General features: G+C 37.0%; 3 long non-coding RNA genes and 1 pseudogene across 3 annotated transcripts; 1 reads left to right on the top strand and 3 right to left on the bottom strand.

Annotated features, from left to right (window-relative positions):
* The first annotated feature begins 105414 nt into the window (after positions 1 to 105414).
* LOC140640852 (uncharacterized) lies at positions 105415 to 533472 on the top strand. The gene is made up of 5 exons (XR_012037460.1): positions 105415 to 105565; positions 174421 to 174485; positions 374832 to 374963; positions 405537 to 405721; positions 531313 to 533472. It is a non-coding gene; the product is annotated as an uncharacterized lncRNA (long non-coding RNA).
* Positions 291265 to 293599, bottom strand: LOC140641193 (heat shock protein HSP 90-beta pseudogene; annotated as a pseudogene).
* Positions 419596 to 425095, bottom strand: LOC140641192 (uncharacterized). The gene is made up of 4 exons (XR_012037726.1): positions 424593 to 425095; positions 423739 to 423879; positions 420529 to 423548; positions 419596 to 419936 (listed from the first exon to the last, which is right to left on the bottom strand). It is a non-coding gene; the product is annotated as an uncharacterized lncRNA (long non-coding RNA).
* Positions 533473 to 563151: 29679 nt separating the features above from the next.
* LOC140640851 (uncharacterized) lies at positions 563152 to 567841 on the bottom strand. Its single transcript, XR_012037459.1, has 3 exons — positions 567733 to 567841; positions 566615 to 566710; positions 563152 to 563258 (listed from the first exon to the last, which is right to left on the bottom strand). It is a non-coding gene; the product is annotated as an uncharacterized lncRNA (long non-coding RNA).
* Between the last annotated feature and the right edge of the window lie 8875 nt (positions 567842 to 576716).

Raw genomic sequence — 576716 nt, 5'->3', positions numbered from 1 at the left:
GAACTTATCAAGCATGGCCTATGGGAACTGATTGAGAAACAAAAAAGAAGGCATGGTCTGAGTTGATTTGGTACAAAATTATAATACAGGATGCATTTGTATTAAAATATTAGAAACAGGAAAAGAACTGTATGTGGTAGCTCCTCAACCAATTGTGTTTGAGTGACCCCTGGGTGTCTCAGTGGTTGAGCATCTCCTTTGGCTCAGGTTGTGATCCCAGGGTCCTGGGATTGAATTCCACTTCAGGCTCCCCACAGGGAGCCTGCTTTTCCCTCAGCCTATGTCTCTGCTGCTCTCTCTGTGTCTCTCATGAATAAATAAATACAATATTTAAGAAATTAAAAAAAAAAAACAGTGTGTTTGAGAACCCAACACGTTGATGTTAAAAGAGGTATAGCCAGTGCTTGAAAACCACTAGTTAGAAACTTACACTGTTCTATTCCTGCTTTCAAAATAACAATAAATCTTTAAAAAGGAAGTTCTCATGTACTTTGGGAGACCTGAAATTCCATGCCCTGCCTTGATATCTTTTGAGTCACCCAAGGCCCCAGAATCCTAGTTGTGGTCTGTCCCCAACCAGGAGAATGGCCCCCACTGGCTAGTACGCCCATCAGCTGGTCCAGCTGGGCCTCAACCTAAGAGATTCACATTTTGGCCAGCTAGCAGAATTACTAAGCCAATCCCGTCCTTCCTCCTGTGGGGACCAGGGGTCTGTCCCCCTCTAGCCACTACAAAACCTGCCTCTCCCAGGCCCACTGATTTACTCTGTACTCTGGTACAACTCCCACGTGGCCTGCATGGTGTGCAGTGTCTTCCTCTCCCAGGCTGAGTATGTGAGTGATAAACTGCCAGGAGTGTCATCTGTGCAGTGTTGGGTATTGTGCATTTGGTCATCTCAAACCTTTTCTGGCCTACGATCCCTCCTTCTCCAACAGGGTGAATGGGAGGGGATTCGAATAGCATGTGCACATAAATTTTGGTGCTTCTCTTGTCCATTCCCAAATCCATGCTGGAGGCCCTTTTGGCTCTAACCAAGGTTGGATCATGACTTCATCTTTTAGGGAGTTTTCATTGTGTTGTTAGTTTTTGCAGTGAGTTGGGTGAAGTTCTCCCCATACACCATAATGCACCATGCTCTCTCTGCCTATAAAAGAAAGTTCATTAAGCTCTAATCTAATAGTCCAATAAAAAAGGAACAATAGAAGCATAACAGTTGAAGAAATCATAATGCTTTTTATAATTCTTCAAATGCAGTCCAAACTGGCCTGTTAGAAATCAGTTCCTAAGAAAAAAGAACTACCTAAAAAAAAAAAAAATATTGTGAACCTTTGTTATTATGCATGGGACAGAACTATATGAAGAAAATAAATCACTCTAATATGTTTACCAAAGCTGTGGTTATTCGTGACAAAGAGAATGGGTGTTAAGTCCATAGGTTAGGGGTTGGAAACTCAAATAATGACAGGAACCAGGCAGGTAATTAAATGGCTGAAGCAGGGTGGAAGATGATCTAATTTTAAATGTTGGCAACTAATTAAAATGTTTTAAAAGTACTCTATAAGCCAAACAAAACACATCTGGGGACCACATGTCCAAGGGCAAACCTAAAGCAACTTTTAAAATCCCACTACTTCTTCAAGGCCTGCCTTGTACGCTTGGCTCTCCAGGAATCCTGTTATTGCAGAGACAGCCTGTGCTGACCCTGACCTCAGAGTTTCTATTGGACTGGTAATGAGAAGCCCTTGCACTCTCTCACTCTTGCCTCAGTGGAGCTTTTATTTCTCTTGAGACTGAAGGTCCTTGGGAACGGAGACCATGTGTTAGGTTTCTCTCATTCTCTGCCATGGGCATCACCTTTTAGGTCCTTAGTAATAATAATGATGATGATAAAGATAATGGCAACAGCTACCATTTATAAAGCTCTTTCCATGAGTCTGATGCATTTTGAATAGCTTTTACATATATCATTTAATCATCGGTGTCCTTGTGAGAGAGGTCCTACTGTTATCCCATTTTACTGACCGGAAACCTGAGGCATGGAGAAGTTAAGGGACTGGTCAAGGTCACACAGCTGGTGAGAGGCGGAGCCAGGAGATCTGGCCAGTCGGATTCCATAGCATGTTCACTGAGGCACCATGCTACAGTTATTAATTAATGCAACAGAGTTGTTCCTAACCAAGAGTTTAAAGCTTTTTTTGTGCCAAAATGTTTACCATAGTGTTAGAGAATCTCAGGGTGGTGAGCTGACGAACGTTCTGTTTTCTTTCCACCTCTCTTCCCCTTTCTCTCTTTTGTCCATTTTTGGTTCCTAATAAAGAACAGAGTAGTAGGAGTTAACATAGAACAGCAATGCCTGTTCGGTGTCAAGATAGCCAGGTCATTTGTTTATGTTCTTTGTTCAAAATGAAGTGTATGTCAGTGCAGCTCACTGGTCTAGAAGTTTTGTGTGTGCACTTGGCAGTTAAACAGCCAGATAGGAGATACTGAATACTTCTTTTGTGAGAAAAAGATGAGAGGAAAGAGGAAAGTTCTCAGGGATGAGCAAATTGCTCTTTCTGCACTTGATGTGCATGAATTCTGGTGGGATGAACTGGGAAATTGCTGGTGGGATGAACTGGGAAATGTCAAGGTGTTGTGACTGGGGGTATATCCATATTTGACCCCTACTTCATTAGTGGTTCTTCTCTACATGGAAGAGAAACTGTTCATGCATCAGGGTATTCCATTGTGCATTCGGGCTTATAAAAATATTTGATAATCACTTATGAGAGCAAGTAGCTCTGAGATGGTGTTATCGTTACTGTTCTTAAGTAAAATAGCAGGACACATTTTGTAATACAAAAATGACTATATCCTCTCTGTCAGAAATTGAAGATGAAGATTGGCGCTTCACACCCACTGGTATACGTTCTGGTATGTTCTAACACCAATGAGAGTTGCTTGGCTCTCTGGCTCTTGAGAAAAGTCTTAACAGTTTTTTTCCTGGAGCCAGGATATATGCCCTGTGAGAAGGTATAGCAAAGAACAAAGATAGGATCCTTCGCCCTATCCATCTCATTCCTCTCCTGGCTACACTTCAAATATGTCTGCACTCCCACAGATGCATGTGGCAAATGGCCTTTGGACACAGCCCTTTGGTGTGGCTGGGAACATGACATTTTATATTTGTCCTTAGGTCTTCTACAGATGTTTGGGCTGAAAGCCATGGTCACCCCAAACATATACTGCACCTAACATTTCATCACCATCAGTATCTGCTTCAGACGTTCTGCTGCCAATCAAAGCTTGTCTATATCCTAAGTCCCTCTCAGGACTGTGCATTCTTTTAAATGATAATGGGTGTAATGGAATAATTTGATACACTCATCTCTGATAATGTTACTCAAGTAAAAGTCTATTTTCGCCTAGTTAAAATGCACAGCACCTTTTGAAGGTCTTTATGGAGTGACAGGAAAATTAGAAAGTTCTGACAGACCAATCAAGAGGAGATATTTTGGTGAGTGAGGCCTTTTATGACTCTGCCACTTATGCCAGCTCAAACTCTTAGGTGTGCCCTGATTCACATAGTGAACTGGCCTGGCCATGGTCACACACCCACATACCACTCCCTAACCTCTTTAGGATATCTGGACATCAACTCACTGTGAGTTGATCAGTAGATCAAAAGCATAGCAACAAAAAGTACAAATTTAAATAGCATAACAAAAACCCTGTAGAATATTTTACCCAGTTTAATTTGACATTTGACTACTTAATGTGGCATAATCTGGTGATCCTCAAAATTGTAACTACTGAAATATTTCACTATTGAGGAATGTTTAAATATGTTATACCCAGTGATGAATGTTATATTATGCAATTGTTTGAATAGTCACAGAATAAGGGGAGTGAAAAAAGTTTAAAAAATAGATGTGGGTATAGATGTGTGTGTGTGTGTGTCCATGTGCACATGGACACGCACACATGTATCTTTTCATAAAACCCTCCATGTTTTGGTATAAGACAGAAAGTCTGTAAAACAATATCTGAGCAATGGTTCTGTGTCTTAGGATTTTTTTTAATGTTCAGTATTACTTTTCTTTGCACTTTGGACAATTCACTTGTATTATTTTTAAAGATAGGCAAATGTGATGGTGGTGATAGAACTAAGCTTCTTTGTACCAGGACAACATCAGCTCTTGCTTTGCTGCAAGATAAAGAGGCAGACAGCCTCCAGCCCTGTTTCTCATCAGCTATGGGGTGTGCTAGAGCAACCTGGTACTGGCAAGCGAGACCCAGCATTTCTGTATCCTGAAGAGAGAAGGCAAAGGATAATTAGTGCTTCCTGAAGTAGGAAAGCCAGGATTGATGCTAGGCTTCATCTAGTGCATGCAAGGCCTCTCTCAGAAGAAGTCGGGATGCCAGAGGATATCTTGGTGGCTGCCCTAGCCTGGAAGCCATCAGGCTCTGCTAGGTCTGTTCTTCCAAAGCACTGCCTATACAAACCTCAGTTTTAGCAATTTCCAATTTCCTATGGCTTTATTTCCTGTAAGAAGGTAAAAGAGCACCAACGAGTTAGGTATACTAGCTGAATATTCTTTAGGTTGACTGGGCAAGTGCGCTTTGATGAGAACCAATCCTAAATGACTGCTTCTGGTCAAGGTCTTTTAGGTTGGGGCAGCTGCAGACTTTGGCTTCTGTGGCCACCTCAAAATGCTCTAAGTCCAAGGAGCTTCTTGAGTGACCTTTAACCCCCCTGCTAAGCCATGTTATGAGGAGCAAATAAACAACAGAGATCTTCTACAATCAAAAGTACCAGAATTCTGCTTCTGTTTCTAATAGACCAATGGACACTGGATTTGCCTGTCAAAGCTAAATAACCAAAGTCAGACAAAATAATTCAAATAATGGATTGCAGAAACAGGACACAACACAGTACAGGATACTGATTCACTTCAAACAGTAAGTACCTATGCTTGTCCCGCCTTACTGCTTAGAGAGAGTTTCTATGGCATAGCACAGGAAAAGGGGAAGGTTGGTAAAATCTAGTTGGAGAGATAGACTTCAAAATTTTGTTAAGCCAATGTGGCTGAAATTTGCAGGGCAGGATACTGGAGAGGAGAGAGCTACACATAAAATGAGAGAGGCAGAGAGAGTGAGCTCAGGAGAGCTCAAGTCTCCTCCTTAGTCTTCAGCTGATACTGAGGAGAGCATGCATCTGAGGAGACTATTTGAGGCCAGGAAAAGAACTAGACAGGGAAGACAAAACAATCCACAAAGCTTGCACAGGACTAGGAAGGCTTCATGATCTTCTAGATAGCATAGAGAAACCTTGTAATGCATAGGCATCAAAGTACTCAGAAGGGTCGAGTTAGTTCTAGACTAAAAGGCTGTTCTGGTTCCACCTAACAAAGGTTGAAATAGAGCTTTGAAAGGATTAAACCGATTATTGGTAACTTAACTGAACATTGGAATAAAGCTCAAGAATATATAAAGTAATATAAAAATACTCAACAGTGATAAGGTGAAATTCACAAAGTTTGGCAGCTCATCCAAAATTACTAGTCAGGCAAAGAAGTAAGAAAACTCAGCCTATAATGAGGAGAAAAAAATAATCAATAGAGACAGAAATGACACAGATGAAAAATTAATAGGCACAGAAGTTAAGAGTTATTATAAATAGATTCCATATACTCAAGAAGGTAAAGGAAAGAATGAAAGTATGAGGGAGATCTGTGGAAGATATGAAAAAGGGGCTAATCAAACTTTTAGATAAAAAAAAACAAAATTGGAGATGAAAAATACACTGGAGGAAATTAATAGCAGATTAGCTGCACAGTAAACATTACTGAAGAAAAGAGAAGTCAATATGAGCATGTGATAAGAGAAAAAAAAACATCCAAACTTAAATATAAACAGAAAAGGTGAACCACATCAGCTCTGGGATGACTTCAGGTGTTTTAAGATATGTGTAACAGAGAATCCCCAAAAGGGAAGGGAGAAGTACAAACTACTTGAAAAATAATGGCTCAGAAAAATGAGAAGTCATAGACTGGGAGATAATATTTACAAAAGACACTGATAGAGGACTGTTGTTCAGAATACACAAAGAACTCTTAAAACTCATCTCTAAGAAAATGAGCATCCTGGTTCAAAAATGGGTAAAGGGGCAGCCCGGGTGGCTCAGCAGTTTAGCGCGGCCTTCAGCCCAGGGTGTGATCCTGGAGACCCGGGATTGAGTCCCACATCGGGCTCCCCACAGGGGGCCTGCTTCTCCCCCTGCCTGAGTCTCTGCCTCTCTCTGTGTGTCTCTCATGAATAAATAAATAAAAATCTTTAAAAAAAATGGGTAAAGGATCTGAAGAGACACCTCCCCAAAGAAGATACACAGATGGGATGGAAGCAGATGAAACGATGTTTGACATCATGTCAGAAACGAGCTATCAAGCCATGAAAAGACATGGAAAAAACTTAAATGCATATTACTAAGTGAAAGAAGCCAATCTGAAGAGCCTGCATACTGTATGATTCCAACCATATGGCATTCTGGAAAAGACAAAACTGTGAAGACAGTAGAAAGATTAGTGGTTGCCAGTGGTTCCATCCCAGGAAGAAAGGGAATAACCTAGCAGAGCGCAAGGATCTTTAGGGCAGTGAAACTATCTTGTATGATACTACAGTGGTGGATACATAACATTATATACTTATGAGAACCCATAGAGTGTACAATACTGAGACAGGACTCTAAACTCTGGACTTTGGATGATAACCTTGTGTCATTGCAGATTTACTGATGGTAACAAATGTAGCACTCTGTGTGGAATGTCAATGGTTGGGGGGGTGAATTGGGGTATGTGGGAGGTTTTTGCACTTTCTGCTGAACTTTGCTATGAACCTAAAACTTCTCCAAAGATTTAAGTTTATTAATTAAAAAATAGTGGTCAGAATTTTTCTAAATTTGATACAAATGATAAGCTCAGAGCCCCACAAAGCTCAGTAAGATATGAATACAAACAAAATGAAAGAGCTGTACCAAAATCCTATTCAAATTTTTATAGCCAGTGATGAGAAAATCTTAAAAACATTTTTAAAAAAAGATATGTTGTATACAGAGCACAAAGATAAGAATAAGAGCAGATCTTGCTTAGCAGTAATGGAAGCCAGAAAAAAGTAAATGCAACCTTTTCAAGGAATTGAAAGCAACAAAAACCTATCAATCTGAAATTCTATGTCCAGTGAACGTATCTTTCAAAAAGAAGATAAAACAAGGCCTCCTTCAGACATACAAAAGCTGAAAGAGTTCATAATGATCGGACTTGTACTCTAAGAAATGGTAAAGGAAGTACTTTGGACAGAAGAAAAATGTGACCAGATAGCAATCTGAGGTTACATAAAGGAAGGATGAACCCTGGAAATGATACGATGATATAAAAGTTGTGTGTTTCTTTTATCTTAAAAATCTCCTTAAAATATAGTGGAGTCTTTTAAAAATAACAAGACTGAATTTTGGAATTTTTAAGGTATGTAGAAGTGTGTATGTTCTCTGACTATGAGAGAGTAGAAACTGGGAGAAGAGAAATTTAAATGTACTATGGCAAGGCCTTTTTGTTATATGTGAGCCAGGTTAACATGAATTGAGAGTAGGCTATGGTAAATTAAAGAAATGTACTAAAATCTTCGAGGCATCCACTGAAAAACAGATGCAAATGCACAAACAAAAACAAGTGCACAACCAGGTATAGCTGTTGGATCAATAAAGGAGATAAAAATGGGATCATAAAAATACTTTATCCAAAGAAGGTTGGAAAGGAGAGAAAATGGGGCACAAAATAAGTAGGGCACATAAAAAATCATAAGCAAGATAGGATTAAACACCATCCTATCAGTGATGACATAATATGCATACGGCTTAACAGTCCAGTTAAAGGGCAGAGTCACATATTAGATTTAAAAAGCAAGTCCCCACTATAAACTACCTAGAAGACACACATTTTAAATGCAAACGTACAAAAAGGTTAAAAATAAAAGGATAAAATTGTGAGTTACACGCTAACATGAAACAACAGAAAGCTAGAGTGGCTTAGATTTGGCCAACATAGTTTACATTGAACACCAAATGCATGAACTACAGAAAAAAAAGTGGTGAGTAGCACTTCATTGAAACTAAAACATTTGTTCTTTATAAGACACTTTTACAGAAATGAAAAGACAGGTCATTGACTGGGAAAAGTGTTTTCAAAATATATATTTGACAGAGGACTTATATTTAGACTATATAAAGAAATCCTACGATTCAAAATTAATATGACAAACAACCCAATTTAAAGATGACCTAAAGATTTGAACGCTTTACTAAAGAAGATAGCATATTACCACTTTACAAATTGTTCAATATTCACAGTTCTATATGGAAATGTAAATTAAAACCACAAAGAGCTACTCATATAAAGCCTCTAGAATCCCTAATATTAAAACATCATTATTTCAAGAATGGGTAAGAACTCAGAACTGGAATTTTCATACACCCTGGTGGGAATGTAAATGGTAAACCATTTCAAAAAACAGTTTGCCAATTTCCTATAAAGCAAAAAAATATATACCTACCAAATGACTCAGACATTCCACTTCTAAGCATTTATCTAAGAGAAATAAAAGAATTTGTCTACACATCCATAAATGTTCATAACCACTTTAGTTTTAATAGCTAAAAACTGAAAACCACCCATGTACCCACAGAGATAAATGATCAGTGCCTTGTGGTATATCCATATAATGGATAACTAATCAATGATAAAAAAAAAAAGAGTGAACTTTTGTGGGTTTTTTTGAAGATTTATTTATCCGAATAGGTTCATGTTTAGTACAATATGCTGATCAACATTAGAATGGAGTGAAGCACAAATATTCTACTGCCTGGAATAGATTAATTTCATCTAACAGTTTCAGTTTCAGCAAACACTGATCTTCACAAGTCAGTAAAATGACATGTGTATTACATTGCTTTAAAAAATATTATAATGTTTCTCTTACATACCCTGAGAAAGATGCCAAGGAAAGTTGAATATTTTTGGCTTATTTCACTTTATTAGTAGGGCCAAATTCAAGGAGAGACAACCTGAATCCAGCAATTCAGACTTTGATGTTACTTTTATTGGAGAATACTGTCTACATTCCATGTTTCCAGAGTCTTCAGATTCCTACATTAACCTCTCCCAAAAGGAATTGGATAAAGGAATCCCAAGAACATCGTGGAAAAAAATAAAAGTGACAAATGATTGCAATATTTATCATGGCTATTGTTGCTACTAAAGAAGAATGGAAGTTAGTGAAGTGAAACATTAGTGAATGTGGAACATTCTCTAAGACTGTCAGAAATCCTACTAACTGCCCTAAACATACTATGTAATTATGCAATATGTTATGCTTCAATGTGCTGTATGACACTGTAACAATTGTAGTATTTTATTCATCAGGAAAAAACCTTACCTGTACAAACCTTAAGTATTTTGAACATATTTTACTTTAGTACCATATGCATCATGCCATGCGCTGTGGGGTTAGGGCAACTGAAAAAAAGACACTTCTCTACAAAATGTAATTAATTTATGTTGATTTTATTAATTTTGGAATGTAAGGAAATATTTGTTTTTAATAGATAAAAACAGATTGGAGTTGGATAAGTAAGACTCTCATTACTTGGAATTCCTCTTTCTGGGAAATTCTCTCTTAAATTTTCTGGCATAGACCCGAAATCCAGAAATTACTAATTAGTGATATGTATCCTCTTTAAAAAAAAAAAAGATTTAGTTATTTGAGAAAGAGAGAGAGTGGATGTACAAGTAGGGTGAAGGATAGAGGGGGAGAATCTTCGTCAAACTCCCTGCTGAGTTTGGAGCCAATCCCACTCCCATGAGATCACGACCTGAGTGGAAACCAAGAGTTGGATGCTCAACCCACCGAATCACTCAAGCAATCTGTATCTTCTATGCAAATCTATCTATACAGTGATCTCATATGGCTGGGATCCACATGGCAGATGCATAAACGATGAAGCAGTGAGAGATTATTGTACACATTTTGCCCAATAAAAGTAAATTTAAATTGTATCTAACTCACTAAAATTTTATCAAGGGATTTTAAGAGACCTTTTAATTTGGTTAAAGAAAATCCTTAAAATGGAGGAGCCCAGCCAGCTCAGTCATTAAAGCACGAGACTCTTATTCTCAATTGGGTCCTGAGTTCAAGCCCCATGTTGGGCCTAGAGCTAATTAGAAAAAAAAAAAAAAATCCTTAAAAGACTTTAATAATTATGAAAATATATTGGGAATAATGATGATTTCATGGGAAAACCAAAACCATAAAAGAATTACATTTTGAGGTACAAAAGGTAATGGGATCATGACCATCATGATATTGAGCAACATATTGTCTAATAACGAATATACTGAATACAGTGTAAATAAGCTTGTTTTGACACCACAAATTGTATTTGGCATCCTAATCATTTATCACCTCTTTGTATATCTTCAGAAATAATGGCTAATTGAACAATATATTCAAGCGGAATATTGCAGGAGATTTTAATGAGGCAGAAAATGTCAACATTTCAATGGGTGATAGGTTTCGTTCAGAGCAGCTGGAAGTTATGAATTGCCAATTAGGAAAACTTTGGTAATCTGGGTAATCTTTGCTGCCCATCCAGGATTTATCTGAGTTTGGCAATCATAAATTTGGAAATAAAATAATGACCTGGGGGATTCCCTTATGTTGTGCAATTTATTTGTATAAAAATTTCCAATTTCATGTCTTGCAGATTGAACCACGTAAGGCAGCATTTAAAAGGTGGATCTTTATAATTTTAATTAGTAAAACTTACTATTTTGTTTTATTGACTTTTTTTTCTCCCAGCATAATATAAAGCGAAGAAGAAAATTAAAATTAACACTTACCCGTTGATTTGATCAGTGTAGACAGCTTAAGTAGTTAGTCCGGGTCTCAAAACAGATTGTTTTTCCCAAAAGAATTGTACAATTCTTATGACAAGTGGACTGTGTAATTGTAAAATAACTTGTTACATTTGTGTTGTTTGAACCTAATTTTACCAATTATCTACTTAACAACTTATTTTGCAGAATCTACATGGAACGAAAGTGCTCACTGAAGAACTCATGTGCAAGAGAAACTGTGTCAAGAATTTCTCTGCACGAATAAATAATTTTGATAAAACACCTTCCTAAATGGAGAATGAGGGCATCTGGAATCTTTCATGTACATTTTTGCTTCTCTGACAGATCTTTATGGGAACAGCTCTTACCACTGCCGTTAGAACTCTGTGTCTTCGGTTCTTTTGGATTGGGAAGGTATCTTCTTTGACTTCTATATAAAAGTCTGGTTTTCGTTTACCAGGAGGTATAGAAAGAAGAAAGAATAGTGTTTGGTGGAAAAGTATAGTATTCATAATATTTAGAAGACAGTGTATTCTGATGAGCTGAATTACCCTCATTAAAATGTGCCAGCTCTGACATTAAAATTTTGCTTTCCACGTGGAAATTATTTCTCTCCTTGAACCTTGATTCACGTGTTGCAAAAGAATATTTTTAAAAGACGATAATTACCTTCCATGCTTTGTCACAGAGTCCCTTTTTCTCACCGAGAGAATGGCCATTGTCACCTGAGGACAAAAAAAGGTCTTATTTTGCCAACGATACTGGTATTTTTCCTTTTTTGTCATTTTTCCCCTTTATATATGTGGCACCTCATGTTTTTTATGCTTCGATGTCATTCTGCTTTGAGAAAGAATAGTAATCACATCTAATTAGAAAAGATTAAAATCCTATGAGTCATGGAAATAATGAAAGTTGATTATATTTTATACCAGGCATAAATCCCAAACCTATACTTTACCCTTGAAATTAGCTTACCACCCGATCAGCAGTGTAGCAACCGTGTTGTGAGTGTTCATGCAGCATCAGCCTTGTCCTGAAGGACTTCTCTTCCTTAAGGCAGAAAAAGAGAGGCCCCTTTGATATTTTTTTCCCAAACCTTACTTTATAATTTTTGCTTGTTAAGTCTCAGTAACAAATGAGAATCGAGTTGTATCTGTGATTTAAAAATAACTAACTAACAAAGATTCTTATTTTCCTTTTCACAAACTCTAGAACCAGGACGTTGTCTCCAATGTTGTTCAGATCTTCTAGGTAGAGGGAAAGAAAATGCAACGTGGAGATGATTGTTTCCTTTTAAACAATGAGGGTTTTTTCTTCATCAAGGACTCAGCATGAATGTTCCTTTTAGTTATAATCCGGTTCACAAAGATCCCTGCTGCATACAAGCATTGTCGTCTAACATATGCGATTTTATAGTGGAGCAGAGGGAGACATTACACACAAATAGATTTGTGCCGTAAACACATATGGGCATAAGGGATTGTCTAGATGGAAAGAGAAAAAGAAGCCAACATAAAAACTTCAAAAGGATTGAATTGCAATTCTAGAATGCAAGAAATTCTTATTTATCTACCTACCTATCCGACATAAGATCATAGCTTTCTAAAATATAATGCGTTAGAATGTTTTAAGTCCAATGATAAGATAATTCTGATAACACATTGGCATAGAGTGAACATTGCCCTATTAATCTGAGTCAGATCCCCCATTGGAGGATACGCTGCTTTTACTCTGCAGGTGGGTGTATGTGAGCTGCAGCCATATTATGTGTAACTAAGTCTGTGGTCATGGTAACTCTAAGAATGGACCAACATTAGACACTGGGTGTATCTATGTGGTTGGAGAGTTTTCTTGTGTCCCCTTCTCAGTGTGCAAGGAAGAAAAAAAAAGGCGATTGGAACTTCTGTTAACAACTTTGCTGGCAAAAATAAGATTGGAGTCGTGGAGAAGAAATGGACAAAGTTATCTTTAGGGAAAGAACATTGGTGAATATTACTCCATTCTGACTGAATAGAAGGAATAAATAATGCCTTCTAGAAAATTGATAATTTTTTTAAAAGGAGCAGTTCTTTCATTGTCACATTCATATGCTTGTCTCTTCTTTCTTTTGCATGGTGGAGTGTCATTGGAAATAAATGCCCCTACACTAAGAGGGGTGTTTCAAAATGGATTCTGCGAAGCTTAGAAATAATTGGTTCCTGAGAGGAATAATATATTATTGTTCTATGTTGGGAGGAAAATGAATAAATATTTATTCTCAAATACTAGCTCATACTAGAAGTGGGGTCAAATTCAAGTTGTTCCTCTAGAATGGATTTATCTGCTTGGACCTACCTCAGTGTCCTTCTTTGCAAAGTAAACTTCATGGCCAGCTGGTATCATCATCCCTTTGGAAACATCCATGATGCTCTCTGACCTCTTGCTTTATCGGACTCATTTGACAAACCTACAATCCAGGCAAAACCCAACTCCTACACTGCTCTGTACCTGAGGAGGAGTGTGGCTAGAGAAAACACAAAACAAAACACGGAGACACAACTCAGCCACCCTTCTTCATGAGCCCAAAGCTCGTGAGCTCCTGCCTGGATCCAGCACTTTCTGCACTCTCCTTCCCCATCTTGCAGTCCTCGCTCCTCAAATCTCGAAGTTCTACCCCCTTCCCCGATGTCCTTGCTTCCCACTTCCCTGAGAAAGTTGAAATGATCGGAAGAGATATGCCACAGCCTCCCAGCACCACATGCTGCTTTCTCACTTTCCAGAACATGAACTCTCTGAGTTGCTTTATAAATCATGGACCCTTACCCTGGTGCCCTAAATATGTCCCATCTCACATACCCTAGAACATTGTACTCACAATTCTTCTGTCTCCCACATCATAAATTTCCCCCTCTCTGTGAGCTTATCCCTTTAATAACACACTAATTCAATATTTTTTCCAATATTAAAAAATTTTCCTTATTCCTTCCCCCACACACACACCAGTTAACACCTCATTTCTTTGCCCCCCTTTATAGCAAAATCCCCTGAACAGGTTGTGTATACATGTGGTCTCTAATCCCATTCCTCCCCTTCTCCCTCCAGTCTATCTGGTCCAACTCTTTTCCACCACTCAGTAAAAGCTATTTTTGTAAGGACCACCAGAGACCAGCACACAGAAAAGCTCAGTAATTTATTCTCAGTCCATGTGGATTTGATGTATTAATGGCATTTGCTATAATCGATTATTCTTCTTTGACACAGTTTCTTCACATGTCTTCCACAGTAACACATAAAGTTGGTTTTGCTCCTCTAACACTCTTCTTTGTTGGTTGCAATGTATTTCTTTGCTATTAAAGAATAACTAATGCTAGCATAGAAAACGAAAGAATCAACAAACAAAGCTCACTTTCTCTGAAAGCTTATGACCACTTACAATCACTGGCCAGGAATCAAAGCCTCTAAACCTTTCTTGCTAGTTTTAGGTCCAGACCCTTCCAATGAACTATACACTTTCCTGTTACACGACTCAATGTCTAGCAGACATCTCAAAATCTGGATGTCCATAACTGAACTAATCCTTCTCCACATAACATTTTGACCTATAGGCTTTTATATCTCAGTTGATGACAGTTCTATCTATTTAGTTGCTTGTGTTAAAAACTTTGGAGTCACTGTTCTTTCTTGTGTTATTCTTTTTTTTTAATTTAAAGTTTTTATTGAGTTATTCATGAGAGACACAGAGAGAAAGGCAGAGACATAGGCAGAGGGAGAAGCAGGCTCCCTGTGAAGAGCCCAATGTCGACTGGATCCCAGGACCACGGGATCATGATCTGAGCCTAAGGAAGATGCTCAACCACTGAACCACCCAGGTGCCCTCTTGTATTATTTTTATAACTAACATCCAATCTCCACCACACTGTTAACATCTCAGATCTAAGCCACCAACATTTCTCACCTGGGTTCCTCTGATAGTCAATGGCCTGGCTCCCCTGAGTTTATAACTCCCTGTCAATAGTCTATTTTGAACATAGTAACCAGAGGGAATTTTAAGCAAGGTTATGCCATACCCCTGCTCACAAACCTAAAGTGGTATCCTGTTTTTTTGTTTTGTTTTGTTTTTGTTTTTGTTTTTTTAGAATAAAGCCAGTCCTTTCAATCATTTGTAATGTAAGCCTTATATGGTTTGGCCTCTGGACCATGATCTTTCTGATCTTTATCTGGTAGTCTTTTCTGTTCTCACTCTGCTCTTTATGATTTTAAGACCCTCAAACACACAATGACATCTGCACTGATTGATCTTCTGTCTGGAATTCTTTTCTTTCCAGATAACTATGTAGATAAACATCCTCATCTTTATTAAGCCATTTGCTCAAAAGCTGCATTTTCAGGGATGTCTATCCTGAGTGCCTTATTTTAAATTATAGGTAGGTCCTTGCCTTGGTACTCCCAATCTCTTCCTTCTATGCTCTTCCTATTTCTCTGATCAAAATATATCATTCAGTTATTTTGTTATTGATTTATAGTCTGCCCTCCTCTCCCAGAATCAAGTTCCTCGAGAAAACAGATATCTGTCTGTTTTTTGTTTCCTTAAACCAGAAAGTCTCACACCTAAGTGTCAGTTGAATCACCCAGAGGGCTTATTAAATTACACATTGCTGGACCCCACTGCTAGAGTTTCTGATTCAAAAGTATATTGTAGGATCCCAGAATTTGAGTTTCTAGTCAGTTCCCAAATTGTACTCATGCTGTTGGTCTAGGGACTATACTTTGAGAACCTGTTACCTACAGGACGTGCCATATTTAAACAGCTGTTTGATGAACTGATACAGTATCTCATTTTAATGTATATTTTGGAGTACTGTTGTGATTGAATACTTCTAATATAATAATTTGCTCTTTGGTTGTCTTCTTTTATAAGTTTCTTATTCATATATATTATCACTTTGTTATTGAGATATTTGGTAATATTTATTTATATACCAAGAATATTAACTTTGTCTGTCATATATTGGAAGATATGTGTCCTGTTTTGGCTTATGCCATTTAATATTGTCTAGGTTTCTTGTATGATGGCACACTTAACTTTATGCAATCAATTATTAATAACCATATGTAAATTTTGACTTTACATGTTGACTTAGCAAGCATTTCCTCATCCTAAAATTAGATACAGATTCATTGATTTTTAGAAAATTTTCTTTATGCCTGCTCATTTTCTTTTTAACTCTTCTACCCATGTGATATTTCACACATGGCATTTCAAAAGGCCCATTAACCTAGCTTTCTATATATAAGCTGATAATGGGAGGTTTACATTATTGTATTTTTATGGTAGCTGTTAGTATCTAATACGGCAATTTCTTCCTTATTTATTTTCCTAAAGAGTTTGATAATTCATTTTATTTTCTGCAGGAGAAGCTCCATCAAATTAAAATAAAATACTGTTGAAAGTTTTACTGGAATTGCATTTAAAGTTATAGATTAACATTTGGAGAATTTTCATTTCTATAATATGTAGAAATTAGTTTTGCTCTTCAGTATCATAGAATTAAGTCACTTTCTTTGCACTTGTCTGTATGTTTTCTGTAGTTTTCTTTGGGTTTACTAGACTTTATAATCCTTACTTTGTTTCATCTTAAACCTATGTACATATTTTTGCTGGTGATAGTTTTCATTCTTTGTCCTGATTATTATAGGCACATTGGGAAGTGGTTGATTTGTACATATGTAATTTCAACAGACTGCCTTATTGAAGTCTCATATTGATTTAATTTTTGGAAAAAAATTAAACTGGAAAGTTGTCATTTCTGTGTTCAAAGATAGCCTCATTAATATATATAAATAATGACGATATTTTATCCTTCTTTCTGATTTTTTTATGTTTTGTTTTCATATTTTCTTGTTCTAGTGCATTAATTGGGAATATCAACATTTCTTAACATAATACTGATGTTAGTGGCCATCTTTTTTGAAGTTAACTATTTGCTTAAGGATATTATTCCTTTCTATGCTATCCAACTCTATGTGGATTATTAGTTTACTGAGATTTTAAAATCAGAAATCAAATAGAGATTTTGTTAATTTATTATAAGTTAATATGGCGGTATACTTGGGAGATAGGAAGGAACTTCTGTGTCTTCCTGTTGGTACTGCCTCTCCCCAAATTGATATGTTGAACTTTAGGCTCTCAAATGTGATGGTATTAATAAGTGGGGCCTCTGACAGGTAAGGGTAGAGCCCTGGTGAATGGGATTAATGCCCTTCTGGAAGACACCCTCACAGAACTCCCTAGCCTATCACGTGAGGATACAATGAGAAGTGAGGATACAATGAGAAGTCTACAACCCAAAAGAAAGTCCTTACCTGGCCATACTGGCACACTGTCTCACACTTCCAGACCCCAGAACCATGAGAAAGAAGCTACTGGCCTGTGGCCTTCTGTTGCAGCAGTGTGAACAGTCTAAGACAGGAGCAGGTTTTAAAGACTGTGGCACCAGTGATAGTATGGGAAATTATTTTCTGTATTGTTCAAAGGTGAAGATAAAAACAAATAATGGATTTATCACCTTGTATTTGAGACTAACCTCATTTATTTAAAAAGATATACCTCCCCCCTCCACATACACACACTATGCATGTGCAATTTAAACTGTACTACAGATGAAAAAGAGTATAGACTTCATACTCAGGCTCACCCCCAGCATAGGATAACTCACTTTGTAAAGGTGTTGATATTTTATCTTAACAAAGAAACTGCTGTAAGGCACTTAGGATTATGCAAGCTTAGTTTTGGGGCAGCTAGCTGACTTTAAAAGTATAGGTGTGTATAAGCTTAATATAGGTACCATTCTGACCGAGGGGAATTCAGAGTCTTGGACAGCTCAGTGGGCCCTCTGGGTCTTGTTTGGGAGGTTGCCTTCCTTGCCTGGTAGTATTTATTCCTTCTAGTACCCAGTAGACCAACAAGGTTGATCCACTGATGTTTGTTTGTAGCTCTAGGTTAGTCAAGTACTCTGTGAAGCATTAGAATGTGGAGTTGGTGGGTGAGTGGCATCTTGCCTTTTTCCTCTTCAAATCTGTCATTTCTTAACCCAGTATACAATTGGCATATTATTCCATGGATGGGTTTTAGACATTTTGAGAGCACTCTTAAAGAATTTATAGATTTTGTGTGTACTTATGTGTGCATATGTTAAGAACAACTCCCGTAGACAGAATTTCTCATCTCATTCCTTTCTGTGATCTCAATATCCAGGACCATGCTTTGTCCATTGTGATCTCTTCACCTAAGCCCACAGGAATTAATGGGAAAATGAATAGCCCACGAGAGAGAGCACCATCTCCCAGGATTACAATTGCTTCAAGTTATATACGTTGATTTTTCACCATATCTTGAAGAATTTCATAATTCATATTCTTAACTTGAGAATATTTTTAAACTTTTGAGAAGCATATTTATAAATATGTTTCTGAGATTCCCTGCCTCTTGTTAGATCTTCTCCCTATATTCTGTGGTAAAGAATAAACAATGCAATCATTTGTAATTGATGCCTAACCAGTTCTACTAATGTACATTGTTGGATCATTTACAATTAAAAAAATGAATGATTGGAACACCTTGGTGTCTCAGTTGGTTAAGCATGTGATTCTTAGTTTTTGCTTAGTTCATGATCTCAGGGTTGTGAGATTGAGTCCTGATTGAGCCCACTCTGAGCATGGACCCTGCTTAAGATTCTCTCTCTCCCTCTCCCTCTGCTCCTTCCCTTAAAAAAAAGGAAAAAAACGAATAATTGACTATAGAACAAAATACTGAATATCATATGCAATTCTAAAGTTCTTTCAATATTAATTTTTTCTTCATTTTTAGCAAAGACTGCTTTACTCCCTGTTGGGAATTCTGAAATAACTTAGTCTCACTTGTAGACAATTATCTTTTACATGAAATATTTTTTAACTTCAGGCATAAATGAGTTTCTTAAGCAGGTAAACAAATAATCTAAAATGCCTATGTTAATATTCAAGCAGCTTTTCCCACCTTACTCTCTTTTTGCTGTGCCATTTAGCTTCTTTCACAAACATCTAATTTGCTTTTATTTGAATTAAACATACAGCATAGGGTGCCTGGGTGGCTCAGTGGATTAAACCTCTGTCTTCAGCTCAGGTCATGATACCAGAGTCCTAGGATTGAGTTCTGCATCGGGCTCCCGGCTTAGTGGGGAGTCTGCTTCTTCTTCTATTCCTCCCCTTTGTTCATGATCACTTTCTCTTGCTCTCTCAAATAATCTTTGAAAAAAAAATCTAGCATATTTTTTAGTAGAAATTTTAGTTTGAACTTTTACATTTCTTTATGATGTTTTCTAGAACTCTCTGAATATCAGAATGACTGCATTGCAGATTTCAAAAGTTACTCTAACTGTTGCCAGATCTTCAGATCATGTTGTCCTGTTCTGGAATCCTGTGAGTTAAAATTAAAAAGGATGTTTATTGTATCCTTTCTCTGGCTAGTAAGTAGTCCTTAGGAGAAGGTAATAGTAAGAAGGCAAAAGAGAACCCTAAACTTGACATGATATCACTTTCAGCCATCACAATACTAATCCCTGTTCTTTACCAAAGCACGTCAATAAGCTGATATGTTTACCGTAGGTCATGGCATTGATGCTACTTAGAAATTTGTACTCCCATTTAGCTATAATGCTGTTGATGATAGGTCAGAAAGAAGTCACTGCTGTCAAAAGACAGTGATTATTTTTCCCAAAGAAATTTGATAAGTTGCCTCTCTCTGTGTCTCTCATGAATAAATAAATAAAATCTTAAAAAAAATAAATTTGATAGGAAACATTTATTATCAAACCTAGTGTTAAACGGGCGCAGCTACAGACTGAAGAACTGTCGATGGCTCTGCCCATTTGTGTGTTTCTCACATGTATTTCACAGAGTGTCCAGGACAGAGCACATGCTGTCACGACTCGCTCTTCCCTCAGAGACTTTATGCAAACATGGAAGAAGGTGTCCTGGGGCCAGAGAGATGACAAACTACTGGGAGGGTTCCAAGTTCAAGGGTGGGGAATTAATGCCACTTAGGAGCACAAGCTGGTAGAGTTTGCAAATCCAATTGTTTCTCCTTGAAAAGATTCAGAAACATTGGTGGCAAAGAGTGAGGGCTTTTTGAGAGCTCTTGAGCAAAGTGGACTTATATTCAAGGAAATGGGTGAGACAAGTGGGATGTGCTCTGTTTGGTTTGGTTCTATTTCTTGTAATAGTTTTCTCAGGACCATTGCTGCAGTGTCTCTCCTGGACTCCCATAGCTGCTTCCTCTGGGCTTCCAGTCTCAACTCCACACAATCTATTTATGCCCCAGACCTAATATTAGTTTTAGAAACTCAGTCTGATCATTGTCAAATTAAACTCTGTAGAACTTAAAATTGTTATCTTGCCCTCAAGGTCTCCACAGAAGGGTCTGCATCCAACCTGACTGCTGGGACTCCGTCTTGTACCACTCTAAGACTTGCTCATTATCACGTAGCTATCCTGGCCCTCTGTCTTTTTCTCCCAGGCTTTAAATTTGTTTCTGCCTAGAGATTCCTTGTTTCTTCTCCCTGAAATACCTCCTCCCCACTGTGCAAAAATAAAACCCTTGCTTTGGTGGTTCTTTCTGGTTCAAGCCTTGGCTCAAATACCAACCTTCTTACATATATATATGCCTTCCCATCTTCTTGTTTTAATTAAGCTCTCCTATTTCCTTTCTATCTTGATATTTTGTTTCCTTTTCTTTATATCTCTTACAAATAACAGAAATTGTATTTTTATTTACTTGTTTCCTTTTCATTTGAGGTTCCTCTCACTAGAATGTATGCCCCAGGTGAGCAGAGTACATATCTTTTGTTCAAGGTTGTACCGGAGCAGCAGGAACAGTTTCTGACATCCAGAAGGCACTCAATGTATGTCTGCTGCATGTATGATTGACTGTTTCAATTATGAATAAATAATGATCGTGATCTTTAGTAGCCACTGTCTGTGAGTACCATAAAATTTGCCAATGTGCTCATCACTGACTCTGGTATGATCTAGATAACATTTTAAAGAGCTACAAATCATTTCTTGCTTTATACTGGGAAAATCTTACAGAAAAGCAAAAGGAATTGTTTGTTTATTTATTCATTCAAAACAAATTTATGGTTGAACAGAGATCCCACCCTTTGTCTTCATAGTCAGTTAGTAAACCAGGACTCTTAGAAATGTTTCAAAGAAAGATAGTTAATATGACAGATCAAATTCAGTGTGGGGAGGAGTTCCAGGCAGATAATGCAGGCATAGGAGATACATAATATTTTTAGAATAAAGCATGCATTTTGGAGATTTCAGGAATCTGAGGGTAGCTGATCTGAGAATGGCTGGAGTGGTGATGAGTGTGGAAAGATGGAGAGGAAGTACTTTGGAGAGACCATTAGAACTGATCACCAATTTAGCATCCAACATCATTTCCAGTACCAAGGCTACAGCACTGTGGGACCCAGGGCAGGGTCCTTGCAGAGCAGGGCGGAGGTGAGAATGAGGAGAGGTGCGGGGCGTGGGTGAAACTTGGTAGAATATCATAGAGACGTTCTCTGAACAGCTGAGGGGGAATGCTGCCAAAGTGGGAAAAGGATGGCGCATGAGTTTGTGGGCAGAGGTCAGTGAGAAGACTTGACCCCTGGTTGACTCTGGAGCTGAAACAGGCAGTCAGAGGCTCCTCCCCATACCTCCTGGCCTTAAATTGGGCCCAGCTGCCTCCAATGATCTTGCTAGCAGCTGATCTGAGGCCGCAGCCTTGAGAGAGCGATGTGTTGTTGGGATCATCGGGACGGTATATATATGACTGAACCCAGGGAAGGCTTCGGTGTGAACTTTAAGGTTTGGGTGGCAGGTGTGAAGACCTCATCTTGTGGCCCCCAAGACAAACTGGTAAGTAAGTTTCCTTGTTTATTTAAATGGTCACTCTCCCATCTATAGTGGGTCTGAGCCTTTCTCCTATCTTTGTCATTTTCGGTGTTTGGGGCTGTTTCACATTTCACACAGGACTTCTGGAGGTTCCCCACCAGAGGGCTTAGGGGTCCCATTGGTGCTGCTTACTGGCTATGTGACTTTGGTCAAATGGTTTAACCTCCCCAGTTCTCTAGTGTCTAGGGCAAGACTGCTGAAGAGTGGTTGCCAGCGCCACCATTTGTATGTTTGATAGAAGCTGTGCCGGTGGAATGTGGGGTTATGAGTAATAGGCTACACTGCCTTTTTGCTTCACTCATTATAGCTGTTGTGAAGAAAGGACTGACTTGGCTTGCCAGAGCTGTGTTGGGAATGAGTTGTGGGAGGAACTGGGTGAGGTATTGGGGTAGGCACCTCCGGAGAAGCTGAGATGAAGGTGTAAGGGGGACTGTGCTAAAAAGTTGGCACAAATGGTTAATGACCATTTGTCCCTTTGTGCACAGCTAAGGTATTTAAAACCCCGTTCCTGTCTGATAGCTCATCTATCTCCTGAGTCCTGGTGGGCATCTGTGGGAAGTGGCCTTGCTTTGAAAGAGGGCTTGCAGTGGATACCTGCCTCTGGAAGCATCACAAAGCTCTCTGGCTGTGTTTCCTTCAGTGAGCTCTCAGATGAACATTTGCTAGCATTGAGAGTGTGCCAGATAATCCCTTCAGAACATAGGAATTCATTGGTCCTCATGAGAATTTTATGGTGTGGGTATTAATTACCTCATTTTTCAAGTGAAAAAAAAACTGATTTATAAAGAGAGGAAATGACTTGTGTGAAGCTGTACACCCCACACATTGTGGAGGTAGAAATCAATCCCACTTATTCTGGTTTGAGTAGGCTGTCTGACCACCTGTTCTAGATTGAGACTACCCTATTTTTAGACCTCAGATTTAAAGAGGTATCAGAAACACTTGGGGACTTGATTAAACTATGGATACTTAGCCCCAGTCTGAAGGAACAAGTTATTGGCCAAGGTACCTGCATGTTTTCCTAGCTTCTCAGGGGATTCTGATGAATATCCAAGTATAAGGACCATTGCTTTTGTCTGTGAGCCCAATTACCTTGAAATGAAACCTAGTCTCTTCCTTAAAATAGTAAGGATGATTTACATTTAGTCAGGACTGAACTGAGAAACAGTTGGGAGAATGTTCTTGTAAGTACTTGGCAAATCCAGTGACTCTCATTGGCCAGAAACACCTGGTAGGTAATTAAAATAGTTCCTAGTCCTCACCTACACCTGCCTCGCAGCGTTGATTGCTATAGGCAGCTGTGGGATTTGTTGGCATCCAGTGTTAGAGCAAGAATGATCTTAGTTCAGACCTCAGGTGTACCATTTATACTTGGACACCGATTATCACCAACCTTTCTGGGTCACACATTATCCTTGGAGAAGGGCAGGTGAATACCCCTATGCGGCCCTCCATGAAGATCATGGGAGGTGGTACCTCTGAGGGTTTTAAAGGTGTGGATCTCCTATTAGCTGGTTTCCTTTAGAAGTGAGCAGAAATTCCACAGGACTTTAGAGTCCAGAGCATTTGTTTGCAATGATAAAATATGCATTAGTTTTTATTCTCCTGCTGTTATAATATTTAGTCATTATACTCTTACGGAAAGAAATTTTCTTGTATAGACTTTAATGGTTATCTCTCAAACTGCCAGATGGTTTCATCAACAACTTAAGAAATTTATGAAATTAATCCCTTCTACACTTCACATTTAATTCTGTTTCAGTGGCTTCAAACCACAGCTTTCATTTGAATTCTGAGAAAATTAGAGAATGATTTTCCTCATAAACTCCAAAATGCTGTTTTGCTTGCCTCTTTTGAGCACTGCCTGATACTGCTACAAAGGGATAAATGAGTATGGCACATGATTTTGCATTAGGCTCAAAGAGATTTCATTTTTCTTCATAATCCTAATGAAACAGAAACATAACTGGAAGGTGGGAAGGGTGTTTTTTTTTTCTTTTGGGTATTGTGTTTTATTTATTCTTTTTATCTTCTCTGTCAAACCAGTTTTTATTAGCATTCATAAGCTAAGAACTAAAGAAGGGGTTAGGAAAGTTCACATTTCCCCAGTGCCATCCCACCATGGTGCCAGCACAAAAGTCACTTGAGCTTCACTTCAATTAGATCAAGGTTTTGAGGTCTGCAGGGGAGAAGCCCAAGAGACCTGCTCTGGTCTGAGGTAGACCTGGCTCCAAGCCATTCTGACTCACAGAGATCCTCAGCATGGAATGATTTTTTTTTTTTTTTATCCTGGGTTATTACACCAATTTTCCAAAAAGGGGCTCATTCCCCCTTTTATATTTTAAATGAATGGTTCATGGTCACCATCAGTTCTTATGTTTATTTAGGAGAAATACTACTTATTCTGGACTTGGAGAAGAAAGACTTGGATTCATTTTTAGTTGCATGACTTATTACCTATGAAAACTTGAGGTCAGGCAGCCTTCATTTTACTGACCTGTAAAATACCACAAATTTTAGTGTTTTCCTAAGGATGAAATTTTACCAACTGTGGTGTAAAATGGTAAGGATGAACTAGATCTCTAGAATTCCAGAATCCTTCCTGAAGAGTGGCAGGTTAGGTAAGAAAGACTTGGAGTTTTGAACAGACGCCATTTATAAACTTCAGTTTATATTAAAACTGGATCAGACAGTGGAGATGAATGGGTAGGGCCCTGAGTAGATGAGCATTTATTGCAATGAATTATATCCTCAATATCAGGTGCAGTTATAGAATCAGCCTTGAAGGACTGACCCTGTATTTCTGTTGTCTTTCTTCCACCACTCATTGGACTCCCCAGTGCATTCCTGGAAATGGCTCTTATAAACCTTTTCATGCAAGCCCGTTCCTCCTGCCTTGTGCTGAACAATCTGACTTCTTACTGTAGTGAGAAGATCACCTGAGTAGACCTCCCTTAACTTCTTTCTCCATCTCCCTTCTGAGGTGAGCACTGCATCCCATTCCCTGAATTCTATCTCCTTTCAAATCTCTGGGGTCTTTCTCTCTTCTTATTTTGTACCTTTAATCAATCTCTGTCTTCTCTTTTGAAATAGGTTTATAATTTTCTCTATTGTATAAACACAATAGATAAAAAAAAATACCTCCCTTTGCCCCCAATCTATTTTTATTGTATCCTTTCATCACAGACTACTTGGCAAAGCCGTCACCATGTTCCACTCCTTCTGACTCTGTCTGCCCTTATTAGACCTTCTTGTTGGCTCTGTGGCTCTCCTTTCTTTGATCCCAGATGACTTCTTAGACAGGACTTCTGGTGTATTTTAGTCATCATCCTCCTCTACCACTGATTCCTGATTCCTCTCTGCCAGTAGTTCTTGGATGTTCAAAACTTAATTCTTTTTGAAAATGTAACCTTCATGCCCTTCATGATAGTGATTTTTCTTCTATTTTAACAAATCTTTCATTACTGGCTTCTCTTATGCCTTCAAATGTTTGACTTTCTGTGGATTTTTTTTTTTTGGTGGGGGGAGATTGGGGAGTAGCTTACAGCAACAAAAGTTGATATCTTACTCCACATATATGCCCATCACAGATTAGCTGGAGCTTCTATTTCTCATGGTCATTCATGGATCCAACCTGAAATAGGATCCATCTCCAAGAACATATCCAAAATCTCCAAGGCAAAGGCAAGAGAATGTGGCAGATAGCAAATGGTGCATAAAATTTCTATCTAGAAGAGATTAGTATTACTTCTGTGAACATTTTATATGGTAAAGCCCACCTTCTGAGAAAGTCCTATCATATATCTTAAGAAAGGTCATAGGTATGTTCATCAATGGCTTTAGCACCTGCCATATAAAACAGAGGCACATGTGCCCTTGTGCTTCCATGGATCTTTTTTAAGGGTTCTTGCCTCCTGTCTCCTCATGACCTCCTCTTTTTCTCCTTTTTAAAATATTGCCTACATGAAGAAGTCTTTGAAGTTTGTTTGCTGTTTGTTGCAACTGAATAATCCCTACTCTAAATGATTACAAATCTTTATTAGTATTTCTTTAAGAGCCTTACCCTATTCCAGTGATGCAGAAATTAACATTTTTTGTTTTAGTTTTTGATTTAGGTATCCTATTAGAGAGTTTATGTATCTTTGACAGGATCTGAGTCTGACTTATCTTTTTGTAGTATCCTACCTACATTAAATGCTAGATTTGTTGAAACTCTATTCTGGAAGGGACTTTGCTGCATAGTGTATAGTAGATACTCCATGAGCTTGCTGAATTAGATTGAGGATGCTGTGCATCACTTTTAAAAATTGAAGATATTGATCTTGAAATAAGGAAAAAACTAGTAAAGATACTATAAAATACTTGTTTCTCTGTTGACTCCAATAATGCATAATACTTTAATGTGACCAGGAAAATGAAAGAAGAGATAAGCAAAATTGGTTTAGTGAGTGTTCTTTACGGAAATGGCTCAAAGATACTGTGAAATATTCAGGTGCTGATAGGGGTTGGCTAGGCCTTTTTAGCTTCTAGTCTATATCCTATCCTTAACAAAATTCTGGTTTCCCAACTGATCTTAACATTCTCTGGTAAGCCTCCTTCACTTGGAAGAAATGGGGACAGCAGGGAAGGAAGTCAGATTCAGCACCATGCCTGTTCACTGCACCTAATTAGAATGGGCATGGATATTTTCTCCTTCTCTACTTACTTCCACCCTAGTACTTTTCAAGTCTCCCTCAGCTTCCAAGAAAGTCTTAGCACATTTTTGCATTATACAGTAGTTAGACATAATCCATGTATAATTGTAAGCATATTTTAGGCTCAGGTGAATGTTTCTGAAATTGAGGAAAGACCAGGTTATAGTAAACTTTGAAACCCAACCCAAGATCTTTGTGGAACAAAGTGGGAAATAAAGTCAAATAGAGCTCTTCGGTCTGACAGTGAGTACCTTGGTGTGGTGATCTCTGAGCTGTGTCCTCATGGAAGCCAGTACCTGAATCATGTGTTGGTCTTAATTTTTTTTTCCAAAAAACAAAATCAAAGATTTGGACATAATAATCCAAATCAAGAGTGGCATGGGTAAAGTTGCCTCAACGAGAATGAGGAGTATGGTGGCATATCATGGAGACCGCATTCAGTAGATAGAACCCATTCTGTCTTGAGAACTTGTTGGACTCTCACGGTGATCTGAAAGAAGATGGAGGAGTTACTGAAAAAGAAAATCCAGCTGCTTTTTTTCTCCCTATGATTTAGAGTAGTGCACTATGTGACAGTACTGATACTATTTTGTGCATCTTCCTCTTCCTCAACAGCCCATTGGTTCTATTGTGAAAAATGCCTTACTTCTGTTGCCTGAGTCAACCAAGTTATTCCAGTTTTTTTTTTTTTTTTTTTAAGATTTTTATTAGTTCCTGAGAGACACACACAGGGAGGCAGAGACATAGGCAGAGGGAGAAGCAGGCCCCCTGTGGGAAGTCTGAAGTGGGACTCGATCCCAGGATCAAGACCTACGCTGAAGGCAGATGCTCAACCACTGAGCCACCCAGGTGTCCCCAAGTTATTCCAATTTATGCAGAAAATCCTTTGGTATGACTAACAGAGCCTTAGGTAAGCTACTTGATGACTTCTTTCACTTGGCTTCTCCATAAAAACCACTCTGGAGGGATCCCTGGGTGGCGCAGCAGTTTGCCGCCTGCCTTTGGCCCAGGGCGCGATCCTGGAGACCCGGGATCCAATCCCACGTCGGGCTCCCGGTGCATGGAGCCTGCTTCTCCCTCTGCCTGTGTCTCTGCTTCTCTCTCTCTCTGTGTGACTATCATAAATAAAAAAAAAAAAAAAACAACAACACTCTGGAGGGGAGAATTTATGCAGTTTCAAAAAACTAGTTACTTAGTTAACTTGGGTAACTGTTATCTTACTGATATTGAGGAATTGTAGTAATTAAGGAGTTTTGGGGGGTGGGGATTATTAAGTACTGGCTTACAGTCATTTTCTTTTTTAAAGTTTATTTACTTAGAATCTCTATATCCAGTATGGGGCTTGAGCTCAAGACCCCAAGATCAAAAGTGAAGTGCCCTACTGACTGAGCCAGCCAGGAGCCCCTGCCCTTCTTTTCATATTTATATCTACTTCTACTTCTCTGTTGCCTCAAATTTGGTTTCTCTGTTCCTTCTCTTAAAGTTAGTAGTAATCTAGTCATTACAACATCTGTGTCTGACATGCAGATAGGTTGGAATTTCTTTTAAAACCGGTCCAGAGTGGTTTAAATTGAAAAGAAAGGAGACATTTTTTTTTCCTGAAATAACTTCTGTAACCATCATACCTCACCAGTTGAGTGGTTCCCTATTCAGTAGAATCTTTCATATACCTACAGTAATTTCATTGTAAGATTGTGATAATGCGCGGTAACAAAATTGCATTAACAAGTTTGTGTATTTTTCTTGCCACCTTTCCTGCTTGAGTTCTGAACAGTTGATCCTTGCTAAAAAATTGTGTTTTTTTTTTTGATGTGAGAATAACTGTATAATTTCTCCTCCTTTGAAGTTAAAAAAAAAAATTGAAGCAAAAAATACTGATTTAACTGTGAGTGATTGACTCTGACTTACTAGTCCAAAAATGGAAACTTTGAAAAAGTGTCTGCTTTATCTTTTGCTTATTTCCAAAAAAATGTACCTGACATCTACCTACACTATTGTGAGTTAGTGAAGATGATTTATGTGTAAACCAAACAGAAAGCTATCAGGACAGATGCAATGAAACGCCAGGACGCCTGCACCCCGATGTTTATAGCAGCAATGGCCACAATAGCCAAACTGTGGAAGGAGCCTCGGTGTCCATTGAAAGATGAATGGATAAAGATGTGGCTTATGTATACAATGGAATATTCCTCAGCCATTAGAAACGACAAATACCCACCATCTGCTTTGACGTGGATGGAACTGGAGGGTATTAGGCTGAGTGAAATAAGTCAATCAGAGAAGGACAAACATTTTATGGACTCATTCATTTGGGGAATATAAAAAATAGTGAAAGGGAATAAAAGGGAAAGGAGAAAAAATGAGTGGGAAATATCAGAAAGGGAGACAGAACATGAAAGACCCCTAACTCTGGGAAACGAACTAGCTGTGGTGGAAGGAGAGGTGGGCGGGGGGTGGGGGTGACTGGGTGACGGGCACTGAGGGGAGCACTTGATGGGATGAGCACTGGGTGCTCAACATTTATTCTAAATGTTGGCAAATTGAACACCAATAACAAATTTATATAAAAATATTTTTTAAAAAGCTATCAGAAATTGCTGTCCTAGAATGTGCTTGTTTAAACAGTTGAAATTGATAGGGTCATACGCTCTGCAACTCAACACATGGTTATTAAATAAAAAGAATGAATTTAAGTACTAGAGTCTGTTGCTGATCATCCTGAAATGAACAAAACAGGGGTGGAAAAAATTGTGTGTTTGTTTTCAGCTGGTAGTGAAGGAATAGGGAAAGAGATTGTGTGTTAGTATGTTGTGCATGAAAAGCCAATTTTTCTTTTGCTGGCAAATGGGAAGTAAATCAGTTTGTCACTGCAGAGAGAGAGCTATTAAAACAACACTGTCAATACTCTACAATTTTCAATTCCATCAATTCTTGATGTCCCTTGGGATAATAAATGTAGGGTGGGCTGGAAATAGTGACGTCAATAGCCTATTTCTTTACTTTGGCCTGTGGAAGAATTGGACATAGTGGCTTAGTAATGAGGATAATCTTGATCGCAAAGACTCCACTAGGCTGAATGTAAGAATAACATTTTGTCTTATTCAAAACTAAGAGTTTAATGCCACATGAACAAGATTGGTTTGCTTCCAGTATTAAAATTATAATTCAAAAAAAAAATTATAATTCATATGTATTGTTGCATTGGGGTTGTAGTTTTGCTACCTCTGAATATCTTCCAATGAAGAAGCCAACATATGACGATTAAAAAAAAAAAAACAAAAACTTTCTCCTTTCCCTTTCTATCCCTGATGGGGCATCATTTGGATTGTAAAGACTTCATGTATGTTGAGTTTTGAAACTTCACCGTGAGCTCCATCACTACGCATCCTGTGACTTTGAAGGAATAACTGTCTTTTTCAATCATATTCAAATGAAGCTTTTCAGTACTCAGTACAACCTGATTCTGATTATGTAGCATGCAAAATTCAAGGGATCAAATCACCAGCAATTTGCTTCCCCAAGTTCCTTTCTTAAATCAGCTTTTAAATAGATTTATGTTGCCTGTGGATATAAAGCAGTAGAGCAAAACTAAACCTTCCTGATTTCCAAATCAGCATTTAAAGAGCTATAATTCATATTTAATGAAGAAAAACAGCTAAATAAGCATTCACAAGCATTTAACTAGAGACTTTATGCTCATAAAGTTTTTATCCTCTGCTAAAAGCCCCTTTACCATATCTTTTTATTAGACTTTGATGCAAAATGCTAAGAGGAAGTTGGATATTGTTAGATTCCTATTAAATTATAAGAGAACAAATATTAGGAATAAATTTTAGCTCTGTTAACTAGGGCAAGACTGGCAATTTTCCTAACTGGTACTCAGCATTTAAGTTTTCAAAGAGAGAAAATGTTTTATTGCCAACAGAATACCAAACAATATGGAGGCCAGATGTCTCTGACCTTTTGTGTAAGAATAAAGCACTTTCTATTTCAAGGTTGGGCATCTTGTTTATAAATAGCTACATTGTGGCAAAATGGACTTTATTTTACCTGTGATATTGGGTTTGGTCATTTCCCCTGAAATAAAGATGGGTCGTTGAGAAATGCTTGCCAGAAGGGAAAGTATAAAATTGATAACATAATGTATATCTGGGGCTTGGTTACTGTTCAAGTGTACATGCCCAGAATCTCCCATCATTGAATAACCTCTTGTCTCAATGTCAAAGCAAAGTCCAGGACTAGCTAAGAAGAAAGCATATACTGTTGGAAAACCAACTGTTTATTCCCTAAGACACTTCTTGTTTGGTTCAAGTTGTCAATTTTGCTTCACATTTGATTCACATTATTTCTAAAGCAGACTAAAAGGAATGATATGATCTGCTTTGATGGTCTGATTGATCCAGAGAACTAATTTAAATAGATACTAAGACTTCAGCAGGTATATATGAACCACTGTTTAGAACTCTTAGGCTGGCACCATTGCTTCTTCCAGGCATGGCCAGTGTCTTACGTATTTCATTATTTTAAGCAAATAAAAAAATACCATTGGTCTCAAACAAATTCTCTCCATCACCTCATCAGCTATAAGCTCAAAACAAGTCCTACTAATAGTAAAGGCATTCACTGAGCTTTAACTTCTATTTCCAACTCTTTATGAAGTCATCACATGTAGAAATTTATAAATCTAATCACTTCAAAGAACAGGGTGAAAATAGCTAAAGTATGTATTTGTATTTTTTGTATTTTGGTCATCTGAAAAGTACTAGCTTTTCCAGAAAATGCTGTAGGACCCATGGCAATACTTTCCTTCCTGTCATTGGTTTGTTTTTGATCAGTGCCCAAAGACGACTTCATATTGAAGAAATAGCCATGTACTTGAGAGTGAATTTTAAACTGGCCTCAGACTCAAACTCTGATGCAGAAGGAGGACTGTGCATTTCTTCTGCATTGAATGGAGTGCTCCAATGATCTCTGGAATGAAATATAAGTGGTACCCAATGGACTGCTATTTTAACGCAGCAGAGCAAATTCAATGAATTGCTCAATTCTCTAGGGCCCTTTAGAAAACGACCCAGAGCATGGTTTTAATGGAGAAATGGCATAAGGAAATGGAGTACGGGGTCTCCCAGTTCTCATCCATTAAGGCCATGACAGCTGAATCATTGCCTCAGGATTACATAGGGCCCTAAATAGAAGAGTTTAAGACCAGACAGGGGATCTGGTATTGAGACTGTAGATTGTTGATGAAGAATGACTCACTCTGCATCTGAAGGACATCTACATTTTTTCACCTATTGAATGGCTTATGAAGATGAAAGAAGTCTTTAAGTGTCAGGATCCTGGATAGAGAATATTCTCTTACTTGGCCACCATGGAAAAACATAGACAACACACCTGAGGGGACAGTTTCTTTGGGTACTCAGATTTTGTTTGTCAGGTTAACTTTTGTATCTTCATAGTATTCATCATTAGCTTGAAGTGGACCCTTCCTATGAATGGAATGGGTACAGTTCTGATCCTGCCATGCGGGAGTGCATTAGTTTTTTTATTCATATGAAATAACATCTTAAAAATGTGCAAGGTAGATAAAATGGATTAAATAATGCGTATCTGGGGTATTGATGCTGCTTGAGTAATGACCTGCTATCTATGCCTTCAATCTGATGATGAAAACTATACCTTTGTGTTACAGAAATTTGAAGTATGTGGAAAAAGTACAAAGTGAAAGCTCTTATAGGTTAAACATTTATTTGTTTTTTAATTGCAAAGAGAGAGAGAGAGAGAGAGAGAGACAGGGGATGGGTAGAGGGACAGAGAATCTCAAGCAGACTCCCCACCTGGCATGGAGTTGGACAGTGGGCTTGAGCTCAGGACTCTGAGATCATGACCTTGGCCAATATCAAGAGTCAGACACTGAACCAACTGAGCCACCCAGACACCCTTTAAATAATTGTTTTGCTGTTTTTAGAGATTTATTTATTTATTTTAGAGCAAGGGAGAGTGGATGTGTGCAAATTGGGGAAGGGGCAGAGGGAGAGAATCTTCAAGCAGACTCTGAGGGGTGTGGAGCCAGATTCAGCCCTTCCCCATGACCCAGGATATCATGATGTGATCTGAAACCAAGAGTTGTACACTTAACTGACTGAGCTACCTAGGCGCCCTTCAATAATTCTTATATTAAAAATAATATGTATATATTAGAGTATGTTATTTCCCTTCCATTTTTACATGTTATATATGCTAATAATAATAATTCTGCACTATTATTTTTAATTGCTTCATCAACTTCTATATAACATACTTTATTTAACCAATATAATAATTAGGGACCTTTGTTTCCAAATTTATGACATGATAAATACTGCTATAATAGGACTAACCCTTTATAGAAATTTTTAATCTTTGCTACTTCCTCAGGATAATTGTTAGGAGTATGAGTACTGTAATAACAGAGGTGCTCATTATAATGTTGTTTAAATATGTTGCAATTTGCCCTCTACAGAGGTCCTGCCAACTTTCATTCCCATAAACCTATTAGGACACTTTATTTTCTCATACCATAGCCAACACTAAGAACTATGACTTTTTAAAACATTGCCCAATCGACAGGCAAGAAATACTACTTCATTTTTAAATCAGTACGTTTGGGATGTCTGGGTGGCTCAGCCGTTGGGCATCCGCCTTTGGCTCAGGGCGTGATCCTGGGGTCCTGGGATCCAGTCCCATATCAGGCTCTTTGCATGAAGGCTGCTTCTCTCTTTGCCTGTGTCTCTGCCTCTCTGTCTATCATGAATAAATAAGTAAAATCTTTAAAAAAAAAAATCGGTACATTTGATTACTTAATTTTGAATGGTTTACACTTGCTTATCAGCAATTTATACTTTGGATTTGGTGCCCTGTCTGCTTTTGTTATCTATCTGCCAATGTCTTTCCTGCAGGATGTTTGCTTTATGCTCATTAATTTTGAAATACCTCCTTATATTTTAATATCAACACCTCTTTTTATCATGTTAAGATTTTTTTTATCAGTTTGTGGTTGACAAGGGGCACTTACTAGCAGGTTTTTTAATATTTTACTTATGATCATTTAAGAATGGGTAGGCACAGTGACTCAGCATTGGAGAGGAGGGAAAGCCAAGGGATGTGCTGGACTTGGAGTAATAGTTTGGAGTGAAAGGAGGTGGTGGAAGACCAGAGTTCAAGGTTATGTACTGTGAACTCACATGGAGGCTGAGAATTTATTGTCTGGTCTTACATAACCATTGGAGAACCACAAAAAATTACTCCCACAAACAGGTGAACAGGCAAGTGATAGGTTGGGTTAGGGTGAATAAGCTTTTCTCTGTGATGAAGGTGTCAACTGGAAAGGTACATTAACTCTTAGAGTCGTTAAGCTTCCACATGGTGGGCTGCGGTTTTAATTTATTACTGACCTTTAAAAGTTGGTGAACTTTCAAATGCAGTTGTGATTTGTTTTGTTTTGTTTCTTTAAAAGTGACTTACTCAAGGAAGCCCACCCAGTGGGGTCTGTGTTGAGTGTGTGGCCTGCACATACTAGACTAGCCTATTAGACCCCCTATCTTGGGCTGACAACAACGATCAGATTACTGAAGAGGCTGTCTTTGGTCCCCAACGTTGTCCATGTGTTTGTCTGCTATGTGTTAAGGGATTATTTCTTTCTCAAGCTATTGTGACTCTAGGCAAAAAAAATTTGTCCCCACCTGGGAGCTTGTTTGTTTACTTTCACTGCCTTAGCCATTATTCCAAGGACTTTAGAACCATTAGGGGGATGGATATTGCATGTGGTGCCATAGAAAAGAAATCAATTCTAATCAAGAGGATGTCACTTTTTATTCTGTTCATTGAAGGCTGGAATGTTGAACTGACTTCACTGACAGGTTTCATGAGCCCATCATTTAATTTAATGTATAAAATAGAACATTTTATTGAAGTAAGGTTCATTTCCTAGAATGGCATGAATACACTTACATGACTTACATTAGTACAAATGTGTGGTCAAGGGGGAATCTATTAACAGATATATTGTGATATTTTTATGGTAACTCTTGACCAATTTTTTCTTTTCTCTTTCTCCTTTAGTAGTACAAATATGGCAGTTGCCTCTGATCACAGCATGCCATCTTGAAAAAGACAGCCTGCGTAGCTTAACTATGTACCATATAGGGGTGTTGTGAGCATTAAAAGTAATAAAGCTTGGGAAAGTGCTTTAAAAAATGGTGCAAGGCACTCAAGAATGTTAGGCACAGAGAGGATTATTTGCAGGCAAACTATAACCTCTTGGCCTTTGCTCCAAACTTTGAAGAGGTCACTACCACTGACAGAGATTGAATGAATAACACTGATGAGGGTGAAGATGAAGGATAAAAACATCAGGATAGGAGAAGCATATGTGCTAAAATCATTAAGTATGAAGGAGGAAGAATTTCTTTGTGTGAGGGGGTGCGGCAGCGGGGTTGCTCTGTTTTTGCTTAGACACCTGTATTGATGCTTAATCACCACATGGAGCCAAGAAGTACAGTCAGTTTTTAAAGTTGACCCATCCATCATGCTCTTCCTTCATGGGCCTGAATCAGCATCATGTAAAGGAAGCAGCCTGTGCTGCAGGTCAAGACAATTGAGAGGGAGTCCCAGCCATGCCACCATTTGTTTCAGGGCCCTGGGAAATTGATTTAATCTACCACTTTGTCCATTTGAAAAGAATGTATTTGAGGAGATGAGTATTTACAAAGGTGAGATATGTATTATAGTGATGGTGGCAGATGATTTTAGGTGGTATGTGTAATGTGTGTAATCAATGTACTCATTGATTCATTGTGTATTAGAATAAATGTAACTACATGAAGCATGTAATTTTCTAATTATTAATGTTAAGAAAATAAGTGAGAATTAAAAAAAAAAAAAAAGGTTGAGTAAAACAGAAACAGACTCAAGAGACCAAACTAGGGGTTGCCAGAGGCAAGGGGCATTGAGGGGATAAGCAAAATAGGTGGCATTCAGGGGTGCAGACTCCCATTTATAAAATAATTAAGTCACAGCAATGAAAAGTACAGCCTAGGATAAAGAGAATAAGATTGTAGTAACATCATACGGTGACAAATGGTAACATTTATCATGGTGAGCCCTGCCTGTTGTAGAAAATTGTTGAACTACTACTACATGGTACACTTGAAACTAAGAGAACTTGTATATCAACTGTACTTCAATAATAAAAATGGAGAGTGGGTATAGCAAAAATCATGAAGAAAGGAGATTTGGGAAATGCTAAACTAGATTATCTCTAATTTCATTAGAGATCTACTGGGTAAAGTAGGTGTTTTTTTTTTTTTTTTTTTTTCTTCTTCAAGATTACTTTATTTGAGAGAGACCCAGAGCTAGTGAGCGGGGGCAGGAGCAAAGGGACAGAATCTCCAGCAGACTGCCTGCTGAGCACAGATTCTGATGTGGGGCTCCATCCCACCACCCATGTGATCATGACCTGAGCTGAAACGTGATTTCTGAATATGTGATTTCTGAAGGGAGGTAAGAAAGTCATTGGCAACACAAAGGTATCTCTCTCTTTATTATTAGGGATTTCTGGTCTAGATTAGGTTAGAGATAATCTTTGTGTGGCCCCAATCATTGTAGAAATTTCAGTGTGACTTCTGACCACAGTACAGTGGTATACTATGCGTATAGTCTGGCAGGAGTCTCAATAGACTTCAGAGCAGGACACAGAAATTGGAGAACTGGCTCGAGTGCTGAGCCAGAGCAGTAACAAACGTCTAATGCGTGGGGTGGTTCAGGGGCTGCTCACCCTCTGGGGCCACTTTGGTCCCATCTTCTCTGTTACATTCTCTCTGCAGACAAGGCTACCTTGCACACTGTGCACATCTAGTTGGTTCTCAAAAGGCAAACTGTCCCATTCTGAAATAGGAAATATTGAGAGACTGCCAATGATCCTTTGCCTTCTCTTGCCATTCTTTTAGCCAGACATTTTATAGAAGCTCTATTCAAAGAAGAGAATTCTTACACCTTTCTTAGGTACCTGTTAGAGGAGAATTCTGGTCAGCTGTGGGATGGCTTCAGGATATCCTGAGCATCTGATGGTCCCTTTATTGTGTGTGTGTGTGTGGGGGGGGGGGGGGAGAACAATGAGCTTGTATCGTCTCCTGCTGAATCTGAGACAAGTCCACAGGCACATCCATTGGGTTAGAGTCTATTCATCAATAGCAATCAAGCATTTTATAGAACTCATGCCTAAAGTAACAAAGTTACTTGTATCCACTACATTTTTGGGGAAATAGAATTTTAATTGAACAATTTGATTGTTTTGCTCTTTCTGTTGGATCTGTAAGCCCATGAGCAGCACTTGATGCTGCAGATTCTAGTTTGAGATGACCCTTCAGTGATCCTCAAATGAGAACCCCAGGCAGAGCAAATGGTGAGAGGAAATGTTTTCTGAGAATCAGAGCAGCTTTTGTCAGAGCTCTGCCAGTGGTCTCTGGTTGGGCTGGTGAGAAGAAGACGACTGCAGTTCACAGCACTTGAGATCCTGTGCTGGTGAGTAGTCAGGTAATCTGCTGAGAATATGGTGACTTTTAAGCATTTCTTTTAGTTTGGGGAAAAAGATAGCAAATGTTTCTGCTGTCAGGGAAAGATCTTTCATAAATCGATGTGTTAAACTCCCTTCCTTAATTTGTTTGGGATGTGATCGTCCTGGAAAGAGTGTGGTGTGGTAGGTCACAGGCCACACAGTCAAACTGACTCTCCTTCAAATCTCGGCTCTCTTAGTTAGGGGTCGTGTAGCCTGGGTTAAGCATGTCTCCTTGGTGACTGGTAAGGTGGAGATAATGAGAGTATCTAGCTCAAAGGTTTGTGGTAAGGATGACATGAAGTATCAGGTGCCTTTAAGGTACCGCTTTGATTCTTCTTAATCCTATTTCTTCTTCCAGCTTCTTGCCAGATTCTGTGCTGATAACTCTCACTTTCTGCTTTGGGGATTCTCTGATGCCTCAGATATAGCGCACCCATGGAACATGAACTTCATTCATGTTTTTGTAGATGGTATAAGACAAAGGTCAGTGTTTGATTTCCCCCCCCCCCTTTTGGATATTGAACAGATTGAACATCATTTGTTAAAGAATTCTCTTTTCTCTTCATGTGACTTGTCCCTTTTGTAAAAAAAAAAAAAAAAAAAAAAAAAAAAAAAAAAAATCCAATGACCCTCTATGTGTGGGCCTATTTTTAGAATGTCCATTCTGTTACATTGATCAAAATGTTTATCTTTCTGCTGAAACTAAATTATCTTGATTGCTGTAGTTTATGCTAAGTTCTAAAATCAGGTAGGATAAGGCCTGCAATTTTGTTTTTTAATAATGGCTTTGCTAATTCTAGGACTTTTGCATTTGAATATAGATTTTAGAATCCATTTGCTAATTTCTGTAAAAAGTCTTCTTGAATTTTCATCAAACTGGCTACTTGAAAAAAAGGTTTTTGTAGTCACTTATTTTTCTTGGTGCATTTTAAATTGTATTTCCTCCTAGTAATCTCCTTTTTGGAAACTCTAAGGACATTTGCCAATGTTTGCTTCTAGAATTTTAATTTTTTACAGATAAATGTATATCTATTACTATGTCCATACATGGGTATATTTAATCAGTGGTATCTGGTTGTCTCCATCATTTATGGAGAATCCTTATTAATTTTTGAGTGAAGATGCACTATCAAATGAGCTCTCTTGTATATTTACTTTTCTCCATTTCTTAAGCCTAGCTTGATCTGCAGTTCTCTTGTTTGGAAATAATACACAATTTATAATGATCATCTATTATATGGTGATGTACCTAAAGTTGATTGACAATTTGAGTCCTTGCCATTCTGCTTGACAGATGTTATACCCCTGGTTTAGGTATTAAGATCTCATTGCTATTCAGCAAATGGTTTTCTTTCCCTCTTAGATGGAGATATACCTTGAAGTTTATGCATTGATTTGGTACAAACTTTGTAACATCAAATGCACAGATAATGGCTACTTATTGTATACCATGGCTGATCATAAATGAATCACACATACTGCCTCCAGTTAATTAGTGTTTGCTGAAAGGTAAAGGATGATTTATGGAAGCAGTTTCACTTAGAATATTGGGATATTATTGCAAAGAGGAAGAGAGAAAATGAAAATTTCTGAGCCCTTACAGTAGTAGGCATCATGCCAGGTAATTCAGCAGCTTATTTCATTTAATCCTTGTACCAAATCTATAAAATGGCAATATTATCACCATTTTACAGATATCCTTATAGGCCAAGAGATGTACATTAAGAAACATGCCTACGTTCTATACAACACTTTAGATTAAACTAAAATCTGGAATTTATACTCTTTTTAGTATTTCAGGTGTCTTAGAAAAGACCTGCAGCAACTTTAAAAAAAAATATTATAAAGGAATGAGCTCGGAGGAGTTGAGTTTTTGTTCAATTTTGTGAAAATTGTGACAGATCCGGGACAGAAAACCATTTTTTTTTCCTGGTTCTTAGTTCTTAATAATTTTTACCTTGTCTTTTTATGCCCAGGAAATGACAGCAGAGACTTACTGCCTGACTTTACTGAATAATATGATCTTGAGAGTCTATAAAATGGTTATATAAACAGAATCCACCTCTTAGGGCACTGCAACCAAATGCATGTAGAGAGTTTGTGCACAAAGTGAGTGCTCAGTAAATGGGTATATTCTGACACAGATGGTAACTTTTTTTTCTTATCAGTGTCCAATCACAAGAACAAATCAGCTGCCACTTAAAAAATATATATTTATTTATTTTGGAGGGAGGGAGGGGAAGAAGAGAGAGTACAAGTGAGCAGGTAGGAGTCCTGGCAGAGGGAGAGAATCTCAGTTAGACTCCCTACTGAGTGCAGAGCCTGATGCAAGAAACCTGAGATTATGACCTCAGATGAAATCGAGTCAGCTGCCTGAGCAACTCAGCCACCCAGACCCCCCTCAGCTGTCACTCTTAAATACACAGGTATAAATTTAATCCTATGTGTTTACTTTTTTTTAAGACTTTTTTTTTTTTTTTTTTTGAGAGAGAATGAGAGAGTGAATGTGAGAACACAAACCAGGGGGAGAGGTGGTGGGAGAGGAAGAAGCAGTCTCTTCACTCAGGAGGTAGCCCAATGTGGGGCTCAATCTCAGGACCTCGGGATCATGACCTGAGCCAAAGGCAGATACTTAACTGACTGAACCACCCAGGTATCCCCTGTGTTTAGCTTTTTTATAGTTTTTTTTTGTCTTGTACCTCATTTTGTCAAGGTGTACAAGCTACGGAGATGATATAGAAAGCCTATTTAGAATCTGTGTTGATACAAAGAGAGGATAAATAGGCATTTTAGGGAACTCCTGAAATCCTGTTGCTTGACACACAGCCATGTACCAAATGTGTGCGTAAGGCATACAGTGAGATAAGGAAAGTCCCTTTTAAACATCCTGTTCCTAATAGGAGCAGGCATACTTAGAACCGCATATTTGAATGACAACCTAGAATGTGGCAGAGTAACAAGCTCCCCTGACATGCTAGCACCGAGCTCTAGGAGAGCTCGTGTGCAGCAGGAGTACTAGAGAGCAAATAGATATTAATATTTGTATGTGTATTGGATGATGCATATTTTCAAGGAGCTAGAAAAATACTCTAAATTGACTTGTAGGGGGCTGCTTAAGAATCATGACCTGGATACTCCTTTCACTCTTTGGAGCAACCATTTAAACTTGTCCAAAAAACTGTAGCCACTAGTTACATATAAATATTTAAGCTTACGTTAATTAAAATGAAATAAAAGTGAAAATTGAGTTTCTTTGTTGCTTTAGTCATCAGTGCTCCTCAACCCCATGTAACTACGGGCTACTGTGGATCACACTATAGAATGTCACTTCCATTATTGGAAAGTTACTGTTGATGCCATAGAGAACCTGGCCTCCCCTTATGCCTCTGTGAAATAACAGAGTGGACTGCATCATTTCTCCTAGTCTAATATTCTAAGACTTGCAGGATGATAATTTAGGTTGAGCTGGGTAAGGTCAGGTTCTACTATAATCTCTAAGAAGATTCCAGTAACATGTGAAGGAATCATGTAGTAAGCAGACTATGCTGGCACCAGTAGGGAAGTGCATTGTACTTCGCCCTCACCTCTCTCCCTCCTCTCTCAAGATCAAGGCCATTTTACTTGAGCCATAAAGGTCAGCCAGCAAATTCTATACATGGCAGGTGGCGGGCTTTGTAAAGGTGGCATTATTTGCCACTCCTAACATGGTAGTAATAATCAAGACCAGCTGGATTATAGATGTGACAAATAGCTCTCAAACTCTGCTTAAAACACAGGTTTATTTTTCTCTCACGGATGCTGTCTGTGGGCTCTGTTGTGCATCATCTTTATTCTTGGATGCAGGCTGCGAGAGCAAGCAGGTCTTCAGTATAGCAAACGGGAAAAAGGAACGGTGAATCATACTCCAGCATTTAAAGCTTCTTCCCATAATACAACTGAAAGGAAGGTACATGGTTACTTGCAGCAAAGAAAAGTTAAAGCAGAGTTGTAGAGATTGATTATGTATTTTAAGACAATTTTGACTATTGAGGTTCCTAGCTATATAATCAATATAATGAAAAACTTGAAAAATGGCAGGGGGGTTGGGGAACGTTCCATGCCACTTAGCCTCCTGTTTCGGTGGCCAAGGTAAATTCATGGCCAATAGAAGCTCAGGGCACAGGAAAGCACAATGTTTCTCTGTCCCTGGGAAGCCAATAGGAAGTAATGGATGGAGAATATGAATGACTACCACATATTCATAGGTTAGCCCTATAAGAATGCTACCCATGGGGCCAAAAAGAAAAGCTCAAATACTTGACTGGTTGCAGTGAGTGCCACCAACTGCTGTGAATTACAGACTTCATGACTGCTGTCCTTTGAATTGATGCCTGATCGGGTCTTTTGGATTCTTCCTCTTCCTCCTCTTCCCCATCTTCTTCCTTTTTAAGAGAAGCTGGAAATATATATTGTTATGTGAAGTAGCTTTATTTAAAAACAAAACAAAACAAAATTTGCTCAGGGCACCTGGGTGACTCGGTTAAGTGTCTGCCTTTGGCTCAGGTCATGATCCCAGGGTCCTTGGATTGGGCCTGGGTGGTCTCACTCCCTGATCAGTAGGAAGCCTGCTTCTCCCTTCCCCCTGCTCTCTCTCTCAAATAAATAAAATAAATAATAAATTAATAAATAAAATATTTTTAAAAAAACCTGGATCATTGTTTATAAACACTATGGAGATCAAAGAATGTACAGTAGTGCCAAGTAGAGATTGTCTTCACAACTACTTAGGTCTAGGGTGGAGGGTTGATGCAGGAGACACTAGAGAGACAGTAGCCTGGAAGGTGGGACACCCAAGAACTCTCCTAGTATTACAGACTACCTGTGTGACATTTGTGAGCCACTAATTAATCACAGATTGATTTGTGATTCATTTATGATCAGCCACAGTATACAATGAGTAGTCATTATCTGTGCATTTGATGTAACAAAGTTTGTACCAAATCAATACATAAATCTCAAGGTCTATCCCCATCTAAGAGGGAAAGAAAATCATTTTCGGAATAGCAATGAGATCTTAATACCTAAATTAGGAGTATAACATCTGTCACCTTTTCTGTATCTATGGAGTATGTAGACTGGGCCAGATCCATGGCAAGGCTGAGTATTTAGAATGGTTCCCGCAATTTTAGAAGGTACTTGGAGTAATAGAAAAGGTTATTTCTTCATTTCCTTGCCCCTGACTCCATGAACATGATGAAAATGACAGCCTGATTCCTTTCTCCATTCTGCTGGTTACTGGGGCATGGTACCAGTGATCTGAGAGTAGGGGACTGAGTTTTCAGAGAGATGTCAGTACCCCAGATATGGACTGTAGTTGGAGCTTCCCTAGGACAGCATGGTGTCTAAAGTACTGTTCACATAAAAATGGTGGCACTATATAGAGTGGCTTGAAAGGTGGGAGAGAGAAGAGGGTTGACTATGGTATTAGATTTGGATTTCGACTGAGCTCTGCTAGGTATAACCTGATGTCTTCACTTGTCCTTCTCTGCCTCTGTTCCTTCATCCAAAAATTGGAAGGCTAATTAATGGTGTTTACCTCATAAAGCTGTTGGGAAGGTGAAATTGGTTGATATATGTAAAATGCCTAATATTTAACATTTCTGAGTCATTGTTGCTGTTGTTGTATCCCAATTTCTTCTTCCTGCTTGGTCCCATACATGATGCTTCTGAAATAGAAAGTGATGCCACAACTTTCATGGAAATTGTACTGTGTGCAATAGAAGAAAATGCTGTTTATGACTTCCTATTTTTTTTTCTGATCAGATCTTATGTAAATATAGCTTTGTGCCTCTGGAATTAGGAACCCAGAAAGAGAGGTCCTCAGGGTGATTCTTGTCTTGGATTTGTTTTACCACAAACATATCAGTGTTAATATCCTATTTATATTAACTGGAGGGAATTTTCATTGTGCTCCAAGTCTGGTAAAAATGTGAAAAATAACAGCTTAGAGCTTCTCTATCACTAATGTGAATCCAAGTGGCATAATTAGGATTAGCAAAACTGTTTTCGGGACTTTGTGTCTTGAAGTTAGAAAATTTGAAACATGCTGGTAATTAGCAAAGTCAATATTGTTCAAAATTTATCAAGGTTGTACTGTATCAAAGCTAACTGAAATCCTTTCCATGTCAAAGTCCTTTCCCTTGACTTGAAGCATCGAAGACCCGAAAGTTAAGGTACTCTGGCATCATTTTCTTGGGTGCTGAGCTATGTTCTCATTGCAAGGATCAGAGTTGATCATTGCAGAACTGAGTATCAAAAAAATAATCATGTGTGTTATTTCTATGATTCTAGGTGAAGCGTATTTCCACTGGAAAAAATTCACTGCATGTGTTAGATTATATTTGAGAAAAATCTCTTCAACCGTTTGTTACATATACCTTATGATTTTGAAACTACTTACTTTAAAGAAGACTTTGGGTGTTTTTTTTTTTTTATCATGAACACTCTACTCATCTGTTAAGACATTTGGCTTTTATTACACTCATATTGTCTGTGGAGAAAAGCCTACTTTGTTTCTCAAAAGCAAAATTGAGCTGCTTTTTCTCCTTCCAGGTAGATCCTGTCATAAATGCTAGTTATTAAATTCAAAAGAAATGTACATGTTTTGGAATCTAGTAAATTTTTAGTTCTCTGTTGGTGCAGTTGTACAAAAGACACAATCTGTGTAAGTCTTTTATGGAAATACAATGTGCTTTTTTTAAAAAACGCTTACTGCTTTTTACCCCAATTTAAAAATTCTATGTGCTCATTGTAAATATATGGATATATCACCTTATCCTACCATGCAGAAATCATACTATTGATTTTTGGAAATACATTTTTTCCCAATATACCTAGCGGCATAAAAATTGTAGTCCCAAATAATTCCAAATTACTTACAACAGATTTAAATGGGGGCACTCTTATGTGGTCCTATTTTATCCTACCTTTTCAAATATCTAGATTCTTAGTTACAAAAGACATTTGCTAGTGGAAACTGTAATTCTTCCTTAAATCTTCAGAATAAAAATTGATGGACTTTGTCTTTTACTTGTCTTTTCTTTCTTGAACTGAAGCTTAAATAAATGAAGAACAAATATTGGATACCAACTAAATAGTTTAACATAGAAATAGAGGGTAGAGGTAACAAGTGAATGACGTATGTAATGTGTCTATAGCTTTCTAAATCAATTTAAGTTCTTAATATAGCAATAAAGTGACAACTGTGTTTTAATTGACGTAAAGACAGTTAAACATGTTAAAAACATAGTTTTAAATCCAAATGTACCCAAGATTCATATTCTACCTTTCCTAGAACAACTATTCGTAGAGGTTTGGTTATTCCTTCACACAAGTGTCTATTATTCAAAAATATTTAGAGTCTATGTCCATATTCCTCATATATTGATTTATTTTATTTCTGTTAAAATATTTTGTTGGAGAGTGAGAGAGTGAGAGAGCACAAGCAGGGGTGGAGGCAGAGGGAGAGGGAGAAGCAGACTCCCCACTGAGCTGGGAGCTTGACATGACAGAGAGTTCAATCCTAGGTCCCTGGGATCATGACCTGAGCCAAAGGCAGTCACTTAACCAACTGAGCCACCCAGGTACCTCTATTGGTGTATTTTTGAAGTACTCCCATGCATATCATCTTGATTTCATCATATGTGGATTTCCACAGTTATCTGAAAGGAAGTTTGTCTTCCTTCTGGGATCAGACATGTGACTCCATATTCAAAGCACTGTAGGAAAGAGATGGTTACCCTTGTTTGTAGCTTGGAAATCTGTAGTCTGTCACATCCTGGACTGGAAGAAAATGTAGCCCAGTGGATAGCATGACACTAGGCAAGAATTCACTTAAGTCTTTGAAGGAACAAGAAAGTATCTCACTGTTATTGCTGGTGAGTGACTCCACTGCTCATGTTTTTCTGGGTCAGAGAGAATCATCTTTTCAAACAGCTGCATCCAGTAAGTCAACTCTTGACCTGGTATAAAGTTATGAAATGTACTTAAGGAACATCATTCAATTGCCCATTATTAGTAAGACTTTGTCTCAGATGAGCCCAGTTCTTTCAACATCCATGGTTAGGAGGTGACTCAGAAATGAAGGTTACAATTAAATTTGCAATATCCAAATCCATTTTATGATCTTGAAGTAGAAATGTCTTCTTGCAGCCTGCTGGGCAGTCTTCCCATTTCCCCTGCTTCTCTTCCAAATGGTTGAAGCTAGAAATAATTTTGCTTTGACAATCAGCTAATGAGCCCTTGCATCATCTTTCCAGCTGCCTTATGCTAAGTGGCAGTGATCAAAACACCTAAAGAATATTCATATATTGAAAGGTTTTAAGGTACGTACTTTATGTAGATTACTTTGAAAATGAATTTGGCTCTTTCTTATCCTCCAGTTATTCCCTGAATATGCTCCCTATCCGAGGCCTTCACTGACAGTTTGCTCTTTGGAATTTTTTTGTCCCAAACACATTGTATAACTTAATGCTTTATTTTTCCTCTAACAGTGCATTATTGCTTCCTAAGATGCCTGCACATCGTTCCTGAAAATTACAGGCTTTTTCATCCATCTGTAAGCATGTATTACCTCTGAAATGTAAGCCTTACACAGTCCATTCTCTTTCAGTTCAGTATGAGGTAGTTTCAATCAGTGACTTTTGTCTTTGTTTGTCTAAGTAGCTGTAACCAAATACCACTAATGGAGTAGTTGACTAGTATCAGCAATTTATTTCCCAGAGTTCTGGTTGGATAGGTCCCTCTATAAGGTGGCAGACCTGTCCTTGTAGCCCCATGGTGGAAGGGGCCAAGATACTGTGGGGCCCCTTTTCAAAGGACCTAAATTGCATTCGTAAGGGCTATACCCCTCATGATCTAAGCACCTCCAAAGGGCCCCACTTCCTGATACCATCAGTGGGGTTAGGATGTCAACATAGGTATTTGGGTTGGGGGGCCGCAAACATTCAGACCTGAGCAACTTTGATTAAAACAAAACCGATGCAAAAGGAAACACTATCAGCTTTCTTTGTGAAAAGGCCCAGCAGGAGTTGTCAGAATGTACAATTTATTGCTTTTCATCTATTTTACAGTGAAGGGCCATTGGGGCATGAAGCTGTGTTTTAAATAGACTTGGTGTACTATTGTGCCCTCTGACATCTATATTAATGAGGTCAAAACCAAACTAATAACCAGGAAATGCTCATAATGGGGCTAAACGTGATTTGGTCTCTGACCTTATGCATTAATCGCTACATTAGCTATGTCTTAGTCATACTTTGATCTACTGCTATTTCCCAAGGAAAAGACCTGTTTTTAGTCAATAGAATGACTAAATCCATAACTCTGATGTCATTATTTCTTAATGATTGAGATTCTAATTTAATTTATATACTACTTTAGTGCAGGAAATTAACTGATGGGTCAATTTGTTTTAGACCAATAATTATAAAGCACAGATGTGTAGCAAGGCTTTCGAATTAAAAAGGACATTACTTAACTCTATTCCCTTTGTGATACTTGGCATTTTATTAATATTATAGATGTAAAATCTGATTATATGAGATTACCAAAATGAAAGCCACAATAAGTGGATGAAAGTTATGGTCTAGGTCTCTGATATGTACTCATGTCCCTCATAATGAGGGGTAAAGCAGAACTCTGCACGGACCTCATCTCTTATGGGGAGTGCCTTTTCCTAGGCTGTCGGCAGGTGGTATGTGGGAACCAGGACATGGGGACAGGGAGCTGCTGAAAGCTCATTCGTGCCTGCTCTGGCTATTGTCAGCTAGATGCAGAGACTTGTGTTGTATGCCTTCTGTCTTTACCATGCCACAGCAATGCTGTCTGTGCCTTTCAGGACTGGTTGTTGGGGGTGAAGATGGGGGGAGGTTCTTACACCTAAATGCACAAGAGTTTCATTTTATTATACAGCTGCAAATAGTGCATTGCACTGTAGTGTACTAGACTCTGTTTTAGTTGTCTAGTACGCTAGACTTGGTGTAGGGTACTCTTAGGGGATGTTGGGGAAGAAAAATGCATGCAAATCATTTTTATGTCCTCTTAATATTTCATTCTTTGACTTTTGTTTCCCTTCAGATCATGAAGTTTGGACTCAGTTTTACTTGTAACTTGTTTTTTAGATGAACTTATTTAAAAAAAAAATTTAGACAAACTTCTAAATAGCTGTGTGACCTAGGGGATACTATTTAAAAATGACCAGAGTAAGAGGGTTCCCTTTTCTCTGCATCCTCTCCAACATTTGTGGTTTCCTGCCTTGTTAATTTTCCCCATTCTCACTGGTGTGAGGTGGGATCTCATTGTGGTTTTGATTTGTATTTCCCTGATGGCAAGTGATGCAGAGTATTTTCTCATGTGCTTGTTGGCCATGTCTAGGTCTTCCTCTATGAGATTTCTGTTCATGTCTTTTGCCCATTTCATGATTGGATTGTTTGTTTCTTTGCTGTTGAGTTTAAGAAGTTCTTTATAGGGGGGAGGAGCAAGATGGCGGAAGAGTAGGGTCTCCAAATCACCTGTCTCCACCAAACTACCTAGAAAACCTTCAAATTATCCTGAAAATCTATGAATTCGGCCTGAGATTTAAAGAGAGACCAGCTGGAATGCAACAGTGAGGAGAGTTCGCGCTTCTATCAAGGTAGGAAGACGGGGAAAAAGAAATAAAGAAACAAAGGCCTCCAAGGGGGAGGGGCCCCGCGAGGAGCCGGGCTGAGGCCGGGGCGAGTGTCCCCAGGACAGGAGAGCCCCGTCCCGGAGGAGCAGGAGCTGCACCGACCTTCCCGGGGGAAAGGGGCTCGTGGGGAGTTGGAGCAGGACCCAGGAGGGCGAGGATGCCCTCGGGTTCCCTGGGACAGTAACAGAGCAACTGCGCGCCCAGGAGAGTGCGCCGAGCTCCCCAAGGGCTGCAGCGCGCACGGCGGGACCCGGCGGGACCCGGAGCAGCTGGAGGGGCTCGGGCGGCGGCTCCGCGGAGGGGGTTGCGCGGCCCCGGGAGCAGCTCGGAGGGGCTCGGGCAGAGGAAGAGGCTCCGTGCGGAGGGGGCTGCGCGGTTCCAGGAGCAGCTCGGAGGGGCTCGGGCGGCAGCTCCGCGGAGGGGGCTGCGCGGCCCGGGAGCGCGAATCCAACAGCGCAGGCTCCGGAGCACAGGGCGCCGGGACACAGCCCAGGATCCGGCCTCCCCCGGGAGGGGCAGAGGCCGGGAGGGCCCAGGACAGCGAGGACGCTCCTGCCCCAGCTGAGCAGATCAGCGGCCCCGCCCGGGAGCCTCCAGGCCCTGCAGACGGAGAGCTCCGGAGTTCCTGCCGGAGCTGAATCCAGGTTTCCAGAGCTGCCCCGCCACTGGGGCTGTTCCTCCTGCGGCCTCACGGGGTAAACAACCCCCACTGAGCCCTGCACCAGGGAGGGGCACAGCAGCTCCCCCAACTGCTAACACCTGAAAATCAGCACAACAGGCCCCTCCCCCAGAACACCAGCTAGACGGACAACTTCCAGGAGAAGCCAAGGGACTTAAAGAACACAGAATCAGAAGATACTCCCCGGTGGTTCTTTTTTTGTTTGTTTTTGTTTTTGTTTTTGTTTTGTTTTGCTTTTTGATTTGTTTCCTTCCCCCACCCCCTTTTTTTCTCCTTTCTTTTTCTTTCTCTTTTTCTTCTTTTTTTTTTCGTTTTTTTTTTCGCTTGTCTTTTCTTTCCTTCTTTCTCTCCTCTCTTTTTCTCTTTTTCCCAATACAACTTGCTTTTGGCCACTCTGCACTGAGCAAAATGACTAGAAGGAAAACCTCACCTCAAAAGAAAGATTCAGAAACAGTCCTCTCTCCCACAGAGTTACAAAATCTGGATTACAATTCAATGTCAGAAAGCCAATTCAGAAGCACTATTATACAGCTACTGGTGGCTCTAGAAAAAAGTATAAAGGACTCAAGAGACTTCATGACTGCAGAATTTAGAGCTAATCAGGCAGAAATTAAAAATCAATTGAATGAGATGCAATCCAAACTAGAAGTCCTAACGACGAGGGTTAACGAGGTGGAAGAACGAGTGAGTGACCTAGAAGACAAGTTGATAGCAAAGAGGGAAACTGAGGAAAAAAGAGACAAACAATTAAAAGACCATGAAGATAGATTAAGGGAAATAAACGACAGCCTGAGGAAGAAAAACCTACGTTTAATTGGGGTTCCCGAGGGCGCCGAAAGGGACAGAGGGCCAGAATATGTATTTGAACAAATTCTAGCTGAAAACTTTCCTAATCTGGGAAGGGAAACAGGCATTCAGATCCAGGAAATAGAGAGATCCCCCCCTAAAATCAATAAAAACCGTTCAACACCTCGACATTTAATTGTGAAGCTTGCAAATTCCAAAGATAAAGAGAAGATCCTTAAAGCAGCAAGAGACAAGAAATCCCTGACTTTTATGGGGAGGAGTATTAGGGTAACAGCAGACCTCTCCACAGAGACCTGGCAGGCCAGAAAGGGCTGGCAGGATATATTCAGGGTCCTAAATGAGAAGAACATGCAACCAAGAATCCTTTATCCAGCAAGGCTCTCATTCAAAATGGAAGGAGAGATAAAGAGCTTCCAAGACAGGCAGCAACTAAAAGAATATGTGACCTCCAAACCAACTCTGCAAGAAATTTTAAGGGGGCCTCTTAAAATTCCCCTTTAAGAGGAAGTTCAGTGGAACAGTCCACAAAAACAAAGACTGAATAGATATCATGATGACACTAAACTCATATCTCTCAATAGTAACTCTGAATGTGAACGGGCTTAATGACCCCATCAAAAGGCGCAGGGTTTCAGACTCGATAAAAAAGCAGGACCCATCTATTTGCTGTCTACAAGAGACTCATTTTAGACAGAAGGACACCTGCAGCCTGAAAATAAAAGGTTGGAGAACCATTTACCATTCGAATGGTCCTCAAAAGAAAGCAGGGGTAGCCATCCTTATATCAGATAAACTAAAATTTACCCCAAAGACTGTAGTGAGAGATGAAGAGGGACACTATATCATACTTAAAGGATCTATTCAACAAGAGGACTTAACAATCCTCAATATATATGCTCCGAATGTGGGAGCTGCCAAATATATCAATCAATTATTAACCAAAGTGAAGAAATACTTAGATAATAATACACTTATACTTGGTGACTTCAATCTAGCTCTTTCTATACTCGATAGGTCTTCTAAGCAAAACATCTCCAAAGAAACGAGAGCTTTAAATGATACACTGGACCAGATGGATTTCACAGATATCTACAGAACTTTACATCCAAACTCAACTGAATACACATTCTTCTCAAGCGCACATGGAACTTTCTCCAGAATAGACCACATATTGGGTCACAAATCGGGTCTGAACCGATACCAAAAGATTGGGATTGTCCCCTGCATATTCTCGGACCATAATGCCTTGAAATTAGAACTAAATCACAACAAGAAGTTTGGAAGGACCTCAAACACATGGAGGTTAAGGACCATCCTGCTAAAAGATAAAAGGGTCAACCAGGAAATTAAGGAAGAATTAAAAAGATTCATGGAAACTAATGAGAATGAAGATACAACCGTTCAAAATCTTTGGGATGCAGCAAAAGCAGTCCTAAGGGGGAAATACATCGCAATACAAGCATCCATTCAAAAACTGGAAAGAACTCAAATACAAAAGCTAACCTTACACATAAAGGAGCTAGAGAAAAAACAGCAAATAGATCCTACACCCAAGAGAAGAAGGGAGTTAATAAAGATTCGAGCAGAACTCAACGAAATCGAGACCAGAAGAACTGTGGAACAGATCAACAGAACCAGGAGTTGGTTCTTTGAAAGAATTAATAAGATAGATAAACCATTAGCCAGCCTTATTAAAAAGAAGAGAGAGAAGACTCAAATTAATAAAATCATGAATGAGAAAGGAGAGATCACTACCAACACCAAGGAAATACAAACGATTTTAAAAACATATTATGAACAGCTATACGCCAATAAATTAGGCAATCTAGAAGAAATGGACGCATTCCTGGAAAGCCACAAACTACCAAAACTGGAACAGGAAGAAATAGAAAACCTGAACAGGCCAATAACCAGGGAAGAAATTGAAGCAGTCATCAAAAACCTCCCAAGACACAAGAGTCCAGGGCCAGATGGCTTCCCAGGAGAATTTTATCAAACGTTTAAAGAAGAAATCATACCTATTCTCCTAAAGCTGTTTGGAAAGATAGAAAGAGATGGAGTACTTCCAAATTCGTTCTATGAAGCCAGCATCACCTTAATTCCAAAGCCAGACAAAGACCCCGCCAAAAAGGAGAATTACAGACCAATATCCCTGATGAACATGGATGCAAAAATTCTCAACAAGATACTGGCCAATAGGATCCAACAGTACATTAAGAAAATTATTCACCATGACCAAGTAGGATTTATCCCTGGAACACAAGGCTGGTTCAACACCCGTAAAACAATCAATGTGATTCATCATATCAGCAAGAGAAAAACCAAGAACCATATGATCCTCTCATTGGATGCAGAGAAAGCATTTGACAAAATACAGCATCCATTCCTGATCAAAACTCTTCAGAGTGTAGGGATAGAGGGAACATTCCTCGACATCTTAAAAGCCATCTATGAAAAGCCCACAGCAAATATCATTCTCAATGGGGAAGCACTGGGAGCCTTTCCCCTAAGATCAGGAACAAGACAGGGATGTCCACTCTCACCACTGCTATTCAACATAGTACTGGAAGTCCTAGCCTCAGCAATCAGACAACAAAAAGACATTAAAGGCATCCAAATTGGCAAAGAAGAAGTCAAACTCTCCCTCTTCGCCGATGACATGATACTCTACATAGAAAACCCAAAAGTCTCCACCCCAAGATTGCTAGAACTCATACAGCAATTCGGTAGCGTGGCAGGATACAAAATCAATGCCCAGAAGTCAGTGGCATTTCTATACACTAACAATGAGACTGAAGAAAGAGAAATTAAGGAGTCAATCCCATTTACAATTGCACCCAAAAGCATAAGATACCTAGGAATAAACCTCACCAAAGATGTAAAGGATCTATACCCTCAAAACTATAGAACACTTCTGAAAGAAATTGAGGAAGACACAAAGAGATGGAAAAATATTCCATGTTCATGGATTGGCAGAATTAATATTGTGAAAATGTCAATGTTACCCAGGGCAATATACACGTTTAATGCAATCCCTATCAAAATACCATGGACTTTCTTCAGAGAGTTAGAACAAATTATTTTAAGATTTGTGTGGAATCAGAAAAGACCCCGAATAGCCAGGGGAATTTTAAAAAAGAAAACCATATCTGGGGGCATCACAATGCCAGATTTCAGGTTGTACTACAAAGCTGTGGTCATCAAGACAGTGTGGTACTGGCACAAAAACAGACACATAGATCAGTGGAACAGAATAGAGAATCCAGAAGTGGACCCTGAACTTTATGGGCAACTAATATTCGATAAAGGAGGAAAGACTATCCATTGGAAGAAAGACAGTCTCTTCAATAAATGGTGCTGGGAAAATTGGACATCCACATGCAGAAGAATGAAACTAGACCACTCTCTTGCACCATACACAAAGATAAACTCAAAATGGATGAAAGATCTAAATGTGAGACAAGATTCCATCAAAATCCTAGAGAAGAACACAGGCAACACCCTTTTTGAACTCGGCCATAGTAACTTCTTGCAAGATACATCCACGAAGGCAAAAGAAACAAAAGCAAAAATGAACTATTGGGACTTCATCAAGATAAGAAGCTTTTGCACAGCAAAGGATACAGTCAACAAAACTCAAAGACAACCTACAGAATGGGAGAAGATATTTGCAAATGACATATCAGATAAAGGGCTAGTTTCCAAGATCTATAAAGAACTTCTTAAACTCAACACCAAAGAAACAAACAATCCAATCATGAAATGGGCAAAAGACATGAACAGAAATCTCACAGAGGAAGACATAGACATGGCCAACATGCACATGAGAAAATGCTCTGCATCACTGGCCATCAGGGAAATACAAATCAAAACCACGATGAGATACCACCTCACACCAGTGAGAATGGGGAAAATTAACAAGGCAGGAAACAACAAATGTTGGAGAGGATGTGGAGAAAAGGGAACCCTCATACACTGTTGGTGGGAATGTGAACTGGTGCAGCCACTCTGGAAAACTGTGTGGAGGTTCCTCAAACAGTTAAAAATATACCTGCCCTACGACCCAGCAATTGCACTGCTGGGGATTTACCCCAAAGATACAGATGCAATGAAACGCCGGGACACCTGCACCCCGATGTTTCTAGCAGCAATGGCCACGATAGCCAAATTGTGGAAGGAGCCTCGGTGTCCAACGAAAGATGAATGGATAAAGAAGATGTGGTTTATGTATACAATGGAATATTACTCAGCTATTAGAAATGACAAATACCCACCATTTGCTTCAACGTGGATGGAACTGGAGGGTATTATGCTGAGTGAAGTAAGTCAGTCGGAGAAGGACAAACATTATATGTTCTCATTCATTTGGGGAATATAAATAATAGTGAAAGGGAATATAAGGGAAGGGGGAAGAAATGTGTGGGAAATATCAGAAAGGGAGACAGAACGTAAAGACTGCTAACTCTGGGAAACGAACTAGGGGTGGTGGAAGGGGAGGAGGGCGGGGGGTGGGAGTGAATGGGTGACGGGCACTGGGTGTTATTCTGTATGTTAGTAAATTGAACACCAATTAAAAAAAAAATTAAAAAAAAAAAAAAAAAAAAAGAAGTTCTTTATAGATCTTGGAAACTAGCCCTTTATCTGATATGTCCTTTGCAAATATCTTCTCCCATTCTGTAGGTTGTCTTTGAGTTTTGTTGATTGTATCCTTTGCTGTGCAAAAGCTTCTTATTTTGATGAAGTCCCAATAGTTCATTTTTGCTTTTGTTTCTTTTGCCTTCGTGGATGTATCTTGCAAGAAGTTACTGTGGCCAAGTTCAAAAAGGGTGTTGCCTGTGTTCTCCTCTAGGATTTTGATGGAATCTTGTCTCACATTTAGATCTTTCATCCATTTTGAGTTTATCTTTGTGTATGGTGCAAGAGAGTGGTCTAGTTTCATTCTTCTGCGTGTGGATGTCCAATTTTCCCAGCACCATTTATTGAAGAGACTATCTTTTTTCCAGTGGATAGTCTTTCCTCCTTTGTCGAATATTAGTTGACCATAAAGTTGAGGGTCCACTTCTGGATTCTCTATTCTGTTCCATTGATCTATGTTTTGTGCCAGTACCACACTGTCTTGATGACTATAGCTTTGTAGTACAACCTGAAATCTGGCATTGTGATGCCCCCAGCTATGGTTTTCTTTTTTAAAATTCCTCTGGCTATTCAGGATCTTTTCTGATTCCACATAAATCTTAAAATAATTTGTTCTAACTCTCTGAAGAAAGTCCATGGTATTTTGATAGGGATTGCATTAAACGTGTACATTGCCCTGGGTAGCACGGACATTTTCACAATATTAATTCTTCCAATCCATGAGCTTGGAATATTTTTCTATCTCTTTGTGTCTTCCTCAATTTCTTTCAGAAGTGTTCTATAGTTTTTAGGGTATAGAACCTTTACCTCTTTGGTTAGGTTTATTCCTAGGTATCTTCTGCTTTTGGGTGCAATTGTAAATGGGATTGACTCCTTAATTTCTCTTTCTTCAGTCTCATTGTTAGTGTATGGAAATGCCACTGACTTCTGGCCATTGATTTTTGTATCCTGCCACACTGCCGAATTGTTGGATGAGTTCTAGCAATCTTGGGGTGGAGGCTTTTGGGTTTTCTATGTAGAGTATCATGTCATTGGCGAAGAGGGAGAGTTTGACTTCTTCTTTGCCAATTTGAATGCCTTTAATGTCTTTTTGTTGTCTGATTGCTGAGCCTAGGACTTCTAGTACTATGTTGAATAGCAGTGGTGAGAGTGGACATCTTGTTCCTGATCTTAGGGGAAAGTCTCTCAGTGCTTCCCCATTGAGAATGTTGGTGGGAATGTGAAATGGTGCAGCCACTCTGGAAAACTGTGTGGAGGTTCCTCAAAGAGTTAAAAATAGACCTGCCCTACGACCCAGCAATTGCAACTGCTGGGGATTTACCCCAAAGATACATATGCAATGAAATGCCGGGACACCTGCACCCCAATGTTTCTAGCAGCAATGTCCACAATTGCCAAACTGTGGAAGGAGCCTCGGTGTCCATCGAAAGATGAATGGATAAAGAAGATGTGTTTATGTATACAATGGAATATTACTCAGCCATTAGAAACGACAAATGCCCACCATTTGCTTCAACATGGGTGAAACTGGAGGGTATTATGCTGAGTGAAGTAAGTCAATCGGAGAAGGACAAACATTATATGTTCTCATTCATTTAGGGAATATACATAATAGTGAAAGGGAATATAAGGGAAGGGAGAAGAAATGTGTGGGAAATATCAGAAAGGGAGACAGAACATAAAGACTCCTAACTCTGGGAAACGAACTAGGGGTGGTGGAAGGGGAGGAGGGTGGGGGGTGGGGGTGAATGGGTGATGGGCACTGAGGGGGGCACTTGACGGGATGAGCATTGGGTGTATTCTGTATGTTGGCAAATTGAACACCAATAAAAAATAAATTTATTATATAAAAAAAAGAAATGACAAATACCCACCATTTGCTTCGACGTGGATGGAACTGGAGGGTATTATGCTGAGTGAAAGAAGTCAATCGGAGAAGGACAAATATTATATGGTCTCATTCATTTGGGGAATATAAAAAGTAGTGAAAGAGAATAGAGGGTAAGGGAGAAGAAATGGGTAGGAAATATCAGAAAGGGAGACAGAACATGAAAGACTCCTAACTCTGGGAAATGAACTAGGGGTGGTAGAAGGGGAGCGGGGCGGGGGGTGGCGGTGACTGGGTGGTGGGCACTGAGGGGGGCACTTGGCAGGATGAGCACTGGGTGTTATTCTGTATGTTGGCCAATTGAACACCAATAAAAAATAAATTTATTATTAAAAAAATAATAAAAAATAAAAATGACCCAGTTACTTATTTTGAAAACTGAGCACTTGGGGTATATGTGTGTATTCACAAGGCTGGGGGGGGGGGGGTGGCGCTGGAAAGTAGCGCCTGACACATAGGCACTCAGTATATGCAGTTGCCTATCTTTAATTAATCTCACCTTCAGTGATTGGCTTACTCTGACCCTGCAAAGCTCCTTGTAACCTATTTCCAAGCAGTGTGTTTTCTTGGACATGGACAATGTGAGGAACAGGAGCTCTGAATCAAAGTACCATTTATACAAGATCAGGAGGGGATGGACTCAGAGCCAAGAGGAAATAGATTAATTTCAGCTTCAATTTTTATAACTTTATTGGTGTGACATAGTACAAATGGACTGCCAAGGCGAGCAAATTAAGTGCTGGTATTTAGGGACACATTTTAAATGACATCTCTCTCTCTCTCTCATTAGATACCATGCCCTCCCCTACCCTACACCCTGAAATTCAATTTTGATTGTGCCTGTTCTGTTGACTGTTTTCCACGGCAGAATTTCTGTCAATGGAGAATGCGTTTCTTCCACATTTAAAAAATATGAAGTGAGATACGGAAAGGTGAAAGGTCCCCAAGAATAGTGATGAAAATCATGGACTGAATAAATAGATCTTTAAAGACATTCTGATTATTGAATGTCAGGAGAAGAGCTGAAAGGTGATCAGGGGATCAACAGCCCTGCAATAAGTAATATTATAGGAAGGCATGAGTAGCTGGGCTCTATTTCCCTTCAAGGAAAGAGAGGACTTCTTTTCTTTACTAAGACTGATTTGGGTGAAATTTTAACATGCAGTTCTTGCCCATAATGGTTAGCAGATACTGGAATTCAGTTATCCTAGGAGCCCCTGAGATTTCTTCCTTAAAGTAATGTTGTTGAAAAAAAGACTCAAAATTGTTCTGATGTGGATGAAGAGCATCTCGCCCAGTGGCAAGCGGGTTGGCTATTTCTTTCCTAGGAACTGCGGAAGAACTCTCTAGATACAAATTTCTACCTGTGCTCTGTTTTCAACCCATTTCCCTGTTGGTAGTTCTGTGTAAGATTTTGTTTGACAGAAGGAAGAGGCTGGTAAAAAAGTATTTAAAATCTACTGATGTAATGGGAGCTAGAAGAGTTGACCTATCATTGGCTAAAGGAAATCCAAACTGTATACAGTTTCTTGCCTATGAAGTAGGCACTATGGGGATCCCTGGGTGGCGCAGCGTTTGGCGCCTGCCTTTGGCCCAGGGCGTGATCCTGGAGACCTGGGATCGAATCCCACTCGGGCTCCCGGTGCATGGAGCCTGCTTCTCCCTCTGTCTGTGTCTCTGCCTCTCTCTCTCTCTCTCTCTCTCTCTCTCTCTCTCTGTGATGACTATCGTAAATAAATAAATAAAAATTTACAAAAAAAAAAAGAAGTAGGCAAAATTATGATTTTCATTTTCTGGATAATGAAACTGAAACTTAGGGAAGTGACCTCACAAACTTGTTTATGCTGGTGCCTGCTGCTTCCAATGCTCCCTGTGGCCTCCACTCCTGAGCATCTTTGGCTGAAGGTGTGAAGGCAGGTGCTACCTGTATCTTCCCTGAGGACATGGCCAAGTATGTAGGATGGAGACCATGTTGAGAGGGTCGCTCTTGAAGACTTCTTCTCTTGTGTTTTCCTACTTTTAAAGAAAAACTCTTTTGACTCCTTAATCAGAAAACTAATTTTCCAGAAATGAACATAGACCCTAGGATATTTCTAAAAATGGGAAAACTTAATAAGTCAACGTTTACATTGATTTTTTTTTTTTTGCTTCAGTTTTATCATTTGGATATAACTTTATTCAGTGGTTGGTGTGTGTGTGTGTGTGTGTGAGTGAGAGAGAGAGAGAAATTATACATTCATGTGTTAATATTCTTAATTGGTCAAACCATATCTTTTCAGATAGAGATTTTAAATCTTGGAAACATTTCACCACTGGATTAAAGACAGTATGAGGTTACTTTTCAGATGATGCTATTGGTGGGAATATAAAAGAGAAAATGGGGGGAAAAATACATAGGAGAAACTCAACAAATAGAAAACAAAGATCTAACACTTCTAACGTGAGAAATCTGTTTCTGTGCAGTATCTTAAAACCAAAGCCTCTTAAATTCGTGGCTTCAACCCCAGACTAATCCATGACTTTGCTTGTGTTCTCTTCTTCATCTTAGAAAGTCGGTGTATTTAAAAAATGTTGGCATTGCTTTATATCAGGACAAAACTTCAGAATGAAAGTAGTTAATCTGTATTAGAATATTTTTGAATGTTCCTTTTTCTAAACATACTGGGAGGTCTTTTTTAAAATTTCTAGAATCCTCATTTTTAGGGAAAGCTAATACTTACTATAAAAATATGTAAAGCTAGAAATTACCCAAATGCCTAGTAACAGTGAAATGAATACATATGTTTATGTGGTAGAATTTCACACAGCAATTAGAGTGAAGCTCTATATCTACCTGCAACAAGGTGAATGAATTCACAAATGGGATGTTAGGCAAACAAATCTAGGCCTTAAAAAGTCCACAATGTATAACTGCACATACATACGTCATAGTTGCATTCATAGAAAAGAACTCTGTAAAACTAATCTATGCCATTGGAAATCAGCACAAGAATGTGCCCTGGAAGGGAAATCACAACTAAGAAAAAGCCTAAGGGAGCTTCTGAGGTACTCTGGCTGATAATGTTCTGATGTTTGGTTTTAGTGCTTGGTAGGGAGTGTATTCAGTTTCTGATAATCCGTTGAGCTGTGTGATTAAAATTGTACATGTTTCTGTATCTATAGTGTTTCAATGAAATGTTCACTAAGAGTTAAAAACAAAGCACTAAACAATGCGATGACCTTGATGGGAAGTTTATTTATTTATTTTTTATTTATTTATTTATTTTTTTGATGGGAAGTTTAGATACTGATACTAGTTTTGTTGATACTAGAACACCATGAAGGGTTACCATATTTTACTGATTTTTACAGTGTACTCATCTTCAAATTGTATCCTCTTTGAAATGAAAATACATATTCTAGTTTATAACCTCTTAGTAGTGGTTTCTCCTTCTTAATTTTATATAAAACAATGGTGCCTTGCTATTGATGGTGTGCTAGTTTTAATGAAATATAGTATTAAGAACATGTTACACATAAATGCTTAAATAAATGGGAAATTGATATTTACAGAGATGAATTTACTGTGTTTATTTTGAAAATAGTAAGGGAAGGTTTATGGTATTCTATACCATTTTGACAAAATTTGTTCGGAGGAATTAATGTGTAAGCAAACCCTAATTTTTTAAAAAATTTTATTTTAGAGAGCAGGGGGAAGGGCAGAGGGAGAGGGAGAGGGAAAGAAGCAGACTTACCACTGAGCTTGGAGTCCTCCACAGGGCTTGATTCCAGGACCCCAAGATCATGACCTTAACCAAAACTGAGTCAGATGCTTAACCAACAGAGCCACTCAGGCACTCCCCTAACTGTTTTTTAAGAAGACAAAGATTTAATTGACTGGATTCTAGATGATATTCTAAAAGTACAGAATTACGGTAAAATACAAAAGTAAAAAAGTAGCATCTTTGAAAAAAATCAAATACATACAAGAATATAATCTAAATTGAAAGGGGCATTAAAACGGGTGGGAAGTTGGGGGAGGTGAGAAACTGAGTGAAACATGGCTGGCCCTTCCAGCTGTCACTTGGAGTCTGTGTGCTTCCCCTGGATTATGCATGAGAGACAGGATGGAGGCTTTTGGCTTCTGTTAGACTAGCCTGTGCATCTCTGTGTCAAGGATAACTCTTCTTCTTCGTGAATACTTGTGTTCCTCTGAGCACCGCATTTAGCTCCTTTCACTTCCAAGGTTCTAAATTACCTCCTGGGTGGGAAGCATATATGAATGTATTTGTCCATCAACGGAGAAAAATCTTGACCCTGAAGAGTGACTTAAACTCATGAAAAATAGTGCCTGAAAGTCCGCTTTACTGCATAGATCTCATGTGATGACACAGCAAGTTTAAAAGGATCCTAAGTCTAACTCCTGAAATTAAATGATACTTAGAAATAGGCATAATGAGGTATGGGTGCTTGGGCTTCTTGAACATACAGCTTGTTTCAGGGAAAGGATAGTTTCTTCTGGAAATAGACTTTCCTGTTATTAATGGAGTAGATGAAACTCACAAGACAGTGTCCTGATTGCTCTCTTGTCAGTTAAAAAAAAAAAAAGTTGGGTCAGGAGGAAAAAAAAAAACAACCCCAAAAATTTCAATTACATTTACAGCAGCAGCTGAAGAGGAACAAAAAATCAATGAAAGGAGCATACTTATTAGAGACCTGCAGTTGCCATAAAACTGAAACTAAATCACGGTGACAGTGTCTGAACTTCAGATAAATTGCTTTGAATTCAGAATGGGAGCCTGGAGAAATAATGGAAATGATACTGCAGTTGGTGGGGGGAAAAGGGGTTACAACTTTTTATATCCATTCCTCCTTTGGATCTGGTAGATACTGTCAGGATCAAATACTGATTTGTGATCTTGATTTCTTTCTTTTTGGCAGAGGGGGGATTCTCTTGTTGCTCCAGCAGATAATTCGACCTCTGTTTTTCTGGCACAGAGAGGATGGAGAATTATGGTGCTCAGATGTCAGGGTAGAAGCAGAGCTTGCTGGGAACCCAAAGCAGGGTGACCCTCAGGGAGGAGTCTGCTCTCTCTGAAGAGGGGGCATGCTGAGAAGGGGACAGATAGAGGGCTAGCCAGCCCTGTGGTGCTTGCTCAGTAGAGACACAAACCATCTCAGTCCAGAGATCTCCCCTCAACCTCATCCTAGTGTGAGAAGGCATGATGATCCACCCCCCACCCCACTGCTGTGCTTCCCTGAGTGGTACCTTTGGTTAGGCTCCCTGGGTGTGCCTCATGCTGGGCTACCAAGCTTTGGCCCATGGTGATGGCCTGCTCTTGCTGATCATGGACAACTTAACCATACGCATTTATTTTATTTTATATTATTTTTAAAAAATATTTATTTATTCAGGAGAGACACAGAGAAAGAGAGAGGCAGAGACATAGGCAGAGGGAGAAGCAGGCTTCATCCAGGAAGCCTGATGTGGGATTAGATCCTATGATTCCAGAATCACACCCTGGGCCTACGGCAGGTGCTAAACTGCTAAGCCACCCAGGTGTCCCGAGAATTTTTTAACAATTATTTTTTGTAAAGCTTTTTCAGTAATTGTTCCACGTAGCACTTCATGTATGTATAACTCATCATAAGCCCAATGTTGATGTCATTGTACCATTTGGAGAGACCTATAGATGCTTTACCCACTTTTTTGTCACTTTACCATCTCTATTTATCATGATTGTTTTGAATATTTCATCCACCTATATTTAGAACTATATCAGAGAGTATTGAAGTTTTTGCTTCTGTAGTCAAACATAATGTAGACTACTCAAGAGGAGATGGAAAGCCTCTTGTATTGACTAAATATTTTTGCTTACAGTGTTCTTACATTGTGCCAGGGTTCCTTCTCTTCATTTCCATTCTGTTGAGATTTTCCTTAGGGGCACCTGGGTGGTTCAGTTGGTTAAGCAGTAGGCTCTTGATTTCAGCTCAGGTTATGATCTCAGGGTCGTGAGATTGAGCCCCATGCTGGGCTCTGCAATGGCTGTGGAATCTGCTTGAGATTCTCTTTCCCTCTCCCTTTTCTCCCTCTCCTCTCTTAAAAAAAAAAACTCCCAAAACCAAACAAAAAAAAACCCTTTCTTTAGCCATCCTTTCAGGGTGGGGATGTTGATAACAAATTCTTAGCGTTCCTTTTTCTGAGAGTGTCTTGCTTTACCTGTTATTCCTGGGAGATATTTTTGCTGGGTATAGATTGAGGTTGACAGTTATTCTCTTTTAGCCCTTGAAAATGGGATGCTACTTCCTTATGACTTCTCTGGTTTCTAATATGAAATCCATTGTAACTGAGATTTTCTCCTCTAGGTAAGATGTCATTTTTCTCTTGCTGCTTTCAAGACTTTTCTCTAATTTTCCAAAGTCCAATTATGGTGTCATGATGTAGGTTTCTTTGTGTTATCCTGCTGGTGTTCTTTCAGTTTAGCAAATCTCTAAGTTGGTATCTCTTGCCAGATCAGAGACATTTTCAGGTATTTTTAAGCCCCTTCTTCTTCCTCTCCTTTATTAAGGAGACATGAATATTAGTTCTTTTGTTTGGCACCACAGGTCCTAAGTCTCTGTGCAGTTTTGGGGGCCTATTTTCCCTGTGTTTTTAATTTTTTAAAAAGATTTTATTTATTCACAAGAGATACAGAAAGAGAGGCAGAGACACAGGCAGAGGGAGGAAAAGCAGGCTCCATGCAAGGAGCCCGATGCAGGACCCAAACCCAGGACCCTGGGATCACACCCTGAGACAAAGGCAGATGCTCAACCACTGAACCACCTAGGCATCCCTCCCTATGTTTTTTTAGATTGGGTAATTTCTCTGGTTTTGTTTTCTAGAACACTTTTTTTTAATGCTTCCATTCTATTGAGCCCATGCACGAACCCTTTTATTTTTCAGTGTATTTTCCAGTTTTCAAATTTCCACTTAATTCTTTTTTACTGATACTGCCAATACCTTTGCTGAGGCTTTCTATTTTTTTTTTTTAATTTGTTGCCAGTTTATTGCTACCTACTAGCTAATTTTTATGTTCCTCAACATGATTTCTCTAAAATCTTTTTCAGGTAATTGCAGTATCTTGTCTCATCCTTGTTGGCATCTGCTGATTTGTTTTTTATTAAGTTTGTGATCTTCCTGAATCTTGGTATGAGATGTGATTTTTGGTTAAAAGTTACAGTTTAGCTTATGCTGTGAGTCCCTGGACCTTATGAAAATGTTGGGCTTTAACTAGCTTCCTCTAACACCAGAAGTGTAGGATGGGAGTGTGCCATCTCATTCCTGTCAAGGAGTATAAAAGTCCAGGTTCACTATTCCGTTGACACCTAAGGGCTGAGGGTTTGGGGGTCCTCTTAACTGCCAGAGGGGGCAAAAGTCCACGATCCACATACAGTCTCAACTGATCACTAACAGTGTTGGCCAGAATCTGGTTACCTCTCACTGATACCTCATTATAGCTTGTTTGTGGGGAACATCTAAGGCAATGCGTTCAGCCTTGGCTTTTCTGGAGTGTTGGGTTAAAATAGAGTGGCTAATAAATAAATAAATAAATAAAAAATAGAGTGGCTGATGTCTTGAGTTTCTAGCTTGCTAAGTGATCGTTTCCCTCATTATTTAACTAGAGAGGGCAGGCTTTTGTTTGTGCTTGTTGACATTTCTGGTTTAATGGCTTTTTCAGCTCCAAAATGGGATAGAGAAGGCCAGAACAAGACCAAAAAACCAGGGAACTCACCACTGTTTTGATTCCAGGGCCCTGAGGTCCCTAGACTATCTTCTTCACTCCAACAGAAAGAGACTTCCTCTGTTTGCGTATAGTGTTCAGAATTTTTAGTTACATTTAGCACTGGAAATAAGGAAAAAAAGGACTGTACCATATTTCCCCTTTAATATGTTTTTATTCTTATTTTACCATTTTAAATCTGTTTATGCCTTGTTAATTATGCGCTGAATTTATGCTGTAGTCAATATGAAAAATGCCATTAATGCATATGCCATTGGTAAGTTATTTCTAAGAGTAAATGCATTTCATTACCTTGCCAAATGGAAATATAGATAAATGGTTCATGGGCTCCCAGTGTGAGTCTGTGTGAGCCAGATAGCACATGAGAGGCTACGAGAAAAAATAGCATTTGTTATTAGCCTAATGTGAAACCAAGTCCAATGACATGCTTCTGCTGACTCAGAAGAGACTGTCATTGTCTAAATTTAGCAGTTGTTAGCACTGACACATTTAGGAATCACTCATTTAGAATGAAAATCTTGTGAGTAGCTATTGTGGGTAGCTATTGTGTTGGGCCAAGTCTCTAGATGCTGCTTGAAGAGTCTAGACCTTGTGCTGATGCTCCTTGTCTGTGTTTCTGGGAACATGCACAATGTAGCTGCTTTTGTATTCCTAAAAGTTGAAGATAATTGCCAGCTTTTTACTGCCCTTCATTTTACACATTTTCTATCCCCAGTCAGATTTTATCTAGCAAGTCAAGCAATGGTAAATATGCATATTTTATTTTTTTAAGAGTCAAGTTGTAGTGAACTCTTAAAACTTATTTGCAGATTTACTTCCCTGGGCTATATTCCCAAAGAAAGTTTACTTGAATTTCCATAAGACCATAATGTTTGCCTTGAAAGAGCTCAAGACTTCCTAGAATTGCTAAGAACACATTTACTGAATTTCCCCAAGAGGAATGAACTCAAGGCAAAGCTCCTAAACCAAGAGACCCAAATCTTTTCTGTTTATTTTCTCTGGAGGAAGCTCCCTAATTTATTTTCCATCTGGAAGACTTTGCTGAGATGGAGTTCATAGCACTGCATCCTCATGGCATAGATCAGTGTCCTGGCATATAACCTGCCTGTGGATAGATTTCATCAGAACTAATGGGAAGATGAATGTGGTTATGTCTGAATTCAGAGTTTGTCTCTTACCAGAGTTGTTCTGTCACTTAAGTCAGAAGGTCAAATTAGACCATGGGCAGATTGAGGGTAGCCAGGATGCAAATGGATTAATTATGTCTTCTGTAACTAAAATGAGGTCTCACAAAAACAATCCCAGGCTTATCCTGGAAGGAGTGACCTCTGTAAATTACAGTCTGTTTCCTGTCACGTATGCTGTACCTCAGGCACAAATCAATTGATGGTTTTTACTGGTTATGTTTCTAAAGCTCTATGTCAAAAAAGTGGTATTTCTTGGGCCCCATGCAAGGATGTGATATTCTACACCACTGATAACTTGCTGTGTTAGCCTTGATAAGACTTATTGACTTAGGAGCAGTGTTAACAAAAGGAATAAGATATGTCAAGTATGGGTAGTTGTTCAACCAAGAATGTTGCCCTGCCAACAGGTTGGAGGTGCTACAGGGAGAGTCTCACCATTGTACCAACTTCTATAGGTTTAGGCTAATTCAAGTGGGTATGGAGGAAACATTGTTTTATCAAGTATAAGTAGCTATTATGGGGCATATCCAGGCTTCTAGGACAGTAGTGGGAGACCTCAGAAGCTATAACTTTGAGAGTTGTGTACTAAGATCACTGACCTCAACCAGAGGCCTTATGTCCTTTCTCCAAACATCCAGTCCAGCTGAGCCAGACTTTGGGTAAGATGGAGGGCAAGGAAGTCCTATCCGTTTTCTTCCAAGACCAAAGTTTTGTATCTCTTACTGGATTAAAATCCTAATTCACAGTGCGGACTCAGAAATCCCCAGGTTTTTGGCAGTTTAGCTCTGTATTCTTTATTTTCCAACCCAGGGAAAAACTATTTCTTGGAGTATGAGGCCAGGGTTCCAATCACTTTCTATTTCTGATGAGTTATCTCCTCAGATACATGTTGGCTTTGCACAACACATCTCACTTGGGCTTCTTGAGAAGGAAGACAGTGTGTGATGAGCATTTACTTCCCAGACACTGTGGGATGGTTGATATGGATGAACTCCTTTGACTCTCAGAATTCTAAGATGGAACCATTAATTGACTTAGTTTTCCCACAAGGAAACTATGACATGAATAGGTTAAATACTTGCCCAAAGTCAGATAGCAAGTAACAATGATGTGCCCTGTCATCACACAGATACAGGGAAATGGAGATGATCAAGAAGCTTACAAATAACTAAATAAGACCTTTAGAGATTAAAAGTACCATGAATGGAATAAAACAAGGTGATGTTGTAGAGTCCCAGCAAGGAAAGCTAGTTTCCAACGGGGGGGGGGGGGGGCCGCGGGGGTGTCAGGAAAGGTCTCGTTGACAAGGGACAGAGAATCAAAGGCTTGAGCTATAAAAAGAAACCAACTCAGAGAGGGTTGGAGCCAAATCTTATGGGCAGGACAGAATGCCAAGTTTTTAATTTTTATTATTTTTTTCTTATGAGGGAAATGAACCCAATATAGTTGACCTAAAACAAAAGAGACCAGACCTGGGGGCGGGGGGGAACAGGACAGGGATGAGCGGTGAGGTGGAAGAGCAGGGGTAAGGGTCAGGCTTGGTGAGGGGTTCACCTTGTAGTTATAAAGGTCAACAACCCCTCTGTTCTGTATGACATTTTTCATGTGCCATGCCCTGTTCAACACCTTTATGTATATTGCATCCTTTCATCCCTGTGGCTGTGGTAGGAGGTGGTGATGCCATCTGTTGTCTTATTTCACAAATGACAAAACCAAAAAGTAGAGAATAAAGACCAGTAGCAGATGAAATGCAGTGGGGAAGAAGCGGAGGAATTAGAATAGAGTAGTAATCTGATCTGAGTTGCATTTAAAAAGATCACCGTGACTGCCCTGTGGAAAATCGGTGAGGGGCAACCAGCTAGAGAATCCAGGCAAGAGATAACCAGAGGATCTCCTAGCGTATTGTTAATAAGAGGAGAAATTGAACTAAAGGATTTGGTATATATTTGGTACTGCTATTGGAAGGGATATAGGAGGCGGAATTAAATGAGAAGGCAAGTCAGACTCCTGGGTGTCCTTTGTTGGAACATCTGGATGGATGGCAGTGTCATGTCATGACAGGGCAATGATGGGGGAGATGAGGTAGCAGGTGAGGATACAGGGACCCAGCCGTATTAAAGATGGTGGTGTTTATTAGTCCGGAGGAACTGTCTGGTACATAGAAGGACATCCAAAGTGGGGAAGTCACCAGAGGAATTCGGTCATATTTTGGGGACACATAAGCCAAAAGCTTTGGTGAAGGTATGTTTCTGTAAATAAATCTGGGGCTAGAGTTTGTTTTTGTGGTCACAGCCTGGGTAGGGAGTTTGTTCTTTTTTTTTTTCTTTTTTAAAGACTTGTCAAGGATTCATGCATTTCTCCTCAGAACAAAAATGTTTAGGCTTCTAGTGCAACATCCTTCTTCATGTCAGGAGAGAGAGGAGTCCCATTCTTAGGCTTTTTTCTCTTGGATTCATTCAGCCATAGGATCTCACATTCTTGGATTTTATTGCCTTTGACATCAATCAGTGCATTTCTATAGAAGTTCAAGGCGAATGTTGTTGAAAAGCATGTTCAGTTTAGTCTGCCCATGGGAACGGGGAGGACACAGGTGAGTATGAACTTGTGAAAGATGACAGCTGCCCAAACACAAGTGGTATTTTCAAAGAAAGTTCAAACTGAGCATATTTAAAATGGACAATTCCTAAGGTAGGAATTTTCTCTGTTCTCTGGCATGAAGAGTTCAGTGGTTATTTTCATTGGGTTCTAGTTTGTAGCTTGTTTACTTATGCCTGGCTGGTTCTCCCCACAATCTGAATTTGTTTTTCAGACATTTAGCAAGACCTCAGCAGTATGTAGAGAAGATGTGCTGGGTTTGCCCTACCTTACCTATTCTTTTCTATGAAAAGCAGAAAACAGAAAAACATCTCTTGCTGAACTCTAAAATAAAAATATACTTCGTTATGAGAGATTGCAAGAAAATGTCGACTACTGAACTCCATCATGCCTCCTTAGCTAATGGCTTCTAAGAATAATGTTCTATGAAGATCCAGGGATATTTTTTAAATCAATTTTGAGAGGTGTGTCTTTTAATATTGTAATAACATCTTTAACATCAGAATCTAAGAATTGTCAATGTATTTTGTTTCTTAGTGATACATAAAATAATGGGGTGTTTTACAATGGAAGACATTCTTTGTTGCTGAAAGTAACTAGCAAACAGAATTAACATCCAATAACTGATAGACAACCAACATGTGAAGGAGAAAAGGATGTTTAGTACCAATACTGGGATTAGGGTTATAAAATGAAAATTGGTTGGATGTTCCTTGATTCTGATACTTTTAAAAAAGATAACCCATTACTTTTTATTTGGGACCCCGAAGGCAAAGCTTTTATAGTGACACACAAATTGGTTTCTCAAAAAACTCTATTAAGTATTCTTAAATTTGAATTTCAAGGAGATGCATTTCAAGCTTTTGATGATGTTACAGAGCTTATGGTTTATTCTACTTGGCTAGCTTATCTTATGTCCACTGACTTGAGAAATCAAATAGAAAATAGAAAATAGAAATAAAAAGTCTCAACTTTGAAAACCTATAGATCCAGGATGATCCCTTTAGGTTAGATAGTCAAGAATTATTGGCATACTTTGGAGGCTGAGAGATACAATCTAGAGATGATTCTTTTGATAATTTATAATAATAAATTGTTCATTAACATTTTCTTCCTTAAAAAGTGGGTTCAATAACTCTTTTCCCAGAATCTGTCAATGATTTTCTATGCCTTGTGCTTTGTTGTAATGCCTTGATAAAGGCAATGTGACTAACAGAATTATCTGGATTGGGTAGGGCTTTTGTCGATACTGGATTTATGGGTGATGGTGTTTGGCCCAGTCATACCACTGTTCTAAAACCTTGACACCTAGTCCATCAATCTGCCTATAAAAAGGCAACCCTATTTCTAAAGTGACAGACTCCATTTGTAGTAACACAGTGAGGTAGCAAAGCTTCCTATGAAATAGACCAAAGAGGAAGAGGTTAGACATAGGGATATAAATTTAAGGTCATCAGGAGAGCTCAGTTTGCTGAACAGAGCTAGATATGAGCCTACTTTTTTTTTTTTTCTTTAAGATTTTTATTTATTCATGAGAGACACACACACAGAGGCACAGACGCAGGCAGAGGGAGAAGCAGGCTCCATGCAGGGAGCCTGACCTGGGACTTGATCCCAGGTCTCCAGGATCACACCCTGGGCTGAAGGTGGTGCTAAACCGCCGAGCCACTGGGGCTGCCCTAGCCTACTTCTTAAGACAATAAAAGCATTTCCTGGAGACAATCTTCTGATTCCACCCCTACACTCCATAAGCCAATAGCAACTTAGCAGTTTATTTGCAGATGTATTCCTGTCACCATTTGACTTCAGAAAAGCTTTTCTGGGACTAATGGGCCTACGTGGTGTTTTCCCCACATTGTGTGGTATGGTATAGCTGATGGATTTTGCATATGTTGTTTTTATTGTGGTGAGACTCCTATTTTTCTCTTCATACTTTCCTGGAGCAAGGCGCTTTTCCGCCTCTCTCCCTGGGCCACAGTCCATATCCAAGATAAGATAATAATACAAAGGGTTTTTGCTAGAGAGAGAGAGAGAGAGAGAGAGAGGGGAAAAAGTATGTTTTGGCATAATATACCAGAGCCTTGCAGAAAGCAATAGATGGTATCATCAAGAGAAAGAAGAACTTGTCTAGTAGCTGTTTTCACTTTGAGGTGAGGCCTGAAAGGACCTTTTGTCTTCATTTCTTCCTTTGGTGAGACCTGAATGGTGGAATAGCCCCACCCAGGGTTGCAGCACCAAAAGAAGGCAAATGAGGGTTATAGTAACCCTTCCACCATAATGCCTGTCAGCCCTCACTTCCAGGGTCACAGTAAACTATAGTAAACAAATAAACAATTGTTGATTAATTCTTATTTAAAAATGAAGTTTTAATACGTCTACTAGTCCCTACCTCCCATCCCACCCTCGCTTAAGAAGCTCCTAAACACCATCTATGTAGAAATTCTGGAATAGCCCCCATTCCTGTTAGTGCCATTGGTTGAAAATTCAGCCTTAATGGCAGCCTGGTGCAAGGGCCGTGAACAAGAGAGGAGTAGAGGGCTGGGTGGAGGAGGAAGTCTGAGGGCACCATGCAAGGAACAGATGTATGGACATAAGATCAGAGAGGAGTTTCTCTGAAGTCTGCTGAGGTGGGCTCTGTATGGGTGGGGGAGGGGGAGGATGCCTGAGGAGAACACCAAAGAACTGTTTGCACATCCCTGAAAATCCTGTGTATACTTGGCGGATGAATGTCAAGAATTTTCAGATAATGGACTGATACAACCCACTCTTCCCAATGGTAAGGGCCTGGCTCTGGGGGTCACCTCATCACCTCATTACCTCATGTGATGACATGGTAAATAATAGTTGCTAAAGCTGAAAAAGCTACTCTTTGGCACTATGTTGAAGTGAAAAAAAAATTATCTCTTTCTGAGATCTTAAGCTAGTAAATGATTTGTTTTGGTGACCTATTTTTTCTTTCTTTTCTTTCTTTTTTTTTGGTGACCTATTTTTTCAAATGTAAAATAGTAGCTTTGGATCAGATACTGCTAAAGTCTGTCCATCCTAGAATTTGAATCCTGGCTAAACCAGACCTGCTGTTCATTGGTTGGAAAACCTCTAGTGGTTACCGATACCACAGCCTCCATTTTGCTAATGTGCATCATGGAAATGGTTTTGTTTCACAGTTAAAAGTTGTGTGACATGATACCTGCTCCATGGTTGGCACTCACAGGATGGTTATGACATAAACTGGTCTATGATTATCATATCATTTTATTTTAACTTGTGGCTTCTCCTAAGCTAAAACAACACCTAGATTTTCCTCTGACATTATGTGATTTCTCTCTTTTTTCCTTTGTCATATTTTATGTAATAACGGTGGAATATTTAGAGAATATATTACAATGATTCCTTAGAATCTATCATTTTTCTGGGTGCCTGGTAGTCCTTTACTCAGTGACTTGAACTTGATGCTAAAATTTTAAGTACACGGAAAAATTTGACTAATGGAGGATAAAGAAGTAGTCATGGAGAGAAAGTGAAATATTCATCTATATGAGTAAGAAAAAGATACTTTTTTCTATCACTCTAGATATCAGATGTGTTGTTCTGGAGGGGGCGGACACATTTGAGCTAACCTTTGAGGAGACTCAGTACTGATTTGAGCTAGTCTTCCACGCTCCTGAACTCATAAGGAAGCCATTTTACTTCAGGAAATATTTATTAAATAAATAAAGCTCCTTGACAGATATGAAGGAAATAGGAAAAAACAGACCAACTCATGTAGGATGGACTCCAAGAGAAGACAACATTGATATGATGTTAGGTGAAGGGCAACTTAGATCCCCTGGGGTTTGTTGGAAATATCTTTAAAACTTCATCAATAGCCTCTATTGAGAGATCTGAAATCTAGGGTGTTTTTTTATTTATTTATTTTTTGAGATTTTTTTTTAATGTAAAAATTACTTTCCTAATTAAATAATTGGGATATTGCACTCATAATTGACTCTTCCTAATTCTCAGAAACCCATATCTAAATGCAAACTATAATGAAGGACCTAAAGCAAAGGTTTAGTTGCTTTCCCCTGCCACTCATCCCCCGCCCCAAATATGTTCTTGTTTGGTTGTCATGATGACCCCTAAGTTTTGTTTGAATTGGTTAGAAGATTTTAAAATACAGAGATTTCAAACAAAATGCAGGTTTCTGTGCTTTTTTTTTTTTTTTAAGATTTTATTTGTTCATGAGAGACAGAGAGGCAGAGACATAGGCAGAGGGAGAAGCAGGCTCCCCTGAGGGGAGCCTGATGCAGGACTCAAACCCAGGACCCCAGGATCATTCCCTGAGCTTAAGGCAGATACTCAACCACTGAGCCACCCAGGCATCCTTTCTGTGTTGTCTTGAAAGCGTGTTTTTATGGCTACTCTGGGCTGGAGCCCAGCCCTCACTGCCTCTGTGGACAGGACTTAGGGTCTGAGGATGGCTAGCGTTCCCACCACTCCCTAGTGAGTTCCTCATCCTGCAGTCAAGGTCACTTATCCTTTCTGGTCACCTTTGCTCTGCTCTTCTGACAACTGGATCATATTGTTCTATCCATCTCTATTACCTGCCTAATCCCTATAACCATCTGTGTTTACATCACGATTGCGTTTTTTATGTTTACCTCTTGAATATTCCTTCATGCTTAACTTGTCTCTGTCTTCTCATTTAAATATTATTGAGAGTGAAGGGAGTTCTTAAGCAGTACCTTTTAAAGAATGAGAGACTGGTCTTAGCAGAACTGGGAAAAACATGAATTTGGATGAACATAATTGGAGCATGACCAGTGCCTTTCTTCAAACTAATCCTAATGGATATGTTGTCTTATCAACAGCTGTTTGAAGGGGTTCAAACTCCAGCATGCCTTTTATGAGATTTTCAGTACTGGCTCAAAGACTCTGGAACAGGAATTTTGTTAGCATGCCCACCTATCTGTCTTTCTTGCCAAGGTGAGTGAAGTATCCCAGGAACGTGTTATGGAGAAGAGGGCAGAGAAAGCCTTTGAGGGGCATAGTTTCCAGTATGAACAGAAGTTTCTCTGTACCAACTAGCCCATGGTAGGTATATACCCAATAGCTATTATGTATCTAGCCCCATTCATTACACACTCACCACTGTGGTATAATCGAAAGGACAGGTGGCAGGTTCATCCCTTAAGTATGACAGAATAAATGAATGAGATTAGATGAATTTTTGAAATCCAGAAATTCTCAATAAACCCATGACAAAAGTAATAATTTATTCCATGGGTCACGTCTATTTCTAAAAATCACAATTAGGTTTTATTCCCTATTAGGTCGACACTATCCATCGTGCCTTACCTTCAGCGAGAGTATGGTTTTATTTTTCAGGAAGAAATTTCTGTTCATTTTGTGGTCAAGGTCTTATTTTTCTCCTTTACAACTGAAAAAGCTAAAGCAAACTTCTCTAGAAGCCTATTTATTGGCTTAGTCAGTTATGACACAAATGGGTATGAGCAGAGAGTTTGTTCTTCTCAGACAAAATCAAACCATCATAAAATCTCTCCTAAGTATCCCCTCCACTGGCCAGCACTTTCTTAATTGACATGACTCCATATTGGGCTCTTTGTTCTTTAAGATGTCATCAATGACTGCTACAATGGAACTAATCTATTTTAACTAGTCTCTTAGGTGGTCACTTTACTCTTGGTTTCATGGTACTCTTTTTATCACTCTATCCATTTTACCTCTGAATTTGTAGTTATCAGATTTATAAAAGTGACCCAGAGGTCTGGTCATTATGAGTAAAGGCAGTGAGCTCAGTACGAGGTCCATCACCTGCTCTTTCTCTACAAAAATTGCCCTTCCATTTCTGATCTTAAATTAACTTAGCTATAAATATGCAATATTAAAAATTTCTTTGACAAGCAAAGTAAAGGTAGGGTAACTGGTTTTCTCGATTGACTTAAAGACAGTGAGTTAAGACTTTCATATGCAGAATTGTTTTCCAATAATGGATTCCTTTACTTTTTTACTACCTCAAAAAAACCAAAACAACAAAACAAACGTACGTAGAGATCCAGGCAAAGAGTTGTTTTTAGAAAATAATATAACAAAAACTAAGGATCCGGGAGAGAATTAATATGGGTCTGTGTTATACTCCTAGTATTTTAATTTCAGGTTTCTTTAAAGTGATAGATTTATGCTTTCATCTTATTATCAACTTAAATGTTTATCTGTGTTTCCACCCTAATGGCGATGGTTCCATTGGCATTTAAGTCTTTAGAAACAAAGATTCCTCTAACACCACCTTGGCCTAAGGAGAGAAGCCTAAAGAACTCTACAATTAGAGTTTTTCACCATATTAGGGCCACCCTGTCAGAGACCAACATAACCCACCTGTGGTGTCTGATTTAGCCTTTTATAAAAAGATGGGACAAGAAAAAGAATCTAGCATTTTATTTTGAAAGCAGTATGCCTTCATGTACTTAAAATTCTACCTGGCAATGCTTGTCTCAAGAAAGGGAAAACATTTGGAAGAGGATGTCAAAGAAAAAAAATAAAAATAAAAACAAAAACCAAACTTCTCCTTCAGAATTAAGTACCTTATTCTTAAGGATTTGGAAGGATTCACCGTAGACTTTGGCAGAATAGTTAAGAAGCTTTGAGAAAAACTAACCAGTGTTCCATCTGGTCTAAATAGGTATTGACAGTCATAAACACACAGCCAGTCTCCAGCACATGGAGTCCATTTGGTTCTAGCACATCTCCTAGACTCAATTCATTCTTCAGTGGTCCTGTAGTCACACGGCGGAGGCAGATTTCAGTTAAATCCAGTAGAGATTTTAGTTTTTGCCATAAGAGGGTGCACTTCTGGAAATCTTAACCTTACTGGCGTTATCTTTACCTTGCAGTGTTGGTGTACACCCTAAATTATGCTTTAACTCGAGGTGATTTTGATACAAAAAGGATAATACTCGAATTTTGTAATCTTGAGGACACAAGGCTCTTGGTGCTCTGTCACTGTGTTGCACAGCTCCCAGAGAGAGAGAGACTCTATTTACGTGATATCCCACTTACATAGACTAGCTCAGGATTTCTCTACCTAGTTACATATTTTTTTTAAGATTTAATTTATTTATTCATGAGAGACATAGAGCAAGTCAGAGACATAGGCAGAAGGAGAAGTAGGCTCCCTGTTGGGTGCCTGCTGTGGAACTCGATCCCAGGACCCCGGGATCACCACCTGAGCAGAAGGCAGGTGCTCAACCACTGAGCCACCTGGGTTCCCCTCCCCCTGTTCACATCTTGTGGGGAGGAGTTCATCTCAGGTAAGATGCTAGGACCACTCTTGATGAATCTTCCAGGAATCTTTCTAATTAGGATCCTTTGGGGATTATTCTTTGCAAAGAAACAAAAATCACTGCTATTTCTAAAATGCCTGAAAATTAAATACTGTATAATCTCAGGGCCAAGCAGTCAGAGTTACTCAGTATTGTCCAGGATTAGGACATCGTTAGTGGGAAAGAGTAAAGTGCAATTTTATATAAGATGAGTTCTAATTTAAGTTTAATTGAGAATTTTGTTTCCTCAATCATAAAGGTATCACAGTAAATTTGAAATATGATACTACTTCTATGTGTAAGACCACATTTAGCCTCTACACACTATTTATTTCAGGGTCTCATGGTTTTCTGTGTTGTCTCCTAGAGGTTCAGAATCTACAAGTTGGGAATCTCTGAGGCAAAGATCAAATGAAAGCAGAGGGTCCTTTATAGACAGAACCTTGTTTCTCTTTCATTGCAAAGAAAGAGAAAATTCCTATAAGATAATACTTAATGGATGGGGAAAACAGATGAAGCAGAATGTATTGAAAATGGTCTGTAAATGCACCAGGTCTGATCAAAGAATAAAGACACTTTTTGAAAACAAACAATAGAGATGCATGTAATGTGAGTCATGTTGAAGTTCCTACAGTGCTTGCACAAGGGGAGCAGTAATAGTTACATAAGATAGAAATTTCTGTAGTCACTAGTTTCAAAAATATTTTTGTCCTGGTAATTTTCAAGGAAAATTTAAAAATTAACAGCATAATAGAAGTGCCAGGTACACATCATCCAGCTTCAACAGTTCTCAACATTTTATAATTTTGTTTCATCTACCGTCCCTGAATCATTTATACAAATCCTCAATACCATAAATTCTTCAGAATATATTCCTAATGTCTACTTTTTTTTCACTTATACATTGCCATGATCATAACTCACGATATGAACAATACCATCTAGTACCCAGTCTGTAAGCAGTTTGCCCAAATAGCTAAAATAAAACCTATCTTTTTTCTTTTTGTTTGGAGAAAGAGTGGGTGAGTGGAGGAGGGGCAGAGGAGAACGAGAATCTTAAGCAGGCTCTACCCCCAGTGTAGAGCCTTGCAAGGGGGTTCCATCTCAGGACCCTGAGATCATGACCTGAGCCCAAATCAAGAGTCTGATGCTTAAAAGACTGAGCCACCCAAGTGCCCCTAAAACAAAACCTATCTTATTACAGTTGGTTCCAATCAAAATCTAAACAGTCTAAACACTGCTCTTGCTTAATATTTGTAAATTTCTTTCACTTTCACAGTTTCTCCCCTCTTTTTAGCCCCATTGTCATTTATTTGTTGAAAGAGAAATAGGCCTAGAGGACTTTTTCAGGTTAGGCATTTGTCTGATTGTTTTTGTGACATCATTTACTTCACTCTCTCATCCATTCCCCATATTTCTTGTAAAGTGTCAATCTCAAGTATTAATTTGATTCCAAGTCTTTCTCTCTCTCTCTCTCTCAGCAAAACAAAACAACCTCAAAAGGTACTTGTGAAGGTGCCGTGAATTTTCTAGTACATCACGCTGGGAGGAAGCCCCACTTTTTGTGATGTGAAGATATGCCAGTGCTTTAGTGTCACAACCTCACGTGTCTGTTAGAGAATTTCCCATCAGCCTTCACCTAGTGATCATCCATTCTTAATCCTTGCCAAGATCTTTGCTTTCTTTAGAAACTATAGCATCATGATTTTTAATGTTATCATTCCTTCTGCATTTATAGCTGAAATTCTTCCTTAAAACATAATGTTCCATCATGTAATACTATTACCACCAAACAGGGTTTGTACAGATACAGAAAAAAAGATTTGATTATGCATTTAAACCCAAAGCAGTTGAAGGATTTATGGAATGTTAGGAATGACAGAGAATCCTAAAGAATTGATTATGTATATTTATTCATTTGCATAGTAATATGTTCATATTTTAGCACCCTTAGAGTTGACCAATGAGTTTTTGTTTTTGTTTTGTTTTGTTTTGTTTTTTTGAAAACATTGTACAGGCTGTGGTCATTGCACACATTGTTTATCTGATTCTCAAATTCCCCTATTTTTGACTAATAGGGGCTTGTGGGCTCTTCTATCTCTTTTTATATGGCTCCAGTAATTTTTGAAACCTTTCTTGACTTTTGGCACCGGATATCCCAGGCTCATTTTGAATATTCCCAGATCTGGAATCACCCAATTTTCTCCCAAAGAGCCTTTGTTCTCTCAGTAGGAAATGACAGCTTGAATCTAAACTCTAAGTGGGCTCATTGCTACTACATTACCATTTCTTTTAGACCTATTCAGGAGATATAGGACCTAAAAGTTCAAATTTATTTACATAGTGAAAATTTATCATGTGTTCATAGGAATATTGGTAATTTAAATTTCAAATTATAGGATACTTTGATTTTTTTTAAATTCAGATCTCTTTTTTTTTTTCTGTCTGAAAATCTTGGTTCTTAGTGGCATTAACATATTTACTTAGATCTTTTATCCTATGATATAGTGGTATCAAAACAACAATGCCAACATTTCTCATAAAACCACACTGAGTACAACTGAAGGTTTCTTTCTAGTTCTTTTTGTCCTTAGGATGGATCCCAAAAGGTCTGAAGAATGAAAATACTGTTTTAATTCCTCAACTTCATTTCTTTATATGGATTTTCTACCAACCTAATATATGGTTATGTTCATTTGCTCCAATTACTTTTCAAAATACAGGGATAGTTTTTTTTTTTTTTTGTTAACATCAGTTTTGTTGATTTATGTAAAACACCATTCTCCAGTATTTTAAAAATAGCATGTACATATGCACATATATATGTCAACATGTGCATGTATAAATATGTCTGTGGGAATCAGTACCTCCCTGTTGTATGTGTATCTTACACATCTCTGGCCCCTGTTATGTAAACAGTAATACAGTATGTAAAAACTGGTCTACCTGTCGGTTTCTCATCCAACAGTTTGTCCTGGTACTCACTGTATGCAGTAGACAGGGTCTTTCTCATTCATGCTTGCAGCAATAGACTATTCTGTGAGAGTTTGTTCAAGGAGTCCCCTAGGGATGGGCTTCTATTCTCCCCATTTTTTTTTTATTATGGATACTGTTACAACGGATTGTCTTTGTAGATGACATTTTTAGACTGTCCTCAGTGTATTTGGGAAAGTCCTAATAGTGGAGATCGTGGAGACCACTGTGTATGTCGTTTGGTTCCACATTAAATGCTCCTGGACCCTATCATGTAGCATTCCCCTCCTGTAATGCGCGAGAGTGCCCAATCCCCTGCAGGCCAGCCGTCCGTGGAGAATGTTCAAGATTTTAGATGTTTGGGAAAAAAAAAAAAAAAAAAAGATTTTAGATGTTTGCCAATCAGATAGGTGAGAAGTCATATTTGAGAGTAGGTCAATAGGCATTTTTTTTATTATGAATGAGGGTGAGCATCTTTACATATTATTTTTTTATCTTTACATATTCTTAATCTTTCTGTTTTTAAACAGATTCTCTCTTGGTCATATGCTTTTCAAATGCTCTTTATATTTCCTAGGGTATTTTTTACTGTGATAGGTTACTGATATTTTATTTTCTAGATTGCATTTTATCTTTTTACTTTTCTCAGGGTGCTTGTGTGGGTATGTCTTTGTTAAGTAGATTTTTTTTTTTTTTAATGGGCAACAATTTACCATTCCCTTCCTATATATTGCTTCTAGGTGTTGAATCCTAAGAGAAAAGGGTTCTACAGTCTGGCTTATAAAGGAATTTACCCATTTTATTCTGGTATATGTGTGGTTATATTTCCTTATGTTTCAGTCTCTGGTGGACTTGAAATTTATCCTGGAGTTTGATGTGAGGAATGATCAAAACAATGATTCCATCTGATTATATGGTTTTCTTGGCACTATTTGAGACGCTGTGCTTATTATATTCTGAACCTCCTGATGTACTAGGAGCCATTTCTCAACTTTTTATTCTGTTTGCTAGTACCACATGGTTTAATTATAGATGTTTTATAATTTATTTCAATAACTGGAAGAAGCAACCTCCCACTTCTGAGTACTTCTCTGGTTTTATTGTTCTATTTTTTTTCCTCTGAACTTGGAAATGAACTCATGTTGCTCTAAGAGCAATTCTTAGGGTATTAGTATTGGGATTGTATTAAACTTATCAAGTAACTTAGAGAAAATTATCTTCATGCTGCTGTATTTTCTTATCCAAGAACATGGAATGTATTTTTACCACTCCAAATCCATTTTGGTGTCTTTTGGGAATGTTGTATAGAAAAAAATTATTGTAAGTAAAGCATTTAATAAAACATAAGATTGTAGCCAGATTTCCTGAGTGCTATTGGCAACTGAGTTAAACTTTCTAACTTGGAATATGCACATTAATATGGAGACAAAGAATATCTGTCATGGTAAACAAGTTTCTACTGAAAAATACATACCATTCAGGAATCAATCCTTATTACTTTATAAGCAATTTTTTCTCTCCTATTTATCAGGTAACTTTAAATGAGGCTGATAATATTTCCATTTGAATATTCTGAACAGAATATTTATCCCATAATAAAACTAGACCTCTAGTTGTATGTCCTAATTTACATATAAGGTGGTTTTAGGGTCAAATTAGCCATGTACTGTAGTCTCTTTATTTCAGTTTGAATTTGGTTGCATGTATGATTAAATACAAGGAGATATAGATTATCTACTCATTGAAATGCATCAGAATCTGAGGGAAAAAATGGTAGTTTTATTTTCGTAACTTGTATTTGTGTCTGCATGATGCTCTGTATTATTTTGACCAAGTTAAATAATTGAATATTTAGTAATGCCAAATGTCAATCCAGAAAAAAGGAAAATAATCTATCTGAGGCACCCAGTCTTGTGCCTTGACTCCTTTGTTGAATGTATAACAGAACTGCCTTGGTTACTTGGGGGTCATAGGGTAGACAGACCTTCAAGGCAGCATGGATACAGTAGTTCTCCAAAGAGAATGGTACCTTGACATCTATGGGCATCTGGGAGTAGGTAGGGGGTGTTTTTTGTCTGACATAATAACTGAGAGTGGAGGAAAAAGTGGTATTGCCAATTTATAGGCAGGACTGGAGAAGCAAGTCTTTTGACAGAGTCCTCTGTGATGGAGAACTGTCTTGTTCAGGTTTTGTGTAAGGAATTGAAAATCTGAGAAATCTGGGATTCTTTGTGTTCTGTGATTAGAACTTCATTACTTATGCCGTTTTTTTAACAAGAGAGAAAGAAAGCAAACAGGGGGAGGGGGGCGTGGTGGGAAGAGGGCGGCAGGTAAAGGGAGAGAGGGAGAGGAAGAGTCCAGCCAATGCAGAACTCTAACTGGGGCTCAATAGCACAACCCTGAAATCATGACCTGAGCCAAAATCAAGAGTTTGGTGCTCAACTGACTGAGCCACTGAGACACCTCTAATTATGCATTTAGAATTCCCACCAAATCCAGTTTCTTAAAGAGGGCAGAATTAGAATCAGACCAGTTGCTTATTTGTCACATTATTTATGTGTGATCAGGAACAAAATTGTGCCTTTTTTTTAGTACAACCCATATATCAATAGATACTCTACTGTATACTGGAGAGTATGAAGTTTTATTTGTGAAGGTTTGTTTTTCTTGGACTGAATGCTTAAATATTTTTGTGCTGAGCTTTTAGATTGTGCAGAAATTAATTATGTTTTCCCTAATGCATGTCTCTATGGTATCAAAAGGCATAGTTAGGGAAACCGAGAGCCCTGGAAAGACTTTATTATTGCCGGTTCTCATGCTGTAATATATAATGGAAATAGGTACTTTCCTTAATAGTACTAACCTATATTTCACTGTTGCCATGACATTGCTCTTTTAATACCCTTGGTTTACTTGAGGGTCCTGAGTATTTGACCCATGGTGTGGCAAAATGGTTCTTTCTTTTTCGGAAAGGAGTATTTTGCCTCTGTTTGAGCTCTCGAATCTAACTACTGAAAAAAAAAACGTGTGGGTTTTTTTTTTTTTTTTTTGGTGGTTTTATTTATTTATTTATGAGAGACACAGAGAAAGACGCAGAGACATAGGCAGAGGGAGAAGCAGTCTCCCTGTGGGGCCTGAGCCGAAGGCAGACACTCAACCACTGAGCCACCCAGTCATCCCACCTTCTTTTTTTTTCAACATAACATTTCTGAAAACAAGGTCATTAAACTTCACCTGAGACTGTGAGACCTATTATTCTAATGGTAATGTTCTTTGGGGGAAAAAATAAATAAATTTGATTGTTATCTGCCTACTGGCACAGGGGGAAAACCAACAGTAAAAACCAGAAGAAAATACTAGGCAATCATTTAACTTTTCTCTGGGAGGAAGGAGATGTTAACTTCAAATGTATCAGATTCATTAGAAGCATACCAGATAGAAAGCAAATGTGAGAAAGATCAGTGCTGAGTATCAACAGAAGATTTTCCTCTTAAATTCCAGTCACCAGAGATGGTCAAAATGGCAAAACATCAGTCCTTCAAGTCACCACCCCAGTTTTGCTTAAATCTGTCGGAAGTGGGCACAGGAAATCAGAGTTGGCGGTTTTCCCGCCTGTTATAAAAAGCCGGAAGCCCATCATGAATGAAAGCACACAACACTACATTTGCCATCTGCACAGCTTCCAAACCTCTTGTATTTTATAGGAGTAGGCTGCCAAAACCGCAGCATGCCAAAACCAGAATAAAACCCCCAATCTGAAAGAGAGAATATGGCAAATAATAAAACCATCCAGACAGCAGAGAAGTAAAATTGCAGAAAATCAGGCTAACATAGCAAAACTGTCAGGCAGAGTGGAGAGAGCTTAGGAGATGGTGTACAAAGGAAGATTTAGAGGAAAACCGAAGGCAGAGAATAATGCAAACCATTGTTCAGTTGAAAGGTTTTCCGAAGCGAGTGTGCTTGCTGGTAAGAAAATGTTAAGCTTTTCCAGAAAATGTTATTTCTTCCTTGTTTGGAATATTCAAGCTAGGCTTGTTTGAGATAAAGCAACCCTTACTGAACTGTTGGGCCCCATTTTATTTTGATTAAAGAAGAAGTTTCTGGGAGAGAACCAAACGTAGCCAGGATCTCCTAGCTCTTTGTCATTTGGGAGATACTCAAAATTAGAAGACAGATAAACAAAACTTTGGATTATTTAAAGCTAATAATTCTTAAGACCTTTTTAAGGCAGTGGCTTAAGGGGGTTGTGACTTTGATTTTATGTAGGTTAGTAGAGCCACTTTGGCAATCAAAATGTATCAAGCTTATCCAATACGTGTCAAACTAATCAGGAGAAAGAATAGATACAGAATGTTTTAAAGTGACCTATGCTTTATCTGAGAGGCAAAAGGGATATTTTATCTTTTTAAATAAAGGTTTTGTTTATTTATTTATTTGACAGAGAACACAAGTAGGGGGAGCAGCAGAGGGAGAGGCAGGAGGAGGCTCTCCACTGAGCAGGGAGCCCGATGCAGGGCTCGATCCCAGGACCACCCTGGCAGATGCTTAACCGACTGAGCCACCCAGGCACCCCTACAAAAGGGAAATTTTAAATGAATTCTTGTTTGGGCTTGTGGGCCACCTCCTTTCCCCCTTCTGTCCCTCTTTGCATTCATACTTGTATCTTAAAAAGAGTGTTAAATGCCCTCCCCCATTTCCCTAAGCAATATACCATAAAAGCATGAAAAGTAAGATATTTGCAGTAATGACAGATTAAAAATGTGCATGTATATATCTTTCAATAGTTTATGCTATCTTGTTCCTCAGATCTCTGGCTGAGGCATCTCTTCTTCCAAAATCCAGTTATTGATAATAAGAGACAGGTTTTCTATCCAGTTGATAATTGTACTGTAGGGGAATGTTCTGCAGAAATTATCCTGGTGAATGATCATCTAAAACTGGAAGTTCTCCCACATTTTATCACCAGCCCCCAGGATCTGGCCATCCCTTCTGCTCAGTGCTCAAAGCCTGTAAATGAACCTTGTTCTATTAGGTCCAGGGAAATGGCTCAAGACATAAGTTGACTGGGAACGTCCTAATCTCACTATGTGCTGAGAAAGCTTCCTCACCCTAAAGAAGATAGGTAAGCTTTGCAATACTGGAAAACAAAATGGCTTTTCTAGTTTAGAGTTCCTGGCATAAGGGCAGTTGGCTTCATATGTAAGTACATCAGGAATGATGAAAATAAGGAATGGGGAAGCCATGCGTTGTTGACTAAAGAGAATGTCAATGAGAAGAAAGCAAGGAGAAGCTATGGCTTAACTCTTGTTCCAAAACTTCACTGGGCATGGGACAGAAGGGGAGTCATGCTGTTCCTGGGTACTCTTGACCCCTTCTGGAAAAGGGAAGGAGAAGAGACTGGGTCTTTGTGTTCCTGAGCATAAAATATCCAAGTTGACCAATATCTTCAAGGGGAAAATCAAGGAACATGATACTTGAGTCTGAACTTACAGGGACAGTAACCACTCCATTAAGATAGAAGTTTCTTTTGGCTATTTATCTAGACAGCCCTGAGCTGGCTCTTTTTTGGATCAGAATAATTCTTGGGTGGAGAATAGAGCTGGTGGTTTAACTGGTCCCAGGATGGGACCCTGAGGATGAACTTAGGATACTTTGTAGAGTGCCAAAGGAAGCAGGAAGGAAGAGGCTGGTAAGGTCGCTTCAGATAACTTGGAAGCTCACTGTCATCCAGGCCGAGAGCGCAACAGGTTCCTTGCAGACGGTGACAGTATCCTGGGTCCCCTTATGTCACTAGCTGTAACCATAGTCTTTAAGACCCAGTGAATGCTCAGTAGATGCTTTTAGAACAAATGAAAGTTTTGAAGTATTTAGACTAGGGTTTGAAGGTGGTTCTGCTCTTGATTAGGTGTGTACCCTTGGGCAAGTTAATTAACCACTCTGAAACTCTGTTTCCACATCTGTAAAATTATGAGAATGATTCTCATGTCACTGTTAACACGAAGCAGGTGTTTCTGCTAAACAAATCTAATATGATACATGTACCTGCCTCTTTACCATCTTTTCTCTATGCTGACCCCTTTCCTTGGAGTTGATATTCCTTGGAATAGCTTCCTGTTTTTCTTTTTGTTTTGTTTTGTTTTATGCTTTTTAAATTCATTTTCCAAAACCAATCTCAAGCACACTTTTCTGTGTGAAGATATTTGTACCTCACTGCTTTTTCCCTCTCCTCCCACCTAACTGGGAATAAACTCCGTCTCCTTCAAGCGCTACTCTATTTGCTTTGTAAACATTATTCAAAGTCAGGAGAGCTGTGTTTTATTCCCTGACTCATATTTGGTTGGGGGGGGGGGAACTGAGTTGCATTTCTTCTTACTGAAATACCTTTTGCATGTGAGAGAATATATAAGAAAAAAGAAAAAACAAAAACAGTTACCTCGTTTGCAGAAGGAAAGTTAAAGCTGAAAAAATTTTCTGCCTAGTTGGAAGTCTATGCAGCCTGAGTAAATCATTTTACCAAGATTATCTGTGTACAGTGATTATTTTAAAAGGGTTAGCATTTAAAATGTATTGATTTTTTTTTTTCTGTTGCCCACCTGGAGCTATGTCAATAAATTTTTGTACTGTGTATCTTTGACAAGTTTTCATAAACAAGATTCTTTATGAAAAATGTTATTTAAATGTGCAAATTAGAATAGTTGGAGTTTCTAGTCCAATGGATGAGTCAACCTGATTTTTTTTTTTTTTTTTGGCTAGTACTAAATCTGTTTTAAGATGACATTCTAACAGCTTTCCTGATGGAAAAATCTTCTGATACTTAGAAAAACATAAGAGTTAAGGATAATAGAGTCAAAATCTAAACACAACTCATTAGAGTCCTTATAAACGATCTGATCTAGTAACCCCAATTATTTTATAGGCAAGGAGTCAGATTCACAGAAGCAAATAGCTTAAATCGCAAAAGTAGTAAGTAAAAAAAGAGCAGAATAGATTCCAATTCTGGCTGGCTTTTCCTCCTATCCCCAAGTATAATTTTTATTTCTACTTGTTTTAATTAATTTTCTCACTGGAAAAGCCATTATCTCTAGCTGCTGTTTTAAACTGTGTTCATTTGATGCCCAGAAAAAGGACTAAAGACTAGAATATTTGGGATCATCCTGTTTATTATGATGGAGACATATAGTTGATAATGGTTAATGGAATAGATTTACTTTTCTCAAAATAGCATTTTGAGCAGGAGAATAATAGATGCAATATTTCCACCTTCACAGCAAGTGTATGAGGAAGGGTCTGAAGAGGTAATACATTTGTGTTCATTTCTAATTATATGGCATGCTCACTGCAAAGATGTTTCTTGTTTTGTCACAGAATAGAAATGTGAAGACTGTAGAGCATTTAAATTGCAAATAAGATATTTTTATCCATTTTCTAAAATACTGCATAATTCAGGGTCATTATTGTACTCCTATGGGGAAGAGAGTCTTTGCACTTCTTTATTAGCTGTAGATTCCAGTAATCAATCAGTAATTACATAATAAAGAGGTGAAATTGGGTGTTTAGCACAAAAATATATAACTACTATGTTCCTGGATTGTAATCAGTTCTTGATTGTGATTATCAATGGTTGGGGGGGGGGGGGCGTTGGCAGTTAGAATGCCATCTTTCTGGCACTTTCTAAAAAGCCAAGCTGAGCAGTATCTAGAACATGGACTTCTGTTTCACTCTTTTTGATGTGGTAGGGAAAGTGATACATTTGTTATCAACTATAGGTATAAAGATAATTTATATTTGTATAAGCAAAAAGTATATACTATAAAGTAACTTGATTTTTCAACAATAGTGTAATCTTTGTACCAAGTTAATGCATGGAGATCTACCTAACCGTTTCAAGAGCTCATGGAGAATTCTATTGAATGGGTATAACATAATTGATCAAAACATTCCCTTACAAATGGGCACTTAGGTTTGTTTGATCTTGTTTTTTCTTTTTTTTTAATTTATTTTTTATTGGTGTTCAATTTACTAACATACAGAATAACACCCAGTGCCCGTCACCCATTCACTCCCACCCCCCGCCCTCCTCCCCTTCTACCACCCCTAGTTTGTTTCCCAGAGTTAGCAGTCTTTACGTTCTGTCTCCCTTTCTGATATCTCCCACACATTTCTTCTCCCTTCCCTTATATTCCCTTTCACTATTAATGTTTGTCCTTCTCCAACTGACTTACTTCACTCAGCATAATACCCTCCAGTTCCATCCACGTTGAAGCAAATGGTGGGTATTTGTCATTTCTAATAGCTGAGTAATGTTCCATTGTATACATAAACCACATCTTCTTTATCCATTCATCTTTCGATGGACACCGAGGCTCCTTCCACAGTTTGGCTATCGTGGCCATTGCTGCTATAAACATCGGGGTGCAGGTGTCCCGGCGTTTCACTGCATCTGTATCTTTGGGGTAAATCCCCAACAGTGCAATTGCTGGGTCATAGGGCAGGTCTATTTTTAACTCTTTGAGGAACCTCCACACAGTTTTCCAGAGTGGTTGCACCAGTTCACATTCCCACCAACAGTGTATGAGGGTTCCCTTTTCTCCGCATCCCCTCCAACATTTGTTGTTTCCTGCCTTGTTAATTTGCCCCATTCTCACTGGTGTGAGGTGGTATCTCATTGTGGTTTTGATTTGTATTTCCCTGATGGCAAGTGATGCAGAGCATTTTCTCATATGCATGTTGGCCATGTCTAGGTCTTCCTCTGTGAGATTTCTGTTCATGTCTTTTGCCCATTTCATGATTGGATTGTTTGTTTCTTTGGTGTTGAGTTTAATAAGTTCTTTATAGATCTTGGAAACTAGCCTTTTGTCTGATATGTCATTTGCAAATATCTTCTCCCATTCTGTAGGTTGTCTTTGAGTTTTGTTGACTGTATCCTTTGCTGTGCAAAAGCTTCTTATCTTGATGAAGTCCCAATAGTTCATTTTTGCTTTTGTTTCTTTTGCCTTCGTGGATGTATCTTGCAAGAAGTTACTATGGCCGAGTTCAAAAAGGGTGTTGCCTGTGTTCTTCTCTAGGATTTTGATGGAATCTTGTCTCACATTTAGATCTTTCATCCATTTTGAGTTTATCTTTGTGTATGGTGAAAGAGAGTGGTCTAGTTTCATTCTACTGCATATGGATGTCCAATTTTCCCAGCACCATTTATTGAAGAGACTGTCTTTCTTCCAATGGATAGTCTTTCCTCCTTTATCGAATATTAGTTCACCATAAAGTTCAGGGTCCACTTCTGGGTTCTCTATTCTGTTACACGGATCTATGTGTCTGTTTTTGTGCCAGTACCACACTGTCTTGATGACCACAGCTTTGTAGTACAACCTGAAATCTGGCATTGTGATGCCCCCAGCTATGGTTTTCTTTTTTAAAATTCCCCTGGCTGTTCGGGGTCTTTTCTGATTCCACACAAATCTTAAAATAATTTGTTCTAACTCTCTGAAGAAAGTCCATGGTATTTTGATAGGGATTGCATTAAACGTGTATATTGCCCTGGGTAACATTGACATTTTCACAATATTAATTCTGCCAATCCATGAGCATGGAATATTTTTCCATCTCTTTGTGTCTTCCTCAATTTCTTTCAAAAGTGTTCTATAGTTTTGAGAGTATAGATCCTTTACATCTTTGGTTAGGTTTATTCCTAGGTATCTTATGCTTTTGGGTGCAATTGTAAATGGGATTGACTCTTTAATTTCTCTTTCTTCAGTCTCATTGTTAGTGTATAGAAATGCCACTGACTTCTGGGCATTGATTTTTGTATCCTGCCACGCTACCGAATTGCTGTATGAGTTCTAGCAATCTTGGGGTGGAGACTTTTGGGTTTTCTATGTAGAGTATCATGTCATCGGCGAAGAGGGAGAGTTTGACTTCTTCTTTGCCAATTTGAATGCCTTTAATGTCTTTTTGTTGTCTGATTGCTGAGGCTAGGACTTCCAGTACTATGTTGAATAGCAGTGGTGAGAGTGGACTTCCCTGTCTTGTTCCTGATCTTAGGGGAAAGGCTCCCAGTGCTTCCCCATTGAGAATGATATTTCCTGTGGGCTTTTCATAGATGGCTATTAAGATGTCGAGGAATGTTCCCTCTATCCCTACACTCTGAAGAGTTTTGATCAGAAATGGATGCTGTATTTTGTCAAATGCTTTCTCTGCATCTAATGAGAGGATCCTATGGTTCTTGGGTTTTCTCTTGCTGATATGATGAATCACATTGATTGTTTTACGAGTGTTGAACCAGCCTTGTGTCCCAGGGATAAATCTACTTGGTCATGGTGAATAATTTTCTTAATGTACTGTTGGATCCTATTGGCCAGTATCTTGTTGAGAATTTTTGCATCCATGTTCATCAGGGATATTGGTCTGTAATTCTCCTTTTTGGTGGGGTCTTTGTCTGGTTTTGGAATTAAGGTGATGCTGGCCTCATAGAACGAATTTGGAAGTACTCCATCTCTTTCTATCTTTCCAAACAGCTTTAGGAGAATAGGTATGGTTTCTTCTTTAAACGTTTGATAAAATTCCCCTGGGAAGCCATCTGGCCCTGGACTCTTGTGTCTTGGGAGGTTTTTGATGACTGCTTCAATTTCCTCCCTGGTTATTGGCCTGTTCAGGTTTTCTATTTCTTCCTGTTCCAGTTTTGGTAGTTTGTGGCTTTCCAGGAATGCGTCCATTTCTTCTAGATTGCCTAATTTATTGGCGTATAGCTGTTCATAATATGTTTTTAAAATCGTTTGTATTTCCTTGGTGTTGGTAGTGATCTCTCCTTTCTCATTCATGATTTTATTAATTTGAGTCTCCTCTCTCTTCTTTTTAATAAGGCTGGGTAATGGTTTATCTATCTTATTAATTCTTTCAAAGAACCAACTCCTGGTTCTGTTGATCTGTTCCACAGTTCTTCTGGTCTCGATTTCGTTGAGTTCTGCTCGATCTTTATTAACTCCCTTCTTCTCTTGGGTGTAGGATCTATTTGCTGTTTTTTCTCTAGCTCCTTTATGTGTAAGGTTAGCTTTTGCATTTGAGTTCTTTCCAGTTTTTGGATGGATGCTTGTATTGCGATGTATTTCCCCCTTAGGACTGCTTTTGCTGCATCCCAAAGATTTTTGAATGGTTGTATCTTCATTCTCATTAGTTTCCATGAATCTTTTTAATTCTTCCTTAATTTCCTGGTTGACCCTTTTATCTTTTAGCAGGATGGTCCTTAACCTCCACGTGTTTGAAGTCCTTCCAAACTTCTTGTTGTGATTTAGTTCTAATTTCAAGGCATTATGGTCTGAGAATATGCAGGGGACGATCCCAATCTTTTGGTATTGGTTCAGACCCGATTTGTGACCCAATATGTGGTCTATTCTGGAGAAAGTTCCATGTGCGCTTGAGAAGAATGTGTATTCAGTTGAGTTTGGATGTAAAGTTCTGTAGATATCTGTGAAATCCATCTGGTCCAGTGTATCATTTAAAGCTCTCGTTTCTTTGGAGATGTTGTGCTTAGAAGACCTATCGAGTATAGAAAGAGCTAGATTGAAGTCACCAAGTATAAGTGTATTATTATCTAAGTATTTCTTCGCTTTGGTTAATAATTGATTGATATATTTGGCAGCTCCCACATTCGGGGCATATATATTGAGGATTGTTAAGTCCTCTTGTTGAATAGATCCTTGAAGTATGATATAGTGTCCCTCTTCATCTCTCACTACAGTCTTTGGGGTAAATTTTAGTTTATCTGATATAAGGATGGCTACCCCTGCTTTCTTTTGAGGACCATTCGAATGGTAAGTGGTTCTCCAACCTTTTATTTTCAGGCTGTAGGTGTCCTTCTGTCTAAAATGAGTCTCTTGTAGACAGCAAATAGATGGGTCCTGCTTTTTTATCCAGTCTGAAACCCTGCCCCTTTTGATGGGGTCATTAAGCCCGTTCACATTCAGAGTTACTATTGAGAGATAGGAGTTTAGTGTCATCATGATATCTATTCAGTCCTTGTTTTTGTGGAATGTTCCACTGAACTTCTTCTTAAAGGGGAATTTTAAGAGTCCCCCTTAAAATTTCTTGCAGAGCTGGTTTGGAGGTCACATATTCTTTTAGTTGCTGCCTGTCTTGGAAGCTCTTTATCTCTCCTTCCATTGTGAATGAGAGCCTTGCTGGATAAAGTATTCTTGGTTGCATGTTCTTCTCATTTAGGACCCTGAATATATCCTGCCAGCCCTTTCTGGCCTGCCAGGTCTCTGTGGAGAGGTCTGCTGTTACCCTAATACTCCTCCCCATAAAAGTCAGGGATTTCTTGTCTCTTGCTGCTTTAAGGATCTTCTCTTTATCTTTGGAATTTGCAAGCTTCACTATTAAATGTCGAGGTGTTGAACGGTTTTTATTGATTTTAGGGGGGGATCTCTCTATTTCCTGGATCTGAATGCCTGTTTCCCTTCCCAGATTAGGAAAGTTTTCAGCTAGAATTTGTTCAAATACATATTCTGGCCCTCTGTCCCTTTCGGCACCCTCAGGAACACCAATTAAACGTAGGTTTTTCTTCCTCAGGCTGTTGTTTATTTCCCTTAATCTGTCTTCATGGTCTTTTAATTGTTTGTCTCTTTTTTCCTCAGTTTCCCTCTTTGCTATCAACTTGTCTTCTAGGTCACTCACTCGTTCTTCCACCTCGTTAACCCTCGTCGTTAGGACTTCTAGTTTGGATTGCATCTCATTCAATTGATTTTTAATTTCTGCCTGATTAGCTCTAAATTCTGCAGTCATGAAGTCTCTTGAGTCCTTTATGCTTTTTTCTAGAGCCACCAGTAGCTGTATAATAGTGCTTCTGAATTGGCTTTCTGACATTGAATTGTAATCCAGATTTTGTAACTCTGTGGGAGAGAGGACTGTTTCTGATTCTTTCTTTTGAGGTGAGGTTTTCCTTCTAGTCATTTTGCTCAGTGCAGAGTGGCCAAAAGCAAGTTGTATTGGGAAAAGGAGAAAAAGAGAGGAGGGAAAGAAGGAAAGAAAAGAGAAAGAGAAAAAAAAAGGAAGAAAAAAAAAACGAAAAAAAAAAAAAAAGAAGAAAATGAGAAAGGAAAAGAAAGGAGATAAAAGGCGGGTGGGGGAAGGAAACAAATCAAAAAGCAAAACAAAACAAAACAACAACAACAACAACAAAAAAGAACCACGGGGGAGTATCTTCTGATTCTGTGTACTTTAAGTCCCTTGGCTTCCCCTGGAAGTTGTCAGTCAGTCTAGCTGGTGTTCTGGGGGAGGGGCCTGTTGTGCTGATTTTCAGGTGTTAGCAGTTGGGGGAGCTGCTGTGCCCCTGCCTGGTGCAGGGCTCAGTGGGGTTGTTTACCCCGTGAGGCCCCAGGAGGAACAGCCCCATTGGTTGCTGCAGCTCTGGAAACCTGGATTCAGCCCCCGCAGGAACTCCGGAGCTCTCGGTCTGCAGGGCCTGGAGGCTCCGGGCGGGGCCGCTGATCTGCTCAGCTGGGGCAGGAGCGTCCTCGCTGTCCTGGGCCCTCCCGGCCTCTGCCTGTCCCGGGGTAGGCCGGGTCCTGGGCTGTGTCCCGGCGCCCTGTGCTCCGGGGCCTGCGCTGTTGGATTCGCGCTCCCGGGCCGCGCAGCCCCCTCCGCGGAGCCGCCCCCGAGCCCCCGGAGCTTCTCCCGCCCCGCAGCCCCCTCCGCGGAGCCGCCCCCGAGCCCCCCCGATCTGCTCTGGGTCCCGCCGTGCGCGCTGCAGCCCTTAGGGAGCTCGGCGCACTCTCCCTGGGCGCAGGTGTCTGTTAGTGTCCCCGGGAGCCCGAGGGCATCCCCGCCCTCCTGGGTCCTGCTCCACCTCCCCGCGAGCCCCTTTCCGCCCGGGAAGGTCGGTGCAGCTCCTGCTCCTCCGGGACGGGGCTCTCCTGTCCTGGGGACACTCGCCCCGGCCTCAGCCCGGCTCCTCGCGGGGCCCCTCCCCCTTGGAGGCCTTTTGTGTCTTTATTTCTTTTTCCCCGTCTTCCTACCTTGATAGAAGCGCGAACTCTTCTCACTGTAGCATTCCAGCTGTTTTCTCTTTAATTCTCAGGCCGAATTCATAGATTTTCAGGATAATTTGAAGGTTTTCTAGGTAATTTGGTGGAGACAGGTGATTTGGAGACCCTACTCTTCCGCCAGCTTGCCCCTCCTCCTGATCTTGTTTTTTCTTTTACAAAGTTACTGTACTCTTATTTCAGTTGGATAAATTCCCAGCGTAGGATTTTAGGGTCAAAGGGCATGTGACTTTGCAGTTTAATAAATATTTTCAGATTGCCTTTTCCAAAAATGTGTCCTAATTTACAACCTTACCAACAGTTTCTGAGAGAAAATATTTTCCTAAGTCTTTATCCGTGCTGAATGCTGTCAGTGTTTAAAGATCTTGTCAAATGACTGGACAAAAGTTTGGTACTTTCTTCTTGTAATTTGCATATTTTTCTGACTATTCCTGAGATTGTTATTCACTTGCACTTTCAGGTAAGTGAAACACCTTTTCATAGCCTTTGTCCATTTTGTAATGAATAGCCTGTTAGCACTTTTTTGCATATTTGAGGTACTATTTTGCAAATGTTTTCTCATCTTTCATTTACTTTTTGATGTTGCTGTATCTATGGCCATTTGTGTAGTGTTTAAAGATCTTGTCAAATGACTGGACAAAAGTTTGGTACTTTCTTCTTGTAATTTGCATATTTTTCTGACTATTCCTGAGATTGTTATTCACTTGCACTTTCAGGTAAGTGAAACACCTTTTCATAGCCTTTGTCCATTTTGTAATGAATAGCCTGTTAGCACTTTTTTGCATATTTGAGGTACTATTTTGCAAATGTTTTCTCATCTTTCATTTACTTTTTGATGTTGCTGTATCTATGGCCATTTGTGTAGGCGTGCATATATGTGTATTTGAGTCAGTATGTCTACGTTTTCTTTTCTAGCTTACCAGTATCTACTCTTAAGTTTTCCTTAAGCACAAGGTTATGAAATATTCTCCTAGATTTATTTCAAAAGTTATATAATTTTTTTACATTTAGTTCTTTGATGCACCTGTAGTGAAAATTTTGACACAGTGTATTAATATTCTATTTTCCTAGCTAATGATGGATCTTGTAAAAAAAAAAATAATCCCGAAGTTCTAACAGAGGCTTATAGAAAGCAAAGTAACTTGCTCAAGATGACCCAACTTAATTGTTGGTGTGCTTTTCTTTTCTCCTTTCTCTAGAATCTAAACTCATGAAAGTAAAAACTGTGCATGAGTTGTTTATTTCTATATCACTGATACCTGATACTCTTAATAAATGTCAGTAGATACTTGTCTTGATCATGAGACATGACTGTATCTGCCTTTTGCTGTAATAGATTTTGTCAGTATGGTCGTGCTGAGTAATTACACTATTGACAGAACTTCCCACTGTGAAGATGTCCAAGTAAGAAAAAAAGCATAGATATTTCAGGGACAGGATCGAGTGGAGTGTCATTGTTGGGAGCAAAGAGCATCTCGTCTTCTGAGGAAAAAAGGAATCCAAAGGATTTGGAGAAGGAGTTTGTGCTGGGAATGAGCTTAACTGTCTTGGTTAAGTAGAAGGAGCATCAGTCATGGACATCTCAGTTAAACACACACACGTGCACGTACACACTAAGAGAAGCCTATTATGTACTGTGGACTACTAGAGAAGACTCTACCCTGTGTGAAAGGCTAGGCTTTGGCTCTGGTTCCATCATTAATAATCTCTCACTTCACTTCACTGGGTCTCAATGTCTTTATTTCTCTAATTGTCCAAATAGTAGGTCATAAATATTCTACCTAATATTTATTGAGCGCTTACTACAGAGAAAAATTGCAGTTACTCTGGTGCCAGAATCCTCATCTCCTATAATTTTAACAATAGTCAATTATACAAGGGAGAAAGCTTCATCTTTGGTGAACAATTATTTTCAAGATCATTTAACCAGTGAGTAGCAGAGGAAGGTTTGTAGCCAAGTTGTGTCTGACTCTCCAAGGGCTTCAGTCTTTGTAGTTTGAGTATGTGAAGCTGGCACCATGTGAAAATCCTGTCTGCATGTGTGTAGGCGCCCCTTAGATTTCTCAATATCTTTGGACTCTGATACACATCTGTTCTACAGTAACATTTCATGGTTCCAATGCCCAAGCCAAAGATAATGTGATTATCTTTCAGGTTTCTTTGCTTATGGTCTTGAGAAACTGTAAACTATAGCAGAGTCCAATACTATTGAGATTTTGAAAGCTAAAGAAAATCATGGGTTGTGAGCACATACTTTTCTAATAGTAATTCTTCTTCTATGTCTTTTTTTTTCTTCTTCTTCTATGTCTTAATTAAAGCAGATAGTGGAGCCATAGTACGTGGCTGAGAGCATGGAAGATTATATTGATCACTACAGAACATGGAGTCAGAAGCAGCAATCAATCTCAAAGTATTGAACCCACAGATGTTTTCAACAGACTTCCTAATGTTTTGGGTGTGTAGTAAGCAAGGGAGACAATCCAAGCGCATCGAGCAGCATGTGTTCATTGAGATTTAAGACGTCATTGTGTACCTATTACAATTATGAATCATGAAGTACTGGCCTGTTTCCATACATCCATCAGAGTTGTCTTCTGTTTTCTGACATGCCACTGCTTTTCCTCTATGCTTCCCTATGAATTCGACATTGTGGTAGGCAGTCCTTATAGAAAACCCCTCTAACTGTGTACCTTGCAATCAAACTTGACTGTGAGATGCTGTGACTTAGGGCCACAGCTGAAGGATCATCAGTCTTCTGTCCCAGTGGACACACTGAAATAAGTGAATATACAGAATTTCTTTAGATTACAGCTATGGCTTTGGTGTTCTTGGACTGGTTGCTAAAGCATCAGGGTCAAATCCTGCTTCATTGAACTCTGCTTCATCAAAGATTTGCCGCTTGTTTTGATTTTGAGTAATTAGGTAAAAACACCTGAAAGTCTGACTGGCATTTCTTCTTTGTTCTGAAAATGAGACGGGAGATGTTCTTCCTAAAGTGTTCAAATATGCCTATCTGAATTCATTTTATTTATTTCAGAAGTGTCATAGAGAACATTTTCTGTCTCAGACTCTCTCAAACACCTTGCCTGGAACTCCATCTTGATGTTTCTTTTTATATAATAAAGATGCTAAAAGCCATAATAAGCAAATCGTATGTAACTTTAAAGTTTGATTTTTAAAAATTTTATGTTGACCATGACTTACATTAATTGTCCTTCTCCCTGTCGCTCCTGCTAGAAACCCATATTCTGATCAGAATATATATTGGTGACAGAGCCTGTGATTTCCTAGGATGAATAAAACCGCGTTAGAGATGTGAGTTGTTTTCACTCAAATCTCTGTCCTTAAAATAAATCTTCATCTAATGGATTTGTAAATTACAAAGAAAAATGAACTGTTGCCTAAAAAAAGACGCTGAAGCGAATAGTGCTGGTGTCACGTGATTCCAAGTATCTATTACATGCTGCCAGCCAGAGTCACAGGTAGAGGGGTCTAGGGTGCCTGGGCTACCACTTTCTCCCGTATCTCCCAGTCTCATATTACAGAACACTTAGGTCTGTATGACAATGCATCTCAGTCTTAACTATTTCTTTATGGGGGGGTTGGAGGGGGCACATAAGGGAGGTCTTGGTGAGCAGGAGATTAGTTTGGGAGGATAAAATAGACTGCAGGTGGACAAAGCTGCCAGCACCTGGGAACTCTGGGAAGTTGAAGCTACAGACAATTCCTCCTCCTATAGTTAATCGCCAGGCCACCAGGACAGAGCCTCTGGAACCATCCCATAGTCATTTGTTTCCCCATGTAGTGATAATATACTATTTAGTAAGGAGGAAAATGTAAGAAACGAGTTCCTGTCCTAGATGCTTAGGGAAAGCAAGGACAGTGTAGAGAAATGCATCTTCAGCTCTGTAATGCCCCCAAACTTCCTTTCCCTGTTAACCATATTACTTTTCCTACCTCTTGCAATGTGTGCCAGTGATTTTAAATTAATTTAACACTAAGACAATCAAATAGATTTCTTGGAGAGTATTTAAATTTACTGCTTTATTGTATAAGTATACACACAAAGCCCTGCTCTTTGTCCACACACTCCAGTGATCCTCATTAATGTCAATGGGCATTGTGACTGTGTAGAGGGAGTGAATAAAATGCATTTGAAAAGCCTTTAACGGATCATTCACACAAACCCTGTTTTGTGTATGTATTAGAACATGATGAAATGTGCTCTTACTCTTTTCTCTCAGTAGAAGCAATATGCGTCAGTGTTCATTTCTTTAAATGTCAAGATTGTACATTTTCTGCATTCAAAAAATTAATCAGAAATGTAGATGTAGCCAAAAGTATGAGCTATTCCAGGCCAAGTTTTGCAGTATAGGAAGTGAATTCCTGATGGTATTTTCATTGCAGTGGTTGTGGTCATGACTTTTTTCAAAAGCAGCAGTTCTGAAATTGACAATGCATCATCATAACCTTTTTTTTATGCAGGAAACACCCACTTAAAATAGCTGGCTTTTTTTCTCTGAATTCCTGTAGGCAGATAATTTTTACAATTAAGTTGCATAGAAACCCTTCATTCATAGAGGATAACATCTGAGATATATCAATGAAACATTCATGACCTCTGCTTTTTCTAAAGCAGTAGGCAGTGACTTTGAAACTGCCCAATTCTTTCCTTTGAAAAAGATAAAAAAACAGCACCTGCACAGAAGGGTGTGTATGTATGTGTCTACACATTATCCTAATGAGAAGTCATACAGTGATGGCCTAAAATCCTTGAGGGCAGAGGCCATGTCTGCTCCTTGAGTAATGTAGTCTTAATACCTGCAATTGTGTTTGGGAGGGAGTAAGTTCCTGTGAATTTTTACTTATTTATTTATTTTAAAGATTTTATTTATTAGAGGAAGAGAGAGCATGAGCAAGAGGACTGCCTACCACAATGTCCAATTCACAGGGAAGTATAGAGGAAAAGCAGTGCCATGTCAGAAGATGGAAGATAACTCTGACCCATGTATGGAGCAGAGGGATAAGCAGGCCCCCCACTGAGCAGAGAGCCTGATGCGGGACTTGATCCCAGGACCCTGGGATCATGACCTGAGCTGAAGGCAGATGCTTAACTGACCGCGTGACCCAGGCACCCATCCTGTGAATATTTAGAAAAATGGTGTTTTGGAAGCCTCCAGGCTCTCTGCATAGGCAATGTCAGCCTCTAGTAAATTGACCATGGTTTTGGCTGAAAGTCAAAATGAGAGTCAAAATGTTGGCCTAATATTTCGCAAATATCTTGACATAGTCAAGACAAGTGAGTGGATGTTTGCCTTATGGATTTTATGTTGTTCACATGCCTGTTTATTACAAGTGATGCAGTAAAAATTGAATGATGATGAACCTTGCTGTTTTGACAGTCTACTAAGGATGTTTGGTTAAAAGCAGTGAAGGAACTGGAGTGGAAAAATGTTTTAATACCCAGTCTATACTTTGCTGTTTATTTTAAAAAGGAATCATAAAAGTATCATCAATAACTTCATGTAAAATGAACAAGGAAATTGTTTACAGTGTAGGTGTTTGTCAATTAAAGTCATTGTGTGTAGCTTGAGCTAAGCACCTGATATCTGTAAGAGAGGTCTTTAGTCTTCTCTTCCAGTGGGGAAAAAATCTACTAGAAATTCTACTTGTGATAGAAAACTAGCAGTAATGCCCACTGACTAGAGATGTTGCATAAGGATTGGGGAATCTGGGTATTTTAAATTCTGCCTTAGTTCCAACATAGTCAGATCTTCCTGCCTCGCTTCAGAAACATGCTTTATGAGATCTTGACATTTTACAATCGCAGAAGTTTCTTTAAGTACTTGCACAGAACTTTTTATTAAGATTTGGGAGAAAGAATATATAGATTTATTATTGTAAAAGTTAGATTATGGGAAAACAGCAATTTAAGAAGGACGAATAAACATTAGATAGGGATAGTATTCTATTTCTCTGGTCCCTTTTTAAAAAGTAGTTCCAAATTAGTATGGAAAACATGCAACTTAATTCCCTTTTTATTACCTTAAATATAGGGAACCATAATACAGGAAGAGATGAGATGAATATTTTTTTATAAGTAATATAGGATTGGAAAAGGCTTCTTAGCCGGTTTTGGGATTTAAATGCCTGGTTTCTTCATATTTCTGGGTCTTTCAGTAAACACACATTTTCATAAAAACACAGTGATAAGGTTTAGGTCACACACATGGTTGCTTTTAAATACAGATGAGATGAGAAAAGCAGTCTCATTTAGAAGTGGAGGGTTTTTTGTTTTGTTTTGTTTTGTTTTTTGCTTTGCTTTGTTTTGCTTCTGATTGAGTCAGGTTTTTTTTTTTTTTTTTTTTTTTTTTTTTAAATCTTTCTCAATAATTTAAATTCCAGTATGATTAACATATAGCATCATGTTAACTTCAGGTGTCCAATATAGTGAATCAACAACTTCTGTACATTTGACTGAGTCAATTTTACACAGACTGTCCTGTGTAAACACAGGACAGAAGAAAAAGTAAGCCATGTTGTCATCTGAACCTTCAGTCATGAGCACGTTGATACCTCCAACGGTTTTTTTGGTGGTTCTGAATGTTTTTCCCTAGAGCAGGAAGTGATGATGATACCAGCGTGTTGGGTTCTACAAAGCAATCAATCCAATTTTGAAGCCATTTCCTTCCTATGAAGAGTGACTCAAAGGAACTTGGGGTCTCTCCATGCATTATACCCTGTACTCCTGCCTTCCATAAATACATTTTGAGCACTACCTCTGAACCTGGTGCAGTCTAGCCACTAGGGAAACACCAATAAAAGTACAGAAATAGACAAATCTATAATAGAATGTGAGGAAAGAAGGACTATAAACAAAAATGAAATATGGAAGGACATAAAGAATGACAGGGGCTGTAATTTTATATTTGGTGGCCAGGAAAGATTTCTCTGCAGAGGTGATATTTGAACAAAAACTTTAAAGGGGTGATGAATAAGGTGAGGGTGTGAACCACGTGTATATCAGGAGGATTAATGTTCCAGAGAGTGAACCGTGAGTGTGAACCACTTGAGGCCTGAGTTGCTTGGTGTGTTGAATGGTGAGAGAGTCAGCAGCGTGGTGGGGGAGGGAAGAAGGGTGTGATGTGAGGCCAAAGGTATAGCCAGGATCCATATCCTGTGGAACTTTCTAGGTGTGATGAGGCCTTAGGGTTCTGTTCTAGAGGGTGATTACTCTGGATGTGGAGGCAGCAGGGATGTGGAGATGTAAACATAGAATCACAGACTATAGTTAGGAGATGTCAGTGGACTAGACTATGGATGATGGTGAACTGAGAACAAGCTGCATTGGTTGATTGGGTGCAGAATAGTGTGGTGTGTTGGAAAAAACCCTGGGGATTCCCTGCTAAATATTTGCAAACTGCATATTTTCAGATATTGTTATTCTTGAGTCAGTAGATTTTATTAGGCTTTTAAAATTTTTTTTATTTTTTATTTATTTTATTTATTTATTTTTATTTATTTTTATTAGGCTTTAAAAAGGTATAATAGAATAGTTTGGTCTGCTCTGAAAAATCTATTCAGTTCAGTGAACAACCCTGTAGGTGTTATCTGCTATTCTTTCCTGTTTGCCCCATGGCCTGCTCTTCAATTGGACCCCTGACTTCTCTTGGGTCAGCATTATGCTGACAGGCACAAAGGGATCTTTCTCTTCTGGCTATAATTGTAAAATGCAATTCATGAATCTCCTTTCTTTGTTCCTGACCTATAATTTACTCTTTATCCTTCATTAATAAATGTGTTCAGCGAGTATTTCCTTATTCTTTTAACAAATATTATTGAATATCGACTGTGTGCTAGGTATGCAGGACTAAACAAAATAGTATTTCACTTGCAGGACATTGACTTCAAATGGAAGGAGAGAAGATAAGTAGATGAGTAAACACATAATTTACCATATGATGATAAGCATTTGAGGAACACTAAAGCAGGAAGAGGTGGGTTCACTGAGTTAGTGGGGGCAAGAAGGTCCCCCTTCTTGAATTATATGTCAATCATCATATGGTTTAAATCCTATGTCAATCATCATATGGTTTCACTCATATGTGGAATAAGAAATAGTGAAAGGGATTATAAGGGAAATGAGGGGAACTGAGTGGGGAAAAACTAGAGAGGGAGACAAACCATGAGAGACTCCTAACTCTGGGAAACAAAGGGTTGCAGAAGGGGAGGAGGGTAGGGGGTGGGGTGACTGGATGACGGGCACTAAGGAGGGCACTTGATAGGATGAGGATTAGGTTTATACTATATGTTGGCAAACTGAATTTAAATAAAAAAAATAAAATCAGATGTCAAGGAAGCTGTCTTTGAAAAGACATAAGAGGAAATGGTCAACTCAGGTAAGGGAACAAGCCATGTGTGTATGTGGAAGGAAATTAATCCAAGGAAAGGAAATGCCATGTGCAAATGCAGGAGTGTAGGAGGGTCCCTGTGAGTTCTTGGCAGAGCAGGGAAGCCAGCATGGCAGGTGAGCTGGAGCAAGAGGAAGAGGGGGCCTGGATGGGGCAGGAAGGGCAAGTGAGGGCAGGGCTTGATTATTGGATCTTTGAGAAAGGAAGGCTCTGGAAGATTTTTAAGTAGGGAGTGACATGTACTTATACTCTTAATGGGATCACTCTGTTGGTATGTTGAGAATGAGAATGAAGGGTGGGAGACCAATGTAGAAGAAAGAAGACCAGTTGGGAGGCTGGGTCAGTATTGTCTTTACTGATGACACAAGCACAGGGCTCCATGCTTAAGCAAAGATTTGCTTGCTGTTCTTAGGAGTCTTTGTCAATGTTGAATGATTTCTCCCATCCACATGGAAGACTGTCACTTTTTCACCACTTGTGGTTTGTGCGTGTATTTTATTTTATTTTTAAAGATTTTATTTATTTATTCATGAGAGATACAGGGAGAGGCAGAGACACAGGCAGAGAGAGAAGCAGACTCCCTTCAGGGAGCCTGATGCAAGACTTGATCCCAGGACCCTGGGATCATGTCCTGAGCCAAAGGCAGATGCTTAACCACTGAACTGCCCAGGTGTCCCTGTGTATGTGTTTTGTTTTATTTTAAGATTTTATTTATTTATTCATTAGAGGCACAGGGACTCGATCCTGGGACTCCGGGACCGTGCTCTGAGCTGAAGGCAGATGCTCAGCCACTAAGCCACCTAGGTGTCCCTGTGTGTGTGTTTTAAATTCTCCCTTTTCCTTACTATTGAGATTATCAGCCCCCTCTCAGTAAAACTTTAAATCTTCTGAGTTTGCATTTTGTTTTGTTTGACTAAGAGTTTCCAAGGAGAGGGCAAATGGAGCTTGCAAACCATATCAAGACTAAATCAGCACAGTACATTTTCTGCAGATAAAGGCCAATGTACAAATCCACAAAGATGCTAAAATCGCTGGCCCTAAATGCTGATGCCCTCTCTAGGAATTGGTCAGATGGACCTGCTTTTGAGGGGGAGGCGAGTCAATATAATTTGATTGGTAGCTATAAAGACATACCAATAGAAAATTGAAGCAGAGCAGTCCCTATCCATGTTTTCATGAATCTTCAGGTATGTAATTATGACCATAGTCTTTTTTACAGATATATTCACTTTGAAGTTTATTTGCGGTCCCCAAATTATTGCTTGCCAGACTTTAAAATTGACTGCATGTGGTAGCTCTCTCTAATCTCTTAATGGTAGCCAAATTTCCCAAGGCTCATTTTGAGTTGTGCTCCTGCCTGTCTGACTGAAGGGTTTATGTCAAGCTTCTGTACTAAAGTGCAGTGAAAGCTAAAAACATACCAGTGGGAAGTTCTTTGGCTTAATCTCAAAGGGTTGTTTATCTGAAGTCAAAAGAATAGAAATGGATTTGCAAGCAATTTTAGGGCTATGATTTTTGCAAGTAAAACGTAACTATAGCCAATGGTGTAGAAAGAAGAGTTAGAAATACAAAATAAACCCCCAAAAAATGAGTCTCTGAGAGAAAATAAAAGACACCACTGAAAGATAGATTCCAATTTTTGTACCCACTAGAGGCATATGTCATATGTGCTATGAAATTAGTAGGATTTACCTTCTAGAGACTATAGGTGACCTCTTTGTTGCAAAGAATTCAGCCTAACTGTAGGCTGGCAATCTGAGAACTACTGACAGGCCCATCGATCCCCGCTGGCTGAGGTCTTCTGTACTGCAACCATCCTCCTGGGCCCAGCAGACCCTGTCTTTGCTGTGCTGGGGGAAAGCTCCATTTGTTCCTGTCCTAATCCTTGTGCATCTGCTGCCCTGCCTGCTGGGGACTGCTCTTTTCAGCACAGAGGGAGAAGCTGAAATAATAATCTCTAAGTGAAGAACAGAAAGAGTTCAGGAATCTCAGGAAGCAACGGTTTTGCTAGATGTTAATGAGAAGACCAAAGGAGCAGAGGATGGGCTGTGATGTTTAGGTGACTCGTATACAATGGAAGCAATATTAAGAAGCACGTGTATAAGCCAGCTCTCACTTGTTCCTGGATCCATGTTCTCATTGGAGTCCTTTACCTTTTGCTCTGTCTCCTGCTGAGAATATTTTCATAATGGGGATAAGCATTAATACATCGAACTATAAAGATCTGATCTGGAAGTTCTGGCAACCCAAAAGTATGTGATGAAGAAATGGCATTTTCTCCCGTCTCTTGACTTTATTCCTCAGAGATAACCATTAATAATAGCTATGTGTATTTGTACATATCTTTTTTTTCTTTTTTTTTTTAAAGATTTTATTTATTCATTCATGATAGATGGGGGCGGGTACAGAGACACAGGTAGAAAGAGAAGCAGGCTTCACACAGGGAGCCTGCTGTGGGACTCGATCCCAGGACTCCAAGATCACGCCCTGGGCCAAAGGCAGGGATCCCCATCTTTTTTTTTTTTCTTTTAAATAACTTATTTATTTGAAAGAGAGAGAGAGAGAGAGAGAGAAAGAAACAGTGGGAAGCAGCAGAGGGAGAGGGAGAATCTTCAAGCAGACTCCTTGCTGAGCATGGAGACCAAGGCAGGGGCAAGGGTGGGGGTGGGGGCCGGGGAGGACGATTTGATCCTTCACCTCTGAGATCATGACTTGAGCCAAAATCAAGAGTCAGACGCTTAAGCAATGAGCCACCCAGGTGCTCCTATTTGCACATGGTTGATAAGAATTTATCAAAAACGTATACTGAGTGGGCAGTATTCTAGGTGTTGTGGCTACAAGAGTGGACACAAGGCCGAGTTTGGGTCAAGGAAAGCTGGCATTTCCAAGAACCAACAGACAATACGTAGTATAAGTGAATACAATATAATTGGTTCAATAACAAAATGGTAACCAGAGAGAGATTTGTGTTAGAAAACACTCTGGACAGGAAGGATCACATTGGTGGAATTTGAGATGGGATGGCCAAACAAGACCTTACTGAGCAGGGACTCTTAATCTAGCAATGTAATCATTTATACAGAATTATCTAAGTAATATAATGTTTTTCCAGTTAGGTTGCCTGGCATATGGAACACATCATACATGTAATGCCCAGGTGTTTTGGCTTAAAACTTGGTTCCTTGAGCACAGATAATTATAAAGATGATGAGCATTCAGATAGTGTGTTTATCAGATAATGTAACAGCATTTTTCTGGAGACTTTGATAAACAAAAACATCCAAGATGGCAATGTTAACATATAAAACTTTGATGGTTAGTGGCTTGTCAACTGCTCTACTTGGATGACAAATTAAGACATTTCTATTATTACATATAGGTGCCAGGCAAAGTATTTACTAAATTAGTGATTTAATTTTACATAAATGAATAAATATAATTTATTTTAGGAAAGATTTTGTGTGGTTAGTAAGCTAGAATTGAAAAAAAAAAAAATAGGCCAAACAGTAGAACCTAAGAAAGTTCTCCATCAGCTGGTAGAGGTTTAACACACTGTTTATTTCTGTTTATTTCTCTTTATCAAAAAAAAAAAAAATACAAATGCTTTTGGTAGAAGATGGCTTTAGCCAGTGCCCATGAAAGATGTTGTCACTAAGGACATATTATCCTATTGAACATGAATATAAGCTCAGAATCATTCTTAAGTTACTACGATGGTAAATATTAGTAGTAGATCAGTCAACCTTGCACTAAACATCTATATTTATCCTTTTTATATTTTCTCCATAATATATCCATCAATTAACTTAGACCTATCCATGACAGTTGATTTGGGATAAAGCAAGAGAGAGAAAAACAAGATTATCTTAAGGAGTGATTGGAAGCAAGAGAAAGAAAAAAGGATCATAAATAGGAGTCCAAAATAAACCTTTTCATACTTTTGTCAAGGATTTTAACCATGATCCACATCTTGTTTGAGGAGTTGTGAAAGTCTGCCATTTTTCTTCTAGGGAATCTGCTAGAAGACATATATTCCCAGTATTTCTTCTAGCTGAGCTTACATTCTTGTAGAGCAGGAGGGAAGAATTGGGGTTGTGTGGGAGGGGAGGGAGGGAAACTGGGAGAACCATAAGCAATAAGAAACCTGAAAAAGTGGCCAGACCCTTGTGTGGTCAAAAATTCCAGTATAACTTTGGACTCCTCCCAAACTTTACGCATAGTTTCCTGTTGCCCAGAATCCCTACTGCTAACAGAAAGAATTACGATCTATTTTGTAGGTTAAATGTATTGTATACTGTATTCTTAAGCTAGAGAAAAGAAATGTTAGGAAAACAAGGATGAGAAAATGCATGTAGAGTAGTCTTGTATTTATCAAAAGAAATCTGAGTATAAGTGGACCCATGCAGTTCAAACTGCTGTTGTTCGTGGGTCAACTATATACATAGAGGGATAATTAAAATGAAAATAATGATAAAAAATAATACATTTTAAAAATAAAAGCCCTGTATTCATGGTTTTGAAATATTTCCAGTTAGTGACTGTTGTTTCAGAGCAATTATTCCTCTAGAAAACCATACCCAAAGTACTAGTATTTCAATATAATTCTTGAGCATTTTCATAACTATTAACTTTGTCATAATAATCTACTAAGGATCTGCCAAGCATTGTTACATCCAATTTTACAAAAGATGTGTGTGTATATGCACATATATGTATACACATACCCATATGCACACATGTATCTGTCAGTTATCTTTAAACTATCATCTATGAAATGGTAAGTCTCATTTCAGAGTATATTAACAACAAAAGCAAATGAAAACTCACATATTGTCATTTTGAGAAGAGATTGTGGACCATGTGTCAATTGCCATAATAGCAAAAAACAAAACAAAACAAAAAACCCAAAAAGCCTTGATTCTGGGAAAGCTGGACTTAGTGTATTGGCAATGTCAGACAAGCTCCCCAGGTATATTGATTTTTTTCAACCCAGTTTTTGGTCCTTTACGCTGACAGAGAAAACCTTCCTGTGAAGGACCTACTTCATGGATGCCAGGCTTTGCCTTAAGAAGTGTATTTGCCCTCCACAACCTGAGAGAACAGTGGGATCTGCTTGAGCTCACACTTGAAATGCAGCACTCCTTGCCCATCCCACTCTCCTGAGTCATCTGCCATCTGTGGTTTCCAGGCCCATGTCTGGGAAAAAAAAAATGCTGAATGCATAAATAGAATCTGCCTGGGTGGGAGAGAAGCACACTGCACCCATTTCCTATGTCCAGTGAATATTTACTCCTCAATCATTTCTTTAGTCTTGAGACAAAGTGCAAGGAGAAAATTCTGCTCTCATTGAAATCTTAATGCTCAGGTGGAGGACACTGCCCTTTTATGTTCCACTATACAGGTATAGCAGAGATTCGTCTGTCCTCCCCCTTACTCCTCCCTCCTTTCCTCCTCCATCACTCCCCCCACCCCCATCTCTGTCTCTTTCTCCCTCACCTGCATGGTTCATACCCATAAGTCATTTTCAATGAACATATTTTCATATTCACAGAATTGAGTTTCAATTGAATACTCTATTTTGTGTTTATATCTGCTCTCTCGGGGCGGGGGCGGGGGGAAGGAGCACATAACAGTATGGATGAAATGTAAGGAAGAGAAGAACTTCATAGTAGTCAAGGACCATTACTTCATAAAACAATGAGTGGAAAAGCAAAAGTAAATGCTATGCAGAGAAGTAAATTTTATGTATTATTTTAATTTTTGGAAGCATTTAATGGACCCAGAATTATAAACAGTAACATAGCTAATACTCAGAATTAATAATGGCTAATATGTCTTCATATTTGTTTCTAGATGTACTAAAAGAGGTCATTCTATTACGGATATTATAGATATGACTAAAATTACCCTTTGGCAACACCTATGTTCCTATTCTTCTTCTTCCAACCCCTGAAACAACCAGTATCACACATTCAGCATTTATCCTTTGATTCCGTTTGTACACCCCTAAGTGTGCATGCATAAACAATCTAAGAGTATCATTTTTGTTTCAGAATGAGCTATGGAGGTTAGAAAAACACACCTTCCAGCCTCCTGTCTTTGAGATGTTTCCACATTCTGTCTGCTTTATTGCATTCTGTCCTGAAACTGTGACCCATCATACAAATGTCTTTACCCGTTTCTCTGCTTGTAGACTCTTGGGTTGTTCCCTTGATTTTGCTCTTGAGGAGAAATGCTTCTTTGTGTGTGTCTCCTTATATACATGCATAAGAGATCTATTAAGTCTGCATTCAAAAGTGCAGTTGCTATATTGAGCGGTGTGATATACACATATTTAAATTCACTGGTGATGGTCGAATTGTCTTCTAAGTTACTGTATTGACTTATCATTCTGCTAGCTGTATCTGAGGGGAGCATTCTTTTTCCAGATCTCCCCACTACTTGGCATTCTCAGACCTATCCATTTTTAGCAGTTTGGTAAACTGAGTTGAATTGTGGCTATATCAATAATGAATTTCTCCAGTTATTAGTGATGTTGGGTGGCTTCTCCCACCATTTATTTATTGGCTACTCCGGTTTCTGATTGGCTATATTTCTGTGCTACTCATTTGTAAATGTTCTTTACTCATTCTGGAATCCAGAATTAAGGATGACTTAATGTTTTGGGCTTGAGACAGTAGAAGAATGGAGTTGCTATTTAGGGATGGATGAGGATTATTTATTTTTTAATGTACATTAGTTATAATAAAGCTATTTCAAGATCTCTTCAGTCTTGTGTAAGTAATGCTGCAGGGAAAACAATAAATATGGTCTCAGCTCTGAAAGCCAAGAGCAATGTAGTTCTTAGTTCTTTGTTCTCACCTTGAGATGAAGCTAATTCCATTTGGCCAGCACTCTTGTTGGTGTCATGACATCAGTGATGAAGAAGGGTCCAGCTCAAATAGCTTCCTCCCTATCTCTTCTGTAGTCTCCCAGTGTCTTGGCCAGCTTTAGGGAAGAGTGTAACTTTCTATGGGTATGTGTCTCACATCAGTTACAAGTGTCACTACCTCCTACAGGATCCCACAGGTTCCTTGGTCCATTGAAAGAGCAAGACTTGTTTGAAGAATCTGGCTCTGCCGATGCTGGAGTAGCCTTTGGATGCCAAACAATATCGATCGCACTGTGAATGTCACTAAAAAATCTAAATGTGTTAACTCTGAACTAAAGATTTGGATACTGATCCTTTGCTTTTCCCCATGTAGTAATATTGTCTTGTGTCAATGACTTGTATTTGGACCTTGCTCATGGTGACCGTGGATGTCTACAAGTGTTTCCTGTTAATGTAATCAAATTTATTACTCTTTCCCTAGGGTATGTGCTTTTGAAATACTATTTAAGAAATCTTTTTCTGCCTGCTTTCTTTCTTATTTTTTTTAAAAGATTTTATTTATTTATTTGACAGAGAGCTAAGGAGAGAGAACACAGGCAGGAGTAGCAGGCAGAGGGAGAGGAAGAAGCAGGCTCCCCGCTGAGCAGGGAGCCTACCGTGGGCTTGATCCCAGGACCTTGGGATCATGACCTGAGCAACTGACTGAGCCACCCAGGCTCCCCTCCACCTGCTTTCTTAAGTTCTACTTTATTCTACATAAATTTAAAGTTTGTAGCTTATGTTTATTTTTGAGTTCATTTGTAGAAAAGAAAGGGACGTCTGAGTGGTTCAGTGGTTGAGCACCTGCCTTCAGCCCAGGGCATGATCCTGGGGTCCTGGGATCAAGTCCCACATCGGGCTCCCCGAGGGGAGCCTGCTTCTCCCTCTGCTTATGTCTCTGTCTCTCTCTCTATGTCTCTCATGAATAAATAAATAACATCTTAAAAAAAGATAATCTTTTCCATGTTGAATTCCAGCTCAGTGTTGAATTGAGGTGTTGGGAGGGTATATCAATGTCTCCAACCTGACTTGAGGAGGAAATCATTCAGTTTATCTGTATTAAGTATCATGTTAGCTATCAGCTTCTTGTGTTTTTTTTTTTTTTATCAATTTGAAGAAACTCTGCTCTACTCCTCATTTTATGATAGCTTTTATTATGCATTGGCATTACTTTTTGTCCTTTGCTTTTTATAGGTCTATTGATATGATTATATATTTTTATCTTCTTTGGACATTTGATAGGATGGATTATATTAGTTTTTGAAAGTTGAGTTAGCCTTTCATACCTGAGATAATTCTTTTTTATTTTTTCCACATTGTTAGATTTAATTTTGGTAATATTTTGTTGAAGATTTTTTCACATATGTGCATGAGAAACATAGGTTTGTAGTTTGCCTTTCGTTCAGTGTCTTTGTTTTTGGAATTAGGGTAATGCTGGCCTCATTGAACTGGTTAGAAGAAACCTCTCTGCTTCTGTTTTCTGGAAAAGATTGCAGAGAATTGGTATCACTCCTCCCTTAAATGTTTAGTAGAATTTTGTTTTCACACAATTTTTTTCCTGATTTTCTATTTGTGGAATCATTTTTATTCTTCCTAAATAGAACTTTTAGTAATCTCTCCAGTGCACATTCATGTGTAGAAGATTCTTTGGGATACCTTATACTTACATCTAAAAATGTTTTCATTTCATTTTCATGCTACTTTGTTGAGATTTTAGATCAATAAATGTATTTCCTTGGCCCTTAGGCAGGATTGTTATTCTCCTATCATCTCATTTCTGTTCTTGACAACGAATAGTGTGCTATCCATTTTGGTTGGGCTTATGTTCATAATGTGATGGGTCTGGTCTCCAGGTACTTGTAACTTAGTACTGACATTTTTCCCCATGTAGAAAATTTAAGACCTTTTTGCCAATAAGTTTTATATCTATGTAAAAAAATTTTTAAAAACCATTCTTGGAATTCAAGAAGTACTTTTAGTCTAGAGAATTCTATTTTCAATTATTAGAAGTTTTTACCCTGTAATTATACATTTCTCTTACATTCTTACTATCTGTTACTTCTGAAATTTCTACTCTGTGTTTCTTACCTTTTTTCCATCCCTCTTATTTCTTTGTAACTTTGTACTATGTTGTAAAAGTTTCATGATTTGTTATTTCATTATAGTGATTTATTCTTCATCTCTACAGTTTCAGTTATTGAAAGGTTTATTTCAATGACTATATTTTATGTATCATTTGTCCTTGATTATTTTTTCTATCTACTTTCTTTCAGAAGATCCTTTTTATGGATTCCATTTTTGCCATCTTGAAACATACTTATTTTAAACATCCCTTTTGGATTACTCTGTGTTCTAGTTTGTCAATTCTAAATTCCCTAGATTATTGACTCTATGGACTATATTTTGTGTTGTTAATGCATATTTTTCTTACTTGCATATCCTCTGGAGAATTTCCTCATTCCATTTTCAGGTGACCTTACAGGCTTCATCAGATCTGGATCACTATTTAGATATCTTTTTCAGTTCAGGAGTTTGATAATTAATGAATGTGCTTTTAGTTCTTACTTGGTATGGGTGGGGATTCTCTTTTTCCACATATGTTCTGGGTAACTAATTTGTTTCAGGCTGCCAGAAGTTGGCTGCCTTTCAGAAAATTTCAAGTCACCATTCCCTTGAGTAATATCCCTTTCCTCAGCTCCAGCTTTCTACAGGGAGCCAAATGCTGTTTCCCTGACATTAGTGATAAGACTACCTGAATCTACAGTCTTTCAATATTGGCTTAAAACTTGAGCCCCTAGGGCATATATCTCATCACTTTTCCCTATAGTTCACATAGATTCAATGCTTGCTAGATTTCTGGTACAAGGATAGTTTCCTTCTTTGTCTTCAGACTTGGCTGTGTATTTTCCCCAAACAGCTTTAATTGAGAAGAGATGGATATACCTACATTTGCTCAATTCATCATCTTGACTGGAAGTCTCCAAAATTGTTCTTGTCTGGCCAGAAAAACAAAACAATATACCCAACTTTTAAGTGAAGCTCAAGTGCCTAATTGGCTGCTACTTAACTTTTCAGTCATCCTTTGGAGTGAATGTCTTTATAATTCTTAGTTACAGCTATTCTTTTTACAATTACTGTCTCTGTGCTCAACCCAGTAGTTAACAAAGGAAGATTACTTTAGTTGCTCATGTCACTGTTTCTGCTAGGTGAAAGTAGAATGTTGGAACTTGGTTTCTCTCTTTAGTTCTCATATTTCTCTAAACTTTCTGTTCTGTTTAGGAGACCTTCTGGAAAGTACAGTCACCTTCACTAAATACTTAACCTTCTGGGTTTTGAGTTATCCTGAGACTGTCAGGCACATCAAGAGCAAATCTGAATAATCAATTGATTGCTTAAGAGCAAACAATTACATTATATTTTTTTTTCTTGTAGATTAGAAGCACAAGTGAAAACACAGGCCCTCATAACTGTTTAGTATATATCCAAATTTTATTCATTTACTGACCTATTGCTTTATCCAATAAATGTATACTGAAGGCTGATTGTATGCCAGGTATTATAAAGGGTACTGAGATACAACACTAAATAATATAAAACATGCCCAGTGCATTCATGGAATTTATACCATCCAGCGAAAGGATGGGCCAGTTATGGCCAAAAGACTGCTTAAAGCACAGTCACATCCAGTTGTTTACCTATTGCCTACAGATTCTTTCTCATTATGAGGGCTAAGTTGATTAGTTGAAACAGAGACCCCAAACCCAGTAAAGCCCAGATTATTTACTCTATAATCTTTTAAAGAAAAGTCCTAACAGATAACTGTGACCTTAAACAATGAAATACAAAACTCCAATTAAGTAGAGTTTCTGAGAAGGAGTAGAGGATCTTGAAGCCTGAACATAGGAAATATGTCTTATGTGAGGGCACAAGGCAATGGTGTACTGGGTGCTTAAGAATGTTTAAGACTCATGTCTTAAGAGAGGGAGGAAGGAGAGGTTCATTAGAGCATTTGGTGGCAGGGAGATGGCATGCAGAAAGAGTAAGCTTAGCACAATACAAGAACAGAAAGGAGGATGCTGTATCTGGAACACAGTAAGTTAGAGTGCTGCAAAATGAGGCTGGAGAGGTAAGCAAGGGCCCGGATAGCACAAAGGCAATTCGTTTTGACTAGTATTTTAGACTTTTTCTTAGGAACAAGGAAAAGCCATTGAAAGCCTTTGAAGTAAAAAGGAACAACTAGAAGCCTGTTGTAATCTGATGCATGAGACCGAGTGGTCATGACAAGTAGAGAGCATAGTGGATGAACTTAATTTGATGGGGATGTTTTGGGAAATGGAGAAATTACTGCACTCCCCCCCCCCCCAAGTTTTCCACTTTGGAGATCGTTATTTACTAGGATGGTGGACACAGGGAGAGTGTCAGGAGTGAGGGGGACAGCCCATGAGTTAATTATTAGGGATATGTTGAGTTTGAGGTGTGTATTGAATCAACAGTAAGCTATGTTCATCTGGAGCCAAGAAGAGACAGTTATGAGTATAAAGGTGGTATATTTAAGCTGGTTATATTTTTCCCAGAATGAACAAAAACAACAGAAAAGACCTGATAATGTATTTATGACTGTGTTTGCTGGGTCTATGAGGGAGCCTCTCTGAGGTTAGCTGTGTGTGGGCTTGAATTGTAAAGAGCCATTGTATGGAATCCTTTGCTGCAGCCTTGTCCAGCCATTCTGTGTTTTTGATCAGGAAAATATCTATGAACTTCATTTCTATTTCTCTGGGCTAAGTTGGAAATAATAATTTTTAAAAAAGGCACAGGGGCGGGTGTGCAGAAGGATATAGGCATTATGACTCCTTGTGTGTTACAAATCTCCCCAAAGGTATAACATATTCCCAACCCACAAAATTGAAATGTTACATCTAGATTTCTCAAATTGGATAAAATTGTATATGTTCTAAATGTGATGAAAATATGACTTATGATAGAAACTAATAAATAGCTTCTCTATATAGGACCTTTGTGATGATAAATTACTTATGTTCTAGTGAATGTCCTGCCAAGTGCAATTTTTAAATCATGCCTTGCGAGGTGAAGTAGCTTATGGGTAGATACATTTATCTGCTTTCTAATTCCTTTCCCTATCTTGAGTGCAACCATTTTATCAAAGGACATCACTTCTGGGATGATGGAGTATATTTCTAATAATAGAAAGTATTAATCCATATGTGCTTATATACTTATCTTTAACTATACACTTTTATCTCCAGTTGTATGAAAATTGGTGCCAAGTAACCAGTGTTCACAATTTATTATATCATTAATAGGATTGTTTTTGTTGTGTGATTTACTTACCATTGTTTGCATAAATTATGGAAATTTATACAATAGCCCCAGGTATCAATCAAGTACTAATCTAATAGAAAAATGTTGGCAGGCTGATTTTTCTGCACTTTGTTGAGTTTGTATTATAAAACCACATTTTCATTTTTAGGATATGGGAGATGTTTAGAAATGGTCCCTAAGCCTGTAAGTCCTCAGTAAAGTTGCCCTTCCTAAAAGGAAGTATCTGCACCATTAAACAGGAATAAAAAAGTTTCCACATTTCAGGGTCATTGATAGGAACATCAAGTACTGAAATTAACATCTTAAACCCAAGGCTAGCAGGTAAGTTAGGTTATTCTTCAACAAATGGCAAGAAAGGGACAAAATTCTGTTGAAGGAAAAAGAATGTGGCATTTTCACTGCACTTTAAATCCATGGTCAACTGCACAAAATTGTAGCCAGAATCGTTACAAATGATTTGAAAAATAAGACAGTGCAAGATGTCTAGAGTGAGATCTGTTACTTGTGTAGGGGCTTTATTAGGATATAGTGATTTTATAGTGAGAACATTTTAAAGATAGGATGTAAAAGTAACTAGGTATAAGATATGCATATGTAACATTTTTGAATTTAAAAGACTAAAAAGCCTAAGTAGAAATGTAATCCATTAGAGAGAAATGGCAGGCATGTTGAAATATTGCTTCAAGCTTAACATTGATGGTTTGGAGGCTTAATCAAACTGAATTAACTTCCACAAATGTGACCCTAAGGTAGATTGTTGATTATCATTCTCAATTAGTGAGTCCTCTGTTTTTCTCATGTTTAATGGTCAAATTTGGATACATCCAGGCAGGGACAGCTGTGGGTGATTCCTTTCCAAGCCACTCAATTCAATTCCTGCCAAGATTTCCCCAGTGTCAATGGCAATGTCAATTGTAATGTTAGTGTTTCCAAAAGAGTGCTTGAAGATGAAGACTGTTTTCTGAAGGAAGACTGTTAGATTCTACAATTAAACGTTTCAAGTTTGGTGGAGTCAGCTATTTCTTTTTTTCTAACTTTACACCATCATTTTAGAAAACAGACCCAAGGTAGCAGGATGATAGAAGTAAATTTAATTTTTTTGTAGGTTTTCTAAATTTTTATTTTATTTTTCAGGCAAGCAAGTTTTTTTTTTTTTTTTTTTTTTTTTACATTTTTTACATTTGTTTTTATTTAAGCTTGATTTGCCAACATATAGTATAACATCCGATGCTCATCCCATCAAGTGCCTTCCTCAGTGCCCGTCACCCAGTTACCCCATCCTCCCACCCACCTCCCCTTCCACAACCCTTTGTTTGTTTCCCAGAGTTAGGAGTCCCTCATGGTTTGTCTCCCTCTCTAATTTTTCTCACTCAGTTTCCCTTCTTTCCCTTATAATCCCTTTTACTATTTCTTATATTCCCCAGATGAATGAAACCATATGATTGTCCTTCTCCGATTGATTTATTTCATTTAGCATAATACCCTCCAGTTCCACCCATGTGGAAGCAAATGGCTGAGTAATATTCCATTGTATATTTCGACCACATATTTTTTATCCATTCATCTCTCAATGGACATCTAGGCTCCTTCCACAGTCTGGCTATTGTGGACATTGCTGCTCTGAACATTAGGATGCAGGTGTCCTGGCATTTCACTGCATCTGTATCTTTGGGGTAAACCCCCAGAAATGCAATTGTTGGGTTGTAGGGTAGCTCTATTTTTAACTCCTTGAGGAACCTCCACATGGTTTTCCAGAGTGGCTGCACCAGTTCACATTCCCACCAACAGTGCAAGGGGTTCCCCTTTCTCCACATCCTCTCCAACATTTGTGGTTTCCTGTCTTGTTAATTTTAGTCATTCTCACTGGTGTGAAGTGGTATCTCATTGTGGTTTTGATTTCTATCTCCCTGATGGCAAGTGATGTGGAGCATTTTCTCAAGTGCTTGCTGGCCATGGTTATGTCTTTGAAGAAATTTCTGTTCATGTCTTTTGCCCACTTCCTGATTGAATTTTATGTTTCTTTGCTGTTGAGTTTAATAAGTTCTTTATAGATCTTGGATACTAGCCTTTTATCTGATATGTCCTTTTCAAATATCTTTTCCCATTCTGTAGGTTGTCTTTCAGTTTTGTTGACTGTTTCTTTTGCTGTGCAGAAGCTTTTTATCCTGATTAAGTCCCAATACTTCATTTTTGCTTTTGTTTCCTTTGCCTTCATAGATGTATCTTACAAGAAGTTACTGTGGCCAAGGTCAAAAAGGATGTTGCCTGTGTTCTCCTCTAGGATTTTGATGGATTCTTGTCTCACATTTAGGTCTTTCATCCATTTTGAGTTTATCTTTGTGTCTGGTGTAAGAGAATGATCTAGTTTCATTCTTCTGCATGTGGCTGTCCAATTCCCAGCACCATTTATTGAAGAGACTGTCCTTTCTCCAGTGGATAGTCTTTCCTGCTTTGTCAAACATTAGTTGACCATAGAGTTGAGGGTCCATTTCTGGGTTCTCTATTCTGTTCCATTGATCTATGTGTCTGGTTTTGTGCCAGTACCACACTGTCTTGATGACCACAGCTTTGTAGTACAGCTTGAAATCCAGCATTGTGATGTCCCCGGCATTGGTTTTCTTTTTCAATATTCCCCTGGCTTCTTGGGTTTTCTTCTGATTCCATACAAATTTTAAGATGATTTGTTCCAACTCTGAAGAAAGTCCATGGTATTTTGATAGGGATTGCACTGAATGTGTAAATTGCCCTGGGTAGCATAGACATTTTCACAATATTAATTCTTCTAATCCATGAACATAGAATGTTTTTCCATCTATTTGTGTCTTCCTCAATTTCTTTCAGGAGTGTTCTGTAGTTTTTAGGGTATATATTCTTTACCTCTTTGGTTAGGTTTATTCCTAGGTATCTTATGCTTTTGGGTGCAATTGTAAATGGGATTGACTCCTTAATTTCTCTTTCTTCAGTCTCATTGTTAGTGTATGGAAATGCCACTGACTTCTGGCCATTGATTTTGTATCCTGCCACACTGCTGAATTGCAATATGAGTTCTAGCAATCTTGGGGTGGAGTCTTTTGGGTTTTCTGTATATGTCATCTGTGAAGAGGGAGAGTTTGACTTCTTCTTTGCCAATTTTCATGCCTTTAATGTCTTTTTGTTGTCTGATTGCTGAGGCTAGGACTTCTAGTACTATGTTGAATAGCAGTGGTGAGAGTGGACATCCCTGTCTTGTTCCTGATCTTAGGGGAAAGGCTCTTAGTGTTTCCCCACTGAGAATTATATTTGCTGTGGGCTTTTTGTAGATGGCTTTTAAGATGCTGAGGAATGTTCTCTTATCCCTACACTCTGAAGAGTTTTGATCAGGAATGGATGCTGTATTTTGTCAAATGCTTTCTCTGCATCTAATGAGAGGATCATATGGTTTTTGTTTTTTCTCTTGTTGATAAGATCAATCACGCTGTTTTATGAGTGTGGAACCAGCCTTGCATCCTGGGGATAAATCCCACTTCGTCATGGTGAATAATCTTCTTAACGTACTGTTGGATCCTATTGGCTAGTATCTTGTTGAGAATTTTTGCATCTGTGTTCATCAGGGATATTGCTCTATAATTCTTTTTGGTGGGGTCTTTGTCTGGTTTTGGAATCAAGGTGATGCTGGCCTCATAAAACGAGTTTGGAAGTATTCCGTCTCTTTCTATCCTTCGGAACAGCTTTAGTAGAATAGGTATTATTTTTTTTTCTTTAAATGTTGGATAGAATTCCCTTGGGAAGCCATCTGGCTCTGGACATTTTTGTCTTGGGAGGTTTCTGATGACTGCTTCAATTTTCTCCCTGGTTATCAGCCTGTTTAGGTTTTCTATTTCTTCTCGTTCCAGTTTTTGTAAATTGTGGTTTTCCAGAAATGCATCCATTTCTTCTAGATTGCCTAATTTGTTGGCATATAGCTGCTCATAGTATGTTTTTAAAATTGTTTGTATTTCCTTGATATTGGTTGTGATCTTTCCTCTTTCATTTGTGATTTTATTAATTTGAGTCTTTTCTTTTTAATAAGGCTGGCTAGGGGCTTATCTGTCTTATCAACTCTTTCAAGGAACTAGCTCCTGGTTTTGTTGATCTGTTCTACAGTTCTTTTTTTTTTTTTGTTCTACACTTCTGATGGTCTCTATTTCATTGAGTTCTGCTCAAATCTTTGTTACCTATCTTCTTCTGCTTGGTGTAGGTTTTACTTGCTGTTCTTTCTCCAATTCATTTAGGTGCGAAGTTAGCTTATGTATTTGAGTTTTTTCCAATATTTTGAGGAATTTTTCTGAATTTTAAAAATGATATGCCCTGTGCTTATTTTTGAAATACCGTTTTTTTTTCAATACTTATTGAAGAGGTATAAGTGATTAGAAACGAAGATGGTGCTGAAGGTCTGATAATTATAAAGACCCCCACCCCCTATCTCTAGGCCTTCATTTCCAAGACTTTCATCAGTTTATTTTATTTATATACACTTTTAAAATATGAAAATATACTGCTATTTAAATTTTTTTTTCTACTTATTGCTGAGTTAGGTGAAGCTTTGCCATTGTTACCATGACTGCCCCCGCCCTGCCCTTACACACATACTCTCACCTCCCATTTTAACTTCCTACAAACTCTCCATACAGTTGTCTTCAGTTTGTTGGTTTCCTTTGGTTAAATGACTCTACAGAGATTATATAATTAAGACTATTGGTTGCTTTGTTTTTCAAAGCTTAGTCATGGAGTGTACTAGGATGTACTGTCTTGTCATCATTTACCTAGGCTTATCTCTACTCCTTTAATTAATCTCTGAAATCTGAAATCTTTAATTAATCTGAAATCTGAAAATAAACTTTTCAGCATGGTCAAACACATCAGTTAAAATATTAGGTTTAACATTGGTGAGATTTTTCTGGACTGTTTGAGTCTGCTCCAATTTGGACCAGAATCTTTCTTTGGAGGAGTGGGATGGATTCTGACCATCCGGGGCATTCCTTTCAATATATATATATATATATATATATATATATATATATATATATATATATATATATTTTGTGTGTGGTGTAAAGTTTTATTTTCTGGATTCTGTGACTTCCTTCTGCTTACTGCTTTGTTTCAGTGGAACATATTCTTTTACAGCTTCCAGAAAAAAAAAAGAAAGAAAGAAAGATTGCACTGAAGGTGGAACATTTTTTGTGACCTGGCTTATGAGAAAATACCTTTCTCTTACCTTTGTACTTGATTGATAGTCTAACTAGGTATAGAAGTCTAGATGAAAGTTATTTCCTCTTGGGATTGGGTAGGTATTATTAACATCTAGGTGAGAAGTAGGATATTTTAATTCCCATTCATTTATATATGGCCAGATTTTCATCACATTAAACTGTTGAAGAATTCTGACATTATTCTCAGTGTTTCTGAAAAGTTAGTATGATGTACCTTGTTGCCAGTATTTCTTATTTATTCTCTACATTTTTGTGTCACATTTATTCTGGAAACTGAGGTCTTCAATGGGGCATAATTTTTATTTTATTTCTTTTCTTTTTTTTTTTTTTTAAAGATTTTATTCATGAGAGAGAGAGAGAGAGGCAGAGACATAGGCAGAGGGAGAAGCAGGCTCCATGCAGGGAGCCCAACAAGGGACTCAATCCCGGGACTCCAGGATCATGCCCTGGGCCAAAGGCAGGTGCCAAACTGCTGAGGTACCCAGGTGTCCCTCCTTTATTTCTTTAACAAATTTCTTTCTGTAGTTTCTCTGTTCATTCTCTCTGTATTCATATTTTTTGGATGTTGGACCTGGATGGAACACCTAATTCCTTTATGTTTCCCCTCATTTACTTGAAATTTTCTGATTTTCCTTTCAACCTTTGTGGTACTGTGCTTTAATTTTGGGTAGCACATTTGTGAGTTCCTAAATAATTGTCTTGTTTCACACCGTTGTCTTTTTTTTTTTGGTAGCTTTCTCTTCTTCCTTTTTAACATAATTTCCATTGAGATAATTGTAGATGTACATGCAGTTGTAAGGAAAAAATACAGAGACTTTTCATACATACTTCACTATTTCCTCTTCGGGCAATATTTTGTCAAACTGTAGAGAACTTCATAGTCATAATATTGACATTGAAACCACCACTTTATCTATTCCTCTATTGATAGACACTTGGGCTGCTTCCATAATTTGGCTACCATAAATAATGCCACTGTAAACATGGGGTGCATACATCTTTTTGAATTACTACTGGGTAAATACCTAGCAGTGGAATTATTGGATCATATGGCATTTTTATTTGTAACTTTTTTGGGAACCAAACAGTATTTTTCCAGAATAGCTTCACTAGTTTGCATTTTTACGAACAATGAATAGTGGTTTCTTTATCTGCACATCCTCACCAATGCTTGTTGTTTCTTGTGTTGTTAATTTCAGCCACTCTGACAGATGTGAGTTGATACCTCATTGTGGTTTTGACTTACATTCCCCTGTAAATTAGTGATGTTGAGCATCTTTCATGTGTTCTTGATGTGATCATCACATGATTGAACTGTAAATATTGAACCCTTGCATCCCAGAAATAAATTGTACTTAATTGTAGTGAATTATTTTAAAAATTTATTGTTGAATTCAGTTTGCTCATATTTTCTAGAGGATTTTTACCTCTGCATTAACCACAATTATCTGTCCATAATTCTGTTTTTTTGTACTGTCTTTATTTTGTTTGGTTATTAGGTAATGCTGGGCTCAGAATGAATTTGGAAGCTTTCTTTCTCCTTCTCCTCCTCCTTTTATTTTTTTATTTTTATTCTTTTGAAATAGTTTTAGAAGAATAGGTATTAATTCTTCTTTAAATGTTTGATGCAATTGACCAATGAAGCTATCTGGTCTGGGACTTTTGTTGAGAATTTGTTGATTACTGATTAAATTTCATTGCTAGTTATTGGTCTGTTCAAATTTTCTATTTCTTCTGATTTGGTTTTTGGGATGTTAAAGTTCTAGGAATTTATCCATTTGTTCTAGGTTGCCCACTTTGTTGGCATATATTTTTTCATAATATTCTCCTATAATACCTTATATTTCTGTGGTGCCTGTTATTTCTCCTCTTTCATTTCTGGCTTTGTTTATTTCAGTTTTTTTTTTTTTTTAATGAGTCTGGTAAGGGTTTATCAATTTGTTGACATTCTCAAGGAAACAACTCTTGGCATCATTAGTTTGTTCTGTTCTCTTTAGTTTCTATTTAGTTTTTTTCTGTTCCAGTCTGATTATTTTTTTCCTTCTCCTAGTTTTGTTTTGTTTTTGTTTCTTTTTCTAGTTCCTTAGATGTAAGATTATTATTATTATTATTATTATTATTATTATTACTTTTTGGGGTAGGTCTGTGGTACTCTAAATTTCCCTCTTAGAACTGCTTTTGCTGCATCCCAAAGATTTTGGACCATCATGTTTTCATTTTCATTTGTCTCAGTGTATCTTTTTATTTCCTCTTTGATTACTTGGTCAAACCATTTATTGTTTAGTTGCATGTTATATAACCTCCATGTATTGTGTTCTTTCCAGACTTTTACTTGTGGTTGATTTTTAGTGTCATCATATTGTGGTCGGAGATGATGCATGGTATGACTTCAGTCTTTTTTAATTTGGGGCGGGTACTTGTTTTGTGTCATAATATGTGATCGCTTCTGGAGAATGTTCCATGTATACTTGAAAAGAATGTGTATTCTGTTTTATGATGCAATGTTCTATAAATACTAGATCCACCTGGTCCAATGTGTCATTCAAAGCCACTATTTTGTTGTTGTTTGGATAATCTGTCCATTGATATAAGTGAGGTGTCAAAGTCTGCACAATTATTGTATTACTATCAATTACTTCCTTTATATTTGTTATTAGCTGCTTCATGTATTTGGTGCTCCCATATTGGGTGCCTAAATATTTACAGTTGTTATACCTTCTTGTTGGATTTTTTCTCTTTATAATCATCATATAACTTCCTTCTTTGTCTCTTGTTACAGTCTTTGTTTTAAAGTCTATTTTGTCTGATACAAGTATTGCTACCCTGGCTATGTTTTCACTTCCATTTCCATGATAGATGCTTTACACCACTTCATTTTCAATCTGCAGGTGTCTTTAGTTCTGAAATGAGTCTCTGGTAGGCAGCATATAGATGGGTCTTCCTTTTTTATCCTTTCCATCCCCCTATGTCTTTTGATTGGAATATTTAGTCCATTCACATTCAAAGTTGATAAGTGTGAACTTATTGTCATTTTGTTACTTGTTTCATGGTGATTTTTGTAATTTGTCTCTGTTTTTGTGCTCTTTTCTCTCACAATTTGTTGGGTTTTTTAGCGATATACTTGGATTCCTTTTTCTTTATTGTTTGTGTATCATTACTGGTTTTTGATTTGTGGTTTACCATTAGGTTTGTATACAACATCTTACATATACAGCAGTCTGTATTAAGTTGATGGTCACTTAAGTTTGAACCCATTCTCTTACCATATTTTAGGTCTATGGTGTCAGACTTGACCTTCTTGAATTCTGTAAATTCCTTGACTGATTTTTATAGATGCACTTAATTTGACTGCTTTTCTTCTTCCTACTTTTCTTCCTTCTGCTTATGGTCTTTCTCTTTAAGGAGTCCCTTTAATATTTCTTGTAGGCCTAGTTTAGTGCTCATGAATTCCTATAGCTTTTGTTGGGGAAACTCTTTATCTTTCTTTGTATTCTGAATGATAGCTCTGCTGGATAAAGTGTTCCTGGCTGCAGGTGTTCTTCTTGCAACACTTTGAATATATCATGCTACTCTCTTCTGCACTGCAAAGGTTCTGCTGAAAAATAAGCTGATAGCATATCGGGGCTTCCCTTGTTTGTAAATGCTTTCCTGTCCCTTACTACTCGTAAAATTCTCTCTTTATCGCTACTTTTGGCCATTTTAATTAGTCTCTATCTTGGTGTGGACCCCCTCAGGTTGTTCTTAGTGGGGGCTCACTGTGCTTCCTGGATCTGGATTTCTGTTTCCTTCCCCAGATTCAGGAAAATTTCACCTATTATTTTTTCAAATAAATTTTCTGTATACTGGCTCTTTTTTTTAAATTAAGTATAATGCTTTTCTGGTTCAACCAAGTTGTTATGTGCATCAGTAGCTGGTTCCTTTCATTGCTTAGTGATATTTATTACTGTGGACATACATCCATTTGCTTAGCTACTCACCTGTTGAAGAATGGTACGTGGGCTCATTCTAGTTCTTGGCTATTACAAATAGAGATACTGTGATTATTCATGTGCAGGCTTTTATGTGAGTTTAAGTTTTCAGTTCTCTAGGGTAAATACCCCAAGAGTGTAGTTGCGAGGTTGATGTTACATTTATACGTTTCTCTGCAAACTTGACAAAATTTGGTGTTGTCTTTTTTTTTTTACTTTAGCAATTTTATTTATTATTTTTATTTTTTAAAGATTGTATTTATTCATGAGAGACAGAGAGAGAAACGAGGGGGGGGGAGGGAGGGGCAGACACAGGCAGAGGGAGAAGCAGGCTCCACGCAGGGAGCCTGATGTGGGATTCAATCTTGGGTCTCCAGGATCACACCCTGGGCTGAAGGCAGTGATAAACTGCTGAGCCATCCGGGTTACCCAACTTTAGCGATTTTAATAGGTGGTAGTGTGGTCTCATGGTTTTAATTTTACATTTCCCCAATGATTGTGAATTGGAACACCTCTTCATGGTTTGTTTGCAATCTGTGTATGTTCTTCATTGAAATGTCTCTTTATGTCTTTTGCCTTTTTACTAATTGGATTATTACCTACCTTAACATTGAGTTTTGGGTTTTTAAAAATTTAATTTGGATATTGTTTCTTTGCCAGATATATGGCTTGAAAAATTTCTCTCGCAGTCTATAATTTATCTTTCTTCCTCTTTACATGGGCTTTGAAGGTGCAAATGGCTAAAACCCAATTTCCCAATTTTTCTTTTTAGGGATGATGATTTTATGTCAAGTTTAAGAGCACCTCACCTAGTCCTAGACCTTGAGATTTTTCTTCTATAATGTTTCTAGATACGTTTTATTTGAAATCTGTAATCCATTTGGAGTTAATTTTTATTAATTTAAAGTGTGAGGTTTAGGCCAAAGTTCATATTTTTGCTTATGGATGCCCAATTGCTCCAGCAGTATTAGGTAAAGTGGTTATCCTTCCTTCATTGAATGGCTCTTGAGCTTTCGTAAAAAAAAAAAAAAAAAAAAAAAAAAAAAAAAAAAAAAAATGAGTTAGGTACATTCGTGTGAAATTATTCCTTGGTTCTTACTTTGGTCCATTGACCTACATGTCTATCCCTCTGCCAATTCTTTACTGTCTTGGTTAGTATAGCTATAGAGTAGGTTGTAATTTGGGTAGATATCATGGATCTTTTATTATTGTCTTAGAGGTTTTTGAGATCTGGAATAAAAAAGTAAAAGTAAAGGTTTATATAGCATATCATTAGGTCTAGTTTTATAACAAGAAGTTTGTGATTAACTGCCAGTATGAACCTTTGTAGACTTACTACTAGTAAGTACAATAAAATTTTGATAAGGATGAGTTATCTTTTATACACTTCTTTTTATGTGCCAGGATTTAAAACTATACCCTCATTATTCCTTTCTGTATTTTATTGTAGTAAAATACGTATAACATATAACAACCGTTTTAAGTGTACAAATTAGTGACACATTGTCTAGTCACAATGTTGTGTAACCATCACTACTATCTGTTTCTAGAACTTTTTTGTCATCTCAAATAGAAGCTCTATACTCATTAAGCACTAATTCCCCAATCTCCCTTCTCTTCAACACCTAGTAATGACTGTTGGACTTTGTGTCTCTATGAATTTACCTGCTCCAGATACCTCATAGAAGTGGAACCATACAATTTTTGCCATTTTGTGACTTACTTATTTCACTTAACACAGTCTTCAAGATTTATCCATATTGAGCTTTTATCAGAATTGCATTTCTTTTCATGGTTGAATAATATTCTAGTGTAGTATAAACCATGTTTTATTTATTCATGCATTTATAGATGTTTGGGTTATTTCCACATTTTGGGTTTTTTATGTTTTAAAATTTTAAAAATCTTACTGAAACAATTTGATATAATTATTATCCTTTCCTTTTAACCTCTTTAACATTTAACAGCTGCCTAAAGGTTTTATAGACATCAAGTAGCTTCGAATGAGTTTGAATTGATGTATATCTTGCACCAAAAAGACATTAATCATTAAATAAATGATTTTTAAACATGAGAGGGTGCCTCAAAAATGAGGACAGTCTGAGAAGCCTCTGATACTCACTCTTGAAACCACCAACTTCAACCAGATAAGCTCTTATGTGAGTTACATTTTGCTTGAACCAAGATTATGTGTCTAAAATCAAGGAAAAGAAGTCCTTTAAATAAAATTAAGACCCTTTCTATTTCAAAATTTAGAGATTTCCAATATTTATATTAACTGGGAACAAATGCTTTAATGTATGGTAGGCGATTGTATAACTTAGGACAAGAAAAGGTATATGGTTATCTAATTAATTTTGGGGATCTTTGTATAGAAGAATTGTGCAATATACTCCAAAGTTTCCTTAGTCACATATCTTGTGCATCTTTCTGGGTAATTTCTACCTTATATCACTTTTGAGCTATTTTACAAGTGCATTTGTAGAAAATTGAAAATAAATAATTCTTGTCCATAGAGATGCAAATGACTCTCATCTGGTGGAATGCCATCAATTATTATCTTGCAAAAGATTAGTTTTTCACATTCTCATAAATACATTTCAGAATTCTGGTTGAGCTCTGTAAATGAGGTCAACATTTTACTAGTGGTAACATCTTGAAGGATCCCTCATTAATTAATAATTGAAAGTTCTTTATAAGTGGTTATATTTGTGTGAGTCATGATATTACCTTTTTAAAAAATAATTACTTAATAACACATTGACCTGGAATTTAGGTAACCAGTCCAAGGCCTAGAGATAAGCTCTTGGCCAACCCTGGGAGAAATTCCCAATAAAATGAATTTCCTTCCTAGATGCCCAGAAGAGCTTATATAAACCTTCACAGAATTCTAGAGTTGCACAAGCAGCCTCAAGATGTCTGGACTTCTTTTCATATTTATCTTCACATTGCGGAGAAGGAAGCTGAATCTCAACAGCTCCATCAACATGCTCAGAGTTATCCAGTAAGGGACTTAAAGGCAATTCAAGACTCAAATTAGATCTCTTGACCTTAGTAAGAGAATTCTGGCTTAGACTAGAGTTGTCCATATAAGCACAAAATATACAACTTGTGTAAACCCAAAAGGGATGTTTGGAATAGACAAAAAAGGAGTTTTGCTGATTAAGAATAGTGTTTTCTGAACTGTATGAACACATTGACCCAATCCAAGCAACAATTTGCCTCTGCTTTCATAAATTTTATCTTGAGATGATTAAAATAACTGTGACTTTATTTCTGTTATATAAGTTATTCATGTAGTTGGTTTTGTGATAAATAAATATTGGCGTCCTCAGCATTTTAGGTTAATGGTGTGGAGGCAAGTATATTCAAAATGGGCTGTATTATTTAAACTGTTAAAGTTTATTCTGTATTTTTGCCTTATAAATAACCAAGAAGGGTATTAAAGATGATCAGAGTTAGAACTGAAACTATCAGTAATGAATCAGAAGACTTTAACCTAGAAAATCCACTTTAGCTGTGGAGGAAATAAATGCTTTCCTCCAAGAAGGAATCAAAGGTCACAGACCTAATGTACTAGATCATTTTCTCAAAAAATATACTATAGATAGCATAAGTGACATTTCAGTACAAAGGCAAACTTGTTATAATTTCATCATGGATATTAGGTAGAATACCAATATTCAGAATGAAGAAAATAAATTTGTGCATCTAAATCTTGTTTGGATTGTTGCTTTCAAATGGTTTCTCACTCTGGCATACAGAGTTGTTTTTACATTTTCTAACAGTCCTTTTTCCTTTTGAATACTTACCCTGAACTCCCTCTCTCTCTCTTTGAATCTAGAGGACTTAATGCTTTTGCATCATCAATGTAGAATTCATAGCAACCTTACACTTGTTCCTATAGTTATTCATTCAGCACCATGTATTGAGAACCTTTATGAACAAGGGTCTGAGCTGGATATTACTCCCCTGACTTGGGTCTTGAGGGATGAAGGGTAAAAGTAGCAAGAGAATGTTGGGAAGCTGGAGCAACATCTGCAGAGGAATGGAATGGTGAAAGGACATGGCATGTTTCAGAAAAGTGTCGATACTCAGCATAAAGTCCTTCAGGTATTTGGAATTGAGGTTGAAGAGAGATTATGCCATGCAAGAAACCTGGTCATGTTGTCAGTTAAATTACTTTGTTTCTTCTTCCTAACTGGATCATATGTGCCTGGAGCCTAGAGATGACATAGTATATTCTTGAATTTTGGGATGTTTTTATATTAATTCTTGGATGTGGCTAATTAAATAGAGTAATAATCTTGTGACAAGTATTGCTGAGGGTCTTTCAATATACATTCTCTCCTTTTCCTCTGTAGAGAATCCTCACATTCCAGCAGGCATATGGTAAGACAAAGGTATGTAGGTGGGTTTGGATGTGTGCACATGTATGAAATCACACAAACATAAGTTCTAACTTGAAGATTCTGCACTGCTGCAAGTCCAAGAAAGCCTGGACTTAATATTTTTTTCTCTGCTGTTCCTCAGGACCATGCCAACCATGTTGTAGGTGCTGAACAAGACTTTATTGAGCTGATTAAACTATTCAGTAAAGACAGGTGGAATGATACCACTTTGTAAAGAAAGAAAACCCTTTCCTCAAAAAAATGTACAACTTGTAACTCAGAGGACATCACTGGAATCCCAAAAGAGGGAATTAAGTAAACATGTTGAGATATTACACATTTTCCTTCTCATGTGCTGGAACATAAAGGTAAAAGGTAGTCTTCAAGTGACTCATTTCATGGGTAAAATGGAAGAGAACGTAATAGATGGAAAAATGGTTCAAGGAAGATAGAAAAACTTAAATGTCAAGGAGAAAAATAGATTTCAACAAAGAAATTGCGGAAAGGACTGGTTAGTTGCTAGTTGGATAATTAATCAAAGAGCATGTTGCAGAAAGAAAAATTGGACTGGTAAGACTATAAAGAGCTGGATGGCTCCTGACGCTCTGGAGTTGAGGGTTTTAAATTGGTATGACTTTGTGTGTAAGCGAGAAATTCATCACACTTTCCAAATGCAAAGCTAAGGTGCAGAACCCAAGTGCTGAGGATCAGGCCTTGAGTTTTGGTTTTGGACAAACATTTTTAAAAGAGACAAAGCCAGATTTGCCCTATTTTAGGTATTTACTTATTATAGTGAACACTGAATTTTTTCAGAGAAACTTGATAGGATGTATTATTAAAAAACTTAACAGTGAGATGAAACTGTTGAAAAATAGTTAATAAGGGCACTTCCTGTGTACAAAGTTTCTGGGTGCCCGTGCTTAGGAGAAAAATGATGTAGAAAACAGGAGCAGTTCTTGCTCTAATGGACCTTCCACTCAAGGGAAAGAGAGTGAAGTAGACACACACAAATTAAGTAAAGAAATTAATAGCCTCTTTCTCTTGATTGTAAAAGCAATGAACAGAAAGCAGAGGAAGGAGGTGGTACAGAGTAAAAGAATCCTCTTGAGTAGCATGGTTGTGATAGCTTTTTGAGAAGGTAAATATAAGCTGATACCTTAAGAAGGGAATGGGGAAAAGGAGTTCCTGGCAGAGGGGAGGGAATAATATGTAGAAGGTTCTAGGGAAAGAGCTTTCTAAGTCCAGAATTACAGAATGCTCAAGTGTGCAAGTTATAATGAATCAGGAGGAAGGCAGAAAACGATGAGCTTGGAGTACAGGCAGACGGTAGATCATGATGAGTTTCATATTCCGTGGCATCGGAAAGCTGGAGAAGAGAACAAAAATAGGGCAGTCAGCCCTCTTCATTTTTCTGTGAATGAATATCAGAAATTAAAATATACTTACTTGTTCAGCAATATATCCACACATTTGAGTCATATTTAGAAAAATCCCTCCTGGAAACGTATTCATATTTTTGGTAAGACAGGATAAGACTATTGTACATCTTAATGCAGTTGGGGATAAAGGTTAACTACATTATAATCCCCTCCCCCCTCTTTTTTTTTAATTGCTTTACATTCATGTTTTGGGGGAAATGATTTGACCTTTGCTGAATCTAAATGCAGAAGTCATGCTGAAACTTTTCATTCTGAAGATTTTCTATGTATTTTCCTTGATCTAGAGCTGAATGCTCTGTGACAGCAGAAGGTGAAATGACAGGTTAAAATTATAAAACTATTTTATCTAAGTGACTTACCTACTTTCTGTTCTTAAGGAATCAAATTTTGGTATGAAGCAATATTTCCCAAAAATTGTTGTTTGTGCATCACAGACATAATTTGGCACTTTCTAAGTATTATTATTTGCCTTCTCTTGAGCAATGATATGTAAGAAAGCACAGATCTGATGTGTTGCTTATATATTTTTAGTACCCATTAAAATGAGTGCATAACAACAAAATCATTGTTTATCATCTCTCAAGTAAAATTATCTTGGGTATTACTAGTGTTTCGTGACACATAATTTAGTGAAAATGTGGCATAAACAGATGAGACTGTTTTATCGTAAAGCCCACTTGTACACCTGAACTATCCCTTAGGGGGACAGACACAGCATCTATGCCTTCTAAAAAATCAGTAACAACAAACCATGACAGAAGCATAATAAAAAATTGAGCCCAACTCTATTCTAATAATCTGTACTCCCCGTGAACTGCTGAAGCCTGGGGCAACTCAACACAATCTGTTGACAATACATGGATTACTGTTGGGCATTCTCAGCCAAGAGAATCTCTACCTTCCAGTTCTCTAGGTCACTGGAGATAACTACAGTGAGTTAACTACACTGATCAGGAACTTGTGACTACAGAAGGTGAGTGAAGAGCAGTGTGACTCATATGGATTGGCCTTTCTCACCTTTGGCTTCTCCATGTAAAACATGCTTGGTTACACAGAAGTCTTTTGCCTACAGGCAGTTAACAAATTAGAACAATTGAGAACCTAGGAAATAAATTCACAATTAAGAGCAAGATTCACATCGAACCTACTTTGGATGAGGTAGAGAGCCTTAGTCATCAAAAAGTTAAGCCAAATATTAATTGTGCTGAAATTCCATTAGAAGTTCTCCTTTAACTCTCTCTCTCCTTAAGGAGCAGGCATACAGTTTGTCAAAATAAAAGGCAGAAATTCACTTGTTAAGCCTAATATAACCTTGAAAAACATTCTTTAAAATAAAGTGCTCAGGAGATCAATAGCATTACAAATGGGAGGCTGAGCTAAAGGTTAGGAGTAGAATATACCATCATAAGCTTTAATGGGGCTTTCTAATAATTTACTTTTCTCTTTTTTAGTAGGAATTATGTTTCAAAGCTCTCTTTTTCTTGCTCCCCTCTCTGCTATAGACTGTATTTTAAACTAGCACGTGCAGGAATTTTAGACACACCATTTTTTAAAAAGATTTTATTTATTCATGAGAGACAGAGAAAGAGGAAGCAGAGACAGAGGGAAAAGCAGGCTCCCCACAGAGCAGGAAACTTGATGGAAGGACTGGATCCTAGGACCCCAGGATCACAACCTGAGCTGAAAGCAAATGCTTCACTGGCTGAGCCTCCCAGGTGCCCTAGAGACACACTATTAATGTAGAAAGAATGTCATATAATTAAAAGGTGTCATTGTAAAAACATGAAAGTTATAACCTTTAGTGTTTTCTCTGTGTACATTTTAACTTAGTAAACACTTATGGAGTGTTTAGCCATCATTTTCAGGATAGAAGATAAATGACCTTGACCTTTAATCAGAAGGAGCCTCTAGGCTAATTGGGGATGGGGATAGATGTAGGAGCTAACTCGCCAAGAGCTTAATGACATGGTGGAATGTGATGTGAGCTTTTAGGAGGTTTAGAAGGGATGCCACTCCCCTCCATGCTTGCTAGTTCTGGCTGCAAGAGTATTGGGGATAGCGTCACTGAGCAGATGGCATATATATTATAACTCCTTATCTAAACTTCAAATTTGGGATGCCTGGGTAGCTCAGCGGTTGAGCCTCTGCCTTTGGCCCAGGGCATGATCCTGAATTTCTGGGATAGAGTCCCACATCGGGCTTCCTGCATGGAGCCTGCTTCTCCCTCTGCCTGTATCTCTGCCTCTCTCTGTGTCTCTTGTGAATAAATAAATTTAAAAAAAATATTTAAAAAAATAAAAAATAAACTTCAAAATTTTTTATACTTATTTCAGGCCTATATTCATGTTTGGTGAACCAGGGAAACAGGAACTACCCTACCTAACACTTAATAGAATTCACAAGTGTACCACATTCAGCACATACTAAGTTGTGTAAAAACTCCTTATTTTTTTAAAGGGTATTTACCCTTGAGTCTGTGTGTTTCTGTATGCAATCTTCTCTCCCCATTTTGAACCCCTGATGGTCAGATCCCCATTACTATGACTGCCTCCATTTCCGTATTCAGAATCGTGAGCCACATTCAATAGCTTTCTCAATGGAATAATAGTAAGAATCTGAAGCTCAGGATAATAGGGAAAATCTTGACATCCTTTCACAAGGATTTGAAAGGAGACTGGTTCTGAGAATACTTTTTATGGGACTCCCTATTCTGGGCTTGCAATTTTTGGCATGCGTCATCAAGACGTTAAGGGGTATGGCAATGTTCCTAGATTCATAATTTGTTCATGGTTTAATATTGTCCTGCTGAAATAAATGCAAAATAAAATCTTGCTTGATTGACACTTGGATTACAAAAGAAAAGGTAACAGTGACTATAGACTACCAATGTGGTAAAATAGGTGTTCCTTATTCCTGTAAAGAGTTGTTAGCCTGGCATAACGTGTGACCACCTTTGGATTTGACCTCACAATAACCTATCCCTAAGACAGGAGAAACTCTGACAGGTTAAGAAAATTTCCCAGCAAAAGAGAATATGTAAGGCTCAAAGCCAGGACCAGGATCTGGATCCCATCTTCTAGTCCATTTTCTTGTCATAAAACTACAAACAGCCTCTACCATGCAAGCTCTACCACTTTAACTGTGAAACTAAATCCTGCCAAGACCATCCTTTCTGTGAACAACAAAGACCAGTACCCATCATGTAAAAATACTTCTGCTAGTCAGAATTTCTGAGGCTCTTCTTAGCCTTATTTCCAGAGAGTTTTGAGTGATCCATTTGATTAATTAGAAGGGAGCTGAGTCAGCCATCTTCTCTTCCATTGCCTTTTGCCCTGGCCCTGATCTATTTTCATTGATTGTGCTTCTCAACTGTTTGCTATTATGTTGTCAAATATTGTCATATTAAGTGGTTTAGTTCCATAGAGTGACTTAAGCTGCACTGAAGGGAACTGCGTTAGTCAGAAATTTGTCATACTCAGACGTGAAGCCGAAATGGTTATGTACCATCATGAGCAACCTCTACAGTTCATTTTATTGTGTGGTGACCTCTGGTCCTGGTGCCTGGGACTGCAGAATGTGTATTCCCCATGATTGATATGTGTACTTGTGTTGATGTATGTGTTATACACATGTGTGCCCATGTTCTTGCATACTATGGATGCACATGTTTTTTTTCCTCAGCTGATTTGCTACTGGTGGAAGATTCTATGAAAAGGTGCTGTTGGGCAGCCCGGGTGGCTCAGCGGTTTAGCACCGCCTTCAGTCCAGGGCGTGAAACTGGAGACCCAGGATCGAGTCCTGTGTTGGGCTCCCTGCAGGGAGCCTGCTTCTCCCTTGGCTTCTCCCTCTCTCTCTCTCTCTCTCTCTCTCTCTCTCTCTCTCTCATGAATGAATAAATAAATAAAATCTTTTAAAAAAATTCTTTAAAAGAAAAAGTGCTATTGTAGGGCAGCTGAGTGGCTCAGGTCAGTTAAGCACCTGCCTTCAGCTCAAGTCATGATTCCAGGGTCCTGCAGGGATTCTGCCTCTCCCGCTCCCCCTGCTCGTGCTCACTCTCTCTCTTAAATAATTAAATAAAATCTAAAAAAAAAAAAAGCTGCTGTGATAGAAAAATCAAATGGAAAAAGAAGTCATGAATAGTTTGAGAAAGAGAGCAGTTTCATGTTTCTAGTGTTAGCATCTTGATGAAAGTTAAAGTGTCCACATGATCAGTAAAAGAAAAAAGGGGAAGCATTAGGGTCATGTAACTAATAGTAGTATCATTTCTTCCTTAGATTTTTTTTTTTTTAATCTCAGAGATGAGCTATTTCAATACCTCATTAATGGATGTCAAAGGCAGTACAACTTTTGTCTCAACATAATGGGCTGGTACCCTTGTGTTAGGGGTACATTTTTACCATTTTACTAGCTCAATTTCAGTCCTATTTCCTTACTTGAAAAATGCATAGGACACAATGGTGAAAATGCCCCAGGGGCAAAAATTGGTTCTTAAAGGGACAAAAATCCTACTCTCTTTGCATTCCTGGCACAGATATACATAGGAAACAAACATATATGTATGTATTTATGCCTATTAAAATTTCTATGTATATATATCTTAGGTTATTTCTGGATATATCTGTGATATTAACATTTCATATGGGGGCAACTTGGAAAATGTTTTTTTAATTATTTTTTAAGATTTCATTTATTCATGAGAGACCCACAGAGGCAGAGACACAGGCAGAGAGAGAAGCAGGCTTCTCACAGGGAGCCCAGTGTGGGACTCAATCCCAGGGCCCTGGGAACTTGACCTGAGCCAAAGGCAGATGCTCAACCATTGAGCCATCCAGGTGCCCTGGAAAATGATGTTTAAAGTCTCCTTGGGGAGTGACAATGAAAGGTTGTTGAGAAACACCACTCTAGACATAGTGATCTTAAAAAAAAAAAAAAAGTAGATCCCCAAAATAAATCTGGTTATAACCTGTCAGTGTATGGAGATATTATCATTTTATTGACTATATTTCCTATGCTGTGCATAGTATCCCCATGACTTATTTTGTAGCTGGAAGTTTGAACCTCTTAATCTTTTTTATCGATTTTACCTGCCCTCCACCCTTCCCCAACACTTCTGACTGGTAACCAAAAACTTGTTTCCTATACCTATGAGTCTGTGTCTCATTTGTTTTGTTTTGATTGTTTTTAGATTCCATGTGTAAGTGAAATTCGATGGATGTGTTCCTCTGACCACTTTTACTTAGCATAATACCTTTTAGGTTCATCTGTCTTGTTGCAAATGGCAGGATTTCATTCTTTTTTATGCCTAAGCAATATTCCTCTGTGTGTGTGTGTGTGTGTGTGTGTGTGTGTGTGTGTGTACACTCCATATCTTTTTATTTATTCATCTGTCAGTGGAGACTTATGTGGCTTTTATAGATTGGCTTCTGTATCTAATGCTGCAATAAACATAAAATTGCATACATTTCTTTGAATTAATGTTTTCTTTGAAGAAATATGTAGTAGTACAATTGCTGGATTGTAGGGTAGTTATTTTATTTTATTTATTTGACGAAGAGAGAGAGAGAAGGAGAGAGAGAGAGCACAAGCCAGAGGGAGTGGGAGAGGGAGAAGCAGGCTCCCACCGAGCAGGGAGCCTGATGCGAAACTCCATCCAAGGATCCCAGGATCGTGAACCAAGGCAGAGGTAGATGCTTAACCAACTGAGCCATCCCAGCGCACCTGTAGAGTAGTTCTGATGCTTATCTTTTGAGAATACTCCATACTGTTTTCCAGAGTCGCTGCACCAATTCACATCGCCACCATTAGTGCATTAAAAGAGGGTTCCCTTTTCTCCACATCCTCCCCAACACCTGTTACTTCCTATCGTTTTGATAACAGCCATTCTGATAAGTGTGAGGTGGTACCTCATTGTTTTGATTTTCATTTTTCTGATGAGTGATGTTGAGCATCTTTTCCTTGCCTGTTGGCCATCTGGACGTCTTCTCCTGGAAGCTGTCTATTAAAGTCTTCTGCCCATTTTTTAATTGGGTTGTTTTTTGATACAAAGTTGTCTAAGTTCTTCATATTTTTTGAATATGAACCTCTTATCAGATGCATGATTTCCAAATATCCAGTCTTATGTTGCCTTTTTAATTTTGGTGATGGTTTCCATTGCTGTGTAAAAGTATTTTGGTTTGATGTAGTTCCAGTTCTTTATTTTTTGCTTTTGTTGCCCTTGCCTGAGGAGAATAGTCCAAAAATACTGCTAAGACTGTTGTCCAAGAACTTGCTGCCTATATTTTCTTCTAGGAGTTTTATGGCTTGAAGTCTCACATTCAAATCTTTAATCCACCGTGAATTTATTTTTTTGTGTGGTATAGGGTAGTGGTCCACTTTTATTCTTTTGCCAGTAGAGATAGCAGTTTCTTTTATTTTTTTTTTTAAGATTTATTTATTTTAGAGCACATAAGAGAGAGAGGAGGGAAGGGCAAAGAGAGAGGGAGAGATTGGAGGGAAGAGGCAAAGAGAGAAAGAGAGAGGAGAGAAGGGGGGGGAGGAGACAGAAGGGGAGAGGTGAAGAGGCAGAGAGAGAGAGAGAGAGAAACTCAAACAGACTCAGTGCTGAGCCTGATGCAGGGCTCAATCTCAAGACCCTGAGATCATGACCTGAGCTGAAACCAAGAATATGATGCTCAACCTACTGAGCCACCCAGGTGCCCCTAGACATAGCAGTTTCTAAGATCATTTTTAATGCTATCTTTCTATGGTTATGGACTTTTACATCTTGGGTGTTATATCAGTGAAGAAACTGAGGTATAGAGAATGTTTCAGCATGAACAATCCAACTTTATTAATGATACCAGCAATACAGTTTAGAGGTTGTGAAAGGCTCAGTGTAGTGAGAAGTTCTCTGGGAGAAACTTAAGAATGGTAGGAAATCTCATGCCTTTCATATCTGAAGATGTGTTGATTTGCATGGCAGCTGGAAATGGGAACTAGGGGTGGGGTAGGGTAGAAAGCACTGGGGGAGGGGGCTGGTAGTATTTGTGATAGAATTCATTTGTAAACCTGCCAGGTTCTATGTATCATTGTTAAAGCTTCAGAGTACTTAATCCTAAATGTTTGTGCAGTTACTCTTATCTCATCATTTTGCTCTATTATGTAACCTATTTCAAAAGGACATAAAACTAAAAAAGAGAAAATGACAAATTGATAATCATATTATATTGCCCTGGTAATTGCATGCTGCTTTGTGCATATAAAATAAATATCCATTGATTTTTATCCCTTACTTGTAGTTCAAATCAAGTTGGAGGAGTTAAAAATGAATTTCAAGGGCATCCTTTTGGCTTTTTGGTAGGGATGGTGTGTGCCAGTATGCTGTTAGAGCTCTTGGGCATATAAGCATAGACACTGCTACAGCTATGCCACATTATGATTTATAGATGCTTTCAAAAATATAGCCTACACTGTTAATGTACTTAAAAAAGGCTAGTAAAAATCAGAGTCTTGCCTCCATAAAATATAACTTTCATTACCTGACTCAAGAAAATGAGTGTCTCGCCACTTCTGAACACAACTCTACCACTCAAGTACAAGTCACAGATCGTTTATTAATGTAAAAATGATGAGAATAGATGGAAGAGGACAACTACTAGTCTGGTCAATTAGCAAACAAGGACATATGCAAACATTACTGGAAGGTGAGGTTGTTTTTATTTATGTATTTAATGAAGAAAGAATTGAATCATGAAACAAATGTAATGGGATCTTTAAGATTTAAATAACAAAAATCAGAAAAATCACATATGAGAATGAATATTATCCTCTTCTGATTCTATTCAGTAAAAATTGGAAGAAATCATCCTGAAACTAGAATGCCAGGTATGAATTAACAGATAGATATAGAATGAATGCAAGTTTAGGTTTGGCATCTGGGACACTATTGTTCAGAGCAGTATCCATTTTGCACTATTAATTATGGCTCTCTGTTCACTTTCAGGTGACATTTAATACATTTTGTAGGTATATATACAGGACTTTATTTGACAAATATTTGTAGAACATTTATGCTGTCGATAATGATATTTATAATTTTTTCCAGAAATATAGAGAAAATTTTATTTTCAAATGTCATTTGGCACAAACATCTTTTTGTTTGGTTGTGCTTTGGGCTTCTAAATGGGGGATCAATGCACAACTTTAACAATACATAATTTTTTATTCATTTCTTGATAGCTAACTATAAGAGATTATGTGTGCACACCTATATGCATGTACTACCAAATATCAAGCCATATCTTACTCATTATTTAGTAGCACTTTAGGCATGTGAAATATATTTTCAGGGAGATTTATTTTAGATGGCAAAAAAATTTAATCCTGCTATTGAAAGAATAGTTGTTTCTAGGGATGATAAATTTGTTTAATAATTTTATCTATTTTTGCCACCACAAGGACTTGTTAACACCCTGAGCTCTTAACATAAAATGTCATTTAACAAGAATAGCATTATTTATGGTAGGATCCAGAAACTGAATTTGCTCATGGAATTAATTTGTTTTAAAGTTCTTTATCATGCTTATTAATGCCATGAAGTCTGACAGTCTTCAACCTGACCAAATTAATTTTGTGGGTTTGGGATTTGATCCAGATCATCTGGATCTAGATACTTTACTATCCATGATATCCCTTAAAAATGGTTTTTTTAGCCTAACTGTTGCTCCTAAAAAATTTACATATTCTACTTTCAGCATCTGAATTCTGGTAGGATCCCTTCAAAGCTGAAAAACTCAATTTATCATCCAGATGGACTACACAAAATGATCATTTAGCATTTTGAGTGGCATCCTTACTTCTTGAGTTCAACGAGCTTCTTTCAGCTTCTGTGTTACCCATAGTAGAGAGAACACTACCACTCAGTTAGGTGGCTCTGTATGTCAGTTCATTGTGGGCAGGGGGTGGGTTGTGGGTGGTGGTGACGGTGATGGGGTTCTTTGGAGTCAAGAAGTGAAAGAAAGAGAAAGAAAAGAAAGTACATAAGGGCACTTGTGTTAAAGGATGTGAATTCTTTTTGCTGATCAAGTTTCTCAATCAAATGTCAGATAATGGCCTTATTATCTCGCACGTTTATGTGCTCTTCTTATGGTTCTCCTTTCTTCTCTGTAATATTGGGGCAGATTCTGAGAACTTCCCAGAATGTTGCAAATGGAGTCTGCACAGTAGTTGTATTGTTCAAGTGAGAGAAGAAACAGAATCACGGGGGAAACTTGGAAAGAAAATTGTACTTGTGGGTAAAGGCATGTTATTTTTAATCGAAGAAGGCTGTTGTAAAATGAAGGATTGTTAGGACTACAGTAACTATGACTTGCCATATTATTTCATATCTAAACTCACTTGAAGTTAAATCTATAATTGGACCACCTGGGCCAGAACCATGAGGGGCCTTGGTTGTGAATGCGTGTTTGTCAGCTTACTTCTCTGTGGAAATGTTGAACTAGAAAGGCTTAAGTTTCCTCAGGGGACCAGAAGCAGTGGCTGAGACCTGGCAGGGCAAGAATTTCTTAGCTTTGCATGGGTCTTGCTTGATCATCCTTTGCTTCTTCTTGCTCATTTGTAAAATATGAATTGAAGAATTAATTTACCTCTCAAGGTAATATCGATGGAACCAAGAAAAATGGTTGTAGAACATTTTGAATATATAATGACCTATGTAAATGTCAAATTATAATGACAAACTGGGTAGCCCAATTATCTATTACAACACTTCCTACTGTTTGATTAACCAAACAAAGATTAACCATATTTCTTAAGCAGCATCCTTCAAAAAAATGTGCAGCTTGCTCTGGTCGACTGTCACATTGAAATTTTAATGGCGAAAGGTGTCACATCTTGACAACCTTTTAAGCTTGTTTATGTTTATGAATTATATTATAAAAAGTCATTTCATTTAAATTACAGGTTCTGAGTCGAGACTTTATTTTTATTCCAGACTGAAGCCTTTATATTACTGTGGGCCATATTTTGCCTTAAATTGGTGACCAGAGTAGAACCCAGGTCAAAGTTGAACTTTTGTTCTAATTCTGTCATAAAAATGCCAAACATAATTTACTTTAGAAACGAGATTTTTCTGGGACATCTGGGTGGCTCAGCAGTTGAGTGTCTGCCTTCAGCTCAGGGCTTGAACCCAGGATTCGGGGTCGGGTCCCACATTAGGTTCCCTACGAGGACCTTGCTTCTCCCTCTGCCTGTCTCTGCCCCCCTCTCTCTCTCTCTCTCTGTCTCTAATGAATAAATAAATAAATCTTAAAAAAAAAAAAGAAATGAGATCTTTTTCCACAAATATGTCATTCTACATTCTAGGAAAATAAATCATTCTAGGTAAAGGAGTAATTTGTTCTCTCTCTCTCTCTCTCTCTCTCTCTCTTTAATTCCAAACAAGTTTGTGTTTTCTAAACTTGATGTGCCTGTAAACAGGCACCATACCACATGTTGTGAGTTTATGATTTATCCTGTTTTTTTAAACACATAATTCAAGTATGATTGGACCATAAATGGTTAAAACAAGAAACTTTGAAGGTCACCCAATGGGCCAACTTCATAAGTAGAAATTGGTAAATGAAAATTCAACCAGAGTTCAGATCAATCACTCACAGGTAAGTGACTCTAGATGTTTTTAGAGCCTGTTTTAAAAGAGTCAACACCATAGTTTATGATTAGAGTGTGGTTGTTGATAAAGTGCTATACCATGCAAATCTGCATCCAAGAGCCCAGCTGCCTTTATATTCATATACCTATCAGTATGCCATAAATAGTTCCTGCCTGTGGGCTAAAATGGTCATCTCTACAGATAATAGTTTCTAATGCAGTCTTTCCTGAGAAGAGAGATGTAGAAAAATGCTATGATTCACAAATTTCCTCCTGTTCATCAATCAAATTGTTATCTGTGGCTGTGAGAGGGCACTAGGTACTTGAGGCAGAAAGTGAGAAGATAGTTGATCTCTTAGCCACCTCATTCCTTTATTAGGTGATCTGTGTTGAGTAGAAGATAGAGCAAGTCAAAAACAAACTTATTTGTTGAAAGGTGACAGTGGATACACGTCATTAGATATTTGTAGAAACCCATAGACTGCATCACACAAAGAGTGAACCCTAATATAAACTATGGACTTCAGTTACTACTTATATATCAGTATTGGCTCAGCACTTCTAACAAATGTACCATATTTATGCAAGATGTTAACAGGAGGGGAACTGGTGTGTATGTGTGATGGGGGTAAGTGAAAGGAGTGCTCTACTTCCTACACATTTGACTGTAATTCTAATATTAGTACTCTAAAGAGTAGTAATGTAAAAATAATCTTTCAAAAAGGAAATTATACACAACTTTCATGATGAGCCCCTTTTGTAATATATTTTAAATTGTATCTCTTATGTTATTAACAAACATCTCTGAGATTGCTGAAGTCTTGTTAATACTTAAATCTTATGGTGGTCCCAACCAGGAGCATTATCACTCCACCATGTTAAAAAAAATTATAAATAAAAACAAATTTCAAAAATATATATGTGATTAAAGACCTTACTTAAATCTCCCTGTTCTGGAAGAGAGGGAAAAGATTAATCATAGATTTATTAGGTCAGAGTTATGCCAGTTGCTTCATGACTTAATGCTGAATCATCTTGTAATTCCTGGATAACAAATAGGATCCTACTCACATAGCATATCAAGAATCAAACCCTTTCCCCCAACTGGGTGATGGGCATTAAGGAGGGCATGTGATGTGATGAGCTAATGAGTTATTGAACTCTACATCTGATATTAATGATGTACTATATTTGGCTAGTTGAATTTAAATAAAAAAATCAGGGCGCGCCTGGGTGGCTCACTGGATTAGGGGATGGTCTCAAGGTCTGGGATCTAGCCCCATGGCAGATGCCCTTCTTAGCAGGGAGTCTGCTTCTTCCTCTCTGACCTCCCTCACTGCATGTGCTCTCTCTCTGTTTCAAATAAATAAAATCTTTATAAAGATTATAAATCTTTATAAATTTATTTTTTATAAATTTTTTATTTATGAATTTATTTTTATAAATAAAAACTAATACTTAAAATGTTTTAAAATTTTATTTATTTATTTATTCATGAGAGACAGAGACAGAGAGAGAGAGGCAGAAACACAGGCAGAGGGAGAAGCAGGCTCCATGCAAGAAGCCTGATGTGGGACTCGATCCTGGGTCTGTAGGATCACGCCCTAGGCTAAAGGCATGTGCTAAACCACTGAGCCACTTGGGCTGTCCTAAAATAATACTTAAAACAAAACAAAACTGTGACATCTTAAAAATGAATATGATGAAAACAAAATGAAGAATGAGTTGATTCCAAATCCAGTTGGTGGACATGAGTGCATGTATTTATCTCTCATCTCTCATCTCTCTTTGGACTTAATGGGAATAAAGGTATAAAAAAATTTTTAAAGTTCTTAAAAACAGATGTCTTACAGATGAAATAAGTTGGAAATACTAGTAGGTATATGCTTTACACATTGTTTATATCTTCTTTAAAATTCAATATGTGTGGTAACTCTTATTAAATAGTCCATACATACATGACTTGTATGGTCTCTGGTAATATTATTAGTTCCCCACTGATGGACATTTACTTGTTTCCAGGTTTTTGTATTTTTTTTTTTAAGATTTATTTATTTATTCGTGAGAGACAGAATGAGAGAGAGAGACAGACAGACATGGAAAGAGGGAGAAGCAGGTCCCCCGCAGAGAGCCGGATGTGGGACTCCATCCTGGATCCTGGGATCACGCCCTGAGCTGAAGGCAGACGCTCAAGTGCTGAGCCACCCAGGCGTCCCTGTTTTGTTTTTTATGAATAAAAATGTTTCAATTAGCATGAACATAGCTTCACATGTAAGTGAAAGAAAATGTATAGGATGAATTATTAGAATTGAATCTTGGAGTCACAGGGTATATGCATTTTGAATTTCGTTATCATTAATTCAGCAATGTCATCTTTTTAAAAATCAAATGAAATATCCTATAGTTTTAATTGACACAAATTTATGGTGAGTAAATCTAATTGAATTACCAGACAAGCCAATATTAAGACTGTGCATTACTCCAATGCATGTAGAGTCTTAACTCATTGTACAGTATGTAAATAGTAACAACAAAATGTCAAAACATTTTGTACAGCTTCCAAATGATTTCCCAGCTGAAACCATTGTGCCATTGTGACTCCACTTAGGAAGTTGCATTTAATATATAAGAATCCTGTTTTTTTTTTTTTTCCGTAGATACACAGGCAATGTTTCCAACTTAGCTGTGTTTCTGAAGATAACGAGAGTTTGACCCATAGTTGGTTTACTTCATCTTCTCATTCCTTCCTGCCTGTTTCTTTATTCACTGTGATGAAACCTGACCAGAAATTCTTTTTCTGAGAAACCAAATCATAAACTTATTTCTTCCACTTCTATTTCCACTGGAATGGCAAAGTAAATTTGGAAAAAAAGAAAAGAAAAGAAAAAGTAATTAAATAAAAAAAAGGTCTGCCTTGTGATCAGAAGTCCCTCCGAGTACCCTTTTTTTTTTTTTTTTTTTTTTGCCCCTGGGCTACAAATTTGCATTGTGAATCAGAGCATTCTCTGGCACATGTCATTTTGATGTCTTTTGAGGGTAATGGCTAGTGCAGTTATAGTGTACCAGGAACAGCAGGAAAGCCCCTTCTCCTGTTGGCTCTGCTCTACAAAACTTTGAAGTAAGAAGGAAACTGTGATTATAATACGTACTTCCTAGGGGACACCGTGGAGATAAAGTTGAAAACCACCATCTGGATTCTTTAAGAGCTATGCTGAGGCATGCCTAATGATGGTAGCTCTGGTAATATACCCCATACTGTCTGGCAACAGCATAATAATTGTTTTTAATGCATGCTATGTAGGTCATACAGCTTTATTCAAGTGAACTCTAAAGGTTTGCATTCTCTCACTTTATTAAAAAAACATTGAAATTGCCTGCGTTTTGCTGGAATAGTGACCCCGAAAGCACTCATGGCCAAATAGTTAAGCTAAACAACATGCTTTCTTTATATATTAATGCACTTTTCTCTACAAAGAACCAACCCTTATAAAGTTTTAAGTGAACTGTGAAAAGTTTATGCCATTATTATCCAAATGTTCTTTAACCCAAGGTTAACCATGGTAATGTGAGAACAGGCGCCACTAAGCCCCTCTAGGAAGCAGTAAGGCTTTGTCTGAGCAGCCTGGTGCTTGCTTGCTTGCTTGTTTTTCTAATGTGACAGTGTGAACTCAAACAGTTTAGAACCCTGGTTTGCCATCAGACCTCAAAGGTCTTGGGTAAAAAAAAATCTGAAAACATTCTGGAGATGCTTGGAGATTCACTCAACTCTTGGCTACTTGACTTACTCCATAATGTTTAATGGGACAATTTCTCACCTTGTCCTCTCAGATGGAGGGCCTAATCTGGGTGTTAAGTTTAAATTCAGCCTAGCTATAGTCCCAGAGGCGCTTCATAAAGCAACTCGGCGAGAAAGGAATTTGTTTCACTGTGTGCACAGACACCAAAGTTTAATTTCAATTTATTTTTAAACTTCATTTCTTCAGCAATTAAATTTAAGCCATAGCATGCATGGAATGCTGAGTACAGGGCGGCAAGACTTTTATCTTCTCTATGAGCACAGATGGTAAACTAGGGAGTGATTCATACAGGCTCACAATTCAGTGGAATTTCATTCACTTATGACTATGCTGCTCTATGTTTTTAGGAGTTCCCAAGCCAAAAATCACTAGCAGTGGGTTCCCTGATTGCCCCCAAAGAATCAGACTATCCTACTACCTTCTCATATCTACTCCACCTATTCCTAGCTTCCCAGATATATGCTTTAATCTAAAATCTTTGGGATAGAAGGGTCTTTGCTTAATGCTGGATTAACATCTCTTCTTCAGTTGTATGATCCTAGGAAGGAGAGGAGAGGGAGTTAGAGTTAGTTGGTCATGGGTTTTCCATTTTTGCTATGTGCCTGCATGACTTGTGGCATATATATATATATATATATACACACACACAATATATACACACACACACACAATCACAATCTTGATGTTTACAGCCATCTTACAGTATAGGGTTATCATCTTTGTTTTAAAGGACAGTGATTCTTAACTGATGTACTCAGGGCATGCCAACTAGTCAGTGGCAGATATAGAATATGACTGCAGTCTATCTGCTGTCAACGTATGTGCTGGGTTTTGCCCATGAAATTCTACTGCCTCCCAACTTTGGATAATTGGAGTGATGAGGAAGTAAGATCTGTGTATTATTTTCCATTATTAACATTCTAAATGCACACATAATTGTAAAATGAAAACCTTAAATTACACTTTCAACTGGTATCTGATAGTTATCACTGGGTGGTGAGAACACTGGGGGTTTTCTTGCTTTGTACTTTCCTATATATTTTTAAGTTTTATGTAGAGAGGATATAATTTTTATAATTAAAAAAATACATGAGAAATGACATATTAAGATTTTTCAGCCATGAGTAATAAATTTAAACCATTCCATAATGTCTCCAAACAACAGCAAGTTTCTTTTTAATTTTTTTTTTAATTTTTATTTATTTATGATAGTCACACACACAGAGAGAGAGGCAGAGACACAGGCAGAGGGAGAAGCAGGCTCCATGCACTGGGAGCCTGACGTGGGATTCAATGCTGGGTCTCCAGGATCGCACCCTGGGCCAAAGACAGGCGCTAAACTGCTGTGCCACCCAGGGATCCCCAAACAATAGCAAGTTATTGGTGTAGTTACCCTATTATGTTTTTTTTAGTAGTTGCTTCCTACTGTATAATGTTTATAGGTAGAATGAAGTGACAAACTTTGTTTCTTTATAATAATACATTAATTATTCAAAGTAGTAATATTCTATACCTATATGCATATGTGATTTTATATATATGTGTGTATATATACATACATACACACATACATATGTATATATTTATATATGTGTGTGTATATTTTCCAGACCTACTGATATGGGAAATTATCTGAAAAAAGTACCACGGCACATAGCACACTATTTTTGTGTTCCAGATACTGAATCAATTGCAAAACGTACAGAGAGGAGACACTTGAAGTAAAGCCACTTCTGTTTTTCTGTTAGGCACACCAGGCCCCCAAAGCATATTTTCCAAAATTATTTAGAGGAGAAAACATTCCAGCTGTACTCCTGGGAATAAGAACCAGTTTCTCCATTCTGTGCAATTACAAGTCAGGGCTTAAGAACAGCATTCACACAAAAATACATTGTGGGATCCCTGGGTGGTGCAGCGGTTTAGCGCCTGCCTTTGGCACAGGGTGCGATCCTGGAGACCCAGGATCGAATCCCACGTTGGGCTCCCAGTGCATGGAGCCTGCTTCTCCCTCTGTCTATGTCTCTTCCTCTCTCTCTCTCTCTCTGTGTGTGACTATCATAAATAAATAAAAATTTAAAAAAAATACATTGTGATTTGTAGATGATAAACACTAAGGCTTGCAAGTCTTTCACTGGGCATCAAATGTAATTTTAATACTGTAATTATTGAATATTGTGAAATAGAATGATCTGAGCTAGAGGTTAGGCTATTTTGGCAATGGATGAGGATTTTAGAAGTACTCTCAAGATGTCATAGTTTGGAAGTGTTGGCAATTTTGTGATAGTCAACAGGAAGAGGGAATTAAGAAACCATTCAAATGAGATTTTCATAAAGGAATTAATCTGCAGTTGGCATGTTCCTTAGCATCCTTAGAGATTTGTCTGGATTCTCCATCCAGCTATACTCAACTATCCCATTGCTTGCCTTGATTAGAACTCAGTCCTTTGGAGCCTAGAGAATCTCGGGGCTTTCTGAGAGTTGAGTAGTCTCCATTTGGCCTGCTGTGCATGGTGGAGTTAAGGACTCCACGCTAGTGCTGAACTTGAATTTAGCATCTCTATTCCACTGATTATTCAAGCTGACTGAGGAATTGGCTGGGTGGTTAGCAGTGGTTAAAGGATCACAGGAGATTACCTACAAGGAATGTACAGGACTGTAAGGAAATCAAAGTACTCCTGTGCCTCCCTCTGAGCTAGTTATCCATGATTCACCATTGCATGTTTGGAATCTATCCTCTTGATCCTAGTTTATTTTTTCTCTATTATATTCTCAGATCCTCATCTTACTATTTGACTAGTCTGCTTTTGGACCCCAGTTGCTTTCTTTCTTGATTCATTGCTTTGAGTGCTTTGCCCTAGACTCTAGATGAAATGGCCATCCTGTTCATTTACCCATAGCTACTTTGAAAGACAGCACACAGGGACTTCACCAGAAACACTTCTTTTCTGGGGATACCTGTGCCAAAATTTTTGATTCAAAATATTAAATCAGTGGCCCTGTGGAATTATAACTCAAAATATGGAAAGTTAGAGATTTATAAAAATTACTGTGATTTTGGACACTTTTCTTTTTGCATGAATTCCAGTTAATGTTGATTGCCCCATATCCTCAGTTGACTATTGTTTCTTTGTATATTTTGTGGAGAATCTGTAATTTCAAGAGTTTGCAAAATTATGCTGTGAGAAGAACGAAAGAATGTTCATTAATTGACCTAAGGAAAAGAAATCTTACTATTGAACTGAAAACACTTGAAGCTAAAACTTCTCTTGATATTTTATGAATGAAATACTGAAACTGCCGCTATTTCGAGTATGTTTCAGAGCATGAATGTCTTTGAATTCTTCCATTTATGATCTATAGAGCCTAATTTCATCCAATAATTTCATTTTGACTTGTCCATAATAAAATGGTGCCTAGTTGTATGTTAGGCTTTTCATAAATGTATTTTCCGCAGGACACTATGAAAGCTGTTTATTAAAATAAAAGAAGACATTTTCTCCATGAGCTTACAATCCCTTTTTCAATATATATAAGCTGCAAGATTGGGTACATGGTATTGATTTTAACACCCACTAGGTCTTTCTTTTTTTCTTTCCTTTTACATATTGTTTCTTTTTAGTTTGATGTTTTGTTTTATGAACCCTCTTCTAGGTCTTGATATGAAAATGCTTAAATATACTTGTATTTCCTGAGATTTATTAATTTCAGTTTATTATTTTTTCTTCTACCTCATTAGCTTCTACCTATACAAGGATGCTGTTGACTCTCTTCATTTTTCTCCTCTTGCATACTGCCTCTGATGTCATCTTTCTTCAGCTTTTCTGTAAAGCTAATCTTTCTCTTACTATGCTCCTCCTATAGGTTATGGACCACTTTTTTATTGAAAACAACACTAATGGTAAATATAAGTTGCATGCTGCAGGTGCATTTTTTTTTCGCTAATAAAAAGTAAACATATCAGTTTTAATTGTCAAGATTATTCCAGGGAAGAGTTCGTTTCCAATCCCTCGTCTCCGGTTCTCGGCCCTCGCGGCCCGGCCAAGGGGACCGTGGTCGTCGCGGGTTCGCCTCCCGGCGGCGGGGGGAGCCCGGCGGGGCGGCACCCCCGGTCCAGTGTCAGCTTCCTCCGTCGGTGGCCCCGGGGCCCGTGGGGTCATAAGGCCACGCGGATGCAGTGGTGCTAGGGCTTGCAGGGCAGGACTCCCTCGTTGAGCTGGTAAAAGTCAACGAGCCGGTCCGGTCGGAGAATTTGGTGTTGCCGTCGTCAAGGCTGAAGAACATCTGCCCGGCGTCCCCGCAAGGTAAGACCCGGAAATTTTTAACTTTCTGATGATGACACAGCGTGAGCACGAATGCCTCTGGATTGCCCTGGCTGTCCCGGAGCGGGGAAGCGCGTCCACCGGGCCCTGCTGCTTGGTGATGCGGCGCGACTCCTCCCCGGAGCTCCTGCCGCGGAGCCAGGGCTGCGCCCTGTGGGTCACTGTACCCGGTGGACCGGCGGCCTGGGAGGTTCGTCCCGGCGCGTCGTTTCCTCCACGCGTGACCTTCCTCCAGGGCCGCGCTCTGGGCTTCCGCCGGCTTCTCTCTCACTCTTCCCGTTTGCCCAGGAAAATCCAAGGCCACGAGGGAGTTGTGGTGCAGCGGCCCCCGCACTGAGCAGCCCGCACGTTCTCCCCTGCTCTGCGGCACACACACAGCAGCCGCAGCTCTTTTTTTTTTTTTTCTTTTTTTAATTTTTATTTATTTATGATAGTCACAGAGAGAGAGAAAGAGAGAGGCAGAGACACAGGCAGAGGGAGAAGCAGGCTCCATGCACCGGGAGCCCGACGTGGGACTCGATCCCGGGTCTCCAGGATCGCGCCCCGGGCCAAGGGCAGGCGCCAAAGCGCTGCGCCACCCGGGGATCCCCGCCGCAGCTCTCGTTGGGCTTTATGCAGAGGCCGTGGGCTGTGGGCGCCCTACTGCTTCCTGCCGGCGGTCCGGGAGGAGCCGCTGCTCTCTTCCAAGCCCGCCAGCAGCGGCAGGTGCCTGGGCCCCTCTGACACTCCCTTCGTGGGGCGATAAAGGCCGGATCTCCGCAAACACACGTACAGCGTTCTCCACGACTTCCTCCCCGGCTCCTTCACGTGCAAAACCCCCTGGATTTCAGGACAGCTACTGGAGTTGAGAGAGTTCTGCAAAATCTTTAAATCTGCTTTCTACTGAAGATACAGTCTTCTGGCTTCATCGTGGAGTCATTTGATTTTCCCAGAATGGGTGAATTAGAGTTTAGGAGAAATGGCAATGAAAAGACAGCTATTTAAATATGATTACCCGCGAAGACCTCCTCTTTCTATATTTGAATTCATGATCATTAATATCTTCACCTCACCATCTTCATCCTTCATGTGTCTTGCTACCATTTTAGGTGCTCTTACATTTTAGACTTAGGTTGCATTAAATCCCTGACATTTTAACGTCGGCCCTCCTTTTGTCTCCTTTTCTAAACTTTATGCACGGTAGCTTGTATTTATTGCTTTTCTTCAGACTGAAGACACAAATGGTTTATTTTCATGCCTTTTTCTCAATACAATGTTCAGTTACTTCTGTTGTTTAATCAAAGATCTTAACTAAGCATTATTGAGATTGCTAGTTTAGGAGATGGTCCCAAAACAGTTGGTGAGATTGCAAAGAAATTGTCTTACCTTATTGGCCACACACTTTGTTTCCTGTCATTTTGGTATGTTAAATTGTTGGATGCTATTGTATATTTAACATGCTTAATGGTGGCAGCAAAAATGGCAGGAAAAATTGGCTCTACTGTAAGAGAGTTGGATTGGTAGTGTACTGAGATATTTTCTACTATTCAATTTAATAGCTAAAGGACTTCCTGCTATTTAATGTGGTTCTTCTCTTTGGAATCTGATCTTGTCATCTTTTGGATCAAATTATCTCTTTTCCAGGTGTAGTCTATCGGATATCTACTTGGATATAAAGTACCCTTGAGAAGCGAATGACTCCTCATATAATACAACTAAATACATTGAGTGGTTCTTGTAGTTGGAAGGACTTTTGAAAGGTCTCTAAAGTCAATTTTGGTCCAAAGCATAAGTGTGATTGAACTTTTTTCTTTGTGCTTTACCCAATCTACGTTGATCAGATAATTTTGTAATATATTGTAAAGTAATTCTTTACTGAAAATGTCAACTTTTGCTTCTTCTAGATACTAGTAGACCTTAGGTACTGTGTATTGACCATTTTGTTCTGCTCTTGTTCCGATATGATTCAATTAATTGTAATTATATGACCAGTACAAAGACACTGTTTCCATGGACTTTAAACAGTCTGTCTTCTCCTAGCCCTCTTGGTCAGATGGGTAAATTATTCTATTTGCATGGATCTGTCTTGGCTTGCTTTTAGCTCCTCTCTTATTTATTTATTTTCATCTTGCATTGTTTTTTCTGCCAGAAGCATGCTTTGTTCTGGCTATGCTATTCTTTCTCATCGAGACTTTTGTAGTTCAATTTTTTGTGAGCTATTTTAGTTTTGACCTTTAGTCATATTTGGCATTTAGACCTCAATAGCTAAATTTGTTTAGATTTTTCTGCAAAGATCTCATTTCTAGGTTATTTATCAAAGGATGATATTCTAAATGACTAAAATATGGGCTCCCCCACCCACTCCTGTAACTGTTACTATGAACAGTTTTTAGCTTTTTTTTTTTTTTTAAAGGGATCTCATTGCATTAGTTTCACATTTTAAAAATCCTTTTGAGTGTTTCACTTCTTTCCTTTTTAATACGCATAGTCTTATGTGAAGAGAAATAGATTTCTGGGAATTTCTTCAGGGAAATTCACTTCAGTCTACTCATTCTTTGCTCAGGAACATTGGTTGGTTCCCTGTCAGGCTTCTTGATCTGACATTCGATATGGTCTCTACAAAATGAATTTTTATGTTGTTGATTTTGTTTTGTCTCCGGCAATGAAACCTAGTTGGACTACTAGTAATGAAAACCTAGTTTTGTTTTTGCTTATGTTCTAATTTTGTACCTTTAGTAAAGCTTTCTTCCTGCAGAATTTCTTCTTCCCATTTAGACTTTCTCTTTTCCTCTCTCTTCTCTAGTGTATCCAAAATACAAGGTCTTTGGGGAATAAGTCATGGCCAGTTATCTTCAGGCAGGAAAAAGACAAATTTCAAGCTACAGGTTTACCCCTATTCAGGCTTTCTTGGCTGCGCATGCTGTTGGTTACTAGGGAACAGCACCATATTCTGTGGGCAGTTCATTATTACCAACACCACCAGCCCAGCCCAGATAGACACACACACATACATATTTTCCCAAAAAGACGCATAAAATAATTCCTATAAGCGAGCCTTGGTTTCTTGTCTTTACTGTTTTGGAGTACTTCTTATCAGAACTACCTAGAGGAATGTACCATACTGAGCACATCCCATCAGAAATACATGTACTTTGAAGTATAACTCAATGGGATAGTATTCAGATAAATAATGCATAGTAATGAATGAAAGCCATGTCAAATGTGGGGAAGAGGTTGTGGCTGGGTATAGAAATGACAAGAAGAGTCACCCACAGGGACAAATGGAGCTGTATTAGAGCTTTTGTCTCTGTCATCATCTTGCTGGCGGTGCTCAAGAACAGCTCTGAGGGCTGAATACCCATGAATAAAAATCACCATTAGTTCTTCCTCCATGAGTTCCAATGAATGAATCTAATAATGCCACATGGTTGCCCCTAAAGCACTACTTAAATTCTAGAGCTTTCTCTAGTGACCTATACATTGGCTACAATCACTGGAAGTAACAAAAAGTTTAAACAAACCAAAATGACCCACCTCAATGGACCTGTGTATGTTTCCAAACTTCTTTTCCTTAGGCCATCCTCCCTTCCCCACAAACTCATGAGAGGGAGTTGGGTGGATATCAAGTACATTGCTATGTTCTTTGCAATCGCTATGTTCTGTTTTAATTCAATACAAAGAGTTTCTAGAGAGCTAAATAGCTACTTGAACTTGATTAAGTGACTGGTAGAATTGTCTTTCTGCTGCCAATCATTAACCCATTTATTCAATATTTATTGACTCCCTACTGTGAAGGTCTCCTGAAACTGAGTGAGCACTTTGGATCAATCAGCTTGTTTTGTTGTTTGCTCAGGAAAATTTGGAAATCCTAGACTGAGTCTGTGTCTCTTATTTACTTGACCTTTCATAGTCCTTCATTTCATTACTTTATTTCCCTTAGAATAACATTCATGATTATCCTTGGTACAACTGATAGGATTTTTTTTCTAGTGCCTATTCTTTTTACTATTTTTAATGGATTATAATTTATTGAAGATCTCACTCTTTTTCTACTAAGTCAAATATTTGAGTTTCTGCCTTTATCTGAAAATGTTTTTTTTTTTGTTTTTTGTTTTTTTTTTATGTCCTATGGTTCTTGATTCAAAAACTACTTGTGTTCTCTCTTTTGGGATGGGCTTCTGAAATCATATTTCTTGTTAATGTTCTACAGAGATAGAACATTGTCAGAGATTTGTAGAAATGTCCTGTTTTGGTTTTTCTTTTTCCTACTATTTCTTTTACATTCCATAAGAAATCTATCTAATTCCAGTACTTTTCCAAAAACACTGGCAGTATGGAACGTCTTTACTCCTTTCCATTGAGATCTAAACTTGAAGAAGAGGAATGAGTAAGTTCTTCTTGAATCCCCTGCCAGGAAGTCATTTCATTATAAAACACTAGGCTGACCTGGACTTCTCTGTGTTGAGTATTGAGTTACCTAACTCTGTGGTACTGCAGGTGTGGCTCACAGAATATTTCCAGTATACAGAATCTTGGCTACAGGTCCACAAAAAATAAAACTAAGGAAATTGAAAGTAAGACTTTAGCAACTTTCTTGAAAAGAAAAAGTGATACTTGGGGTAATTTTATGTCTTTTGAGTTTAATCATTGAAAAAGTATTGTCTTAAATTTTATGTGATGGATGGTGACTTGAATTTGCTATGTAATTTGTTTTTATTTTAATTTTCTTAAATACTATTCTGCTACAGATTGGAAATTTTAACAAAGTGAATATGCTGGTTTCTCACACAAGATAATTTGAGAAGTACTGATCTAAATAAGCAACAGAATACTCAGCAGCTTGCTTTTTATTCATGAATTCAGAACACTGTGCTCCTATGCTATTCCAGTCTTGAAGTTCTGCTGTAGCTTCTGAATGGCTGTAGGAGGAACTAAGGGGGAGGAAGAATGGCTCAGAATTTGGCTGATTCAGAAGATAAATTGCACAGATTTTGAGGAATAGCAGCTTTTCATTGGGCAGTGGTGATCTTGCATGAAGGAGCTGGAACTCCGCTCTCAGGATTTTATTTCCTTGCCTTAGCAGGGTTTGGAGAGCACATTTGATCCATGCCCTTCAGACTTCATGGAGTGGGTTAGAATGAAAAACTGAAGCTGTCTTCAGTGTGAATTGCTATCCTACCCCCATTTGGAACTTTGAAAATTTGTCTACTCTTATTTCTGTTTCCAGAAATTTTCTTCATCATTATTTATTTGGATTCATGGATATTTTATCAGGACTATAAGGAGGGGTCTTAGAGCCGCTAAATTCTACCTTAGCTTTACAGAAAGGCTCCCAGTGTAGATTATAAAGAACACCTATTTGTTTTCCTTTAGTCACAAAGAAAAGGCTACGTTGTGTACTTTCTTTATGAACCCATTCCAAGAGATCTATTGAAGTTTCAGATAGGAGGAGCCTTTTCATGACAGAGATTTCTAGCATGGAGACAGCTCTGTTAAGAGGAACTAATGATATATTGATTAATGTGAATTGAGCTCGAGGTTATCTTTTTTTTCTCCCTTCATCTACCATCTTACTCTGACACTTTGGGTTCTTTAGTATTGAATTTCTGCTTTAGAGCAAAATTCGACTTTATAATAGTCCTTTCAGTTATATTTATCTGACATAGATAAGATACAAACCCTGTTGGATCATGATCTTTGTCATCCACAGTAATCCCCCGAATCAGCCAACTTCAGCGATTGATAACCTTATCCATTATGATTTAGCTTGAGAAATGCGCTATTGCCTTTTGCAGAAAATGTAAACCTTCTCTGAGTGTAAATAAAACTTTCCCTGAAGACATACCAATAGGCATAAAAATAAGCCAAGTAAATGCTAGCATACTGGAGGCTGGAGGTAGTAACAATGAAACGTCTTTGTGGAAGGGGTGAATTTGAAAACCCTCAGCATGTGGAAATTGATTGCCTTAGCTGCTCATGCATTTTTCTGGGGAATAAGAGCCTCTCTCTTTACTTTGGAATTTAGCAGCCTTTCAGTACACCTGCTGTCTCTCGCTCCCAAACACAGATGCAACTAAATACTAAACAAGAAGCCAATAAAATTAAGTTTAATCTAATATTATGAATGTGTCAAACTTGCCAACCTGTTTTTTCGAATCGATTGCCTGATTCCTGAATATTTTGAGGATTTTAGATATCCCAAGTATTTTTTTCCCCTGCCTCTGAGCAGCTGTCCCTGCTGATACTCTTCACCCTTTACCTGACATTACAACATCAATCTGTGTTCAGCACAATGAAGGGCGGAACAAGTTTCCAATTCTTCTAGATGATACAACAGAAAAGCAGTGAATGGTTAGAACACAACGGTGCACTAATGTAAGGGTAAATTCCCTCCAGGCTTCAAACTTTGAGGAACTGATTGTGTGTACTCACCTAAACTCTAAACATGTACAATTGTAACTGAAAGAAAAGACATTAAATGAAAAATAACCTTTGAAAGGACTTAAACTGATGATCACTTTCTCATTTTGATATTACTCATCACTGTCAAAACACAATTTGAAAGCAAACAAAATGACCTCACCAAAACGTTCTCATTTCAGTAACACTAGTAGGTATTAAATTCTGATTTATAAGATACTTAAGCTTCATTCATCTCAGGGTCTGTGTCACTGTATCTCTAACAGAGAACTCTCATTTTATCCAAACAAAATTGTAGATGAGAAAAGGAGGAAAAACTGAGGGACATCTTACAGTGTGGTGGAAACAAATCGTTATGTTTCCATTTAAAATAGGCCTCTTGGTTTTAGGGTAGCTTTGTGATGTGGATAACACTAGCACAAAATCCCAATGTGAATGAAAAACCATGAGATCCATGTGGTTGGAAACAAGAACAGGAACCTTAGTGCTTGCCACAAAATTTACCTGTGATGTTTTAATTTTAAAAGTCATACATGGAAAAAAAAAAGTCATACATGGTGCATATGAATGAGAGCAGTATCAGCTAAACCTTAGGGCTTCTTGGCAGTCATCAACTCTGTCAATCAATATTAACCTTATCTGTGCACTGACACCAGGAATGGAAGCTGCTGTGCATGAGAGTGGCTGGCCCCAAACCATTGAAAACAACTAGGTCACATAATCAAAGCATCAGCATTGCCATTTCTCTGGCTCAGAAGGGTTTTCCAAGATGCTTGGATTTCCAGTGGTTTACTTTACTATCTTCTCAAAGCACTTCTTATAGCCCCTACCATCTGACAATCTGTGATAGCCCAGCCCTGGGACTCTTCTCAAAGCCTGATAATCTTGGACAACTTTTAAAAAACACAAGTCCCAGAACAGTTTCTATCCCCTTGATGGTGGTCTTTTCAATTTTGTGACAGTCCATTTACAAAGAATGGGGTTTTTCTCTTTCGTTATTCTATTTATAGTCATAGGTCGGCATAGCTGATCTTGGCAATAGTTTCTTCATCTTTAAGAGTGTACTTTTTGATTTGTTAGTTTTTAGTTTAAAATCTCTAGGTCTTTCTGTCTGTACTCCAAGTCCACCTGATGAACAAAGGACTTGCTGAAAGGTCTACACATCGTATCTTTTTTTCTTGAAGATTTTACTTATGTACTTTAGAGAGAGAAAGAAAGAGAGAGTGAACAGGGAGAGAGGCAGAGAGAGAGAGAGAGAGAGAGAGAGAGAGAGAATATCTCAAGTAGACTCTGTGCTGAGCATGGAGCCGGACATGGGGCTCAGTCTCATGACCCTGAGATCATGACCTAAGCCCAAATCAAGAGTCAAATGTTTAAGTGATTCATTCAGGTTCTCTTACACAGCATATCTTCCTAGCAATTAAGTTGCTAAGCAATTCAGGCAAAATGCATTCTTGTGATGTGAACCATATCGGCACCTACCCTGTATAGGTGTTCAAGATCTTTTGAATTAAGTAAATGTATGGAGTCCTAAAACTCATATTGCTCTCATATTCAATTGAAGGTATATTTATTTACTAAAAGAAAAATAGATGTTTTATTTTTTCTTTTAAGCTATTAGACCACAGATTAATTCCTTGTTGTGAAATGCACATACTAATAAATTTAGGAGTGTAGCTTCTTAAAATATACATTTCAACATAAAATGCTAAAATCAAGAAAAGACTTGCTAAATCAAGAAGTCTGAACAAAAATACACATTTTACTCATTGATTACAATATTCTGGATTCAAGAGTGATTCTCTTATGTAAGTCAACAGAAAGCTCATAAAAATACAATGATTAATGTTTTCACTTTATCCTATCACATAGTCAAAATACTAACTGAATATGTAATAAGTAGTGTAGATTTAGCCTGTGTTGCCCTTCTAAAATACCAAAACAATAGTTCATTTAAAAAAAAAAGTCTCTTGAGTCCAGCAAATAGGATGAGATTTTAATTGATTGTGTCACTAATGTTTAGGAAATGATTTTATGATTTGACTTGCTTAGCTATAAATTCTGACAACTATGTGAAAATCTATGCAATTTCAAACAATAGAATGTTGCATTTATAGATTTTAGGTTGTAATTTTGAACATTTTTTTCCTATAGAAATTAAGCTGAATGTATTATATTTGGTTACTAGAAGTATGGACTAGAGTATACTAATTAACAAATATTTCTTTGGAAACATTTATTGCATGTTTTGTGACAGGCTCTGTGACAGATAGAAATATAAGACTCTCTCCTCTGATGTCTAGTAGAAAATCATTGTCTTGAGAATTGATTAAAAAAAAAAAAATAGGGATCCCTGGGTGGCGCAGCGGTTTGGCACCTGCCTTTGGCCCAGGGCGCGATCCTGGAGACCCGGGATCGAATCCCACGTCGGGCTCCCGGTGCATGGAGCCTGCTTCTCCCTCTGCCTGTGTCTCTGCCTCTCTCTCTCTCTCTGTAACTATCATGAATAAATAAAAATTAAAAAAATAAATAAATAAAAAAATAAACTACCTACTGTATATTCTACATCAGCAAAAGATGTTTTTTATCCCTTTAATTTTGTACGCAGTTAAAGGTAAAATGTTTTCATATCTTGTCCATTTATAGTAGCCAAGATAGGGATGCACCTTGAGTCTCCATCAATAGATAAGTGGATAAGATGATGTGGTACATACGTGTGTGTGTGTGTGAGTGAAATGGAATATTATTCAGCCATAAAAAGATAATGAAATCTTTTCATTTGTGGCAAGATGGATCCAGGACGGATCTAGAGTGTATTATGTCAACTGCAGTATGTCAGCCAGAGGAAGACAAATACCTTATGATTTCACTTATATGTGGAATCTAAAAAAAAACCCAAATGAACAAACAAAAGAGAAATGGACTGATACATACAGAGAACAAACTGGTGGTTGCCAGAAGAGAGGAAGGTGTGGGGGATGGGCAAAATAGGTGAAGGGGATTAAGAGGTATAAGCTTGCAGTTATAAAATGAGTAAGTCACAGGGATGGGAAGACCAGCATAGAATATACAGTCAATAATATGACAACGGTGCATGGTAACAAACGGTAAGTAGACTTATCATGGTGATCACTTCACAATGTATATAAATATTGAATTACTCTGTTGTATACCTGAAACTGTAAAACTATATTTCAATAAAAAAAGCTAGAATGTGTTTTCAAAGGTGATTGCTTTTTTCTTCCTCTTGTATTCCCTTCATTATTTGGACTTGACTTGTAAAATAATGAAATAGAATGGTTTTACTCCTTTACATAGCTCTGTTGACCATTTTCTGGAATCTGACAAGATGGTATAGATATAGTAGTGTGGGAGTGCTCTTTTAAAACAAGAATATTTTGTCAATCATATTAGGTCATCCCTTACCTTCGCATATTTAATCGTTGCACCTTTTGCAATATGTAAACATTTTAAATTGATTCAATTCCAGTGACCATCTGCCCACTTCCTTCTGGGACTTTCCTTCAGTAGGAAAAGAAAACTAATAGGAATTCATTTGGAAATGGGAAACAGGAAAGACAGATGGATGTTCTCAGTGAAACCCGAACTGACTTTTGAACAAGGACTCTCAGAGAAAGAGTTTAGAAAATCAGTAATTTTTCTGTCTCTGATTCTGGATAAACAGGTTAGGGTAATCATTAGGGCCATATATTAATATTGTACTAACTTTAAAAAGGCATATATAATGATGATAATTATCTTTTAGGTTATTCATGTAAAATATCTTTCAAGCTCCACCAAGAACAAATGACAACTTAAATAAATGCTTCGGTCTATTCAGTGTTAAAATCTTCACTTCAGTAATGTTCTCCTAGATACATTTATTCTCCTCTGATGACAACTGTGAATTTATCTTAACTTATAAAAATTAGTGGCCCCTTCCATACTCATCAACTCACTTGTCCATATTAATTAACTGACTAGTTTTTACTCAGGCACAAATGAGTTGTTTAAGTTAAACATAGTATGTAGAGAAAAGAAATGATATAAAGCAAAACTAGATTGATACCCTTAAGCCCATCCATCAACTAAAATTTAACTTTGGTGGGGACCAGAACTTACTTGACATAAGTATGGAATTATTATTTGTTTGTCTTAATTTTACTATTAATCTTTTGGAACAGTGGAATATTTATCTTTCACCATAGCTAATACATCATGTTTTGTTATGTCCCCAAACAGACCCTAGAGTAGCCTGTTCCTCAAACAAGGGAGACCAGGATCATAATGAGTGATTAGTAACGCTTGGAATGCAGTTAAGTGTCCTGGATAATAAAGGATTAATGTTCATAGGTGGCTTAAGGCACGTGTTTCTACATGGGTTGGAATGAACAGCACCTTGATGGGAATTGTGCTTGTTTCGAGATGTAACATTTCAGAATTGGTGAGCATAGCCAGGAGAAAGTTTTAAACTGTTGCTAGAAAAGCCCAGCTGGGCAATCTGCTGTTCTACAAAGAGGTGATTATTCTGACAGAGCCTTAGTTGAATAGGTTAAGTAAATAGATTTTCAGAAAGTTCCTGAAATAGACAATAAAGTTATTTGTAATTTCATCTTCTTGGGACAAATGGTTCTTGAATAATAATAGTAAATTTATGGAAATATAGACAGAAGCATTGTGGCTATATATAGATGCATTTCTCAATATTTCTTGCTGTAAATAATACTAAAATATATATCAATAAACTTGAAGTCCTATTTTCTAATTAGCTGATTACTATGTAATAGTTGTCATTACTAATAAAGATGATCTTGTAGGATTTATACCAGATATGTGCCCTAAGCCATGTTTACCAGTGAAAGTCTGGAAGTAATCCTGTCAGGACAAAGACTTTGTTATGGGTTACCCCTTAGATAAAGATTTACATAGGGCTTTGGTGGAACACTGTGATCACATTCTTCACAAGCCAAAGAACATAAGGATTTTTGTTGTTTGTTTGGTTTGTTAACCATTGCATTAGAATCTTTTAGACTGTGGGAAATGAAGAGGGAAGCATTATCCTTGTTTGTGGCTTAGAAAATAAAAAGATTTTCTTTTCCCCAGGCTAAAAAATAACAGCAGGTAGGTGGTGGGATAAGAAGTGGGTACAGTATCAATCTCCAGTTTTTATTTTAAGTAGGGAGTGGCGTCACTGCGACAGGCCTATGACTTAATATTATGTAGTACCCTACCTGTAGCAGCTTTAGATGTGTTTGTTTAAAGGCTGATAGATAGATATGACCCCTTCTCTTTTCTTCTGCTCTCTGCTCATAGTTATAGTGATGTATTAGGTTTTCCTTGGCATAGCAAAGGCTTTCAAAAATCTACTTGCTTTTTTTTTTTTTTGTCAGCGTTTAAGTGCCTTTACAAAACAAAACAAAACAAATCTCTCCTGACCATTTATCTTCCTGCAGTTTGAATTGTAGAGTGCTTTCCAATTTCTTCCTGTGGCTTGCTCCTGACGGCACATGTGGGGAGAACACTGCTTTCAGATCTTATTAATATTTTTTATTTACATTATCTCAGGTAGCCAGCCAGAGTATAGCGGTGGCTCACACACTTAAGCTGCGTGTATGCATGGAGAGTGGATTAAAAGGCATGTTTGAGATTAAATAACTCAAGCCAGTGCACCCCTCCTTCTCCCAAATTTCTTGTGTTTGCTCTCAAGATCCAATACTTGCCTCTGTTGCTCTGCACATGTGGGTATTATTGCATTGTAACTTGAAGCCCTGATTTCCAAGAACGATTATAAATGTAGAAAAAAGTATGGTAGGGAAAAAATGAATAACCCATATCCCTGTTTGTTCATTCACTTACTTACTTACTTACTTATTTATTTATTTAACATTCTGTAATAGAATTAACAGCATTTTTGCCCTGGAGAAGCAAAAAGTGAAACTCAACCTAAAACCAGATTCCTAATGAAAAAAAGATCATATGATTTTTTTTCCATTACTCGATCAATAACCTCATTTACCTTCATTATATTTATGTAATGGAAGTATTTCTATTTCCTTCTAGTGCACAGCAGCATTATTTCTTGGTATCTTTTTTTTTTTTTTTTTAAACTATAACCAGATAGAAGCAGTTTAGCTAGATTGGAAAAGCATATAGGTCAGAATCTCTAAATTTCAGTCCCAGCTCTGTTACTTAGCAGATACATGAGCTCAAGTAAGTTGTCTACTTAAAGATGGCATTTTTTCCTATGGCAGCTGGAATATAGTTGCATCTACTTCACTCAGTTGTTAAGAGGGTCAAATGAGGCTGTGCTGGTGGTGGTCCTTCAGTCTTGCAGAGTCTATCTCTCCACCATGTCTGGCATGTAGTAGGTTCTCAGTGAAGGGTAAATGGACAGAGAATGTGCTGTGATCCACAGAAGCTTTCCCACAGTGGCTGTGTTCAGTGTCAGAGGAACAGAGCTTCAGAATTTCTATCTTGTTACTACCACAGTTAACCGGTAGAGAAAGTGAAGTCCAGGGGAATCAAGATGCTTGCTCAGATGAATTCACCCTAGTCAGTGGCAGATCGAGAACCAGAACTCTGGTGATACTGAGGCTGGTGCCTGGTGTGTCATTTATATTAACCATTCTGTTGTGTAATCGTGAAAGTTGTATTTCGTTTTGGACATCATTATGACTGCTCTGAAAAAAAAATTCAGAAAACACATTTGTCTCCTTACTTAGTAATTTCACTGTGGGCTGACAGCTCTTCTCTAGTAAGGCATGCTATCAATAGTGTGAGTATTGCAGGTAATGAAGACTCCACTTATACATTGCTTCTCTAAGTACTTGAGTACCAGCTATGTGTGTAGGTGTAACACTGAGGCAGACCCAGTGAATATCCAGAAGAAAGTGCAAACCCTCTAGTGGGCAGATGTGAAAACCAATGACTTCACATCCTAGTCAGGCCTCTGAAAGGAGGGGACGATGTTCTAGGGTATAGAAGTCAGCTTGTAAAAGAGACATAGGAACCTTCCAGATGGATTGGGCAAAGGACAGCCTTTCAGTTGGAAGGAGTAAGTAGCAGGGGGCCAATGCAGAAGAATATGTCACTATAAAATAGTGAATCAACTGAGTAACTCAGGTTGGATGGAGCTTAGGTATCAGAGAAACCAGCAGTGAGATCCAAAGCTAACTAAATTGTCATAGCCAGATCTTGGGAGCATTTAACATTCCATACTGATGTGTTTGGCCTTTGTTAGATAGCTTTATATTTCCACATATTATTTCAACAGTGAAGGGGTGGAGAACAACCATCAAGCCATCTAATAGGAATTCAGAACATTTACAAATTCATTGCTAATGTATTCAGCAAATATTTATTATGCGTTGGTTTCACTAGGTAATTTCAAGGAAATCTCTCCAGAACTGATAGGACTTAGAGGGGGGAAAATGCTTAGTCTGCAGACAGCCAAAAAGCTATTGAAAAATGAACTTTTGACCTAAACGACCACCATTAGTGCCCACAAGGAAAACTTACCAGGGAAGCGTTTAAATATGATTGAAGCATGCATTATTCAATGAAGTCTAACAATGCAAGAATCTTTGTTTTTCACTTGGTCAGCCATAGGAATAGAAACGGTCCATATATTCTTTTTTGGGTTGGGGGAAAGGGGCTCTTCCTTGTATATATTTTGCCCTGAGAATATCCACAGTGAGCCCGCAGTGATAAACCTGACATCATGCAGGAATGTGGGGTAAAATCACCCAAAGGTTGTCACACTCCCTTTTGTCTGCAGTGCAGCATGAATTTCCCCCTCTGTTTTCGACTCTGCAGAGAAGATTATGAAAACCAATTTTCTGTCATTATTTGAATTAATAGTCCTTTCTAGTACGTGGCTGAAAGTGGCACCCAGGAGTTTGCCACCTAAGGAGAGAAGGAAAGATATTTGAAAATTAATGACATCATTGTCTAGTATAAAGGTAACTGAGAAGCCAAGTTGTTTATAGAAAAGTGGGCATTTTTAAGGGAAGAAAAACATTAAGTAGTAATAAAAGGAGAGATGCATCTGTTCTTTATTTTACATTGTGAACATGTTCTCCCTACCAGTTTCAACAAAGACATTTTTCAAGTAGGTTTGTCTGCCACCCCACCCTCCACCCCAACAGGACTCTCTCTCCCAATAGAGAAATACAAAGAGAGGGAAACACACACACATACACACACACACACACACACACACACACACACACACACACACAAAACAGCGCATTAAAAAAATGGTTAGAAGCCAGAGATGGTTGACTTAAGTGGTCTGTCTTTGAAATCTGACTTCAGATAATGAGTAGAAAAACTCTAATAAACTTTGTTGAGTTTCACATGCACCCATAGAGCAATCATAGGAGAGAAAAGTAGCTAATCAGGCTGTTTCACATACAGATGAAATCTGGTAGTTAACTGATGTGGCAATAATGTATCATCTAGAATTTTTTCCCCAATCTTCCAAAATGATATCATTTCAAATGGGATAGGACCTTCACATCTCAATATTGTCTAGGCACAGTAAATGCCAAAAAATAACACTGGGCCCATGATTTTCACTTCCCTGCTCTACTTCTGGATGCATTTGATCAAACCTCTGCTCCCATAGGTCTCTTTCTGGTTCTAGCAGCTGTGTCACAGAAACCTATTCTATCAGCAAGGGTGCACTGCTGGATATTTTCTGACTGGGATTGCAGGAAGCCAGAGGCTGTCCCAGTCTCCCTCCAGTGGAATGGAGGTGGGGGAGATGGGATGACTTGTTCTCCCCCAAAGCCCTCCCACCTCATTAGTTAGGAAACCAGATCTGCATGCCTCCCTCTGACCCTACAAGCTTCATCCCTCCGATTCCAGACACACCTGGGAAAATTTCCTTCACAGAGTTGTCGTGGGGATAACACAAGGTCACATGGTAAGAGCAATCTTTAAAATTATACATTTGGGGGACGCCCTGGGTGGCTTAGCAAGTTAAACCTCTGCCTTTGGCTCAGGGCATGATCCTGAAGTCTGTGCATGGAGCCTGCTTCTCCCTCTGCCTATGCCTCTGCCTCTCTCTCTCTTTCTCTCTCTCTCTCTGCCTCTCATGAATAAATAAATAAAATCTTTAATAAATAAATAAAATTATACATTTGGTCATTTCCCAGATAGGCTCAGATTTTCCTAAGGATTGGGAGTAAAAAGGGTTTGCCAGTGAAAAATAAACAGAAGCAGAACAAAGTTTTTTGATTGCCCAGAGACAAGAAGTGAACCAGAATCTAAACAGAAAAGAATTTGGATTCATATCTTTAGTTTTGCTCATAGGATCAGATGACCTGAATGGCGCTTTAGGGAAAAAGTGGGTCCATCAGACTTCTGCATCCTAGAATTGATGTGAGTTTAGGCAGCTATTCCCACTCCAGCTGATATGGATTTTAGAGTTCTAGTCATACTTCAATGCAAGAGCCACAGAAGCCTGGAAAAATGATTTTATTACTTTTGTGAACCAGAAACATCTACAACTTCCTGTGTTTCTTTACTACAGATTGAGATCGAGTCTTTGTAAAAGCACTTTTGTCCTTGTGGTGCCAATCAGAGCTAGACAGCTCCCACATAGACTTCCCGAAGCATGGTAATTTGCAGTCTTTAATGTGTGGTCTTTCAACATGGAGGCTTATATGAAATATTCTTAAATCTGTTTGTGTTATTTTGTAAGCCAGGAGGAAGAGGGAGGGAGAGGCAAGGTCAAAGTTGCAAATAAATGAATAAAGGACTAGCCTGTCAGCTGTGATTTTGATTTCTGCCAGTTTGGCTAATGTCTCAACTTTCGAGAACACTTGGTGGAAACTTTTTTTTTTTAATCAGTCATGAGAAATGAAAGAAGAGGTAATGGTTATCTACAAAGTGTAAAGCACATTTTCCTTGGTGCTGAATTTTAGTCTGGAATGAATTTTTATGACCACATTATAAACCTCTGAAAATAGAGTTTAGTGGAAGTGCCGAAACTGCCTTAAATATATTTTACTGGCAAATGTGCCACTGGAATGATTTTTGTAAAGGTAAAGATATTAATTTTATGCAATCCATATGTATGCATGTTTTAAAACATTTGAAGGGTTACTTATTTTCAGCATAACTAGCACATAATCAAAGATGGAACAGAATGATGTGAAGAGTTTTTCAAGAAGGAATTACACATGCTGTCTGTCAAAGGTTCTGCATAATTCATTTTATTCTAATACTGTGGTGCATTTAGCTCCTTACAATGTAAGCACTGGGGAAGATAGATCAGTCTGGTATGATTCCAGAATTTCCTCCTAAGAAAGACCAATACCCATTTCATTTCTGATGAGAGTATTCAATCAAAATGTGAAAAAAAAAAAAATCTCTTTTCCCATCAGGGTGTATATGGTTCTAAATCCAACGATTGATTTGAGAATTTACAAACAACAAAAATGGATTTTTCCACTAAGCAATATCATCCTTATTGAGTGATATTTGAAAGAATAATAAAAAGTTACGATCTGTATTTGCAATACTTTAACACAGGACTGTTTGCAGACAAATTCTGAGAATCAAGCTTAATTAAAGTTTGGAGGAAAATCATATCTCCCATAATAGATATCAGATTTTCCTCCATTTTAAGGTAGTTGAGACTAATTTGGCTAAGTTGCTATAGGGAAAAAAAAAAAAAAAAAAAACTTCAAGTTTTTGCATTGCTGCCAAGGCAAGACATACCAGCTGAGAAAAAGTACAGACCAGAACTAAATCATAAGCAATTTTTGTAAGAACTTCTTTTTTTTTAAATTTTCTTTATTTATTCATGAGAGGCACAGAGAGAAGCGGAGACACAGGCAGAGGGAGAAGCAGGCTCCACGCAGGGAGCCTGACATAGGACTCGATCCAAGGTCTCCAGGATCATGCCCTGGGCTGTAGGCGGCGCATAAACCGCTGAGCCACCGGGGCTGCCTTACAGGAACTTTTAAAGCAAACGTTGATTTTGACTATTTCTGAACTTAGATGCAAAAGTGAAGAAAGGAGGAAAAAGAAAAAAATCCTGTTTAGGTAGATTAAAAGCAAAGTGTTTTAAGTGTAAACTTATTGGAGAAATAAAAGTGAAGTCTTTTTGATAGAACTCTCATGTAGACTATGGTCTCAGTGACTCAGCTCTCATTATCCATACCACACTTTGTTTTGAATTGTTTTGAATTTGTTTTGGGCATTGTCCTTGAGGAGAGAAGATGATATAGTGGGGTATGTTGAAGGAGAAGTGAGTTATCTTAGAGGTCTCAAGGTAGTAGCTGAGGAGCTATGAAAATGAGCTTACTCAAGCTCATGAAATGACTTCATGTATTACTGAAAACAGGATTTATTCTGGATGGTTCTGAGAAAGAAGTATGAGTATCAGTGATTCTAGGTAAGCCAGGTGGATTTTGCCTCAAAACAAGCAAGAATTGTTTAATAGGGCTCTTTAAAGCTGGAAAATGTTCCCTCATGACTAGTATGTTCATTTTCTATCACTGGAGGCTTGAAAGATGAGCTGAGGGGTTTAAGTAAGAATTAATGAATTTGACGAGGTCAGGCGTGTTCAGGGTGGTATGGCTGTAGACTAAACCATTAGAGACTCCTAACTCGGAAACAAAGGGTTGCAGAAGGGGAGGTTGGTGGGGGCATGGAGGAGGGCACTTGATGGATTGAGCACTGGGTGTTATATGTTGGCAAATTGAAATTAAATAAAAAATATATATATAAAGTTAAAAAAAAAATGAATCCTGTGAGGCTCTAAATTGAATGCTACCTTGGAGTCTTTCAAACTGTGATGACCTAGATATCTTTGAGGTGGCTGTGTTTGCAGAACCCCTCCTTACTGAGCAGAGTATGTTGGTAGTGTATGTCAATACTGATCTATGCTGATTTGTTTCCTAAGGGCTTGAGCCTTGCATAGAGCTGAACTTGAAGTCTAAGAAAGTAGGAGCTTTGCCCTTTGCTGGAAATCACTCAAGGAAATCTAAAGTAGCCTTGCACTTCAGCTCCTAGTCTACTCTTCTTTGGGAGAAAAGAGAATGTTAAGGCAAGACAGAATGGTAGAAAAGAAGTACTGCAACCTCCATTAAGGGATAGTTGACTCCGAGGAATATCTGGGTCATGAGCTTATGCTGTTTTAGTTATGGCTTAATTAAGGTTCTAGATGTCAAGACTGCCTGTTGTAAACCTGAAGCTCCTTTGGCCTAGGGTGCTTCCTGGTATATGGGCAATGAGTTTGCAGAAACAATTTGTCCTTTTGATGAGCAGGACTGGCATGAGAATTTGGAGTAATAATGAAGATAATGGCTTACTGTAGCCACTTGATACATTCTAGTTCTGTCATTATGAAGGTTATTATTACTCAGCTCCAGAGGCTATAAGCAAATGTCTCCCTTTTACAGTGGATGTCAACATTAACTGGGTGCTCTGTAATTTTTTTTTTCATTGATTTATAAATTCCTACCACTTGAGAGCTCTCTGAAAGGATACACAGATAGGTTTGTTGATCGTAGGTATTCAAATTCAAAGTCTTTACTGTATTCTCTTTGGAATGTGCTTTTCTCTTCAGTTCAATTTGCAGATGTGAGCTTTCTCTAAGACTCTTAGGCTTTTAGACCCAAGATTCATCACCTTTGTGAGTTTTTGAATCTGTGTCTCCCTCATCTAAAAATTTACTTTACTCTTATCAGTTGATAAGTAATTCAATTCATGTTGATTCAGTGTCTCAGACATTACTTGGAGCAGTAAAACCATTTTACACTTCCTTTATACCTTTTCATGATGAGGAAAAGAGTGGCCCTATAGTTGGGGGAGAAGAGCACATATTCACAAGTAAACAAGTAAAACTTTGTGTTTCCCACTATTTCTTTTTAATTCTAAAAGGTACATATCAGTAACATCAATTATATAATTGAGTTATGTTGATGAGCAGAAGCTTGACCATGACAAATATTATGAAGATTATATTTTTTGAATTTCTTGAAATGACTTTTTTCTTTGAAAATTAGTTATGTCTTTGTTAGTTAACTATTAAAGCCAATAGCTTTAGTTTGGTCATCTTGTTTCTACTGAGCTAGGAAGTTTTCTTTTTTTTTATTTTTTTATTGAGGGTAAATTGGTATATGACATTACATAAATTGTAATCCAATATTTGTATACACTACAAATTGATCACCACCCTAAGTGCAGTTACCATCCATTACCAAACAGTTAAGTACCATCACCTATTTAAAGTATTTTGGTGCTGGCTCCTACTCTATAGCAATTACATCAGAATCTCTGGAGATGGAGCCCCAGGCATTTGTATTAGTTTTTCTAGGTGATTCTCAAGGTTCTTTGTACTATGTTATTGGATGTACCATAAATAAAGCCAAATAATCTAATTGTAGAATAAAGAGTATTTGATTAAATGTGTAATTAGCCAGAAATAGCTGATCACTAATTTAGGTCAGTACAAGAGATAAATAACAAATATGAGCAAGCAGAGTGATTTGCTGAAGAAATTCCTTATTTAGAAATGAATCCCAATGGTGACTCTCCTGAACTGAACATAATACAGTAAACTGGAATGTTCCAATAAACAAGATCAATACTGTTGGAATTAGTAAAATACTGGGTTAGTTTGTGATTTGGGCCAAGAGAAGATGCTTCAAATGAAGTATAATTCTCCTACAAGATACATAAAATATCAACCCAAAACTATTTGTCATATGTACCAAGAAGAGATGCCTACAAAGATGACAAGTTCTCTAAAGCCATTGAGTTTTTGGCTCATAACTAGGCCCTGTAATAATCAAAAGGAGTTGTAATATGACAGAACATGCTGATTTATTCGAGAGGAATGATTTTATGGGAAGAGATGGTCCTAATCCTGACAGCCAGAAAGAGGTTTGTTTGTTTGTTTGTTTGTTTGTTTATTTATTTATTTATTTATTTTAAAGTTTTTTTGTTTTTTATTTATTTATGATAGTCACACAGAGAGAGAGAGAGAGAGGCAGAGACATAGGCAGAGGGAGAAGCAGGTTCCATGCACCGGGAGCCCGACGTGGGATTCGATCCCGGGTCTCCAGGATCACGCCCCGGGCCAAAGGCAGGCGCCAAACCGCTGCGCCACCCAGGGATCCCAAGAGGTATATTTATAAGATAATAAAGAATTTATTAATAGCCAACTATGATATCAATAGCGAAGCAGTCTCTATTGGAAATCTGACAATATATGGTAGGATGACTGATACTTAGAATATTTCATTGGTATATGACACAAGTCCTTATGTCAGAATTGTGATATTCTTTCATAAGTTAGGATGTTACCTTTTTTTTTTTTTTTAACCTGCATTGGTGTGCACCCCTGCTATCCACTTCCCCAAATAATAGGGCTTGCTACTAGACATGGGTAATGAGAAGTAGGGATTTTGTGGTTTGAAGCAGGCTCCCTGTGGAATTTCTTTGAACTACAGAAACCCCGCTACTTGCTGTCTTTCTTGTTTTTACCAGTTTAGCACAAACGCTGCCTTTCAATGTGACTACATGTTCAAAGCAAAACATAAAATTGTGTTAGTTTAAAGGAGTCATTAATTTCCTTTGTACTCCAAATCCTCTGCATTAACAAATGCAATATGCTGATTCTGTATTCAAACTTATTCCATTTTGGCTGCTATTAACTTCAAAGGAAATCTGAAAAAAGAGTGTAAGAGTATTAAATTCCTGTGTTGAAAAATTAATACATTACTGACAACTGACCCACTTTTCAGTTCCTCTATTTTATGAAATTTTAAAGTTTTTCTATTTGTAAGACAGATCTGTGCTTAAACTTATAGCAGGATATTGCTCCCTTAAAGATTAAACCTCCTGCCCTATCAAGTCCGTGTTGTTTGGGGAATGCTTGTGGCTTGGTTGTTTTAATATCACCCTCAGAACTCTGATTGCCATCCTGGGTGTGTGCGTGTGTGTGTTTAAGGATTAAGCATAAAGATATTTGATATCTAAAATGATAAACTGGAAAAAATAATTTAAGAAAAAGGAGTTTGTTTTATATTGCTGCTCTTAAAAATTACCCATTACTTTAAATAATTTGTTACCATTTACCTTATTGGGAATTGTCAAATATTGAGACTGAACTAATATAATTTAAATATTAAAAACATACAAATATATAAATTTATGTGTAATACAATATTATCTCTTAGTGGTAGAATTAACCAGATTATCAATTTAGAAAAACAAATCCAAAGAATTGGGCCCAAATTAGTACAACTCTAATGAATAAATTTTAACGAATTTTCCCTTTGATGATGAACTAAGTTTGGTCTTTTACAGTGACAAATGCTAAGCAGGATAAAAGGAAATGCAGTTGCTAGGTGATATCAATAATTCATCATTTGATCCTAAGTAGGAGGTTTAAATCCCAAGATAATATGACAGTTTCTGAAGAATATCTATATCTAACATAAAGTAGCTGTCAATTTCTTAGGGTATCTTTCTTTATGAATGTAAAATAAATACCTTTTCTATAAAACGAGTTTAAAAATCTGTTTTCTTATTTCCTCTTGTAATTTATCATTTTACTTCTACATTTATATAAACAAAAAACCCAAAAAACTACATAGGCAAAAACTCAAATTATCCCAACAGTTTTTCTGTCATTTCTCACATTGCTCCCAGCAGAGTTGAAGCTCATGATTGTTTTTTCAGAATCATTTCACTTGAAAATTGGTACATCTTTCCTAACTCCAAGTGTCTAGACAATTACTTTTGGAGTGTGTGGAGGGAGTAAAAATGCTGTAAAATCTGAAAAGTTTTTCTCCTTTAAAAGATTGGAGACTTTGCACCAATGGTTCAGAAGGCTGGTGAAGCTCCTGTGTGCTACATCCTCTCCTGGGATTCAGGAGCAGTGCTCTGGGAGCTCTGTCTGTATTAATAATGTGATCTGTCTGGCTATTCAATTAGTGAGTGGAAGCAACTCATAATTTTACATTACATCTCAATGGTATTTCTAATTCATCTCCTGCCCCTTTGCTTCCTGAATAGGTACTACCTGTAAAGTGAGGCATGATGGCTCTTTCTCTTCATGTTGCTTTATCATGACTTTTTTCTCCCCATTGACTTAAAAATACCTGTAGTTCTCCAAAAAGGGCATGACCCTGAATAAATCAAAGCATTCATGAAGAGTGTAACGAAGCAGACATTCAAGTATATGAAAGAGATATAGCAAACTTGAACCTTGGTCTGGTGAGCTGAAAAATATTGGGCGTCATGCAGAGACCCCAGGCTACATGAATGGCAAAGTCAATGTTTACCTCCAAGAGAGGGTTTTCATTAGAAACGATGGCGCTGAGTCAACAGATCTGCTGATTTTTTAAGAGAAACCTATGTGCTGGTATTTTATGTAAAGTCTCCCAACGTTTATATTTTAACTTAATTTTTAAAAGTTCACATTAAAACATTTTCCTGAGGGGCAGGGTTTGGCTTGGCGCATGTAAACTTCCTCTGGAAACAAGAAATACTCACCAGTGAAGATTATTCTCATATATGTTAGAATACATTGTGATAGCTGGCATCTCTATAAATATTTTTCCCCTCCTTAGAGCATGAGTATATCTTGGAAGTAGTACGACTAGCTCTTGCCATCATCCAGGGTGGGCCATGGCCATATTTTTACCAGTTGTACGAATCTAGTCAAGTTCTTTCTTTAAATTCTCTTATCTCCAGTTTGTTTATGCACGATGAGACAAAGGATGTAGCTAGATAACATATCATTCGTCAACCACATAGTTACTTGCATTTAAATACTTCTTTTTATTTTTGTTTTGTGGTTTTATTGTTTCCCTTGAGTAAAAGCACAGAATCAAGAGCTTTTACATTCGTACAGGATGACACAGATTAAGTGCTCATTTAGACTTATAAGTCTCTCTTCTGTTGGAATCTGAGGACAACACCTCTTTCTGAGAGGTATTGATGTTAGCAATTCAAACTCAAGTTAGGCTCATGTTTTCATTGCATCACATTATATGCAGAGACTGACTTTTTAACTTCTACATCTCTCTCCTCTTGCTCCAGCAAGATGAACACCAATTTATGATCCCTATGAAGGGTTTCTTGGAACATTACCTGACCAGGTTTCCAGTTGTCTTTTAGAGAAAGGGACAACAGAGAGGAGATAGGAATTCAGGAGCACTTAAAAGTGGTCACCGTTACCAGATTGTCCTATTTCCAATGGTTTCTTACAAATGATTATTTATCTCTTCGTAATACTTTAGTCTGCTCATAATCATTTAGAACAACTGAATTTAATGTGGGAGATTTCCCCCTATTTTTCAACATAGTAGTTATTCAATTAGTGGCTGGGAATTAGAAAGCCACCATCAGAATTTTCTAAGATATTTGAATTTTTTTTTTTTCAAAAATATTGGAAAGTATGTTATTTTCACCTCCCTCTTAAAAGGGTTTTCTGGTTCCCCACCCACACAGAAGACCTCCTGGCTTCTTCGGAATCTTTCTCTCATGATTTTGGTCATTTGTATTCCTTTTATTCTGCCATTTCTTGGTTTCTTGTCATGTTAATAATTCATGAAAAAGTGAAACAAAGGCTTGCTCTCAATTTTAAGTCAATCTTAGGAGACTCTAAAATTCTCTGTAGGGGACTCAGCTCAGGGCACACTTCTATGCCATGTTGTCATGCCCAGAGCTTGCCTAAATGTGACAGATGATACTAGCATCAGCACTAAGTAACAAAGGCCAACGCAGTCTGTATTCTAACAGAAGACAAAGTGAAGCTTAGTTGCTTAGTCTCATGTCTACCATCAAGTCTTTGAAGGGAGGAGAAATAATCTCCTCACTTTCTCCACTCAGAGAAGCAGTGATATAGATATGGTTGGGTATAATCTCAGAGCACCGACTAGCTGAGAAAAGGACCAGATACTTGACTTTTCCTTCTATTCCCTCAGAAGAGTTTGTGAGTAAGAGTGAGGTTGGACTTAGGAACACCAGTCAATTTATTAGCCCAAGTGAAAGGTGATGATGTGAGAGATTAAGGCAGCATGAAGTAGGGCTGAATCCATGCCAAGGAATCGAGAAATAGCTAGAGGTAAACTCTACTTCAGTATGTGGTGAAAAAGGAGTTAAAGCAGATGGTCCAGGATGACTTGTAGGTCTCTAACTTCAGAGATAAGACTGCTAGATATGACAGTCTTGAAATAGTGAATACTCTTTGGGGGTTCTAAAGGTTTGGTGGGGGAAGAATGAATTACATTATAATGTACTGAATTTGAGATATCTGTGATGCTACGCTCAGGGAGAAGCATCCAGGAAAGGCTATAATACATAGATTTAAATCTCAGAAAAGAGACATAGGAGGATATATAATGTTATGGAATTACCAGAAGAGGGCAGGAAATTGAGACCATGCCCAGTGTATGTGTGGAAAATGTTGCATTCTAAGGATCACAAACCTTAGAAGAGTTGACAAGAAGGAAGAGGGCCTGTAGGGAACCTGCATAGTAGCCTGTGAGATGGAAAAATAATCACCAGAGAACGCCATCTTAGATACAAAGACACTTAGCATTTTACAGTGAAGACAGTGGTTTTAGGATTATAAGAAAGAACTGGAAACTCACAGAATTAAGAGAGATTTTTTCATTTTCCTTATTCACTTGATTGGGCCTGTGTGTTTTAATATGGGGACAATTCACATGTGTTTACAGGGTATGGAGATGGGAGGCAAGAGAGACAGAAGAGAGAGAAATCATGAAATTTACATGAGAGGAAAGAAGTAGCCAAGAGTAATCTCAGAGGATGACTAAGCTGAGGTGAATTGACCTATTGTGAAACATAGCTGGTATAGGCAAGAAAAGGGTTTGTAAGAGTGGGGGCAATGACCTGTGTTGGTATAGGAGAAAGAATTGGGAGCCTCAATTTCTTTGTAAGTAAAGAGTGCTTGCTTGAGGAGATTCATGGCGACTTGGAACAAGCATTACGGGAAATGGGAGAAGCTGCTGAATACAGTCATTTAAAAAGAATGGTGAGTGATAGTAGGGATGGAGCATTTCTCCTTTTTGTATTAGAATTAAGGGAGGTGATAAGGACAAGAAAAAAAGAGATAAGGAGCTCATTGGTATTGAAGAGCTGGTGCAGGATGAAGTGCTCACTAGCAATGCTCAGACCATCACCCTGTCTAGAGAGTCCTCAATGTCTCCTGGGAGATACAGATTAGTTCTAGGAGTTTGTCTGGGATGGTGATTTCCCACCAAGTGCCAACTGCTTTGAGCCTTGGGTGCAATTTGAAAAGCTCATGACCAATAAAGAAAGACCTTCAACAAGAAAAAGAAATGAGAAAACCATTTATATCAACAAATTGGTAACATTGCCCTCTAACATATCCATTAACTAATTAGGCACAATTTCAATGCAAGGAATTTGTCTCAGTGTCTTTGCTCACTTGGAACTGATGAAAAGGGCTTTTATTCTGTTTGCTTATAACTTCAGCAAGTCACCTTTGTTCTGGGGCCTCAGCCACATCTTTCTGGCTCACTCATCTGTGGCTGAATTTAATGAGACCTACATCTTGCTGTGAAGTAGGTTGTGGAAATTATTGTAATGATTATTAAATCATTTTTCCCAGTCCTTTTAATCTTTGAAATGTTTAATTTTCCAAATCCCAAGTCATCTGGTAAAATGAAAAGACTGCAAAAGCAGCAGAGCTCCCCTACCTTGGCCTAAAGTGCAGATTTTCCCTCCCATCTCCTTGATATTTACCAACATCCATTATGGAAATTAAAAAGCAGCAGTAACCCACATCATGAGGCTCTTGCTATTTGTGTGGAGATATGAGTTTGAAAGTTGAGAAGGGAAACCAACACAAAACACAAAATTTGTCTAGGCAAAAATGGTGAGATGGTATATAAGGAAAATATTTTGAAAGTCCGTAATTTTATTTGGAAATTCATATATAAGGAAAAAAATATGTATATTTATTTGCTGAACCCTGAAGATACTTATTTTTGAGTATGTTACTGACAGCTTGTGAGTTGTTGTTGGAAGACATTTTGGAAACTTATAGCCTGTCAATTACAGCCAAGGTGTGCATGCCCAGTTTGTCCAGCAAAGTCCCAGTTTACCTATGTTGTCTCTGATGTAATTATTAATAGTGTCTTCTTTTGCTTTGGTTTAAAAAGTGATTTTTATGGTCACCCTACCTAGGTGATAGGTAGATAGATAGGTAGATGATAGAGACGATGTTATATTTGACCTAGGATAAGCAAGGGACAAACCCTACTTGTGAATTTGGAAAAGTCTGTTCAGTTCAGTTTTCCTGTAAGGACCTATTTGTTGTGAAGTGACCCTGATACAAACCCTTGCTCTCTTAGAAATGGTATGAATGCCTGCATTTATGCAACTTCTCAGAATGCGGGGAAATGTGAATACCATTGCAGCTTATTGCCAAATTTATATTTTATATTAAATGTAAGAGCTTGAAAACATTGTCAAAAACAGATCTCAAAAATGCCACATATTTCCTTCCATAAGTAATACTAAGTAAGGAATGATTCATTTCTGCTTGTAAAGTTGTGAAAAATAAATATTTGATGATATGACAGTCATCTTTGAAACATAGGCTGCTTTTGAGAAATTCATTAGATTCTTTTATCGTTTTTTCTTAGAGAATATTGAAATTGCTTCTGAAATAATCAGTGTGTACTACCAAAGGCAGGGGAAACGTGATATGTCAGTATGAAACCAAAGGGCAATTAAGGGTGGGCCTGTGTACATAATTTAATAAATTTTTCTTGGCTTTCAAGAACTTCAGTCATTGCCATGTCAATTCAGAAAGAGAAGAAAAATACAAATGAAGAAAACTTACTATGAAAAGTTTGCCAATTACAATTCTCTTTGATTGAACAGCAAGACTGAACTGATAAGGATGTAAGCAGAAACCAAATTTATTCTTTTCTGCTAGTCCTTGTTAAAACCTAACCCTAAGTAAATACACTTATTTTGCCAAATAATCTTTTTTTTCCTTTTGCCCCTGGGTGAAATCAGGTGTATCACAAAGTGTTTATAAACTTTATTTTGGAAAAAAATTTCCAAAATTTCTCTATTTCCTTCTAGACTCAAAAATGGTTTTATTCAGGTTATGATGTCCCTAACAGGGAATTAATCACATGATTTCTTGGGTGGGCTTCAGAAAAGCTGGGAGAAGTGATAGTTTTTAGTCTGTTTCTTCCTTTCTTCCTTCCCTACACTTCTTTTTTTTTTTTTTTTTTTAAGATTATTTATTTATTTATTCATGAGAGACATAGGCAGAAATATAGGCAGAGAGAGAAGCAGGTTCCCCACAGGGAGCTCTGATGCAGGACTTAATCCCAGGACCCTAGGATCACGCCCTGAGCCTAAGGCAGATGCTAAACTGCTGAGTCACCCAGGTGTCCTGTCTTCCTTCCCTACACTTCTCTGCAAGGAGAGGCATTTAGGGGAAAGAGGCTCAAGCTTAGGTGGGAGTCACAGTTAAAATCTGTCCTTGGTTTTCTCTTAGCTGGAACATGTACAGACAAGCTCATGAGATATTCTGGGTTTCCTAAACCATTTCTGCTGTGGGTCTCTTGACTGTAGGTTCCTTGGGGCAGGTTCTTTCTTCCAAGTCTTTCAAATTGGGCACAGACCGCCCAATCCCTTGGCTTATACGTATGAACTCTGCACAGATTTTCTTTGTTGGGATCTCTTTATCCCTTTGGGTGATCTTTTGGATAATGTCCCCTTTAACATGGATTTAGAGGAGTCCTTCTCTTGGACCAAGCAAAAACTCATATATTCTTTCTTTCTTACAGATGGAAGGGCAGCAGTCTACCAGTGTAGCTCTGATTCTCTTTGCTACCCAAGACAAAACTTCAAGGTAAGCACATTGTCTCCATGTATGCAGAAGCACCTGGCTTCCCTTGATGTTGGACGTGGTAAGGAAATTGACATAGCATACATTTCCCCCCATCCTGTCAACTCTCATTTATATATTCTAGAAGTGGAACATCAAAAATGTTGTTAAAATATATTTTATAATCTCTTAGCATGGCCTATACAGTTGGTCTAGCACCTCATTCTGTAATAGAGTTTGGCAAATTTTGACCTACTGGCCAAATCTAGCTTGCTAACAATTTTTTTTTTTTTTTTTGTATGACTGGTGTTTTAAGAATGATTTTTATAATTTTAAACAGTTGGGAAAAAAATCAAAAGAACAACATTCTGGGACATGTAGAAGCCATGAGAAATCCAAATTTCAGTGTCTATAAAGTTTATTGGAATATAACCATGGCCACTCATTTGCATGTTATCCGTGCTGATTTCCACATATAATGGCACAGTTGAGTGATTAAACTTTGCAAACTGAAAAGCTGAAGATAGGTACTATCTAGTACTTTTCAGAAAGAATTTGTTGACCCCTGCTATAGAATATAGTATACTTGGCATCTGTTTTATTGTTCTTGGCTATCAAGTTTTAGATGAAAGAGTAAAAGCAATATCTTATTGCTCTTCATAAGAAAACTGTCAATATATTATTACTCTCTTTATTTATGATTCTTGAATCTTACCATTATCCATCTAGATAGAGATTTTCAAGAATACAGACAAAAAGCTATGCTTTCTCATTGGGAATACTTTAGGCTGGAAATGGTATAGAGCAGACTTCCAGAATCATACATAATATACAACATTTAACCTCTGTTGCAACTCAAAACTTAGGATGAAAGCATAAATTCCTATGAGCCCCAAAATGTTGGTGGCCTGGCACACCTGGGTGGCTTAGATGGTTAAGTGCCTGTCTTAGGCTCATGTCTTAGGTCATGATCTCCAAGTCCTGGGATTGAGCTCCACGTTCGGCTTCTAGCTCAGCAGAAACTCTGCTTCTGCCTCTCCCCTTGCTTGTGTTCTCTCTGTCTCTCAAATGAATAAATAAAAAACCTTTAATTTATTAACTTTTTAAAAGATTTTATTTATTTATTCATGAGAGACACACACAGAGAGAGGTAGAGAGAGAGGCAGAGACATAGACAAAGGAAGAGGGAGAAGCAGGCTCCCTTCAGGGAGCCCAATGATGGACTCCATCCCTGAACTCCAGAATCACACCCTGAGCTGAAGGCAGAGCTTAACTGCTGAGCCATCCAGGCATCCCAATAAAACAAAACAAAACAAAACAAAACAAAAACAAACAAAAAAACCAAAAAAACCTTTAAAACAAATGTTAGTAATCTATTGGCAGTGCCTGCTGGGATGAGTACTCTAGATCTGCTAGTTTGGTTTCAGCTGGGTTTGCTTTTTTTTTTTCTTAAAGTTATAAAAGGGTAGAAATTTATGATCAGGATGCCTCAGCAGTTTAGATTTGAGTATGTGAACTATGTAAAGAAACAAAACAAATCACAAAATGGTAACAAATAAGAAGAAATGTTAAGCTGGAGAGTCATTATGTAGGTAGAAATTACCAGCAGCCCTACTGCCATGGCATTCCACAAAATAATTTACATGATTGTTTCCAGAATTTGAAGTTTGACATAACTATTAACTATATGAAAAGTCTTCATAATTTAGACAAAAGAGAGAAATACAACTCTGCTCTGGCCCCCATGGACTACTTGATGGTTTCAGAGTATATCCCTCATTCCCTCTTTGCCCAGATTTTCCTAGACCAGAGGCACACTGGCCACCCTTGTTTTTGCCTGTAAAAATTTTACCTCTTCGTTAAGACTCAACTCAGTTTTATTTCTGCTGTGATATTAATTGTGCCTTCTCTTCTTCTCTCATGGCATTTTATTATCTCTTCTCTTGTTTCAAAGCCATATTTTGATTTGCTATATAGTTAGTTTGATGTGTATCTCTTTGTCTTGTTTTTAAGTGCAGGAACCATAGCTTAAGTGTTTTGTCTTCACCACAATACTGGTACTTAGTAAGTTTCACAAAACTAGCTCTAAAAAAAAGGCAGACTTTGGGCACCTGGGTGGCTGAGCAGATTGAGTGACTGACTCTTGATTTTGCCTTGGGTCTTGGTGTCTGGGTCTCAGGGTCATGGGATTGAGCACCATGTCAGGCTCTGTGCTTGGCAGAGTCTGTTTGAGATTCTCTCACTCTCCTTCTATCCCTCCTGCTTGTTCATGCTGGAGCATGCTCTCTCTCTCTCTCTCTCTCTCTCTTAAATAAATAAATAAATAAATAAATAAATAAATAAATAAATAATTCTTAAAAAAAGGAATAAAAGGCAAATTTTTAAGATTAGTAAGCTATTGAAGCTTAATAAAACTTAAGCATAAGTCAAAAAAGTAGTTACTTTTTAATGTAAGCTTCTATTCAAAGTTACAGTTTTTATTTTCCGGTTTTTGCAGAAAAATCAGCTTTGCAATGTGCAGTTAGCTACTAGGTATTATAGTTACTGTGCAATGAAAGCCGGTGGATGCTTTTATTATTTATATATTTATTTTTAATTTTTGGAAGATAAACCTGAGGAAGAATCTTGAAGAGTTTGGGGGTTAAAAAAATAGTATCTCATATGCATCTTTATGAGTTGGACTAAGTTAGAAGTTCAGATGTCATTCATGTAGGCCAGCATGCAGAGTGCTTTCAGATGATGCGGTGTTTCTGTAAACAATGGTCTGACTACTTACTTTCACTGGAGTTTGAGTTGTTGATGGGCTTGGTTTGCCTAAGTAAGCTTTGCTAGAGTATGCTTTTGCAAGACATTGTAGAATTTCCTTTATGGAGTTGTTTCAAGTTAAATATCTACAGGTTCTGCTTAGGATAGTTTCAGGAAAAAAAAAAAAAAGGATAGTTTCAGGCTCAGAATCTCACATAAAAATGTAAAATTGGCTATGCAGATGGTAATTGAGTTCCATTTAGCCAGTGCTTACAATTTGACTTGATTTTATTTGTCATCTTTATTCTAAAAAATGCCTCTATTAAAATGGTACCAAATTATTATATAAGGACACTGGTCCTAAAAAAAAAAAAAAAAAAAAATTAAAAAAAGATGATCAGCATTTTCTGACTAGGCGTTTAAGCAGATTTAAGCAGTATATTGTTGACTAGTTGAATGCTAGTTGAGTAAGTAAAATGACAACAAAGTAGAAAAATAACAGCATTGTAAAAGTTTATGATGTTTGCTCAAATCTATTTATTGGTATCTATTCACATCTAATTACCCACATTTCTCTATTGTAGGCATGTTATAAAAAGAAAAAAGGAAGAACGTAGGAAGCCTTATTATCTTCTTTTATTGACTTCACATTGAATATGGTCATTTGCAGACTTATTTTGGAGTTTCTCCATCTCATATTCCAAGGATAGCCAAATGACTTAATACAAACGCTCCCGAAGTATTATTAGTCATCGGTTTTGAAATTTTCCTTTCAACAGTGTTCTAGACAAGTCATTTAATTTTCATACTTTAATTTTTTCATTTTCTGAATACTAGGACTATGACTGTTTTTATGGGACTAAGTGAAAGTCCATCAAATTTTATTCAAAATAGATTTGAATTTTTTAAATGAAAGTATGAAGACTATATTACATACAGCATCGTTTTATGTAATGACAATATAAGTTACTATACTTGTCTATTCCAGTGTGTAAATCATGTTGTCGTTTATCTCATCCCCTGCAATGACTTGCTTGGAGGGAAGTAGGCATTTTACTCAGCATCTAGTCTTATTCACATTTTTGTGGACAGTCTGAAAGACCTAACACCCACCCATCATCCTACATATTGGTTTGTGTGGAAGCATCTGTGTGAGAAGTATGCTTTCTTTATCATGATACAAAGATTTAAGGTAGAAGGTGGAATGTCATATGATGTAAATGTTATCATATAGATAATGATGTAAAGGTTCTGTGTATTTCTTGAGAGAGAGAGAGAGAGAGAGAGAGAGAGAGTGTGTGTGTGTGTGTGTGTGTGTGTGTGTGTTTTCTCACATTTGAGTTTTGTCCCTGAACTTTCTTCATTTCATGTTACACACGAGCAATCCTTTGTTCAAGGGAAGCTTGTCACTATATAACCAGGGAACAAAGGTATCAAAATTTGGCTTTTAAATTCTAAAGCAATGGTTCAGATGTAAGACACCAAAATTGGAAGGCTGTACATCCATACGGAACCACCTTTCCTCTCAGAAGAGATGAAGATCCTCTGAGTTTAGGAGGGGGAGGGAAAGTGAGAAGGAATAGTAGAGTAAGACACTAAGAAAGGTCTTTTGGAAGGAGGTGGTGCTGGAAAACAGATCTGGAAAACAGAATTTCAGAGGGGATTTCTTTTTGCAATCTTGCCACTCTAGGAGCACATTTCCTGAGATGCTGCCCTGGGGAGATAAAGAGGAAAGGAAGTGAAAGTGGAACAAACTGAGTTTGCTCTGCAGGGTTCAAGTTCAGCATAAATTAGAAATTTTATATTTTACACTTCTAGATGGAGTGGGACTTCCAGCTAAAGAGTGAATGCACTTTTTATAAAATGTAAGAAGTGAGATTTCTTGCACCCCTCTTTGGGTTTTACATCCTGTGAAGACTTTAACTGTCAGTCAGTTTCAGAACAAATAGCAAAGGTGACTCCTCAGGATTTTTTTGCTTTTCTTTCCTGTCCTCTAAGGGACACTGTGCTTCTGATTTTCTTCCACTGGCTCCTTTAGCTGTCATATTGAACCGAACACAGCTCACACAGCCATCACCATCACGGTATCTTCTACCCCATATACATATGCATACTATGCGGCACCTTTCCTTTCTTGATAAGCAAAATCTGTTGACTTTTCTACTGTCCAATTCTTATAGGGCACAATGAGGTAATCTCATAAACCAGGCAGGTTCAACTTGTGTCTTTCTGTAGTGACATACATGAGCAATAATGTATTTTCATATCTGTCATAATAGCTCACTAGGTTATGATTCTTAGTTCTTAAGTTCAAGGGTAGGTCTGTCAAGCTTTATGATATAGATGTAGAATGTAATCTGGAGGGAAAATATTTCCACACTTGGTTTTGATCTCACACACCACCACCATGACCTCAAATTTTTAGCAAGTCATTTCTCATTATGTGCTACATCGTGAACAATTACATACTGTGGAACAATTAATTCCTTGAACATTTGCATTTAAATAGGGGAACTTTTAAAAGCTGTGTAATTTGTGGGGAAAAAAAAGTTGTGATTATATATTAAAAAAAGACTTTGTTCAGTAAGGGGAAACAGATAAAGGACTAATGATAAACTGAGAGAAGAATTGTGTAACATCTAAAAGTAATAAGGACACTCCTTTCACTGTAACCTTTTCAAAATTTTGGATATATATATATATATATATATTTTTTTTTTTTTTAAAGATTTTACTTATTTATTCGTGAGAGACACAGAGCAAGACAGAGAGAGAGAGAGAGGGAGAGAGGCAGAGACACAGGCAGAGGGAGAAGCAGGCTCCATGCAGAGAGCCCGACCTGGGACTCCATCCCAGGTCTCCAGGATCACAACCTGGGCTGAAGGTGGCGCTAAACTGCTGAGCCACCCTGCATTCTTATTTAATACTTTAGTTATGTACCTTCAGACAGTATATCATTATATATTCAAATCTATATGGATGGTATATACATCTGTATGTGTATATGTAATATATGTGTATAATTATATATACATATAAATAAGTACAACATATACTGTATATAGTACATATATACATACACTATATACTAATGTATACAAATATAAACACACATAAATGTGTGTGTACATACATACTCATATATATATCAAGGGCCATTGCTTACTATTATTCCCTGACTTATCCATTTTCTGTTTCTGTTTTTGAGTCACTCATTATCTGGTTAGAATCCTTTCTTGTTTTTCTTAGATTCATAAATAGCCATCACATTTTCCCTTTTCCTAAATAGTTAAATGATGTATTGGCCAAGTATAGAATTCCAAAGTTGCAGCTTCCTTTTTATGACTTGTATCTATACTCTCTCCTAGCTTCATGGACTGCAGAAAAATAGCCTAATATCAGTCTTTCAGCACCATTTTGCTATGTTGGAAGTGAAGGATATGGGTACATTAAGATCTAATAATAGAAGACCAATTTCAAATACCCCCTGGGCATGTGCACATCTCATAATATGCAATTTTTTTTTCAGTGCTCAGGCTTTAAGTCTATGCCAAAGGCTCCAAGCCTCATCTCAGGTAGCCTTTCACAAAACCAAGTCATCTCTTACATTCCAGTAGCCATTAGACCTAGGCAAGGAAGGTGGATTGGAACTGTTAATGGATAAAAGTGGAACTGCATATGATTGCCATTTTCCCAGAATCCTCTATTTCTTTGTTGACTCCGTCTTGCAATTTTAAAGAGCTCACACTGTTTTACTTAGTCACTACAAACCTGTATACAGACTTAATGCTGAATTATTCACTTCTGTGTTCAATCAGATAATTGTTACGTAGAATGTAGTCTAGACCCACGCTGTTCTACTGGAATCTACAACTGCTTGGCTGTGGACCCAGAGGTATATAGCTCTACCTAGTTTCACCTAAGCAGATTGCAAGTCTCAAGTGAACACTTCTCAAAATAGGAGAATAATAATGTACTGAGGGTTAAGAAAGAAATTGAAGAGTAGCTCTAAAAGGTCCTTAGAAGTTGTTTTCCTTTGAGTGGGCATGACACTAATGGAACAGATAATAAACTCTCTTTAGGTGCCAGAGAAGGGCTGTTTTCTACTTATCAGGTATTTTGAACCAGGATAGTCCCCAGGCATGCTGAAGAACACACCAAACTCAGCTGTTATGTTTTCAACACTAGAAATAGGACGGAGCTGCCCATACAGATGTGCAGTATTGCTCTACACTGGGAAAAACAGCCATTACATTACTGATTTTCATTCTCAGTCTTATCAAATTAAGGTACAGAAATATGTGTGGAAGTTTTCTTCTCTAGGGGAAATGATTTTAGAACAACAAAGACAGGAATATGGTTTTGTGGACATTCTTTTTAACAAATCTTATTCAAATGCTGACTATCTGAAAAATGGGGAGTGTGTGAGGAAGGAAACACCTCACACCCATGGGATGCTCAAATACTAAATTCTACTGCTTCTCACTTTAGCACTGGTGAGCGCTGCTTTGTTTAGTATATTGACTCCAGATGTTGTAAAATACCCAGTTCATTTAGGAGAGCTCAGATTTCCTGCACAAATGCTCATGGTTACACTGTCTATGTAATACACATGCCCTGGTACCATAACTAATGGCTACAACATGTATATCTGATACAGTACTTGCATTTTATTCCCAAATAGGTACTACTCAAGCTACTGGGGCCTGATCTGTCTAAAACCTCAGTGATCTAAATTTAGAGGTAGTACACTGAAATATTTGAACTACACCCCCGGACATATGTGTTGAATGTATTCAATGATGAATAATTCCACTTATTCTCCCCCTCATATAATCCTTGTGAAAATATGTAAGTATTATTATTGCCAGTCACTTGCCTAAGATTACACAATAGGTAGTGGAGCTGGGATTTGAGCCCAGTAACCCGATTCCAGAATCAGTGCTCTTCACTACCTCATGAACTTTGAAGCTTTCTAATAATTACCCTGCATCCCAGTTTTCTCAATATTGAAATAGGGATAGGTAAATTAAGGTTAATAAAACATTCAGAACCTGATACATATTAAGCATTCAAGAAATAGCTGTTATTGTTATTACAATAATTATTAAGTATATATTATATACCAGGTATGACACAAAGCATTTTATTTAATATATATTAGAGGATATTAATTAAGGAATTACAAAAGGGCTCTGTGCTAGCAAGAAATGTAAGATGCCTTGGAAAAATATGAGGGCTTAAAAATATGATGAGGTTTGGGAAAGCTTCCCTCTAGACGTTATACTTAAGCTGTTTTCTGGAAAGTCAACAGGAATTTGTAAACTGGAGAGGACCAGGGAGAAGAGTAATATATAAAAATGCTATAGACTTATACTGGGGGTGGAAAAGGCAAGGCTTCCTGGTCCAAGGTAAAGATTCTGGGATTATTTCATGAGCAACCAAAGGTGGTTACAGGATTTCAGACGGAGACTGGAATGACCAGATTTGTATCTTTTTTTTTTTTTTTAATTTTTATTTATGATAGTCACACAGAGAGAGAGAGAGGCAGAGACATAGGCAGAGGGAGAAGCAGGCTCCATGCACCGGGAGCCCGACATGGGATTTGATCCTGGGTCTCCAGGATTGCGCCCTGGGCCAAAGGCAGGCGCTAAACCACTGCGCCACCCAGGGATCCCTAGATTTGGATCTTTTAAGATCCACTCTGAGTGCTGTATAAATAATGAATAGAGCTGGACAAGAGAGGATAGGTAGAGATCAATTAGGAATCTATTTCATCAGCTGTTATGAGACATAATAATCCTGTAAATAGAGGTAATGACACTAGGGAAGGAGATTCTTTCTTTGTGGATTCAGGAACCATCTAGCAATAGGAAAGAAATGGATTGTCAAATTGTGTCCATAAGTCTAGTCTTTTTTTGTTGTTTTTCTTTCTGCTTGCTGCTAAAATAGGAACCTAGTGTAGCTACTAGCTCTGGGGTGTAATTCTTTCTGGATTATACCTGTCTTTCTAAGCTTCCAACCCAACTTTCCTGTTGTCCCCTTCTGCATTATCATTTTTGAACTCTGCTTTAAGCGTCCCTCCAGTGTTAGTGCCCTACTTTACTTACTCCCCCTTCCCACTATTCCATTTTGAGCAATTATTTTATTTGATAAAAATAATTAAATTAGGGTGCCCGGGTGGTTCAATCAGTTAAGCATCTGCCTTTGGCTCAGGTCATGATCCTGGGGTCCTTGAGTTGAGTCTCATGTCAGGCTCCCTGCTCAGCGGGGAGTCTGCTTCTCCCTCTCCCTTTGACCCTCCTGTCTGCTTGGGTTTTCTCTCCCTTTACTCTTCTTCACTTATCATTGAAAGGTCAGAATGGTTTTAGAGCAAGAGTACACAATTAGGCTACGCTTCAGGAAGATCAACTTGCATTGATAAGAAGGATGATGTGGAGTGCAAAACAGTTTTGAAAGTCTGCACTAGCAGAGAAATGGTGTGGTAAACAGAAAAATCACAAATTAAAGGTTATGTAAATTTGTAGTTGAATCTTGCCATGATCATTTATTTGACAGATATTTGAGGTTCTATTAGCTACGATAATGAGATGAGGTAGATTTGCAGGGGTTGTTAAGGGCCAAATTATTTTCAACCTTCTAACAACCATGGTATGAAATTTAGCTCCTTTATTCAAAGTACAGTAGGATGGCACTAGAAGGCTTTATTTAACATGGAGAAGCATTATATAAGCTTTCTAAAAGATCACTGCAGTACTTAGAATTAAATATGATGGTTTGGTGGAAATCAAGACTTTGCAAAAAGAAAACTTTATGAAATCTGATCTTTAATTAGATACTAGAAGGTACTATATTAGTAGCCCCAAAATGTGATAACATAAAGTAAACAAAGCAGAGCTCTTATAACATTAAAACATGATACTGGAATAGAATGCCAACTGAAAGGATCAGATAATTTAATGGAGAAAAGTTCCTGGGGTAATAGCACAGAAAGGTCAAAAGCACAGATCATGATAGATAAAAGACAGGGAAATCAGAAGGCTGCTTCAGCAGGTCCATTCTCAAATTATTGGCATTTTAAAAAGAGAAAAGGGAGTAATATAAATTGTTGAGGACATAAGTGTCTCATAACCAAATATTTGAATTGCTAGGATTAAAGGATTTACCAAGTAATCAGCAGAAGAAATGAAAATGATACATATCAGGGAAACTTATTGTAAAATTTCATAACATTTCAGATATAACTTCCAGAATTAATAAGAGTTTCATGCAAATTATGAGAATTTCAGTGGTTTCAGATTTTTTAGCAGTGATGTGTAAAATAGAAGACAATGGAACAATTCTTAAAAAATTCTGAGTCCAATGCTTCCCATTCTAGAATCTAGAATATTTTGCTTTAGATTATCAATTAAGAATAAAGATAGATAAATTTTCAGATAAGCCAGTTGTTAAAAAAAAGATCTATTCTGTGTTCTTCCTCAGAAAGTTATTAGAGGAGGTATTCCATGAAAATGAAGAGTAAATCAAGAAAGAAAAACCATGGGATCCATGAAACAGAATACAAATAATAGAGTAGTAGCAAAGAGAATCTTCAAAATTATGATGGAGAGTGCTAGAGTGATGTCTGTGAATGAAGTTTAGAGTCTAGCTTGTCCATATAGAATAGGTGAGAAGAAATAAGTAGTAGAAATTTATTGAAAGAAATAAGTAGTAGAAATTTCTTAAATAAAAGAAGATGCAGTTGAGAATGTAGTGTGTTTGAATGTATTGAAGAAAAATTTCACTGCTGGTGAAGAGTGGGGGTTAAATTTATTAAGTGTCCAGAATAACCATGCATGGCTTGGTGACAGGTATCATTTATGCAGTCAAAGTAATATAAATGCTGCATATATAGATATTATATAGAGATATGTATATTATAGATATGTATATTTAGATATATCTACCTAAAGTTATAAAAAATATGTCAGAAGGATGAAGGTATAGAAAGTAAATACATGGTTTATGGAGAGGAATGGTAAGAGCCAAATCTTCATTTCTATACATGGATGTAAATAGATAATACCTCAAAATGAAAAATTAGGAAGTAGTATGATTATCACGATTGCTTTTGCTTATAACTAGACTCAGTATTCTACTTTGTGAAAAGTAGGGATCCAAGGTATGAGAAAGTTTGCCCCCCACATTTAGGACTGTCACGACCACCCATGGAGGAGGAAAGTAAGTAACATAGTGGTCAGTAGCCACGTTAATGTTCAGTCAAGAATTACATACTTTTCAGTGAATGGTTTAGAAATAATAAGTAAGCAGTATCTCTCCTTCTGTGCTCACAACCCTACTAATAGGATATCTACTTTTATAGAATCAAGTTCATTATAGTGCCTATCAAAATGTGTTTCATATTAATCAGTACAGTGTTTTTTGAAAGAAAGCAAAACATATTCTCTTTGGGAGAAAAGTAGCATGTTATATACATATTTATATATAAATACACATACAGAGATAAATAACAGATGATTTGAAAGTGATTATCTCTGAGGAGTGTGATATGACTATGAATTAAGGGACTTCTTTTCTAATGAAACTGGTGGAATTAATTTAGTTCTTTTAACCATTTATATGTATAACTGATAAAAGTTACAACTGCATTTCTCCAACTATGACTCTTCTTGTTTTGTTAAAAGTGGACTGTGGTAGAGAGAGATAAAGAATGGGAGAATGGAGGGTTTTGCAGTCGTCAGGAGGATGATCCTAGTAACACCAGGGCACTAGAGTAGTAGATGTAGAAAAGTTTCCAATTTTCTCTGATTGCCTGACTGTTAGAATGGCTGATGGCAATAAAATTAGAGTGGTATCAAAGAGAGGGGTAGAAGCGAATTTGTTGTGAATCAGTATTGGATTGCACTTGCAGATGGGAAAACAAGGCATGACTGGCTGTTTGGTTGTCTAACCAACTGGGGGGATCATATTATTGTATTGACATGAGAATACCCAAAAAAGAAGTGGCTATAGGAAGAGAAAATAAAGGATTTTGTTTTGGATGCCATGTTCAGTTGGTGTTGACAACTAGGCATCCTGGTATAGAGTTCAGGTGGGTACTTGACAGTCACTTGCTAACCTCCTCTTCTTCCCTGTGAGGTCCCAACCTCCCGAGTGTCAGGACTTACTGGTTTTCATTCCTTTTTACAGCCAGCATAGTCAGGGAGGTAACAGCATTAGATCTAAAGTTTGTAGTTGTCTGTAACTCACTAGTGATAATGGATTCTTGTTGTTTCAGTCTTTTCCCCGTCCTAGAAAACACATAATAATTCTTGTCGCCTAACTTCCCTGAAGGAATATTGTGAGCATCAATAAGATATCTGTAAAGCATATTGAGCTTTTGGGGGAAGAAAGCTGTTTTATAAATTATGAAGTATTAGAGTGTTGACAGGCTGTGAGGTGCTGGCTAGGAATATTCACTGCCTGTGTCCAATCAAAAGAAAAATGTAAAACATTAGATAAAAAGGTGGACCTGCCTTAATGTTGTGAGGCTTTTTTCTTGGTCCTCTTCTCCCCCTTCCCCTTGTCTTTTTCCAGGAGCTAGATAAAAACACTAATCCAAAAGTGTCTAGTGGGAGGTGGGAGGGAGGGCTTTAATTCACAAAGTGACTTGAATGGAGATAGAATAATACTCGAGAGTTGCCAAAAGGTGCAGAGCTTAAAAAAAAAAAAAGAAAAAAGGAAGAAGAGGCAAGGAGTACATAAAAATTTGATGAGGACTGCCATTTGCTGTCTTTTTTTCTTCTGCTATGTTGTAGCCTCCCTGCCTTTGCTCTCTGTTCTCTGTATCTTTCATGAACTTCACTCACTTCAGCAATACACAAGCAGATTAGGAAGTTTGTCACTCAAGTCAGCATGCTTAAATTTTCCTGATAGTTCATATTCTGTGACTATTTTCCTTGATACAAAAACCCAGGGACGCTGGACAGCTTCAATGTACATATTCTCAGAATCTGAGAATCTGAGCAAACAGTGCACTTACAGGACACTATTTTAAGTGACCTAATTTATCTAGAAAGGTATTTTCATTCATTTTCCAGTAGAAAAATAAAAAAGGGTTATTTGCAATTTTATAAATGTCAAATAGAAAGCTTTTTCAGCTTTAGAGCATAAAGGAACCACTGCTCTCTGTGTAGTAGTTTTGCCAAGTTAACTAATCTAAGCATAATTTTCTCATTTATGGAATATCAATAAAATAGAACCTATGCATAAGCTTATTATGAGGGTTAAATGAGATAATTACTATAATGTGCTAACTATGGTGCTTGCTGCTGTTTATACTGGTTTTTAATTATTGTTGTCGTAAGGATGTTTTCTGCTTATGTATCTATTTACTATTTATCTCTGGCTTAAGAGTAAACCATGTTATGCTGTGTGTGTGTGTGTGTGTGTGTGTGTGTGTGTGTGTGAAATTTATGGAGGAATATGAGCTGTTTGCATCTATATACATGGGATGAAGTTGGTCAAGAGAGGCAAATCAGTTAGCTAAGGGTGATCTCTTTTTAACTTTGTCCTCAACTGGAAGTAAGTGTAAAAGAAAAAATATATATATAATGTTATAAAAACCTTCATAGAATCATATAATTACAGCTGAAAAGTTCTTTCAAAATGGTCTGACCAAACTTCTACATATACTTGGAAACCCTAAGATGTTAAATCACCTTCCAGGAGTACCAGTCAATGGTACTTTCACCACATCAGCTAAACAGCTGCTCACGTTTTGCTCACACTTAGTCCATGGATATTATTGTGGATTTTTATTGCAATACATTTTGCCTAGAAAATATGCAAAGTACATATGGGAAAGTAGAACATCTAATGATCAGAGTAAATGCAGGTTTTAAAATGAACCTATCAAATAATACAGTCCTAAATTGTCATTTATCACTAGCATCTCCAACTGCCCATCAAGTCAGTGTAACTTCTGTTCTAAACATTTAAAATTTAATGCAAGCCCATTGCAAAGTTAATTTCATATATTGCAGTAAGAAGGATATGAAGTCAATAAAGATGAGGTTCAAACACTCCAATCACACCATTTAATGGGGAAGATTTGGTAGAATAAGACTAGTCAATAATAATAAAGTTATAGGAAATAAATTATTGATACTTTAGAGTCTGTTTTAAAAAATAGATATCAAATAAGTACTATAACCTTGTACCTTAAAACAACTAGGGAAAAAAAATCTCAGTCTCAAAGCAAGATGAAGAAAAGAATAAAGATTAAACAAGAATCAATGAAATTGAAAACAAAAAGCAACAAGAAAATCTCTGAAGCCCAAAACTACTTACCCGAACAGGTTGAGATTTTTCCAAAGAAGTCATATAGGTGGCCAACGGATACATGAAAATGTTCAACATCACTCACCATCAGGAAAGCAAATCAAAGCCACAATGAGCTATCACTTGACACCTGTCAGAATGGCTAAAATAAAAAAGACAGAAATAACAAGTGTGGATGAGGAAACAGAGAAAAAGGAACACTCATGTACTGTTGGTAGGAATGTAAATTGGCACAGCCCTGTGGAAAACTATATGGAAGCTCCTCCAAAGAGTGAATATAGAAATATCATATGACCTGATAATTCCACCATTGGTGGTCATTTATACAGCCCAATGTTTATTGCAGCATTATTTATAATAGCCAAGGTGTGGAAGCCACCTGAGTGTCTGTTGATAGATGAATGGATAAAGAAGATGTGAGATATACACACACATGTGCCAGTGGGGAGTGAGTAAAATGGGTGAAGGGGTGTGGGAAATACAGGCTTCCAGTTATGGGATGATTAAGTCACAGGAATAAAAAGAACAGCACATGGAATAGAGTCAACGATATTCTAATAGCATTGTATGATGACAGATGGTAGTTACCCTTGTGGTGAGCACAGCATAATGTATAGACTTGTCTAATCACTATGTTGTACATCTGAAATTAATGTAACACTGTGTAGCAACCATCTTCAAATAAAACAATTTTAAAAATATGCCCTGTGAAATTGATAGGATGATCAATTTATAGTCAATGTCACATAGAGTTAAGTATTCTACTATCTTTATTCTTTCAGAAATTTAGTTGGTAATATTAAGAGGCATTTCTCCAGTATCTGGGAAAGAAAAGATTATGATATAGTAAAAAATATGATATTTTCTCAGGAATCAAGGGAAAGGAAAAAGAAATTAAGGGAAGAAAATAAGGAGATTGAAAATTTCTTTAGATTTTTGTATGTGATAGTAAAGCATTAAAAAAATATTTAACTTGGGGGATCCTTAGGTGGCTCAACGGTTAAGCGCCTGCCTTTGACCCAGGGTATGATCCCGGAGTCCTGTGATCGAGTCCCACCTTGGGCTCCTGGCATGGAGCCTGCTTCTCCCTCTGCCTGTGTCTCTGCCTCTCTCTCTCTTTCTGTGTGTCTCATGAATAAATAAAATCTTTAAAAAAAATGTTTAACTTGTCGACTCCTTGATAAACAATATTAGGAAAATTGAAAATACACTTAAAAATAATATATTTTTATATTTATAGACTACACTTTGATATCTCTTAGAGCTTAGTATTTCTGAAACCTGTAATCTCAGGGTGCTGTCTACACTTGTCCCCCTAAGAGTGAGTATTTCTTTAAATGTTACACCCTAAGGACGTGACTCACCTTGTTACTATCTTGACAACCATTCACTTTGAGTTGGAACTCCAAATGTCCATGCTTTCCAAATGATAAACTGTTAACTAGACCTCAGAAGAACTTGAACTTTGGTTTCTCATCATCTGGCTGTTGAGGGAAACTGACATCTAATAGCATCTAATAGCGGGGCTGAATTAGCAACCCCTGTAAGTGCAGGGCAGAAAGAAATACACTCCAGAAGATAATGCTGTAGTCCTGGATCTTAACTGATTTCTGCAAACATTGTTTCCAATACCATATACAGTAAGTAGTCTGAGTTAGTCACACACAATGAGGAAACAAGATATACTACTTTCAAGAACCATCAGAAATAACTCACAGCAGTAACCAATCTCCAACCTATGGATACATCTGAGAAATCCAGTGTTCCTGGAAAACAGCACACCCAGAAAAATAAATGAAAATAGTGAAAGAGTACAGAAGCAAGCACAATTTGAAAGTAAAATTTAAGCATACCTCCAGGTGTGATTAATGAACATTTGAAAAAAGAGTAAGGAAATGTTACATACAAACAAGAGACAGTAGAGGATGGGTAGGGGAGCGGAAAGGGGATGCAGGCACTGATAGTGTTCTGGTGATGAATTCAAGGTGGTTATTACACTTTTATGTTTCACAGTTAACATATACTACTTAAAATAGTGCATGTATATTTAAAAATATATAAAAGGTTGAAAAATAATAAACTTGAAGGACATTTCATCTGTAACAAATTATTAATACATATCACAGGCAAGCAATTATATTCTAAATTAATAATGGCTTTTACAAATCAATAAGACAAAAAGTGCAACAGCAGAAGGTTATACGATAATTTTAGATAAATTTTATAGAGGTAAACATCAATGTTTATGCAGATTACAATAGGAGATATCATTTCAAACCCATCGGAGTTGCAAACATTTAAAAGGGTGATAAAATACCAAGCCTTGGCGAGTATTTGGGAAGATAGGAATTATCTTACCCTGATGGCAGGGCTATAAACTGGTATAGTATCTTAGAAATTTATCAAAATCAAAATGTCAAGATTTTATGACAGTAAATATATTAGCAATTCTAGCAAGTATTTTACAGAAACTTATGTAAAACATGTTTGTTTCTACATTAGCAAACAAATAATTGTGTAATATTCATGTAATGGGTTGTTATATATATGTTGAAATAAATGAACTAAATTTGTAGATTAATAAATATCTCAAATGTTATGTTTTAAAGTTATAGAAATGTGTAAAAAAAACATTTATACAAAGATTTAACAAGAATACTGACATGGTATATATTTTATGGATCTATACATATTAAATGTATACAAACCAAGAAAGATCTTGTCTATCATGTTTCATTCATTATAAAATATATCTGAGGGAAATACAGCAAAATTTTAGTATTTAAGTCAAGTCTGGGATGTGATTCGTGCCTCTTAAAAAATCTCTTAATTTTTTCTGTACTTTTAAAAATGTTAAGTATATATAAAAAGCCTTTGAGAAAATTGATTAAAATTTCACATATACGTTGCAAAGCCCTCCTCTTTATATCTGTGCTATGAACCTCAAAAATTCTGTGAAAGCTAATTTATAGGTAACACCCAAATCCCGTTAGAGAAATCTATGTAAGGAAGAACAATAGATGTGATATATTGCTTGTTTTCCTTTAAGTACATAATTGCAGTTACAAATGAGATTTTGCTCAATATTGATATATTTTAATATTGGTTTTTTCAAGGTAAAATCACAAACTTAAAATATTTACTCTGAACTTTTCATCCTGTTTGAGGTAGCTTTAAGTGTCTTTTTCTAAGACTCAATTTTTTGAAGCAAATAAAGCCTTCCTCTTTTGAAAAACAAACTGCAAATTTCTCTGGACATTCTAGATGTATAAAATAATTTTCTCATAGACAAGAGTTAAACTGATGAAATGTTTAAAATAACATTTTCAAAGACCAATTTTATATTAGCTTTTCTAAAATATTTATTTCCCTAACCATCTTTAATACTGAGTGGCTAGTAAAATTTACCCACTTAGTAAAGAACTAATCCACATAGTGGAGTGTGTGTGTGTGTGTGTGTGAGAGAGAGTGAGAGAGAGAGAGGGAGAGAGAGAGTGAGTGTTTATGTGATGGTGGTTGTGGGGAGTACTAGCGGGTCTGGAATCTCCTATATTAACACTGTCCTTATAAGAAAGCGATTGGATAACTACAAGCTAAGTGACAGTAAAATGACAAACTTTAAATGAAAATTTATAAAAGCAAATATACTTTTTTAAAGAAAAACACACCAGTTCAGATTAATAGAGAGTAACTTGGCTATTGCAGATGTGAAGATCAGATTTATATAAATCTAATCTGGTAATTGACAAATGTAGCTGCCTATCTAGGTATAAACCTCCCTCCTAAATGCCATAATGGTCTCCTGTAGAGCAGTGGTCCAGTTGGAAGGTACTTCCTCACTGCAGATGCCATGAGGAGGGACTAATGAGATACAAATGAAAACCATTGGGTGGGGTTTCCAGAATAGCTCTTTAAAGGGCTCTCTCATGGATGCAAAAACTGTTTGTTCCCCTTACTTCACTGGAAAATGAATGCAATGGCTAGAAATTCAGCAACCATCCTAAATCCTTGAGAGTGCAAGTTGTGTGCTTAAGATGGTTGTGGAGAAGAACGATAATAGAATCTTGATTTTGTAATGACTTTGTAGAACTGCCATACCATTAATTTAATTTTTAATTAAAAACAAACAAAATCCCAAACAACTGTAGTCAGAATGCGGTTACTAACAACTGTATGCAATTCCTAATTAGTACAGTCTGAAAAATTCATAGTCAGTAATCAAGATATAGCCCTCATATGGCTGCATCTTTATTTGTGAGAAACCTGGTGAGGATAAGATAAGGAATTGGGATTTTATCTGGAAGTTAAAGCATTCTAGAAGAACATCAGGTGATCATGATAAAATAGAAAATTACTCCTGTAGTTGATGTGATGAGAATTAGGAGAGATGTTTGAGTAAGTTGATAAAGGCAATTGAACCTTTGGAAGTTAAAATTTTTGAAGAACAGAGATATTTGGTGCTCAAAAACCCCCTCAATTTTGTAGAATTTTGAGGAATATAGGGCAGAAGGGCAAATAGTTAAAAATAAGCTAGAGGAGAGAAGTGGGATTGATAAGCATAAAACTGTTTTTTTGAAAAAGTTCAGGGGACACAGGCAAAGTGATTTTCAACTGCTAAAATTTGCAAGCAGATGTTTTGGAGGATACCCACTTTTATTTATGTGTCATGAAGAAATTATCATTATGAAAGCATACTATGTGCTATACCAATACAGAATACGGAAAAATCAGATGAAGATCATATTAATAAGAGAATTGAGGCCCGTAATAATTTCTCAAAACTTATTAGGATAGCAACTAGGAATAGAATTCACTTCTAATAACCATATGGCATAGAATTTATGTATTTTCTAAAATAAGTATTTAACATTTTTTGATTTGAAAAATAGTCATGTTTATATGCAATTTTTAAATTTTACTTAATTGTCCTAATTCTCTAGCAATGTCATAATTTTCTATTTAATGGAGACTTTACTATTATTTGAGATATTTAAATGAAATAATTTCAATTCTAAAAAAATTCAAGATTATAAACTAAATATAATTGAAGATTAGGGAAGTCAGAGCTTTATGATACTTAAGTTTATTTATGCCCCTAAGGAGAGAAAACCCAAAATATCTGCTCAAAAAATTTCTTAACCATTTGCCATAATGAATACTGAAGCAATGAGAAAAAACTTTTAAACATTAATGATATTTTTAACATAGTTTAGATATAGTATAAAGGCAAATCAGTTTTTTTCAGAGACCAACTAAATAATGACTAACTTTAGATCAATTATGCTCTTAAACAGAGGGCGAAAAAGCTAATTTATAGCAAGTCTAAACAAAGGTCTCTAGCTTTTAACCTTCACTGCAGTTTTAGCTCTGGAAAATTGCAGAATGTACAGGAACAATCAAACCAGCAATACCTATTGAATTCTGGTAGAAATGTTAACATTTAGTCAGAAGATTCTAAATTTTGTCAAATTCTGATATACTCAGATCTTTGGGAGCTTTTTTACTAGGTATTTTTGCCATTGTCTTGTGTAAATTCTAGTGTTCAAAAACAGGTCACTGTTTTTGTGCTCTAGAACAGTGTAACAGAGATTTTCTATTCTTGAAAGTTTGAATATACCACTGATAAAACAATTAGGGATCAAATACTTTTTGGAGATACTTCTTTGAAAAAAATGTATATTCTTCCATGGTTACTGGGATATTGAGATTTTATTTTCTTTTAAGATCAATTTTAATTGTTTATTCTTCTGAGACCATATGTTAAAGTTTTCTCCTCTGCACCAACTGAGGTCTTACTTAGATTACTCTGAACTATGAAAAAAACAATTCCCTAATAGAAATCCAAACAAGTGATGAATCAAAATTATGAATGAAGGAGTGTGCTTTCTTTGTTATGAGATTTGTGGTGAGCATTACATCTACTTAATTGTAGAATTAAAATAATAGAAATTACAGTTATAGACAAGAATATAAATATTATAAATCTTTAAAAAGTAAAAATAATTTCAGAACAAGATGATAAAAATACAAAAACTCAGATGTATAATATATTTTGTAGACTTGAATTTATCTCCCAAACCTTAAAATGTTGCAGAATTTCAAAAGCAAAAGCAACAAGAATGAAAATAAAAAATAAGGTTACACAAATGCAACATAATCCATTAGAATAAACTAACAAAGAAGCAAACAAATAATCCTTCACTCAGATTATAAAATAAATGTGGTCATTAGTTCAGAAGTTTGTTTCTATCTCTTGAGTATATAAAGAATGCTACTGTGAACATTTGTGTACAAAACATTGTGTGGTGACACATTTTTATTTTTCTCAGGTACTGCAGGATTGGAATTACTAAGTCATATGGTAATTCTGTGTTTAACTTTTTGGAAAAACTGTTAAGCTTTTCCAATGTTACTGTGCCATTTTACAGTCTTACCAGTGGCATAAAGAGGTTTCACTTTCTTTACATCCTTACCAACACGTATTACTCTACTTGTATTTATATCTATTCTAACAGATGTCAAGTGGTTTGAACTCTTTGTGGATGTAGACCTCATTGTGCTTTTGATTGACATTTTCCTAGTGAATATTGACATTGTGTATCTTTTTGTGTGTTTATTACCCATTCCACTATGGTCTCTGGTGAACTATCTCTTCAAATCTCTTGCCCATTTTTCAATTATACTTCCCGTTATTATTGAGTTGTTAGTGTTCTTTGTATGTTTTAGATTACAAGTGCCTTGTCAGATACGTGTTTTGTAAATAGCTCCACTTTATGGATTTTCTTTGGATTATTTTTTTTAATGGTTTCTTTTGAAGTGTGAAAATTTCAAATTTTGGTGTAGACTGACTTATCTATTTTGTCCTTTAGTATTTATGTGTTTGGTCTTATATCTGGGAAACCATTGCCTAAGCCAAGGTCAGGAAGATTTATTGCCATGATTTCTTCTAAGAATGTTATGGTTTTAGATCTTAAATTTAAGTATATGATTCATTTTGAGTTCACTTTTGAGTATGGTGTGAGGTAGGGGTTTAAATACATGATTTTGTGTGGGCATATCTAATCATTCCAGTACCATTTCTTAGAAGGTGATTTTTTTTTTTTTCTCCATTGAATATTCTTGGCAGACTGATACAATTAAGTTGACCACAAATTTAAGGGTTTGTTTCGGATTCTCAATTCAATTGCATTTCTTTATGCCCATCCCTTGCTGTCTTGATTATTATTGCTTTGTAATAAGTTTTAATATCAGGAAACGTAAGTTCTCACATTTTTTGCTTTCTCATTGGTTTTAGCTATGCTAAGTCCTTTCATTTTTATCTGAAATTTAGTATCAGTTTGTCAGCTTCTTCAAAAAAAAGGTAGCTATGATTTTTGACAGAGATTATACTAAATCTGTATATCAGCTCAGGGAAATTTGCCATTTTATAATATTAAATGTTCTGATCCATGAACATGAGGTGTCTTTCCATTATTTAGATCATCTTTCAAATTTGTCAGCAACGTTGCAAGTACAGATGTACTTAACTCTGTTAAATTTATTCTTGAGAATTGTATTCTTTTTGATACCATTTGGAATGGAAACTGGCTTAATTTTATATTTAGATAGTTCATTGATAATTAGTAGAAATCCAGTTGACTTTTGTATATTGATCCTCCATGACATTGCTGAGTTTATTAGTTTTAGTGTTCTATAGTGGATCCCTAGGATTTTCCATAAAAATGTTATTTACAAATGTAGTTTTCTGTTTTTCCCTTCAAATCTGGATGCCTTTCATTTCTCTTTATTGGCCATTTAGTTTCAAAACAATTCTTAACCAAAAAAAAAAAAAAAAAAAAAAAAATTCAATTACTTGGGTCCTATTTGTCCTTTACCTCCTCTCTCTGTTTTGTGAAGGGGGTGGTATTAGTGGATATTTTTTGTTATGCTTTTGAATATTTACAGCCTTCCAATAATAAATGAAGATAATTAACATTTCCTATGCTTGCTTATTCTGCTACAAACATTGGCATAGATATCCTATCTAACCTTATAAGGTCATTTTGACTATTTTGCTACTGTGAAAAAAGAATCAATGATCAGGAGTCCTAGAATTTGATATTTAGGTAGTAAATTTGAAATTTTGACCAGGTCTACTTCAGGCTATGAGGCATACTCTTTTTAGTACACTACACAGATTTGCTTTATTGTTGCTTACTATAGGTATTTATTTATTTTCAGAAATACAAATAAATCTGTCATGAAATTAATATTAAATAATTTTGTGCAATATAAATTTCCAGTGTATCAAATTAATTTTAACTGTGTTTTCTCTGTTTTTATCTTTTTCTTTCAAAGGAAAAAAAATGTCCAGATTTTAGTACCCTGACCTTGTTTATGTTATTTGGTTGTCAGAAGTTACTGTTTTTTTCCTTCATGCTTGAGTTAGATTCATTGCTGCTTTATACTTCACTGAAGCACTACAGCTATATGAACATTTTGATGAGGAAATAAAGTCCATTGAATTGAGTTGACCATTGCCACAGTCACAAAAGTCACAGGGCAAAAAAAAAAAAAAAAAAAAAAAGCTTCCTCATCTGGCTTCCTTTCATGAATGAAAGAGGCCAGGAAACTGGAGAGTAATAAATTCAACAATTTGAAATTAAACTGTCATCATTAGAGCTCTTTGCTGTAATTGTGATGTTATACTTTTTTAAAAAAATTTTTTGTGATGTACTTTGATTTAACTTGAAATTATCTTTTTTTTACTTAAATGAATTTTAATCAGTGTAAGTGTATATATTTAGCCATATATTTATATATGTGGCACATATATATACTCACAGATACATATTACTAATGTTGTATCATAGCTATCACATAAAAAAAAAACTCAGCACTTTTTTTTTTTTTTAAGATTTTATTTATTCATGAGAGACACAGAGAAAGAGGCAGAGACACAGGCAGAGGGAGAAGCAGGCTCCATGCAGGAGCCTGATGTGGGACTTGATCCCGGGACTCCAGGATCAGGCCCTAGGCCGAAGGCAGGCAGCCACCCAGGGATCCCCTCAGCACTTGCTTAAATAGAGTGAAGGTTTTGCTTTTTGTAGAACTCAGGATCATATATCAGCAGCTTGCATTCAGTACTTTGGATAAACACTATTGTAGATCTACCCTTTTGTCCAAATAGCTACACTGTCAAGGAACAGGAAATCCCAACATTGTAGTCATGAAACATTTTTGTGTAGTGAGGGTCATATTTTAAGTAATAGATTAGTGGAATTATGATGGTGGGACCGATCGTGGGACTGTAAAAGCAAACAAACAAACAAACAAAAGCCTTGAAGGAGGAGAATAAGGAAAATGGAGAACAACACAGAATAACCTGGTTAGGAATACGCCAGAGTTTACCACCATTCTTCTAAAAAAGATTTATTTATTTATTTGAGAGAGAGCATGCATGAGCATGAGTGGGGGGAGGGGGAGAGGGAAAAGGAGAATCCTCAAGCTGACTCCTCATTGAGGTTCGATCCAGGATCTGAGATCATGACCTGAGTCAAAGTCAGGAGTCCAATGCTCAACAGACTTAGCCACCCAGGCATCCCTAGTAGTGTTTTTATTAAATGATTTTATCAGTCAGTATTATCTGGGGTGTAGCAGAGCATTTCTTCTTTTCTTGGTCACTGAGATAGATGAATAAAGTATGCTGCACTCTCCTTAAGGCTACTTATTTTTAGAATACTCAATTCTAGTATCAATAGCATAAAAAATAGTAAATGATTACCATTGTTGGAAATAAGCTAGTATTCAGTTTTAGGGGAGTATCTGCTTTAGCAAAACAGAACACAGTGCTGTTCTGTTTTAGTTGTTTCATGAATCCCTCTGAAGTGAATCTCTGGTTTCAGGAAAAGAACTGATGGGTTAAGATATTTTTATTGAAAAACTGAATTCTCTCAGAAAAAATGCCATCAAAGGTAACAGGTGCTTATTTTACAAAGTTGGTTTTTACCAAGATATTGTTTGATCTCAAGTTAGGATCCCATGTTTCTTAAGACAATTATCATCAAAAAATCAGAATCCCTGTGGGATTCTAATACATACTTTTGGGATTATTTATGTAGATGAAAAGCCTGTGTTACTTTGAAAGTTCTAAATGGACAGCAGTGTTTCTATTGCCTGCAGGTTTGTGTGCTAATGCTAAAGAATTTTCCTGTTCTGTCCTTACTGTCTCATTAGGATATGGGTGACTTTAGTTTAAAATTAAACTGGAGTTTTTAAGACTATTTCCAGGGCACCCCGGTGGCTGCTCAGCAGGTTAAGCATCTGTCTTTGGTTCAGGTTATGATCTCAGGGTCCTGGGATTGAGTCCCACATTGGGCTCCCTGCTCTAAAGGTAGCATGCTTCTCCTTCTCCCTCTGCCTGCTTCTCCTCCTACTTATGTTCTCTTGCTCTCTGTAAATAAATAAATAAAATCTAAAAAAAAAAAAAAAGACTTTTTCTGACAATATACAAGTTGTAAATAGCATACTGATTCTGTTGGCTTTTACATTTATAAAACATCATTATTTGATGGTTCAAGGGCTGAGCAAAATACTGCTGCAAAGATTATATACTCTTCTTACATTTAATGTAACGTAAAAATGTTATATTTCAAGCAGCATTTATTGTGTCATGAGTAATTTTCAATGCCATTAACAACCTTATAACAGGTAAAGTTATGTTGTGGTGCCTATACGAGATATCCAATAGAAACAAATCAAATTATGATCGATGTTTGTAATCTTTATACCCCAAATAGCATTTATTATGTGCAGCCCAAAGATACACACTATTGAATTGAAAATAGATGAAACAATGCCTTGTTTTCAACAGTGCTGGAAGATTCATATGTGTAACTCCAGTTTAGGCCACAGCTGGAGATTGATATTTGTCATTATTACAGTAATTTGAATTCAAGTTCAGAGCCAAATATAAGAGAAATATATTTTTTTTCTTCCTTTGAAAATTTGTAACCTTACAAAAGCAAACAAACCCACTTGTTATGATTTGGAAAGTAGTATTGTAGATCTTAGAAAGGATAGATGAAATAATAAAAATTTTCAGAGCTAATACAAAGTATTTTGAAACTTTTCTGACCCACAACTCTACACAGTGTAGTAAGAGATGTAGCAGGTAGTGTAAATAATAAATGATGACATTAATAGGCATTTTTACTTTAAAGTTTCTGTTCGGTATTGTGTTGAATATTCAATCAGTATTCATAGAGCAACTGATTGTAGCTTGGGAGTGGGTTACTTTCATATCTCCCAATAGAAGTACAGCAGCCAATAGGTTTGCTTTGTGATGGTTCATTGCTGTACAGATACTAATGGGTAAAAGGTGGTTCATATGATGCCTACAGCTATCTTCTTATAGAGAAGACAACCTCTCAGTTGTCAATTTTTCACTGGGAGGAAGACACAGAAGAAGAATAGGTATTGAGTCTAGAAGACATAGGAGAAGGAGAATAAGTGTTGAGTGTAGAAGGTATGTAGTAGAGGATGTAAAGCTACTGAGTATCTCAGTCCCGATTATCTGGAGAAGTTGGTCTTACGGACGTTGGTTTGGGACATTAATTAAAAACCCCCTTCTACGTTTGTCAGGTCATTACATAATTGGCTGTCTTCAGAAAATGACTTCTGGTAATTTTCAGGATTTTGCACTGGTTAAAAGACTTTACCTCCCCTGTACCGAGCCTCTGAGAAAGAACAAATTAGGGAATACAAAATACTCATCTAATAGGCTATGCTTCATTGTTATCAATGGACTGTAATTGCAAAAAGCACATTCATTTATGAATAAACTTTCACGCCTATCTCCAAAATAAATCATTAGCTCATGCATCATTGCCAATCCCTTTTTGTAATTTCTGATCAGGTATTTGAAATTATAGGGAAACAAATCCTATGGAACATTTGACGGGCATTTTAATGAAATGGCATCCCTGAGTCTGAGAAGTACAACAGATTTTCTTTCCTTGGAGGAAGATAGCACCCAAAATACTTTATGACTGGGTCTGAGACACTGTATCTTCCAGCACCATGACCACTGCTCCAGTATTGCTGCACCTAGGGGTCATGATTTCTCTGGGTCTGTGACTGAGGCTGTGCATGCCTGGAGGGCATTAACTCATGCACTCCTCACAGTAACACTATGAGAGAAGTCCCATTTTTGTCCCCATTTTACACAGGAGAGAATGCTATAGGAGCCAAAGTAACTCAAAATCAAATTTGTTATCTATATTTAGCAACCAAATGGTTCCATAAACAACTCCATAAAATGAAAAATGACCTCCTCCCAGATTTATGTTATTTTCTCACCCGTGTGTTATTCTGGTTCAATTTACTTTTATTTTAACTTAATCCCCTTTTCTTTAAAAAAAAAAAACTTTAAACCATTTCACATCTTATTTATGAGGTAGGAAATATTTACAGTTTTCTCCATTGGCTTTGTGATGTAGTAGCCTGCTGGGATTTCTTCTTTTTCCTAACTTTTAATGACTTTAGATGTTCTGCAGACCCATCTTCTAACTATCCATTGAATACAGATTTTTACATGGCTGTAGATGATCTCCACTTCCTGCCCTCTATGCAATTTTGTCCATTCCTTAAATTTCTACCAGTACACAACTGGTTCATGCTTTATTATCTTATGAGGTACAAAGCTAATATGTTTATCCATCTTTTAGAAATCTCATGATGGACCCTCACCAATTTACTCATTATTTCTATCCTGTCCACCAGTGCAATAAAACAAAATGACGGTCACCTTTCAGTAAATGATGCCACCATTCAGCCAGTTTGTCAGCCAGTTAGAAGTCACCCTGATGCTTATCTGTCCTTCACTGTACTTTCTGTATCCATCTCTGGAACATTCTCAGATCCATCTACTTTTCTTGGCCCATCGCCAACATTCCAGTTCAAGGTATATAGCACACTTTTCTTACACTTCTGAAATAACCTTCTAACTAGTTGACTTACAAACATATGCTCTGACACTGAACTCCAGTACACTGAAGTCAAAGTGATCTTTTCGGTGCTAGGAATCTTCTCAGTGGCTTCTGGTACTGTCAATGATAAGGAGAGAAGGTTCCTTAAAATGGCCCACAAGGTCCAGCATTGTCTGGGTCCTAATAGTCACTGTGAACTTTATTTCCTTGTAGTTATTCTGATTCTGACTGCCACAGGACATTTCCATATGCTCGTCCCTCTGCTTGGAACACTTCCCTCAGCCCCCTCTTTGACTAACGTTAAGTCTGTCTCATCCTTCATGTTTCTCCTGCCTGGATCAATTTCCCAGTTATAGGCTACCACTGTATTATGGACCTTTAAGTTAGAACTTTTTTTAATAGTAGCAAATTTGATATATACTTATGTTTAATTTACTCTTGTACTAGATAGATGAGAAGTTTTTATACATTACATACGTTTTTCCTGGATTTATAAGTAATTTGACAGCAATTGGTTATATAAATTTATATTAATCTGTAGCAGGATACGAATTATATATTTAAATAAAGTTACACCTGATTGCTTTTGAAATGAGATAGAGGTAAAAAAAAATCAAGTAAATAGATCCTTGTAGAGTATGCTATATACGATAAACAATATTTCTCATTTGGAGAGCTCCTGTTTCTTTTTCATTTTGGAAAATGATACCCAAAGATGACATCTGACTACAGTTAAGAGATTTGGAGAAGGAGTATATGCTATATCTTTGCTGTTCAATATGATAACCAATAGTCACATATGGTTATTTATATATAAATTTAAATTTATTGAAACTAAATAATTTAAACATACAGTTTCTTGGTTACTGTAGCCATAGTTCAAGGACATAACAGCCAAAACTAATTAGACAGCATAGATACAAAATATCACTATCATCCCAGAAAACAATCACACACATAGCATTGCCCTAGACAGCTTCTACTCAGGATGGAAATGTTAAATGAAATTAGAAAAAAAAAATAACTGAAGGATTTCTGAGGTAAAATTAGTTGCTTTCAAAGCAAGAGCTCTTAGAGAAGTTCGAAATAAATTTTAATGAATTTCCCTTAAGCAGTTTGTGCTGGCTTGTAAAATACAGTTGTATCTTTCTGAAAGCCCCTTTCTCCTCAGAGAATTCTATTTATAGATATGTGAAATTTTCCTGATGTTTTCTACAAGGTAAATCGAATAATAAATTCAAAACTTGCCATTAAAATGAAGAATGCAGTTATAATAAAATTGGACTTAAAAATGCTAGGTTCAAAGATTTATCTATAAAGTATGTTCTTATTTAGAATTTAGGAATTTCTATTAAAAATGTGTTACACAGATAAGACCTCTATCCCTTTCATCCCTGTTTATTTTTATAATGGACTCCTTTCACATCTTTTCTTGTTACTAGATGGGATATTTGAAGGCAAAGTCAGAAAGTACATTTTAATTTCCCACAGAATAAAGTTGAAACTCCACATGAAAACTTTTAATGATATTAAATCCTTCATTTGACATATTTTCACAGATCCTATCCTTTATGCTAAATTTTGTGCTAGATCCTGATGGGAAGGAGGAGGAAGCAGTAGCCAGAAGAAGGAGGGCACTGCCCAAGACAGAGTGTTAGAGTAGAGGTAATAATTTGAGTCGAGGATGGAGAGAAGAAATGCATGTAGAACTTCACAGGATTCAGTCTGGTTGAATTATGACATAGTTAGCCCTAGGTGCATTTTATGGGTGGAGAAATAGATGCAGAGTAGAAACAGGCTCATGCTGTTGTGGAGAGTTACTATCAGAGAACAAAGAAGCAGAAACAAAAATCCTGGAGTGTATACCTGGATGGATATACTCCATCCCATTGAAACTTCATTTCCCTAATAGGAAGCATCTAGACTCATCAACACTACCTCGGAGGCTTGGAAAATAGAGTTCTTTGGTATGTCAGATCAGTGACTCAGATTTAAATGTATGACAGTTGGGTTGAAAAGAGGTGGGGCACTGAATTTGAAATCAATGCAACTGTGCCCAAATTTTGGCTCTGTCTCTAGTTAGCTGTATAACCTCAGACCAGTCTTATCTCTGGGTCTAAGTGTTTTAATCTGTAAAATAGTCCTAAAATGACAATATCCAGCTCATACAGAGGCTAAATATGAGCTGGGTTTTCAGAGGTTACATATAATCTAGTGTTTCATGATACTCCCTAGGGGGCAAAAGCGGATATATCCTAAGAGATGAAACCGCCTATGATAGATGAAGAATCATGAAGGAGTATTTGGGGATAGATGGGAAGGTTAGTGTGGCTGGACAATAGGACGTGACTATACAGGTGTCTACGAGGCCAGTGGGAACTGGGGAGAGTGGCGAGAGATGAAGCTGAAGAAATATTTTGGGTCACTGAACATCAGAGATGGAGACTTGATATGATCTCTATGTTGTCAATGCCTGGCAGCAAGCCCACACACTTACATCTGTGCTTTTGAAATAAATAGATGGCTGGTTGGCTAGATGAGTGAATGAGTGGATAGATGGATATTGAATACATTTAGCCTGAAGTAAGAACATTATGTATACAGCTCCTAGTTCTTGGGCTAGTAGACCCTAGAAGTGTTTTAAAGTAGGAAAAACATGTGATCAAACTTGTATTTTCAGAATATAGATGTCTATGTAATAGGGAACTGGCTGGAACAAGGAGAAAACACAGGCAGGACCATGATAGGAGGGTTTTTAAAAATATACTCTGGACAAGAGATGTTGAGTCCTGTAAGTGGGAAAGTAGAAAAGAAATGGAATTTAAGACCATTTTAGGCAGAGGAATAAAATGAGTAAAGATGTTTTTATGGGGCAGGAGACAAAGATGTGTGAGCCATATGAAAATTTGAATATTTCTCTTCATCTGGAAAAATAATGAGAATTTGTCTAAATCATTTCTGAATCTATTCTGATGTTAAAATATATGACCTGATGTTATCACTGCAGTGACTTTTTTTCAGGTAATTCTCTAATGATCTGTCCTTTTCCACTAACACTATGTTCTGTCAATTCTCTTAATCCTCATTGGGTTGTAATTGACTCTTCACTTGCCTGTAACCCTTGCTAAGCTGCTTACTCTTTAAAGGCATCCACTATATATTCTTCATCCTTTTATCCCCAGCATCTAAAATAGTGCCTAGCATACAGTAGTTGCTCAAAAATATTTCTGAAGTAATGCATGAATAAACGAATGAGTGTACTTCTAGCTAGGGGAAACTTTGGGATCCTGTGGCTCTGTCAGAAATTAGTAGCTGTGACCCAAAGTATGACCTCCTTGAGTTTGGTCTCCACTCTGGCATCCTCTCAATTTTGTCCTGTGCCAGATTACTAAGACCCTTTGGAATGACTGGAATCTTCTGGCACTGACTTTCTTCCTTGGATATTTTCTTTTCCTCCAAAAAAGTGAGAAAAAGGAATTTGCTAGGCTCATTCCTTCTCTGTATCATCCCTTTCTAGGGTAGACAGGGGCTCTTCCTGAGATCTGGAAACTGTAAGGATGCCCCAAGTTCTGGATACACATCAACTCTTAATCTTAGCAAAAATGTTAGAGAACGTCACATATGGAAAACAAAGCGAACAAGGGGATCCCTGGGTGGCTCAGTGGTTTAGTGCCTGTCTTTGGCTCAGGGTGTGATCCTGGAGTCCTGCATCCGGCTCCCTGCATGGAGCCTGCTTGTCCCTCTGCCTGTGTCTCCGCCTCTCTCTCTCTCTCTCTCTCTCTCTCTCATTCTCTCTGTCTCTCATGAATAAATAAATAAATAAAATCTTAAAAAAAAGAAAACAAAGCAAACAAAAAGCAAAGCCTAATGAACTTGGTGCTTTGTAGGTTATACTTGAGGAATACTTTCCTGAGATGATGTTCTTGGGTGATACATCAGGAAATACACAGTGGGATTTGTAGTACCAATTCATCTCTATTGCAATAATTGAATTGGAGGTTAATGAATACTATATTGTAAACATCATGTGGTGCTTTACATCTTTTTAATAGCCAAGTTCCCTGGTTTCAAATAAATGAAGTACATTGCTCTGAATATTGAAATAAAAATATTTTAAGATAGATTCTCTACTTCATACTTTGATGAATTATTTCACACCAGGGATCCATAAAATAAGTACCTTTAAGAAACAGCAGTTTTGCTTTAATGGAATTCTATATTATTTTTTGATCGCATAAAAACTTATTTCTTTCCAGATTTACATTTAAGATTTATCTATTTGAGTTTGTCCATTTATTTAAATTCTCTGATACTGCTGTGAATATGACATTTATTAATATTTCACATTATTTTTGTTTGTTTTCTTTGTTTTGATTTCAGAGATGATGTGTCTAAAATGAGGACCTAGGCTGGATGCTTTAGTATTACCAGTGATGATACTTAGTATCCCAGCAAAACAGCTCTCAGACTCTGAGGATTAAGGTACAAAATGAACATAAGATATGTGAAGCTAGGGACAAGGGCAAGGGGCAAGATTAGATTATTTAAAAGATAAGCACTCTCTAGCCCAGAAATGAGATTCAGTAATAGAGTTTGCCTCTGTTCTAATGAGTGACCACATTACCAACCAAAGAAAGAATTTTTTTTTTTCCAAAGAAAGAATTAATGCACAAAGAGGGAACACTCATTTGCAGTATAAGAAACATGACTGTAAAGATGAAGGTGTTGACTTGCTCTTTCAGTGACATGCACAAGACTCACTGGCAAGCTGCCTCAACTTGCACGCTCTGATGGCAGAGATGCCTGATGTAAGCATAACACATTCAAAGTCATAACCTGATGCCATGGGCATTTATTTTAATAAATAATGCTGTGAATTTTCACTCTTTTGATTCAGTGTGTACAGAGCAACATTGTCTTAAAATTTTGTTATCTAGGGGCACCTGGGTGGCTCAGTCAGTTAAGTGTCTCCCTTTGGCTCAGGTCAGGATTCCGAGATCCTGAGATGGAGCCCTACATTGGGCTCCTTGCTTAGCAGGAAGCCTCCCTTTCTCTCGCCTGCCACTACTCCTTCTTGTGCTCTTTCTCTCCCTGTCAAATAAATAAATAAAATCTTTAAAAAATTAGTTATTGGGACACCTGGGTGGCTCAGTGGTTGAGCATCTGCCTTTGGCTCAGGTCGTGTTCCTGGAGTACAGGGATCAAGTCCTGCATCAGGGTCCCCTCAGAGCTTGCCTCTCCCTCTGCCTGTGTCTCTGCCAATCTCTCTCTGTGTCTCTCATGAATAAATAAATAAAATCTAAAAAAATTTTTAAAAATTTTTTAAAAATTAAAATTTTAAAAAAATCTATTGGTGAATGATAAACTACCTTGAAACTTAGTAGGTTAGAATAATAACTAATTCTCATGGTTTTACTAGTTGACTAGGAATAGCAGGGAAGTTTTTACTCAAAGTTTCTCATGGTAGTTGGGATTGGGGACATCTGAAGGCTCACCAGGACCAGATGTCCATGATAGTCTCTTCATTCACACATCTGTGTAACACTTCATTTGGGGAACTGGCTGACATCTCTTTCTCCTTCTGACTTTGCCACATGTCTTCCTTGCCTTTGCTCACAGCATGGTAGACTGCTTACATAAACTCTTGACTTCCCAGAGACAGAATTTCCATAGATCTAGGCAGAAGCTGTAAGACTTTTCATGCCTTAACGGTGGTGGTCACATGGCCTCACTTCTCACCTGTTCTGTGAGAGAGAAGTTGAAGGGCCAAGCCAACAAGCCCATTGGAAGCCATCTTTGGAGATTAGATACAACAGAGGGCTAAAAGCCAGAGCAATTTCTTAAGATACTTAGCCTAGAAATGACACCCACCTTTTATTTATCTTCATATTAATTTTAAAAAAGTACAGAGACATGTACAAAAACAAAACAAAACAAAAACATTTTAGAATGGTGTTGAGTGAAAAGTAAATCTTACCACTGCTAGCTTTCCTAATTTCATCTCCACATCACTCATAAGCATCTTTGCTTGCATTTTTTCATCATAGTTACAAAATAAAACAATGTATTTACAGTTCTTTTGCTCGATTTATCACTTTAGAAAATAAATTCAAACTCCTATCTTCAGAAATGGATAAATTGGTATCCTTTATGCATTTTTATCTTTCCACACAGTTCTATTTTGTTTATTGTCCTCTTCATCATTTTTAACAATATATTTGGCTGTCTGTTCCATGCTTAATTAAAAGTATGGGTATTTCTTGGTTCACCATTATTAAAATAAAGGAAATTATTATACTTTATCATTTCTAACTTTATGCTTTATAGTAATTACTTTTTACATTTCAAGTTGGGTAATATTTAAAATATGTCTATAAATATAATTAAATCTTCAGTTTTCAGTATATATATTGATTTTAAAATTCATGAGGGAAGGTGTATAAACTTTTTTAACATATTATAATCTGTAAGCGTTAGCCTTCAGAGCCATATGGTGTAATTGATCATGTATGAAAAAAAAGTAATCATGTGTCATTAAACCTGTGCCACCTGAGAATATTTCAATGTCAAGATCAAACAAATGTCTTTTCTTTAAACACATTTTTTTCAAAATTATAATCTGTTTATTATTTGGACTACTTGTTTCTTGTATTTTTACTGTTTTTTAAAAATATTTATTTGAAAGAGATAGCAAAAGCAAGAGACAGAGAATCTCAAGCAGACTCTGTGCTGAGCTCAGAGCCCAATATGGCGTTCAATCTCATGACCCAAAGATCATGACCTGAGCCAAAATCAAGAGTCAGATGTTTAAATGACTATGCCACCCAGGAACCCTTCATATTTTTAGTATTTTATAATGCTTTTCTTTTTTACTCTTTTTGCTGTTATGTAGCTCTTTAAACCTCTTATGGATGGTATTAGTTGAATTAAGTTAAACATCCATTTCTTGGTGAAAAAACTACTTCTGAAGCTCTTTGAGTTCTTGCAGTAGGTAACCTCTAAGATGGCCTCTAATTATCTTTATCCCCTGGCATTACTTCTTATGTAATTCTTTTTTTTTATGTAATTCTTTCTTATGTGTGGGTTGCACTTGTTTGCTTCTGATGGATAAATTATGGCTTACGTGATAGGATGTCATTTCCAGGTTTAGGTCATAAAAATTTTAACTTCTATTTTGGGTATTCACTCTTAGGTTGCTTACCTTAGAAAAAATCACCTGCCATTCATGAGGGAGTCCTCTAGAGAGGCAAGCCAGTAGCTGTGTAAGCAAGAAGGTCTCCCAGTTGTGCCTTCAGATGAAACTGCAGTCAGAACCAGCAGTGACCCTGAGTGAATGACCTCATGAGTGACCCTGAGCCTTGTATCCTCAGGTAAACTGCATCCAGACTCCACTCACAGAATTAATATATATATTTGTTATTTTAAATTACTAAGTTTGTGGAATAATTTTTTAAACATAGAATTAGGTCATTCAAACAGACATTGTTACATAAGAACACTGGTCCTTTGACTAGGGAAACCAGAGGGGTAGCACTCACTTAAAACCTATTAATTATAACTTAGTTCTACTTATGAGGGTTTAACATTACCCTTTCACATGTATTCGTTTGTTTGGTTAATCCAAGCAGGTGTTATTGCCATTCTTTTATGAAAAGAGATATTTGATCCCCTATGTAGCACTAAGTGATTTATTATTAAGGGATTCTCAGACTGAAATGTCCCTAAAACATGGATTGTTTTACTCCTAATCTATTTGGTAAAAACAGTGCCTGGTATAATGTTTTATGACACTTTGAAAACATTTGATAAATGTATCAAAATTAGTAAAATGAAATGCTGCTGTTTAGCATCAGCCACACAAAACAAAAATCCACCAGATATTTGTGCCTGGAAGTGAGGTGCTACTAAGACAAAAACTTGAAATGTAGAAGTGTTTTCAAAACAGGAACAGGCAGTAGGCTTTGAGGAGAGTGTTAGTGAAGATATAAAATGATTTAAAGAAGTTTTATTTGTTTTGAAGATTTTATTTATTTCTTCATGAGAGACACAGAGAGGCAGAGACATAGGCAGAGGGGGATCAGGCTCCCTCCGGGGAGCCCAATGCGGAACTCAATCCCAGGACCCCAGGATCACAACCTGAGCCAAAGGCAGATGCTCAACCACTGAGCCACTCTGGTGTCCCTAAAGAAGTTTAAAATAGAAGACCCATGTTTTCTGCTGTTCTTGGGGGCTTGCAGGAGGTGATATATGGTCTTGGAAAATGGAGGAAAGGGTTACTGGTTATGTAGTGACAAAAACTTAGCAACACTGTTGTCTGCAGTAACATGGAAAGGAGAAAATGTGGCTGATGTACCGAATGATCTAGCAAAGATGATTTCCAAGCAAAATGGTAAAGGTGATGTCTGATTTCTTATTGATGTTTTTGGTAAAATCCAGGCGGCAAGAAGTAAATTAAGGAAAGGATGTAAGGAGTCTGAAAATGATGTTTTGAAATTTTTTCACTCTTATATATAGATGACTAATAATGCTTAATTAAGAAATGGTTTCCAAGCAAATATCAAATCCAGGGCATAGCCAGAAAAGCCTATTCCGAAGATTTAGTTGGTTAAGTGTCTGCCTTTGGCTCAGATCATGATCCTGGGGTCCTGGGACTGAGCCCTGCCTGCATCAGGCTCCCTGCCCAGCTGGGAGCCTGCTTCTCTCTCTCCTGCTTCCTCTGCTTATGCTCTTTCTCAAATAAATAACATCTTAAAAAAAAAAAAAAAAAAGCAAAGATGATGTTAATGGTACAACTGTAAAATAATTTTTTTTAATCTTCAAAAGATCTAAGTTGGCATGTCAGTATATTATATAGGCAAAAGGCACTTGAAGGAGAATAAGGGTTTTCTCTACAGATCTTCTCAAACAACAGAAATTTTATGACAGGCTTCTCTCAAAGCGATTTTTGAGTGTGGTTTCTAATAGCATGCAGCCCACCAGAATTCCAAAAAGGCCCTACTCTTCTTTAAGAAATGCTACAGAAATGCCCACCAGCTTGGATTGAGGGGAACATAATGTTAAGAATGAGGAAAGATCCTTAGAATCCAGAATTCCACTGGCAAGAGGTAGGCTGAGAAAGTTCGTTAGTCACCAGCATATGATACTTTTCATGAAAAAGTAAAGATGACACAGGGACAGAAATGAGAATGCTGTAGGTAGAACCAAGAGTTATGGAAAATGATTTCTAGATATTAAGACCTAATCAGGGGACTTCCAACATTTGCCAGGCTGAATTTCAGAATCTCTATGGAGTTATAACATCCTTCTACCTTCCATATTCCTGTTCTTTGTACAAGAGTGTCTAGAGCAGTTATCCTCCCCTTGTCTCTGTATTATACATTGGTGTGTGCATAGGAAGACAATTTATCTTTCTAGTTGCACTTTCTACAGATGGATAGAAGCTGTATGTAGGGAATACCATCCAAGGAGCCTCTTCACACATGGAACTGATTTAGATGATGATTCTAAACTTTGAGCTGACACTATAATAGGATGTCACTTCCGAGGTCATAGGATATCTGTGGCTTCCATCTTGAGTGCTTTCTCTTGTTCTTTCATGAATTGCTCACCCAGCCAGTGGCAATTTTGAGGAGTGGCTCTGTGTAGAGGCCCATGAAACAAGGGATTGTGACTTGCCATTAAGATTGTAAATGAACACCCACTTAAGATGGAAGTTAAGCTATTGGCTAGGGCTGCAGTCTTATTTGGAGTCTCAATTTACCAGGTTTAGAGAAAGTATATTTCCATGCTGTGAATATATTCCTGACCCTAAGAAACAATGTAGTATAATACATGTTTGTTTTGGGGAAGTTTCTTATAAATCAATAGACTGCTACGACTGCTAACTGACTAAGGTGTAGATGTCAAAGAAACACTTGTTTCACTTAGGAAAATAAGTCCTCTGTTTTCAGCATATAAATCTCTGGGGAGGAACTTGGCCAAATTGCACACAGAGATCAGGGTTTATCTAGGAGGAAAGGGAATGATATTATATATCTCTTCTCCTTGAGATCTAGAGTTAGAAGACTTTATCTAGATACATTTATATTATCCCCTTCATGGCCCAGTGGCATTATGTACAACAGAGTCCCTAGATGTCCGGATAAGAGTAGAGAGAGTAAAGACCAGTAGAGTGAGCCTGGTACTGGATGAAATGACTGCGAATCAGTGTGTCTGGCTTACTAGAATGCTAAGCACTGAAAAGAGCTCCAAATCACCTCTTGTGGGAAAATATGAGGGGAATAATTTCAACAATAAGCCTACATTGGGCCATTGGGCTGTAATATTTTGCCATTCCTCATAATACCTAGGACAAGGGATTGAATCCTAGTCATGTGTTCTGGAAGCAGCTTTCATAGAGAGCCACACTGTTTGCAACACTGTTTATTAGAGACACATTTCCCAGTGGATAGAGCACAGTCCTGAGGGCATTACATGCCAAATTCTTCCTTCTTCCCTTCCAAATATTTGGATGTCTACAATATTACAGTTTCTGCTTTAAATGCAGAAGTGACAGCAAAGAGCAGAACATATCAAGTCTATATCCTCAGGAGGCTCTTTTACCTGTTCATGGATCTTATGCTCTAGCTTTTGCTACAAGAATCAGCTTGGATACCACAGCCACTCTTGCCTTGTGAGAATGGTGAAAGGAAGAAATCTTAAGACCTTTGATCCTGAGTGTGCTGGTCAGTTTGCCTGAGTTTAATTTCCACTGTATGGGAAGCTGAGCAATTGCTACTTCTCTGGGTGAAATCTTGCTCTGGCGTGGGTACAAAAGCAGAGGAGAAGATTGGGAATAAGCTGCTGATCTTCAGCCATGGTCTGCTAAGACCAGTTTCCACTCAGCAGCCAATGGCCACTCTCATAGTCAAGGTACTGAGACAGGACTCAGTTGGGTTGTACTCTCTGCTCAGGACTCTCCTAAGCACATAGAAATTCTTTGACAGAGAGAGCTTGGGAGATGGAAGCTTGGGAGGAGGGCTCTCTTTTTGCTTACGTTTCTGTCTGGTGAGCTTCTGCATTTCACACTGCAAACTGAAAGTTATACATAAAAGTTAGTAGGCATATTAAATTCTGATTCTGAAGCTAGATCAATTTATTAAAATGCCCTCAATAAACATACTCCTGATTAAATTAAAACTTGCTTTAATAAGCCTAAGTGAAACATTCTTTGTAAGTAAACATTTATTTTACAAGTACGTTCACACACATTCACACACACACAATGAACTTGTTCAGTGACGGTGAGGTTAAAAAAGACTATTTGCAGTGACAGAGAATAATATTTTTAAAAATGTATAAAAGCAGATTCATAACCTTTTGAGTCAAATCCATATGGCAAATAATATTACAAGGCAAATATTTTGCAAATGTTTATGCCCTTCTCCCTGCTTGCTGTTGTTTAAGTGCTAGCTAAGATTTAGCAACTGGCAGTAGTTTGTGGAAGTGTTAGCCAAGCAAGCACTTCGCTATTACTGGCCAAAGTAAATGCAGGTTTCATTGTTAGTGGTTCAGACTAACATTTCCATAAAGATATGTTTACCAGAGAGTAAATATCTGCAGTTGGAACCTAAGATGTGCCAGTGGCTGGATAAAATAGATGCCTCTTATTTTTGTCCTTGTGTGAATTACAGCCATATTTTCTTCCTGCATATAAAACCTTGTTATATAGCATGAGTATTTGTTAACAATTCACTTTGCTGTGCATATAATAGATTAAACAGTACCTTGCTCGGTTCAGAGTCTTTATGGTTAGTTGTCCTTAAGGAACTACACCTCAAACATGCCTCACTTTATTTTTTTTTTAATATTTAATTTATTTATTCATGAGAGACACACAGGGGGAGAGAGAGAGAGAGAGAGGCAGAGACACAGACACAGGCAGAGGAAGAAGCAGGCCCCACGCAGGGAGCCCAATGTGGGATTCAATCCTGGGTCTCCAGGATCACGCCCTGGGCTGAAGGCGGCACCAAACCGCTGAGCCACTGGAACTGCCCAACATGCCTCACTTTAAACATCACCTAGCATGCTAGACAATTTGACTATAATTTCTAGAAATAAGTATTTTTAATTTTCAAAGTTGTCCTGCAAGTTCTGGTAAAATATGCCAATTTTGTACCATTTTATAGTTCATCTAAATCTTGTCCAGAGGAGGAAATAATTCTGTGCTTTCTTTGCTGCCTCCTTTGAAACAAGAACAGGATGATAAGATTTAATAGCCAGTAGCTTTAGTAAATGCAACACTTGAAGTTTTTATGTGTTCTAACATAAGGACTGGGCTCAAGTGATTTCACTTTTCTCCCTCACCAACCAATCAAATTATGGAATATTTTAAATATTAGAAAGGAATACTTTATAAAAATATATAACACATTTAAATCTGATAGTTCATTTTCATAATACCTATGTTAGAACAGAAAATAGTTCAGGGTTAATCACATCTCATGAATTTCTACCTATAATAAAAAGAGAAAATAGTATGTTAGGATGGAAAGGCCAATGCTATTTTAAGGCCATGGCAATTTTAGGAAAGGTACATTACTTTGCAGGTTAGATAGTCTTGTTTCATTTCTATAGCAAAGTAGTTAATGAGTTAAAACTGAGTTTAAAAGGAATATTATCAATCTCTTGGCTGATTCACACAATTTCCACATATCTGGATGTGGAGACCTATTTTTTTCTACCTCAAAAGCACTATCTATACTCCAAAGATAGAGAATCTGCAATTTTGTTAATGGATTGTCTAAATTTATAATTATTGAGTCACTTGGCAATGTTTCCTACTTGGGGGGAGTGCCTCTGCCTACCTTTGAGAGAGAGGAGGAGCTTTTCCTTAGACATAAATTTCTCTTAAAGTACGCATTAAGTCAATTGATGTTAATGCCTCTCTTGATCCTAATAAATTATAACCTAAAAGGCTGTAGTCCCTTTCAATGCATTTTAGTCCTTTATTTCTTCCAGTATATTGAGAAATAATTGACATAGATTACTGTGGAAGTTTAAGGCATAGAGACTGATGGTTTGATTTACATATATTGTGAAATCTTCAATTTCTCTTTTACCCCAGATAGTGTAGGCATAGTACATGTAGCTTATGTAATGCTACTGAAACTCAGTGAAGGGTCAGGACTGAGAGGAAGTACTATTGGATTAATGTGTCAGTAATTGCTTATCACCAGCTGACATGAAAAATGGCTGGGCTGACAGTGGGTTCGCAGTTGAGCCTTCCAGCTAAAGAAGCTTTCAGCTAAAAAGTATTAAAGCTGAGATGACACCCGAAAGCCCTCAACTATGTTGGATATGAAATGAACAAGGAATCTACAGATTCTCTATGTGTGGAATGCTTTCTGCTCATGCCTCCTTTATTTTGATGAGTTCAAGCCTTCCCTTCTCTTTGGGAAGGTTTAGGCTAATGATGCTCACCTACTATGCCCAAACAGAATGTGAACACATCCATCTCGCACATGTGAAGTAGCAATAGAAATCTTCTTGTTCTGGTAAACTCAAACTGACAATGAGTATAATCCCCTATAGCAGTACTTCTCCTGGAGGGAAAGCATCACAATAGGTATTTTCTTTCATATACATAGCTAAGACACAGACAAATCTGCATTTGTGTTCAATTTTCCTGATTTCATTTTATCGTGATCGTCATCGCACTGAGAACAGTGACATTAATGCAGAAGAGCAGTTTTCCACCAACAAATGCCAGAAAAATTGAACTGAGGAAGTGTTTCTTGTTTGATCACCAACAGAGTGATAATAGGGATGGAGGAGGGAGGAAGGAGGAAAGAGAGAGAGAGAGAAAGAGAGAGAGAGGAAGAAAAAGAAGGAAGGAGGGAAGGGGAAGGAAGAAGGAAAGGGAGGAGGGAAGGAGAGGAGAGGAGGGAAGAGAGGCAAGGAGGGAAGGGAAGGGAATTCTTTCCCTAAAGAGTATGGCTTCATGTTTTTGGTTGAGATATGCCATTTTTGAAGGTCTAACCAAATCATACTTGGGCAGTTAGCCTTCATGTTACCTAAGAAAGAGAAGAAAAAAGATAGGTTACAATGGAAAAGTGTGTTCCACTATGCAAGTAACTTCTATCACAATAAGAAAAGGACAGTGAGTAGGATTATTCAAGTGGCATAGACCAGATCTCTGGCCAAATACTGCACCTTGAAGATGTGTGACCAGGTGTGCTGAGTGTGCACTGCGGCAGGACTCAGAGGTATCATGTCCAGGAGTTGGTGACCGACAGGAGTGCAAGTGAGGCACTGCATTGCAGGACCTCGTTTAATAGAGTGATGCTCACCTGAGGTCAGGATCCTCTTCTTTTAATCTTGCGGAATATCCTAAGCCTGGGCATTTTGTTTGATCTAATAGAAAGGGAAAGGAGCCCAAGTAGTGGCTGACTTAAGGCCTTGTGACAACTTTGGTATGTATGTTGTTACAGCCAGAGTTGTTTTACTTTAGAAAAACAGAGAGCACTCGAATTTCTTACATTTTGGGTATGATGGGTGCAACTAATACCTATTATATCAACAAGCACAATTGGATTAGTTTCCTATATGTGCTTGTGTATATTTTATCTATAATCCTTAAAAAAACATTTTAGGTAAGTTTCCTCTTGATTTTCTTACATGTCTTTAAGTGTCCATTATAACACTCATTATTTCAGTAATATAGTTATTTAATCATGCCTTAGTTCATTTGGTATTTATTATTTGCCCACTGTGTGTCAAGGGCTGCTCTAAGTGTTGGAAAAAAAAAAAAAAAAAACAAACAAGAGAAACAAAGTCTCTGCTGTCTAAAAAAGGAAGACAGTAACCCAGAGGCATCTTGAGGTCAGGGACTATATACTACTCATCCTCTTATTCCCAGGTGTGCAGCGATAGAATAAGGTAACATTTGTTGTGCACTTCCTTTGTGCTTTGGTAAGGATTTCTATATTAGTTGGGATTCAAATTACAAAGAATGCAGCTCTAGCAGGAAGGGGGTGTATTGGAAGATCTGCAAGATAGCCCTGAGAACCTAGAGGCTGGAACTGAGGGGACTCAGTCTCTCTCCAAATATCAATTATATTAGCCTGCTCCACATAGTCTTTCTCTGCTTGGTGGGGCATTTTTACCAACATCTACAGATTTGCTCTCTTCCGTTGCATGATCTGACAGGCAAAGAGGCATTTGCTCCAGTTGTAGTTGTAATAAGCCTGGAACTGTCTTATTTCAACAAATGCTCAACCTTGGAGCATTTACCAGGAGGATGAGGTCACTTTAATTGGTCCAGACTGGATCTAGTGATCACCTTTCTGTTTAGCACACAGGACTGGCTTTCAGTAGGAGGGAGTTTGAAGGAGATATATGCCAGGCAGACTAACACAGCTACCAGACATAATTCTTACAACTCAGGAAAAAAAATCACATTTCCATATTTTACAAAAAAAAAAAAAACACCTTAATTTTGTCTCAAAGACATTAAGTAATTTATCTATATTCACTCGGCTTATGAAGGTGGGATTCAAACCCTGTTCTAACTGCTAGAAATCTGGTGCTCTTTTTGCTATGCCATGTGATCATCATGATGCCTGGAACATGATTGCTCCTAAGAAATATTCACTGAATAAATACATGAGTATCAAACTATATGTAGCTAGGATAATCCAGAAAAAAAAAAGCTATGCAATTTTTACCCAGAATTTAAATTGGAATATATATAAGCCTATGAATTTTTAGATTTGAGATGAGAATACTTAACAAGATTTATGTATAAATATGTATATGAACACACTGTGATATACTTGGGGAACTATGAATACAAAAGTACAAAAATAATTACTTCAGTTCCCATGTAAAAAGTGCTATTTTCAATTTCTTAGAGAAGACTTTTTAAAAAAAAGAGTTTTGAAGTTGCCAAAATCGCTTTTATTTTGACAGAATGAATCAGCAAAATGTACTCTGCTGGCATATGGAGAATAATTTTCTCACTAAAATGGCTTGTAATGGTTAATTGGGACATTTCCCATTGTCGTCTGGATTGTTTTGCTTCTTAGTTTGAGTCTTATGGGGGTGAAATTTGTACCTTAGTTTTGATTGGCAGTTCTTGCTTGTCAGTGGCCATATGTGAGGATCACCAGACGTTCTAAATATTTTCTGCAGAAGCTCACCTGTGGTGTCTCTGTGTAAGTGCCTACAGACAGGTGTGCTTCTGAGAAACACTTTACCAAAACCCCAACTTCAGATGGTTTAGCCAAGGATAGCCAGGCTTAGAGGAGCGGCAGATAGGCAGGGCATCATGGGAAGGTAGTGACAGGAAGAAAATAGGATCAGGAGTGGACACTCCTTGTGGAATCTCTTCAGGCTCAAACAAAGTTCATTTTTTTTCCTGCCTTCCTTCACTCAGTTCTATCAGATATCAGCACACTTTTTTGGTAAGGGCCTTTTCTATAAAGCCTAAAATATTTTAGTCTTTGTGCACCATGAAGTTGCTGTGGTGGCTACCTCATTCTGCTTTTGTAGTGCAAAGATAGGTAACACGTAAGCAAGGACTATGACCATGTCCTCCCCAAAATTAATGTGCAGAAACTGCTGGGAGACCCTTTTTGGAAAAGGGTGGGCTCTACTTGGCTGATCCTCTTTTGTATGTAGGTTGTTATTACATCCACATCACCATTATACATCTATTGGACTGTTCACTCTATGCAGTGCTAAGGAAAAGAATGTGATGATGTCATTTGCTTTGGGGGCTGTATATCTAACATAAAAGACTAGGCAAAAGGCCATAATGTTGCATATGGAATGCAAACATAAAGGGTTTTCAGAGTTTATGGGAGAAACCTCATCTCACCTCATCATGTGAGAAAGCAAAGTCTAAACAAAAACTTGAAGAGCAGATTGTAAAACAAGAGCTTAGGAAGTTTTAAATGTATAGGGGATGACAAAGAACACAAGCACAAAGGAACAAAGGTAAGGATCTAAGTGAAAGTCATTAGGATTTGCATCTTAAAGTATAAAGAAGTTTGGGTTCAGACCATGGAGGGCCTTGAGTACTGGATTAATGAGTCTGGGTTTTATTTTTAAACAGTGAGGGGCCATGGGGGCTTGAAAAAAAAGGGAAATGATGTAAGCTTTATAGCAGGAAGCTGAATGTGTAGTATGTAGGTAGTTTGGATTGGAGCACAGAGAGCTTGGAAGGAGATGAGGAAGTAATTAATTGGAATTGTCCAAAGAGATAGAATAGAGAATTGATCAAAGTGTTGGAAAGTAGTATATGGATATACATATATACATAATATGAATATTATAATGTCTTATATTAATGTATAATATATAATATAGTTAAAATGTGTAATATATAAAAGAAAAAACAAAAAGAAACTGACAGGAAAGACACTCAAGAATAAGCCTGATTAAATATCGAAGAAAGAAAGGAGTCAAGCAGTACTTTAGGGGCTGTGCCCGGAAAGTAGGAGAAAAGTGTTCAAATTTAAAGAAATAGAGATGTCAAAAATTGGGTGCGACCAATTTTGAAAAAAATTGTGATTAATGTAGCCTTGAAAGTTTGAGTCCAGTATGAGACACTCTATGCACATAGAAAGCTTCTTATCTTTGAAAGTTGCATAATGGGAATGTATAACTGAAATTGCCTTACTCTTTTATAATAAATTATTAGATCATTGATTTAAATTACACTACCAGTCTTACTGGATCAGCCATCAGTTCCAAAGAGTAGCAAATTCTCTTGTTTATTTTATAAGAGAAAGTACATAGGTGAATGGATGTGATAGGCAGTATCAGAAGTAGAATTAAGGCATGATCTTCATATAATATATTTTATTAACTGTCAGTGATCATTGTTTTAAAGATTAATGGCTATCTCCTGGTTTAAATTACAGTACATCTCATCACTAATAGTGATCAAATGATACAAAATGGTAAAAGCTACATTAGTCTAAATCACATTTAATAAATTAGGGCATATGTTTTGATAAAGAACAAAGAGAAACATAGCTAAATCATGAATTTCATAATTACTGGCTGACATGGGAATAAAATGCTAGGTTGGATTTTTGAACCTATGTTTTTAATTAGAAGTCATTGATAATGCCATTTGATAATCAAATTTAATTCTAAATTGAGATGTGGGAACACTTCTATTTTTCAAGTGACAAAGGACATTGGCTAATGAGGGATAACATAAAAAAATGATATTTAAAATGCTCTAACTGCCTAACAATTTATAGCATTTCAGTAGAATGTTTTCTTTTTCCAAAAAGCTTGGATAGTATCCCAGATATTGTAAAAATTAATTCTAAGATCACTTCTGTGTTGGGAATGAGCACCAGTAGAATCTATATTTTGTCAAGTGAGGCCTTGCTACAGATTATTTGAATAAATAGAGTGTCTGATTTTTCCCCAGAGTCCCCAAAAAGCTTTGGTGCTATTTTTTGTGACTTTAGGTTTGCAGAAGATGCAATACACAGGGGATGGGTAAAGAATTTGACTTTGCATCTGAGGCTTGACATCAATGCATCGGTGAAGATAGAATTTTCTTTTGAATTCAGTATTAGTTCTTAAGAGAATGAAATCAACAAATCAACAGATCTTTTATAAAGGAAAAGGGGCAAGAATAATGTCGTGAAGCTCCCTTCTTCTCAATTAAGGTAAAGAACAGACACCAACTCAGAGTTGTCTTTTTTCATGTGTATACAGATAGAAAATGTGATTCATGAATATTGTTAAGCAGAGTAACTTGAAGGATTTTGGAGAGCTATGTTTTGAAAGTGATGGTCAGGTTCAGAGATAAGACCCTGAAGGTCACATAAAGTAACAAATGGAGTAGAATTTAGTTGCACTGTGTGGTAAGGGTGGAGACTTGTAAATTTCCAGGACAGAGGTAGGAGACTAAATTCTATGCATGTGAAAAACATGTAGAAGTAAAGGAAATCCATGGTCAAGTAAGGACCTCCATCAGAGAGAAAGCAGAATTGTTTAATACACATTTGAATTAAAACACTCCTATGATTCTACAAGTGAAAAGACTATTAAAATCACAAGATGCTTGATGGGTTAGATTTTTTTTTTGTCTAAATGAAGGGGTGTGTTTCTTCTGCAGGTTAATGTAGAGCCTGGCAGAAGTCACCAAGGACTCATGGGTGAATGGATGATAGACCCAACTTAAAATAAATACTAACTTCTTTGTTCTCTTTGCTCAAAATGAATTCATGAAGAAACTAAAACATCTTCTTAGATTAAAAGCCCAAGTAGGGGATGCTAAACAGAGATGCATACAGTCCTAATTCTCCCAACTGAATGAAATGGTGTCAGTCAACACACAAACCATGATCACTTAGTGCAAGAACTGCGTTTGATATTTTCTGTTATTGAGTTAGTAAAGAGGGGGGTTCACCCTTTACAGATATTTCTGACCCAGTTCCTAATGAAAAAAGAAGTTCCTCCATTTGGGCCAATAGGAGATGGTTTCAGAAATCATCCACTGTAATCCTTCCAAGTTAGGGGAAGCTCCTCGCTTGTCTTCTTACATTCTGTCTTCAAATTCAGAATTCTGAATTTGATTCTTGCTAAGGTCAACCAGATCCTTAAGCCATTCTTGTGTACAACATTATCAGGGAACTTTCCATGGTGCTTAGTAAAATACTTCCTTGGGGTGGAGGAGCGCAAAGATTCAGCCATTTTGGAAACAGTACTTGAATAGTCATCATTCTGAGCTCTAATTATTTGAGCCAGGGATAGAAGTTATGATTTTGGAGTAAGTAGACCTGGGGAAGGAAAAAAATTTTCCTTAGTCTAAAAAAATTTTCCTTAGACTAAAAATTTTCTTTAGTCAATCCTGAATGGATTTTGCTTCTGAAACCTAACTGCTAGATTGGATGAGGTGTTCAGATTTAAGGGAACATTCAAAGGTAAAAGGATGGGTTTGTCAAAAAAAGAAACTGATCAAAAATAGATGGATGTATGTCTTTAATGGTGGGGATGGAATGGACTCAAGACAAGAGCATAACAAGGGGAGGAAATTAGTTCCCAATTTATCAGGCTATGGAGATAGGCCTGGAAATTTAGGAATAAGGATGACAAGAGAGACTCTGGAAACAAATCCAGATCTGGGCTGAAAAATTTTCAAGATAAAAAAAAAAAATTTGTATCACCTGTATATACTAACTGAAAAGTCCTGTGGGTCTAGTGTCGGTAAGAAAATACTATACATTTCCTTGGAGAGTCATGCACAGTCCCAGGGCAGTCTGCAGGGGGTGTCTTGATGTGATCTAGGCCTACAAACCACCAATTCATATGCTAAGACTTTTTTTTTTAACATTTTATTTATTTATCCATGAGACACACAAACAGAGAGAGAGGCAGAGACATAGGTAGAGAGAAGCAGGCTCCATGCAGGAAGCCTGACATGGGACTCGATCCTAGGTCTCCAGCATCATGCCCTGGGCTGAAGGCAGCGCTAAACCACTGAGCCACCAGGGCTGCCCTATGCTAAGACTTAATCAACCAAATTTCCCAAGTTTACTACAGGGCACAACAAAATTAAAATGACAAAAGGACAGTGATGACATCATAGCCAAATTTGTGCCTGGCAATAGTTGGCCATCTTCACTTTTGCTTTCACTGTTCACTTGTACTTTGTGTTGGTGGTATTATAAAGTTAGCCAGTAACCCTAGCCACAGAGTGATGAGAAAATTCAAGCGATATATTCAAAGTACTGATTCACCAGGGGAGGAGAGCAGAAGACTTGATTATTTCCCATTCTAACCAGAGAAGCAGTCCTTGCTTTCAAGTGCAAGCCATTTTTACTCCTTCCATCCTAGTTTATCAAATATGACAAGTGTGGAATCTGAGCTCAGATGATGTTCAACCTCCTGAAATTTTCCTAGAGAGTAATTTGGGTGAGCATCACATTAAGTACAGCTTCATTAATAACTGTGGCAGCCATTGTGGTCTCTAGGGTAGTTACGCTAAATGTATTTACATACAAAAGTGATTATTCGTTGGTCTCTATGGAGATATGGAAATGTGCATGGCTAATTCCAAATATAAAGACCTGTGCTGGATTGAGATAGTATGATACTGAATTATTTCAGGACTCAGTAAGCAACTTGGAATCTACATTTTAGTGTTGACAAACAGTTACCCCATACTTGATAATACCTTTAGCAAATGTGGACCTAATTACTATACCAGAAAATGCTCTCTTGTAATTTGAGCAGTGGAAAACATCACTTTGACTTTTCCCCAGCTCCCAGCTCATTTTATTTAAGAGAAGGCAACATGAAGAGTTATGTAATTGATTAGGAAAGTGAGTAACTGGCACTTGAATACAAGTGGCCTCTTCCATCAAGAATAGAGTTCATTATTTGCCACTGCTCAATGGATGACATGAAGCCAATAAAGCACTTGGTACAATTTTTCAGTCACTCCTTAACAAGTATATAGTCGCTATATGCTATCCAGTGCCAAAAGATTGTCAGGGTATATGTGCTATTTGGCAATGTATTAGATGTGAAAATATTTTTATTTTTCTAATTCATGCTTCCTCTTTTCTGCTTTTTTTGGTCTTTGTTTCAGAGGTCTGAACTAATGAAGACACCCAAGCCAGTAGCATTTCTAGCACTCCTTGAAAACTGAGACTTCACATGCAAAAAATACTACTCAATTTGGACAAAGTTAAGACATTATTTATGCTCTCCAAAGAGTCAATTTTGGGGTTCATCTCCAGTAATGCCTTTTGGTCTTTGGAATGGTAAATAAATCCACTGCCATCCTGTATCCCTAAGAGTCTCTGGACTCTTTTATTTCACTTTCTTGGGATCTGTAACATCTTTCTGAATTTTGCTTATCAACAATTGGAAGAAATGTATATCATGGGTTATTTTGTCCAATAACACAGATTTGCTGAGCTTTTATTTATTTATGTTTTTGTAGTGGGTAGGAAATAACTTGTACCACATCAAAAGTGAGTGTAGCTTATATTTAATAACCATCAATTACCAAAGAAAGTTCTGGTAGTTTGCTCAATTTTAGTTTTGTTTTCTTCCTAGCATTTGAGAATTGTTGTATAGAACCAATTCGTAAGTGCAGGAGAAAAGGGCCACTTTGGTATATTACTGACGTTGATTTAGTAAGTTGATTATCTTATGATACGTTTGAAATACATTGACGATGGTGAAATCCCACTGATAAAATATAACAGAAGCAGAATAATGCAGTTTAATCAGCCCTCTGACACTGATAGTTACTGGATACATAGATTTAAAAACACAAAATCTAAGATAAAATAAGTAAATAAAAACAAGAAAATCTGCACAATGCAGGTTTAACACTTCTGAGAAAAAATTCTTATGTATAGGTTCTCTCCAAACAAAAACACACACATGTCATGCTGGTGTGCATATTCATGCATACACAAATTGATATTAATAGTCATTCAGATTATGTTTCAGTAGTTTCATTGGAGATATGAAAGGATGTTAATTGAAGAAGGCAGTGAGAAAGGCAATACTTGGAAGAGCAAGGTAGAAGTATAAAGGGAAAGACCAAATCTCTTTGAGCTCCTGCAAGGAATAGTCATGTTCCTCCTTCAGTCCTGTGGAGTGAATGTGATTCCTTTCCTCGGATTCCTAGGCAAACTTTATTGTGACATTGAGTTCTTTGATTTCTTTCATGAGGGTTGTGTTTTTTTTATGGATGGAGATCCTGTACGTAGCTGAGTTATACCCAACTATTTTTTTGTTGGGAGCTATTGTAAAAAAGTAAGCAAAAATATATGTATGTAAAAGTATATAAAAATGTTTTTTTTTTTAAATTTCAAATTCTGGATTTTCATTGCTAGCATCATATATAATAATACAAAAGTAGTTGACTTTTATCTTCAGTAATTTCAGACAGGTTTTGTTTTTGGTTTTTTTTTAATCTTTTTCTGGGAAATGTCTACATAGACCCTGATATCATTGCAAACAGAGTTTTATTTCTTCTTTCCTTCATAATCTATAGGCTGTTGAGACCCTTTCCTTGTCTTTGCCACTAGCTAGGACTTGTAGTACAGTGTTCAGTCAGAGCGGTAAGAGGACAGGTTTGTGATAGGTTTCAGATGGTTCCTTTTATATGCTGATGAATTCCATATTTTGTGTTTTGTTGAGACTTTTGCCATCAGATATTCATAAGGCATGTTGGTCAATGGTTTTCTTATAGTGTCTTTGTCTTTGCTTTCAGGGCAAAGTGGCTTTACATAATGAGTTACAAAATGTTCCCTCTTCACTTTTTTGGAAAAGTTTTAGAAGAAAGGGTGTTAGTTATTCCCTAAATGTTGGTAGAATTCACCAGTGAAGCCATCTGGTCTTGGGCTTTGCTTTGTGGGGGATTTTTGATTTCCAATTCAATTTCCTTACTAGCTATGTCTATTCAGATTTAGTCTCAGTAGGTTTCGGCTTCTAGGAATTTTTCAATTTCATTTAGATTATCCAGTTGGTTCACCAACAGTTGTTAATAGTAGTCTTTTATCCTTTTTATTTACATAGAATTGGTAGTAATGCCCCCACTTTTATTTCTGTGGTAATGGTGGATGTCTGCTTAAATCTAACATAAAGAATAAAAAAATACCTAAAGAAAAAACAGGCTACATTAGTTTTCTATCACTGCTTTAACAAGTTACCACAAACTTAGTGGCTAAAAACAATGCAAATGTATAATTTTATAGTTCTGGAGGTCAGAAGTCTGAAAAGCATCTCACTGGACCAAAATCCACATTTTGGCCGGGCTCTTTTCCTTTCTAGAGATGCTAGGAGAGAATCCATGTTCTTGCCTTTCCCAACTTCTAAAATCTCTCCTCACTCTTTGAGTTATGGGTCCCTTCCCTCCTCAAAGCCAGCAACAGCTAGTTAAGGCTATCTCACATTGTAGCTCTCTGACAGGAACTCTTCTTCTTCCTCCCATTTCCACTTTTAAGGACCTTTGTAATTACCCCTCTGATTTGATAAATCTGTTTTTTAAGAATATTATCTAGTTAGCAACATTAATTGAGCCTGCAATCTCATTTCCTCCATGCCGTATCACATCACCTATTCATGGGTTCTGAGTATTAGAATATGGAGGTTTTGCCAGGGCCATTATTCTGCCTACTAGACAGGCCATCTGGATTTTTGTTGAAGGCAACTCCTTTATATGTTAAATTTTCATTCAATTTGAAAGTTAAATGTGGAGAGTGGAGGCTGTGAAGTACTGGATAAGGATTATCCTCCCACCTAATCTTTTCTTCCTTTTGATTGAAATGAAACAATTAATTGGTTAGAAGCATCCATGTAAAGGGAGTAGTCAAGGATTCACTCAGGATTCTGACTTGGCTAACAGAATGGAGGTAGCCATACTCATAAAAAGGAGGAGCCTCTTAGGAGCTATAGAATTGGTTGAGAGGGGAGAAGTGTTCAGTTTGACATTAACTTACATCACCAACTATACTTTTCTTCTGTAGTTAGATAGGAGCATGGGGCTTATGAAGGAAAATTTGTGGTGACGATAAAACTTGAGGAGTCTTTCTCATAGGGGCAGTAATTAAAATTAGAAAAGTGGCTAATGTCTTCTTAGGAGTACTTATAGAATAAGAAGAGAAGATTGCCTGACCTAGAAGTTGAAACATGAATGTTAAAGGGCCAGACTCAGACTGATTCCTCTGCCAAGAAGATTGAGAAAGAATAGATAGATATGTAGGAGAATACCATAAGAGGGTGGTATTATAGACATCAGAAGAGGAGAATATCTCTGGAAGATGGGAACAATCAGAAGTACTAAATAATACAGAAAGTTAATTAAGCTAAGTATTTGTTATTTTAATAATAATCATTAAACTAATTAAGTACCTCAAAAGAGGCATTTGAATTTAGCTTTAAGCACATCACCTTGACAAAGGTTGGGCTAGTGCCTTAGTGAAAATAGTAGCCATACTCAAGTGTATTGAGGAAGGAGAAAGGTGTAAGTAGCTACTTGAAGAGCAATTATTACCTGTTAGGGGGACAAGAAGAGAACATGGGAGAAACTTGGACACTTGACACATCATGACAGAGCCATCAAAGTGGCTTGGGTTGAGGGTACAGGGAAAGAAAGAAATGAGAAGCAAAGACTTTGAGTAGAAAAGAAGGATGTTTCAGCAAGCAAAGATCCTGAAACAGAAATATCTCTTTTTTTTTGACATCAGAATGAAAAGGAAAAGATGAGTAAGAACATAGTTATATATTTTTCTTCTGACAGTCTACAGTTTGGAACATCACATTAGGTTGCTTGGATTTTCTCTGAGAATCATGCACAACATCTCTGTAAGGAACATTTTCTCTGTGAGTAAGGAACTGAAATATGAAGGTAGAAGTGGTGGGTTGGAGATATTTGTGAAGAGGATGTTTGAGGAAGCTGCCCTAAGGATGAGGCAAGTCTTTTGACATTTGACAACTCCTGTATGTCAAGCAAATAAGCTTTCACAATTCAGCCTTTATTTCCTTAAGATGTCACTTCCCCTTTGGAAGCTTGATTCATACAGACATTTGGTAATCAGCCTTCTAAGATGGCTGCCAATGATCCCACTTCCTGGTATGCATATCCTAAGTAATCCTCTCAGCTGAAGTGTAGGCTGGACTTGATGACTGGCTTCTAATAAACAGAATATGGCAAAAGTAATGGAATGTTACTTCTGAAATTAGGTTGTAATAGATTGTGACTTCCAGCTCACTAGCGTTTTATCCTCCTGTTGATTTATCTACTCTGATAAAACCAGTTGCCATGTTGTGAGCCACCCTTTGGAGAGATCTACATGGTGAGAAGCCAGGGAAGGAAGCCTCTGGCTAATAGCTGGTAGAAAATTTAGCCGTTTAGTCCAACAGTTCATAAGAAGCTGGATCTTAGAACAACCAGGTGAGCAAGCTTGGAAATGGACCTTCTAGGCAACTCCTTGACTGCAGCCTTGTGAGAGACCAGAGTCAGAGGACCCAGCTAACCTGTGCTTGGATTCCAGACAGGCTGTGACATAATGAACATTACTGTTTTAAGCTACTAAGGTTTGAAGTAATGCGTTATGCAGCTATAGATAACTGATACAGACATCATGTTCTGTGTTAGGGATTAATCTTTGATTGCTATCAATAGAGAATAAGGTACAAACCAAGTGGGTGGTGACTTTAAAAGCAAGTGTCTTAGAAAAAAGAACCTCAATAAAATGTAGGTGCTTCAGTTGATTAATCCAGGTCTTATTTGAAGCTTTGGAAGATTAACCAGAAATCTTAATCTCCAATCTTTAAGAGAGATTTATGTTCAGCAGGGTGGTCTATCTTACCTTTTGTTAGTAAAATGAAGAATCTCAGACTGTTAAGGCAAATCGAACTAAGGTTGCTTATTCTCAATAAAGGACTTGAGGAGGGCTTTAAATAATAAAGCAAGTTTTATCCCAATGGAAACAAAAGGATTAAGTATGAGATTGACAGGAATATATATATATTTTTAATTATATTTTTAAATATATATTATATATATATACATATATATATATATATATATATATATTTTTTTTTTTTTTTACAAATCCTGGAATACAGAAAGTTCTTCCTCTGCATATACAAGGGCTCATTATATTTTTGACCAGATCACAGGAAACATTCTTGTTTCACACAATATGGCTTACCCCTCCTGACAAATCCTAGATAGGCACATCCTCCAGGAGAAGACAGAGTGAACAGAAAATGAATTCAGTCTCACCAGCTCTCATGGCTATTTCATTTCTATAAGGTTAAGAGTCAGCAATGTTGAACTGCAAAATTGTCAAGGATCTTGAATAAAGTGACTCTGTGGTTCTAAAGAGCATCAGTCAGCTTAAGTCATTATTATTAAGAATTTATAGATGGGACTAGACATTTTAGGGACATTTTAGGGAGATTTATGCATTTGGAAAAGAATAAAGGTATTTTCGGGATGCTTTTTCAGATAGGACTGCATAATGAGAGGACTAATTCTTTAAATTCTTGTTGTATACTATCTAGATCTACATCATAGGGTGAAAATGTTCAGTCAGCTAATTCAGGCTTCTTTGTTCCTTGTATTGGAAGTCTAGTGTATAGCAGATCTTGGGCTAAAACATTGGGACTTAAGAGGGGAACATGAGGCCTTTTTGAATTAAACTAACAAAACACATAAACTGTAGAGCTATACAAGTTTTTTTTTTTAAGATTTTATTTACTTATTCATGAGAAAGACACACACACACAAACACACACAGAGGCAGAGACACAGGCAGAGGGAGAGGCAGGGAGCCCGATGTGGGACTCGATCCTGGGTCTCCAGGATCACACCCCGGGCTGAAGGTGGTGCTAAACCGCTGGGCCACTGGGGCTGCTGAGCTATACAAGTTTTAATTAGCATCTAATGGAAGCCTAAAAATGCAAAACATGAAACACTGACATATCCATATGTTTTTAATGCAACTCTCTGCTCTATTGGTGAAGACTTGATCACAGAATGGCTAACCTGTTGTCTCTGTCTTGGTAGAAAGCGGTCTTTGATTAGTCTGTCTTCAGTTGTTTCTACAAGCATTTGCTACTTTTAGGGAGGAGTATTTATATTCATTGCAAAAATGAATGTCGTTTCTCCATGTCATACAAAGTTGGTTGGATATTTAAATAGCACACAGATTTCAGTACTATTTTTTTGTCTTCTCTGCTTGTATTTTTATTGTCATAATTGATACTAGTCAGGACTCTTTGTTGTAAACAAAGGAAGACCCGAATCCCATGGCTTAAGTGAAAACAAAGTCAGAATAAAAATAAAACAAAAAGTAATTTAGGGTCTGAAACTAAAAAGCCTCAGCATAGAAATAATGTCAGATACCTGCAGTATTCAGGCCTCAGACTTTCCCGTGCTGTACTATGCTTTGTGCTGAGCTGATACGACCCCAGACACTTTCATGGAGGCAAGGTGATTGTAGTACAGTGGCCAGCAAACTTTTTCTATAAAGGACTGGATAGTAAATATGTTGAGCTGTATAGATACATGGCTTCTGTCTTCCTGATTGGCTATGTCGGCAGTTAAATAAAAGTTGTGGACCTCCCACTTATGTGCTGAATGCCAGCACTAAAGACAAAGTGATGAAATAGAGTTTAGAATCAAGCAACTAGAAGGTGAGGAGAGATTGGCCACAGTGATTCTCCATACCCAGGACGGGGACAAGGCCGGGGAGAGCTCAGATCCATTGTCCCCCACACTGTCCGGGGTAAACTCCTTGACTTGCTGCTGACAGCTGCTGGCCAGCCTAGTGAGGTGAGTTTTATGATGTTGTTATGCAAACAACCGTACCCCTGAGGATTTTCCCATGATCTCACTATCGATTTTTCCATGAACCATGTCAGTGTCAAGAATTCCAGTGTGTTATGCATGTGAGAACTCTTCTACGTGCCCATGACCTTGACATTGTTCTTTAGACTGCCTTGAAGTCTGTGTCTTTTTGGAGTCTTGTATCTCCTATTTACTATACATATATGATCATATGAGTCAGCTGGGGCAAGCATTAAGGTGCAGATTCCTGGTTCCCACTGCAGACTTTCTAAGTCTGGAGTGAATCAGAAATGAAGAGGGTCTATGGAGTTAACATTTTGAACTACTGCCTTGGATGATTCCCATGAATCAGCAAGTTTGGTGAATATTACTTTAAATGATATTGTTTGCACATTCACCATGTTTCACTTGCATTATATTTAGGATTAAAGTATAGGCTGACTGTCTTTTCTTCCTTCCTTTTTCTTTCTTTCTTTCTTTCTTTCTTTCTTTCTTTCTTTCTTTCTTTCTTTCTTTCTTTCTTTCTTTCTTTCTTTTCTTTCTTTCTTTTCTTTCTTTCTTTCTTTTTCTTTCTTTCTTTCTTTCTTTCTTTCTTTCTTTCTTTCTTTCTTTCTTTCTTTCTCTCTCTTTCTCTCTCTCTCTTTCTTTCTTTTCTTTCTTTCTTTCTCTTTCTTTCTCTCTTTCTTTCTTTCACTATGGTTGACACACAATGTTACATTAATTTTGGATGTACAACACAATGATTTAACAAGTCTATATATGATGTCATGCTGATCACAAGTATAGCTACCACATGTCACCATATAACACTATTACAATACCGTTGAGTATATTCCCTATGCTGTACTTTTCATCCTTGCGACTTACTCATTCCATAACTGAAAGTCTATATCTCCCACTGCCCTTTACCCATTTTGTCCATCTCCCCAACCCCCTTCCCTCTGGCCACCACTAGTTTATTCTCTGTATTTATGCATCTCTTTCTGCTTTTGTTTGTTTTGCTTTTTAGATTCCACATATAAGTGAAATCATACGGTATTTGTTTTTCTCTGATTTATTTCACTTAGTATCCATGTTATCACAAATGATAAGATCTTATACTTTCTTAGGGTTTATAATACTCCTTTTAATTATGTACCACTTTATTCATTAATGTATCCTCTTTATTCATTAATATATTGATTGAACTTTAGGTTGCTTCCATATCTCGGCTATTATAAATGTTGCAATAAACATAGGATGCATATGTCTTTTCAAATTGCCGTTTTTTCTTTCTTTGGATGGATACTCAGTAATGGATTTACTTGCTCATAATCTATTTCTATTTCTAATTTTTTGAGGACTGTCCATACTGTTTTTTCAGTCATTGCACCAGTTTACATTCATACCATTAGAGCATGAGGGTTTTTTTCCCCTTCATATCCTTGCCAACACTTATTTCTTGTCTTATCGATACTAGCCATGCTGACTGATATTAGGTAATATTTAATTGTGAGTTTTTTTAAAAAAATTTTCCTGACCATTAATGATGTTAAGCATCTTTTTGTATGTCTTTTGGTTGTTTGTATGTTGTCTTTGTAACAATGACTCTTCAGGTCCTCCAATTTTTAATCAGATTATTTAGGGTTTTTGGTGTTGAGTTGTATAAGTTCTTCATTTATCTCAGATATTAGCCCTGTATTGGATATATTGTTTGCAAATACCTTCTTCCATTTTGCAGGTTGCCTTTTTCTTTCATCAGTGGTTTACTTCGTTGTGCAAAAGCTTTTTCTTTTGGTATAGTCCCAAGAGTTTGTTTCTGCTTCCATTTCCCTTGCTGAAGGAGACATATCTAGGAAAATGTTGCTGAGGCCAATGCCAAAGAGATTACTATGTTTTCTTCCAGGAATATTACAGTTTCAGTAGGTCTGATCTTTTAATTGTGATGCAAATGTGTCATTCTTTGCTTTATATCAGAGAGTAACCTTCTTATATGGCTGTATATTAGAATTACCTGAGATATTTTAAAAATACTGACTCCTGGGGGTCCAACAGACTTCCTTAAAACACCAACTACATGGTTGACAGTCCCTAGTTATAGGAAATAGTTACATGAAAACTTACATGTAAGCTGTTCTTTACTTTTGTTCCAAAAAACAGTACTTATCCAGAACTGACATAATGCCACTGAAAAATCATGTGATGTCTTTTACCATTCTAATTTTGGAACGTTTTCCCTGTAATTATTTAGAACAAGCTGTGAAAGGTATAAGACTAATTAAAACACATATTTGCATTATATAGGAAATTTTCAAATTTTAAATGAAGAGTTTTCCAAACCCTTAGTATTGTTTCTCATCCCTAAAATAATATCAGTATACTCTTTTTTTTTTAAAAGATTTTATTTATTTATTTAAGAGAAGGAGTGTTCAAGAGAGCACAGGAAGGGGAATGGCAAGGAGAGGGAGAAGCAGGCTCCCTGTTGAGCAGGGAGCCCAATGTGGGGCTCGATCCCAAAGCCCTGAGTTCATAACCTGAGCTGAAGGCAGATGCTTAACCCACTGAGCCACCCAGGTGTCCCTCACCAGTATACTTTCATGGGTAAATATTCATTTGCTATTTATTCAAACTAAAAGGAAACAATCTTTCCTAAGATGATTAACTCTGATTTTATAAATTAAGTTATAGTATACATTTTCCTCGGTCTACAGTAATTAAAATGGCACAGTATGTAGAAGCAGCATTTTAAGATTGAGGTTCTTTTATGATGGGAACAAAATTCAGAATCTCAGACACCAAGCCAAGTGCTCAGGCCAGGGTCACACATTCAAATTCCATCTGCAAATTTAGTGAGTTGAGTGAGATTGACACAGGAATACCTACAACAAAAGAGGTGAGTACTACAGAGAGCCAAAAAGAGTATCTGGAATTTTCTAGGTACTAAGAGTATATAATCTCCAGTAATTCTCAAGAACCATCTGAAGTAGTAATACTATTTTCTCCCTTCTTGGGTGGAGAAACAGTCTAGGATAGTTACAAAATGGTATTTATCAGAGCCCTGCGGCTACCCAAACCCACATGCAGCCAAATCACTCTCCCTCACAAGTGAGAACACAGCAGAGCATACCATCTAGAAGAATGCAATTGGGAGGCAGTGAAGACTGTTAGAAATGGGGCTCTAATGTTGTTTCAGACAATTTGTCATCCTCACAATATATCATCTTTGTTCTGTCTCCAAACTGTATAAATTGACCTGTATTCTGTTTATGGGTTTACATAAGTCCTAGAAAGTAATGATCAGAAGATGGTAACAGGGTGTTGTGGTGCGTCGGCAAGCACAATGCTTAATTAAAGGACACGAGCATGGGTCACTGTGACTGGTGACAGGGAGGCTGACAATGGAAGAGCTCTGTGCCAGTAGTAGGAGCAAAGGGTGTAGAATCCCAGGCTGCTGATTCATGGGAAGACCCGTCACATCAGGCAAAATGGCCCAGCAGGTACACAGATGTCCAACCTGGAAGAAGGAAGTGTCAAGCAGTACAGAGTCCACTCCTGTCAGGATCCAGAGAGAATATACAACCAGCAGAAAGGACTTGTGGAGAGGGATAATTACAGAGATCACACAGGACTTGATCAAATAGCAGCCAAGAGCTAGACAAGGAGAGGTTGTGGCATTACTGACTATTGGAATTTGGAGTCCATGCATTTTTTCCTGTCTCATGTTGAATCTGTTCTAGGAAGTGAGACTAGAACTGAGACTTAAGGAGGAGATCATGTGGCCCTGGACTGTTGGGAGAAGTCAGCTTACTTTTAGAATCAGGCTTCTCCAGCCCCTTCTGCAAATGTTGGCTCATGAGCTGAACTGTATATCCAGGATAATAGGCTCTCTTCTGGTCCTAGCACCTGCCTTACATAAAACAAAATCTGCATTTGATGCCCTTAATGGGATAAAATCCATCACAGGGTGAAACTTTTGATGTAGCTCACCTATCAGTTGTATATGACTTCTCCAGTTATCATTAAAATGGTCTATTTGGGGAACCCTTTCTTCAGGTCAAATTTAAATTATAACAGGTAAATGTTGAGAATGAAACCTTGATACCTTTGACTCCAGATGGCACAGTAAACATGCTTAAATGGTCTTCCTTCATCTAAAACTCAATAAACATCATAGCAGAGAAAAAAAATTTAAGGGATAAATTCAAACCAATAAAGAAATTATAACGGAAAAGTATTCTTGGTGAATGATAGATTTCAACAGATTTCTTTAAGACAGAAGTGAGATGGTAGTGTTTTAAACAAATGAAGCAGAGAGAAGGAAGTCATAGCCCAGAATACCCAAAGGGGCACCCACAGAAAAATGAAACAGATGATCTCTCCTTGCAGTACCAAGAGAAGCTACAGATTTGGGTTCAGATGGTAATAAGAGGCTAAAAATAGGTGATTAATTGAAAATCTGTTCATGGAGCATATAGTATGTGCTCTGGAGATTCAGTCCCTCTCTTGCCTCTTTCTTCTCTACTAGCTTATCAGCATCTTGATGTGTTCCTCCCTGGTAAAGAGGAAGGCTCTTTTCTAAGCAGATTAACTGATCAAAGGTAACTGGGGCTGAAAGGGTGAATATTGGCCTCCAAAGTGATGCCCTCCATGTTCTGACATTTTGAAAATCCTAACTTAGTAAAAAACAACTCATCTGTTTGTTAGGTAAACCAAAACCTTCAAGTACTCAGAATCCTCAGTGAAATTTCCTACTGTCTCATTTTTAACCTTAGAAGGAAAACAGTGAATCACCAGATACTTGAAGAAAAGAAAAACATGAAAAAGAAAGAGCAAAATGAACAAACAGATGTGATCCCAGAGGAAAATGTGAAAAGTCAGAGGATAGGAGAGGAAAAAAATCTTATCAATATCCTGAGAGTAATTCAATATGACCTTCTGCCCACAAACCCTGAACATGATGTTAACAGAAAGGACAATTAAGAAAAACAATAAAAAGAATATGGAAATTAAAAATGACATTTGTTCAATAGATTAAGCAAAGGTGAATATAATTTAGAATATATTATATAGAATATAACAGAATATCTAATACAAATTTTAAAATATGGAAAATATGTTAAAATTGTTTTAGGAATAAATGAATTATTCTAGTAGGAGCAGAGAAACAACATATTCATGAACTGCATTAGATGGTAGAATAAAGTAGAACAGTATCTAAGTTTTCAAGGAAAAATTGTTTTCAACCTAAAATTCTATAACAGCTGAATTATGAATAAAGTATAAAGGTAGAATTTAAAACATTATCAGATCTACAATGACTAAAAATGGATGCTTATAAACCATTCCTAAGGAACAGACTTAAGGTATATACCAGCAAAACCACAAGAGGAAAGCGTGACTTAGGTAAAATTGTGGAACTGAACTAATAGTTTAGTGAAAAGAAATTCTAGGGTAGTGGCAACAAATAGGTCTAGAAAGTGATTCATTCAAATTAAAAGAGGAAATAATCTATGAGCTCTTGGAAATAAGCTTTCCAATATAAAGAATAAAATGGAATCTGGTAATACAAAGGACTAGTTAGATTTAGAAAATAGTGTGATGGTTCTTCTGACAACAAGTAAAAAGAGACTCTGGAGGTGGTTGTGGTGGGAGTGGGCACAAGAGAAAACTATCTGGTGAAGTTATAGTTTATATGAGTGCTTCTTAACTTTGGCTACACATCAAGATCACCTGGGGAGCTGTCAAAATCTCAATGTTCAAGCTATACTACAATTATGTCAGAATCTGGTATGGGATCCAGGCAATTTTTTTTTCTTTTTCAAGTTTTTATTTAAATCCCAGCTAGTTAACATACAATGTAATACTAGATTCAGGTGTAGAATTGAGTGATTCACCCCTTAAATACAACATCCAGTGGTCATCACAGCAAGTGCCCTCCTCAATCCCTGTCACCCATTTAACCCATCTCCCCACCCATCTCTCCTCCAGCAACCCTCACTCTATATTAAAAGTCTGTTTTTGGTTTGCTTCTCTTTTTATCCCCTTATATTCATCTGTTTTGTTTCTTAAATTCTATGTATGAGTGAAATCATATGGTATTTGTCTTTCTCTGACTTAGTTCAGTTAGCATAAAACTTTCTAGCTCCATCCACATCATGGCATATGGCAGGACTTCAATCTTTTTGATGACTGAGTGATAGTCATATTTATATGGATATATATGGTGTGTGAGTGTATACACACCATATATATCCATATATATCCTATTCTTTATCCATTCATCAGTTGGTGGACATTTGGTCTCTTTCCATAGTTGGCAATTGTTGATAATGGTGCTATAAACATTAGGGTGCACATATATCACTTTTAATCAATATTTTTATATCCTTTGGGTAAATACATAATAGTATAATCGCTGGATCACAGGGTACTTCTATTTTTTTAACTTTTTGAGGAACCTCCATACTATGTTTCAAAGTGTCTGAACCAGTTGGAATTCCCATCAACTGTGCAAGAGGGTTCCCCTTTCTCTACATCCTCACCAACATCTGTTGTTTCTTGTGTTATTTTATTTCAGCCATTCTGACAGGTGTGAGGACATCTCATTGCCATTTTCATTTGTATTTCCTTGATGATGAGTAATGTTGAGCATCTCTTCATGTGTCTGTTGGCCATCTATATGTCTTCTTTGGAAAAATGAATATTCATGTCTTTTCCTGATTTTTAATTGGATTATTCATTTTTGGGGTGTTGAATTTTATAAGTTCTTTATATATTTTGAATATTAATCTTTTATCATATGTTATTTGCAAATATCTTCTCCTATTCCATAGGTTGCCTTTTAGTTTTATTGTTTCCTTCACTGTGTGGAAGCCTTTTGTTTTGATGAAGTCCCAATAGTTTATTTTTCCTTTTGTTTGCAATGCTTCAGGAGACATAGTAAGACAAGTAAGATTTCAGCCAATATCAAAGTGGTTACTATCTGTGTTCTCTAGGATTTTAATGGTTTACTGTCTCACATTCAGGTGTTTGATCCATTGTGAATTTATTTTTATGTATGGTGCAAGAAAGTGGCCCCAGGGCGCATAGGTGGCTCAATGGTTGAGCACGTGCCTCTGGCTCAGGTTGTGATCCTGGAATTCCAGGATCGATTCCTGCATCAGGCTCCCAGTGAGGAGCCTGCCTCTCCCTCTGCCTTTCTCTCTCTGTGTCTTTCATGAATAAATAAATAAAATCTTTAAAAAAAAAGAAAAAAGAAAGTGGTCCCATTTCTTTTTTTTTTTTTTTTTTGCATTTTGCTGTTTAGTTTTCCCCAACATTTGTTGAAGAGATTTTTCCCTTTGCATATTCTGTATTGCTTTGTCAAAGATTAATTGACCATATAAATATGGGTTTGTTTCTGGATTTTCTGTTCAAGTCTACTTATCTCTCTATTTTTGTACCAGTACCATACTGTTTTGATCACTCTAAAGGGATATGTGCATTTAAATTATAGCAGTATTATCTACAATGGCCAAATTATGAAAACAGCCCAAATGTCCATGAACTGATGAGTGGATTAATTTTTTTTTTAAGGATTTTGTTTATTTATTCGAGAGAGAGAGAGAGAGTGAGTAAGGAAGAGAGAGCATGAGCAGAAGAAGAGGGAGAAACAGACTTTCTGCTGAAAAGGGAGCCCAATGCAGGGCTCGATCCCAGGACTCTGAGATCATGACCTGAGCTGAAGGCAAATGCTTAACCGATTAAGTCACCTAGGTGTCCCCTGGATTAAGTGTGTGTGTATATACATATATAATATATACGTATATATATTATATGTATATGTATATATGTTTATGTGTATATATGTATATTATATGTATATATGTATATATACATATATGTTATATGTATATATTATATATGTGTATATAACATATATATATTACTCAGAATATTACTCAGCCATAAAAAAGGATGAATTTTTGTCATTTACAATGATGTGGATTGTGCTAGAGAGTATTATGTTAAGCAAAATAAGCCAGTCAGAGAAGACAAATACCATATGGTTTTATTTATATGTGGAATTTAAGAAACAAACAAATGAGTATTAGGGAAAAAAAGAGGTGGGGGGCAAACCAAGAAATAGACTCTTAACTACAGAGAATAAACTGATGGTCACTGGAGGGGAGGTAGATGGGGAGGATGGGTTAAATATTTGTAGGGATTAAAGAGGGCACTTATTGTAATGAGCACCTGGTATTGTGTGGAAGTGTTGAGTCACTATACTATACATTTGAAACTAACATAGCACTCTATGTTGACTAACTGGAATTTTTATAAAACCTTAAAAAAAAAAAAAAAAAAAGTAAGGGGACTTCAAGGTGGAAGCATCAGCTCTCAGCCTTGGGCCTTCCAGGGCCCAAGAGAAAAGAATTCAACAAAAAGAAGTGATTGAAGTTACCTCCAGACAAGCACCCCCCAAAAGAAGCTTAATAGTCTCTAGCACCTTGATAGGGCACGTTTGTGGCCTGGCAGTCTTTTACTAATTAATGATGACTGGTGTACTAGGCAATTATATACAAATGGATATAAATGACTGACTTTATTTTGAGGAAGGAGAGACACTATATGCTTCACACAATCGTTCTTCTGAGAAGCTGAGAATACTTTCAAATGTTTTACTTATTGTATCCCTTGGTTGAGTGAACCACATGTAATTAAATAGGATTTATCTCCATTGCTTTTAAAGGAAGATGACTTTTGACCCCTTTTCCAAAAATACTCATGTATTGTATTTGCTTTTTCACTATCATTTTTTTTCTTCTTAAAATAAGTATATTTTTCCACCACACCATTGAGAGATTAGTCTGTGTTCAGGGAAATAAAAGAACCACAAATTGGAAATAAGACAAGGAGATGAATTCTGTTTTTCAAAATGTTATAATACAGCATTTTCCAATAAGACTACCTAAGGGTCATCTGATTCTCTCATGGAATATAATTTTGATTTACTATTCACAGTTGATTAGGGCTCACATGTCTTATAACTGTAAATGAAGGGTTGATTTATAGAAAATGAACAAGGTGTGACTTTTTTTTCTGTTTGAAAGAGAAGATATCCCCCAAAGGTTACAGCTTATTGCCCTGTAGGATATTAATGAGTCAGTGTCAGACTAAGCAATCTTATTCCAAATTTCTTTTTCCACTGACTTTATAAATCTGCGATTTTCATATCCTCATTTAATCACCAATGTCATTCTATATTAATGAATTAAGTAAAATTTTGACATGTGCTAACTACTTATCTGAATATTATTTTTTAACAATTTGAGAATCATACATTTTCATGTATATTGGATGAATTCATGTTCAGAACTTTTATCTACATTTTTCCATCTCTCATTTTAAACTTAGCTGGGAAGCAGTGGCTTGAAAGAAGCTGAAATGAACATAGTAGGGTCCACAACCATATCAGGCAGCAACACTTATTCTTCTTGCTACTTTTCCAGATCTTTGAAAATTATAGGATATTAAATAAATATTTTTGCAGAAGAATTTAAGAAGTCTTAGGAAAATGAACTAAACTGTTCCCTTGCAAGAGACCTATACTCTGCCTTGTTAATATTTGTAACTCAGTTCAACAAACATTGATTTATAATGGAGAAAAAGAAGAGAAATAAGGCATAGTTCATGGCCTTGCAGACATTATTAGAGTTTAATTCTTTCATTGATTTATTTCGTATGCATTTATGGAGGGCCTAAGTATCCACCCTTGTTTGATAAAAGCAGTCAACTTTTTTTTCCTGCTTTTCACTGAGCATGCTTTTCAGAAAAGTGGGAAAGAGAAAAAAAAATAGATGTACAAAATACTCAGGTGTTGATATGCGCTATAAAGAAAACTCAGAGGAAGTTAGAGCTATTTTATATGTGGCTGGGGTGTGTGTGTATATGGTGCAAGGGATTTCTCTGAGGAATTTTACATGTGAGCTAGGAACAGAATGAACTGAGGGGATAGCGTTACTCTTAATTTATATTGGTCCAAAACAAATGATGTTATAAATATTCATTGTCTATGTTATAAAAACATTCTAAGAAAATATTTTAAATATGTAAACCCCTGCCAAGTGGTGGGTGAGAAATAATCTAGACAAAATAGAATTTCTATTATAACATCATCTATAAATTGATTCTAAAAGTTAAAAACAAAATGAATTTTTGTCTTTATATAAATACAGTCAACTACACAGCAAAGAATAGTACAATGTCTATTTTTCATGTCAGAATCTCTTTGATTCCTACCATCAAAGTAAAAATAATTACCTTTTCTTATCTTCCTGCAATTCTTCAAAATCATGTCAAACTTGATCTTGCTTATATTAAAAATAATAGTCCCTAAACTTGGCTGCACATTGGAATCACTGGAGGAATTTTAAATATATATAAATTGCCTGGATCCCCAAAAGCTGACACCTAGCAGCTTCCCAACACACCTTTGTTCTTAAGGGCTGTTGATGTGTACCACCTGCTTTCTCTGGAGGGTGTTTCAATCTCTGGACCTCTTATGGTATGATCTCCCCTTGGAAATAAATTATTTACTTTCTTGGTTACACCTCTTAAGAGAATTTGTATTTATATTAGGGAAAATGTTAAGCTTCACACTCCTTTAGGGGTTTTGTAGAAGGTTTGATAATTATTACTTTAATGTTATTTTAAAAATTTGTATTAGAATCTTTAGTCTTGTGTTTCAAGATAAAAAATGCCTCACTTAGCATTGTTAAGTAAGTCGGATTGGTTCAATGGCTTCTGTTCCTAACTTAAGATTATTTTTTTAAATATATTTAGTAGAGAATATGTGGCCTATGTAGTGCAAATTCTCAGACCCACCTCATATATTCTAGTTAACAAATTCTTGGAGTAGAACCTTACATATTGTGCTTTAGCAAGTTCTCCAACTGTTCCTTCATGCTGAAGTTTGAGAACCTTTGGACTACATTTTTTTTTATAAGCCTTTGTTCCTTATTGGTAAAAAGGAGTTAATAATATTGTGTCTCCTTGTGTAGAAGTCCTAAGGATTAAATGGAAAAATCCACATAAATAGCCCAATACGGTGCTTGGCACAGGAGAACTATTGAATAAATCTTAGCTATTCTTACTAGCTGTTATTCTGACCCTTGAGCTACTTATTATTGATTGCCTATAACTTAATATTGGCTTTGTCAGTCTTTCCAACTCTGTCTCCTTCAACTTTTATTCTTAGAAATGGAAGAAGAGGTTTGAGAGAGCATTTCGCCAGTTAGTTTGGTGTTTCAGTAATAGAGATACTTCTTGTGTATGTTGTTAAATTTCTCTCATTTTCCCTAATTTTAGTTTCTTCATTGTGGAATTGAGATAATAATTTCCTAATGTGGTTGTTGAGAATAAAATATGACTAAATGTGGAAAGCTTCTGTAGGAGAGCACATATTAGGTTTCCAACATAAATATTTGCTATTCTTGCTTCTTTATTTATTCTGTTTGGCTTCTGACTCTCTTTCTCTTTTACCGTTACTGTTTATGTTCTGTTCTATAAGATACTAAGGCATAATACTGGGTGGCACCCAAGAGTTTAAAAAATAGCTATTTCCCTTCTTCTCAGTACATCTGATTTAGGTGCTTGTTATCCAGCACTATCTTTGGTTGGGCTTCTCAAGAAACAGAGGTCAGAATTTGTATGCAGGAAATCGATGGGAGAGAGTTCTCTTTCAAGGGACAGGGAACAAAAAATGGCAAAGGGAGAAGCTCAACTGTCATGGAGATGCAACAGAACCCTAAGCCAATCCCAAGTATAATCCCAAAGTTTCTGTGGTTCTTCTTAAACTGAAGCCAAATGTCCTGACCTTTGTATCCTGACATCCACTAATCAAGAGATATGGGCTGCCTAGGTGAAGGGCCAGAGCCTGGAGAGGAGGTCCTCTGTGACCCATGAGTCACTGGCCCATTAGCATTCCACAAAGGTGGAAGAATAAGTTGTTCTAAAGAAGTCTTAGGTGACTTGTACCACTGTTATTTACTTGCTCTATACTCTAAGTCCAACTTCTCTGGGAAAGTTCCTCTATCTGTGATTCTGGCAGTTCGTTTTATCTGGAGAATCTCAACCTTGATGCTATAGCCAGTCTCATATCTATAACTGACACTTATCTCCCTTTTCTACTATTCATTCTAAATTCTTCCCCCGTTCAGCACTATCTCTGCCTGACTAGGTGGCTTAAATAGTAAAATAGATTCTGATCTCTCAGGCATCTATAACTCTGCTGTTTTACTTGTAGATTTATTATCCAATTCTAGTAGTGGAATTCCTTTTTTAAAATATTTTATTCATTTATTCCTGAGAGGCACACAGATAGAGGCAGAGATATAGGCAGAGGGAGTCCGACAGGACTCGGTCCCAGGACCCAGGATCATGACCTAAGCCAAAGGCTGATGCTCAATCATTGTGCCACCCAAGCACCCCAGGCAGTGGAATTCCTAAAGATGTTCTTATGGACCACCTGTTCCACTGGATGATAGTAACCTTATGTCCTACTGATGATCAGAGATAACTGTCCTACTGAGTGGTCAATCTTTTCCTTACCTACTAGCCTCTTGGCAAAAGGAACAAGGTGGCAGTCATAACTTAAAATTTAATGGAATGTTTATTGTGTCCCTGTTTGAAGTAATCACCCAGGGAAAAAAGACCGCTAATCCATATGACCTAAGGTGAAAGGATGGGAAACAAAGAATCCTACTTGGTTACTTCGAGTAATAGTAAATGGGTCACTGCTACTTAGAACCCTTTTCCTTTTTTTAAAAAAAATATTTTATTCATTTATTCATGAGAGACAAAGAGACAGGCAGAGACATAGGCATAGATTGCTATTACTTTTTTTATTTTTACTTTTTTATTTTTTTAATTTTTATATTTTTTTATAATAAATTTATTTCTTATTGGTGTTCAATTTACCAACATACAGAATAACACCCAGTGCTCATCCCATCAAGTGCCCCCCTCACTGCCCGTCACCCATTCACCCCCACCCCCCGCCCTCCTCCCCTTCCATCACCCCTAGTTTGTTTCCCAGAGTCAGGAGTCTTTATGTTCTGTCTCCCCTTCTGATATTTCCCACACATTTCTTCTCCCTTCCCTTATATTCCCTTTCACTATTATTTATATTCCCCAAATGAATGAGAACATACAATGTTTGTCCTTCTCCGAATGACTTACTTCACTCAGCATAATACCCTCCAGTTCCATCCGCGTTGAAGCAAATGGTGGGTATTTGTCCTTTCTAATGGCTGAGGAATATTCCATTGTATACATAAACCACATCTTCTTTATCCACTCATCTTTCGATGGACACCGAGGCTCCTTCCACAGTTTGGCTATTGTGGACATTGCTGCTATAAACATCGGGGTGCAGGTGTCCCGGCATTTTATTGCATCTGTATCTTTGGAGTAAATCCCCAACAGTGCAATTGCTGGGTTGTAGGGCAGGTCTATTCCAGAGTGGCTGCACCAGTTCACATTCCCACCAACAGTGCAAGAGGGTTCCCTTTTCTCCGCATCCTCTCCAACATTTGTGGTTTCCTGCCTTGTTAATTTTCCCCATTCTCACTGGTGTGAGCTGGGATCTCATCGTGGTTTTGATTTGTATTTCCCTGATGGCAAGTGATGCAGAGCATTTTCTCATGTGCTTGTTGGCCATGTCCATGTCTTCCTCTGGGAGATTTCTCTTCATGTCTTTGTCCATTTCATGATTGGATTGTTTGTTTCTTTGGTGTTGAATTTAAGAAGTTCTTTATAGATCTTGGAAACTAGCCCTTTATCTGATAGGTCATTTGCAAATGTCTTCTCCCATTCTGTAGGTTGTCTTTTAGTTTTGTTGACTGTATCCTTTGCTGTGCAAAAGCTTCTTATCTTGATGAAGTCCCAACAGTTCATTTTTGCTTTTGTTTCTTTTGCCTTCGTGGATGTATCTTGCAAGAAGTTACCGTGGCCGAGTTCAAAAAGGGTGTTGCCTGCGTTCTCCTCTAGGATTTTGATGGAATCTTGTCTCACATTTAGATCTTTCATCCATTTTGAGTTTATCTTTGTGTATGGTGCAAGAGAGTGGTCTAGTTTCATTCTTCTGCATGTGGATGTCCAATTTTCCCAGCACCATTTATTGAAGAGACTGTCTTTCTTCCAATGGATAGTCTTTCCTCCTTTATCGAATATTAGTTGCCCATAAAGTTCAGGGTCCACTTCTGGATTCTCTATTCTGTTCCATTGATCTATGTGTCTGTTTTTGTGCCAGTACCACACTGTCTTGATGACCACAGCTTTGTAGTACAACCTGAAATCTGGCATTGTGATGCCCCCAGCTATGGTTTTCTTTTTTAAAATTCCCCTGGCTATTCGGGGTCTTTTCTGATTCCACACAAATCTTAAAATAATTTGTTCTAACTCTATGAAGAAAGTCCATGGTATTTTGATAGGGATTGCATTAAACGTGTATATTGCCCTGGGTAACATTGACATTTTCACAATATTAATTCTGCCAATCCATGAGCATGGAATATTTTTCCATCTCTTTGTGTCTTCCTCAATTTCTTTCAGAAGTGTTCTATAGTTTTTAGGGTATAGATCCTTTACCTCTTTGGTTAGGTTTATTCCTAGGTATCTTATGCTTTTGGGTGCAATTGTAAATGGGATTGACTCCTTAATTTCTCTTTCTTCAGTCTCATTGTTAGTGTATAGAAATGCCACTGATTTCTGGGCATTGATTTTGTATCCTGCCACGCTACCGAATTGCTGTATGAGTTCTAGCAATCTTGGGGTGGAGACTTTTGGGTTTTCTATGTAGAGTATCATGTCATCGGCGAAGAGGGAGAGTTTGACTTCTTTGCCAATTTGAATGCCTTTAATGTCTTTTTGTTGTCTGATTGCTGAGGCTAGGACTTCCATTTTCTATGTTGAACAGCAGTGGTGAGAGTGGACATCCCTGTCTCGTTCCTGATCTTAGGGGAAAGGCTCCCAGTGCTTCCCCATTGAGAATGATATTTGCTGTGGGCTTTTCGTAGATGGCTTTTAAGATGTCGAGGAAAGTTCCCTCTATCCCTACACTCTGAAGAGTTTTGATCAGGAATGGATGCTGTATTTTGTCAAATGCTTTCTCTGCATCTAATGAGAGGATCCTATGGTTCTTGGGTTTTCTCTTGCTGATATGATGAATCACATTGATTGTTTTACGAGTGTTGAACCAGCCTTGTGTCCCAGGAATAAATCCTACTTGGTCATGGTGAGTAATTTTCTTAATGTGTTGTTGGAACCTATTGGCTAGTATCTTGTTGAGAATTTTTGCATCCATGTTCATCAGGGATATTGGTCTGTAATTCTCCTTTTTGGTGGGGTCTTTGTCTGGTTTTGGAATTAAGGTGATGCTGGCCTCATAGAACGAATTTGGAAGTACTCCATCTCTTTCTATCTTTCCAAACAGCTTTAGGAGAATAGGTATGGTTTCTTCTTTAAACGTTTGATAGAATTTCCCTGGGAAACCATCTCGCCCTGGACTCTTGTGTCTTGGGAGGTTTTTGATGACTGCTTCAATTTCCTCCCTGGTTATTGGCCTGTTCAGGTTTTCTATTTCTTCCTGTTCCAGTTTTGGTAGTTTGTGGCTTTCCAGAAATGCATTCATTTCTTCTAGATTGCCTAATTTATTGGCGTATAGCTGTTTATAATATGTTTTTAAAATCGTTTGTATTTTCTTAGTGTTGGTAGTGATCTCTCTCATTCATGATTTTATTAATTTGAGTCTTCTCTCTCTTCTTTTTAATAAGGCTGGCTAATGGTTTATCTATCTTATTAATTCTTTCAAAGAACCAACTCCTGGTTTTGTTGATCTGTCCACAGTTCTTCTGGTTTCGATTTCGTTGAGTTCTGCTCAAATCTTTATTAACTCTCTTCTTCTGCTGGGTGTAGGATCTATTTGCTGTTTTTTCTCTAGCTCCTTTAGGTGTAAGGTTAGCTTTTGTATTTGAGTTCTTTCTGTTTTTGAATGGATGCTTGTATTGCGATGTATTCCCCCCTTAGGACTGCTTTTGCTGCATCACAAAGATTTTGAACGGTTGTATCTTCATTCTCATTAGTTTCCATGAATCTTTTTAATTCTTTCTTAATTTCCTGGTTGACCCTTTCATCTTTTAGCAGGATGGTCTTTAACCTCCAAGTGTTTGAAGTCCTTCCAAACTTCTTGTTGTGATTTAGTTCTAATTTCATGGCATTATGTTCTGAGAATATGCAGGGGACGATCCCAATCTTTTGTTATCGGTTCAGACCCAATTTGTGACCCAGTATGTGGTCTATTCTGGAGAAAGTTCCATGTGCACTTGAGAAGAATGTGTATTCAGTTGGGTTTGGATGTAAAGTTCTGTAGATATCTGTGAAATCCGTCTGGTCCAGTGAATCATTTAAAGCTCTCGTTTCTTTCGAGATGTTGTGTTTAGAAGACCTACTGAGTATAGAAAGCGCTAGATTGAAGTCACCAAGTATAAGTGTATTATTATCTAAGTATATCTTCACTTTGGTTATTAATTGATTGATATATTTGGCAGCTCCCACATTCGGGGCATATATATTGAGGATTGTTAAGTCCTCTTGTTGGATAGATCCTTTAAGTATGAGATAGTGTCCCTCTTCATCTCTCACTACAGTCTTTGCGGTAAATTTTAGTTTATCTGATATAAGGATGGCTACCCCTGCTTTCTTTTGAGGACCATTTGAATAGTAAATGGTTCTCCAACCTTTTATTTTCAGGCTGTAGGTGTCCTTCTGTCTAAAATGAGTCTCTTGTAGACAGCAAATAGATGGGTCCTGCTTTTTTTATCCAGTCTGAAACCCTCCGCCTTTTGAGGGGGTCGTTAAACCCATTCACGTTCAGAGTTACTATTGAGAGATATGAGTTTAGTGTCATCATGATATCTATTCAGTCCTTGTTTTTGTGGATTGTTCCACTGGACTTCTTCTTAAAGGGGAATTTTAAGAGTCCCCCTTAAAATTTATTGCAGAGCTGGTTTGGAGGTCACATATTCTTTCAGTTCCTGCCTGTCTTGGAAGCTCTTTATCTCTCCTTCCATTTTGAATGAGAGCCTTGCTGGATAAAGTATTCTTGGTTGCATGTTCTTCTCATTTAGGACCCTGAATATATCCTGCCAACCCTTTCTGGCCTGCCAGGTCTCTGTGGAGAGGTCTGCTGTTACCCTAATACTCCTCCCCATAAAAGTCAGGGATTTCTTGTGTCTTGCTGCTTTAAGGATCTTCTCTTTTTCTTTGGAATTTGCAAGCTTCACTATTAGATGTCGAGGTGTTGAACGGTTTTTATTGATTTTAGGGGGGGATCTCTCTATTTCCTGGATCTGAATGCCTGTTTCCCTTCCCAGATTAGGAAAGTTTTCAGCTATGATTTGTTCAAATACGTATTCTGGCCCTCTGGCCCTTTCAGCATCCTCGGGAACCCCAATTAAACGTAGGTTTTTCTTCCTCAGGCTGTCATTTATTTCCCTTAATCTATCTTTACAGTCTTTTAATTGTCTGTCTCTTTTTTCCTCAGTTTCCCTCTTTGCTATCAACTTGTCTTCTATGTCACTCACCCGTTCTTCCACCTCGTTAACCCTCGTCGTTAAGACTTCTAGTTTGGATTGCATCTCATTCAATTGATTTTTAATTTCTGACTGATTAAATCTAAATTCTGCAGTCATGAAGTCTCTTGAGTCCTTTATGCTTTTTTCTAGAGCCACCAGTAGCTGTATAATAGTGCTTCTGAATTGGTTTTCTGACACTGAATTGTAATCCAGATTTTGTAACTCTGTGGGAGAGAGGACTGCTTCTGATTCTTTCTTTTGAGGTGAGGTTTTCCTTCTAGTCATTTTGCTCAGTGCAGAGTGGCGAAAAACAAGTTGTATTGGGAAAAGGAGAAAAAGAGAGGAGAGAAAGAAGGAAAGAAAAGAGAAAAAGAAAAAAGAAGAAAGGAAGAAAAAAAAAGAAAAAGAGAAAGAAAGAGAAAGGAAAAAAGGGTGGGGGAAGCAAACAGAAAAAAAAAAAAAAAACACGGGGGAGTGTCTTCTGATTCTATGTACTTTAAGTCCCTTGACTTCCCCTGGAACTTGTCCGTCTAGCTGGTCTTCTGGGGGAGGGGCCTGTTGTGCTGATTCTCAGGTGTTAGCACTTGGGGGAGCTGCTGTGCCCCTGCCTGGTGCAGGGCTCAGTGGGGTTGTTTACCCCGTGAGGCCCCAGGAGGAACAACCCCAGTGGCGGGGCAGCTCTGCAGCCCTGGATTCAGCTCCCGCAGTAACTCCAGAGCTCTCGGTCTGCAGGGCCTGGAGGCTCCGGGGCGGGGCCGCTGATCTCAGCTCGGGGCAGGAGCGTCCTCGCTGTCCTGGGCCCTCCCGGCCTCTGCCTGTCCTGGGGGGAGGCTGGATCCTGGGCTGTGTCCCGGCGCCCTGTGCTCCGGGGCCTGCGCTGTTGGATTCGTGCTCCCGCCCCGCAGCCCCCTCCGCGGAGCCGCCCCCGAGCCCTCCGAGCTGCTCCCGCCCCGCAGCCCCCTCCGCGGAGCCGCCCCCGAGCCCCCCCCGAGCTGCTCCGGGTCCCCCCGTGCGCGCTGCAGCCCTTAGGGAGCTCGGCGCACTCTCCCGGGGCGCAGGTGTCTGTTAGTGTCCCCGGGAGCCCAGGGCATCCCCGCCCTCCTGGGTCCTGCTCCAACTCCCCTGCGAGCCCCTTTCCCCCGGGAAGGTCGGTGCAGCTCCTGCGTCTCCGGGTCGGGGCTCTCCTGTCCTGGGGACACTCGCCCCGGCCTCAGCCCGGCTCCTCGCGGGCCCCTCCCCCTTGGAGGCCTTTGGTTTCTTTAATTCTACACCCACCCACCCCCCCCCCCCGCCCCGTCTTCCTACCTGACAGCGCGAGTTCTCGCTGTAGCATTCCAGCTGTTTTCTCTTTAAATCTCAGGCCGAATTCGTAGGAGTACATTGTGGTCCTCTTGGTTTGCAAATGAGAATCAGAACCAGAGGCCTGGGCCCAGACAAGTACAAGGAGGAAGCCCGAGAAAACCATTTATTCCTGGGGGCTCCGGTCAGGTTTATTCGTAAATGGGAAGGAAAGAAAATAACGTGAAGTGGAGGCAAGAGGAAGGACAAATGAATTCCTGACTGAAAAGAGGAGCTCTGGAATGACTCTAGGCAGCCCTGTGTCCTGTCTCATCCCACGAAACATCCTGTCATCTAGTAGGAGAGTAGCCGGCCTGCACAGTGCAACCTCCATTCTACCCTTGACATTGCTTTTTCATTCTGGCACCTTTGAGTGGTATAGTATTGGTGAGGTGAATAGACCTCATGGTCATAGTACTACTTCTGTGCTGATTGCTATAATAAAGATCCCTTCATTTAAGATGAAATGTTAGACATACTGTGTGGGTGGATCAAGAACTCTAGAATACCTTGCGTAGCATTACTGGCTCAGGCAGACCATATGCATTATATATCTCAACTTCAACATTATGAATTGTTGACCCTCTTGGAAAAGAAGGGTCCAGTGTAGTCAACTTGCCATCAAGTGCCTAGTTGTTCTCTTCAAAGAATGGTGTTATATTTGGGTCTTAATATTAGTATCTATTGCTGGAAGATTTGGCATTCAGCAGCAGCGATAAGTATTTTGGCCTTGGTGAAGAATGTATCCAGATGGGCCCATTCATAGCCTTCATCCATGCCCCCATGGCTACTATATTCACAAGTACATTGTGCAAGCACTAGGGTGGCCAATGGCAGAGGTCAACTGACATCATTTCGTTCAGTCTTTGGTGTGGTGTTAACATGTGATGCAATAATTTCCCCCTCATGCAGTCTCCCATAGGTGCATCCATATGCTCTATCCCAGAAATCCTTGTCTCTAACATTCAAATCTTTTCTTCCCAGGACTCTGGTAACCTAGCTAAGAAATCACTGCTGAGCAATAGTCCAAATGCATTAACGTTCTTATCACTGCCCATTGGAGGATTTCTCCTCACCACTGTCCTTGAAAGACATCCTGAGTTGAGCTGCAGTTTGGTGTTAATCATTTTGGGGGCATAATGTTAATGTTATAATAATTAACATAATGTGTTATCATTTATAACACATTTAACATTTATATATCATTTAACACATTTATATATCATTTAACACATATCATAATGTGTTAATCATTTTGGGGGCATACACATAAATATTGTGCTAGCCTACGCATGGCACAGTTTGGCATTTTACTTCTGTCATCCTTCCCCACCATGCTGAATGGTCCATCTGACCTTGTACCTGGACCATCTAATAGAATCTTGCTCCTTTCTTCACATCTTTGCCAACATCTGTTGTTTCCTGACTTGTTAATTTTAGCCATTCTGACCAATGTGAGATGGTATCTCACTGTGGTTTTGATTTGTATTTCCCTGATGCTGAGTGACATTGAGCATTTTTTTCATGTGTCTGTTGGCCTTTTGTATGTCATCCTTGGAGAAATGTCTGTTCATGTCTTCTGCCCATTTCTTTTTTTTTTTAAATTTATTTATGATAGTCATACAGAGAGAGAGAGAGAGAGAGAGAGAGGCAGAGACACAGGCAGAGGGAGAAGCAGGCTCCATGCACCGGGAGCCCGACGTGGGATTCGATCCCGGGTCTCCAGGATCGCGCCCTGGGCCAAAGGCAGGCGCCAAACCGCTGCGCCACCCAGGGATCCCTTCTGCCCATTTCTTGACTGGATTTTTTGTTTTTTTAGTTTTTTTAAAAATTTTTTTTTATTTTTTGTTTTTTGGGTGTTGAGTTTGATAAGTTCTTTTTTTAAAAAAAAATTTTTATTCACTCATGAGAGACAGAAGAGAGAGAGAGAGAGAGAGGCAGAGACACGGCAGAGGGAGAAGCAGGCTCCATGCAGGGAGCCTGACATGGGACTTGATCCCAGGTTTCCAGGATCACATCTTGGGCTGAAGGTGACACTAAACTGCTGAGCCACCTGGGCTGCCCCCTGATAAGTTCTTAGTAGATTTTGGATACTAGTCATTTATCTGGTAAGACATTTGCAAATACCTTCTCCAATTCCATAGGGTGCCTCTTAGTTTTGCTGTTTCCTTTGCTGTGCAAAAAGCTTTCTATCTTGATGAAGTCCCAATAGTTCATTTTTTGCTTTTGTTTCCCTTGCCTTTAGAGATGTATCTAGCAAGAAATTACTGCAGCCATGGCTGAAGAGGTTGCTGCTTGTGTTCTTCTCTAGGATTTTGATGAATTCCTACCTCACATTTAGGTCTTTTATCCATTTTGAGTTGATCTTTGTGCAGGGTTTAAGAAAGTGGTCCAGTTTCATTCTTCTGTATGTGTCCAGTTTTTCTAATACCATTTGTTGAAGAGGCTTTTTTCCCATTAGATATTCTTACCTACTTTGTCAAAGATTAATTGACCTTAGACTTGAGGGTCCATTTCTGGGTTCTCTATTCAGTTCCATGGGTCTATGTGTCTGGTTTTGTGGCAGTACTATACTGTCTTGAAGATTACAGCTTTGTAATAGAGTTTGAAGTCTGGCATTGTGATGTCTCCAGCTTAGATTTTCTTTTTCAACATTATGTTGACTCTTCGGGGTCTTCTCTGATTCCATACAAATTTTAGAATTGTTTATCCCAGCTCTGAGAAAAATGCTGATGATATTTTGATAGGGATTGCATTGAATGTGTAAATTGCTTTAGGTAACATAGACATTTTAAAGATATTTGTTTTCTAATCCATGAGCAAGGAATATTTTTCCCTTTCTTTGTGTCTCCCTCAATTTCTTTCATGAGTGTTTTGTAGTTTTCAGAGGACAGATCTTTTGCCTCATTGGTTAGGTTTATTCCTAGGTACCTTATGGTTTTGAGTGCAATTATAAATGGTATTGATTTTTTTTATTTCTCTTTTGCCTCATGGTTCATGTATAGAAATGCAACTGACTTCTGTGCATTCATTTTATATCCTACCACTTTGCTGAATTCCTGTGTCAGTTCTAGCAATTTTTGGGTGGAGTCTTTTGGTCTTTTTACCTAGAGTATCATGTTATCTGTGAAGAGTGAGAGTTCAACTTCTTTGCCAATTCAGATGCCTTTTATTTCTTTTTGTTGTCTGATTGCTGAAGCCAGGACTTCCAGTACTGTGTTGAATAACAGTGAGGAGAGTGGAGATGAGAACATCTCTGTTGTGTTCCTGACCTTAGGGGAAAAGCTACCAGTTTTTCCCCTTTAAGGATGATATTCACGGTGGGTTTTTTTGTATATGCCTTTTATGCAACTGATGAATCATTGAATTCTTCCTCTGAAACTAATGACACAGTATATGTTAATCAAGTTGAATTTAAATTAAAAAGTTAAAAAGAATCCTGCTCCTGATAAAACTGATTTTTTTTTTTTAATGTCATAGAATGTATCTACTGTGTAGTAGACCAATGTGATGTTCTGTAAGATACTCAGGTGGTGCAGATCATCTATTGTTACTTAGGGTGGGAGAGTTGATGTAGCCCTTGGGTCACATTATAGTACTTTACTGATGTCTCTGACTTTCACAATTAAATTAATAATTAATCACCCTCAGCCTTCCCCTGTATTCAGTGCAGTCATAATATTTACCAACAGCTAACCAATTCCAATATACTTGTGATTATTATCTCTGAATCCCTCCAGTGCCTGAGAAGGTACATCTACCAGCAATTTTCTTTTCCCTCACAAAGCAGCCCAGTTCAACTTTGGTGAAAGTTTAGCAGTGTCATTATTGCAGCCTGCCAGGAGCTATTAGTATTCCCCTATTCCTAGCAATTGGGTCTTCATTATGTACAATCTGGAAGGTATTAGGTTTCTAAAATCTCATTATATGTAATTTAAATTTATTTATTTATTTATTTATTTATTTATTTATTTATGAATAGAAGATTCAAGAACAAGAAAAAGAAGCTTTCAGAGCAAGCTGCCAACAGAATGTCTCATCACCCACGAATTATTTATACATTTTTTAAAGAAAAGGGCATTCTCCTATATGACCTCAGTAAAACCATCCAAACCAGGAAATTAGCATTGAAACATTGCTACAATCTAATCCTAAAACTCCATCCAAATTTTACCAGCTGTCCCAATAATAGCCTTTAGAAGTGTTATTCAGTGCAGTAAAATTCAGTTCAATTAGATTTTACTGTCATGTCTCTTTAGTTTTCTGGAATCTGGAATAGTTCTTTACTCTTTTCTCCACCTTCATGATATTGTTACTTTTTTTTTTTTAAGATTTTATTTATTTATTCATGAGAAGCACACAGAGAGAGAATGGCAGAGACACAGGCAGAGGGAGAAGCAGACTCCATGTAGGGAGCCTGACGTGGCACTTGATCCTGGGTCTCCAGGATCACACCCCAGGCCGAAGGCGCAGCGCCAAACCACTGAGCCACTGGGGCTGCCCAATATTGTTACTTTTGAGGAACATATGTGATTTATTTTATAGGATGTTTGGCAATTTGAGTTTATCTGATGTTCCTTCATGGTTAGATTTAGGTTTTACAGAGTGCATCTTTGGCAGAAATGTCAAAGAAGTGATGCTTTTATTCATCATATCAAGATATATATATATATATATATATATATATATATATATATATATATATATATATGATTTGTCCATATATTATTTGATTAGTCCTTTTGCTATTTGACCAACTTGATATTTGAAAAGCTTCTTCCCTGTAAAGTTATTCTTTTTCTGTTTGGTGTTAATATTTTGTGGGGAGACTCTGAGTCAAAATAACCCACTTTTAATGTAATCTTCAATTTTTAATTCATTTATTTGTATCAACGTATACTCAAAAGTTCCTATTGTATTCACTGGTTTCTCTACCATCACTCTTCATGTTGATGCTCAAATTTTTCTAGATGTGGCTAGTGGAATTCCTTCAAGCTTGTTTCTGTGTTCTTTTGATATAACCCATCATCTTGAGTATTTGCTTATTTTGTCTCAAAGAGATATTCTAGGCTCACCTTGTATTTTCTCTTCTCCAGCCCTCGAATCAATCATTTCTCTAAGTAGTTCTCGTTCCTCTAAGTTGAGAATGAAATTTGGAAGCCAAAATGTGGGTATTAAAAATGCACGTTGCTTTGGGGGTATAATTGCTATTAGGCCTTCTCATTAAACAGAGCTAGAGAATGTATGTATGTAAATATGTATATAATATATGTATACACACATTTTAATTGAGGAGTGCTCCTGGGAATAACACCTGTGAAGGAGTAAGAAAAGCATCGAAGCTCAAAGGAAGCTCTACAGCTATTATTCCTTGTTATCCTTCAGGGTATGCCTATGAGGTCTTTGTCCTGTGACATCAACCAGTCATTGGATATGGGCCATACTCAGGGAGGTGGAGAGTTGACTTTTAATGAGGGGGAAATCTGGGCAACAAACCAGGGCATCCATTCGATTTGGATTCTCAAGCTGGATAACAATAGAACCAAATGAGTTCACTTTCCAAAAATACAGATTCTTAGACTGAATCCCCAGAAAGTATATTTCAGTGACACTTGGATAGGGCCTGTAGAATCTGTTTCTTTTGAAAGTTCCCAGATGATTCAGTGTTTGTCCTATTCAGCCACAGTTGGCCTTTAGTTAAGCAGAATTATATACATTTATGACTGAGACTTTTGCTCTCACAGAGTAGACAAAAAGCACTTGAAATTTACAACTTTCAATTTCAACTTTCAACTATTCTCCTTGGTGGCACTTTATATATCATCTCTCCTGACAGTTGATCAAAGTGCAAAGAGTTTTTGTTTTGTTTTCTCCGGCCATGAAATGATATTACTTCCAGTGTGACCACACTTGTTATTACCATCACACAAAAGAATCTCAGCTTGATGTTGTAATGTTTTTGTGTATCCTTTAATGTATATTTCTAAAGATTTATTTATTTATTTATGATAGAGAGAGAGAGAGAGAGAGAGAGAGAGAGAGAGAGAGAGAGAGGCAGAGACACAGGCAGATGGAGAAGCAGGCTCCACACTGGGAGCCCGATGCAGGACTCGATCCTGGGACTCCAGGATTGTGCCCTGGGCCAAAGGCAGGTGCCAAACTGCTAAGCCACCCAGGGATTCCCTTTAACGTATTTTATAAAATATTCTACAGTTATTTTTAAAAAGAAGCTATGGATGGATTGTTGCACAATCCTTGCTCTCGCATATGTTGAAAATAATATATTTGGCACTCTTAGTTCTACATTTTCAGATCAGCCCAAAGTGGCTTTTTGATGGCTTGTACTTCACTGGGAATATTGCTATAAATGTCAGTCAGATGGACGTAATCTTAGAAAGACCAGCCACAACCCCAAAGCATGAATGCCAGGACATCTCCACGTTTCTTAAATGGAAAAGCAGCAGGAGGGAGTAGTTGCCTTGTGGCTTTTCAAAAGCTCTACACAGGGAGAATGGGTGTGCATGACAGCTCTGTATGTAGACACCTTACTCTCCGAAAACTCACTTAGTAGGATGAATAAGGCAAGAGATCCAGGACTTTGCAGGCAGTTCCAGTTCTGCAGCAGTGTGGATGTCTGAAGCTATGGTAGAGGAGGTATTAGAGCAAATAGTTCTAAACAGCATGAGCAAGTATAGATCTCTCCATACTGTTACTCTATACAAGAATGCCTCATGCTTTCTCCATTGTGAAGATAGTCCATAGCCCATCATCTTAATAGTGTCGGAGATGTATTTCGAGTTTTATAACACTTCAAAACACTTGAAAACATTTGGAAAGTCCCCTCTGTCCCCCATGAGGATAAGCCTACCTCTTTACAATCTCCTTCATTTTGTAGCATATTATAAATTTGACAGAGAAATTCGAGACAGTCACATAGAAACATCATGAGGGAAATCTCATGCAGTATGTGTCCAGTTATTTATCAGTCTTTTGTTAAGGCTTTCAGAGAAGGATTTTCAAACCAAATTAGAAGCTTCCTCTTTCTTTTATTAAATGATTATCTATCTATCTATCTATCTATCTATCTATCTATCTATCTATCATCTATCTATCTAATCTCCTGGAGAGTATACAGCTTTCTAGTAATAGGAAATGACCTGTGTGTGTCCATTTTATGAAGAGATGTCTCTTCTATGTATCTGCTGTTCAGAGCTTTATTTTTTTGGTATTCTTCAGTATAAAATTGTGGAAATCCAAAGCATGAATGTGTACCATTAATTTATTATGCTGACAATATAAATGACAATTGACACTTTATACATATGAAAGTTTATTATTTATATTCATTCAGCCAACCAATGTTTATTTGATACTTACTACCTGAGGCACTGTGTGATGTGTTGGGAATGCTAAAGGTGTTTAGGTTTAAGGCTACCTGCTGATTGACTTTCTAAATCTCTGGAAAGTGCTTATCTAGCTCTAGTTTGAATACTTTAATTGTTGGGGAAGTCTGCCTAATTCAGTACCATACTGGACAGTTCTGTTGATGTCTCCATCTAACTTTGCGCACTGTCTTCATTTTGTTTCTTGGCATCACATGATGACACCGTAATTTCTTTTCCTCATACAAGTATTTAAAATATTTGAAAACAGCTAAAGTATCACGATTTAGCAGTCTACATATCTGGAATGATTCACTTAGTGTTTCAAGTGGTGAAATCATGTACTATGATAGTCCTGTTGGGCATTTGAAGATCTAGCACAAATAGAATGTGGGAAATAGGTATTAATATGGGCTGGACCCTATGCATTAATATTCCCACTGAACTAGTTATGGTGTAGGATGTGCACCAGAGGTGGCAAGGCATTTCGATGGGAAATACTTTGCAGTCTGCTTCATCCTTCATTATACAGAATCAGAGGAAAACAATGAAGTGAATAAGTTGCCAAAGTATTGGATAATTTTTTTAAAAAAAACCTTGTGTTTCTGGGTTTACAGTTTTTATGTGTATATTTATATATTTGTACCCTATAGGTCATTACAAGTCTGTGAAATATATAATCTGGTATTTGGCTTTGATTCCAAAGCATAACCAAAGATAGGCATCTGGAATTGAGTATAAGTATTTGCCATCCTGTAGCATATTATAAGGCACATTAGGGAAGAATCTTTGCCAAGATTGGACAGGAAAGAAAACTCAGAGAAGCCTATTGAGCACCTGGCTTGTCTTACTTTCCCCAGTACTACTCCTTCCCTTCCCAGAGTGGTACATTCTGGTATTCACTGACCTGGCCTAATTTGACCTTTACCTATATTACCAATATTATGAAATTTTTTTGTTTGTCTAATACAGTGGAGATCAGTAGTTAGGAACCAGGTAGATGAAGTGCCATTCTTCTTGTTGCTGTTATCTTTTGATGTCTGAGCGATAAAGAGATTATATCATAATCATATCATCCTTATAATGTTGTGTTATGAAGATTGAATACAATAATGTATCCACATTACCAGCACATTTGAGAGTTCAACAATTACTGATTATTATTAGATTATTTTTATGATTAAGTCATTCTGAGATATAAGTAAATACAAGTTAACAGTTCTTTGTGCAGTACAAAAAATTTCATGAGATCTACCTACTAATACTTTAAACATTTTCTTGAAAGTCTACCAAGTATGTGTGTGTGTGTGTGTGTGTGTGTGTGTGTGTGTGTATATATATATATTTCTTTCCAGCCTTTCTGTTTTTGTATTGAATTTAATTGGTTCCTTTCTTGCTGGGTTTATCTGGTAAGAAAGAAGATACAGGTCTTACACTATTGATTCCATCTTTCTATTAATAAGTCAATTTGTGCTTGAAGTCTTTTGTTGAAAACTGAATTTTACCTTGAACTGTCCTTAATTATAAAACCTACATGTTCATTTTTTTTTCTAAAATAAGGTAACTATATAAACTATAAATTATAACACATATGTAATTGTTTATTGTTTTTATTGAGGGTTTATTATTTTTTTACTTTTTATTTTTATTTCTTTTTAAGATTTTATTTATCTATTCATGAGAGAGAGAGAGAGAGAGAGAGAGGCAGAGACACAGGCAGAGGGAGAAGCAGGCTCCACGCAGGGAGCCGGATGCGGGACTTGATCCCCAGACTCCAGGATTACACCCCGGCTGAAGGCAGGTGCCAAACCGCTGAGCCACTCAGGGATCCCCTAGGGTTTATTTATTTTAGAGAGTGTGAGTAGGGGGAGGGGCAAAGGGAGAAAGAGATATGCAGACTCCCAGCTGAGCAGGGAGACTGACACAGGACTCGATCCCAGGACCCTGAGATCGTGACCTGGACTGAAATCAAGAGTTGAACACTTAACTGACTGAGCCACCAGCTGCCCTTGCTATTTATTGTTTTTAAAATTGTATTTTTTTTCCTTTAATATTTAGGAAGAGAAAAGGCTAATTGAAATCAATTGAACAACCAAAAAAGAAAACCTTGATCTTTTCTGGTTTTTCTTTAGAATGTAGGAGGAATTTCATGTAAAGATGGAAAAAATGAAAATTGAACCAGAGTAGTTGAAATGTGGTTTTACAGTTTATCTGAAAAGTCAGGCTTTTGTAGTGCTATCCGGATCATGACAGATAGAACTGAGTGGAGAATTAGAACCAAGATTTAATTCGGATTCAGTCAGGTAAGTTGAATAAAGAATGCTATTGACTAAGGGGAAAACATCACACATGCAGGACTATGTTCCAAATATAAGAAATTCTCTTTAAAGAGCTCAGTTTTGAACATCAGATCTGTTAATTTTCTATCTCTGTGTAACAAATTACCACAGATGTAGTGGCTTAAAACAGTGCAGCTATATTACCTCACAGGTCGGGAGTTTAGGCAGGGTGAGATGGGTCTTCTGCTCAAGTGCTTACCAGACGGGGGTCAAGGTGTCAGCTGGAGCTGGGGTCTAGAGTGGGGCTGAAGACGCTCTTGGAAGTTCATCTGGTGGTTGCCAGACTTCATTTCCTTGCAGTTGTAGAACTCAGGATGCTGAATTTGAAGCCCAGGAGAAACCGGTATTTCTATTTCTCTTGCTGTAGGGCTCACCTGTTAGTCGGGTCTACTCAGGATAGTCTCCATTTCAATTAACTTGAAACTAACTTGTTAATAACTTACAGATATTATAACCTATCATATTCACAAGTTCTGCCCACACTGAAAGCAATGGTGTTAGCCAGGATGTATATACCAGGGGATGGAGAATGTTAGAATTCTGCCATCCGCAATATCAGAAACATATTTTTAAAGAGGAAGAACTATCATACAAGTTAGATAAGTTAGGGATACATTATTTGTAGTTTCACACTTGACAACTTCCGTTCATTTGACATCTTGACTCTTTTCACCCAAAGCAACCAGCTTAAAATGGAATCAGTCCATCTTCCATTTTAGCTGATGTGCCTCATTGAGGTGTATCTGTTTTCTGTCTATGAGCTGTACACAGTATCCAGAGAGTCTTCTCCAAGGGCTGGCTTCCCTTCAAAATAATGAGAAGCCCAGTAGGAAACACAGCATACAATTAGCAGACACTGACTGATAGACTCATTCCTACTCATTCCTTGAGTGATTCAGTGCACATCCTGTGTTTCTGTCTTCATACCCTCTGACAGATGATCCATGAACTACAGAGTAAACCTGTCAAGAAATCAGAATATAGTGACTTTTCTTCATGCATGGACTATTGCCATATGTTGCCATAGAAATCAATTGAAAATTCATTTTTTTTTCATATTTCTACAATCCTTCCTTTGACAATTAACAATAGGCAAACAGGGCTACCAGCCTATAGAGAGCATTCTCGTCCAAGAATTCAGTTACGGATATCCCATCTAAGGGAAATAGAACAATGTTTATGTTTCCTTTGGCCAACTGCTTTCTTCTTCCTTATATGGTTGACAATTTGCATATTTTTAATCCCTTTTCTACCTCCTTCTTCACTTGACTGATTTCTTGGCAGGGGCAATAACTCATCATGTGATGAAGTAAAACTTACTTCTAACTGACCCTCAGTTACAATGCTATACGGCTGCTGCTCATGGTCGTTTTTCACTGTTGAATAAGATCACTGGACTGAGTAGTATTTCCATAGCTCGGCTTCAGTGTAACCTGATGTGTGTTCTGGCTGCAGTGTCACCACACAAAGATGGAAATCAGGCAGAGTTCCAGAAGCCGTGGTCATAGCACCTGCAGGCTGGTTGTTTTGCCAGAGCACCAAAAGGAATGATGGAATTAAGAAGTGCTATAGTCAGCTCACATAATGAAGATAAAAACGATAATTAGCCTCATAGTAATTTGAATTACTCAACTAAATCTTTGTTGTGCTGTAAGATGTTCTAGCAATAGATTGTGAACAATTTAATCTGTTGAGATTTTGTCATTTTAAGAAATGGGGGGTAATGGCAATTTTTTCAAATGAAAATAAATTGACATGATTTTACATATAGAAATGGCAGTGTGTATAGAGCCTGCGCATTAGGCACAGCCCCAAGTAAAATTCAGTAGAAATGATCAAACTATAGCTCCTAAGCACGCAGAGCACGTCCTGTCTTAATTTCATTGCAGCATAATTAGCTCATATACTCCTGTGTACCTAAGATCAGCTGACATACAGCCATCTTAAGCTTTGATAATTTTTTTTTAAGATTTTGTTTATTTAGTTATGAAGACACAGAAAGAGGCAGAGACATAGGCAGAGGGAGAAGCAGGCTCCCTGCGGGAAGCCTGATGCGGGACTTGATCCTAGGACCCCAGGATCACAACCTGAGCCAAAAGCAGAGCCCAACTACTGAGCCACCCAGGCATCCCATAAACTCTGATGATATATTTACTTTTTCTTAAATATTATTATAAAATCAGTGAATTTTTCAATGAATACCATTTATGTAACACACATTCATATTTGTTTTCTGTGAGGAGTAACTGTTAAAGGATCTGATGAGGATCTGTTGCTTTGGCACACTGTTAAGTATGAGTTCTGATTCGTCACACAGTGGTTGATAACCAATTCAAAATCTTTCAACAAATTTTCAGTGTCTATAGGATTTTGGTGGGGGGCTGACCCTCCAAAGGGGTTTTTATAAGCCAGAAAACGGAACCAAATCTTCATTAGGAAATTGTTGACTTTGGTATCTAAAATGAGTGTAAGCAAATCCTTGAGTAAAGTGACTTTGAGTTTAATTGCTGGAGTAGATCAAAGGTACATGGTTTATCACCAGAATTTTGCATATGAAATATATTTTGTGTAGTACAAAAATGCCATACATTTACCAGTAAATGAGAAAAGAGCATAGACAAATTCAAATACTTGAAAAGTAAAAGTTATCCGAAAGTAATTATTCTGAGTATTTCCGCAAATTATAGTTTATGTAATTTTATGATTAGGGGCCCAGCTCTGAATATGGATTGACTGGACATCCTGTCTTGGCTCTACTTTTTGGTAATTATGTATCTTAGGCAAGTTTCCCAATGCTTCATTCCTTACAAGTTTCCTAATTTTTCTGTGCCTCATTCTATACTGATGAAGACAATGAATGGTATCTGCCCTATCGGAATACATGTGAGATGTTGAATACAGTGATTGAAACATCATGATAAAAGTTCACTATTATCTTTGTTATTTATAGACTATTTTTCTTTGAGCCTCAAGGAGTGTGCACTGTGTTCCAGTCATGATGCCAGGATTTAGGGATACAGCAGTGAATGAGGAAAAAAGCCATGTCCCTACAGAGATTACTTTCTATAGGTAAAGCAGTAAATCTGTGCTTTCAAGCTGGCACACATCAGAATCACTCCAGGGTCTGTTCCAGTAGCTTGCTGGGCCTGCTCATGGAGTTCTGGAGTTGAGACCTCTGGGGTGGAGCCTGAGAGTGTGCTTTTCTAACAAGTTCTTCAGTGGTGCTGATGGTTGAACTGTGCATTTTACTTGGGAAATCTTAGCCTAATGGAAATTGGAACTATAATGAGATAATTTCTTTTACAGGAATATAGACAGGGTGGCACAGCAATATAGCCATTGGGTTCAGCAGAGGGATTTCAGTGACCCTTTCTAAAGACAGTGCCTGAGCTGATAGTTGAAGGATAAATATTAACCAGGTGAGCATTTACAGGGAAAAACAAAATGCTGTCACAGGTAGGAAACTTTCTTGAGCCCTTTAGGAATACTCCTGCGCCTTTAGTCCATATATGATTTGCTCTCTTTTAAAAAGTATTAAAGATAGTTTTGATCTCTATACTGTTTCTCAGGCAATCTAATAGGAAAATATTAGACTAGAAAATCTAAATATGAAATATACATTTGCTTTGAAAGGTGAGTTCCAAAATGAAGTGGTTAAAATTATTGATAATCCTAAATTTTTATATAGTTGATTAAGTAGTTCTAATATCAGTATCTCCCATTCAGATTCTTTTCTCAATAGTTGGTGTAAAATTTGGTAGATATATATTTTTATAAGTGTTATAATTTTGTGCAACTGTGAAACATGAAATAAAATATCTCATTGCCAATAATGTTTCTGTGATCATAGTATGAAGTAAGTGTTCAAAAAAGGTGCTCAGTTTTTATGATTAACATTTTATTGTTTTGTAAAAACAAATTGTATCTTTCATAACATTTTGTTGCTTCTTTTGTGTTATTTTGAGTATTGCCTTTATTTAGGTAAAGTAGAAAATGAAAAGAAAAGAAAGAATACACAACAGATTTTTCACTACCCAGGAATAATTAGTATTAATACTTAGTGTCCCCCAAATCAGATATTTCTGTATAAAAATATAAGAATAGAAAAAATAAATATGTAAAAAGTATTAGCTCATGCTATATATTATTAGCCTTAAATTCTTCTGAATGTTTAACTTCCTGAAATTCCTCAAATTCTTCTGAATTTAACAGAATAGAGTGTCTAAAGTGAAACTTAAAAAATTGCTAACATTTTGATAAAATATTCGATTTCTTCACTGTAAAAAATAGTAGTTTTTGGAAATTCCTATAATGTTAGGAAAAGAAAAAATAACACAACTTTGGGAGTGGAATTATATTATTTCAACAGTAGATTGTGTTTATGAGTTTTAGGTATAAAAGATGAGGGAGTTACCACAGTTAAACTTTCTCCAACTTCTTTGATCTTTATCTTCATACTCTGGTTTGTGTTACTTGCATTAGTATTTTTACATGGTTGAATTGTATATTTACAACCTCCTTACATCAGGTAGATAGCTTTCAACATGTAACCAAAGACTGGAATGATTGTGGCTTAAACAATAAGAAAAGATTATCATACAGGTGGGATGGAAGGATTCAGATTTGACTGAAAGTGTCATTGGCTTTTCCCACTGTGGAACGTGGATTTATCCTCTTGGCACCACCCTTGGCCCCAAATGGGGTACGACAGTTCCAAATTGTACATTCAGATGACGTCACTGAGCCACGAACTGTTTACTCCTGCCTCTGGCTTTGGATGGGGTTGCAAAGAAGGCTGAGGTCAGCTTGTTTTCCTCCTTTTGTTTAGGACCTTTGTTTCTGTGACATTGTGCATGTGATTTTTTATTTTTTAATTCATCTCCCAGTTTGAACACCTTCCCAAGGATTTGTTTTTTTACATGCTCTCTGTGTATTTTTCCTGGTACATGGTGTGTCACTTCAAGTCTTTATCTTCTGGGTTTTAGGACCGAGAAGTATATTTGCTGGATATTTGTTTCCATATCAGTGCTATATTTTCAGTTATGTTTATTCCATTGTTTAATTTGTATAATATAGGATATATCTATGAGTTCTGTTTTTCTTTTCCATCTCTTTTCTAAATTTAATTTCTTTTGTGAATTGAAATCTTTTTTTAAAAATTGTCTCATTTCTTTCTTCCAGAGAAATCAAATGCCTATAATTTCAGTTGAGATGATAGAAATCTATGTCCTTGAATGCATTTGTTTTATTTTCTAAGATACTTTTCTTACTTTGTAAATCATTCATCTACTTTTTATGTACTTTTGCTTTTTTGCCAGCATTTTGTTTTGCTTTGTGTTTGTTTAGTACTTCTTGTATGCAGTCATGATACTTTTATTCCCTCTTTGAATAGAACCAGCTACCTCCTGAAGGTTAAAATGTCTGGAAGTAGGGGAATAAATTGGAACATTGGGAAGCTTCTATTTATTTAGGCTCTGGGTACAGGATATTTTCTTACTGATTCTGTCATTTCCTTTGACTTATTCAATTTTTGTTGAATTTCTTGAATATTTTTTCTTGCATTGTCTGAGAACCTGAATTCATGGCACATGTGGGGTGCAAAATGAAAAATAGGTCTTTAATGTTATAAGAAGGTGATCTAGAGATAGGATCAACTATATAAGGCTTGTTTTATAAAAATGGCACAACATAGAATGATAGGTGTTTTGAAATAATAATTTAAATGTACAGGGTATCTCCAGTTTTATGAGGCTTCAATTTTACACAAAGTAGGAAAATTTAGAGTAAAAAGAAAATTTATAAACATTTTTATTTATAAAAATTTATTATAAATTTAGAAAGTTAGATATGAAAGTGAACATTTACTTAGGATGAGAAAGTAAGTTGTAACAAATTAAAATTTCAAAAAACTGGCAAAACCCAGAAGAAAATCATTACATTTTAATTAATTAATTGCCTGATACAACTCTATACTATTTCTTTCTTACTTATTTTTGGCTTCAAACTTTGATTGCCATTTCATATGACTATGATTTAATATGATTTTCTACTGAAACTATAGAGATAATTCAGCCTTTGACTGAAATTTGTGGGTTTTTTTTTTACATTATTGATAGTTTAAAAATTTCCTTTTAGTTTCACAACTTATTATAATGTCAAGTAAATGTACTGTTGCTATTAAATATGGAAGGATAGTTACTTCAAAGATTCTCTTTTTGAATGAGTTGTGAGATTTGGAGAACTTTTTCAATTGGCTAGCTTCTCATGCTATATATTTCAAGCCTTTTTTTTTTCTTCTATTACCTTTACTTGTTTAGTGCTAACCTCAGTAGGACATGTTAATTGCACCACAAAACCTGTGTTCTGCATCTTTGCAAGTTAATAATGAGGGGAGTTAATACACTAGGCTGTTAGAATTTCCCAGAACCCATACCAAACCCTAGGATGGATGGGGATAACTAAACTATACATAGACACGACTGCAGTTGCTATTGCATAGACCTAACTAAATCAAATTCTGTTGTTCTCAGCTCAGCAACTTCACAGCTACTCCACATGTCATCTTGCCTATGGAGAAGTGGGTTGGAGGGTAACGTGGAATGGGAAGAGCCCAGGGTCTTAACTAACTTTGCTTCAAGTGTCCTTTTGCAAATTCTACAAAAGCATGTAGAGTGTGTTGTGAGGAGGGGTACAGACAAGGAAGAGGCTCTGACATTTAAACTTAATTAGCATGTTGGTTAATTCACATCTGAATTAAAGAAAGACATGACAGAGATTTGATATTTGACTTGATATTTGAAACCAATTCAAGCAAGTGGTAAATGCTATAAAAGACTGAAAGATCATCATTACCACTGGTATTAAGATAAGCAGATGTCCTGAGAATCCACAAGATGAATCTGTGGGGAAAAGTACTGTTCTATATTGCATATTGTAAATTGCATAGTACCTTTATGAAGTTTACAGTAATCTTCATAATTTTATATGAGAGCTATTTACAACTAATTATCTTTGATAGTCGGAGCAGGAGTAAGAAAAGCAATTATTCTCTCATTTTCAAGGGATTTTGAGTATCAGCTCTTTAAACTTCCTGTTGACTAAGACTTTAAATTATTTTTAAAAATTTGTTGTTAAAATAAAATATAACTTTTATTTCCTACATTTATTTTTTCCACTTAATTTTAAGGGCCTCGAGGAAATGGATACTGTTTTATCTTTTATTTATTTGTGTTTTATCTTCATTGCTAGGTTTACAATGGTCACTTAATAAAATTGGTTGACTGATGACCCAATACTTCTTCATTCATTTTATCTTTATCTTTCTTGCTTTCCTTTCTCCTAAATCTAATGACTTAACACTGTACTTACCATATCCATTATACAGCTTTTTTGATGATACTCATCTCAGAAACTTTTGGAAGAACAAAGTATAAAGACACTGTTGACAGCCATGTAGAATTGTTCTACCCAGGAGTAGTCACTGTCAACATTTTAGACTATTTTCTTCCCATGTTTATCCTATGAAACTTGCATTATAGAAATCATGTTATATACAAGAGTTGGCTAGTTTCCATTCAAATTAAAACCTGTGCATAATTTAAAAATAAAACTAAAATAATTGCAATGAAAACTAACACTTCCTTTTGTATCTCTGATTCTACTTCTCAGAAATATTTGAAATTCTTTATCAATTTCTTAGGGCATTTGGTATTTGGTTCCATATTTCTAAAGCAAAAAAAAATCTTACACAATCATTGATTTGATTTTTTCCCCCCATTTTTGGTATTATATAGTAAAACTTTGGTTTGGTTGATTTGATAGGGTTTATCTCCTAACATTTGTCTCTTTCTCTCTCATCTCAATACTTTGATGGAATTGTAACATAGTCAATTTGAAAAACAGTGTTTATTATGACTATATAAATATCTTTCAGTATTGAACTGAGGACCAGGACATGATTACTTTCCTTCATATGTATGCTAGAATGTAATCCCTTCTTTTCCACTGGCTGACTTCTATGGAATTATCAACTCCATTAAAATAGTTAACTTACTTGTCACATGATAATATTTTTATTTTTTCAAACAAAGCATTTGTTTATTGTACTTTTTGTTTGGAGCTGCCGTCTTTCCTCCTGTAGTCTGGGCTGTTCTACAGTAAGAGATTGCAGATGCCATTAACACTTCATTTTGTTAATTTAAAAAAAAAAACTAAAATAATTTTCTTTTGTTAGGGTGTCTTTTCCTCTGTAATGTCTTTCACTGCTTTTTGGTTTCCAAATACATTTTGTGGGGGCACCATGAAAATGGATGGGATTCCTTTAAACTGGTCTTTAAATAAGTGAATACAATGTGAAGATATCTCAGTAGAGAGCGTTAGAGGGTCATTCAAGGAAGAAGGAATTTCTCTTGCAGGTTCAGTAGCTACATCATTGATCAGCAGGGTATTTATTTCCTCCACAGCTGGAGCTCCTCTGTGTGCCATGCTTGATTCCTGCTTATCTGGTGACTGTGGTCCAGCTGTGAGCTGGGCATCCCAGTGAACTCTGCCATCCTCTTGGCTGCAACCATGCCTTCTTCAGTGAGGTCTGATTATAAGCCTCGGAGACAGAATCTCCTTTCCAGTTTTCCTTTTCTTGGATACTCTCTCTCATACAGAACCTTTCAGCATTCTTTTTGCATATTATATGTACTCTATAATCCTAGCTTAATAGGTAAAACCTTCCTTATTTAACTCACTGAGTATTTTCTCTCTCCTGCTTGGATCTAGGTTGATAAACCTCCCCATTGACCTGTCATGTCCTTCACAGAAACCAAAACCTCCCAAGAACAGTTTGAAATGGGCAGTCTAAAAAAACATACACCAGATAATTTGAATGAGGGCATATTCCTAGAACAACAACAACACAAATTTAAGTGGCCAGTGCAACTCAATTTTTCTATAGTGAAATCATCCTTTTATTTCAGTCGGATTGATACAGCTGGGGATTTGAACTATTTTTTTTGGAACTTGTTTTTCTGTATCTGAAATAGTTATATACTAAACCAGCATTCAGCAGACTGAACCTCTTATCCTATCTGCACCATGAGAATAGGGCAAATTGCTGAACACCTCTGAGCTCCATTTTCCAAATCTGTAGTAGGAAGGACTTGTGCTTGTTTTTTTATGGCCCTTAGAATTCTTAATCTTTATCCTTGAGAATGTTTTTAATGGTTCCATTATAATCTTTAACTGCTCTAAAAGGTAGTTCACTCCATCTTTGTGAACTATTTTATACTTTTTTTCAGAGAAAGGACTCCAGGCTAAGACTCTTATCATCACAGAGGATGGACTCCGTACAGCCCCAGGAAACATGTGAAATTAGTATTAACGGAGAGTAAAAATCCCGCTGCTGCTCCCAATGCTGGTGGAAGGATGAAGTAGATTATTTATTTATTTATATTTATTTTTTCTAAGCTTTTAATCTTCATCTGTGGACTTCCCTCAGGGATTTCCCACTGATGATGCCATGGCCTCAAATGGATGAAACAGAGCAGAGCTGACAAGATTCTGGAGATTTTCACAGGGTCCCTATAATGATGCTTCAAATATTATAATCTTTCAAGTGACCTTTTTCTGACCTTAAAAAGAGAATTAAAACATGAAAAATGTAATGTAACAATTAAACATCACCCTCAACTCTGCTGCCCAGAAAGAGGCACTGTTAACATTTTGAAAGAGGTTCCTTCATTTTTCCCTAAGGAATTATATTTGCATGTAACATATACTGTAGGCTAGGTACTATTTTAGATGCTGAAAATACAGAAGTGAGTAGTCAACACTCCCACCTACAGTATACTCCTATTGTATAGACAATTTTTCCTGCCTTTTAAATTTAGCAATTTTGGAAAGTTTCCATGTTATTAGATAATTTCTGTAGAACATGCAACATGCATAGTACTTAATGATGTGGTTTTTACTTAATGTTGAACTATTATTTCAAATATTTTATAATAAATCCCCAATAAGTGTAATTGTATAGAAATTGTGTATATTTTTCACTTAGGAAAAAAAATCCTAAAAATAGAGACACGGCCAAAGTGAATAATATATATTTTTAAAGATTTTATTTATTTATTCATGAGAGAGACAGAGATATAGGCAGAGGAAGAAGCAGGGAGACTGATGTGGGACTCGATCCCAGGACCCCAGGATCATGCCCTGAGCCAAAGGTAGATGCTGAACCACTTAGCCACCCAGGTGCCCCGAGAATAATATTATTGAGACTCTTCATGTGCATTATGACATTACCTTGTGAAAGATTTTAAAAATGACATCAGTTTCCTTCCCCTTCTTGGAGGTGGCTGTGTGCATATGTGTGTGCATGTGCAGATTCTGGGATGTTTTCCCATGTTAGGTCTGCTGTCTCCTTTTTCCCCCACAACTTTTGCCCTGGAAGTCTGACTTACGTGGATGTCCTGTCCCCTCTGGCCTCTATCTGAGTTCAAGCAATGGTAAGCACCCAATGGAGATCAGTGAGAAGGAGGAAAATGAAGTGAAGTGCTTATTCTCTTCCCTTTCTTTCTGTTGGGTTGCTAATGGCTGTGGAATAAAGGCCATGGGTCCTGTCAGTTGGCCCAGGTCGCATAGCCCTCCTTCCTCCCTGGGGATTTTAGCAACTGCTCTCTTCCCTTGCTTCTGCCAGCCTAGATGTGACAATGGTTCCTGCTATTCCTATTGTAGGGGTGTTTTTCTCTGTTGATCTTCATAAGCTCTGCTCAGACCTTTTGTAAATGGTCTCTATTCAGTTCCTTTCAATTACCCACTTCCAGTATGCTTTTTCTTGCCAGAACTCTGGCAGACATACTGCCCATTTAAACATACTTCTTTAAAAATGTGTATATACATACACACACACACGTATATATGACATATTCACTATCTCAGAAGCATGAAATCATACTGTAATTTTATTTTTTGCCTACTCTTGAGATGGATATCTTTTCATATATGTGCTGGGCATTTGTTTTTTCTATCGGGGATCATGATCATCTTATTTACATTTTTGGAGGAGGTTAATTTTTGTTATTGATTTTTTTTTACAGAATTCTTTACATATTAAAGACACTAATACTTTGTTATACTGAAATACATGTTTTTCAGTTTATCATTTGGCATCAATTGGTAAAATGTCATTTTTGTAATAAAGTTTTAGGTTACTTTTGAGTTAAATCTGTTACCTTTTATAGTAACCTTTTCAAAATAAGCACTCAGTTGTAGAAATTTTGTTAATGCCTGAATAATTTAGATTAAATGGATATTTTAGGGTTGTGACAAAATTATCTCAGAAAGTTTAGAGTACTTACTTGGGTTGCACTTGCTCTTATTTTTCTATGTTGTAACCTGTTACTCTGTCATTGACTTACCCTGTTTACTAATCATATTTGTCCAGTTATTTTGGTTCTCTTTCCATGGCATTATTGACCAGTGCAGGTTTCCATTGTTAGGATAAGTCTTATAGTGAAATGAACATATCCCGAGTGCATGACTCAAGTTTGATATATATAAAGACTATGTAATCAACACTCCTATGAAATCTTACATATCCTTACTGATCTACCAGGCCTATCAGTATGAAGATAAGTTGTTGATATCTCCAATTATATGTGTTTTTTTATGTTTCTCCATTAAGATCTGTCAGTATATGCTTATATTTTGAAACTATTATTAAATATTGATACAATCATAATTTTTCATATTTTCCATATGAATTTTTAAAGTTGTATTAAAGCACATTTTTTAAAAATTTATTTGGAGAGAGGGTGTGCTTGAGTAGGAGGAGGGGCAGAGGGGGAGAGAGAATCTCAAGCCTACTCCACACGAGCAGAGCCTGACATGGGGCTCCATCCTATGACCATGACCATGATCATGACATGAGCCAAAATCAAGATTAAGATACTTAACCAACTGAGCCACCCAGATGCCCTGAAGCATAATTTAAACACCATTAAAATCATCCATTTTGTGAGTGCAGTAAATTTTAGTAAACATATACAGTAATGTAGCTATCCAGATTTGAGATACTCCTATCAACATAAAAAATTTCTCTCATACCCCAGTCCTCCTCGTCTCCTACTTCTGATCTCAAACAAACTGATTTGTCTTCTGTTACTCTAATTTTGGCATTTCCAGAAATTTTCTATAAATGAAATCCTACCATATATACTTTTAACATCTGATTTCATTTGCCTCACATGATTTGAAATTCTTACATGCCATTATGTACCCTACTGTCTCATTATTTTCTATTGGTGAATAGTATTCCATTGTTTGGAAGTACCATAGTTCATTTACCACTTGCTGAACATTTGGATTGTTTCCAGTTTGGGGCTTTTATCTGTATTACTGCCATGAATACTCATAAAATTTTGTGTGGATTTATATGTTTTCATTTCTCTTGGATAGGTACCAGGAAGTAGAAATTGCTGGGTTGTATGTTAGGTGCTTGTTTAAATAAAAATCCTAGAATACCTTCCAGAGGGACTCCATAATTTACATTGCAGATATCATCATATAGGTGTAACAGTTTTTCAACATCTTTTCTGATACTTGATGTGAATCTTTTTAATTTTGGCCATTCTAGTAAGTTATAGTGATAACTCATTGTACTTTTACTTATTTTTTTAAGATTTTATTTGTTTACTTATTTTAGAGAGTATGAGCAGGGAAAGAAGCATAGGGAGAGAGAATCTGAAGCCAACTTCATACTGAGCTTGCAGCCTGACACGGAGCTTCATCTCATGAGTCTGAGATTATGACCTGAGCCAAAACCAAGAGTCAGACACTTAACTGACTGAGCCACCCAGGTTCCCCTCTCATTGTGATTTTTTTTTTTTGAAGATTTTATTTATTTGAGATAGAATGACCAAGAGCTGGCAGTGGGGGAACAGAGGGAGAGGGAGCGGCAGACTTCCAGCTGAGCAGGGAGCCCAATGTGGGGCTTGATCCCAGAACCCTGAGATCATGACCTGAGCTGAAGTCAGACACTTAATTGCTTGAGCCACCCAGGCACCCCTCTCATTGTGATTTTTGTGATTTTAATTCACATCTCCTTAATGACTAATAATGTGGAGAATATTTTCATGTTTTTTTTTCTGTGTATCTTCTTTAGTGAAATATCTATTCAGATCATTTGTCCAATTTTTACTGATACTATGGGTCTTGTTAGTATTCAGTTGTATATGTTCTCTATATGGATAAAACTGTTCAATTGAATATATTTTTGGAAAATATTTACAGACAGTGTGTCCCAACTCTTTGTTTTGTTAATAGTACCTTTTCAAGAACAAAACTTTAGGTTTTGAAATAGAAATGATAAATTATTTTAAAAATTCATACTTTCATGTGGCATCTAAGAAGTCTTCACCTAAGTGAGTCATACAAGTTTTTTCCTAAATTTTCTTCTATAAGTGTTATAATTTTGGGCTTTACAACTAAGTCTGTGATCCATTTTAAGGATAAAATTGAAGCTATTTTTTTGTTTTGTTTTTACACATGAATACTAGTTGTTCCAGCAACATTTATTGAAAATATTATTGTTTCCCATTGAATTACCTTGGACCCTCTTTAAAAATTACTGATCACATATGTGTGGGTCCTCCTAGGAACTCATTGTCCCCTTCCATTATTTATAGGTCTATCTGCAAGCCAATACTTATGGTTTGGATTACTATAGCATTATAAGGGTTTTGACATCAAGAGTGTAAGTCCTCTAACTTTTCTTTTTCAAAGTTATTGTGGCTATCTTTGATATGTTGGCTTTCCATACACATTTTAGAGTCTGGTTTTCAATTTCAACAAAAAAATCCTACATAGATTTAGTTTGAAGTCACACCGAATCTATCAATAAACATGAAATTGTGGTATTAATACTATTCAATCTTTTGACTCATTTAAATGGTACAAATTTTTATCTGTCTGGCTTTTTTCACTTGGCATAATGTCCTTCAGGTTTATCTATGTTGTCTCAAATGGCAAGATTTCCCTCTTTTTCATCGCTGAGTAATATCCCATTTTATATATGTACCACAGTCTCTTGATCCAAACATTTAGGTTGTTTGCATATCTTGGCTATTGTAAATAATGTTGCAGTGAACATGAGAATTCAGATACTTTTCAAAGTATTGATTTCATTTCCTTTGGATATATACTCATTAGTGAAATTGCTGGATTGTATTGTAGTTATTTTTCAAATTTTTTGAGGAAACTTCACATTGTTTTCCATAATGGCTATAACTCACTTTTGCTTTGCACCATGCATTACTTGGAAACATATTCCTTAATTTCCCATGTTTTAGAATTTCTTAGTTTTAAACAGAATTTCTTTCTGTTTTTAATTTCTAATTTAATTCTAGTATGGTCAGAGAAATACATGATTGCATTTGTCTTAAATGTATCATGGTTATTTTTATATTCTAATGTATGATTTATCCTCACATATCCTACATTTTTATTTATACTAGAAAACACTGTGTCCTACCACTGTTGAGTAATGTGTGGTATATATGTCAGTGAGTTATTTCATTCTCTATCTTGATTGTGTACTTGTTCTATTACTGAACAGAAATCTTTAAATTAATTTTAATTATTGCTTTGTAGGGATCCCTGGGTGGCGCAGCGGTTTGGCGCCTGCCTTTGGCCCAGGGCGCGATCCTGGAGATCCGGGATCGAATCCCACGTCAGGCTCCCGGTGCATGGAGCCTGCTTCTCCCTCTGTCTATGTCTCTGCCTCTCTCTCTGTGTGTGTGGCTATCATAGATAAATAAAAAATTAAAAAAAAAATTATAATTATTGCTTTGTACTTCTTTTTCTTCTTTAAGTTTTGCTTATTGTGTTTTGGGATTTTGTTGCTATATGCATACACATTTATGAACGTTATTTTATTAATATGCAGACATATATCTCATTATAAAATGGCTTTCTTTGTATCTAGTAATAGTCCTTATTTTAATTTAATTTTTTAAAAGATTTTATTCATGAGAGACAGAGAGGGAGAGAGAGAGAGAGATTGAGACAGAGACACAGGCAGAGGGAGAAGCAGGCTCCATGCAGGGAGTTGGATTGGGACTCGATCCTGGGTCTCCAGGATCAGGCCCTGGGCTGAAGGTGGTGCTAAACCACTGAGACACCCGAGCTGCCCTTAGTCCTTATTTTAATGTCTATTTTATGTGATAGCCACTTCATCTCTCCATTGGTCACTGTTTAATATGTTTTCTTCTATACTTTTATTTTCAACCTATTTGTATTAGAATTGCATTTGAAATAAATTTGTATTTAAGTTTAAAGTCTATCTCTTGTGGAAAGTGTATGGTTGAATATTGTTTTTTTTTTTTTAATCCATTCTGACAGTCTCTGACTTTTAGTTTGAATATTCAATCAATTCACATTTAATGTAATCATTAATATGGCTCAGACTAGGTCTGACATATTTCTTTTTTTCTATCTTCTACTTAGTTTTAAAGAAAGTTTATTGAACAGCTTTTTTAAAAAAAACTAAAGATGAGGGGTATCTGGGTAGATTGGTAAGTTATGCATCCAAGTCTTGATTTTGGCTCAGGTCATAATCTCAGAGTCATGAGATTAAACCCTGCATTGGGCTCAAACTCAACAAGGAGTCTGCTTGAAATTCATTCTCTCCCTTTCCCTCTACCCCTCCCCGTGCTCACACACTCTCTCTCAAAAGTAAATAAAAAAATCTTGAAAAAAAAAAAAAAGAAAGATGATTTAAACTTAGAACTATTTTTGTTAAAAATGAATTAAATAATACTAGAATATCATTTTAATTCCTTTTGGCAATATTTTTAATATTAAAAAAACTAAAATTTTAGTGGTCACTATAGGGATTTTAATGTGTGTTTAAATTATTATTCCCTTCTGCAAATTGGTACTGGTGTAATTACAGAAAGATAATCTTTTTCACAACAGTGTAACTCAATTTCCCCCCTCACCTGTATGTTATGAACCTGATAATATCATATTTATAGTTGGGCTTTAAATAGTCATGTTTATTAAAGCAGATTATTAAAAGAAGAGAAGAAAATACATGTGCACAGATATATCTGTACATACCCTTTTTAGGAGTGTACTAACTTCAATTTTTGAAGGATAATTTTACTAGATATATAACTCTTGGTTGATAGTTTTCTTCTTTCAAAACATTGAATATGTTACTTGTGCCTTTTTGTCTACAGTGTTTCTAATTAAATGTTGACTATTAATCATATTGTTGTCCTCAGTATGTGATGTGTGGTGATTTCTTCTTACTGCTTCCAGGATTCTTCCAGTGTTTGGGGATTGAACAATTGTAATAATTTTTACTGGAGTTCACTGATTTTTTGCTCTTGACATTTCAAATTTATCATTGGGTTTATCTAGTGAAAATTTCACTTCAATGATTATACTTGTAAATCTCTTGAATTTTCCTTTGATTCTTTATGTAGTTTCAATTTCTAATATATCCCCTATTGTTGACTCTGTGATAGCATGTTCTTTGAACATATTTAGAGTAGATTCTCACCTAAAGTGGTTTCACTGAGCTGAGGAAGCAGAGATCAGTTTCTAAGGACTGCTTTGTTTTCTGAGTGTAGATATGGGTCACATTTATTACCTCTTGATTGAGATCTGGGCACTGTGAATAGTATGTTGCAGCAACTCTGGATGGATTTTATTTTTATTTTTCTGTAGTTGTTTGTTTCACTAACTTGCCTTGACTTAACTGACAGAATGTACCTCCCCTATAGTGGTATATTGACCCTGATATCTTTATTAGGCTTTTGAAATAGTCTCAATATTTTAAATACTGTAATGCTTTGTATAGTTTAAGTATATTTTATTTTCTCAAGTGAGCATTACTTTTCTCTTCTTGTCCCTTTTCTGAAGTCCCCATATGTCTAGGTAGTGTTGATATTCCTATCACCTCAAGACTCTTGGAAAATGGGTAGAGATGACTGATGGAGTAATAGGGTTGCATCATTAATGGCACCACCAGTTAATAGTATCATCAGAACATTTCTTTCTTTCCTTTTGTTTTTAAAGATTATTTATTTATTTATTTATTTATTTATTTATTTATTTGAGAGAGAGAGAGAGAAGAGTGAGTAGGAGGGAGAGAAATACTGAAGCAGGCTCCGCACTGAGCATAGAGATGATTTAGGGTTCAATCCCACAATCCCAAGATCATGACCTGAACCAAAACCAAGAGTTTGATGCTCAACCAACTGAGCTTTCAAGGCACCCCTAATCAGAATACTTCTCAAGAATCACATATATTCTGGATATTCTTAGGAATTTGGGGATATAGGTACCTGATAAGGCATAATTCCTCTTCTCCTAGTATTTATAGTTTATTGGGATACAGAAAATATATATTGTAAGAAATATGATGATGCAAGTCAGTCATGTTAAGGATTTTTTTGAGTAGTGAAAACATTAAGCAGTCATACAGAAGTTTGCACGGATCTCATGGGGAGAGATTAAACAGAAGTCTTAAATACCTTTCCTAGGGAATGGACAGTACTATAAATGAATAGAGTGAAGAGATTTTAAGGTACAAAAGGTAACACCCAAAACACAATGGATAGTAACTGATAGTTAACCTTCATAATTGAAGGGCAATGGTGGTGAGTGTAGTGTACTAGAGAGTAAATGATAATGTACAAGTAAGCTATTGCTTAGCTTCTGCTACTTGTTGTCCAAAGTAATGAAAATCCACGTATTGCCATACCGCCCAACCTTTCAAAAAGTTTAGAAATGTAATTTTTTTTGGTGCAGAATCTCCCATTTTTTATTTATTTTCAAATTTTTAAAATCTTCAAAAATTTTTTTTTCAGAATCTCCCAATTTTTAAATGTAGGCAACCCACAAAATATTTTATCATTGTGGAGGCCAAAGAAATTATGTCTGGGATTGAATTTGGCATACTGGGTCTGTCCACCTCAGAGTTTACACATTCTGAAAGGAAGATTAAGCCTGTGGCGGGAAAAATTGTCTTAAACATATTCTGTACCAGAAATAATTACTTAATGGCTTAGCATAGTCAGCTGGGCTGCTTCCCTGTAGCATTTGATGCTTGCTATTGCAACTTAATAAGCATAAAGTAATGGAAACACCTTTATATCCTTTAGAAAACAGATGCATTTGAATTTTATTTAGAAATTCATGGCTAAAACTTGTAAACAGAATCATTATTTTCATGTACTTAAGTGTTTGGATTCAGGGCTCTTTGGGTTTGTAAAATTAACATTTTTTAAGAAGAAACAAAAAAACTACCTTGCAAATACCAACTCAGTTTTACACAACAGATTGCAGTGTCTCCACAGGGGCTGCAAGCTCACCAGTGTGCATAATACCCAAATATTTTACCAATTTAAAATGTACATGTTATTTACCAGCTAGATTTCAGCATCTCTGGTAAACCATTAAATCTATAGTCTCAATATCTGTTCCAGCATTTTTAAAGTGTGCATTATCCTTGGTTAACTCATGGAGAACAAATTCTTTAACAATGATAATGCCCTGGAAAAATAGATGTTCCCTTTGAATGCCCTTACTGCTCAGTTTAGACCTGAGTGCAAACTTCTTGAGATTCAGGTTGGCTTTCTTACACCAAAATGTAGTTTTCAATGGTAAAAGCAAAACAACAACTCAGAGAAAATTCTCAGTTTCTCACATATCTAGAAGAATATTTAAAGCAACATTTTTGTGAGTTAAATGTAAGTGAATTCGAACTATGTAAATATTGCTTCCTTCAACAAATGAGGAACTAAAATTAATACAGGGTAAGATTTAACAAAGAAATGAAGTGCTCCTGTTGAACCCAAACTATCGAAATACTGGTGAAGTCCCTTCTGTAAGTGAATACAGTGATCATTCCAGGACATTTTCCTCTTGCTTGATCATGTATATGCATATGCACATGTGTGTGTGTGTGTGTGTGCGTGTGCGTGTGTATTCTGTGCAGCAGTTTATCTAGTGAATAGGCTAAATCAATTTTGTTAAGTGTTTTTACTAACATTTATGTGATTGTTAACATTTTACCAGATGTTGGTCTTGACTTCATTTCCAATGAGCTTACAAACTAGGTAACATACAAAGAGTCCTCCAGTTCTGTCTATGTAAACTCTTTAACCTTAATCTCTTAATTGTATCTTGTTTGATCAAAGCCCTAAATAGCTAATCATATTTTCAGTGAACTTGTCTTCAAACAAATCACAAAACCGTGTGTTGGAGATTTCTTTTTTGTTTTATTCTCTTTATTTATTTTTTTTTTCCTTTTTTTTTCTTTGTTCCATTTATGGGTGTTTTAGAGAAAAAATATAGAAATTACATTAAGATTGCATTAAAAAGAAAAGGAAATGAGTCTTTTTTGGGGGGTATGAGTCTTAATTTGGTTTAATACAGAACACTTTATTTTGTACCAAAATACCTCAGTCTTTATTGTTTAAAATCAATTAAGATATATTATCTACCTCTTTATGAATGTGAAGTGAGGTGCAAAGTCCATTTATTGCATTATTGGCTTAATTTCACCAACTCTGAATACAGTTAGGGATGATCTATGTAGCTGAAGATTTCTGAGGAAATTTTTGAGAAATATATATGCAGTTAAATATTATATAACAAATCTTAATTTCACTGATTGCCATCAAATACTTCCTGAATGTGTGCTTAAAGATATTTAAGAAGACCAAAGATAAATCAGAACTTGAGTTCATGGTATTTCTATCTGTGCAGATTCTTTTTTGTTGATTAAAATATTCTTGGCTGTTAGTTTGGATGGTGCCTTGTCTTATTTAAATGGAATGAAATATATCATGGTTGTGACTAAGGACAGTTTCATTAACACAAGTCCACATACCATTCTCTATCTTAAATCATATATGAATTTTTCATGGCTTGATTTTGTTTTGTTTCTGGTTGGAAAGTCTTTATTCTCTATACTTTGTTTTATCTGTCATGTATTTTCTCACCACAAATCTATATTTTTACTTTCATCCATCCAAGAGTCAAGGTCTATGCCTTGGAAGAAGTTTTTCCTTTTATCTGATTTTTCTGGGGCTAATTGGACTGTTTTGAGAGTGTTCTTTAATACCATACTTCTAGGTTATAGGTAAGTTTTCTGTTTCCAAATTTTCAGAGTATCTAGAAATTCTGGTTAAGTCTGTATATAAGAATTTCACTGTAACTATTGAATTTATACTTTGATTTAAAAATTATGTTGTGATATTTTTTTTTTGTTAAGTGCTCATATAAGAGTAAATTTGGTCACCTTTGGATATAGAGAATGTTCTTTCTTATAACTATGATAAACAAAATGGCTTTGAAATCATCTGGGATGGGAGGCAGAGGTTTTTTTTTTTTTTTTTTTTGGAAGTATATCGAGAGGTGTGGAATTCAGATAATGGTCAGGGCCCTGGACAATCACAGATCATGAAGAATAGTTAAAATTTTATTTTATTTTTATCTTCCATTGTCTTTAAGCTTACTTCAGTGGGATAATTCCCTTTCCTTGCCCCTAGATGGCAACTCAGGCTGATCTGATGACTTTTCCCCTCTCCTAAATGATAAATAGTTTAGTCGTAATACCATGTCAAATTGCCAACACAGTTTTGACTTAATTTTTAGAATGTAACATTTAAGATATTGATGAAACCATTCAATTTTGTTTCCAAGATGTTAAAGCTGAAGTTCTTAGATGGTCTTGATGAAAATTAAACCTGACTTTTTTGGGGGGTATATTCATAGATTCTCTATCAGTTCCTTTAGGACCTGGAGATGGCTGGCACTGTATTTGACTCAACATCCTGTGTAATCATCTTTGGGTTAATTGTACAGTTCTTTGTGTTTGGTGGTAGACATCTGGGTTGTTGCTATTGAAATCTTTTGCAGTTTACCTCATCCACTGGCCTTCATCTTTCTGATGGGAAACTCACATGCCTTCCTCAGACTAACTCTAAACTGACACCGATGCAGCAGCAAATTGATTGCAATATAGATCATACACTCCTGACTCCATCACCGGAACAAGTAGTCAGCTCCTATCTTCCTGTGTAGATTTTCTTGTTTGAGAATCCAATGCAAATTCTTAGCTACTTTAATTTTCATATATGATAGTCAGACTTCTCCTGTACTCCTCAGAATTTCAGAATATATGAGGCCAAGATCTCTCAGTAATTCCCCTGAAGCTTTCATAGTTTACCTTAATGTGAAGGGCTAAGAGGTGCATCTCCCTTATGTCCTCCAGAGGGAGGGAAGTTACTGGTAAGGCACTATGAAAAATCTTTCTTTACCGAAGTCTTCCTTCTTCCCTAACCCTGACTCCTTATATATTCATGAACTTTGTACAAGATTCTGGGGACATTTGATTGTAAATTTGTCTGGGGCATGTAGTAGTCTTCCACACAGATTCCATTACTGGTTTTTGTTTTTCTTAAATATAACTTGAGTAATTTTCTTAAAAAGTCTGTTATAGTTTTCCACAGTTAGCAAACCACTGATCAGATGGTACAGGTTCAGTTAAAAAATAAAGGACAGCCCAGCTAGAAAAACTTAACTTTATAAAATTAAGAATTTAAAGATTTTTTTAATCTGTTTTTCTACTTATTACATTCAGAGAGTTGACCTGGAGTTCAAACCAAAAGTAAAATTTATGCCCTTATTGAAAATCTAGGGAAAATTGCCTTTCACATGACCTACGGAAATAACCTTCATTTTCTTATAATCAAAAATAAATTCAAATCAGTTTCTGTTCTCAGGTTGAATATTAATATTCAGAATATTTTCTGTGCTATGGAATATATTGTCTATTTGGTGATTTGTTTAAGGTAATTGTTCTTGTGTCTGCTTATGTTTGAAATTGAAATAATGGAAAATAGTACTGTTGATATTTCAATAAATGGTCATAGACTTTTAGGAATAACCTCAAAGGTCATTTAGTTCAACATTCTTGCTTCATAGATAAATATATAGTAATAACAATACTCATATGGAGCTTTTCAGGATGTGAGAATCCAAAGAAGTTATTAGCCTTGTTCAAGGTCAAAGAGACTTGCACGTTTCTGAGTTCTCAACCTACTTTTTTATATTACATGGTGATTGGGACACCTAATTCAAGCTGGAAAACTGAGTGATAAAATTTTTTGCTACAAAGTGAAATAAATCAAAGAATTATATTTTTGCTCTAGGCCTCAAAGAGGCAACTACAAATATACTGGTTATTAGCATTATGAAAAATATCATGATAGTTTCCTTTTGATTCCAGGAGCAAACCCAATGAGATCTACATAAATGAAAGGACAAGGCACATAATGTAATGGAATGTGTGTACCTGAGCTTCCAAATATTTAGGTGATAGGATTTTTCAGTTCTAAGGAAAATGAATATTTCATTTTTAATTAAAGACCTAATAGATCATTTAGAAATAGATTTCTCATAATTTTTAGTTTCCTCTTTTATGTCAGCATTGTCATAAAAATGGTTATTCAGTTATTCAGCATATTAATAATCAGGACATTGAAATACGCAATTGTTTTTGATAGTGTGGATTCTTCCCTTGGATTTTGCTTACCTAGTCAGGATATAATGAAAATCATTCTGCCTCAGATCTTTTGTCATTACTGATACTCTCAAGGTGGTTTCAATAGCTAGAGAGAGACGCACTGCAAATACCAGGGGAATTAAAAAAAAAAGTTGTTTATAGGCTACTTATGTGCAAATGAAGGCATTTAATTGTAGTGTGTCTTCCATGATAAATGGGGGGAAAAATCTTGAATAAATTTCCCATTATAAAATAAGAAATTGTCATGCCTTGCCCTTTTCATTTGCTCCTTGAGAAAGGTGAACTTCTCTAAAAAAATGTATACTGGTAGAGCTGCTTTTATTCAGCTAATGAACTACAGGAGCTTGGGAAATGGCACTGTGTAGAATGGTATTAGAGAGCGGAAATAGAAACATGTTTACATTATTAATTTAATAGGATTTTTAAAAAAACAAGTTTTCTTCTCAATTTTATGTAGCAATTCATGAGTAACATTTAAGAGGCGGGCAGAAGCATTGTATTGGGTCCAGCATTGGCTTGGACAACCACATAGTGTCTCATCAAGGACCAAGTTCCTCCAGGCAAGTAGGTCCTTTTCAGATCAGAAGTTTGCTTTTTGAGTTCAGGGTTAAAGACCCACTAAATGTACCGGAAACTGTTTTCTGAAGTGTCAGCATAGCAGATACTGCCTTCTGGAAAAGAAACAATTCATTAAAGGTCCTGCCCAGTCAAGCTGTAGCAGACAGGATGTAAAATTGGTATATTAGAGTTGGAAATGGGATTTTTCTTTGAGCATTGAAGCTATTCCTTCTGCTCATACACAGGAAAGTTCTTTACTGGAAAAAGGGGGAAATTAAGTGTCATGTGAACAAGCAGCACTAGGCAAACAGTGGAAAAGTCAAGGACACAAGTATGATTATCAGAGAAAAAAAATCCTGTTTTTGTCCTATTTTCTAATATTTCAGTAAATTCGGTAAATTTTTCTTTAACAGTTCATATAGTTATGTTGCTATGAAAATCACTTTCATTATCAGTTTTTTTTTTTTTGCTATGACCAGCCTTGAACATGAGCAGTGATTTCTTATTACTGATGATTTTAAACTGTGAGATCCATTTACAGAAATAGTTCCAAACCACCTTTATCAGCCAATCAGTTTTCTTCTAAGCATGCCTATTGCAGATAATCTTTAAATTTACTCAGACTTCTTGGCTATGAAGTGTAATAAAAATCAATTGTTTCTGAAGAATTTAACTGCTGCATTTCATAAACAGAGGTTGGCTTTACCAAGTAGAGGCTTTTATTATTTTGCTCTAGGCTAAGCTTGATGTTGGATGGTGCAAGATTAGTTTTCCTACCACAGTAGTCTAGTTTAACATACATGAACCCAAAGAGCAGTATCTCTGAGGAGATGGTGTTAGTTTAAGTAAAACTACAAAACCATTTTGTGTGTGTGTGTGTGTGTGTGTGTGTGTGTGAGAAGATTTCAATGGGCCAAACCAAGTTAATATTAAGTTTTCTGTTGCCGACCTCATTACTTTAGTAGACGACTTGCATTAAGGGCAGTGAAGCAAGGAATCAGTAACCTGAGTGTTGGCCATTTCTGCAGTGCCACAGATACACATTTCATACAGTGTATGTGGAAATTATGTTTAGTGTGCTTTCTTAGAACATCTGTGCACTGGACTAGAAATTATGCCTTTATTATGATTCTTCAAGGTGTTGCAATTTCAAATTATGAGCAGAAACCATTATTATTAATAAGCAAACCCAGAAAACCAGCAAACTCTAAAGAGTCATTGGTTATCTATTACACTGAATGCTTGTGTGCACAAATACAGGTACAAAATTTATTCTGCCTTTGAAACTTCTGGAAAAAAACCACAAGGTACCTACCATTCATTACTCTGGAAATCAAGGGAGAGTTTGTAAACCTAGGTAAATCAGTAATAAGTTTTCTTTTTCAAAACAGAAAGAGGTTTGTACTTCTCAGAGAAGATTAAGTTTCTTTTATGTAGTGAGAAAATGTATTTCAAATGGCTCTTTCAGACATTTTTAGGGGTCTTACGTACTTTTCTAAACCCTCATTCATGCACTTTAATCCTGGGTGTCTTTTAAATTCTGAAGGTGTTGAATTTTGAAGTCACTTAGTATATATGAAGGTGAGCCTAGGAACCCCTTGGTGGCTTAGTCGGTTAAGCATCTGCCTTTGACTTGGGTCATGATCTCAGGGTCCTGGAATCAAGCCCCAAGTCGATTAGGCTGAGGAGGGAGGCTGCTTCTCCCTTTTCCCTCTGTTCATGCTCTCTCTCACAATCTCTCTCTTTCAATCAAATAAATAAAATCTTACCAAAACAACAACAAGGTGAGCCTGACCCATGGCTGTGACATTTCTCTGTAGCTCACTTTAACTATATAGAATGTATTACTCTTTATCTTCTGAATGAGAAAATCTCTAATAACCCTTTTCTTGGTAAATATTTGCTAATTGGCTCATTGATGAAGTCGAGTGAGGACACTCACAGTGCTAAGGAATCAGGGAGTAATTAATCTACAGGGGTAAAGCTGAGGATTAACTCAGTTGTGTAATGGGTGTGGTAAGATGATACACAGAGTAAACTAATATGCCATCAGCAACATAATGGCTTTTTAAGGTTAGCTCACGTTCCCTTTTCCTGAGCCTCTGTAGAATCACAGCGCAATACTGTGATGTATAAGAAATATATACTGGGGCATCTGGGTGGCTCAGTGGTTGAGTGCCTCCAGTTCAGGGTATGATCCTGGGGTCCTGGGATCCAGTCCCACATCAGGCTCCCCACAGGGAGCCTGCTTCTCCCTCTGCCTATGTCTTTGCCTCTCTCTGTGTGTCTCATGAATAAATGGATAAAATCTTCAAAAAAGTACATATTTCATCATTCAAAGCTAAATTAAAATACATTTCTTATTTATATTTTGTCCACATTTCCTGGCTCAGAGATCCCCAAACCCTGGGCATTTCCTCAGCACAGGGAGTGATAAAGTTGTCTTCTGTTATATCCATGAGATGACTTTTGGAAAGCAGCAAAGAATGGGGGCAGGTTGCTGCAGAAGTTTTGGTCCTACCCACCACTCTACCTTCTCCAAGGAGGGAAGAGAGGCTGGAGGTTGAAACAATCATTAATAGCCAATAATTTAATCAATCAGGCCTATATAATGAAGCATCCATAAAACCCCAAAAGGAATTGGGTTCGCAGAGCTTCTGAGTTGGTGAACACGGGGAGATCAGAGACAGGGCCTCCTAGAGAGGGCATGTGAGCTTGGAGTCCTTTAGCCATACCTTGCTTTATGCATCTCAGCCATCTGGATGTTCCTGAATTTTATTCTTTATAATAAACTGCTAGTCCAGTAAGTAAAAGGTTTCTCTGCATTGTGTGAGCTGCTCTAGCAAATTAATCAAATCCGAGAAGGAGATCACGGGAACCTGTGATTTCTAGGGAGTTGGTCAGAGGTAAAGACTACAACTTGGGCTTGGGCTTGGTGTGGTGATTAGGAATGAATGATTCACTGCAACCTCCAGTCTATAACTGGTTATTCAGAAGTATTGATGACAACCTGGTCTTGTCCCTGGCAACTGAAGGGGACGGGGAGGGAGGGGGCATGTAGTCTTGTAGGACTGACCCTTAATCTGTGGAAACTGATGCTGTCTTCAGGTGGATAGTGTCAGAATTGGTGGTGTCCAAGAATTGTTTGTCAATATGGAGGAACACATCCCTACCCCTGCCATCACATTGGAAACTATCAGAATATGCGAAGGTAGGCACCAAAGTGGATGTCCCTTTTTCACATTTGTTCTAGAGAACATTTTACGCTAAGTGAGGTGATTTACTGAAATTTCAGATGCTGCTTATTGTGTTTATTCCATTAAACTAGGACTATATTTCTGGTTCATGCAAGCACTAGCTTATTGGTCACCATTTTATGCCCATATTGTCTTTGAACTATTCTTTTTGGATACCTCTGGTCAGGAACTCACAGGTTGTTTGCAGTTGAGGTGAATCAGTGTACATTCATAGTGGCTGGGTTACTATCAGTGAATATCATTCGTGCAGTTTGGGAACAATCCTACTTATTCCTACAAATCTCCAATGTTATGAAACTGTCTTATTATGGGAATCATTGAAAATAACCCAAACTCACAACTACACTTAAAAAAAATAAAGTAAAACTCTGAGTCTTAGAGTCCTGACCTAAAAGCAGGTACCATTTATTGAGATCCTCTTGTGGTAGGAAATTTTACATAGCCTTTTTCCCCCTATTGTCTGAGGTTATTTTGACACACTGAAATTCCAGCACTGTAATTTTTAAGTTTGATTTTGAGAATTCCTATTTATTTCCTCTATGTTATTTGCTAAAAAAAATATATTTTTACATCTTGATGCCTTCTCAAGAACTTTGCTGACCCATATCAGGGAAAACAAAGTGTCTACTCCGGGCACTCTAATCTCTTAACAATGAGAGGAATTAATACAAACAAGACTATACAAATTCATCTATGAAGATTAAAAACTAGCTGAACAGAAAGATACAAATCTAAAAACAAAAAATAGACCACACACGTCATCTAGAACCAATCCTGGGGTTTTGAGCAAGGCTGAACCATGGAAACAATAAATGGTATATACATCTAAAAATCTGGGTAAAGAGCTATAACGTTTACTTTATTATTAGGGTGTTGAATTCCCCAAAGTAAACTCCTCTTACTTGTTTTCCTTAAGCATTTCTTTGTTATTCAAGGCCTCATTAAGAGCTTTTATGTGTTTTTCAGACAACTTTTGCTCTGTAATTTGGCCCCCAGAAAGCCATTGTTTGTCAAAGTGATAATTTCCTTTCCTTTCCAATCCTTGGCTGGGATACCTTATAATGGGTTCCAAAGTATCCAAGGTCAGGCTCAATAATAAGCATTGTGATGGCTGTAAGAAGTGCTGAAACATCTGAGGAAGGTCTAGTAGGGTGGGAGAGGTAGCAAGGACCATCTGGTGAAATTATTTCCAAAGGGAGTTGTCAGTAAGCTCTAAATTAAGGCAAAGCTTGGTTTAAGCAGAGATTGATAACTGAGAGGTTCTGCTTAGTTACTGGTCCTGTCATTCAAATGTAAGGCATTAGTGCTGTGGATCTAGGCAAATGGTCTTTGGAGAGAAGACTGAAGTGATTAGCCTTGACCAAGAGGAACAACACACAAATGATAGAGGGGTTAGTGAAGTCAAACTCAGGGTTTCCAGAGAGATGCTATATAAAGTAAAAATTGGATTACTATGCAGGAGTTTGCCAGAAGCTCAGTCATTATGGTTGGCAACACACAGATACCCAGAGTCCAGCAGGTAAACTTTGGTATTGGATGAGATTATGGGTTCAATGGTCAAATTACTAGAGCCCAACTGCAAGTTCTGAACTCAGGGGATAACTTTGTGTGAATTATTTACTCTCTGAGTTGCTTTTCTTTATCTTCAAAGTATGGATTATTAAATTATTGAAGTGAGTGAAAGTACTTGGACACAAATAACAATGAAGTTTGGAAAATATGAGTTAAGTACTGCTTTGGCAAATTGTTTTTGCATGTGGTTTAGGGCTGAGGTGTAGGACTCAAGTGATTGTAGTTGACAAGATCATGAGACATCTGGTGATCTTGAATGTCTAATACTGCAATGGAGTTTCGCATTCTGACAACTGAGCAGGTGATAATAGCTAGGACAAGATGACAACCACGAACATCTTGCTGCAACTCTTCTGCATCAGCATAAATGTGTTGTGTACTCCCTCTGCCTTCTCAGTGACACTTCCACTCTCTCTTTTCACGTTTGCCTTATTCCATTTCCACATTTTTGTCTATCAGTATAAGTTCCACAGTTATGCTCTTCATCTCATGAGCAAGTCCTCTGTTGGGTATGAGTGTGTATATATGATTACAGATGCATTCATTATGAAAAGGAAGGATAGATTCCTAGTTAATAGGTTTTTTTATGTTTATAAGAAAAATGAGCAGAAAGTAAGAATATATAGGATACTCCCAAATCCTTCCCTATTCCCACCATGTTCCCTATCACTTATGTCTCCTATTAATAACATACATTTATTATAACTGATGAGCAATGCTGGTTACCTTAATAACTACAGTATGTAAATTTTGACATTAGTGAACAAGGCTGCTATAAACATCAGTGCGTAGGTTTTTCTGTGGATATAAGTTTTCAATTCATTTGGGTAGGTAGAAAGGATTATAGGGTAATCCTATAGTGTTTAGTTTTTTAAGAAACTGCCGAACTGCCCTCTAAAGTCACTGTATCACTTTACATTCCCACCAGCAACAAATGAGAGTCCCTGTTACTCCATGTCCTCATCAGCATTATGTATGTGTCTATGGATTCTTTTAAACAATCCAGCTTCTTGGAATTTTAATATGTAGTTGCTATAACAAAAAGACCTGAAATGTTCACTGACTTAATTTATTTCTCTCTTGTGTAATCATCCACTGTGGTATGATAGTGGAACTATAGGCCACACTTATTCAGGAACCAGACTGAAATTGGCTCTATCATCTTCAGATCTTCTGAGGTTACTCATCAACATTCCAGGGAACAAAAGGGGGAAAAGTAGATGGAGGTATTTCAACCCCTTTTCAAAGGTTTCTGCCCATAAGTGTTACCAGCTACTTCTGCAACTCTTCCAGTCATGAAAACTAGTTACATGACTATACCTAACTGCAAAGTCAGCTGGGAAATGTAGTCCTTGTCTGGTTAGTGTCTCTGAGGCAACAACTCTATTACTGAGTAAGATCAGAGCACATTTTGAAGAATGTCTAGCAATACTCTACACATTTGCTGAGACAGTTCATTGTATCAGTTGTGATCAAATAACTTCCATTATTCCATCCTTTCAAGCAATAATCGCAATGCTGTTCAGATGGAAAAACAGCAAGGACTTCCTGGAATCAGTGATGTTTAGGCGTAGCTTTGCCTATTATGTCCTTGGATGGGTTGGCCTTTAATATTGGACCTCCTTAGTAATATTTTCCCCAGTGTTTGGATAAGATGACTGAGTATCCAGTTTCCCATCTTCTAGAAAGTTGTGCTTTTGAGGAGGAGAAAGCTAGTCTGTCTTAATTGGCAAATGAGAAGCCTACAATACACTTTTCAGCATATTGATTCTGGTGGGGGAGGGAGGTTGAAGGGGATAGTAAGAAAATAATCACAGGTTTCAAAATCCAATCATCTCTGTGTACTCTTGTTGCTGTTCCCCTCCTTATGCACACAGTAATTTAGGTTTTGTTTTGACAGGAACATAGAGATATTCATAAACTGAGAGGCAGTGTTTCAAGATTTAGTAGGAATATCTTATTAGAAATAAAAAATAAGTGCCCCACATTTTTGAAAGCATGGTAAGGCAATGTACTAATCTTCATTAGTTGACTGGAATCATGAAGACTGTTTACAAATAAAGGTTAAATAAACTCATGCCTTTAAAAGATAATCCGATTATGTATTTTATTGACCAGTCTTTCCAATCTGGACTGCTATTAAACCAAAAAAAAAAAAAAAAAAAAGCCACAGCCCACCGCCCCCCCCCCCCCACACCCTGAACCCCACAGTTTCTCTAGTTATTTAACCATACCAGTAGATTAGCAGGTATCAGCAATTTTATTGTTGGTACCAATAATAATAAAAATGTTCTCAGTTGGTACATTCCACTTTCATATTTGGATAGATGGATAGAAGGGAGAGAGGGAGGGAGACTAACAGGGAAGATGGAAAAAATAGCTTTGAACTAGACACATGAGTTTTAAAAAAGCAAGAAAACACTTGTTAGTTGTCACCAGTGTAATAATTGTTCATCAACAAGCTAGCAGTTCCCTAAAAGAAGTAAACTATAGGCAGATGCTGTGTATTCAATTTACAATCTGTAGTTGGTTTATGCCAAAACTCCAACAGGATTTAAAAACCTGGTTTTTTGAGACTCCTCTCTCCTTTAGGATCATTGGTAGATACCGAAGACACACTTGAAAATTAAAAAAAAAAAAAAATCAAAATTATCTCTGACAAACTAACTTTTGTTTTCTTGTTTGGAAATAGTTTCTTAAATGAATGAATGCTAAAGGCCAAACCTATGAACCTGATACTTCAGCTCTAACAAAATTTAATCTATGTATCAGCTTGTGAACACTCATTTGTTAATGTTAAATAAGCAACTGTTCATATATTTTAAAAACACAAATGTCCTGTTCATGTATTTGTACACTACACTGTTTAGGATCTAAGGAAGAGATTTTGAAAAGTGCTCAGTAATTGTTCTCTCAGTGAGAAAACATTTCCCCCAGCCCACAAAAGCCAGTCAAAAGAAACATGATTTGACCTTGCATTTATTCTTGAGGTATAATTGGTTCTCAAAACCAGAGATGTAGCTAGCTCGGCTTTGCCTTATTCTGAACATGTCTTTTAAACCCTTGTCTTTAAGAGCTACTTAACTTTAAGACTGTATTAGAATATCAGGAGGAGGATGCACAGAGCAACATAGTTACATAGTTTTATACAACATCCTTCCTCACTGTGGGACAGTTTACCCATAACCCTGTTTGTTGGCTTTTTTCTGTATACCTATTAGTGGATTCACTCCACATCTTCCTTATTAGGAACAACAAGGCAGACTGAAGATACTTCAGGAGTGTAACATTTTCATTGTTACATTAAAAACCAAAGAGCAACTCTCCATAAATAAGGCCAGTTTGAAATTGACCAATTTGTTGCATAAAGCTGCTTCTGAGTAACCAAATTGTGAGTGTTCAGGCTGTGGTCTCCTTGAATCCAGATGGTAGATCCCAATTTCAGTAATCTCTGTTGTCTTCGTTCCAGTATTCTCCTTTCTAGATCAAGAGGTGACAGTTCATGTTTATGGGACCAGGACATTTCAGAGACGGTATCTAGCACAGGGCTATGAGAAGAGACTTTGTCATAAAAATTAAGACTCCTCTGTGACCTAGGTCAACTATTTCTCTTCAGAAAAAAAAAATGGTATTGAAACTTGTTGACTTATGTTTGAAAATTTCATACACAGTATAATTATCTTTAATATCATGGTTCGGATTATGTGCTAACAAGAAAGAAAATCGAAGTACAGTCTTTCTAGTTTCTTGATAGTGACCATTTCAAATTAATCTTCTTATCTAGTGTATAGTGTTCTTATTAGATAGGTAGATAGTAGCTTCCCATGCACAAGAGGGGGATATTTGACATTCATTTCCAACCTAAATTGTAATTATTCATTGTTTAGTAATATAATAGTACAAGATGAAAAAGCTCAACAATGTGATATTTTTTCAGAAGTCTGGGAATTTACAAACAATGGTGGAGAGAGCTATACCCAACAATGATACTTTCCTTTTATAAATTACTACATATACTCATCAAATACCCATTAGCAAAAACAAGAGAGAATAAGGGTATTGTAGGTTGCTCTTAAAAATCATTTTGTTTAATTATATTTTCTGTTTACATGTAAAATGGAGATTAAAAATAATGCATTATAAGTATTCAGTCTTTTGGACTTTTCCAAAATATTTTCATTAAAAAAAACTTATATGATCCTCATAATAACCCCATAGGAAAGCAAATATAAATAGGATTAGTTCCTTTCATTAAAGATGAGCTAACCAGGGCCCAGAGAAATTATGTGACAAGTGTTAATTACATAGGCGATACGTGGCAGGGCAGAAATCGAATTTAAGTCTTGTGATTGAACTCACATGTCTTATTAACGTCCTATTTAAAACACATAAGTGAAACATATCCCTATGACTGTGTTTAACTCTGGCCTTTCCCCCTTGTCTTCCTAACTTGTGCGAAAGGTCTATACTTGAAGGCCTGTTTCCTCTGTCCTACTTGACTCTTGAACCCTTTTACAATTGCTTTTATTCATTTATTGAAACTCTTCTCTTCATGGTGATCACTGGTTTTCAAATACCCTCATGCAAGCTAATTTCATTTTTTAAGATTTTTTTTGTATAAAACTGTATCTTCTTTATTTTGCATACTTTAATCTCAGAACAAAATAAACACCACAATACACATCCAAACCCCTTGTCAAATGTCATGAGGGCTAGGGCTTAAGGCCCTTCTTTCCTGCCTCGAACAAAGACAGGAGGGGAAAAAAATCCACTAGACATCAGCAGAGGGAACCAGGTGAACTGGAGCCACTCAGGGCTTCTGGGGAGCCATGGGGACACTATACACAGGGCACAAGGTCTGCAAGGAGAAATTAATTGACTTCTTCCATGAGGGGGCATTCTCATCACCCTCAAGTGGAAGGATCTCATCAGGAACAGCAGCACTGGGTTCCTCTGCTGTCACTTGATCTTCATCAATGCCCAGGCCTAGCTTGATCGTGCTGTAAATGCGGTTGGAGTGAGTCTGGGGATTCTCCAGTGAGAAGCCAGAGGAGAGCAGAGCTGTTTCAAGCAGCAGCACCACCAGGTCCTTGACAGCCTTGTCGTTCTTGTCTGCCTCTGCCTTCTGCCGCAGCGTCTCCACAATGGGGTGGCCAGGGTTGATCTCCAGGTGATTTTTGGCCATCATATAGCCCACTGTAGAGTTGTCCCGGAGTGCCTGGGCTTTCATGATCCGCTCCATGTTGGCAGTCCAGCCATAGGTGCTTGTCACAATGCAGCAGGGTGAAGAAACCAGCCTGTTGGAGATGGTCACCTTTTCAACCTTCTTATCCAAGATTTCCTTCATGAGTTTGCAGAGATTCTCGAACTTGGCCTTGCTCTCCTCCATTTTCTTCTTCTCCTCTTCATCCTCAGGCAACTCCAGGCCCTCCTTGGTAACTGAGACCAGACTCTTCCCATCAAACTCCTTGAGCTGCTGCACGCAGTACTCATCGATAGGCTCTGTCATACTACCTCGAAGCCCCATTTCCGCACTTGCTCCACAAAAGCAGAGTTGGCAACCTGCTCTTTGCACTCACCGGTGATGTAATAGATGGACTTCTGAGTCTCCTTCATATGGGACACATACTCTGAAAGAGAAGTCATCTCATCTCCAGACTGGGAAGTGTGGTAACACAGCAGCTCAGAAAGGCAGCGCTGGTTAGTGGAATCTTCATGGATTCTAAGCTTTAGGTTTTTAGAGAATGCCTCACAGAATTTCTTATAGTTCTCCTTGTCTTCTGCCAATTCAGAGAAGAGCTCAAGGCACTTCTTCACTATATTTTTGCAAATGACCTTCAAGATTTTGCTCTGCTGGAGCATTTCTCGGGAGATGTTCAGGGGCAGGTCCTCAGAGTCAACCACACCACGGATGAAGTTGAGATACTCTGGTATCAATTCATCACAGCCATCCATGATGAACACATGGCGGACATAGAGTTTGATGTTCTTTTTCTTCTTGTTCTCAAAGAGGTCAAAAGGAGCCCAATGAGGGACGATCAGCAATACCCTGAATTCCAGCTGACCTTCTACAGAGAAGTGTTTGACTGCCAGGTGATCTTCCCAGTCATTAGTAAGGCTCTTGTAAAACTCTCCATATTCCTCCTGGGTGATGTCATCAGGGTTTCTGGTCCAAACGGGCTTGGTCTTGTTCAGTTCTTCTTGATCAATGTATTTTTCCTTAATCTTCTTTGTCTTTTTTTTTCTTGTCCTTCTCACTATCATCCTCCTCATCTGAACCCACATCTTCAGTCTTGGGTTCTCCTCATCATCTTTATCTTCTTCCTCTTTCTCCCCTTTCTCCTCCTCTGCCTCATCATCACTAATTTCTTTCTCTCATTCCTTCTTCAAATAAAGGGTGATGGGATAACCTATGAACTTGGAGTGCTTCTTCACCACTTCTTTGACATGTGTCTCCTCTAAATATTCTGTTTGGTCTTCTTTAAGATGAAGGATCATTTTGGTACCCTGGCCAATGGGCTCACCATGGTCTGCACGTACAGTGAAAGAGCCCCCAGCAGGAGACTCCCACGCATACTGTTCATCATCATTGTGCTTTGTGATAACAACCACTTTCTCTGCCACCAGATAAGCAGAATAGAAGCCAACACCAAACTGTCCAATCATGGAGATGTCTGCACCACCCTGAAGAGCCTCCATGAATGCTTCAGTGCCAGACTTGGTACTGGTTCCCAAGTTATTTATGAGATCAGCTTTGGTCATACCAATGCCTGTGTCCACCAGTCAGGGTGCGTTCCTGGGGGTTAGGGATGATGTCAATTTTCAGCTCTTTACTGCTGTCCAACTTGGAAAAGTCTGTCAGGCTTTCATAGCGAATCTTGTCCAAGGCATCAGAAGCATTACTGATCAACTCTCGAAGAAAAATTTCCTTGTTAGAAGAGAAGGTATTGATGATGAGGGACATGAGCTGGGCAGTTTCTGCCTGGAAGGCAAAAGTCTCCACCTCCTCCTCTCCATGGTGCACTTCCTCAGGCATCTTAAAGGAGAAGAGCTGCAAGCACTACAGACCACGGTGGGCAGGGGCTGCGTCCAGCTACGACGCTGCACCAAGGCTGTGCGGGGGTGAATCAAGAGAGTTTAAATTGTTATTTTTAAGTAATCTCTACACCCAGTGTGGGGCTTGAATCCACACCCTGAAATCAAGAGTCATAGACTCCATGACTAAGCTATTCAGGCACCCCTAATTTCATTCTTTATCCACTCTGAATATCATCTTTTATCCTTTTCTTTCTGTCCATCCATCTATTCATCCATACAACCATCCATCCACCCACCCATCTGCCTATTCATCCATCCTTCCATCTTTCCATCTTCCATTCATCCCTTCAGTGTAGTCTTCTGTTCTTCCAACTCTCTCAGATTACTTCTCAGTTTCCTTCACTAGCTGTGCTACAAAAAAAAAAAAAAAAAAAAACCAAAACAAAACAATATTTATCAGACTGTAGTCCTTCATGAGGCAACTGCCCTGTATCAGGGTCCCCAAGGCCACCGTCAGACTTAACAGTTTGCTGGAAAGACAGGACTCAGCAAAGCTGTTAGATGCACCATAACAGTTTATTACAGAGAAAGATTACAGTGTTAAATCAGCAAAGGGCAAAGGCAAAAGGAGAGACAATCCAGGGGAAACCAGGCACCATCTTCCAAGTGTTCCCTCCCAGTGGAGTTTCAGGGCAACTCGCTTCACTCCCTCAACAGTAATGTGTGATAACACATGCAAAGTGTTACAAACTGGAGAATTTCACTTAAGTCTTGTTGCCTCAGGATTTTACTGAGGGTCAGTGATATAAGTGTGCAGCAGCCACCATATTTCTGACCTCAGCTACCCAGTCTCCAGCCCCCACCCCCAGAGTTAAAAAAAACAAAAATTGTGTTCATCATAAATCATCGGGTCACACTGATACTGCATGGCCCAAGGCCTTAGGCATGCAAAAACACTTTTATCTGGCAGAATGTTCCAAGGTCATCTCCAGTGGCTGGTAATGGACCAGGCATAAATACAAACCTTACTGTGGAAGGTGCTAAGTTTGGACAAGTGGACCTGCTGAATTAACCCTTTCCTGCACACATTCCACTTATAGACCCTTCTGCCTCATGCTCTGACCTTGAAAATTTTTGTTTGGACCCAAAGTGGCCACACCTATCCTGAGGATAGATGATTTATGAGGCAACTTGGAGTATATAGAGAGGGATAGAAAACCATGGGGTTGGCATTAGGGAGATCCATTTGAGCTTTATACATTTTGTGTGCCCATGGATACATTAGATCTCTGATAAATATACACATTCAGTAAGTATTATTCTCTCACCTCTCCTGCAGTTTTGAAATTCTCAGATACGATTCTCATCCTTCCATAGTTACCACAGTGGTCCTTGCTATCTCTTGCCTGGATTATTGCAACTGCTTTATAATTGATCTTTCTGACTCCAAACTGAACAGCTGTGTGCACAGCACTCTCCTCCCTACCTGGCCAGCCACTGCAGTTCTAATTCATCCTTTATATGGCTGAACAAATTCCTTTGTTAAAAGGCATCTTTGATCATTCTACTCTCCTTGTCAAAAACCTTTTATGGTTCCCTGTTGCTCACAGATGAAAATTCACTGTGCTTAGCCCGGCAATCAATCCCTTCCGCAATCTGTTTCTCACCTATATTTCAAGATTTGTCTTCTTTTATTTTGCCTATGATGTATATTTTATTTTGAAATAATTTGAAGTTTTTACCTAGAAAAAAACTATCAATCTTTGCCTTTATGGGTTGTGTGTGTCTGTGTGTGTGTGTTGCTTTAGTTTTCATGGTTTATTTGTTTGCTTTTCTGGTTTTATGTAGATAGGTGCTTTCAAATCAAGACAAGAAAAATGCTGCCCATTTGAAAGTATTTTTTTATTCTACTTTTAAATTTATATTATGGTTTTGAAAATATTTGGTACCTGGAATTTCTTTGGGACCATGGTTTTTGATAGCTGTGTAACTTTGTTTTCCCACAATTTTTCCAGAAGTCTTATTGAAACTCCATTATCCATTACCTTTCAGTGGAACAGCATCATGAAATTAATTTCATTAATATATAGGTCTGCTCATTGACTTTCCATTGTTTTCCATTAATGTATTTATACATTTTACAATAAAAATCACTCTTAAAATTTCTCAGACTTTATGTATATTACTATATTGCCTTTAAAATACCTTGTAATTGTCCTTTTAAAATAATTTTGCTCTAGTATCACACATTTTCCCCCTTATATCTTTAAAATAAGCTTAACCTATTTAATTAAAATTTATTGAAATTTTAACTGAGATTACATCAATATTATGCATTACTTTATAGAAAATAGGTATTTTAACATATTTCATCTTTCCATATAGAAATACAGTATGTCACTTTAGATAATTAAGTCATACTTTATGTCCTTAGGTAAAATTTTAGAATTTTACTCCTCTGTTTTTTTCATATACTTGTTAGCTTTAATCCTAGATAGTTTTTTAAAACCAATTTTATTTCTTTAAGAAAGGTATCCATATAAATTATATCTTACTCATATAAAGGAAGGCTATTATTTCTTAACACATCAATCTTGTATCAGAAATATGTCATCTAAGATTGCATTCATATTTGAACAACATTTAAGGAAAGATGGCTTATTTGAATAATTTATTGGAAACTTTCCAAACCAGACTCAACAAGAGTAGAGTGCATCTCTGAGGGTTGAGGCAGTTGAAACAATTGGCAGTCTTTTCAGAGAGGATATTTTGGAGTCAGTGGTCCCCAATTTATTTATTTATTTCAGTTTTTGCTACTCTGCTCAAAAGTAAAGCTAAAAAGAGAGAGTTTGAAAAAGGTGCTTAACTTGACATGATCCCAACCATTAGGATTTGTACAAGAGGAGATTTCCTGAAATAAAATAAGGGTGTTGTCAGCAAAATTGACATTGAATATTACTCCTGGTGGGATAAATGGTGTCCGTCATAAAATTGGTTGTTTCTTTTGTTTTGTTTTTTTTGGTTGTTTCTTTTGATTTAAGAGAATGCCGCAGTAAGTATTTGTGTTCACGTCACCTTGAACCCATGAGCAAGTGTTGCTTTAGAAGATAGAACAAAAGGGAAATTTCTGAATCCTAAAGAATGTCTTTTGGTTTTCATTTTAATGGATATTATTAACTTTCCCTTTAGAGAGGATATAAGGAACTAGTTTTTATTTAAGTATCATTGTACAAATATCTTTTATTATTCCATCCTTTTCAACTCAACTTAGTTAAGTTTTTTCCAATGAGTAAGAATTAGTGTTTTTTATCTTAAAAATGAAGTTTTATGTTTCCTTTATATACTCTATCTTAATATTGATTTTGCACATGTTTTTTTCTGCTCACTGGGCTGTAAGTTCCTTGGTACATCTCATGAACACCCAGTGCAAGCTTTTCTGTATAGACTCTTAAAAATACTATTTGAATTTTTTTAGATGTCATCTGTTTCCTAGTTTGGTGTTTTATTGGCTATAAATAATGTCCAGTGCTCATGTGAATTTCTAAGATCATGTGACAAGTTGACTAAGGCAAACTCATTCTTGGTTTTCCAAACATTTTTTTTTCTTTTTTTTTTTTAAGAAATGTTTCATACTGTATAATAAAGTTGCCTTACATGGAATCTAGAACAAGTAAAAAATGTCTGGCCAGTTGTTCTTTACCTTGTACCTTATCATCACTGTATTTGATCAAGGTCTACTACTTTTCAGTAACAAAAATAATCTATACTTTTGTTGGTAGGTATGTATATAGATGTACAGATATTTTTCTAGGTCAAATCAAAAAGAACAGAAGAGAACAAAATGAACTTTTCTGTATCTTTGGGAGATTATTTCACTATTAACATTTCTAAACAAGATTAAATTCTTCACAGGAATATTTCTAAAAAGCTATAATTGAGGGGTGCCTGGGTGGCATAGGAGTTAAGAGTCCAACTCTTCATTTCAGCTCAGGCTGTGATCCCAGGATCTTGGGATCAAGCCCTGCATCAGGCTCTGCATTCAGCACAGAGTCAGCTTGATATTCTCTGTCTCTCTCCCTTTCCACCTCTTGCTTTGCTTTCTCTCTCAAAAAAATTTAAAAAAAAAATAAAGGTTATCATTGAAATTTTAACCTTGATCCCATTATATGAAACAACCCTACTGAAGACAGGACACTTTTCATTAGGAAAGGGAAACTATATTTCAGAACTATGAATCTCTTTTGGCCTTGAATTGTCACACTCTGAAACATTAAGTTAGATAAATCATCCCAACGATACATTCACCTTTCTACTCTGATACCCTGAATTGCACAATATTTGGAAATGGTTCACTAGGAGGCTAATGTGTTATACCCAGAATTATGTAACTTTAGCATCTTTAAATGATAATATGCATTTTCTAATTTCTCCAGTGTGCTACACAAATGGTGCTTAAAAAAATTTTCCCCAAATGTTTATATGCCATTTTCATTTAAACTGTATTCATGAGTAAATCTTTGGCATGTAGGTTGTTTTTACTTAGTTATCTGTATTCCTTGAATGAAGTGTTCCCAGTTACCCACTCACCTGACAAAGACAATGCTCAGAGCTCTTATCTTTCAGGGGTATCAGATGAGTCAGAACTGGAAAATAAATGTTTAAGAGCAAAGAGAATTGAGCTGGGTAAATATTACCTACTCTCCATCAACAGCTGTTTCAGGTAGACATTTTTATATGCAAATTCCTTATGTTAGAGGCACCCAGGCCTGAAGAGTCTGGATTATTGTTAATTGTGTACTTCTAAAGTGGCTTCACCCTTTACCCAGATTTTTCATAGGAAAATCTATTTCCTTTTTTGAAAGTGATCTGATCAGAGGATTAGAAGACAGAGGAACTAATTGAAGCAATGTAACATTTCATTATGTTCTGTAAAGGGTATAATGCCTATGGAGGGCCTGTTCAAAGAGAAAAGATGTGTACTTCTCTCTCTCTCGCCCTTGCCCTCGCCCTCTCCCTCTTTTAGAGACAAAGAGTGGAGAGGGTGGGGAAGAGCAGAGGGAAAGAGAGAGAATCTTAAGTAGGTTTCATGCCCAGTGCAGACCTCCTTGGAGCTTGATGTCATGACCCTGAGATCATGACATGAACCAAAATCAAATGTCAGATGGTTAACTGAATGAGCCATCCAATCACCCCAATGGTGTACTTCCCATCCATTGGCCACTGAGTTACACTATTCTAGTTTTTATTTCTTTTAGTCAGGATCTATTACAAATAAAGCTGCTTCACCATTGTTGGCCAATCTACTTACTTCTGATTCTGTTTTACTGTGTGCCATCTTTCCATCTGATCCCATCCCATCCCATTCCTGGCATGCTGACATCTTGGTCTTCCCCAGATGTTGTTTCTATACTTGATAGCAGTTAACTTTAAGAGAAACAGATTTCCTTTTTTGGAAGTGATAGAATTCCCAATCATTGGATCTTTGAGTTTAGGGTACAACTTCTTTGTCCAGCAGAGGGAGAAAGAGGCTATAATATAGGTGAAGAAAAATTCTTGGTCTGGACAAATTTGGATAAGGAAGACTTTTCAAAGAATTCATCTCCATCTGGTCTGGGAGGAGTTCTTGTTTCTGCCTTGTGGTACTAGATCAGAAAATGCAAGCTACCAATCAAACCCTAGACAATTAGAGGCAGGCAAGTGGTGAGAAGTAGAGTGGAGAGAACACTGGAAATTGATGAATTTTCACTTGAAGTCTAGGTAGTTAGAGATTTCTAGACATGCTAACCCACTTTAAGAAAGATGGTGAAGGATGGAACTGGAGAGTATTATGCTGAGTGAAATAAGTCCATCGGAGGACAAACATTATATAGTCTCATTCATTTGGGAAATATAAAAAATAGTGAATAAAGGGGAAAGGAGAGAAAATGAGTGAAAATATCAGTGAGGATGACAGAACATGAGAGACTCCTAACTCTGGGAAATGAAACAAGGGATGGTGGAAAGGGAGGTGGGTGGGGGGTTGGGGTGACTGGGTGACGGGCACTGAGGGGGGCACTTGACAGGATGAGCACTGGGTAATATGATATATGTTGGCAAATTGAACTCCAATTAAAAAGATGGTGAAAATGAATGCCCTTTTAAATTAGAAAATTGGGCTTCTAATTTCTGTGTCTTCTCAAAGTTCTAACATTAATCCATAATACTAACTTGTTCAATATTTTTCTCTTAAATTTTTTATACACATGCATTTTTGGAAAAAGATTTATTTTAGAGAGAGTAAGAGAGCATGAGAAGGAGAGACAGAGGGAGAGGAAGAGAATCTCAAGCAGACTCCATGCTGACTATGGAGCCCAACATGGGTCTTGATCCCAGGACCCTGAGATCCTGACCTGATCTGAAACCAGGAGTCAGATGTTTAACCAACTGCACCCCCAGCCATCCCTATGTACTTGCATTTTAAATTCACTGAGTGGGAGGATGTACAAAATAGGTGAAGGGCGACATAAGCTTTAACATTCAACACCGTTATTACAAATACTAAGAGAGTTACCACTGATACTAATAACAACTTACATTTTTGAATATTTATGTACTAGGCATTATGGCAAGTGTTGTGTCTAAATGAGGTGTCCATCCTGATCAGATGAGAGCCTTCAAATATGGGGCAATGATCACACAGAAGCCGGTTGGCATTGGCTGTGAAAGGATTTACCTGAGATGGAAGAAAGGAGATAGAAGTTTACTGCAAGGGAGCAGAGAGCAGGACCACAGAGGATAGGCTGTCTGCAATGAAGCTGTGGGTGCGGGCTGTTTTAAAAAGGGGGAAGTGAAGGCACCTGGGTGGCTCAGTGGTTGAGAGTCTGCCTTTGGCTTGGGTCATGATCCTGGGGTCCTGGGATTGAGTCCCACATTGAGCTCCCCACAGGGAGCCTGCTTCTTCTTCGGCCTATGTCTCTGCCTCTCTCTCTGTGTCTCTCATGAATAAACACATAAAAATTAAAAAAGAGGTGGGGGAGTAAAGAGGGTACGGTGACATATCGAATTTTCCCTTTTGTGGTAACTGTGCCTGTTTGTAAGTAGCTCATTGATCAGTTAGGGCCTATGGATATTTTGGGGTGGTTCACCTGATGGTCCCATCTGTAATCCATTGTTCAAGCCTGTTTGCCTAAAAGTGGCCTCTACAGTAAGTAATTCATATGCATAAATTTGTGAAATTTCTCAAGTAACATATGGAGGGTACTGATAATATTTTTTGGTGATTATAAGATCAATACCTATGGTTATCAGGTGCAAAGCATGGATCATTATTAAGTTACCACCGAGGTTTTGTGTGTGACTCTTCCATTCAACAGTGATTCAATGTGTTACTGCTGTGTGACAGCCCTGGGCTTTATCCTTTGGACATCTACAAGCTGTAGATAAAATATAGTATAAGAAGTGCCAGAGCCAGGCAAATCCCAGGCACTTGGTCAATTACAACTTGTCATTTCAAGATATACCAAAATGAAGCTTGTGGCTTAAAAAGACTGAAATAATTTTCAACTGCAGACAGAGGAACTAAAGAAAGTCTCTGGGAGAGATGACATTTGATTAGAGGAGTCTGTAAAATATGAGTAGAATTCAGATAGGGATAAAGAAGATTAAAAGGGCATCCATCCCAAGTGAGAGAATGATGCAGGAAGGCGGGACCACAAGGTGTGTGCAGGTGCTCCAGGGCAGCTAGACTCTGTTACAGTGCAGAGAGGAAGGAATGTGAAGACAGGGTTGGCTGTGATGAATTCAGAGAGCCTTTTGCACCAAGCAAAATTTTCACAACATACTTAATGGGATTCAGAAAAATTTTGAGGAGTTTTAGGAAAATGAAGTTACATTACCAGAGAGGTTTGACCCTGGAAGCGCTAGGTGGAAAGAGTCAGATGGAGAAACAGATGAAAAACAGATCAGTTAGGAGGCCCCAATCAGAATTCAGGTAGGAGGTGACAGCGTTTGTGTCAATACGGTGCCTTTGAAATTAAAAGGAAAGGACTTATATATTAAAGGGGATGAGTAGGACCAACTGTGCTTGATGCCTGGGGGAATATCTTTACAAATATGTTATTGTAATAATCATTCTACACTGTCTGTTTATCCTTCTTGCCTCTCATTGCCAGATGTATCTTCTGTAAGGCATTTATTGCGTGCTTGTCCCTTTCAGAGCATTTTCTCCCATTTCCACTTTTAAATGAATTAAATGAACTCCTGCTCTAAGTCTTAAGTAGTCTAATAGTTCAATATTCTGCATTCAACTTTCATTGAGATGGTTTTATGAACAAATATTAGCTTTCTGTACTTTAATGCTTGCACAGGACCTCATGAATTTTTATTTTTAATTAAACACTGACTCACTGATTGCTAATCCTTTTATATTATTCTTTAGCCTATTTGCATAGCCTAAGCATCTTTCTTTCTAGCAATTTATTCATTTTCTTCCATCTCAACCTTCAGTGCGGTCCTATGGTGAAATCTGTCATTAATCCCATTCTTTTAAAACCCAGCAAATATATCTTTGCATCAGACATCTTTTTGGAAGTTAAAAACAAAAGGCCTACTGTTTGAGATGTATGGTTAACCTAGTAAGCAGCAAATGCTTTCTTTAGAAAGCTTTTAAGCTTCGTTGAGACAGAAGGCATTGAAATTAATTTTCTATGATTTAAGAGGTCTTGCAGTAGAGAAATAGCATTAATCTATTAATCTATTTTGTTTAGAAATTAGTTGTTTGGGTGAAACAAGACACTTGGGAAAAATGTGAAAATTAGAAAGGCAAATGGGTCCTTATGAAATATTCCAAGTGAGAGAGAACCAGTGCTGACTGATGAACTCAAGGGAAATTTATTGATGCAAGCTGCTTTTGGTGACTTTCACTGGGAAGTTGTCTGGAAGCCTTGCAGAGTTGTGAGTGACGTGTCATTCCTTTAAAACCCAGGTTGGTCATATGATAGTTAGGTCTAATTAACAAAGTCAATAGGACAAATACTAGACAATATAATTGTTTAAAAAAGAAAATATTGATCCCAGAATACAACAAATGTTGGTTGATGTGCAGAGATATAGTGAGTACATTATAAAGTAGGCAATAAGAAGTGGGAATTACTCAAGATTAATTGGCCGTTAATAATGAAATGTCATCAAATTATGTGTACATCATACAGGTTTAAAAATATAGTGTTCTATTAAAGCACAGTCTCTTAAAATTAGTTCCCATTCTTATAAAGGGTATGTAATTGATGGTATTGAACCATCTGTGTCCTATTTATTTTGGAGATTACCATGGGGATTCTGGCCATTTGGACCACAAGGAGTATTGATTTACAAATGCCAAACTAAAAACAAAATTATGGCAGACAGCTTGGAACGTATCCCCCTACTTCATAGAGATGAAAAATATGAGAAAGAAGTCTTTCTGACCACATTGTTCTGAACAACTTCTGGTGGCTCTCTTTCCCATGAGCCACAGTGACCAAGTTAGGTTCTGATTGTTGGCATGACAGAATGCAAGTTCTTGTCCTCCGAATACCTTCCGTTACCTCTCTTCCTCCCCATCTTCACCCATTTGGTAGTCGATGATTCCCTCCCATTCATTCCTCATTTATCAATTACTAGTTCTGTGGGAGAAGAAGATGCAAAAGAGAATCTTTTACACAAGTGATACTATTACTTGTCTTTTGGATGTTCCACTCTTTAGAGCTGACCAAGGTTGTTGTTGTTGTTGTTGTTGTTGTTAAGATTTTATTTATTCATGAGTGACACACAGAGAAAGACAGACATAGGCAGAGGGAGAAGCAGGCTTCTCAAAGGAGCCCTATGTGGGACTCGATCTACAGACCTGAGATCACTCCTTGAGCCACCAAAGTGTCCCAAACATCCAAGTTAAATGAGACTTAATGCTTCTCCTCCCTGAATGAGCAGCTTCGACAGGACTTACTGACTTGACGACATGCGGTGATTATTAGGAAATGATCTTGGAGCATTTGAGCATTTAATTGTATGACAATAATGTTTGCGTATGAACTCAATTATCTCTCCTCTCTTTCTCATACACACACATATATAGACGCCCGTCTACATACCTATACAGATGCACATACATGTATACACATGTGTATATCACACAGATATTTTGAACCCAATTATATTTCTATAATTTTAAGCAAAAATCAACCTCATTAACATGCTTTTCCTAAAATATTGCTGTTTTCTAAAGGCAGTGTCTAAAAGAAATTTAGAGATTATCCTTTAGTCTGTTAGCATTATTAGTTACCCTAGTAAGAGTAGGCAGGCAGAGAAAACAACAACAACAACAACAACAACAACAACACGGGCTTCATAATTTTCTTTAAAAAAGTGGAGACAAGAGGAGGAAAAGTCCTGGATATTTGATTCAGCAAAGTGATTGTTGTGTTGGCCCAAAATCATTGTGCTAGTCACACTGAACCATGATACATTCCAAAGGGACTAAAATGGTTTTCATGAATGACAACTTATTCTTAAATATTTTTTCCTTGAATTTTTATAATCATGGTACCAAGAGAGGAGATATAATTAAGGTTGAAATGAGATTTCTATTAGGAAACTTATGGCTAAGATAATATTTATCCCAGTTATAGGGCATGAAACTCCATCATATCCCAGGTCCGTCAGGGTTGCTTCACATTTTTCCATAATAAAATTTTACTCTTCATGCCACTTTTACAAAAGGTTATTTATTATTTTGGCAGAAAAGACATTTGTTAGCACATAATTCAGGGTTTATTTGAAAAGTCTAGCTGGACTAATATACAAAGTTATTGAAATTCTTATTTTGTCCATCACCCTTATTAGACAAATAACATGTGGAAGCATTTTTAGATTTGTATACTGCAGTATTTTGAACTGTTTAGCAGTTTCCTTATAATAGAAACAAATACTTTCACCTTCCTATATAATCATCCAACCTCCTCCACCCAATTTGTTTTTTCTTCTTTGCTACCCTCCAATCCAAGGAGCTGAATTTTAAAAATTGCATTTGGGCAGACAGCTGGTCTTTGTAGAAGATTTAACACTTTGGGTATTTTGAATACAGTTTTGTAGCTGCTGGAAACTGAAATATAAATAAAAAAAATGTGAGAGAGAAAAATACTGCACAACTAAGCCAGCTCTTTAAGGATTCTTTTTGAAGTGAAGACATGCTTTTCCTCTTGGTTTTATGGCACAAACCTGGAATACCATTCACAGATCATATCAAACTGATAGAGCTTAACTGTGAGAAGGTATAGGTGATAGGATATGACCTGTAGGGAATTCACTGTGTATTATCCTTGTGGGAACCTCTTGTGAATGTTTTTAACATTTCTGTTGTAAGAATTTCAATAATAAATGGTTTGCAGTTGACTTAGGATGTACCTGTACCAAAGCTGGAGCAGTAGAAACAATCAGATTCATGAAGTATCATCTCATGGATATAAAGAATGATAAAATCAGTGAAGTTCTGGTAACTCAAGCTTCTACCTTGACCCTATACTTCTGCCAATAAAGTTTCCACTGTTTAGGTTAAATGTGACCCTGATGTCTGAGTCTGGAATTCAGAATTTATTTTCCCATAGAAACTGTAAAATGTTACGGGTAGGTTTCCCAGAGTTAGCACAATTAATACATTCCTTTAAGGGTACATGAATGAAAGTATAATTATGACTGGCATTAATTGAATATAGCAGGCAGTCTGTTAAGTAGTTTATATGGAATTTATCATTAAACATTTGCAGTAATGCTGTAAGGTAGGTAATACTATTATTCCAATTATATAGATGAGGAAACTGATAGAACAACTTAAGTAACCCATCCAAGTCAATGCCATTAGTAAGAGAGAGAAACAGACTGTATTGCCAAACATGTTAATTCCCAGGGTCAGTCTTGAATAGTTACTATACCATCACAATGAGTTACAGAGGCTTCTCTTTGTGTTTTTCTGGGTAGATAATCATTTACTCATGACATTGTTTCTGTGGGAAAATATTTTTTGAAATTTTGGTGAAAAGCCCATATGTTATAGCAGTGAGGGAGAAGTGCATTGCTCAGTGATTATTTGGAATTACACTGAGTAAGCATGCACATAAGTGGATTGTCAGCTTCTTGGAATTGATCAGTGTCATCATCAGTGGTTTCTCTTAGATTTACCCATGTACCGTATTGTCTAATCTATGGAGTGGTTGTCAAACTGTATGAATTTTACCCAGTTGCTTACTCCAGTTGCCAGAGAAGAGACAGTCTGTATTGTTGTGTTTATTTAGGCTGCACCATTTTCAAAGAATATCTGGAAATGGCACAATGGTTACCATCAGTTATGGACCTAGATTCTCTTGGTTCAAATCCTACTTTTTTAGCCATGTGCTTTAGGGCAAGGTTATTAAGCTCTGTATGCCTATTTCTTTATCTGTGCATGGGATCAGTTGTAGTTCATTAGTCAATAGTAGCTCAAGTTGATAGGATTGTTAGGACTAAATAATATACTATTTTTGAAGCATCTTAGACCAGTTCATAGACTTATTTTGATAACATTTAATACCAGTTTGTTATAAAAAGCTCTCAGTTGGGGCAACTCTTGTTTCAGCTGGGGTCATGATCTCAGTATAGTAAGATCAAGCCCCATGTTGGGCTCCTTGCTCAGCACAGAGTCTGCTTGCCCCTCTCCCTTCTCCTCTTTCCCTTCCCCTGTGTATGCCTGTGCTCTCGAAAGAAAGAAAGAAAGAAAGAAAGAAAGAAAGAAAGAAAGAAAGAAAGAAAGAGAAAGAAAAAAAGAAAGAAAGCCTTCAAAAAGAAGATGCTCTGAACTAATAAAGAACAAAATGTAAAAGGATATCTACAAAATACTTAACAGCTAAAATCATACTTAAGAACAATTCTCTGAAAGAGAATCATGAATCAGTCATGAAAGAATGATTCTCTCCCTATGTCTGAGAACAGGACAAGGATATGTACTCTTGTTGTTTCTACTTAAAATTACAGCCAGGTAAGAAAATAAATAAAATGTATCCAGTTTGGAAAATATGAGGCAGAGCTATATTTGTAGATGAGGTTGTAGTACATGAAGAAAATGCCAAAAAGTCTACCCCAAACCACTAAAACTAGTAAGCGAATTTAGCAAATCTGTAAGACATAAGGGTAATAACTTACTACAAAGCTACAATAAGCAATTTTGTAGTAATAATGCTACAGTAATAATGCTGGCATAAAGCTAGTCATATAGACCAACAGAACAGAATTGAGAGTCCAGAAGTAAACCTTCACATTTATGGTCAATTGATTTTTAACAATGGTACCAAGAAAATTCAATAGAGAAAATAGTCTTTTCAACAGATAGTGCTGAGACATTGCATATCCAAATGTAAAAGACTGGAGTTGAGCCCCTAGCTCACACCATAGGTCAGAATTAATTCCAAATGGATTTAAGACCTAAATATAAGAGTTAAAACCCTAAAAGTCTAAGAAGAAAATATAGGCATAGATATTTATGACCTTGTATGAGGTAATGGTTTCTTAGATATGACAACAGGAGCCTGTGCAACCAAAGGAAAGAAAAATAAGTTGGACATCACCAAAGTGAAAAGCTCTGAGGATTCAAAGTATACCATCAAGAAAATAAAATTGCACTTCACAGAATAGGACAAGATTTCTACAAATTATCTATCTTATAAGTGTCTAGTGTCCAGAACATATAAACAACTCCTATAACTCAATACTAAAGAGAAATAACCCAATTAAAAAATGAACAAAGGAAAAAAAAGAAAAAAATTAACAAAGGATTTACATAGATCTTTTTTGGGCACCTGGGTGGCTCAGTGGTTGAGCATCTGCCTTTAGCTCAGGTCATGATCCTGGGATCAAGTCCCACATCAGGATCCCCACATGGAGCCTGCTTTTCCTTCTGCCTATGTCTCTGCCTGTCTCTCTGTGTCTCTCATGAATAAATAAAATCTTAAAAAATATATCTTTTTCAAAGAAGCAGTATAAATGGCAATAAGTATGTAAGTGTATTCTCTGCACCATTAGCTATGAGGGAATTGCAAATCAAAACCACAGTGAGATTCTACTTCACAATCACTAGGGTAACTACTTAAAAAAAAAAAAAAAAGACAGTGACATATTTTGGCCAGAATATGGATGAATCAGAATCCTTCTAAGCTGCTAGTGGGAATGTCAAATGGTATAATGACTGAAAAGCAGTCTGTCAGTTCATCAAAAGCTGGAACATAGAGTTATTATATGACCCAGCAATTTACTCCTGGGTATGACCAAAAAGGAAAACCCCTATATTTACTAAAAAACTGTGTATGGATGTTCAGAGTGCATTATTCATATCCAAAAAATAGAAATACTCCAGTTATACAGTTGATGAATGGAGGAACACAATATGCCATATCCATACTAGGAAATATTATTCAGTAATAAAAAGCAATAAAGTACTCATACATGTCACAGTCAAGGTTTACCCATTGAAAACCTAAGGCTAAGTAAAAGAAGACTGTCACAAGACTATGGATTGCATGTTTTCATTGACATGAAATGTCCAGAATAAATAAATAATGGAAGTAGACAACGTTTTTCCTATCTACAGGTAAATAGGAAAGAAATAACACTTGCAATCACATCAAAAACATCATATACTTAGAGATGTATTTAATCAAATAAATGCAAAACCTATCCTCAGAAAACTACAAAATAGTGCCAAAAGAAATTTCAGAAGATCTAAAGAAAAAAAAAAACGAGGAAGAATATGCCATGTTTCTTGATTGGAAGTCTCAATCTTATTGAAATGCCAGTTCTTTCCAAATCAACTTATAGATTTGGCTTAATGTCAAACATAATAGCATTGCACTTTGCTCTGGTAGGAATTGACAAACCAATTCTAAAGTTTGTATGAAATAAAAAATATTTAATATCCAAAATACCTTTGAAGAAGAGTAGGACAGAGCACTTAACAATACCGATTAAAGGAATTACTATAAAGCTATGATAATCAAGACAGTGTGACACTAGCCTCAGGATTGACATAGATTATCAGAATGGAATATGGGATCCAGAGATAGGCCTATATATATTGGTCAATTGATTTTCAAAAACAGTGCTGAGATAAATTAATGAGAAAGGAATGATGTTGCCTCAACCAGATGAATAAATGCATGGAAAACCATGAAATTTGATCTGTGCCTCACAGTATGCCAACCCCCCCCACACACACACACACAATGGATTGTACACTGAAACATGAAATCCAAAAATATAAAACTCCTAGAGGAAGCAAAAAAAATCATAACAACATTGTGAAAGGCAAAAATGTCTTAGGATACAAAAAGCACTAACTATAAAGGAAAAATGGTAAACTTAAAACTCATGCTCTTGAAAAACCATGGATAAGAAAACAAAAAGGTAAAGCACAGACTGGGGAAAAATATTCATAATATGTACTGGACAAAAGACATATCCAGAATATATACAAAAGCTTTTAAAACTCAATAATCTGAATAAATCAATCCAAGTTTTGAAAAATGAGCAATAGATTTTAGCACACTCTTCACATGATATACCATTATGTTGACTAATGGTCAGTAAGTCCGAGAAAAGATGTTCATTATCAATAGTAATTAGGGAAATGCACATTAAAACCACAGATAGCTACTACACATCCTCTAGAATGGCTAAAATTAAAAAGATTGCCAATACCAATGTTAGTAAAGATGGGGAGTCACCAGAGCTCTAATACATTGCAGTGAGAAGTTGCACGCTCCTTTTGCAACACTGGCAATTTACTGTAGTGTTAAATGTATACTTATCCGATGACTCAGAAATTCTACTCCTAGTTATTTAAAGAGAAATAAAAACATAAGTCCACAAAAGAAATGTACATATGGCCATAAGTATTCATGGCAGCTTGACTTCAGATAACACAAATGTCCACCAACAGGTGACCGGATAAACAAAATATGGTAAATACGTGAAGATGAATACAACTTTTCAATAAAAGGAAATAAAATGCTGGTACCTGTAAGAATTGTATGTATATATATCTTATAACCATTATACTGAGTATAAGATGTCAGACAGGAGGACTATCATATGACCGCATATGCATGCTAATAGAGAATGGGCAAAAAGCAAATGAGCGCATGATTGCCTGCACGTAGGTGTAAGTGGGGAGTGGGGGAGATCTCAGGGGCACTTTCAGGGAAGTTGGAAATACCTTTTATTTTGCTTGGAATGTTATTTATGTGGGCATGTATATCTGTTCAAATCCATGAAAGGCATATTTGAAATTGCTACTTTTTTAATCTATACGATTACTTTAATAAAGTTGATTTAAAAACTAAGCCAAAGGCAGCCCTGGTGGCGCAGCAGTTTGGCGCAGCTTGCAGCCTGGGGTGTGATCCTGGAGACCCGGGATCGAGTCCCACATCGGGCTCCCTGCATGGAGCCTGCTTCTCCCTCTGCCTGTGTCTCTGCCTCTCTCTGTGTGTCTATGAATAAATAAATACAATCTTTAAAAAAAAAAAAAAAACTAAGCCAAGGCACTCAAAGAAGCAAAGAGAAGGCTTACAATTTGTAAGAATTGAAATTGCTATATCTGGATATAGAATCCAGCTTTTAAAATCCTCCTATTCAATATTTCAGGAGACTCAGGCCGGGAGATGTACTTTAAGATGTTTCTTAAAGTCAACCTTGCTGGGTAGGGGCAGACCCAGCACTAGAACTGAATTCTCCTGATACTTTGCATTGCTTTGTAGAAAATCCAGAGGCTATGGCTAGGTTGTAGCTTACTCATTGTTTCCTCAACACCCAAGTGTTACATCCATTAATCATGATTTAGGGGCAGAAAAAAATCAAAACAGAATTAGAGTACTTTCTGTAAGAATTAATTTAATTCAGCCTCTGTTTTGGTGTTATGATACAGTTTATAAATTGACAGTATCAGAAAAATGTCTACAACAGTTTTATAACTAAAGCGCCTTAAAAGATAGGATGCTTTCCTGTTTTAGAGGATGATTTCCTATGACATTTGTATATAATTAGCCCTCCTGTGCTCAAAATATTTATGAGCTGCTTCTAATTTGATCTCATCCCAAAAGAAGAGAATTTAAATTTTAGAAATAGGAAATAAGAATAAATATGCCTGTAGGGTTTGTTTAGTGAAAAGTAGGAAAGAAGGCAGGGAAGAAGGGGGAGAGGTAGAAGGAAAATCAAGGTTTTCTTAATTCCTTGCACTTCCTAAAATACACCAAAATAAGCATGCATTATTTATAATTTAAGAAGAAGAATTAATATATTGGGAGGAGAGAAGATAGCGTGTCTGATGGAGTGAAAAAGGAGAAGACAGCTGAAAAGGCCTTTTTGCCCTGAATGACTATGTGGCTTTAGGATGCTGTGTGGAATTAATAACGTCGCTACCACCAACCACAGTCTTGTCCTAGTGCATTTTCTCTGGATTCCTACCCACTTGCAGTTAACATACTGAGGGAAGGAGGCAGAAAAGGAAAGAGACACAGCCACAATAAGGAGGATAATGAGTTTCAGACTCTGATTCTGCCTTCTACGCTGCTGCACTGGCCCAGGGCACTACATGCACATAGCTTGTGAGACAACCAGGAACCAGCTACCTGGAGCAGAACACTATTGTTTGTGGTTGGAGTCTATCCTAGGGGAAAAGAAGTGGTTTGGCCCTGCCAGAGTATCTTATATCCTAAAATGTTTGGAAATTACTAATTGAATACATGATCACTGGCCAAAAAAAAAAAAAAAATCTGTTTATATAAACTCTATAGCAAATTCTCTGTGACTGAACGTCTAGGACATTTCATCCCAAGTCCCCATGGAAGTCAGGGTGAATAATATATTTATTTGCTTTCCTCATTGTAAAAGACATCTAGAACTAGGGCAGATCATTATCTATAGTGTAAGTGGCAATTTTTGGGGGGAAAAAAAAGCAAAAACCAAAAAAAAAAAAAACCCTCGAGAACATAAGCTTCATAAGCTTTGTTTTTCACTGTGAATATCTTTCGTAGAGTTAGGGAGCAAATGGCAATTGCCAAGATGGAGGGAAGAAAACTTGTTTTGAGCATTAGAAATAAAATGGTAGTTGTCGTGGAAGAGAACTTTATATTGTAGAATTTCTCTCTTTCCTTTTGATGATTCACAGCTTCTTAAGCAAAGGAATGGTTTGACTCATGCCAGCCAACTACCTGTATATAATCTGATGAAAGACAGAGACTACTGGCTTCTTCTGTTTTCTTTTCCTCATTGAATTAGAAGTTGTGAGAGTCTCAAAATATCACACTGATTTATTTTGTTTAAGCAAATCTATAATGTTTACTCCAAATGTCATGCACTTTCATTTTTGGTTTTCTTGAGCTGCTGGATGAGCTGACTTCTAAACTGGGTCACTTTACTGCAAGTTTGTTGGCTAGGTTGCAATGGGAGAAAAAACCCAAATAGTGACAAAATCATTACGGGGTTGGAGACACTGTGAATGCAAGAACCCAGTTTTGTGATTCTTGTTTGAAAGGCCTGAGCCAAGTGCTTACGCTGCCTAGAGCCTGCTTGTTTTGCAAACTGTCACATACTCTTTTAGATGACTTTACATATGGAGCTATAAACTCAGTCTAGCAGTTTATTGGCTTCCAGTTTTCCTCCCAGCAGTATCAATCTATTGCTGAATATTTGAAATTTAATCCCTTTGGATGTTCAATAACAGGCAGTAGCCCTCATCATTTAATTTGTCTGTCATTTTTAGGGGAGAAAAAAGGCTCATGCTGTATAGGAGATGCTAGAGGAGAGATACCATTGAAGTCATTTGGCTATTGCTATAGCAAATGAGACTTTATTCCCCTTTCTGGGGGCACATTGGATAATAGTGACTTTTTGATGTCATTGCCAGGGAAGGGGGGGCATGAGATACATATGTTTTTCTAGCTTTAAAATCACTAGAAAAAATTAAGTTGTAAATAAAAATCAGACTTACATTTTATTCTGCCTAAATTTTGAGCCTCTGATGAATTAAAAACAGACGCTTTTCCTAAAGTTGTTTGCTTGGCATGAGAGATGTGTTTATTTACTTAGAAATTAAGACTCTATTTGAGCTGTATGGAGTATGATATTTAAGTAGTCTGTTTGGAACCCAAAGTCACATCCCATCAAAATGTTTTAAATGATGATGAAATTCATAGATCAGCCTATAAAGATATATTTAACCCATCACAGACATTATGGATAGAATCTTTTTATCATATCTTAAACCTGACTGTAAAAATAGAGTATTTTCCTATAAAAATGCACTCACAGATCCAAATTGGGTTGACCAGAAAGCATCACTTATGCTATGGCCCTGGATATGGGAGCAGTGACTAACAGGTCACTGGTAGCTCCCGAGGTTTGGGGCAGAGTCTGTGGCATGCACACGGGGGACTGGTGGCTGGTTTGGTGGCAGACATGAGTAAAAGAAGTATCTGTCTAAGAATAGACAGTGCTGGGAGGCTGCCCAGTCCAGCTCCAAGCCCAAACCGGGGATTTCTGTTCTTAGGCATTGGCTGTGTACTCAGGCTGGGATCAGCATAGATTTACAGCTTCTTTCCTATCTCCTGATTCCTATAACAAAACCAGTGTTATTTAGCTTTTGCACAGATTTTTAAAATTTTCACAGTGCTTCTTTTTATGATTCTGTCCTTGACAGCTCTTCCTTTAGAACTATCCTAGAGTGATAGTCCAAAAACACATTGGAGGCAAGTATGTGAAGGTTAAACTTAATTGCCAAGGTACAATAACATGAGAATTCATTGGTTCATCAAGGCATTCAATCACTGGGATCATAGTGGAGCTAAGGTATTGAAGGAAATAGGTTAAATATCAGGAATACAGATAAACATTCATTTATTTCTTCACTTACCTATTCCCTCAACAAATATTTAACGAGGTGTCTAGTCCGCCAAATGCTGTGCTAAGTAATAAGGACTTAGAGGTTAATTTTGAGAGAAATGACCCCAGGCTATTTTATCCATTTTCTTCCACTGCTATAACAGACAACCACAAACTTAGTGACTTAATGCAACACAAATTTATTCTCTTACAATTCTGGATACTGGAAGTCTAAAATCAAAGTGTTGGCAGGTTGTATTCTTTCTGGAGGTCTAGGAAACAATCCATCTTCTTGCCTTTCCTAGTTTCTAGAAGTTGCCTGCATTCCTTCCCTCATGGCCCACTTTGTATCTTCAAAGCCAGCAGTGTAGCATTTTACAATCCTACCTCTGTTTCCATGGTCACATTGACTTTTCTGACTGACTCCCTTGTTTCCCTCTTCTAAGGATGCTTATGATTACATGGGGTCACCTAGATCATTAGAACTCATCCCCTCATTTTGAGATTCTCAATTACATCTTCCCTTTTACTGTATAAGATAATGGAGTTACATGTTCGGAGGATTTGGACATGGACATTTTGGGGGAGACATTATTTAGTCTACCACAGCTATGATGGAGTCCAATGGAAGGAAATTTGGGGTTCTCATCAGAAGTGGAGATAGGAGATCAAAAAATGGTTCCTTTGAGGTTATGGTGCTTGAGTCAAGATTTGGTCTTTGAATAAGCATTCAGTAGGGGAACACCAAAGTATCCAGAGAAGAGCAGTGTGCCCAATTTTCATAGTGGAAGGCAAAGACAAAGCTATGCTCAGAGAAATCCAAGTAGTTTGACTTGCCTAAAAGATAATTTTGAGGGAACATTCCCAAAGCAATAAACTGGAGGTAGGCAATTGGATCAGATCATACAGAACCTTATGTGCTACACTAAGGAGATTTAATTACTATTGGTACTCTACCTTGCAAACTTTAGCCACCTTGGATTCACTAGGCTCTTATGTTTTCTAAATCAGGAAGACCACAGGACTCTGCCTGTGTTCCCTCTGTTCGTGTTGCAGCCTTGAATTTCTCCAATGTTAGAATCATTCTATTTTGTATCTCATTTATTTTCCATCAATCAGGCATCACCATCCCTCATTGACTTATGTCCAATATATTGAATTTTTTTGTTTAATATATTTAAACAAACTTCCTGCATGGTACAATGTCTGTTCCAGATGAAATTGAACCTCCTTGTCCTCATTTTCTTTTAAATGAGGCTAGAGATATGTTAGAGTTCACCTTTATTATAGGAAAACAAACTTTATGGACATTTTAATTATGTAAATTAGAGCAGAGGAATTGACAACTTCAATAAAATGTAGTTATAAAAAAGTATTTGTGTTGCATCTCTAAATAATCTAAGTTTAGAGAACAAATGTCTTTCCTCTCTGAAATCTTCAGCGTGGTTAAGAGTTTGGACTTGGGTTGGTGGAGAATGTTGAGTCCTATCCCCAAGTCTGGATGCAAGTGAAGCCTATAAAGTGAAACAAACCAGGGGTTCCCAGGTAAGATATACATGAAGTGACTTGGCTTGTGAATTCTGGTCATAACCTTATTTTCTCAGTTTTGGTTTTGCCCTTTTATCTTGAAACTTCAGGGAAGTTTAGTTAAACTTTGCAATTTAGTTTTATTTGAAATCCAGACATATTTAAAGAGATGCCTTTGTCTAAATTTGAATAAAGTGATACAGGGGGATGATGGCAGCTCAGGATGACTGGTGTGTGGTTGGAAAATATAATTGACAGAGAATCTCTCAATTGGTATCTACAGTGAGAGGAGGCTGAGCAGACAAGGGATAGTCCCCTTGTTTTCATGGAATGTTCAGTAATTTTCATGAGGATTCCCAGAGCTGGGTGGATGGGGAAATCCAATAAAGTTGGATTTCTTATGATGAAGTCTGATGGGTGCTTAGACTACTTTTATTAGGATTTTAAAGGAGAATGTCTAAAAACCTATAGGTTATATATCTGTATTAACCTAGCCATCAAATTATAAGTACTGTGGTTCAAATATGATTCTAGTGTTTATCTCTAGTTAGTCTATTGGTGAGAGCATAGCTGCATATGGCTAAGGGAAAAGTCTGTCCTAGATATATCCGGATCCCATTCTTTGTTTATCTTTTTTTTTTTTTTTTTTTTAGGTCATCAGCTAATTTTCTTTATCTTGTGTTACTGTACTTCTCTCAGTAATCGGTCAGAATTAGCACCTTCTTGTTTTATAGTGTTTTTTAGCAACAGTAGAAGCTCCTTAATATCTCTACATAAATTATTCATAGATCAGACTTTAAATAGGAAGTCTTTATAAACTGTGTATTTATGGTTACGGCCACTGGTAGACCTAAATTTGTTATTGTACAGATGTGTATGGTTTTGGAATTTAATGAGATTCCCTCTTTACTATCATTATCTATAAATATTTGTTGTAGCTCAGCCAGAGACAGCCGCTTTTTACTCAGTGACAATAGAAGGAGTTCTACAGAATTTTTTATATTACAGCATACAGAGAATGTCTTCTGAGATTATTATTATTATTATTATTATTATTTTTGCTACAAAAAGAATCATTAAGTCCATATTATTTTGTTGGAATGGTATCATCACATCCAATAACTACAATGTAATGCTTATATGAGATTTGCAATGTCTTCCAGCTAACAGAATCTCTGGTTTTAATACTAGCAATTGCTATAGAAGGATGATGTCTCTAATAAGCTTTGCATAATTTTTAAATGCCACTACTGCTTTATGTCAGAAAGGCATGCTGACAGTGAGATTTCTCTTCAGGGTGAAAATGCCAGTGACCTCTTTCCCTTCCAAGTAATGTCCTTTATAAGAGGAATTTATAATCTTTTCTACTTTGCAACCTCCCTGACACTGCTTAACCTACTGCAGGTTGCTTTCTGACGCTTCCATTCCACAGAAAGAGCTCCCAACAATATCAGCCTTAACAGATTCATTGCAAAATCTGTCACTTTCTAGTTCTTTCAGTATTTGTCATCTAAACCATATCTGACGCCGTTTTACACTTTGTCCCTCTTGAAAATCTCCCCCCTTAACTGCCATTGAGCCATTCTTTCATTTTTCTTCTATATTTTGGGTAATTCCTTGTCAATCTCTGCCTTGCTATTAGAGATTTATAGTCCATAAACATTTTCTCTTCTTACCCTGTCTTAGTCTGTCTGAGCTGCTATAACAAAATTCTACAGACTGGCTTATAAACAACAGAAATTTGTTTCTCCTCATTTTGGAGACCAGAGATCTGAGACAAGGCACCAGCAGGTCAGGTTTTCTCTTCCAGGTCACAGACTATCCATTGTATTCTCCCTTGGCAGAGAGGGCTAGCGAGCTCTCTGGGGTCTCTTTTATAAAGGCATTAGTCCCATTTATAAGGGCAGAGCCTCATGATTAAGCATCTCTCAAAGGCCGTACCCCCTTACACTATTACATTGGACATTAGGGTTTCAACATACACATTTTGGAGGGATACTTAAATTCAGACCATAACAAACCTTACACATGAGGCTCTACCATACTCTTTATGCTCATGATTTCCAGATCTGTACCTCTTATTCAGACATTTTCCTTTGAACTCCAGAGTAGGCAACATAATATTTATCTGTGTATTTCTCTGGCATTGCTTACCATTGTCAGTATGGAATTATTAACCTACTCCCTAAACCCAAATGAAACCCCTATTCACCAATCTCCAATTTAAAGCATTAGAATTTATGTGCTTTAGCATGGAGATTGTGTAGAGAAGATCCTAAGATAAGGACTGAGTGTTAACACTTTATTTGAGAAATGCAAGCCCAGAATGTAAGGGTGTACATATAAAAAATACAAGGCAAGAAATATGTAAGCTATGCGCTCTGATACATTACTATTTTGGTTCCAGCTTTACAACAAACTATTAAGGGGCAGGTCTTTCATAGGAAATGTTCTCTGGCCATGGAGGACTCTGACCATGTTGTGGAATAAAATCATGCCTTGAAGTGATCTAGAGAAGAAAGAATAGGAGAGGAATTTATCTGCCTGATTCTCTCAATAGAGCCACATTTCCCACTGCTCAGTATTCACACCATGAGGAATTAATTCTCGGGTTGTGTCATTCGAGCTCTTTATGGCCAATGAGGAACTCAAGCTGCCTGCTGGTTAGTAGGTAACTGAGGAAATCAGAGCAAATTCACAAGATCACTGTCATCCAAATTCATTATTCTAAATTTATTGTTATATCTCAGTCTCTACACTGGATTGGTTACCAACTAGTATCATTTTTACTTCACAAATATGTCTTTAAAAAAAAGATTTTATTTATTCATGACACAGAGAGACACACAGGTAGAGGGAGAGAAGCAGGCTCCACACAAGGGGCCCAATGTGGGACTTGATCCCATAACTCCAGAATCATGCCCTGAGACAAAGGCAGATGCTCAACCACTGAGCCAGCCAGGTGTCCCACTTCATAAATATGTCTTAAACATATCCCCTTATTTTATGTCCTTAGCATTTTTATCAATGACATCTGAAACAATTTCTTAATTATTCACCTAACTTGACCTTGCTTCCCTCCCCTGAATCTTCCATCATCCTGTCAGAGGAATTTTTCTTAAGTGTGACTTGGAATTTTACTCCACTACCTAAAAGTCCTTTGATGGCTTCCACTGACTCCAGAGTAAGTTCCATGTCCTTGGCATGGACAGAGGCAAATGATCCTCATGGTCTAGCCTCTGCTTAAATCTTCAGCCTCTTCTCTTATCACTGTTCAAACATATGCTATAATCAGACCATGATTACCTATTGTCCGGTTTTCCAAAAATGCCATTCTGCCTTTTTCATTCATATATTTTGTATTATATTGCTGTCCATCTCTATTCTTTACCAGGCAAGCTTTTGTTCAATATCTAAGCTCAGTTCAAGATGAAAAACCGATAAAAATATTTATTTATTCACAAGAAATATTTATTCAGTTACTCTTACCAGACATGATACTATGTTCTGATGGTGCAGAAGTTAACAAGCAAGCAAAAATCTGCCTCCTGGAACTTCCATTCTAGTGGAAGAGACAGACAATATAGTAAATAAGTAAAATATATAAAGTGTTAGCTAGTGAGAAATGACAAAGGAAAAACTATCAGGAAAGAGCAGTAACAGCCATTCGTGGCCTGGGCAGATCTCACTTGAAGAGATGACCTTTGAATAAAGATTTGAAGAGGGTAAGGGTATATGCCATGCACATATCTTGGGAAAAAGCAAATCAGGCACAAGGAAAATGAAGTTCAAAGGCCCTGAGGTATAAGTATACCTGGAATGCTTGAGAAATTACAAGAAGATGGGAGGCTAGAACAGTGAATGAAGGAAAATTGTAGAAAATAAAGTTAAAAACATAGGAGAGGCTCCATTGTATGGCAGTGATGTGGAGAGCATTTTGTAATTGGCATATATATATATATATATATATATATATATATATATATATTCCTTTGGAAGCCATTGAAGGACTTTAAAGGAATAGTGGAGAATGGCTCAGGCAATTAGGTTCAAAGTAAATAGCAAGAGGGCAAAGGCAAGAAGTTAGGAGATGACTCAGCAGGCTTCTGTACTAATCCAGTGAGAGATAATAGTGGCTTGTCCCAGATGGTAGTGAATGGAAGTGATGAGTTGCAGTTAAATTCTCATATACTTTGAGGATATAGCACAGTTGACATGTAGAGTAAGAAAATTTGGCAAAAGAAATTGAGATGGAAAGATGGAGAGAAGGGAGGTTGGGGAAGGGGTGTAAGGAGTTCAGTGTGGGACATGTTGAGTATGAGATGACCATGAGTCATTCAAAGATGATTCCAAAGAGGGATGTCAAGTGTGCAATAGGATAATTGAGGGGCATTTGAGTGTTTGCTGGAGGCCAACGTTTAAGAATCATCATCCCAGACCCAGAGATAGTACTTGAATGCATGAGGTTGGATGAATTTCTTTCTCAGAGTGAAAGCCAAAATCTTATAATAACCGAGGAGGAGGTTATCAGTAGAAAATAGGAAATGTTCAAAGTCAACTCAGGGACATTGTGACATTTAAGGATTAAGGATTTGATAGGACCAGAAAAGAGACTGAGAAGGAACTACCTGTCAAAGGGAAAGAAAATCAATAAATCATAGCTTAAGTCATAAATTAACACAAGTATTTAATGATTTAAACACAACAGACATTTGTTTTTTCCCTCACGTAACAATTTGAACCAGATACTCTGGAATAAGGGGTATCTGCCTTTCATATGGTGAGACATATATTCATGTTTTCTCTAACTTATGCCTAGTTCTACTCTTCTCTATTGGCTTCTTGATTATTTGCATTTATCACGTAAAAGAACAATTGTTGGAGTGAGAATATCCACTTCTTAATTTATTTGATTTGCACATGGTACATGTTGCTTCCACTTATGTTTCTGTATCCTCTGACACAGTCATGACATCACACCTATTAGCAAGTGAGGCTTGGAAATGTGGCATAGCTCTGTGTACCATAAGAAGAAATATATATATATATATATATATTTTTTTTTTTAAAAGATTTTATTTATTTTTCCATGAGAGACACAGAGAGAGGCAGAGACATAGGCAGAGGGAGAAGCAGACTCCCACGGAACCTGACTGTGGGACTTGATCCCAGAACCCTGGGACCATGACCTGAGCCAAAAGCAGATGCTCAACCACTGAGCCACTCAGGTACCCCTAGATTTTTTTTTAACATATGGGTAGCTAGCAGTCTGTGTCATACCGAATGAAGACATTTTCCATATTGTATCTCTCTGAATTTTAATTTTCCTTTCCTTGCTGTTTTTCCCTTAATGGATTTGTTGACAGCATCTATTTCTGTGTCCCTGATGGCTTTCACATTGACCGGCACTTAGATGTTCAATTAATATTGTGAAGTAAAAAGAAGAGAGCATTAAAGTTATAAGATGTTTTGTAGCTTACAAAAGAAACTGAGTCAAGTACAATCCCATTCCTTCCATGGGTAACATGAGGCTCAGAAAGATTAAGTGTCTTGCTAAAAAAACCCCACAGAGCATGTAAGTAATGGCTCTGGCCCTTGAACCCATATTTACTGGTTTGAAAATGAATATGAATAGTCTTGATCATTCTCCATTTTGATTCACTTGCAGGAGACTCAAAGTGAAAATGAAATATTTAAACAGCTAACTCTGATGTGTAATTTACTGAGAGTTTTACTATAACCTCTACTTAAGTATTGATCTTGGATTATGACACAGACAATGAGCTATTTCGGTTCTCTAATGACATTATGTTGGATGGAGAGTCTGGTGGCAGAGACATTGGCATTAAAATTTAAAATTACCAAGGCAAGCTGGAAAAGAAAACAAACGAAATTCAGCAGGGACAATTCAATTAGGGGAATACAGTGTAGAAGGATGAATATAAACATAGACATAATCTTAAAATGGAGTAGAATGCAATGCTTAATGTGAGTGTTTCGTGCGGAGTGTCAGGAAAGTTCAGTGGCAGATGGGCAGATCTCACCTTGCTTGAGGTCAAGGTGACAGCATCATGCTATTGGAAGAGCCTACATTCTACTTTCAGTCTGTATGCACAGGAGGGCCTGTCACCTGCAAGGGACTGTCTGAGGGATTGGAAACATTTTTAAGATGGCCCCTGAGGTATCAATAACAGTTTACAAGTCAAGGAGAATTTATCAGTTATTGTTTCTGTTTCTAAGTGACAGAAAGCCTACCTCGAAGTGATTTAAACACTAAAAGCAAAGAATGTGTTCATGTAATTAACAAGTCCTAAAGGAAAGGTGTCATCAGAGTCTCAAACTAGACTCTTGTAGTTCTGCTCCTTTTGGATCAATTTTGGCTCCAGGTCAGCAGGCTTCTTTCCTGACTGCAGGGTCATTCATTCATTGCAGGAGCCACAGTCCTGGGATTCTCGCTGAGTGGCCTGGCCTGGGTCATAAGCTTGACTCCCAGACCTCAGGGAGGAGCCATGTCTCAGGAGCCACTTGAGTGCCCCTGGAAATTAGTCAAGTTTGCAAAAGGGAAGAGATGTCCCAAAGAGTCCAGAGCAGAAGATGATGCAATTTCAGGAATCAGAAGCTGAATTACTTAGAGAAGGGATGTATGAGGGTAAGACTGAGGTATATTTTGTTTATTATTCTGTGTTTGGTGCCTAGAAAAACAATTGGTGGCTAGTGCTCAATAGATTTCTTTTTTTTTTTAATAGATTTCTATTAAACAAATGGATGAATGAATTCACGAATGGATCAATGCATGGATAGAAAGCATTCTCCAGTTTGGCTGGAGGATGTGATGTACATATAATAATGTACATATAATAATGAAAATGTAAAGTAGTGACCCTATATTGTTGGCAGGCAAGCAAAAACAAAATTTAATAAAACACATAAGCAAGTCTCAGTTTTAAATAATTTCCATGTGCTTTTGCTACAGACCAGCTATTACCCACTAAGCAAGCCTCTCTTCACTGCCCCGCCTTCTCTTGGATGACTTTTGGCTGCTCAGGCAGTGCCTATAAGAATACACATACTGATTTTGACCCTAGCCAAAGCCAGCTGTAAATGTGAAGGTATGTCCTCTGCAAAATTAAACACACCCTTATCCCCCCCCCCAAAAAAAAAACATAAAAATGAAATGTGTTTGTGTCAAATAGATTATTTGCACCACTGCTCTCCTTCATTGGGTGGAGTAATTGGTATGGGTGTGGGTAATTGGGCAAAGACCGTATCCAAATGTAGACTGGAGAATCACTGGCCATGGGAGGGTCCCGTGTAAGGAGTTTCCAAGTTATGGCTGATCACTAGTTGAATTAGTCAGAGGTGGTGTCTTTGCTTAACAACAAACCCAACAAAACCCTCCTTCGTAACTCTTAATCGGTAATTATAATGGAGGACAGTAATGACAGTGGCACAACATGTGCATTCAAATAAATACTGACTTTCAAAATAGTCAACTTGTCACAGTGCACACTTTTTCAACTTAGTTGTCCTTGCTCATTTTTGGGGAGCTCAGCTTTTAGTGTTGGCTTCAATTTATGATTATGTAAGAAAATCCATTTTGTTATTTTACTCTACTTGCTTTTGTCCTGTTAAACAATGGAATAGATAATGTGCTCATTACTCACCAAACTTTTAATTTCAGAAGACTTGGTTGTTTCTAAAAATTATAAAACTAATTCCCTTTCAACATTAATTATGAGTCCATACTGTGGATAATTCAAAAGAATGTGCTGTATACAATCAGAAAAGTTCCAAAGAAGGATTCTATATCCACTTTGACCAACAGAAGATCGTCTGGGAAAAAAGAGTTTTCTTAGATGAACGAAAAGACACTCAACATCATTATTATTAGGGAAACGTAAAACCACAAAGAGCTAGCACCTTATACTTGTCAGAATAAATAGCATACAGAAGACAAGAAATGGCAAATATTGGCAGGAATGTAGGGAAGAGGGAACCCTCTTGCACTGTTGGTAGGAATGCATATTGATGCAACCACTGTGGAAAACAATTGGGAGGTTCCTCAAAAAGTTAAAAATAGAACTACCATATGATTCAGCAATTCTGCTTCTGAGTATTTATCTGAAAAAAACAAAAATAGTAACTCGAAAAGATGTACATAGAGTCATGATGATTGCAGCATTATTTATGCTAGCCAAGATATGGAGGCAACCTATGCATCCACTGTTGGGTGAATGGATAAAGAAATTACAGTATACACTGGAATATTACTTAGCCATATAAAAAAGAACAAAACTGTTATTTGTGACAATATGGTTGGAATCTGAAGGCATTATAGTAGGTGAAGTAAGTCAGACAGAAGGACAAATACTGTATGATCTCTCATATATGGAATTTAAAAAAGGTCATAGATAACACATTGGTGGTTGCAAGAAGTGGGGGCTGAGAGGTGAGAGAAATGGGTGGAAATATATATATATATATATATATATATATATATATATGTCTGATTATGTTTTCATGAATATATAAAACATTAAATTTCAGAAGATTTTGCTTGAACCCTCAAACCAACTTGTAGAACACTAAAAAATCTACTCAGAAACAAATAAAACAGCATTGATAACAGCAATTGACACCCAGAACTCTTCCCCATTTTGTCTTGCACCTTCTGCATAGCTAGTTTCTGAAATCCTGGCCCTATTCCTATGCTTGGCTCCCAGCTTTCAGATTCCTCAGACAAGCCAGGTTCTCCCCTCTGAAATCTTAATTGCAGACTTCCCATTCTCTTGAGCACCGCCACTCCCCCCCCACAACTCCCCTTGCCAAAGGCTTGCACAATAATTGCTCCTAGGCTCTTCTTCACTTTCGTTGGGTTTTATTCTTCTACTTCTGTTTTACCTTTACTTACCTCATTCTGCCTTTCCTGCCTCTCCAGGGAGCTAAATTTGATTCTCTACCACTTCAGTCATGTTCTAGGAAGTAGCCTAAACTATCTTGACTGCTTGTCCTGGAGAGATCTCTAACCCTTATGAATTTTACTGTTCACTTTCTCTGAGTCTACACTCAAGGTGCAGAACAGTTGGAGATAATCTTGTAATGGGCTAGAGTAGAACCCCCAGATAGGCATGGACATTCTTTCACACAGAACCTCACCTTTCCATGGCTCATTCTTGTACTCTCCACAGTTTGTATGGTTTTGTGAGCTTTTGACAAAAACACACAACTGCAAAATCACCACTGTACTCAATATATAGAACAGTTCCGTTATGTGGAAAATTTCCTGGTGATCCTTTGTAGACCACCTCTCATCCATCCTGTCTTTGGCAGCCGTGAGTCTGTAGTCAGTTCTTAGAGATTTGGTTTTCCTGGGATATCATTTAAATAGAATTGTACAATAGATATTCTCTGAGTCTAGCTTCTTTCACCTAATCCAGTGCATTTGAGATTCATTTATCTTGTTGTGAGGATCAAAAATTCACTCAGTTGTGTTGAATTCATTGTGCAGATAGACCATAATTTGTTTATCTGTTTACCCATTGAAGGGTGTATCCATTCTTGCTAGTTTTTGATAATTATAGATAAAATTGCTATGTGATTCATGTCTAGATTAAGAGTGAATAGAAGTTATTTCATGTGGGTAAATAAGCAATTGCTGGGGGACATATGACAGATATAAGTTTAACTTTAAAAGAAACTAGTGACTTATTTTCCAAAGTGAAGATAATTTTGTTCCATCTCACCAGCAAAGTAGGATTGTTTTAAGTGCTCCTCATCCTCCTAAGTACATGATATTATTAGTACCATTTTTTATTATAGCCATTCTAATATGTGAAAAGGTGTACCTCACAGTGATTTAAATTTATATTTGCCTAATAATTAGCATTGTTGAGCGTATTTTCCATATGCATTTTTGCTAATCTTATATCTTTTGGCCCCTTTTAATGGGTTGTTTGTCCTCTTATTAGTGAGTTTTGAGAGTTAGTCTGGGGAAAAAAGTCCTTTTTCAGATATGAGTATTATAAACATTTTCCCCCATTTTGTGCTTTATTTTTTGTTTTCTTAGCCAGAGAAGTTTTCAGTTTTGATGAAATCAAATCAACCATTTTTTTCTTATGTAGTTCATGCTTTTAGTGTCCAGAAGAAATTTTTGTCCTAACCAAAGGTCAGGACAAAATTTCTCCTTTCTTCTCTTCCTGACTCCTGTATTCACTTGGCTCTCTGTGTCTGCTTTCACTAGTGCTACAATTCCTTGATTACCATAGCTTCATAGTAAGTCTGGATTATATAGTTTGCATTGTCCACGGTTGTTGCTCTTCACTTTCAAATTTAGTTTGGTTATTCTAAATTATTTTCTTTTCCTAATAAATTTTAGAATGTGTTTTCCAATTTATATGGGAAAAAAATCTCATTTAGATTTTAACTGATTTTGTGCTGAATCTGTAGTTGAGATTGGACAGAAGCATCTTAAACAATATTGAGTCTTCCAAACCCTGATCATAACATAGTTCTGCATTTATTCACATCTTCCTTAATTCCTCTTGTCAGTGTTCTCTAGGTTGCAGCATACAGCTCTGGAAGATATTTTAATTTATACCTAGGTATTTAATGTGTTTTGATGGTACTGAAAATTAAAATTTAAGTTTCCAGTTGTTCACTGCTACTATAGAGACATAAAAGTATATGTCTTTTATGTATATTTTGTATATTAAGTGTATATCTTGCAACCTTGCTAAATATTAGCCCTATTGGGATTTTGTTTTTGCTCTGGTTACTCATAGCTTTAAGCTTCCCCTCTGAGCCTACTCTTCAGATAGGATCTCTCAAAATTTCTGTTCCTCAGCTGGTGGAAGCCTTCTGCTAGTCCTTACTCCATGCCTGTAGGCCTGTGGCTGAGAGGTCAGGATATTGTTCTCTGATGCCCTCCTCATTCTTGGTCAGTCTGTGTCCCCTGCTCCTGGGGGTAGAGCTTTCTCAGTGACCCTGCTCCTGCTAGCAGGTCTGAATCCAGGATAGTTGTCTATCTCTCACTCAAAACCAGAGAGGACTTTTTTTTAAATCCCTCCCCAGCCATACTGGAGTCTTCATGTGTCTTCTGGGTGAAAGTTTTTGCTGTCCTACCCTCAGATGCTCTAGGTTTTTGCTCCTAAAGGAAGAAATTTCCAGACCAGGTTTCATACCTTTCCACAGCAGTGTTGTTGTTCTCTCTCAGGTGGTACCATCAGGGAGGCTTCTGTTCTGTGCCCCGCCCCCACCCCCCCGGGGTTTTTGAGCATCCTTTGAAGTCTAGTGATAAGAGCTTACAAGTGGCTATGAACTTCCCTAGTGTCAATGGTTCTCTGCTTTCCTATTGACTCATATGTGGTCTTTAGAAATTCACATTTCAAGCTGAAGTCTTCCCCCTTGCTTCCATGGCAATGCTGTCTTTCTCCAGATCTTCACCCCAGGTAAGCCCATGTTGAGTGCTCTTCTCTTGAAGATGCCTATCTCTTTGTAGATTTTGATCTATTTGTTTTTTTGTGACCTGAGATCTGATGGGTTGGTTCAAGAAGAGTTGATATGTAGATTTTCATATTTCTTCTTGATAGAATGGGCAGTACTTTTCTACTTTTGTCTGTACTAAGTGGAAGCCAGAACTCTGTTTTAGTCTTATCCTTAATTTTTCTGTCTGTAAATAAACCAGTTGAGTTTTTAGTGCCTGGCACAAAATAATGGAGAGTAGTTACTTAACAAGGGCAATTCATTTTTCTTCCTTTACTGAAAGCATATTCATACCCACTCCACACCCCCCAACAACATAATTGTCAATCCAGAGACCCTGCTAGGTACACATTCTCTGGAGCTGCAAATTTTATTTGGCTAGACTAGCATTGCACAATATTACATTCTTTATGTAATAAAATCGTGGGAAATTATATGATTCTTTTTTTTTCTCTCTCTCTAAATATTATTTCTCTTATCTGTTAGCTAAGGAAGTCTCTTTTTATGTTCTCTTATAAAAGATTTTCCTTAATATGTCTTTTGAGTACTTCTCATTTCCTACAAGTTATTACTTCTCTTGACTCAACATCATTTTGAAAGGCACTGCCTGCATAAGCTCTGGAGTATTTTTTTTTTTTTCATTGCAGACAAATTGTTATTCCTGAATGTCATGAGCTCCCAGATCTCTTCATGGGTGAAAAATATGGTTATCTATTTCAAGATCTTTTTTTTCTATGCAGCCTCCTCCTTTTATTTCAAGCCTAATATTTTAATGAAAATATCAAGTGTGTGCTTAGCCATATTGACTTTTGTTCTCTACTATAATATATCCTGACCTCCCTTGCTTTATAAAAACCCTCTCAAACAGCTTTTTTCTGTGGAAGACTCTTACTTCCTTTTCACAGGCTTGTACCACCTGCCCATCCCCATTTTCCATTGATTGTGTGTGGTGGAAAGAACTCTAAATTTGAGATGGGAGACTGCATTTTAATCTGAGCCTGCCTAACTCTATAGTGGTGGCTTTATTTTTTTTTTTAATTAAAGATTTACTTTGTTTATTCCTCTGTTAATAAGCAGTGCCCTATTTGAATCTTGACATATGAAAGATTTTTTTTAAATCTTCTTTGGGACTTGATTAATATATGCTGCTTGGGTATTTTTCATTTTGGAAAATTATCTTTGATTATTAATTCTGTTATATTTTCAGATAAGAGAAAAATCTGTTTCTTTTTAACTGAAAAACAGATATATATTGGATGTTTGAACAATTAGGTTCTTGCTAGATTTCCCTCAAAGCTGCCAGTAACCTTAAGATACAATTTCATAATTTTATCTGCTAGCAGGGAATTGTCTTTACCAGGATTGTTTTTAACGGGGCGCCTGGGTGGCTCTGTTGGTTAAGTGGCTTATTCTTGGTTTCTGCTCAGGTCATGATCTCAGGGCCATGGGATTGACCCCCAAGTCCATTTCTGTGCTCAGTGGGGAGTCTGCCTGAGATTCTTTCCCCTTATTCTCCCTCCCCTTCTGCTCCTCCCCTGAGCTCGTTCTCTCTCTCTCTCTCTCTCTCTGTATATATGTCTCAAATAAATAAATAAATAAATAAAATCTTTTAAAAACTCACAATTGTATATTCAGTTCTTTTTGTTAAGAAACTTGAACCCTTAGAAAAAAATTTTTAGTGACATTTTCCTAAACTTTATTTTGTTTTTTGTATTTCTCTCTTGTTCACAGTAGATTTGTTCCTGTCTCCTTCCTTCATTTTTAAAATTAATAGACTATTTTTAGAGCAGTTTTATAATTGGTCGGAAAGTACAGAGTCCTCACATACCCCTTCACTCCCCCACTTCCTAATGTTCTTTTAATATTAACATCTTGCAGTAGTGTGGTTCATTTGTTGCAACTGATGAGCCAATGTTGATATATTATTATTGACCAAAGTCTATAGTTTGCATTAGGGTTCACTCTGGGTGTTGCATGTTCTGTGGGTTTGGATAAATGTATAATGACATATATCCAGCACCCTTAAAGTATCCTACAGAGCAGTTTAATTGGTTGAAAATATTCTGTGCTCTGTCCACTACATGTCCTTCTCTTCATCCTCCCAAGTCCTTGGCAACCATTGATCTTTTTACTGTCATCGTAATTTGCTCTTCCAGATCATATATACATGGAATTATTCAGTATATAGCCTTTTCAGATTGGTTTATTTCACTTAGCAATATTCATGTATTCTCAAGTTTTCTCCATGTCTTTTAAATGGCTTCATAGCTTATTTCTTTTTATCCTTGAATTTTTACTTATTACTAGGTATGGATATAACATAGTTTTTGTTTTGTTTTCTTTATCCATTTGTCCATTGAAGGACATCTTGATGACTTATAAGTCTTGACAATTATGAATGTATCGACAACAAAAATACCTTCCTTCATCTTTGTAATAGTAATAATCCCTAGACTTTTTCAGATCTGTGCGCTACCATGCCATAGCAGATCAGGTTACAGACAGCATATGAACCAAGGTGGACACCTATTTTGTTGTCCCCTGAGATGACCAGTAACTTGTATGCAGGCCTTGTGTTAGATGTCTGTACACTAGCCACAGCATAAAAGAGCTATTGTCACAGCCCATCAAAATCTCTCTTTTTGAAGGAGTTTGTATTTGAAATACTCAGGAATATAATTTACTGGTTTCAAGTTCTACTTTTAAGAGAAATGGATGTATGCTGCCAGAGATGACCATTGAACTAAATTGCTCGACCTAGGAGGATGAGGTGCCTATGGAAGAGAGGAGGCAATTAAACTGGAAGACCTTTGTGCCAAAAATAAACTTCAGGAGATTTGCAGCCTTGTCTGGAGTTGCTTAGGACTAGCACTTTAGTGACAAGAGCCTCGCTGAAAACAAACTTGAAGGATAGTGGATAGGAAAGACCATGTTTAAAATCTCAAGTCTGATAGGCACTTGGTGATGGTGGAAGAAATTTACCCCTTAATTCCTGTGTGCATTTATCTGGAATTCCATTCCTTTCTTTTGCTTTCTTAAAAACTAGCCTATTAGCTCCTGCTGAAGGGTAGGCATGCAAGAATTGCTGATGCCAATGATTACTTCAGCCTTTGAGAGAATATGAGAGGTAAATCAAAGGAACATAAAATAGTGAAAAGGAGGCTATTTCTGCAAGGAGACGCCTTGCTATCACAATATGACACTGTTTTCTATAAAAAGGATCTCATTTTTATTTTCTAGTTAATTCTGTGGAGAGTATTTTGATGTACTTTGTCTAGGGTATGCTGCTTGCTATTTCTACTTTTTTCCCACTTCCCCCATGAGACTCAGCTGTCCCATATAATTTATTGGTAGATAAACCTAATTGGACATCAGTATTTATGTAACTCAGTGGATGGAACTGATACTAATGTTTTCAATAATATAATATAAAGAATATTGTGAAGGGTGGAGAAATACAAAGACTTCCATTGATGATGATGATGATGATGATGATGATGATGATGATGATGAAGAAGAGGAGGAGAAGGAGGAGGAGGAGAGAGCAAGAGAGGGAAGAGGAGGAGCATTTTCTTATCCTTTACCCTGGTGCTGAGACTGGTAGCTTACATGAGCTTTTTCATTTAATCTTGCGCCAAATATATGTGGACCTGAGGCAAAGAAAGAGGAAGAAGTACTGACGAGGCAATGATTTGAAGTTGGAACAACAACAAAAAAGTTGAGGAGAGAAATGGCAGCCAATGAGAAGTCAGGCACCACTGACAGAGGAGATTGTACAGAAGAGAAGGGTGCATGAGAACACCATCATACAGATGCCTCTTGTATGAGCAGGTTCCCCAGGGAAGCCGCAAAGTGATGGCCCATTTAAACAGGGCTTACAGTCTAGAGATCCAGGAGAGCTGATTCTTACTGCGCATTTTTGTGACTACAAAGAAAGTATCTCTTTTCCATTCTACCCTCCTCTACTCCTAACCTCTTTCTCTACCAATTATCATAAATGCCAAAATCTCAGGCTAAAAGGATCCAATTGTATTATGTCTAAGTTCTTCTTTCTCACATATTCTAAATTTCAGAATTATTTCCAACTACAAGGTTTTCCTGATACCAGGACCAATGCCTAGCCTCCAATTATATTAAATTAACTTGACATGATGCAGGCCCTCTTAGTTCTTTTAGACTCTTTCTTTAGCCCCTAGAGAGGTGAATAGACATGGCAAAGGATGATCCAGTTCCAGGTACTCTATATGAACAGCCTGTAAGGAGTTCATGGCCAATGGGTTTCCAATACCTAAATGCAACTTAAGTACCCCTTCAGAGAAGCAAGAGAGAACCATTTGTCTTTTTCAATCTGCTTATGAAAAAAGATTTTCATAATTTTTGTTATTATCAGCAATGGAAAGAGTCTGATGCTAAAAGCATTTTTACATGCTATGAACATATTTATTCTTATGTATTTATGTTTCCATAGCTCATGTTGCTTATAATTCCTCTTCCCTTTGTTAAGATCACTTGCATCCTTCACTGAACTGGGCAGTGCAGCATCATTTTGTGGGAAATCTTTTGAACTAACCACATCCTAGAGTAATTTCAAATAATAATGTTAAATGAGGTACAAATTATGAGGAAACACAGTTTGAAAATGTTGCCTGATGAATAGGAAAAAATATTTGAAGCATCAACAAGAGATGAAAAATTCAGGTTCAAAGATGAAATTTGGAATGATTTTAAATGTTGCATCAAAGGAAATAAAAAGGAACTCCTACTCCCAGGAAGCCTATGGTTTTGGAAGTGCAATCAATGCTATTCTGGAAGAGTTGAGGGCAGAATGGATCACTGCCCTTTCGTTGGTGTCTGATTCCTGACATCTATTTTGGAAAGAAATGGCTGCTAGGGAAAAAAAAAAAAAGATTTTAGTACTGGCTGCCATTTGGGATAAAATTCACTCTGAACCCCTAGTACCTATTAGTCCTTCTTTCCTACTAAATCCAATGGTAATATTAAACAAAATGAAACAAAAACCAAAACCATAATATATACACAAATAAACACACACATACACACACACACACACACACACACACAACTTGTGGAGCCAGAAAGAGAGGGGTAAATGGAATTTTACACTTCTACTTAAAAAGAGCCTCACATACTTAAATACACTGATTCTGAGAATTTGGATGTTGAAATTATTACTGTTTTCTAACATTTTCACTCCCAAGCCATCCCTTAAAACTTGCACTGTTCCACTGGGTTCATTAACTAGTACCAGCATTTATAAGGATAATTTGGAACATAACGCTCCTTTGCAAAACTTCCTTAACAACAGTTAAATTGATGCCAATACAATGCATTTTCTTTTTGGTTGTTGTTGTTATTGTTCAAGTTAGGTGGATGGTTTACAAAGGAAGTCAGGCAACAGTTAAATTAGGGTGGCTGCCAAATTGTTATACATAAGAGTCAGAGAGGTTGACCTGCCTGGGAGAGGTTGGCAACTCCCTGACAAGTATCTTGACCACACGTCACTCAGCAACTGAGGTATTGATTTTGAGAGTTTAGTTCTTGAGGCTCCGCCCTGTCAAAGAGGTTTGTCTTTATTATCTGTTTTTATCTGGCAGCTATTTGGCATGACCACAGTTCTATTTCTGCATTTTATAATTACCGACCCTTAGGGTTAGAAGGCATTTTACAGAACAGTGACTGCTATCTATTATTAATTCATTAACTGAGTCAGTTTTGTAGGATGTGGGACCTACTGCCATCCATTCTCTGCTGGAATACCTCTGGAAACAGGGGCTCACAACTGCATTGTGGGGTGGGGAGTGCTTTAATTGGTAGGGAGTAATTTTTTTTTTAGAACGGAAACCGGACTTTTTAGAGCTGGCTATAAGCATTTAAATGATCTGGCCAGGTCAGCCTGCTTCCCAAGGAGCTTGTTAAATTTTCACTTGTTCACATTAAATGGTGAGTCACAGTAGAGTGGCCTTCCTGTCTTTTGCTCCACCATCATAGTTTCTGTGATGTGGGAAACTAGATTTAGTGGTCAGCTGGATTCTGAATCTCAATGCCTTAAATTCTATTGCTGTCTTAGCACTACTACTTCCACCTGGCTACACACCCTTCATTCTTAAGGGAGATAGATACATACACAGACACACATGTACATATACATATGCCCATATGTATACGCATAGGCAGGCAAAACGGCACCCATTTGTCTCAGGGATCTTGTGGTCTTTACCCCATTGCTGTCTACTTCTGAGCTGTCAGAACCCAATGAAGGACTCTCTGCCTCTAGAATGCAGCCATCTTCCACTGCAGTCCATATACATGTATGTCCTTATAAATGGGGAAATAAAAGCTACTCCTATAAATTTGAAAAAGAGTTCTACCTCCTGCCCCCGAAATTTGGGAATAAATCTCCTATCAGCTAGACACTTCTAGGGAGGGGCAGCTCTTAGTTTTTAAGCAAAATATCCTCTAAGGTAAGGGCAAACAACAGTAAGACAATTCCAGAACAGACCACATCCTAGGAAAGCAAGAAATAGTTTCTCTAGCCTGGCTTCTTTTGACCCTTTTACATCTTGTGGATATGATCCTACAAATCTACCAGATGTTAGTTCCTTGTCTCTTGTCTACTCTTTGAGGCTTTCATATGAGGTTTTATACACACACACACACACACACACACACACAGATATACATACATTTATATATGTATATATATATAGCCTATATGTGTGTGTACATATGTATATATTTGTATATGCCTATCCATATATAGGTATTTATATGCATATTATATATATAATATATATTATTATGTATTATATATATAATAGTGATAGGCAAAGAAAATTACTTAGGGAGGCACTGAAAAGTAATGAATCAATTTTTGGCACAAATCTTTTCGGTCATGCTCAGGTAATTTATTTGAAATCCTTGCCTCACAGTTGAACTTTGTTAGGTAATTTTTGAATTGAGTTGCCAGTGAACATTAACAAGTGATAAGGGCTTTGTTGGAAACTGTCCCATTATAATATTCAATAGAAGTCCTATTTGGCTTTTCAGTTTGCTGTGTGTAGCTAAAGTATGATAATTTTCATGTTGTTCAAAAGAGCAATTCAATTTGAATGAATAATGAATAGTTATCCTTAGAAAACACAAAGAGGACACAGTGTCTTTAGTATTAAGTTCAGAGAACCTGATATCTGTGCCTAGATCTGGTTCCTTTTTAGCATTTTGGTTATGATGTTTGAAATGGTAGTTTAAATTTAATAAAACCAAAACTATCTATAAACTGTAGATAGTTTCATAAGCATACTAATTAGCAAAGTAATCTATATGAGACTTTGGGATATACAAGCTAAGGAGGTAGAAGAAGGAAACTTTGAAGTGAGGAGTATGTTGATTGCAAGTGAAAGGCTTTTGGAAAGTGGTAGTTTTTCTTGTGTTTTATAGTAGAAATCTGTCCACTTCTTGAGCTTTCAAGCATTCAGTTACTTTCTTATTTGATAAACTCCCTACCCTAGAAGTCGTTTTAGGGAGCAGAGCCCACTCCCACTCTATAAACTAGAAAAAAGAGATCTTCAATAATTTAAGCTAATAAAATAGGTTCCAACAATTGGAAGCTGAACCTGGAGCTTATTATACAAAAAGGCAATGATAGGAGAGAGTTTGTTCTGGTACATTGAAATGTAGAAACCAACTCCAGTTTCCAAGGTGTTGCTATGGAGGCACAAGCAACAGGCAGCATCTCACGCAAGGACACTGCCACTATGGGGCTGTGTCCAGTGTCTAGGAATAGCTGCGTAGTCTCCCTACCACATAGACCCTATCATGTGGCTTTGGATATGGTTCTCAACAGTCTATATTAATGTTTACTAGCCTTCATTTTTTAGGTCTGTGAATTACCCCCAAAATATTTGCATACTTTATGTATAGCTTAAATTCTTTTTCTGTTTAAAATAGTCAGATTTAGTTTCTGCTACTTGCAGTCAGAAGTCCTAACAAACTCAGCCTTAGACAAACTACGATGCATGATTGAAATCAGCTCCTCCAAGGACATGATACATTAGGAATTGTATTCACCTTCATTTATCCTCCCAATAAACCATCATTCTCTATTCCTTTCCTGCACTAATCCCCCAGGGCAGGAAAGGAACATGGGTTCCTTGAATGCAAGATGCTGAAAAATTTAGATTTGACTATTCCAAATGGGTTATTCTATGCCCTTAGTTTCGAAAATAAACATTGTTGAATTTTAAGTAGTTTAATATTTAGAGGTATTAGGTTTCGCTTAGTAAAAGAGTCCATTTAATATATCTTTCTACATATCACAAGAGAGCAGGAAGACCTTAGGACTGTTCCCTATTTAAAGGGTAGACTTTCCAATTTGAGGGCTGAAATCAAGAAAAAAACAATGTTAGGGTCAATTCATTATATTGTCAGTTTTGTCCACTAACTGACTGAAGGTTGATTTTAGTATTGGTTTGGCATTAATATCTTACTATCCTCTTAACTTCTCCCAATTATCATCAATTGATATTCCTTGACAACCAGTGCTCTAGTTATAATATATAGTAGACTTTATGTCATTATATGGCATTGTTTTTTGTCCATGCTCTGATTTGTATCTGCAAGAGAAGGTATTATGACATTATCTCTGGTGGATGACAAATAATATTCAGTATGTGTGCAAATTTGTATCTTGATGTTCTTTCTCCATGAAACCTAGCTAGACATTTTTTTTCAGTCCTTACCAGTGAACTGCTCTTAATCCTGAGAACTTATCGAACATTAAAATCAGTGTTGATAGAAGTAGAATGGGAAAGGGGATCCCTGGGTGGCCAGCGGTTTAGCGCCTGCCTGTGACCCAAGGTGTGATCCTGGAGTCCTGGGATCGAGTTCCACATCCAGCTTCCTACATGAGCCTGCTTCTCCCTCTGCCTGTGTCTCTGCACCCCCCTCCTCTGTCTCTCATGAATAAATAAATAAAATCTTTAAAAAATAGAGTGGGAACAATAAGAATGGTAGTAATTATTAACATGAGCCAACGTCTTGTGCATGCCTGCTTGTTGCCAGGCACATTACTAGATGAAGCACATACTGAAGAATGGATAAAGTTACTCATGGTCCTATGAGGCAGATTCACATTCTTATTTCCCTGAAGAGTCTGAAACTTAGTAAGATTCAGGAGTTGTCCATGTTCACATAATGAGTGGTAAAGCTAGAATTTTTATCTTGAATTTCCAGACCAATTCCTGAGCATTCTTCCTCTTTTTACATGGTTACGTTCCATTCTCAGAGATGGTATCCACCAACAGAATCTCAGTAACGAATCTTGACTGAGGTGGAGAACCCATTGTTGCCGAGATCATAATACTTTTCCTTGTAACCCTTGATGTTAAACTTTTTACATCACAGATACTTAGAATCTAATGAAATTTGTATGTGTGTAACTGTGTGTGTGTGTGTGTGTGTGTGTGTGTGTGTGTGTATACACACAAGAACTATGTGTATGTATAGGTATACAGTTTTGAGCTTACTAATAAACTCTAGGTTAGGATCCTACTTTATGGGATGCTGGGTGGCTCAGTTGGTCCCACATATGCCTTTAGCACAGGTCAGGATGCTGGAGTCCAGGATCAAGCCCCATGTTGGGCTCTTTGCTCAGCTTCTCCCTCTCTCTCTGCCTCTCTGCAGTGTTCTCTTTCTCTCTTGCTCACTCTTTCCCCCAAATAATAAATAAAATCTAAAAAAAGATCGTAATTTACATGCCTGCATATTACATGATACCCTGCAGGAGCTCCTTAATATTCCTTATGATGGATAGGTCATATTCAAAACATCATCATTTTACATATTTACATTGCACGTGGACACAGAGGATTTGAGGACAGTTCTAGAATTCTGATTCCCAATGCTATCCATTATTATTGAGAATAGATGACTTCCCAAGAGAGCAGAGTTTTGTGATTAACCAAGGGTTTATCCAAGTCCCCTGATCTAAATAGCACAGCACATTGTTTTTTTTTTCTTTTTTAGCACAGCACATTGTAATGCTCACTACTGCTAAATAATGCTATTACTGTCAACGTTATTCAATTAATCTGAAATTTCTAATATTAATTCGCTGAGACAGTGTAGAGATGCTTTGTTATTCCTTATCCATATGCTTTTTCCACTTAGTATTTTTGGGAAACTGGGTTTGCCCATCGTTCAGAAACAAGGTCTTCAACTTTTGGGACCAAGTATTGCCAAAAGACAAAATTCATGATCTTTAAACTATTATTTAAAAATATATTCAACACTAACTTGAGAAGTGAAAGCATCCAAAGAGAGAGATTTACCAGCCCTGGGTATGTTTTACAGTAGATCAGACATCCTGTGCAGAGGATACTATGGAGGACCAAAGACTTGATGTCTTGCCTAGGTTTGGGACAGTTCTCAAAGGCCATACAGGTTCCACAGGTCCCTGGACAGTTGACCAAGGCCTGTGTTGGAAAATGAATCAAGTTCAGCTTTTCTCTCTGCCCAGGTCCTGCTTTCCTCACTTGCTTAAAGTTATGCCCTAAACCACTCCTCAGCAAGCTTCTGGATGCTAATGCCCTTGTTAGAATATGTTCCCCAGGAAACCAACCCAAAGCACATTAAGAAAGATCTTAAGACTATGGAGTCCTAGGACAATATCCTTCCTATTCCTTCCTATACTGAAAGGCTCTCCAAGCAATTGCCATTTGATAATAGAACTTTCTTTCCTTGTTGGCCAGGCACTAAGCTTCTATGGCTTGGCAATATAGATTCCTGGTGTAATGTGTTTTCATATACCCACTGAAATTAAAAATATTTGAATGTTATATTTGAAATGTGAGAGTCTTCTTGGCTTATCTGAACATTGTAGAAGGATGGATAGGTGACTTGTCCTTGGAGAGACCAAATCCTAAGTGAATGATACACTCAATGCTTTCTTGTTCAATTTTATTGACAGTGCTCCAAGCCCAAAGGCCTTTCAATGGAAGTGTCTAGTGGCCATTTCTTTCTTAGACTATTGCAGCAAGATATACACTCATTTAAAGCTGTTATAGTGTATTCTCTGTGGCCAGGTACAGAAGGGGACATTCCTCCATTGACTGGGACCAGGACAAGGACCCTTAAAGAGGTCCTCATCCTCCTCACCCAAATTCTGACTAAGGTGCTGAAAAGTTAACCTCTTGTTTTAATTGGTGATTGTCCCTCTGTTCACCACCGGAAGGCAGGACATGGGAATACACAGTGCTTGTAATTTTTTGCATTTATTTTGAATCTTTTTCTCCATAGAAACAAACCCCCTACTCATTTAGGAAAGTCTTGTTGGGAATCTAGAGCTAGAAATGATCATAATAAGTCTAATCCAAGAGACATTGCTGTATTGATTTCATTTTAATATTCTTAAAATATTCCCAGTACTTAAAAAGTACTTGAAAGGAAAAAACTATGCCAATGGTATGGATAATTATGAAACAGAGAGTGAAATATTGTCCTCCATGTCAAAAGTCCCTCTCACTCAAAGTAACTAGTGTTGGTATTTTAGGAGGGAACTTTCTGGGGAATAAAACCATGTACATAGGTGACCTGTGCTCCCATGTGATCCCACACACAGTAAAAACTTACCCCAGTCAGCTGCCACTGGAGTTTGGATATGATCTATCCAGAGGGCAGGAAAGAGGCTTTCAAGAGTGCTGTGCCTAGTGTGTCTCTTTGGTTATGTTGTAAGTTTTCTTAGAATTGACTCACTGGAATCTCAATGTAAGATGCTGCCTTATGCACAGGTGAATTCTGTGAGTGGTTTCCCTCTACTTTTCTTTCCGTGTGTTTTCACAGTATGTGACTCCAGCCATGAGGAACAAAGCTGTTGCCTGCAGATAAAATGCCACATAAACAAGTTGACAAGGGTAGAAAACATATGGTGAAGTTGGTGCATGCTGTTAAATGTAAATACCATTTGAAATCATCTTTTTAATTACTGCACACTTGGTCTGTGATGATGTAAAATCAAAATATCTAGTTATTCCATTAAACAGTCAAAAAAAGAAGAGAAAGGAAAAAGACAGGTGGCTTAATATATTTGTAAATATGTGCGGGATGAGGAATTGAACTTCTTTGATGATTTAGACAAAACTCAGGGTTGACTGAAATGTTCACCTTTTAATCAATTTCTTATTAAAATAATTAGCCTTAGAGATGAGCAGGAATAAAAGAAATTAGCTCAATATGTAACTTTCTTACTGGTCTGGAACTTTATTTTGATCCTTCTTTAATGCTCATTTAATCCTTTATTTATTTAAGTATCTGTGAAAGTTAACCTTATACAAGATTGGGTTTTCGATGCTTAAGGTACGGGGTAATGAATTCAGACAAATTTCTTGCCCTCTTCTGTGAACATTTAGTGAGGATTTAGTCATTCACTTAAAATATATACCTTGAACTGGGACACCTGGGTGGCTCAGTGTTTGAGCATCTGCCTTTGGCTCTGGTTGTGATCCCAGGGTTTTGAAATCGATTAAAAATAATAAAAAAATAAATAATCTATATAGATTATATATATATATATCTGGTTTATTTATGGTCTGTACATCATGGGCTTTATTTTCCTCAAATGACTAACATTTAACCCTGACACTGATCATAGAAACAGATAAATGTGCTGTTCCAGCCAATACAATGCCTTCTCCAAGTGAGAAGCAAGCATTGGTCCCTGAGTGCCCATCTAGTTGTAGAATCTTGGCGACATGAGTCATGTTTTTCAAGAACTCTCACTGGTCTTCACTCCTATGCTTTCTCCTTGGGAATGAGTCTGAGTTCTACAGCTTTCAGCCTGGGAAGAAAATGCTAATCTCTCCTTTTAGAGCCCAAGTCTGTGACTATTTCTCTTGGGATGGGAATGCTCCCCCTGTGTTTTATCTCTTTCAGATAAAACATAACCACTCTTTTATTCTTTCCCTTCAAAGAATTCCAACTCAAATTTCTAGTCCTCTTTTAAGTAACTTGGATGGAGTGGTGGTGACTGGTCGAGTTTTGCTGTCACTTACACAGTCCTATAAAGGATGTTTCTCGTTCCTCTCTAGAGGGTGACTTGTTGCTTGTCAAGCATTGTCCTCATCCCTGTGCTTTAGTAAAAAACACCTAACAATAGGAAAAATCCAGTCAGTATCTTGTTACCTCTAATATAATTATGGGAAATAGTAAGTACTATTGGAAAAAAAACACACACACACAATAGGGAAAAAGAGAGTAACTATCTTTCCCAAGTAGAGAGGGAGGGAAAAAGTTCTCCCTTTCCCCAGCTCCTGGTGTCCTGAAGAGCCAGCCAGAGGCCAATCCTAGGCAGTTGCCCCCTAATGGTGAAGCTTGAGATACACAGGCTGGAGGTTAATGTCTGAAGGTTCTAAGAAACTTCCCTGTTTGGTTCAGAAGTAAATCTTCCTGCTAGGTGATGGAATTCCAGCTCTCAGCTTCACGAAGCATTTAGGAAAATTGCTCCAGTGGTCTTTGTAGGAAGATCCCTCCAACAGAAGACAGAATGTTCTGGGGAGCAGAAAGAGGACATACAGCAACCTCTTATGATCTCCATGTGTTTATAAATCCCTGTGTGTTTTAAGTTTTTGCTGGCAATTATTGAATCCATGAAAAGCTGTTTTTTAAAATATAAAACCAGGGATACCTGGGTGGCTCAGTAGGTTACATGTCTGACTCTCTGCTCGGGTCTTGATATCAGAGTTGTGAGTTCAAACCCCACGTTGGGCATGAAGCCTATTTAAAATAATAATAATAATAATAATAATAATAATAATAATAATAATATAAAAAAGATTTTAGTTTTTTCATCCTAATACCCTGTTATTTATAAACAAGCTGCCTATACTTAAATATGAGATGGCTCTCTGTTCGCTAAAATGGAGACTCTAACAGCATTACAAAGTAAAACAATAACCAAACAGAAGCTTTGTGGTTTTAATGGGTTTCTTGCTTTATTGTAATTCAATTCTTTTGCAATAAAATATAGATTTTTTTTTTAGATTTTATTTATTTATTCATGAGAGACACACAGAGAGAGAGAGAGAGAGAGAGGCAGAGACACAGGCAGAGGGAGAAGCAGGCTCCATGCAGGGATCCCAACGTGGGACTCGATCCTGGGTCTCCCATTCCTGGAGACCCTGGGCTGAACGCGGGGCATAACTGCTGAGCCACGTGGGCTGCCCTAGATTTAATTACTTATATATAACTCATAATTACAATTCTAGGATTTTATACTCATTAATAAAGCATTATTTTGTATCTTGGTATTTTTATAGACTACGCAACATTGCTCACATCAAATATTTTTAATAGCTTAGATGAGATTGCTCTTTGGTGTGGTAAAAATATTTTGAAAAACTTGATGATCTTCAAAAAAGCCCTGCTTTCTTCACTGTGAATTTTATGCACAAACATTTCTAAGTCATCCTAATCAGATTAAAATGGATTTTCACGTTATTTTTTAAATCATCAGAGAAATCGCTGTCAAGCTTGTCATCATTTTTTAATTCTAATTTAAAAAAACTCCATGGGACATAAGTCCAACCATTTTACCTTACATTTCTAGGCCTTCTTATTCTCTTACCTGGCAAGAACAATTTTTTCTGTGTATGGATTCCTTTATATAGACTTCAACTTTCTTTGCATTTTGACCCATAAACTCCATTTCTTTCATCTTTTATTAAAAATGTATTTTTTAAAGATTTATTTATCTGAGAGAGTTTGGGGGAGAGAAAGAAGGAGAGGGAGATAGAGCCTCTCAAGTATTCTCCCACTTAGCAAGGAGCCTGATATGGGGCTCTACCTCAGATCCCTGAGAGTAAGACCTGAATTAAAATCAAGAGTAGGTCACTTAACCATCTGAGCCACCCAACAGCCTGAAACAGGTGAGATCAAGCCCTGCATTGGGCTCCATGCTCCGTTCGGAGTTTGTTTGAGATTTTCTCTCCCTTTGCCCCTCCCACTCATCCTCTCTCTCTAAGATAAAATAAGTAAATCTTTGAAAAATAATTGTATGTTAAAAATCCACTCCTGTAGCTCATGTAACTTAAATCGCACCCACTCCCACCCTCTTCTCATCTAAAAGAAAAAGAAAACCAACTTTCACCAGAGAAGTTTATTTTGTAGTTTGGTTAAATCACCATTATTTAAGAAATTACATTCTGGGTCCAGTTTTAGCTGCGGGGGATGTAAGGCAGTAGCACATAAGTCTTATGTCAAAGAGTTCATAACAGTTAAAAGAGTAAAAAAAAAATACATAAAAAGTAGGGCATTTTGTTCTAAAAGTTAATTTCAGGATTCAGAGTTGCATTTATCAACATTAATCATAGGTCTGATTTTCAAATTTGTCTCCCCAGAAAATCCACTTCTAGTTGTCCCTATGCTGGGTTACTTGTACACCCCAGATGTATTATAATGCAGTAATTTGGAGATTGTGGATCTTTACCTTCTCATTCGTGTTAGGCCCTTGTATGAACAAGTACATTGACTTGAGTTTCTTCTAGGTACTCTAATGGGTCTCACAGGATGAACAGCTATCAGACATAAAATGTTATAGCTTTTCTTATTATCATTTTTTTAATTTGAATTAAAATCTGATGATAGAATTAATTCAAAGTTTTGGTGGTAGTTAAGTCTGGTTTCCAGGACTACAAACAATTGTTTCTTAGAGGTAATTTATTATAATGCTCATCATAAAAAGGGCCTATGTATATGTGATTGAGCATATGTGAAAGTTTACTTTCAATAAACGTTTTCCCATCAGCCTATCATATTTGTGAAAACACTTCTGAACTTTGCCCCAGGAAACACTACGTGTGTGTGTTTGTGCATACATGTGTATGGACACATGCATATGCTTTTTGTTGTTGTTGTTCAAAAACTTCAAACTGTGGACTCTATTCTCAGAAAAGCTGACATTTGAGCTTTTGGGTGCCTTCGTGGCTCATTTGGTTAAGCATCTGCTTTTGGTTCAGGTCCGGATCTCTGGGTCCTGGAATTCGATTCCTTTATCCAGCTCCCCGCTCAGTGGGAACTCTGCTTCTCCCTCTTCACCTCCCTCTTCACCTCCCTCTGCTTGTGCTCTCAGTGTCTCAAATAAATTAATAAAATCTTTTAAAAAAACGGTGACATTTGAAAGACACTTATTTTGGGTGTTTGTGATTCCCACACGTCAATAAACACTGTCCCTTAATATCAGAGAATAAGGGTAGTGAAACCATAAGTGCATGAGTTTGCATGTGCTAGTTTACTAGAAAAATTAAATTTCACCTTAGCAATTAAAAGTCTGTTCTCAAGAAAATTGACTTTCCAGACACATATTTTGTGAAAGCAGTGGGAAAAACAGACAATGGTCAATTTGAGATGATCAACCTAGACGTGATACCGGCTGGACAGCATAAGAGCCTGGTGCAGTGATGTACTTCTGTCTCAGGAGAAATGGTCTGGATTTATGAGGCCATCTGACTCTTCTGGCAGCAAAGAAGAATCTATATATAAACTTAAAAAAAAAAACTCACATAATGTAAAATGTATTTTAACCATTTTTAAGTGTACAGTTTTATGGTATTAGGAACATTCACATTATTGTCCTACCATCACCAACACACATCCACAGAATTTGTTTCACAAAACTGAAAGTCTGTACCTATTAATAACTCCCCCATTGCCCCTCCCCCAGTCCCTGGCAACCATCATCCTACTTTTTGTCTCTATGAATTTGGCTACTACTCCTAGGGATCTCACGTAAGTGAGCTTATATAGTATTTTTCCAGTTATGACTGACTTATTTCACTTGGCATAATGTCCTTAAGCTTCATCCCTGTTGTAGCATGTATCAGAATTTCCTTCCTTTTTAAAGCTAAATAATATTCTATGGTATGTTTATACCATTTTTTGATAATCCATTCAATCTGTTGATGAATACTTCCGTTGCTTCTACATTTGGCTGTCACAAATAATGCTATGGATCCTATGAATGTTGCAAATATAGGTATCTTTTTGAGATCCTACTTGCAGTTCTTTTGACTATATGCCCAGAAGTGAAATTGCTTGATCATGTGGTAATTCTCTATTAATTCTGGAGGGACCACTATACTGTTTTTCATTAACAGCTGCTCCATTTTGCATTTCTACCAACAGTACACAAGTTTCTGAATCTCCACATTTTGCCAACATTCATATTGTATATTTTTATAGTAGGCATCTAATGAGTGTAAGATGATATCTCATTATGGTTCTGATTTGCATTTGTCTAATGATTAGTAATGTTGAACATTTTTCATGCTTACTGACCATTTATATATCTTTTTGTATAAGTGTCTCTCCAAGTCCTTTGCCCATTTTAAAAATTGAATTGTTTGCTTCTTTGTTGTTGAGCTATAGGACTTTAAACATTTTCAGTAAATTACAGTTGACTCTTGACAAAGCACAAGGGTGCTGACACCCTTATAGTCAAGAATCCACATGTAACTTGACTCTCCCGAAAAGTTAATTACTAGTAGCCTGTTGTTGATGAGTACACAGTCAATTAACGCTTCTTTTCTCTGTTAGAAGTCTTATATACTGTATTCTTAGAATACAGTAAGCTAGAGAAAGGGCAATGTTAAAAAATCATAAAGAGGAGAAAATACATTTATAGTCCTAAACTATATTTACTGGGGGGAAAAAAAACTAAGTGGATCCATGTAGTTCAAATCTATGTTGTTCAAGGGTCAACTGTAATGAATTCATTCTTTCAAACAAAATTGATTGAGCACTATTTATAAATTGAGTGTTAATTATATTGAGATATTTCAATTAGGAAATTTATTTCAGCTTGATAAATGGAACTCCACTTTATTCTGACTTCTTCTATTTTGTTAAGTTAAAAATAGTGAAGGAATTTTATGAGACAAGCAGAGAACTTAGAATTTTTTTCCTTGTAATTGATTAAGGTGCCACCTGGAAACCTTATGGTGCTCTAGTGTTTTTAGTTCACTGTTTAATTGTGGTGGATGAGTTATAGTTAAGTATAAATAACTTTCTTACATGGAATGATTTCCAAGCAATATTCCCTCAAGCTTATAATAGCAGAATTTACTATTTATGTGCAATTGTTACTTTCTGGGCATCTGCTGATGTTCATTTTTGGAGTCTCTTGCATGTTTGGAGAAAGAGAATGATTGAAAAAAACTCTTCTGAAGGTGGTACTCCAAGCCTGATGAAACTAGTATTAAAAAGATCAAGTACCTTTACAAATATTTTTATTAATACCAGAATATCTTTATTAATCATTGTCAGTTATATTTGTGATAGAATTAAATGATTAGTTATTTTTCTTTCTTTCCTTTAAGTTGGGGAAAAAAAGAAACTGAATTTTATCTTGGACACAATTGGGAAATTGTGTCTTGGAAATTTTTAAGTCATCTAGTCCAGTAGCTTTCACACCTCAATGCTCACATGTTCACCTGGAGAACTCACTTAAAATGAGCCCCACCATCGGGGATTTTTGATTTAACAGACAGGCTAAGTCCTAAAAAATCTGTGGTTTTAGCCAGCACCTCCATGAACATCATTTGGAGTAATAACTAGCCCTCCTCCTTAATTTATAGTATTAGGATAGTGAAGCTTAGTATAAAGAAGTGACCCGGCCAAGAACTCCTCAGTAGTAAGTGACTGAGCTTGCAGGGGTGGTTCCAAATCCACAAATCAGTCAATGTGATACACCACAGTAATAAAAGAAAGAACAAGAGCCATATGATCCTCTCAATACTTTCAGAAAAAGCATTTGACAAAATACAACATCCTTCCTTGATAAAAACCCTCAAGAAAGTAGAGCTAGAAGGAATATATTTAAACATCATAATGACCATGTATGAAGGACCCACAGCTAATTTCATCCTCAATGGGGAAGAACTGAGAGCTTTTCTCCTAAAAGCAGAAACATGACAGAGATATCCATGCCCACCACTGTTGTTCAACACAGTACAGCAATCAGGGAACCACAACAGCATCTGAATTGACAAGGAAAGAGTCAAACTTTCACTCTTCACAGATGACATGATACTCTATGTAATAAAACCCAAAAGACTCCACAAAAAATTTGCTAGAACTCATACAGGAACTCAGCAAAGGTACAGGATAGAAAATCAACGTACAGAAATCTGTTGCATTTCTAGACAACAATAATGAAGCAGCAGAAAGAGAAATCAAGGATTTAATCTCAATTGCACCAAAAAACATAGGATACCTAAGAATCAGCCTAACCAAAGAAGTGAGAGATCTGTATACTGAAAGCTATAGAACACTTAGGAAAAAAATTGAAGAAGACACAAAGAAACGGAAAAACATTCCATGTTCATGGATGGAAGAACAAATACTGTTAAAATATCTATACTACCTAAAGCAATCTACACATTCAATGCAATTCTGATCAAAATAACACTAGCATTTTTTTTTTTTACAGACCTAGAACAAACAGTCCTACAATTTGTATGGAACCAGAAAAGACCCCGAATAGCCTACATAGTGTTGAAAACAGAAAAGCAAATTGGGAGACATCACAATCCCAGATTTCAAGCACTGTTACAAAGTTATAATCATCAAAACACAAAACATATGACAAAAACACAAAACACAAAACAAAAGTTTTGGTACTGGCACAGAAACAGACACATAGATCAATGGAACAGAATAAGGAACCTAGAAATGGACCCATAACTATATGTCAGCTAATCTTCAACAAAGCAGGAAAGAATATCTAATATAAAAAAGACAGTCTCTTTAACAAATGGTGTTGTGAAAACTGGACAACCACATGCAGAAGAATGAAACTGGACCACTTCCTTACACTACACAAAAATAAATTTGAAATGGATAAAAGACCTAAATGTAACCCAGGAAACCATCAAAATCATAAAGGAGAACACAGGCAGCAATTTATTTTACCTCAGCCACAGCAACTTCTTACTAGACACATCTCTGGAGACACCGGAAACAAAAGCAAAAGTGAACTATTGGGACTTCATCAAAATAAAAAGCTTCTGTACAGCAGGAAACAATCAACAAAACGAAAAGGCAGCTGACAGAACGGGAGAAGATATTTGCAAATATCTTATCAGATAAAGGACTAGTATCCAGACTCTATAAAGAATTCATCACAATCAACACCTGAAAAATAAATAATCCAGTTAAGAAATGGGCAGAAGACATGAACAGGCATTTCTCCGAAGAAAACATACACATGGCCACCAGACAGGAAAAAGTGCTCAACATCACTCATCATCAGGGAAATAAGAATCAAAACCACAATGAGATACCACCTCACACTTATCAGAGTGGCAAAAATTAACAACACAGGAAACAATGAATGTTGTCAAGAATGCAGAGAAAGGGGAACACTTTTGCCCAATTGTTGGGAAGGCAAACTGGTACAATCACTCAGGAAAACAGTATGGAGGCTCCTCAAAAAGTTAAAAATAGAACTACTAGATAGTTCTATCTAGCTAGCAATTTCACTACTAGGTATTTATCCAAAGGATGCAAAAATGCTAATTCAGAGAGGAATATGCACCCTAATGTTTATTGCAGCACAATAGCCAGATTATGGAAAGAGCCCAAATACCCATCAACAAATGAATGGATAAAGAAGTAGTGGTATATATATATATATATATATATATATATATATATATATATATATATATATACACCATTGCCATTTGCAACAACAGGAATGGAAATAGAGGGTATTATGCTAAGTGAAGTCAGTCAGTCAAAGACATATATATGATCTCATTCTTATGCAGAGTTTAAGAAACAAAACAGATGAACATAGGGGAAGGAAAGGAAAAATAAAATAAAGGGAAAAAAAGAGAGGGAGGAAAACCCTAAGAGATTCTTAAACAGAGAACAAATAGGGTTCATGGAGGGGAGAGAGTAGGGGGATGTACCAAATGGGGGATGGACATTAAGGACAGCATTTGTCATAATGAGCAATGGGTGTTATATGTAAGTGATGAGTTACTAAATTCCACTCCTGAACCCAATACTACACTATATGTTAACTAACTTGAAAAAATAAAGCTACCCTATGACCCAGCGATTGCACTCCTGGTGATGTACCCCAAAGATACAGATGCAGTGAAACGGCAGGACACCTACACCCCAATGTTTATAGCAGCAATGTCCACGGTAGTCAAAGTGTGGAAGGAGCCTTGGTGTCCATCAAAAGATGAATGGATAAAGAAGATGTGGTTTATATATACAATGGAATATTACTCAGCCATCAGAAATAATGAATACCCACCATTTGCTTCAATGTGGATAGAACTGGAGGGTGTTATGCTGAGTGAAGTAAGTCAATCAGAGAAGGACAAACATTATATGGTTTCACTCATACAGGGAATATAAAAAATAGTGAAAGGGATTATAGGGAAAGGAGAGAAAATGAGTGGGAAAAATCAGAGAGGGTGACAAAACATGAGAGACTCCTAACTTTGGGAAACGAACAAGGGGGTAATGGAAGGGGAGGTGGGCGGGGGAATGGGGTGACTAGGTGACGGCACTGAGGGGGGCACTTGACGGGATGAGCAGTGGGTGTTATACTATATGTTGGCAAATTGAACTCCAATAAAAAAACATACAAAAGAAATTAAATTTTAAAAAAATTAGTAAGTGACTGAGTCTAGATTTGAACCGGTCTATCTTATTCTAAAACAATATATGAATGGTCAGTTATCAAGGAATTAACTAATTGTTATGTATCATTTATGTGGATGCCATTTCTATTCTTTCAGTTTTGAAAATAGACTTGATAATATGCCAGAGATTCAGCTCTGTCAGTATCCACTTTGATCCTCACTGTAGATGTAGTTGGTGGAGGTGGAGCCACATAGAATCAAGATGGAATCTGTGCTTTACCTTGAAAGAGACTTATTGAATTCATCTGCTTTATGCATTTTTATAAACTTGCCATTTATTCTCTTAAAATAATGAAGTGCCCCCATTGGAAGCATTTGTATTGATTTGAACACCAGATACATTCCTATTTCTGCTTGTTATTTCTATTAGTCTAGTATAGTGGTTAATATTTCCCAGGATCAAATCCTGAACCTACTGTCCACTCTATAACTTGGGTAAATTTCCTTTCCTTTCTGGGCCTTGGTTTTCTTCTTTGTAAAACATAACTCACAGAACTGTTATGTAAATTAAATTAGATGAATCACATAAGTAATTAGAATGGTACTGGCAGCATTATTAACTTATAACCTATAACTTATCTATGCTGTCATGGGTCAAAAGTCTCTTTATAGTTGAATATTATGCTTGAAATACATGAGTAATACTTCTGAGTGAGTGGGTTAGGAAATTATTGTGGGCATTACTGGCATTTGAAATGCAAAAAGACACAAAAAACAGGACAGTATTTCTGAAAGACGTGAGATGAAAGAAAAGGAAGTATTGTTTCTTTTTAAAAAAATTTTTTTAAAGATTTTATTTATTTATTTGATAGTGAGAGACAGCACAAGCAGGGGCAGGGGCAGAGGGAGAGGGAGAGGGAGAAGCAGGCTCCTTACCAAGCAGTGAGCCTGATGCAGGGTTCAATTCCAGCCTGAGCTGAAGGCAGACACTTAACCAACTGAGCCACCCAGGTGCCCCAGGAGTTTTGTTTCTAATAAAATTTATTTTCTTCTTAGTGGGATTCATCCAAGGTGCTAAAACCAGTCTGGGAAGAATACTCTTTTTCCCCTTAGAAAAAATTGTATAAAAATTTCCGTTTGAATCTCATGTTTTTTTGGTCCTTGGCTTCATTGGCCTTCATAAATCGTGTCTCCCAGGTTCAAGCAGAGAGATTAATTGGTAATTAAATTGAAGGTAGAACTTGAATTATCTGAGCCCTTATTCTAATGTGTCTGAAACACTAGGTGAAGAGCTGCTTTATAAAACGATCTTTCAGCTATTTTTGTCTTGTCCCAAAGGTCTGAAAACTCATGAGTGAATTCAAGATTGAGCAGTTTGTTGTTTCATTCCTCTTAATCTGCTTTAACCTAACAGATATTTCTGTTGTTAGTGTCTAGTAATTTCACTATTTGTTATTTGAAGATTCCTGAAATTAATTTTCGATATGTATTTTTTTGCTGCTGCTGTTACTGAATTCATCAGTTGCGGACGGGGGCCATTCTTTTTTTCTTCACTTCATTGTCACTTTCAGTCATGTTCAGAAACTGGAAAAGTAGTTAGCTTCCCTCAGAATTTTGTATAACAGGTTTGTCTGCACGTGTTAAGTGTCAAGGTTTATATACTATTCCCACTAACTGGGAGCCTTTAAATCAGTGTTTCTAAAGCATTGCTTTATTTAAAATCCACGTGGGATATTGGTTAAAACTGTTTTGTAGGCCCCCAACCCCATAAGACTCTGATTTAATAGATATGGGTTGGACCTAGAAACCCACATTTTAAATAAAATCCAGACCACATTTTTTTTGTGAATGTGGACCAGGAATGACGGTTAGGAAAAAAAACTGCGTGAAAGCCTGGCAATGGTAAATTGCTGTGACATATAATATTGAACTTCAGTATGAATGTGTCTGTATCTGAACATTTGAAAACTTAACTTCTGCTAGAATGAAGCAGCCAAATAATGAAAATTATGGAAACAACCGCCTTGGACGAACCTGCAGCATCAACTACAAGTGAATCAATCATCACCTCAACATTCATTTCACATGACCTGGCTTGGGTGGAGTCATTAAGTTGCCAGCTTTGTGGTTTTAGAAGGTAAATAAAAGATGGTCAATAGGAGTAATGCAAAGTTTCATCGACTACTACAGTGAATTATATCAAGAAAATTCTGGAAGCAAAATTATCCAGTGCATAAATGAGTTGAGTGGATCCTGTCAGTTCCAGAAGAGTAGAGAAACAAAACTTCTTTATGGTTTTCTTGTCTCAAATACACTCTATGTATACTGTTTCCATTCCTTGCATTGTTTTAGGCAGGTTTAAAAATATTCAGCATAGGGCCCAGCAAAGGTGGCTGAGCTTAATTGCTTACACAAGTTCTAGAAATCTTTAAAACCATTTTAGTAGAATTCAGTGCTGTTGTCACTGCAATAAGTGGGTTTTAGAAAATACGTGCGAAAAAATCAGGTGTTAATACAATACTAAGGATAAAGCTTTAGAAGCTATTTTACTACATAGGTAAAGGAAAGATCAACTAATTTGTAACAAAGACCACAACTGCATGTTGGATTAGATTGTCCTATTCCAGAATAAAATGTACTGTAAACTTTTCCTCACTTTGTTTTGCATTGTAATGAAATGTAGAAAAATGTTTTCTTTAGCTGTATGTGAATGAGAGTTTGCTTGTATTTAGTAAAATGGCTGATTATGTGAAAAAAAAAAAAAAACTGTGCATTTAACCTTAGTGTCCTATTAGGAAACCAGTTATTACTGTCTTCTCTCATAGGAGACACTTTCTGGCATTACTTGGGAGACATTTTCTCTTTCTTTTATAATATACATTGATCTGACTTGGGTCTTTACACTTGGATCTTTAGCATGGAGTAAGTTCAAAGAAGATCCTCTTTGTTGCCATAACCTTGACTTTAATCAGCTGAGTAACCCTTGGGAAAGCCACTTAGCATCTCTGAGCCTCAGTTCCTTTTCTATAAATAACAGTGTAAGTGACTGTCAGAGGCAGTTGGGAGGATTAAGAGAAGTAAAAGCTATCTGAAACGATGTTGCCATAGTGCCTGGTATATCTTAAGAAATCAATACACGTTAGTTCTTTTCCCATCTATCTGCCTCATTTCTGCTATTTATCTGTCTTGACTCTCTGAGTCTTCATGACCTCTGCCTCTGGAATAGTTACTTGGATTTAAAGCTACTTCTCTGCCTTGATCTCTTGTTTCACTCTGACCTTGGCTGTGAGGTTCAGAAAATTTCCTCTTGCCCCAGGAGCCCAAATGAACTCACTGGCTTGACATCTCAGTGCTGCTTTCATAGACTACTGATCTCAAATTCTGATTTACTTATTTGACTTTTTATGTATGTGCCAGTTATGAATTCTTTAAGTAGTATTATCCCCCCAAAATCAAAGCAATGAAACTATTTACGAAAAATCCCTCCTTTAGTCTATAAACAATCTCTACATTGTCTAAAGTAAGTTTCCTATATTATATACTCTGACTCTTCAGAGGATCTAAAATATAACTCGATGCATACCTCTGTTTTTTCCTAGTGACTGCTGAGAAAAGCATCTTTTGCATAAAGGGAGGGACACTTAATGTTGGTCACGATACCAAGCCAGCCCAGTTTTCCCATAGCCCAGGTCACTACCACAACCAAAATAATGACTTTGACCTTTATAACCTCTTTACTCTCTGAGAGTTAAGTGGCTTCTCACTAGAACTTGTTTCCAGGGAATACGTTGGGTTGAGAGAAGCTGGTTCTTTAGTTTGAAAAGAAAGCTTACATTTCAAAGCATAGAGACATAATAAATCTATTTTTGGTGTAGTTGCGTACACCTAACAAAAGTTATTATAGAGATGCTACATTGATCTCAAGATTTAAAATGCAAGTGCATATTCTGAAAATGCCAAAAAGCACTGCATAATTCAGTCCCCTCTGCTCAAAAGCCAGAAATTGTATTTAACTAAACAATCACAATTTATTGAAGCATGGAGAATTTCTTATCTCAAATCCCCTAAATACATCTATTTGGAATGCTCGTTGAATCTGAGGTATAGAATATGACATTTATAAAGATACATGTGCATATCCATGTGCCTATATACACTGATAACTATGTAAGTAAACTCCTTGATCATTTAACATTAGTGCTTTTATTCACTCACTGAGCAAATATCACATGCTGATTATGTTCCAAGAACTACGTATGATAGGTTCTTCAGGGAATACAAGGAAAAAAGGAAGTTTTCAGACATGAGCACTCTCAAACACAATGATAGCAAATTGGTACATTTTTGCAGGGTGCTTGGACAGAGTCTCTTAAAATCCGAAATTTGTATATCTTTGATCCTTCATTGTCATTACCATTTTTGAAGTTTCTTCTAAAGAAAAATGTGTGTGTGCAAAGAAATATATTAATGAATTTTAATTACCTTATCATTTATAATAAGATATGAGAATCAAATCAAATATCAATCAGAGGGATCCCTGGGTGGTGCAGTGGTTTGGCGCCTGCCTTTGGCCCAGGGCGCGATCCTGGAGACCCGGGATCGAATCCCATATCGGGCTCCCGGTACATGGAGCCTGCTTCTTCCTCTGCCTGTGTCTCTGCCTCTCCCTCTCTCTCTCTCTGTGACTGTCATAAATAAATAAATTAAAAAAAAAAAACAAATATCAATCAGAGAGCAATGGTTAAATACACAGGACACAACATTTTGAAATATTATCCACAATAGAGTAATCCCATTATGAATATAGTCTTACAAAGTAAAACAAGAGTTGCTGAATAATAGAATATCATGAGCCCATTTTGTGTTTAAAAAAAGTAAAACAATCACAATAAAAATGGTATCAATATATTAAAATAGGGAAATATTGAAGAAATACTGAAACTATCGAAGGCAATAACTTTTAGAGGATTAGATAGCAAGGGGGGAGTTTCACTCTGTATTATGTATTTCTGTAAGATTTAATTTTGTAAAATTTCTAATGCCCTTATATCCAGAAAAATAATGAAGTTGGAATATTTTTTGTTTTATTTTTTTTCAAAACATCGCTTTCCTGTCCCACAGTCTACTATGGGAAGCAGAAGTATGAATTAGATTTCATTTGACAAAGACACTTGTTCAAAGTCAGATACTCGTCAGAGCTGGCCGGACCAGAAACCAGATTCTTTTTTTTTTTTTTTTTTTTTTAATTTTTTTTTTTTTTTTTTTTTTATTTATGATAGGCACACAGTGAGAGAGAGAGAGGCAGAGACACAGGCAAAGGGAGAAGCAGGCTCCATGCACCGGGAGCCCGATGTGGGACTCGATCCCGGGTCTCCAGGATCGCGCCCTGGGCCAAAGGCAGGCGCCAAACTGCTGCGCCACCCAGGGATCCCCCAGAAACCAGATTCTATAGGCAACTGCACTAGTATCTTCAAAATATGTGTCCTTCCTGGCTGCTTAGGGAATTATGAACTCTTGACTATTGAATTGACATTCTAGAAGTATCAAAGTATAGCCCTTAATTAAAGAGAAGCTAGGCTAGAAAAGACAAAAGCTGACAACGGCTTAAATTTTTCTAAAATGATTTAGTCATATCTGTAAAAGTTATTTTTCCATTATTCATGCAGCAGAATTATCAAGAAAGAAACCAAAGAGAGGCCATGGCTCTTAAAAAAAAAAAGTGCTCAAAAGGTTTGTGTGATTTTTAAAAAGTATTTTCTTTTTAACTTAACATAATGGGTTGGAACAATCAAGCCTTAGAAAAAGAAAATTATAGATAGAAACTTGCACAAATGCCACAGAATAGAGGTCCTTTGCTCTAATCAAAATACCTAATTTTGGAGATGCCTGGTTGGCTCAGTGATTGAGCATCTGCGTCTGGCTCTCGTTGTGATCCCAGGACCTTGGTGAGACCTCCCCACCAGGAGCCTACTTCTCCCTCTGCCTGTCTCTGCCTGCTCCCTCTCTGTCTCTCACAAATGAATAAATGAAATCTTTAAAAAAACAAAAAACAAACTAATTTTTCTTTATCAACGCTGTTACAAATGCATCTATCAGGGAACTTAAATGTATTCAAGCATTCTGTTTCCTTTTGAGCTTGATTGAAAGAGAACCAAAAATTCAATGTGTTCATTTGAAAAGACTACATTTACTCAAATTTTCCATAGATTTTTTACCTGTCAGTGGATTGTAATCAAATCCTTGCCTGTTTTTGGGTGAAATTTCTATGTGGGCATAGCTGGAAGCCTACACTTCCATGTTTGTGGCTCTCAGGACTGTCTCTAAAAGTTTCCCACATTTCTGTGACTTTCAGAGTAAACATGCGAAGGTCAGAAGCTGCCATTCCTTGCTCTATCACCTTCCTTCTCCATCATCTTGAATCTTTTTATCTGCTGCTTGGGGTTCACTGCCAGCTAGGAGACTTATGTTTCTGTGACCATAAGTGATGATCTAGTAATTTGCCCATTTTCCTAAGCAGGCGGGTGGAAACTATTTCTGTTGTAAATGGTGGCTGTAATAAATAATAGGATTTATTCAACTAAATCCTCTTTATATCCTGCAGAGTAAAGCAGAACTATCTTAATGGCAGGGAATAAGGGGGTAATTTTGTTGGCAGAGCCTTGATTTTATTACCTTGCACTCTCCTTAGATTCCCTGGGCCACATCCAACTGAAAAATAACCTTTTTGGTTCAGAGCTTGCAAAATCTCAGCATGCCATTTTGGCTCTGCAGCTCTGAGGGGGCAGGATGGGGATGCCTGCTGCTTAGATGCCAAAGGCCCAGCAGGTATTAACATACAGGGTGGCACCTTTTTGTTTGGTGATAGAGATACCTAGCAGGACTATGGAGTGAGCAGTAGCCCTCCTCGGCTTTCCTCAAGGGTCCTTCGGAACTCATCTGTCTCCCAGGACAGTTTCTCTGTCCCTGCCTCTGAAAGAGCTGCTACCTTGGCAGGGTCTAAAGGAAATGCACACAGAGGCACACACATGCATATATGCTGGTGCACATGCACACGCAGACATGGCACATACATGTGCACATAACACACCCATCTTCCTGTCGTCTTTTAAAAGATGTCTTGAGCATGGTTATTAGTCGATAAATGTGTGGTTCCACTTCATAGATCCCTTGTCTTAATGTCTCTAGCTTTTAGGGTAAAATGGGAAGCTATTGATGAATTACACGCCAAATATAGATTATATTCCTTATCTCTTTAAATGCAGTAGCTAATATTATTCCCATTATCTAAAGAAAAAGATGGAGACTCCTGGAGTTTTAAGAATGCGTTGAATTCCATTGAAGAGTTGAATTCAGACTTCTGGATTTTCCAGTTCTGGAATAGATGCACTTTCTCTTCCCCAACACTGAGTCTCCATATTTAATGTTGAGTGACTAAAGCAGTGTTTAGAATTATGGTACAGTGACAAAAATATTAGGGGAAAAGGGGCTCTGTGTTTTCAGGGAGTGATGGGGTTGTCTTTGTCACACTGTACTGTGTTCTGTGAAATAAGCTTATACATCCTACTTTCAGGAAAGTCATATCAGGCAGGCAATTATGTTTTCATTTAATAAGCCAATATTTTTCACAGAAAATTTGCCACAAAGATGTTGCCTTCTCCTTCTTACCAGGGAGGCTGTGGTTCAGAAAAGATACTTAGTTTGCCTAGTGTGGTAGAGCTCACTGGTAACAGCATCAGGACCAGGCCCAAATCTGCAGGAACAGAGTCCTTATCTCACTACATTAACTGCATGAGAAATGAGAGTGCATCTTACCAATCTCACCTGGGTTAGTGATATGATGCCTCGGGCAATAAACTCTGACCTACCTACTCTTTGTATACTTAGCTTCATTTTGTTCTACTTCTGGTTGAAGTTTTAAAGTTTCCTATTTATGTTTTTGTCATTAAAAACAAGATTTTATTTATTTGAGAGAGAGAGTGTGTGTGTAAGAGAGAGCACAAGGAGGGTGAGGGACAGTGGGAGAAGCAGACTCCCCTCTGAATAGGGGACCCCCCCACAAATGTGGGGCTCGATCTCAAGATCCTGGGCTTATAACCTGAGCCAAGGGCAGACACTTTACCAACTGAGCCAACCAGACACTCTATTTTTGTCATTTTTAAATTTTGGCAAGCATTGGGTCTTCTGAACTTTGGGTAGTATTCCTGGTCCCCAGAATCCCACTGGAGAATTTTGTGTTTAACCTTTTTGTAGCTGTTAAGCTGCAATTTGGTTTTGAGGTATGTGTTAAAATAGTAGGTAAAATATGTTACCTTCATTATCTCTGTGATAATGACATTCTCTGCCCAATGAGAAATGATGTATATCCATCTACATGATATAGAGAATTATGCAAAATCTTTCTCTGATCCTAAACTTCTGTGTAAGCTGCAGGTAAGGATCTGGAATAATACAGGGTCTTGCTCTGCAAAGGAAGTTTGACTGGTTTCTTCCAGCTCCTCTGCAGAGTTGCGTGGTCATAGATTTAGATAAACTGTTCTGTGTCCCAGGCATCACTCCACAATTGTTCTCCAAGCACATGGAGATTTTCTAGTTTGTGTTTACTTTCTGTTACTGGATATAGCAACTGGATTTGGAAGTCACTTTGTGGGAACCATTGGAGATGGTTATGGGAAACCATTTCCAAGCTGTCAACCTTGTTCCTTAATCCCCTTTGATTGTTCAGACCTTTTCCCCTGACCTTTTGGCATGTGAATAACTACAGAAAGGGTAAGTAGAAGCCATTGTTGGTTAACATCTTGATCATTAGAGATTAATTGGCTTCCAGCTGGGAGTCAGGAATAGATCATGGGCTCAGAAAGTGGAAAGAAATAAGCAGAGAGTTCGAATAATAGAGGCAATTAGAGGAAGTGTTTAGGCAGGTGGGAGTGGCTCCTAAGATACCATATTATGACTTTGTTCAAAGCAAGGTGTCTGGATATCCCAGACAACTCACTAGCAAGAACTTCTGTCTGGTTAAAATCAGTGTGAGAAAGACTCATCTGATAGAATATGGAGAGTGATACCTCTCTCTTGTTTGCAACCCTTGAAAAATATTTGGGTAAATAATATCCATAAGTTTAACTCTTATGTGACTTTACTTTAGAAATAGCCCGCGTCAAAGTAGCAAGCTGAAGTGCAACAAGATAGGATATTGAGCGACCATTCTTGGTCCCATGTATAGAACATAAATTTCATTTTTATTGACTTTTATTTTCTGTATCTTATGCATGGGAAAGTGGAGGAAGTTGCCTGGGCAGAAATATAGAGGCAGCTGAAAGTTCTTAAGATGATCATGAAGAATTCCTTTTTATCTAGACAAGACAAGGACTCTCAAAAGAGAGTCCAAGACCTCCTTTGCAGTCTTTGTAGGACAGTTGCACACTTTTACTCAGAGCTCGCTGGTAGGTCCTCCTGTACTCGCAAAGAAAAAACATGAGATAACACTCAACCTGACAATTAGATCATTATTGACCTTCTTGGGTCTCATTTACATGTAAAGGTCATATATTGGGACAAATAAATTTAGAAGGTGTGTTTGTGTGGAGGAAGAAGAGAAATCAAACTTAACCTGATTTAATATATCAGACAATGGTTCATGGCAGATGATGAACAGGAAGGAAGCAATGAACAAGGCTGTACAGGTATCCCCTTAGCCCCCATTGGAAAATTTGTATTTTGTCTTTTACAAAAGGCCTGCATTATTACCTGCCTTTGCTAACTGAAAGAAATCAAAGAGAATTTTCACTTTTCTGAAAAAAAAAAAAAAAAAAAGACAGCAAAAATAGCATTCAGCATGTTTTGCAGCAAGCCCGTATAGAGGCAGTGCTCACTCGGAGCAGGAGAGTGGCAGTACTGCCAAGCACCTTTTCGGGGTGCTACACTCAGCAAGTCAGCATCAAGCTGTCATAAGGTACTATGATGAAAAGTCTAAGTGGTTATTTTGGGATCTGAGAACACTCAAAAAATTGTCCATACAAATTAATGATAATTGCTCCTTCTGCTGTGTGCCATTTTGACTTCATTTTGATTTACAGAAGGTTCCATAGGAATGCTCCACTTCTGGATAGTGGGGAACACATATAACCAAGAGAGGGCAAACATAAATGTGATGTATTGCAATACATTTTATTTAACAGGTGCAAAAATTGAAACTACACATTTTGATCACTCTCTCCATCTTTTAAATATTATCCTTTCTTGTGAGAAATCTATTTATTCCATACCCAGTCATGACTTTTCACCTGTAGGAAGTCCCTGGGGTTTGGGGAAATCCTGTTGAGGCTCTATATCCACTGATAAACATGGAGAGCCATCTTGAATCATTTAAAATTTCTTTCATTTAAGTTGACATAATTGCTGATCTTATGATACAGGCATGTTTTAACACATTAATGAATAAGAAATAGGTGGCATTGGCCCCACACAAGAGGAAACCACTATTTCTTCACTAAGCTAAGGTGTAGTCAATTGCTTTATGAGGAATCCACTTTGTGATTGTATTCACCTTTGTCCATTACTATATTTTTTACCTACCTCACTTTCAATGCTTTACTATTGGAAGGTAGCAAAGGAGGGCTGTGGCCAATCATATAAATGGAATTTTGAATTATCGTGGTTTTAGTTCATTAGCACTGGTTTTCTCTAGGGAGCATTACAATCTATGATTTAGTCCTATTAGAGAATTGTGGTGTAGCCCCACTTATATATGTATATTCAGTGTCTTCCGAGGATGGTTATTTAATTTTCCTCTCTGTGCCTTTTTTTCTTGTCTTTCCTTCTGGATGAATCACAGCACTTAAGCAGGAGGTACTTTTAGGAAAGAAACAGAATGCCATTTTAAGCTGCCAGTTTGGATTCCTTAGGGAGAGTTCAAATTTAAAAATAAAGAACTAAAACACTTCACTAAATAAAGATCGTGAGAATTTTGTGGATATCAACTCATATCATATTTATTTTCCATGGCCAAACATTTAGATATCCAACTAGATACAGGGGGTATATTGCATTTGTGAACTTAACAACAAGTTATTTTTATTAAGTTTGTCATCTGGGGGAGAGATGATGCCAAAGACTGCTTTCTAGACAGAAGGACTTAATATAAAGTTTTGTCTGCGACCTTCCACATCGCACACTGTTTGAAATCCCACTGACATCCCACAGTAGATGAGACCTTTAAATGTTTCTTACTCAGCTCTGAAGACTTCTGTTTCATTGCCCTTCCAGACCTAGTGTCGTTAACCACACAGAGGCAACAGACTTTCAGTTCTTGAATGGTTTCAGTTTCTTGACAGGATGGAACGCTACAGACTTTCTCTATATGCCAAAAATAAATCATCCATCACATTTAAAATATGTCTAATGGTTTACATTCCCAGCAAGTAACTTTTCTGGTTTGTGAGATGCATGATAAGGTTATTATACATACAGTGCTGGTATTTATAACAAGTAGTTTATAAGAACGTGACATAGAATGGCTATATCCACAGAAGGAACCAAAAATAGCTACATCAGTTAGTTATGTGTGAGCTATGGAGCTTATTTATTATCATTAATTTCTTAAGTGACTAAACCAAACAGTGATATTTACATATGAGGATAATGAAGATTTATTGCAAAATAGTCTATTAATGCTTCTTTTCTGAGGGATGGAAATAAGGTTGCTTTAGGATAAATTAAATTTTGGAAAGATTCTCATTTACTTTTCTGAATGATTTTAAAGTTAAATTATAATAATGGGTATACTGGTAAAGACTGTAGCCCAACATAGAATATTATATTGGAAAATTATTTTTAAACAACCTTATTTGTATTTGGTCCTCATATAAATATCAATATTTTTTCTTCTGAGACTATTGGAATTAATGTGAATTTCAATTGAATCTTACATAGCAGATTAAATATATTGCAAAATGTTGCAATATATCAAATCACATAAGTTTTGTATATTACAAATCTAGAATGAGCAAAAGTGAAAATCATTGGATAAACTATAATTTGTCAGTTCAGAAAGTTTTTAAAATGAATGTAACACAATAGGTCATTTACAGTACTTTGTTTTGTATCTTTGGGTAGTAAATGATATGAAAGAAGTTATATTTCAAACATTTTAGCAAAGGTGGAGGTATTTACCCATACTATGAGATTCTGGGGAAAAAAAATCTGTAACTTTAGAAGGCTTTCAGAATTTTGGTATTGATTATAGAAAATACGCCAAGGAAGAAGAGAATATGAATGTAGCGAAAGAATCCAGTGTGGATCCATGAACACTTATATTCAGGCTTTAGATAGTAAGGTAAAAATGATAGAGAAAAAAGATAAACATATAAGAATGGTTCAAAGCTTGGTAGAGTTCTGAAAGGCAATGTGTAAAGTGGAACAAGTTTTACTAAAACTTAAAGATAATGAAAATAATTTTTAATTTCAGACTCCATGTGGAAATATAACTCATGACCAATTAGGCAGTATTGAAGAAAACTCAGTGAAAGCAGAATGTTCACTTTGACATTTGTACTTAATATCAGGAAGATAGAAATTTAGGGGAAAAATTCATGTTGATTTATATTTTAAGCCAGATGCACACTCATTACTTTTTTGAATGATCTAAAATCAATCATGTAATGGATATTTTTTCCAATTTTACTGAGGTACAATTGGCAACTTGTAGGATATTTAAAGTATACAGTGTAATAATTTGATGTACATATACTTTCTGAGAAGATTCTCCCCGAGTTAATTAATACCTCTTTAATATATAGTTTAAATGAAATATAATGTAATGTTTTCAAAGGACTCAATTGGTTTCAATTTTGATTGGAGATGAAGGAAAAGATACTCCATTCCAGTTGATGAGAGGATAGATCACCATGGTTGAGAGTGGGTAGACTCTAAAACCAATTTCAAGGATCTAGAAATCTCAAGATTCAGAAGAGGGGAAGAATTTTGTGAGAAGAACTTTTGGAGAGAGCTGGTGAGCACTTTGGAGGGAGGAGAGGATCTGGCCCTTACCTCTAGAATAGTGTTCATTGCAAGACCCCTCAAGGTCTTCTCGTCAGTAAGTAAGCATATTATACTGGCATCAGACTTATGCTTGAGAAATTAAGACAGTAATATGGCTAAAATAGGATTTCATGTTCAGGCTAAGATGGAATAGCTTATATCTGGCTAGCTTATCCACCAAAAATAGTTGAACAAAATAAAAACAAACAAACCAAACTTTATTTTAAAAAATGTATCATAAAGGCTCACAGTCTGGAGAGAAAGAAAAATGCACCAAGGTACACTCTCAGGACATTTTTTTTTTTAACCTTAGAACGTTTACCAGTTACTGGCATTAGGAAGAAAAAGAAAAAAGAAAGCAGCTTGCCAAAGAAAAAGTAGTAGCTCAGAGCCTATGCCATGACATCGGACTAAAGAAAAAAGAAACAAAATAGTATTCAAGCCACCGGGAAAGACAACACTTGATGGAACAAGATCTTAGAGAAAAGAGTTGTCTATACATGCAATGAGACACAAAGAAGTTAAAGGAAATCAGCTACTAAAAAACCTAAAATGGCAACCAAAGATTTTTGAAGTCTTACAATGCTATGGAAACAAAATAATACAATTTTAGGCTCCATTCAGGAAGAAGAGCCCTATTGAACACCCCAGGCTTTAAGCTGAAATCCCTGGTGGCTTATCACAGATGAAGTACAAGCATGTCAGAAATAAATGAGCTCTCAGCATTTCTGAAACAAAGTTTTAACTACATATAAAAAGTCTGCCTATATAATCTCTCTAATATAATTCCTGACCAGAGGTCTGTAACAACATCTAGAGACTCAATATGTGTTCCTAATAAATGGCCAACAATGAGTTGAAAAGGCTACCAGCATTTCCAGGATTCAAGCTCAAATAACTGAAAGCCAAGAAAAAAAACAAACAATAGAAATGGACTGACAACAAATCCAAATACTGGAGTTACAAGATAGAGACTTCCATAGGCTAAAAAAGAAAAAAAAAGAAAAAAGAAAAAAAGAAAAAGAAAAGAAAAAGAAAAAAACCTGAGGGTCTATAAAATTAGTAAATGAACCAAAAAAAAAAATTAATGACTGATACAATAACTCACTAGGTCTAGCTGAAGAGAGAATTAAAAACCTGGAGTCTAGGTCTGTAGAAAACAGACTGATGCATAAGAGAGGAAAAAAAAAATTAAAGATTTTCTTTATTTAGTTGAGAGAGAGAGAGAGGGAGAGTGAGCATGAGTGATGGGGAGGGGCAAAGAGTGAGGCAGAAGCAGATTCCCCTCTGAGCAGGGAGCCTGATGTGCGGCTCAACCCAGGACCCTGGGATCATGACTTGAGCCAAAGGCAGACATTTAACCAACTGAGCCACCCAGGTTCCCCTCAAAATCCTTGAAAATACAGAAAAGAGCCCAGGAAATTTGTGGAATATTGTGCACAGATGTATCTGGATTCCCAGAGGGAGAATGGAAGGCACTGGAAGTATTTGGGAGAATTGTTGACATCTCTTCAAACTGATGCAATAAATCAAGCTGCAGGCAGAACTATAATAATATCATCATCATTGATGCAATTAAAGATAAATCTTTGCTTATATAACCTCCTTTGAATCATGAGGAAATATCAAACAAATTAAGTGATAGTCTACAAAACAATTTTCCAGTACTTTCCAAAAGTATCATGAAAAACAAGAGGCTGAGAAAGTGAGTTATTAGATGACTAACAAAGGAATGCAATCCTGTACTGGATCCTATGAATGGAAAAAGGATGTCAGTGAAAAAACTGTTGAAATTCAAGTGCGATTTATAGTTTAGTTAAAGTCTTATACCAATGTTAATTTCTTATTTTTGATATGGCTCTATGATTATAAAATATGTTAACATTAGGATGAGCTGGCTAAAAGACCTATGGGAATTCTGTACTATTTTTGCAACTTTTCCATAAGTCTAAAATCATTTCAAACTAAAAAGTTTTTAAGTTATAAATATATATGACTGAATGTGTTATACTATATTTTTATCATGTTAAATACCACAAAGTTTTTTTAGTATATACCAGATTAATTCATTTTGTGTGTATCTTTAAATAAAGCTTCTCTTGTTATCTCTGTTTGCATGATGACTATCCCAAATTGTCATAACAAGTAAATAACTGCTATCCTTTGAAAATAATTCCTGAATAGAGTTTTTTTAAGTAAAGATTTTATTTATTTGGAAGAGTGAGCAAGAGAGAGAAAGCACACGCAGGGGGGAGGAGCAGAGGGAGAAGAAAAAGCAGACACCCCACTGAACAGAAAGCCTGATTTTGGGCTGGATCCCAGGATCTTGACCTGTGCTAAAGGCAGACACCTAACTGCCTATGCCACCCAGGTGCCCTAAAGAGGGTTTTTTTTTTCATTTGCAATTTTTTTAATAATAAATTTATTTTTTATTGGTGTTCAATTTGCCAACATACAGAATAACACCCAGTGCTCATCCCATCAAGTGCCCCCCTCAGTGCCCATCACCCATTCACCCCCACCCCCTGCCCTCCTCCCCTTCCACCACCCCTAGTTTGTTTTTTAAAAATATGGAGTAACTAAAATATATGACAGAAATAAATACTATGGAGACTGAGCTGAGATTATAACCATAATTTAAAATTGCTTAAAATAAGAACAACATCATTCTTATTAGTTCTATAAATAACCTTTTATAAGTTTATATTTATAAAATAAGTGTACACTAATAAAGTGGCAGTTATGTTAATTTTATATTTACCAGAATTTCATTAGCAAAAGGCAAGTCACTTCTATAAAAATTGGTAAAGCACTGCACAAACATAGGAGCACATTTATGACAGGGATTCTATCTATCCTGAATAGAGTCCTTGATAACATTTATTTGGTGAGTAAGTGGATAGACCAACCTGTGTATTTCAGGCATAGATTAGCCTAGCCTATCTTTGGTTCTGTTAAACTTCTTGAGGAATAGCACTTTTCATATTCACATATTAAAATAAATAAGCAATTTTGTAAAATGCTACATAACTTCTTGGCTTTTAAACCAAATGATGAAATGGCTTCCATAAACATATATAAAATCTTCTCAATTTCAACTATCTTTTTGGCACAGATGTGAGACTAATATCTGCTTCAAATTAGGATGATTTTATTAGGAGCTAAATCAGCAACCTTTATTACAGACCACTTAAATATATGGAGAGGAATAGCCTACCTTACGACGACTGAGTCAGCATAATCTACAAAAGCAGATATGGCAGTGCCATGTCCTAGGATGAAAAAAAATACAGACTTTGGAATGTTCCTGGAGGAAGATGCTTGATTCTTTGAAGGTATAAAGCATATTCTTGGTGGAACAGTTACACCAAGGATGGAAGAAGAGAAAGGCAGCTATGTGCAACTAAAATTTTTCTCTAGAAACTTTGTCTGACAGTAATATGCTTGTCTGACATGTGATATGCCTCAGTCATACAAAAATACACAAATATCGTTTACCCCAGCATGCGTCTGGTCTACAAGACAATCCACAAATGCATTGAGGTCTGCTAGCAAAAGGAAGGAAGAAAGAAAAAAGTTTTGAGTGTTTAGTCTCCTAGCAAAAGCCTTGCAGTGACTTGAAGGTCCTTTGAAAAACATGGCTGTGTTGAGCCAATAATGAACATGAGCAAACCCAGAATTTGGATGTGGATTTTTCCTATCAAGAAGGGCTTTTTGGGTCCCCAAGAAAGGAATGGTATATAACTTAATACCTAACCGATTATTTCACTACTGCTTTTTCATAATTTTTAGATCAAGCGTCAAGTAACTTTTCAGGACATAAAGTAAACAAACATCTTTGCCAGTATTATTGTGGCAACTACATGGAGGGGAATTTCTCTTTGATAAGAAGCCTCACAAAAAAATGTTTCTTTTAAAAATCTTCCCTCCTATAACCACAGGTATTTAGGTATTTTTGTTTTTCTTAAACACACTGATGGACGTGAAAGATAAATAGTCTGTCTAGGAATCATGGTGTCAGTGTTTTCTTTCTTATAATTCATTCATGGAGAGATGATTAATCACTGATAACCAAAACTACTCCCTATGGAAAATTCTCCTTCCTTCCTTCCCTCCCTTCCTCCCTCCTTCCTTCCTTTCTTCTTGCCTGCCTTTCTTCTTTCTTTTCTTTCCATTTTGTCTTATAATAAAAAGGGATTATTTCCCATTTTATTCAAATTCATCTGAATTGGCAAGGACAATACAAACCCAAGTATTTTCTCCAAGGTGTAGATATTTTTAGATTTATGATTGTTGTTGTTAAACTTTCACTATAACAAATCTTAAAGGAAATAGTATATTGAAGTGACTTCTCTGGCTTTTTGATGGCCCCAGACTAGACTACCTGCTTACTTACCATTGTCCTGTTGAGAATCACTCCTTTCACAGCTGCTGGTCAGCTGTGGAGGGAAAAACTGAATCGACCCTAGAATCGGGGTTGGGGACAGCTGGAATTTGACAAGGTCATTTGGACACAAAGCTGTGTGATTTCCAAATAGGGTAAAGCAGCAAGCTGAATCTTCTCCTAGCCACCCTCTGTGCTTTCCTGCTAGGAATGAAATGGACTGGCAAGTACCAGTTTGGGCTCCAGATGTAACTCTAATGTTTAAGAGATGAATCATTTGTCCTTTTTTTTTAAGGTAATTTTTAGATTTTTAAAGTTAGTAATAATGTCATTTCTAAATAACATCCTCACAAGAATCTGGATCAAAAATTATTTTTCTACCAGAAGTGTTGACTAAATTAACAGTGTTGTTAGTGACATTGAAAATTGTCATGCACCTACCTGCCCAAGCTTATAATGACCTTTTTTTGGCCAGGGGGAATAGCAGACAATAATATAGGGTTTCACTCATTTTACCCTCAGCAGGGCCCATCAGGAGGGAAGGATTTGCTGATGTAAATTAGAGCAGGTTGGTAAATTATGTATATGTCTTTACAAACTTGTTTTGTAGCTTTCATTTCACTACCTTCATGTTCAGCTCTATGCTAGATGCATGCTGTAGAGATTAATTTCACAATAATGAGGTGAGTTGACGGTTTCAGGATTACATCATGGTATATTTCACAAACCTGTAAAGTCTTGCAATGTTTCATTGATAACCACCGTCACCCTGCACAGCTGATGCCACTTACCTGCTCCTTTCATCAGAGACCAGGTGAAATGCAGGGAGTGTTGTGTCTGTTGAGTGTCACTGTAGCACTCTACACATAATTTATAAGAGAAATTCATATATTTAGGAAAGAAGGTACAACATTGCCCTGGAATAGCTTGTTTATATAATATTCTACTAAGTTTATGCATTTATTGTTATTTTGCTTTTTGTCCCACCAGAAAAACAAAGGATTTTCATCACTTCAAAGAAAAGGATAAATTACACTATCCCCAAAGTCTCCAACAAATGTTTTATGATGCAATTTGTTAAAGGGTTTACTTAGTAAATCATAATTAGTTACTAACAGGTTACTATATTGAAGCCCTAATTATTTGAAGTGATGTAGACAAGCTAAAGAGTAGAAGGAGTCATGGGCAAGTCCATCTTTTGGTTGACCTTGGGAACACAGGGCTGGCACTTGATTGTATGCTACCTCTCATATTACCTTATTGTTGCGTGTATATTTATTCTATCTCAAAAAAAAAAAAACCTTTCTAAACATTCTAGGTTTTTAATATGGAGTTAACTACTTAAGCTCTTGCTTGTGACACAAGAAAAAGAAATTCTGGTCTGAAATTGGCTAGCTGGCTGGTTATCTATCTATCCATTGATCCCTTCATCCACCCATCCTTCCATACATCCCAACATCTATGAATAAACTGTGGCATTCAAAAATAAGACAAAAACGCAAAAAAAAAAAAAAAAACCTCCAAAACAAAAAAACAGTGCAATACAAAATAGTTTTTATATATTTGAAGACAGAATCATTGGGAAATTGAATAAAAATTTTAATTCCCAGTTATGATTTGATAGGTCCAAGGTGGTACCCAAGAATCTACATTTAATAAATCTATCTGAAATTTCATTGCAATTACTTCTACCCATGTTGGAAAACATTGACTCGGAGAGTCTGTATTAAAGACGATACTGGTTTTCAGAATTTACCAATTTCTAAGGTATTCAACTGATACTTCCAGAACTGGTGGTCTATAATAAAGTATTTGTAACTTAAGAATTTGGTTCTGGTGATCTGAAACCCAAGCTTATCCCAGAAGGGCATTATTAGCCTGCTATGAACTATGAACATAACATTCATTCCTGCTTTCTTTTTTATTGACTCTTGCTTGACCTACTCAGAAATAACTATTATTTGGGTCCAGTGAGGCCCCAGGCTGTTACATATTTAGCACTTCCTTCTCCAACTCTAAGCCACTCAGCTTGGTTGAGCTATATAAAAAGCATTTGCACAGCAGTGTTTCTTTCTGGTTGTTTATTTAACTGCACATCAGTTCACTGTTGCTTGCTGAATTGTTTCTTTTTGCCTGACAGAAAGGTTAAGGTACCTGCTTCTCCTGCTCCATATTGTCTATTGCCTGCAACCAAAATTATTAGGCAGATTTGCTCAGTGCACCTTCCTTTGTTTTAACAACTTTCTTTTCTTGTAATCATTTGCATTTTTTAGGATTTTACTATGATATGGCTGAGACTTCTGTTTTGTCTGTGTTAGTGATAGATCACCAAATAGTATATGGGAAAGGGATTTATAAAGTTCTATAAAAATCTGAATCGTTGGGGCACCTAGGTGGTGCAGTGGTTGAGTGTCTGCCTTTGGCTCAGGGCGTGATCCCAGAGTTCCAGGATGGAGTCCTGTATCAGGTTCCCTGCATGGAGTCTTCTTCTCCCTCTGCCTGTGTCTCTGCCTCTCTCTGTGTGTCTCTCATGAATAAATAAATAAAATCTTTTTTTTTTTTTAATCTGAATGGTTGGGGTGCCTGGGTGGTTTAGTCGGTTAGGTGTCTAATGCTTGATCTCAGCTCAGGTCTTGGTCTCAGCTGTTGGTCTGAGTCATGAATTCAAGCCCCACAATGGACTCCATGTAGAGTGTGAAGCCTACTTAAAAAAAAAAAATCTGAATGGTTTACAGGATTTAGTATTCTTCCCAGCCTGACGTGTACTTCTTTTTCTGTAATTTGTGTGTGTGTATGCGTGTGTGTGGGTATGTGTGGGCTTGCCTGCTTTCATTTCCTGTCAGTTCCTGAAAGAGAAATAACATCATTTAATTACTGGCTATTTAAGTTATGTTTGGTAATGTTTGGTTTGTAGTAGCCTCATAAACTGACAGAACAGTTATTATTGCAAATACATTATTCCATTTTCCTCATGAATATATTTATATTTGTCAGAGCATGAGTGAGTCCTGAATTTTGGGTGAGAGTTTTCGTTAACTCATTGCCTCTTTCCAACAATTTGTATTCGTTTTAATGTCATTTAACTCTCTCTTGAAATCCTTCTCTGCTTTCTATTACAATTGCAAATGCCTGGGAAGGTATTTAAATCATCTGGGGAAAAAAATGGAAACCTGAACTCCCACTTCTGTTTGCCCCTTGCATAATCCAGGTTAGATTCTTACAGACCAATTAATCACATCTCAAAAACGCAATTCTTATCATGCTGCTTCATGTCTTTAGGTTCCTTTAAAGTTGCCACGTTGAGTGTAAGGTTCAGATTCCTTTAAAGGTGCCACGTTAAAAAAAAAATAAATAAATAAATAAACAAATAAATAAATAAATAAAAACAAGGTGCCACGTTGAGTGTAGGAAACTCCACCATTACAAACTTTCCACGTCCTCTTGATCTGACTGCTTCTTGCTTACTGAGCCTCACACCTGCCATTCCGACCTGTTAGGCATAATAACTCCTAACAGTCTGTGTTGACACTTCTTTATGCTTGACTTGAAAGGCACTCCCCAGCTTACCCATCTGGTAATTCCCAAGAAGTTATTTAAGAAAGTCAAAGTGTGGGGATCCCTGGGTGGCTCAGCAGTTTCGTGCCTGCCTTTGGCCCAGGAGCAATCCTGGAGTCCCGGGATCAGGTCCCCCGTTGGGCTCCCTGCATGGAGCCTGCTTCTCCCTCTGCCTGTGTCTCTGCCTCTCTCTCTCTATGTCTATCATAAATAAATAAAAATAAATTAAAAAAAAAGTCAAAGTGTGAGCACTTCTTAGGAGCTTTAAAACTCTTCTTCTTTTTTTTTTTTTTTTTCAGATGGACCCCTATATACCTGGCTCTCTTAATTTCCCTGTGTCTTCCTTTGTCATAAAAGTTGCTTCGTGGCACTAAAACCTTTGTTTTCCTCATCTGTTCCTTCTTTTGGAAAAAATGACTTCACTTTGCTCATTTAAAATATCTTTGTGCCTAGCGAAGTATCTTACAAGAAATAAATGTTGATTTAAGAAATAGATATTTACATATGGTAAGGAAGACAGAATATAACACATTGGCATATTTATCTTCATTGGCCTCAATTATCTTTGATGTAAACCCTATTTCACTTGCCAAACTATTGGATGCTAAAGATTTTGTGTCTTTACATCTTGTTGAAGAGTCGAGGTCCAGATCTATCTGCTAAATATATCTTATATTAACATTCTCCTACCTTATATTAACATTCTCCTACCTATCTCTGTTGTCATTACCTCAGGAGGCAATTTAAATATAATCTAATAAATCAAACTTGACCTTACCTTACCACAAACCTCAACTATTGGACAGTTAAATCAATGGAAAAATCATGTATGTTTATCCTCTTTCCCCATGTGGAAATGGCAATTTAGAGTCTGCTTTGATCTTTTTTATTTTTAATCCTGGTGATTCCTAGGATTTCAGAATGTTGTTAAATTTCATTATTCCTTATGCAAGATGAAATATAGTTCTTTCTATCTCGATATTTTCATGCCTACTTCCTCTCCTGCTAAACCCAAAGGCTTAAGTCACATCTCAGCTAAAATAGCACTTTTGGAAGGAAGATTTTTCTTAATTCAAGGCAGAGTCTAATGACTTTAACTTAAGCCCTGCATTTGCCCGATCAGAGCACTTATTGCTTTGTAACATACTACTATATTCACATCTCTGTATTTGCCACTGAACTCTAAAATTATTGAGGACAGAAACTGTTAAATCTGTGTACCTAGAAATGTGCCTGAATAGTGAATATTAAGTTAAAATATATCTATGTTAAACAGAACCACAATTGTTTTAAAAATTAAGCATATGTCTCTTGAAATACCCATCTGCGAAAATACATCCTAGAACCCTCAAAAGTAAGTTTGCAATTCCTGTTATACAATTAAATATAAGCTTTCTGATGGGTAAAACAAATCTGAGCTATGTTGTCATAATACATCTCCAAGGACACTGTCAAGTTGCTTTTTTACACCAGGAAGTTTTAATAGTGTTATTTAGTTCTTTTTGAGAGCTCCTGAGCCATCCAAAAGTCAGTGAATCAGAGGATACTCAGGGAAGGTCACTGTCAGGTTTCTGGTGAGCCACCTATTGCTGATGTGCTGAAGAGCGAGGACACAGCTATGTTGGTGTGAGAGGCATAGCTGAGGTAGCCTTCTGGCTGCAGAATAGACAAGAGGCCTTTCATTACAGGAGAAATCACAAGCAAAATGTTGACAGAAGTTGAAATGAACCCTTTGTGGGTATAAGACAGATTCACTCATAGTTAATTAAGGGTGACACAACCCACGTGTAATGTAGCACTTGGCATTATTGTGCTGTATGTCAGATGCTCTGGCTATTGGCTCCCTATTACTTGAGGACACTCAGGTCTTCCCTTTCGATATATGAGGAGCCATACAATCAGTGAACACCAGCATCGGAATGCACACTGTTCCCATGAACACCTTGGATATTGGGAGTTTCGTCTGCCATTCCCAAACTTCTCTAAAACTTCTGAACTCCACAGCAACGTGGAACCAGTATAGTTACCGGAAAGTTTTTGTTCAATGACTTTCAAGTTAGTTGTTCAGTGATCTAACAGATTCTGAAATTAGAGAGGCATGCTTCTCTCCTTTTAGAATAAGTAAGTAGCTATTTAACTAATTGGTACTTCAGGAAATCTAAAGTCTTCCATTTTAGTATATGCCTCTTAAAATTGTTTTCGTAATAACCTTCTCATATGTGCTCTTTTTGTAAATGATATTGAGAGAATATGCTCATGAAAATGACATAGTACACACCATGCCAATCCTGGCTGTAGCTGTTTGCTGATGTTTAATGAACTCACATTTATTTATAGCCCATCCGTCTCTTCTCCTTGCCAGGACATAGCGTTGTTTTCATTTTATCCAGGTGCTTTTCCTTTTAATGTTCAGCGCGTTGTCAACCCTACCTTATCTGAAGTAAATGATGTTACTGGCTGTCCTGGGGGAACACAGTAAATATCAGTAGGTAAATAGAAGCTTGGGTAACTTCTGCAATGTCAACTTTATCTCTGTCACCATTATGGTGATGGAAAGCATGCAAAGCCTGCTGGTCCATTCCATCTCTCTGGCTATATCCCTTGCACTTGGGGGAATGTGACTCATGTTTAACTGCACATGAGTTTTAATTACTTTTGAAATACTGTAGCAGCAAATAAAGATATTTCAATACTCAGATGTACTCGGAGGCCCGATAACCATAAGCAACATCATTGATATTCATTCATGAAAGTCTCAAGCTTCAATAAGATGAATCCATCTATTAGGGAGTCCAGCAAGTGTTTCCATGTGGAAAGAACTCTCATTCTAACCTATGAGTGATGAGTGGAAATTAAGTTGGGCAAGAGGACAGAGGAACCTTCCAAATGGTGGATATGCCAAAACTATTTTAATGTGAAGGAATTGGTTGAGTGCAAGGGGCAGAAAGAAGGTTGTGTGGCTATAGTGAACAGGTTGAATGGGGAGTGTTTGAGATGATGATAGATAGGGTGGAGCTATATTGTGCAAAAGCTTTTTATAAATATCAAAGATCTTTTTCTTTATCACCAAAATAAGAAGTCTCTGAATGTTTTAAGAAGTTTGAGTGTGTTTCTTTACGAGGCATGTGTGTCTTGCTGGGTGTGTCCATGTGGTATCTTTATATCCGGGGCATATGTGTCTCTGCCTACAATTGTGTTTCACTGAGCATATGTATATGGATGAGTGGTGTAATCGCATTTTATTAATCTATTTAATAAATATTTGAGCATTTATTAAACCTTGAGTACTGTTCTATGTATTAATAAGGTGAGATCTATGCATAAGACATGCAAGATCTTTGACTTCATGGAAACGTATATTCTCAGAGGAAAGCCAAGAAAAACTAGACAGTTATGAAATGATACAATGTCATATGATGACATGTGTTATAAGAAGATTAAGTAGAAAAAGGGGATAGAGGATGAGCAGTGATAGTGATCAGGAAAACCCAATTAGCAGATTTGCTGTGAGAAGATGTGGGGAAAAGCATTCCAGTCTGGGAAGAGTAGGTGAAAGGTTTCAAGGAAGGTATCAGCTTAGGGTGCTGGAGGAACAGCAAGAAGCCTATGGAAGAAGCACCATGATAGCACAGGAGTTTAGATGGGTTAAGAAAGGTAGTCTAGGCTTAGAACTAGAGGCCTTACCTGATATATTTATTACTGTCTTCCCATGATGAAGCATGAGTCAGGGATTACGGCCAGGGGGAGGATATAAGGATAGATGTAAGGATAAAAAGATAGTGGTTTGGTGAGGAGGATCAGATTCTGGATAGATTTTTGAAAGGAGAGCCTAAGAAGGCTTGCTAATGGATTAGGTATAGAATGTGGGTAGGGTGAAGATGGGGAGAAAACCTTTTTTGGGCCTGTGTAACTGGATGAATAGTGAGGAAACATGCTGAGATGAAGATGAGAGAAGAATGGGTCTAAGGAGGGGTGCCTGGGTGGGTCAGTCAGTTAAGTGTCTGACTCTTGGTTTCATCCCAGGTCCTGATCTCAGGGTTGTGAGATCAAACTGCGCACCAGGTTCCATGCTCAGTGGGGATTGTGCTTGAGAGTCTCCCCCTCTGCTCCTCCCCTAACTGGCACACGTGTTCTCTCTCTCTCTCTAAAATAAATAAATCTTTTTTAAAAAAAGAAGAATGATTCTGAGGAGAAATGAAGTATTCCAACATATTATATGTTTGATATTTTATCGTGTAAGAATAGGCATTCAGACACGCCTTTGCGACATCCAAGTAGAGATTAGATTATGAAATTATATGTGAGTATGGTTTGCATTTAGAAAATATCACTCTGCCTCTGATATAGAACAGATTGCAGGGGAAGTGTTCTTCCCTCCCACCCTACTCTCAGTAACCATACTGTAGTCAAAGTGTGATTTAAATACACACACTTAAGGAGGAGGTGGTAGGAAGGCGGTGATGTAGTAATAGTGAAGAGTTCCAAACATAACTTGGGTTTCATAGTGGAGTGGTATTGGCTGTCAGCCAAACTAATTTGGTCCTGATTTCCTGATGGAGGAGGAAAATGAGATATGTTCCTCTTTCCATTCAGCTACATAACTCCTTCACAGTGCAGCATGTAAGGCTGCAGACTGTGGCATATACAACCTCTGGTCTGATACACCAAGAATGTAAGGTAGTTGTCACTTGGAGTTGGGCAAACAGCATTTTGCTCCTACCCTCCTGATTAATAAAAGTTATGCTGTCCAATAGAGTAGCAACAAGCCATATAGAGGTATTTCAATTTAATTTAAATAAAAATTAAATGTTATAATTTCAGTTTCTTAGGAGCACATTTTGCATGCTCGATAGCTAGGTGAGGCTAGTGGCTACCATATTGGACAAGGCAGACACACTATATTTCTATCATCATGGAAAGTTCTTTGAACAGCCCTGGGGTTGAGAGAAATAGATTGAAGAGTAGACTGATTTATGTCTCTTTAGTCCAACTGTGTCTACTTATACTACATGCAAACATTTTTTTCCCGTGGAGAATCCAATCTGGATCCAGACTTAAGTGGGAATTTTTGATAGGAAATATCCAGTAAGTTGGAGTCATATATTCCTGCACTTTTCCTATAGGGTTTTTACCTTTAAAGTATTAACTACACACTCACATCATCATCATTACCATCATCTCATATAATAAAACAACAGATCATTGCTCTTCAAATTGAAGCCTGGAAACATGGCTCCTGCATTAGTTCAAAGAAACACAATGAAAGCTAGAGGTGGTCAAAGCCTGTTCATTCTATTTAGGTTCTCAGAAATGTGTTTCTATTCCTTTTGTCCCAATTTGATGAAGCTTTGCCACTACAGCGAATTATGTAAGTTGTAAACAAAAAGCTACATCATTATGAGCAGAACCTAATGTAATATCAGCCTTTAATCGTCTTTTATAAACCTTGTATGAACAGCAGCAGTGCCTTACAGAAAACTGGCACAATTGATCTACAGAAAACTCTTTCATTCTGCACACTAACTAGTAGCAGAATAAAGGACACCCCAGCACACAATGAATTGTATTGAAATAGAAAAATATGTGAAGCAAGGCTGCCAAATTATTTATCTTTTATTAAAGGAGAAAATCACACATAATTATCTCCAGTAAATGAGCATGTTTGTGAAAGTTTGCATTGGGCTCAGAAATAATAACCATAAAAAATTCTACATTTAATCAAGTTACAATAACTGTCTGTTTTTATGTAAATTTTAGGAAAGGGACTTCTGAGTGAAGAATGTGTTCAAAAGAGAGTATAAATAGCCCTCTGAGCCCTGCTTGATCATCAGTAGAAATGGCACCACATGGATCTCCGTAACCAAGTGGAATCGCTCATCCAGGCCGAAGGTAGTTTTCTATCCCTGTAACTTCATTACTGAGCAATTACAATGTGTAGCTTTGTAATTCACGCATAAGCAAGTAACACTTGAATGCTTTCTAGCTGGAGAGACGTGGAATCCCATGCCCAGAAAGAAAACAGATATGTAACACTTTGTGGTCTTACTCATTTGCATTTGTGTGTGTGTGTGTGTGTGTGTGTGTGTGTGTGTGTGTGTGTATTTTGCAAAATTAAATAGGACGTGCCAAACAAAGATCCCAAAGAAGAATTTGCGTTCAGCATGGACATCATGTGCAAGTGTCATCTCAACTTTTGTAGTCAGGAGCCAAAGTCTCAAGCAAACAACCTGAGAACTTTCAAATTTTAGTACAGAATTGCTTTGGGTTCTAAAGATAAGATTATGAGTATTCAGGAAGCCAGGGCATGCCAAATTAGGTTTTCTTTGCTGTTCCAAAGAAACTCCCAAGTTTTTGTTAGTTTTGTTTTTCAGGGTTTTGTTTTGTTTTTGTTTTGTTCATTTGTTTTTAGGGGCAACCTGCTCAGTCTGCAAAATATTCTTGGCAGAACTTCTAAATAGACCCCTCCTGATATTTTCATTGACGAATCTTGTCACCCTAGAAAGAGTGAAAAATAGGCTCCATGTCTTAGCTACTCTAGGAGAGACTTGGATTAGAATGGAAGATTTCTTGTTATTCTAGTGTGATCCAGTGGAAGGCTTTACAGAATCCGAGACTTAGAAATTCACCTTAGAAACAACCTGCCTTTCATCACCTGTTTTCTATTATTTGTAGTTCTTTCAAGAACTCATACAAATTTTCACAAGTACTGTTGTGTTAGTTAATGATGAAGCCTCCCTCCATCCTCTTCCCCTTTTAAACAGAGGTCCAGATGACCATTTTATAAACAGCACTTTTCAAAAAGAGAATGTGTATATTATGTTACAACATCATATCTCAGGGTTCTACTTCATTCATCTTATTTATTTGTTGGGCTTGGGAGATTTATTGGACCTTCTTCCTATTTTCACTGCTTCTCTCCTCACAGAGATCACCTGAGTTCATGGTCATTGTCAAAAGGAGAGAGAATTTGGGGACCCCATTGGTAGACTTGGAACTCTTCCTTATTTTGCCTTCATAGATTATTTAGATTTATAGGTTCACCTTCACTCTGTTGTTGAAGGCCTCAAAGTACCACTTACCAATACCAAAGATTTAAAAATACCAGTTTCTTCATAGAATTGAAGAATGTCAGAGCTGGGGTTTTTTAACCTGAAAGATAATCAAGCCTGGCTCCTTATGTTTTAAAGATGAGGAAATGGTGATTTACACACAGATGGAATTCATGAGCCTCAAAAGTGAGTCCAAGTTTTGGGTGTCTGGATCGGGTCCTCTTTGTCCATACCCTGAACCCTGCTGCAATTTTCCTGCAGTGTTTAGTGTCTGACTTATTTTCTCTCTTCCCAAGTGGAGTTGCCAGCATTACCCAGTGGGGTATGAAGCTTTCCCTGTGTGCCCCACACTCATCCCTGCGCTTTACTGTCCCTTTGTGGCTAACCACTCCCTATCACTGTGACAGCCCGTTCCCTCCTGTGAGCCTCTGTGACATCTGTTTTCCCAGCCATCATTTTCCTTCTTCTGTCTCTGCGCCTGGGAGTTTATCTGAAATCTGTTCTCAGGATAAACTAGTCAGGCTATAAATTCCCCTTATAGGAATTTTGGACAGGAACAGCCTGACTTATCTTAGAACTTTGTCACATCAGAGAATTAGAAAATGTGCTTCATCTTCTCACAGGAGGTATCCCTCAGCATTTTTAGCAGGAAAAATAAATAAGTTTTTAGTGTTTCTCAGGCACTTTTGCTGCTTTCCCTTCTAACTTTTTAGTAAGTGATCCACTTCCAGGATTAACATGAACATACAGTATTAGTAATAATAAATTATAATGAGGAGGATTTGGAATTCTTTTGGATGACACCTCATGAATAGATTAAGGAGCTCAACTAGGACCTAGGATTTAAAAGTATCATTTAAAAAAAAGATTTTTTTAATATATTTATTCGTGAGAGACACAGAGAGAGGCAGAAACATAGGCAGAGGGAGAAGTAGGCTCCCAGTGGGGACCCTGACACAGAGCTCGATCCCAGGACCCCGGGATCATGACCTGAGCCAAAGGTAGATGCTCAACCACTGAGCCACCCAGGTCCCCTGATTTAAAAGTATCATAATTACTGCTGGTAAAGATGGATTGGGTAATGCTCTTTGGAATATCTTTCACCTTGAATTGATCTAACCTTCTCAGAACCAGCCCAAGAACAAGCAGAAATTGGAAAGCAGAGGGGTGTCCTGTGTGTGATCCATGAGGTGCAGAGTAGGAGAGAGGGCACAAACCCTAGGGAGGGTCCTCCTCCAGGAAGTTACAATGCGCAACCAAGGGTTGTGCACTAATGGAATGAGGCTCCTCCCAGCTGTCGTGGTTCAGGCAAGTCTCTCATTCCCAGGAAGGAATGTCAAAAGATTTATTTGGGGCATTCCAGAGAGGGGGGAAATAATGGTGGAGCTATCCATTGATGTGTAGAATCAGGGAGACAGGAAATTCTTCTTCTTAAAAAAAAAAACTTTCTAAATTCTAATTAGTACAAACTGATGTTGAAGAGAAGTTTCTCTAAGTCACATCTCTCATGCAATGTCAAATTCTTTTTTTTTTTTTTTTTCTTCTGGGAGGCTGTAAACAGGGAAATGTACAGGGCTGTTATTGTTTATTCTTATGGATGGAATCTCTGAGTGCACAATTTCAGTGTCAGACCACATGCCAGGTACTTAAATCCAGGAAATTATGGGTCATGTGTTTTTTAAATTGTGAATTTATGCTTATGATGGCAGAGTTGAAGTAAGAGCTTTTTCCTTTTTGTTCCACAAAAAAATCATTATTTTTTTTTTTCCGGAAGAATGGACTTGGAAGAGCTATTATCCAACTGTGTCCCTACATTATTCTTGTGTCAGACACTAAGACTTGCAGAACCCTTCTTTTAAACCATGTTTGCATGGGGTTGCATTTAAGTGTGCCCACTGTGCTTCTTTATCTGCTAATTAGAAAGGGGGAAGCCTGAGGGCTTGTCCACCTTTAGTTTGCATACAGATACGTGGGTGTCAGGAACCGTAAAGGGTCTGAGATTTTACTTTACATTCTGGCAAAGAAGTTCGTCTACTCCAGTTGCATTTATGCCGGCAGAAGACACAAGGCTCCCAGTTCAGAGATAAAATAATTTATGACTTACTATACCAGAGGCAGTTATGAGGTTTATGCTCATGCTGGTTTCCCTTGCTCTTCAAGTCCTGTGGGGCAATGCAGAGTGGTCCAGGGGAGGCAGTGCATGACGGTGGTTTACATCAATGCTGAGTAACCCAGAATGTAGGAAATCTTCTTCTTTGGAAGAGATGCAAACAAATGTGCTCTACCGTAGCCCTGAAGGGAGGAGACTTGATCTTTATTAACCTCAATAGCAAACATATTTACCCTTCTTCTCTGGAGGAAGATACCATCTCCTTCTTCCAAAACCGTAGGCTATATACCAATATCCTTGAAAACAAAAGCTCTCAATGCTTTTGCTCCGAAGACATGGTGTATGAAATACCATGGAGAAAAATCTCCCAACAGTGGGATCTTGTTTTTTTTTTTTTTTTTAAAGATTTTATTTATTTATTCATGAGAGACACGGAGAGGCAGAGACACAGGCAGAGGGAGAAGCAGATTCCATGCGAGGAGCCTGAAGTGGGACTTGATCTCAGGACCCCGGGATCACGTCCTGAGCCAAAGGTGGACGGTCAATTGCTGAGCCACCTAGGCTTCCCTTTGGGGAGGGTGGATCTTGTTTAAATAAAAATTCTGGTTCAGTTGGTCTGGGGTAGTATCTGAAATTCTGTATTGGTAACAAGCACTCAGGTGATGCCCTTGATCAAAAAGTAGTGGGCACATTTATTGGCCTCTCTAACCTAGCATGCAGTCTTGATTTTAATATGTAGAAAAAAATGATACTTCTCCTCTCCTTAAAGTACAATGGCACACTAAAGGTTACCATTCCCATCCCTCTGCCCAACCCTGCCCTCTCTGTCTCACACACACTATATAGCTATGCAGAAATCCTAGCCATACACACACACAGCCACACCCACATGAGCTGAGACATTTAATGTAGTAACTTAGAACATTGTATAATGCCAACAGATTTCTGCCATCATAAAGAACTCTTGGTTATTTGGCTTTTTAAGGTGAAAATTTTGTCCTCAGGTTAACAGCATAGTCTCCAGAGCCAAACTACCTGGATTCAAATTTGGATGTTGCCACCTAAGTTGATTTGTGAAGTTTGGCTAGTTACTGACCTTCCTTATGACTCGGTTTCTGCATTTGAAAAATGGAAATATCATCACGTATCAAGTGTGTAGAAAAAATGCTGACCCCAATCATGGCTACATAAATGTTTGTTATTAATATTGCTAGTTCTCCTTTTTTTGGTTTGCTGCATTCCTTCAAACCAAATTATGAAATGAATTGGTAAAAGAACTTGGTCTTTGGCAGAGCAATACTAAAATCGAAGTTTATGATACTAAGAATTTGTCATCTGAAAAATTACAGATCTTGCCGATATCATGTTACTAAAAACCTAGCAGCTCTACGCTTCCAGTCATTATAGAAGTAGAATGATGCTCTACATCACATAAATTGGGAATATACTAATTATATGAAATATCACCATCTAAATATATAATGACTATATCTTCAGTACTATACCTTATGTTTATTTATTTTTTTTATATGATAGAGAATTTCTTTCTTTTTTCTTTTTTAATTTTTTTATTGGTGTTCAATTTACCAACATAGAGAATAACCCCCAGTGCCCGTCACCCATTCACTCCACCCCCCGCCCTCCTCCCCTTCTACCACCCCTAGTTCGTTTCCCAGAGTTAGGAGTCTTTATGTTCTGTCTCCCTTTCTGATATTTCCCACACATTTCTTCTCCCTTCCCTTATATTCCCTTTCACTATTATTTATATTCCCCAAATGAATGAGACCATATAATGTTTGTCCTTCTCCGATTGACTTACTTCACTCAGCATAATACCCTCCAGTTCCATCCACGTTGAAGCAAATGGTGGGTATTTGTCCTTTCTAATGGCTGAGGAATATTCCATTGTATACATAAACCACATCTTCTTTATCCATTCATCTTTCGATGGACACCGAGGCTCCTTCCACAGTTTGGCTATTGTGGACATTGCTGCTATAAACATTGGGGTGCAGGTGTCCCGGGGTTTCATTGCATCTGTATCTTTTGGGGTAAATCCCCAGCAGTGCAATTGCTGGGTCGTAGGGCAGGTCTATTTTTAACTGTTTGAAGAACCTCCACACAGTTTTCCAGAGTGGCTGCACCAGTTCACATTCCCACCAACAGTGTAAGAGGGTTCCCTTTTCTCCGCATCCTCTCCAACATTTGTGGTTTCCTGCCTTGTTAATTTTCCCCATTCTCACTGGTGTGAGGTGGGATCTCATTGTGGTTTTGATTTGTATTTCTCTGATGGCAAGTGATGTGGAGCATTTTCTCATGTGCGTGTTGGCCATGTCTATGTCTTCCTCTGTGAGATTTATCTTCATGTCTTTTGCCCATTTCATGATTGGATTGTTTGTTTCTTTGGTGTTGAGTTTAATCAGTTCTTTATAGATCTTGGAAACTAGCCCTTTATCTGATATGTCATTTGCAAATATCTTCTCCCATTCTGTAGGTTGTCTTTGAGTTTTGTTGACTGTATCCTTTGCTGTGCAAAAATTCTCAACAAGATACTAGCCAATAGGATCCAACAGTACATTAAGAAAATTATTCACCATGACCAAGTAGGATTTATCCCTGGGACGCAAGGCTGGTTCAACACTCGTAAAACAATCAATGTGATTCATCATATCAGCAAGAGAAAAACCAAGAACCATATGATCCTCTCATTAGACGCAGAGAAAGCATTTGACAAAATACAGCATCCATTTCTGATCAAAACTCTTCAGAGTGTAGGGATAGAGGGAACATTCCTCGACATCTTAAAAGCCATCTACAAAAAGCCCACAGCAAATATCATTCTCAAGGGGGGAGCACTGGGAGCCTTTCCCCTAAGATCAGGAACAAGACAGGGAAGTCCACTCTCACCACTGCTATTCAACATGGTACTGGAAGTCCTAGCCTCAGCAATCAGACAACAAAAAGACATTAAAGGCATTCAAATTGGCAAAGAAGAAGTCAAACTCTCCCTCTTCGCAGATGACATGATACTCTACATAGAAAACCCAAAAGCCTCCACCCCAAGATTGCTAGAACTCATACAGCAATTAGGTAGCATGGCAGGATACAAAATCAATGCCCAGAAATCAGTGGCATTTCTATACACTAACAATGAGACTGAAGAAAGAGAAATTAAGGAGTCAATCCCATTTACAATTGCACCCAAAAGCATAAGATACCGAGGAATAAACCTAACCAAAGAGGTAAAGGATCTATACCCTAAAAACTATAGAACACTTCTGAAAGAAATTGAGGAAACAGAGATGGAAAAACATTTCATGCTCATGGATTGGAAGAATTAATATTGTGAAAATGTCAATGTTACCCAGGGCAATTTACACGTTTAATGCAATCCCTATGAAAATACCATGGACTTTCTTCAGAGAGTTAGAACAAATTATTTTAAGATTTGTGTGGAATCAGAAAAGACTCCGAATAGCCAGGGGAATTTTAAAAAAGAAAACCATATCTGGGGGCATCACAATGCCAGATTTCAGGTTGTACTACAAAGCTGTGGTCATCTTTAGTAAAAGGCGAAAGATTTATGCGATCTGAAGAGAAACCAGAGTATAAAGCTGTGGTCATCAAGACAGTGTGGTACTGGCACAAAAATAGACACATAGATCAGTGGAACAGAATAGAGAACCCAGAAGTGGACCCTGAACTTTATGGTCAACTAATATTCGATAAAGGAGGAAAGACTATCCATTGGAAGAAAGACAGTCTCTTCAATAAATGGTGCTGGGAAAATTGGACATCCACATGCAGAAGAATGAAACTAGACCACTCTCTGTCACCATACACAAAGATAAACTCAAAATGGATGAAAGATCTAAATGTGACACAAGATTCCATCAAAATCCTAGAGGAGAACACAGGCAACACCCTTTTTGAACTCGGCCACAGTAACTTCTTTCAAGATACATCCACGAAGGCAAAAGAAATAAAAGCAAAAATGAACTATTGGGACTTCATCAAGATAAGAAGCTTATACCTTATGTTTAATGCTTTAAAGTACCATAAATTCACATACACATAATAAATATGATTCTTCTGTGTCATAACATTGATCTAAAGTTAACATACTGTTGAATTGAATAAGCATTTAATATTTTTACTGTCCTTTAATTTTCTGTACAATTCATTTCCCCTTAGCAAATATAAATGAATGTCTCTTATTTGGCAGTTGTATTACTAGGCAGTGGAGATATAGAAACAGGTGAGATCTAGCCTTTAATGATCTCTAATAGAGGGTAAAAGTATATACTATAATATTATTTAATTAATATATCTATAATATAAGAACTCTCAGAACCCTGGGCAAAAGCCAGTAGCTTCTTGTGTCCTAAAACATGAAGTACATCTGGTTTTTGTGGGGTTTTTTGTTTTGTTTTTGTTTTTGTTTTTAAGATTTTATTCATGAGACACAGAAAGAGGCAGAGACAGGCAGAGGGAGAAGCAGGCTCCCTGAAGGGAGCCCGATGTGGGTGATCCCAGGACCCTGGAATCATGACCTGAGCCAAAGGCAGATGCTCAACCACTGAGCCAACCAGGTGCCCCAGGCAATATATATTTTGAAAAAAACTGGAATGAATGAGATAAGTTTATATGTTGTGATATGGGAAACCTAAGACATTTCATTAAACAGAAAAAGCAATCCATTGACACTAAAAAGTTAGTATTCTGCTTTATATACTTATATCTCTATAAATTCTTGGTTATGCTTACTAACAATTCTTGAAACAAAAAAAATAAGAAAGTGCTTACATCTGGAGAGTGGAACTACAAGGCTCAGACAGGAGGGGACTTGGTTTCTTCCTCTGCACCTCTGAATTGCTTCATGTTTTTTGAGACAAGTATTCATTTGGAGGCTAAGAAAACATGATAAACTAATGATAAATTACCAGAAAGTCATGTCCACCCACAAACACTATATCTACATCTTTTATTAGATCCTTTAATGACACTACATTATCATTGAGATGAAAACCTTGGAATTCAGTAAGAAAAGATGATTAATGCAGTACTGAAGGAGAGCAGTGGACAGAAATAAAGTTACTGGAAAGAAAATAAAATGGATAATAAAGGCAAATATATTTTCAGTCACTCTTATACATCAAAAATAAAATGGAAGAAAAGAGCAGCAGCAAGCCGCAGCATGGTCCAAAAGGCATACCTTCCTTGCCACCTGTGCATTATTACCTCTCAGTCACCAATGCGTCAAACATCATTGCAACTTATTGTTTGTCTTCCTTGCCTGCACGTCATGGATCTTGGAAGACGTAATCCATTATTTATTTTCCTTCTTTTCTTTTCTTTCTTCTTTTTTCTTTCCCTCCCTCCCTCCCTCCCTTCCTTCCTTCCTCCCTTCCTCCCTTCCTCCCTTCCTCTTCTAGATACCTGGCACACAGTGGCATACTTAATACCTTATTGTGAATCAAAGAATGAGGGCCATGTTGACACCCTGCATAGAGCAAATAGCAAAAGGAAAGGCATACTTCCTTTGGAGAATGTTACCAAGAGAAAAAAGAGCCACAGTTATTTCTAATCCTGATGTACTTCCCAGGGTATGATTCTGGGGTGCTGGGATCAAGTCCCATATCAGGCTTCCTGCAGGGAGCCTGCTTCTCCCTCTGCCTATGTCTCTAGGGGCCTAAAAAAATACTTTAAAAAAACCACTTTATATATTACTTATAGGAATCAATGATCTGTACAGAAAATATTGCATATGTTTCTCAGTATTTTATAGGATGAATTTTTGAAGGTGATATTGATGGTTCAAAGGATATGTACATTTAAAAATTTATTAGATCCCACTACAATATATTCCAAAAATATAGTGCCAATTTAAACTCCCCATAAAAATGTTATGAAAGTTCTCCGTTCTGCCCATGCTTACAACACTATCCGTATTAAACTTTCTTTTACTAAACTAAAAGAAATTGTTATCACAGATTGCTGATGTGCAAGGATGTGTGTATATATGTGTTGGGGGAAGGTGTTGTCTATTCATATTTTAACCCACAGGATTAATGATATGAATAGACATATCATTGTCTTTTTAACAATTTTTTACTTATTTATTCATATTTTTGATCATCCATTTTAAGGACCAGCCTGTGGTCCTTCAAAAATCTATAGATACTTTAGGGGATAGAATTTAGTTTTTCAGTGTTTTCCAATAAGGAGATTTAGAGTAGAACTTTGGTAAGAAATAGAGAGAAGCCACCCAGGTTAATGGCTATATAGAAGGGCAACATTCTTTCACTTTTGCCAGGCAATTCAGGCCCAGTGCTTCGGTAAAGAACATCTTGTATAAAAAGTAATAAAGTCGAAACTCATTTTCCTTTTAAAGCTTGATGGGATACTCTTTCACCTCTTAAGTACTTTATATTTAGGTATTTAGACTTTTTCTCTTCCTACCCATGTGTGTGGCTTCCTTGCTATACTATACAAGATCAGCAAAACACATTGAGGATAAAGATACTCAGGCTTGTGACCTCTGGACATATGAATAGATCGTTTTTATGTACCCTGGTTTTGGATAACTCTCTCTTCCAAAATAAAGTCCTGCATTTTTCAGATTTGTTAGTTAATTCAAGGGTATTAACAAGTTTCAGTAAAAATATTATGCTTGTTCATATGTGTTCATTAGACATATTTCCCCTGGAATATATTGAACAATGTAAAATAATTTACTAATGTAAATTAGTGTCTTTGAGACACTAATTTATTATATAACTATAAACATTATATATAGTGATTATCATATAAAGAGAGAGATAAATAGATATATTAAAGCTACAAATAATTTTTTTCCAGAATATTTGGCAGAGGTGAATTTAAACTGAGAATTTTAGTGCAGATTAACTAATTAGAAAGTAACCTCTACCAGCATTTTTAAAGAAGTGAGATCATATACTAAATATGGTTTTTACTAGTTGTTTAATGGTGACAGATTAGATATATGCATTTTATTTTCAATGTTTCTTTGAAAACAGACAAATATTTTAATGCAAATGCAAAAAAGTGAAAAAAATTTTTTCTTATTCTTCACTTAAAATGCATTCTTTCTTGTGAAAAACAGTATGTATCTCCTTTGAACTGATTGATGCAGAAAATATTTTGATGGTCTGTATCATTAAATGGAGAGAATTCATTGGACTCTCAATTTTTAATTTGTATAACAGACAATAGCTATAATCAAAACCAAGAAATACAACTCTGTCACTGAGTAGAGTTAGAAAATTACTTTCATCCTCATTTGTCTTCATTAGTTAATATACTACAAAAGAGTTATTCTGAGTTCAGAGACACACATAATTTTAAGGTAACTAAGACACCAAATTTTATTTCTGGTGCACGTTCTCTGACTGTTATTGAATTAGAAGGCTAGATGCAGGGCAACAGAGTGTGGTGCTTGAGATGAATACTTCTCAAACTTTAATATATTTATAAATCATCACCTGGGAGTAGATTTGGAGGGGTGGAGTTGAGATTCTTTAGTTCTGACAAGTTTCTTGGAGATGCTGATGCTGTCAGGTTATGAACTATACTTTGAGTAGCGAAGCTTTGTACTATTCCAGTATAAAAACTGGAGCCCAACTAGGTATTCTAAGACTTGTCAAAATGGGAACCTGGATAAATTACACTACACTTCTTTTTCTAATCTGTAAAATGGAAAAAGGATGTATTTCCCTAATAGGATTATTGTAAGGATTGTATGAATGAATACACAAAAAAATTATTGTAGCAGTCCCTGAGAGGTGTTAAAAACAACAGCAACAACAACAAAATTCAAGTACATTTGAGGATTGAATTGGCTTTAGTAACATCCCATCTAGGAAGTACAAGGAAACTCAGAGAAGTTGTACAAAATGGAGGGTTTTTATAGGAAGGAAGGTAGTGCAAGAAGTTACTAACAGAAGGAAAGAAAGGATTATTTAAGGCAAGATCATCTTCCTTTAGGGAGTAGATCAGGGAGTCTTATTAGGTAGATTACATAAGTTTCCTTTGAGGGATGGAGAGGGCCCAAGCAACACATTACCTCATTGGCCCTGACCAGTAAATTCTAGATTGATTGGTTTAAAAGTCCACTCCTGGAGAGGTTGAAACTGCAGTTGTCTTGTTTGCTGTCCTAGAGGCAAGTAACCCCACCTTGGGTCCATGGCTTTCTTTTTAATTTAATTCTTGAAGCTGTTTTAATTTTTATTTATTCCTAAGTGAGCACTACTATGTTATCAGATACAAAGATCATCATCAGAGACTTTAGAAATAATCTCAGGGAAGTTTTACAGTGTAAACATTCAGATTGGTTACAATGACAGAGGAAATAGCATTTATTAGTCTCCTGGTATGTATACTGGTGTTTTGTGCCACCATGCCATTGTGTCTTATAATTGATCTTTTAACTATATAAGTGTTTCAGGTATTTTTGAGAAATGCACAAAATCAAGCTACCATAGAGATGTATGAAAACATTTTTTAAAGGTAAATAATACTTCATCAGCTAGAAACCTCCGATTTCCTTACCACATGACATCATAGCAATTTGCTATTATCCTGTTATTTGCTACAATAGCAATGCATTGCTACCCTCAAAAGAATAAGCAACATCTCTTCCACTGAATTTTCTTTACACAAGATGGAGAGGAAAAAAGAAAAGATGGATGAGATTCAACTTCAACCTCCTCCAGCTCGTGCATTGATGGTCTTTGCTGGCAGAAATGTTGTTGAACATGAATGAAGCATGCATGGGAAGATAGAAAAAATGGCTTAGGAAAAACATAACTCCTTTGCAGCAAGATGCTACTCTGTCTCAGGGATATATCATGTCACTGTTGGAAAAAGCATTTGTGTTCAAGTGCCTGAATAAATCTAAAGACCATATAGAGCAAAAGCTACTAAAAAAAAAAAAAAAAATCCCTTTGTAATAGCAACTGGTGTTGCTCTCCAGAAAAGATTATTGTACTGTTTCTGTTCTAGGAATTTTTCTTTTTCATAGCCTAGATAATGATTTAACAGTTACTAAATAATTACTCTGGGTCAGGTACTATATTTGTCATTGAATGAGCTACAGATACGGATAAAGCAAAGTTCATCTTGCCAGGAACTCATAATCTAAAAGAGAATATAAGGTGGATCACATTGGGATCCCTGGGTGGCGCAGCGGTTTGGCGCCTGCCTTTGGCCCAGGGCGCGATCCTGGAGACCCGGGATCGAATCCCACGTCGGGCTCCCGGTGCATGGAGCCTGCTTCTCCCTCTGCCTGTGTCTCTGCCTCTCTCTCTCTCACTGTGTGCCTATCATAAATAAATAAATTAAAAATTAAAAAAAAAAAAAGGTGGATCACATATAGTTAAATCCAAGGGATCTACAATGAGATATATTACAAATGAAACGTTACTGGTATTCTGAAAAGGGAGGCATTCCTATCAGTTGATTCTCCTTGAAGGAAGTGAGACTTAAACTCTGCCTAGAAGATTAGAAAAGATTTTAATATACAAGCAGAGAGGGGCTTATCAGATAAGAGTAGAAGTATGGAAAAAGCAAATCGTGGGGAAGCTCTTACCAGTCAGACATTCACATCTGACTTCAGGATAAGTTGTATAACTGGTTATGGTGGAAGGAGAAAGCATGCTTTAGAGCCAAGTCATGAGGGACTTGACTTGTTGTGCTTAAGAATTTGGACTGTTTCTCTTCTGGAGGAAATGGGGAGACCCTGAAAGTTTTTACACAGAAAAGTGACATATCAGAATTGTGCTTCCTGCACATGCCATGATGAATGACTGGTGGATCTGGGACAAAGATAAGTGGAAATACAAGGGAGAAAAGCAGGATAATCTGTGGCTGGAGGCCTCTTCCTGCTTGATGATGTGTCAGGCTGAGATGAAATAACCCCTAGTTACTCCATAAATCTACTTTCCATGTAACCTAGATGTCATATCTATTCAACTCTGTGATTAAAATCTATTTTCCCCACTTGTCAGCACCAGGGAGTAAATATGTAGCCATGGAAGCTATGGTTTGAGCACCACGTGAGAAATGGTTATGCCGTATTCTGAACACAGACAGAAACTTGACTTTTGGCCAGATCTAAAGAATGAAGAGCACTGATTTTGATACAACACGTTGTGTTTTCAATGATAATAACTGGAAGGGAACCTATTACAATTAACCAAAATTGGTGGAACCCAGAGGGGAGATTGAAAACAAGTAAAATAGTGAACAGATAAGAAAATGTAAGGAATAGGACATTAAAAAATTTTTAAAAAAAGGAATAGGACACGAAGTGACATTTATTTATTTATTTATTTATTTATTTTTGGTATCATGAACCTAATATTAACCTGAATTATAGAAATATTTGTTTGCTTTTTACCAAACAAAAAGTTTATTGTAAATTTGGGATCAATGAAATATTGAGATATTATCAATGAAATATTTATAATTGCCCAAAAGCATTCAGGGATGTCTTCCATTTAGTCATCAAAACAATTCTATTTCATAGTTAAAATTGTCTTTGTATTTACAGATGGAAAACAGTTTCAGAGATAAAATTATGGTTTCCACGTTCATACAGTTAGAAAGTAGCGGAGCCAAGTCTAGAAAAGAGATCTTTGGGATCTAAATCCCATCTTTAAACTCTTCACCAATGTTACTGCAAGTTCCACAAACCTGTTTTACAAAAAAAAATAACAAAGCAGGGTTCTTTTGGTCACTGAATTTGAAGTCAGAATACCCAAGTTTATGTTTAGACTCTGCTCCTAAACTGATCATATATGAATTGTTGATTATTTTTGGACTTTGTTGTAAAATTGCAAACTTGTTTTCTGCCTTGTGGCCATTGCTAGAGTAATGGAAAATCTCAACATGATGGAAACTCACCTTGCAGTCTTGAAGCAATGTGTAAGGTGTGCCTATTACTGTATTAATTAATATTAATTTTTAATAATTTATTAAGCATAAATGATGATGGTAATATCAGTTGGAAGTGATGAAGCTTATATTTTACTTGCAGCATGGTCTTCTTAATTCTTAGGTTTAAATGAATATGCTTATTTTCATCTATTCATAATAGATATAGTGTCAGCTTAGAAGTAGAAGACCAAGTGTAATGGTACATAAGAAGCAGTTTAGGATAATGGCAGACATTTGAGTTTTAAGTTCGACAGACTTATTTGATTTTCAGCCCAGACACCCTCACCTCTCACCCCTGGTATATGTATTGATGCAAATTACTTAACTTGAAATATTTCCATAATTACAAAATGATATTAAAAAGATATATTTAACATTATTACAGGGATCTGAGATCCTGTATAAAATACCTGGCACATAGTGACTGCCCAGTGAAAGATAACTATCATGGTTATTAAATTAATTTTCCATTTGATTCCTTTGTGTAGATGAAAACTTCACAGTGATGTTTAAAAAGGAGATAGTTTTGGTGAGGAATATTTTATTTTCCTTTTGAAAATTCAGTAACAACAGAGTTGGTCACCACGGCTGAAAAAATAACAAAGTCCACATTTTCCCTGGTCATTTCCCCTCACTCTTCTGTGAGTCCTGGGGATCATGAAATTATATACTTCCAAGAAAATAGGCAGTGAGCTCATGTGATTGAAGTCCTTACTGCAAAACCTTGTTATATTTAGGTACATGAGATGATATTATTCTTCATTGTCTTTTAAACTCACATGTACTTAGGATGTTTGTATATTTTTGTAAAGTGCATCTTTTTTTATTTTAAGATTTTATTTATTCATGATAAACACACAGAGAGAGAGGCAGAGGGAGAGGCAGGCTCCCTTGCAGGGAGCCCAATGCGGGACTCGATCCCAGAACCCCCTGGATTATGCCCTGAGTGGAAGGCAGACGCTCAACCACTGAACCACCCAGTTGCCCCTGTAAAGTGTATCTTATAATATTCAATACATAAGAAGCACCTCCCAGTGCTATTCTTCCTACTGTGGTCAGGGATATCTGCCGTCCTCTTGGGGTCTTGTCCTATAGATGACACGTGGCCCTGGCTAACTCTACTTTGACTTCAATATTCCTTCCTGTATGATTCACAACTCTTGGCATATTTGCCATTTTTAAAATCTTTCTTTCTGGGGATCCCTGGGTGGCTCAGCAGTTTAGCACCTGCCTTCAGCCCAGGGCGTCATCTGGGAGTCCCGGGATCAAGTCCCACGTCGGGCTCCCTGCATGGAGCCTGTTTCTCCCTCTGCCTGTGTCTCTGCCTCTCTCTTTCTCTCTGTGTGTCTCTCATGAATAAATAAATAAAATCTTTTAAAAATATATATTTCTTTCCAAAATAGACTAGAATCCATCCTGGTTATTTGTAACTTCTAGTTCCCCGTTTGTACACTGATGGCAGTTTTCTCTTTCTATCTCTAAATGCCTCAGCTTGTTTTCAGTAACAAATTTAGGATATTTAACCAATTTAAAAAAGCAAAAATCAACTTAGCTGTTTGAGATGAACCTTTAAATTTTCACCTCTGGTTTCTCCGCATGCCAGAGTGTGCACTTTTCTGGGCAAATCTCATTTTCCTTTAACAATACGAAGGCATAAATTTGCAAGCTGCTTTCAAAATTTTGCTTCATTACACTTAATCCTTTTTGGATTCATACTAAACTATTGGCTTCGATAATTTCCTCTGGGACCTCGTTCCATGGGCTAACTCGGCTTTATGCAGAGAAGTATTTCTTTTTATCTATTCTTAATTTCTTGCTTTTTAATGCTATTGTGTCTTCCTAAAATGGAGCATCTAATTTATATTCTCTGTACCACTGATTCATCTTACAATGAAACCTCGATGTGACCAGAGGGACATACGCATATAGTGACATCTGTGTTACTTTTTAATACTGCTATTCTGTTGAAATATTAAGAAAACATGTGAAAAAAGCATATTCTACAATTTATCCATAAATTGGACACCACAAAGACTCATTGGTAAGTTTGTCATTTGGAAGATGGGATGGGATTTCCATTATAATGATTTAAGAAATGTGACTAAATGTAGTTTAGTTGAATTAAATACATGTTCATGTCTGCATCAGGCTCTCTGTCCTGTTCACCATTGAAGACACCATCTCTGTCGTCTTAAACTCTACAATATACCTGTTAATAATAATACAAATAATCACTACCATTGCCTGAGAACTTAGCCTAAATGCTCTTCTAATCATTCTATGTACACGATCTCATTTATCCTTCACAAGTGATTGAAGTAGATATAGTTGTTTTACTTATTTATGAACAAAGAACCAAGGCTTACAGATACTTAGTTTCTTGCTTGAATTCAGAAAGCTGGGCAGCTGGGTGGCTCAGTGGTTGAGCATCTGCCTTCGGCTCTGGTCATGATCTGGGATCGAGTCCCACGTCAAGCTCCCTGTGGGGAGCCTGCTTCTCCCTCTGCATATGTCTCTGCCTCTCTCCCTCTGTCTTTCATGAATAAATAAATAAAATCTTAAAAAAAAAAGAAAGAAAGAAAGAAAGAAAGAAAGAAAGAAAGAAAGAAAGAAAGAAAGCCAGAAAGTGGCAGAGTCCTTATTTGAAATCAGGCCCCCCACACCTCAAAATTCATGCATTTTTTCATCTTACCCATTTAAGTGGTACTGTTTATGTCTTGTGTTGCCACTTATAAACAATACTATTGGCTAGGTGGATACATGTAGGCTAAGTCACTAGTTACCATAGTCAACTGTGTCCTTCATAACATTGATAACATATCAACTCCACATTCTAGAAGTCAGCAAGGGCTGACAGTGATGGCAAGAATAGGCATGCCAGTGGAAGGGAGTGGCAAGGTGTTAGTGTCCCATTTAAAGTTGGTCCCTTTGCTCTGAAAGGAGGCTTATCCTCTGGATACAAATAGATGAAAGGGGTCTGGGCCCCCAGACATGGATTGGCTCACCCTCTTATTCTATATGGAAATTAAATTGAAATTTTAGGAAGGAAACTATAAACGGGAACGGATTTTATTTTATTTTAACATTTTATTTATTCATGAGAGACATAGGAGAGGCAGAGACATAGGCAGAGGGAGAAGCAGGCTCCCTGCAAGGAGCCTAATGCAGAACTCCATCCTAGGACCCCCAGATCATGACCTGAGCTGAAGGCAGACGTTCAACCACTGAATCACCTAGGCATCCCTGGTAAAGGATTTTAAAGAAGAAAATGCTAAGTGAAAAAAGACTACAATGGACAGAAATTATGAGACTCTAGTAGGAATCTGAAAAGAGCAGCAAACATTAAATCAAAACAAAAAAACTTTCCTAAAACTATTCTCCAGTCAGACGGATTTGTGCTTTTTTATTGAGGATGCATTGTCACTGCAAGGAAAACATCTTACAGCTTTCTAATTCTGACTCAGAATTAGAAGATGTTTAAAGACAAGAAGACAGGCATGATGGGACAAATTCTAAGAGATTAAAATATTCTTCACACACAAAGGGTGACGTGGAGAATAGTCTTAAGGCTAAAGAATACTCTATACCTCTAACCTGGAAGCTTCATGAGTTGAACAGGATGGAAGCATTTCCTAAGCAAAGCTTGGTAGCTGCACACATTTTAAAGCAGCAGAAAAAATCCGAATATTTTCCTGACAGAGGTGTGAATACGCTGATCTGTGGAAACTTTTATTTATGTCTAGATTATACAAACCTATGATTCTGTCATTAGAAAATGCCTGAATAATTACCAAAACATAAAAGGTGCATCATGATTAAAACATGAAATGTAGAGGATGTTTATCAGAAAATTATCCAGGTCTCTTTGAACTTACAATTCCACACGAATAGATTTCTTCTGAGATTACCTCCTGGGGAAAGCATGACTGTCTAATCATAACAAAAGTCTTCCTTCTTATGTTTACAAAGTTCAGAAAATCAGACAATTCAGAAGCTGTGAAGAGACAAAAATAAACAGTAAGTTTGTAAAATGTCCAAAATGGTTTTAATTTTATTTTTTAAAGATCAGTGTCTGAATTGAAGTAGTTACACACATTCTTTTTGTTGTTGTTGTTGTAATGCTTTGTGTTAATCTAGCATGAATAAACTCTATGAAAGAAAAGGTAGGAATAAGAACATTTTTTAAATTAATATCCTATTTGGTGGAAGTATTGATTGATTTTTTTAAAGATTATTTATTTATTCATGAGAGACACACAGAGAGAGCCAGAGACACAGGCAGAGGGAGAAGCAGGCTCCCCGTGGAGAACCTGATGCAAGACTGGATCCCAGGATCCCGGGATCATGACCTGAGCCAAAGGCAGACACTCAACCACTGAGCCACCCAGGTGCCTCTTGGTGGAAGTATTTAAACATTGAAAACTCTGAGTCCAGACTCAGTTGTGGATGTAGATGTGTTAGATGTGTCCCTGTGAAATTATGTCAGAGAGTATAAAACTCATGAGATTGCAAAACTGGAAAATCTTGGAGATTATTCTAAGCTGCTTATTTTTATAAACAAGAAAACTGAAATGAGAAATTATGACTTACTCAGATGATAGAAATGGGTGAAACTGTTCTAGAAGCCAATGTTTACAAACTCAGTTTATGGTTCTCTTTTTTTCTTTCTACAATTATTCAGTATAATAGTCCTTTAAATGAAGAAAGAAATTCTGCCTTTACTCATGATTTACAAGAGATACTAAATAACCTACAGAGCAAATGCCTTTAAAAAATGTATTAATAAGGGAATGATGTACATATTTGAACTTTTTTATTCTATTGGAGGGCACTTGATTTTACTAAACAAGAAAAGTAGCTGGTTTTATGTGGCCCATTTATTCTACATATATTCTCTTCTCTGTGTAACAGTGATAAGAAATCTCAGGTGGAATTCTCTTGTTTCCAGAGTCAGTGATGGCTACCTGGTTGCCATCTGAGGTATCTTCTTAAGACAAGCAAGTTTAACCTATGAACTAGTCATAAGGAAAACATTCATAATAATGCTAACTCAACAGGAAATAAAAAGAAGGACTAAATTGTCTAAATAGGGTTGAAGGCAATTGGCCCTTGTTTCTCCTTGGTTATGCCTCAGGAATGTGTGTTTCAGAGCCAGCTAGCCTGATGGAGGTTTGTTGGGGATTCACTGTGGTTCAGTGGGGCTTGAACAAAACCTGGAATACAACCATAATTACCTTTGAAAAATACCTTTTCTGCACGTATGGGTCTTGAAACCATTGGCAAAGAACAGGCTGTTCCAAGTAATACAACAAAGTTGAAAATGATGGTACATGGTAAATGAGGGAATACGAATCATATTCCTTGAAAAACAAGTCAAAATATAGATAAACAGTCTGGGGATCAACTTGTCACTGTTTGCAACTGTATGATGTAACTACCATTTGGTCTCAGGCAGTCACACAACTTAACTGATAATCCAGGCCTAATATGATTTAAGATTTTTTAGTATGTGTCGCTTGGGGGAAAAAAAAAATCCTGTACTGGTTCCTGTCTCTGAAAACTGCATCCCACTGGGCCTAGCCCCTCTGTGTTGGATTAGGACTTTCCCACCTCCCTAGCACTAAATTCAGGTGAGTATGTACTAGGTCTCCAAGTCTTTATTGTTCCCTGTCAGTTCAGAACAAACCTTAGATGGTCTCATGATCTATCATTGCATTTTAAACAGGATTTTTATATCCTGTATATCTACGTGTCTCACCCACATATATATCCTTGCATGCCTTTAATTATTGAATAATTAGGTAATTAGTATCTTGCATGTATTATATAATAAAGGAATTTGCAGTGCATTATTCTGGAAGTGTCTAGGGTGCTTACATGGTATTTGGAGAAAATTGGTTGGAATTTGGGATAGGCTGGGAATGCATTATTTTTCACATTTAAAATAATGGAACAAAGGCTCCTGTTATTCAGATATTTGATATTCAACCCATTTTCAGAATTGGGTTAATTCAGAAAACAAGGAATGCCTATGTTAGCATGTTGAATTAAATTATACACAAGTATAATACACCAGTATATCACAACCAGGTAAAGTTCATGCCATGAATGGAAAAATGAGTCAATAGTAATTACTCTAATATTTTAGAGAATGAGCCAGTTGAAGAACTGCTAATTTTATTACCAGCCTAGTTACTCTTTTCCTGTAGTTTTTCAGTTGATTTTGTAAGGGAAGATTCTGGTATCATAGCAGAATTATCTGAGAAGAAGTGATAATGTCTCCTACTCCTTCATAATTTTGGTGTTTCTTATTTCTACAGCTTATTAAGTTACATTAGCTGTTTCTTCTAGGAAAGGGTTAAAAACAGTGATAATATTGGGGATTCATGTTTTGTTCCTGACTTAAGAAATAGAGATATTCTGCGTATGATGAAACCTCATGTCCAATGAGTAGGAGAACAAGGATTAGTCTACAATGTAGAATTGAGAAATGACCAATCATTTCATTTTATCTAAGTCTTCCTCAGTAAACCAAAATAAATTCCCACATGAAGCTTTAGTTTAATGTAGGTGTAAAGATTTAATTCATAAACTTGTGATAAGAAAATAAGAACGGATTTATTCATTGGAATAAGGTAGGCTCTTTAGGGAACAATACAGGAAACCAAATATCCATAAAGAAAAAGATTAAGTAATTTTGCTAATTAAACATTTTCAACTCTCATATGATAAAAATAACTAGAAAAAGTTAAATAAAATGTAATACACTGAAAAATTAGTGTAGTGCCAATTTCCAGCAAAAAGTAAATTTACCTGATTTATAAAGATCTTACTCAAGTTAATAGAAAAAGTTGAAAACTTCTATAGGAAAAAAATGAGTAAGGTGTATGCATGATTGTTTCACGGAAAAAAATTAAAACAATAATAAGTATATTAAAAGCTCAGTCTCATTATTAAATACATACAAATCAAAGTAAAAAATACTTTTTAACACATCAAATTGGCAACTATTTAAAAATTTTGGTGGTATTCACTGTTGGCATATTTATGGTGAAATAATAGGAACACTTTTATATTTCACAAAAGAAGACAAGATATATGCACAGGATATACTTTGCAGCATAATTTTTTTAACAACAAAAAGCTAGAATATACTAGAGGTCCATTAGTTGGGAAGTGCTTTAAAAAATTATAACTATACATTTAAGCTGTTAAATAGAATGGGATAGATCCACATGTGTTGGTATGAAAATATGGGGTCCTTTTGGTAAAATAAACAAGTAAATAATCTATATGCTAGTGTATATGCTGAAGGATAAATTTTTAAGTATGGTTACCTTTAAGGAAATGTACAAAGATGACTGGATGTGGGAATAGAAAAGAAAGATTTAAATTCATATCAAAGCTTTTTGTATGTATTTTCTGGCCATTTACATGTAATATACATTTTAATGTCAGCAGGGGTTTTGTGAGTGATGGGATTAAGAACTTTTTTTGTTTATCTCTGCATAATGTTCTTTCACAGCAGAATAGAAGTATAAAGATTAAAGTAAGTTAGCCACCTGAAATATTTTTTAATGAATAGATATTCTTTCTATCATTTTTCTGTAAACTGTACTCTAGGGTGATTTTTCTTGATATTTTAAATATCAGAATTGTAAATTAAGCCATCTATTGAACAACCTGAGCTTGAAGTGATGTTAAACGTGAAACAATTATATTTTCTCCCATCTCTCTTGGAAATAACATGTATTTATGCATATCCAATCATCCTTCCCCCTTCCTCCACCATGACACCCTTTCCAGTCACTTTCATTGAAGAAGCACAAGTAGGTTCACTTTCAACCTCTGATCTCATCTCTCTCCCCCTTGCTTTGACCTTGGCTGGAGGGACCTGGGTGTAGACAACCCTTCTAAGTTTCTCCTTGTCTTTTCTGGTGTTGGAACAGGAAGGATGTACTAAAGAAAAGAAACAAAATCTTTTCCTTGAACTGGGCATGCAGATGTACCATTTCTTTGAGGTGGCTGCTTCCAAAAATTCCCTGGAGCACATGTGTAAAGTGCTTTAGAAGCTTCCCCATTGCCCAGTGTCCTAACATATGAAATCTAACTCCAGCTCCATGGACCTTTTCCACCTGACCTGCTTTCCTGGTGCAATGGGGGGAGGAGTCAGCATGTGAATCTCATCTGGAAAATCCACACCTGACTCTGTTTTCACACCTACTCTCACTCCCTCCTTTCTTTAGCTGCCACCTTAACATGAGGGCAAAGCATGTGGGTTTTATGAACTGAGGCATTTAGCTGACTAACTGGCTTCTGCTCATGTATAGAAAGGAGAGGGTGCTGACTCCTGATGGGTCCAATACCAGGAAGATTCCTACCCAATCTTATTTTCCACCAAATTCTCTCTAAACATATTAAATATACCCCAGAAGCTAGCTTTCTTTACAAACTTTAGTCTTTGATGCTAGGAATCTGCCAGTTTATCTTAAATCTTACTAGATTGAAGATTTCTTGAGGGTATTACTAAGTTGATAGTGCTAATATTTATTCTGTGCCTGTAAGAGGAGAAATGGTAAGACATAAGGCTGAACAGATAAACTAGAATAAGATCCTGAAAAGTATTTTATTCCCCCCAAATAGGTTCAGATTTTGCCCTGTCAGTAGTGAGAAACCTCTGAAAAATTCACCCTGGGTAACAATAACTAGCTTTATCATTTAGAATTTACCTCTGCTGCTGTAGTATGGTTGGGGAGAGGCTGGCTATTTCAATGCGGTGTCTCATATCTGAGTGGGTGGTTGTTTCTGACTTCAATAGGTAAGTTCAACAGCATTGTTGGTTGTCAGAAATGCCTTGAAATCAACTAAGAAAGTACTAGTTTTGGTTCAACATACGATCTTAATAGGTACATACCACAGGTAATTTTTCCTTCAGTTGTAATATGTCCACCATGTGCTTAATTAAATGGCCACTTAGCTTGCATTTAGGAGTTTTATTGTACTTTTCTGAACCAGTCAACAAGAAGCTCACACACAAAAGGGACACACAGGAACTGGGACCTATAGAGGAATTAGCGAGTGCATCTGTCACAGAGTCTTGCTGACTCTGGGGCAACCCCTCATGAAATTAAGATGGTTGGTGGAATTGCTCACACTATTCAAAGAATTTTACCCTATTTCTTTTCATAGAACAAGTAAAATTAATTATGCAAAAGTTACTATTTGTATAATATGGCTCCATCATAATCTAGACAGAGCTAAAAACCTTGATAGAGATGAAGAAAAGTCAAAGTTTACATGACATTTTAGAGAAGGGAAAGTAATGGCATTTGGGCAATGATGAGATTTGAAGGAGACACAAATAATATATAAGATAGTAGGTTGGGAAACTGGAAAAAGCCTATGATTATTTGTTGTAATAGGGAAAACATTAGGAAATGCAAACTGGGGGGAAAGATTATCATTTTCATTTTAGATACAGAACAGTTGATTAGATATATTTGTGTGTACCTCTGGTAAGGATCTAAGTTGAAAGGGGGAATTTGGAAATCATCAGAGTTTATTAACTTTGGATCTACTGACATTCTGTATGAGATAATTTTTTGTCATGTTGAATTGTCTTGTGCATTGCAGGGTGCTGAGCAGCATCCCTGGCCTTTTCCATGTAGATGCCCATTGCAGCCAGCAGTTATGGCAACCAAAAATGTCCCTAGGCATTGTCATCTGTCCCCTGGAGGGCAAAATTGCCCCTGATTGAGAATCATTGGCATAAGAGATGTAACCAAAGCAGAGTTAGGTGGAAAATTTGTTAGGATGGAGAGGAATTACCAGAGTTATATCAAAGTTTTTTGGACAGGCAAAAAAAGAACCCTCCTCAAAGGGTGTTGAGGGGGATCTGCTCTAAATGAAGGAGGGAAACCAGAGGAACATGAAATCATAGAATTGTGAAGGTATAGTAATTCAAGGAAGGATTGGTAAATTATACCAAAAACTATAAAAATAAAATAAGGTGAACATAATCGTTTTCTCTTGCTGCTGTAACAAATGGTGATTTTGTGATTTAAAACAGCAGAAATGGGGATCCCTGGGTGGCTCAGCAGTTTGGCGCCTGCCTTTCGCCCAGGGCGTGATCCTGGAGTCCCCCATAGAGTCCCGCATCGGGCTTCCTGATGGAGCCTGCTTCTCCCTCTGCCTGTGTCTCTGCCTCTCTCTCTGTCTCTCATGAATAAATAAATAAAATTTTAAAAAAATAATAAAAATAAAAAATAAAACAGCAGAAATGTGTGTGCTTATAGGGTCTCAGTAAGCTAGTCATCTTGGTAGGGGGATTACTTTGCCTATCACAGATCAGTGGAAGACCATTAGGCTAAACAACAAGAGAACACGTTTGACTTTGTTGAGAGCATTTCAGAAGGATAGTGGAGGAAGAAGGCAGATTAGTGGGTTAAAATATATAGGAAGTGGGGCAGAAAAACCATATTGGTGATTTTACTTGTCTTGTTCTAGTTTTAAAGAGAATGATGTTACCTTTTGCCATTAATTATAAAGTTTTCTGTGCTTTGTTTTCCAAATAAATTTTGTTATTGAATATTTCCTTTAATCCTGATTTTACTAAGGAAAGTTTAAAAGAATGAGTAATTCAGAATGATAATTCAGTAATTCTGAATGAGACATTCAGTAGAAAAAAAAAAGAAATTCAGTAGATTTCTTTTTAAAACTGTTAATGTGATCAGTTACATTAATAGCCTTTCTAACGATGAACTATGCTTGTATTACTAATATAAATCCAATTTGGTTTGAGTATCTTTTAAATATATTGCTAGATTCTATATGCTCATATTTTATTTAGGGATTTTGCATCTATATTCAAGAGAAAAGTAAACTCTAGCACTTTATTATTAGGTGTTTCAAATTTTATATAAAAGAAAAAATAGGCTCAAAAATTAGAAAATCCATAAATGATGCTTTCTTTTTGTATTTTCTGAACATTTGAATAAGATCAGCTTTTCAAATGTCTGATAAAATTGGTCTTGAAAATTGTGTGTTGGATGCATTTCTGTGAATAGATTTTGCCTACTGATTTAATGTATTTAATGATTATAGGCCAAATTGGTTCAATACTGGGAAATTGTATCTTTTCTAAATAGTTATGTTCAACCAGATTTTTAAATAAATTGGCATGAAGTTGATGAGAGTATTTACCTTAGGAACTTTTGTGTCCTTTCCTGAATTAGGTTAATCATGTTCACCTTTGAATTCTTCTCTTCGTTGAATGGTACCTCCTTTCTTTTTATTTTTTTTTGATCAGTCTTGCCACCATTTTTTTTTTCTATTTTAAAGCTTTTTCTAAAGAATCAGTTTCTGTTCTTATCTATTTTCATATATTCTTTCTACTTCAGTCCATTTTTGCCCTTTTATTTTTCTCTTCTTCTAATCCCTTTTATTTTCTCTTTCTGAATTACTTGAAATGTACTCTTTGCTCAGTATTCTTAGTATTTTATTCCTCATATCAGACTATAAATATTCTTCAAAGTGTTATCTACACCTCATAAGTTTTTACCTACACTATTTTGTTTCTAAATATGTTTGAATTTTCATTAAGATTTATTTTTTATGGGTGTGACCATGCCTATTTAGAAGTATACTTCTAAATCTTCAAATGAGTATGTCCTTTTACCTTTTTGTTATTGATTATCAACTTAACAGACACAGAAAGCATAGTATAGTATCTAAATTTTCTATATTTATATGGGCACCTTTTTCTTAAGGCATTTGCTTTGAAGAGGCAAAAAGAATGATAGACTTGGACCATTAGAGAACATATATGAAATTAAGAGTTTTTGTTGATGTTGTTAATGCTTTGTTTGGTTTTTCATAAATGAGGTAAACTGGAGAAATGTAAAATGCTAATGGTAGGTGCGGATAGATTATAAGAGGAAGAATGAGTAATGTGCATTCCCTGGGGGCTGAGAGGTGCTAGGTCTCCCAGATTTTGTTGAGCAGTGTGTCTTAGAAATGAGTAAACTTTATTGCAACGAGAATGAGAAAGGATAAGCATGTGTATAGGAAACTTTGTTAACTGAGTGGTTGAGAATTTACAGAATGCATCAGTCCTTCTAATGAAGAATACAGCAAAATTATTTGGTCATGTGGATGGCAGGGATTGGTAGGAACTTTGAGAAAATTGGAAAAATGTATGAAATAGATGCAGGACAACAAACCAGGGAAACCTTAGAAGGTTTGATGGACAGTGTTAAGTAGCTAGAATAGTACTTCATTAATCAATATCTTTAGTTAGTCATGAGTAACTTTCCAAAGACGTTCACCTAAAACTGTTATTAAATCCTGGGCATAACCTTTTTTCACATCCTATTTAAACTGTATATTCCATTGCTTCAGTTTCTTTGGGACCGTATCCTTAATGCACTACTCTGTGCTTATGACAGGGGAGGAAAAAATTATTTTTCCTCTACACTTTTAGATGTAACTGACCTAACATGAGTTCATTCCGTGATGAGTGGCAATTAGAAACTACAGCAGGTTGAGTTGTAGGTGCACAAAACACAATTTATTTGCAGCAAATAAGATCACAGGGAATAATTTCCCAAGCTGTGACTCCTCAAGCAACAGTGGATAGGTTCTTTTTAGTTAGGGTTAGGATGACTGTTTAAAAAGGAGAAATTTGGGGATCCCTGCATGGCTCAGCAGTTTATTGCCCGCTTTCCACCCAGGGCGTGGTCCTGGAGTCCCGGGATCGAGTCCCATGTGAGGGTCCCTGCATGGAGCCTGCTTCTCCCTCTGCCTGTGTCTCTGCCTCTCTCTGTCTCTCATGAATAAATGGATAAAATCTTTTAAGAAAAAGGAGAAATTTGTCATTGTATGTATAGGTGGGCATTAAGTAGCACATTAACCTTAAGGAAACAAGCCTATATATACATTGTATGTTATGTAAATGAGGCTTCTGCTCCTCCTCTCGCAGAGATTTTAGTATTACAATGAGATAAAGGTGGTTGCCTGTCATTCTAGAGATCACTCTATAGTGTGAGTTGGGGCTTTGGTTTAAATTGGTCTGAGTGGTCTGGATCAGGTGGAGGTCTTGCAGGCCAGTGGCTAGTAGCTTGAGGGGCAGTTTTGCTTTCCATTTGCCTGAGTTAAGAGATAAGCTGGACAAAAGAGCTTTGGGGAAAAATATAGAAAAAAGTCAGAAGTAGAAGCAGGTGGATAGTAAAGGTCAAGTCTTGGGGTCAAGATGGTGACATAGGTTGTTGGCTGAGATGCCCCTTTCCCCACCACAGTAATAAAAGGCAGGTTAACAGTGAGTAAAACAAAAATGTAATATGTATAACTCCTGTATACTTGGGAGATACCTAGGAAAACTTTCAGAAATAGACTGAGCCACCACCTTAAATAACATCTCTAGCTAAAGAAAAGAATTGTTGAGGAGGGGTGGAAGAGACATGGAGACTGAGACCATTTTGGAAGATTACCAGAAAACCTGCAGGAAACAAAGATAAGGTTGTTATGCAGATTTTAATTGAAGTCTTTTCCACTGATGAGTTTCTGGAGATTTGGGGGCATCTTCTCTTCCTGTTACAGAGAGGGAGATGCCCTTACAAATGGAGATTTCCTTATAAATGTCCATGTCTCTTATGAAAGTAGCTTCTCCTGAGTTCTCAGAGCTTCACTTGTGTCTGCTTTTTCTTCAAAATAACCAATTTAAAATAATCAATTTACTTAAGAGACATATTTAAGGGTGGTATATTTTCCTCCTTTCACCTGGCACCATAAACATTTATATCCTTTCTTCAAAGAGAATTCCATTCTGGAAATATTGAGCAGATCTTATCTAGTAGACCATAGTTACATTATATTCAGAAATGTGTAAAGCATTGCATTTCTAAGATTTAATTTAGGATTAAAACTATTCATGTAGCCTGCATCTTACAGAGGTCTCATTTTTGAAACTAAATGCTGGCTGTTCCTATTTTAAAATCATTGTTAGTCTCAGTGCTGTCCCAAATGTCATATTCAGTTGTGTTCACATAACTATTTAAAACCATAACTGCTTAAATTTGTGAATTTTAAAATTCTTTCTTTCTGCCTTTTCCTGCTATCCTCGCTTGCTCTCTTCTGTGTATATATATTGATTAAACACTATCTACTTATAAACACATGTTACAATATCAGTAAATTCCAACTAGAAGTCTGGCATATTGGATATACTATAAATATTCTGAATAACCAAATTGTAGGGAAGGAAAATTTTTATTTCTTCTCTTCTGGATTCTTTGGCTGGTCTTATAATTAAAGTGGCATAAGACACATTAACAGAAGAAACCAAATGTAGTTAACTTCATTCACATGGGAATTCCAAAGATATGAGACTCAAGGACAGGCAGTTGAAATTTATATGGTGCCGGTGCTAAGGAGAAGGGGCTAAGGGTTTGGGGCTTCATAGTGAAGAAAGACAGTTCACAAGAATATGGGAAAAACAAATGTTTGATAAACAAGTATTTGCCATAAGTCTTTTTGACATAAAAATTTATTTCTAGTAATAGCTCTCTTCCTGGTATAGGACCCCATCTCAATTATTTTAGGCAGCTCAAGGGGAGGTAGAAAGCTCTTCTTGATGTTAGGCTTCAACTGCCCTCAGCTCAATTAATGCATATGCCAGAATGACACATTCTGGGGCAACCTGTGCTGAACCTCATCAAAAGTATACAATATGTGGTGTCAAATGGTTTGTCTGTTTTGTCCATATCGATGATTTTCTTCTGTTGCTCTCAAGATAGATGATTAAGAACATATACTATAAATTGTTGATGTTTTCCCAGGACTGAGGTTTTTCCAGAACTGAGGGGTTCCCAGAATGTGAGATTTTCAGCTTTAAATCAGGAACAATTCTGGGAAAACCGGGACAGTGGGTCATCCTACTGTGAAAGCCAAACTTGATCCACAGTTTGGATTATCTCTGTTTCTAGACAGAAATCAAGGTATCACAACTTGTTATTAATATTTTACTTATTTATACTAATAAATGTGATAGTTCCCTTCGTGTATTCTGTCTTGAAAGTTTGACCTCAAAAGTTGTTCAAAATAAGCATTTTAAATGAGGTACAAAAAACTTAATCCCTCTTGGACAAGTAATACTTCGTTTGGGAAAGTCTATTTGTACTTAATGTGCATTTACAAAAAATAGCATCTCAAAAAGTCTGGAAATAATTTGAGGTTGCAGACCATGAAACCTCATGCTTTAGTTCTGAAATTAAATATCAGGATACTTCACCAGGATTGTTTGACCCAAAATAAGAGTGAATAAATATATGGTTTGGGGGAATGGGTGAGCGACAGGGTTATTTAAGTAATGCAAGTAGAGATCAAAAGTGAGACTTTCTCTCCTTAAAGTTTCTCTTCCACACAATTATGTTAATTTCCTAGGTTTAGACTTTAATACACTAAATTAAAATATAGCACAGGTGGTTGTGGAGATAAGTATTTTAGTACAAGGTGTTGACGACATACCTCTAATGCATTAAGATTGTCTGAATTTCTTTGTCTAATATCCCACATATGATGCATGAGGGTTGAGCAAACAAATCTGAAAAAAAAAGAAAGGAGCAAGTGAGAAAAAGAGGCATTTTTCATAAAGTGATTGTTGGCCAAATTCCTTAACCCCAGAAGTAAATTTTTAAAAGTCTAAAGCTTAGGAAAGAGGGCATATTTACAGATTAAAAAAAAAAAAAAAATCGGTGATTTTGGTCTAAGGAGAATGGAAGAAAAGAGTTGCACAGAGTACCACAGCTCTGTTATACAACAGGTAGTTCTGGGCACTGGAGCATAGAGAGAAAAAACTTAGCAAATGTAGGTAAACATTTATGTCACTGCGAGCTAGGATAACCTGTTAGAAATAAGCCAGTGATGATCATTTTAAACACCTTTCATTCCTTCCCCCAGGTCATTAAAGCAGAGTTTAATTATGTCCTCAGAAAAAATGTGGGGATGGTAATGTCACGTTTTGTGAGAGAACAGTCTGTGTGGATGTGGCCCAGAGAGTTCCCAAGAGGGATTCATGACTTTTGAGGAGAATGTTGCAAACAAAATTACTCTCCTTTGATAGAGGAGAAGGAAGTAATGTGAGGCCAATGACAGCAGATGTGCAAAGACAATGAAATCAGAGGAGAAAGATCTTGGTAATGACAGATGCCTGTGACAAGGCCTTCAGAACCCATCAAGGGGCTGATTGAGCTCCAAGAGCAGGCAGGGTGATGGGTAGGGCTCTTTGTAAAAGACACAGTGGAAACCCGTGTCACCGGGTGACTTATCTAATTTCACCTGTTTCCCCAGAAGTTGGTTCAAGAATGGAAATATCAGCACCAGCTGGCCTTGCTCTACCCCCTCTCCCACCTTTTCGTCCAGCAGAACTTCATCCTTGCCTTCAGCAAGGCAGCTGAAGCCACTAGAGGTTTTGTAATAAACCTTCCCAGGCTTGTGGATCTGTCAGCAAAAGGAAGTTGGATTTATGCTGGGTGGTAAGTGTAATTCATTTTTTGAATTATGGATATTGACTTAGTGAACATTTATGTAATACTTCTTAAGTGCCTGGTTCTGTGCTGAGTGGATTTATGGAAAACTGAAGACAGTAGAACTTCAAATTATATTTAATTCTATTTTATCTGTTTGGAGTTAACCAGCAGTTATTAATTCTCATAAGAAAGGGCATGGTAAATGGAACAGTGCTCTTCTCCCCTTGCCCATATCCCATCCCTTATGATTTACACTTTGGGGATAGTAAATTTTGAAGAACAAAATGTTTTGGATATCTATGCTAATTTCTAATAAACATCAAAAATTTTAAAAATGATAAGAAAGGGCAATATGGGGACAAGGGCCTCCATTATTTTAAATTGACTGATTCTATCCTCTCTAATTTGGAGCCCTGAGAATATGGAGTTTGTTTTACCTAAATCCAGAGAGTACTTTTGAAACTTTCTTGGAAGCCCAATTTTTCTTCCTTTTTTTGTATCGATTTGTTTATAGCACTGCCAAATGCATTGATTTATTCCCTCTTGTACTGTCAATGCAGCCCAGTTCTGATGTTGAACATGGGCCATTTCAGGTAATCTATCAAGACATGGCCCAACAGTGCAAGTTTCTTTAAACCCCTTTCTGAGTGTGTTTTCTTACTCAAAAGCAACCACTTTGTGGACTGACCTCTGCACCTGGTGTGTCAAGATTCAATAACTAATTGAATACACAGTGATTTCAGTTTTCCACCTGAGACAGTCTGATAATCAAACAGAGTCCTCTCTCTCTCACAGTGGGACTTATAAATTAGCTTGGTGGCCCATCAATCTAAGCTCTGTCAAAAAAAAAAAAAAAAAAGAAAAGAAAAAGCAGAGAACGAACTGTTAGCAAAATTACATTCTTCCACATTTGTGCTCAATAAGTAAATAATCAGCTCACTGAGTCTGTGTTTGGAAGTGAAATAAATATAACCTTCGATTACATCCTAGCATATAAAAGAAAAGAAAGCACTCATTTGAATTGAGCACATTTTCTTTAACAATAAAGGTCTACACCCAATTTCATCTTCACTGTCTTGAGTACTACCTATTTTTATATTTAATAGGTATTCTATAAAATATATTTTTCTTACAGTATAAGAAGAAGGTAAGATAACAAATTCGAGGTTTCAGGTCACTTCCTGAAGACTCTGAAATAAATATTAGTTTGCAGAAAGTATATAAGGGAATGTCCCTATAGGGGCAGAAGGCTGGATTATACAAAGCAAAAAGTTAAGCCCGCAGGCAGTAAAACCAAAGCTTCAACATACCCCAGGAGGAACTGGATGCTTGGATTGCCCATCTGAGGCATCCAGATTTGGGGTCAGGTCCTTGTACCCTTGCTCAGTCATTGTATGCTGGTTGCGCAGGGGAGGGGCATGACCTTTGCCAAGGTGACTCTCTTTAAGTCCCAGGGAGGGGTTGTGCATGGAAAGAGGCTTATCTGAGAGCACTTCTAGCTGCAGAGGGAACAAACCTGTAAATCCTAAAGGGAATTCACTCTATCAGCTCAGTGAAGTGTTTACTCTATCACTTAAATGACAGCTGTTAACAATCCAGTGTAAGCGTCCAGAGAGATACAGGAATTAAACAAACCAGAAAAAATCCAAGTGGCTAATTGTCTTTCTTCCCCAAATATGTTGGTTCAACTCCTTGTACGTGAATGCCTCATTGTTGGGTTCTTGATGATTTCAATTCTTTAGGCATATTTTGTGATAAGGGTGGTTTGACTCCACACAGGTACATAACCAATTTTGATTAGTGGTTTAACTAACATGCTGAGAGATTTTCAAATTTTCAATAGCACTCCCAGGAGCAGAGGGTATATTTAAGCTCAGAGAAGGCCAGCCATGGATGCTGTCACTTTCCCTGGGATTTTCTTCCTTTTCAAGGAATATTCTAGAAAGAACTAGCTGAGTTGTTACAGACCACAAAGACTGGTTGTATAGTTAGGAAGTGGAGGGCCCATCAGTGCCTTTGCACTATAATAAACTGGACATAGAAAGTAAGGAAATACAGTTTGTGAATATAAGAAAAAGTTGTAGGAGTTACAATAGTTGATATAAATTAGTTGAATCATAAGCAATTGGTGCTTTAGGAGAAAAAAGTCTATCAACCGGAATTAAAAAGCTGCTCAAAGGAAAGACATGGAACACAAGTAGTTTGGAATGCTGTGGGGTGAAGTGTTAATCTCAGGTGGGGGTTCTCCACCACAGCACTATTGATGTTAGGGACTGGATAATTCTTGGTTTGGGGGCTGCATTGCATACTGTAGGATGTTTAGCAGCATCCCAGGACTTTACCCACTAGATGCCAGTAGCGACCTCCCCTTCAAATTGTAACAATCAAAAATGTCTCCAGACATTGTCAAATGTCCTCTAGAGGGGAAAAACTGCCCCTCATTCCCACTCTCTGCTGAGAACAAGTGATCTGTAAATAATGTACTCTGAGGAGCAGCCAGGCACATTAGTGGATGTGCTGTTAAAGGCTGTTAAGGTGAGCCTAGAGAGGAATGTTATTTGAATTACAAAAACAAAATTTTCAGAAAGATCCTGTTTTTTCTTGTTGCCAATGTACAATGGTGTCCTGTGTTCCTCTAATGAATGTGTTTCTCACTTTATATTTATCATTTTCTAAGTCAAGATAGCTGTGTGTGCAGCAGAAACAGTGTAATTGGAAAAGATGGAAATTGGGTGTAGAAAGAATGAAAAGTATAATGGAAGAAGTAGGTGGCTGTTGAGTGTAATCCTCCGGAGTTTTTTAAAAGTATTTCAGAGGTGGTTTATCACTGGAATTATCAATAGCTCTATTTTTCAAAGGCATATATGATAATCAAGTCTTTCTAGGACTACGTGATAAGAGCTCAATCATTTCATTCTTCATCTGGATTTTTAATAGAAGTTTTGAATGTTATGCATATATTTGGAGTCCTTTTCTCATTTTCCAAATATGTGAATTGAGGAAAATGCAATTCAGTGTTACCTGATTCTAAGCAGCTATATATCATGTTGTGAGACACCCATACAACATAACGTTAGGTAATATAATGGACATTTCAGATTATGCTATCCTTTTTTTCCTCTCAGGGACTGTTCCATCATATTGTTTAAATTTATAATTCTACAGAAGCTTTATTAAGCAGGAGAATTCCATTTCCTTTCACACACTTAGAAAATAAACATTACACCAGATTTATCTGTTCCCACAGCTGTGTGTTTGCAAATGTCAGAGCAAGTCATGCTATGTTAGACTGGAATCTGTTATCATTCATGAAAGTAAGCTGCATTTGTATAGTTAGGAGAAAGGGACAGGAAGCTAATAGGAAAATCACAATTAAATTCTTCCAGTACCTAAAACAGTAATAAAGAATCTATAATTTGCCTAGTTATGAAAACATTGCTTTCAAATTCCTTAACTTTGTTGCTCTGGGTCAGCGTTTGAAACTCTAAATAGGCTTATATTAAAGACTTTTTATTTTAGCCAGTGGAGATATTAGATGTCTTTGTAGTGCGGATTGCATTCAATTTAGTTCTTTGCATATCCTCCTCCCTCACTTACAAAGTGACCATTTTTTGTCTAAATTTAGGGGAATATTGCTGCACATTTGTGAGTTACTCTGTTACCTGAGAGAGGAATGAGAATGTAGTACTTTGAGAAATGAACATTAAAATGTTCACCAACATAATTTTTTTTTTCAGCAGCATTGGACTTTTTTTTTCTTCTGTTCGCTGAATCATACCTTTACTTTCTGAGTCTGACTCTTCATATTTCCTTCCAAATGAATACCTTCAATTCTGTATCTGAATGGCTAACTCAATCTCAGTTGAAATGCTTTTTCTTTTGTGGTGTCTTCAGAGGTCAGCAAGTTGTAATTCTCCTTTGGTGGGTCTCTTAGGCTGAAACACCTGTGAACAAGATTATGCCTTCCCTTTTGCCAATGGCTTCCACTTCATCTCCTGTTATTTCCGGATTGACTACCTGCCCCTTCCATGTCATTCTCTTTCATTGGGGTATAAGGGGCCTCAAGGCTGGCTCTCTCAATATAGTTATGTAGGGAGAAAAACCTCCATGGCTCTTTTGTGTTTCTGCTTATCTCTGGAGTAGAGACATTGCCTGCCTTTGTTCTAGACTATCTTTTCAAATATGCTTGTGTAGGTTGCAGTCTGAGAAGATAGTTTCTAACTTTAAAGGGTAATTTGTTTACTCCTCTGTATAATAAAAATAATATCTTCTGCTGGAGCAAAGATTACAGAGGCTACTGTGTGTTATAAAAGCCATACATTCTGTAAGGTGGGATCCTCTCCAGTGATGTACCCTGTGGAGGAGAAAAACAATAATCTCTCTACACTTCTAGGTTTTTGACTGAAGGCCCTCCCTGTAATTAGAGGAAAATTAACAGAAAAGCGTAAGTTTAATAACATGTATGCCTCTTGTATACATGGAAGATACCCAGGAAAACCACGTAACTCCCCGAAATAGTCCAAGCCACCACCTTAAATACCATCTCTGGCTAAAGACAAAAGATGTTGGGGGATGGAGGAAGGCCAGTTAAGGGAGGTTACTAGGAAAATCTCAGTAAACAGAGAAAGGTTGCTATGCAGATTGAAGTAATTGCCTTCTCCATTGATAAGAGTTTCTGGAGAGTTAGAGGCATCCTTCCTGGTGCAGAGAGGAAGACACTCTTACAAATGGAGATTTCCCTTGCAAATATCAAATCTCTCACAAAAGGGCAACTTCTACTCAGTTTTCAGAGTGTCACTTAGGTCTGCTATTTCTTAAAAATAACCGACTTAAACATAGCATAATGTATGGAGATGTTGAATCACTATGTTGCACACCTGAAACCAATAATAGCATTGTGTGTCAACGATACTTAAAGAAAAGTTTACAATAATCGCTATGCCATAGAGGCATATTTTGGGAGTGGTATTGCCCCCTACTTCAACCCCATTGCTTGGAAAGATGTGTGAGAATTGGGGCTTGAGGAACTTCGTGCAAATGCTGATGCTCTGGTTACATTTTTTTCTGTGATTGAATAAACCATCTTTTGTCTCTGACCCAGGAGTTTTGTGTCTCCTGTCAGTATCTGTGAAATTAGGACAACATAACTAGTTAGCTTATAAGTAGGGTAAAATCTCAGACCTTTCAGTTTTTGACATTCTGGTCCCTGGAAAATGTTTCCCTACACTTCCTCAGCTGTCTGTGGGCCTGTACTTCCCTCTGAAACACTACCCTCTCTCTCTTTCTGTTGCTTCTTACTTGTAGATTCTTTAGATCCTCTCTTGAAGATCTATCTTTCTCTCTCTCTCTCTTTTCTTTTTTTTTTTTTTTTTTAATGAGTTTGGCTTAAAGTTTTTTCAATTTTGCTTATCTTTTCAGAGAACCAGCTCTTATTTTCATTGATCTTTTCTATTTTTTTAAGTCACTGTTTCATTTATTTCTGCTCTGATCTTTATTACCTTCCTCCTACTCTTTGTGCTTTATTTTTCTTTCTCTGTATTTTTTTTTTTTTTTTTTAGGTGTGGGGTTAGATGGTTTGAGATTTTTCTTGATTCTTGAATGAGGCCTCTAAAATTGCTAATAAATTCCCTCTTAGAACTGTATTTACTGCATCCCAAAGATTTGATCTGTTATTGATTCCTCTTTCACTTGTCCAAAGTTACTGTTAGATTTTTCTCTTTCATTTCTTTGTTAACACATTTGTTGTTTTAGTTTTGCTATGTGTTTCTGTTTTGTCCATTTTTTTTTTCTTGTAATTAATTTCTGGTTTCATATCATAGAAAAGATACTTGATAGAATTTCAGTCTTCTTAAATTTATTGTGAATTGTTTTGTGGCCTAACATGTGATCTATCCTGGAGAACATTCCACGTGCACCTGAGAAGAAGGGGTATTTGGCTGTTCTTAGGTGGAATATTCCATTTATATCTGTTAGGTCTAGCCCCAGCAGACCAGCTAGAGCCCTCCTGGATCCTGCTCCTGTCTGTGCCAGCAAGGTGGAGGACAAAGGTGAACAGTGGTGCTCATCAGCACCTTTGATTCTGGAGAGTCTCTGCAGTTTCTCTACTGTTCGGCAGGTACTATAGGGTTAGAAAATGGATTTCCTTCATTTAGACTCTAGTTACCCTTTAAAGTGCTGTTTTCTGCTGTGTCCAAAAGTAGGTAAATCTGCTGTGGGTGCCTCAGTGATCTCCCTCCCTACTGTAGGTCTTGGCATTGGGTGGAGGTTTTAATCATTACCCTGGCTCTAGGTCTCCTACTCTCTGTTGTCCTTCTATCCTTTGTTATGCAGAAGTTTTTCAGTTGGCTGTTTTTTTTTTTTTCTTTTTCAAGAGGAATTCCTTTATTTGTAGGTCTATATATGATGTGTCAGCGGAAGGAGGTGAGTTTAGGGTCTTCCTACGCTGTTATCTTGGACTGTAAAACTGCTCTATTTGCTTTAGTGTTTCAGAAGCACTATCCATTTCTTTAATATTTTAATGATAGTTTGTCAGGTTATTTAAGTCCCTAGAATTCACTTCATATCTCAGAGTTCCAAATTCATTGCTCTACTATCTTTTAAATTAAATGTTGCCGTGGCTTAAATCTCCTCTTGAATTTTATTTCTGACTTTATACCTATGAGATTTTTCTCTGATGCCTTATTTATCATTATTGTCATCAAATTATCAAAGTCATCTAATATAATGATAAAAGTAGCCCAAATATTTAAACTCTTTTAATTTATTGGTGTTTGTTCTAAACAAAGAACTCTGTGAGGTATGAGCCATTATTATTGACTTTTTTATGTGTCTAAACAGGCACAGAGAGCACATTACCCTAGGTTATACACTAGATGTAATACGGATTTGAGCACAGGCAATATGTCTCCAGAGCCTCCAGTCTTAACCACTCTGCTGTGCTGACTTTCAAATCATACAAAAATTGATCAAATAACACCTAAATAGATGCTTAGTTTCTAAGCATTAAAATAATATATGTTGTTAGGAAGAATTTTTCCTCTACCTTCTAACTTCCTTAGCTGGTGAAGTGGTATAAGACAGATTAACAGGAGGACAGGTTTAATTATGCATGTACAGGAATGCCATAAGATGAGACCCCACAGGCAGTCTGGCACTGAAGCTTCCATGCCATGCTGAGCTAAGGAGAAAGGTCTAGAGGTTTGACACTTCAAAGGGGAGGTATAAAAAAAGGGAGGGAGGGAGGTATAAAACTTACAGGAATATGGGAAGAACAATTATTTGATAGACAAATGTTAGCCATGCCATGCAGAGAGAATAGGACAGAGTGAAGAATTTTATCTCCAAGCCCTTCTGAGCTGAGCTTCCCCTCAAACCTCCACTCCATCATACACAGCCCATATTCTTCACAGATATCTTTGGTAATAGTTCTCTTCCTAGACCAGGCCCTCTATCTAAATTCTTTTAGGTGGTAAAGGGGGGCATAAAAGCTCTTTTTGAGTCTTTTGGACCTTGATTGACTTTAGCTTAAAGTAATCCACATTCTGGGGAGGCTCATTCTGAACCCCTGCAATATATAGAAAGTAAAAGCTTAAACTCCCCTTTTGCTTATCAGCCCCACTTCCCTCTATAGTGGCAAGTAATGTTAACACTTGAATATGTATCTGTAAATTTTTAGTTATCATATAAGCATACACTTGTATTTAGCATAAGTATTTTCTTTAATAAATTGGATTGTGGCATAATGTTATTTTACAATCTACAATATAAACTATATATATTGTCCATGAGCTTAGATATGCCTAATGCTTTTAAATATTTCAGAGTATTCCAAATGTCAGTAAACCATAACTTATTAACTATTTATTTCTTGATCGACATTCGGCTACTGAAACAAAGGCACACAGAAAATAATTATAATACTTATAATTATTTATTATTATATTATCTATTTATCTGTAATGGGCCTCTGGATAGACTTTGGGTTTGACTGGGGTCAAAGCTAGTTTGTTCTTAAGTTAAATTCATTCTGATGCTTGATATCTCCCCGATGCCCCACCTTGCCCTGCTTCATATGGTCAGTATATCCTCTGACATGCCAGTTAACAATGAAGAGTAGGCTATAAGAGAATTTGTCAATATTTTGTGTGGTAAAAAAGCCAATCACTTTGTTCTTGCATTTTGGTGGCTGAAATTTTCCTGTGGGACATAGCCCACATCTAGATCATGATTAATATTTTGTGCTATTAAACATATTTCTAATGTCTATTTTAAAAATATTCAGTAAAACAGAACAGCTTAGGGATCTATACATAAATGTGCATTCCAGTTTTAGTAGAAAGTCTTTAAAGCAAATGTGTGAATCTCCCTGGGTGCATTGATGTGACTTAGAATTATTTTGTAGTTGAGGAATATGTTTGTTCTATTCAGTTGAAGGAATAGTAAGGTATGCTCTCTATGGTGCTGTTATGTACTCCTTTTTTGAGTCAGAGACATACCAGGCACACTAGGATAAGAAAAATGACATGCCCATGGATTGGGCAAACTTAATCTGCATGTGCTGTTTCCTAATTTCTTGTGTACCAAGATAAGAGAGATCATACTAGCCACTGTCAGGATTCTCAGTCCTCAGGATGGATGGCAGTAACTATCCTAAAAATACACATTTATGAGGCTCATTCATTAACTGTACTTAAGAGATATTCCATTTTATGAGCTTATGAATTGCCTTTGTCAGAAACTCTTTAGTTTAAGACTATTCTACCCTCTGAAGAGTTTAGCCTTGCAAGGAATTTGTCTAAATAGTGTTACTTGACCACTTGGGTCCTTCATTTGCAAAGAGTTAACCTCTTGGATATAGAGTAGACACTGACTATTTATTTCCTTCTTGATAGACCTTGAACAGGGGAACTTACATCCACATTGTGTTTTTTCTTTGCTGACCTACCTATCATTCTATCTTAGCTTTGTGCCAATCTGTTTTTTAGGGGAGATTTAATTCATGCTTGTCAAAGCCCTTTAATATCCTTAGCTGAAAGGTGTTCTAATAAATAGAATAATGTTAACATAATAATTTGAATGAGAATAAAGAGATAGGAAAAATGAATTCAGAGAATCTCTAGCTAGCTTATTTTAAAATGAAAATACTAAATCAGAGATGAAGATCCTGTATAAGCATGTCATTTGCATATAGAATTATATGGATTTGATCATGGGGCTTAACACAGCAAAGCCTGACAGTCTTTATCTGTAGACTTTCCATATTTACAAAAAGCCATAATACTGAGTTCTGTTTTTCCTATGGCAGTGAAACAGATGATTTAAATGAATCCTGAACCTGGCCCTTTCTGCTAATTTCAGAAATAGATAGCATGTCTTAAGTAATTCATTCAGAGAGCATTTTTCTTTAAACTGATGGCAGAGGGTTGGGAAGGAGGGCTGTCTCAAAATAAAATTGAACATTGCCTCAATATTTGCACCTACCATTCCAATAATAATAGGAAATCAAGTTTCCATAATCCAGCTTCTTCAGCTAGAATCAACAGGAGAGTTTTCTCTGTTGCATTAAAGATAATCACAAGTGAAAGAAAGATACAGGCAGTAAGATTTTATTTTTAAAAAGCATTTCACAAAAAATTTTTATAATATGAGTATACAAACCAGTGATGTCTTCAAAAACAATTTAGATTACTTTTTTTTTTTTTAATTTACTTACTCATGAGAGACACAGAGACAGAGAGAGAGAGGCAGAGACACAGGCAGAGGGAGAAGCAGGCTCCACACAGGGAGCCCGATGTGGGACTCTATCCCTGGTCTCCAGGATCAAGCCCTGGGCTGAAGGCGGCGCTAAACCGCTGAGCCACCGGGGCTGCCCTTAGATTGCATTTTGTACTGGTTTCTAATGTGCTACTGCCTTTGTCAGTTTATAACTTGAGTGTAAAGGTATATAGTAAAATACTGTAACTGACCAGATAATGAAAAATGTACTTGTAGGCTTTCATGGTGGATTTTGGAATCTTTTTAAACCACAAAGGCTTACTACATACAGTTTAGGTTTGATTATCAATATTTTTTTTCAGAGATAACTTAATCTAAGGGATACCACATAATATAGTTCAACTATTCTTTTTTTATATAGATTTATTTATTTATTTTGGAGAGAGAATGTGTTAGCCAGGGAAGGGGGAGGGGTGGTGAAGGGGAAGAGGGAGAGGGAAAGCAGACTCCCACAGAGCAAGGTACCCTACTTGGGGCTTGGTCTCATGACCCTAAAATCATGACCTGAGTTGAAACCAAGAGTCAGATGCTCAACCTACTGGGCCACCCAGATGCCCCTCAACTGTTCTTGGTCTGTGTTGTTATAAAAAGATAATAACCAGGTCACCTGGGTGGCTCAGTGGTTGAGCATCTGCCTTTGACTCACAGGTCAAAATCCCAGGGTCTTGCAATCTAGTCCTACATCGGCCTCCCAGTGAGGAGCCTACTTCTCCCTCTGCCCATGTCTCTGCCTTTCTCTCTGTGTCTCTCATGAATAAATAAATAAATAAATAAAAACCTTTAAAAAAGAAAAAAGAGAAAATAACCATGGTTCTATTTCTGTATCATTGAAATGACAATTGCAAAATTGCCTGGGTTTTTTTTGTTTTTATTGCAGTATATATGCTATTCAAGGGAAAGTGATTATCTTGAACTTTTGTTGTTGATGTTTGCTTTCAATCCACTAGATTTCTGGTGTCTTTTTTTTATCCTTAATAAATAACCACTCTAAAGTATTTATCATACAGATATGACTGCAGAAATCTTAGGGGTTATCATGTTCCCTCCTTCAGGATTTTTGAGGCTCTCCAGAGAAAGATTACCTAGTGCCAATGTCCTTCTCATACACTATTTGAATCTAGTGAGATTGCCAAACCTCAGGTTTATTAGAATCTCATAAGTTTCATACTTTCAACCAGAAGTTTCCAGTTTCCCAAAGCAGAACAATCCCCAATCTTTTTTGAATAAAGCACTTCAGCTACTCCTCTTCTATGCCTCTGCATTATATAACAGGCTGTGCATTTTTCTCTGCATAACCAGAGGGTTCATAGAATGTTTTTTTGTTTTGTTTTGTTTTTTCTTATTTTCTGAAGAAGATATAAAGACCCAAACAATTAAAAATTTAATTCTCTGTCTTCAGTAAAAAGAAAAAATAATCGGCAGCATTAAAACAGCAGTCAGTAGACATCCCAAAATATATTAATAAACACAGGTTTATTAAAAATCTAATTTTTGGGGTGCCTGGTGGATCTCCAAGGTGCTCAGTGGTTTGGCACCTGCCATTGACCTAGGGCATGATCCTGGAGACTGGGGATCAAGTCCCATATTGGGCTCCCTGCATGGAGCCTGCTGCTCCTTCTGCCTATGTCTCTGCGTCTCTCTCTCTCTCTCTCTCTCTCTCTCTCTCTGTGTCTCTCATGAATAAATAAATAGAATCTTTAAAAAAGCAAAAAGAATCTAATTTTGGTGTGCTACTACCTTTGCACATTCATGGAGCAAACAAATGGTTTTTACATTAGGTCGAGTGAATCCTCTAAAGGGTCCTCATTTGTCCTCTTTCTTACCTGTGTACCCCATGATCCTAATGCTGCTGTGGGGTACCAGCAAGTTGTACTGCCAGTAGCAGAGACTAAAGTTGGATGGGGAAGCAGAAGGTCAAACTCAAGTCAGATTTCACACCTGGGGTATATGTGTGGGTGCTATTTTAAGAACCCACAAACATAGCACACATCAAGCATGAGATGACATCTGTATATCTGTCAGAAAGAGACAATGACTCCTAAAAAGCAAACAAGAACAGAGTAGGTATTCAGAAGAGTCCTGGGTCCTCACACAGAGAAGCTCTACCTCCCTGATCCCACCCTGCCTCAACACAGGTGAAAGATGTGTGTGAAAGAAAATCCTTTCATTTTCTCATTCTCTTTTGGCCCTTGAGGAGCTGCCCATTCAGTCTTCATGTGAGAGTGTTTAGGATGGAGGAGGGTTGGTGGATAAAAAAGGAAAGAAGTAAAGAGAAGGGTTTCTTAAAAAATATTTTAGAATACTTATTTGGGAGAAAGAGAGAAACCATGAGTAGGAGGAGGGGCAAAGGGAGAGGGAGAAATAGGCTCCCCACTGATCAGAGAACCCAATGTGGGACTCAGTCCCAGGACCCCAGAATCACGACCTGAGCCAAAGGCAGAGGCTTAACCCCCTGAGCTACCCAGGAGCCCCTAAGGAGAAGTTTCTTATTGTTAAATTGAAACCAAGGTTGTAACTTTAAGATGCACAGAATCGAGTCTCAGTAAACATGGATTGACATTCTGAGTGGTCCAAGAATGAGAGCATGGAAAGCCCAAAATTTGCTTATTAAGGTCACTATCTTGTAGGAAAAGGGCTTGGCATAGCATAATAAGGACAGATGTTGGAAAAAAAAGAAAAAAACTACCCCAGATTTTATTTCAAAAAGCAGATTTCATGAATACACTTGGTTACATAAGCAAAGAAGGTGATAGAGGAAAAACTGAAAAGAAGTACATTTATCATTATTTTTTTCTTTGTCCATCAGAAAGCTATAAAAACAATCTGGACAACTGAGAATTTTGGTTCTGGTTTAACAGCCTCTGAGGTTGTTATTTTCACTCTCCTGTCCAATGACTTTGTTTCTTTTATCTTGCATTTGAGAACCCTTTTTTCATTCTCTGGATTCTTAGGGAATCTGGTTTATGTTTTCATTTTGGATCTAGTTCCATTTAATTCAGCTTCAGATTTCTATTTAGTGTTTTTAACCAGCCATGAACATAGTACACTTACCAGAATCTTTATGATGTTTACTGTCCCCAGATAATGTGTGACATTGAGGAGTGAAGGGCCCTTCCCCAAGGAGTATAGTGGCTGTGTGAAGAGTTCTGCAGAAGTTCAGGCATTTGGACAGAGGGAGACGGGTCAGGGCTTGCACTCAGCACATCCGCCTTCTTAAGTCAAAAGTAAGGGCAGATTTAAGTAATGGTAATCCAGAGGATATGAGGAATATAGGGGGGAGGCCCGGGAGCTGTTAGCTGTTCTCAGTAAGAGTTTAAAGAGTTAAGCTGTAGCTATCAGAGCCTGAAGAGTCAGCTTGATCCAAAATGCAGAGATGCCACAAGGTTCTTCCAAGTACTGGCACTACGCAAATGATGGTCTGAGGTTAAATGGTGTAATCATTAAAATACCTGCAAGTCATTTCTAAATTAGAGTGATTTTAGTTGGAAAAGGTATGTGCAGTTGGGAACTGAGAGAGTAGTCGAGGCATTGCATACAAAGCTATTTTTTAATGAAAACTTTCAGTCTGAAAGGAAGGAATGTTTAGGTTTCAGAGAAGAATTGTGATCTTCTCAAGATCTATTCATTTTCATCGCATTATATTAATGCTTATTCTATAGGGTCTTGTGGTAGAGACTTCCTAGATGTTTAAATCCATTTCTCTCTTGGGCACATAACTCAACTATGTTTTCCAACATCCACTGAAGTTGGGGGAGGCTTTGTGACTCAGCCCTGTAATTGCTCTGCAAGAATAGCAGGAACAATGTGAAAGAGCAGTTATGACAGCTAGCATCTTAAATTTTAGTAATCTTGATTACAGTAATTGATAATTTTAAAATACATTTTTGATAAATGGAGGAAGAAAAACGAAATTTTCATGTATTACATTTTTATTGACTGTGTGAAATGGAGAATCAATTGACATTTTATGTCATCAAATGCCTTTTAAGCATTTCTGGAGAGGACCACGAGTGACTCCCAAATAGGCTCATAAAAAGATGAAGCAGCAAAAACATACCCTTCAAAATGGTTTCTTCACCAAGAGGGCTCCAATATCTGACAAGCTGCATAGTCAGTGAACTTTATTATTATTATTATTTTTTTTAGATTTTATCTTTATTCATGAGAGACACACAGAGAGGCAGAGACACAGGCGGAGGGAGAAGCAGGCTCCATGCAGGGAGCCCGATGTGGGACTCGATCCCGGGACTCCAGGATCACACCCTGGGCAGAAGGCAGGCGCTAACGTGCTGAGCCACCCAGGCATCCCTTCAAGGAACTTTCCTTATTGTCTCTTCACTGCTTTCCTGAGTAATTACAGTAACACTGGACTAAATTCCTGAGACTTGTCTTCCTCGCACAAGTAGAACTTTTCATATACAGACCAAGGTGTTTCAGTATTGAATATCTGTAGAAATTATTAAAAAAAAAAAAAAAGAGCGAGAGATACCATTAGTGAAGATGCATATAGAAAAGGGGTATGTTTGTTGCCTACACTCAACTAATAAGAACAGTTGATTCACGCCAAATCAGAATTAGCTCAAATGTTTTAACAAATCGGTTTTTTAGTAGCCTCTATCCTTTAAAGTTATTTTGGTCTCTGTTGGGCTCGCTGAGAGACTGGGGCATCCAAAATGGCGGGCATCTCAAATTGGGTCAAGATGGCTGATCTTCCCGCCAAAGGAGCCGTGACCGCCACGTCATCCAGTAAATCGAAACCTAGACGGGAAACCCCAAACTTTCCATCCGGGACTTTACAGCCAGGGACCACCCCCCACCCCCACCCCCAATCATCTGGACTTTCCCCACCCCCAGCCAATCACCCAGGGACACGGTGCTCCCTTGCCTAATTTGGCAAGGGCCCCACCCGGATCCAGACCTGGAACCAATGAGGCTTAACCCCCACCCCACCCCACCCCACCCCACCCCACCTCACCCCCACACTCCCCAACCCGGGCCCGACTTCCCTGACTCTCCTCTGTCGAGTAGCGGAATCTCACCCGAGGATGCTGGCAATAAAGCTCATCCTACAGGTCATTTTGCCTTGAGGTCTCCTTCATTCCCCTAAAAAACTGTCCATTTGGTGCCGAAACCCGGGAGGAGATTAAGGCCTCGCTCCAGGAGGGGGCCTCTCTCCTCTCGCCACCAGGGCCTCAGCTGAAACCTGGGAGGGGATCGAGGCCCCACACTGGTGGGGAGCCTCTCTCCTCTCATCACCAGGACCTGAACCCAGCGCCTGGAAACACCGGGTAAGTTCCCTGATTCCCTGCCTCCGTCCGGGTGGTCCTGCCTGAAGCCTCGGCCGCGCCAGGGCACCTCTGCCGGGCCACCGGGTGGCTCTCCGCAGGTCCCTGGGGATCAGGAGATGTCCTCATCCTCACGGTGACCTCCGTTTCTGTCCATGACCCTAAGCTGCAAACGGGGACGCCTGTTTTCAGTCTCTGGGCTACCCGGCTGGAATCATGGGAACTGCCCAATCCAAATTTGACCCCAAAACTCCGTTGTTTTTACTCCGTTGGGTAAAAACTGTTTTACTGGCCAATTTAAAAACCTCTGGGCCTTTCCCAGGACCTGAAAAGGTGCCATCTCATTCATTACTGTATGGTGGCCTGGCCCCAATATCGCCTAGGCGATCAATCTCAACGGCCCCGAAGGCACCTTTGATTACCAGATCCTTATGGATCTTGACAATCCCTGCAGATGCCAAGGCAAATGGTCTGAGGTTCCCTACGTCCAGACCTTTTGGACCCTACGTTCTCGCCCTTCACTATGCTCTCGCTGCTCTATGTCTCAGGTTCTCCTTGCCCAATCTCCTCCCCCCACCCTCCTGTCTACATCTCCTAAGGATCCCGACCCCTCTGCTCTCTCTTCCCTTTCTGAGCCTCCCAAAAACTTATCTAGCCCCCCAATGAGGGCCCCTCTCCTGCCTCCTCCTCCACCCTATCACGCTCCTGTGCCCCGGCCTCCTGTACCCCTCATTCCACAGGAAAACCCCGATCCATCCCCTATCGTGTTCACCCCTACCGCACCTGCAATCCCCCAACTGAAGGCTGCAGCGGAACCCACCCCTCAAGGGGACCCGCTTCCATCCCCTCCTATCTCCCCCTGCACCTGGTCTCATAACCCCTCTCTGGACTTAGTCTGTCCCCTACGGGAGGTCACAGGGGCAGAAGGGATTGTCGGGGTCCACGCACCTTTCTCCCTCCAAGACCTTTCCCAAATAGAGAAGCATCTGGGTTTCTTCTCCGCCAACCCAGACAACTTTATCAGAGTTCCAATACCTAGGTCAGGCCTACGACCTTACCTGGCACAACCTCCACGTTGTCCAAACCACCATCCTCACTACTGAAGAGAGGGAACGCATTCAGGCTTCTGCCTGAGAACATGCTGATCAGGTCCACCTCACTGACGCCGCCATGTGTGGGTGCTCAGGTGGTCCCAGCTGTAGAGCCCGGATGGGACCATCAGAATGGCCAAGCTGGCCGCCGGCGTTGCAACCGCATGGTCCAGTGCCTCATTGCCGGCATGCGGGCAGCCTCCAACAAGGCGGTCAATTATGACAAAATCAGAGAAATTATCCAGACCCCTGACGAGAACCCAGCCATGTTCCTCAGCCGGTTAACCGAGGCACTAACTCAGTACACTCACCTCTATCCGGCTTCACCGGCAGGGGCGACCGTCCTGGTGCCATCTTATCTCCCAATCGGCGCCAGACATTCGAAAGAAACTAAAAAAGGTCAAGGAGGGACCACAGACCCCCATCTCTGACCTAGTGAAAATGGCCTTTAAAGTCTTTAACTCCCAAGAGGAGGTGGTGAACTTAACGACAGGCCAGGCTCCAGCAAAAGGTTCAGTTGCAGACCCAGGCCCTGGTGGCAGCCCGGTGGCCGGCCGGCTCCGAGAGCCAACAAAAGGGAGGAACTAACCATACCCCTGCGGGGGCCTGCTTCAAATGCGGGGCCGAGGGACACTGGGCTCGTCAGTGTCCTAATCCAAAGGAGCCAACCCCACCCTGCCCTCAGTGCTGACTGATGGGACACTGGAAATCAGACTGCCCAAGCCTCGGGGGATCCTCGGCACCTCTACGCGGGGGAAACTCTGAGACGGTAAGTTCTGTCCTCCGGTTGCTTGGATTGGAGGATGAGTGACAGAGCCCAGACTCGGCCACCCCTCTCACCCAGGTCGAGCCCAGGGTCACACTCCAGGTAGCAGGTAAGTCCATCTTCTTTCTGCTGGACACGGGGGCTACCTACTCAGTTCTGCCATCCTACTCGGGACCAACCCGACCCTCACTGGTCACTGCCATGGGGATCGATGGGACCTCCTCTCCACCCAGGGTAACTCCTTCCCTTACGTGCAGCCTGGAGGGGTTTTCCTTCTCACACTCCTTCTTAGTCGCTCCCTCTTGTGTGTCCCTACTAGGAGGGGACATCCTCCACAAACTGCAAGCTACCATCCGCCTCTCACCCTCTCCCTCAACACCACTGCTCAGGGATGGCAGCCATGCCTCAGAGCACTGGCAGCAGCTGCCTCTCTTACTAAGGAGGCCCTTAAGCTCACCCTGGGAAGGTCTCAGTCTACTCTCCCCATCGACTCTCAGATCTGGTTAGTCACTGATCCCTGGCTCAACTCACCCCCTCACGCCTCCAGCTCTATCACCTACTATTTATTGAAAATCCTCTGGTCTCTCTCTCTCCTTCTCCTTGCCTAAACCCAGTGACCCTGATGCCAGTACCCTTGTCCACCCCTGAGCCCTCTCATTCCTGCCCACAACTCCTAGAAGAACTAACCCCCTCCCTCCCAGGACTCTCTGATCAGCGCTGTCTAGTCCTGACCATGTCCTTTTTGTGGATGGGAGCTCCCTCCCCACCCCAGATGGCCGAAGGCACGCAGCTTACGTAGTGGTCACCTCAGATGCAGTGGGTAGATTGAGGCATATCTCACAGCCCGAGAGATGGTGGATATTGTGGCCACGGTCCTCATCGAACACATCATCCCAAGATTTGGACTGCCTCGAACCCTGCAGTTGGATAATGGACCTGCCTTCATTTCCAGCATGACTCACTAGGTTGCAGAAATTCTTAGTATCTCCTGTATAGCCGACCATTTCTCCTAACCCACAACCTTCCAGCCGCCCCTCTGCCCCTTCTTTCTTACTTAGCTAACTCTTCTGGGAGCCCTCGTAAAAGCCCATGCTGACGTGACCATACCTGCTCCAGACGACCATGACTAGAGGGAGGTCCCCGTTCAAACCCTGTTCCCTGGAGCTCAGGTCCTCCTCAGCGACTTGTGGCCAGGATCCCTGCAGCCACATTGGTCAGGACTGCATACGGTCATCCTCACCACCCCAACTGCAATAAAATAGCTGGGACATCGGCCCTGGGTACCTATCTCAGGACCACGACTGCTGGATCTGCTTCCCTTTCTCTACCATTTCCAGTATCATTGGTATCCCCATTCTGACAACGTGGCCCCTACCCAACACTACCATTACTAACCAGAAGGTCCACGCAAGAGCCATAGGAAGACCCATACCTATTCTTAACCTTTCAACTGTGGACATCCTCACCATCAGCTCCTCCACCGCCACCTTCTCTCTCCCCTACTGCACCCCTCCTGGGGTATTTCTTTCATGCCCTGAGGGAATCTACTGATGCTTAACTGCCAATGACTCCCTAGACTGCATCTTCATCTTACTGTCTCCTTCCACTACCATCTATTCCCACTCTCACCTCATGTCTATCTTATTCCCTACACATGGAAACAGATGGGCAGCCTTCATTCCCTTACTTATTGGGGCAGGCCTGACCACAGGTGTTGACACCAGAGCGGCAGGCCTTGGAACCTCAATAAACTTTTATTACAAGCTTTCTCTGGCACCTAATGATGACATGGAGTGGATCGCTGATTCCCTTTGCGCCCTGCAGACGCAGATTACCAGCCTTGCAGCTGTGACCCTATAGAACAGGTGGGCCTTCGACCTCCTAACAGCAGAAAAAGGGGGCACTTGCCTCTACCTAAATGAAGAATGTTGCTATTATGTTAACCAGTCAGGCATAGTCACCTCCAGAATTCTCGAACTCAGAGACCGGATACAGTCCAGACGCCAGGATTCCCACCTATGGGGTCCAGACCCCCGCACTGGGGTAACTTGCCTCCTCCCCCTAGCGGGACCCCTGTGCTTAATCCTGTTCCTAATCTCAGTTGCTCCCTGCCTTGTTAGATATCTGCAGAACGCCTTTGAGAGATGACGCGAGTTTCAGTGAATCAACTCTTCCTACAGCCCTACTCTCGCCTGCCCACCTCCCACCACCCCTATGACGACGCCCAACCGTCAGCAGGAAGTAGCCAGAATAGAGTCGAGGCCCCTCACGCTATTACATAAAACAAAAGGTCGGAATGAATGTTGGTCAGGCTGAGAGACGGGGGCACCCAAAATGGCGGACATCCCAAGTTGGGTCAAGATGGCTGATCTTCCGCCAAAGCAGCCGTGACCACACGTCATCTCCAGTAAATCGAAACCTAGATGCGAAACCAAAACTTCCCATCTGGGACTTTCTAGCCAGGGGCCACCCCGCATCACAAGGGCCCCACCCGGATCCAGACCCTGGAACCAATAAGGCTTAAAAACCCCCGCACTCCCCAACCTGGGCGACTTCCTTGACTCCTCTCCCGAGTTGCAGCACCTCACCGGAGGGTGCTGGTAATAAAGCTCCTCCTACGGATCATTTTGCCTTGGGGTCTCCTTCATTCGCCTAACAAACCTTACAGTCTCTGTGTGGACATGTCCACAAAAGGTTATCCTAAAATAACCTGAAGAGATCACAAAGTTTGGACAGTTGAATTCTATACACCTTGGATTTAAAAAAATTTAAAGCAAATAAATATGATTTTTTAGACTGATTTAGGTAGCCTGCCATTGGAAGAAAAAAAAAAGAGCATTGATAAATCAGCTTTATGGCCATCGAAGAGCTTCATCCATAGCTGAAAGGGGTCTCTTGTTTGGGGGATGCAGTAGGAGTGGGCAGAAAAGAGGTAAGAAAAATTTTTCCGTCCCTTAGGCATTTTTATAACCCAAGCCATTCTTTAGCAGTGTTAACTGAATCCTACTCATTATAGTAGATGAAGCTAAACACCTTTTTTGGGGGAGGTAAGATGAAATCTCAAGTTCTGGATTCTAGGACACGAATCAAATTCGTCTACACACTCAAGGTCAACATCCTGTGTCACCTTGCACACTTAGGTGTTTAGCCTGAAGTCACCCTGGTGCCTGTGTTTTCTGTTGTCAGTGTTTAGACTGGATTTGGCTTACTTCCACTTACTCTGAGTGTTGAACAGACTTGTGATTGCCTTCAATCAGAATAAATAAGGAGATTACTGTGGCACAACAAATAAATTATGGGCTAAGTCTTGTCATAATAATAGTTTTCATTTTTATAACAGATTGGCTTGGGAGATCTTGAAGAATTTGCAAATATGGTTTCCTCTGTTTTGCTGATAGGAAAACAGTCTCTGGCTCTATTTTAGGATTACAAATCTCAGGGACTCCAGCCTAAAACAGAGAACACACATTTTAGAAATTTGGACTCAGTTCATTAGAGCAGGATAATAAAAACATGACCAGGATCTGCATCCTTCTGCCATTTGGAGGAGGTGGATTTGCTGATTCTGCTAAAGAAATACTTGGCAAAGAATTTATTGTTTCCTGCTTTGAGACTTCGGAAGGATTTAGAAACGCAGGATGTGAATCCTAAAAAATAATAGCAGAGGGTCATATGCTAACTACCATCTCCAAGGATTATCTGGAAACAAATTTGCCACTTTGAATAGACACTTTTATTTACGGAGTACAATCTATAAATAGGCTCTGCTTGGTTAAATATTCTAATACAATTAGCAAAGTAATGTAATTGGCTGGCCTTAATACACATCAGCTCTATGGGCAGCATCGCTAAAGTTAATAGTCATGCTGGAGTTGGGACCAAGAGGCTGCAAACGAAGCCAGATGTACACACAGAGGGACCATAGACCCATCAGGGGTTCCTGGGGGAAATATTCATTAGACTGTGCATCTGGTAAAATTCTTCAGAAATCACCTCCTGAGTAATCCTTTGGTAGATGTGTTTTAAAAGAGTCTCCCCCCCCACCTCTACCCATTCCAAAAGCAAACATACATATGATGGTCTTAAATTGATACATTATCACTAAATGAATTGATCAGACGAAATGAAAGCCTCCTAAAAAGGTAGTGATGCCGAGGAATGGAAACCTCCCTCTCTCTTGTTGTTAGAGAAGTAAAAATGTAGAGATAGTGGTGGATTCAAGATGGTCTTCATTCTTTGATACTATTTTCCATCAATACTTCAGGTATTTCTTTAACCTCTATGGCACCGCTATTTTATAGTCTTTCTCCCATTTCTGTGATTCTTCCTGCTTAAGCCTCTCTTTCTTAATATCAGGTCCTATTCTCTTTTTAGATGATCTCCTTCATGTCTATTGCAGAACTTGCTCTTTGGGCCAGACCTCTCCGTTGAGTTCCAAACCTTTGTATCCAAGCACCTAGTGAATAGCAACACCTTTCCCATATTGAAACTGTCCTTTTCCCCTTGTCCACTTGTGACCAACCTGTCCCACTCCACGTATTTTGCAATCTTAGTAAGTGACCACATCGCCCAGCATCCAAGAAAAACCAGCATTTCAGTTTCTTCTCTCTTCGTCACATCTTCCAAGTTAAATCAGCCACCAGAGGTTACTTTTGTAAGTTCATGAAACTCACCCTTGTCTGTTCACTTCTTTCCAATTGCTCTCCTCTATCACTAGTGCAGGTGGTCATCACCTGACTCCTCTCCTCTGTCCCTCTGCTCCTATACCGAGAAGTCCATTTTCTACGTGCCAGTGGAAATAATCTTCCAAATGCAAAACTGAACATGCCATTCTTCTATGTGCAAAGTCTTCAATGACGCCTCTGCCCTGTTTGGACATAGGGTCTTTTATTTACATTTGCTGCTTCCCAGAGCTCTTTCCCCCTTTCAGTGGCTATGAACTTCACATAGGTGTCACTCAGATTCCTCTTCTAAACCATCATGGGAAAACACCAGCTCACACTTAAAGTTGCTGTGATAAATGGCAGAGGGCTTGATCACCTTTCTTCATAGACTCTTTTTTTGTGACACACTGGGTCAGCCCCAAGCTGCACCACATTTAAAATGAGCCCAAAATCATTTGAACCTTGACAAAACATCTCTTCAGAGTCCTGCTTGCTCACTTTACAGTGCCATTTATTTTGATTAAATACCCCTTTTGAACTTACAACCTTTTGTTATTTTCTATGAGACAGCTCCTGACTATTTTTTGCTGAATGATAGCAGCATGTGTCACATTAAATTTTTCTTTGCCTTGTTGCTCTTTCCACACTAAACCCAGCCTGTTCCTGGGGTTTACCTGTCTGTTGACATACTAGGACAAACTGGGACCCTGCAAGTATCTGAATCCATTCTCCTTGTCTTCATTAACATTATGCAGGAATGTGTGGATTCTTACTTGGAGTGAGAATCACCAAGTGGTAACTATTTTTGGGGTGTCATCTGATCTTGAAAAGGCAGATCTCTATGTTTATTTTTTCCTAGATTGGTATAGTTCCAGTTCAGAATGTGAGGTGGCAAGCTAAAATATATCTTCAAGACTGATTTTTTGTTTACTCTTGAAACTCAGGGTCTTAAATCAATGTTTTTAAACAATTCTAGTTACACTCCAGTGCAAAGCCCAAGGAAAAGCTCAAAACAACTCAGCATACACTTACTGATTTACAAATTGAGTAGCTGATCTTATAAACAATGCATAGAGCTAAGTCTGACTCAAATATCTCTAAGTTTTCACTTTGGCTTTTCATAGCTACATATAGTAATATTTTGCTAGTTCGAAAACTAAAAAGAAAGTGTTTCAGAAGTTACCCCTTCTCACTATTGGAAGTATTAAAAAAATTAAAATGTTACAGTTTCCTTATACATTGAGAATAAGGTCTGTTAAATTTCTGTAGTGCTCTCCTTTAGTGCTCTCCTTCAGTACATAATAAATAGCTGTTGAATGAATGGAGAAATGTATATAAATGAGAATAATTCTACTTCCTCATGTCTTAAAATAGCACCTAAACATATTAATAAAGCATAGTGTCTATTACATAAATAATCATTTCATCAGATGCAACAATTTCCCTGTTATTAGGCATCCACATAATTCCTTGCTATAAATAAGTGCAAATATGATATATGTTGGGTGTATATTTTCTGCATTTTCTTATATTTTCCTTAAACGAATACATATTTCTTTGAAAAAAGGTTTTGATGAATATGATCAAATTGCTTTTCAGAAAGATTGTGTTTAATTCATACTTCTAGTAAAACTGGCTGAGAATATCTGTTGCAACAATACCTTTGTTACACTAAATACTGTTATTTCAAAGTGTGAGTTTTATGGTAAAGTTATTTTATATTATTTGGATTTAAATTTCATTTTTATTAGTATGGCTTAGCAGTTTTCATTTAGCAGCACTTCAACTTTTATGTGTTTTCTATGTGAATCTATTTTTTTTTAATTTTTATTTATTTATGATAGTCTCAGAGAGAGAGAGAGAGAGAGGCAGAGACACAGGCAGAGGGAGAAGCAGGCTCCATGCACCGGGAGCCCGATGTGGGATTGGATCCCGGGTCTCCAGGATCCCGCCCTGGGCCAAAGGCAGGCGCCAAACCGCTGCGCCACCCAGGGATCCCCTATGTGAATCTATTGACAAGATTTTTTTCCCCAAATATTTATTGAACACCAAGTACCATTAAGAGTTTTTTTACATTTATTGATTTACTTGATCCTCCTAACACCCCTGTAAATGATAGGATACTCCTGTAATCCCCCATTTTACAGATTAAGGAAATACCTAGCTGGGATGATTTCTGATGTTGTCTAATAATTTTTGTCTTATTACTTTTTATAAACTATTCACATATTAAAAACATTCACCAAGTAGACATATTTGTGGCAAATGGTCCTATGTTATACAAATTATTTGTCAGATCTATCATTAAATTTTATCTTATAAATTCAGTCCTTGTACTGTTCATCTCATTTATATATTATCCCTGTATTTTATGCTTTTGTTTGTTTATTTGCTTCTTTTGTTTATTTATAACTCCTGTTGATTTGGAAATAATGTGTTGTGTGATGTGAGAATCTCCTTTCATTTTCCCTCCCAAACCAATAAAATTTCTACCAATTTGTAGTATCTCTATGAAGTATACTGAGTATATGTACCTAGATATACATGTATGTGTACACATACACAAGTCTTTTTTCAAATATTATTTTATTTAACCTTTTCATCACATTGTACTTCTAAGTCATACTCTTTTCCTTTTTTTTTTTAGTTTTAGAAAAAACATTTTATGGGATCCCTGGGTGGTTCGGCAGTTAAGCACCTGCCTTCAGCCAGGGGCATGATCCTGGAGTCCCAGGATCGAGTCCCACATCAGGCTCCCTGCATGGAGCCTGCTTCTCCCTCTGCCTGTTTCTCTGCTTCTATCTCTCATGAATAAATAAATAAAATCTTAAAAAAAAAAAAAAACCTTACATGAGATGACAGATAATCCCTTGTTATTTTTCCTTTGAAAAGTTTCGGTCTGTTTCACATATTACAAAACAAAAAAACAAATCCTATTGGATTTTGATAAAATTTAACACCTACTTTAAAACAAACTAGACTCTATTTTTGTTTTACTTCGATTTAATTTATACTTAAATTTTATGGTATGAAATTAGCTTCCAGGAATGGAGAAACAGAAATATAAACCTGTTGATGAGGGAAATAAAAGGTTCTAGTGTTGAGGTCTTGATTTCTGACTTTTACTTAGGAACCAGCTGATTTCAGAGGGTTGAGTCTAGTGAATTGAAAGAACTAGAGGAACATCCAGGCAGTGCTGAATTTCTCAGTCAATGCTTTGCAGTTCTGCACATAAATTCTGTACAAAGGTGAAGGAATATCCTATCCCCTGTCAGCTGACAGATTTTCTTTTTTCTCAGTCAGTAGCATAGGGCTGAGCCAGTGGTTCAGTTTGTCAACCTCACCAGGTTCATTAAATTGTCATGTTTTTCATTGTCTTCTTAGATTTTAAGAAAGTAGAAGCTCTGTTGAAAATGAATGTCTTCCTTGCTTCTGTTAGATTGATGACATATTTTAAAGCAATGCCCAGAACCATGTCCCACTAAACTCTGTGGGTATTTCCATTTAGGGGAAATGTATGCATTATTTCAGTAAAAGTAAAAAGTTTATTTTGTATGCTTTTAACTCTTAGCTATTCATGTTGGAAGTGGATATAAAATATTTCCCTAAAATGAGTCTGGGCAAGACCCTTAGTCTCCATATTCATTCTCAGGAAAACAGTAAAGGAACAGCCAGAAGATGATGTTTTCCTCAGTGGTTCTTTTTTTCTTTTTAAAGATTTTATTTATTCATGAGAGACAGAGAGAGAGAGAGAGAGGCAGAGAGAGAAGCAGGCTCCATGCAGGGAGCCTGATGTGGGACTCGATCCCAGGACCCCAGGATCGCACCCTGGGCCAAAGGCAAGCACTAAACCACTGAGCCACCCAGGGATCCCTGGTTCTTTTTTTAAAAATTTAATTTAATTTAATTAATTAATTAATTTATTTATTTATTTAGAATCCCTGGTTCTTAAACATACTATATGTACAAAGTGTGTTATATGTTATGTGTGCAAATTGTGTTATATGTGCAAAGTGTATCTCATAGAAGTTTCACTAAGCCTTTAGATGAATCTATCATCTCCATCCTCAGTTCAGTAAGAAAATCCATTTTTTCTCCTATTTCTCATCCATTATATAGTTTCCAGATATATTATGTTTTCTTATATAATAGCATAAACCTATATCTAATAATTGACATGTTTATTCTGCTTGAAACTTCTCTAGTTGGTATTACTTATAAGTAATTTTGAAATAAAATAGCAATGTAGGATCTTTATCTTTTATTTACATGATTTATCCTTTAATTGGTTAGAGCTCCTCTATGCTTCCATTATGACTTAGATGAGCCAACTCAACATTAATTTTACAGGCAGCATCTAAGCATATATAACAATGCATGGAGCCATGCAAGTTTCAAATGGCAAATATGTTGATAAAGGTAGTATTCTTGAAAATTCCAAGTGGTAGATTCTATTCAGTGTTTTTGTCAGATACTGTGCTTTAGCTATTATCTAAGTAATTCAGTTTTTAAAATGTCTTTCAGTGTAATTTCAAAGGATTTATTTGGTTGGTGTCTATCTAAAAGTTGTTCTGTATTGTACTATTACTCTAACGGCTCAAAGAGTATTTCTCAGTGACAGTGTTTAAATGTTATACACTCCTATCACTCAGTTAAGATTGATCCTATGTAATGTTTTTCATGAAAAAATAATGAAAAATGTTTCATTCACTATTTGTCAGACTTGTGTTAGGTATTGTGCCAGGTTTTCCATATGACATCACTTTTATCTACTTCATTTATTGTAACTTCTGAAAACATAGATGTGATTATAGATAAACTGAAACTCATGAAGTTAGGTCGTTACTTGAAGGTCACATAGGTCCTAAATGCTAGAGCCAACATTGGAACATACACATGTCTGAATCTTTTATTATGCCTATCACAATATATAAACTGTTGGTTTCTTCTTAGGCTCCCTCAATAGTTTATATATATATATATATATATATATATATATATATATACATACACACACACACACTATATTATAGTTTAGTATATATATAAACATATTTATACTTATAAATATATGTATATAACTATATATAGTATATATAACATATATATGTGTGTGTGTGTGTGTGTGTATATATATATATACATATATATATGTTACTAAATCACTCTTTAAGTAATTTGGTTAAAACTGTGTGAAGCCAGAAGACTCCACCTATATTTTTACCCACTATATTTCACTTAGTTTTTTTTTTTTTTTTGCATTTTCTAACATATCTAATAAAAGCATAGACACCATAATGCAATGGGAGTTCTGTATGTTGACTTTGAGCAGTTTCTCAAAACACCCTCCAGTTCACAACACCACTTTATTCTCTCCCAGTGATAGAGACTAAACTTGATAGAATGCCCGCAGACCAAGCCACCTTTTGGTGTTGACCATTTGATACTGTTTTTGTAAAATTAGGTTGTTCTGGTCTGAGACTACTGATAAAACCTTTGGTCACAAAACTATTAGAAGAGAATTTGAGGGATCCCTGGGTGGCGCAGCGGTTTGGTGCCTGCCTTTGGCCCAGGGCGCGATCCTGGAGTCCCGGGATCGAATCCCACGTCGGGCTCCCGGTGCATGGAGCCTGCTTCTCCCTCTGCCTGTGTCTCTGCCTCTCTCTCTCTCTATGACTATCATAAATAAATAAAAATTTAAAAAAAAAAAGAGAGAATTTGAGCTCATGCCATCTGTTATTGGAGTGGTTGGTGTTTTTAATACTATTAACATACCCCAAAAGAAATTAAACTCCTGCAGTGAGTTATGATTATTTGAGATGTCACTAGTTAGGGAATACATATTTTAAATGGTTTACTGTTTTTGTTTGTTTTACAAATTACAGTTGATATTATTTATTCTTCCTTTCATTTGATAAACTTTCTTGAATGACAGAGGAGATATAGGTGAAATGCAAGAAAGATATCTACTGTGAATATAGATACCATGTGTGGTTTTTTATATATGTAGATGTAGATGTTTGGTAGTAGTCATCAAAGTTACAGTAGTCTGAATTTCTTGTGCTCTTGGAGAGCAGAGATAATGACTTTAGGCTTGGTAAGTCACATATGCATGTTCAAAATTAAAGTTAGCCACAAAATGATATAATACAGAACTTCTAAACCAGTAGAGGGGAAAAAGATAATAAAGTCCAATCAATAGAATAGAAAACAGAAAATTAGAGAAGAGAATAAAAAAACAAGCAGAGTAAAAGGAAACCACACAAAAGTTGGTAGAAATAAATCAAAATATATTAGTAATCAATATCATCCATCATGACTGCTAGCATAGGAAACAAGTTGAAAATTGCTGTTATAGATGATACTCTGCGACCAAGGTCTTGGTAGAAATCCTGAAATACTGGGAACCCACAAAATCATTCTGATCACAGTGTAATGGCTAATCAAGTGTTTGACCTCAGAGAACTCTAGGTAAAATTTCACGTATGTTGAGCATTGGTAAGATTTCCATATTACCTACGCTAAAATGACTTGCACCTCAGTTTAATGAGTTTTTCCAAATCATTTCCTCTTGCAGTACTCTGTTATTTTCCTACTATAATTTGTAACTATACAGGACAATTTTCTATATTAGTTTAATAGCTATCTTTATAACTAGTCAGTATCTCTGCCAAAGCAGAGACTACTTCTCTTTTGTTCTCTAGTATTTTCACAGTGTCTGGCATATCACCTGACACAAATGGAACATTGATACATACTTACTGAATGAGTAAAAAAATGCCATTAACTTGTTGAGATCATTTTTTACCCTACAAGATAAAGACAAGCAAGCCATCCATTTACATAGTCATAGTTACATGCCTGAAGAATGCCATTATTTATTTTTTAAATTTTTTTTTTATTTATGAGAGAATGAGAGCATGAGAGCATGAGCAGGGGGAAAGCCAGAGGGGGAGAGAGAAGCAGACTCTCCCTTAGCAGGGAGCCCCACTCAGGGCTCAATCCTGGGGCTCGATCCCAGGATCCTGGGATCATGATTGAGGTGAAAGCAGACACTTAACCAACGGAGCCACCCATGCAACCTGGGAGGATGCCATTGCAAAAGACATATAGCTCTTTGTAACTGAAGTATAGATGTTCTGAAAATATATGTGGACAATTATGATTAGGGATTTTTAGCAGATTTATAGTCATTCTGGTTTTTCAAGTATAATGTGAGGCATTTTAAAACATTATGTTAATTCATTTTAGATTTATTGTTAATAATATACAATTTTCTATTAGTTTCAGGTGTATGCATTGATTTGACGATTCTATACATTGCTCAGTGTTCACTATGATACAATATTCCATTTGTGTGTTTGTGTGTGTGTGTGTGTATATATATATACATCTTTATCCATTCATCTGTTGGTGGACACTTGGGTTGCTTCCATATCTTGGTTATTATAAATAATGCTGCAATAAACAGGCTGCATATATCTTTTAGAATTAGAGTTTTTGTTTTCTTTCAGTGAATACCCACTAGTGGAATTACTGGATGATATGCTCTCTCTATTTTTAATTTTTGATGAACTGTCATACTATTTTTCACAGTAGCTGCACCAGTTTACATTCCCACCATCAGTGCACAAAGGTTCCTTTCTCTCTGCATCCTCACCAACACTTGTTATTTCTTATCTTTTTGATACTAGCCATGCTGACTGGTGTGAGGTGGTATCTCATTGTGGTTGATTTGCATTTCACTAATGATTAGTGATGTGAGCATCTTTTCATGTATCTGTAGAATATCTGTCATTTAAAACTACATCTTGTATCATTCAACGGTGGCAGTGTTGTTGATTTTCTGTCTGGATGATCTGTCCATTCATTCAAATATAGGTGTTAAATTCCTCTACTGTTATTGTATTACTGCCAATTTCTCTTTAAAAGTATTTTGGTGCTCCCATGTTGGGTGCATAAATATTTATAGCTGTTATATCCTCTTGTTGAATTGATCCCTTTATGTAACGCCCTTCTTTGTCTCTTATTACCATCTTTATTTTAAAGTCAATTTTGTCTGATGTAGGTCTTGCTAGCCCAGCTTTTATTTCTTTCTGTTTCCATGGAATATCTTTTTCTATCCCTGTATCTTTAGTATATGTGTTTTTGGTCTGAAGTGAGTCTCTCACAGGCGGCATACATATGGCTCTTCCCCCCCCGCCGCACCCCCCCTCCCCACCCCCCCCCCCGCCATCCATTCTGTCATCTTATGCATTTAGATTGCAGCATTTATTGATAGGTCTGTACTTCCTACCATTTTGTGAGTTACATTCTGGTTGTTGTTATAGTTCTCTGTTGCTTCTTCTTCTCTTGCTCTCTTTCCTTGTGATTTAATGACTTTCTTTAGAGTTACACCTGAATTCCTTTCTATTCTTTGTGTTTATATTATTGGTTTGTAGTTCCTGTGAGGTTCACGTACAGCACCCTATGTATATAGCAGTCTGAATAAAGTCGATGGTTGCTTAAGTTGGAACACATTTTTTTTTTTTTTTTTTGAGAGAGAGAGAAAGAGTAAGAGTGGGGTAGGGAAGGACAGAAAGAGAGGGAGAGAGAGAATCTTAAGCAGTTGCCAAAGCCCAGCAAGGGGCTCCATGTCATGATCCGAGCCAAAATCAAGAGTTAGACGCTTAACTGACTGAATCACCCAAGTGCCCCAAGTATGAACACATTCTAAAAGCACTACATTTTTACTTTTCCTTCTACATTTTTTGTAGATGATGTCATATTATACATCTCTTTGTGTCTTCCCTAACTAATTATTGTAGATATAATTGATTTTACTACTTCAGTCTTTTAATCCTTCTACCTGCTTTATAATTGATTGACTTTTAGAATATGTTTGCTTTTGCCAGTGAAATCTTTCTAATTTTCTTAAGTCTAGTTATGGCCTTTTCTGCTAAAATGTGCCTTTAATATTCCTTGTATCACTGATTTACTGGTAATGAACTCCTTTAGCTAGAGTTTTTCTGGAACATTCTTTCTCTCCAATTCTGAATGATAACCTCATTAGGTAGAGAATGATATCCTCATTTAGTAGGTTTGTTCCTTTCAGCACTTTGAATTTACCATGCTACTTTCTTCAGGCCTACAAAGTTTCTTCTGAAAAATCAGTTGAGAGCCTTAAGGGAATTCCCTTGTATGTAACTATTTGTTTTTGCCCTACTGCTTTTAATATTCTCTCTCTCTCTCTCTCTCTCTCTCTCTGCCCATTTTAATTATTATGTGTCTTGATATGGACCTCCTTGGGTTCATCTTTATGGGTTCTATGTGTTTCCTGACCCTGGATATTCTGCTTTTTCACACTATTAGGGAAGTTTTCAGCTATTATTTCCTTGTATAAGTTTTCTATCTGTTTTTCTTTTTTTCTTTCTCTTCTCTTGTTGGACTTCTATGGTACTAATGTTAGTATGCTTGATTTGTCTCAGATGTTTCAATCTTTCCTCATTTTTTTATTCTTTACTTTTACTGTTCACCCTGGTTGCTTTCTATTACCCTGTCTTCCCATTGTTGACTCATTCTGCATCCTCTAGTCTGGTGTTTTTCCCTTGTAGTGTATTTTTTATTTCATTTATTATATTCTTAAATCCTAGTTCATATATATATATATATATATATAATTTTATCACTTTGTTAAAGTTATCACTGAGTTACTCTACTCTCAAATTATATGAGCATTTTTATGACCATTACTTTCAGCACTTCATCAGGTAGATTGCTTGTCCCTGTTTTGAATAGTTAATTTTTTTAAAGGTTTTGTGATTTTTTTTTCTTTTTAGAGATTTTGCTTATTTATTTATGAAAGACAGAGAGATAGGCAGAGACATAGGCAGAGGGAGAAGCAGGCTCCCTGCAGAAAGCCTGATGTGATACTCAATCCCAGGACCCTGGGATCACAACCAGAGCCAAAGGCAGATGCTCAACCACTGAGACACCCAGATGCCCCATGTTAGTCTTTCCTTTCCTTTCCTTTCCTTTCCTTTCCTTTCCTTTCCTTTCCTTTCCTTTCCTTTCCTTTCCTTTCCTTTCCTTTCCTTTCCTATCCTATCCTATCCTATCCTATCCTATCCTATCCTATCCTATCCTATTCCATTTTTCTCATTTTGTCTGACTTTCTGTGATTGTTACTATGTATTAAGTAGGTCATCTACATCTCCTAGTGTTGAAGGTAGTGGCTTTATTGGAAGGCATCCTCTGGTGCCCAGTAGTATAATCTTCCTGGTCTCCAGAAACAAGTACTCCAGGGGTGTCACTTGTGTGGGCTTCATGTGCCTGCTGTTGTGATTGGGCCGCAATTGCTATCCATGCATTTGTGGGCAGGCCTGGCCCTATGGTAACTGGCTGAGAAGCCCAGTTGTAGTTGCTGCTGCTGCTGCCTTCCAGTGGGTGCTATCAGGCTGCAGCACAGCTGGCAGTAACTTTTGTGGGTTTGCTGGTGTTTGTGGCTGCCCAACCCCCTTCCTGGGACAGGAGTTGTTTTGGAGGAGTGCTAGTCTCAGCCAAGGTTGTCTGCTCAGTTAGATGGGATGACAGGGGAACGCCAGGGTGAGTGTGCAGTGCTGTCAGATAGATGGCAAAGATCAGAAGCAGTTTCCAACAGCATCTGACCAGCAAGGCTGAAGGATGGCATGAAAAATGGGGCCCACCAACACTTCCTAGTAAAGATTGCTACAGTTCCTATCACTCTGGTGATCACCCTAAAATTAGTCAGTGAATCTTTGCATATATCACTGGTGCTTTTAAGCCACTATCTCAGTGCTAAGTCTTGTACTGTGTATAGTGTGCTGGCCCTTTAAGAGTGGAGTCTTGATTTCCTATAGCCAACTGGGTCTTCTGAAGTTAAGCTCAGCTGGTTTTGAAAGCTCCGAGAGTTAAGCTTCACTGATTGTGAAAGCCAGACATTAAGGGGGTTCCTGTTCCTGGTACAGATCCCTGGGGTTGAGGGGTGTCCATTCTGAAGCTTGATCCCCCTGCTCCTCTGATAGGACCTCTTCACCTATGATATCCCTCCTACTTGTGGTTTTCCATGTTAAGAGTTTGGTTCCCCTCCTAGCCCTCTTGATAGGACTACTTTAGCTGTGCAAAAGCTATCCGGCTAGTCTTCAGAAAGTTGTGGTATATATAGTTGCAGCCCTGATATATCCATGAAGGAAGTGATCTTGGAACCTCCTACTCTGCTGTCTTCTGTGAGACTCCTCCATGTGTGGCATATTTAATACATTTTGTCAAATCAAATAGACTTTGTATATATGTTGAAAGCCATGCAAAACAAGGACTCCTTTTGCTGACATGTAATTCTGTTTATGTAGAACAGCAAAATTTGAAATTGAAAGTTGAAATTTCTGGGTATTCTCCTTTTTGCTGTTAGACTCCTAGCAATTAACAATTTGTGATTACTTATTTATAGTGTTTATATTTGTTTAACATCTGTACTTCCTTAAGGCAATGATTATCCTTATAGATACATATATTTTCTTGTACCCTATCAAGATTATTAATTGTCTAAGCATTATGTAATCTCTTAAAAATGGAGTCATAGAGACTCTGTCCATTTGTAATGATCTCACCATTATTTGGAATTGTTGTAGGGTAGCATTAAATTTTGTTGTACATTCCCAGAGTATTTTTCTCTCTGAAGGCCTTGGTATCAGTTTATATGAAAAAATTATTTTTAGTTCAGAGTGGAGAACCTCTAGAAAAACTAACGTATCTATGAACCCAATTGAAAGAAAGTTTTTCAAGAATAAGCACTATCATAAAACTGGAATATCAATTCACAGCTGTTCTTTTCTTCCACATTGTTTTTCACTGATCCTTTAGTGCCTTTATACAATAATAAATATGACTAAATGGTAAAATGACTGAATCAAATTTTATGTATGCATAAAATTTATTCTAAAATACACATACTAAAATTAAATAAGGAAAGATTGAATCACAAATTTTTAAAAACTTGAACACAATGAGTCACACATAAAGCAAATGTTCCTCCCTCCTTTTTCTAAAAAAAAATTAAATTCAGTGCAATTAACATATAGTTATATATCAGTTTCAGGAGTACAATATAGCAAATCAACAATTGCATATTATTACTGAGTGCTCATCAAAATAAGTGTACTCTTCATCCCCTTCACCTATTTCACTCAACCCCCCAACTTCAGCTTGCCTCTGGAAACCATCATTTTGTTCTCTACAGTCTGTTTCTTGATTTATTTCTCTCTGTCTCTCTTTTTTCACCTTCAATTGTTTAGTTTCTTAAATTCTACATGTGAATGAAGTCATATGGCACTTATCTTTCTCTGATTTATTTCCCTTATCATTATATCCTTTATATCCATCCACATTGTTGCAAGTGGCAAGATTTCATTTTTTTCCTTGCTAAATAATATTCCATTGTAAGTATATACCACATCTTCTTTCATTCATCTATCAATAGACACTTAGGCTGCTTCCATAACTTCTCTATTGTAAATACAGCTGCAATAAACATAGAGGTGCATATATCCCTTCAAACTAGTATTTTTATATTCTTTGGATAAATATGCAGTGGTAGGATGACTGGATCACAGTGTAGTTTTATTTTCAATTTTTTGAGGAACCTCTCCATACTATATTCCAGAGTGACTGCACCAGTTTTATCAACAGTACATGAGGATTCCTTTTTCTCCACATCTTCACCATAATTCTTTCTTGAGCTTTTGTTTTAGCCATTTTGACTTATGTGGAGTGATACCTCATTGTGGTTTTGGTTTGCATTTCCCTGATTAGTGATGCTGAGTATCTTGCTATGTGTCTATTGGCCATAGGTAGGTCATCTTTAGAGAAATATCTGTTCTTGTCTTCTGTCCATTTTTAAAAATTTGTTAGATAATTGGATACATAAATTGTGGTATATCCATATAATAAAAACAATGCACATTAAATATGAATTAATCTCAAAAATAATGCATATGGTATGATTCTATTTATAGAATTTATACAAAGTCTGAAAAATATAAACTAATCCATAGTTATAGTAAACAGGAAGATGAGACGGGCTGAGGTTACATTTACAAAGTTACAAGGGGAAATTTTCAGGGATGATGGCTCATTATCTTGATTGTAGTGATAGTTTCAAAGTTGTTTTCAGGTGTCAAAACTTACTAATTTCTATCCTTTCAAATATGTGCAATTTATTTCATTTCAGTTTTATCCAAATAAAATTGTTTCTTAATAAAATACTTTTATTGACCTCCTCCAATTTAATATTTAATCAGGAAGCTTTATTTTAATTCACTCACTTTCAGAGTTGACATAATATGGGATTTTAGGTCTACTTTATTGCTATTGAATAGTTAGTTTGCCTTCAATTTTTAGTGCTATTTCAACAAATATTTAGACTGAATATTTTAACTTCTTACAGTATTTAGGACTAAAGCTTTATTCCATAAATTCTCAATTTTTAAGCCTTATTATTATTCACTTGTTGGTTTCCTGGATTATAACTTTAAACATTCAAATACACATGTGATGTATTTCTTGAACCATACCAGAATTATACATTTGTCTTAGATGAAGATACTTGAGTAAAATATTTGGGGAACACACTTTGCTTTCAGAAGTCTATGAAATATCCCTAATATTTCCTGGTATGGGAAAAAAATTTAAGGATAATCTGAGTATTTAACCCTTGTAGGTAACATTTCCTCATGTAGATTTATGAAATAACTTTTTCCTTTATTAAAATATTAGGGGGGGGCACCTGGGTGGTTCAGTCAGTTCAGTCAGTCAAAGAGTCAGTTGACTCTTAGTTTCAGCTCAGGTCATGATCTCAGGGTCATGAAAGTAAGCCCCGTGTCTGTCTCTACACTCAGCATGGAGTCTGCTTAAGCTTCTCTCTCTCTCCCCTTGCACCTCCCCCCACTCATGCATGTGTTCTCTCTCTCTCTCTCTCTCTCTCAAATAAATAAAAAAATATTTTAAAAAAATCATGAAATGTCTAGATATGAACTTACTTTCAGTTAATTATAGTATAAAGTGGGCCTTCTTTTATTTTAAGATGTTCCATGGTTTAAGTGCTATTATTTTTTTGTTTCTTTTATTGTTGATGTTTACTCTATATATTATTTTCTCCAAGAACTAAAGTTATCTATTAATTAAATCTCTATTTTCTTACCTTTACTCTGTCATTTTCTCAATTAATACTTTTTTTTATTAATCCTCCTTTGCCCTCAGTGCCTTGATTTGATTTTCTATAGTATCAGTTCTAATTTACTACTTTTAAAGAAAAATTAATCTGTATCAAAAGTAAGAAATACTTCCTTTTCTTATCCTTTTTTTCTCACATCTTCCAACACTTAGCTCCTTTGTATCTCATATTTTTAAAGTTTTTATTTAAATTCTATTTAATTACAGGGTAATATTAGTTTCAGGTGTACAATATAGTGATTCAACACTTCCATACATCCCCTAGTGCTCAACATGACAAATGCCCTCCTTAATTCTCATCACCTATTTCTCTAATCCCCTCACCCATGTCCCCTCTAGTGACTATCAGTTTGTTATCTATAGTTAAGAGTCTGTTTATAGGTTTGCCTCTCTCTCTCTCTCTCTCTCTCTCTTTTTTCCCTTTGCTTTTTTTGTTTTGTTTCTTAAATTCCACTTATGAATGAAGTCATATGGCATTTGTCTTTCTTTGACTTATTTCACTTAGCATAATATTGCCTAGTCCCATCCACGTTGTTGGAAATGGCAAGATTGCATTCATTTTATGATTGTGTAATATTCCTTTGTAACTATGTACCATAGTTCCTTATCCATTTTTCAGTCGATGGACACTTAGGCTCTTTCCATAATTTGGGTATTGTAGATAATACTGCTATAAACATTGGGTGCATGTATTCCTTTGCATTAATATTTTTGTATTCTTTGGGCAAATACCCATTAGTGTGATTGCTAGATCATGTGGGGTGGTCCTATTTTTAACTTTTTGAAGAACTTCCATACTGTTTTCTGGAGTGGCTGCACCAGTTTGCATTCCCAGTAACAGTGTAAGAGTGTTCCTCTTTCTCTGCAACCTCACTCACACCTGTTGTTTCTTGTATTGTTGATTTTAGCCATTTTTATGGGTGGAGGTAATAACTCATTGTAGTTTTGATTTTTGTATTTCCCTGGTAATAAGTGATGTTAAGTGTCTTTTCATGTGTTTGTTATCTGTATGTCTTCTTTGGAAAAGTGTCTATGTCTTCTGCCCATTTTTAATTGGATTATTCATATTTGGAGTATTGAGCTTTATAAGCTCTTTATATATTTTGGATACTAACCCTGTATCAGGTAATTTGAAAATATCTTCTCCTATTCGATAGGCTGTCCTTTAGTTTCCTTTGTTTTGTAGAAGCTACCTCCTCTTCCTTGAAGAGAAAACAAAATAATACAAAAACAAAAAGCAAGGAGGGCTTCAGGTTTATGTTTTGTAAACATATATCCCAGTTCAAAGTTGTTGGTATTTAAATACAAAACAGCTAATTAGATCCAGTGACATCAACAGAATGGCAAAGTGGGAAGCCCCTAGGCCATCCTTACTCCCACAAACACACTAATTAAGCAACAATTCACAGGCAAAATCCCTTTGGGAAATCCAGAAACTAAATGAAAGAGTCTTGCACTCTGAGAATACACAAAACCAGACTCACCGAAGCTAGTAAGGAGCTTCGGGATACTCCCTCTGTTGTCCCTTACTGTGATGAATGCCATAGGATCAGAAAGAAACCTCTTAGCTCCTAGCTTCTCCCTGAGGAGGGGGGTTAGTATTGCTTTGTGTATATCCAGCTCCCCAACTTTTCCAATGTGGCTCTGCAGAGGAATGATACCAATTCTGCCAGTCGTGGCACTTGATGAGTCCATCACAATCCAGCGTCTTGGGGGAGAATACAGACCGTAGGTTGGGCTGGACGCTGCCATAACTTCCCCTCATGGCTCACCATAGAGTGGGCTAACAAAAATGGAACTAAAGACAAATATATAGAACATTTCAACCCAAACAGCAGAATATACCTTCTTCTGAAATGCACATGATTTTCTTCCTCTGGGGAAGATAACCTATTACTTCACAAAACAAATTTCAATAAATTTAAGATTAAAGGTAGAACATCTGTCTTTTTTGACCACAATGGGATCAAATAAAAATCCATCAGAAGGAAATCTGGAAAATATACAAAAATGTTGAAATGAAATAATATACTCTTGAATAACTGTTGGATCAAAGAAAGCCTTTTTTAAAAAATGGGATGCCTAGGTGGCTCAGTGGTTGAGCATCTGCCTTTGGTTCAAGGTGTGATCCTGGAGTCCCAGGATTGAGTCCCATGTAGGGCTCCCCGCAGGGAGCCTGTATCTCCCTCTGCCTTGGTCTCTGCCTCTCTCTGTGTCTCTCATGAATAAATAAGCATAAAAAAAATTGTAAAATATCTCAAGACATATGAAAATGAGTAAAAATACTAAAACTTGAGGAAGGAAAATCAGTATGCAGAGGGACATCTAAAGCAATGAACAAGTTTACTTTAAAGAAGAAAGATCTCAAACAACATAACTTTACACTTGAAGAAGGTAGAAAAAGATTAACAACCCAAGTCCAAAGTTAGTGAAGAAAGAACATAATAATAATAAAGGCAGACATAAATGAGATTTCTATTTCAAACAATAGACAAAAATCAATGAAACTAAGTTATTTTTTGAAAATATAAAATTAGCTAAGTGACATAAAAGAGGATACTTCAATAAATAAAATCAGAAATTAAAGAACATTACAACTAATCACACAGAAATAGGAAGGAAAACCCAGGACCCAGGCTTCACTATCAAATTCTACCAAATCTTCCCACCCTCTTAAAAAAAAAAAAAAAAAAATCCTGGGACGCCTGGGTGGCTCAGCAGTTTTAATGCCTGCCTTTGGCCCAGGGTGTGATCCTGGGGCCTGGGATCGAGTCCTGCATTGGGCTCCCTGCATGGAGCCTGCTTCTTCCTCTGCCTGTGTCTCTGCCTCTCTCTCTCATGAATAAATAAATAAAATATTTTTAAAAATTCCTATGAATCAAGTCAATCCTTCTCAATGCTTGCAAAAAAATCCACACTAGTCTAAATAATTAAGAGTTAATTACACTTAAAGTAGTTTCTAAACTAGCTGATTGCCCATGGGGGGGGGGGGGGCGGGCAGGGCAGGTGTGTGGTGCCTTTAAAATGTAGAGATTACTGGGTATTTTCCCCAAAGGTTATGATTCATTAGTTTTAGGTTGAGATCTTACAAAAGAATTTTAAAATCTTCTGATGGAGTTTGGTCTTCACTGATAGGACAGCTCTGTAGGAGATGTTGTCTATTCCCAGGACAATGGTGGGCAGGGGCAAGCCCCTTGTCATACTTTAGGTATTCTTCCTTTACCTTTCCTCTTGTGATCTTCACAACTGCACCCCCTCCTTTTAAAGCTGTACTGAGATATGTCTGGATTTACCGAAGAGGGGTCTTTCTGAAAACACCCCTCCAGAATTACTTATGGGTTTAGGGGTGACTCCCTTGGGGGAATTCATAGTCCTACTTGCTGTCTACCACAGAAATTCTTCCTGTTGTAGAAAACTCCAGCTCTTTTGTCATAGCTATCTTTCTCTTGAAGGGTCTAAAATCAAATGATATAAAATCTTTTTCCCAAATAGAAACTAAATAAGAATGAATATAATTGTGAGGGTTTTTTTTTTTTTTTTCACTGTTGCATCCTTTGTGATGGTGTTCACTAGTAGTAACAAATAGAGAACACAAGGAATAAAACAAAGTTCACCATGATTTTAAGGTCGAAAGCTATCTATGTCTTCTTTGAAGTGTAACTGCTAAAGAAATCTTTTTTCTTCTCTTTTAACTTCTCTTAAAAGTTAGAGACAGTCAGGAAAGCCTTCTAGCTACATTTTTATTCCTTGGGTTAATATATCAATACTTTCTCTCCTTTTAAATACTCTTTTTCATATCATTTGTCTTTGATTTTACCCCAGCACATGCATGGAGTCAAGCAAAACTGACACTGTGGGAACTTGGCTAAACCAAGGAAGCAATATGGTTTACCTTAGCAGAAAATACAAAAATGGAAAATTTAATATCATTGTTCTTATATGGTACCATAACAGGGGTGGCATTAGATTATATGGGCAATCACTTCCAAATGATCTTGGCTCCCATACAGCAGAAGCATCTGGCCCAAAGCTGTTGGAGTCCATGAGCACAGTGTAGAATTTTGTTGGAGGTGATTCTTCAATACTAGCTTTTCTCCATCCCACCTTTTCCAAAACATCACCGCCATATCTCACATTTTCTACTGATGTTCAATTTTGGTTTTGAATAGGTAGGAGGCTTGATGTGGAAATGCTAAAAACTCACGTAGACATAGTGCTTCACCAACAAAGTACTTTCAAGGTAAGCTGGTTAGTGTTTTTTTGTTATGTTTTAAGACCTATGAATTACTGTGTTTAAATAAAGCAACCAGTTTTATATACTTAGACTCAAGGACTATCTTTAGCTTTTTTCTTTCTCTAAGACCTTTTGAATTTTGAGGATCCTTAGTTTGGAGGAGGAATTAAACAAGAGTGGTAGGAAGATGCTCTAGAGAAAATGTCTCCATGACAATCTGGCCACCAGTTATGAAAATGGGGCTTCTCCCTATGAGATGCTCCCTAGTAGATAGGATATAAAAGTATTTCCACAAAAACATGTGTTTTACTAACAAGAATTTTCCATGTCTTACAATATTAAAAAAAACATAAGGGAAACATTTTAATTGTCATTTTTTGCATTTTATTTTTAGTACATCTCAAATAGAGTGATTTATGATTTACAATATATTTCTAAAAGAAAGTGATATTCACACAATACTTTTATGAGCTCCTGTTTTAACTGGCTGGCACAGAATCCATCTATATGTTCAGTAATTTTTTTGTGATGTGAAAAATTGTAGAAATGTAGAAGTTTCACCTTGTAAAAGCTCATAGGCTCACTGATACCTCTTAGCTTTGAGTTTCATGCGTACCCTCTGAACACCAGCAGAGTGATCACTATGTACAACAGCTCCCTTATAATTTTTGTTCTTTATTTTATTTTAAAGTTTGCAGTGAGGAACCTGTTGTTGCTTACAGTAATGTAACAATACCTCCTCAATGACTCACCTATACTGTGCAATATAGGGCACTGTGGAATTTCTTATTTGCTTAAATGTTGAGATAAAAGATTTTTTGTTTTTGAAGAGAGATTGAATTATTCCAGATCATTGTATTGACTTCAGATCAAGCCCTTAAATGGTTTTGAAATGCTACGACTGTTGGTATTTGGGAGAAGTAAAAGAACAACCATGAGGTGCAGTCCTCAGGAGAACCTCTTGTCTTATGTGTTTCTCTTTTGGGTGGAATGCATTTATGACTTTCCTTTAATAGTAGAATTCAGGAAGATGACCGATAGTCTAAGACCTTAGGATTGGAAATATTGTCAAGTCATTTGATTGTGAGAATTAAGCAGATGTGATAGTGATTGACTTTTTCAAATGTCATGAAGGACGACATCAATGGGTTGAACTGGGCCACAGAGCCGTAAAGAAGATTGAATGGCTTTCTTGCTTTGCACACTTTAATTTAGTTCTTGGAGTTGATACTTTTTGCTGCCTTTTGTGCTTGTCAGTGTATTAAGGTAGGCTTTGGCTTTTTAAATTCAATTTTTTTCTCTATTTATTACTGTCTTATTTTGTTTTACTAAGGTGGCAAAAATTTATTACAATTTTTAACTGTCTCATCAGTACAAAGTACTTTGGGACATAAATGTACTTTGGGAGTTGACTCATCAGTAAAAGTTGTTTTCGGACGTAAACATGGTTTGGCTGTGATTTGGCTGAAGTATGAATTTTGCATTCTTTTTAAAAAATGTTCTGCCATGAGGTACTAAACTTCTAAACTCTCGTTAAAACATCCAGTTCTATCCAACTAAATTGAACCTATGATTGGCAATTAATACATGCCCAACATATGTGAAAATTCAAGTCTAACATATAGGTAAAAGGCATGATTTACTTTGGAAAAGCCAAATATATTTTTGGTATGCCTAAGCTTATAGGTGCTTAATGATGATAGGACTAAATACAAGGAATAGCATTAATTATCCAAATACCATATTTATCGATCCTATTTTTTTTCAATTTTTAAAAATTGGGTTGTGATGTTTATTCATTGTTTATGGGCAATGTCACTATGTCTTCCTCTGTTTCCCTGTTCTTTTAACCCCTGACCACTGACAAACTGTTTTAAAATTTATGGTTTCTGTGTTTTCTAAGTAGTGGTGTCTTGTAGAATGTTGCATGAAAATGACAGTATGTTCTATGGAAGGTCAAAAAGTGAAAACTGCATCATTGGATGAAAGATAATGAAGGAGGGTTTGCAGAAGAACCCCAGGTATAAGGTATAAAGGTGATTGTGACAAAGGCACAGAAGTAAAGAAGTTATTCCAGGAACTAGTAGATGTAGGAATACAATACATGCCTTCAGTGTTGGAATGAGCATGTTGTGATCAGAAGGTTAGATAGAATGCCAGCAGTAGAAGGAAACACCATCAGAATCATGGAGATAATTCATAGGCAAAGAGGGTTCCAATAATAGAGTGTGGGCTTACAAGATTGGTGTTGGAGCTGTTTGATAAGTGAAGCTTCTTTATGGACTTTGGAACAGGGAAACAGCAAAATGAAGAAGTGTTGCTATCTTTATAGGTCACTTGTAGATCAGGAACTTGATGTCAGGAGAGGTGTTTGGACATGAGAAACTGTAAGAGAAAAAAGATGCATCTGGGTTCTTAACACATTTAAGAGAAGAAAGAACAGCTGGTGAGAGTGGAAAAGCTGAAAGGTCTGTTTGAGACCACTCAGCTCATGAACACTCTGCACATGTGATAAACCCTTTGGAAGGGATGCTGTAAATGTTGAAAGAAAGAGGCAAGTACCCCAAAGCATGAGACAATAGCTGAATATTCAGATAAACTCAGCTGCTACATGTGAAGGAAGAGGGAATAAAAGAACAGAAAGAATGAAATGTTATTTTAATTCAGTCCTGAGGATAAAGGAAGAAAAACAAGAAATCTATCAAATTGAATAAGCAGACTTTAGCTTCTTGAAGATAAGCAATATAGCTTATTCTTCTTTTTTAAATCACAAATAACACCCTGAACCTTGAAGTTACTTTCTATGTACTTAAATGATGAATAAATGAATGAAAGAAGTCTTATCATAATTTAGTAACTACCTGAAGGTACGCTTGAAAACAGGAGTGACTCTCAACTTTTAAGATGGAATTTTTAAGGAGTGGGAAGCAATCTGAATTATAGCCTTGTGGTAGAAAAAGAGGCCCTCAAAGACGTCTATGTCCTTATCCCAGGAACCTGTGACTATGTTAGTTTACATGGCAAAGGGGAATTTGGTTGCAAATGGAATTTAGGTTGCTGATTGGCTGACCTCCAAATAGGGAGATTATTTTGGATAATCTAGGTGGGTCCAATCTAATTATATGTCTCTTTCAAATGTGGAAGAAGGAAGCAAGAATTAAAGTGCTAGAGTGATACCCTTTGAGACAGACTCAACCAACCATTTCTGGCGTTGAGACTGGAAGGATGCTATGATCTAAAGATTGTGGACAGTCTCTAGAGGCTAGAAAAAGCAGAGAAACAGGTTTTTCTCTCAGAACCTCAAGATGAACACCTCCACCTTTAGCCCACTGAAACCTATTCCAGACTCTGGTCTCTGGGATTATAAGAAAATATATTTACAGTTGATCCTTGAACAACATGGAAGTTAGGCTACTGACCAGCATGCCTTCAAGAATCTGCAATTTTTTTACTTAAAACTTGAGTACTAATAGTGAGAACATAGATCATTTTTTACAGTGATAAGCTATTTATTGGAGAGACAGACTGCTCACATGGAGATGATTAGCATCACACAGCATTTAAAGCAGACACTCTCAATACTTGAACTCACCGCAACAGCAATGGGAGCTGGCTATGAAATTATTACAGTAGCACAGTGTGTACTAGAATTAATTTTATGCAGTTATTTATTTATTTATGTTTACATTTGTTTGTATTTAAGTTTGATTTGCTGACATATGTATAATACCCAGTGCTCATCCTATCATACTACATTTAATCATAAATCATAGTTTTAATTGATTTAATCCTGCAGGTTTATACACTTGTTTACATTTCTGTCAAGTGCAAATGGCACTATATACATTTGTGTTTGTGTGTGTAACTGGGGATACAACTGAACTTTTTATAATTGATTTGTGCATATTTCATGGTAGTAAATGACAAAATAGACTAGTATCTACATATATTTTATGCACTCATGGTATATCTAACTTTTTCTTAATTTTTTTGATATTTTTTAGGCCACCCGGTCTGTCTGCCAGTCTTTTCAAATTGTCACAAATTTCCAAAAATATTTCCAGTGTAGTATTGAAAAAAAAAATTCATCTATAAGTGGGCCTATGTAGTTCAAGCCTGTGTGGTTCAAGGGTCAAGTAATTTGTTAAAATAGGAAACTAATGCAAGTAGGTTTGGGGGGAAGGTATGTTAAGCATTTAGTAGTAGGGAGACATTAGTTTTGATATTTGGAATATTGATTCTGCAAAATTCTAGCTGGGAAGTCTTAGAGAAATTGCTTTTATTCTTTGGGTGCCACTTTATTAATTATTTCCTTGGTATCGAGAGAGACCTGTACTTGGCTCTATTGCTCCCTGTCTGACTGGCCTTTCTTTGTCTCATTAATTGCTCATGGTCACCATTATTCTCACTTTCTCATTTCTGATTTCCTTTTTAATGATTTGACTCTTTTACTCTCGTGGTTCTAATTGTCATACGTTTGCCCAAATGAAAAGCACTTTGATCTATTCAACACCCAATCTTTTCTTCAAATTGCATCCAGATTTTTTAAATGATTCCCTTAGAAGTCATTAGAAGGGCACATCAAGCTCAACTTGTCTCTAAACATATTTACCATGTTCTCCTCTTAAACATTTCAGTTCCATTTAAACAGTTAAATACATTTCAGGCTTCTAAAACATCAGTGCTTTCATCTCTCTGCTTAGTTAAATCTCATCTCTCTGCTTGTCTCATCATATTCATTGAGGAGAAGAGAGCTGGATAGGAAAGAAGAATTTACTGAATACTCAGTGTATGTCAGATATCGAAATAGATCTTCTACAAGAAATGGGGATTTTTTTTAGAAAAAGTTAAACTGATTTAGTTAAATTGAAGTACCAAGCTTCACTGTGTCTCTCCAAGTACTTCATTCAGTAAAAGCAATCATCACTTTTGGAGGAGAGGTTGGCAAACATTTTTCAGTCAAGTACCATAATCAACACTTTAAGCATTGTGAGTCAAATATCATGCCTGTCTTATGTTATTTGTTGTGTTTCATTTGTTTGTGTCTTCATTTCTTTGATCATTTGTTTGTGTGTACTTTTAAAAAAGTAAAATCCCTGGTGCCTGAGTGGCTTAGTTGGTTAAGCGTCTGACTTTGGCTCAGGTCATGATCTCAGGGCCCTGAGATCAAGCCCAGCATCAAGCTCCCTGTTCAATGGGGAATCTGCTTCTCCCTCTGCCAGTCCTCCAGCTCTTTGCATGCTTGTGCATTTTCTCTCTCTCTCCCCCCCCCCATAAGTAAAAATCTTTAAAACTATAAATAAAATTTGTTATCTCATGGACCATTCAAAAACTGATTCAGTTTTGTGCACAAACTGGATATGGCTTCCTGCTATAGTTTGCCAACTCGAACATATAGGGCATTGTGGAATTGTATCACAGTAAGAAAATATCCTTGAAACCCAGGCTTTGTTGAGAAAGAAATTTTTTTTTTGCCCTCGAAATTATAAGTATTTCCTATCACCTTTGGAGAACTAATTGTTAGTTCATAGAAGAGGGGAATGGCCTTAAGGGATTTTCTACTTGGGAAGTAGAAAGGTCCAGTAGACCTACTAGAGCTGAGAGGTAAAGCCGAAGAAAAACAGAAATTTAAGTGGCTAGAGATGAGTGCCCTTGTACTTCTTCAAACCCTTGGGTCAAATTACAAGGTTAAGGGTAACAGAAATATCTGGTAAGGCTTGTGAGGAAAGATTCCAAGAGAGTGGGAGTTGTTTTGTTCTTGCTAATATATTTTCCCCCAAAAGTGTAACTCATTAAAGAAGAACCTAATCATAAAAGGTGTAAATGTGGTAAAACAGTTTTGGGAGAGGCTGGTGGTAGGCATGGATTGAGATACTCCTTCTGATTTCTATAGCTGCTGTTATGCCTGTAGGAGATATAGAAGTATTCTAATGTCCTGGAAGCAAGAAGGTCGGATGCTGAAAGAACTAGTCATATTAAGAAGAGGACTGGTGTTTTAGACATGGGAGCTTCAGAGGTTCATAATAGTGGAATGTGATAGGGATCACAAACTTCAAAAGTAGATGTAATTTGGATGCCCTGATAGACAAGTTTAGCAACAGGTCAGAGTGACTACCTCTGAGTATACACTGGAACAATGTGGTGGATCTTACTAGTTCTCAGGATTCAGTAAAGCAATAATGTGTCAAAAAAGACCAAAAATTTCCTGATTATATCCTTCTCCCCTTGAATCAGGTCAGATTATCCACCTCTTTGGCTATCATGATATGGTGGAAGTAATGTTGTTAGTTTTTATATCCAGGCTTCAAGGGGCAGACAAATTTTTCTTACTGTCTTTTGAAATACTTAGTCTTGGGACTTCCATCTGGGAATCTCCAAACTCAGTGTTATGGGAAACTTTGCCATAAAAGAAAGCCATGTGCAAGCACTCAGGTGAGTAGCCCTAGCCAAACTCCCAAAGGCATTCATCTTGTGATGTATGGAAGCCATGCTGGTTATCTAGCTCAGTTGATCAGTTGGAGATACCTGCAGTTTTAGCCAGTTTCTTTCTGCTTCTACATGGGGAACCTCAAGTGAGAACCTTCCAACAGAGCCCAGTTGGTCCACAGAGCCTTAAGAAATAGTACAGTAGAACAGATAATGAAAGAGAGTCCAAGAACATTTCATTACTATATAGAAAAGAGCTCTCCTGGTGAGAATTACCCATACCAGGAGTGACTTTTTATGTGTGATCAATAGCCTTTAATTCATTAAGTTACTTAGATTTCCAGGTTAAATTTTTACCACAGCCAAACATATGATTTCTCACTTACCTGACTGAGCCATCCAGATTCCGCATGATATCCTTTAGAGTCAGTTCAAATCTGGTGATTTTATGCTTCCTGAATACAACAGCTTTGTGTTCTCCCCAGCCTGTGCATTTCTTTTCTGTCTTTAGAATGTCCTTTTCCTTCTGGTATACCTTGGGGGTATTATACTTTAAAAAGCTGTTATATCACCTCTTGTATGAAGCCTCCATTGACTACCTTCATGAAGATCTCTACCAAGCATGATTAATCACTTCCTTCTCTGTCCTTAAAATATTTCACTTATCTCTAAATGGTATCATAAATTCTTGAGTGGGATTACTTTTATTTTTGACAAAAAATGAGGTAGCATGGTATTTTCTGATGCATTGTAGAATTTGACTTTTCTACTGCTGACTTTCCATTGTACTTTTATTTCTTCTTTATCGTCCCATCTCACTCTTCTACTTATGTTGGCAGCATAACTTGTAATCTATCTGAATATGTCAGTTGAGAGGTGGTTGCATAGGAAACTGAGAATTGACTGTGAAACAGGGAAAACAGGTTATTTTTTCATCTTATCTACTGAGCTATGAACCCCAGGAAGACAGATTCTGTCTTTGTGTTTCCAGCATAGTTCTTGGCACATTTAGATGCAATGCTGAGTAAATATGTGGCTGATAAATGCATGAGTGATAAGATGTTTCAACTGGATATTGTCTCAGTTTCTCTAAAGGTCCTCCCAATTCATAAGCCCTTTCTTTTCTTCTGAACTTCTATTTCATTTCTCCCTTAATTAATCTTTTCTTCCTGATTTGGTTTTCCCTTTGCCTTTTTTTAAATACAAGAATTATTTTTTCCATTCTGATTTTTATCCCTCCCTTTCAAAACAAATAAATACAGACTTCTGATTTAAAATGACTATTCATTTAGTAGCCTCTGATGGAGATTTTCCTATCTGCTATTTGCCCAACAATGTGTGTTTGGAGATAAAGAGGAAATTTCACATTTTTACCAAAAGTGAAGATGAACATATTACCCTATTGTTCTTATAGTGAAAGCTTATCAGTTAATTGAGAAGGATTCTCAGTGACCCATTTATGGGTTTAGATGATTTGATGTTGATGATGAGGAGGATACCATGATGAAACACTGCCATCAATAAGCCCACGATGTTTGCTAAGCCCTTAGGAAACCAGGAATATAGTTATTGCATTTACCACCTGAGGCCAATAAACCCCTTTTAGGTTTTTAGACTTTTTAGTCACTTTATGAAAAATTTACAAAAGAAGGGAGATAGTAAAAACAAATCTGGAATTATTAATCTAAACATAGCAACACTTTTTGTACTGAGAGAATTGTGGTGTATAAACATGACAGAATGTGCAAGAATACTATCATATACACTTTTAGCAAAATGGGATGATTTAGGGTCTTGCTTTGAAACGCTGTGTTGTTAGGTCCTTCCTTTTTTATGACTTACTGCTATATATTTTTCCTTTATGGTCTTAGAAATACATAGTTCCCTCAGAAGTTCTTAAGTTTTAAGAAAATTCATACTGGATTTCACTTACACAAACAATTTTACTCTCATTTTTATCTTTTGAGTGCTGCTATGACTTGTGAAACATCTTTGTCAGTTTTCTTTGGTTAGCATTTTGGGTGGAAATTCAAAAATTCTGAATACTTAGTTATGTTCGGTAAAAGTAAGCATGATGCAGTGAATGTCTTGTCTTCATTTATTCCTTAGAAAGATGGTGTAATTATTTAGATAATACAATTAGAAAACTAAGGAAGGAAATTAAATCTTTCTTCTAGGCTACTCCATGATGCTTTCTCTTTTCCTGTTTTAATTATTTCATACATCATCAGTGATTACTGATGACTAATGAAGATTTAATGATTAAATAATTTCTTGGATGATAAATAATAAAATATTTATTATTTTATCAAGATATGGAAAAATTAAGCTCTAAACTTCCATAATGGAGCATAGATAGAAAGGGCTGGGTAGATCCATATGGTAAAGGCGAGACTGAATATGTATTATTACATTTCTGAAAATAAGTAAAATTTCTATTTAATACCTATAAAACCTTAAGAATAAAAGTTATTAAATACTCATCCTTACAAACAGAACTGCTCACAAGAGAAACTCACAAACTAAAATTTGATCTGATGGAATCAGATGGTATACTGAGAGTTAATACATGCCAGCATATTAGTGGCATTCAGAAGACATGACTCATCTCTGTGCTTCACTTTTCTTAGTCTATTCAGAGCAAATAACTAAGACCTGAAGTTGAGCTTGTTGTAAAGGGGAAGGGGCAGGGAAGCTACTGGAAGCCCATTTTATTACATGGATTATGGCATTGTGATGCCTTCAAATGTAGTGCTCCAGGCTGGTTGTACATGGAGGAACTTTAGTAGGGGCATCAGTACTAGATTGTTCTTCATTTTCTCATTCTCTTCTTGGTGAGTCAGCTACGTTAGAGGTTTCGTATTGGACACTGAACATTAGGCTGGGAACCTTGCATATAAGACTGTTCCACTTCAAAAATCCAAGAAAAGGTTCTCACCAGAATTGGAGTATAGGTCTAAAATCTAAGATCTAAGGTCCATCTCCCAGTGAGCATACACTGAATGAAGAAAAGAGTTTTTCTCATTCATAGAACAGTAAAGAATTTTAAATGAAAAAACAAAAACTAACCAAAATGGGACCTGCAAGCAAATAAGACAATACAAGAGAGAGAAGCTATAATTCTGAATGTTCTGAGGAAGAGTATTTCAAAACTGATTTGCAGTATAATGCATGATGATATGACTTCTAAGCAGAAGCAGAAAGATTAAATCAAAAGTGTTGTGCAGCATAACACAGAGTTGCAAGGAGACTAAAATTGTACTATAAATAAAGTGCTCATCCTAGTGGGTGAACAAAAGATCTGGCCTTGCAGAAAGTACATCCAAGATGTGAATGAGAATCTTGAAAACAGAACTAAATGACACATAAATCAGAAAGGAGATGAAAATGCACAGTGCAGGTAATAACATCCAACCCAGCATTTTACTGAAGTTCAGAAAAAGTACAATGGGGGGAAGAATTCAAATCAATAATATTCACTAAAAGAGAAATTCTTTGATACCAAGTCTCTAGCAAATGATTAACACATCATAGTCATTCAGCAAAAATTCATTTACTGGATGGATCATGGAAAGATTAATTGATAATTTTAACTAAGTGTTGTCAAATGGGAGTGTATAACCAAATGGGGCTGGCAGATAATTGATTTGGCCTATGCAGTGTCCCTTTAAGGAAAAAAAAATGTTATGCCAATATTTAAATAGCGTGATTTTACAACTTGGCTTGAAAAACTTTATTCTTGGGGCACATTTACAACCCATTTCTGAATGGCACCTATGTCCTAAATTTGAGTAGTAGCCACTCCCTCTAGGTGGGGCCTGTGTTTTGTCTCAGGACCCACTTCACTGTTTACATTACTTGTCTAGACACTGGAGTTACTGGAGTTTGTGACCTCTGTTCTACAAACAAAAAGAACCAGTAAGAGCACATTGAAATGACTTATCACAATGCAAGTGTAAATATGAAGAGAGGTCAATGAGTCTAGACATATTCTGGCAAAATAATTAATTACAAAGATCAAGAATAAATTTTTTCAAGCATCTGCTAAAAATATGATTTACTTACAAATAGAAGTCAGAATGAATTTAGTTGTACTCTTTAATAGCAAATATAAGAGTAATAGAGAAAAATTTCAAAGACTCAGGAGAAATTTTTACAATTTATAATTATACTCATTGTTTTTCTCAATGCAACATTTTGTAGGGGAGATAAGGCCTAAAAACTCATCACCAGCATGTTACTGAAAAATGCATATGTATGCTTAACATTTTACAGTCAAGTAGAGCTCCAAACTAGTGAATGTTTAGTAGGATAATGGTGAGCCCTGAAGCCATTTAAACATAGATTTGCCAAAATAATTATTGCATGCATGGCCATGACACTAAATTGTAATAATTTCACAAGCAGAAAATAATAACACAAGCATATATCCCAAATTTCAAACCCCACACTAACAAAGGTTAAAAAATATACATGTCATCAAAGGGCAGTAAAAAACATGTCAAGTTATTAGTTGTGTATAAAAAGAGATTCAGCAGATATGACTTAGTTCATGATTTTGATAATCAGATAAATTCAAGTTTAAGGATACTTTTGAAAAACCTTAAAGCTAAACAGCATTTATAATGTAGTATGAAACAAAACAACACGTAACAGTCTAATGGTGCTGATCTCGCCTGACCCCTGAGAACAGAAAATTCACCAAAAGAGAAATATAATTATCTATAATCACAAATTATCCTGTTGCAGTAATCATCACAACAGTTACCAATTACTGAGTTCATTATATATTGTCAGATGCTCGGATTGGGTGTTTACTTGGTGTTAATTGGTACACTTCTGTTGGCCTACCAGTTTAATTCACAACATAGTCATACCGAGGTGGATATGATTATGTCCATTTTTAAAATGAGAAGCAGCAATAGAAGAGAGGTGGGTAGGGGGATGGGGTAACTGGGTGATGGGTATTAAGGGAGGCACGTGATGTGATGAGCACTGGGTGTTAAGTGCAACTGATGAAGTACTGAACTCTACATGTTAGCTAATTGAATTTAAATAAATAAAATGAAACAATTTGGGTAATTTGAAACCATCTACCCATATAGTACTAAACAGTGTGAGAATTTCATCCCCACCAACATCAGGCTCAATTTCCCACTAAATGATAATTTATAGTTCACGAAGGGTGACTCAGTAGGCAGGCAGAGACTGACCTCTTTCACCAACAAATCAGGGACTCCACCCAAACGAAGAGGGTGAATATATTTGAGTGATATTTCAAAAAAAAAAAAAAAAAAAAAAAAACAACTTTCAAATTGCTTTTGTAAAAAAAAAAAAAAAAAGAGGGGGGAGGGAGGGAGGGAGTTGTGTTCAATTTTTTTTTAGCACTTAATATTAAAAAAAAAACATTTTAATAAGTGTGGGTTTTGGATGTAGAGACTGTAATCACTTTAGTGCTTAGGGTACAAAAATATGCTTACCGAGATCAGTGTTGTCTACAAACCATTGTGTTCTAATTTTTGATGGGAGTGATAAAACTAGGGGTGTATCTAGCCCCACTTTAGTCATTGCATTGAGATGTTTTTGGTGAGGCCACAAGAACTAGGGCTTAATAAGCTTCCCCAGTGACGTTAATGTTCAGTGGAACGTGAAGACCACTATTACTTTTTTCTTTTTTTTTTCTTTTGTGACTCTTCCATTCGTGTCTTTTTTAAAAAAATGCAGTGTAGTTGACAGACAATATGATATTAATTTCAGGTGTACAACATAGTGACCTGCCAAGTATATACATTACAAAATGCTTACCATGATCGTATAGTTACCATCTGTCACCAATACCAAGTTATTGCAGTAGTATTGGCTATATTCCCCATGTTGTACTTTCCATCTGCATGACTTATTTACTACAACGGGACGTTTGCACCCCTTAATCCTTTTACTTTCTTCTCTCATCTCCTCACCCCACTTATCTCTCTGGCAACCACCACTCTGTTCCATTTATGAATCTACTTCTGATTCTGTGTTCATTCATACTCTTTTTAGATTCTACCTATAAGGGAAGTCATGCAGTGTTAGTCTTTTTCTGACTTATTTCACTTACTGTAATGCCCTCTAGGTGTATCTATGTTGTCATGAATGGCAGCATTATTCCTTCCTTTGGCTAAGTAATATTTCATTGTATGTATGCATGCCACATCTTCTTCATTTATCTATTGATAAACACTTGGGTTGCTTCCATATCTTGGCAGTTGTAAATAGTGCTGCAGTAAAGGTAGAGGTCATTTATCTGTTTGAATTACTGTTTTCACTTTCTTTGGATAAATATGCAGAATTGGAATGACTAAATCATGTGATATTTCTATTTTTAATTTTTTGAGGAACTTCCATTCTGTTTTTCATAGTGGCTGCACCAATTTACCTTCCCACCAATAATGCACAAGGATTCCCTTTTCTCCACATCTCTACCAATACTTCTTATTTGTTGCCTTTCTGATATGAGCCACGCTGATATGAGGTGACATCTCATTGTGGTTGTAATTTGCATCTCCCTGATAATCAGTGATGTTGAACATCTTTTCAAGTGTCTGTTGGCTATCTTTATGTTTACTTTGGAAAAATGTCTGGGTTCCCCCATTTTTGGTTCAGATATTTTTTTGGTGTTGAGTTATATGACTTTTTCATATATATATATTTATATATGTATTATATTTATATAATATATAATATTAACCCATATTTATATAATATATAATATTAACCCCTTATTGGATATATTATTTGCTAAGGTCTTCTGTTTAGTAGGTTGCCTGTTCATTTTGTTGATGGTTTCATTTACTATGCAAAAGCTTTTTAGTTTGGTGTTCTAATTGTTTATTTTTGCTCTTATTTTCCTTACCTGAGGAGGCAGGTTCAGAAAAATACTATTAAGGCTACTGTCCAAGAGAATACCACCTATATTTTCTTCAAGGAATTTTATAGTTTCAGGTCTCACATTTAGGTCTTTAATCCATTTTGAACTTATTTTTGTGAATAGTATAAGGTATTCAGTTTCATTATTTTGCCTACACACTGCAGTTTTTCCAATACTATTTATTGAAGAAGGTATTTTCCCTATTGTATATTCTTGCCATCTTTGTGATAAATTGACCATATAAATGTGGGTTTATTTCTGGACTCACTCTTCTGTTCCATTGATGTATATGTCTGGTTTTGTGCAAGTACCATACTGTTTCAATTACTCAAGCTTTGCAGTATAGTTTGCAGGTGGAATTGTGATTCCTTGAGCTTTATTCTTCTTTCTCAAGATTACATTTGCTATCTTCTGTGTGTCTTGTTCTATACAAATTTTAGCATTATTTGTTCTAGTCCTGTGTAGAATGCTATTGGCAGGGATTGTATCAAATCAGTAAATTGCTTTGGGTACTATAGACATTTTAACAACATTTAGTCTTTCAATCCATCAGCATGGTATATTTTTCTAGTTATTTGTGTTGTCCTCATTGTGTTTTTCTTTTTTTCATCGTACTCTTGAAGTTTTCATAGTCTAGATCTTTTACCCTCTTGGCTAAATTTATCCTTAGGTATTTAATTCTTCTTGAGGCAGTTGTATATGGAATTGTTTTCTTAATTTCTCGTTCTCTTGTTCAGTATGAATGTATAGAAACAATAGGTTGCTCTATATTGATTTTGTATCCTACAACTTTACTGAATTTACATATTACTTCTGTTTTTTGTTGGAGTCTTTGGGGTCTTCTATATATATAGTATTATATCAAGTAGAAATAGTCAAATTTTCACTTAATTGTTTGCCAATTTGGATGCCTTTCATTTCTTCTTTTTTGAATGTGATATCTACAACTTTCAGTACTATGTTGAATAAAAGTGGTGAGAGTGGACATCTTTACCTTGTTACTGATCTTACAGGGAAAATACTCAGCTTTTTAACTTTGAGTATGATGTTAGCTGTAGATTTGTCATACATGGCTTTTATTGTTTTGAAGAATGTTCCCCTAAACCCACTGTCTTGAAAGTTTTTTTTTTTTAATTAATGGATGTTAAATTTTGTCAAGTGCTTTTTCTGCATTTGTTGTGATGATCATGTGAATTTCTTCATTTTCTTAATGTGGTATATCACATTGAATGATTTGTAGATATTGAGCTGTTCTTGCATCTTTGAAATAAACTCCACTTGATCATGGTGAATGATCTTTTTAATATATTGTTTAATCTGGCTTGCTAAGATTTTGTTGAGAATTTTTACATCTATATTCATCAGTGCTACTAGTCTGTAATTGCCTTTTTTTTGTAGTGTCTATCTGATTTGGTATCAGGAGAATGCTGCCCTCATGGAATAAATTTGGAAGCATTCCTTCCTTTTCTGTTTTATGAAATAGTTTGAGAGATATAGGTATTAGCTCTTCTTTAAATTTTCGGTAGAATTTACCTGCAAAGCCATTTGTTCTGGACTCTAGTTTTTTGGGAGTATTTTGATACCTGGTTCAATGTAACCTTCATGTTGTTTGCATGTTTTCCAGTCTTTTTCTGTAATTGATTTCTAGTTTCATCTTGGTGTAGTCAGAAAAGTTGCTTGATATGATGAGAAACTTCCTAAATTCATTGAAAATTGTTTTGTGACTTAACATGTAATGTATCCTGGAGATTGTTCCATATGCACCTGAAAAGAATATGTATTCGTTTATTTATAGATGGAATATTTTGTTCACATCTGCTAAGTCCATCTGGCCTAACATGTTGTTCAAAGCCATTTTTCTCTAATTGCTTTTCTGTCTGTATTATCAATCCATAGATGTAAGTAGGGTGTTCAAGTCCCCTACTATTATTGTATTACTGTTAATTTCACCCTTCATGACTATTAATTGGAGAGCACTTTTTAGATAAAATGTAAATAAAGTTAAGATCTTCCTAACTGAGTAACATTCCAGCTTTTCTGTTACACTTTCTGGTAAGCAACTTCTATACTAGCTCATAAGTGATCTTGCTTCCTAATGTTTGCTCCCTTGTGTATTTTCCTCCCCTTCTGTAAGAGCTGGATCTTCTGAGTTGCTTCTTGTGAATAGAATGAGACAAGGTGATGGGATGTTTCTTCTGAGATTAAGCTGTATAAGGACAATAGCTCAAGTGTTTTTTTTTTCTTTTTTTTAAAGATTTTATTTATTTACTCATGAGAGACACAGACACAGAGAGAGAGGGGCAGAGACACAGGCAGAGGACGAAGCAGGCTCCACGCAGGGAGCCCGATGTGGGACTCGACCCCGGGTCTCCAGGATCTAGGCGGTGCTAAACCACTGCACCACCCGGGCTGCCCAATAGCTCAAGTCTTGAGTATGCTCTCCCTCCCTTTCTAGTGGGCACAGCCAGTTCACCCTGCCGGAAGCTCGCTGTGATACCATGGGGCAAATCTAGGGAGAGGCCCAGGAGAGTGAGCTTGGTAGCAAATCCTTCAGACCCAGTTAAGCCTTGAGATGATTGTAGCCCCTGCTGACAGATTGAATGCCGCCTCCTCATTAGAACCCTGAGCCAGAGGCTCTACTGTGCTTAGATTCCTGGCCCACAGAAACTGAAAGATAATACATACATGTTGTCTTAAAGCTGCTAAGTAATTTGCTACACAATGCACAATGAATGTTCTATTAAGGCATAAGACATATAGTATTGTTCACTAGCATGCTTATGATTCCAGCCGTCTCTTAGTTTTCTCTTTGGACTGTAACTTCCCTAGTCCCCAGCTTCTCCTCTTATGTTCTCATCATGATCCCCGTGACCTAGTTTATGTACCATATAATGATCTCTGACTCAATCTCTATTTACAGTCAAGTCAATTCCTAGATCAGGTCAGCCTAGGTAGTAACCCTGGCCCCTTAACATTGAGTTCCAGGCAGACTGGCACAGGTTTTTACTATTTAACTTACTTCTGAACACCATTAGTATTCGACATCAAATTTCTCCATTTAACTATATCTCAAGGGATGTTTAAAATATGCTAACATACTGTTTTCCTTTCTAGAGATTGAGTTGCTCAGGCCAGATGAGTTTATAGGATTAGAAATTATTTGAGGGTTATGTACACAGAAGTGATAGTTAAATGCAAAAGAAAAGATGAACCTTCTAAATGTAAGACTGTAGAAACTAAAAATAGGTCAATTTAGGATGTGTAGGTGGTATTAGCAAACTTGAAGTAGAAAAGTATTATTATTACAACTAACTTATTTACTTTCTTAGGATGTTGAGGAATTTCTTTGTTTAGCCAAACTCCTAAAGTAATTGCCCAAGAGTAAATCTGTTGATATGGCAATAAGATGATGTAAAGGGCATAGTGCTATACTCTATTTTCCTTAAATTTGCTGAGCTGTGAAGACTAGATCTAATGTACTCTGTTGTGGCTTGAACCTCTGCTGGGAGTGCATGATTAACAGTGTTGTGAACAATGCTGACGAGGACTCTGGCCAAGAACCTCCCTGTAGTATATGGTAGCTAGACGAAGACTTTGCCTGCCGATGCCAAATCAACTGATGTGCTCTGTCAAAACTACTAGTCAAGCTGTTTATTTGCCATTGGGGAGAGAAAATGACCTGGAGATTGCCTGGATTTTGCAATTTATGACTGCCTTTCCTGCACCGTGAAGACAGACTTACTGCTAGAGCTCTGTATTTCCACTTTTTGTTCCCTAAGCTAATTGTTTGTGTTAACAGTGAAGAGATTAAAAACATGGGCTTTGAGGTCAAGAATCTGGCCCGATCTCTTAGTTCTGTGTCCTTACCCAGAGTATTTAAATTCTCTGTCTCAGTTTTCTCATCTGTAAATGGGTATCATAGTAGTATCTTACTCTGAGGAAGAGAGGGTCATGAAGATAAAAGTGGGAAATATATGGAAAACTCTTAAAATATTGGCTGGCACATAGCATTTAATAAAAGTGAGTATTAGACGCACCTCCATGGCTGAGTCAGTTAAGTGTCTGATTCTTGATTTTGGCTCAGGTCATAATCTCAGGAATGTGAGATCCAGCCCCACATCTGGTTCTGGGCTCAGCAGGGAGTCTGCTTGATGTTCTCTCTCTCTTTCTTTCCCTCTCTCCTACTGCCCCTCCCTCCAAGAATAAATAAATCTTTTTTAAAAAGTGAATAGTAGTATATTTACTATTAATATTACTAATAGCTCTTAATTCTGAAAAATTACCAATAAGCTTCAGTGAAAAATCCTTTTATGAGCAATCGTGGTAATTCTGCTTATCTTTACTTTCTTAGGTCATTGAGCCCTCTTAAAAGGCTACACAGCTGATCACAGTTGAAGCTTTAACTTCAAAATTTTAAATGCATTATTAAAGTTCAAGGCAAAATTAAATATATAATTCCAAATGTACTCTTAATACTTAACTCTAAAGTTTGGGGGTCTTCCATTGTGTTTTTGCATATGGTTTTTTTTTTTAATTTTTATTTATTTATGATAGTCACAGAGAGAGAGAGAGAGAGAGAGAGAGGCAGAGACACAGGCAGAGAGAGAAGCAGGCTCCATGCACCAGGAGCCTGACATGGGATTTGATCCCGGGTCTCCAAGATTGCGCCCTGGGCCAAAGGCAGGCGCCAAACCGCTGCACCACCCAGGGATCCCCATGCATATGGTTTCTAATTTAAAATGTAACCTTTTACATCTGTCAGTATCATTTTTTCTGTTTACTAAAATCCAACAAAATTGGGTTCTCTTTTAGCTTTGAAAAGCTGTCCTCACTATAGCATTTTTAATATCTTTTTTTTCTAATAAATTGTTCTTGGTAACTTTTTCATTAGTAATGAAAAAGTTTTATATCTCTCCTCTACATCTGTAAAGATAAGAAATCACATGTTCATAATGCAGGTACATACCCCAAGTTTAAGTGCTTTTCTGATGAATAACAGGGAGAAGTAACCAGATGTTCATTTTTCTGCCAGCACGATCAGCATTTAACTGGGAATCCTGAATTTGTCTCTTCTTTTCTCTTTTCTTTACTTTTTCCCCATAGAGACAGTTATAATTGAACCACCCTCCTACATGAGGGCCACTATAGTCATAATGTCCTTCTGTTGCAATGGTATGCACACCCTAAATTTAGATGAGGAAATGCAAGCAGGTCTGCGTCCTTAGAGGCCTTTACTAGGTCATTCCATTAGTCACAGAATCTGGCTGATTAAATTTTACTTGGGATTCTTTTTTTTTTAAGACTTTATTTATTTATTCATCAGAGACACAGAGAGAGACTGAGAGAGAGAAAGAGAGGCAGAGACACAGGCAGAGGGAGAAGCAGGCTCCATGCAGGGAGCCTGACGTGGGACTCAATCCTGGATCTCTAGGATCCCACCTGGGCTGAAGGCAGCACTAAACCACTGAGCCACCAAGGTGTCCCACTTGGGATTCTTGATGTAGTGGCATTTACCCTAATGTGGGCATAAAGATCTTTGTTTAATTACAAGAATATTTTTAAAACCATCTTGTGTTTTGAGAAGACCTTATTGCAGTCCATCTTCCTTGCAAATGAATATGTGTCAAAATCATTATTGTAGTGACAACCTCCTAACCTTTCCTTAAAATAGAATTCTGGGTTTAAAACTTTACTTTCATTTCCATATATAATGACAGCACTCAGAACAGCATTGGTTTCCAAACCAAGCGATATTTGATACTTCTACCAATTACTGCAGCTTTGGAAAGACATTTACCCAGGATGGATATGAAATGAACAGTAGGTAGGTGCTCTAAACTTATTCATTTCAGAGCTGTACAACAATACTGTGACTCCCTAGTATATTGTAAAATATTAGGCTACTATATGGTTCATACCAAAGATAACTCTATTGTTATTCCCCAGAAAATGAATTGTACTCTTAGAAGTTGATTAAGTAAATCATTAATTCAGTGATTATTATATTGATGAATTTGTTGAATTATTTGGGGTTCTATAATTATAGTAGTGAACAAACAAGATTTTTTTCATTATAGAGTTTTTTAGTGGGAGGAGAACAAAAAAGTGTTAATGTATGTGTGTCGGATGGCAAAAGATAGAATGGGGAAAAACAGAAATTACGAGAAATGAGAATATATGAAGGTCAAGAGGGGATGGTGTAATTAATATAGGTAGGATTTCTGAACGAGAATTATGTGCTGGAGCATAGAAGGAAATGAGGGGGCTAGTTCACACTTAGGATGTGTCACTAGACAGGATTGCAATTGGAAATCCAATAGTGATGGATTAAGGAATAGTGATTAAGGAATAGTGATGAGACTAAATGTGGCTGAAGCAAAATGAACAAGGGGAAAGTCATAGGGGATGAAATCAAAGGGTTAGGGGTGAAGGAGTTGCCATATTGGGCCTTGAAGGAAATCATAAGGTCTCTGGCTTCTGCTTAGATTGACCTGGCAAACATTAGAGACTCTTGAACAGAGGGAGGAGATGAGTTATCTTGTGTTTTAAAGGGATTGCTCTGGTTGCTCTGGGGGAAAAAAATACTGAAGAAAATAGGACACGAAGAGAGAGACTCAATGCCAATTAGTGGTTCAAATAAGATGAGAACTGAAAATGGGCCACTGGATTTAGCAGCATGAAGAGCATATTTTGACCTTGACAAGAAAGCCGCCATCACATGGCATTTTACACAAGTATACCCCAAGATGGATTTGGGCATGCTGTACTAGGGATCAGCTCCTGTGGAAGGAAAAGAAGAAAGCAGGATAGAGTAGAGGATGAATTTGAACTGTCATGTGTTTGGACTGTGATGAAGGCTCAAAAAACAAAAAAAAAAAAAACAAAACAAAAAAACCCACAAAAAACCTTGGGGGCATTTTGTGGATGGTTCTGAACATAAATGGAGTCTCAAGAGTATTCTGCCTCAAATATCTGGGTTTTAAAAGTTGGCAAAAATCAGTCATTGGATGTATGCTCACCGGGAGAGGCAGGTGCTTGGGTAAGGCAGCTGTCTGCAACTGAGGCAAATGCTAAAGTAGCTGGGAGCTGGAGGCTATTTGTGCAGTGATCCAGTGGTAAGGGAAGATACTAGAACAAAAGAGAGGAGCATCACTGGAGGGATGTCATTCTGAAGGTGAAGGTAAATGGCATCTAGTTGATCTTTGTGCAAAGCAGTTATTATCAAAGCGTCTACATGTAATTATAAGTCAGTCTCTTCCAATTTAATATCTTTAGTGACATAAAGTTTATTAGAGGAAAACCCATGAAGAAAATCTTAGGACTATTTTTTTTCAAACTCATTTGAAAAAGCCCTCCTTTTGCAGATAAGCCCAGCATTGTTTTCTTTCACAGATTTCTTAATGAATTATTCACATCAGCAACATGTAAAAATAGCAGGCTGTCATTATCCTTAAAATTTGATTGAACAGAAGGGCATTGTGATGAACAATATTTGTTTTTCTGTTTTGTAAATTTGGTTCTCAAAGTTCCTTAAAATCTGAAGTTGCAGCATCATACTTTTCTCCATAATGGGGCCTGAAATGTAGACTTAGTAGTAGAGATGAGGTAATAGAAATTCCTGGAGTAGAGTGACATGGTAAAGGTCAGTGACTTCTACTGGGAAGGCATGTATTTCCTCACCAACTCACCTGCTTTTCAGCATGGAACATACTAGATACATGAACACAGTAAACTGAATACAAACTAAATATGTGGCACGTAACACTTAAATTCAAATCATGTGTATGCTAACTTGGCTCTCTATACCTTAGTTTGTCTCTTCAAGTCTACAAGAGATACTATTATAAACCCCTGACTTTGTAGTGAACATGGTTTTAAATTTTACTTTGGAAATAAATACAATTATCAGTGCTGTGTCTTTCTGGGCGGGCAACTGAAAGTACTAGCAAACTTGCCTGTTGGACTGATGTTCACACGGCTAAAGTGGGCCGGTCAGGCAGGAACAGTTTGGGGTAGAGTTACTAATGTGGGTTTGTAAACTTTTGAAAGGGTAGTGAAAAGGGATGTAGAAATTTCTTATCTGGAGGGCACTGTACAGTTAGCTGTACAGACACTGTACAGACAAATGAGAACAGCAATTGATGACCTCTGAATGTTCTTCCAACCTTAGGATTCTCTTCAACTCTGTCCCAGAAGTGCTGTTTGCCAATGGCTGCACTACTTTATTTCTCTACGCCTCATTTCTCTCCCTGATAAATTTGTGAATGTTCTCCTAACACATCTGGTGAAGTGGTTGTAAGGAAACCTATCCCCAAAGATTATTTTCACCTCCAATTTTGATTCAGCCAAGTTTTATCAGCTGACATTAAAACATCCCTATATTTTCCCAAGCCTCTTTCTCAAAAAGTGAAAGAGGATACAAATGTGTTAAGACCTCATCATTATGGCTTATCAAGGCCAGAAAGAAAGGAATTGTAAAAGTCAGGCACTTTGAAAGAATCCAAATACAGTTCACAGTGGATACCATTATCTTCTCCTTTTCATTTCATTCCATACTTATTTCTAATACTCGGCAACCACTCCAGTTAGGGCATTCCACTGCCAGGAATGTTCTTGTAAGTTTTGCAAATCCCTCACTCTCATTCGGTATTCTTCAGTTATTTCAGGTCTCATTGATCTTTTTTACTCACAAATCCAATAGGATTTATAGTTTGCAAAAGATTCTTCTAGATGTAATTACACAAGGTCAGGTATCTTTCACAAGTGTTGGAAAAATCTTACACTATCACCAAAACCTAGCTCAGTGCTGTGCCCTTAAAAGACCCTAGGTAAATGCCCTCCAAATGCACTGATGCAGTCATGAGTTTTCTAAAGGAATATTCTGTATATCTTTAAAGGGAACAATCCAGGTCTGGTTAAATATATGGCTTTTAAATCAACATATACCCTTTTAGACCTTTAATCAATTATATTTCTAAGGATTCACTGCAGTTTGCATTTTTCAAAGAGCTTTGGCCTAGATAATTTGGATCAATTATCCTGAAAGTGAAATTGGCAGCCACTGTTTATTTATCTGTGAAGTCAGTGAAAAGGAATTAAAAAAAAAAAAATCCCTCACAAAGGAATACAGTTTTTCTCTTTAACTTAATCTTTAAAAAGTTCAGAAACAAAATATAGCAAAAAAAAAAATTATCTGCTTGTTTAAGAAATACTCTTTGATGCTCCGGGGTTCTAAACAGTAAACAAAAGCCAAAAGCCATTCGTTTAAAACTAAAATCTCAAAGAGAATTAACATAAATGATTGTATGTACACATGGACAAGCCACCTCTAAAAGAGAGTTTTTGGCATAATAGTACACCTCAAAAACATGGTCCTACCTACCAAAGTAAAAAAAAAAAAAAAAACGAATAAGGAGACACATCAACTGCAAGGTAAGTAGTTCCTTAAGGGGAAGGACAGAGGGAAATAAGGTTGGGGAAGGTTATAAGGGGCAATCCAACTGAAAGTAAAGATCTAGAACAAATATTGCAACAGGAGAACTTTTTTAAATATTGGGTTAATTACCAGGTTTGGAAATCGACACTTTACTTTGTATTCCTTGTCTATAACTCTGTTTCGAGTTTTTGTTTAGTAAGAAAATTATTAGTATGTTATATTTCTGTAAGTCTTCTGTTTTGAAAAATAATGGCTATATTTCATTGTAGACTGACTCTGATAATAGTCAATTAAATCCTGGGGCGCCAAGGTGGCTCAGTAGGTTAAGCAACCAACTTTTGATTTCCACTCAGGTTATGATCTCAGGGTCTGAGATACTGTCCTCCCTCTGCCCACCCCCAATGCCCCCCCCCCCCCAAAAAGAGTCACATAAGTCTACCTAATATATATTAAATACCTAATATATATTTAGTTCCATGGTAATAACAGTCCAGTAACTTATAAATTTCTACATTCAAGAAGCTTATGAAATAGGAGAATAAATAAATTATATAAATAAAAAGGACTCAATGTATAGTAGGAATATTAAAATGTGCAATAATATTAAAGGTTGCATGGGGTGAGGAGGGAATTTTGGAAAGGATACAAGTTGAAAAAAGCAAATAGGCAAGAAATTCAGTACAGGTCTGGGAAATAGTGAATCACACAGTTTAGTTTAAGTATTGGCACAGGTATGGAAACAGGAAGCCTCTAAGCTGGCACGGTTGCCTGGGGCTTTAAGCACATATTTTTTTTCCCTACAAACTGGGAGAATTAAAAACTGGATTCTAACTTTTAATTCACAATAGGGAATAAAAGGAAATGAAACATTGCTTTCTAATTATTTTTACTATATAACATTATTCTCAAAGAGTGGCATCATACTTATTCTGCATTTTTTTTAATGAGAAATAGGATACAGATGAATTTTGAGATTAATGGAAGTTACAAGTCAATCAGAAGATATTACAGCTTCTATCCTCAATGCATTAAATAAATTGGCAATATAACATTTAAGGAAAGACTGTTAAAATGCAAGTGTAAATTAACAAGGAAGCCAATTAATGCAAATTTTAATATATCACTTTCAGTTCCTGCTGGGAATAAAAGTATCAAGAAAGTAGTTTTATAAGGTTTCCAAATGGTTAAAAATGAATATCTATACCATATAAGCATAGATTATGGCTCTGTTCCTTTACTTAGTATAGATAAAATTGGAATAAAAATTAGTCAACACATATCAGAATCAGTGTAATGCAGAAGCTAATACTGGCTGCTCTAGCTCAGCAGTGATGAGAAATTCCACAATGATGAATGTTCTGTATTTTCACTGTACAATACTATAGCTAGTAGATATATGTGACTATTGAGTATTTCAAATGTTGCTACTGTGATGGAGGAATGGAACTTTTATTTCATTTTAGTTGATTTAAATTCCAGCAGTCACATGTAGGGTAGTGGCTTATACACTAGATCACCCACCTCTCACATTTTCTGTGTTTACATTTCCAAGTGATTGAATTTAAAAATTTTTTTCCATCTATCATTAGTTTCCAGTTTTGCTGAAAGATTCAGAAATGATGTGTGTTTTTTCTGACTTAAAAAATAATGGATGCTTCATTTGTAGTCTAAATTCCAGGTTGTAAATGTTCTTTGGAAGCATATAGCTCAATGTATGTAAGAATTGGTAACATCATTCAATCATAGCCCAATTGCTGAAAACAGAGTACATGGGATTCCAGAAATTTTGCAGATTAATTCTGTTGGATTTCTGGCTAGACTCTATACCACGCACTGTACATTTAAGAATTTTTGATTAGAAATAGTTTTAGTAGGTTACTAAAAAAAGAATCAAATGATGCCTGGCTAATAAAACAAGAAATAGCTAAAAAGATTTTTCTTTTTTCTTCTTTTAACTAAAATGTTAGTCTGCTAGACAATAATATGAGCTAAAGCATCTTAGTTTTCTGAGAGCTAGGGAAAATAATTTAAGGCTTTAAATATATTCTTTATTCAGTTATTAAGTATATCTGAATGTTAATGCATTTTTGTATCACCTAACTAAGCAGAAAAGCGGTACGCCATTTCAAATGCCCTAATTGTCTGAAACCTGAAATTGCTCAGTAGCTGATGAGCTTTAGAAGGCAGCAATTTATTAAGACCGTCATTTAAGGAACTCATTCAAGATCAGTATCCTAAACTGAACATGTAACACATTCCTCCTTATAACACTTTTGGAATCACGTTTTCTTCCAGAGAAACGTAAACATGAATCACGTTTTCTTCCAGAGAAATGTAAACATGAATCCCACTCTCAAGGAAATAAATGAACCAGATCATGCCAGTGATCCATACACAAAGCTACTATCAAAACAAATGCATTTACACATCATTGAAGAAAAACATGTACATTCAAATGTGGTCAGGAAAACAACATAGCTACAAACAATATGTGAAAACCACTGTGCGGATATTTCAGAACCATCAAAAGCAACGTGAAAGATTTATTTTCTTAAGATTAAACATAATTGTATAAAATTAATTCTGTTACAGAGCATTTGAACTGCAAAAGTGCTGTGTCTAGAAGTTTTTTCTCAAGTGTGGGCCAAGTATAAATACAAATTTTTCAGTTAGTCATCTGAGGATAATAAATTGGAAACAACCTAGTGGTACCATCATCTCATGTTGAGGCATTACATATCACATTGCTGAATGAACAGTAATACCATCAGATATTACCCTCAATTTCAGTTTTACTTGTTTGACTAGATTAAGATTTTATAGTGTACCCCAAAAGTGGTAATTGATATTCATATTCCTGTATTTGCATATGTGTATGGGTGTGTGTGTGCATATGTATATAATTTGAACATAAAATAAGCCCTTTTTACCATATATTTCATATATCTGGGATTGATGGGTATAAAGGTTAGAAATAAAGTTTTTTAAATTAAAAACTGGAAAATAATTTGCTCTTATGAGAATTTAGAGAAGCAGTTCATTGTGTATTATACAATTCATTAATTTCTATGTTTTACTGAATACTAAAGTATAATATTTTGTTAGAGAAACTTACCTGGAAATAAGGTACAAAGGACTTTATTTTCTTTCAGTGTCATACTACAGTGCTATTTGTCAAACTAGGTCATCTGAATTTCTAAGGGAATGTGACTTCTTGGTCTTACTAATCAGGACCCTGATTCTGCAAAGTTAGAGATTCACTGGAGGAAAATAGATAATAGGAAAGTTATTTTTGTAAATTTATTTTGATGTAATTTTTTCTGCTTACAGAGAAGGTAATCCCCAAGGTTATGATTTTAGTCATAGTTTTTAAAATCTAAGCTTTTTCCAAAACTTTTCATTTATTATTTTATATGTCTTTGTGAATGTGTGTATGTTTTCTCTTGAACCATTTTTTGTCTTTCTGTTGACTGTTGTTAATGACTCAAACAACACTTGGACACATGTTTACCATGAATTTATATGACAATTATGCTTTTAACATTTTGTTCCTAATCGCTATTATATTTTGTGGATAAGATTTTTACAAGCTAGTGGTATTTGATGGAATGCCTGGTAATATTTGTCAGCTGAAAAAAACATAAGGTTATGTGATATTTGAGGCTGAGGTAAGCTAAGAAAGAGTATCATCTCTCTATGAAATAGCTTATGATTCTCCACACACCATCTGTTCATCACAATCAATGCAATGACCACCAGAAGTAAAAGGAGGCAAATCTGTAAATTTCCAATTTAGTAGTGTTTTTAAACCATCATTATCATTAAAGCTAAATTCATTAAATTATCTGTTGTGCTGAGTCGTAGATGGACCAATTTAGCAACATGGCTCTTGCCTCCTAGGTAAAAACCAATTTAAACAGACACTAGTGATAAATTCAAGGACAAAATGACATACATGTAAATGTATCACCATGAACAGATTAAATGAGTAAGATGAATGTTTAAGAATAAAAGAAAACGTGTGGATCTCATTCCAAAGTTAAGAAATACTACGGTTTTTATTCGCTTCTGACTGAATTATGACTCCCAAATCTTTGGATTTGAGTATGATATTTGACTGTGGATATTTTTCTGATTTTTTTTTTTTTTTTGAAGCTCCAACTTAGTAGATCAATGGCTGTGGTTGGGAATCTACTATTAAGTACTGGGTGGGGGAAACCCTAAAAACTGTGAGGTGATATCTGGACTTAAGGAACCCAAATCATGTGTTGTGTGAATCAGTCTTGTCTCAGTTACGTTATTCTTTTTCTATGCAACCTGCTTGTTGCATAGAAAACTCAACAACAGCCTTTGAAATACTTCTATTGAAACCAAGACCTAGGTGATTGGTGGGCTCATGGATACTGGGCTATCTCATTGCTTCTAGACTCTTCCAAAGGCCAGGTTAAGAGATTTAGCAATGATTTCTGACTGACACTTCCAAATTCATTTCAGTCTCACAGTCTTCTCCTTTAACTTCCTCCAGTGGATCATTTTCTCTTCATCCATAGTGAGGACCATGACCAGAAACTGTCATGGTCCTCTCAATCCTGATATTGTTCATATGTATCTTCTCCCTTATTTCCTGGTTAATCTGGCTAGGGATTCATCAATTTATTTGCTCTGAAAGAATCTACTTTTCCCACGATAAGGCTTATAGCTGGCATGAGGTAGAGCAGGGACATATAAGATCACGCTTTGGGAGTAGTGTTTTTCTTCTTTGTAATTGTTATTTTGTAATTATTATTATTTTGATATTTAGGAGTTCCCTATTTCAAGTTATTCTAAAAGCATGATCTTTTTTTCTTCTTCTTGTTTTGGGGGGATTATTGAGAGATGAATATCTTGGAGGCCTTTATTATCTTTCAATATCTGGAAATCCAGCATGCAAATTTTAGCCTATTAATACAGTGTTGGTTAAGGCTATCTTTTAAAAGATTTATTTATTTATTTGGGGGGGGGGTAGAGACAGAGGGAGAGGAGAGAATCTTGAGCAGACTCCCCACTGAGCATAGAGCCTAATGTGGGGCTCCATCTCATGACCCTGAGATCATGACCTGAACCAAAATCAAGAATCTCATACCCAACTGAACTACTCAGGCACCCCTGTTTAAGGACAGTTTGACATAAATCGGTTATTAGTTACATTATTGGTTTTATTAATAAATGCTTAGGAAACACGAGTTATTTCTGATTCTTTAAGAATTTTAATAAGTTATGAATAATGGGTACTTCTTTAACATAACAAATGATCTTTATCCCAAAACAGTCGCTATACTTACAATGATCTCAAACTCAGCATTTGTATTAATATCAAGTCAAGTACTCCTGCTATCAATATCAGTATTTAATATTGTTTTAGAAATTATGCAGAAAGCAATGAGCCAGAAACATTAACAGAAGTATAGAAAATTGTAAAAGATGAAGAAAAATAGATTATTTCAAATATTATTTCAATATAATCTGAGAATCAACAACTTAAAAATTCTAATTGTTTAGCATGGTAGAAACAATATAAATACAGACATTTCACAGGATGGGGTAAAATTGTAACAATCCATTGAAATTTACCAAGAAGAAATATTTCACTCACAATAGCAAAACTAAATTACACATTTTTTTTAGAAAAAGGAAAAATAAATAGGATACCAAAACAAACATAACAAAAACTGGAAACTTACTAAGGACAAAAAAGAAGAAAATTAAATATATTTATCAACGTTGAAAACTTAGTATTGCAACAATATAAATCCTTCCTCATTAATTTTGAAATAATTTTGGTAAGTTAAAAAATATATATTTTGCTCAATATTGCTTTATGTGTACATAATTCACCCAGAAGAATAAATATTATTTTGAAAAAGGAAGCATTCTTATGAAGAATATAGTACTAAAGTTCAAAACATACCAGTTAAAACACTTGGTGATTGGAGCAAAGCTAGTCTAATTATGTATGTATGAGAGAATAGAATTTGACAAGTAAAATATTATCTTTGAAATATACTTAATAGATTATGAAATTATCAGTATTTCCCCATTCTTTATAGACATTGTTTGGCTAGAATCAGTAAGTGTGGTATTCACCAAACTATCTTTAGAAATTATTTATGCATTCAAGAAGAATGTTAGGCACATTTTAAAATTTTAGTTATATATATACTAATTACAGTATTATTTAAAATTAGTCATGTTACAATTTATTATTTTATTTATAATTTTTAAAGTTGAAATATAGACAACCTATATCAAATATTGGGGTCTTATGTAGTTCCACAAACATTTTAAGATTTTTTAGATTTAGTTCTGTGAAAAATAATATGATTGCATTAAATCTGTAGGTTGCTTTGACTAGTATGAACATTATAACAGTATTCTTCCAATTCATGAGTATAGTATATCTTTGCATTTATCTGTGTCATCTTCACTTTCTTTCATCTAATTCTTAAGTTTTCAGAGGACAGGTATTTCACCTCCTTGGTTATATTTATTCTCAGGCATTTTATTTGGTGCAATTGTAAAGGAAATTATATTTATCTTTGTGCACATCTGTTATTAGTGTATAGTAACACAACAGATTTCTGTATATTCATTTCATATCCTGCAACTCCCCTGAATTCATTTATTAGTCTAATAGCTTTCTGGTGAAATCTTGTGTATTCTATATATAGCATCATGTTGTCTGCAAATAGTGACAGTTCACTTGTTTCTTAACAATTTGATGCCTTTTTACGTCTTTTTTTTTTTTTTTTTTGTCTGACCATTATGGCTAGCATTATGTTAAATAAGAGTGGTGTGAATGGACATCCTTGTCCTGATCTTAGAGGAAAAGCTCTCAGCTTTTTATTACCAAGTATGTTGTTTGATTTGGGTTTGGCACCTATAGCCCTCTTTATGTTATGTTCTATCTATACCCACTTTGTTAATAGTATTTACCATGAATGGATATTGAGTTTTCTTAAACACTTATGCATCTATTGAGATGATCATTAATTTTTTTATCATTTTGTGTGACATATCACATTAATTTTTGAATAAGGAATCATTCTTGCATCCTCGAAGTAAATCCCACTTTATTTTTTTTAAAGATTTTATCCATTTATTCATGAGAGACACAGAGGCAGAGACACAGGCAGAGGGAGGAGAAGTAGGCTTCATGCAAGGAAACCAATGCGAGACTCAATCCAGAGAATCTGGGATCAGGCTCTGAGGCAAAGGCAGATGCTCAACTACTGAGCCACTCAGATGTCCCAATTCCCACTTTAAAGACCCTTTTATGTATTTTTGAACTTGGTATGTTAATATTTTGTTGAGGATATTTGCATGTGTCTTCCCCATGGGTATATTTTTGCAATGTTTTGGTAATGTTGTTGTCTGATTTTGGTACCAGAGTAATACTGGCTTTATGGAATGAATCTGAAAGCTTTCCTTCCTCCTATGTGTTTTGGAATAGTTGGTTAGGTATTAATTGGTTATAAGTTGGTTAGGTATTAATTCCCATTTAAATGTTTGGTATAATTTACATGTAAAGCCATCTGGTCCTGGATTTTTGTTTGGAAAATTTCTATTAATGATTCAATTTTATTACTTGTAATTATGTTTAGATTTCCTATTCCTGATTCATTAGAAGATTATATATTTCTATGAATTGATTGATTTCTTCTAGGTTATCTAATTTTTTGGCATATAATTTTTCACAGTTTTCTATAATAATCCTTTGTATTTCAGTACTGTTGGTTGTTGTTTCTCCATCATCTCCATGATTTCTTTATTTTATAACTGGAAGTTTGTACCTCTTAATCACCTTTATTTTATACCTCCTCTCCTGGGAACTATAAGTTTATTCTACTCAAGACTGGGTCTTTGTTTTTGTATTGTTTTTTAGATTCCACATACAAGTAAAATCATATGTTGTCTTTTTATGCCTGACATATCTCATTTAGCTTAATATATTCTTGGCTCATCCTTGTTCTTGGAAATTGCAAGATCTCAATCTTTTTCATGGTTGAGTAGTATTCCATTGTAGATATATACCATATCTTATTTATCTATCTATTCATTTTCCCCTGGATACAAACTGCTTCCACATCTTGGCTATTATAAACAATGAAACATTAACATAGGAATATATATATTATTATATTATATACATAATTATATATAACAATTATAAACATCTATGCACTCAACAGAAGCAGCTAAATACATAAATATATAATTATAGAATCATATAATATATAATATATATTTATAATTAAATATATTATATATATAATTTTATATCTATATCTATATATCTTTTCAAATCAGTGTTTTTGTTGTCTGTGGGTAAATACCCAGAAGTAGAATTACTGGATCATATGATATCCTTATTTTTTCTTTTTTGAGGAATCACCACTACTGTTTTCCCCAGTGGTTGTGCCAGTTTAAGGATTCCCACCAACAGTGCCCAAGGGTTCTCTCTTATCTACATACTTACCAATACTTGTTATTTCTTTTCTTGATAGTAGTCATACTGACTCAGGTAAGGTAAAGTCTCACTGTGGTTTTTATTTGCATTTCTCTGATGATTCATGATGATGAGCATCTTTTCATGTGTCTTTTCAACATCTGATGTCATCTTTGGAAGAATATAAATTCTTCTGTCCATTCTTGTAATTCTACTTTTATACTCTTGTGATCAGGAAACATGCTAGATATGATTTCAATCTTCATAGGTGTACTGAACTCATTTTGTGTCTTTGGTCTATCCTGGAAAATGTTCCATGTGCACTTGAAAAGAATGTGTATTTTGATGGTTTTGGTTGGAACTTTCATTGTAATGAAAATGTTCATTTTCATTGTTAAGTCCCTCTAGTTTAATGTGTCATTTAAAGGCAGTATCTCTTTATTGATTTTCTGTGTGGATGATCTATCTGATGATGTAAGAGAGGTGCAAAAGTAACCTTATTACTACTATATTACTGTAAATTTCTCCCTTTATTTCTGTTAATATTTGCTTTATGTGTTTAGCTGCTTCTGTTTTGAGTGCATAGATGTTTATAATTGTTACGTACTCTTAATTGATCCTTTACTCATTATGAAATATCCTTCTTTGTCTCTTATCTATCTTCAAGTCTATTTTATCTAACATTAGTGTTGTTACCTCAGCTTATTTTTGCCTCCATTTGTATAGAATATCTTTTTCCATCCCTCTACTTTCATTCCTTATGTGTGGTTAGGTTTACAGTGGGTCTATTATAGGCAGCATATAATAATTCTTATAGATTGTTCTTAGCTTTTTTCCCCCCATTCAGTAACCATATGTCTTAATTGGAACACTTAGTCCTTTTACATTTAAAATAATTACTGATAGATATGTACTTATTGCCATCTTTTAATTATTTTATTGATGTGTTTGTAGTTTCTCTTGTCTCTTCTTTCCTTGATCTCTCCTCTGCAATTTGAGGACTTACCTTAGTAGTATGTTTGGATTCCTTTTTTCTTTATTTCCATATACTACTCTGAGTTTTTGGTTTGCTTACCATGAGTTTCACATATAGCATGCTAATTATATAACAGCCCATATTAACCTGATAATTTCTTGAGTTTGAACACATTCTAAAAACACTACAAAGTTATTCTTCCATCCACATTCTATATATATGATTCATACTTTATGTCGTTTTATTTTGTGTATCCCTTGACCAATTTTATAGATGTGATTTTACTACTTTTGTCTTTTAACCTTTGTACTACCTTTATAAGCAAATGATCTACTACATTTATTGTATGTTTGCTTTTAAAATTGAGAATTTTTCATTTCATGTTTTTTTTAGTTCTAGTTATTGCCTTTTATTTTTGTCATTTCAATTATTGTGTATCTGGGTGTGGACCTCCTTGGGTTCATCTTTTTGAGGACTCTTTGTACTTCCTGGATCCCAGTGTCTGTTTCCTTTTCCAGGTTAGGAGAATTTTCACTCATTAGGTTTTTTCAAATAAGTTTTCTGCCCCATTCACTCTATCTTTTTCTGGGACCTCTTCAATGATATTATTCTTTATGTTGGAGAGGTCAGTTAACCTATCTTCATTTCTTAAATATTTTTTCTTTTGCTTTTCACCTTGGTTACTTTCCACAACTCTGTGTTTGAGATTGCTGATTCATTCTTTGGCATTCACTAATCTGTTATTTCTCTCTGCTGTATTTTTCATTTAAGTTATTGTACTCTTCTGCTCTGAGTAATTATTTTTTCTGTCTCTTTGACGATATTCTCACAGAGTTCAACCACTCTTAAGATTGGTGAATTTCTTTATGATCATTACTTTGAACTCTGTATTAGGTAAGTTATTTATTTCCATTTCATTTAGGATGTTTTTCTGGGGTTTTGTCCTGTTGTTTCATTTAGAACATATTCTTTTATCTCACTGTTTTTTCTGACTCACTGTTTTTGTTACTATGTATTAGATAGGTCAGCTATGTCTCCTTATTTGGAAGTAATGGCTTATAAAAGGCTTCTTGTGATAGCCAATAGCACAAACTCCCCTCCCTGGTCACCAGAACCAAGTGCTCTCAGTGGTTTCCCTTTTGTGGGCTCCATTTAGCCACCCTAGATCCTGACTGCTGCAGGCATGCTGGTGAGCAGTGGTTGCTCCTGGTTCTGCTTGATGACAGGTTCTCCTGTAACAACAGCTTGGGTATTAGTGCATACCCTGCACGGAGTAGTAGTTGCTTTCAAGGGCACTGGCCCCTGCTAGGTGCCTGCTGGGTGTGGCAGAAGGTAGTCACTTTCAGCAGACACCAGTCCCAACTGAGGCTAATCTCTTTGCGTGACAGGGCAGGAGCCACTTTTCAGAGGCACCTGCCAGTGCAAACAAACTGAGTGGCACATGTCTACAGGGGAATGCCAAAGCTGGACGAGCACTACTTAGCAAAGTAGATGGAGCATGTCAGAATGGATTCCTATCAGCATCTGCCCAGCTAGGCAGAAGGAGGGCAAGAAAAATTGGTAACCACCAGTACTTCCGTTCCTGGAGAAAACTGCTTTAGATCCCTGCTGCTCTGGCACATGTTCTAAAACTAGTCAATAAATCTTCATGTATACCCAAGGCAGTTTTTAAGCCCTCCTCAGGTCTGGGTCTGAAACCTAATGATCCACCATGTTTGCCCTTTAAGAGTGTAAACGTGGTTTCTTATTGCCCTCGGCTCTCTAAGAGTTAAGCCCCATTAATGTTCAAAGCATTTGATGTAAGGTTTAATCTCCTTTTTCCTTAAGTCTGTGTTATCCCTTCCACTTTGGGTCACTGCCCTGGGTGTTTAGTTCCCAAATATATTTCTACCACTTCTCACCTTCTGGATGTGGGCCTTTTCTTGAGGTGTTTAGCTGTGGAAGATCTGTTATGTCAGTTTTCAAGTCGTTTTCAGAGTTTTGTTACATATAGTTGTTGCCTTGGTGTGTCTGTGGGAGGTGGTGAGCTCAGTACCTTCCTACTCTACCAGCTTCCTCAGCTCTCAATAATGTTACCTTTTAAGTAAAAAGTCAAAGTCCCCTTACTGGCAATTTCAAAATACTGAGCGTAAAGGCAGTATACATCAATACATCTATAGAGAATTATACTAATAATATAACTGAAAAACAACAAAAACATTAAATGCAATTATCCCACATGGTTTTATTATAAAGTGATTAAGAATAACTTTCTGCATTAACATCCTAAAATCAATTGTATATCATGTTAACAGAAATGCAACCAGTAACCGATATTTTATTTTAAGGAGTGATATATCAACAGTATCAAATACTACGAATACTTTAGTAGGATAGGGACTGAAATGCATCTTTAGAATTTGACAAAGAGAACATGTAGGGAGACCCTCCATGCTGGAGCCTCCTGGCAGGCATCACCTCTCAGTAAGTAGGCTGTGTAGTAAATGAGTGTTAAAGAGGCAGTCTACTCTCAAATATCTCAGCAATAAAGTTAAAGTGTATAAGGGCAGTGGTGAAAACACGGAGTAATAATCAAGAAGTGTTTTTTCCCCTCCAAGAAGAGTTTTGAGGCCAGATGAAATGCCACTGGAAAAACTCATGTAAGAGAAGGGAAAAGATACAGGCAGGGGAAAGGCCATGTGATTGATAAAATGAAGTTCTTGAGGGGAAAAAAAAAATAACTGGGATGTCGATTATCTATGAGGGCATTAAATAAGAAGTTGGCTAGCTCTGTCAAAATAACATAAGGAATGGAAAGAAAAATTTTTTAAAATCTCAAATAAATATTTAGATTGGGGCCAAAATACGGAGGAGTATTTTTCTGATATTTGTCATTTCTTTATGAGGTATAAGAACAGTAGCCTTGCTTAAAAGATAATCCATTTTATCCCACTAGTTTACAATACTACAAATAAATTTGCAGTCATAAATATTCATACTATAAAAATAAATATCTATTCATACTTAGTATTTCCAGAGCACTTAAAGTAGTGTGCTGTGTCATAAATATAAAAACAAGAACCTTCTGCACTATTAGACCAATGACCTAATAATCCCACTTTTCTTTCTTTTTTACCTAAACCACAATTTTGAACTTGGAAGTTTAAGCGATGTAGAAGTTTACCTACCCACCCTACTCTCCATCCTTTCTTTTGATACCTACAACATGTATGGCTAATTCTGTCTGGTTCATTGCTATGGAAATACACTATTCCTCAGTTATCAGTTAAACACCACAGTGTTTTACAATGTAAAATATTGACAAGGTGTTGAGAAATGAGAACTTTTGCACATGTAACTGTTGTGGAAAATAATTTGAAATTCTTAAAAAGTTAAAGACGCACTTCTGACTTTTATCCTGCATAAACTTCCACGTATATAAGGAAACAGGAATAACAGTATGCATCATGGTACTATTATATTAGCAAAGAAATGCAAACAACTTAATTTTCTACTAATAGAGGAATGGATAATGGTGGTTTATTCATTTGATGAAATGTTACAGAGATACAGTAATGATTTTATTATAAAAAATAACTGACAAAATGCAAAATAAAAAATTAAGCTGTAAAAGGATATAGTATTATACAATAAATATTTATGAGAATAAACAATTCAAAAAATATAAAAATATACATGGAAACTTTAGAGAACAATTTGGGGGAACAAGTGTAAATTGGCGGAAAAGGAAAAATAGTAAGGATTTGGGCTTTTAGCTAAAATTGTAACTTTTGTCAATTAGAGAATTCTTAAAATTAAAAAAATAATAGAAGAATTTCTTGCATAAATCAAGCACAGGTATTAATCAAACACACAAACACATTTAATTGTATACCAACCTATGTTATTGACAGCTTAAACTAAAATTGCTTATCAGCTGGGGACTTTAAAAATTAATAGGCAACATAAAATATTTTCATAAGTAAGATTAAGAATAATATTTATAAGTATTCAAGAGGATGAGTCAGCCAGCCCAGAAGTCAGAAGTAAAGAAAAACTCCACCCAGGATGTGTTGAAGAACTCAGGAATTGACACTCACATAACAATTGGGGTTTTAGAATTAATACTGAATGCAAAAGCTCAAAAATCAGCTGCTGACATGTGAATTACATATTTGTGTTGTTAAAAATATAATATTAGAATTACTGTAAATTATGGACAATTATAAGTTGCAGGAAAAACTGCTTAATGATTAGGAATACAGCTATTTGACCACATCTAGAGATGAATTTTATACTTCCTAAAAAAATCATTCACTTGCCCAATACTTGAAGCCACATGTTAGGATTTTATAGAAAATATAAATATAAATAAATTAGACCCGGATTGAGTCCCGAGTCGGGCTCCTTGCATGGAGCCTGCTTCTCCCTCTGCCTGTGTGTCTGCCTCTCTCTCTCCCTCTCTCTCTCTCTCTCTTTCTCTGTGTGTGTGTGTGTGTGTCTGGCATGAATAAATAAACAAAATCTTAAAAAATCTTAAATCTTAAAAAAAAAAAGAAAATATAAATAAATAGTACTCAATTCAAAGATCTTGGGATGCTTTTCTCTGAGGTTTAGGAGTACATAGCCAGATTCAATAAATATAAATATTGTAGTTCAATTTAGATTAAAAATAATGGAAGGAAGAAAAGGCAGGAAGGGAGGGAAGAAGAAAGCATTCTTTTTTTTTAAAAAAAGATTTATTTATTCATGAGAGAGAAAGAGAGAGAGAAGAGGCAGGCAGAGACACAGGCAGAGGGAGAAGCAGGCTCCATGCCGGGAGCCCGACGCGGGACTCGATCCTGAGACTCCAGGATCACGCCCTGGGCCAAAGGCAGGAGCGAAACCACCGAGCCACCCAGGGATCCCCCAAAGCATTCGTTTTTAATGTTAAAATAAGTGATACTCTGAGGTACAGGTATATTCTATTTATTGAAGTAGGTGGGCTTTCACAGGTGTGATCAATTTATAATACATTAAAGTATCTCTTTAAGATTTGTGCTTTTTTTGTATTTGTACCATATTTGAACAAAAACGACCCCTGTGGAATTTAAATTTGAAGTTCAGAGATCACATTGCCAGTCAAAGTCAAGTTGATGAAGTAGCTCTTCTGTATAATTCTGTAGATATGAAAGGTACCATGACCTCAAAAGTTATTAAATCTCATTTTTATTCTTTGAGATTCATAGATGAAAAGCCCAACGTGAATAAGATAATAAGTCTATAAAGTTTCTCTGGTGGCTTAATGAATTCAAGGAGAGAAAGGACATTTCATAGTTACTATTACTAAAATATTAATGCTAATATTTAATCAAGAACAGCAGCTTTATTCCCCCATCGTTTCCAATTTCTATTGATCATGGTGATGAGATGCTGACTTTCCAACATTATTGGATACAACTTGTCCATATGTTGCATAGAAGTATTCTTTTCTTGAGTCTGAGTAAACATGGAAGGATATTAAAATTAGGGCTACAATATGGAAATGAAGTCTCCTGTACTTTACATCATGCAGATAGAATAGAGCTACAAAAGTCCACATAGAAAATTTGGATCTGAACTAATAACTACAATTATGAACTTGATGCCTTTTGTGAAAGGCTTTATGAATTTTCATTTTATCTCCTTTCAGAACCACTTACCTTAAATATAATTTAGATTACAGCCAGCTATGATGTATCATAGCCATTTTCCAGGGACATATCCCTAGCACACGTTTAATGGAGGGCAGGGGAGAAATTATTTTCATCATAATTTGCAGTGACTTGTACCAGGAATCTGCTTGGATAATCCTATAGGCTACTTGTGCTGTGAACTTATGTAACTAATAGCTGAGTGTCAGACTCTTACAAGGCAGTTAGGATCATTTAACCTTTTTTACCGAATTGTAAATCGATAGTTCTGGAAGATAAGTAACATTCCAGCCCTCAAAACAAAGCTGCTTCTACTCTGGGCTACTCCTTAGCACCTCCTTCTGTACACCTTCTGTTAGGTAATGGCATATTTATCTTCTTAATTTGTAGGTTTAAATCCCAGGGACATCTTTGATTCTTTTTTTCCTCTGACTCCATATTCTAGTTGTATAAAGAATATAAATAAAAAACAAAACTATGGGAAAACAAAAACAAGGAAACCACAGGTATACTAAAAAAAACAAAAACAAAAACAAAAAAACCCACAAATCTTATAGTGGGAAAAGCCCTTCTAAGTATAACATGAAATATTTAACCATAAATAAAAAGACTATTAAAAATTTTGACTATGAATATTAAAAATATAGGGGTGCCTGGGTGGCTCAGTTGGTTAAGCCTCCAGCTCTTGATGAAGGCTCAGGTAATGATCTCAGGGTTGTGTGATTGAGCCCCATGTTAGACTCAATGCTCAGTGCAGAGTCTGCTTATCCCTCTCCACCCACCCCTCACATACATACATGCATACATGCATACATACATACATACATAAATTCATTCATTCTAAAAATTTTAAATGAAAAGAAAAATGTTTTTTGAATAGCAAAAATATTATATCAAAGACAAATATAAACCAGGAAAATATTACCAAAAAGTAGAGAACTAATTAGACTAATAAGAAAAAAAAAACCCTCAAAATCAATTAAAGATAAGAATTCTAATATAAATAGTCAAGACATGTAGACTGTTATGGAAAGAGGAAATTATATATATATATATATATCCAATTTAAGTGAAAAAGAAGTGCTCAGTATCACATGTAAAGAAGGAAAGAAAATGAGTTTTCAGGTTTCATCTACCATATAGAATTAAATGATAATACAGAGTTTTGGGAAATGGCTTTACTACTTAAAGTACAATTTGGTAATATTTTAAAATTAGATTAAAATATTGATATGGTGTGCCTGGGTGGTTCTGTTGATTAAGCCTCTGACTCTTGATTTTGGCTCAGGTCATAACCTCAGGGTCATGAAATTAAACCCTGTGTCTGGCTCCACATTGGGCATGGACCCTGCTGAAGATTTTCTCTCTCTCCTTCTGCCACTTCCCCCCTGAACTATAAATAAAATGTTGATGTCATTTTCTTCCCAATAAACAATTCTAGAGAGAGAGTATCCAAGGGAAAATATTACCTAAGAGACAGTCATCATCATAAGCCACAAACGTGTATAATAGAGAAAAGGTGACAACTATCCAAGTGTCTAATAGTTGTGAAATGAAAAGAAACAAAAATCAAACACCTCTTACCAAGACTTACAGAGCTATGTGTTCTACACTTGCTCATTGGTTCTGCTTTATGCTGTTGTCCCCTCGCTATCCACTGTCCTCTCAAACTTTGTGTCCTTTTATTTCCCCAGAGGTGCTGTTTATTTTCTCATCCAATCCAACACTCTTAACTCTGCCTAGTAAATTCATTCACCTCTCACCACATACCTCCGTCTCCTGAACATCCATAGTAATTTAGAAATGCTCATTCCCATCATCATTCCATTATTTCTCTGTCATATTTCTAGTTCAGTCAAGGCACAAATCTGTATCTGAATTTCTGGGTTGTATCCCTAGCACTTGTTATAGCTAGCACCTTTTAGGCATTTAATAAATGCTTACTAAATTAACTTTGTGAATTGTTCTGTGTCTTTACAATAGGATACATTTCATCCATTATAATTATGTCATAGAGTATTTGATGACTTACATAATAGTTCATGACCTAGAGATAACCAAAAGCAATTATCCTTTCACCTACTACACAATTTTTCCATTGAATTGTAGTTGACACAGTGTTATATTGGTTTTAGGTGTCCAACATAGTGATTGGATAATTCTACATGTTATGCAGTGCTCACAAGTGTAGTCACCATTTGCCACCACACACTGCTATTACAATACCCACTGGCTGTATTCCCTATGTTGTACCTTTCATCCCCATGACATACATTTCATAACTATAAGACTTTAATTTGTACTCCCCTTCACCCATTTAGCTCTTACCTCCAACCTCCTCTCATTTGGTAAACACCAGTTTGTTGTCTTTATTTATAGGTCATTTTTGCCTCTTTTGTGTGTTCATCTTGTTTTTTAGATTTCAGATATAAGTGAAATCATATGATTTTTGTCTTTTTCTGCATGACTTACTTCACTTAGCATAATAGCCTCTAGATCCATCCATATTGTTGCAGAAGGCAAGATCTCATTCCTTTTTATGGCTGAGTAATACTTCATTGTGTGTGTGTGTGTGTGTGTGTGTGTGTGTGTGTATTACATCTTCATCCATCCATCAACAGACTTTTGGGTGGCTTTCATAGCTACACTGTTGTAAGTAATGCTGCAATAAACAAAGAGGTACATATATCTTTTTGAATTACTGTTTTTGTTTTTTTCTCCAAATCCTTGCCAATGCTGGTTATTTCTTTTTGATACTAGCCATTCTGTTAGGTATAAGGTGATACCCCATTGTGGTTTTGATATGTGTTTCCCTGATGATTAGTGATATTGAGCATCTTTTCATGTGTCTCTTGCCCATCTATATGGCTTCTTTGGAAAAATGTCTATTCACGTGCTCATTTTTCAACCGGATTACTTGCAGTGTGTGTGTGTGTGTGTGTGTGTGTGTGCTTTTTAGTGGTTTGGGAGGTTGCCTTTTTGTTTGTTGATGGTTTTCTTCACGATACAGAAGTTTTTTATTTTGGTGTAGTCTCAATAGTTTATTTTTGTTTTTGTTTCCTTTGCCTGAGGAGACCTATCTAGAAAAATGTTCCTGATGCCAATGTCAAAGAGATTGCTGCTCCTGTTACCCTTAATTCATACTTCACTTAGTAAGATCATTCTCTGCTTTGAGACCAGTAGACCTAACAGTATCATTAGGATACTGTTATGTCAGTGATTGCCAGAAGAAGCTCAAGACTTCCAGGTATTTCATGTTACTCTGGATTCCACTATATTCAAGCCTCTTAATACCACTTCCCTTTTTTGAATCCCATCTTTTTCCATTCTGTAACTTCTTTAAGCCTTCCACTGTTTCTTTAAAAGCCAAAAATCAATGATTAGTGAACTCCTTTATAAATATACTGTTCTCTCTTCTTGCTAATAAAAACCTACCTTTTCCCTCAGTTTACTGTTTTCATGAAACCTTCTCAAGTGGCTATTTTTTTCTCCCACATCTCTCCTACTGTTGGACCCAAAGTGAAAGAGATATCCTGTTTACTAATAACTATTTCCAGATTATGCTTCCTCCTTTCTCCCCCAAATCCTCAGCCCTGAATGTCATGTCACCAGATCCTATAATCTCATATCCCTCAATAATCTACTAACCCCAAGCAATACTCCTTCAGATATTGAGGATTTTATTTTCTGGCTCTCTCCAACGCTACTTCTTTCCTGGGGTCATAATCTCGACATCATAAAACCTGTGATACAATTTTAAAATAATTTTTAATTTAAGTGGAATTGACATTATTTGCAGGTTTACAACATAGTGATTCAACAGTTCATACCTTAAGAAATGCTCGCCATGGTAAGTGTAGTTATAATCTATTACAACCAAATTTATTACAATATTATTGACTTATTCCCTATTTTGTACTTTCATCCCCATGACTTATTTTAAAAGTGGAAGTCTGTACCTCCTAATTCCCTTTGCCTGTTTCACCTATTTCCTCATCCCAGAAGACAACTGACTTTTTCTTCTCTGTATTTACAAGTCTGTTTCTATTTTTGTTGTATTTTGATAGTTTGTTCATTTATTTTTTAAGATAAAACATAAAATTATGTGGTGTTTGTCTTTCTATGTCTGATTTATTTCACTTAGTGTAATGCCCTTTGTGCCCATCCATGTTGTCACAAATGACAAGATCTCATTCTTTTTTGTGGTTGGGCAATATTCCATTGTGTGTATATATGCTCTATCTTCTTTATTCATCTCTTTTTAAAAATATTTGTGAGAAAGAGAGATAGTTATGGAGATAACACAAACTGGGAGAACAAGGGGTTGTAGGCTTCCTACTGAGCAGAGAGTCCAATGTGGGACTCGATCCTAGGACTTCTGGTATCATGACCTGAGCCGAAAGTGGACTCTTTAACTGACTGAGCCACCCAGGCAGCCCTTTTATTCATCTCTTAGGTTGCTCTGTATCTTGGCTATTGTAAATAATGCTGAAATAAACATAAGAAGCGCTTCTATTTTTTCAAATTAGTGATTTCATTTTCTTTGTGTAAATATTCAGAATTACCAGATCAGACAGTATTTTTAATTTTTGAGGCACTTTCTTACTGTTTTCTATAATGGCTCCTCCAAGTTATACTTTTTATCAACAGTGCATGAGATACCCTTTTCTTCACATCCTTGGTAACTCTTATTATTTCATATCTTTTTGATACTAATTATTGTGATTGGTATGTAGTGACACCTCATTGTGGTTTGAATTTGTGTCTCCCCAGTGATTGACCAAATTTTCGTGTGTCTATTGGCCATCTATAGGTCTCCTTTAGCAAAATGTCCATTCAGGTTATTTGCCCACTTTTTAATCAGATTATTTGTTTTGTTTCCTGTTGAGTTGTATGAATTTTTTATATTTATTGTATATTAACTTTTTAGCAGATGTATCATTTTCAAATATATTCCATTCAGTTGGTTGCCTTTTCATTTTGTTGATGATTTGGTTAACTGTGCAAAAAAAGCTTTTTAGCTTAATGTAATCCCATTTATTTGTTTGTGCTTTTGTTTTCCTTGCTGGAGGAGACAGATGTGGACAAATATTGCTAAGACTGATGTCCACAAGTATATAGTATATGTTTTCTTTTAGGAATCATATGGTTTCATGTCTTACATTTTGGTCTTTAACCATTTTAAGTTTATTTTTGGATCTGGTGTAAGAAAGTGGTCCACATTCATTCTTTGCATGTTTAAGTGCTGTTTTCCCAGAACCATTTATTGAAGAGACTGTCTTTTTTCCATTATATATTCTTGTCTTCTCTATCATGTAAGAGTAATTTGCTTATATATCCATGGGTTTATGATGAGTCTGGCCAAAAGTTTATTAGTTTTATTTACTTATTCAAAGAACCAGCTCTAAGTTTCATTGATTCTTTCCATTGTTTTTCCTTTTTTGTGGTCTCTATTTTATTTCCACTTGGATCTTTATTACTCTTTCTTCTAATAACTTTGAGCTTTGTATCATGTTAGATTGTTTATTTGAGATTTTTCATATTTGTTAAGGGACGACTGAATCTGTATAAACTTCCCACTTAGAACTACTTTTGCTGCATCACAAAGATTTTGAACAACTAGTTTGCATTTTTACTTTTGCTCCAGGTGTTTTTTTACTTTCTTTTTGATTTCTTGATTGACCCATTGGTTGTTTAGTAGCACATTGTTTAGCTTCCACATATTTCTGGGTTTTTTTTTTTTTCAATTTTTTTTTCATGTAGCTGATTTTGAGTTCATATTGTTGTGATTGGAAAAGATGCTTTGATAGGATTTTAGTCTTCTTAAGTTTTTTGAGGCTTGTTTGTGATCTAATACATGATGCATCCTAGAAAATGTTCCCTGTGCACTTGAAAAGAAGTGTATTCAATTGTTTTTGTATGGCAAGTTCTGTTAAATCCATCTGATCTAATGTGTCATTCTAACCTTACTTTTTCATACTGCTTTTCTGTCTGGATGAAATATCTATCGGTGTGGGTGGAATGTTAAAGTCTCCTATTGCTGTTGTATTACTGTCAACTTTTCCCTTTATATGTGTTACTATTTGCTTCTTATATTTATATTTAGGTACTCCTCTGTTAAGTACATAGGTATTTACAGTTGTTAAATTCTCTTGTTGAATTGATCCTTTTATCATTATGTAATACTCTGTCTTTTCTCAGTCTTGGTTTTAAAGTGTATTTTCCCTATATAAGTATTGCTACCCCAGATTAATTTTTCTTTCATTTGCACGGAATATCTTTTTCCATCTCTTCATTTTCAGTCTATTTCTTTAGTTGTGGAGTCTCTTGTAGACAGTGTATAGATTTTTTTATCCCTTTCGTCACCTTATGTCTTTTGAGTGGAGGATTTATTCTATTTACATTTAAAATAATTACTGATAGGTATGTACCTATATTGCCATTTTGCCAGTTGTTTTCTTATTGTGTTTGTAGTTCTGTGTTTCTTCTTTTGCTCTCTTCCCTTATGATTTGATGACTTTCTTTAGTGTTATACTTGGATTCCTTTTTCTTTATTTTTTGTATACTATTAAAGAGTTTTGATTTGTGGTTACCATGAGGTTCATATGCAACATCCTATGTATATAGTAGTCTATAATAAGTCAATGGTAGCTTAAGTTCAAACACAAACTAAAATCACTACATTTTTACTCCTCTCTCCATGCTATATATATATGATGTTATATTTTCCATCTTTTTATTTTGTGTATCCCTTGAATAGTTTCTGTACATATAGTTGATTTTACTACCGTTGTCTTTTTAAGCTTCCTACTAGCTTTACGGGTGATTGATCTACTACTTTTAATGTATGTTTGCTTTTGCTAGTGATTTTTTCTTTTGTAATTTCTTGCTTCTAGTTATTCTAGCCTTTTCGGCTTAAAGAAGTCTCCAAAATTTCCTGTAAGCTTGGCTTAGTAGTGATGAATTCCTTTGACTTTTTTTCTCGGAGTAACTTTTTAGCTCTCCTTCATTTCTGAATGATTATACTGCTGGGTAAGGTATTCTTGGATGTATCTCTTTTCTCTTCAATACTTTGAATATATCAGGCCCTCCTTTTTGGCCTACAAAGATTTGGTGAAAAATGGCCTCATGTTCACCTACTACACAATTGTTTCTTTTCTCTGGGTGTTTTTAAGATCCTCTCTTTATCCGTAGTTTTTACCATCTTAATTATTTTGTGTCTTGGTCTGGGCCTCCTTTGATTTAACTTTCTTGTGGCTATCTCTGTTTCTTAGACCTGCATACCTTTTCCATTCCCTGGATTAGGGAATATATCAGCTATTCTTTCTTCAAATAAGTTTTCTGCCTCTTTTGCTCTTTCTTCTTCTTCTGGGACTCCTTTAATGAAACTGTTAGTATGCTTGATGTTGTCATAGAGGCTGTTCAACATATCCTCATTTTTTGAATTTCTTTTTTATTTCTGCAGTTTTGTGTAGTTGCTTTCTACTGGCCTTATTCCAGATCACTTATCTCTTTTACAGCATCCTCTAATTTACTGTTGATTCCCCTCTGGTGTATTTTTAATTTCAGGTAATGTATTCTTGATATCTAAGTGGTTCTTTTTATACTGTCTCTTTGTTGAAGTTCTCACTGAATTGATCCACTCTTCCCACAAGTCCAATAAGCATCTTTATGACCATTAACATGAGCTCTTTATCAGGTAGATTGCTTATCTGTTTTGTTTAGCTCTTTTTCTGGGAATTTATCTTATTATTTCATTTGGGACATAGTCTTCTGTCTCCTAATTTTGTCTGACTCACTGTGTTTCTTTGGAGTAGATAGGTTGACTATATGTCCTATTCTCAAAGGAGTAGTCTTATGTAGAAAGTATCTTGTGGTGGGATCCCTGGGTGGCGCAGTGGTTTAGTGCCTGCCTTTGGCCCAGGGCGCAATCCTGGAGACCCGGGATCGAATCCCACATCGGGCTCCAGGTGCATGGAGCCTGCTTCACCCTCTGCCTATGTCTCTGCCTCTCTCTCTCTCTCACTGTGTGCCTATCATAAATAAATAAAATAAAATAAAAAGTTAAAAACAAAAAGTATCTTGTGGTACCCAATAGCACAGTCCTCTCCTGTCACTAGAACCTGGTGCTGCAGACATGCCATCTTTGTTAGTTGTGTATACCCCCCTGTTGTGGCTGGACTGCAACTAATGTGGGTGCACTAGTGAGTACAATGTGTCTTGTGGCTGGCTGAGAAGCCCAAATTCAGCTTGTATTGAGCTGGTGGGTAAGGTACCTCCCCTTCCCCAAGGATGAACCTACTCTGTAGAGTTCTAGTTTCAGCTGGGCTGCATGCCAGAATTGGCAAGGCTGTAGTCACTCTGGGGGAATACAAGTCCTGACTGGGGTGGAAACCATTTTGGAGGCATACCTCCTAGGGCAGGTCCACAGGTGAATACTAGAGCACGGCAATCCGTGCTACCATAATAGATGGAAAAAGCCAACATGCTCCCACAAGCATCCGGCCAGCTAAGTTGAAGGAGGACAAGAAAAAAAATGGCACTGCCAGCACTTCCATTCCAGGGCAAAGCTTGTACAGATCCCAGCCCTCTGGTTCATATCCCCAAATTAGTGAATCTTAATGTATAATCCTGGAACTGTTCAAACTTCACTTACTTGCATCTATATATTTTGTTTCTCTTCCTGTTAGTATGGATTGATATTTTCTGTTCCTATCTGAGACCATGCGTCCCACTTGTGTATCAGATATAGCCCTTCTTCTCCTTTTCACTTCAGCATTTCTCCTTTCTCTCTTACATCCTGTTTTTTTCTCTCAATGGATAATTCCAATTAACTTAGTAAAAACTGCTATACTTTCTCACACCTAAAAAAAAAAAAAGCCCTCTATTGATTCCAAAATCATCTCTATCTACCAGTCTGTCTCTCTGCTCTAATTGACAGCAAAATCCTTTCCAAAAGAAGTGTTTCTCTTCCAATTCTACCTTCCATTATCATTTGACCTCATTCTAATTAGGTTTTTGTCACATCACTCTGTGAAACACAAGGTGTGTTACAAGGTGATCAATAGCTTGTTTGAAAACTATATTTCCAAGGTTGAGCATCTTTGAGAGTAAAAGGGAGCATAAATGGTTATGACACTAAAGAACTAGGCATAAAGCAGGACTATCTCAGGTAACTTGCACAAGTGCTCATCCTACCGATGGTTACAAGGTTGCTAAACAGCTGTCTAACCTCAGGTCTTTTTCACTTGATCCTGTTGTAGCTTTGGAAGCAATTCTTTAGTACTTTGTGCATGAAACGCTTTATTCTCTTGGCTTCTATGTCACTAAACACCTTGGTTTCCCTCTTTCCTCATTTACTGATTATTTTCAGGCTCTTTAGCAGGTTTTTCCTCAATTGCACAGCCTCTAAATTGTCGAATTTGCTAGTGCTTAGCCTTTAATTCTATGTCTTCTCTTTTTTTCCCTCTGTTGTATTCACCCACTTGATTGTCAGTTACTTATTGTCAATCATACAGTTTCTCCTCTGAAGGTTCCACTGAACTCCAAATTCATTTCTTCAACTGCCTACTTAGTATCAACATTTGGATATATAATAGACCTCTTAAACTTAACATAAATGGTAATTTATTTTCTCCCAAAGCCTTGGAGTCATTCTTGATTATAGTTATCTTATATATGCCCTAAGGTACTTCTACCATCTGTATTGCTACCATCCTGGTTCAAGCCTTCCATTTTTCTCTCACCTGGATTATTGTAACAGCTTCTCTACTAATTTCTTTGTTTCTCCCCTGAAGCCATCTCATTATTCCTTACATAATCCGTTCTCAACCCAGCATATAAAATGATCATTGGACATTACAAATCAGGACATGTCAGTCTTCTCTGCTCAGAAAGTCTGCAGTGGCAAACCATTTTATTCAGTTGTAAAAGTACAAGTCCTTTTGTAGCCTATAAAACCCTACATTATCACACCTAACTTCATCTCCTACTTTTTCCTTTCTTCCTTATTCTGTTTCTGCTACAATGGCTTTCCTGCTGTTAGACATGCTTGGCATTCACTTGCTTCCTAGAACGTTCTTCTCCAGAATTTATTTATCATTATCTCCCTTACTTTTCTATTTTTTTCTGTATTATCAATGAATTTAGTTTTCATTAAATATATTTTCAGCAAAAACAGGCATAGCTATTAATTTTCATTATAGTTTGTGGAGTCATACTTCATTTCCTTGAGGGTAAAGTGTTTACATAAATTATTTGGAACTCTTCTGTTAAGGAGACTTGCTTATTCTCCTCACTCAATACTTATTGATATTAGTATGAACTCATTGATGTTTATTGTATACTTTGGGTTATAATCCAGTACTACTTTATATTGTTGCTCAAACTGTCCCTGCTTTGCCAGGCCATGTTTTGTTTTACCTTTTTAAAGCCTTTTCAAATATTCCTTTCATAGTAATGATACCTTGACTTATTTTAAATTGTAACTTTCCCCACCATATATTTATATTTATATCTCTGTTCTCTTACATTGCTTTATATTCTTCATAGCACTTATAACGTCATAGCACATACTGGACAACTTCTCTGTCTACTTATTATACACACACACACACACACACACACCGTGTGTGTGTGTGTGTGTGTGTGTGTGTATGTGTTTCCACTGGAATGTAAATTCCAGAAGGATAAGGATTGTCACCTGCTTTTTCCATTGTTTTTCCTCATCTTGAAGAATAGTGCCTAAAGCATAAGCGATATTCAAATAATATGTATTGAATACATACATGAATTGCTAATCTAACCCACTAGGGAGTGGACTAACCATAACAACAATTGTGAGTACTACCACTGCTGGGCACTGTTCAAGTGATTCTTATATTTTGAATCTCATAGGCATAGAGAGGAGTCAGCAAGGGTATGCATAAAATTGTTAATATAAGTTATCTTTGAGTGTGGAGATTATTGGAGATTATTTTACATTTTTGCTGATCTCTCTAAATGTTCATCTGTAAAACCTATCTTATTACTATAATAAAAAAGATAAATAGGACAGAGTTATTTTTGCTCTCTGTTTTATTTATTTTTTGTGTCGTCAGGCTTTTAGACAAAGTGTGATTTAGGAAAAAGACATTTCAAAAATAACTTCTCACAAACAATGGATATCTCTAATCCTGAATTTTAGTATATATGAGGTTTTCTTACTATATTCTAAACACTTACTGGGCAGCCTGGGTGGCTCAGCATTTTAGCACCGCCTTCAGCCCAGGGTGTGATCCTGGAGACCTGGGATGGAGTCCCACATTGGTCTCCCTGCATGGAGCTTGCTTCTCCCTCTGCCTGTGTCTCTGCCTCTCTCTCTCTCTCTCTCTCTCTCTGTCTCTCATGAATGAATAAATAAATAATTAAATCTTTAAAAAATTAATAAATAGTTTAAAAAAAACACTTCTGAGTCTTTAAGAGAAAAAAGTAAATGAAAAAACCTCTCCACAATTTTTTTTTTTTTTGCCAGATAGTAAGTAAAAACTACTTAACAGGGCATTTCTAGCTTACACAAGACAAGAAAAACTGAATCATAGTTTCTCTGATTTCAGCACTGAAATGAAGTCATTAAAGAGTACAAAAACTGAAAAGAATCAAACAAAAGCCTCCAGTCCCCCAAATATCCAATAATGCAATATTCGTGATAAAAAATGAACTAATCTATTCCCTGAAATGAAGTTACGATTTAAAAAATAAAGCAAAAATATAAACTCACACACTAAAATATACTTAGGCTATTTTAAAATAGGCTTATAGACTCAAGTTTTGCTTATAATGTGACTTTGCAAGAATTGAAGCTAATTGAATTTGGGAAGTGTCAAGCACTATTTATAAGCAAAACCAAATGCTATGAGCTTTTGAAGTTCAAATCCAGTTTAAGCTTGAGTGAACTCAATTTACAAATTCAGACTTTTTACTTGCTGAATAAAATGCATATGAGGGTAACATGCTTTCATCAGCAACTAATTGGGAGTTTATATCTATATATTCTGTCCTTTTTTTTTTTTGTTTTGTTTTGCAAACTATAGAAATACTTTTGTAAGCTTGAAATAAAGATTTGAAGGTGAAGGCATTCAGAATAACTTACTCCAAAATATGCCGCTTTGGCATGTGGACTATTTTGAACTGAAGAAAATCAGGACCTAATAGAGTCAGGAAAAAAAAAAACTTTTACCCTTAAACTACCTAAAAGAATTTAGATGGGAGCCTCATTCAGAAAGAGAGCTAGGACCAAGAGAAAACATTTATAATATGAATGACCTATTTGTATGGAAGGAGAAATACCTAATTGCCAAATATCTGCTCTTGTTATGGTATGTGAATTACCCTTTTTCCATTTGAATAGCAATTGAGGCTTAGTTTCTTCTTGAGTCTTATATTCTCATGGGATCCCTGTGTATGACATTAATTTTTCTCCTGTGAATGTATATTAGGTTAGTTTATGAGACCACCCAAAGAACCTAAAAGGTACAAGTAAAATTTTTCCTCCCCAACAAAAGTAAGGAATGGAGAAAAGGCAACCAAGATAGGTCAGTTTGTCTCATATTAGTCAAAAAAAAAAAAAAAAAAAAAAAGTGGGAATGTAAGTGGGAGACTGAAGCACTTTGACACATTTCTCTTGAGAATTACTTTAGGCTGGGATTTCCAGAATGGGTAATGAAACCTGATTTTTAATCTAACAAAATTGTACTACAGAGTATCACTATCAGGAATCAAAATGGTTTAAGCAAATTTAACGGTGTCTTATTTCCAGTTGCAAAAGATTCACCATCTAATGAGCAGCCTGAACCCTGGATATGTGGCTGCAAAGAGCAAAGGCTTAGTAATAGTACATAAACCATGATGGGTGAGCAGGATAATAGTATTAGCAGGAGCCTGTATGCTAACAGTATGAAACAAGATGAGTGGCTAGTAGATCTAAAGTCTTAGATGCCAAAAGAGATAATAATGATAACACAAATCTGCTAGAAGAGTGAAATGATGTAGTTGTTTGATGACAATGCCCAAAGAAAGTATACCATGTCAGTGACTCTAGTAGCACTGCTGCTATAAACTCCTTGAACACCAGTTCATATAAATGTCAGCTAAGATTGCTTGATTTTATGGAGGCCTTGCTGCCTTGGTGCTACAGGAGTAGGACGATTAGAATGCCAGTCCATTGAGAAGACTGATGCACAACACAGATAGCCCAACAAGGACAAGAAGTGGTGAGAATGCCACAAGAGAGGGCTTACTTTATATTCCTTCCAGAAGATTTCATGGGTTTAGTCACCTGGTCCTATATATTCACCTTTCCTCAAAGACACTTTGTCCTATGTATTAATGGTTTACTTGATGGATTTCTTCTAATATGTGTCCCCCTTTCTTCACATTCAGTTCTTTGGCACAGTCAGAAAGATATCTCATTACTTCTCTTTATGGACTCCTCTCTGTTGCACTATCAATGATTTCAGTATCCACCATTTCTGTTACCTACTGAACTGTGATCTGTTCTGACCTCAGCATCACATCTTTTAGACCACATCTTGTCAAAGCTGTATGGTATACAGCATCCACTCTAAATCAGGAATGAACTTGTAAGTATGGGGGAGTGAACAACTTATCAGATGATCCTTTAATAGGATCATCAGGAACTACAGTCTCCTAGCTGGACAATTCAGAATTTTTTTCTCCATGGTTCCTTAAAGAATGCCAAGAAGTATAAATTCCATGTTGCCTATAGCAATGAGCAACTTACTGCATCCTTGGATTATTCCTGCCTTACTAGTTTCATAATAACTAGTTTTTCTTTTTTTTCTTAAAGATTTTATTTATTTATTTATTCATGAGAGACACGGGGGTGGGGGTGGGGAGAGACACAGGCAGAGGGAGAAGCAGGCTCCAAACAGGGAGCCTGACATGGAACTCGATCCCGGGGTCTCCAGGATCAGGCCCTGGGCCGAAGACGGCGCTAAACCGCGGAGCCACCCGGGCTGCCCATTGTAACTAGTTTTTCATTCATACTCCCTGAGATAATTTCCTACAATATAGTCATCTATATAGAGAAGGTTGTCTCAGGCTCTGGTTTACAGGAGTGAATGATACTATGATAATCTTTATTTTATGCTCCCTGAGCTGGGATAAAAGTTAGAAGCAGCTTTTCTCAGGATATTACATATTACATAGAACACAATTTTCTCAAGATAATATTTTCTTTAAGTTTTATCCTAAAATAGATTTGGACATCACTACATCTTATAGTACATTTAAGGGTTCAAAATGTTTTGTACTTAAATTTGCCTGTTTGGTTTAACGCATCGTTCCCTCAGTTTTTTTGATCAACAGAAAACTTTAAAGGCATTAACTACTAATGATGAACAGCAACAACACTGACCACAGGAAAAAATAACAGAAAACAAGCAAAAAAACCAGCATTCCATAAAATCTATCATATGAAATGCTGTAATGAATTTCTTAATATTGCCTTATCACTGGGACATCTCTGAAACCATAGATAAGGCTCAGAAAATACATGCCCTTCACAGGAGACTTCTACCTTTTGTAGTCAATTTCTAGGTTTTCCCGTAACCCCTCAGGCAAGGACCTTGAAGGAAATTTTAACTGAAGGGAAAGCTTAATTGTATTCAATCAAATCTAATGCAGCCTGCCAGCTTGTCTCCCTGTCTGTCTCCCTTCTTCCATTCACTCCTTCCATCATTTCCTCCCTTTCCTCCCCCGTTCTCCTCTTTCTTGTTTCTTTCTTTTCATTCTTCTTTCCTGGATCACTTAATTGAAGAGGAAGGTAATGAATGCACAAGATAAAAATACTGTCATCAAATATATCCTATCAAAATTGAAATTCTTGTATCAGGTGATAGAATTTTTAGGAAGTGTTTATTCTTCCATAGATTAGGAATTTTGAGACTTCTATTAAACATGTCAATTAATAAAATGATGTAGATTGGGGAAAGAATCTTTCCTACTCTACCAACTCTTTTTTTTTCTCTTATAGCTTTATTATAACATTTCAAACATTCCATAAGAATTATATAATGGATAATCATATACCCAACACTGGCTTAAAAGTTATTAACATTTGACATATTTGCTTCATCTCTGGTTTGCTAAAGTAATTTTTTAGCAAGTTACAAAAATCATAGCATTCACCCTATGTACTTCAGCATGGGATCATAAGAAATAAAGATTTTATGTTATGTATCACTTACTACCTTTATCATACAAACCAGTAATTCCCTGATACCATCTACCATTTATGCCATATTCAATTTCATGTAAAACCTCTTGATCCTGTCATATTAATGTTATAATTTCTGTTTCTTTTAATTAAAAAAACATACCTTTTTATGAATGTTATTGAGTTTTGAAGGGACCCAATCAGTTGTCTAATAAAATGGTTTATATTCTGGATTTCTCATGTTGTTTCTTCTTGGTGCCAACGAAGGTGTTCCTCTAACCCTTGCATTGCGTATAACTCAGAAATTAGATGTAAAAGATTTTTTTTTAAAGATTCGATTTACTTATTTGACACAGAGAGAGAGAGAGAGAGGGCTTGAGAGCACAGCAAGGGAGCAGTAGGCAGAGGGCCAGGGAGAAGCTGGCTCCCCACTGAATGGAGAGCCCAATGGGGGGCTTGGTATGGGGCTTGATCCCAGAACCCTGGGATCATGACCTGAGCAGAAGGCAGATGCTTAACCAACTGAGCCACCCATGCACCCCTTGATGTAAAGGATTTTTAAGGTTCTGGTTAAATATTTGCAAAAGGGAAGTTACATAGAAATACAATATTTTATTTGAAATATAATTATTGAGAGTCTCTTCTAAAGTTAACACTATACCCAATAATGTAAACATATTGGAATGAAAAATTAAATCTTCGCTCCTGCAGACCTCCAGCTCTTCTGTCAAGTTCTCTCAGAAGACATAGTACTTTTTCCAGATGAAAAGAAAAGAATTAGGATTATAGGTGGTTTCTCTTTAATATAGGTGGTTGTCCGCTTCTCCATTTCTATTTGTATTTTTAAATTTTTAATTGAAATATAGTTGATATACAAAGTTATATTAGTTTCAGATGTGCAATGTAGTCATTCAACATTTGTATTCATTATGAAATGATCCCTTTAAGTATAGTTACCATCTGTCACCATACAAAATTATTACGATATTACTAACTATATTTCCTATGTTGTACTTTATATTCCCATGAATTATTTATTTTATAATAGCAAGTTTTTACCTTGTAATCTCCTTTATCTATTTAACCTGTCACCTCACATGCATCCCTTCTGGAAACCACTACTTTGTTCTCTATATTTAAGAGTCTATTTCTATCTTCCTTTGTGTTTTGCCTTTTAAATTATACATATAATGAGATGATACTGTATTCGACTTCTTCTGTCTGATTTATTCCACTCAGCATAATACTCTCTAGGTCTATCCATGATGCTGGCAATAGCAAGATTTTATTTATTCCTATGACTAAGTGATATTCCATTGGTATACCTTATCTTTATCCATTCATCTATTGATGGACACTTGGGTTGCTTTCATATTATGGCTATTATAAATAACACTTCAGTTAAACATAGTGGCATATATATCTTTTTAGGTTAGCATTCTCATTTTCTTTTGGCACATACCCAGGAGTAGAATTACTGGGGTATATGGCATTTCTATTTTTAATAGAAATTCTGTTTCTATACTGTTTTCCACAGTGGCTGCAACAGTCTTACATTTCCACCAACAGCATGAGGGTTCCCTTTTCTCCATATCCTTGCCAGCACTTGTTATTTATTGTCTTTTTGATACTAGCCACACTGACTGGTGTGACGTGATATCTCATTGTAGTTTTGCACTTATGATTAGTGATGTTGAGCATCTTTTCATGTGTCTCTTAGCCATCTGTAAATCTTCTTTGGAAAAAGAATCTGTTCAGGTCCTCTTTCTATTTTTAAATCTTTTTAAAAATTTCTTTTGAGTTCTAGATTTTCTTTATGAACTTGGACATTGATTTCCTATCAGATATATCATTTTCAAATATCTTTTTCTATTCAGGAGATTGTCTTTTCATTTTGTCAATGGTTAATTTTGCTTTGCAAAACTCTTTAGTTTGATGTAGCCCCAATCGTTTATTTTTGCTTGTTTCCTTTGCCTGATGATAAAGATTTAGAAATGCATTGCGAAGGTCAATGACCACGAGATTACTGCTTTTGTTTTCTTCTAAAAGTTTTATGCTTTTATATCTTAGAATTAGGTCTTTAATCCATTGAGTTATTTTTGTCCATGGTGTAGAAAGTGGTCCAGTTTCATTCTTTTGTATGTAGCTATCTGTTTTTTCCATCACTATTCATTAAAGATGACCTTTTCCTATAGTATGTTCCTGACTCCTTTGTTGTAGATTAAGTGACCCTGTAAGCATGGGTTTATTTCTGGATTCTCTATTCTGTTCCATTGATCTACATGCCTACTTTGTATAGTGCCACACTGTTTTGATCACTATGGCTTTATAATAAGGTTTTTTTTAAATTAAATTTAATTTTTTTATTTTTAATTTTTTAATTAATTAAATAATTTATTTATTTAATAAAGCTTGAAACCTGGGAATGTGATACCTCTGTTTTTTTCTTTTATCTCAAACTGGCTTTGGCTATTCAAAACATTTTGTCTTTCCCTGGAAATTTTAGAATTTTTTTGTTGTAGGTCTGTGAAATATACTATTGGTACTGTGTTATGGACTGCATTGAACCTATAGATTGCTCTGGGTAAAATAGGTATTTTAACAATGTTAATTATTCCAATCCATGAGCACAGCATAGTATTCCATTTATTTGTATCATCTTTGACTTATTTCATCCAGGTCTCATAATTTTCAGAGTAAAAGTCATTTGCCTCTTTGGTTAAATTTATTCCTAGGTATTTTATTCTTTATGATGCAATTGTAAGTGGGACCATTTTCTTAATTTCTCTTTTTGCTACCTTGTTTTTAGCAGATAAGAATGTAACACATGCTGGATATTGATTTGTTTGTTGCAACTTTACTGAACTTATTCTTTCTTTGATGGAGTCTTTAGGGTTTGCTCTTATGTCATCTATGAAGAGTTCAAAGTATAACTTCCTTATCAATTAGGATGCTTTTTATTTCTTGTCTGATTGCTGTGTCTAGGAATTCTAGTACTATGTTGAATAAAAGTAGTAAAAATGGACATTCTTCCTTGTTCTTGATCTTAAAAAGCTTCTAGACTTTCACCATTGAATAAAATGTTAGCTGTGGGTTTTTCACAGAAGGCCTTTGTTATGTTGAGCTATGGTCCCTCTAATACTACTTTATTGAGGGTTTTTTTTTTTATCATGAATGGATGTTTAATTTTGTCAAATGCCTTTTTTTACATTCATTGAGATAATCATATGATTTTTGCTTTTTATTTGTTAACATGATGTATATTATGATTGATTTTCAGGTATGGAACCATCCTTGTATCCCTGTAATGAATCCCAGTTGATGGTGAATGATCTTCTTAAAGCATTCTTGGATTTAGTTTGCTAATATTTTGTGGAGGATTTGTGTATCTATGTTCATCAGGAAAATTGGTCTGTAATTTTAATTTTTTGGTAGTGTCTTTGATTTTGACTTCAGGATAATGCTGACTCAGAAGTTTGGAAAACTTCCTTTCTCAAGTTTTTGGAATAGTATGGCAAGGATAGGCTCCAATTTGTTGATTTATAATTTTTAAGTGTGTCTTATAATTTGTATTTCTTGGTGTCAGTTTTAACTTTTTAATCTCTAATTTTATTGGAATCCTCTTTTTGTTTTGATAACTCTGGCTAAACATTTATCAATCTTGTTTATATTTTCAAAGAACAAGTTCTTAGTTTTATTGATTTTTTCCTGCCATTGTTTTCTTAATAAATTACATGATCTTTATTATTTCCTTCCTTCTCCTAACTTTGGATTTTGTTCCTTTCTTTTTAACTAGTTTCTTTAGGTAAAGTTTATATTGTGTATTTTTTGAAGGTTTTTCCTTATTTTGATGTAGGTTTATATCACTATCAATTTCCCATTTAGAATTGCTTTTGCCACTTTCCAAAGACTTTGAACCTCTGTATTTCCATTTTCATTGTTCTCTAGAGATTTGTTAATTTCCTCTTTGATTTTTTGTCCTTGGCCTATTTGTTTTGAGCAGCATACCTGTTTGTTCTGCCTCCATCTGTTTGTGTTTTGATCATTTTTTTCTTAAAATCAACTTCTAGCTTCATATCTTTATGATAAGAAAATATGCTTTATTACTTCAATCATTTAAAATGTGATGTATCCTGGAGAATATTCTATGTGAACCTGAAAAGAATGTATATTAGGCTGATTTTGAGTGTAATGTTCTGGATATTCCTTCTTAGTCTATCTGGTTTAATGTGTCAATCAAAGCCATTTTTTACTTATTGATTTTCTATCTAGATGATTTATCCATTAATATAAGTGGGGTGATAAAGTCCCTACTATTATCGTATTACTGCCAATTTCTCCCTTTATTACCTGTTAATATTTGCTTTATATATTTAGATTCTCCAGTGTTTTGTGCACAGATATTTACAATTGTTAAATCATATTTTTGGATTCATCCTTTTATCCTTAACTAATACACTTTGTTTCTTGTTAAAGTTTTGATTTTAAAGTCTCTTGCTAACCTAGCCATTTTTTTTTAATCTTCTTCCTTTTAGATGGAATATTTTTTTCCATTCCTTCACTTTCAGACTGTATGTTCTTTAGGTCTGAAGTGAGTCTCTTTTGTAAAGCATGTAGTTGGTTCTTGTTTTTGTTTTGATCCATTTCACTACTCTCTTTCGATTGGAGCACTTATTCCATTTACATTAAAGTGAGTATTGTATTGATACATATGTACCTATTACTATTTTCTTAAATATTTTTCTGGTTGTCTCTGTAGTTCTCTGTTCCTTTCTTCTTTCCTCCCTTCCCTTGTAACATGATGGCTTTCTTTAGTGTCATGCTTGGAATCCTTTATCTTTACCTTTTGTCATTATTTCATGGACTTTCAGTTTATGGTTATCATGAGATTCATATATTATATATATACACACTTAATGGTCACCTAAGTATGAACACATTCTAAAAGCACTATATTTTTATCCCTCTCTATATTTATGTATATAATGCCATGTTTTGTATTATTTTGTGTATCCCTTAACTGTTTTTTCTAGATACAGTTGATTTTACTATTATTGTCTTTTAACCTTTATATTACTGTTACAAGTGACTGGTCTACTACCTTTGTGGTGTGTTTGCTTTTACCAGTGAAACTCTTTTTTTTCAAAGATTTTTCCGTTCATAATTTTCTTCTACTTAGGACCTTTTATTTTCCACAAAGTCCCTTTAATGTTCCTTGTAGGCTGGTTTGGTAGTGATGAACTTCTTTAATTTATGTTTTTCTGAATTTTTCTGACCCACCATGTGGGTCAGTAACCTTCCTGAGAGGAGTTTGGCCGACAGCCCCAGGGAGGGCCTGAGGGCCAAGCGAAGCCAGCTCGCCCCCAGCCCAGAAGCTGTCACCGAGTCCAAGAGCAGCGAGAATTGTAGGGTCCAATAGAAGTGACCCTGTGTGTCAGGACCCTGGAAGGTGGCAGTATTTGACCAGAAGACCATGTGCCTGCAGGAGCTGTTGTTTCCTCAGGCAGCACGTTATCAGTGGGAAGAAAACATTTTCTTATAAATCTAAATATATTGTACCCTTTAGCTCCCTCATGTCTAAGTATTGGAAAAGTTTGGAAGCACTGATCACCAACTCGTCACTTAGCGTAAGTGGCGCTGTATAAAGCTTTTTGGTAATGTTGCACTTAAATGGCAGGCACTGTGTAACGACTTGTGTTTGTATGTGGATTTTTGTCCTGAGAGAATCCAAAATACATCCTCTACTTTCGGTGAGCAGCTCCCAGGAAGATATAAACTTCTGCTTTATGATATTTCCTATGTGTAGAGCTAGGCATGAAATAATTTTAGATCAAGAATTTCTTTGAGCTGAGAGTAAAATAAAGGAAAATCATGCATACATATACACATGCGGATGTACATATAGGGGTGAGTTCATCCTTCCAGTGTGTTTTCTAAATGTTTGCCGATTGTACCTGTGCAGATTTGTGTGTGTGGGTGATGGGAGTCATGTGTTTATTTCCAGTGGGCCTGCTTGCAGGCACCTCGAAGGTGTAGTATATCAAGTTTTCTGTCATCGTACTGGTTCTTCCTAAGACCAATTTGTTTCTGTTCTTTTAGTATGTGTTCTTATAAACAGTGAGCTTGTGTTAAAATAGGGCATTTTTTTTCCTAATTTAAAAAAAAATCACTTTTGTGTTCTGTAAAAAAAAAAAAATTCTTTGTTTCTTCGGGTCTGATGATAATCTTACAATATTTTTGGTTGTATTGTTGTTATTTTTCTGTTTTTTGTTTTGTTTCATTTATTTTTGTTTTTCCTTTCAGCATTTTAAACATATCATGTTAGCAAGGTTTCTGTTGAAAATCAACTACTTTTGGGGTTTCCCTGTATGAAACTTTTTTTACCCTTCTCCTGTTCTTAGATTCTCTTTTAATTTTTGCCATTTTAATTATGTGTCTTGCTGTGGACCCTTTGTGGTTAATCTTGGTAAGGGCTTTCTGTACTTCCTAGGTCTGGGTGTTTGCTTATTTTCTCATGTTAGGGATGTTTTCAGCAATGACTTTTTTTTCAAATAAGTGTTTTGTTCCCTCTCTCCTCTCCTCCTGGGACTGCTATAATGTGAACATTATTACTCTTGATGTCACAGAATTTCCTTAACATGTCCTAATTTTTATTTTCTTTCTGCTGTTCAGCTTGGGTGCTTTCCACTGCCCTGTCTTGTAGATCACTAATCAGTTCTTCTACATGGTCCAATCTGCTGCTGATTCCTTCCAACTTAATTTTCATTTTACTTATTGTGTTCAAGTTTAATGGATCATTTTCACATTTTCTATCTCTTTGTTGATATTTTCACTGAGTTCATCCACATTTCTCCCAAGTCCTCTGAGTACTTTTATGATCATGACTTTATATTTCTATCAGGTAGGTTGCTTATCTCTATTTCATTTAATTCTTTTTCAGAGATTTTGTTCTTTGATTTGGAACATACTTTTCTGCTTTCTCACTTTATATAAATCTCCAAGATTTTCTGTATTTGTATCTATGAATTAGGTAGAACAACTACCCTTCCTGTCTTAAAGGAGTGGCTTTGTGTAGAAATGTCTCCTGTATAGACGGCATGTACCTGGATACTCTGGCTGGCTGGGTATAGCAGGTATAGGACCTGCAGCCTAGGTAGTCCTTGTCAGGATAGCTGGAACTCTAGGGAGTTCACATGAAGCATCTCCAGGATAGTTTGCAGCAGAGCCACTCTGGCAGGAAGTCTGGAGCTGAAGTGGGCAATGGCTGTCGTGCTCCTTATATAGTGTGCCCTGGCTGGACAGCTATGGCTGGAGCAAGCATGGGCTAAAAGTCCTGGGACACTCCACATTGGGGCCACCCTAGAGGGACAACTGAAGCAAATGCCTGATGGGGTATACCAAGCAAGGGTGACCTTGGCAGGATGACTGGAGCATGTATGGGTCAGGGCACTCCATACCTGGCTGATGCTAGTAAGATGGTTGGTAGCTGGAGTGAACACAGGCTAGGTTACTCCATACAGTGGGGGTGCTGTAGTGAGACAGTTGAATGGGCACTGGCCACCTGTCTCTCAGGGAACTGTATGTGCAGGCCACCTGGTAAGGCAGCTGGAGTTAAATTGGGCACATGTTGGGGTTAAGGGCTACACTAGAGTGGGACAGCTGGGTGGGACAGTTCCATTGGTGGGACAGCTGGAGCTAGTGTCAGCTGGGGGCCCAGGACTCACTGTGGCTGCCCTAGAAGGCTGGCTAGAGCAACTTAGACTCTGCTTTGTCTGTACTACCTGTTGGAGGGAAAAATGTCAATTATGACTGCCTGTGACCATGAGAGAGATCCAGCAATTCCCCCACATGTGGGGATGTTCTAGGGTTAGTAAATAGATTCCCTTCACTTAAAGCATAGCTGTACTTCAAGTCACTCTTTTTCCTGTGTCTCAAGGCAAGAAATCTATACATGGACCCCTCATTGATCTCCCTACTACTACACATTGCAGGATCAGGGGTGGGTTACTGTTTCTCTAACTCCCTGCTCTTCTGTGTGTTTTCTCTCTACCTTATGCAGAAGCTGTTCCCATCAATACCCCGTTCTTCCTCAGGAGGCATTCCTTTATATGCATGTTTATCTTCTGGGTAGCTGTGGGAGAAGGTGAATTCAGGTTCTTCCTTCACTGCCATCTTGGACCTCTCAGGCCCATTTGAAGTTTTAATACAAGGCCCTTTTTTACCTTTTGTGTCATGAAATTTCATAATGAATATACCTTCACTTCTGTTTCCTGAAAGTTTAAAAGGATGTTACCCTTCCTTGTCTTCTCAGTGAAGAAGTGAGTATGTGGGGTATGGCATTTTGGAGCCTAAAGTATATGGGTATAGTTAGGTTTAACAGTTCATTGCCCCATCATTTAATTATACTCATAGCAAGGACCTCAGGCTTGTTGATGGTCTGATTACCAGGCAAGGCATTTATTATTGTGTAATCCAACATCCTCTACATTTTTATAAGCTGTATTTATCTAATTTAATCTTTTGTTCTCATTGTCACTATTTTCCTTCTTGGAACAGTCCCACTTATTTTTAACTATCAAATTTATTTTTGAATAATTTTCCCTGACTCTGCATGTGTCTCTGTAGTAAGGTAGTATATTTTCCTCACAGATAATTAGAAAACAGGACCTGGTTTTATGGACTAAGCATACAGTTGCTAAATCCCAACCCACTACCTACTTCCCAACCACCATATCCCTGCCAATATGGTAGACATTGTTTTCCTACTTTTCACTTACTAATATAAATATGAAATTCTTTTTCCAATCAAAGTTGACTTTTTAATTTTGATACAAGGTCATTAATACTATAAAGTTCAGAGTGGGAGTAAACAAATTGACTTTACTCTCCTTAAAATCCTTAGAAATGGATCTAATTACTTAGTCAACATTAAGAAATATTTTTAAAAGAACTTTTTTTTTTTTTTTTCAGAATAGTATCATCCAAACTATTCACTTCCCTAAACAAGATTATTTCTTCCAATATACTTTCTGGTGCTTTGTTGAGCTGATTTATTCAACTGGTTAACATACTTGTATTTATATAAAGCAGGCTGTAGATTCAACCTAGAATTTTTCTACTTTAATTACATTTAGATTGAAAGTATCCCATTCTGAAACATTTTAAGCAATTTATCTGATGTGGTTAGAGGGTTATTTGACTTTTCATTCCTCATTCATGGTTTTATTTAGCCCCTACCCCAGGGCTCTTCTCGAAGCAAGTTTCTGAAGCTAGTCTTCTTCATATATTCCTCAGTATTTGACGACTATCTAGCTTAAGCAAAACATGCAATTAGAGGGGTTGAATAGACTATAAAAATGTGTCAGAGTATTTGTGATAATACAATAAAATGAACTAAAGCAGAACAAAACAAAATTCAGGTGTTAATGGAATTAAACCGAACCTTGAATTCCTCTGAAAAATTTAGGTAGATACTAAGTAGTGTGAATGATATTCTTCTAACATTGGGTAACACATTTGCAGTTCAACTGTACATGCCTCAGACTTTCTTTCAGTATCCATTTATTTTACACATATTTATTGAATAAACTGCATGTAACCAAGGGCTTTACTTAGAGGTGTTTACATTTATATGATATTTAACATTGTTATACTGTAATTTCCTTTTCTATAAAATAGTAGCAACTGCATAGAACTACTGAGAGAAGTAAGGCACACTGCCTGTGAAAATACTTATCACAGCTTCAGCACATGGTAAGTAAAGATTTAGGTATTAGCCATATCACCATCATCTCTATGAAACTGAAACAGTGGGACAGAAAATTTAATAAACATCAAGAATATCATTATTTAATAAGGATGATGGTATTCCTAATTAAGGTCTAATAAATAGTTCCAACTGTCCCATACTTCCAACTTGGTATGTCTTCTAAAATACAAAAATACTGAATGAGAAGTATGCAAATGTCTGTGTGTGCATATGCATGAGTGCTTGGTTGTGTGTTTTGGGGAGATGTGGAATGTCCCGCTGATAAAGAGAGCTCCAGGGAACATCTTATTGAAGCTGGTTTAGTGGCAAACTGTGCATTTCTAAAAGCCTTGCAAACAGTGGACTTACTGTGCAAAGAAGACCTGCACATCAGATCAGCAGTTAGTCAGTTTAGAAAGTCAGGCTTGCAATTTAAATAATATGTAAGAAGAATTTTAAAAAATATTTTCCTATGTCCTATGTTTTACAAATGGCTGTTAGAAGTGGCTTGGGGAGCACAAGGTGGGACAGGGCAGTGACCCTGGGAGGAAGGGGCCACTTCTGCTCGCAGAGATGTGAGCATCCCAGGTCACTGGCTCCTGCTGCTGTAATGGGGACCTGTACCCCATCTACTTCTCCACCTCCTTTCTCCCTTCCTCTCTCTCCCTCCCCTTTAGTGGTTTTTGTGTGTATGTGTGTGTCAACTGTGCTGTTTTTATTTTATTCCTGTTTTCCCTTTTCACATATATGTGATTTCACCACACATGCCTTTGAAGTTTAGTTTTTCTTATGTGATATGTTGGAGCATATATACTACCATAGCATAAATCTTACCTAGTGTTTTTTAAATTCAAAATATTATAACATTTTCAAGACTTCTGTCTTGAAATAAGAATAATAGAATGTTTGCTTCTAGTACTTTATATTAAAGACTATATCTTATTCCATTTGTAATTACTATTTTTATTTGGTGCATCAGTGCACTTTGCCATAGAAATCATAATGTGATCAGACTTAGAAACAAAATGACCCAATAACTTAGAAGAATAACATGAAGCCCCTACTTTTAGGAGTGTTCAAATAATCACTTAATTTGGGGAAGCTGGATGATCAATTACTGTTAGATTAACAATAACAAAAATTATGACACTTTTTTCTTTGCCATTATTATTGATAGTCCACTCCAGTTTCATCCAAGTTAATTCTTTTTTAAAATTTTATTTTTAACTGAAGTATAGTTGATGTGTATTACCTTCAATATACAACATAGTGATTCTATAATTATATACATTAGAAAATGCTCACCACAGTAAGTGTAGTTACTGTCAACATACAAAGTTATTACAATATTACTGACTCCACCCTCTGTGCTGTACTTTTATTTTATAACTAGAAGTTTGTACCTCATAATTCTCTTCACCTATTCATGTTTCACCACACATCTCCCCTCTGGCAACCCTCATTCATTTTTGTTGTTCATTTATTTATAGATAGATAAATAGATGATAGACATATATGAACAGACATAGTCGTATTCCACCAATAGGTGAACTCATAAAATATTTGTGTTTTTCTGTCTGATTTCTTTGTTATCAAAATGCCCCCTTGGTCCAACTGTGTTGTGAATAGCAAGAGATCGTTCTTTTGTATGACTGAACATTATTCTACTGTGTATATATAACACATTTTCTTTATCCATTCACTTATCAGTACCCACTTAGGTTTTCTCATTACCTGGGCTGTTTTAAATAATGGTAGAAAAAGCATGGGGGTACACATATTAGTATTTTTGTTTTCTTTGAGTAAATACCTACAAGTAGAATTACAGGGTCATAGGATATGGTTTTCATAGTGGCTATACCAATTTACAGTCCCACCATCAGTGCGCGATGATCATTTCTCCCTTTCATTGTCAATGCTTGTTATTTTCTATCTTCTATTGTTAGCTTTTCTGGCTGATGTGAAGTGACATCTTATTGTGGTTTTGACTTGCATTACCTTGATGGTGAGTAATTTTGAGGATCATTTCAGGTGTCTGTTGGCCATCTGTATGTCTTCTTTAGAAAATGTCTATTTGGAAAAAAAAAAAAAAAAAAGAAAATGTCTATTTGGAGGCACCTGTGTGGCTCAGTTGGTTAAGCATCTGCCTCTGGCTTAGGTCATGATCCCAGGGTCCTGGGATCCAGCCCCACATGGGGCTCTCTGCTCAGCGGAGAGTCTGTGTCTCCCTCTGCCCTTACCCCTGCTTGTGCTCTCTTGCTCTCTTAAATAAATAAAATCTTTAAAAAAAGAAAAATATGATTTGGGTCCTCTGTGCATTTTTTAACCAGATTATTTGTTCTTTTGGTCTTAGGTTGTATAAGGTTTTTTTTACATATTTTGGATATTAACCACTTATTGGATATATTATCTGAATTATCTCATCCCATTCAGTAGGTTGCCTTTTTCTTTGTTTGCTGGTTTCCTTCACTGTGCAATAGCTCTTTAGTGTGATGTATTCCCGATTGCTTATTCTTACTTATGTTTCTCTTGCCTGGGCAGACATATCCAGAAAAATACTGCAAAAGCCAATGTCTATGATTTTGTTCCCTGTACTTTCTTCTAGAACTTTTACAGTTTAGGGTCTTGTATTTGAGTTAATTTTTGTGTATGGTGCAAGAAAGTGATCAAGTTTCATTCTTTTGCATATAGCTTTTGAGCTTTCCCAGAACTATTTATTGAAGGGATTATTTATTTCCCATTGCATATTCTTGTCTCCTTTGTCATAGATTAATTTACCATATAAATATGGGTTTATTTCTGTGCTATCTGTTGTATTACTCTATGTGTGTATTTTTGTGCCACTATCATACTGTTAAAATTACTATAGCCATGTAGTAGAATTTGAAATCTTGAATTGTTATATCTCCAGGTTTGTTCTTCTCTCTCAGGATTGCTTTGCCTATTTGAGATCTTTTGTAGTTCCATACAAATTGTTACAGTTTTCTGAAAAATAGTATTTTAATAGAGACAGCATTAAATCTGTCCATTGTAACATCATTAATTCTTCCAATCCATGATCATGGTTTACCTTTCCATTTATTTGTGCTGTCTTTAATTTCTTTCTTCAACGTCTTAAAACTTTCAGAATACAAGTTCTTTAACTCCTTGATTACATTTATTCCTAGGTATTTCCTTCTTTTTGATGCAATTTTGAATGTGGCTTTGTAATTTCTCTTTCTCCTACTTTGCTACTAATATATAAGTACTAAAAATGTCTTCCTTTTAATTCTGTTAATATTTGCCTTATGTATTTAGGTTCTCCAATGTTGGATACATAGATATTTACCATTGTTGTGCCTCTTGTTAGAATGATCCCTTTATCATTATGTAAGGACCTCTTTGTCTCTGTTGACAGTCTTTGTTTTAAAGTCTATTTTGTCTGGCACAAGTATTGCTAACCCAGCTTTTTATTTTTTCACACACATTTTTCCATACCTTTGCTTCCTAGTCTATGTGCCTTTTTTTAAAGATTTTATTTATTTATTCATGAGAGACAGAGAGAGAGAGAGAGAGAGAGAGAGAGAGAGAGAGAGAGAGAGAGAAGCAGGGACATAGGCAGAGGGAGAAGCAGGTTTCCCGCAGGGAACCCGATGTGGGACTCAATCCAGGGATCATGCCCTGAGCCAAAGGCAGATGCTCATCCACTGAACCACCCAGGTGTCCCAAGTCTATGTGTCTTTAGATCTGAAATGAGTCCCTTGTAGGTAGCATCATTGGTTTCATTTTTTGATACATTCAGTCATTTTATGTCTTTCTGCTCATGTAATCCAGGTACATTTAAAGTAATTGTTGATAAGTATGTACTTAACTACCATTTTTTACAAATGTTTTTTGGTTATTTTTGTAGTTCTTCTCTGTCCTTTTTTTCTTCTCTTTCTCTTATCCCTTGTGATATGTTGCACATCTATTATAAGTGTTTAATTTCACATAAAATCCTATGTTTTTAGCAGTCTCCATATGATGGTTGGGGAAGTTCAAATACATTCTAAAACATTACACTTTTACTTCCTCATCCAGGTTTTATGTACATGATGTCATATTTTACATCTTTTTCTTTTGCGTGTTTGACTAATTTGTACATATCACTGATTGTACTATTGTCTTTTACTCTTCATACTTGCTTAATAAGTGACTGATACACCACAATTATTGTATGTTTACTTTACCTGTGAAATTAACAGTGCTTATAAAGTTCAATAGTAATGAACTCCTTTGTCTGAGAGATTTTATTTCTTCTTCAATTCTGAATGATAACCTTGCCAGCTGGAGTATTCTTCACTGTTGCCCCCCCACCTCCTGCCCCCAGCACTTTGAATATATCATGCTATGTCCTGTGGCCTGTAAAGTTTCTACTGAAAAATAAACTGATGGATTTGTATGATTTCCATTGAATATAACCATTTCCTTTTCTCTCGCTGCGTTTAAGATTTTTCTTTATCTTTAATTTTGGGCATTGTAATTATCGTGTGTTTTTTTTCTGTCATTACCTAAATGACCTCTTACAGTTCTTCCATCTTGTTTTGGCTTCTTTGTGCTTCTTGGATCTGGATGCCTCCTTATTCACCAGAAAGGGAAGTTTTCATCTATCCTCCCTTCATTTATGTTTTCTGCTCCTTTCTCTGTTCCTTCAGGGACCCTTATAATGTAAATATTAGTATGCTTGAATTTGTCTCTTAACCCAATTAATTTCTTAAATTTGGTTTTCTTTTTGTTGTTCAGCTTGGTTTCTACTACCTTGTCTTCTAGATCGCTGATGTAGCCTTCTGCATCCTCTTATCTACTGTTGATCCCCTGTAGTAGATTATATATTATTGTATTCTTTAAATTTTACTGGTTGGTTTTGTATTTCCTCTTTGTTGAAGTCTTGTATTTCCTCTTTGTTGAAGTTCTCAGTTTATTCAGTCTTCTCCCAGTCTGATGAGTATCTTTATGACCATTACATTTAACTCTTTATCAAGTAGATTGCTGTTTCATTTAGCTCTTTCTCTAGAGTTGTGTCCCTTCATTTTCAACATATACCTGCCCCCCTCATTTTGTCTCTATATGTGGCCCTATGTGGAAGGTGTCCTGTGGTGTCATGTTAGCAATAGCAAGTGCTCTAGATAGCCTCAATGGCTGCATGCATGCTGGTAGGCAACCTTGTCCCTCAACTTGGCTGTCAGCAATGACCCTGTATGCACAGGTAGGTGGGGCTTGAACCTGGGATAGCTGCCTTAGAAGCATGATTTTCAGTACTGAGGCTATGTCGGTGGATGGGGTGCGCAGGAATGGTTCTCTAGAGGCACTGGTGCTAGCCACTGGGTGAGCTATTGTGCTGGTCACCCTGAGGGGATAATAGTCCCAGGTGAGGCATGTAAGATGTGTGGTAAGTTGGGAGTTGTTTTATAGGGGCTCCTACCTGGGCAGGGCAGAGAGCATTAGCAAGGTAAATGGAGAGTGTCAGACAGGCTCTGGCTAGTGTCCAGGTAGGTAGGCTGAAAAAGGGCAATAAAAATGGTACCTTCCAGTTCTTCCACCTTCATGGCAAATCCTGTAGGTACATCTTCTCCAGCACACATTTTAAAGTAAGTCAGTAAATCTCTGCAACTCTAGTCCTTTTCACATAGCTGCTTCTTAGCTGGGTCTTGGACTGAGTGATAAAATACTGGCTCTTTAAGAGAAGATACTCAGTTTTCTGTACTCCACCACCTGACTCTCCTCGTGGTAAGCCTAGCTGATTTTGAAAGCCACACTTTATGGGGGCTCATTTTCTATGTGCAAGCCCTCAGTGCACCAGATGTGGGGCTTGGTCCCTTTTATGCCTCCACATCTATGATCTCCCTCCCATTTACATTCCTGCTCCAGGAGTCTAGTTCCCAATTGTGCCTCTGCCCATCTTTATGTGGCCTTTCCTTTATGTCTTTAGCTGTGGAAGATCTGTTCTTCCAATCTTCAGGTCATTTTCAGAATGAAGTGCATTACATATACTTGTTGTGTGGGTGTTTCTGTGGGAGGAGGTGAGCTCAGAATGCTCCTGCCATCTTTCCCCACTCTCCTCATAATGAAGCACCGGACATTGAGTCACACGATGACCAGCTGGTCTAAGCTCTCACCTTCCTATCCAAGTTTCTCCCTGCCTTTGCTTTTTTCCTCTCTAGGAAATTAAATATTTCCTTGTAGTACTGCTAACCAGGTTTGAAGAGCATGAAAATACAGCTTTTTATTTTTTTTTAGCTAGTGATGTGAGGGATTAGGGAAATATATGAAAATAGCTGGATGAAGAAGAGTAGTATTCATAAATGAACTTACCAACAGATTGGTGAGCTAAATAGAATCTTTTAAAATTGGAGTTATTTATTCTAAATGTATTTGAAAAAGGAGAATACCTTTTCAGTAGTACCAAAGTGTGATACTACATCTGTCAACCTACAGAATTGCATGAACTATTTTAGGTTCTTTGCTTACACTCTGTCTTATACATTAACACTGTGAATTTGTTCCAACATGGCAAATTATTAGCTTTGCAGAACATGGCCAGGAGGAAAAAGGAAAAAAAAACCCCACAATTATATTGTGAAGTATACTCCCCCTTATACAATCTTAATATCCACTGTGCCTTATTTGCAAACTGATAACCAAATTTTATTATTCAAAAGGGTAATAAGGAGAATAGGGAATATGACAAAGTAGGAGTTTCCTGAGCTCACCTCCTCCTAGGACCCAAGAAGGCTCCAACTACATGAACTACTTTCAAAATGACCCTTAGACTGCCAGAATGTATCTTCCACAACTAGGAACATAAAGAGAAGGCCACATCAAAAAGGGGAAGGGAGAGGAGACACATAGTTGGCAACCAGACAATGGGCCTAGTGTAGCAGCCCAAAAGTGGGATGGATATCACAGGCAGGGATGTCATCCATAAGAAGCAAGCAGGGCAAACCTCATATTGAGCACCCCCAAGTTTGGGAAGATTACCCCTACAATGTCTGGTTTTGAAAAGTGACAGGTCTTATCTATAGGGCCTTTGAAAATTAAAGGATTTTAACTCCAGGAGAGCCAGAAGATTATAGTAATATTATAGTAAAAGGATTCTTCACTCATAAGGAACTAGCATGCTGTGTTACCTGTCCTATCACCCTGCACCAGAGCATAGGTTTGAAAAGCCACCTTGTTTATACATTAAGGAGATTTATTGACTAATTTTAGGACATGTGCTTGGGGCAGAGGGATCTTTTCCCTGGAAAAGAAGTGCTTGTGGACACCATTTTTCTTGCCTTCCATTCTAGCTTTTTGGACACTTACTTACAGGAACCAACTGTCACACTCTCCATTTATTTTGCTAACAGGCTTGCCTTGACACAGCATCCCCTGGGAACCTGCCTCACCCAACATACCTGCCCAGTCAGGTACTATTCCAGAGCAGCTCCCACTCTACCTGGTAGGAAGACTCATTTGGGACTTGAAACCCTCCCTCATTCTGGAAACAAAAATTTTTATTGTTCTGGCACATTGGGTAAGCAGCCTCTCTCCAGAGGGTGTACCTTACCAGAGTAACTCCTGCTTTGAGAAGGTGGGGAAATATAGTCCCATCAGTAACCTAAACTAGTTGCAACTGGTCACTGCAAAAAGCCAGGCTGAGGACATAATCATCCACCAGTGCATCTATAGCAGTCACAGCCCAGCCACAATAGGACAATGCATAAATCTCACACATGGATGCTTTGGAGCACCTGATTCTGAAAATCATGAATGATTACACTGCTGGGGCACCACATGATGCCTTTTAAATAAGACCAAAACTTCCAAGATTAGGAGACCCAGCTGACCTACTTAATACATAGAAACAAAAGTGCAAGAATAAGACACTCTAGGAAAAGAACTAAAAGAAACAGAGATAAACAATCTATTCTATCCAATAACAAGTTATAAAACATACTCAACAGGCTTGAGAGAAGACTGAATAAATTTAGAAGGAATCAAGAGTAGATTAGAGGCTGCAGAAGAATGGATCAGCAATGTGAAAGACAGAGTAATGGAGAGTAATCAGGCTGCAGAGCAGAAAGAAAAAATAATTTTTAAAATGATAATAGGTTAAGAGACCTCTGCAAACAACATCAAGCAAATTAATGTTTACATTATCGGGGTTCCCAGAAGAAGAGAGAAAGGAGCATAGAACTTAAGAATAATAGCTAAAAAAAAAAAAAAAAAAAAAAGCCTCCCTAATCTGGGAAAAGAAACAGATATCCAGGCCAATAAAGCAAAGAGATCCAAAAAAGAATCTAAGAAATTCTGTACCAAGGCAAACAATAACTGTACTAGCAAAAATTAAAGAGAAAATGTTAAAAGTAGAAAGAAGGAAAATCCATAAGTCTATATTCAGGAGAAAGTTTGAATATATCATATCTCTCCTTTCTGGCCTGCAAATTGCTAAGGGTGAAAAAGAAACCCTACAACCCAGAATACCCTATGCAGCAAGGTTATCATTCAAGATTAAAGGAGAAATAAAGATAATACCAGACAAACAAGAGTTAAAGGAGTTCATCACCACTAAATTGGTCTTACAAAAAATGTTGAGGACTTCTTAAGTGGAAAGGAAAATGCCATAATTAGAATAAAAAAATTATGAAAGGAAAATATTTCACTTGTAAAAGCATATCATCAAGGTAGTAGATCAATCATTTTTAAAGCTACTATGAAGTTTAAAAGATGATAGTAGCAAAATCAATTACAACTATAAAAGTTAGTCAAGGTATACACAATTTAAAAGATGTAAAATATGACATCATAACATTAAACGAGTTATGAAGAAAAATGTGCTTTTAAATGTGTTCATACTTAAGCTACCATCCACTTAATAGAGAGTACTGTACATACAAGATGTTACATATGAACCACATGGTAACAACAAATCAAAACCCATAATAACGATACAAAAAATAAAGAGAAAGGAATCTAAATATAATGTTAAAGGCTGTATGTTAAGAGAAATAGAGCAAGAAAAGAGGAAAGGAACAGAGAAAACAATCAGACAGTTAACAAAATGGCAATAAGTAATGCCTGTCAAGGGATCCCTGGGTGGCGCAGCGGTTTGGCGCCTGCCTTTGGCCCAGGGCGCGATCCTGGAGACCCGGGATCGAATCCCACGTCGGGCTCCCGGTGCAGGAGCCTGCTTCTCCCTCTATGTCTCTGCCTCTCTCTCTGTGACTATCATAAATAAATAAAAATTTAAAAAAAAATGCCTGTCAATAATTTATTTTTTAAACAATTACTTTAAATGTAAGTAGACTAAGTGCTCCAATCAAAAGATGGTAGGTGACTGAATGGATGAAAGAACATGGCCCATATATGTGCTGCTTATAAGAGATTTGTTTTAGACCTCAAGACACCCAGACTAAAAGTAAAGTGATAGAAAAACTATCCCAATCAAATGGAAGAAAAAAAAAAAAAAAGGCTGGGATGGCAATATTTATATCAGAACTGACAAACTTTATATTTTTTAAAGATTCACTTATTTTAGGGAGAGAATCTGCAATCAGACTCCCTGCTGAACATGAAGCCTGACACAGGGCTCAATCCCAGGACCCCAAGATCATGACCTGAACCAAGAATCAGACACTTAACCAACTAAGCCATCCAGATGCCCCATAGACTATATATATTTAGACTAGATATATTTTTTAAAAGATTAACAGGAGACAAAGAAGGGCATTTTAAAATGACAGAGTGATCAATCAAACCAGGGGATATAATTGCAAATTCTTGTGAACCCAACATAATTGTTCCTAAATATATAAATCACATACAAAGAGTAATAAAGGAAGAGCCAGTAATACAATACAGTAATAAAGGAAGAGACAGTAATACAATACTAGTAGAGGATTTTAACAGCTTACATCAATGCATAGACTCTCCAGAGAGAAAATCAATTAGGAAATAGTGGTCTGGTACCCCACATTAGGCCAGATGTACTTAACACATATATACAGAATACGTAATCCCTAAAGAGCAGAAACATATTATTTTCAAGTCATAAGAAACATGCCCAGGATAGACACGTTCTAGGCACAAAGGAAGTCTCAATAAATTTCAGAAGTTTGAAATCATATCTGTATAATTTCCCACCATAGTTGTATGAAACTAGAAATCAAGTGTAAGAAAAAAACTATAAGAAAATACTAATATGTGCTGGCTAAACAACATGCACTAAGAAAATAGTAGATCAATAAGAAAATCAAGGAGGAAATTAAAAACTACCTTGAGATAAATGGAAATGGAAACACAGTTCAAACTCTATGACACAGAGTTCTAAGAGGGAAGTTTATAAAGATATGGGTTTACCTGAGGAAACAAAAATTTCAAATACACAATCTAACGTTACACCTAAAAGAAGAAGAAAAGGTAAAAAAAAGGAAATAAGAAAGATTATAGTAGAAATAAATGAAATAAAGACTATCAAAAATAGAAAAGATCAATGAAACAGTAGCTGGTTCTTTAAAATATTATTTGCAAAACTGATTCATGAAGAAAAAAAGAAAAGATTCAGATAAAATCAGAAATGATAGAGCCATCACGCTGAGGAGCAGGAAACATAACAGGCTTTTCTAACACAGAGAAGACAGACATTCATCTCAAATGAAACAACAAGATAAGGTCACAGCCAGAGAGTTCATTGAAACAGAGAAAGTAATATTCCTGATGGAGAATTTAAAGCAGAAATTATAAGGATAGTCACTGGGTTTGAGAAAAGCTTGGAAAACCTCAGGGAGGCCCTTAGAGCAGAGATAAAAGTCAAATAAAAATGAAAAATGCAGTAACTCAGATTTGAAATAGACTAGATGTAATGTATGCAAGGATGGAAGCAGCAGAAGAATGAATAAGTGATAAAGAAGATTAGATAATGGAAAATAAAGAAGCTGAACAAAAGAGAGAAAGAATTAGGGAACACAAGAACAGACTTAGGGAGCTCAGTTACTCTATTAAATGGTAGGAGTCCCAGAATAAGAAGAGAGAGAAAAGAGGGCAGAAAATTTGAGGAAATCATAACTAAAAAGTTCCCTAAATCTTCAAAGGAAGCAGACATCCAAATCCAGGAGAAATATCAAAATCAACAAAAATCATCAAAGTCAACAAAAGCAGATGAACACCAAGAGAAGTTCTAATTAAATTTGCAAAATATAGTGACAGAAAAAACTAAAAGCAGCAAGATAAAAGAAGTTCCTAATTTGCAAGGGAAGACCTGTAAGGCCAAATGCAGATCTCTCCACAGAAACTTGGCAAGCCAGAAGAGAATGGCATGATATATTCAACATCTTGATTTGGAAAAATCTGCAGCCAAGAATACCCTATCCAGCAGGGCTATCATTCGGACTAGAAGGAGAGAGAGAGTTTTCCAGACAAAAACTAAAGGAGTTCATGATCATAAACCATCCCTGCAAGAAATATTAGAGACTGACTGAGTAGAAAGCAAAGACTAAAAGTGACAGAGAGTACATTAGAGAAAATTTCCATAAACATGACAAAACAAGTAATAAAATGGCACTAAATATATTTCTATCAATAATTACTCTGAATGTAAATAGATTAAGCCCTCCAATCAAAAGACATAGGGTGGCAGAATGGATTAAAAGAAAAAAAAAGCTCACTAATGTGCTGTCTATAAGAGACACATTTGGACCTAAAGATAACCTGCAGATTGAAAAGGGATAGACAACCATTTATCATACAAATGGACATCAAAAGAAAACCAGAGTAGCAATACTTGTATCAGACAAACTAGATTTTATAGATTGTTTTTTGAGAGAGATAGAGTATGAACATGGAATTGGGGGAGTAGGGGTGGAGGGAGAGAATTCCAAGCAGGCTCCACACCCAGCAAAACCCAAATGGGGCCCAATCCCACAACTCTGAGATCATGCCCTGAGTCAAAAATTACAAGTCCAATGCCCAACTTACTGAGCCACCAAGGTACCCCTAGACAGACTAGATTTTAAACCAAAGACTATAACAAGGGATGAAGATGGGCACTATATCATAATCAATCAACAAGATTTAACAATTATAAATATTTATGCTCCCAACACAGGTAGTCCTAGCCACAAAAGGCAGACAACAAAAAGAAATAAGACATCCAAATTGACAAGGAATCAAACTTCCACTGTTTGCAGATGACATGATACTCTATATAGAAAACCCAAACGACTCCACCAAAAATCGCTAGAATTGATGAATGAATTCAGTATAGTCACACAATACAAAATCAATGTACAGAAATGTGTTGCATTTCTATATAGCAATATTGAAATAGCAGAAAGAGAATTCAAGGAATAAATCCCATTTAAAATTGTACCAAAACCTATAAGATACCTAAAAATAAACCTAACCAAAGAGGTAAAGATCTGTACTCTGGAAACTATAGAACATTCATGAATGAAATTGAAGAAGACACAAAGAAGGGGAAAAATAGTTCATCCATGCTCATGGATTAGAAGAACAAATACTGTTACAATGTCTATATTACCCAAAGCAATCTACACATGTAGTGCAATTGCTATTAAGATAGCACCAGCGGGAATCCCTGGGTGGCTCAGTGGTTTGGCGCCTGCCTTTGGCCCAGGGCATGATCCTGGAGTCCCGGGATCGAGTCCCGCGTAGGGCTCCCAGCGTGGAGCCTGCTTCTCCTTCTGCCTGTGTCTCTGTCTCTCTCTCTCTATCATGAATGAATAAATAAAATCTTTTTTTTTTTTTTTTTAAAAAAAAGATAGCACCAGCATTTTTCACAGAGCTAGAACAAACCTAAAATTATATGGAACCAAGAAAGACCTTGAATAGCCAAAGAAAACTTGAAAAAAGAAAAAGCAAAGCTGGAGGCACCATAATTCTAGACTTAAATTTATATTACAAAGCTGTAGTGATTAAGACAGTATGGTACTGGCACAAAAACAGACACTTAGATCAATGGATTGGAACAGGAAACACAGAAATGAACCCAAAACTATATGGTCAATTAATCTTTTATAAAGCAGGAAAGAATATCCAATGGAAAAAGTCTCTTCAACAAATAGTGTTGAGAAAACTGGACAGCAACATGTAGAAGAATGAAACTGGACTTTTATACACAACTTTCTTAAACACAAAAATAAATTCAGAATGGATGAAAGAGCTAAATATGAGACAGGAAACCATCAAAATCCTAGAGAAGAACCCAGGCATTAACCCTTTTGACATTGTCCATAGCAACTTCTTACTAGATATATCTCCTGAGGAAAGGGAAACAAAAGCAAAAATAAACTACTGAGACTTCATTGAAATAAAAAGATTTTGCACAGCAAACAAAACAATCAACAGAACTAAAATACAGCCTAGGAATGGGAGAAGATATTTGCAAAGACCTATCTGATAAAGGATTAGCATCTAAAATCTATAAAGAACTTACCAAAGTCAACACCCAAAAAACAAATGATCCAGTTAAAATATGGGCAGAAGATATGAAGAGACATTTTTCCAAAGAAGACATTCATATGGCTAACAGACACATGAAAAGATGTTCAATACCACTCATCATCCAGCAAATACAAATTAAACTATAATGCCTATCACCTAACATTAGTCAGGATGGCTAAAATTAACAAGTCAGGAAACAACAGATGTTAATGAGGATGAGGAGAAATTTGAACCCTCTTATGCTGCTGATGGGAATGCAAACTGGTGCAGCCACTCTGGAAAACAGTATGGAGGTTCTTCAAGAAGTTAAAAAGAGAGTTACCAAAAAAAAAAAAAAAAAAAAAAAAAAAAAAAAAATAAAAAGAGAGTTACCATACAATCCAGGAATTGCACTACTAGGTATTTACCCAAAGGATAAAAAAATACAGATTCCATGGGATACATGCACCCCAGTGTTTATATCATTATAAGCAATAGCCGATCTACGGAAAGAGCCCAAATATAGATCAACTGATTAATGGATAAAGACAATGGAATATTAGTCTGCCATAAAAAGAATGAAATATTTCCACTTGCAATGACTTAGATAGAGCTAGAGTGTACAATGCTAAGCAAAATAAGTCAGGGAAAGACAAATACCATATGATTTCACTCATGTGGAATTTAAGAAACAAGTGAATATAGGGGGGTAAAATGAGAGAGAGGAAAACCCAGAAATAGACTCCTAACTATAGAGAACAAACTGATGGTAACAGAGGGAAGGGTGGGAAGGGGGAATAGGTTAAGTAGGTGATGGGTACCAAAGAGGCCACTTGTGATGAGTACCAGATATTGTGTATAAAGGGATGACTCACCTGAATTCTACACTTGAAACTAATATTGCACTCTATGTTAACTAACTGGAATTTTTTTTTTTTTTTTTTCTAACTGGAATTTAAATAAAAACTTGGATAGGAAAAAAAATCAGAAATGAAAGAGAAAAGTGATAACACAGAAATAAAAGTATTATAAGAGGGTACTATGAAAAGTTTTACAAATGAGAAGAAATGGACCAATTTCTAGAAAAATGCAATGTTCTAAAAAAGAATCAAGAAGAAATAGACAATCTGAACAAATTGATTACTACTAACAAAATGGAACTGGTAATCAAAATTGCTCCAACAAGCAATGTCCAACATCAAATGGTTTCACAAGTGAATTTACCAAGTATTTAAGGAGTAGTTAGCACTTAAACTTCTCAGACTAAAAGGAATGCTTCCAAATTTATTCTATAAGGTCGCCATTACCCTGTCACAACCAGACAACTACACCACAAGACTATGTACTAATATCCTTGATGATTAAGATGTAAAAGTGCTCAATAGCACATCAAGTTTAATACATTAAAAGGATCATTTACCACAATCAAGTACAATTTACTCCAAGGATGCAAGAATGTTTCATTATTTGCAAAACAATCAATGTGATATACTACATTAACAAAATCAATAATAAAAAATATGAACATATCAATAGATATGGAAAAAGAATTTGACAAAATTCAGAGTCAGTTCATGATAAAAACTCTCCTCAAAGTGGGTATAGAGAAAACTCACCTCAACATAATAAAGACCATATATGACAAACCCACAGCTGACATCACAGTCAATGATAAAATGCTAAAAGCTTTTCCTCCAAGATCAGGAACAAAAAAAGGATGTCTACTTTCCCCATTTTTATTCATTATAAGTACTGGAAGTCCTAGCCACAGCAATGAGACAAGAAAAAAAGAAATTGCTTTACACAGGTAAGGAACAAGTGAAACTCTCCCTACTTGCAGATATGATAATATGTATAGAAAACCATAAAGACTGCCAAAAAACTATCAGAACAAATCAATGAATTCAGAAAAGTTATAAAATATAGACCATATACAGAAAACAATCTCTTTTACAACTGTATCAAAAATAATAAAATACATAAGAATAAATTTAACCGAGGAGGTGAAAGAACTGTACTCTGAAAACTATAAAACACTGATGAAAGAAATTAAAGATGATACAAATAAATGGAAAGATATCTCATACTCATGGAATGGAAGAATCAAAAATGTCATAATGTCCATGCTCCTCAAAGCAATCAACATAGCCAAAGCAGTCCTGAGAAAGAAAATCAAAGCTGGATATATCACAGTCCTGGACTTTGTGCTACTAGACTCTAGTAATCAAAATAGTATGGTACTGGCACATATATACACATTGATTCTTGGATAATAGAGACCCCCCCCCAAATCTCGCATCATTATGGTCACTTTATCTATGACAAAGGGGGTAAAAGTATATAAAGAGGAAAAGACATTCTCTTCAACAAATGGTTCTGGGAAAATTGGACCATTTTCTTCTATTATACAGCAAAAGAAATACAATATGGATTAAAAACCTAGGTGTTAGATGTAAAAACATAAAATTCCTAAAAGAAAACATATGCAGTAAACTTCTAGACATCATTCTTAGCAGTATTTTTGTGGATTTGTCTCTGTAGGCAAGTGAAACAAAAGCTAAAATAAACAATTAGGACTACACCAAACTGGAAAGCTTTTGCACAGTGAAGTAAACTATAAACAAAATGAAAAGGTAATGTACTGAATGGGAGACATATATAAAGGACATATACAACTCAACAACAATAACAAGTCCCCAAAATGTCCAATAAAAAATTAATAGAGGACCTGAATAGACCTTCTTCTAAAGAAGATATTAGAGATGGCCACAGACACCAGAAAAAATAGTCAGCATCACTAATCATTAGAGAGATGCAAATCAAACCCAGTGGGATATCTATAACCTTACACCTGTTGGAATGTCTTGTGTCAAAAATACAAGAAATACTAAGTATTGTTGAGGATATGGTGAAAATGAACCTTTGTGTACTTGGTAGGCAGATAAATTGGTACAGCCATTATGGCATACAGTATGGATATTGCTCAAATAATTAAAAATAGAAATATCATATGCTCCAGTAATTTTGCTTGTGGGTATTTTCCCAAAGAAAACAAAAATACTAATTTAAAAGAATATATGAACTCCTGTGTTTATTTCAGCATTGCTTACAACATCCAAGATGTGGAAGCAATCAAAATGTCTATCAGTAAGCAAACGGATAAAGGAAATAAGGTATATATACTCAGTGGAATATTACTCTGCTATAAGAAAGAGTGGAATCTTGCCTTTCAGGACAATATAGATGATCAAGAGAGTATCATGTTAAATGAAATAAGCCAAGTCGAAAAATATCATATGCTTTCACTTATGTGTGGAATCTAAGAAACAAAAGAAACAAAGCAACCAACCAGCCATCAAACAATACAAAACAGAGACAGGCTGATAAATACAAAGAGCAAACTGGTGGTTTCCAGGAGGGAGGGCTTGGAGAGGGGTGGGGTGGGGGGACAGGTAATAGATGTTGATGGGTTTAAGAGGTACAAACTTCCAGTTACAATAGAAATAACTCACAGTGATGCAAAGTACAGCATAGGGAATACAGTCAATAATATTGTAATAACTTCTATGGTGACAGATTGTAACTATACTTATTTTGATGAACATTTCATAATGTATATAAAAGGTATATTTTACTATATATAAAGTATATATATGTATATGTACATACAGTATATACACATACAGTATATATACTATATACTTTAAATAAATACTATATTTATATATATATACTAGATATATAATTATCTGTTTACTATATTCTATATGCATACTTATATACATATAAAATACTATATTTCAAGTACAAATAAAATAGAATTAAATAGAAATAGAGGGACGCCTGGGTGGCTCAGTGGTTGAGCATCTGCCTTCAGCTCAGGGCATGATCCCGTGGTCCCGGGATTGAGTCCCACATCGGGATCCCCACATGGAGCCTGTTCTCCCTCTGGCTCTGTCTCTGTCTCTCTCTCTCTGTCTCTCATGAATAAATAAAATATTTAAAAATAAATAAATAAATAGAAATAAAGTTAATGGAGATATGGAAAAAATATACATACATACACACACATATATATATACACATACAGATACAAATTAAAAACTATGTAGAATACAAGCACACATGTTTATGCTTATATATTTTCTGTATTTTATTTCAAACTTTTTTCACATCTAAATATATACAGAAATAGCTAGATTCAAGATTTTACTCCTTTATCAGTATTTTATTGACAAAACTTACAGAGGTAGGTTTATTTTTATTTACGGTGTAGATTTTTCATTATACACAGTATAAAGACTAAAGGTAAATATTTTACTATAGCATCTGTTTTTTAGAATTATATTTAATTGAAATATAATTCTTGGAAACATGCATAAATCACAAGTGTACAGCTTGAAGATTTTAACACCAACCTTTTTAAAGAGTTCCTAATGAAGAAGTAGAACATTAGTAGCATATCCCATGGCTCATCCAAGTCACATGCCAAGTTCCCCACAGGTATGCCAAAGCCAAGTATGACAACTATCCTGACATTTAGCACTTTGAAGTCCACATTATTCAAATTCTGTTGTTTGTGTTCTTTTACGACTGGTTCTATTTTTTAATGTTATATCTGTGAGAATCATTCAAGCTATTTCTTTAGCAATAATTTGCTCATTCACTTGGTTTTTTCAGTATTCTTTGTGAATGAATATATCACATATTAATCCAATCTTCAGGTGAAAGATTTTGGGTGTTTCCAGTTTGGGGGAATTACTAATGGTGTTATAAACATTATCTTACATGCTTTTTAAATGGACATTGACATACATTTTTATTGGATATATTTTATGAGTAAAATTTCTGTATAATATACATGTGTTGAAGTAAATATTCTTTATTTCTTATAATATGTAGCATATGCACATTTTTCTGATTGTAAGAAGCCATTTTAGAAGGGAAAAGGACATGGGATTTTACATAGTATCTCGCTCATATAATTTGAGAGTAGTGGCTCTGTGGTGAATATCCCCTATGAATGACATAGTTTTTGCCACTAGCTAATCTGCTCAGAATATAAACTGACTTTTTTGAGCAACAACTATATAGTACATTCAGTATGTATTTTCCTGTGTGAAAGATTAACAAACCTTCCTACTATATAATGCAGTGCTTAGTAAGCAGAGGTCATTAAAAATGTGTTCTTCAGCCAAAAAGATACAGAGAGCAAATAAACATATGAAAAGTTGTGCAAAATCATATGTTCTGAAGGAACTGCAGATGAAAACAACAGTAAGAAAAAGTCAGAGAAGGGAGACAAACCATGAGAGACTCTAAACTATGGGAAAGAACTGAGGGTTGCTGAAGGGGAGGTGGGGAGGATGGGGTAACTGGGTGACAGTCATTAAAGAAGGCTTGTGATGGGATGAGCACTGGGCATTAAACACAACTGATGAATTGCTGAATTCTACATCAGAAATTAATGATGTTATATGTATTGGCTAATCGAATTTAAATTTAAAATAAAAGATAAGGATGTAGAGCCAAAGGAATTTTTATTCATTGCTGGTGGGAATGAAAAAATGGTACAGATGTTTTGGAAAATAGTTTGGCAGCGTTTCTTACTACCTAACCTAAGTATGCTTTTATCATACAATCTATTAATCATACTCCTTGGTGTTTACTCAAATAAGGTTGAAAATTGATGTCTACACAAAAACCTGCGCATAATTGTTCATAGCAACCTTTTGTTCACAAATTTATTTCAAAATTTGGAAGCAACCAAGATGTCCTTCAATAGATGAATGGATAAACTATTGTATATCCATACAGTGGAATATTATGTAACAATAAAAAAGTGAGCTATCAAGCCACAAAAAGACACGGAGAAACTTAGAAGCATACTGATAACCCAAAGAAGCCAATCTGAAAAGGCTTTGAGCTCTATGCTTCCAACAGTATGGCATTCTGAAAAATTTCAGTTAAGATTCAGGGATTCAGTGAAAGGGAGGGACAATGAATAGGTGGAAGGCTGGGAAATTTTTAAGGGAGCAAAGCTATTCTATACAATATGATAATGATAGATACATTATACATTTGTTAAAATCTATAGAATTTCACAACAGAAAGATGAACCTTAATGCAAATTATGGATTTTAATAATAATGTAGATATATTCATCAATTTTAACAAATGTTCCACAATAATACGGAATGTAAATAATATGGTAGACTGTGTGTGTTCAACAGAGATGTGGTATGAAAATTCTCTGTATTTTCAAATCAGTTTTTCTATAAATCTAAAATTGTTGTAAATAATGTCTGTTAATTTAAAAATGGGTATTGATGAATGTCTCAACATATTTTCCTCAACTCCTTCTCCTGTCCTTTCAGGTGGAATAGCAAACAAAGTACTAGAATCTGAGTCAAGAGGTAACCCTCTTAATTTTTGTGGACAGAATTCTGTTTGCCAGCTATCCTAATCCATTTCTAAATGAATAAAGTTTTGAGTTACTTCAAGTATAAGACAAAAAGAGTAAATCTCTTTGGGCAAGTATGATTAGGGATTTCAAAAAAGAAATCCTGATGATGTTTGAGTGAATAATGATTATCATACAGAACTTACTCTTTTAAAGGCCATTTACATGGAAAATAAATCATAATAAGATGTCAAGCCCCAAGGAATATTATAAATTGTTACATTCTTTACACTTTTGGGTATTTTCTCATGCTTCACTGCTTCCCACCTAAAAAACCTATTGGAAATGTTCTCCATATTTTAAAGAAAGCATATTTAAAAACTGAACTCCTGGCTACTAGAATATCAGAAAGATACATCCTGATGAATATTTCTATTCAATATGTAATGTTAAGTCTTAAGTATATATTTGAATAAAAAACATAATCAATGTAGAGAGAAAATCTTCATAATCAATCTGATTTTTAAGTGCCTTCTGTAGTAGATATATTTTTTTGCTTACATTCCTCAAAAAACTTGAGAATGTCCATACCACCCCATTAATCTATATGGTAAGAATACAAGTGGCCTTTTAACCATGTAGCTACAGAAAATGAGCACACAGCAGTAAAACCCAAACAGACGTGTATTCATGAAAATGTGAATGGTGAGAGAGAAGGAAGAGAAAAATTTGCTTTATGGCCTTTTGCTATAAGGAGCTTAGAAATAGGGCTATTGATGGGTAATACAAGGTCTAAAGAAGACTGTTTTAAGATGGTATAATTTACAACACGTAAAGTATGCTCCTGGAAATATTACAGAGGAAATGGAAAAGTGCTTAATGAGAGGAAGGGGAGAATTACTGAACAGATACCTTTGAGTGAGTGATGGGTATGATAATCCAGTATATGAGTAGCAGGATTGGACTTAGATGTGAGTGTAGACAATTCATTATGAGTAGCAGGGAGATGGAACACATGGTTGCCTTTACAGGAAGATAAGTATAGGAAGTAGTGGGAACCTATGGATCTCCTTTTCTAACTGTACCTTTTTCTCTGCAAAATAGTCAGTATGGTCAGGAAATGAATAATGGTATCAGAAAAATAGAGGTGGAAATTTGTAATGAGAGGAGAGTTTAGACAGTTTGCTGTAAGTAGGCAAGTGTAAACAGGGAAAATATAGGAACGTATGAATCCTGTTGTGCATAGTCTCAGATTCATAGTCTAATCATAGGATTAAGTACCTTGAATTCTGAAATAGTACTATTACATCTTTAATATCCAGGCTAAATATACAAATGGACTCTAGCCAGGACACATAGGACAATAGATATCTGACTTACAGCCTCTGAAGCAATTGGCACAAGAAGGAAAAAAAAAAAAAAACCCTCTGTAGAATGGTCACAGCTTGGTTAGTGAATGCCAGCTTCCCTGTATTTTATTCCTCATTCCATCTCAGGACCAAGGAGAGAAAGCCAAATGTGCTCCCCAAACCCATCACAAAAGATGCCTCACTCTAATTAGCTTGTTTCCGGCTTCCCCATGCCAATAGCCTTTCATCTGGAGCCTACCTGGAGAATTCCATCTTTTGTTACCATGAAGCCTTCTTCCAACCCTGCCTGCCTTGGAGTTTCTGCCAAATGCAAGTGATAGTGGCTGACTCCTTTCCTAGAACAGGCTCTGAATAAATAACCTCTGTTTATTCTCATTTGGGTGGTTTTTATTTATTTCTGCAGTAACTTTGAAGCCATATTGTATAAACATTTCATTTCAAAGAAACCAGAAGTAATCTATCATTTCAATAGAAAAAAGTCAAAGTGCTTACTATCCTACTAGTAACAAAGCCAGTGGGCTTGCTGATTGTTCACATTTTTCTATTAATTGTTGAAGAGGACATAGTATAGAGGCATACAGATGGACTGTGGAAGAGGCATACATGGGTTCAAATCTTTGTCCATATATTAGCTGAATGACTTTCGTTAAATTACACAATCTCTAAATGTTACAGATTTCTTATCAGTAAATGCAGTAGTAACTGCTATCTCAATGAATTAAGAATATAAAGTAACTAATTCAGGGAACATAATGGGTGTACAAGTAATGCCACCTTCCTCTTGCTGATCACCTCCCTCCCCTTTATACTAATTGGTTATACTGACAATTATGTTTAAGTGTCAATAGCCTAAAAATAATGCACACTGAAAAAAAATCTTTTTGCTCTCTATTCTCAGTAATCTGAAAACCATTAATTGCCACCAGAACAAATCTGATAACTAAGTGAAAAAAGATAATGTGTATGTCTCTACGAAGCCCCAGTTACTTTTCTGGCAAAAGTTTATATGCTAGAAAAAGTTTAAACACTTGCTTTTAAAGGAGCTAAATTTCTGTCTTCAGTCACCCTATCCAGGGCAGAGTTTCTCGTCTTATTTATCTTAGAGCCCCAATATATGCACAGTGCCTGGCACAAGGGTAACAACCAGTGCATTTTGGTTGGAAATATGTATAGGGGAATAAACACTCACTCTTTCCCCAATCTCCATCAAGAAACTCAGAGCCAGTTCTCATACTTCCCTTATAATTTGAGAAGGAGTTCTATATAATTCAGTGAAACAAAAGAGATGCCAGTATGTCTGATTCTAGGAATTGAATAACTGACGGAAAAGCGGCTTTAAATAACCCAGATATTAAGAACAAAGTTGGTACATTAACTTCACCCGTGTCTAACTGGTAGAATATAGAAATTTACCAATTTATATCTAACATTTGCAATTGGGTTAGCTCTGTCTCTGCAGCAGCTATGTTTTCAGTCTCTAAAATTTCCATTTCAGGACTCAGGGAGGATGGCAGAGTGGGAGGACCCTGAGTTCACCTCCTCCCTCAGACACAGTGGAGCCACAACTATAGGAAATGCAATTTGCTCTGAAAATGACCTGAAGACTAGCAGAGCAGATCTTCCACAGCTAAAGATATAAAAAAGAGGCCACCTCAAGAAGAGGAGAAGCAGCAGAAGTGCAGTTAAGGACCAAAACCCAGCACTGTGACCCTCAAGAGACAGACATCTCAAGCATAGAGGAGCGAGGCGATCAAGACTCATATCAAGCAACCTAGCCCTGCACTAAAACATGATCCTTCAGAATGTCTGGCTTTGAAAATCTAGGGGTTTACACCTAGGAGCTTTAAAAATCAGTGGGGCTGAACTCCAGGAGAACCAGACAGCTAAAGAAAAATGAGTCTCCTCTCTTATTAAAGGGCTAGTATCCTATATCATTTGGTCCAAGATACAGCAGAGAAGCACCAGTTTGAAAAGAACCTGGGATATACAGAAAGAGATTGACTAATTTTAGGAGTTATACTAGAGAGCTAGGAGTCTGCTGGAGCATCCTCTAGAAATGGAGGTGCTGGTGGGCATCATTTCTTTTGTGTGTCCCTCTTCTGCCTAGCTAACTAGATGCTGGCAGGAGCCAGTTATAATGCTTTCCATCTACCTTGCTAGCACTGCTTGTTCTGCCTCTGCCCTGACATTCTTCAGTGGGCCATCCCATCCAACATGCTCACGTCAGCAAGTGCCCCTCCAAAGTGTCTCCCATCTTGCCACACCTGGCAGGCAGTCTCAGTAGGGACTGTCATCCCTGCAGAATGACTACAACCTCACCATACCCAGCAGGCAGTATCAGTTGGGACTGGTGTCCATCCAGAGAGATTCCTAACCTGAGAGGGTGTGTGTGCCCCACTCACTAGTAAACCCACAGTAATCACAGCTATTCATTCGCTCCTAAAAGTCAGGCTGAGGGCCAGCCCTACCCACTAGTACATGTGAAGCAGTCACAAGTGTGTATCACGGCCACCTGGGCAGGGGGCCAGCCTCACCAGCCAGCATATCCACAGCAGACACAGGCCAGCTACAATAACAAGGCACAGGCAGTCCAGACAAGGGACAAGGGACATGCCTGCAGTGCCTGGTTCTATTGATAAGGGGAAATTGTGCTATATGGCACCAAGGAATGCCTTCTGAAGGATACTACTTTTAAGACCAAGCGACATAGCTAACCTACCTAATACATAGAAACAGACACACAAAGGCAAGATGTAGAGACAGAAAAATTTGCTACAAATGGAAGAATAAGACAAGCACCTGATAAAAAATTAAAAGCAATGGTCATAAATATGCTCAATAGGCTTGCCAGAAAAGTGGATGAACTAAGTGAGAACTTCAGTAAAGATAGAAGATACAAAAAAGAATGAGTCATAGCTGAGGAGTACAATATCTGAATGAAAAATATAATAGGGGTAATCGACACCAGATTATGTGATACAGAAGATCAGATCCCAATCTGAAAGAGACTAACAGAAAGCAATGAAGCTGAACAATAAAAAGAAAAAATTAACAAACGAGAATAGGTTAAGAGACTTCTGGGAAAATACCAAACTTAAAAATTCACATTATAGGGATTTCAGGAGGAGAACAGGGAGAAGAGAACACATGGGGAGGGAAAGAAACATCTAGGTTCAGGACACACAGCAAGCCTCAAACAAAATGAGCCCACAGAGGATCACAGCAAGACATATAATGATTAAAATGGCAAAAATTAAAGATAATCTTAAAAGCAGCAAAAGAGGGACGCTGGGTAGCTCAGTGGTTGAGTGTCTGCCTTCAGCTCAGGGTGTGTTCCCGGGGTTCCACAATCGAGTCCCACGTCAGGCTCCCTGTGGGGAGACTACTTCTCCCTCTGCCTATGTCTCTGCCTTTCTCTCTGTTCTCTCATGAATGAATGAATGAATGAATGAATGAGTAAGTAAATAAATAAATCTAAAAAAAAAGGCAACAAAAGAACAGCAAACAATTACATATAAGGGAAACCTCAAAAGGCTAGCAGCTGGTTTTTCAGCAGAAAATTTACAGGCCAGAAAGGTATGGTAAAGTCAAAATGATAAGAAAAAAAATCAATTTACATCCAGGAATAAGTAGCAAGGTTATCATTAAGAACTGAAGGAGATTTTCTATGTAGAGTATCATGTCATCGGCGAAGAGGGAGAGTTTGACTTCTTCTTTGCCAATTTGAATGCCTTTAATGTCTTTTTGTTGTCTGATTGCTGAGGCTAGGACTTCCAGTACTATGTTGAATAGCAGTGGTGAGAGTGGACATCCCTGTCTTGTTCCTGATCTTAGGGGAAAGGCTCCCAGTGCTTCCCCATTGAGAATGATATTTGCTGTGGGCTTTTCATAGATGGCTTTTAAGATGTCGAGGAATGTTCCCTCTATCCCTACACTCTGAAGAGTTTTGATCAGGAATGGATGCTGTATTTTGTCAAATGCTTTCTCTGCATCCAATGAGAGGATCATATGGTTCTTGGTTTTTCTCTTGCTGATATGATGAATCACATTGATTGTTTTACGGGTGTTGAACCAGCCTTGTGTCCCAGGGATAAATCCTACTTGGTCATGGTGAATAATTTTCTTAATGTACTGTTGGATCCTATTGGCCAGTATCTTGTTGAGAATTTTTGCATCCATGTTCATCAGGGATATTGGTCTGTAATTCTCCTTTTTGGCGGGGTCTTTGTCTGGCTTTGGAATTAAGGTGATGCTGGCTTCATAGAACGAATTTGGAAGTACTCCATCTCTTTCTATCTTTCCAAACAGCTTTAGGAGAATAGGTATGATTTCTTCTTTAAACGTTTGATAAAATTCTCCTGGGAAGCCATCTGGCCCTGGACTCTTGTGTCTTGGGAGGTTTTTGATGACTGCTTCAATTTCCTCCCTGGTTATTGGCCTGTTCAGGTTTTCTATTTCTTCCTGTTCCAGTTTTGGTAGTTTGTGGCTTTCCAGGAATGCGTCCATTTCTTCTAGATTGCCTAATTTATTGGCGTATAGCTGTTCATAATAGGTTTTTAAAATCGTTTGTATTTCCTTGGTGTTGGTAGTGATCTCTCCAAAAGTCTCCACCCCAAGATTGCTAGAACTCATACAGCAATTCGGTAGCGTGGCAGGATACAAAATCAATGCCCAGAAGTCAGTGGCATTTCTATACACTAACAATGAGACTGAAGAAAGAGAAATTAAGGAGTCAATCCCATTTACAATTGCACCCAAAAGCATAAGATACCTAGGAATAAACCTCACCAAAGATGTAAAGGATCTATACCCTCAAAACTATAGAACACTTCTGAAAGAAATTGAGGAAGACACAAAGAGATGGAAAAATATTCCATGCTCATGGATTGGCAGAATTAATATTGTGAAAATGTCAATGTTACCCAGGGCAATATACACATTTAATGCAATCCCTATCAAAATACCATGGACTTTCTTCAGAGAGTTAGAACAAATTATTTTAAGATTTGTGTGGAATCAGAAAAGACCCCGAATAGCCAGGGGAATTTTAAAAAAGAAAACCATATCTGGGGGCATCACAATGCCAGATTTCAGGTTGTACTACAAAGCTGTGGTCATCAAGACAGTGTGGTACTGGCACAAAAACAGACACATAGATCAGTGGAACAGAATAGAGAATCCAGAAGTGGACCCTGAACTTTATGGGCAACTAATATTCGATAAAGGAGGAAAGACTATCCATTGGAAGAAAGACAGTCTCTTCAATAAATGGTGCTGGGAAAATTGGACATCCACATGCAGAAGAATGAAACTAGACCACTCTCTTTCACCATACACAAAGATAAACTCAAAATGGATGAAAGATCTAAATGTGAGACAAGATTCCATCAAAATCCTAGAGAAGAACACAGGCAACACCCTTTTTGAACTCGGCCATAGTAACTTCTTGCAAGATACATCCACGAAGGCAAAAGAAACAAAAGCAAAAATGAACTATTGGGACTTCATCAAGATAAGAAGCTTTTGCACAGCAAAGGATACAGTCAACAAAACTCAAAGACAACCTACAGAATGGGAGAAGATATTTGCAAATGACATATCAGATAAAGGGCTAGTTTCCAAGATCTATAAAGAACTTATTAAACTCAACACCAAAGAAACAAACAATCCAATCATGAAATGGGCAAAAGACATGAACAGAAATCTCACAGAAGAAGACATAGACATGGCCAACATGCACATGAGAAAATGCTCTGCATCACTTGCCATCAGGGAAATACAAATCAAAACCACAATGAGATACCACCTCACACCAGTGAGAATGGGAAAAATTAACAAGGCAGGAAACAACAAATGTTGGAGAGGATGTGGAGAAAAGGGAACCCTCTTACACTGTTGGTGGGAATGTGAACTGGTGCAGCCACTGTGGAAAACTGTGTGGAGGTTCCTCAAACAGTTAAAAATATACCTGCCCTACGACCCAGCAATTGCACTGTTGGGGATTTACCCCAAAGATACAAATGCAATGAAACGCTGGGACACCTGCACCCCGATGTTTCTAGCAGCAATGGCCACGATAGCCAAACTGTGGAAGGAGCCTCGGTGTCCAACGAAAGATGAATGGATAAAGAAGATGTGGTTTATGTATACAATGGAATATTACTCAGCTATTAGAAATGACAAATACCCACCATTTGCTTCAACGTGGATGGAACTGGAGGGTATTATGCTGAGTGAAGTAAGTCAGTCGGAGAAGGACAAACATTATATGTTCTCATTCATTTGGGGAATATAAATAATAGTGAAAGGGAAAATAAGGGAAGGGAGAAGAAATGTGTGGGAAATATCAGAAAGGGAGACAGAACATAAAGACTGCTAACTCTGGGAAACGAACTAGGGGTGGTGGAAGGGGAGGAGGGCGGGGGGTGGGAGTGAATGGGTGACGGGCACTGGGTGTTATTCTGTATGTTAGTAAATTGAACACCAATAAAAAAAAAAAAAAAAAAAAAAAAAAAAAAAAAACTGAAGGAGAGGGATCCCTGGGTGGCTCAGCGGTTTAGCTCCTGCCTTTGGCCCAGGGCGCGATCCTGAAGTCCCAGAATCGAGTCCCGCATCAGGCTCCCGGCATGGAGCCTGCTTCTCCCTCTTCCTGTGTCTCTCTCTCTCTATATATATATGTCTATCATAAATAAATAAATAAATCTTTAAAAAAAACTGAAGGAGATATGAAATGTTCCCCCAGATAAATAAAAATTAAAGGAGTTCATCATCGCTAAACTGGCCTTACAAGAAATGATAAAAAGACTCTTTTTTTTTTTGAGAGAGAGAGAGAGAGAGTGAGCGAGCTCATAAGCAGAGGGGGAAGGGGCAGAGGGAGAGGGTGAAAGAAATTTTTTTAAAAAATATTTATTTCAGAGAGAGAGTAAGCACATGCCTTTGTATGGGGAGGGGCAGAAGGAGAGAATGTCAGAGTCTCTACTCAGCATGGAGCCTGATGCAGGGCTTGATCTCAACCCTGAGATCATGACCCAAGTTGAAATCAAGAGTCTGACGCTTAACTGAAGAGCCACCCAGGCACTCCAGTAGAAAAGGCCAAAACTAGGATAAATACAATTATAAAAATAAAAAATTTCACTGATAAAACATACAGTACAGGTGGTAAATATATTACTTATAGAGCTAGTATGAATGATAAAATAGCAGTAAAGTCAATATATCTACAAAAACTTGCCAAGGAATATAAAAGGTAAAAAGATCTATGACATACCAAACATAGGGGTAGGGGAGTAAAGTATAGTGTTTTTAGAATATGTTCAAGTTTAAGCAACCATCAACTTAATGCAGAGAGCTATATACATAGGATGTTATATATGAACTTCATAGTAATCACAAACCAAGAACCTATAAAAGATCCACAAAAAAACAAGGAAGGAACCTACACATAACACTAAAGAAAGTTATCAAATCACAAGAGAGCTAAAGAAGTGGAAAGAACACAGAGCTACAAAAATAACCAGAAAACAGCATTTGGTGTATCTGTCAATAATTGCCTTAAATGTAAATAGACTAAATTTCTAATCAAAAGATAGAAAGGAAAGAAAGAAAGGAAAAGAAAGAAAGAAAGAAAGAAGAAAGAAAGAAAAAGAAAAAGAAATAAGAAAGAGAAAGAAAGAAGGGAAGGAAGGAAGATAGAAGGGAGGGAGGAAGGAAGGGAGGGAGGGGGGGAGGGAGGAGGAGAGGGAGGGAGGGGGGAGGGAGGGAGGAAGGAAGGAAGGAAGGAAGGAAGGAAGGAAGGAAGGAAGGAAGGAAGTATTTGCTGCCTACCAGAGACAGATTCAGACCTAAAGAGACATATAGACTGAAGGTGAAAGATTGGAAAAAGGTAATTCATTCATGTAAATACAATTGAAAAAATTTTAGGTAGCAGTACTCAGACAAAGAGGACTTTGAAACAGACTGTAACAAGAGACAAAGTAGAGTATTATATAATGGTATAGGGATCAATCCAGCCATAAGATATAGCAATTATAAATATCTATGCACCCAACATAAGAGCACCTAAATATATAAGGCAAATATTAACAGACATAAAGGGAGAAATTGATGGTAATACAGTAATAGTAGAAGACTTAACATCCCACTTACATCGTGGGTAGATCATTCAGACAGAAAATCAATAAGGAAAAATTGGTTTTGAATGACACAGTAGATGAGATGGACTGAACAGATACATACAGAATAGTCTAGCCCCAAACAGCAGAATTCATATTCCTTTTAAGTACACCTGCACTATTATTTTCCAAGATACATTACATGTTGTATCATAAAACAAGTCACAAAAAATTTAAGAAAACAAATAATAACAGGCATATTTTCCAACCACAGTGGTTATGAAACTAGAAATCAATTATAATAAGAAATGTGAAAAACATAAACAAGTTCAGGCTAAATAACATGCTGCTGAACAACCAATGGGCCAATGATGAAATCAAAGAGGATGTCAAGAAGTGCAGCCAATGCAAACAGAAACACAACAGTTCAAAATCTACAGATACATCAAAAGCAGTTCTAAGAAGTTGCTAGTATTATATAGGTCCCTTTCAAGAAACAAGAAAAATTTCAGCTAAACAATTCAACCTTTCCAACAATTCTACCTCAAGATCTAGAAAAACAAAAAGCCCAAATTTAGTAAAGGGAAGGAAATAATAAAGATTAGAGCAGGAATAAATACAGCATAAAAAGACAATAAAAAGGATAAATAAAATTAAGAGTTTTTAAAAAATAAAATTGATAAACCTTTAGCTAGATTCATCATAGAAAGAAAGATGACTCATAAATACAAATGAAAGACAATTTAAAACCAACACCACAGAAATACAAAAGATTTTGAGACAACAATGAAAAATTACAGGCCTAAATTGGACAACCTAGAAGAAATAGATAAGCTCCAAGAAATCTACAATCTCCCAACACTGAGTCATGAAGAAATAGAATATCTGAACAGACCAATTACTAATAAAGAAATAGAATTGGTAATGAAAAAGCTTCCAACATAAAATAGTCTGTAACGAGATAGCTTCACAGATGAATTCTAAGCATCAAATGAAGAGTTAATTCTTTGTTCTAATGCTATTCTGGAACACAGAATCCAAACTAATTCTGTAGAACTAGCATTATCTTGATAACAAAACCAGATAATGATGTTAAAAAAAAAAAATCACAGACCAATATCCCTGATTAACTTAGAAGCTAAAATCCTCAATGAAATATTAACATACAGAATTTAAAAATGAATTAAAAGGATCACACACCATGACTAAGTAGGATTTTTTTTGGTGGGGGTGGGGGAAGCAAGGATGATTCAATCACACAAATTAGCATGGCATACTGCATTATCAAAATGAAATATAAAAGTCATATGATCATCCTAATACATACAGAAAGAGCATCTGACAAAATACAACACCCATTCATGATAAAAATTCTCAACAAAGTAGGAATAGAAGAAATCTACCTCAACATTATATATTGTTCTCTAGCAGGTTTGCTTTGGCTATTCAGGGTCTCTTGTGCTTCCATACAAATTTTAGGATGTTTGTTTTATTTATGTGAAAAATATTCTGGCTATTTTGATAGGCACTGCTTTAAATCTATAGATTATTTTGGGTAGTATGGGAATTTTAACAATATTAATTCTTGTAATCCATATGCATGGAATCTTTCCATTTGTTTCTGTTGTATTCAGTAGCTTTAATCAATGTCTTCTAGTTTTGAGAGTACAAGTGTTTCACCTCCTTGATTAAAATTATTCCTGCCTTCAGCCCAGAGCCTGATCCTGGAGACCTGGGATCGAGTCCCATGTTGGGGTCCCTGCATGGAGCCTGCTTCTCCCTCTGCCTGTGGCTCTGCCCCTCTCTCTCTGTCTCTTTCCCTACCCGCCCCCTCCGTGTTTCTCATGAATAAATAAAATCTTTAAAAAAAAGTACTCAATATCACTTATTATTAGGGAAATGCAAATCAAAACCACAATGAGATATTACCTCATCAGAATGGCTAGTATCAAAGTGACAATAAATAATAAGTGTTAGAGGAAATGTGGGGGAAATGAACCCTTGTGCACTGTTCATGAGAACGTAAAGTGGTACAGTCAGTATGGAAAACAGTACAGAGATTCCTCAAAAGATTAAAAATAGAAATACCATATGATCTAATTGTATGTCTGAATATTTACTTGAATCACATACTAATTTAAAATGATATATACATCCCTATGATTATTGCAGGATTATTTACAGTACCAAAGATATGGAGGGGCACCTAGGTGACTCAGTTGGTTAAGTTTCTGCCTTTGGCTCAGGTCATGATCTCTGGGTCTTGGGATCGAACCTCACATTGGGCTCTCTGCCCAACAGAGAGCCTATTTCTCCCTGTCCCTGTGCTGTTCCACCTGCTTGTGTGCACACGCTCTCTCTCAAATGAAAAAAAAATAAAATGTTTTAAAAAAAGATATGGAAACAATGTAAATATATACAGGTAGATGAATGGATAAAGAAGATGTGGTATATATGATGGACTATTACTTAATCATAAAAAGATGAAAATCTTGCTATTTAGGATGACATGGATGAACAAAAATGGTTTCAAGAAAAGTAAAATAAGTTAGAGAAAGACAAATGCCATGTGACTTCACTTATATGTGGAATCTAAAAAAAAAAAAAAAAAGATATAGAACAGAAACAGACTCATGAATAAAGAAAACAAACTGGTGGTTTCCAGAGTAGAGGGTATGGGGCACAGGTGAAATAGGTGAGAGGATTAAAAAGTACAAACACTTCTAGTTATAAAATAAATAAGTCAGGAAATGAAAGGTACAGTTTAGGGAATATAATAAAAATATTGTACCAACTTTGGTGACAGATGATAACTACATTTATCAATGGTAAGTACTTAGTAATGTACATAATTGTCAATTCACTACGTTGTAGAGCTAAAACTAACATTTTATATTGGTACTTCAAATAAAAATAAGCCCTCATCAAATCTTCCATTTCACATATCCAATTATAATGATTCATAAAAAGAAAAAATTCATTTGTTATTTGTGTCAATATGTAAACTGAGTTTTATTCATTAAACATAACTTTCTAAATTTTATTTAAAAATACTCCTGACAGTATATATTGTTATACCTACAATATTGGTACTTTAAAAAATAATGCTGTGATATAGTTTATGCAGTGTCATTTTTTCCTTTGAGAATGTTAGAATCTTTTATTGAAACCTTAAACGGCAAACTTTTTATTTTTTTTATTTATTTATTTTTTTTTTTAATTTTTATTTATTTATGATAGTCACAGAGAGAGAGAGAGGCACAGAGACACAGGCAGAGGGAGAAGCAGGCTCCATGCACCGGGAGCCCGATGTGGGATTCGATCCCGGGTCTCCAGGATCGCGCCCCGGGCCAAAGGCAGGCGCCAAACCGCTGCGCCACCCAGGGATCCCCACGGCAAACTTTTTAAATAGAAAGTAATTCATTCAACTTTCTTACATAAAATGCATTTGTGGGTTTTTTTTTTTGCAAAATAATTCTTATAGACTACCAATTTTGAATACTAATATTGTTGATTCTAGTCATTAATTAACAAATTCTATTCAAATGAAAAAATGAAATCAGATGTGTATTTTTTTAAAATGTATTCTTATTATTCTAGTATTCAGAAATACCTATTGGATTATGAGAAGAATGCAGAAGTAAATTTTCAAGAAAACTGACAATTGAAGCTACAAATGATGAATATACAAAAGTGTAGTATCTCATGTATTCTAGACTATTAAAGAAGGCAGATCTAAAAAAAACCTAAGTATGCTATAATTATTTTTTATTCTATATATTCATACTTGTTAGTGACAGAACATGATAAATGCTTAGGTGAATCAGAATTAGTTGGATTCCACCTTATAAACTTATGGGAGGAGATGAGTTTATTTTTTATATTATAAATGATTTTATTTATTTATTCATGAGAGACACAGAGAGAGAGGAAGAGGGAGAAGCAGGCTCCCTGAGGGGAGCCTGATATGGGACTCGATCCCAGGACCCCAGGATCACGCCCTGACCCAAAGGCAGACACTCAACCACTGAGCCACCCAGGTGCCCCAGGAAGAGACGAGTTTAAAAGAAGGGAGTTGAAAGTTGACATTTCTTTCTCTTCTTCTGGGGTGGGTCACAGCTGGGGATGGGGATCACTTTTATTTCCAGCCTTTTAATACAGGAGTAGCTTATTTTGATCTCACTCCTTGGATGGCTAAAAATTAAGTACCTCTTTAATTCAATGAGAAATACTTAAATGGAGCTGTGACGATCAATGGGATCTTCCAAAGGCAGGTGTGTTCAAGAAAGTAGGAGCTATAAATCAACGTAAAAAAATTATTATTTGGTTTGGTGAAACTAATACAGCAGGAAGCTGGAAACTACAGATGGGATCAGATACAACAGTGACATCAGCTCCTAATGGAGTAAATGCGGATACAGGGAAATGTGAAGCTCCCCTCATTAACAAACCAACCTCAAAATTCCTTTTTCATAGACCTTAAAGGTAACTAAATGTAAACTTAGTGGATGTTTGAAAATTTAATAATTTGGGTAAATGCTACTTGTGTCTTAAAAAGAAAATAAAAATGTCCTAAACAGATATGTCACTGAAAGAAGGAAAAGTTATGGAAACGGTATAAAATATAGTAATATCTTTATATAAAGAAACTTAGAGTACTCTCCCCCCATTTTCCTCCTGGGAAGGCTGGACACTGTTGAGTAATGGACAAGCAGTAAAAGTAGAATTTAATGAGCCACTCTGAAGAGATGTGATCTAACCTCCACAGCAAACTTCCATCTTATTAAACAACCAGCCTGCACATTTATCAAAAGTCTGGTTCTTTTGAATCACAGCCTGGCAAAATAAAGGTGCTATAGCCTCCTCACCATACCCTTTATTTATATCCTCCTTAGAACAAATTTTCTGATTCAATAACCATTACCTGATACCTTATTTAAAAAAATAATACAGTGTCATTTCTGTCTCAGTGAAGCACTGATGAAATATTCAGAAGTTAAGGGTAAGTAATAAAAGGCTCATTTGGCTAGAAATAAGCTCATTATTGTTTGCTATTCTTGCCTTCTGACTCAAGATCAGAGCCTCGCTGTGATGATTTCTTTTGCCTCATGCACATATGGGGTATTCCTGTGCTGTAAAGTAAGAATCTTCTGAACACAATCTGAGGGGAACAGAATATGCCACCCCAATATGTACCACTTTGACTTATTGATTATTTTGAAATAAAGTTATTTAAGAAACAGCAGGGGCAAGGACATTCTGACCCTCCTTTGTCTCCCTGAAAGCAAGAAATGAATTTCTCTTGGGATGTCACCCTTCTTATACCAGGAGGGAAGAAGATACCCTGATCCCCAGAGATAGGAAACCCAAGGCCCAGAAGGCTATTTAAACAAATCTTTTGGGGATCCCTGGGTGGTGCAGCGGTTTGGCGCCTGCCTTTGGCCCAGGGCGCGATCCTGGAGACCCGGGATCGAATCCCACGTCAGGCTCCCGGTGCATGGAGCCTGCTTCTCCCTCTGCCTGTGTCTCTGCCTCCCCCTCTCTCTCTCTGTGACTATCATAAATAAATAAAAATTAAAAAAAAATAAATCTTTTTACTTCTTTAGTAATTTACTACACCAAGTTCAAACCCCTTTCTTATGTCAGTTCTTCATAAATTTATTGTTTCTTTATCTAAAAGGTATAAAAGCTGCCTGCTCTGGTCACTTCTTTGAACCTCATTTAATTATAGGCAAGACAAAGAACCAAGAAGAGAAAAAGGGAAAAATTTTCTTCTCCTACAATTCATTAACATTTGGAAATTTAGTTATTTTTCCAATTAATTTGAATTACTGCATATATGTTTTTAAAGACTTTTGGCAAGGCATTAGTGTGTGTGTGTGTGTGTGTGTGTGTGTGTGTGTGTGTGTGTGTGATGCTGAACACTATACATTGCAGGAGGCTGAATGAAGATAAAGCCTAAAAAATAAAAGTCTGATTCTCAGGCGATATCAGGAAAGTCTCTGATATCCACTGATGTGTTTGTAGGGTGATATTGGAGTAGCGTAGGCTTCTCATGCAGGATGACTGGTGTCCTTATAAGAAGAGATACAGAGACAGATGAGAATCAAAGAGAGAACACATGCGAAGAGATACAGAGGGAGAATGCCATGTATCCACAGAAACAGACTAGAGTGATGCATTTATAAGCCAAGAAACGCCAAGGATTGCCAGCAACACGAGAAGCTAAGAGAAAGGCATGTAACAGATTACCCCTCAGAGAGAGCAAGGTGTTGATTTCAGACTTTCAGCCCCCAGAACTGTGAGAGAATATCTGTTTTTTAAAGTCATCAGTTTGTGGTACTTTACTATGGCAGCCCTAAAAAACCAATACGCTTCACCGAAATGCTATTTGAAGGTGGATCAAATTCCCAGGTAGTATGAAGAAGCCCAGTTCAAGTCACTTTGATAACACTTAGGAAAATCGGGGGAGTGGTCTTTGTATATAATTGTTAGCATTTTTGGCAGACACAGGTATTGAGTGGACCTAAAATTTTTTTAATGATTGTATTTATTTATTTGAAAGAGAGAGAATGAGCATGGGGGCAAGAGCAGAGGGAGAAGGATAAACAGACTCCTCACTGAGCACAGAGCCCAATGCAAGGCTCAGTCCCATGACCCTGAGCTCAAATCAGGAGGCAGATGCTTAGTGGACTGAGGCACCCACGTGTCACTGAATGGACCTAAAATTTAAAAAATGGAACATTTGGACTAAGTAAATAAGTTCCTCACTGAGCCATTCATAGCTCAGGGAAGTTGAGTGGCATCAATACTGGCTATTATGCTGATGGAGCACAAATAGCAGCCCAGTTCTCAAGACTATCCACTTGGCTCACTAAAGAATCCAATTCTTTACAGTATCCTAAATTTTCAAGTAAATTTTTTATGCCAATCAGGTAAGTAACAATTGAATGGGGCAGTAAAATTGATCACCTCAATTTATCACCCTAAAAATCTATTGGTGAACCTTCATTTTCCTGATACAGCCTGTGAATCACTCTGTTATTTTCAAATAAGGTCACAATCTGAGGTACGGGGGTTAGGGCTTCAACATATCATTGTGGGAGAACACAATTTAGAAGTGTTTAAATTTGCCTTTGAGCTTCCCAGAAACCAAAAGAAGAAGTGTTCTATGATTAAACAAGTAATCATCACATTCATATAAGGGAAAGCTCATTAGTTCCTTAGGTGAAGGCAAACATCTATCATTTCCCAAAGACATTTTTCGTGGAGACTTTCTAGAGAGCATTCTGAATTATATAATTCAGAGAGCTTACTAGCTACAATGCTAGGTGATACATAGACTGTGATGGACTGGCTTTGTAGCAATGCCATCATCCTGTGTGTTCATTGTTTTATAGTTACAACATTTTCCAATAACTTGAGTCATTGCTATAAAGAAAGGCCACATTAAAAATCAAACTTTCCCCGTTTTTCTGGCTCCCTACCTGATGCACATGATTTTTCAGGAGCCCATGCTCCCAACATGGCCCATGTCCAACCACAGAGTCTGTTCCTCTATCCTTCATCTATTCTTCTGTGTCTATCAGCCTACTCAGGCCAGTGTGTCATTCCAGAGCCTCTTAAATATTTCACAACAATATTTTTTTCCATTTCATTAAAAATCAAAAAATGCAGATTTTGTTGTACCCATAATCTGACACAAATAAATCAATTTTAGGAAATGGCTACTAAATTACAATTAGAACTTCTATGGATATTGGGGAAATTGAGACAATAACCTTTTACTCTCCCACACTCAAGTTGACTTTTCAGGGGAACAGGCTGGTACACTAATCCAACCTACTCCCAAGTATTTACCTATCCACCTGTAAAGTGGGGATGACAAATGTTAAAGGATTTTGAGATCTGTATGTGTATGTATAATGTATGAATATAAATGACAGCAACAATGTTGAACTTTACTTGAGCCTATATTACCAGAAAAAAATAAATAATTAAGAAATCCCTCCATAATTTTTTTCTCTGAACACCAACCACCACCACATACACTGTATTCTGAGAAACTGTCAAATACAAAGGACCACTTTGCCCATGTGTATTTCAACACTCACCCTTCCTCATGACTCTCTCATTTTATAAAACTCAATTATTCTCCCTTTGAGATGTATTTTTGTTAATGAACAGTCTCCATTATCCTGAATATATACTAATGAATGCTAAACTGAATGTTACCATCTCTTTAATGATCTTGTGCATTATGTCTTGGCAGCAACTGTCATTTTTTAATTTTGATTTTTCAAAGTAAACACCACCTTTGGGCCATATACTTTAATGATGACACACAATTAAGCAGTTTTTAATGAATCAATCCTTTAGAAATATTATTTCATAAAAAGTTAAAGGATACATGATATTTTTCTTTTTAAAAATCACTAAGTTATAACAATAGACATAGCTTTAATCAGAAAATGCACAGAAAAGAGATTTGCTCTTTGCAATTTTTTTACACTTGCTTTTATAAGGAGTATGTTTTGGCTCGTGGTAAAATTTTATTTCTTATGTATTTAACCAACCAATGTGAAAATCCATTAAATTTTATAAGAATGTGTTTAGTTTTTAAGATGAAACTTTTGACCTGAGGAGTTCTTTTAACCCACAGGGCAGTTCATCATTACCTAATCCTGTATCTGTGCATAAATATTTTTACTTGACTATAATGTGGGTAAAGTTAGAAAACCAGAGAGCTGTAATCCGCTAAAGAAACAATTTTTATTTCTGTTTAATGGCAGAATTCTTTCTTTCGTCTCGTGCATTTTTAAAGTGTTCAACCTAATTTTACTACTGGGACATTCTGAAAGTGGTCATTTACAGATATGGGTAATTTATCATGAGTCAAATGATCGGTTTTTGTAGGATCAAAACTTGTACACCAGAAGACTGATGGGAATTCTATTTTAAAGTATTCAATTATAGTTGGAAAGTAAATGTCCATAATGGATAACTAAACATTGCCCTTTTTTTTTTTTCTCAGCAGTCTTTCCTGCTTTATTCAGAGCCTGAGGCTGTCCTGGATTTATAGTGTACATTATTAACTTAGAATAATATAAATAGCTTTTCTTTGTATCAAGAAAGCAAGTATGGGGCATTTGGGTGCTCTAACGGTTAACCACCTGACTCTTGATTTCAGCTCAGATCACAATCTCAGGGTCATTAGACTGAGCTCTGAATTGGGCTCCTCAATCAGTGGGGAGTCTGCTTGAGATTCTCTCTCTCCCTCTCCCACTGCTCCTCCCCCAGCTCATGCACTCAAACTCTCAAAATAAATTTAAAAATCTTAAAAAAGAGAACAAAGTACCTAAGCAAATAACTAAAGTGAACAAAACTTTAAGACATATATTTACCTACTTTCTTACCTAATAAAGTTAACTATTGAATAGATTCTCAGTAATGACAGCATTGTAGGAGGAGGATCCTGAGCACATATCCTCACACAGACAAACCAAGATTCCATGTAATGCAACTCACTCTGAAAACAACATGGAGACTGGCAAAACAGATCTTCCATAGCTAAAGACATAAAAAGAAGGCCACAAAGAGATGTGTGAAAGCAATGGAAACATGGTTGGGAACCACCTCCCCAGTGTGGCTACTCACAAATGGGAGGGATATTATAAGCACAGAGGAGAGAGGGGATCAAACCCCACACTGGACACCCCTGGACTTCAGCCCCTTCATCAGGAACAAGAGACTAGATAAAGTCTGGCTTTGAAAATCAGCAGGGCTTACCTCTGCGAGAGTCATAGGGCTATAGGAAACTGAGCTTCTGCATATAAAGGGACAGCATTCTCTACCATTCAGTCTGACACCCAGAAGAGAGGCAACAGTATGAAAATGGCCTGGGTTTATATGTGGAGAGTTACTGCTTAATTTTAGGACATGCACTGGAGGAAGAGGAATCTGTAGGAGCTTTCTTCAAGGAAAGAAGTGCTGGTAGATGCCATTTTTCTTGCTTTCTTTCAATTTACCTGGCTGGACATTTTCAGGAGCCAGTTCTGGCACTCCATCTCCCTTGCTAACACACATTGCCCGGACATGGCATTCCCCTGCAGACCTGTCCTACACAATACAACGAACTGGGAAAGTGTCCCTCCATGTGGCTCTAGCCTTGCCACACTCAAGAGGCAGCCTCAGTTGGACCAGCATCCCCACAGAATGACTATGGCTTGGCCACTTGGTATAAAATAAAATGACACCTCTTCAGATCAATTCCAGTCCCAGGTAGAGGGGAATAAGCTCTAAACACCAATATGCCTGCAATAACTACAAGTGACCTCTTAGCCTGCTATGCTGGGACATGCCCTGCCCAGTAGTACAACCATATCAGCCACAGACCAGCCAGAACAGAAAGGCAATACAGCCCTGGGACAACCCTGGGACATCTGGCTCAGCCCCAGGACATCTGGTTCTGGTGACAAGGGGGGATTTTTCTACAGGGTACCGAAGGATTACTTTTATAGAAGGCCATTACTTTATTTAATTTTTTTAAAGATTATATTTATTTATTCATGAGAGAGAGAGAGGCACAGACACAGGCAGAGGGAGAAGTAGGCTCCATGCAGGGAGCCTGATGTGGGACTCGATCCTGGGTCTTCAGGATCACACCCTGGACTGAAGGTGGCGCTAAACCACTGAGCCACCCAGGGATCCCCAGAAGGCCATTACTTTAAAGACCAGGAGACAACACTGACTTACCTCAGACAAAGTAACAAATACAGAAAGTCAGATAAAAAGAGTAAAATGTTCCAAATGGAAGAATAAGACAAAAGAACAGAAAAAGAGCTAAGCAAAACAGAGATAAGCGATCTACTTCATAAGGAGTTCTAAGTAATGATCATAAAGATGCTTATCCAACTTGAGAGAAGAGTGGATACTCTTTGTTGAGTAAGAACGTCAACAAAGAGATAGGGCAAAAACAAAGTTGATATGCTGCTTACCAAAGATACACTTCAGACCTGAAGACACATGCAAACTCCAAGTGAAGGGATGGAAAAAGATACTCCATTCAAATGAAAGTGAAATAACTCAAAAGCTTAAGTAGCAATATTTATATCAGACATATAACAAGAGATAAAGACATTACGTAATGATAAAGTGATCAAGTCAACATGGAGATTTAACAGTTACAAATATCTATATACCAAGCAGAAGAACATCTAGATATTAAAAGCAAATATTGATAGACATAAAGGGATAAGCTGACAGCAATACAATAATAGCAGGGGACTTTAACACCCCACTTACATCAATGGATAGATCATCAAGACAGAAAATCAATAAGGAAACGATGGCTTTAAATGACACATTAAGCCAGATGGATTTAACAGATATAAACAGAACACTCTACCCCATGCCAGCCAAATGCACATTCTCTTCAAGTGCACATGGAACATTCTCCAGGATATATCACATGTTAGGCCACAAAACAAGTCTCAGTAAATTTAAGAAGATGGAAATCATATTCCTCATCTTTTCTGATCACAACGGTATGAAACTGTAAATTGAAAAAACTCTGCAAACACATGGAGGCTAAACTACACTACTAAACAGCAAATAGGTCAACAAAGAAATCAAAGAAGAATGTTTAGAAAACCAATGAAAATAGAAACTCAATGGTTCAAAATCTTTGAGAAGCAACAAAAGCAGTTCTAAGAGGGAAGTTCATAGTGATATAGGCCAACCTCAAGAAGCAAGTAAAATTTCATAAGAGCAAATCTAACCTTATACCTAAGGGATGAGAAAGAGAAGAACAAACAAAGCCCAAAGTGGGTGGGGGAGTGGGGGGGATAATATAGTTCAGAGCAGAAAGAAATGCTATAGCGACTAAAAAAAAAAAAAAAATTGGAAGAGATCAATGAAACTAAGAGCAGGTTCTTTAAAAAGATAAAAAAAATTGTTAAACCTTTAGCCAGATTCATTAAGAAAAAAGAGAACACTCAAAATGAGAAATGAAAGGTTATAAGACCACAGAAATACAAATAATTTTAAGAGACTTCCATAAAAAATTATAATATGCCAACAAATTGGACAGCCAATTTATAAATCATATTTTCCTAGAAACATACAATCTTCCAAGACTGAATCAGGAAGAAATAGGAAAAAAAAGGAAAGTCCAGGACCAAATGGCTTCAAAAATAAATTCTACCCAACGTTTATTTATTTATTTTTTTAAAAGATTTTACTTACTTAGTCATGAGAGACACACAGAGAGAGGCAGAGACACAGGTAGGGGAGAAGCAGGCTCCATGCAGGGAACCTGATGCGGAACTCTATCCTTGGTCTCTAGGATCATGCCTGGGGCTGAAGGCGGTGCTAAACTGCTGAGCCACCCAGGCTGCCCTCTACCCAATGTTTAAAGAGGAATTCATACCTATAGTTTTCAGACTAGTCTGAAAAATGGAAGAGGAATAAATACTTCCAAATTCATTTTATGAGGCCAGGATTACCCTGATACCAAAGCCAGACAAAGACACTATAAAAATCTATGACGATTTTTCTGATGAACATAAATTTAAAAATCCTCAGTAATATATTAGCGAATGGAATTCAAAAATACATTAAAAGGATCATTCACAATGATGAACTATGATTTACTCCAGGAGTGCAAAGATGGTTCACTATCTACAAATTGTATCAATGTGATACACCAGATTAACAAAATGAAGAATAAAAATCATACAATCATCTCAATAAATGCAGGAAAAGCATTTGATAAAATGTAACATGCATTCATGCTGAACAAAAGGGGCACAGAAGGAACACAACTTAGCATAATAAAGACCATAAATAAAAATCCCACAGCTAATGTCATATTCAATGGTGAAAGGTTGAAAACTTTAAGATCAGAAATAAGACAAGGATGTCCACTATCACCACCTGTAGTCAACGCAGTACTGAAAGTCCTAGTAATAGAAGTCACACAAGAAAAAGATAAAAGGAATCCAAATTGGTAAAAAAGAACTACAACTGTCATTACTGGCAGATAACCTGATGCCGTATATGGGAAATCCTACCAAGACTCCACCAAGAAGTATTACAAGTAATAAATGAATTCAGAACATTTGCAGGATACAAAATAAACATTCAAAAATCCATTTCATTTCTATACACCAATAACAAAGTAACAGAAAAAGAAATTAAGAAAACAATCTCATTTACAATTGAATCAAAAAGAATAAAAAACCTAAGAATAAATGTAACTATAAGGAGCTTAAAGACCAATACTCTAAAAACTATTTCATTGATGAAAGAAATTAAAGATGATGCAAGCAAATAGAAAGATAGAACATTCTCATGGATTGGAAGAATATTATGAAAATGTCCATACTACTGAAAAAAACTAAACTAAATATTTAATTCAATCCCTATCAAAATACCAATAGTATTTTCCATAGTAGTAAGAGATATACATAATCCTAAAATTTGTATGAAACCACAAGATCTTGAAAAGCCACAGCAATTTCGAGAATGAAGAAGAAAGGTGGAGTTATCAAAACCTTGGATTTGAAACTATTCTACAAAGCAATATTATGGGGCATAAGCAAAATAAATTAAGTGAATTAAGTGATAGGGAATATGGTCAATAAGATTATAATAATGTAGATGAAAGATGGTAATTATACTTACCATGATAGCATTTCATAATGCATATAGTTGTCAAATCACTATGTTTTGCATCTGAAAGTATTATTATATATAAACTATATTTCAATTAAAAATTTGAAAATATTAAAACTTTAAGAAGAAACTGAATTGAAAGTTTTTAGAAATAATTTTTACACGATTGCATTGTAAACCACAGGTATATGGTAACATACACATGTATATATGTACACATACCAATACATACATACATCATATAAACATATATTGATATACCAATAGTTTTATATATTTATCAGGACTATTCTTAATCATTAATTAAAGCATGATAAAGTGGAATATTTAGGCAGTCAACTGTCTAGCACTGGCTGCCATCTTTACTTTACCTGAAAAAGAAAACTGTATTCTATAGCAAAGACATATTGACTTCAGGTTTCACAATTGTTTTAGATCAATATATGCATTGATTAACTACCACAAGCAAGTTATGTGTTGATTCATATTATTAATTAACCATTCCAAATGAGGACATTTTCTTCAAATACGGTACACTTACCCAAAGGAGGAAAATCCAAGGAAAGTTTATAATTTCCATGAAGATTTTTCTGACACTCTTTTAATTATCTTCTTTGATCATAGATGAGAAAACCAGAATTCCCCGTGGTTTATCTGGTTTCATTCTCTTATTAGCAGTGGGGTTGTTTAAGTGTTAACTTCCTAAAATGTAAAGTATTGGACATTAGTATGGCACTATGCGACATAGAAGGACTCTATAATCACATAAGTCATGATACACTACACACTGTGTCCACTTAATGGAAATGCACTGTTTAGATAAACTACTCTATGATTTTGCTGCCTCAGCATCCATTTTGTGTGACTAAGTAGCCTGCAAAAGCCTTGAACCTACCAAGAGGTGATAGCATAAGCAAATGTAAGCTACTGGCATGACCCCCCCAGCAGCCCTTACAAACAACAGTCCCCCCAGGGCTTTCTTCTTGTGCATCCCTTAGACAAGATCTCAGTGGAGCTTACCAAAATTGTATTTTTTATTATTATTATTATTATTATTATTATTATTATTATTATTATTTTGGTTTGGACTGACCAATCCAGTCTTAGTATAGAATTCCAAACACTCCACTCATGGACCTTAAAGTGATGCCATAGGTCCTGTGTCTCTGTTTGCACCCCTTATGATCTTTCGTTGGACCATCTGACATGTTGGGTCTCTGTTTAACAAATATGAATTTAACCAACTCACAACACTCATAATGTATCTTCTTAAACATTCTGAAGCCTTGCAATAAAATTTCAAATGTTTTATGTTTGAAATGAAAATTAAAATGTTCAATTTTAATTTCATTTAAATATGTTTAATGTTTAATTTTATTAAATTATCAATTGAGTTTAAGAAATCATACACAAATTTATTAGGTAGTTTCAAGAAACATCAATGAGGTATATTCACATTAGCTATTATCCATAATGCACCTTATTATAAACTTGAAAGGAAGGAAACTTCTTAAGGGCCTCAGTCAGATTACACAGAGGAATGTTTCATATTCATGGTTTATAGTCATCCAAATGACCTTCATAATAAGTAATGCTATGGTGACCTGATCCTCCAATCTTTCAACAAAGGCAGATTATTCCCTTTCTCTAATGCCATTAAAGAAGCTCAGATGGCCAGCAGGGGAAAGAGAATCTCAGATAGAATCTCCTCAAAATAGAGTTGATTGGGTGAATCAGTCACACTCAGCATTAATCATTAATCAGTATAGGCAGCTCTACTCCAAGACATCTCAAAGAGTACTGACTAGTCTGAACAGTTTTTAATCATAGGTCACAGTGGCTTAAGCTAGGAGCCTTATTCTTCTCACAGCCAAATGAGCCAAGGACTAGCAGTTGACTTGAAAGTGTATGTCTTATTTATTATATGTTATGTTGTTGGATTTACAAAGGTCACTTTATGAAACATCAAGTATTTTATTTTATTTTATTATTTTATTTTATTTTTATTATTTTTTATTTTTTTAATAATAAATTTATTTTTTATTGGTGTTCAATTTGCCAACATACAGAATAACACCCAGTGCTCATCCCGTCAAGTGCCCCCCTCAGTGCCCGTCACCCAGTCACCCCCACCCCCCGCCCTCCTCCCCTTCCACCACCCCTAGTTCATTTCCCAATTAGGAGTCTTCATGTTCTGTCTCCCTTTCTGATATTTCCCACACATTTCTTCTCCCTTCCCTTATATTCCCTTTCACTATTATTTATATTCCCTAAATGAATGAGAACATATAATGTTTGTCCTTCTCCGATTGACTTACTTCACTCAGCATAATACCCTCCAGTTCCATCCACGTCGAAGCAAATGGTGGGTATTTGTCATTTCTAATGGCTGAGTAATATTCCATTGTATACATAAACCACATCTTCTTTATCCATTCATCTTTCGATGGACACCGAGGCTCCTTCCACAGTTTGGCTATTGTGGACATTGCTGCTTTAAACATTGGGGTGCAGGTTCCCGGCGTTTCACTGCATCTGCATCTTTGGGGTAAATCCCCAGCAGTGCAACTGCTGGGTCGTAGGGCAGGTCTATTTTTAACTCTTTGAGGAACCTCCACACAGTTTTCCAGAGTGGCTGCACCAGTTCACATTCCCACCAACAGTGCAAGAGGGTTCCCCTTTCTCCGCATCCTCTCCAACATTTGTGGTTTCCTGCCTTGTTTTTTTTTTTTTTCCTGCCTTGTTAATTTTCCCCATTCTCACTGGTGTGAGGTGGTATCTCATTGTGGTTTTGATTTGTATTTCCCTGATGGCAAGTGATGCAGAGCATTTTCTCATGTGCGTGTTGGCCATGTCTATGTCTTCCTCTGTGAGATTTCTGTTCATGTCTTTTGCCCATTTCATGATTGGATTGTTTGTCTCTTTGGTGTTGAGTTTAATAAGTTCTTTATAGATCTTGGAAACTAGCCCTTTATCTGATACATCATTTGCAAATATCTTCTCCCATTTTGTAGGTTGTCTTTGAGTTTTGTTGACTGTATCCTTTGCTGTGCAAAAGCTTCTTACCTTGATGAAGTCCCAATAGTTCGTTTTTGCTTTTGTTTCTTTTGCCTTCGTGGATGTATCTTGCAAGAAGTTACTGTGGCCGAGTTCAAAAAGGGTGTTGCCTGTGTTCTCCTCTAGGATTTTAAGTTGTTGTTGTTGTGTGTGTGTGTGTGTGTGTGTGTGTGTGTGTGTGAGACTCTTGGAATTGAGAATTGTCACCTATACTTTAATCAGTTAATGTAATTTCTTTTTTTTTTTAAGATATTATTTATTTATTCATGAGAGACACAGAGAGAGGCACAGACATAGGCAGAGGGAGAAGCAGGCTCCCCGTGGGAAGCCTGATGCAGGACTCGATCCCAGGACCCCAGGATTACCACACGAACCAAAGGCAGACACTCAACCACTGAGCCACCCAGGTGCCCCAGTTGATGTAATTACGGAAAGAATTCTATCAGGGTAGTATTAGTACTCGTTAATACTTTTGAAGAAAGATTCAGCCAATTATCTAAGTTTGGTCGATTTTAGAGATTCAAGGCATGGTTTCAAGCCAAACTCAAGCCAAAGTTTCTGTGATCTTTTCCTCTCTTCATTTCCTACTTGCTCCACAGCTTAGGTAAACTCAAGAATCACTCTCCCCCAAACTTCATGATTCCTCTACTTGGAATTGCTGCTTCATCAAAGAGAAATTTCATGCAGTACTAACAATGCCCTTGTATCCTTTTCATTTTTCCTCTCAGAAATAATCACTGGAACTTATGTAAAAATCAATGTTATTTCCGCTGAACCTGGCCTCATATATATGAACAGGGAATAGCTGTTAGGGAATTTATTGATCTCTGTCTTCTTTTAGTTGTGTCATAAACTTATATTCATTCATTCAATTTAGTCAGATACTCTTTCCCTAAAAGTTGCTTTTATGAAAACATTGATGGAGAATCCCTGTTAGGAATGAGATGACTGTGATACTTGGAAGAATTTTCTACCTTGCTCGCAATGAAAAATGGCAACTCATCCAAGAAAAACTAGTTCTATACAAGTTTAAGTTCTTATCCAACCTCTGAAATAATATTGCAATCCTGGTAAATGGATTTGCTTATTACGTCTCTTTTCAAAGGGACTGTCCCTTCCCTTCTTCCTGTGATATGATTTTTTTCCTCATCATTGTTAGCATTTATGCAGAAAGAGAGATATTTTTCATATAGAGAAGTCACAGAGAAGAACCCTCCTCTTGTCTCAGCTACTCTGGTAGTAGTTTCCCGAGTTTGTCACACATAAATGGTTTATAGTACTTTCTAGGGAAAGGTTGGCCTCCACCCCTACCACCAATGCAGTTGTGACTTTCAAATGTGCCCAGTTTTATTGATCCAGCCAATGTATTTCAAAGAGATTCTACAACTCTCAACATCCCCGTCTCTCTAACTATAGAAGAACATTAGGGGCAGCATGAAAAAACACTAGGCAAAATACTAAGTCTGAGAAATATTTAGTCTCTTAGATACCAGGCTTATTCCTAGCAATGAATGCCAGAGATCAACCTCTAAGGGACAGCTGGTTAAACCAGAATAAGAGAGGAGGAATAGTTGAAAAAGTATTTCTGGGCTCCAGCGAAAAGGATTATTTTGGAAGAAGACAAGAAAGAGTAAGGTTTTGTTAGGTTTACTTCAGCCCTGAAATTCGTTATTTCATGGCTGATAAGCAGACAATTCTAACCAGTGGGATTGTACCATACAGCTGATCCATCTGAGGCAATGAGCCATGTGTGGGAATCCTCACTTCCAGAATATGTATTTATGTCTCCCAGGAACCATCTCTCCTCATTTCACGTTTGTCTAGCCTGCCCATGCCTTTGCTCAACAGTTAGGAATCACCATTTCATTTTCAGCTATATGTACATCACCGGCAATCAGAGCCACCTGATTGTACCATACAGACCAGACCCAAGGAAATGCTGTCTTTCCATGTCCCTTTTGCTCTGACTGGTGGCTGGCATGGGCTCTACTTTCTCATTCAGGATATTATGTATATATTTTCCCCTGTGTTTTGTGTATTTTAAAGGGTAATCGAGACGATCCACAGTCACCCTCCCTTTTTTCTTCTGCTCTCCTTCTATGCCCTTCTGTTTCTCCTTTAACTGACTTCATTTCTATCAAACACCTCATTTTTCAGTCTGGCTTTGCTTCCTTTTGGTGTCATAAACTCAGGGCCAAACAATTTTGCCAGATACTTGGGGTAAACATTTTTCTGTAAATTCTGGTGTTTCTTTGACTGTGGGAAGTTGTCTTATATTATTTATTAGATTTTATTTTTTAAGAGCAATATATTTTCAGAAAAACTGCACAGAGTACAAAGAATTCCCATATACTCCTTTCTCCACCCACCCCTAACTTCCTCAAATACAGTTTTATCTATTGACCAACATCTTTCATTAGTGTGATAGGTATATGTTTTATAATTAATGAACTTATATTGATACGTGATTAACTAAAATCTAGAATTTACATTAAGTTTCATCCTTTGTATTGTTTGGTTCTATGAGTTTCAACAAATCTAGAATGACATATATTAACCATTACAGCATCTTAAAAAATAGTCTTCCTGCCTTAAAAGTGCCGTATGCTCCAACTGTTTATCCCTACACCCTCTCTCTGAACCTATAGCAAACACTGATGTTTTACATCTCTGTAGTTTTGACTTTTCCAGAATGTTATATTGGTAGAATCATACAGTAGGTAACTTTTTCAAACCAGTTTCTTTCACTTGGCAATATGGATTTCCATTTCCTCCATATATTTTATTATTTGATAGCTCATTTGTTTAATCTGTACCATCATATCATTTCTCTGATCTTTTTTTCTCCCATTTTATTTGGCCTTCTCACCTCTTAGACTCCCTAACATGTGATTTCCTTGACCACTCTTCCTAATATTTCTCTCATCATACTTATCCTTTTGGTCTTTTTCTCTGGATTCTAAGAGAATGGCATGGCCTCCAGCTTTAGTAATTTCTTTTCAATTTATCAATAATTTCCTCCATTGCAGATTTTCATCAGCAATAATGCTTCTCATTTCCATGAATTATTTAAGATTTCCAAGGACTCCAATCTACTGGAATACCTCCATCCTATAAGTAATTCTCACCTCTTGTCCTGACTACTTGAATGCCTTCCTAACTTCTTTCCCCATCTTCTCCCATGCTTTGCCAACCTGGTCTCCAGAGTTGCCAGAATATTCCAAGAACACGTTTTATCATGTTATTTTCTTGCTTATAATTCTTACATTACCCACAGAATGAAATTCAAACTCCTCAATATGACTTCCTAGACTGGACGTAAGCTAGCCCTCGCTTCTCCTTTAAGCCTAACTTGTAGCTTCCCATCTTCACCCTCCCCTGGCCACTTGGATCTTTGATCATGTTTTTTTTCCCCTGGTTTTTAATGTTTCCCATTTGATTTTTCCTCTACATGCTTCATGTTTTCCCCAAGTCTTGGCCTGGCTAATTCCAAGTCTTGTTTTCTTTTCCAGTTTAAATATTACTTGCTCAGGGAAGCCTTCCTTGATTGCACAGATGTGATCAGCACTCACCTGTTATTGGTGTTATTTGTGATATGGTTCCTCTCCATAGCACTGTGCTTCTAACTAATTTTAAGTGGGATTAGGTGAATAGCTATCATCTAAATGCAAACTTTGTTAAGGGTAGGAAAGATGTCTTCTTCATTCATAATGGGGTTCTCAGAGCCTACCTCTGTGCCTGCAACAGGGCAGCTAAACAATGAATACTTGCTGAAGGAATGATTTTCCTCTTTTCTTTTCTGTATAGGGCTATCATGATTTCACTGCTGCAGTATCTCAAAATCTTATTAAAAATACAAATTAAACATTTGAAAATGTCATTTTCTTCTTTGCACTACTTTATTTCAGAGGATATATTTGTTCTGGTTTCTTTGGAACATATTATATTATCCTTTTCAAGATACGGTATTTTTTTTTCCTATTTACTGTGCAAGTATTAATCTGATTGATAAAGATGAATATGTTGAAATAGAAATAAACTTCCTTTGGGATTGGTGATGATATCTGTCTTAAATTACAGTAAATCTATTATTTCTTCCAGCTTTCATCTGGATTGGAAGTATTTACTATGCAAATGCAGAGATATGGCAGCCTGGGAAGAGTGAGAAAATGAGAGTGGGAATTAAAAAGTGTGGCTCTGTAATGAACAGTATCTGTTTCACATTTTCCAAGACCATCAGGAGTCCTGTTTAGGGCCTTCCAGAGCTGCTCTTGTCAGAAGCCAGTCCCCATGGGGTCCTTTTACAGAGCATGAGGGTTTCTGCTCAATATGGTGTTAGCAAACAGAACCCTTCCAACAGGCATCAGTTGGTTTGAAATAGGTCTCCTGATTGTCCCACAATTGGCCTCACCTCTGACCCTACCCTGTGGGTCAAAAATGTGGACAGGAATCCACCACTGTGTGCTTTCATTATTCTTAAGCAGGCTATTCTTAGGCAAACAAGAGGGAATTGTTTTCTTTCATTTCATCTCTTGTTCTCTAGGCTTAGCTGAAATTCCTCATCATTTCTAACATGGATCCCACTTTTCTTTTATTATTCATGTTTCTTCCTGATTCAGATCTTTTCAGGAAGTTTTAGAGAGGAAAACTTGCTCCCAAAGTAGTGCTCACTTGGTTCTTTTCCAGATCTCACACTCACTGGAAATGGAACTTAGGGACTCGTAGGAAGTTATGACATGCATGCACAAGCCGCAGTGTTCTTGCATCTTGTGGAAGGCTGAAAGGGGAAGTGAGGTAGTGCAGGTGCTGAGGGGTCCAGGACTTTTGTGAAACTGGTGGCTCTCATTGTGCAGGCATTAGCAATGAAGGCCTAAGGGCATGATCACAGAGAACAGTGATTCAGCAGCTTAGCTCTGGAGTAGATCCTCTGCTTTAGATGGTCCCCTTCATTTTACTTCTGTTTATCCCCAGACATGTGCTGTGGTGGTTTCCTGTCTGGAGCATCTTCACTGTGTCAAGAACTTTGCTGAAGAACTGGCACTCTTCACCTTCCGTCCATATGAATTAATGAGGTCCATCTCTGTCTGCAGCCTGTTGGAAGTGCAGCAGCTGTTGGGATTTACCCAACAAGCACACACCTTGAGCATCAGAGAAACATTTGTACACTAGTAATTTCCCTATACAGGTTCAATCCACCTTTATGTTATGCTCTCATGTTGTGATGGAAATACCATTTGATGAATGGATTTAAGTTTTATGGACTCCCTCATAAAAACACAATATACAATGTGATTATTTACTTAATACTTCAAATGGGGGCTATCTGGAACAAAAAATATTGCTCCTTTCTTCAGTTTAAATGTGTAGGTTCAGAAATAGAAGTTTGTATTAGACACCTATATTTCTCATGCAAACAAAATGGGTTTAATGCTTTTGTCTTTAAAGGCATTAAATCTAATACTTTAATTTGATTTAATTTAAGCAGCTTTGCAGTTTTATTTAAGCCAAACCGATTTGCTTTTGGATTAATCAACCCTTCTAATGAAATTCATAATTGTCTATGAGAAAATGGCATGTTGCCTATTTCAGAAAAGCCAAAGGAAACATTACTTTTATTTTGAGCAAATTATAATTTTCCACAATTATTCTATAAGCCTGTCTAAACTTGACTGAAATAATTCCATCTTTAATTTTTTAAAGATATTTTTGTGATGGTAAAGATGATTTTGGTTAAATATAACTTTACCTTAGAGAATAAATTCTGTGAAATGTTCTAGAAAGAGTACTGACTGCGACATTAATAGTTGCTTTTGTTCAACTTTTTAAAAGGAAAAAAAGCAACAACTATTAGCATTTTAAGTTAAGTATTTTAACATCTCATCTGATTAACACTTGACAATGAACTTATAAAATTTTGAAAGAATGAATATCCTATTTTTGCATTCTCAAATGAAGCTGAAACTCAAAAGAAAAGGAAAGAATGGATTATCTTTTTCTCTTTTCATTTTTCTTTTCTTTTATGTCATAGACACTTGGACAATCTGGGGCCACAGGAAGGGGATTTCTTTTCTTGTCAATACGATAGCGAAACTTTCTTAATCTAGGAGTATATAGATTAGGAGAACTCTTGCTAGAACACAGTCCAACAAAATATGCTGTTGCATTCCCCACCTATTTAGCTGCTACTATGTGTCAAGCATTACTCTAGGTATTTACCATTTATCAATTAGTGTAATATCATAATAACATCTGAGCTGGATACTGTTTTTTATCTTCATATGAGAGATGAGGAAGCTAAAGGATAGAGAGGTTAAATGGCTTGCCCATAGTCACATAGCTACTAAGTTGCAGAATAGAAATTAAAATCCTAATAGCAGGGCTTTAAGAATATAAAAGACCATTCAGTGTTCCATAGTGTTTATAATAATATATCATGAGGGCTTTTTTCAAAAAATATTTTGTACTCTAAAACATCTTTTTTGGGCAGCCCCGGTGGCTTAGTGGTTTAGTGTAGCCTTCAGCCTGGGGTGAGATCCTGGAGATGTGGGATCGAGTCCCACTTCGGGCTCCTTGCATGGAACCTGCTTCTCCCTCTGCCTGTGTCTCTCTGCCTGTTTCTCTCTCCCTGTGTGTCTCTCATTAATAAATAAATAAAAAGCCTTTAAAAATTACTTAAAAAAAAATAAAATAAATATATAAAACATTTTTTTTTTTTTTTTTTTTTAGAGAGTGATGGAGGATCACCTTTCAGTGACCCATATGAGAAATAAAATAGTTCAATTAGCTTTAATGTCAGTCATCCTGGGTATACAACCAGGTTTTGTCCAAGGTAAATGATCACTGTAACTTTTGGAATCTTTACCTGATCTTTTACAACAAATCAGCCCAAAAAGGAAACCTAACCATATGTGATAGACTGAATGCTTGTATCTATCCCCTCAAAATTCTTATGTTAAAATACTAACACCCAGTGTGGTGATGTTTAAAAGAGAGGCCTTTGGGAGGTGAGTAGGCTACAGGAGGTGATGAGAATAAGGTCCTTATGATGGCATTGATATCTTTACAAGAGTAAGGTGTGAGACCAGACCCTCCCTCTCTGTGACTTCCCTAGTGAGAACTAGGTCATCAACAAACCAGGAAAAGGGCACACACCATGCTGGCACCCTGATCTCAGACTTCTAGCTTTCCAGAAGTATGAGAAATAAATGTCTAGTTTGTTAGCCACCTGTCTATGATATTTTGTTGTTGTAGCCAAGCTGGCTCAAACACCACCAGCTGGCTGAAAAATCCATGTGAGCAGTACCTAGATTCTCACTTAATATTTCCTAACTATAAACGAACATTGATAAGAAACAAATGAACAAAAATATACTGATTGATGTCTGTCCTCTAGAATTCTTTCACTCTGATTTATAAGATGGATGTTTTTCCATGCCGAAGAGTTTTCATGGCAATTTTCCTGAACTTTGGGTCAAAAGCTCTCCTAATACACCAAAGTATCATCAAAGTAGAAATTCTATTCTCATCTTAATTCCTTTTACTTCCCAACTAAAACAAAGAAATATGCAAACCTACCTAACAAATAACCAGTCTCAGGCATCTATGTCTAAGCCTAGAGATTTTCCCTCTAGCCTGGGAATCCTTGTCTCACAGCTCTTTTCTTGTTGTGGCAGAAAGAGTTTCTAAATGACATTGAACCCAGGTCACATACACAGTTGGCCCAAACTTTACTCTTAATCAATTGTCTTAGCCATTTTATGGTTTTTATCTAATTGTTTATCCGTGGGCTGAGCTAATACCTCACAGCCAAGCAAATTTTTATGGCTCTGTATATAATTTCTGAACAAATAGGGTGTATAATGGAAATGAAAGTGCTGACATTGTGCTTTCCATAACGGCATGAGTAGACTCGGTATTACAAAGTACACTTTTATTGCATCCTTCCACCAGGTCGTTTATATGAAGCATGGATTGAAATATAATTTAGAACTGTGATGTTGGTACTTGAACCCAGTAGCTAGAATATGAAGACCATCAAACAAATAAACAGACAAATGTAAATGATCCAGAAACAGAAAACAACTGACTCACCAAGGCCTCTAATAATTTAAACATAGCCATCAGAGTCTTTTAGAGTGTGCGTCCAAATCAGGCTTTCTGAATAAAGAAAAATATACCCCTTTAGTTCAGATCCAAATCACCTTTGACTTAAATAGCAAGATAGTTGGAACTAAGGTGACTTTTGCCTAAATTAAAGAAGAAACTCCTCTGTTTTTCCCCTTTTAGATAAAGGTGTCTGTGTTTGTGAGAGGGGGGTGGGGTGGAAATATTTCTCAGGAGTCTAAATTTAGGGAATGATATAATGGATCTTACCCATCCTTTCTATAATTGAACCAGAATTTTTTTCCCCCACAAACCAGAAAGTAAAATAAACAAGAGAAAAGGAAAAGGAAGGGCATTTTTCGCTTTGACAATATTTACTAAATATCATCAAGGTAGGTACAGCAGCCTCCAGGCTTTGGTTGGCTGATTAGGAGGTTAATTCTGAAATCTTGCATGTTGATAAATTCAGCAAACATCACAATGGATGGATGATCTAGTGGGAATAGGAGGAGGTGAGTTATTAATTGCATGTGTTTATCTTATCTAAAAGCTGCTTTTTCATTGTCTTTTCTTCTTTTCTTTCCTGATCCCACCACTACCTCAACTTCATTGATAACAAAAGTGAGACTTCAGTGGGGAGATAAAATGTCTAGAATTATCACAGTAAATATTTACTTACTGAATGAGAAAACAGCAGAGTGCAAGAAAGAGGAGCATGAGCTACATTAAGGAAATGTTTTCAAAGGCCCTTGAGGTATTCATTCAGAATTTGGGGACATTTGATTTTGCCAGAAATTTGGAAATATTTTCTAAGTAGTGCACGTGTTAGCCTGTTATTCCTCCTTTTAGAGCTCTATTTAAACTTTCAGTTTCTTCTTCCCTGTCTTATAAGCTCTCTAGTGACTTTTGCTGCTTTTGGGTTATTTGAAATTTCCCATTCTACATACAGGTTAAAAATCCTTCATCTTTTTCCTTCTTTATTCTCTACCCAATCAGAGAAATGCTGATATCTCAGGTAAATAATGTCCTTATTAACATGATTCACACTAAGGTATAACACATGAGGAGCAAGTTCCTACAAATGATTTCTATGCATTAAATATATACATATATGTGTATATATATTGCTTACCCAAGTGATTCTTTATGTGGCAAAATATTTCAGACAAGAACTTTTCACATTCCTAGACTATTCCAGCTCCCTCACCGACCAGCTCAGGATCTTGAGCAAGTCATTAAATCTTGATAAACTTTTGGGCCTTCTTCAGAAACTGGTAAAAGCTACTTCATGGTATGATATATTTAAACCACCTAGAAGAATACTTTGTACATGGCAGATACTTGATTAAATGGTATCTATTGATTAAATGATTTGGATTTCATAGAATCGTAAGTGCTAAGGTGGGAAAGGAAGTAGATAATTGAGTACATCCTCCTTATTTACAGATGAGAAAGCTGAGGTTCAAGGAAGTTAGGTGTCCCACTAAAGGTCATCAAGTAATTGGAACAAGGGTTAGAATCTAGGGCTTAGGTATGCTTTAATTAATACCGATCATATTATTTCATCCACCTCAAAGCCTTGCACCATTCTGAATTATACTGGCTTCTTACTGTGCCCATTCACCCACATACAAGTTTAGGACAAATCTCCCTTTTCTTCTCTCATGTATATTTTTTTGTGTGTGTGGGAGAGAAAATTGTCTTATTATCTCATAATTGTGGCCTATGAAAGTAACTGGCCTGTTGCTCACTGAATACCTTCCTCTCCTTTCTATGCTGTTTCTACTGATAAGTACTTCCTTAGCCTCTACTTTAGATCTGTCAGATTTGATTCTCTTTCTGCAATGCTAATTTCCCCTCAGACAACTGGTTCCTAATCCTGCCTCCTCTAATATCTTCTAACACTAGATTTAGTTGAAATGGCCTTCCTTCTCTAGAATGCTACATTTTCTAAACATTTCCTAGTCTAGGACGTAAAATGTACATATGCATTTTGTGGCAATGTTAAAATTTACTTCCACTGCAGCTCAAAATGATTGAACAACGTGTTGCAGATGTCATTCTTTCTCACAGGAAGATATTGAGAGGATTCCAAATTTTCATACCTTAGTGAAAAACAGGGGAACCAATGTCTATATATCCAAAAAAGAAAACACTTAGGCTGAAACAGATATAACATTCCTCAGTTTCTGGGTTCTCTCCTCATTGTTCTACTTATTTTCTTGTTAAGAGTTCTGCTAAAAGTTCATACCACTAAAGTCCCATATGATAATACATAATCACTTAATTGTTACAAATTATAAAACATTGGAAAATCTATAAAATTTCCTATTTATGTTTTCAATAGTAAAGCAATAAAACCTAAGAGATAGAGCTCTATCCAATTGCTTCCCTTTTCTTTCTCCAAAAGCAACCATTAACCTGAATTTGGCCCTTATCATTCTAATTCATGTTTTTATCATGGGAATGCATGCAGATATACACATAAACCATAAGCAGCATTGCTGTCTGTTTTAGACAAATTATAATATCATATTGTAAATATCTTTAGTATAACATTTTCATTTTTACATGCGGTTTGAATTGTATATTAAAACATGTATTTCTAATCCATGAATTCCAACTGCAACAAAAGGCTCCATCTGATAAATATACCAGAGTTTCTTTAACACAGCCCGTATTTTGGCTTTAATGACTAATGCCAAGTGAACATTCCTGAACATGCATCTTTTTGCACTGATGCGACATCCCCAGTGTGAATGCCTAAAGAAGAAACTGCTAGTTTAACAGGTATGACTATCTTAAACCGAACTACATAGTGACAGATTGTTTTCCACAATGGTTTCAACTTGCACCAGTAGTATGACATGCTTCTTATTGTATCCTCCTCTTTGACTAGTTTTTAATTTTAATTTTCTTTAAAATTATTAAGTAAAAATTGATATTAGTTTTTTCCCTTAAGTATGAATGGTATTTTTGAGCCTAGAAGCAATGATGCCCCCGAAAAATGTGCACCTCTAGCTCCAAGCTCTTGTTTTCCAAATATAGTTGTTTATTTGGAACCAGGGCTCTCGGGAGATCCCAGGCTGCTTCAGGCAAAGCATGAGATGAGCCTGAATTCCCTTACTCAAAAAAGTACTAAAACAAAGTGGGGAACAAAATAACAGGAACTAGTTTGATGGGGCTGCTACTGCTCAAATTTATAACAATCTAAGCATCAAAAATGAGTGACAGCTATAACAGGAAAAACACTGGAAAAATAAACAATAAACAAGTAACATATTAAAGGTGGAAGGAATGTGTCAAATGACAAAAATAATACAATTTAAAGATTTTATTTATTTATTTGACACAGAGAGAAAGAGAGAATATAAGCAGGGGGAGTGGCAGGCAGAGGGAGAGGGAGAAGCAGACACCCTGCTGAGCAGGGAGCCCAATGGGGCTGAATCCCAGGACTCTAACTGAGATCATGACCTGAGCTGAAGGCAGATGCTTAACTGACTGAGCCACCCAGGTGCCTCTCAAACGACAAAAATAATACAATTTAGTAAAAACTTTAATGTCTTTCATTCAAGGCTGAAACAATCCAGGGATTGGGGGAGCACAGTGCCTCTCAGGCAGTGGAGCTCTTCCTGAGGGATCTGGGGCAACCGCAAGTTCCACAAAGAATTAGAAGAGGCAGCTAGGAAAGAGCATGCTTGGCTGGCAGGTGAGGGCTTTGCTTGTAAGGCTAGCAGGTCCTATTTTCTATAGCAAGGTAAGCCAGCTGAAAGCTGCATTGGAGGATGTTGACAGGTTTATGTTATGATTCCTTGATAAAGTGCTTCCAATAAGCACATGCTAACTTACTTAGGCTTAGATTTGTTACATGGGCCAGGCCACTTAGCTTCCACCTTCCACCTTGATAGATGAATTAACTTTATCAAATGATAGAAAGCCAACGATCTGCAAACAACAACAACAAAACAATAAAAATTGATAGGGACAAATATCACTGCTGAATGCTAAAATTAGAGGTTCATGTTTGTTGACAAATTAAATATTTTTATAGTTTTAAAGTATCTGACAACAGGTTACTGACCAATTATAAAGGTATTTTTTATTTTTAAAAATTTTATTTATTAATTCATGGGAGACACAGAGAGAAAGGCAGAGATAAAGGCAGAAGGAGAAGCAGACCCTTATGGGGAGCCCAATGTGGGACTGGATCCCAGGACCCCAGGATCATGCAAGCCAATGGCAGATGCTCAACCACTGAGGCACCCAGGCACTCCTAAAGGTATTTCTTTAAAAGAAAAAAAAATCTGGCAGAAACTACTTGAACTAATTGATCAAGTTACTAGAACCAAAATTAGAACAAATTGATATCAAGTGCCTCAGATATGTTGCTTTGAGAAAGATGGTGTATCACATACGTAATATTTCTGACAGAAATGCATAAGCCGAATTGAATAATGGAAAACAATGAGAAAAACCCAAACTGGGGGCTATGCTGCAAACCATTGGCTCTTTACTCTTTCAAATACTAAGGACAGGTCATGACAGACAAAAAGGAGAGGTTGTCCCATTTTAAAGGAGAGAAATAGTACTATATGATCAATGAGATATCATTTTGCACTGTATTATATAATAATTATATATCACTGTTAAATTTTTAAAGTTTGCTTGGTGGCTGAGAGAAACATTTAAGGGCCAAGGGGCCTGATGATCTTCACCACTTAATGTCCAATGTTTTAGCCCCTCTCCCCCAAGGAATAAGAATGTGAATATTATTTCATTATGATGATTGTACATGTCTTGATCATTCCTGGCACTATTTGTTCCATAATAATTTTGGAATATTCCCACTGAAAACTTATTCAGAATTTAATTGGAACAGAAATAACATAGGAAGTATAGACATTATCATTCTCATCATATAGTTGAAGAAAAAGGAGTGTACAAATTAGAAGGCTTTACTTACAGACCTGAGGCATTCTTATCTGGAGAAGAAACTAGAATTAGAATCACAATCTTCTTACCAAGGCACTCTCTTCCTTTTCTTTTCTTTCTTCTTTTTTAAAAATCTGTTGAAACATGCTTACTTAAGTAGAAACTGAAGCCAATTTGTGGGTGGTTTCATTCTGTTTTCAAGGCCTAACATGAGTACACTGTCATCACTGAAGCCACCAGTGACCAAAAATGTCAGCAAGCGATACCCTTTGATAGATGATCTCCAAGGAGCATAATCTGGCAACCATGTAAATGCAAAGAACGTTTGGAACTTGCTGGAATGCCCAGTTATTATTTGGATCACCTTGCAAGATTTCTGTACTTCCCCCACCCCCACCCCTACCCCCCGGAAATAGTAATGTCCTCAAAACTAGAGGGATTTGCAAGATTCTTACATCTGTTCTTTTCCAAGGTCTTAATTTGATTTTGTAGTCCTCTTGATAGGGATCATCAGGTGGTGACTGTTATACGCAGCCTTCAGAGTTTCACCCTCTCCTGCCACTTGATGAAAGCTCTCTAGGGAGTGCAAATGCAAATACTCACACTTCAGCAGGCCGAGTTTAATCTGCAGCCCTGGTGTGTGGATTCTCCATCATAAAGCAAGATTCACTAAATCTGTCTTTTGCTATGACTCTGGGGAAGCCATCACTTGTCATCCTGCCCAGTAGAGCATGTAGTAGCACCTGCTTTATATTGTACCTTGCCATGGAGTATCCTTTCTGGTAGAACATCAAACAACCAAATATTCTCATTTATCCAAATGACAGGGTGGGAAAAGGGGGCATATCCTGAATTGAGCCAAACTTCAGCAGTGTCACTAAGAGTACCATGTCCATTTTTCTCTTTCACAAAATATAACAGTAAACAAAGATCTCAACCTCATAAACACAATTGTCTACTTTCAACTGTCTGCTTTCAACATGTGTTGAATGGCGCTTCTCATCCATTAACTGAGTGGGAGTTAAAATATGTCTTAAGGTAAAAGGTAAACCTTCAACTAAAATAGGATTTTGTAAAAGTTTCCTCAAAGTTTCAATCAGCTTCATTTTAAATTTCTACAACACCTCTCATTTTTTTTTTTTACCTTTTTCCATTTATATTCCAAAATATATCTGGCATTTTCAAAAAAAGCTACCATATATGAAATATCTATACTCTCTCATATGTGACATTTGATATTTATGTTAAGCCCGTTAAAAGGACATCATTATTCCTAATTTACAGACAAAGAATGTGAACTAAGAGAAGCTCAATGTGCCCAAGGCCATTCCAAAGCGAGAGAAACTTTTTATTTTAACATTTTAAAAATTTGTATTTATTTATTCATGAAAGACACACAGAGAGAGAGGGAGAGACATAGTCAGAGGGAGAAGCAGGGTCTTTGCAGGGAGCCTGATACAGGACTCAATCCCAAGACCCTGAGATCATGACCTGAGCCAAAGGCAGATGCTTAACCAACAGAGCCACCCAGATGCCCCAAACCATTTTTAATGATCATGTTAGTTACGTATAAAATCAGTTTCCCCTTCCCACCATTTCTTTCCTGTGATCCATCAGTGCTTCACTCTGGGGCCACTTTTCCCCAATGTGACCCACCTTGTGGTAAGGGAAAGCAAGACTATGCCTATATTAGGGGTTGTATTTTCTAAACCGATCACAGATACTGTACTCTTCTTGACATTTGGTTTACTGTTAGACATTAGGGCAGGGTTCTGGTCAATGTTATATTAAGGAAAATATACTAGAGGGGGATTCTGGAGAGTGTTTTGTTTGTTTGCTTGTTTTGTTTTTACTCTTTAATAGAGACCAAAAGAAGAGAGTTACCCTTTTCTTCTGCTGGGTATTGTCTTTGCATGTTGAGAGCTGTTGTGTCAGCAATTTTGCAACCTTGAGGGGAGCCAGCATGAGAGAAAGATCTCTGAGGATGGCAGAGCAGGGAGAGAGAAAGTGTCTAGATCTCTGAGGGCATGGTTGAGTTCCTAAAGTGACCAACCTTGGAGCTACTTCAGTTCAGGCCTTCTTACTTAGAGGAGAAAATCATTTAACTTTACTGAAGCCATCAGAGCTGCATCCAAAGTCATCCTAACCGATACACAACCCAGGACGTCTGGCTCAAAACCCAACAACAGTTTGTCACAGAAACACCACAAATAACCTCCATAGGTATCAATTTTTCACTTAATAATTATAGCCATCAGTTAGGATTGACATTCTTCTTTTATTTTATATTATTTTATTTATTTTATTTTATTTTATTTTATTTTAATTTTTTAACATTCTTATTTACAAACAGAATTCACCAATTCAAATGCCTACTGGAGCTAGACAGTTAACCTAAATGAGTAAGGTAGGTTTTTGGAAGCTGAGAGAACACAAACCTACCTTAAAAAAGAACAGCAAGCTAACCTCTAGCAAACTGCTGCTTAGGATTTCTAGACTTTACAGTTTTTTTAAGAGATGCCTCAAAACCCAGAATTCTAGGGGGACGGTCTCGTGATTTATTGATTTTGGCCCCTGATTCATTTAAACAATATTCAAGTCAAATGAAGCATGTATATAAACTTTATCAGGTCCCTTCATTGTAATTTTGCAACTCCCACCTTAAAGGACTACAGTTTTATTATGTCTATAATGTCATTGTATCCTATATAAAATAGTGTGGATTTTTACACTAGCCTTTAGAAAACACAAACCCAGCTGTGCCAGGAAGATGGTTCTTTATCTCCAGTCTAACCCAAGTAGAAACAGCACAGGCTGGACCTGGGGCAAGCTGCTATGATTTATACCTTTGAGGGAATTTTGTTTTGACAAATCATTGCCTCTGCAGAAATTTTAAGTTTCAGTTCTCAAGAAAAATAGTGTGTATGTGGTTTTTTTATGAAAAGTTTGCTTTTATGACTCCAAAGCGTTCCGAAGAATTTTTTAAAATTTAAGGCTGTAGGAAGTTCATGGTAAGATTGTGAAATTCATCTAATACTCGAATGAAATGTCACAGGCTTACTTGAGTCTTTAAGGTATAGCCAGAGCCTGATAATGAGTGAACTCAAGAAACGGCTTCATAACAGAAGAATGTTAGTTGGAAAAATGTCTTTTTCTTTAATTTTTTAACTATATGTTTCCTAATTATTATTGTAATACATGACCATTCTAGAACATCTAAAAAGTACCAAAAAACTATAAACTATTAGGACCTACATTAGTAAAATTCCCAATCAGAAGCAACCACAATTAATATTTTGCATAATTTCTCCCAATGTTCTTATTTTTCCAAATTTTTATCTTACCTGTTGAGGACCATAGTATAAAATCATTTCTGTATCCTATGTTCTTATCATTGAGTCTCAAAAAGAAAAGAATACAACAACAACACACAAAAGAAAAACAATACATGCATACACACAAAATAGAAAACATCCCTGAGTCTAGATTTTAAGTCTGAATTTTGAAGTCAGCATAATTTATAATTATTTTTAGGTAATGACATTATACATATATACCTTTAGGATCTTTTAAATTTATGTTTGAAATTCGAAGGTTATGCCAACATGTACATTACACTAATTTTGCCTGGAATGCATGTGATTTGTGGAAACAATTCCCTTTGTCAACTCATAGATACTTCTTGTAAATATTCTGCTCCTATCCCAATTGTTGTTGGGTCTTTTGGAAAACTTAACTCTTAAGTTATATCTCAGTACGTTTTCCTCAGAGCTTTTTAAAAAATAATAATAATTTCAGGATTTTTATTTGCCAGTTGAGACATTTCCAACTTTTAAATTGAAAGTAATAATTCAGATTCTTGGTTCTTGCTCTTACTATATCAATTTATAGGCCAAGTTTTATCTGTTTTCTATACTTAATATGGCATCATAAAGAAACACAACTTGCAAGAGTGTTTTCTCAAAGGCAAGGTGAAGACAAGTCCTCAGGCCTCTTCTGCGGTCCCAACTTACCAGCAACAACCTTTGGGTACATTCTGCTGGCATGCACCCTACCTGCTTACCCATTTAGTACTTATTTTCACAGCAAGCAAGAGTATCAGGTACAATCCAACTCTTTCCACTTCCAGCCATCTCTTGCCATGTTGCAGGCTAGGAAGGATTGCAAGTGAATTAAAGTTGGAAGTCAAAGACTTACATTTATAGTTTATCAGACTAAGTTGATGACATGCATTACCTTTATGCTCACATGAATAATTACATTCTAATGAAGAAAATGAAACATTATCAACACAAGAAGCTGTATCCAGGTAGGATTAATGGTATGATAAAGAAGACAACAGATTAGAGAGTCTGAGACCAGTTGTGGGAAGATACCAACAGACAGCAGAGGAGCAGTAAGAAGAGAAGAGAAGGCTAACATCTAAATACTCCTAGAAAGGCATAATGAGGAGGAAAAGTTTGCCAATTAGAGCCCCAGCGAGTTTCTGGGAATGCTGAAGGCCACAATGAGATGGAAAAAATATGATGAAATGTTCTAAGGTACTGTACCAATACCATACAACCAGACACTACCCACCCCAATGCCTGCAGGAGATCAGAGGATGTCTGACTGCAAAGAATTGAGTACCATCATCTATCCTCACAAGGGAGAGCATGTTGCAGGGCAGGGCTGATGCTTGGCGGGTAGTGTGAACAACTCTGTGTGTAAACTATGAGGTCCCCACACTTCCTCCACATCCATTTTCAGAAAGCAGACAATTCAGTCTGTGTCATATTTTTCTTTAAAGCTCTGACCAAACTTAATGTTTTCCTCACTTTCCCTGAAATTTAGATGGGTTTCTTCCTGACTAAAGGCCCATGACCTTCCTTCTCTTAGAGCATGTAGTCTGGAAAACTTGCAATGGAAAATTCTTTTTCTTCCCTTTGAAATACAAATCTTCAACCACCCAGGAATGTCTTTTTCCAGGACACAGAAGTTATCCCTTTGAAATGCAATCATCAAGAAAGATACTGACTCAATCTCCCAGTCTCTGTGGAAGGGTGGGTGCCTAACTTCCAAGGGTACCAACTGGCTAACACAGGTGACCTAATCCCACTGACAGCCTTCTCCCAGCAAACTCGAGTACTCTTCCAGTAGGTCACCTCATTGCTCTCCCATCTTTCATAGCAGAGGAGCTGAATTCAATCTCTCTCCTCTACTGTAATAATATTGATTGCCTGTTTGTTTCCATCCCATGTCCTGTTCTTTCTGACAGTTTAATGATCTCAAAGACCCACAGATACTGAAATATGGGTGGCCAAAAGGGCCTCATTTTCATATTGTAGGGAGGCCCATTTGTGGCAAAGCCTGCTCACAAATCCAGAACTTTTCATGCATCTATCTTAAACAGGAAGTAGCATCCAAGACTCGCTAGACATTTGTGAAAAGCTTCCACTGGGAAACAGAGGAAAAGCCCAATAGAGCATTTAACTAAGTGTGGAGAGAGAAAAAGAGAGAGAGGGAGAGAGAAGAATGAATAGAACAGAGATAAAGATGGAGAGAAAATTTTACAAAAGAGTATGTAAGTCAATGAGGTAATTAGAGAGTTATATTTTTACTGCTGTACAATAGGTTAGGATATGGATATACTCCATAATTCATTGGTAAGTGTGGCAAAATATCAAAGGTTTGAACTAAAGGAATAAAAAGGGAATGGTAATTTTATAAAAGATGTGAGAAAATAAAAGAAGGAGTCAAAAGAGAGAAACATATAGCCATTCATCCCAGCATAAAAAGTGAAAACGAAGAAATAAAAGAAGCAAAAGAAAACAGGAAAAAAAAAGAAGAGAGGAATATGATTTTTAAAAAGATTTTATTTATTTATTCCTGAGAGAGAGAGAGAGAGAGGCAGAGACATATGCAGAGGGAGAAGCAGGCTCCACACAGGGAGCCCGATGTGGGACTCGATCCCAAGACCCTGGAATCACGCCCTGGGCCGAAGGCAGGCACTAAACCGCTGAGCCACCCAGGCATCCCTGACTTTTTTTAAACCTAAAAGTGCCATTATGTATAGTATCTATAAACCTGTCGATTAAAAGGCAGAGCTTGTAAGAACATACACTTTTAAAAAACAGCTCTGGGGGGATCCCTGGGTGGTGCAGCGGTTTAGCGCCTGCCTTTGGCCCAGGGCGGGATCATGGAGACCCGGGATCGAATCCCACATCGGGCTCCCGGTGCATGGAGCCTGCTTCTCCCTCTGCCTGTGTCTCTGCCTCTCTCTCTCTCACTGTGTGCCTATCATAAATTAAAAAACAAAACACAAACAAACAAACAAAAAAACCAGCTCTGGGCTGTTTACAAGAGATGGACTTTAAATATAAGAACACAATAAGGTCAAAATAAAAGAACAGGAAAAGAAAAACTAGGTAGATATTAACCAAAGAAAGGTGGCTTTTTATATGGCTTCTTTATACAGCATTAACTCAAACTTTATTAGTAGTGTTGGTTCAATGTTCTCTATCTTACCAATTTTGATCTGTTATTCTATCAATTATTCCAAGAAGTATGTTCAATCTTCCATGATGATGGCTATCTTGTTGACTTTTCCTTAAAATGTTGTCAACCATGACATCACTAGCATAATCCTATATTCAAAAGTGCCGGGAATGAGAAGTTCCCTTCAGAGAATTCTAACTTAGTGAAGGATTTCAAAACATTTCATGGGGTTTTAATGTAAAGGAACCACATGGACTTCAGTTAGGCTTAGAAGGAGTGTGTAGGCCAAAGGAGAGCTGATTTATAAAGTGGGAAAATGAAGGAATTTTTCTTTGGATGGGCACAGTGTGGGAAACGTGGAGTTCAAATAACTACTTGTTCATCGCAGGGACACCTCAGTGTCAGGGTTAGCAATTTTAAGTGGAGTCCCACTAAGTAGTAGTCATATTTTGTTATTTGGAAGATTATGAGTCAACTGCTCCCATTCTACCATTCTCCCCACCTGGGGCAGCCATTCATATACTTTGTGGATAACTGGCATAACACACATTTTTTTCTTTGCCTTTTTTTTGTGTGTGTGTGTCCTAACAATTAAACTGTTTCAATGCAGTTCGTTTTAATAAGAAAGTATGTTTCAAGTGTCAAATATATTGAAACACTTAAAAAGACAGGGTAAGTAGGTGTCCAGTAAGTATATTTGATTTGGATTAAAATCTAAGTAATATATTTCACTAAATTCATCTAATTATTAATACAGAAATTTTTCATAAGTGAAAATAAGTTGGAAAGATATTTGAAAAAAGGACTAAAAGACATGTGTCTCATCAAGTATTTTAGGAAGTGCACTTCTCTTACTTCCTGGAACACATCCAACATTTTGCTTTCCACATATGAGCTCCATATGCACCCCAGCTGCACCCCCACCCACCCTATAGTGGTGCAGGATTATCTTCTCCTCATCTGTCAGATCTTAGACCTCACACCACTCTTGTGCACTCCTGATATACACTGGGTTCTCCCATAAACCCAGCTCAGGTTCTTCAAAGTTACTTCCTCTTCATCATTACCCACATGCATATGCTTAAAAATACTTAAGTCATATTTCAAGGTTCAAGGCTCCATGTTGACTATTTCTAGAATCACATCTTAAGGGATTAGCCTTTTGTGGTCCCAGCAATATTGTGTGAAGCTTCCTTTAAAAGACTTCACTGTTGGCAGACCCTGAGTTTGATTTTCATTCCTCTTGCCTACGAGGCTTTCAAAACAGAAGTCCAAATTGCCTGGGATCAATTGCCATCCAGATAAAAATGAGTTTGAATTCTTGCTTACATCCTTGGTTCCAAATTTCCCTTTAGTTTTATCCCTAGTGATTCCCTATTATCTTTTCACATTACCCTTGCTTTGAAGAAAAAGTTAAGTATTTCATATGGTAGCTAAAATTATTTTTGCTGAGGGGAGGGTCGTATGATAATTTCAGCTACCATTACCAGAAACCAGAAACCTCTTTACACTGTCTCTGATACTGACAAACTTAGGCATTTACAAAACTAGTAGTATCATGTCATATATTTAGTCCACTAAACACAATCAGCTTTGGACTTTGAAATGAAAGCTTATTAGCCAAACTTGCTACTTGGGGAAGCTTCCTGGACTTGGAACTCTTAGTGACATCCATTCGTATAGATGGATCTTATTGACTTAAGATATGTTCTCATTCATAATATCATTGCTTGGATGATAATATTATTAGTTTTTCCTTTTTTATATACTCAGAGCAGGCCCCAGAACTCTCAGGAAAGACTGCTGACATCTTAAATGGATGAAAGTCTGGTTAGGTACGAGGGAATTCAGTTGGGATACTGAATAGAATAGTAGAGAAAACCCCATCCCAGGGGAAAAAAAAGGAAGGAAGAAAGAAAGAAAACATACATTACCACACAGCAGGAGCACAGCATAAATTGGAACCTACAACACCACTTTCCATGCATTCGCCACCACAGACTTCACTCACATTGAGAAAGACCATCAGAGTCCTTGATAGAAAGTGGAATGTAGGATCTAAAGATTAAAATGGAAAATTTGGGAGAATCTGTGCAAATGTAGTATCACAATGGTAAGAAACAGGAAGACAGAAATTGTGGAAATCTGGCTAAAAGTGTGGCTCCTGAGTGCCTGGTGAGTATGATTCTGACACCTTTCAGAATGTAGTTCACTGATAACAGGAAGAGTAAACAAAGATAGGAGGAAAAGCCAAGTTTATCACCTTGGGGGCAAGGAAGGGATGGAGGAATGCTTATTCAGAGCCTACCATAGGCCAAATACCACACTAGGTGCTGGAGTATAGTAGTGACTGAAACACATTTCCCACCCTCATAAATTTCGAATCTAACATAGAATAAGAAGTAAGATATTAAGTAAATCATAAAGATGCTGCAAAGGAAACACGTATGTCTAAGCAAGAATTTGGGGGCTTATCTAAATTGTCTGAAGTTATTTTTTCTTCTACAAATTATTCTACGATTCCTCCAAATCCATGTCTTGT

This window comes from Canis lupus, chromosome 10 (assembly GCF_048164855.1).
Source record: "Canis lupus baileyi chromosome 10, mCanLup2.hap1, whole genome shotgun sequence".
NCBI lineage: Eukaryota > Metazoa > Chordata > Mammalia > Carnivora > Canidae > Canis > Canis lupus.
This window is presented reverse-complemented; position numbering and strand designations above follow the sequence as displayed.